Source organism: Triturus cristatus, chromosome 7 (assembly GCF_964204655.1).
Source record: "Triturus cristatus chromosome 7, aTriCri1.1, whole genome shotgun sequence".
Taxonomy (NCBI): domain Eukaryota; kingdom Metazoa; phylum Chordata; class Amphibia; order Caudata; family Salamandridae; genus Triturus; species Triturus cristatus.
The window spans coordinates 42,498,938-43,075,653 of NC_140590.1; the positions used below are offsets into that span (position 1 = coordinate 42,498,938).

The following is a 576,716-nucleotide window of genomic DNA, read 5'->3' on the forward strand; positions in this document are numbered from 1 at the left end:
GCTTCGCAGGCCCTGCATGCTCCCCTCCCTGACAGCCTCTTCCTCACTCTAGCTTCGCAAGACCTGCATGCTCCCCTCCCTGACAGCCTCTTCCTCACCCTAGCTTCACAGGCCCTGCATGCTCCCCTCCCTGACAGCCTCTTCCTCACCCTAGCTTCGCAGGCCCTGCATGCTCCCCTCCCTGACAGCCTCTTCCTCACTCTAGCTTCGCAAGACCTGCATGCTCCCCTCCCTGACAGCCTCTTCCTCACTCTAGCTTTGCAGGCCCTGCATACCGCCCCTCCCTGACAGCCTCTTTCTGACTCCAGCTTCGCAGGTACTGCATGCTTCCCTCCGTGACAGCCTCTTCCTCACTCTAGCTTCGCAGGCCCTGCATACCGCCCCTCCCTGACAGCCTCTTTCTGACTCCAGCTTCGCAGGTACTGCATGCTTCCCTCCGTGACAGCCTCTTCCTCACTCTAGCTTCGCAGGCCCTGCATACCGCCCCTCCCTGACAGCCTCTTTCTGACTCCAGCTTCGCAGGCCCTGCATGCTTCCCTCCGTGACAGCCTCTTCCTCACTCTAGCTTCGCAGGCCCTGCATACCCCCCTCAATGCCAGCCTCTTTCTGACTCCAGCTTCACAGGCCCTGCATGCTCCCCTCCCTGACAGCCTCTTCCTCACCCTAGCTTCGCAGGCCCTGCATGCTCCCCTCCCTGACAGCCTCTTCCTCACTCTAGCTTCGCAAGACCTGCATGCTCCCCTCCCTGACAGCCTCTTCCTCACTCTAGCTTCGCAAGACCTGCATGCTCCCCTCCCTGACAGCCTCTTCCTCACTCTAGCTTTGCAGGCCCTGCATACCGCCCCTCCCTGACAGCCTCTTTCTGACTCCAGCTTCGCAGGTACTGCATGCTTCCCTCCGTGACAGCCTCTTCCTCACTCTAGCTTCGCAGGCCCTGCATACCCCCCCTCAATGCCAGCCTCTTTCTGACTCCAGCTTCACAGGCCCTGCATGCTCCCCTCCCTGACAGCCTCTTCCTCACCCTAGCTTCGCAGGCCCTGCATGCTCCCCTCCCTGACAGCCTCTTCCTCACTCTAGCTTCGCAAGACCTGCATGCTCCCCTCCCTGACAGCCTCTTCCTCACTCTAGCTTCGCAAGACCTGCATGCTCCCCTCCCTGACAGCCTCTTCCTCACTCTAGCTTCGCAGGCCCTGCATGCTCCCCTCCCTGACAGCCTCTTCCTCACTCTAGCTTCGCAAGACCTGCATGCTCCCCTCCCTGACAGCCTCTTCCTCACTCTAGCTTTGCAGGCCCTGCATACCGCCCCTCCCTGACAGCCTCTTTCTGACTCCAGCTTCGCAGGTACTGCATGCTTCCCTCCGTGACAGCCTCTTCCTCACTCTAGCTTCGCAGGCCCTGCATACCCCCCCTCAATGCCAGCCTCTTTCTGACTCCAGCTTCGCAGGCCCTGCATGCTCCCCTCCCTGCCAGCCTCTTCCTCACTCTAGCTTCACAGGCCCTGCACTCTCCCCTCTCTGATAGCCTCTTCCCAGTTTAGCTTTGCAGGCCCTCAATGCTCCTCGCCTTCATATCCTCTTGCTCACTCTAGCTTTGCGGGCCCTGCACATTCTCCTCCCTCACAGCCTCTTCCTCACTATAGCTTTGCGGGCTCTACATGCTCTCCTCCCTGACAAGCTCTTCCTCAGTCTAGCTTCACAGGCCCTGCATGCTCCCCTCCCTGACAGCCTCTTCCTCACCCTAGCTTCACAGGCCCTGCATGCTCCCCTCCCTGACAGCCTCTTCCTCACCCTAGCTTCACAGGCCCTGCACGCTCCCCTCCCTGACAAGCTCTTCCTCAGTCTAGCTTCACAGGCCCTGCATGCTCCCCTCTCTGACAGCCTCTTCCTCACTCTAGCTTTGCGGGCCCTGCATGCTCCCCTCACTCATAGTCTCTTCTTCACCCTAGCTTTGCAGGCCCTGCACTCTCCCCTCCCTGATAGCCTCTTCCTCACTCTAGCTTTGCAGGCCCTGCATGCTCTCCTCTCTGACAGCCTCTTCCTCACTCTAGCTTTGCAGGCCCTGCATGCTCCCCCCGCTCACAGCCTCTTTCTCACGTTACCTTTGCAGGCCATGCAGTCTCCCCTCCCTCACACCCTCTTCCTCACTCTAGCTTCACAGGCCCTGCACGCTCCCCTCTCTGATAGCCTCTTCCCAGTCTAGCTTTGCAGGCCCTCCATGCTCCTCGCCTTCATATCCTGTTGCTCACTCTAGCTTTGCAGGCCCTGCACGTTCTCCTCCCTCACAGCCTCTTCCTCACTATAGCTTTGCGGGCTCTACATGCTCTCCTCCCTGACAAGCTCTTCCTCACCCTAGCTTCACAGGCCCTGCATGCTCCCCTCTCTGACAGCCTCTTCCTCACCCTAGCTTCACAGGCCCTGCATGCTCCCCTCCCTGACAGCCTCTTCCTCACTCTAGCTTCACAGGCCCTGCATGCTCCCCTCTCTGACAGCCTCTTCCTCACCCTAGCTTCACAGGCCCTGCATGCTCCCCTCCCTGACAGCCTCTTCCTCACTCTAGCTTCACAGGCCCTGCATGCTCCCCTCTCTGACAGCCTCTTCCTCACCCTAGCTTCACAGGCCCTGCATGCTCCCCTCCCTGACAGCCTCTTCCTCACCCTAGCTTCACAGGCCCTGCATGCTCCCCTCCCTGACAAGCTCTTCCTCAGTCTAGCTTCACAGGCCCTGCATGCTCCCCTCTCTGACAGCCTCTTCCTCACTCTAGCTTTGCGGGCCCTGCATGCTCCCCTCACTCATAGTCTCTTCTTCACCCTAGCTTTGCAGGCCCTGCACTCTCCCCTCCCTGATAGCCTCTTCCTCACTCTAGCTTTGCGGGCCCTGCATGCTCCCCTCACTCATAGTCTCTTCTTCACCCTAGCTTTGCAGGCCCTGCACTCTCCCCTCCCTGATAGCCTCTTCCTCACTCTAGCTTTGCAGGCCCTGCATGCTCCCCTCACTCACAGTCTCTTCCTCACTCTAGCTTTGCAGGCCCTGCATGCTCCCCTCACTCACAGTCTCTTCCTCACTCTAGCTTTGCGGGCCCTGCATGCTCCCCCCGCTCACAGCCTCTTTCTCACGTTACCTTTGCAGGCCATGCAGTCTCCCCTCCCTCACACCCTCTTCCTCACTCTAGCTTCACAGGCCCTGCACGCTCCCCTCTCTGATAGCCTCTTCCCAGTCTAGCTTTGCAGGCCCTCCATGCTCCTCGCCTTCATATCCTGTTGCTCACTCTAGCTTTGCAGGCCCTGCACGTTCTCCTCCCTCACAGCCTCTTCCTCACTATAGCTTTGCGGGCTCTACATGCTCTCCTCCCTGACAAGCTCTTCCTCACCCTAGCTTCACAGGCCCTGCATGCTCCCCTCTCTGACAGCCTCTTCCTCACCCTAGCTTCGCATGCCCTGCACGCTCCCCTCCCTCACATCTCTTCCACACCCTAGCTTCGCTGGTCCTGCACTCTCCCCTCCCTCACATCCCTTCCTCACACTAGCTTTGTGGTCCCTGCATGCTTCCCTCCCTCACATCTCTTCCTCACTCAAGCTTCGCAGGCCCTGCATGCTCCCCTCCCTCACATCTCTTCCTCACCCTAGCTTCGTGGGCCCTGCACGCTCCCCTCCCTCACATCTCTTCCTCACCCTAGCTTCGCCGGTCCTGCACGCTCCCCTCCCTCACATCCCTTCCTCACACTACCTTCACGGGCCCTGCACGCTCCCCTCCCCCTCCCTCACATCTCTTCCTCACCCTAGCTTCGCCGGTCCTGCATGCTCCCCTCCCTCACATCCCTTCCTCACACTACCTTCACGGGCCCTGCACGCTCCCCTCCCCCTCCCTCACATCCCTTCCTCACACTACCTTCACGGGCCCTGCACGCTCCCCTCCCCCTCCCTCACATCTCTTCCTCACCCTAGCTTCGCTGGTCCTGCACGCTCCCCTCCCTCACATCCCTTCCTCACACTACCTTCACGGGCCCTGCACACTCCCCTCCCCCTCCCTCACATCTCTTCCTCACCCTAGCTTCGCAGGCCCTGCACGCTCCCCTCCCTCATATCTCTTCCTCACACTAGCTTTGCGGGCCCTGCACATTCCGCTCCCTCAAAGCCTCTTCCTCACCCTAGCTTTGCGGGACCTGCATGCTCCCCTCACTCACAGTCTCTTCCTCACTCTAGCTTTGCGGGCCTAGCATGCTCCCCTCCCTCACATCTCTTCCTCACACTAGCTTCGCGGGCCCTGCACGCTCCCCTCCCTCACATCTCTTCCTCACCCTAGCTTTGCGGGCCCTGCACGCTCCCCTCATTCACATCTCTTCCTCACCCTAGCTTTGCGGGCCTTGCACGCTCCCCTCCCTCACATCTCTTCCTCACCCTAGCTTTGCGGGCCTAGCATGCTCCCCTCCCTCACATCTCTTCCTCACACTAGCTTCGCGGGCCCTGCAAGCTCCCCTCCCTCACATCTCTTCCTCAGCCTAGCTTCCCGGACCCTGCCCGCTCCCCTCCCTCCCGTCTCTTCCTCATGCTAGATTCGATGGCCCTGCACGCTCCCTGTGTCACAGCCTATTGCTCACTTCACTGTAGCTTTGCAGGCCCTGCACACTACTTTAGCTCACAGCTTCCTGGAACCAGTGCTTAATTTGTAAAAAGAATAAGTTCCAGGGCCTTCGTCAGGATGCCACTTCAGCTTGCTCCACCAATTACGCTGCCAATGGCAATCCAGATTATACCAGGTCCCCAAAGCTATAAAAATGGCTTGGGAGGCAAGTATGAGTCGTTTTTAATATATTATAGTAATAAACTGTTGTTCTGCTCATCTCTATATTAGAGAGACAGCGCCACCAGCTGTCATAAGTGCAGGTGTTGACAATTAAGTGCCGGTGCTGAGCACGGGAGACCATCGCCACAAATTAAGCACTGCCTCGAAACCCCCGCTTAGCAGGCTGTGCATACTGCAGTTCCTCGAGGCGCTTTGTTCAGCCTTACTTAGCAGACCCTGCATGTTCCTTATATTGGCAAGCAACGTCTCTCCCTTGGTCTGCAGGCCTATCTCCTTTGCAGAGTCTCATCTTCCTATATCATATCAAAGTTGTGTCCGGCACCCCCGTCACCCCCCTCACTGCACGTGGACTTGGCTGTCTTCCTATCAGGCTACAATCAGGGGCCACTGGTCATGCGATCCCCCTCAGCCTGTCCTCCTTTTAGCCAGTGTCACATTGCATCTTGGGACCTAGGAGCGAACAGCCTGCATGTTAAGAGACCTGGCAGTGCAAACTGTTCATGTCTGTAAACCATGGATTGACTATAGTGTAGTTCCTATAACCCTGATAGGCTCTGCGCATTGGAATAACATACACTATAGATTCGACATAGGACTACGGTCAATATGTCTCTGTTAGAAATGAGGGGGCTCTGGTTGACGCAGGTGTGAACCCACAACAAGCAGGGACCCTTTACTTCTTGTCAGGGCGAAGGATGACTCCCCAGAATAACCCCTGCTCACCCTCTAGGTGCGTGGCGCGAGCAGTCTAGGCTAAGTCTCAGGCGTACACGGTTAAGCAAGTGCAATAATACATACAGTAAACCCCTTGCATGCACCACAAACGGACACCAATCAGGAAGTATATAAAAATAAGCTTTTATGTAGTTTCAGCAGAGTTAAATACAAGGCCCAGTAACGTTGAACTGGTGGGGCCACAATTCTTGGGAATACGGTCAAGTTCTCTAGGCGGGCACAAGGTACTGTAGGCCTCAGCGCACTTCGTGCTGAGGCAGCGCCCAGGGAGCACACAGCAGATGACAGGGAAATAAGAACGTTGCGGACCCTGGATCCGATGCGAGCTCGCGGTCGAGTTCGTAAGTACAGTACCTTGTTTCTTGACGCAAAGGCGGGTGCGGGATTTCAGCGGCTCTTCGACAGAAGAGCGAGGCGGCGTCCGGGGCTCCCACACTTCACGATGGTGTCTGATCTTCAGGCTCACGACAAGAGCGGGGTGTTGCAGGTGACGTGTGAACAAAGCGGGGCAGCCGGGCACGCAGGTGCGTCCAGGCCGTCCGAGGCTTGGAGATGCTCACAAACGCCGATTCCGGCGGGAGGGTGAAGGTGCACAGCGAGCCTCCAACGAGCGAGGTGACGGGGCAGCCCAGCACAGCGTAGGGGGAGCGGCTCCGATCGAGCGAGGCTCTTCCCAAGGCGGGGGCGGCTAAGCAGTCCTGGTCACGGCTCAGGGAGGGACTGGGGCACGAGGGTCACAGCTCCGGCGAGGGAAAGGACACCACAGTCCAGCAGCAGGCGAGTGAGGATCAGGTAGAGCCCAATGGTCCTGGGGCTCAGTTCAGGGGGCAAGCTCAGTTCCAAGCCCTTGGAGATCGTTTTGGAAAAGCACAAGTCTTGAAAGTAAAAGTAAAGTAAAAGTTTTCAGCAAAAGTTTCTCTTCTCTCCTTTGGCAGCAAGGTCACCACTGCAGGCCAATCCCCCAGGATAGGGACAGTCTTCCTCCTACAGCTTTCCCGGTGCCTCCTCCTCAGGCAGAGATTCTTCTTGGTCAAAAGCGGATCTAGTTTCTTAGGAGCAGGGCTCCTCCATTTATACCACAAATCTTTTGTTCTCCCAGGCCAGGGGGGCCCTTGCCTAGTTCAGTCTGGTTTCTGAGCACTTTGTTTACGTGATGCAGGTTTCTCCTTTCAGAGTGCAGGGCAGAGTCATCAGACGCTCCACAGGGGGTGGAGCCGGCATCGAGGTAGCGGAGCACTGTCCTATTCAGAACCTAGGAGCACTCCTCCCACCCATCTATCTGTTGATCGTCCTATTCATACCAGGCTACCTAGCCCTGCCCATCTGGGTTCCCCCAGCCCTGTCACTCACACCGGCCAGACATCAGATACACATCACGCAGAGGCGGCTGAAATGTTTAGGCAAGCAAAGGCCGACTTTCTAAAAGCGGCATTTGCAAACCCGGAATATTAAAATAAACCTTGCGAAAAGGTGTAACTTATTATTCCGAGTTCAGGCATACTAAACTCGATCTCCTACCATGTTCCCTGGGTCGGTTAGGATCATAGGGTGTAATAATCCAGGCCGCCCATACTGGCCTATGAGAACAGGGTAGCCTTGCAGTAGTGAACAACAAGATGGCGGTAATTCACTACTAGGACATGCCATGCATCCAGGCTTGTCCTACCTTAGGCGTACAATGCACCCTGCCCGTGGGCCTACCAGAGGGGTGACTAACATGCAGCTAAGGGAAGGTTTTAGGGACTGGCAAGTGTGGGCACTTGTCGGTCGGCGTGTCAGTACCAGACTGCACGCAGGTTCTGCGATGGCAGACCTTAGACGTATTTTACCGGCCGCTTCTGTGGGTGGCACAACCCGTGCTGCAAGCCCACCAGCGGTGTTCGCATTTACATGCCCTGGCGCCCCTGGCGCACTTTACTGGGGTCTGATAGTAAACCAAACAATCCAATCATGGAATCCAACCAACATATACAATTTACATAGGGAGCACTCGCACCGCGACACTGGTTGGCAGTGGCACAGCGCGCTGAGCGGCCAACACCATAAAAACACATGAGGCACAGCGACAAAAAGAGGAAGGGAGACTCACGCCAAGGTGCCAGGTCTAACACGTGTCCCCTCCAGCTGAAAAGTGGGGAGAACTACCCTACCCCAGGGAGTTCCTCATCACTAAGGCGGAAAAATCTGGACAGACCGTCAGCATTGGCGTGATCTGTACCAGGGCGATGTTCCACCGTGAAATCCATACCCTGTAGGGAAATGGACCACCTCAACAGCTTTGGATTCTCACCCCTCATATGCATCAACCATCTGAGGGGCCTGTGGTCCGTCTGAACCCGGAAGTGAGACCCAAACAAGTAGGGTCTTAGCTTCTTCAGCGCCCAGACCACAGCAAATGCCTCACGCTCAATAGCACTCCACCTTTGTTCCCGTGGAAGTAACCTCCTGCTAAGAAAGGCTACGGGTTGATCTAGGCCCTCCTCATTAATCTGTGAAAGAACAGCCCCCACACCATGCTCTGAAGCGTCTGTCTGAACGATAAACTCTTTGGAGAAGTTGGGAGCCAAGAGCACGGGCGCCGTGCACATAGCAGTTTTCAAGGCCTCAAAAGCTTTCTGACAGGTGTCAGTCCAGATCACTTTCCTGGGCTGCTTCTTCGAAGTCAGCGCTGTTAAGGGGGCAACCATGTTGCCATACCCCTTGACAAACCTCCTGTAGTACCCGGTGAGACCTAGGAAGGCTCTCACCTCCGTCTGGGTTTTGGGCGCCTCCCAATTCAGGATGGTTTCTATCTTGGGCTGAAGGGGTGCCACCTGGCCACTCCCAACTTGGTGTCCCAAGTACACCACGGAACCCTGCCCGATCTGGCACTTACTCGCCTTGATCGTGAGGCCTGCCTTGCGCAGCGCCATCAACACTTCCCAGAGGTGACGCAAGTGTTCCTCCCAAGTGGAGCTGAACACGGCGATGTCATCCAGGTAGGCGGCACTGAACGAATCCAGCCCAGCCAACACCTGGTTGACCAATCTCTGGAAGGTGGCAGGGGCATTCTTCATCCCAAATGGCATGACCCGGAACTGGTAGTGCCCATCTGGGGTGGAAAATGCCGACCTCTCTTTGGCCCCCTCGGTCAAGGCGATCTGCCAATACCCAGACGTTAAATCAAACGTGCTGAGGTAGTTGGCAGCCCCTAGCCGATCGATGAGCTCATCAGCTCTGGGGATGGGGTGTGCGTCGGTCCTAGTGACCGAATTGAGCCCTCTGTAGTCCACACAGAACCGGAGTTCGGGTGTGGCTCCCGGCGCTGCAGCCTTTGGGACCAAGACCACGGGGCTGGCCCAAGGACTGCTAGAAGACTCAATTACCCCGAGGGCAAACATCTTGGAGACCTCCTCCTTGATGCAGGTCCTCACCCTGTCAGTCACCCTGTAGGCCTTGTGCCGCACAGGTGGACTATCCCCAGTGTCCACATCATGGACGCACCAATCAGTGACACCAGGGACCAGGGAAAACAGGTCAGAAAACTGTCCCAGCAACTGGCGACAATCATTCTGTTGCTCAGGGGTCAGGGTGGAAGAGAGGATGACACCATCCACTGACCCATCTTGCTCCTTGGCTGACAGGAGGTCCGGAAGAGGTTCTGTCTCCTCCTCCATTCCAGCATCTGTTGCCAAGAGCATGCCCACTTGGGACCTCTCCAAGTGGGGCTTGAGGCGGTTGACGTGTAGGACCCTTAAGGGGTTCCTAGGAGACTTCAGGTCCACCACGTAGGTAACAGGACTCTTGCGCTCCACCACCTCAAAGGGACCGGTCCACTTATCCTGGAGCGCACACGGCTCCACGGGGGCCAAGACCCATACTTTCTGTCCAGGCTGAAGCTCTACCAGAGTGGCATTCTGGTCGTACCACCGCTTCATCTCCTCCTGGCTGGCTTCCAGATTTGCCTCAGCAAGTTGCCTGAATCGCCTAGTCTGATTCCTGAAGGCCAGCATGTAACTATATACATTCTGGGGAGGTTTCCTGGGAGATTGCTCCCAGCCTTCTTTGACCAAACTTAGAGGTCCTCTGACCGGGTGACCATACAGAAGCTCGAAGGGACTGAACCCCAGAGACTTCTGTGGCACCTCACGGTAAGCGAAGAGAAGGCATGGTAAGAGGACGTCCCACTTACGCCTCATGGCTCCTTCTAGGCCCATTATCATGCCTTTGAGGGTTCGGTTGAATCTCTCAACCAACCCGTTTCCTTGGGGGTGGTAAGGGGTGGTGAACTTGTAGGTTACACCACACTCTTGCCAAAGAGATTTCATGTATTTGGACATGAAATTGGTACCTCGGTCAGACACCACTTCTAGAGGGAATCCCACTCGGGAGAAAATTCCCATCAGTGCCCGTCCCACCACGGGGGCTGTCACTGTCCTTAGAGGAATGGCTTCCGGGTACCGGGTGGCATGGTCCACCAGGACCAGGATGAACCTATTGCCCATCGCTGTCCTGGGGTCCAGTGGCCCTACAATGTCAATCCCCACTCGCTGGAATGGGGTACCGACCACAGGGAATGGCTGGAGTGGAGCCTTCTGCTTCCTTCCACTCTTTCCACTTGCCTGGCAAGTCTGGCATGTCCTGCAGTGAGTATCTGAACTCCTGCGCATTTGAGGCCAATAAAAGTGGGTGACAAGCCTTTCAAAGGTCTTGTCCTTCCCCAAATGCCCTGCCAATGGCACATCATGAGCCAGCCCCAGTAGGAAGGCTCTGAAGTCCTGGGGTACCACCAGCGCACGGGCTGACCCAGGCTCAGCAACCTTAGGCTCTGTATACAGGAGGTCGTTCTCCCAGTAAACGAAATGCGATCCTGACTGATCACCTGCGGCCTGGTCTGCAGCCTGCTGCCGCATACCCACGAGAGAAGGGCACTCCTTCTGTGCCTTGCAAAAGTCCTCCCTGGTGGGACCCCCTTCCTGCTGCCAATGGGTCAGCTCCGGCAGGTCTCCCAGTTCAGCTATCTGCTCCCCTGTAGGCTCCAGGGCATCCCCCTCAAGGTCTGCTTCCTCCTGGACCGTGGGAACTTCAGGGGCCGGCTTCCCGCGCCCCTTGCTCCTTCTCTCTGAGGCCGGTTCCTGGGCCTCCCTCTCAGGCTCCAGGACCTCTTGAGTACCTCTACTGGCTGCCATGGACCGTGTGGTGACACACGCCCAATCCGGCATACCCAACATCTCCAGGTGAGCACTCCGCTCCACCTTAGCCCAAGGTGAGCTCTCCAAATCGTTCCCTAACAAACAGTCTACAGGCATGGCGGGCCTCACAGCTACCTGAAGAGTACCAGAGACCCCCCCCCCACTCAAAGGGAACCTGAGCCACCTTGCAGTGTCTCTCTGTGTTGTCAGCGGCAACAACGGGATAGAATGCATTGGGGACCACCTGCTCCTGAGACACCAGGTGACACCTGACAGCTGTCACACTGGCTCCTGTATCTCTAAGAGCTTCCACTCTATGGCCATTTATGGTCACCCACTGCCTGTACTTCTTAGTGTTCTCAGGCAGCTGGGTTGGAGGGACCACTTCACGGTCTCCTAGCGAGACCAGGGACATCTCTGCGGGACCCCACCCACCTTGGACATCCCTCTCCTCCCCCAAGGCTACACTAGTCACCTGCCGGGGTGGAGCACCAGTGGGTGTGGGTTTACCAAACAACGGACATTTTACATCAGAGGCAAAATGCCCCAAATTGTTACACCTGTAACATCTTACGGGCCCCTTTGGAACAGGAGGACCTGTCGGGGCCCCGGTCGGTTTCTGGGGTGGGGGAGGCTGAGAACCCTTCCCTTGGTTCCCTTGGGGACTATTTTGGGGCCCTTTTTGGAACTGCTTCGGTTTACCCCTGTCCCCCCCACTCTTCTGCTGGGGACCCTGCCCACCTTTGGCGGAATCTCCCACGGTACCCTTGTGGACCCTGGTACTGACCCAGCGGTCCGCCTCCTCAGCAAGCTTCCTCGGGTTAGTCAGCTTACTATCTATCAGGTGCTGGCGTAGCTCAGGAAAGCAATTACTGGACAAGTGCTCCCATGCCATCAGATCAAGAAGCCCTTGATAATCATTCACCTTACTACCCTTTACCCAACCATCCAGCGCTCTGCAAAAGAAAGTCACATACTCCACATACGTACTATTGGGAATCTTAGTGCAACCCCTGAACCTCTGTCTATATAACTCAGGGGTCAACCCATACCTAGCCATCAATGCTTCCTTCATATGGGCATAAGAATTACGAACATCAACAGGTAAATCTAACAGTGTGTCCCGCCCTTCACTCAGGAACCTTCCCCACAACCCCGCTCCCCAATCTTTCTCAGGGACCCGGTGGGAAGACATGGCTACCTCGTAGGCTCTGAACCACTGCCCGATGTCGTCATTCCTGAAGAACTCCTTCACTACATCCTTGGGAATATAAACTCTTGGTTCCGCCGGTACTGGCGGTGTGCTGCCACCAGAGGGATTAAGCTCCAAACTTTTTGCTTTCAGCTCCAGCTCCCTCAGCTTCATGTCATGCTCTAATTGTAGTTTCTTTTCTTCCATGGCTAATCTTTGTTTTTCCATATCCATCTGCCCATGAAGTTTTGCCATTTCCACCTCGTGGGCCCGGGTTGCGGCCCTGTCTGCCAACTCTTCTGGCGACAGGCACCTGCCAAACTCATGGACACTTTCTGGTGGAACTACTTCCACCTGATTCTCTGGTGCCTTTGACTCATACCAGGCCCTCAGCGCCTTCACAAATTGGGTCTTGTTTTTCAATCCAGTTTGGGCAATTCTGAACTTGGAGCAAAGACCTTTCAAGTCTTCATTGGTACGATTCTGAAGTGCGTCTTCCTCCCAATCTACGTCTTCAAATCCAGAGATTATGGAAGTCGCCCTTCCGGCTGAAAGTGAACCAGGCATGGCTCTAGCAACGGAGACTCTTGGCAAAACAAAAACAAATGCTAGCCTTGTGGCTGTGTTACTGGTCTGCTCTCACTACGTGGTGATCAGTGATTCACTATACGCAAACCACAAATGCAAATCCGTAAATCCCACCGCTGCCACCAATGTTAGAAATGAGGGGGCTCTGGTTGACGCAGGTGTGAACCCACAACAAGCAGGGACCCTTTACTTCTTGTCAGGGCGAAGGATGACTCCCCAGAATAACCCCTGCTCACCCTCTAGGTGCGTGGCGCGAGCAGTCTAGGCTAAGTCTCAGGCGTACACGGTTAAGCAAGTGCAATAATACATACAGTAAACCCCTTGCATGCACCACAAACGGACACCAATCAGGAAGTATATAAAAATAAGCTTTTATGTAGTTTCAGCAGAGTTAAATACAAGGCCCAGTAACGTTGAACTGGTGGGGCCACAATTCTTGGGAATACGGTCAAGTTCTCTAGGCGGGCACAAGGTACTGTAGGCCTCAGCGCACTTCGTGCTGAGGCAGCGCCCAGGGAGCACACAGCAGATGACAGGGAAATAAGAACGTTGCGGACCCTGGATCCGATGCGAGCTCGCGGTCGAGTTCGTAAGTACAGTACCTTGTTTCTTGACGCAAAGGCGGGTGCGGGATTTCAGCGGCTCTTCGACAGAAGAGCGAGGCGGCGTCCGGGGCTCCCACACTTCACGATGGTGTCTGATCTTCAGGCTCACGACAAGAGCGGGGTGTTGCAGGTGACGTGTGAACAAAGCGGGGCAGCCGGGCACGCAGGTGCGTCCGGGCCGTCCGAGGCTTGGAGATGCTCACAAACGCCGATTCCGGCGGGAGGGTGAAGGTGCACAGCGAGCCTCCAACGAGCGAGGTGACGGGGCAGCCCAGCACAGCGTAGGGGGAGCGGCTCCGATCGAGCGAGGCTCTTCCCAAGGCGGGGGCGGCTAAGCAGTCCTGGTCACGGCTCAGGGAGGGACTGGGGCACGAGGGTCACAGCTCCGGCGAGGGAAAGGACACCACAGTCCAGCAGCAGGCGAGTGAGGATCAGGTAGAGCCCAATGGTCCTGGGGCTCAGTTCAGGGGGCAAGCTCAGTTCCAAGCCCTTGGAGATCGTTTTGGAAAAGCACAAGTCTTGAAAGTAAAAGTAAAGTAAAAGTTTTCAGCAACAGTTTCTCTTCTCTCCTTTGGCAGCAAGGTCACCACTGCAGGCCAATCCCCCAGGATAGGGACAGTCTTCCTCCTACAGCTTTCCCGGTGCCTCCTCCTCAGGCAGAGATTCTTCTTGGTCAAAAGCGGATCTAGTTTCTTAGGAGCAGGGCTCCTCCATTTATACCACAAATCTTTTGTTCTCCCAGGCCAGGGGGGCCCTTGCCTAGTTCAGTCCGGTTTCTGAGCACTTTGTTTACGTGATGCAGGTTTCTCCTTTCAGAGTGCAGGGCAGAGTCATCAGACGCTCCACAGGGGGTGGAGCCGGCATCGAGGTAGCGGAGCACTGTCCTATTCAGAACCTAGGAGCACTCCTCCCACCCATCTATCTGTTGATCGTCCTATTCATACCAGGCTACCTAGCCCTGCCCATCTGGGTTCCCCCAGCCCTGTCACTCACACCGGCCAGACATCAGATACACATCACGCAGAGGCGGCTGAAATGTTTAGGCAAGCAAAGGCCGACTTTCTAAAAGCGGCATTTGCAAACCCGGAATATTAAAATAAACCTTGCGAAAAGGTGTACCTTATTATTCCGAGTTCAGGCATACTAAACTCGATCTCCTACCATGTTCCCTGGGTCGGTTAGGATCATAGGGTGTAATAATCCAGGCCGCCCATACTGGCCTATGAGAACAGGGTAGCCTTGCAGTAGTGAACAACAAGATGGCGGTAATTCACTACTAGGACATGCCATGCATCCAGGCTTGTCCTACCTTAGGCGTACAATGCACCCTGCCCGTGGGCCTACCAGAGGGGTGACTAACATGCAGCTAAGGGAAGGTTTTAGGGACTGGCAAGTGTGGGCACTTGTCGGTCGGCGTGTCAGTACCAGACTGCACGCAGGTTCTGCGATGGCAGACCTTAGACGTATTTTACCGGCCGCTTCTGTGGGTGGCACAACCCGTGCTGCAAGCCCACCAGCGGTGTTCGCATTTACATGCCCTGGCGCCCCTGGCGCACTTTACTGGGGTCTGATAGTAAACCAAACAATCCAATCATGGAATCCAACCAACATATACAATTTACATAGGGAGCACTCGCACCGCGACACTGGTTGGCAGTGGCACAGCGCGCTGAGCGGCCAACACCATAAAAACACATGAGGCACAGCGACAAAAAGAGGAAGGGAGACTCACGCCAAGGTGCCAGGTCTAACAGTCTCTATCAAGTATATTAAACTTAATTACTTGTGTGTGCCAGCTAACTCAGAGGTCACTAGAAACTTCTCGAATATACAAGAAGGGATAAAGTCTCTGACAACCGCATAAACATGACAACTTTGTTTCCTTTTAGAATCGGAACAGTCTCAGAATCGTGGAAACAATAGATAAAAGTTTCAATCAGTCAATTGTGCATGCTTCGTTTCTACAGAGTTGCACAGAAATAGAGAGACGGGCGTTTCAATAAAAGGGTTTATTGAACAGTCTTATTTCTCATGAAAGAGATATGAATTGCTACAATTGTAAGACAGACTGCGAAGTATGATATGTACGAGGTTAGCAGTAAGATAAAATAATACTGCAATAGGATGGTTTGTAGCTATGACATATATTAATCAAAATACATACATAAATAACATAAGCTAAAATGTGATACTCATCTGATGCTTCTAAATTGTTCTACCCCAGTGTGCCTAACCTAAGTGCAGTATGAGGTTTGAAGTAGTTGCCATTTCTAAAGTATAGCTAGCTATATTTTAGTTTAGCCAAGAGTTGCCAAAAGTTTCTCTAAGTTCTAGTCAGCTCCATACCTTAGAATGAGAGAGGTTGGAATCTCTTTTCTGGACTCGATAGTCAGTCGCAAGGGAAGTCAGAGAGCACTGGAGCTGGATTCTCTGCGAGGAGGATGGCAGCGTCAGGTCAGTGTATCAGGCTGGAACTCGATCTCCTTCCGAACTTGCCGTGGCGAACCGCGTAGTCTGGGTTGGATCGAATCCTCCGGGAACCGCAATTTGCCAGGGCAAGTGCTGGTATATTTATGCCTTGAAGGCATCTAGGAATGCCAGTATTGAAGTAAAAGTTGGGCAGAGGAACGTCATGAATGAACCCCTAAGGAATAGATGTTCATGCATACTTAATGAGTTCTTGGAGAAATCAATAATCAAGCTGAGGGAAATTCCTAACGGCTTAAGGGTCTGGTTTTCCAAGAATTTGTTGTGACGTGGATGGACGGATGTAGGTGGCCATGCCTGTATTTGGTTTGCACGGACAATATCTAAATAAGGGCCGGATTTCTATGTCCAAATAAGGGCAATGTGAATTGTACCTATATAAGGGCATAAATCGGGAAACCTATATACGGAATCTAAATCTGCACACAACATGACTGTATGCATCGCACATGAGAAGGGACAGTTGGCGCTGGAAACTGCACGGCTACATCCATTCATGTCTGCTTGCCAAGCAGTTTCAGCTCCTGAATGCAATGCCATTGTCTTCGTGGTTCTCAGCTAGTTGTATCCTTGGTGAATGGCATCTTATGCCCTCCTGATCTCTGGGCCTCCTGGACATTCAGAGAGGAAAGAGGTAAGCTGTTTGTGTGCTGCTCCCCTCTGCACCGCTTACCTTTACACGGTAAACACAGGAAGATTCCCACACCATCATGGCTGCCGTGCACTACTGGGCCACAGATGATCCTATTCTACATAGAAATCAGGCCACCTGCTCACCTGTTGTGTTGGTCCTGAAAGGTATAACCCTTCTCCGACCTGTGGATTTATATTTTGACTTTGAAGAGCCCTATATTCAGTCCATCCTTTACAGGTTTTATTCGAAGCACGTTCATCATTGGAAACTGCACCTGCTCCACTTCGGTTTGTACTGTTCTGGCTGCAGTTCCTAATGTTTTTTATAACCAACTTTATTGAAAGTTTTGCAGCAAACCATGGCATGGCATAGTACATTGTTTGATTTACATACAATAGTAACCACCTCCAACACCAAAATAATGTAACTGCACTTCATGATATGGATATGCCATAATAGTCCCACCATTTTCCCCCATTTCCAGGCCTCAAAAATCAGCTTCTCCTGGTGCGTGCACCAGTCCACTCCTGCACGCCAACCTCTAACAGTCAGCAATTGTTTTAGCTTCCACACACGGGACACACCCTGCTTAGCAACCAAACATGCCGCTCACAGGAATGCAAGCTCCGTCCTTGGACCCCCCACCTCCTCCATGAGCCCTAGTAGTGCAACACGGGGCGTCAATTTTTAGGGGGCAAGTTAAAACAGCAAATAGCGTGTGACCTAACTCCTCCCAAAAGGGCTTCCAAATCGGGCACTCCCAGACAACATGGAAAAAATCAGCTGCGGGGAGTGTGAAGCGTGCGCACATGTATGTATGTATAAAATATTTATACAGCGCACTGCAACCCTACGGGCATCCTGGCGCTAGCGACACAGTGAAGGGAAGGAGGGCAGGGGATTATGCTCTAGGGAAAAGCCAGGTCTTGAGCTGCTTACCGAACGATGTCAATTCCTGGACCTGTCTTAACTCCAAGGGGAGACTATTCCACAGACGAGCGGCCGCGGCGCTAAAAGCTCGTCCCCCCAAAGTGGATCTCTTCGTCTTAGGAATTTTAGCCAGCCTAGCTGCCGAGGAACGCAGGCTACGCGTGGGAACATACCAACTAAATAGAGTTTGCAGCGGTCCAGGACCAAGGCCATGAAGAGCTTTAAAAACTACGCACAAAGATTTAAACAGGATTCTTTGTTGCACAGGGAGCCAGTGGAGTTCAGACAGTGCCTTAGTGCTGGAGGTTATGCGCGGTCTCAGAAGGGCAAGATTTGCAGCAGCTGACTGAATTTGTTGGAGTCGCTGGATCAGATATCCTGGGGACTCAAGCAGCAAGGCATTGCAGTAATCCAAACGGCTAAGAATAGTACAGCGAACCACTGTACCTCTAACATAGAGGGGAAGCAGTGGTAGGAGTCTACGTAGGCCTCTCATAATCATGTGGCAATTCGAGGCCACTTTGTTGATGTGCGACTCTAGACTCAGCTTCTCATTGAAACAGACCCCCAAATTACGCACAGTCTTCACTGGAATCAGGGGTGTGTACAAGGGAAGGGGCCAGAAATTAGAAGGCAAGGCTAGTGGCACTTTGCCCACTGAGCAGTGTAGGATCTCAGTCTTGGCACTATTAAACTGCAGGGCATTCGTTTTCAACCAAGACGTCATTTCCAACATACAATTGTGGAAGGTAGTTAGAGAATCAACCTGGTCGCCTTCCAAGGAGATGATCAACTGCGTATCATCAGCATAATTGACTGCCATGATGTTGCTAGATTTGATAATTTTGACTAAGGGTCGCATATATATGTTAAACAGAACCGGGCTGATTGAAGAGCCCTGAGGGACACCATGTTTATTAGGGAAAAAATCTGATTGATTCGGAGGCAGAAATACTGCCTGCCGTCTGTCCGAGAGATATGAGCAGAGCCACTTCAGAGCCAGATCTGTGACCCCCACCTCCTCAAGCCTATGCAGGAGGATGTCGTGGTTGACCGTATCGAATGCGGTGGATAAGTCTAGCAAAATCAAGGTTGCAGAAAGCCCCTTATCCGCACGCATCCGAAGGTCATCCAAGGCGGTAATCAGTGCAGTTTCGGTTCCGTGCCCTGGACGGAAACCAAATTGATTCTCCTCCAGCTTACAGTTGCTCTCCAGGAACGCCGAAAGCTCCTGACTGACCAGGCGCTCGACTATCTTAACCGGAAAGGGCAGCAGGGAGATAGGACGATAATTCCCGTAGCAAGTGGGATCCAGCGAAGGTTTTTTCAGAAGAGGAGAGACCAGTGCATCTTTCCAGCAAGCCGGAACCACACCACTAATTAATGACTGATTAATAATCTGATGCAGGTGCGGGAAAGTTTCCGACCCTAGTTCCTTCCAGAGTTTCTGCGGGATGGGGTCCAACGGAGAGCCAGAGCATACTTTCTTGGCCATGTTGGAGAACTCCTCCATGGAAGGGCAGGTCCAATGATCGAGACAAGGCCCTGCCAAGGACTCTAGATTAATCATAGGGTCTGTACCACCGGGCGGATCAGCTATCAATGGGTCCGCACCAGCCTCAATACTAGTCACGGGGTCAAGTTGCAGGCCCTCTATGATTCCCTTTATTTTATTATGAAAAAAGGCTGCCAGCCCATCGCAAAGATCCTGAGAAGGGGTGATCTTATTACCCAGGCACTCTGGGTTGGTAAGGCCTCTCAGGATATTAAAGACACATTTAACACTGTTAGGGGCTTTCAGAATAAGGTCCGCAAAGTACGATGCCTTAGTAGTTACTATGGCTTATTTGTACCTGACTAACAGTTCCCGCCAGGCAATCTTGTCATTGCTTAGATACTGACTACGCCACTGCCTCTCAGCGTGTTTACACTGAATCTTAAAGGCCCGAAGTTCCTCCGAGAACCATGGTGCAGAGGGAGATCCTCGTTTCCTGAGCCGTTTCAGAGGAACAGACAGATTAACAGTGTTAGCTATATAGCTGCATAGCTCCCCATAGTTAGCGTCAACTGATTTCCCTGGATCCGGGAGGGAAGCCGCATCAAAAAGAGGCGCAGATTGAGCTATCCTCATAAGGGCTTTCCAGTCCCTAATCCGGACACTATTTTCCCTGATAAGGGGGGACCTACTTCTAGGGATCAACAGCATTCGAAATGTGATCAGATGGTGGTCAGACCAATCCACCGGTAGGATATTGTCTATAGTCACTACTTTTTCCCCGGCGAATATCAGATCAAGTATGTTGGAAGGCGGACCCCGAGGAGTCGGTGAGACCACCAAGGGGGGGTCCCTCTCACTGCACGAAGTAGCCGAGCGCTGCCGAGAAGTCTCCTGAGAGATCCTTCTCCTATCCCGTACTAGCACAGTAACACCACCACACCGGACTCAAGGAGGTTGTCTCAAGACAAGCAATTCTTTATCATCAATAAAAGGTTACGAGTTCAATATTTACACGAAGGGATCGAGGGATCCACCAAAAGTCTCAATGTCTCTTTGGAAGGGTAGGGGTAGCGGGACAGTCTTTGGCAGGAATGTGGTACGAGGGTACCTGGGGCCCAGTTCTTATCCTCACGCTGGAGGACCTCCGATCTCGGAGGGGTCGAGCCGCGACGGCGTCAGCAGGGCTCTGGCGTACAGTTCGTGGAGAGCCGCGATTCACTCAGCAGGGCTCTCAAGATGGTTTCTGTTCAGCTCGAGCCGCGACGTCGTCAGCAGGGCTCCGAGGAAGGTTCCAGCGAGGTTGGGCCGCGACAGCGTCTGCAGGGCTCCGATGTTCCAGGTGGTTCAGAAAGGGTTCACAAGAGGGAGCCGCGACGCAGTCAGCAGGGCTCGTGATGGTTCCGGCAAGAGTTCATCTCCGTAGGGTCAGCCGCGATTCGATCAGCAGGGCTCTCGACTCCGGGATACAACTGCCGAGCTGTGGTGGGGTCGCCCCAGATATAGGTCTGGAGCCCTTTGATGTCCGGACCTATGCGCCCGAGGGGGCGGAGTGGCCGGGTGGAGGTGGCCAGACGCCCAGCAGGAGAGGCGCCAGGCCCATGGGAGTTTGCAGGGTGATCACACCTCGAGAGGGGAGGACAGTTGGGGGTCCCATCGATACTGTCCTCCGCCGGGGCGATGAATGGTTCCTGCGGCACCCCCTGGCCAGTTCGTGGTGCCTCGATGTCGGGGCTTCGCTGGGGTCGAGGCTGGGTTGAGCGGGGTCGCGCCGGCTGGGGCACGGTGTGACGTGAATGCCAACAAGATGGCGGAGCCACGAGGAGTATGCGACCACGTGCAGCTCCGGGTGAAGGGCCTTGGTGCAGTCCAGACGGGTGGCCCGTGACGGCCGGGGCGGGGAACGGCCACAATCCAGGGGGTTAAGGACCACGCCACGAGGCCAGGTCCAACAGGCGTCCCCCCCAGCCGAAGGCATGGAGAGTCACCCATCTCCTTGGGGATTCTCCTCGTCAAGGCGGAAGAAGCGGGACAGGCCGTCGGCGTTGGCGTGGTCATTGCCGGGCCGGTGTTCGACGTCAAAGTCCATCCCTTGTAGCGAGATGGACCATCGCAGCAGCTTGGGGTTCTCGCCCCGCATTCGCATTAACCATTGCAAGGGCCGGTGGTCGGTCTGGACCCGGAAGTGGGCGCCAAAGAGGTAGGGCCGGAGCTTCTTGAGGGCCCACACCACAGCGAAGGCCTCGCGCTCAATAGTGCTCCAGCGTTGCTCTCGGGGCAGTAGTCGTCGGCTGATGAAGGCCACTGGCCGGTCGAGCCCCCTTTCGTCAGTTTGGGAGAGGACGGCCCCGATCCCATACTCGGAGGCGTCCGTCTGTACCACGAACTCCTTCTGGTAGTCCGGGGCTTGCAGCACCGGAGCAGTACACATGGCCGTTTTGAGGGTGTCGAAGGCTGTTTGGCAGCGGGGTGTCCAGTGTACCTTCTTGGGCTGTTTTTTGGACGTTAACTCTGTGAGGGGGCCAACAATGCTCCCATAGTCCCGGATAAACCGCCGGTAGTATCCGGTGAGGCCCAGGAAGGCCCGGACAGCGGTCTGGGTAGTGGGGGGTTCCCAGGTCTGGATGGCATCTATCTTCGCTTGGAGGGGGGCCACCTGCCCGCTCCCCACTTGATGGCCCAGGTAGGTCACGGATCCGTGGCCGATTTGGCATTTGCTGGCCTTGATTGTGAGCCCGGCCCGCTGGAGGGCGGCCAGGACGGCCTCCAGGTGGAGGAGGTGCTCGGCCCAGTGGTTGCTGTACACGGCAATGTCATCTAAGTAGGCCGCGCTGAAGGCCTCAAGCCCGGCCAAAACCTTGTTCACCAGTCTTTGGAAGGTGGCCGGGGCGTTCTTCATTCCGAAGGGCATCACCCGAAAGTGGTAATGCCCATCCGGAGTCGAAAAGGCGGATCTTTCTTGGGCGCCGGGGGTGAGCTGGATTTGCCAGTACCCGGCGGTGAGGTCCAGCGTGCTCAAGTAGCGAGCGGCCCCTAGGCGGTCGATCAGTTCGTCGGCCCGGGGTATCGGGTGTGCGTCCGTCTTGGTTACTACATTCAGGGCTCGGTAGTCCACGCAGAATCGCAACTCCGGGGGGTGACCGGGAGCTGCGGCCTTGGGCACCAGGACGACAGGGCTGGCCCACGGGCTGTCGGAAGGCTCGATGACCCCCAGGGCCAGCATCTTCGCTACTTCGGCCTGGATGCAGGCCCGCACTCGGTCAGGCACCCGGTAGGCTCTGTGTCGTATGGGGGGGTTCTCCCCGGTGTCGACGTCGTGGACGCACCAGTGGGTCACCCCCGGGGTGAGAGAGAAGAGGGCTGCGTAGTCCCGCAGTAATCGCTGGCAGTCGTTGCGCTGCTCCGGGGTCAGGGACGAGGTGAGTTGGACCCCTTCGATCGATCCATCGTGAATGTCGGATTGCAAGAGGTCGGGCAAGGGCTCGGAGTCGTCCTCGCCCCCCTCGTCGGTCGCCAGCAGCAGGCTCAGTTCGGTCCGGGCGAAGTGGGGTTTTAGCCTGTTCGCATGTAGGACCCGGAGGGGGTTCCGGGGGGACTCCAGATCGACCAGGTAGGTGACGGGACTTTTCTTCTCCACCACCTTGAAGGGCCCGGTCCATTTGTCCTGGAGGGCGCCGGGTTCGACCGGGGCCATGACCCATACTTTCTGACCTGGCTCGAATTCTACCGTAGAAGTGTTGCGATCGTACCACCGCTTCATGTCCTCCTGGCTGGCCTCGAGGTTGGCTTCGGCTATGGCTCAGAACTTGCGGGTCTGGTTTCGGAGGGTCAGGAGGTATCGGTAGACGTCAGGAGGGGCGCCTCGGGGCTTCATCTCCCAGCCCTCCTTGACCAGGCTGAGTGGTCCGCGGACCGGGTGTCCATACAATAGTTCAAACGGGCTGAACCCCAGGGACTTCTGCGGGACCTCCCGATAGGCAAACAGGAGGCAGGGCAGCAGGACATCCCATTTCCGCCTGAGGGGTTCTTCCAGGCCCTGGATCATCCCTTTCAATGTTCGGTTGAACCGCTCAACCAGTCCGTTCCCCTGAGGGTGATATGGGGTCGTGAACTTGTATGTGACCCCGCATTGTTGCCACAGGGACCGCATGTACCTGGAGATAAAGTTCGTGCCACGGTCGCTCACCACTTCGCTGGGGAATCCCACTCGGGAGAAGATCCCCATCAAGGCCCGGCCTACCACAGGGGCCGTTATAGTTCTGAGCGGGACCGCCTCCGGGTACCTGGTGGCGTGGTCCACGAGGACCAGGATGAAGCGGTGGCCCAGGGCGGTTTTGGGGTCCAGGGGTCCCACAATGTCGATTCCGACTCGTTCAAACGGGGTGCTGACGGCGGGAAAGGGCTGGAGGGGGGCCTTGACCCGACCCCCCGTCTTTCCGCTGGCTTGGCAGGTCTGGCAGGACCGGCAGTGGTTGTCCACATCTCTCCGCATCCGGGGCCAGTAGAAGTGGGTCACCAGACGACTGTACGTTTTGTCTTGCCCCAAGTGTCTGGCGAGGGGCACATCATGGGCCAGGTTGAGAAGGAACTCCCGGAAGCGGAGGGGGACCACCAACACGCGGCCGGCCCCGAGTTCTGCCACTTTCTGTTCACTGTACAACAGGCCCTCGGCCCAGTAGATCCAGTGGGTGCCGGTCTGGTCACCGTTGGCTTGCGCGGTCGCCTGCTGTCGGACCCCTTCGAGAGAGGGACAGGACTGTTGCTCTTGCTGGAACTGCTCTCGGGTGGGGCCCCCTTCATGTTGCCATTGCGTCAGTTCTGGTAGGGCGCTCGGAGAAGCCATCTCTTCGGGGGAGGATTCGCTGGGCCCGGGGTCGGTGTCCGCCTCCTCCTCGCTGCTGGCGGGAGGGGGTGTGAGCCCCTCGGGTCGGGCAGTCCCGGAGGTCGAGGATGAGCGGGGGGCCTGGGCGGTCATGGACCGGGTGATGGCGCAGGCCCAATCAGCCAGTCCCAACATTCGGAGGTGCTCTCGTCGTTCTACTTGAGCCCAGGGGGAACTCTCCAAGTCGTTCCCCAGGAGGCAGTCGACCGGGGCGTCGTCGCGCACTGTCACCTTCAGCAGGCCCGTCACCCCTCCCCACTCGAAGGGGACCAGGGCCATCTGGCATAGGCTTTCACTGTTGTCGGCCGTCCGTACAGGGCACAGCACATTCGGTAGAATCTGTTCAGGGGTCACCAGGTGGCAGCGGACAGCGGTGATACTGGCGCCGGTGTCGCGAAGGGCTTCGGCCCGTTGTCCGTTGACCGTGACCTGCTGCCGGTACTTCTGGGTGTTGGTTGGGATGGGGGTGCAGGGTACCATCTCTCGGCTACCCAGGCAGACCAGGGACATGGCTGCCGGCTCCCACTCAGTGTTTTCTCGGTCGAGGGCCTCTTCTTCCTCCTCTCCCCCCAAGGCGGCGGCTGTCAGCTGCCGGGGCGGGGGCCCGCCGGCCCCGTTTCTTCGGTTCAGGGGGCAGGCCGGGTCGCTGGCAAAGTGTCCGGTTTGTTGGCAGCCATAGCAGGTCACTGGTGGCCGTGGTCCGGGTCGGGCCGGGCCCACCCTTCGCGCTAGGCTCGGGGAGAGATGTGGCTGCGGTGGCCCTCGAGGGGGGCTCCTGGGGGCCCCAGCGGGAGGGTCTCGGTTCCTGTTCGGCCCTCCCCCCCCACCGCGCTGGCGTGGGGGTCCGTTGGGGTTCCTCTGGTACTCCCCCATTGAGCTCCGGGGGACCCGGGAGTTGACCCATCGATCGGCCTCGACGGCAAGTTTTCGCAGGGGCGGTCATTTTGCTGTCGAGGAGGTGCTGTCTCAGTTCCACGAAGCAATTGTTGGAAAGGTGTTCCCACACGATGAGGTCGACCAGCTGCCCGTAGGTGGTTACTTTGCTCCCTTTGATCCACCCTTCTAGGGCCCGACTGAAAAAGTCCACATATTCCACCCATGTGGTACCCGGGATTTTCTTGCAGTCTCGGAACCGCTGGCGGTACATCTCCGCTGTTAGCCCGTAGCGGGTGAGCAGGGCCTCCTTCATGTGATCGTAGGAGGTCATCACCTCCTCCGGTAGCTGGAGCAGCGTGTCCCGCCCTTCACTCAGGAATCGCCCCCACAGGCCTGCGCCCCAGTCTTTTCGGGGCACTCGATGGGAGGTCATGGCCACCTCGTAGGCCTTGAACCATTGTTGGATATCGTCATTCTTGTAATACTCCTTGACGACCTCCTTCGGGATATGCACCTTGGCCTCGGGGGGCGGTAGAGTGTCTCTAGTACTGGGGGTGTTGGTCCCTCCGTTCTTGGCCTTGATCTCGAGCTCCTTGAGACTGCGCTCGTGCTCAAGAGTTAGTTTCTTTTCCTCCAACTCCCGGTGTCGTCTCTTCTCTTCTATTTCTTCTTGAAGGCGTAGCTGCTCGAGGGCCAGTTTCTTTTCTGCCAGCTGGAGTTCGCCGTCCAGTCGCAGTCGGGCGAGCTCTAGCTCGTGGCTCCGGACCTTTTCCCGCTCTCGTATTTCTTCCTCGGAGAGGCCGGTTTCTAGGCTCTTTCTTCCTCCGGTTGCCGGGGTCAGTGCGGTTGCTGTGGTCTCCGTCAGGGGCAAGGGCCCTTCTTCCTGGGAGGGGCCTGCCCCAGCCTCCAACCATGCCCTCAGAGCTTTCTGCATCTCTTCCTTGGTACCGAGGCTGGTGGTTGCAATGCCTTTGTCTCTGCAGAACTGTTTTAATTCTTTGTGCGTATATTCTTCCAGCCGTTCGGGCTGGAACTCCATTGTCGCGTTGTTTTCCTGGCTGCTCATGATGCTATTCGTTTGGATGGGTAGCTAGTGGGTACTGGCTGGTACGTACTGCGTTCGGCTCGGATCCCGTCGCTGGCCACCAAATGTTGGAAGGCGGACCCCGAAGAGTCGGTGAGACCACCAAGGGGGGGGCCCTCTCACTGCACGAAGTAGCCGAGCGCTGCCGAGAAGTCTCCTGAGAGATCCTTCTCCTATCCCGTACTAGCACAGTAACACCACCACACCGGACTCAAGGAGGTTGTCTCAAGACAAGCAATTCTTTATCATCAATAAAAGGTTACGAGTTCAATATTTACACGAAGGGATCGAGGGATCCACCAAAAGTCTCAATGTCTCTTTGGAAGGGTAGGGGTAGCGGGACAGTCTTTGGCAGGAATGTGGTACGAGGGTACCTGGGGCCCAGTTCTTATCCTCACGCTGGAGGACCTCCGATCTCGTAGGGGTCGAGCAGCGACGGCGTCAGCAGGGCTCTGGCGTACAGTTCGTGGAGAGCCGCGATTCACTCAGCAGGGCTCTCAAGATGGTTTCTGTTCAGCTCGAGCCGCGACGTCGTCAGCAGGGCTCCGAGGAAGGTTCCAGCGAGGTTGGGCCGCGACAGCGTCTGCAGGGCTCCGATGTTCCAGGTGGTTCAGAAAGGGTTCACAAGAGGGAGCCGCGACGCAGTCAGCAGGGCTCGTGATGGTTCCGGCAAGAGTTCGTCTCCGTAGGGTCAGCCGCGATTCAATCAGCAGGGCTCTCGACTCCGGGATACAACTGCCGAGCTGTGGTGGGGTCGCCCCAGATATAGGTCTGGAGCCCTTTGATGTCCGGACCTATGCGCCCGAGGGGGCGGAGTGGCCGGGTGGAGGTGGCCAGACGCCCAGCAGGAGAGGCGCCAGGCCCATGGGAGTTTGCAGGGTGATCACACCTCGAGAGGGGAGGACAGTTGGGGGTCCCATCGATACTGTCCTCCGCCGGGGCGATGAATGGTTCCTGCGGCACCCCCTGGCCAGTTCGTGGTGCCTCGATGTCGGGGCTTCGCTGGGGTCGAGGCTGGGTTGAGCGGGGTCGCGCCGGCTGGGGCACGGTGTGACGTGGATGCCAACAAGATGGCGGAGCCACGAGGAGTATGCGACCACGTGCAGCTCCGGGTGAAGGGCCTTGGTGCAGTCCAGACGGGTGGCCCGTGACGGCCGGGGCGGGGAACGGCCACAATCCAGGGGGTTAAGGACCACGCCACGAGGCCAGGTCCAACAAAGTACATGTCCTGCCGTATGGGTGGGCTCCAGCACTCGTTGTGGTAGATAAAAGTTAGCACATGACTGAATAATATTGTTAAAAGCTGTTTTCAGCATTGCATTGGGCCAAAGATTGAAATCTCCCAGAATCATCAGTCTCTGGTGAGTAAGTTCCAAATTGCTAATCACATCCAAGAATTGCTGTTGTGATTGTTCACTTAAAGTCCCCGGGGGTCTGTAACAAAGTATCCCAGTCAATACATGACCGGACCTATCCTTTACAGAGAAGCCCAGAGTTTCAAACTGCGTAATCTCATCAATGTCCAGTTGCGAGAGATCCCCTATTTCTTTGTAAATGATCCCAATTCCGCCAGCCCTCCCACTAGATCTAGGCTTGTGAAAAGCTTTAAAACCAGATGGGCATACAGCGCCCAGTTCTAAGTCTAGACCAGGCGCTAGCCATGTTTCCGTCATGAACAATATGTCTAAATTGTGTTCATCGATTAGCAGTTGAATTTCTGTGGTGTGCCTAGGGAGAGACCTAACATTAAGAAGTCCACAATTCACTCCTTCCTCGTGGGGTGAGCATACATTCCTCAGTAGGGGCCCTACCTCCGGCACTTCTAAATGCAGACTGCACTTGTCAAGCTCATACAGCTCAGTCCGAGAGTAACAAAGCCGCGCGGTGGCCAAATTCTCACCAGGCAAGGTAGTAGATGCGACATTATAAGTAGCGACCGGCGCGACCGAGGCGCGGACCGGCGCAGACGGGCTTGCCTTTGGCGCGCCTTCGGCGCGCCGCCGGCGCACCCGCTGCGCGGTCGCTCCAGAGCGACGTTATATAGGCACCAACTGTAGAAAGACTAGAGTGCTGACCTCCTAGCGAAGCAACGCTAGTTCAGGTCGTACTCGAATATGCAAATTTTAATCAGAGCGTTTCAACTTCATGTGCAAATAGCAAAATAACGAGCAGCAGGATGTTTTAAAAATGTGCAAGGTCACAGAATAAAAATTCCAATTACAATTCCTAAATTCAGCGCTCTACACCCCAAGCGTCACTCCCTCCAAATGTCTGGTTGTGCGCGGTCGCTCCAGAGTGACGTTAAATAGGCGCCAACTGTAGAAAGACTAGAGTGCTGACCTCCTAGCGAAGCAACGCTGGTTCAGGTCGGACTCGAATATGCAAATTTTAATCAGAGCTTTTCAACTTCATGTGCAAATAGCAAAATAACGAGCAGCAGGATGTTTTAAAAATGTGCAAGGTCACACAATAAAAATTACAATTACAATTCCTAAATTCAGCGCTCTACACCCCAAGCGTCACTCCCTCCAAATGTCTGGTATCACATCGCCTGCGCATCTTGGCATACATGCTGTAGGCATCTTGGGGTAAGATATGTGGCATGTAAATAGTTGAACTGCACCATTCGCAGCCGCGCCAAGATCCCTGGGCTTCATGCATGCCTCCCTCCAGTCATCCTTGCCCAGGTCCCCCACCAAGGACGCCCATTTCTGTCTGGCCATCCCGAGACCATCCGGAGCGTGAATGACTAAGGAATAATAAATCGCTGATATGGCCCCTCTGCCCAACATCCCCAATGTTAGAATCCAGATTCCTAGGTTGCCATAGGTAGGTACCTATACCAAGCAGGGGACCTTTCCTCCAGACAGGGTAAGGGGTTACACTCTAACAATAACCCCTGCTCACCCTCTAGGTAGCTTGGCGTGAGCAGACAAGGCGTTATCTCAGGCGTAATGGTTAAGCATTTGTTATCACATACAACAACTTAATGATTCTCCCACAAATGGACTCCACACTGAGGTATCAGAAAATAGACTTCTTTATGTAAGCAGACTTAATGCAAGACCCAATAACGTGTAAAACGGGCCACAATACTATTTGTTCAAAGCGTTCTTGGTTATAGTTCAGTTCAGGCGGTCTGTGCGCTTCGTGCACGTTGGCTGGCTCGGGTGGCGGTAAGAGGCTTGCGAGCGGGGCTCACAAGCGTTGGCAGCCGCTCCGGGTGACACGTGCACCTTGCGGTGCGAAGGGGGCACAGTACCTTAATCTTGGTAGAAGTTCGGCCGGGACAGCGCGGTGAGTCCTCAGCGCGCGTGCACGGTGCGACGTCCTCTCAATCGCAGTGCGAGCTACGGCTCGACGGGGGCCTCAGTCGCGGTGCTCAGGGGGACGGTGCAGACGTACAATGCGCTGGCTCCTCGTTGCGGCATTCGAGCCTGACCTTTGAGGACGCGCCTTTGTTCTCAGTGATGCGAAGCAGGCAGTACGCTCCGGTGGGGAGCCACGAACCATCCACTCTATGAGCCACAGTCTGCCCTCAGCAAGGGTAGGGGGCACGCAAAGTGGCACGATGCAGAGAGGCAATTTGAGTGTCACTAAGTCCTTCCTTTGCGTTGCGAGCTACGGCTCGGGGGCCTTAGTCACGGTGCTCGGGCCGGGCAGGGGGGCACAGGTTTGCAAAAGTACGTGCCGAGTTGGGAGGCGCACACTTCTCTCGGCGTCAGCTTCATGGGGAGAACGGCGGTTCTCAGAGGGGGTGAAGTCCACTGGTCCTGAGACTTCGTTCAGGGGGCAAGCTCAGCACAAGCCCTTGGAGACCTTAAACAGCACAAGTTGAAGCAAAGTTTCTCAGCAATCTTTCTCCTCTCCTTCAGCAGCAAGGCAACCACTGCAGGCCAATCCCTCAGGTCAGGGACAGTACTCCTCCTACAGCTTTCCCGGTTCCTTCTCCTCAGGCAGAGGTTCGTCTTGGAGCAGTATCTAATTTCTTAGGAGCAGGGCTCCTACATTTATACTACATTTCTTTTGTTCTCCCAGTCCAGGGGGGCCCTTGCCTAGTTCAGTCCAGTTCTGGAGCACTTTGTTTACGCGATGCAGGCTGCTTCATTCAAGATGCAGGGCAGAGTCATCAGACGCTCCACAGGGGGCGGAGCCGGCATTGTTGTGGCAGAGCACAGTCCTATTCAGAGCCCAGGTGCGCTCCTCCCACCCATCTACCTGCCAATCGTCCTATTCTCCACCAGGCTACCTAGCCCTGCCCATCTCGGTTTCCCCAGGCCTGTCACTCACGCAAGCCAGACAGCAGATACACATCACGCAGAGGCGGGTTGAAATGGTTAGGCAAGCAAAGGCCAGCTTTCTAAAAGCGGCATTTGTAAACGCAAAATATTAAAATAAACCTTACTAAAAGGTGTACCTTATTATTCTGAGTTCTGGCATACTAAACTTGATCTTCTACCATGTTCCCTGGGCCTGTTAGGATCATAGGATGTAACAATCTTAACAGCCCATTCTGGCCTATGAGAACAGGGTAGCCTTACAATAGTGAAAAACGAAAATGGCTGTAATCCACTATTAGGACATGCCACACACATCAGGGCTTGTCCTACCTTATGCTTGCAACGCACCCTGCCCTTGGGCCTACCATAGGGGTGACTGACATGAAGCTAAGGGAAGGTTTTAGGGACTGGCAAGTGTGTGCACTTGCCCAGTCAGCATGTCAGTACCAGACTGCACGCAGGCTCTGCAATGGCAGACCTAGACACATTTTACCAGGCCGCTTCTGTGGGTGGCACAACCAGTGCTGCGAGCCCACCAGCGGTATTTGTATTTACACACCCTGGCACTCCTGGTGCACTTTACTGGGGTCTGATAGTGAACCACATAAGCCAATCATGGAATCCAACCAACATATACATTTTACATAGGGAGCACTTGCACTGTGGCACTGGTTGGCAGTGGCACAGTGCTCTGAGCAGCCAACACCATAAAAACACATGAGGCACAGCGACAAAAAGTGGAAGGGAGACTAACGCCAAGGTGCCAGGTCTAACACGTGTCCCCTCCAGCTGAAAAGTGGGGAGAACTACCCTACCCCAGGGAGTTCCTCATCACTAAGGCGGAACAATCTGGACAGGCCGTCAGCATTGGCGTGATCTGTACCAGGGCGATGTTCCACCGTGAAATCCATACCATGTAGGGAAATGGACCACCTCAACAGCTTTGGATTCTCACCCCTCATATGCATCAAACATCTGAGGTGCCTGTGGTCTGTCTGAACCCGGAAGTGAGACCCAAACAGGTAGGGTCTTAGCTTCTTCAGCGCCCAGACCACAGCAAATGCCTCACGCTCAATAGCACTCCATCTCTGTTCCCGTGGAAGTAACCTCCTGCTAAGAAAGGCTACAGGTTGATCTAGGCCCTCTTCATTAATCTGTGAAAGAACAGCCCCCACACCATGCTCTGAAGCGTCTGTCTGAACGATAAACTCTTTGGAGAAGTTGGGAGCCAAGAGCACGGGCGCCGTGCACATAGCAGCTTTCAGGGCCTCAAAAGCTTTCTGACAGGTGTCAGTCCAAATCACTTTCCTGGGCTGCTTCCTAGAAGTCAGCGCTGTCAAGGGGGCAACAATGTTGCCATACCCCTTGACAAACCTCCTGTAGTACCCGGTGAGACCTAGGAAGGCTCTCACCTCTGTCTGGGTTTTGGGTGACTCACAATTCAGGATGGTTTCTATCTTGGGTTGAAGGGGTGCCACCTGGCCACTCCCAACTTGGTGCCCCAAGTACACCACCGAACCCTGCCCGATCTGACACTTACTCGCCTTGATCGTGAGGTCTGCCTTGCGCAGCGCCATCAACACTTCCCAGAGGTGGTGCAGGTGTTCTTCCCAAGTGGAGCTGAACACTGCGATGTCGTCCAGGTAGGCTGCGCTGAACGAATCCAGTTCAACCAACACCTGGTTGACCAACCTCTGGAAGGTGGCAGGGGCATTCTTCTTCCCAAAGGGCATAACCCGGAACTGGTAGTGCCCATCTGGGGTGGAAAATGCTGACCTCTCTTTGGCCCCATCGGTCAAGGCGATCTGCCAGTACCCAGACGTTAAATCAAACGTGCTGAGGTAGTTGGCAGCCCCTAGCCGATCTATGAGCTCATCAGCTCTGGGGATGGGGTGTGCGTCAGACCTGGTGACCGAATTGAGTCCTCTGTAGTCCACACAGAACCGGAGTTCGGGTGTGGCTCCCGGCGCTGCAGCCTTTGGGACCAAGACCACTGGGCTGGCCCAAGGACTGCTTGAGGACTCAATTACCCTGAGGGCAAACATCTTGGAGACCTCCTCCTTGATGCAGGCCCTCACCCTGTCAGTCACCCGGTAGGCCTTGTGCCTCACGGGGGTACTATCCCCAGTGTCCACATCATGGACACACCAATCAGTGACACCGGGCACCAGGGAAAACAGATCAGAAAATTGTCCCAGCAGCTGGCGACAATCATTCTGTTGCTCAGGGGTCAGGGCGGAAGAGAGGATTACACCATCCACTGACCCATCTTGCTCCTGGACCGACAGGAGGTCAGGAAGAGGTTCGGTCTCCTCTTCCATCCCAGCATCTGTTGCCAAGAGCATGCCCACTTGGGACCTCTCCAAGTGGGGCTTGAGGCGGTTGACATGTAGGACCCTTAAGGGGTTCCTAGGAGACTTCAGGTCCACCACGTAGGTAACAGGACTCTTGCGCTCCACAACCTCAAAGAGACCGGTCCACTTATCCTGGAGCGCACATGGCTCCACGGGGGCCAAGACCCGCACCTTCTGTCCAGGCTGAAGCTCTACCAGAGTGGCATTCTGGTCGTACCGCCGCTTCATCTCCTCCTGGCTGGCTTCCAGATTTGCCTCAGCAAGTTGCCTGAATCGCCTAGTCTGATTCCTGAAGGCCAGCATGTTGCTATATACATTCTGGGGAGGTTTCCTGGGAGATTGCTCCCAGCCTTCCTTGACCAGACTTAGAGGTCCTCGCACTGGGTGGCCGTACAGGAGCTCAAAGGGGCTGTACCCTAGAGACTTCTGTGGCACCTCACGGTAAGCAAAGAGAAGGCATGGTAAGAGGACGTCCCACTTGCGCCTCATGGGTCCTTCTAGGCCCATTATCATGCCTTTGAAGGTTCGGTTGAATCTCTCAACCAACCCGTTTCCATGGGGGTGGTAAGGTGTGGTGAACTTGTAGGTTACACCACACTCTTGCCAAAGAGATTTCATGTATTTGGACATCAAATTGGTACCCTGGTCAGACACCACCTCTAGAGGGAATTCCACTCGGGAGAAAATTCCCATCAGTGCACGTCCCACCATGGGGGCCGTCACTGTCCTCAGAGGGATGGCTTCCGGGTACCGGGTGGCATGGTCCACCAGGACCAGGATAAACCTATTGCCCATCGCTGTCCTGGGGTCCAGTGGCCCAACAATGTCAATCCCCACTCGCTGGAATGGGGTACCGACCACAGGGAATGGTTGGAGTGGAGCCTTCTGCTTCCTTCCACTCTTCCCACTTGCCTGGCAAGTCTGGCACATCCTGCAGTGAGTGTCTGAACTCCTGCGCATTTGAGGCCAATAAAAGTGGGTGACAAGCCTTTCAAAGGTCTTGTCCTGCCCCAAATGCCCTGCTAATGGCATATCGTGAGCCAGCCCCAGTAGGAAGGCTCTGAAGTCCTGGGGTACCACCAGCGCACGGGCTGACCCAGGCTCAGCAACCTTAGGCTCTGTATACAGGAGGTCAATCTCCCAGTAAATGAAATGTGACCCAGACTGATCACCTGCGGCCTGGTCTGCAGCCTGCTGCCGCATACCCACGAGAGAAGGGCATTTTTTCTGCGCCTTACAAAAGTCTTCCCTGGTGGGACCCCCTTCCTGCTGCCAATGGGTCAGCTCAGACAGGTCTCCCAGTTCAGCTATCTGTTCCCCTGTAGGTTCCAGGGCATCCCCCGCAAGGTCTGCTTCCTCCTGGACCGTGGGAACTTTAGGGGCCGGTTTCCCGCGCCTCCTGCTCCTTCTCTCTAAGGCCGGTCCCTGGGCCTCCCTCTCAGGCTCCAGGACCTCTTGAGCACCTCTACTCGCTGCCATGGACCGTGTGGTGACACACGCCCAATCCGGCATACCCAACATCTCCAGGTGAGCACTCCGCTCCACCTTAGCCCAAGGTGAGCTCTCCAAGTCATTCCCTAACAGACAGTCTACAGGCATGGCGGGCCTCACAGCTACCTGAAGAGTACCAGAGACCCCCCCACTCAAAGGGAACCTGAGCCACCTTGCAGTGACTCTCTGTGTTGTCAGCGGCAACAACTGGATAGAATGGTCCTGGGACAACCTGCTCTTGAGACACCAGGTGACACTTGACAGCTGTCACACTGGCTCCTGTATCTCTCAGAGCTTCCACCCTATGGCCATTTATGGTCACCCACTGCCTGTACTTCTTAGTGTTATCAGGCAGCTGGGTTTGGGGGACCACTTCACAGTCTCCTAATGAGACAGGGGACATCTCTGTGGGACCCCACCCACCTTGGACACCCATCTCCGCCCCCAAGGCTACACTAGTCACCTGCCGGGGTGGAGCACCAGTGGGTGCTGGTTTACCAAACAAAGGACATTTAAAATCAGAGGCATAATGCCCTATGTTACCACACTTGTAACATTTGACGGGCCCCTTCTGAACAGGAGGACCTGTCGGGGCCCCGGTCGGTTTCTGGGGTGGGGGAGGCTGAGAACCTTTCCCTTGGTTCCCTTGGGGATTACTTAGGGGCCTGTTTGGGAACTCCCTCTGGTTACCCTTGTCCCCCCCACTCTTCTGCTGGGGACCCTGCCCACCTTTGGTGGAATCTCCCATGTGACCCTTGTGGACCCTGGTACTGATCCAGCGGTCCGCCTCCTCAGCAAGCTTCCTAGGATTAGTCAGCTTACTATCAATCAGGTGTTGGATTAGCTCAGGAAAACAATTACTGGACAAGTGCTCCCAAGCCATTAAATCAAGACGCCCTTGAAAATCATCAACCTTCCTACCCTTCACCCAACCATCCAGTGCTCTGCAAAAAAAAGTTACATACTCCACATACGTACTGTTAGGAATCTTAGTGCATCCCCTGAACCTTTGTCTATACAACTCAGGGGTCAACCCATACCTAGACATCAATGCTGCCTTCATATGGGGATAAGAATTATAAACATCTGAAGGTAAGTCTAGCAGTGTGTCCCGCCCCTCACTAAGGAACCGTCCCCACAACCCCGCTCCCCAATCCTTCTCAGGGACCCGGTGGGAAGACATGGCTACCTCATAGGCCTTGAACCACTCCCCTATGTCATCATTCTTAAAAAATTCCTTAACCACATCCTTGGGTATGTACACCCTTGATTCTGCCTGCACTGACGGTGTGCTGCCACCAGAGGGAGTGGAATCTAAACTTTTAGCTTTCAGATCCAATTCCCTCAACTTCATTTCATGCTCCATTTGGATTCTTCTCTCTTCCAGAGCCAGCTTTTTGCTTTCTAGCTCCAGTTGTCCACTCAATTTAAGTTTTGCCATCTCCATTTCATGCATCCTGGTTTCTTTTCTGTCTGACAACTCTTCTTGTGACAGGCCTCTTCCAAAACTCTGGACGCTTTCTGCTGGTTCAACAACTACCACATCTCCAGGTGCCCTTGACTCATTCCAGGCCCCCAGCGCCTTGAGTAGATCTGCCTTGAGCTTACATCCAACAGTGGGGACTTTGAACTTCCTGCAGAAGCCCTTCAGCTGGGTCTTGGTGTAGCTCTCTAGTCTCTCTTCTTCCCATTCAATACCTTCAATGTCGGAGACTACAGATTCTGCTCTCTCCACAACGACTGAATCAGGCATGATTTCTTCCAACAGTGGCGATTTTCAGCAAAACGAAAATTAAAAAGTATGTGGCTACGTTATGGGTCTGAACTCACTATGTGGTGTTTCAAAAACCTGCTGTACATAAATCACAAATGCAAATTCAGAATCCGACCGCTGCCACCAATGTTAGAATCCAGATTCCCAGGTTGGCATAGGTAGGTACCTATACCAAGCAGGGGACCTTTCCTCCAGTCAGGGTAAGGGGTTACACTCTAACAATAACCCCTGCTCACCCTCTAGGTAGCTTGGCGCGAGCAGACAAGGCGTTATCTCAGGCGTAATGGTTAAGCATTTGTGATCACATACAACAACTTAATGATTCTCCCACAAATGGACTCCACACTGAGGTATCAGAAAATAGACTTCTTTATGTAAGCAGACTTAATACAAGACCCAATAACGTGTAAAACGGGCCACCATACTATTTTTTCAAAGCGTTCTTGGTTATAGTTCAGTTCAGGCCATCTGTGCGCTTCGTGCGCATTGGCCGGCTCGGGTGGCGGTAAGAGGCTTGCGAGCGGGGCTCACAAGCGTTGGCAGCCGCTCCGGGTGACATGTGCACCTTGCGGTGCGCAGGGGGCACAGCACCTTAATCTTGGTAAAAGTTCGGCCGGGACAGCGCGGTGAGTCCTCAGCGCGCGTGCACGGCGCGACGTCCTCTCAATCGCGGTGCGAGCTACGGCTCGACGGGGGCCTCAGTCGCGGTGCTCAGGGGGACGGTGCAGACGTACAATGCGCTGGCTCCTCGTTGCGGCGTTCGAGCCGGACCTTTGAGGACGCGCCTTTGTTCTCAGTGATGCGAAGCAGGCAGTACGCTCCGGTGGGGAGCCACGAACCATCCACTCAATGAGCAACAGTCTGCCCTCAGCAAGGGTAGGGGACACGCAAAGTGGCACGATGCAGAGAGGCAATTCGAGTGTCACGAAGTCCTTCCTTTGCGTTGCAAGCTACGGCTCGGGGGCCTTAGTCACGGTGCTCGGGCCGGGCAGGGGGGCACAGGTTTGCAAAAGTACGCGCCGAGTTGGGAGGCGCACACTTCTTTCGGCGTCAGCTTAACGGGGAGAACGGTGGTTCTCAGAGGGGGTGAAGTCCACTGGTCCTGGGACTTCGTTCAGGGGGCAAGCTCAGCACAAGCCCTTGGAGACCTTAAACAGCACAAGTTGAAGCAAAGTTTCTCAGCAATCTTTCTCCTCTCCTTCAGCAGCAAGGCAACCACTGCAGGCCAATCCCTCAGGTCAGGGACAGTACTCCTCCTACAGCTTTCCCGGTTCCTTCTCCTCAGGCAGAGGTTCGTCTTGTAGCAGGATCTAATTTCTTAGGAGCAGGGCTCCTACATTTATACTACATTTCTTTTGTTCTCCCAGGCCAGGGGGGCCCTTGCCTAGTTCAGTCCAGTTCTGGAGCACTTTGTTTACGCAATGCAGGCTGCTTCATTCAAGGTGCAGGGCAGAGTCATCAGACGCTCCACAGGGGGCGGAGCCGGCATTGTGGTGGCAGAGCACAGTCCTATTCAGAGCCCAGGTGCGCTCCTCCCACCCATCTACCTGCCAATCGTCCTATTCTCCACCAGGCTACCTAGCCCTGCCCATCTGGGTTTCCCCAGGCCTGTCACTCACGCAAGCCAGACAGCAGATACACATCACGCAGAGGCGAGCTGAAATGGTTAGGCAAGCAAAGGCCAGCTTTCTAAAATCGGCATTTGCAAACGCGGAATATTAAAATAAACCTTACTAAAAGGTGTACCTTATTATTCTGAGTTCAGGCATACTAAACCCGATCTTCTACCATGTTCCCTGGGCCTGTTAGGATCATAGGATGTAACAATCTTAACAGCCCATTCTGGCCTATGAGAACAGGGTAGCCTTACAATAGTGAAAAAACGAAAATGGCTGTAATTCACTATTAGGACATGCCACACACATCAGGGCTTGTCCTACCTTATGCTTGCAACGCACCCTGCCCTTGGGCCTACCATAGGGGTGACTGACATGAAGATAAGGGAAGGTTTTAGGGACTGGCAAGTGTGTGTACTTGCCCAGTCAGCATGTCAGTACCAGACTGCACGCAGGCTCTGCAATGGCAGACCTAGACACATTTTACCAGGCCGCTTCTGTGGGTGGCACAACCAGTGCTGCGAGCCCACTAGCGGTATTTGTATTTACACGCCCTGGCACTCCTGGTGCACTTTACTGGGGTCTGATAGTGAACCAAATAAGCCAATCATGGAATCCAACCAACATATACATTTTACAAAGGGAGCACTTGCACTGTGGCACTGGTTGGCAGTGGCACAGTGCTCTGAGCGGCCATTACCATAACAACACATGAGGCACAGCGACAAAAAGTGGAAGGGAGACTCACGCCAAGGTGCCAGGTCTAACACCCAAGAAGATTTTTGCCTCGAATGGACTATGTTCCAGGAGAGCTTCGCCCGGAAGCTCCTGAGTCAGCAGAGCGTGACGCAACAGAAGATATCAAAAGAACTGCGAATTAGATAGTAAGTAGTCTGACCATCATTGCGTATTAGCACATGCCAGATGTTCTATCGCCAACGCAAAAAGCAGTGAGGGCAGAGGGCACCCCTGGGGCAAGAGGTGGAAGAGTGGTGGCGCAGCGGCCAGGGTGCCTGACTCCGGACTACGGGGTTGACGGTTCGATCCCAGGCGCCGGCGGCACGTTAGCCCAGCACCATGTGACTCTGGGCAATAGCTCGCTTAATCTTCCCGATGGCCCCCAGCACCAGGACACCACTTCGGAGGTAGCTGTGCGCTTTACAAATACGGGTATTTCATTTCATTTCCCGTTCAATGGGGAAGGTTGGGGACAAGACTCCGTTCACCCGAACCTGGGGGGTTGGGGAGGGATAGAGGAGCCAAACCATCCATAATAACCCCTCCTCCTCCGCAGCCCGACGAAGAACTCCATCTATAAAGACCCATGACACTGTGTGAAAAGCCCTCTTTAAAATTGATTAGTTAGAAGGCCAGGGTGCCATCAAGTTCCGATGCCCGGGCCAGCGTAACGTGGACCCTCTGTATACAGTGAAGCGTGCTACGGCCCGGCATGAATCCTCATTGATCTGGATGTACAAGATGAGGCAAAGCCCAGCCAACACTTTGGCATAAATCTTAATGTCAGTGTTGGACATTGTTAGAATCGGGGATCTCTGGTTGGTGCAGGTATGCACTTGCGACAAGCAGGGACCCTCTCCTCTAAGTCAGGGCAAATGATTACCCTCAGCGAATAACCCCTGCTCACCCTCTAGGTAGTGTGGCGCGAGCAGTCAGGCTAATCTCTAGAGTACATAAGGTTAAGCATTTATGAGGTCCCACAATAACCACCAACCCACCACACAGAGACACCAGATTGTATTTAGAAAAATAAAGATCTTTATATAATTTTCTGTAAGCAGGCTTCAGTTACAGTCAGGAGACTTTGAGAGTAGTTCCAGTTACTTGTAATACGGTTCCAATTTGATCTTTTGAGGCCACAGTTCTTAACAAGGCAAGGTTGGGCGCAGTCTGCACCTTTTGGGGTCAGTGCGCGTCGTAGCGCCGTCCGTACGGGTCGTACCACTGTTGGTACGGGTCGTACGCTCTTCGGGACGCTTCCCCACTACGTCTCACGCTTCCCGCGTGAGCAGGCGTACGGGGTCGGCGATCTGGGAGACAGTACGGGCCGTACGGTTGGCCTGCGAGGACGCGTACGGTTCTCTGGGGGATGTAGGTGTACGTTGGGGGTCCGATAGCGCACAGTTCCTTATCCTGCAGCCGTACACTGCTAATACGCTGGGATATCAGACGCGCACAACTTGACTACGCTCCAGCCGTACGCTGGAGGTTCGAACAGCGCACAGTACCCGAGTTCTTTACGGGGAGTTCGAGGCGGCCTCGGCAGTCGTAGAGGGGGCGTCCCACGTCACGGTGCAGTCCCGTTTGGCAGAGGGCAGCGATGCGTTGTGGGGCGCCTCTGGACTCCGTTGCTCGTCACAATGCTTGTGGAAGGAGGGGCGGCTTGGGGGTGAATCCAGCGGCGAGGCGCTGCCGACAGGGCGTCGTCCAGGAGAGGCAAACGTGGTGCAGTTGGTCCTTACGGTGGACTCTACGGCTCGGGGGCCACAGAGTCTCGGTGCTTAGACCGGACGGTCCTTCCTTACGATGCGAGCTCCGGCTCGAGGGGGCAGCAGGTCGCGGTGCTCAGGCCAGGCGGGGCAGGCCGTTACGATGCTTTCTGTGGCACAGTCGTGCAGGGGTCACGTTGCTCGGCGGGATGAGGGCACACAGGTTCTCAGAGTGCGGGACAGGTTCCCATATGCACTCAGGTTTCTGGAGTCAGCGGTTGAAGGGCAATTCACCAGCAGCAGCTTCCTTTCTTCCAGGAAGGGGTAGCGCCCACTGTTCCTGGGGCGCAGTTCAGGGGGCAAGTTCACAAGCAAGCCCTTGGAGATTGTTCATACAGCACAAGTTGAAAAAAAGTCTTTTCCTCTCCTTCTTGCAGCAAGGCACCCACCACAGGCCAGTCTCTCAGGCTTAGAGACAGTACTCCTCCATGTAGCTTTCCCAGGTCCTTCTCTTCCGGCAGAGGTTTTTCTTGGTATAAACAGGATCTGATTTCTTAGGAGCAGGGCTCCTTCTTTTATACACAGTTTCTTTTTTTCTTTGTGGCCAGGGGCCTGTGCCTGGCTCAGTCCGGTTTTGGAGCACTTTGTTGTGGTGACTCTGCTCTTTCCTTTCAGTGAACAGGGCAGAGACATCAGCCGCTCCACAGGGGGCGGAGCCAGCATTGTGGTGGCAGAGCACAGCCCCATTCAGAGCCAAGGTGTACTCCTCCCACCCATCCTGGTGTAATCTCTCTACTCACCACCTAGCAGCCAGCCTGTCTCCTGGAATTCCCCAGCCCTGCCCCTCACTGAAACTAGGCAGCACACACACACACACAGCAGAGATGGACTGAAATGGTTAGGCCAGTAAATATTAACTTTCTAAAAGTAGTATTTACAAACACAGGATATTAAAATAAACTTTACTAAAAGAAGTATTTTATTATTCTGAGTTCAGGCATACTAAACGTGACTTTCTACCATGCTCTCTGAGTCCGCTGGGATTATAGCGTGTAATAATTCCAGCAGCCCATTCTGGCCTATGGAGAGCAGGTAGCCTTTCAATAGTGAAAAAAGAAAATGGCTGTAATTCACTATTAGGACATGCCACACACATCAGGGCATGTCCACCCTTATGCCTACAATGCACCCTGCCCGTGGGCCTACCATAGGGGTGACTAATATGTAGTTAAGGGAAGGTTTAGGGACTGGCAAGTAGGTGCACTTGCGCAGTCAGCATGACAGTACCAGACTGCACGCAGGTTCTGCAATGGCAGACCTTAGACACATTTTACTAGGCCTCTTCTGTGGGTGGCACAACCAGTGCTGCAGGCCCACCAGCAGCATTTGTATTTACAAGCCCTGGCACTCCTGGTGCACTTTACTAGGGGCTGATAGTAAACCAAATAAGCCAAACATGGAAACCAATCAATGTATACAATTTTCATAGGGAGCACTTGCACTGTGGCACTGATTGGCAGTGGCACAGTGCCCTGAGCAGCTAACACCAACAAAACACATGAAGCACATCAGCAAAAAGTGGAAGGGAGACTCACGCCAAGGTGCCAGGTCTAACAGACATAGAGATCGGTCGGTAAGTTGAACATTAGTCCCTTGGGAGGCCTTCTTTGGGTAGGACAGCAATAGTGGCACAGTCCAATTCGGGCGGGGAAGGATTCTTGATGCAAGGCGGCCGTGTAGAGGTTTAAGAGGTGGAGACAAAGGATCTCAAGAAAGTGCCTGTAATATGCAATAGGATTCCCATCTGGGCCAGCTGTCTTCCGGGCTTGCAGCCCTGATATTCCGGCACTCACCTCCTCAAATGTCAAGCCTTGGTCCAACTCCAGAACCAAGGCATTGGGTATGGTCGGCAGCGGTATGGTATCTAGGAGGGGGTTGGCGAATTACGGTAGTGGGGCACCTTGAGTATAGCCCTTTGTAAAAATCAGCAAAGGTTTGGGTGATGGCGGGAAGCTCCTCCCAGAGACAACCCTGGGAGTCACGAACCACCGGAACCACTCAGTCGGAAATAACGCAGGTGGCTAGCTAGTACTGTAGCTTACCAGCCTTGCTCCCAGAGGCATATACCCTCTGGGTAGAGGCTCTCCAACACTGCCGCTCCTCCTCCTAGCAAACCTGCAGCAGTTTGGCGCGGGCAGTGGCCAGGAGACGACAAGAATGGTTGGTTTCTCTGCAGCAAAGTGCCGCTTCTATACGCAATATCTGAGTCTCACAGTTGGTTAGGTGCGCCAAGCGCAGTGCCTCCGCTTTCCAAACATAGCTCTCTTAGGGATAGCTTGCTTAGCCGCCCATAGCGTCGCTGCCAACGACTCCAATCCAACATTCAACTCCAAGAAGTGGTGTAGTTCCACCTCGATAAAGGTCTCGCATTCAGGGCTCTGCTAATACCATGCATTGAATCTCCAAGTCAGTCGCAAGACATTAGTTTGGGATCCCCATGACAACAACAGGGTGTGGTCTGAAATGCCACGTGGAAGTATACTCACGATTGTACAGAGAGGAGATCCGCAACTGGTAACCACATCAGGTCTATACGGGATTCTGCAGCATGAGCAGCAGACTGACAGGTGTAATCCCTCTGGGTAGGATGCCAAGAGCTCCTGACATCACGAAGGCCCAGTGAATCAGTCCAGGAAGTCAAGAGAGCCACGAGGGAGGGCCTAGCTGGGTATGGGGAGGAGGAGGCAACCAGGACCGGGCCCGGAAGTAAATTAAAGTCTACCCCGATCACCATAACGCCCTGTGGGAGAGTCAAAATTAAGGTTGTCAGCAACTGCATAGAAGGCTGCAGTAGAGGTGACGGGATATAACAGGAGATAAAGTTGTAGTGCCATGCTTCCAACCCTCAATGCTCACATAGAAGGCCTGTGCATCAGCATGGTGCGCCGTAACAGCTAAAGGGACTGATTTGTGCAGCAATATGGTGACTCCTCTAGAGTCACTTGTAAAACGTGAATGATACCCTCGGTCAAAACCAAACCGGCCTAAAAAGGGGCAGTTAATTCCCAAGAGATGGGTCGACTGCTGGCCTGTGGTGCTTAATGTATCTCAGAACCGCAGACCTCTCAATGCGATCCAGGAGGCCGTTCACATTCCAGGAGAGTACCGTTAATATGGGGACGACCATGGCCCAACCTGAGTAGCCAAGACCAACCCCCACCCTTCCGGAATGGGCAGGGGGTCCCTGGGACCCTTTGTGCCATATTGATGTGCATTAGCCATTGTTATGCGCCATGTTGCCGCTGTAAATCTAGAAAAAATAAATACCAACAAAACATTCACAAGCGTGAACTAGGCACAAGAGCCAAAATGAACTGCCCCCTGCCCAACATCCCCCCTCCCCACACTTCACCCGAGGAAGCATCTGTCGCCCTAACTAATAATCTCCAAACCACTAATTAATGGGGGAGCAGTAACCACTATGGCCCATAAAGCAGGATCCAATGCCTGACAGCTCAAAACATCACAAGGAAAGGAGTATTATCCCCAGCACCTAATGATATAATGCCCAAAAGAAATGGGTTCATGCTTGCCAAGGGCCCCAACAGGAGAAGGGAGAGAACCAAGCACACCCCATCCCCACAACACACAGTCCTAACTGACTACCCCCATCATAAACAGCACTGAAGTCTGAATAGAAGCTTTCGGTTCAGGGTGCACCTAACAGCTGAGACGATGAGTCCAGGTTCATCCCCGCAGGACCGACGACCAGGGGAGTATCTGACAGGTTCTTGTCATCCCTCGATGAAGCTGGATTTATGGCAGGGGCCTCCTGAGCCGGACCGGAGCCATTCTCATCAACCCCACACTCAATCTGGGGATGTCAACAGTGGAAGCGCCTCCCCCGCTCTGCCGCAGGTGAGAAAGAGAACCAGTGGCTCCTTTGTAGGTTCCAGGCATGTGCGCTCGGGTGGGGACCCCAAAGCAACCGTCCCTCGGTCGCCCACTCCCATGCCTGATCCGATGTGTCAAAGAAAAAATTACAGGACAGAAAAAAGAACTTGAGGCGGGCAGGGAATTGCAGCATATAGTGTAGGTCTAAAGCGCAAAGCTTCTTCTTGATTTTGGTGAAGGAGCACCACTGCTGCTGCACCGCCTTTGTGTAATCTGGGAATAGAAGAATCCGTGCATTGTCAAACCGTACGTCAGGGTGGTTACGGGCCTCTTATAGTATTCTGTTGCGGTCTTTGAAATTCAGCAGCTTAAGGATCACCGGCCGCAGAGGAGCCCCAGTAAGGGGCCTCGGCACCAAGGAGCGATGGGCCAGTTTAATGACAAAAAAGGGGGAAAGCTTGTTTTCAGGCATCTATGCTCTAAACCAGTCCTCAAGCACCTTGACTAGACTCCTCTGTTCTACCAACTCTGGCAGGCCAATGAGCCGGAGATTATTATGGCGAGATCTATTTTCGGCATCTTCTGCCCGCTCCATCAGGGAGAACACCGAGGCTGGACATCTGGCTTTTGAGAGACAAGATTTTATCCTCTGTTATGGAGACCTGTTGCTTGAACTCTGTGGTTCTATCCACCATGCTGAGCAGAACTTGGCGTAGCAAGGAGAGGTCAACTCACAGGCCATCTACTTTAGATTCTACAGTGTCTTGAGAGTCCTGTATGGCCTTGAGGGTTACAGCCAAATCCGCCGCCCTGAGCTGTGAATCTGAACAGCCGAACTCTCATTCTCCTTGTGGGCGGCGGTCGGTGTGACCGTGTACCAGTCCATCTACATTTTGGCTGGGTTGTGGGCTTGTGGTGGTACCTTCCCTCTTCCCATCCTCCAGAGGCCCTTGGTGAAGGACAGACGCAGGCAAGAGCAGAGCCCACACCTGGGTCCAGGCCGGTCAAGAGGTACAGCAAGGATTAGCAATAGCACGGCTGTCAGCCACCGGGCTTCCAAAAGGCAAGTAGCAGATGAGGGCAGCACAGGAAGAAGGAGAGGCTCAGGAGGGCCAGGGAGTCACCACCCATCACCTGCGGGTAATTAGGGTGTACACCAAGCACCTGTACACAGCAGCAGTCTGTCTCAACCTCAAGGGTGCCTCCACACTCCCTTAGCTGCCCCAAGTCACCGACAATCCTTCTCCTCCTCTGGCCTCACCCCAGGAGCACCACCCTAGCCATGGGCAAGGAGGCACTAGTCCACATCACTGCAGTATCCACTGGGGGCCCCCAAGTTCTCCAATCATGTAGGGCCTCAGCCTCAATAGGCTCATTCAGGAGTCAGGCTCCCTCCGCCCTACCGCAGGACAAGCCATAGCCAAGCAACCCCACAATGTTAGCGGCCATCTACACCACTGCGGATCATGTAGGCCTGCAGGATCCGCCCTCCACCGGAGACGGTCAGAGCAGGTCCAGCATACGAGCAACAACTCTGCTCCTCCCCCCGTGCCACACAGTCCTTCTCACTGTTGAATCCCTCCCCCCTGCGGGCCCAACAACCACATGCGGGCCCAGCCATGGTCATAGAGGGGGGCGGAGAGGAAGGAAGAGCACAGGCAGCGGCCAGAACGGGCAGCCCTCACCTGCAATCCATTGCATTCCATGGGAAAGATCGCCCCCTGCTGGCCCCGGCACACTGGCAACAACACTGCTGATGTCACAGCTCCACTAGGCCTCTCCGCCACGAATCAGGGAGGGGTGGGGAACACAAGCCCTTCCGCGGTCATAGGCCCTCAGGGCCTTCTCTCACCATCACTGCCACTACACAGGCCGCACCTGCCGCCTCGTCTCACCGCCTGTCTGCCTAGGTGGCCCAGAACAGCTTCAGGGCACCGCACCCCCTGTTCACAAGCAATCCTGGCAGACGTTGGGATGCAGGCCTCCAACAACTTCCATCAACTTCCAACAACTTCGCTCCACCCCTGGTAGTCCTGCTCCAGGCCCCGCCCGCCCCACAGCCCTGCAGCTCGGCAGCCTCTGTCCCTCCGCAACTGTCTCCTGGCCACTAACAGAACCAAGAGAGGGCTGAGGGGAACAGCCTGAGCCCTACGAAGAGCTCCGGTGCCCCAAAGCTCAGCAGGGATACCGCTGTCAGGCAGGATGGCTAAGGATCCCTTGAAGGCGTCAGGAACTTCACTATAGCTCGACCGCCATCTGGGCCGCACAGGCTTCACCCCCATAAGAGCCATTTTAAGCTCTTCTCTTGAAAGGCTGAAATTCCAACAATGCACAATATAGAGCAATTACAGGAACTTCTGATAGCAAAATAATAAAAATGTCTGCTCCTCGCTTTCTCTACCAATGCTACAGTCCATAGAGTCATTGACCCACTGAAACAGTATCCCTGGGAAAGGAATACTGTGTCTCTAACTACATCCCTAAAGGCTCTAGAAACATTTCACAGGTCTGTCTCTAAGGACAGAAACACAGAGTATAAAGGATCCATGGTGGCCTTTTAACCCCACAAGTTCCTGAGCGCGCTCCCTACCTTAGGGACCCAACAATGCCTTTCTTTAAGAAACACAGCCGACACACCCAGGATCATCGTGGTCCTGGCAGGCCTCGGACACCACTCGAAATAAAAAAAATGGATGACAGGAATCCTTACAAGCCAGTCTCAAACACCTTACTGGCCTGCTCCCGACAGCTGGGGAGTCCCTACACTTCCTGTTAAAAAAGAACAAAAATCAGTGGTCTTCTATCGCTTCTACCAGGCGACCCTCGGCTGCACAGTCTTAAAAGCAAGCTATGGGGAGAGGATTGGGGTGGGGAGACCACAGCCTTGATGTCAACTATGGCTGAGCCCTCACAAGCCCTAAACAACCTGACTGCTGAAAGGTAAACTCACTTTCACAAAGATTCCCTGGCACCCCCTCAGTGGACTGGTTCAAGCAGAAAGACTTCCATCAGAGAAGGTGGAAGTGTTCTGTGTACAAGTGAAACATCCATGTAGGGAGGAAAATACATAGCAAACCAGCGCCGCAACAAGATAGTTGCAAAAGGAAGCCGTTAATTAGTAAAAGATCACAAAATGATGGAAATCTGAATTAGGGATTCAAGGTTATAGGAAAAAAATAGGATTCGTGGTTAATGTGGGCAAAAATCACCTTGCTTCAGCCACAGCAAGGCGACAGCGCAGCATTAGTGTTTGGTACAGAAAGAAGCAATGCATACAAAGAGAACTGAAAAATGCATTTTGTTTCTAGCAAAGAAGTAGGTAAACAGTAGAACAAATGATAAAAAGATTCAAGCTCTTTGGACTTTTAGCTTTAATGGTGCTGGAGACATCAATCTACATGTTTGAACTGGTGGGGACTACTCCCAACTGTCCAGTTCCATGTGGTGTCAGCATCCCCTTGCAGCAGCAACACATCTCTCTGACTCTTCTGCGCTCGCCACACACAGGGATACATTTCACCGCTGCAAGGGGTGAAATATTCACTAGTAACTAGTCCACTGGTTTTCATCCCGGAAGGCACCAACTTTCATTCTTCCAGGACATTCGCCACTCTCCAGCCAAAGGAGTTAAACGGGGGAGGCAGTCTTCACTAGTAGGACCTGGACACCTGTACCCTTGTGGGTTAGCAGACAGTTGGTGACTCTAAACCTGGTGCAGCAGGTGGGCACTCTTCACCGGTAGGACATGCACACCTGTACCCTTGTGGGTTAGCAGACGGATAGTGCTCCAAAACCTAGTGTGAGAAGTTGGCCTGGTATATGCTGTCCACTAGTTATAGTGGGCACCGTGCACCAGTCCAAACAACCCTTATTGATGATTAGGTTTAAGACAACCTTTATTGAAAGCTATCCTAGTGGTAGCTATGGAGAGCAGCCTTCAGGCTGAGTCTTGAAGGAGTGTAAAGCCGCTTGGTTTACCAGATTATAACCTCTTGAATAACTAATTTAAAGGAGAACCACACAAGGTATATATATAAAATATATGTATTTATTTCTAAACACTCTGTACTAACCTCTTTATGAGATTAGAGAGCAAGGCACACAATAATACAGTTCTAAAACTTCAGTAAATAGCACAATATACAATGGGCCCCAGGGGGAGACCAAGCCATATATTAAGAAATTGGTATAAGATCCACGACTTGACTAGACACAGTGCCTAGAGCACGTAGAATCGCTGGGACCCCAAGGAACCACCCAAGGTAGTGACACAGGGAACCAACGGGGGACGCGTGCAGTGTGAGAACACAGCCGCGAGCTCCGTATAATCTTATGGGAAAGTCGTGGTTGGAATTTTAGAGTTTAAGGACACTTAGGAGAGGACTTGGAGCAAACCATTTCAGACTTAGAAGGATCTAAGGCCAGCACCCATGTGAGCACCGGAGTACTTGTGTTACCTAACCCAGGGAAGCCGGGTGCATAAGTGTCAAATGGTGTTGGGAATCTTCTATATCGTCATTGGAGAGTTGTTGCAAAGTGCTGCTGCCGTGGAAAGGAGAAGAGTCCGGTGGGATTCAAGCCTGGATCGAAGATGTGAAGAACCTGAAAGGAGAGGGGACAGAGTCTGGGTCACTTGTCAGTGACCAGGGGCACGATAGACGAATGCCCACCGATGTCGGGTGTTTCAGGTGCGATGAGGTGAAGCTTGACTCCACTGCCACGGAGACCAGGAGGCGTCGGCGACGCCACAGTCTGCAGGCGAGCTGTCCCACGAAGGATGTCGAGTGCTGAGGGGTCGGTGTCCAGATTGGAGACCAACAAGCCTTGGCAACGGCAACCCACGCGGTGAGAGTAAAACAGCTTCGGTGTTGACCAGCAAGATACTGTGGACTACCCAAGCGATGGAGAGTCAGGGCACATCTGGAGAAACCAGGTAAGCCCGTTGAAAGTCAAAGTACCCTTCTCAGGGACCCACAAGTCGATGGACAAGGGATTGCGAAGGGACCTCGAGAGGAATCACTAAGTACCAGCCCACGGGTCACTCGAGGAGTGTAGGCCAGTAATCTTCAGTGGAATCACTGCTCGGAGTCTTGACTACAAGTAGCCCAAAGCACAGCCTCAGGGATTGCCAAGAAGCATATGCTGCTGCAAATGTGTACGGTGTACAGGGGTTCGGGTTGCACGGTCCCCACAAGGACTTTGGATCTCAGGGTTGCCGAGAGCACGGATCAGCCTCGGGGAAGCTTGGAAACCCACCTCCTGTGTTGCAAAGTTTTCTGAGTCCTTCAGGAGCTGCGTAGTTGCAAACCGGACACATGTGTCTTTGGTGCCTGCCTTGCAGGGGAGTAACTCCTTTACTCCAAGGGAGATTCTTCGGTCATCCACTGTCGTGTAGATAGTAGAAGTTCTGGGATTCTGTAGCAGAGTTTCATCCAGGTAAATCTAAAGTCCTTTAGTCAGGGGTTCCTACTTTATACCCAAGGAAGGGGTGGCACAAACTCTGGGGACCCACCTACGGGAGGGTCAGGACAGAGGGGTGGCTACACCCATGTCCTTTGTCCAGTTTCATGCCAGAGCAGAGGCTGGTAGCCCCTGCAACCGGTTTGAGCTGGACTATGCAGAGGGACACCAAATGTGCCCCCAGTGCAGACATCAAAGCACTCTTGGAGTGCATCCACCCAGCCCCAATACACTAAAACCTGTCTGGGAGGTGTGTGACAGGAAACCTATTGTCCAGGCCTCCCCTGCCGGAGTTTCGTCCAGCAGCAAGAGGGCAGACACGTGTCTGTGGCTGGCAGCATCCATTTTGTGATGCCAGGGTTCTGTTAAGCTGGTACCGGGTGTACCGGTGAAGTCATGTTTCTCTCTCTGGTAGGGTGGAATCATACCTCCCCCGCCAGTTACTGGCGGGGAGTTATAATTCCAAGGTATTTGACATCAAACACGACATGTTTCCATGCAGCCATTCCAAAGTTAGCATTTACTGCGAGGTTATAATGCACTTAAGAGTATATGGTTTGGCTGCATCACAAACAACCTCTGAAAAAAGTTTCCGAAGGCTGCACAGGGGCTCAGCTCATGCATGGGCACCCTCTCACATAAACCCCAGCACCCTGCCTTCAGGATTGATAAGGCCTGCCATAGGGGTGACTGATAGGTTTCTATGTGCAGTGATATGGATAGATATAGGGAACCTATATCTGAGTAAAGGGTGAATACACCACCTTACACAGGCTGCTGTATCAGACCTGTTGTGTCATTTTAAATGGTCTCCCAGGGGTGGCATAATACATGCTCCAGCCCCTGAGAGGCCTCTGGGGTACCTATGCCCTGGGTATATAATATAACATATACTAGAGACCCCAGAATCCAATCTGTGGAGTACCTAAAGTACATGCAAACAATTTAGAGAGGAAGCAGCTAGGCTTTGGCCCTGCATAGCAGGGTCCCAGCCAGACTAAAGTCGAAAAACAGTGAAACATGAGCAAAAAGTGGGGGTAACCATAAGAAGCAGATCCTACTCTCCTACACCTAGTGCAGCGGATGGGAAGTCTTCACCAGTAGGACCTGGACACCTGTACCCTGTGGGTAAGAAGATGGTAAGCACCACTAAACTCGGTGCAGCTGGTGAGCAGGCTTCACTTGTAAGACCTGGACACCTGTACCCTTGTGGGTTAGCAGATGGTTGGCCTCACTAAAGCTGGTGCAGCAGCAGCTGGTGGGCAGATGTCACTGTTAGAACCAGGACACCTGTACCCTTGTGGAATAACACAAGGTTGACATCACTAAACGAGGGGCTACTGGTGGGCAGGCTTCATCAGTAGAACCTGGACACCTGTACCCTTAGGGGTTAGCAAACGGTTAGCACCTCTAAACCTGGTGCAGCTGGTTGGCAGTCTTCACCGGTAGGACCTGGACACCTGTACCCTTGTAGGTTAGCAGTCGGTTAGCACCTCAAACCTGGGGCAGCTGGTGGGCAGCCTTCACCGGTAGGACCTGGACACCTGTACCCTTGTGGGTCAGCAGACGGTTAGCGCCTCTAAACCAGGTGCAGCTGGTGGGCAGGCTTCACCAGTAGGACCTGGACACCTGTATCGTTGAGGGTTAAGAGATGGGTAGCACTACTAAACCAGGTGCAGCTGGTGGTCAGGCTTCATCGGTATGTAAAATGGATGCCAGACACGACTCTAAACAGAGTGAGGCGTAAACCGTTTTTATTAGGTTTAGGGAGTCTCGGGTATTTGGTCTCAAATGAGGTTTCAGTACTATCAAAGTTTCACAAGAAATAAAGTAAATCTTTACTTCTAGCTTGGAAACAATAGTCCCATCAACTGTCCCGGGTCTACAGGTCTTTTCACACCGGCCCTCAGGAGAATGATAAATCAAAGAAAGAAGGGTCCTAAGTTATTTTCTCAATTTATTGTGAACTGATCCCGTCACCATCACAAGAGTTAATATACGGGCATTCTGCCTTTGTAAATCAATCAATCAATCAATCAATCAATCAATCAGTTCATTTGTAGAGCGCACTACTTACCAGTGAGGGTCTCAAGTAGCTGGGGGGGGGGCGCGGAGGTGCTGCTACTGCTCGAACAGCCTGTTCTTGAAGAGTCTCCTGAAGGCCAGCAGGTCCTGGGTCTGTCGTAGGAGGATGGGGAGGGTTTTCCAGGTTTTTGCGGCGAGGTGGGAGAACGATCTGCCGCCGACGGTTGCTCGACTGATGCGGGGGACGGGGGCGAGGGCGAGGTCAGCGGAGCGAAGCTGGCGGTTCGGGGTGTAGAAGGTGAGTCGTTCGTTGAGGTACGCTGGTCCGGTGTTGTGGAGTGCTTTGTGAGCATCTTATAATACTATGCTTTCACCCTTCAGTGGTCCATCAATACCAAGCATTGGAAAGAAGTGCGCACAGTGTTCCCCACATAGTGGACAACCACTTCACAACTACCCCAGACTGCTACCAGCGCATGAAGCATGCAAATACAGGTGAGGTCGGGGGTGTGGGGGCGCTGGTTGAGCTAGATGGAAGAATACTAGGAAGGCTCCTGCGGCCCACCGCCACAATCCCAGTATATCCGTCACATTATCCGTACATGGTGCCCTCATATGAGAGGTCGCTGGTGCCAGAAGCTTACCGGTGCCATCCAGCGACGTCTGAGGGGTTGGCGACACTGGCTGAGTGGGAGCAGAAGCTAGGCCTGTATCTGTGGTGTGTTCCGGAGCTAAAGTGGCGTGTGCTCAAACAAGCAGTGCGACAACATTAGAGGACATTCCTTTCCTCTTAATGGCTTCGAGCTGTTTCGTAAATTGACCGACCTTGTCAATCACTACACCTAAGTATTTGTACTCAGAGGAATTTGCAATTGGAGTTTCCCCCAGGGACCAAGAATAAGACCGTTTTTCCCATTGATTGTCAGGTTTTTGGTTTTGTTAGTGTGGACTTCGAAGCAGTTTTCGACTGCGTATACGTGCAATTTGTTAAGTAGCCGTTGGAGACCAACTTGAGTGTGGCTTGCTAAAACAACATTGTCCGCATAAGACATACTGGAAATGGCTTTCCCACCTAGTCGAGGGGCGTGTGCATTGCAGGCACTAAGGGCTGGTGTCATGTCTGCTGTGTAAAGGTTAAAAAGAGTTGGTGCAAGCACACAACCCTGTTTGAGGTCTTTAGTTGTTGATATGCGCCTCGAGAGATGGGAGCCATTTCCTAGCTTAACCTGTACCCACGTGTTGGAGTGTAGTTGTATCAAAAGATTCAAAAGAGATGGAGGAATCTCCCGGAGAACCAATTTCTTCCACAGGTTAGCTCAGTTGACATTGTCAAACGCAGCCTTGAAGTCCACAAAGCAGAAAGGAAGACTTTGTTTGGTTAGTTTAGCCTTGTCGATAAATAGTGACATTGTTAATAGGTTGGTTGTTGTACCGGTCTCTCAACAGAACCCTGTTTGGCAAGGGGGAATTATGTTGTACTCTGTTGCCCATTCCTGTAGCTCTGTAAGTAGATTACCCACAAAGTATTTTGCCTCTACGTCTAGCAATGCGATCAAGCGATAGTTTTTTGGTAGAGTTTTATCTCCAGCTTTATAAATTGGTGATATAATGGAGTCCTTCCATGATGCGGGAAGGAGCCCATTCTGCCGACAGAGCTGAAGAGAGGAGCCAGAGTTTCTGACCAGTATTCTGGGTGTTGTTTGAAAAAAGCAGGTGGAATCCCATTTGGCCCTGGTGCTCCTTCTTTCCTACCTTTAGAGATTTGTTCCCTGATCATAGCACCATTTATTCCATTGGCATTGAACTCATCAATGGTTACAATTTGAGTTGAAGGAGCTGGTTGGTTATCCAAATGTGCTTGTTGTCCTAGTGCCTCTTGGCTAAAATGAGATTCTAAAAAGGAGTCCTTGTGTTTTCTGTAGTGTGCGATATTAAACCTCTGTGTGCCGGGTGTAGAATTGTATTTGTAGTTGACCAGAATCGAGCACTATTATTTCCTTTAGAGTCATGATAGAGCTTTGCCCAGAATTCATTTTCATTAGACCTGTTAATGTCCCACTTAAGTTTCCTAAGTTCAGCCTTCCTGCTACGGAGCTGTTGGTGTAGATTCTTGTCCCCCGGGCATAGCCTCAGTGATCTCAATGATTTGTTTATGTTTTTTTGAGGATCTTCAAGGTAGACCTCTGTGCATGCGTGGCCTTCCCTGCGGCTGTTGTATCATTGGGAGAAAAGTGTCGAACTACAGATGAATAGGAGTTCGCAAACAAGGCCGTGAAGATTTCCCATTTGCTAGTAGGGTTTCCAGTAGGATAGTTAAGCTCGTTAAGCTGTTGTTTTGCTGCCAGGAGCACCTGGTGTTTGCTATAGAAGACTTAATTCTTTTTAGATTTATGGTATAGCATGCGTGCATTCCTGCTGGATTAAGAATCGATTTATCTGGGAGTGCTTGAATTAAAACTTCCTGGGGCCGATGATCACTGTCCCCTTTATCTCTTAGGCAAAATCCTATTATGTATTGAAAAAATGAGAGGGGCACTAAGGTGTAGTCTATAGTGGAATTTGCGTGTTCCGTGTGGAATGAAGCAGCCTGTGGGGAGTTGTCGGCAAATCTTCCGTTTAGTACCCTTAGGCCAATGTGCTCCAGGTCTTCTAGCAGCTCTAGACTGCTCTTAGAGGTTCTTCCGTAGTCACTTTGGGTTTGGGTTGGAATATTCCAATAAAAGGACTGGGCCTGAATATCTTCATTTGGGGTTATGCCTAGGATTTGTTGATTTAAGTCGCCAGACAGAATAAGGTTCAGTGTGGTATGCGAGCTCATTAATTGAAGCAGATGTTCGATTAAGATTTTTGATTCCTGTTTTTTCCGTTTCGGATTTAGATATGTATTGATCAACAGCACCTCCTCCTTATTGCCTCTAAATGGGCCTTAATAGTGTTTACAGATGGCAGGAAAGAAGGGGATTCCTGCGCACTGTGGATTTTTGTTATTTTAATAGAAGTGGCCAGACCGCCTGATAGACAGCCGTATTTGCAATTCCTTAGGGCAGGAGTATGGAAGCAAGTGTATCCCTCTATTGCAGTGGCTCCTCTAGCCATGTTTCCTGCAGGAAAACGATGTCAAAGGATTTTATGTACTCTAGGAATTCGGCATCTGCAGCCTTGTTGTTCAGCCCATTAATATTCCATTAACATATCCTCATGGGTGATTTGTCATGGCTTCCACGATTCCTCGTCGAGTTGCTCTGTCATTGTGGGTGGCTGAATGTGGTAATAGTTCTTATAATCTGAATGTGATCAGAACCAATGGGATTGTGATGTTTTATGCTCATTTGTGTATTCGACGCCTATTCCCTTTGGGGTGACCGTCCTCGAGCTCCCCTGAGTATAGAGGATATTTTGCCTCTGATGCTGAACATTCCTTCTCCTGTTTTGGCAAGCAGAGGGAATGGATATCCTCTATTGTGATACACAGAGGATCGTATCCCCCAAGCTTTAGAGGTTTCCTGTTCTTCCAGAACTTTATTTGCTATTTGAGGAGACCCCCAGGTAGCCTTAGTGGATTACCTGCCTTGTGTCTTGTCTGACTTTATGAATTCTGTCCAGAGAAGGTCAGTTGAGCTGATGCCTTTTAATGTTGGTATTGCACCTAGTAGTTGGAGGATGTTCCCTCTATTCAGGATGTCGAAATGACCTTTCGAGTCAAACTCTGGGGTAAAGAGTGCAATGTCAGAGTTCTTTGATTGGTTGACTGGAGGGGCTCTTGCTGGATTTATCCCCGAGTGGTTATCTCGGGCGGTGTTGATGGACTGCTGAGTTGGTCCACTGGGTTTGTCGAGAATTCGAGATTCTTGATACCTAGGGCCTAGGAGTGCTTCTGAGCCACAATCTATGTTTTTGATTTGATTCCGCGTTGCAGAGGGGCTCAGGCGCCCGTTTGTTGATGTCGTCGGCTCTTGAAGGGCTCCCTGCACCTCCGAGTGGGATTTGTTGGAATTATCGTTTTTTTGTTTCACTGCTCCTAAGACCTGAGTCGGGGCCTGAGTAATCCTATGGATTGAAGGCACATTCAGCATGATTATTGTATTGTGATTGACACCCTGTGGGTGCGATAGGGGTAGGTCTGAGGAGGAGGCCAACGCCTGATTTGAGCCATACGTGGGAGAGGGCTCCCTTTCCTCAGTTGATAGGGATAGTCGGCTGGTTATGCTATCTTCCTGTTTCCATCCGACGTTGGTTTCTCTATTGCCTGGGGTGATGACAAGACTGCCCCCAGGTAAAATGTTGGCGCTTGTACTGCATTCTTATCTGCCATGGAGTGAGTTTCCTTTGGCTGGATTGTTCTTCCGTCAGCTGCTGGGGCACGTGCTGTGATGACTTGCGAGGGCACTGACTGCTGTGATGTTTTTGTAGCAAAAAGCGGATAAACTTTTGTAAGGCTTGGGGATGACGAAGTTGGCGACGCTGCTTGGCATTCTGAGCTAAAGTTTGCTCCTTGGGTGGTGGAGAGGTCCCGAAGATCAGACTACCCTCAGGAAGACTCAGGAGGTTTAGACCAGCCCTGTTTTGGGCGACCCGTTGGTTGTTTTTTTGTTTGGATTTACGCTTGCTTTTTCTGGATCTGGGCCCTTTGGGAGGCCCTCAATGAGAGTGGATACGATTGAGGGAAGCGACGACAATTTGTCAATGATGGGACCACCACTGCAGCTCAGTTTGGCTTCCTGCTGGGCTCTGCTAATTAGAAGGTTTAGTTGACCCAGTTTTTCATCTATCCCCCCTACAAAAAGAGCCAGAGTGTCTAGTAATGGCAGTTGCAGGTCCATTTTGTCCGACTGATGGTGTAGCACATCAACGGTTCATTGCATTGTGTTTAGTAGAATATCCCATGTGTTCTGTGCTTGCTTTCCGGCTGGGTGTGATGAACCCAAGGTAGAGCTTGGGGGGCTATGACGTGAGGTTGGTCTGTTATTCGCTACTTCCTGGTCGCTGCCTTGTTTAATGCTTTGATTAGTGCCGGTTCCAACCATAGGCGGTGGCTGTTTTTCAGGAGTGACCAAGGCATAGGAGGCGACTAAGTCGGCCCACCCCTGAGATGGCATCCTGCCCATCTCCCCTGGATTTAGGCGACGTTTCGGAGGTCACTCTGCGTTTCTCTGTCCTGCCGCCCATTTCCACTTCCGGAGAAAAAAGGGTCTTTGCAAGTTTGACAACCTCAGGCTGTACTGGCGGAACTTGAGGGGATATATAGGAGTCTTTTTGGGGCTGGAGCTTATGCTGGTATCCGGAAGAGTGATTTGATTGGAATTTCGTATGATGTCTTGCCCTAAATTTGTGCCATTACCGTCGTTCGCCGCTGTCTTTAGTGTTGGTTGCACTTTGTTCTGTTTATTGGAATCGATTATGTCGGTGCAAGTGAGAGTGCAAATGGGCAAGGATGGACAATGGAGGCGCTCCTCCCCTCTCGTTTCGGCTTCTCCCACTTGTGCATCACTGGGGCTATTTTCTTTGCATTCCGAGGTTTTGTCTGATGTTTGCGGGGAGACCGCAGATTGCACCACGAGAGATTCCACTCTGGCTTGTGCCGTGGCTGGTGTATTGGATAGTTGTAAGGGGAGTAGAGGTTCTTGAAGGCCTCTGAATTTTATCACTGAAGGAAAATATGGACGATGCTGGGTCCTTTAAGAAGTGACATTTTGAGGGAAGTTTCAGTTGAAAGAGGTGTGGTGGGAGACTTTCGGGTCGCTGCGGTGCAAGGCCAGAGGCCCGCCATGTCCTCGGAAGACTCAACCAGATCTGCAGGGCTTCGTCTTGTGTTTCTGTTTCGTTTGGCTTTGCGCACAGGGACCGTGGGCTGACCCCTTTTCCTACTAGACCTCATGATAGAGAAAGACCAAGACCTCTGAGGCCGGCACTGGCTCTTATGTACTTGAGAGCGCGGGGACGAGCAAGAGTGTGCGGGGGACCCTGCTCCAATTCTCCTTATGCTGTTGCCTGGCACATTCAGTGCTCGCTGTGGCGGACCTTGCCTCCTGGGAGCTTCGCTGTTTTCTCACTCCTCGCATTACATTGGGGCACTTTTGGGGCGCGTTTGGCTACCAATGAGGAGACAACTTGAGTTATGTTCTTCCGATTGTCCTGGCCCTGGCCCGGGCCCGGCTCTACTCAGCGCGCCTCTTGCTGCTGCTGAGCCACTCCTGCTGCCGCTCTTGCTCTTACGCACTCTCTGGCAGGTGTCGGGTTCTGGTTCTCAAGGAGCCCGGTACTAGCACTGCCACAGCCAGTTCTCGCAGGGGCGTGTAAGGGTTAATGGGCGGCGAGCAGAGTACAAAGAGCAGGGCGGCCGCACACCCTCTCTCGCGCCACCCCGCTCCGCTCCACAATCCCTCGGTAATTCCCAGGCAATTCAAGAGCCAATTACGGCTGTCCTCTGGCACCCCCTGCTGGTGGGTGCGCTACTGCTTCTGTGATTAGGATTGTTCGGCCCCCTCGGGGCTCGATAGCAGCGTTGAGGTAGGGGCAGTGGCTAGGGGGTAGAGGCGGCTGGGGGGGGGGGGACAAAAAGCAGGAAGGGCAGGAGCAGGGCACTCTTGCGAGCCCCAAGCCACACCCAACCTAGTTGGGCCGCTTCTGCGGACTCGCATGGCTCACACTCTGCGGCCGCACCTAATGGCGACAGTGCTCACTGCTCAGCCGCTGCACAGCCACTCCGCCGCACAGCCGCTGACCTCCGCATCTGTCCACACTAGGGTGACCAACTGGCATTGGTGCGAATTCAGGACGGTGAGTGTAAAAATTCAGGACAAAGGGTCAAAATTCAGGACACAAATTCAGGACAGGAGGTCAAAATTCAGGACAATAGGTACGTTTTACAGACACATCAGAGGAGGTCGCGCAATAGTATATACGTAAGCCCAGCCATATCCAAACATATTCAACCATTTGCAAACCTATCCATCATGTATCCTTCCATCTATCATTTAAACTCATCCATCCCTTCATCCATCCCTTCATCCATCCTTTCACTCATCCATCCATTATCCATCCATCCACCCTTTCACCCTATCCATCTGTACACTCATGCATCCACTCTTCTACCCATCCATTCACTCATCCATCCAGCCATTTACCCTTTCACCCATCCAGCCATCCTTTCACTTACTCATCCATCCACTCAGTCACTCATCCTTCCACCCATCCACCCTTTCAGTCATCCATCCATCCTCCCTTTCTCTCCCCAACAACCCTTTCACTTAGCCATCCTTCCTCCCATCCATCCACCCACCCATCCATCTACTCATCCACTCATGAATCCATCCATTGACCCTATCACTCATCCATCCTTTCGCTCATCCATCTATCCTTTCTCTCCTTCACTTATCTATCCATCCATCCTTTTGTCCATCTACCCTACCTTTCACTCACTCATCCATCCTTACATCCACCCATTCCTCATCCCTCCATCCATTCACCCTTGCTCTTATCAATTCATCAATCCATCCATCATTTCACTCATCCATCCACCCACTCACTCATCATCCACCTTTTCACTCATCCATACTTTCACTCATCCATCCACCCTTTTACCTATCCAGCTACCCTTCCACCCATACATCCAGCTATTTACCTTTTCTCTCATCCATCCTTCCACTCACTCATCAATCCATCCTCTCTCATTATCCATCTCTTCAATCTATCATTCATCCATTCGCCCTTTCACTAATTCATCCAGCCATCCACCCATCCCTTCACTTACTCACTCGCCCACCTTTTCATTTTAATTTTGAGCTGAGCCTTTTTGAGAAGAGGCCCATCAAGAACTTAACCCTCGCTGCAGGAGCCATTCCAGGACTGGGACAGGATCCACCACGGGGGGGGGGGGGGGGGGGGGGTCAGGAGCCATCACAGGGGTGGGCGGCAAGAGCCATCACAGGTGGGGGGACAGGAGCCACCACATGGGGGGGGGGGTCAAGAGCCATCACTGGGGGGGGTGGGGGGGGGGGGGGCAGGAGCCATCGCAGCAGGGGGAACAGGATCCACCAGGGTGGGCATGCAGTATTCTAGTATCATCTTGGTCTCTTCCAGGGTGGGGTAGGGCTCCTCACCCCCTCCTGGACAGGACAATGAGAAGACAGGCTCTCTTTCCAAAATGTTAGTTTTGCCATCCCCCACTGTGATTTACAGTAAGCCTGGGCAAAGCACTATGCTATGCTCGCGTAGTTTGCGAAGTTCGCGCTACTTCGCACTACGCGAATTGCACGTAGCACAGTGCAAACACGCGTAGCGCAGCGTAGCGTAGAGCAGCGGTCATTTTTTGCTGGCTCGCGGTCCTCAACGTCAAGTTGGCGACCGCGAGCAAGCAAAATGACATCCTGGTGAGACTTTTTCCTCGTTCGCGATCAGCAACCTCAAGTTGCCGATCGCGAGCGTGAAAAATAAACCACCCGACGAGATTCTCAACGCGGGGAGGTCAGGTTTCTCATTGCGAGTTGTCGCGTATGCTCGCGACCGCTCGCGATGAGAAACTACCAGTCCGCGTTGAGAAAGCTGCCGCTTGAGTAAAAATCTACAGAAAACTACAGCTCGCACTGTGCAAGATGCCGTTTTCAATGATTGCACAGTGCCGGATGCTTGTCCGCACTGTGCAATCATTGAAAACGCCATCTTGCACAGTGCGAACAGGTTACTACGCAGTTCGCGAAGTGCTATGCGTATCTCGCGTAGTGCGAAGTGACTTTGCGTAGCTACGCGTAGCGCTGCTTCGCAAACTACGCCCAGGATAATGTACAGCACTTAAAGGAGATACTCCACGAGAACTGATTGTCCTCCATACTTTGTTAATCAGTGTGGGTGCGATTGTGCCATTTCTTTATTTTATTACATTATAGACTGCATGCTTGAAGAACCGAGGTTTGCTTAAAGTTTAGTGACAGTAATTAAGCTCTGTGACGAGAACCATAACGTGCTGCCTCGGTGTAATCAGGGCCGGTTCTAGGAGGTTTGGGGCCCTGGGCAGAAAGGAAATGTGTGAGGCCCCTCTAAATTGCAGACACATGACCATTCAGGGCTGTTTGCATCTGAATAGATGCCCCTGCGCCTGAAGCTTAAGCCCCCCCTCTCAGTCACCTTCAAACACCTCTTAACAGCTCTTCAAGGGCGGAAGGTGTGAGGGTTGCCATCCCGCTGTGCCTCTCCAATGCTGCTGGGTATCTGAGCTTTGGTACTGCATCGGAGTCTGTTACACCCGACCTCAACGGCATCGGAGTCAGGCCCGGCTCCAGGAATTTTTATATGGGTGGGCCAAGGGTGCATTTGGGTGCGCCACTGCGGGCTCGATTTGTCGCATATATGTCTGGGCAGGCCTGCTTCAGGGCCCTCCTTTATCTCTTCTTAGTCTTACAAGGCCCAGTAAATCGCACTCTTTTCAAAATCTCTTTCTAAATATTATCACTCTCAAAAACTGTTTTTTCTATGTCATTTTCCTTTGATGGGAAGAGGAGGTTTCTGAGGTGGTAGTATCAGGCAAGTGACACTACTTGGGCTCCCTCTGTTCGAGCCTTCATAGAGGATCCCTCTTCATTACTACCTCCACCTGGCCCCAGACTCCGCAACGCACTGCCTTGCAGGCTTGATTATCCACTACTCTTCTCCAGTGCGCCTTATCTCACAGCTGACCTTGGGCCCCAGCCCCATATCAGGCATCATCGGGCTCCACTTTCATTTTTTCCCGGTAAAAACAGTAAAATCACCTTCAAACTTAAAACATTGAATAGAGCAGTAAATATAATTAGCATGCCCCTTAAAGTATGTTCCACAGTAGCCCTTATGACCCGACTGCTAATTAAATAAACAAAAAGAGAAAGGCCATGACAGGGCCGGCTTTAGCGCTGATGCGAAAGTCTTTTTTGGCGCCGCACCAATAATCACTGCCATACGCCACAAGTGCCCCTCAGCTCCCCATAGCCCCTCCCCCTCATGACCTCCTCCTCAGATTCCCTCACTGCCACCCTCTACCAATGCCCCTCATTTCTCTGTAGCCCCTCCCCCTCATGACCTTCTCCTCAGAATCCCTCACTACCATCCTCCAGCAGTGCCCCTCATCTCTCCCTAGCTCCCCCTCCTCCCCCCACCCATGACCTCTTCCTTGGATTCCCTCACTGCCACCCTCCAACAGTGCCCCTCATCGCTCCATAGCCACTCCCACTACCTCCTCCTCGGATTCCCTCACTGCCACCCTCCAACAGTGCCCCTCATCGCTCCATAGCCACTCCCACTACCTCCTCCTCGGATTCCCTCACTGCCACCCTCCAACAGTGCCCCTCATCGCTCCATAGCCACTCCCACTACCTCCTCCTTGGATTCCCTCACTGCCACCCTCCACGAGTGCCCCTCATTTCGCTGTAGCCCCTCCCCCTCATGACCTTCTCCTCAGAATCCCTCACTACCATCCTCCAGCAGTGCCCCTCATCTCTCCCTAGCTCCCCCCTCCCCCCTTCACCCCATGACCTCTTCCTCGGATTCCCTCACGGCCACCCTCCAACAGTGCCCCTCATCGCTCCATAGCCACTCCCACTACCTCCTCCTCGGATTCTCTCACTGCCACCCTCCAACAGTGCCCCTCATCGCGTCATAGCCCCTCCCACTACCTCCTCCTTGGATTCCCTCACTGCCACCCTCCAACAGTGCCCCTCAGCTTTACGTAGCCCCTCTCTCATATGCATTTCATTTGTTGTGTAGCGCTACTCATATCAGTGTAGTGTGTGTCAGTACTTTACACCACGCACACATTATACAGAGACAATGAATCATACAAGTATGTAAATCAGCCTACAGGGAATGTTACATAAGCCAATGAGGATTACATGGTGTACGAATCACGTCATCCATACTGGTGGGCAGTTATTTTAAGAGGGTTTGGTCTGGAGAAGCACACACTCAGAATTTAAAGAGTACTCCAGTGGTTAGGGGTTGGCTTTACTGATAAAAATGTTTATCTGACCAAACATACTCATTTTAGCAACATTAGAATAATGAAAGACTGAGGAAGTTCTAACTATATCACAAAACAAAAAACGCGAAGTTCTAACTATACCATTCAGGTTTGCATGCAGCTCTTTGATGACAGTTCATTGGTCACTGTCCTATGTTAGGATTGTAACTTCTGAACTGCAAGTAACACAAGGATCTCTGTCACAATGACAGCAACCCACTGAGATTCCGCATAAAATACAGTTCATCTGCATTTAAAACTACTAACAGAGAAATGATTGCTCTCTCCAGCAGGATCATTAATCCCCAGCGTTATCTGGGCATTTTTTTTATTGTCCTATTGTTGTCCTGCATCAGCCATGATAACGATAAAAACTGATTAAATGAAGCACACACGAAGTACAGATCCTGCTGGGCCTGCGCAGATTTTAAAAAGAAAAACAAATAGTGACACATTCTCCTACCTACTCCATTAGTCAAACTTAGTGTCGCAGCCTGATCTGATATGCAGCTGCAGGGGTTGGGAAAGGTGAATAAAAATAAACAAACTTATTTTCTCCTGCACGGCATAGAAAAAGAATATCCACGCAGCAGGACAGTAAGCAAAGGTTACCACAGCCAAAGAAAGGATTTGTCGCCTTCCGCCATGACCCTGTTGGAGATGAAGGGGTGAAAAAAGAAACAAAGCCTCGTTAACATGTAAATGGTCTTTTAAAGACCTGTGAAGTACTCAGGTACAACTGCAATAATCTCAAAAACTGTCTGTGTGTGCACGCATGGGGGCACACACACAAAAAGGGGGAGGTGGGGGGGGGGCTTTGAAGCACTTGAGCCCCATGGCGTTGCGCGCCTCCCTTCAAGCCCTCACTGCAAGGGCCAAGGCTCCAGTTTACAAGACACATACATTTAGGGTGGTGCGACCGGTGCCTGGTTAAAATTACGGACAAATAGCGTCCGTTAAAGAATCCTTCACGGACAACGGACAGACGACCGAAATTACGGACTGTCCGTGAAATTTACGGACGGTTGGTCACCCTAGTCCACACTTTTACCCCACCGGTGTTGTCGGCCTCGGGATTCAGATGGAGACACTTCGGATTGCCCACAGGATCACGGCGGGACCGCCAGCTCAGTGCCGTCTCCCAGCTGACTCAGCCTCACACTGCTCACACCGCACTGCTCGTCACATGCACCAATCCTCCAGTAACTGTCCTTCTGCAGGGAGGCCAATGTCTGCCTGGCATCGTCAGTGCGATAGGCAGCCTTGTTGACCAAATGATGTGTAGTGATCAAGTCCACTCAGTAGAGATGATTAAAAGAGGTTTATTGGAAGATCACAGGGAGACCATAAGTAGATCAGACCAAGACCCCGCCAGGAGCAGCCAGCATGCTGCTCAGCCCAGCCAACTGTGTCTATTTGACTCCCAACATTCTGTAGGATGACATCACATCAAGATTCCACAGAGAGGGCAAGAATAACATGGGAGTCAAAGTACAACATATCCCCCTTTCTTCTTAATAAAACAAACAACAACAAAAGAACAAGAGAGAAGAACCGAGATAGAAAAGATACAGAGGAAACAGAAACGCAAAACCAACGAAAGAGCAACACAAGCAAGAAAAAAACAACAGAGAAGAAAGGAAACAAAACATAGAAACCATCCTCCCTTCTATACACAACAGAAAGGAAGAAGAATAACAATGTCAGAGAAGAGGAGAAAAGGAACCACAAATATCTGCCCCAAAACATAACATACCCACTGGCAAGAACCAGAATGTAAGAATCTACAACAGCAGTGGCAGAAGAGGCAAAATACAAGGATAAGCCCTTGAAAGGTAAGGCAATACAGCATGGTCTTTGTAAGGTTGACATCGTGAAAACAAAGGAAGACCATGTTTGTAAGGCATCAATGGAGAACATCACAAAAAACAGAGAGAGAAAACAAACAAGTGTAAATGGGAATCGTACCCATGACTAAAACCAACCTAATGAAAGGGTTACTTTATTGAACGCTGTAAGTGGGAAACACACTCACAAACACACCCCAATGATGAGGACGCGTGTAACACTTTATGGGAACCATAACCACACAACCACCCCTGTGTAGGGGTTGCGTTAACGCTTAATGGAAAAAAAAACTATAACCAAATAAAGAATTTGAGTGTTGTAAAAAAAACAGATAAGGGTAGGTAGTGAGTGGCACTACAGTCCACGCAACACCTTGTAACATGAAGAGAGAAGCTGTACACTGTAACAATGGGCGAAAACAACACACCTCGCGTGGAAAAAGAAACATTGTCCACTTGTGAGGTAAAAAAAAACAACGTAAGAGGTTCCACTTCGATTGGCGGTAAATGTGTATGCACATGAGAACAGTGAGACCCAAAAGACCCACCTCACGGAGAGATCAAAAGACATCGTACATTGAAGAATAGGGTGAAACAGTGCAATATGTAGATGGCATATTAAAACAGAACAATAAGGCACTGAACATGGAGCTAAAAGATACAGACTTGCCAACATTGAACACCATGTGTAAAAACAGACAAACAGAAGGAATAAATTCCATTCATTTTCTCAACCTGACACTGGATGGCATTACACACAGTGCAGAGAAAACAGCTCCGTGGCAGTAGTGTACTGTTAATAGAGCTACAAAAACACTGAAGGCTTACCATACGTCTCTGAACAGGTTCAACATACCACCATCAAACTAGATCTATAATAGGGAAGAGATTCAAGACCTATATAACACAATGTATAACACAAGCTTACCCAGGGTGGCGAGCAATCCCTCGCCCGAGTAGTGTGAACAGAACACACCCCAAATTGCGCACCCAGATATCAACCCTGTTAAAGACCACAGTCCTGAATAGTAACATATAGAAAAATGACCTGAAAAACCTCCTAAAAAACAAATGGCAATTGCACACCAGGTGGAGAAAAGACATTAGTGATGTGTCCCAACACCTTCAAATTTGAAAACGGTGGTTGACACTGCAAACATAATGTCCAAAAAAAACTGACCAAAAATCACAGTTAAAACAATGATAAATCTCACCTGACGTTGCCCATCGTAGTACTGGAGTAGTAACGCCCTTAACAACCGCTGCTACCCAACAACAGACAGCCAACCAAAATAAGGAGTAGCTCTTACAACAGTAGCTTGTCCTGAGACTCTGTGCACAATCCAGTCCATCAACAACCGCAGACAAAATGACTTTTGTGCATAACGAGTGTAAGATCTCCCCACCCACTACAAACACATGGGACTTAAACCCATAAGAACAAGGTAGGTGGAACTAACACCCACTACAAACACATGGGACTTGTACCCATAAGAACAAGGTAGGTGGAACTAACACCCACTACAAACACATGGGACTTGTACCCATAAGAACAAGGTAGGTGGGACTAACACCCACTACAAACACATGGGACTTGTACCCATAAGAACAGGGTAGGTGGGACTAATACCCACTACAAATACATGGAACTCAAATACATGGGACTTATACCCATAAGAACAAGGTAGGTGGGACTAACACCCACTACAAGTACATGGGACTTATACCAATAAGAACAAAGTAGGTGGAACTAACACCCACTACAAACACATGGGACTTGTACCCATAAGAACAAGGTAGGTGGGACTGACACCCCCTACAAACACATGGGACTAGTACCCATAAGAGATAATATAGGACTAATAATCTTTAGAAACACGTGTGCAGAGGTTGAAAAGGTGAAGACACAAACAACTAAAATGGGACTAATACCCATTTGAACATAAGTGAGAGCACTGCACAAATAGGTATTAATGTCTTGCAAATACAATACCATTAACAATACTACGGCAAAAAGAATCAACAAAAAAAATGTGAGCACCTAATCATGTGTAAAATAATGCGTAGGGTCCCAAGATATATTGTGCAAAAATAATACCCTGGAGGTAATTTGATGTGCACTGAACAGAAGGGAAAGTGACCCATGTGACACACCGTATGGAGGTAAAAATGATAAGATAATGCACTATGGGCTACACGCTGTTAAAAGCAATACCTTTAAATACATAAATTAGTCACCGTATGTTAGAAGGCGACCTCAGAGGGGCCCGGAGGGGGCCCTGACTGCCCTGAGACCCACCCTCGAGGTATCGTATCCGGGCACTGGCGGGAGACTCCTCAGGGGAGGAACCTCGTATCTAGGATCGCACACTCGGCACCACACGACAGAGAGACACCACACGAGGAGTTCTTAAGAGCAAATCTTTATCAGATCGGAGTGGTAGGATCTTTATGATCAGCAAGGCAAAATATATACAAGTAGAGCGCGGGCTCGCAAAGTCTTGGAGAGGGGTTAGGAGGTAGCGGGACAGTCTTTGGGGATATGGATCAAATGCAGGAGCGTACCCGGCGCACAGCTCACAATCCTCGAGCTGGGGGATACGCTTGTCGTCGTGGGGTCCGGCGGGACCAAGAGAGTCTGTGGGAGCCGCGAGTCACTCAGCAGGCTCGAGTACAAGTTCGGAGGTCTTACGATCTTCAGGGAGCCGCGAGTCACTCAGCAGGGCTCAAGCACAAGTTCGGAGGTCTTACGATCTTCAGGGAGCCGCGAGTCAATCAGCAGGGCTCAAGCACAAAGTCCGGAGGTCTTACGATCTTCAGGGAGCCGCGAGTCACTCAGCAGGGCTCAAGCACAAAGTCGGAGGTCTTACGATCTTCAGGGAGCCGCGAGTCACTCAGCAGGGCTCAGGTGTTTCCAAGGCGAATCTGCCGGACAGTCCCAGAGCACCCCTTGTTATAGGGCGACTCCTCTTTGATGTCCGGAGTCTGTGCAGGCAGGGGTCTTGTCACCTGGGGGTCGCTTGTTGGGGGTTTCCTGCCATTGTCCTTTGATCCTTTCAGGGCCGGGTCGGGAGGAGTCCAAGACACCCAGCAGGCGTGGAGCCAGCCCTCGGGGAGGCCGGCGGGTCGATCGAAACCCACCTTCCCAGGGAAGCGCAGAGGTGTGATGGAAACTGCTCCTCCCTCTCTCATCCCAAGGAGAGCGCGATGTCCTCCCGCCGGAGTGGCGCCTATAGGCTAGGGTCGCGCTGGGGCCGGGCGGCCATCTTGGTGCATGAAGTGGGCACGCGGGCCCGGGATGGCCGAAGGGGGAAGGCCACGGACGGGGAAGTCCGGGTCGGGTGTGTGTGTTCTGGTGGGAAGGATCGGCTAGACCGTGGGCTCGGGGCTGGTGTGAGGTGCAGGGGTCAGGTCTGACTACGTTACGAGGGCCGGGTCTAACACCGTAGTAATATGAATGAAGGGAGACACGTAGAGTATGCGTGCGAGTAGTTCTATGTCCAAAAGATGCATGAAACCACAAGTTCGTTAGACTACACTTTTCGTGTAAAAGAATTCCAAATGAGCCTAAGCTATATTATACACTGTTGTCTTTAGATTGTATTTTAAAATCCTTAACTAGATGTAAACGTTTGAAAACCCCGCACTAATGCAATAGTACTATAACCTTTGCATGGGTACACCCTGTAGACAGGTACATTTGAAAGCGTACGGGTAAGAACCCGCAAATTGATTCATGCGAAAGGACTGTAACCTTTGCATAGTCGCACCCTGTAGACAGGTACATTTGAAAGCGTACGGTTAAGAACCCGCAAATTGATTCATGCGAAAGGACTGTAACCTTTGCATAGTCACACCCTGTAGACAGGTACATTTGAAAGCGTACGGGTAAGAATCCGCAAATTGATTCGATTAGATTCATGGACGCACCCTGTAGTCAGGTACATTAGAAAGGGTATGTATAAAACCCCGCAAATTGATTAATGGGAAAAAACGGGACTAAAACCCCTGTGCACAGTAATGAAGGGATAGACGTTGAGCACTGCTCTGCTCTGCACTGCTCAAATAAAACAAAAAAAAACAACCTGACTGGTTATAAAGCTTGACTAGTCGCACTATTAAAAAGTTACTGAGCAGTTTTAGAAAATGTAGAGTTAACAACAACACAGGAGGTTGAAACGTTGTAAAACTGTAACTGAAATGTAAAACTGTAGGAGAGTAGGGTCTGCTATCCTATGGTCACCCCAAATTTTTGCTTTTTGCTTCACTGGTTTTTGACATACTGAGGCTGTGGGCCTGCTAATCAGACCCCCAGCCTGCTGTTCTCTCTACTAAATTGACACTATGCACTTTAGGTGCGTAACTAATTGGAACTAGGTCACCCTGTGAGCCCCTGTACCAGTGTACACTAGGTACCTAGGGCATTGGTGTATCTAAGGCCTACCAGGGGCTGAAGCATGTATTGTGCCACCCCTGGCCTGGCCTAACAATTTGACTCAACTGGCTGATCACTCAGCTGGGGTAAGTTGGTGTAACCACCTCTTACTTAGGTGTAGTATACCTATACCTAACCTTAAATGGGACACATGTTAACCTATAAGTCGCCCCCATCCATGCGTATGGCCCTCATCACGTCCCTGCTTAAACCAGGCAAAGCGGCTAATGACGTTGATTCTTACCGACCTCTCTCTCTGCTAAATTGTGACGTGAAAATATTAGCTTAGCTCATAGCAACTCGCATTAATCTCTTACTCCCCAACTTGATCTTGCCTGACCAAGCTGGTTTTGTGCCCGGCCGGGCGACGTCCCATAACCTGCGCACGTTCTTTTCCATTCTGAACTCGGTGCATGATGACCTTCCTATGGCCGCGGTCTTCCTTGATGCCACCAAGGCCTTCGACTCCCTGGAATGGGATTATACGTTCCAAGTGCTAGAGCGAATGGGGTTCCCCAGTATATTCATTTCCTGGATTAAATTACTATACACTGGCCCTAAAGCCCAGGTGTTGGTGAATGGTCGGCTATCTGCTCCTTTTTCCATATCCAGAGGCACCAGGCAGGGGTGCCCACTATCACCTCTGCTGTTTGCTCTTGCTATGGAACCCCTGGCAGCGAGATTGCGGCAACACCATAAAGACAAGGGGTTACGATGCTTTCAGTAACAGATATTGGTGTCTATGTATGCAGACGATATCACCCTCTATATACGGGACCCTGTAGCCAATCTCAATGCGATCCTCAGGGAGTTTATCCGTTTTGGTGAGATTTCTGGGGTCAAGATAAATTGGGGCAAGTCTTGTCTGTTCCCTTTAACGCCTTCTACCGAGCGTTTCGAGATGGACTTCCCCCTCACCTGGTGTGAGGGCGACTTTAAATACCTGGGCATACGCGTTGAAAAAAGCAGGGAGGAACTCATGCGGGCTAATTACGGTACGGCGATTATGCGCATTACTGAGCATGTGACGCGCTGGAACTCCCTTCCTCTTTCTATGGCGGGTAGATCGTCCTTGGTCAAAATGGTGATACTGCCACAATTGCTGTATCTATTCCTGAATATTCCCTTTCATCCGGGCGCCTTTTTTTTTCATCAATTGCGCACTGAGCTTATTAGACTCGTGTGGGGTGGCAGGGCGCCTCGGCTGAGATGGGAGACTCTAATAAAGCCGTACAATCAGGGAGGTTTTGGCATCCCCGACTTTGAACTGTACTATTATGCAGCTCAGGCGCATTTCGCTTTCTTCTGGATCAGACAGCCCAGATATATGCCCCAACTTGCGGCTGAACATTGGCTGGCACACCCGGTCCCCATAGAGGGCGCATTGTTTATCCCGGTGACAAGTAGAGATAAAACGCCCTCAGCTTTGCTCAGTACGGTGTCCGCGTGGACGCACTTGACTGCTAAGGTAGGACTGGATTTCCTATACGCGCCACTCTTGCCCCTGGCTTATCACCCCAGTATGCCCTTACTGCAGGAAGCGGGCTTCCACAAGTTACTGCACAACATTCACGTCTCGACATGGGGGGAGCTGTTCCATAATGGCACCTTTCGATCGATGGACGATTTGTATGCGGGCATACAGCCCTCTCCACTCGACGGCTTCCTGTACCTCCGGCTCCGACAAGGGATGAGGGCGCTTATGCCTGACTTTCCACGGGAACCTTCGCCCATGGAACCGTTGAACCGCATCCTGCGCGACGACGTCCCGACCAAACTCGTTTCTAAAATATACCGTTCGGTGCACTCCTCCATGCCGGCGCCTTCACTGGCAGCACGTGTTAAATGAGACCAAGAGCTACCTGCCCCGCTCACGGACAAACAGTGGGAATTCTGTCTGTTGCAGACGGAACGCATCTCCACTAGCAGTCGATTCAGGATAATACATTACAAATATGTCCACAGGCTGTATTGTACCCCGGCGCGACTTTGCCGTTTTCAGCTTTGGGATAATGACCGATGTGACAGATGCCAGGCCCCCGGGGCGGATTTTTTGCACCTTGCATGGGAATGCGCAGCAGTACACCGTTTCTGGTGTCAAGTATGTGCAGCACTTTCCAAAATGGTGCCTTCCCCCCTCCTTGCTCTGCTGGGGTATGTGGAGCCCATGCGCGCGGGGTACCGCAAGTTTGTCGCGCTTGCCTTCCTCATTGCTAAAAGACGGGTTGCTTGTCGATGGGGTAGGGGTAGAGCCCCGAAGTTCAAGGACTGGATTCGTGACCTAGCCTACTGTCAAGAGCAGATTAGCACTTATTCTGAACTGTTGCCAACAACGTCCCGTCCCGCGGACATATGGGCTCCGCTGCGGTGCTACCTAGCTGCTACAACGCCTGATGCACCTGATGGGGCGCCGGAGTAGGATGGATTGCACGGTGCTGGCCCCCCCCCTCGGATTGGCCTACGGAGAAGCCCGCCGGGCTGCTGACTGCGGAGGATAGGTGTGTCCCCCCCCCCCCGTGCAAAGCGATTCCTGTATGAATGAGAAAGAGAATGGGGTGGACGGGCGGATGGAGAGCGGAGTGGCCCCACTCGACGTGTACTTCCTTGATGCCTCGTTTTTTGAGCAACTATTGCTTCACTTCTTTGATTGGTCCCTAATGTTCGCGATGTCAGTGACGGACTACCCATTTGTTTTTCTTTGCTCTTTCCTCCTCTGCTGCACAATGTACGCTGTGATAATGTTCCATTATAATGACCTCGCACACAACAAGGAAATGTAACACATATATACTATGACGCGGCCGGCCCTTTAGGGTTGTTGGCGAACCGCTGTGTACACCTACACTCTTCTGACTAACATGCTACGCTGCCGGCCCGATGAGGTTGTAGGCACTAAGCCGTGTATCGACACTATCTGCTGAATAAAGGTTTTTGAAAACTTAAAAAAAAAAAAAATGTTAACCTATAAGTCACTCCTATGGCAGGCCTTAACAATCCTGAAGGCAGAGTGCTTGGTTCCATGTGAGATGGTGCTCTGACATGAGCTGAGCCTGTCTGCAGTGGTCGGAACAACTTCCTTCTACCGTTTCCAGATATAGCCATACCATATACTCTTAAGTGCATTATGAACCTCGCGGTTAAATGCTATCTTTGGTTTGGCTTTATCAAAACATGTCGAGTAAGGTGTCATACGAATTGGAATACTAACCCCTCGCCAATTCTGGCGACAGGGTTAGCATTCCACCCTTCTAGAGGGACACGACATGTACAGTACCTGAAACCCGGGTAAAATCAGACATAGCCTCAGCTCCACAAAATGGATGCTGCCACCACAGACACAAGTCTGCCCTCCTGCTGCTGGGAGTCCTTCCAACTTGGGAGACGTGGACAAAGGGTTTCCTGCCAGGGGAGGTGCGAGCACCACCCCAGACAGGATTTTGTGTATTGGTCAGGTAGGGCTTGAATGGAATCAGACATGCCTGAGGCTCACAAGGAGCCTCGGTGCATATGCCAGTTCAAACCGGTCCTGGGGCACACCAGCCCCGGACCTGGGGCGAGCTGGACAAAGGATTGGGGGTATAACCACCCCCCTTCCTGGTCCTACCCTTAGGGAGGGACCTAGCAGGTAGTCCGGCCCCTAGAATCCGCTTAAAGGTAGGAGCTGTGTCCTAAGACTTCAGACATCCTGGAATCAACTTACTACAAAGAAGAAGACGGTAACTTCGACGCTCTGCTGCACAGAGGACAGAAGGAAATCTCCCCTATGGTCAGGGAGTGACCATCTTGCTAACGCAAGCACCAACCAGCTACTCGACGTCTGCTTTGCCGCCGCCTCCTGCCGGAGCCCGAGCCCAGAGCCCAACAAGACCTGGACCTCCAGACCTCTCACAGCCCGATCCACAGTCCCTGCAAAGAAGGAACCCGTGGAGGCACTGAGACACGTGGAGCCAGCCATCTTGAAAGACCCACGACAAGCTGCAAGCGCGACAACAGAGGCTCCCTCCAAGTTGTGCTTTGGGTCCTGAGAAGCCCAACATCCGAGCAGCATCTGCACCAAAGGTGAGCCCTCCAGCAGCCCCACGATCTGCGTGGGGCCCCTCTGCACTTTGCATCACGACGCGCCTGCCCGGTCCCTGGCCTGTTGGCTAGTGGCCATTTTAGCGACTTAACTTGAAAATTATGACGCTGGTCTGGTTGCCCCAGACTGGCCCCTGCTGCCCTCCAAAGGATCAGCCCCTCTGACCTTGCTGGTCAGAACCATCAGCTTACTTCATTTTCCACGACTCCGGCCTTTGCCAAGGCTTGTTTGCTTCCTTCGAGTCGCCGACACCGCCGACAGCGAGAGCCTGCGTGGGACAGCTCGTGAACCGACTCCTGGATGTCGTCGACCTTCAGGGACCACGTGGCTGCGGAGACAAGCTACATCTCTTAACCTGTTTGCACCCGACATCGCCTGGTACCTACCTGGTGCCACGCTGGTCACTGGCTAGTGACTGTGAACACTGTCCCCTCTGCTTTCAGGTCTTCTACAACTCCGATCCACTCTTGGATCCACCGCATCTCTTCTGGACCGGCCGCCTGCAGCATCTTTGTCATCAGGCCCCATTGAACAGATAGACGAAACCCGACGCACTTCGAGACCTATGCACCCGCTTCCTGTGGGTGAGGTAAAGCTGGCACTCCGGTGCCCAAGTGTAGAGAAACATCTCTAGTGTCTGTGTTTTAAGTGTTAAGTTCGTAGTCCATCCAGAAGACCCTTCAAGCAGTAACTTTTGAACTTTTACGCACCCATTGAAAACCTATGGGAGCACGCGTGTAACTTTCCTCACTGCACACGCGATCCGTGGACCTCCTGGTCACTAACTGAAGTTAGCTCCTTGTAGGCCCAGCGATTCTAGAGGCCCTAGGCCTTTTCCCTTTCCTGTTCGTGGTACTTATACCACTATTTTAGTATATGGTTTGAGTGGCCACCAGGGCCCATCCATATAAAGTGCAACTTCTGTATATTGTAATACTTTCTTGTTTAACGATTTGTGCTCCTGTGCTCATAAAGAGTCTAGGGGATACTTTGAGTAATAAATACATATATATTTTGAATATATATCTGTGTGGTGTCCTTTCATTGGTATAAAGGGGGGTTACATATGGTAAAACAGCCTGCTTAACACGCTTAAACGAGTTTAGCCTCAAAGACTGCTTAGCCTACGCTACCACTAGGGCAGCTAGACCGAAAAGGTTGACTTACAACCACACTATAAGGGTTGCTTGGCATGGTACAAGGTGGTCACTCTAACTAGTGAACATCATATACCAGGCCAACTTCTCACATTGGTGAGCAGCGGTTGGATTTGAGCTTGCTGTATTTTACCGTTGTAATCTCTTTGTTACCAATTGAAAGATCACATAGGTACCTGTAGGTACATATAAAACAAGATTAGATATACTTAAGTTCTACTGAACTTAGTTGTTGTAGAGCAAAGGGAGTAGCACACCCTGACTACAACTACTAGATAGGTTTAGTAGGAAAACCCAAGTGTAGGTAGTTGCAACACATCCACCCACACTAGAGAGCAATGGCTGGGGCAGAGGGGTCCAATGTACCCATCTCTGTCGAGAGTGACCCCCAGAGGGCACCAACCATCTTTGCTACCCTAAACCAAAATGAGCTCAGGCAGTTGGCAAATATCAGGGGCCTTAAACAACCCAGGAACCCTACCTCTGCTGAACTCAGAGAACTCTTACAAGCTGATGAAGATCAGAGAGCTCTCAAGAAAGCCTCCCAGTCAGACCCCTTAGGGACAGGAACAGGAGGCCCTCCTTCTGAAGATGCCACTGAAGTACCCCTTTCCCACAGTCGCCCCTTAGTTGAGAATCTGACTACAGATGATGAGAATCAGCATAGGGACAGGGATGACAAAGGGGGTGAATCTGACAGTAGTAGTAGTTCAGATGGGAGAGATAGCCCAGTGCCAGGTGCAAGACCTGGCTCAGCTAACTTAAGGCTACTTGGGACTGACAATGGGTTCACCCCATTGGATCTCCCTAGTGGACTTAACCAGGGGTTTGGGAGACAGAGGAATCACTCAGGTGACTCTAATGCCTCTCATGCCTCTAGAGGCTCTCAAGGTCACTCCAGAAGAAGGATGACCAGCCCTCAGAGGAGGGAGCATGAGGCCAGAATGAAGGAAGCTCAGCTGAGGATCAGGAGACAGGAGCTAGAAGTAGCCCTGATGGAAGAAAAACTGAACAAGGCTAGGCAACCTAGAGAGAGTGGGTCTATACCCACTGGTGGCAGCATTGCCCCTAAGGACAAAGATAGGGTCTTTGACAATAGGAACCTGTCCAAGGTTGTGCCCCCCTACAAAAGTGGGGATGATATCCACAAGTGGATGACTGCTCTTGAGAGAGCCTGCAAAGTGCAGCAGGTTCCTGAAGACCAGTGGGCAGCAATCTTATGGCTCTCCTTTGAAGGTAGAGGCAGAGATAGACTCCTCACTGTTAGAGAGGAGGGTGTCAGAAACTACAGAGCCCTGAAGAGTGTCCTGGTTGATGGGTTAGGCTTAACCACTGAACAGTACAGGTTAATGTTCAGAGATACCCAGAAGACACAGACTCAGGACTGGTCTGAATACATTGAATGTGCCACTAAGGCTTTGGAGGGTTGGTTGCTGGGAAGTAAGGTATCTGATTATACAGGATTGTACAATTTGATGATGAGAGAACAGATTTTAAATAACTGTCAAAACCAGCAACTGCATCAACACTTGGTTGACTCAGATCTGACCTCTCCCCAAGAATTGGGAAAGAAGGCAGATAAATGGTTCAGAACCAGGGTTAAGCAAAAGAACCAGAACCAGGGCCAAGGGGGTGATCAGAAGAAAACAGACCAAGAAGGTGGAGATCAGAAATCCAAAGACCAGAAGTCTTCAACAGGGCCCCAAACTAATACTAATGAGGGTGGGTCCCAACAACCTAAAGGGAAGAAGAAAGAAGGTCCAAAGAAACCCTGGTGCAAATTTTGCAAGAATACAACTCACTGGACTAGTGATTGTAAGAAGGGTGGAGCCCCCAACACTGTTGCCCCTAAGGGACCTGCTCCCAGTACTACTGTTAGCAGTGTTGGTCCCCAGACAAAGGGTGTAGTGGGAATCACTATGGGAACTGAAGGAGATTCTGACTTAGACAGAACCCTTACACAGGCAGTCTTGATCTGTGATGGGGACATGGATTTGTCCCTGACTGTGAGCCCCAGTAACCTGGGCAAGTACAGGCAGACTCCTTTAATAAATGCCAAAGTGGCTCAAGCCTACAGGGACACATGTGCCAGTGTCACTATGGTGACACCAGGCTTTGTGGACCCTGGACAGTACATACCAGGTGAGAACTACCTGGTGACCAATGCCAGCAATGCCACTACTTCTCATAGTGTGGCTATTGTTAAGTTCTCATGGGGAGGGGTAACTGGCCTCAAAAGGGTTGTGGTTAGTGCAGACCTCCCAGTAGAATGTTTGTTGGGCAATGACCTAGAGAGTTCTCTATGGTCAGAAGTGGAGTACAGGACACATGCAGAGATGTTAGGTATATCACCACATGTCCTTGCTGTGACCAGGTCACAGGCCAAAAAGTGCCTTACTGAACCACAGGTCTTGGATCCTGGAACAATGGACCAAGCACCTACCAAGAAGAAGAACAGGAGGGTTAAGGCTGTGCCTTCCCCCCTGCCTCCAAGTGATGATCAGTCCTCCCAGGAAGATGATCTAGAGAACCCTGAAGGAACTGACCCTGAAGAGCTTGAACCTGATCAGGTTGAGTTTCTGGGGACAGGGGGACCTTCCAGGGCTGACTTGGGGCAGGCTCAGTTATCCTGTCTGTTGGACCCGGCCTCGTAGAATGGCCCTCCGTGCCCCCGCACCACCGAAACCTGGTACCTGCAGCCCAAGCGCACGGCCCAGCCGAACCTCCCCACCAAGACACACGCACCGACCCGGACGTCCCCGTCCATGGCCTCTCTCCTTTCGGCCACCCCGGGCCCGCGTGCCCACTTCATGCACCAAGATGGCCGCCCGGCCCCGGCGCGACCCGGGCCTAGAGGCGCCACTCCGGCTGGAGGACATCACGCTTCCAGGGGTTGAGAGAGGGAGGAGCAGTTTCTATCGCACCTCTGAACTCCCCTGGGACGATGGGTTTCGATCGGCCCTCCGGCCTCCCTGAGGTCTGGCTCCGTGCCTGCTGGGTGTCTGGGACTCCTCCCGACCCGGCCCTGAAAGGATCAAAAGACTATAGCAGGAAATCCCGACAAGCGACCCCCAGGTGACAAGACCCCTGCCTGCACAGACTCCGGACATCAAAGAGGGGTCGACCTATAACAAGGGGTGCTCTGGGTCTGTCCGGCAGATTCGACGCTGGAACAACGAGAGCCTGCCGACGTGGTCGCGGCTCCTGGAACTTGGACCCACCTGAGCCCTGCTGAGTGACTCGCGGCTCCCTGAAGATCGTAAGACCTCCGAACTTGTACCTGAGCCCTGCTGAGTGACTCGCGGCTCCAACCGACTCTCACGGTCCCGCCGGACCCCGACTACAACATCGTATCCCCCAGCTCGAGGATTGTGAGCTGTGCGCCAGATACGTCCCTGCTTGAACCTTTACCAGAGACTGTCCCGCTACCCCCTACCCCTTCCGAGACTCTTGAGCCCGTGCTCACCTTGTACATATTTGCAGTGATACCCTTCTTGATAAAGATTGTTTTCTCAGAATACCCGGTGTGGTCACTCTGTGTCGTGTGGTGCCAGAAGTACGATCCTAGATACGAGATTCCTCCCCCTGGGGAGTCTCCCGCCAGTGCCCGGCTACGATACCTTGAGGGTGGGTCTCAGGGTAGTCAGGACCCCTTCCAGGCTCCTCTGAGGTCGCCGTCTAACACTGTCCATCTCTTGAACCCCTCAGACAGCTGGCTGCTGCTGAGGCTGCTGGGAATGCTCAAGGTACCCATAAAGTGTATTGGGATGATGGGCTCCTTTATTCAGAGGGTAGACACCCAAAACCTGGTGCAACCAGGAGGTTGGTTATACCTCTGCAATTTAGGGGCTTCCTTCTTACCTTGGCCCATGATATTCCTCTAGCAGGACACTTAGGCCAGAACAAGACTTGGGACAGGCTTGTCCCTCACTTTCACTGGCCTCACATGAATGAAGATACCAATGAGTTTTGTCGCTCCTGTGTGACCTGCCAAGCCAGTGGCAAATCAGGTGGCACAACAAAGGCCCCCCTAATACCACTACCTGTGGTGGGGGTCCCCTTTGAAAGAGTGGGTATAGATATAGTGGGTCCCATGGGTCCCCCCACTGCACCTGGGCACAGATTTATACTGGTGGTAGTGGATCATGCCACCAGGTATCCAGAGGCAATTCCCCTTAGGACCACTACAGCTCCTGTTGTGGCCAGGGCCCTGCTGGGAGTATTCTCCAGAGTGGGGTTTCCTAAGGAGGTGGTTTCTGACAGAGGTACCAACTTCATGTCAGGATACTTGACAGCTATGTGGAAGGAATGTGGTGTCAACTACAAGTTCACCACCCCTTATCACCCACAATGCAATGGGCTTGTTGAGAGATTCAACAAGACCCTAAATGGTATGATCAAAGGATTACCTGAAAAGCTCAGGCAAAGATGAGACATCCTTCTACCCTGCCTTCTGTTTGCTTACAGAGAGGCCCCACAAAAAGGAGTTGGCTACAGCCCATTTGAATTGTTGTTTGGGCACCCTGTAAGAGGCCCCCTATGTCTGGTGAGGGAAGGATGAGAGTTACCTCTCAAAAAGCCTAAACAAGACATAGTGGACTATGTACTTGGTCTCCGCTCCAGGATGGCTGAGTATATGGAGAAGGCATCCAAAAACCTTGAGGCAAGCCAGGCCTTACAGAAAGCTTGGCATGACCAAAAGGCTGTCTTGGTTGAGTTTCAGCCAGGACAGAAGGTATGGGTGTTGGAGCCAGTGGCCCCAGCAGCACTCCAAGACAAATGGTCTGGACCCCATACAATCCTGGAAAAGAAGGGAGAGGTTACCTACTTGGTGGACCTAGGAACTCCCAGGAGTCCCCACAGGGTACTCCATGTTAACAGGTTAAAAGCATATGTTGACAGGGCAGACATGGGCTTGCTCATGGCTACAGATGAGGGACAGGAGGAAGAGAGTGACCCTCTCCCAGACCTGTTGTCTCAGAACCCTGAAGATGGTTCAGTTGAAGGAGTGACCCTTGGAGGCAACCTCACTGAGCATCAGCAGATTGAATGTAGACAGGTTCTACAATCATTTCAGCATATGTTTTCACTGATACCTAGTCAAACTGACTGGTGTACCCATGTGGTGGACACTGATGACAGTCTTCCTGTAAAGAACAAACTTTAGAGGCAACCTGACCATGTCAGGGACTGTATAAAGGCTGAGGTACACAAAATGCTGGAACTGGGTGTCGTTGAACCCTCAGAGAGGCCCTGGGCTAGCCCAGTGGTTCTGGTCCCCAAACCTCACACCAAAGATGGCAAGAGAGAGATGAGGTTCTGTGTGGATTACAGAGGACTCAATGCTGTCACTAGGACAGATGCACATCCTATTCCAAGGGCAGATGAGCTCATAGATAAACTGGCTTCTGCTAAGTTTTTGAGCACATTTGATTTAACAGCTGGCTATTGGCAAATCAGGTTAGCTGAGGAGTCTAAGGCCAAAACAGCATTCTCAACCCCAGGTGGGCATTATCAATTTTTGGTGATGCCCTTTGGTCTGAAGAATGCACCTGCCACCTTCCAAAGGTTGGTGAATCAAGTCCTTACTGGATTGGATGACTTTTGTGCAGCATATCTTGATGACATTGCTGTCTTTAGCTCCACCTGGGAGGATCACCTGATCCACCTGAAGAAGGTACTTGAGGCTCTGCAAAAGGCAGGCCTCACAATCAAGGCTACTAAGTGCCAGATAGGGCAGAGTAAGGTTGTGTATTTGGGCCACCTTGTAGGTGGAGGCCAAGTTCAACCACTGGAGAGTAAGATACAATCCATCAAGGACTGGTCTCCTCCAACCACCCAGACTCAAGTTCGAGCTTTCTTGGGCTTGACTGGGTACTACAGGAAGTTTGTTAAGAACTATGGGTCCATTGTGACTCCTCTTAATGATCTGACATCCAAGAAGATGCCCAAAAAGGTTCAGTGGACAGTAAGCTGTCAAAAGGCATTTGATGACCTGAAGAAGGCCATGTGCTCTGCACCTATCCTGAAAAGTCCTGACTACTCCAAAGAGTTTATTGTCCAAACAGATGCTTCTGAGTTGGGTGTGGGAGCTGTGCTGTCACAACTTAATGTAGATGGTCAAGACCAACCCATTGCTTTTATTAGCAGAAGGTTGACCCCCAGAGAGAAGAATTGGTCAGCTATTGAGAGGGAGGCCTTTGCTGTGGTGTGGGCCCTGAAGAAGCTGAGGCCATACTTGTTTGGCACTCACTTCAAGATTCAGACCGACCATAAGCCCCTCTTGTGGCTAAATCAGATGAAGGGTGAAAACACCAAACTGCTTAGGTGGTCCATTTCCCTACAGGGGATGGACTTTACAGTGGAGCACCGGCCAGGTACAGACCATGGGAATGCAGATGGTCTCTCCAGGTACTTCCACTTAGGACATGAAGACGAGACTGGTCAAGGCTAGTTTAATGTCCCTGCGTTTGGGGGGGGGGGTTGTGTAGGAGAGTAGGGTCTGCTATCCTATGGTTACCCCAAATTTTTGCTTTTTGCTTCACTGGTTTTTGACATACTAAGGCTGTGGGCCTGCTAATCAGACCCCCAGCCTGATGTTCTCTCTACTAAATTGACACTATGCACTTTAGGTGCATAACCAATTGGAACTAGGTCACCCTGTGAGCCCCTGTACCAGTGTACACTAGGTACCCAGGGCATTGGTGTATCTAAGGCCTACCAGGGGCTGAAGCATGTATTGTGCCACTCCTGGCCTGGCCTAACAATTTGACACAACTGGCTGATCACTCAGCTGGGGTAAGTTGGTGTAACCACCTCTTACTTAGGTGTAGTATACCTATACCTAACCTTAAATAGGACACATGTTAACCTATAAGTCACTCCTATGGCAGGCCTTAACAATCCTGAAGGCAGAGTGCTTAGTTCCATGTGAGATGGTGCTCTGACATGAGCTGAGCCTGTCTGCAGTGGTCCGAACAACTTCCTTCTACCGTTTCCAGATATAGCCATACCATATACTCTTAAGTGCATTATGAACCTCGCGGTTAAATGCTATCTTTGGTTTGGCTTTATCAAAACATGTCGAGTAAGGTGTCATACGAATTGGAATACTAACCCCTCGCCAATTCTGGCGACGGGGTTAGCATTCCACCCTTCTAGAGGGACACGACATGTACAGTACCTGAAACCCGGGTAAAATCAGACATAGCCTCAGCTCCACAAAATGGATGCTGCCACCACAGACACAACTCTGCCCTCCTGCTGCTGGGAGTCCTTCCAGCTTGGGAGACGTGGACAAAGGGTTTCCTGCCAGGGGAGGTGCGAGCACCACCCCAGACAGGATTTTGTGTATTGGTCAGGTAGGGCTTGAATGGAATCAGACATGCCTGAGGCTCACAAGGAGCCTCGGTGCATATGCCAGTTCAAACCGGTCCTGGGGCACACCAGTCCCGGGCCTGGGGCGAGCTGGACAAAGGATTGGGGGTGTAACCACCCCCCTTCCTGGTCCCACCCATAGGGAGGGACCTAGCAGGTAGTCCGGCCCCTAGAATCCGCTTAAAGGTAGGAGCTGTGTCCTAAGACTTCAGACATCCTGGAATCAACTTATTACAAAGAAGAAGACGGGAACTTCGACGCTCTGCTGCACAGAGGACAGAAGGAAATCTCCCCTATGGTCAGGGAGTGACCATCTTGCTAACGCAAGCACCAACCAGCTACTCGACGTCTGCTTTGCCGCCGCCTCCTGCCGGAGCCCGAGCCCAGAGCCCGACAAGACCTGGACCTCCAGACCTCTCACAGCCCGATCCACAGTCCCTGCAAAGAAAGAACCCGTGGAGGCACCGAGACACGTGGAGCCAGCCATCTTGAAAGACCCACGACAAGCTGCAAGCGCGACAACAGAGGCTCCCTCCAAGTTGTGTATTGGGTCCTGAGAAGCCCAACATCCGAGCAGCATCTGCACCAAAGGTGAGCCCTCCAGCATCTCCACGATCTGCGTGGGGCCCCTCTGCACTTTGCATCTCGACGCGCCTGCCCGGTCCCTGGCCCGTTGGCTAGTGGCCATTTTGGCAACTTAACTTGAAAACTACGATGCTGGTCTGGTTGCCCCAGACTGGCCCCTGCTGCCCTCCAAAGGAGCAGCCCCTCTGACCTTGCTGGTCAGAACCATCAGCTTACTTCATTTTCCACGACTCCGGCCTTTGTCAAGGCTTGTTTGCTTCCTTCGAGTCGCGGACACCGCCGACAGCGAGAGCCTGCGTGGGACAGCTCGTGAACCGACTCCTGGACGTCGTCGACCTTCAGGGACCACGTGGCTGCGGAGACAAGCTACACCTCTTAACCTGTTTGCACCCGACATCGCCTGGTACCTACCTGGTGCCAAGCTGGTCACTAGCTAGTGACTGTGAACACTGTCCCCTCTGCTTTCAGGTCTTCTACAACTCTGATCCACTCTTGGATCCACCGCATCTCTTCTGGACCGGCCACCTGCAGCATCTTTGTCATCAGGACCCATTGAACAGATAGACGAAACCCGACGCACTTCGAGACCTATGCACCCGCTTCCTGTGGGTGAGGTAAAGCTGGCACTCCGGTGCCCAAGTGTAGAGAAACATCTCTAGTGTCTGTGTTTTAAGTCTTAAGTTCGTAGTCCATCCAGAAGACCCTTCTAGCAGTAACTTTTGAACTTTTACGCACCCATTGAAAACCTATGGGAGCCCGCGTGTAACTTTCCTCACTGCACACGCGATCCGTGGACCTCCTGGTCACTAACTGAAGTTAGCTCCTTGTAGGCCCAGCGATTCTAGAGGCCCTAGGCATTTTCCCTTTCCTGTTCGTGGTACTTATACCACTATATTAGTATATGGTTTAAGTGGCCACCAGGGCCCATCCATATAAAGTGCAACTTCTGTATATTGTAATACTTTCTTGTTTAACGATTTGTGCTCCTGTGCTCATAAAGAGTCTAGGGGATACTTTGAGTAATAAATACATATATATTTTGAATATATATCTGTGTGGTGTCCTTTCATTGGTATAAAGGGGGGGTTACATATGGTAAAACAGCCTGCTTAACACGCTTTAACGAGTTTAGCCTCAAAGACTGCTTAGCCTACGCTACCACTAGGGCAGCTAGTCCGAAAAGGTTGACTTACAACCACACCACAAGGGTTGCTTGGCATGGTACAAGGTGGTCACTCTAACTAGTGAACATCATATACCAGGCCAACTTCTCACAAAAACTATAATAATTTAAAGTTAGAAATTGGCATACAAATACTGAATGGTTTTTAAAAAAACACTAGAAGGCAGCATGGCAGTGAATAAAGCTCGTAATGTTTGAAATTGTCACTAGGTAGCAATATGTTAACAGAACTGCAGAAAAGAAATGACACCTCCAATGCCACGTCTTAAAAAACAAGGGGCATATGTATCAAAACCCGAATTTGCGAATCTCAAATAGCGATTTTTTGAGAATCGCTATTTGAGAATCGCAAAATGGGATGTATTTAAAATATCGCTAATATTTAGCGATTTCTTAAAATTCCTTAATTGCGATTAGCAAATTGCGAAATCGCAATTAAGAAATACCTGCCCATTCATTTCTATGGGCCAGGAGACCCATAGGAATGAATGGGAAGTAATTCTCAAATTGCGATTCGCAATTTGCTAATCGCAATTTGAGAATAATTTCAAAGGTGCAAGGGTGTCAAGATGACACCCTGATGCACCCCTGAAATCAGCATGTGTGGACATATGGCGCACATACATGCCCTAAGGGCATGTATGTGCGCCACGTGGCACTTATTAAAATTTAAAATAGTGCATTTTTAAAAGAATTCGCAAATTACCACCAACTAGAAGTTGGTGGTAATTTGCGATTTCTTACGGATTTTTCGCAAAACTTTGTTGCCTGTTACATTTCATTTAAGAAATCGCAATTTGCGATTTCTTAAATGCTTTCGAAAAGTTAGGAAATCGCAAAATTAGCGATTCCTTACATTTGCGCTGAAAAATGGCTCATACATACCGTTTAGCGATTTTTTATTCGCAAACGCTGTTTTTTGCGAATCGCAGCGTTTGCGAGTAAAAAATCGCTTGATACATATGCCCCCAAGTCACTTCGTTATTCCAAACCCACAGGTACTCCGATAGATCAGCTGATGCCATGCCGTTACTCGACTTACAGATGTTGAGAAGAATTTGCCATCGAAATTAACAGATTCACAAAGCCACACATCCTTCTAGAAGATTGTTCTGACGAACTAAAACTGTGACAGAAGTTGATGAGTGCAGCCACGGTGCTCATAATGATGATGAAACTGCCGCAGAGCCGATGACAAACATGGTTGGCAATAGAAAAGAACTCCGGTGGTGCATGCACGCACTACTGCTTCAAATGCACAGTGCATTGTAAAAGGTAGGCTACTGGCAAACAAAAAATGGCGGCGCGCACAATGACGCCATGCCGAGTGGCTCCCGGTGTCTCCGTTCATGAATACGTCCGTGTGAGGAGAAATGAGCATGACGTCACAAATGCCGCAAAGAAAACATCATAGGAGTGCAGGATGTAGGTAAGATCGCGTGCAAGTACAACATGATGCCAACTTCCAAACCGCACAGATGGCACTCATCTAGGGAGGTTGCTTTGATAATTGCTTTAAGCGAAATAAGGAGTGATCGTGAGCACTCAACCACTAGTCATTGTAGCGAGCTGTGCATGCCTCGATAGATAGTCCGCAGGATTCTGGGTCCCCGGACGGAAGACCAAGTAAAAGTGATACCCCTACAAACGGAGAATCATTTTTCAATGCGGGGTGGAGGCTTGGAGGAAGACCCCATGAACAACGGGATCAGAGGTTTGAGGTTGGTGTGGACGATGAATGGTTGGCCGAAGAGATACAAGTGAAAATGCCGGCACACCCAATGCACCGCAATGGCTTTCTTTTCAATATGGGAGTAGCGTTGCTCCGTTTCTGTCAGCGCACAGCTGGTATAAGCCACCAGAACCCAATTACCATTGCACAGTTTCTGCAATAACACTGCCCCAAGGCCATTAGGGCTGGCATCAAAACTTGACAGTTCAGATTCTTTTGCCAGATCAAAGTATGCCAAAGTTGTATCCACCGATAGTGCTAGTTTTGTGGCTTGATGGCTTTCTCCTGGTCTGGTTCCCAGTTCCAAGTGGTGATAGACTTGGTCAGCTCCCTGAGAGGAGCAGTAAGGCCTGTGAGATTCCGGATGAAATGGCCACAGTAGGTCACCATCCCAAGAAAACTCCTCAAGCCAGAGACGGTGTTGGGGCCCGGGGCAGCCTGAATATCCTGAACCTTGACTGGATCAGGTGACACTCCTTCTTAAGAAAACCAGTATTCGAGGAAAGACACTTCCTTTTGCAGAAAAGCACACTTTTCTTTTATAAGTTTCAATCCATTTTCTTGGAGGCGTTGAAATACACCTCTCAGCCGATCGAAATGGTCTTCTAGCGTGGGGGCATGGACCAAAATGTCGTCACTGACATTGATAACACCCTCTAGCCCAGCAAGGACACTCCTGATAGTGTCCTGGAACACCTCGGCAGCACTCGAAACACCGAAACTAAGGCGCTTGTACCTCCTCAAACCTACATGGGTGGAGAAAGTGGTGATGGGTCGGTATTCAGGGTCCAGAAGCAGTTGATGATAGCCTGCTCGCAGGTCAATCTTTGAAAACCATTGAGATCCACTCACCTCTGACATAATGTCGTCCACAGTCAGTGTCAGGTGTCGCTCGCGCTTGATTGCCATGTTGGGAAGACACATGTCCACGCAGATTCAAACTTCCCCAGGTTTCTTAGGCTTGCGGGCCACACAATTGGGGACATCCATGGGGCTGGACCGCTCACCCTTTCTATGATATCTGCATGTTTCAGTTTTAACAACTCCTCTTCCACCATTGGTCTAAGGTGGAACGCTACTCGTCGATGTTTCAGGGCCACTAGTTGAATTGAGTCAGCTATGTGCAGACATATCAGACGGTATTTAAGGCACCCTATGCCCTCAGACAGGGATGAGAACTGAGCCAGTAAATCATCCATACTTTCTTGATGTATGCTGAGGGCAAATGCAACGAGCTGAAGGCGTTCTGCCATCCGACAGCATAAGAGCATCCCGCTGCCTCCTTTGGTAACGTAAACCTTGGTGCGAACAGAGTGAGACTCATGGGAGATTTCTGTTGTGAATACCCCGGCCAAAGGGAGTGGAGAGGTAGATCCATAGGCGAATACTTTAGTGATGGTGGGCCTCAGGGTAGGCTGTACCGGTAGGGTAAGTAGCATGGACTGGGCCATGATGTTTATGGAGGCTCCAGTGTCAATCAATGCCTGCACCTGGTGGCCACCCAGGAGTATGGTACATTTCAGGATGTGTTTTCGAGGTTATCCTTCCGGTTGCAAAGCAAAGATCACGTGGACGGCACCTTCGATGTCATCGTCATCCATGTCACCCTCATCCATGGGTACATCTGACGCAATCAGGGAATTTACCGACCGGGGCTTAGTTCTGACCCCTCAAAGGTGTTGACGACCCACACACTTTCGCAAAGTGGTTTGGTTTGTTGCATGTTGAATATCGATTGCCTTGCGCAGGGCATGTTTCTTGGTGGGGGTATGAGTTCTCGGTGCTGATGTCATTTTATTACGTGTCTTTCTCTTGTCCAGGGTCTTCACCCCAATGGCATTGACTGGTTCCGTCTTGACCTGTTGCTGTAATGCAGCCTCCACGAGTTCTGCTAGCATGTTGGACAGTTCCTTTGACGTCCCCATGGTCAACATGTCCGCCATGGACATTCCCGGCACCTGAAGAATGTTCTCTCGGAGCTTGGATGAAAAACAGCCTTGAATAAACTGGGGTCTGATCTCGTTGTTTTCGTCTGGCAGGGTGCAGGTGCTTGCCAGCTCTCTAAGGCGGGTGTAGAAACCATCCACCGATTCCTCAGGCAGCTGCCTGGCCTGACGCGGTAGAAAACGTTCATAGTCAGGATTAGCCAATGGCTCGAAATGGGCAGTTAGGGCCCACTTCAACGTGTCATACGTGTGAAGGGGATCTCCTTCTGCAATTGACTTACTCAGTTTGTATATGGCTGGCCCGCCCAGGTGTAGAAGCATAGGGCACAGTCTGTCATTTTTAAGGTCTATGGCCACGAAGTAGGTTTCGAGACGCTCTACCCAATCCATCCATTTTGCTGCCTGCGCAGATGGGGGGGCCCTCAATTAGAAATGGGTCCACTGGGGGGTATAGCTGACATGGTGGTTGCACCAGTAGACGAGTATGTGGGCAATGAAGGAAAGTAAAACGGTGGCATAGGTAGCGGTTTCCTTTGTCAGGTATTTGATGGTTGGAGATACTATATCACAGTTCTCATCAGGTGCACTACACTTAGTCCAGAGTGTTAATCATTATGTCCCACAGGATCAATATTCCTTGTGTCCCCTATGTTCCTAGGACAGTGCAGCATCGTATTGGCTATTGTGGGTCTGACAAGTGTATGCGTGGATGTAACGAGACTGGGACGTTCTTTCACATCTTTGTCTTCGAGGTGTGTTCTCGAAGACAAAGGTATTGTGAAGCCATAGCGCAGGTCATGTCCGAGGTGGTGAGCTCCACGATCTCGGTAGACGCCAGGTGGTTTATCCTGGGAGTGATAGGGGAGGGAGTGTGGCCCAAAAGGACTACAACCTGGCTCACATTGGCGGGCGGGGTGGCGAAACGAAATATAGTTAGACTTTGGGGGGTTGGGGAGGTCCCATTGATAGAGGGCTGGAAAAAGGATCTCAACTGGTGTCAACGGGCAGAGCACGCTGGGTATCAGAGTAGAGGGTGCCCACGTAAGTGGTAAAAGATCTGGGAGGCATGGATGACATACCGGGGGTACTTACTGACCGATTGAGGGGTGTTGCCCACTACGGGGCGGGAGGGCTCTGGGGTAAACCGGGAGTGCCACGGGTTATTGGAGAACTAAGGGATCTGTGCAGTGCTAAGTATATTGTCTCATTGAATGGAAAGCATTTCTTTTTGTTAATAAAAAGATGTTTAAAAAATAATATTCCTTGTGTCCATGTGTATTCCCCAGCAGAAAGAGAAAATAACCAAAGGGCCACCAAGCTGGGGCAGTTCAGAGGTATAGTTGTCACCTAGTGAAGAAGAGGTGCTCTCTCCGGACAGCCTCTGCAATGTGGGCACAGCCAATGTTCAGCCCTGCTTCACAGTACTTTCATTTTCATCACTTCTCAATTTTTTTATTGCATTTCTTTGCCTTCAATTATCATTTGCTGTATTTGGTGGCAGCGCAGAACACAGAGAAATGCTGGACGAAGGATCGGAGCTTGTCCTCCCTCTATATCCAGCCACACCTGCTGCCAACGACGATACAGGCTCGCTTCGGAGAGGGCAGAGCTCCCCAGCTAAACGGCACACGCACCACGCGGCCCAGTAGATAGCCCTGAAGCCACAGGCGAGCATAGGCGCTGTGCACCCAGGACGGTGTGACGGCAACTGCGAGTCCCAGTGGGCGCCAACACTTGGATCGGTCCGGATGTCTCCCACCGCAGACCCCAGTACAGTGTCAGCAAACGGCAGGCCGCTGAGGCAGGAGGTGGGTAAGAGCCACGCTCATTGCCAGTGTTGTGAGTGCGCATAATCTCGCTGCCGGCCTTGTACGATCTCGGGCAGTACCAAATAATACAACATACACATTCTTTGTTGCCGCTCAACTGCCACACGCCCTCTAGCCTGTTTATTATCAACCCTTGTCCCTAAATCACGGGTCGTGACTATCAGGACTTACAGGGGAGGGGTTAACCACAGAAAACCCCTGCAGGGGAAGGGGACATGGGATGACCTACTTCCTGAAACACAACAGGTGTGAGGCAAGATCGGTCAGGGGAAGAGCCACAGGGATATGAAACAAGCATTGGCATAGCCAATAGGTCTCGTCTTTGGGACCTTATAAGTGTTTAGCCATGCAACAGTTGATGTTGTTGCACCAAGGATATTGTGCTGGATAACTAAACACTTATAAGGTCCCAAAGGCGAGACCTATTGGCTATGCCAATGCTTGTTTATTATTATTATTAACATTATTATTGGAAGGTGACCGTGGAGTTTTCCAGATATACCTCAGGAGATTTTTTTTTTTTTTTAAACTTGTCAGAATACTGAAGCTAATGGAAGTGGATCTTAAAGCACACAGATTTAGAAAAACTAAAGCATACACATACTAAATCTCATCTCAGAAGACAAAGAAACGTACGTATAGGGCTGCAGATCATGTATGGCTTATATAGTAAAAAGCATGCTACCAAGCACCCTAAGGCTTCATTAGGCGATCCTTAGTTATTTCAGTGCAGTAATACTGCATCCGGTATTACAGGTCTTGTGAGTAGTGGGAATTCTGTGATGGAACAATTATCCCACGAGGCCCACTGAAGAATGGGGAATAACACAAATATGGGTGTTACCTCACCAATTTCCGCATATGAATTCCAAATTCAGTTAATTTTTAAGGGAACACAGGCTAGGTTTGTCCAGATGAGTTTTAATCGATTTGGACATTAATTCCTGTTTCAGCTCAATTCAGTATTAAAAGATAGGCTTGGTTGCAACGTGCACAAAAAAGTGATACAAACAGAGCACGTGGGATTAAGCTCTGGGCTCAATGAACGAGAGGAGACTGCCTCCATAGACTGCAGACTCCAAGGAGTGGTGAGGGAGGGGGAGGGAGTTGAAGCGAGGCCGGGCTGATAGTGAAAATACACGCGATCTTGCAGTGAGGGAGCGGGATGGAGCTGAAGGACGGCCGGTCTGAAAGTGAAAAGACGTGCTCTGTGATGAGGGGGGGGGAGGGAGTTTGCGCGAGCAAAACAGAGAGGCAGACAGATGGCGGCTGCGCGCGTGCTCACGTGCACACAAGCTTTAGGCCACCAAAAGCCAGTGGCAGCACTTTGTAAACCCACACACTAAATGTCTCGCAGAGCAGCGCATGCGCTGCCTCAGCGAGACCTAAAAAGGGCTGAAGAGAACTAAGTAACACAGTAAAAGCCAGCTTGAACATCTCTGCTGGCTGCATATTAGTGCCTCGCACTGACTGAACAAGAAAACCACACCGGGGGTGGGAAGCTATCGCGCCCCGTCAGAGAGGCAGTGACCTAGTGGTGTGAAAGGTTGGAGAACACTCGATGAGCTGGTGCCTCGGAGAGGGTGGAGGACCAAAGAGAAGAGGTACCTTCACCTGGAGAAAACCAGCAGGCCGAGTGGAGCAGCAGAACATCCACAGGCAGGCAGCGGTGCTTACCCGGCACTTGTTGAACTGTTCCATCAACTCGCTGCAAACTGTGCATAATGACGGGCAGGAAGGGAATGCGCAGCTACCTCCACATCAAATTGGATACGTTTGCATGTCAGAAGAGCCTTGTGGCCTCTCAAGATATTTCTCGGTGGAATGGAAGCACTGGGTGCCAGGTGGATGACTGTAGCCTCTTGAGGCCAATCCTAGCTCGCATTTCAATTTTCGCGGTTAAGACGTCATACTGCAGGCAGCCTGTAGTGCCCCGACAGGGCTCTACGAAAATAGTACAATTACTTTCTTTCCAGACTTTACGGTAAAAGTTCAAAAACAGAGACAAAGTTTCCTGGAAGTCAAAAAGGCCTTAAGAGAGAAAGAGATGAAATACGCTATGTTTTTTCTGGCAGAATTGTGGGTTGAGGCAGAAGAAAAAGTCTCATTCTTTTCAAGCCCTGAAGAAACATGGCAGTGGCTGGATGGATGGCGACGAGTAGGAGGCTCCAGCCCTAACGTGAGAAGAGATAAGCGAACAAGGAAACCATCAAGTAACACGGAGTCAAACACAGGAGACACTGACCCAGACAAGGGAGTATCAACTGACAAACTACAGACGTCAAAGATGGATCCTTGATTGATGCCGCACATATATGCTAGTGGCAATGGCGTTAGCTGGCAACTCTGGGCGGCATCTTCGCAAGACTTAAAAGTCCAATGACGCACCAAACTCATGCTGAGAGTATAGAACTGTGCATGGCTTTAGCCCTGAAGGAACTATCGAGAGCACTCCACCATGGCAATTTAATGACCTACATGTTATTGGTACCACTAATGCTAAATTATTCGGATATGTGATGGGTGATATGTTGCAGGGAGGGGGGTTGGATTTTTCCCAGTTTGAGGGGACAGTAGGGATTGAGAGAGATGAGAGGGGGCAATTGCCATACTCACTCTCCGGCTCGCCTTACGAGGAAGGGCAACAACCAATGTCATACACCGTACAGAGCACCAAAACTACACAACAGCTAAAACATCGACCACAGGTTCAACCTGCGGGTGCACTATTTATGAAGTGGGAGGTAGAGCACACCCCACTGCTAGGTCATGACTGACACCATGAATATCCCCACACTGTGACTGCTCTCTTGGAACGTTAATGGCCTGGGAGAAAAATGGGGCTGGTACTGCAATACATTAAACAGAACTCACCAGATATTGTCCTCTTATAGGAGACACACCTAGTGGGCAACTTCGGCAAAGCACTGGACTGATGGGGCTTTAAATTAGGAACACATTCCGGTTTCACCACTGGGTCGAGGGGTGTGGGAATACTTTTAAGAAAACAGTTCTCCTTTACTGTCGAACGGTCTTGGACGGATGAACAGGACAGACATGCAGCAATCATTGGTATATGGGAGGGGAAGACTGTAAATATTGTGTCAGTTTATATGCTGCCAACGTTACATAGCATTGCCATACCAGACCTGTGTGAGTTCCTACTAGATTTAGCAGACTGAGAGCTTCTGATAGGAGGAGATCTAAATATGACACTGAAAGGATTACTGTCCCTCAAGGTACCTTCCACGCAGTCACTCTCGTTTAGCGGATTTCTTGATGGCCCTGGGGCTCGCCGAAGTTTGGCGTACCTGCAACCCACAAACTCAACAATACACATTTATTCAGGAGCACATAATAGTCAATCATAAATAGATGTTGTCCTCACCCTGGCCGATTGCGTTCCAACTTCAGAGACGTGTGCCATCCGGCACGAAGAATCTCGGATCACTCCCCCCATGGGTCTGCTATGCCATGGGTGCACCCGAAGGGCCATATTACTGCACGCCTGTAACTGGAAAGTTCCACGGATACGGGCTGGGCAGATACAAACCACAGAATTTTACTTCAAGGAGAACGAGGCGTTGGTTGGGTCCTCACAGGTTCTATGGGAGGCCTTCAAAACTATGAGCAAGGAGCAGTGGCTTTCCCTCATGGTGAGGTACAAAAAGGATAAGTAGGCGACAATGGGGGTGCTGGTAAGCAACAAATTAGATTGGAAACCAAGTTGACGGTAGATAACACTGAAGCCTCTAGATACACCGCAGACCTTAAAAAACAAGAATATAGAGACCATGTGGTGGAGGCGGTAAGGACCAAACAGTTGGTGACACAATATAAAATTTATTAAATTAAAGATAAGACTGGGAATTTGTTGGCCTGGCTTGAGAGACACAAACGTGTGAGCCGGTGGATCCGCTTAGTTTCCACAGAGACAGGTGAGACTTTGAGGGAGCCACATGCCTTTGCGGCTCATTATGCACACCTGTATTCCCACACCTACACGGCCACAGATGATGACTCTAAGGAACTACTGCCAGATCTTTCCATCCCCCCACTCTCCCATGAGGACTCGGTGTAGGAGAGCAGGATCTGCACTTATGTTGCCCCCACTTTTTTTCTGATGTTAACACTGGTTTCGGGCTATAGTCTGGCTGGGTCCCTGCTAATCAGGGCCCCAGTCTCTCTGTTCTCTCTAAACAACTTAGAGTGCATATTAGATGCACTAGTGATTGGATACTGTGGTACCTTATGAGACCCTAGTATATGGTACCTTAGGTACCAAGGGCATAGGTACTTCACAGGCCTACCAGGGGCTGAAGCATGTATTATGCCACCCCTGGAAAGCAGACTAAATCTGACACCACAGGCCTGCTACTGCAGCCTGGGTGAGGTAGTGTTAGCACTCCTCACTGAGATATAGGTACACTATATCTCTACCTGCACACAAATATAAACCTATCAGTCACCCCTAAGGCAGGCCCTATCAATCTTGAGGGTAGGGTGCTTGGTTTCCATGTGAGGGGGTGCCTCTGCCTGAGCAGGGCCCCTCTGCAGCTCTCAGAGTCTATTCTCTGTGGCTGTTTGTGGATGCAGTTAAACCATATACTCTTAAGTGCATTATAACCTCGCGGTAAATGCTAACTCTGGGATGGCTGCATCACAACATGTCGTGTTTGGTGTCAAACGCTTTGGAATCATACCCCCCCCACCCTTCTGGAGGGATAGACATGTACCTACTGTGGAAACACTGTAGAATCCTGAAAGAGCCCTGGCATCACAAAATGGATGCCAACAGCACAGACACTGGGCTGCCCTCCTGCTGCTGACCAAAACTCACAGTGGAGGAGGCCCAACAATAGGCATCCTGTCACAGGGAGGTGTAACCACCTCCCAGGCAGGATTTAGTGTATTGGGGCTGGGTGGGTGCACTCCTAGAGTGCTTTGAAGTCCTGCACTGGGGGAGCAGTAGGCTTCTCTGTGCATATGCCAGCTCAAACCGGTTCAGGGGCTACCTGCCCCTGCTCTGGCGCGAAACTGGTCAAAGGGAAGTGGGTGTAGCCACCCACTCCCCTGACCCTCCCATAGGAGGGGTCATAGAGCTAGTCCCTCCCTTTCTTGTAGTATAAGTAAGGGAACCCTTGCCATTGCAAACTAGATATCCCTGGACGACGCTCTGAAGAGGAATCCTGGACCTTCAACATTCCACTACCTCTGGAAGACTGAAGAATCTCCCTTGGAGTCAAGGAGTGACTCCCCTGCTTGGCAGGCACCAAAACTTTGAATCAACGGTCGCAAACTTTCCCGCTCCCGCTGGAGTCCGAAGTCCCTGCAGTGCCGGAAGTGGATTTCCTGACTTCTCCAAGGCCATCGTGAGTCCCCAGTGACACTGAGGCAAGTGGACCCCACGAGTGACGAGGAACAGCAATACCCGGGTACTGTGCAGTATTGTCGAGTGCAACCCCTTCACGATGTTCTACAAACTTGTGCATTGGACCATGTGTGGTCCAAGCCTCCAGCAGGATTTCCTCCAAAGATCAGAGGCCTACCTCGTCCCGAGTGACCGTGGGCTCCTGGAGAGTGAATCCTCCCGAGGCGTCTTCGCGATCCCTTGCTGCCTGGCTTGTGGGTCTCCAGAAGACCTTTCTACAATTCCAAAGGGCTCCCCTGGTTGCTCCAGGCATGCCCTGACTTACTCTTGCTGGGTGAGTCCCTCAGACCTTGCTGGTCTGCACCGCTGACTTTTTCCACTCTTCACGAGACTTGCTGTTACCAAGGCTTGTTGGTTCCAATCTAGTCACCGACACCGCAGTAAGCTGCAGACTTCATGGGACACTCCGAATCCAGCTCCTGGTCATCGTCGACGCCTCCTGGACCTCGTGGCGGAAGAGTCAAGACACCTGTGATCACCTGAAATCACCCGACTACTGTGGGCTTCCAGCTTCCTGGCCCCGGGTCACTGGCAAGTGACTTTGAACACTGTCTCCTCTGCTTTCAGGTCTTCTTTCTTCTGAATCCAGCCTTGGATTCCACCGGACACTTCTCCTGTCTTCACAAGCAGCAAGTCTTCTTTGGCTCCCATTGAAAACGACGCCGCGACCCGACACCAAAAGACACCTATGCACCCGGGTTCCCTGGGTGAGGTAACTCTTGCACTATGGTGCTCCTGTGTGTGTTGGCTCTAGAACTACTTACCCTGTAAGTGAATTGCTTGTAGACTCTCCAGAAGTGTCCTAAAACTTTAAAACTCCAACCGCGACTTGCTCCATTGAAGTCTATTGGGATCCGTGGCTGTGTTCTCACACTGCATGCGTCTCCCGTGGGTCCTTTACTTACCTGCCTTGGGTGGATTAGTGAGGCCCCAGCGCTTCTGAAGGCCCTAGGCCCCCTCCCTTCTCAAGTCGTTCTTCTTATACCTCTTTATTAGTATATGGTCTGGTACACCCCTTGGGCCCCAGCCATATAAGTGTTTAATTTGTTGTGAAACATTGATTTGTGCATATGTTCCTGACTTCTAATCTCATAAAGAGATTAGTAGAGTGTGTTAGAAATAAATACATATATATTTTATATATATACCTGTGTGGTGTCCTTTCATTTAGTAATTCAAGAGATTATAAGGTAAAACAAGCTGCTTTACATTCCTCTAAAGACTTAGCCTGAAGGCTGCTCTCCACAGCTACCACTAGGATGGCTTTCTTTAAAAGGTTGTCTTAAACCTTTCTACCATAAGAGTCGAATTGTACTGGTGGAAGGTGGCCACTTTAACTAGTGACCAGCATATACAAGGCCAACTTCTCACACTCTGCATCCCTGGAGAGTGACCAGATTATTCCTGCTGCAGGTCCACGGCCGAGGAAATAGTCACTGCTATCCGTAGCATTCAGTCAGGCAATGAGGCCAAACAGCCTCCCAGTAGAGCTCTATAAATTGACTGCCTCCCATGTAGCACCCCACCTGCTCAAAATGTACTTAGAGAGTAGACAGGCAAGAAGCCTACCTGAAGACCAGTGGCCGGCCTCACCATGGGCCAGGTGAGAGGTTGTCTAGTGGACCTGAAGCAGCAATAATCTGGCCACCAATAAAACATTCAGGTATCTACAGATAAGACATGCCTTAATGGCAGCTATTCCAGAGGGGAGCAACCTCCCAGAAGCATCCCCACTAGAGGACAGACTACTAACCAACCTTATGGATCGCCAAGCGATCTTCCTGACCTATCAAAAATGATTCAACAACTCCCCTGACCCCCTCCTGCGTCTATGGGAGAATTGGCAAATAGACCTAGGGGAACTGGAGGATGAAGAGTGGCAGGAGGCCCTCGCTTCAGCTAAAGAAGTAGCTAGTTCATTAAAACTCAGGTTAATCCAGCTCCGAGTACTCCATAGATCCTACCTTTCCAGTAGTACGTTAGTCAAAATGGGCAGAAGATTGGACTCTGTGTCGCAGAATATGTGGGTAGAGGGGTACCTTCTACCACATACTATGGGAATGTCCAATGGTGAAGCTTTATTGGGAGGCCGTCATGCGCACTATGCAAGAGGTATGTGGGGTGGACCTACTACCAACACTAAAATGGTGTCTCCTTAATATATGGGAGGCAACGGATCTCATTCGAAAAGAACAAATCTGAGTGACTATGGTGATGATGATTACGAAACAAAACGTTGCTCGACATTGGGGGGCACAAATAACACCAACCCTTGGGTAGTGGGAGAAAGATAAGGACTGGTGCATGGTTGCTGAGAAAGTTGTCTACGAAGGCATGGGCTGCCCCAAGAAATGGGAATAGATCTAGGGTCAATGGAACGCTTACAGGGGTGGACTGTATGTGGCCCACTCCACCCTGCTAAACGGAGTAGCCTTGGGAGTGGCTAGTATTGATCACAAGAATGAGACTTAGGAGAAGCACCGAGGCCCGGCATGCGCATGCGCAGAATATACGCGAGGGAGCAAGTGAGAAGGGGGAGACCAGAGCAAGAGGGATCCTGATTAGAGTGAGACGGGAGGGCGAACCTTGCTCCAAGCAAACACAAGAAGCACGCGAGAGAATAAGAGAAGCATTCGGCATATTATAAAGACGAACGAGCATGGTGTGTTTAAATTAGGTGTGCTGGTTGTCTCGCCGCTGGATGAATTGAAAGAAACGTGTGCCACTGTGCCCCGTTGTTCTTCTTGGTTGAAATGTAGAGACATGAGATAGAACAGCACCCTCAGTACTGATGGGAATAATGTGACAAATATCAGGTGTCTGTTGTCTTCATCGCGGGGACGCTGCTGCTGGGGCTGTGTAGACGCCCATTCCTCGCCACTGTTTGCCGCTTCAAGGAAACTACAGCTCCCATCATCCTTCGCGGAGCGCACGCCGCGCACCGCTTCATCGAGCGCCAGGAGGCGCTGAAAAGGGGTCAGGTCTCCCGCAGCGCAGGACGAGCGTGGGTGTGCCCGGGCCAAGGGCGGGCCTGTCTGCGCCTGTCAAAGCTCGGAGGAGGCTGGGCTGGGCAATATCCCTAACTTTTTGCTGCTGGGACCACAGATTGGACAACTACAGAAACAGAAAGGTACTGTTTACTGAGGTCCCTCTATATATTGCTGCCCTATTCCCTGTTATTTCCTGTTTACACATATTTATAATTGAGTTTTAATAGGGAATGGATAAACGCAAGGGAGCAGTGGGGACACTGGATGCTTTCTTGGTAAGGCAGAGTCACTATTGATCCATGAGACTGAATTAACAGAGCGACGACTCTCCCTGGACCCACAAACGCAAAGAGGCATTCAGATAGTGGGAATGGGTGTAAGCGTAAATGATGATCTGTCCACTAAATCCCCTATTAATTCCTCATTCCCGTCCTGTTCCCCTTTTACTGTTACTGTCCCAAGATCAGAGCCCACGTCAGAAGTAGCAGTGGGTAGAGCCACCAGGACTAAGGTATCGAAAAATGTGGCATACGAAAAAGTGAGGTTCTGCCTGCAAAAAGAAAACGGGGGGCACCTGTAAGAAAACTCAAATCCGTGATGGCCTCTGAAGAAATGGAAAGGTCTGATTTAGAACTTGACACAAATAGATGCCAACCTAAAACTATTTCTGTTGGCACACAGACAGATGTGGCCCACGTGCTCCTCGGCCCTGTTTGGGGTAACACTAAGGAGGTTGCGACAGAAACTGATGCCACTGTCAGTATTGGAATTGTAGATGTAATGGCAAAGGATGTACAAGGCTTTTTTAATACGGGTTTCACACAGCTTTGGGACAAATTGAATATTTTAGAAACAGCAATAAAAAATGTAGGCAATAACAGGGTGGGCAGAATGGTTGAAGAGCAAAATAGGGAAAACAATGAGAGGGAGGATAGAACTATACACCAGATTAGGGAAGTGCAAGGCGGTAATTTTATTCAACCTACACAGTTAAGCACAGAAGACAGGCCCCAGGAGGTATTAACTGGTCCCAAACTTGTAGACACACAGAGAAATTGTATAGTATGCCTGAATGTAGATAGGAGGCCCGACATACGGAATCCTATGTTAACTCTCAATTCTAGTAGAACTGCTAATTTGGATTTCCTAAACCTGCCCCCTGCCTCATGCCCATATACGTTAATATTGGCTGGTGTCCCTACTCTTAGAACGACTGAGAGAGAAAGTTGGGAGGACTTGCGAAACAAAACCATAGATTGGCTAGCTAAACATAAAAGCTTTCGACTGGCTGACACTAAGGAGATATTAATGGTTCGCAGTGTAGGCTGGATAGGTCACTCCCCGAAGAACATAGATGGAGATTGTATAGTGGTCAATTTCCGTACGCCTCAGCTGGTTCGTCACATCTTGAAAAAAAATTAGATAATAAATTTGCCGAACACTAATATTTGTACATTTCTATTGTTTTTTTTATTTTATAGATCACAGTTAAGGCATCCAAATGTTGGACAGTGCCCTATGCCATTGACAAATGGATATCAGGCGCTGTCGGACTTGGATGCCCAAGACTGACAACTATTCATACCTCAAACACTGGGACCATTGGCAGTTGAGCTTGAACCCGCTATGGTTATTGCTACTAATTTAAATACTGATCCGGTAGACCCAGCTAATAATAATAGAAGGGACACTAGATTGAATTGTACCAAGCATATTTCTGGCACAAAAAATGGGCGTATGGAAAAAAATGAGGTGGGCTGTGTAGGAGAGATAACATTGATCTCTTGGAATGTTGCAGGTCTTAGAAAGAATTTAGAAGATGTCCTATGGCAGGAATACATTGAGCAGAAGGATATAATTATGCTTCAAGAAACTTGGGCCGTAGAACCCCTCCATAAAGTAGGCTATGGAACTTTTAGTAAAGATGCTATCCCCTCTGTCAGAGGGAGACCCTCAGGAGGCCTTTGTATTTGGGTAAAGGTGACGCTAGGTATTGACGTTAAATTATTCGAAACATGCTCGCAGGATATTTTGGGAGTAAAATTTTATTCACCAGACAAAAAGGAAGTTTATATATTAAATATATATTCTAGACCATATCCAACAAGCAAGCAATCGATGGTCATAGAGCAGTTAGACAATTTTTTAAGCTCAATTGAGTCAAGGGCACTGAAAATCGTGGGAGGCGATTTTAACCGTAAATACGAACCAACGGTGGGATTAAAAAACATCTTTGAGGAAGAAGATTTGGCTAATAATATCCCGCTCCTAGATAGTAATCCAGTAGTGCCATGTACAATGGCAGTTGCACAATTACTAAGATTTGTTTCGGGGCATTGCTTAAGAGCTTGTAACGGCCGCTTACCCTCTGATAGCCCAAAAACCCCCACGTTTATTAGAAATAATTTAAAGAGCCATATAGATTACATATTAATTTCGATCGAGCTCTGGTCGATGGCCCTAGATTTAATAGTTGACGCCAGAACAGAGAGTGACCATTATCCATTATGTTTGACATTGGCAGCTCACCTTTTTCATTTTGTTATTCCAAGCTTAAGAGAACCTGATAGTGATAACATAGATCCACTATTAAGCAATAATCGGAGAGCTTTAAAATGGCCCTCGATAGGGGGTAACTCGGCGGCAATAAAACAGATCTATGAAACTTTTGCAGAAAGGGTCTCTTCATATATAGATTTATCTGTTTCAGATATTCCGATTACGGACATTCACTGCAAATTAGTTAAAGACTTATTACCCATACTGAGTAAAATTCCGAAGAAAGCCAGTAATGGGATCATAGTGGCCGTGGAGTTGAAAAGCCCGTGGTATAATAAAGCATGCCGCATTGCAAAAAACAAGCTTATTTTGGCCTCAAGAACCAAAAATATAACGGTCCTGAGGGAAAAAAGGGCTGAATACAAGCAAGTATTAGCCTCTACAAGAAAAGAATGGGAGGAGAATATTTGGGAAGAACTACTTATAGCAGCAAAAGCAAAAGGTCAAATTGGTTTCTAGCGGCTGATATCAAAGGGCAATAAAAAAGGAAGATGCAGTAAGGACCTTTTCCTAGACGCAAATACCTGGGTAAAACATTTTTCTAGTCTTCCCTCCTCTTTCCCTAATGGCCCTTACATTAATTTGTGGTGTAACTCTATTGCCTCAGGTGCATCGCTATCTGAAACTTGGAAAGGGGCAGAGATTACGACTATTTTTAAGAAGGGCGATCGCCATAATCCCTCACACTATCGACCAATTAGTCTTATTGATGTTCTACAAAAGATATATGCTGGGCAAATTTTAAATAGATTGATTGTTTGGATTGAGGAATATAACATTTTATCACAATATCAGGCAGGTTTTAGAGAAAAGACTGGCACGATTGACCAGGTTTTTAGATTTCTTTGTATAGCCTGGAAATATATAACATTTAGAAAGGGTCATTGTACATCGCCTTTGTGGATTTAAAAGCAGCATTTGACCTTATTCCCAGAAATCTGCTGTGGAAGTCCCTAAAAAATCAAGGGGTTTCAGGGGAAATTCTTCTACAGATAATAAGATTACATAAGAATAACTGGGCAAGGGTCAGATGGGGCCCACACGGTGAATTAACTGAACCAATTAGAGTTAATAGGGGTGTAAGATAGGGGTGCGTTTTAGCCCCAACTCTATTTTCGTTATATGTCAATGACATCCCTGGTTATCTTTGGGGTTGCGATCATGATCCTCCTAGGCTGGGGGGGGGGGGGTGCCAGTACCGGCACTCCTCTTCGCTGACGATACGATTTTAATCTCTCAAACACCGAAAGGTTTGCAAAACTTTACAAATTCCTTTGGGATATACTGCAAAGACAAGAGGCTTGAAATAAACCCCAGTAAAACAAAATATATGGCAGTTAACTCACATAAAACATTTAGGAAAAATGTAACTGTGGATAACCAGAAGATCGAGTATGTGCATGATTTTAATTATTTAGGCATTACTTTGGATTCAAAAATGACTTGGAGGCCTCAGCTAGATAAAAGTAAAACCACATTACTCCAGAACACTTTCCCATTAATAAGGAAAATTGAAAGTAGTTTATCCAAAGCAGTTTCACCGGCTCTTGGAGTATATAAATATAAGGCACAATCGACTTCATTGAACGGGGCAGAGCTGTGGGGCCCTGTTAATGATACGTTCAAGGTGGGTGAAAATAAGTTTCTTAGGAAAATATTAAGTCTCCCCACACGAACACCATTGACCCCTGTATTGATGGATTTAAATTTTCATTGTGTGGATGACCAGGCAAACTTACGACCATTGTTGTTTTGGGTTTGCCTGTGGTGCACAGATGAGCTTATCCATTATAGAGAGGGCCTTGAGGAAATTTTAGGACTTAACAAAGGTATAGGCTTGATTTGGTTAAAGCACTGTGACAAGGAGTTTGACGAGGAGGAACTGCAGAAGGACCCCGGGGGCACCAGGTCGTTGCTACTGGCACTGACTCTACTCACATCCGAGGGGAGGAGCATGGAGGGCCCATAACCACCGGAAACGGATGCAGGGAGAGAGAGACGTCGAGGGAGCGAGGAGTGGCGCAAGGAGCTGAGCGAGGAGCCGAGCGAGGAGCAGAGCGAGGAGCGGAGCAAGAGAGAGATGAAGGCGTGGAGAGGACGGGACGACCCAGCAGAGGCCCGAGGCAACGCTGGGACGTGCCCCGAGGAAGGCCCAGAGGACGAGACAGCCGGGACCCCTATACTGGGCCCCGGCTTCAGGCAAGTAGTTGGGAAGACCGGAAGGTCCCTAGTGGGTTGGTGGCACGCTCACTCGGCCTTCTCTGGCCTATAGAAAACTATATCCATAGTCAGGGGGAATGGGCGGGCTGTAAATCATCTCCAATGGGACGAACCTGAGAAAAAGGACCCGGGGACGGTGGAACAGAAAGGCCCACACTATAAAGGGAATAAGGGGTTGGATGTCCACAACGATCCCGGACCAAAAAGGGGGAGGGAAAACAGCAGGGAAAAAACGATAGGTAATAATTGCCTCGTTGTTTTCTTTCTCTTCCGAGGGGAGCCGCCAACGACGCCTGGAGGCAAAGAGACTGGACGAGCCAAGGGACAACATAAGGACCTCCAGAAGCCTCTTTTTTTCCCTCTTCCCTATAACTCTGATTACGTGCCTGTGAAAATAATAAAACAGGAGTAGTACACAGTCAAAAGTCTCCTCTGATCTGTGGGGCGGGGTGTGACAAGCACATTATTGATTGGTTTTTTAAATTGGGACTTGGGCATTTTTGGGATGAGCCATTTGGCTTGACATAGACCTCAAAAAAGCTTTTAAAGGAAACCTATTGGTCGTTTATTCATGACTCTATGTCCCATTCCTCAACTGTGGGATCTTTGACATCAAGGGGCCGCCAAATAAAAACAGCTTGGAACTTTGAGCCCTTTTTAGATGAAATACAGCCGCAACTAGCTAAATCTTTATACCTGAAATATCGCTATGGTATCTTACAAATAAAGTCAAATACCACGAAGTGGGTGCCAGGCAGGGCAGAAGAGGGCAGATGTGTTTTATGTGATTTAGATGTAATAGAGAATGAAGCGCATCGCTGTTCTTCTGTTCAGCCTATGTGCGATGCAGGATGAAATGGATAAAACCCATTTGTCGCTTATTTGGTACTAGATCCTGCCTTGAAGCAGAAAGACTATTACGATCTGATACCGCGCAAACAGTGGTTTTTAGCGTTAGTAGGTATTTGTTTGGTGTTAGCTTAATAAGGAAAAGGGAAGATCTGAAGCTCTAGGCTGCAAAGTGAATGGAAAACTATATTAAACCTGACACATGCACTTTATGATTATAATATGAAATATATATTGATTTTTATATCATGTGTAAAATTCTTTTTTGAAATAAGATTTTTTTTTAAACACTATTTTAAAGGTATTTATTCGATTGTATTGTTGTATTATTAAATGACCTGATATGTTTATTCCTCAAACTTATTTTTTAGAAGGGAAAAATTGGGGAAAATAGTATTATGTAAGAATGTATAAATTTGAAAAATCTTTAGAGCATCATACAACTGGTCGGTCAAATCCATGTAGAATCCAGTGGAATTAGTAGTATTGTATTTTATGTTTAAAATGATGTATTGTGGGACTCTTTGTATTGTTTTATTTTTATCTGAAAGACTTTTATGGTTTTATTAACCGAAATAAAGATTAATTGAAATTGAGACTTAGGGGACGAATTGGAGTTAATAATGGAAAATGTAACATGTGCTATTGCTTAACCTGTATGGATGTGCGGCTGCTCTAGTGTAATAACTACTTTATAATCTATTGTATGCTCAATAAAAATAGTTAATAAAAATACACAAGGTCAGTACCTGCCTCAAGCCATGGCTGTCAGAACCTTGGCGCTCTTCTTCCTTGGTTGCTCTCACGTCATGGCAGGGCTCTCTGTCCTTCTGGATGTCCCTAGCTCAGTTGTGCCGTCCTTACCCAGCTGGCTGGCTCACAACTGGGCCTCCTCTGTCTGCATGGCCGTCACCAGACATATGCTCCTCCTCTTCGTCGGGGCACTCCCCCGCGTCCCTCCTAATCTTTCGCCTTGATACCGCATTCAGCGTCCTTTTCACCCGTTTTGCCACGCCCCTTGACCCCAGCCGCATTGTTCTGCAGGAGCGCAACGTCGTCCCCACTAGTGCACTAACGGCATATGGAAATGGCCTGACCTCGTCGGCCATATTGGATTTCTTGATGGCCAAACACGGACCAATGTTACAGTACCCTCTTCCAAGGATTGGTTGTTCGGGCCAATCTGAAGCAGCAGACCGGGATAGGAAATCCGCAGGGGCTGCATGTGTCGGGCCTGGTGCTTCACCTGAAATGAGAAGGGTTGAAGGGATAACAAGCATTGGCATAGCCAATAGGTCTCGCTTTTGGGACCTTATAAGTATTTAGTTATGCAACTGTTGCATGGCTAAACACTTATAAGGTCCCAAAGGCGAGACCTATTGGCTATGCCAATGCTTGTTAAAGGGTTAGTGTCAAGGGTTGAGCCACCTGAGGCGGTGCGGGTTGCAGCACACCAGCTCGGCTCAGCGTTGCCGTGGCTCTAGCAGCCCGACGGAAATAATTTGATGCCCCTCTTTAATGATCACTGCATGCGAAGAAATCAGTTCCATATCACCTCTAGGCAGTGGAGTAGTAAAATGCCTCGGCACCAGCCATTCACACGGGCACAAAGTGAAAACTAGTGCACGAAAAGTAGGCTCCGAGGGTCCTGCTTAAATAAGCCACTGCAACCGTAATGGTCAAAACAGCTGTGCCTAATAAAGGCAGAAGCTATGGCATAAACAAAGATGGAGAGTTAAACTGCTAGAAAATTATTGCTCCGCAACGCGAAGATTGCAACATTACACAACTCGCCGCTGGCGGCGGTACCTGAATGAATTAAATATCCATGCCCCTAGGAGGCAGGAGCTGTGGCTGAAATTAACTCTAGTTAAGGGGACTGGTGCCACAAAAGATATCGCAAACTGTAAAAATGTGTAGTTGCGGTGCGAGTGAAAGTCATTACCTTGTGAGTAAACGCACCGCCTTCACAAACCCTCTGAACCACCAGAGGCTTGTGGGGTGAATTTGCGGGTCTCCTAACAGCGATGGGGCTTTCTTAAAGTCAAGAGCGATCTGTGCGGTCTCTGACGGCACAACCTGGAGGTGAGAGCAGCTTCTGTGGTCTCGGGGGCGCCCCCCACACATGGGAGCTGCCCTGGATTGCGGTGAGCCTCAATCCCTCCTGCCTACGGGAGCTCTCGACTTAAGCTACCGCTATGTTGCTATGAAGGCGCCTAGTATGGACAGCAGGATATCGGCGGGGGGAGTAGGCCTGAGTGGAGGTAAAAAGATAGATTGGCTGCATGGCGCTGGAAGGATAATCAAGGCCAGCCCCGGAAGCAGGCTTTTCCATCGACAGCTCGCTTTAAGCGAGGGCGGAAAACAATATGAAAGTTGCAGCCAAACACACTGGTGTCTAGCAGGAGAGAGACTGGAGTAACCTCCGGAGCTGCTGACTTTGGACGTTGGGAACGAGATTCGAGTCTCTGCATCGTTAACAGTTTTACTCTAGATGTCTGTGACAGTGACATGCATATTTTCATGTAAGAGAAGCTTTGACTGTTACCCTTTCTAAGTTTGTTCTGAGTTGGGAGAGGATTTTGCATCTGCTGGGCTAAAACTGTTCCGTTTGACTCTTGGCACAGCTGGGTGTATTGTACCTGTTCTGCCTCCAAACAAAGCGTGCACAACTCCTGCATGTGGTGTTCCTCATGTATGTGTGAAGAAAGCATGGGCTGCTGTTCCATACACTGTACCTGTGATGATGCTGCTGAGTGTCAGTTAGTGATCACAGACAATATGTTGTATTCAGTTTATATTCAGTCCAGGTCTCGGTGGTTAGTTTATTGCGACTGTTACTAAGACTAGATTATTGGTAAAGTAGCAGTTTTTAAACATATATACCCTTCCACACAGCAGCAGGGGCCGCAGAGGGGATGGGTTGGGGGTACTTAGAGGGACAGAGCAGAGAAAAATATGCATGGGTACTAGAACAAGCCCGGGAGTTGTGGAAGACACGCGGCCGCGAGTCGCACTCTGTGGTGGGGGAGGAACGTTGAAGCGCACGCTAGGGATCGACAGCTCCTCGCGCTATAAGGAAGTGGGATAAGGGAGGGGGTAGGGGAGAGAGGCACGCAGGCTGGCAAATGGTGAGCACTTTCGCGGTCGCTTTGATGTTCTCAGTGGCCGCGCGGCTCACTGAGAACATCAAAGCGGCCGCGAAATGATCACGCAGGCTGCCAAATGGTGCGCGCGCCCGGCGCACATGCACTGTATTTGGAGGCCTGAAAGCACTAGTTTGCACTTCCAAATCCCCCCGTTTACTAAAGCTCTCGCCAGAGCAGCGCTAAAGCGCTGGCTCAGGCGAGACCTAAAAACCAACTCAGCACTCTATAGGGTTGGTGGCTTTATGCCTGGCTAACCAATTCAAAGGGGTATGATCAGTGTACAGGAGAAAATGGCGACTCAACAAGTAGCATTGTAGCGCCTCCATGGCCCCTTTTATAGCCAAGCATTCCCTCTCACTTGTGACGTTTCGGAGTTCTCTGGGTAGAATAAACACAACTGTGTGTAAATGATCATGGACATCCGCCTAGGACACAACCGCTCCTAGAGCCCTGCTCAAAGCATCCATTTGTAAAACAAAGGGTTTTGAAAAGCCCGACCAAAACGGGATCCCCGCATAATACATTTATCAGTTTACTGAAATACTTCTGGTGGTTGGGGTTCCAGTTGTCAATAGTTGCGGCTTAAGACTTCCTCAAGAGATCTGTAAGCGGAGAGATCAGCTCTCGAGAACTGAGGGACGAAACGTCCGTAATACACCACAGACCCCAAAATAAGCGTGCTGCTTGCTTCGTAAGAGGACGGGGGATTTCTTATTATCCTGTCCCTTGTCAAGGTGCGGACACACTTCCCATTCGGGGTGGAGTCACCCAAGCACTGGATGGAGTCAGGAACGACTGCCCATTTCTTATGGTTGGCGGATAGATTCGTGTTGCGAGAAGTAGAGGATACTGCTGTCGGTGTTCTAGAAGTAAAGGCCAGAAAGAGCTTTAAATGACCATATCATCTAAGTACGTGGCAGCATACAGCTGACGTGGGTGTAAGACTCTGTCAATTAGTCGCTGAAAGGGAGCTGGCACTTGGTGTAACCTGAATGGCAAAATCTTCAAATGATACAGACCCAAAGCAGTGGCGAATGCAGTCTTTTCTTTGGCATTTTCGGTTCGGGGTATTTGCCAATACGCTTTCTGAGGTCTAACCTGGTCACCTACACTGCTTCCCCTGGCTTCTCTATTAGCTCATCGACACGCTGCATAAGGTTTGCGTCAGACTTTGAGATAGCATTGATCTGTTGTAAATCAATACAGAATCTGAGGGTCCCTGCACAAACACAGTTACTCATAGCAAAGAAATCAATGAAAAGTCAGGCACATAAACACCAGCGTCTGGCTCCTCCTTAAGCCCCAGGTGCTCTGGTTTGGTTGGCCTCATAGAGCCTACGTTTAGAGGGTACCAAAAAACTCCAACTCCAAAGTGTTGGACCCTTTAACATCTCACAAATTATAAATCCAGTAGCCATGAAGCTGGATCTGCCTGCCGAATATCAGATACATCCTGTGTCTGTTCTTAAACCCTTTGTCCCTCTACTCACACCCTTCCACCACTGCCCCCCTTGGTTGTTGAGGGAAATGAGGAGTATGAGGTACATCGAATTCTGGACTCTGGAGATGTCAGGGAAAGATCTACTTTCTGATAGACTGGAAGAGGTACCCACCTGAACAGCGGTCCTGGGAGCCTTCCAATTATGTGAATTCCCCTCGCCTTGATCAACCTTTCTATGCAGGTAATATCACCAACCCCCTGCCCGTTAGTTGGCTTGGGAGGGTGGGCGTACTGTCACCACATGTTCTGCCTGCATAGTCTGTTCCTCTCTTAGGTCTCCTGGTCTGACCCCCTAGGCACAGTCCCTTCATGCCCCTCAGTCGATGGCGATTGCGCTTGATTGAGTTTTGCTCCAATGGGTATTTGTGCCTTTTGTGACCCCAGTCGTTCTCAGAAGGAAGAGCTCACCGTTGAATTCTGCCTCCTATAGCTCCGCTGCAGTCATAAGGGATGGGGTCGTGGCCTTTATTTAGCGCATCCTTCGTGTTGTGTTTGTGTGTTGTGAATGCGTAGGAACATACGGCCTATGTTGCGCTCATGGAGAACACAGAATACGTGAGACCAAACACCAATCTTGGTCATACTCTAAGGCAACGCCCTCGAGTCCCTTTATTTTGAACTCCCTGACCCAATGTCACAGGATGTGACCAGGGCCGGTCCTAGAACTTCTGGGGGCCCGGGCGAAAGTCAAGATGTGAGGCCCCTCTAATTTGCATGTAACATCACAAGAAGTGACATCACAGAAAGTGACATCAGAGCACTAATGATCTTATTTGGCATCACTGCAGAGACCTAATGTGGATATCAGTAACATGGACAATAAGAAATATACAAGTGAAATAATTCCATATATTTTAAAACTGTATTAAATGGATTACGTTTATCACATTGGATGGAAAAGCTAGGTGCAGGTCTCACAAAGATGCATATTTGTTACTCCATGTTAACGGATTGTTTCCAGATGAGTGCATGATAAACATTCCATTCCTGTCTCATAAAGGGGAGAGATCCTGCTGAGGTAATAAGGGACTGTGAGAAAGTGGCTCTGTATATACTGTTCCTTAATAGGTACAGGGTGTACAGAGTCCACAGTCCCCAGGGGCTGACAGAGGTTAAAGTTAGGTATAACCTTACTCTCTAAAGTGGTAGCTTGGTCGAGCAGTAAGGCAGTATCAGAGGACAGTGTAAAGCATTTGTTGTACACACTCAGTCAGCAAATGGTCTCACACACTCAATAACTGAACTCTAGGCCAATGGTTTATATATATAAAATATATGCTTGTTTTATTTTTAGAACCACAAAGGGGATAAAAATATACTTTCTCAGAATGAGATGTTTTATATAAATACTTTTGCAATATGCAATTGAATTTTGTAAACAGTTACAAGTGGTTGCAATAGGCAACTCTATTTTAAACACAACAATGCATTGAGCTCAATGGAAATTTCAAGTTATTTGCAACAGATTACTTTTAGGATTACTTTTGGAATTCCAGGACTGGATCCTAGAATCAGTCCTGGGTCAGTACTCCGAATCAAGTGATGAAAGTCGACTTAATTACTGTGATGATTTTTAAACAATATTTAGCTATTTTAAAAGTTGACAGAAAATATTTCAAAGAAAACAGTCAATGATTCCCTATGGAAGAAAATTCAAGTTGCAGGTACAGTATGTTCTCGTTACTTTTGTAATTCAGTACTGGGTGCCTGGACTCAGTACTGGGACCTTTATCCAAAACAGGTAACTAGTTATGTTTTCAGATATTATACGATTTTTAAAGAATATTTAAAGATTGCAAGAAATTTCACAGAAAAACAGTCAATGATTTCCTATGGAAGAAAATTGGGTTACGGGTAAGTACAGTTGTAAGTATTTTTCAGAGTCAGTGCTGGGCACCAAGATCCAGCACTGGGAGCTCACCAAAGAGCAGGTGAGTATTTTCGTTTTCGTTACTCGGCTGATTTTTGGTGAATATTTTAAGATTTGAAAAGTCCACACTTGGAAGAAATTTCAGGAAAAAGCCAGTCAATGTTACCCTATGAAGAAAATTGAGTTATCGGTTTAAAGGTAAGTACTCGGCTGGCAGAGTTGAGGTTCTGGGCATAGTCTCGGGGGTCCCCCAAGGTCAGGTAGGTACAGTTGGTTCACCCCCAGCGGCACTAGGGCGGCCGGGTGAAGAGAGAGTTAGGCCCAATGTTATCCTATGAGGGATAGAGGGGCCTTGGTTGGTGGCTGCTGACTAGCAGGCCACGCGGCTGTGGGAGCTGGGCTCCTGGTCACTTACTCAGGGCAAGTGGGGAAGTAGATAGGTGTAGAGGTTGCACTGCCAGGGCCACTCGTGCGGCTGGGTGCAGGGTGCTTTTGAGCTTTCGGGCGCTCAATTGATTTCAATGGGAAATCTCCGGTTTAGAAAAAGACTGCAAGCTTGGGGACGAGGATTCTTCAGGTGCCACCACCACTTCGAGAGGTAAGTTGGGTAGTTGGAGGATAGGTAGGTACCCCGGGATTGGGCACAGGGGGCCGCGGGGCGCCGCGTGCAGGGGTGCCTTTTGGTGTCGGGAAATCTTACCCTCTGTTGATCGCGGTAGGGGGGGCATCTTTTCTGAGGCTGCAGGCTTCTTCAGGAGTGTCGAGGGAGGTCCTTGGGTGCCAGACTCGGGGTCACAGTCGCCGTGGGGTCGTCCTCGTGGTCTTTGTTCACTCCGGCACTGGCCAGGCTTGGCTGGTGCAGAGTGTGCTGGGTTCGCGGTTCCGGGCTGCTGCCAGGGATTAGAGGTAAGTTTTGAGTAGAGCCTCTACTCATGGGAGTCCCAGGGGCTTAGAGCCAAAAGGTAACCAGGTTCTCCGGGGTTTGTGAGGTTGCTGGCCACAAGAGATGCCGGGTTGGAGCAGGAGCAGGTTCGAGGGTCGACAGGCCGGTAGTGCTGGGGCCAAAGCAGTTGGTGTCCTCCTCTTCTTAGCAGCTGCAGGGCAGGTCTTCTTTCTTCTTGCTCTTCTTTGTATTTTGGAATCTGGAATCTGGGGAAGGAAGGTTCAGGGTGCCCCTAAATACTAGATTTAGGGGCGTTACAGGTAGGTGAAGGGCAGGGATCAATGGGTTCCTGTCCTGGGGTGGGTACACCCCTTATCCTGCCTCTCTCCTGTGGGAGGGGGGCAGTAGCCTAGTCCTGATAGGGTAGGGCTTCCCATCTTCAAGATGGCGAGAGCCCGGAGATGTGCTTCACCTCGCCTCCCCCACCTGAGGGGTGGGGTTGGCAGGCTGGCACATCCCCTGTCCTTATTTGGGGTTTCCGGCCAAAGCTTCCCGCCAGAGTGGGGGGTTGCAGTGGCCTGGAGAGCAGGGGCTCTCCCACCCAGGGGTCCAGCAGCATGTCTGCTGTGTGGCAGCCTAGGCAGCCTCAGAGCAGACGTGGATTGTAGGTTAGGTTTAAGGGGGCATCTCTAAGGTGCCCTCTGGGGTGCTTGGTACATTAAATCCCACACTGGCATCAGTGTGGGTTTAATGTGCTGAGAAGTTTGATACCAAACTTCTCAGTCTTCAGTGTTGCCATTATGGTGCTGTGGAGTTCGTGTTTGACGAGCTCTCAGCACCATGTACTCTTAAATGGCAACACTGCACTTACAGTGCTCAGGAATGGACCTGGGTACTGTAGGGGCACAGGGCTCCTGCTCCTGTGCCCACACCATTGGCATAAGGCACCCAGCTAGAGGGGTGGCTGATGTATGCCATGGCAGTGTAGGTGATGGGCATGGCACACAGGGATGTGTGTCATGTCGACTTTGTTTTGTCTTGCACCCAGACACTCAGCCTGCAAAGGCAGTGTGTGTGTGTAAGGGTACAGGGCCTCTAAGGGTGGCACAATGAGTGCTGCAGCCCTTGGAGGCCTTCCCTGGCCACAAGGCCCTGGGTACCTAGGGTACCATTTACCAGGGGCTGACATGTGGCCAGGGTTTGCCAATTTGGGTTTGGTGGGTTTTAGGGAAGGAACATAGGCCCTGGACACCTGATTGGCAGGAGTCCAGGGCACACTCAGTCAAAGTACATTCAGCAATTCAGAAAAAAGTGGGGGCATACCATGCAAGAAAGATGGCACTTTCTCACAGGGACGGGATCAGTCAAAATATAAAATTAAACAAGAGAGACCCCCTCACCCCATGGATATAATCGCAAATTTCAAAAGGCTCTGTTATCTTTCCATACCATTATTGTGCCACCTTAGGATGACAATAATACTTAGTAATTTGTTTTAACGTAAATCCTCTCACCAGTATTCTACACGCACATGCTAAGACTTCTAGGGCAATCTTTTTTGTGTGTGGGCTCTTTTCTCGCCAGAATTATGTTAAGTGCAAAAACACAACACATATAATCCAAAAATACAAGACACCATTGCAAACAAATAAAGATTTTACATAAATAAAAAAAGACTTAGAACAACAGAGACCACTACTAAATCATACATTAACTTGAAGGTATGCTGCAGATTCAAGGGTTTTTCAAAATAACGTTTTTGATTTGGTGTTAGAACTGTAGGAAGTGGTAGTGGCCGGCTTTAGAGCTGGAGGAGCCCTGTGCGACAATGTTTGTTGGTGTCCGCCAATGACTCCCTCTGCCATAGATTCCCTCACTACCACCCTTTAATAGTGCCCCTCAAGTCTCCATAACTAAACTTCTCACTCAGATGCATTTAATTTGATTTACAGCGCCGCTCATACCAGTGTAGGGTGTCAGAGCACTTTATATCACACACATTACACAGAAACAAGCAATCATACCTGTGTAAATCACTATAGGAAATTTTACATAGGACAAAAGACTACAATGTGTAGGAGTCATACTAGTAGGCAGTATAGTTTGATAGTGATTGGTTTGGAGAAACACAAACTCTGGGGCAGATTTATGAGCCCCTTGCGCCACTTTTGCGTCACTTTTCCCATGTTAAAAGTGACGCAAAAGTGGCGCAAGGGGCTCATAAATCTGCCCCTCTGAATTTAGAACATAATACCATGGTTGGGGGTTCTCTTTAATAACAAAAATGGATTTCTATCTAAAAGAACCCGTTTTGCAATATTAGGATAATCAAAGACTGGGGGAAAAACATAATGCTCTAATTTATACCTTGCAGTTTACATGCTGCTCTAGGATGACAGTTAATAGCTCACTGTTCTATGTTAGGATTTTGACTTAAAAACTGCAAGTGGCAAAAGGATCTCACTGACAAAATCAGTAACCCACTGACCTATTTACATTATGTGCACTTTGTGATTTGCATGGTACATCTCCTTTGCAGCAGGCACATTAATCCTCTGCGCTACCTTTTCACGAGTCAAAACTTTCACCTGACAAACTCCATCTCTTTCTAGGAAGAACATCAATCACCGGAGTTATCATGACATTTAAATTGTTGGCAAAAATGGGGAACAACCTTTACAACGCAACTTTTACAACGCACTACCTTTACAACGCATTTTTTACAACGCATAATCCATTACAACGCATGACATTACAACGCATACCATTACAACGCATTTTTAAAAACTACCTTTACAACGCATTCCATTACAACGCATACTACCATTACAACGCATACCATTACAACGCATAATATTACACTACACTATCCAACACTTACCCTACTGTTGCACCCCCTGGAGTTAGAATAGTAATTTTTACCCCTATACTATCCAACACTTACCCTACTGATGCACCCCCTGGAGTTAGAATAGTAATTTTTACCCCTATACTATCCAACACTTACCCTACTGATGCACCCCCTGGAGTTAGAATAGTAATTTTTACCCCTATACTATCCAACACTTACCCTACTGATGCACCCCCTGGAGTTAGAATAGTAATTTTTACCCCTATACTATCCAACACTTACCCTACTGATGCACCCCCTGGAGTTAGAATAGTAATTGTTACCCCTATACTATCCAACACTTACCCTACTGATGCACCCCCTGGAGTTAGAATAGTAATTTTTACCCCTATACTATCCAACACTTACCCTACTGATGCACCCCCTGGAGTTAGAATAGTAATTTTTACCCCTATACTATCCAACACTTACCCTACTGATGCACCCCCTGGAGTTAGAATAGTAATTTTTACCCCTATACTATCCAACACTTACCCTACTGATGCACCCCCTGGAGTTAGAATAGTAATTTTTACCCCTATACTATCCAACACTTACCCTACTGATGCACCCCCTGGAGTTAGAATAGTAATTTTTACCACTATACTATCCAACACTTACCCTACTGATGCACCCCCTGGAGTTAGAATAGTAATTTTTACCCCTATACTATCCAACACTTACCCTACTGATGCACCCCCTGGAGTTAGAATAGTAATTTTTACCCCTATACTATCCAACACTTACCCTACTGTTGCACCCCCTGGAGTTAGAATAGTAATTTTTACCCCTACACTATCCAACACTTACCCTACTGTTGCACCCCCTGGAGTTAGAATAGTAATTTTTACCCCTATACTATCTAATACTTACCTTAAATGTAATTTAATATAATGCGTTGTAATGGTATGCGTTGTAAAGGTAGTATGCGTTGTAATGGCAATGCGTTGTAAAGGTATTTTTTAAAAATGCGTTGTAGTGTCATGCGTTGTAATGTCATGCGTTGTAATGGATTATGCGTTGTAAAAAATGCGTTGTAAGTGCATGCGTTGTAAAAGTGTGCGTTGTAACGTCATACATCCGCAAAAATTGATGGAGGCCAGGCAGGAGGCAACAAGTGCTTTTAAAAACATAATATACTTGGGGGCGTGGCTTGGCGAGCCAGCATGGCGGACGTCTTCTAAATAGGCTCCGTCCAGCCCTACATTAATCCTGCTTTTATCCTGCTCCTCCGTCCATGAGACCCTTCGCTTGCGGTGCATGGAGGTGGCGGGACGCGGCGACATTCGCTGATGGTGTGCTGGGGATCGCAGCGGCATTCTACAGCAGCGGCGGGGTCTAATCATTGCTGAGGCCTGTGAGCGGCGCTGAGACCGCGGCCTCGAGTGCGACCTGACCGGCGGCCTCCGGAGCGGCAGAGCGGCTGCTGATGGGGTGGCCCCCGCTGGTGTCGCGAGGTGAGGCACCCGGCTGGCGAGATCTCCTGTGAGGTGCCCCACCCCACCCCCCGTATAGATCGACGGTTGATCGGACCGAGGGGTGGAGGGTTGGAGCCCAGAGAGGCGTTTTCTGTAGCGGCGCCATTTTGGTCGCTTCGGCGGCGGAGCTCCCGGGACCCAAATCTGGCCTAGCGGTGTTGGTGGCCGGCGGTGGATCCCCCTGCCAGGGACTTTGCCGGCTTGGACGTTATTGAGCCGGGGCCTGGTGCGTGGCCCCCGGGCTGCAGACACCTTCGTGGCTTGTGAGTGGGCCTCTGCTCATCCGCTCTGGGCCTCCGGGGACTTCCGGCCTTCGCAGAAGAGCGTTCCCTGTTGTCGGCAGCCAAATCGGGCTGTGTGGTGGATCCGGGCGGCGTGGGGTGAGTGGTAGCATCCCCCGCTGGGCCCAAGCTTTGGCTATAGTGGTCCGGTGGTAGAGGCCAGCTCTTCGTGAGTGGACTTGGGTCCCTGCCGGTCCCCCCCTTCTTCTCCAGGTCTGTGTGGGGTTCGGCGGTACTGTCAGACCGCGTGGGGGTACGAGGTGGCGACTGCGACCTGCGGAGGCTACGGGGTCTCTTGGATGGCCCAGGGGTACATCCTGCCCGTCCCCGGGGCCCTGTGGGGGTGCCATTGAGAATCCAGGCCCCGGGGCATACTGTGATGTTGGGGCCCGTGTGGGGCCTGCTGTGAAGCCCTAGCGGAACCCGCATCGCCCGCGGGGTCCGCAGTTGGGCACTGACACTCACCTGTTGGGCGGCGTGGAGCGGTGCCACTTAGCGCACAGGACCTGGGGACACTCGTCGGGGGTACCTTGGCGGCCGCATCGGCAGTGGGATCGCGCTGCGCAGGCCGTTGGCAGCCAGTGGGGTCGCCCCTGTGTTACCTACGATACCCCGCCGGAGTGTGCGGAGACAGAGCCTGCCTGTTGGGAGGAGGAGTACGAAAGCATACCTGGCCCACCATGACGAGAGACAAGCATGGTGGAGGGCCCTCCAAGCAAAGTACGCTGGATAAGTTTGCTCGTCCTGGGGGCCCTACGGTGGCGGCTGGTGGGTCCCAGGGCAACGTCCCAGACAATGCTTCCCTCATGGCGGCAATCACCCAGTCCAGGGACGCCCTTGATGCCAAGATAGGGGCGGTGGGATCAGATGTTATGTTGCTGCGCCAGGACCTGCGAAATGCGGTGGCACACATCACTGAGACTGTGACGTGGATCTCTGGCGTGGAAGATGTGGTGGCGACCCTGCCACAGCGAGTGACCTCTCTAGAGACTACTCAGCGGGGCTTAGCGTCTAGGGTGGAGGATGCGGAGGGCAGGGCGCGACGCAACAACCTCCGCTTTGTTGGTTTTCCGGAAGGGTGTGAGTCTGGAAATATGGAGAGGTTTATTGCCCAGTGGCTGGAGGGATGGCTGCCCCCCGACTCCCTATCCAAATGCTTTGTGGTGGAACGGGAACATAGAGCCCTGATGCAGAAACCTCCCCCGGGGGCTTGGCCGCAGCCAGTGATCGCGAAACTGCTTAATTATCATGATCGGGATGTGATCCTGAAACAAGCCAGGGCCCAAGAATCTTTGCAGTATAATAATGCTCGCATCCTGATATTCCCGGACTATACTAAACAGATCCAACAACAGCGGCCCGGTTGAGGGTGGTCTATCGCTCCCGCACGTACTTTTTTGACTCTCCGGAGGAGGTTTTCCATTGGACGGATGAGACGGTGCGGCTGCGCCCTCACTCCCCGCCCGGGAGGGAATCGGACTCCTCCTCGAGTGGCGTGGTCCGGAGTGAGCCCGGTGGCCGGGGGAGGGGATCTTTCCGCTCCAGGTCCAGGAGGCGGTCCAAATCTGGCAATGCTCCGTCGCATGTGGGACCTGCTTCGGATCCAGCGGCTCCAGCTGACTGATTCATGTCTCTACATGTATATTCACAATTCTTAGAAATGCTAGTAGTGGTCAGAGGAGCAAATTGAGGGCCGGTATCTCTGTGTCGGGTATTCCAGATGGGGATGGGGGCTGAGGGACAATGGACTGTAGTTCGGAGATCCATTGGCGGGTGAGGGGTGGTTCCCCCTATTGGGGTATGCCTGCTCTGCAAGCCGCGACAGGTACTTCATTGTTTTCGAGGTACAGGGTGGGGGGGGGTGGTGGTTGGGTTGTTCAGGGGAATTGTTGTTGTTCTTTCATCGCACTGTCTGCTTGCAGGTCGGGGTCGAGCTGTGTGGCATGTCCTGGGCCATTGGGGCTCTCCATGTTTTTGATGTTTTTGCATAGCTGCCGCTGTGGGTAGATTGGTAGATTCCTTGGGGTCCCTGCGTATTTTGAGCTGGAATGTCAGGGGGGGCGCTAGATAAGATTAAGCGTGGCGCTATCCTTAAGCAGGCTGAACGCGCCAGCGCTGATATCCTGATGCTACAAGAGACACACCTTATGGGGACTAAAGTACTCGGTTTTCAGCGCTTCGGATATACCTAAGTGTTTCATGCGGGCTTTGTGCGAGGTTCGAGGGGGGTGGCGGTCTTGATTCACAGACGAGTCCCTTATATCCACATCAGAGAGTGGGGTGATGCGCAAGGCAGATATCTTTTCCTGCAGGGTACGTTGAGGGGTGAGTCCATGATTTTGGGTAGTGTCTATGCCCCACCGCCGCTGTCCTGGGGCTTCGTGGAGAAACTTGTGACCGTGTGGACAGATATCCCAGAGGGTCTGGCAGTGATTGGTGGGGACTGCAATCATACCTGTGTAAATCACTATAGGAAATTTTACATAAGACAAAAGACTACAATGTGTAGGAGTCATACTAGTATGCAGTATAGTTTGATAGTGATTGGTTTGGAGAAACACGAACCCTGAATTTAGAACATAATACCATGGTTGGGGGTTCTCTTTAATAACAAAAATGGATTTCTATCTAAAAGAACCCGTTTTGCAATATTAGGATAATCAAAGACGGGGGAAAAAAACATAATGCTCTAATTTATACCTTGCAGTTTACATGCTGCTCTAGGATGACAGTTAATAGCTCACTGTTCTATGTTAGGATTTTGACTTATAAACTGCAAGTAGCAAAAGGATCTCACTGACAAAATCAGTAACCCACTGACCTATTTACATTATGTGCACTTTGTGATCTACATGGTACATCTCCTTTGCAGCAGGCACATTAATCCTCTGCTCTACCTTTTCACGAGTCAAAACTTCCACCTGACAAACTCCATCTCTTTCTAGGAAGAACATCAATCACCGGAGTTATCATGACATTTTTATTGTTGGCAAAAATTGATGGAGGCCAGGCAGGAGGCAACAAGTGCTTTTAAAAACATAATATACTTGGGGGCGAGGCTTGGCGAGCCAGCATGGCGGACGTCTTCTAAATAGGCTCCGTCCAGCCCTACATTAATCCTGCTTTTATCCTGCTCCTCCGTCCATGAGACCCTTCGCTTGCGGTGCCTGGAGGTGGCGGGACGCGGCGACATTTGCTGATGGTGTGCTGGGGATCGCAGCGGCATTCTACAGCATCGGCGGGGTCTGATCATTGCTGAGGCCCGTGTGCGGCGCTGAGACCGCGGCCTTGAGTGCGACCTGACCGGCGGCCTTCGGAGCGGCAGAGCGGCTGCGGATGGGGTGGCCCCATCCGCAAGGCAGATATCTTTTCCTGCAGGGTACGTTGAGGGGTGAATCCATTATTTTGGTTAGTGTCTATGCCCCACAGCGGCTGTCCTGGTGCTTCGTGGAGAAACTTGTGACCATGTGGACAGATATCCCAGAGGGTCTGGCAGTGATTGGTGGGGACTGGAACGATGTGCTGGATATTGCTGTTGACAGGTGGAGGGCCGACGGGGCCCCGATGGTTCGCGGTCCTACCAGGCTTTCTTCCCTCGTACTGGGCCAGAATTGGGATGACCCATGGCGTCGGTTGCATGGCGTGACTCCGGGGTTCACATACCTTTCGGCGGTCCACGACTCCTTCTCTTGTATCGATTACATCTTCGTGTCTCGGGGAGCTGCTGGCAGGGTGGTGGAGGCTGATATTCTCCCTAGAGGGCTATCCGATCTCTCGCCTGTGGCCATTACACTGCGTGCCGGCCTTGCGCCACCTTTCCGGTGGCGCCTCTCCACATGGAATCTCCAAAAGGCAGAGTATAGGGAACACATGGGTGACGCCATAGACCGCTATTTGTCGCTTAATGTGGGTACGGTTTCGGCGGCGGCGTCTCTGTGGGAGGCGATGAAGCCCACACTACGGGGGGTGGACATCTCCTTCTGCGTTGCGGCATGCGGGGCCCGCAGGGAATCTCTTATTCGGGCAGAGGCGAAGATATTGGACCTAGAAGCACGCAGTGGAGACGGGGGAGGGGGGAGGCTGGTCCGCCGCCAGTTGTTGCTAGCGCAACAGGATTATTCGTCCCTTTTGCTGGAGGAGGGCCGACAGGCGTGGCTGGCAACCCGCAGCAGGATATACCAGTGGGGGGACAAGTCGAGCAAACTCTTGCATAGATTGCGTCAGGGGGCGACGGGCTCCCTGGTCCTCCTGGGTATAGTCGGTCCCGACGGACAACCGATTTCAGATCCGTCGGCCATCGCAGAAAGTTTCGCGGTCTATTATGCGGACCTCTATGCTCCCCGAGAATGTCTACCGGCGGAGGCTATTGCCCGATTTTTGGACGATCTTCCGCCCAGAGCCCTGACGGATGAGGTAAGCGTAGACCTGGACCGCCCATTCTCGGCAGACTAGCTGAATTTGGCTCTTCAGGAGCTGCAGCCCGGTAAGGCGCCGGGTCCTAATGGTTTTCCGAATGAATTCTTTAAACGGTACTTCCGGCAGCTTGGTCCCCATTATTGCAGGGTAGTGGAAGAGGCGCGGGAGGTCGGTCGCTTGCCCAGAGACTGGCGACATGCTGAGGTGGTGGTCTTTCACAAGCCCGGCAGGCCCCCTGAACACCATGCATCTTACCGTCCCATCTCTCTTCTCAACGCCGAGGCTAAGGTTCTGGCCAAGGCGCTTGCTAATCGCCTCCGTCCCCATATCTCGTCTATTGTCCATCCGGACCAGGCGGGGTTTATGCCTCAGCGGGCGACCCGTCACAATGTTCGTAGAGCCCATGCAGCGATAGTGGCGGCCGAGAGCTTGGGGGTGCGTGCGGCCCTATTGCTGGCGGATATGGATCGAGCTTTCGATTCATTGAGCTGGGAATATTTATTCGCCCTTCTACGCCGGTTGAATTTAGGGCCTCGCTTTCTCTCCTATCTGACGCTACTTTACACTGACATAACAGCGTCTGTACGCGTGGCGGGTTCGGTCTCTTCGGTCTTTCCCATTGGTCGAGGCACCAGGCAGGGGTGCCCCCTGTCACCTTATCTGTTTGCTCTGGCAATGGAGCCTCTAGCGGCATGGGTTCATATTGATGCGCAGGTGTCAGTGCTTGAATCGGCTAACGGACTGTCGGATCGTATTGCTTTATATGCGGAAGATGTACTATTCTTTCTTACTCAGCTGGATAGGACTGGCCCGCGGTGCTGCGTATCATGCAGGTGTTTGGGGAGACTTCGGGTCTATATATGAATGAGCATAAATCTACCTTGTGGGTCCTGGGTGGAGAGGCTGACCCGGGTGCTTGGGCTTCTGCGGTGCAGGTGGTGCGTGGGGGGATGAAATACTTAGGTGTGTTTCTCTCGGACGCGAGGTTGATCTCCTGGGAGAGGAACCTGGTGCCGGTGTGGAACAGGGTGCGTGAGGATCTTCGTGTCTGGTCCCACATGCCCCTATCTATATATGGCCGTTCGGCTATTTTCAAGATGGTCTCTCTTCCTCGCTTTCTGTACCAGCTGCAAAACCATCCATATCCCATCTCCCCGGGTTGGTTACACCAGGTCAATGCGGCCTTGAGTCAGTTTCTCTGAGGCGGGGGTGTTGTTAGGGTGGCTCTCCGCACCTGCTTTAAATCCACGTACTGTGGGGGACTCGCGACTTTGGACATTCCCTCGTACTATATGGCCTCACACCTGTTGGTTCTTAACGAATGGTGGTATGGCGACAGGTCGGATCCGGCGTATGCCTTGGAGCACCGTTTGATGGGAGACCACTCACTACACACGCTTCTCTATTCTGCACCCTTGCGGCGTTCCTTGCCGAATGTGACACAGTTGGTGTTTCAGGTCTGGAGACAGGCGTTGCGGAGGATGGGCTGGTGGAATCGGCTGACTTGTGAGACGCCGCTTTGGCATAATGGGCGTCTGCCGCAGTTGGCGGCCTTGCCCGGCTTTCATGACTGGGATGTGATTGGGATCTCCACCCTGGGCGATGTCATGAGGGGACCTGTCCTGAAATCGTTTCAGGACTTGGAGAAGGATTTTCAAATGCCGCACACACAATTTTAAAAATATTTGCAGTTCCGGCATGCTCTTTCTCCTAGTTTGGTAGGTCTGGAGGAGCTGGCCGACTTCAGTCCGGTGGAGGCGAAAGTTTTCATGGGGGACCTGCGGGATCATAAGATATTGCGGATCTACCAGTCCCTGGTAACGCAGTGCTCCCCATCGTTGCAGCGTCTCCGTGGGGCATGGGAGGAGGATGTAGGCTCACTTGAGGAGGAGGATTGGGCGGAGGCTTTGGCCTCCCCACGTGGTGCGGCTATTGCTGTGAGCCTTCGCCTAATCCAGTTTAAATACCTGCATAGAGTGTATTTTACTAGAGTCAGACTGCATAGGGCCGGTCTGGTAGTGTCCCCGAATTGTCTTCGCTGCCTGCATGATGAAGGGACCGTGCTGCATACTATATGGGAATGTTCTGCGCTGGCTAGGTTTTGGGGGGGTGTACTGGCTTGCCTCTCGGAGGTTCTGGGCTGGGATCTCCCTCCTAAATTAGTACTCCTGCATGTCATGGATGATATAGGAGGCAATGTTTACAAGCGCCACCTGATGCTCCTGGGTTTTACCATTGCCAAACGCGACATTGCGAGGGCTTGGAAGGCGACGGCCGCACCCTCCGTCTCAGTGTGGAAGACAGGATTGGATTTTTGTATGGGCCTTGAAGCCCCCATTTTTATAGCACGAGGCTGCCCGCGTAAACATTATAAAATCTGGAAGTGCTGGGCGGACTACAGGGGATTGGATTTAGATCCCATTCAGCATAAGGATTGAGTGGGTTGCGGTACTTTCCTCCCTTGTCGTGGGGGGGCATGTAACATACGTGTGTTGGGGGGCATGGTGTCGATTGGACATGTTTCATAGAGAGGGTAGAACTGTAGCTCCGATCATACCTGCTGATGTTGCTGGGATGGTTGTGCGATGGGGTGTGGGGTAGTGGGGTTTTTTTTTTTTTTTTTTGCTTAATTGGGCTGTATTTTATATGCATGTCCCTTCTGTACTCTTCTTTTGTTATTATGTGGAAAAACGGTCAAAGTCAGGATTTGGTTCATGGATGCTACGGATGCCTCTGGGATACAGAGCTCCGCTGATTGTGCATTTGACTAATAAAAATTTGTTTACAAAAAGCAATCATAATGTACTTGCCATCATGACACCCCCACCCGAAGTAAGCGCTCGGTGCAATCTCACTGGTCGCACCACCGTAGAGCCTCCCTGTTCAAGAGTCTTGTGCCCTCAGTGACAGAGTCACTGTCGCTCTAGGGTGTGCTGCTTCATAGGCCTGCCCGCAAGACTGGAGGTGAATTTCATTATGGATTGTGGTGGACAGGCCTTCAAGGTTAACCCACACTTGCCACCGCTAGGGTCCACCTGCTGGTGCTAAGACACCAGGGTTTCTAAAGTCTTGCGGGACCTTCTAAGGTCTAGTATGGGAATATGGTCCCTCAGAAGAGTAGTCAGGTGGGCGGATCCTGGTTCCCCCGTCCCAAAATTCGTCAGCTCTGATGATGGTGCCACATCCTACTGAGAGAAACTCACACTGCCTTCAAATACAACCCCATTGTGCCCGCTATAAACCCCTGAATGCGACTCAGTTCAAATTGCGCTCTAGACAAGAGTAATATGCTGCCTAAAACAAAAGTAACAACATCCTGGAAAAAGCAAACACTCAAGGGAATGCAAGATTAGGTAACGCATGTAAAATGTTAGAAGGAACAACATGGCTACTTTAACGCTTTTGCACTTATTATTTAGAAATCAGTGAGTGCTTTTGCCTGAAAAGTTAAGGACATGACTACAGGACCCAGAAGGGACCCGTTTCAATGTCCATTACTTATATCCTTACAAAAAGTAAGCAGTACGGTTTAAAAAGACAGCATTCGTGAACACGGAGCCAAGGTATGCCTTTCATTTTCCAACCCACCCATCAACCAGGTATTGCAGTACATCCATGAATACTGCACTTCCCTACCCGGGAAAATAATGTTGTTCAAAGAATGACGAGATAACAAAAGTGGTGCTTCACTGGCAACCTCTGCAAAGTGGCGCTAATGGGTTTTAGGTGTGAATAAAATCAACCTGGCCACTTTGTGACCCAATCTGTCTTGCTTTATTTAGTTATTTTTATTTCTCTCCATCCTGAGGCTCCACTTTGGAATAGAAAAATGTCTACCAAAGATATTTCCAGCACAAGTGTTTTTAGGTCTCGCGCCTAGCGATGCAGTGCTTAGCACTGCTCGCACAGCGAGAGTCCTCTTGTCAAGGGTTTCAAAACGGAGCCTTGAATCGCAAACGCTCGTGCGTGTGCTTTTCCTTTTGGCTTCCGCGATTGGCCTTTGCGTGTGTGTGTTTTTCCCAAAGACGGCACGCAATAGGCCAAAGGCGGGCGCATTTCTCCGCCCATGGCCTATTGGTGTCTATTACGCACATTGCTGACATGTGTTTTCAATTATCGTGCCCAGACACGGGCGCGATAATTGAAAACACACGTCGCGCTGTGGCTCGCGCGCATGCACCACTCATTTGTTTTCAATAGCGATCGCTTTCGCGATCGCTTTCAATGCCGTTTGTTTAGTGAGCGACAGGGCGGCTACGTCGTGTGGGCACAGATACTATGAGAGTGGAACCGAGAACAATATTTTTATAGGGAGCTGTAAGATGAGCGACAGCCGCCAGGGATCACAATCAAGGAGGAAGTCTCGATGCAACTGCGTTGAGAGCACTTGAGAGGTCTTGAAATAACCGTTCTGTATCTCTACCTGTTTTTCGATCAGTATTAAACATGCTCACAGCGGGTGCTAGGGCCCCTTGCTTTTTTAAGGTTGAAATACAGGTTGGATTCCCGCGTCTGCCTCGGGGTTTAATGCCTAATGTGCACTCAATAATTGAAGGGAATTTATTCCTAGGACTCACTTTACTCTAAACATTCTTTGCATGTCCTGACCATGAAACAGAAGGCACTCGAACAAGCATGCCAGAAATAGATTTTGTTACATTATTTGTGCTTTCGTCATCATCAGTGGGGTCAGTGGCGTCACGTAAGCCAGCTAGAATGTAATTTTCATTATTTTTGGCACATTCGGAGAGACGTGCATGTTGATACGCAGGGCTGTGGGAATGGGATCAGTGATATAGTGGGGAAGCTTAGTTCGTCGAGACAGGAGCTTGAGATCTAAGGATAAAGCCTTACTCACCGCCCCCTCTATCCGACTGACAAGATCTGGAGGCGACCCTTCTCTTACCTGGCTCCTTCCTGCTGGAAGAGTCACCTTATCATAGCCGCACCTGTACAGATCACGGCAAATTCAGGACAAGACAGTTCTATTTTAACTTTGAGTACTGACTTACAGACAGATACACCTTCGGGGGTGATGTGTGCACTATGCTAAATTAAATTAAATTAACACAACATAACACAATATTTGAAATGCAGACTGCAGCAACAGAGAAGCCCGAGAGAGGTAGTGAAGAGAATCCAGAGGTATACCGAGGTGAGTTATAGTCTGTCATGGACCCGACAGTAAACTTGAGTCATAAGGTGACAGTCTCTAATGCCCTACACAGGCCAGCTGGCGCCGCCCACAATTCCAGGCAGCTGGGAGGAAAGCGGGTTAAACGGGGTGTAGGATGAAAACAGGGAAAGTGGAGAGATTGTTCTATCCAGCAGATGTTACGGTGGTATGATTGGCAGACGTACAAATTCACGACTGACAGGCGGCCTGGGTGAGGCCGCGGGGTGCCGGCCCTTCCGGTTGCTGCCTTCAGTGTTGCCTCATTTTCTGTTTTCAGGATGGGTGGCAGACTAACAAGCAACACAACTGGATATGAGATGGCGCCACTAAAAGGCTTACATCGTAGTTTTACCAGTTAATGACTTTGATATGCGGTTTGTTACATGCCGCTGGTTGTATTTGACTATACTGTATTAGGCACCTTTTATGATTTCACCTGTTACGGCATTGCAAATCAGATGGCCAACTAGTGTGGACATGGAACATCTGGGGAAATCCCAAAATACGTTTAGAATATGTGTGAGGAGGTTTTAGCTTCAACAGAAGAATGTTGTTCGATTCTTAAGTGGTGAAGTCTTAGGTGACTGACTACAGCTCTCATTAACAATGAACCGGAATAGTGGCCCCTCTATTAAAAAATACATTTTAAAAAACAACAAAAAAGCACTTAACTGTAGTCTGTTTTGGTCACAGGCTATCGAAAAAATAACACTCATAATGTGCATCTAGAATCTGATGACCAATTCCTTGCAGTTTATCCTCCAAAGTGTCAAACATACTTACTGCCCTCAAACCGTGTCTCTGTTAGAATGAAACGTGACGTTGTAATGCTAAGAATGTGGCCGCTATGTTCTGTACAAAGAGTTCTTAATTTCTAAGCACTTCAAAGAAAAGAACGTTCGGTGAAACAAAAGTGCAAGATTACTCCGGGCTATTGCCACGCCCCCTTGGCTGCACAAACCCTTTATGAGCTTTTACATTGATTAACTGTCTTAGTTACCGTCACTGCAGCTGGCATTGACAAAGTACAATGATGAAAAATGTCATACTGATAATGTAGGCTGCTTTTTAAAGTGTGGGTTTTGTTTTTGTTTTTACTCTGTCCGAATGTTCTCTTCTTTAATTGCACTTAATCTGGAACACATGCAATACAAATAGAGCAAGTGTTGTTGTCATGGAGGAATGCCTAACCAGGCTGAACATAAAGGTTAATCTATATCCAACTGTATAATGATCATCTTAATGTTGCTGAATATGCCCCACACATAATTTTAGGTCTTGCGGATGCAGGTTACCATTGGTATTAGTCTTAACAACAATGCTTTCTGCTTGCCTATTGCCCACAAATATGATGTGCTTTTTAGAACGCGACTACCCTGACGAGACCATGCTCCGTGCTAGCATAAAATACACAAATTCTTAAAAATATTGTAAAATAAGTGAGTGAATGGTAACAGTACAGTTGTGAGTTGTAGAAAGTAATTTGAACATACTTTATCTATACATATATTGAAAATATAAATATTTTTTGCAATTTTATGAGCACAGTTGTTTTTGTAGTGTTTTCTGTGACGTTGTCTTATTTTGTACATTTGATTTTAAAATGGTTTTAAAGTATTCATCGAACAAATGTAATTAAAAGCAAATGTGTGAGAGTAGTTTGTGGCCAGTATGCTTTTGTCCGTGAGCAAGGCTTACTCAAAATAATGTATGCGTAAATAACACTTAAGATTAAAAATAACACATTTACTGAAAGAAAAAGCTTTGCAGGTCATGCAAAATAATCTTCAAAATTTCCTTATGTACTAATAAGGTTCTATGGAATTATTTGGGGCAGACTAAAGAAAATGCTGAAAGGTAAAGTAAGTTCAAATAATATTGTACTGTCATTTGATCAACCTGACCCTTTTTATTTGTGATTTATGAGATGCTACATGTCGCTTGTTTTATGTGTTGTCTCTATGGCCTACTTCGTAATCACATATCTTCCGTTTACCAAATACATACTCCCATTGTCCTGTCATCTTTGTGTGCATTTTGTGCCATAGTAGCATACTTAGGTCTCGCATTACTAAAAATTAGAGCTATTGGTGTTGCATTATTATTTGCAACGCCAAAAGCTCAAACTTTTACTAATGCGAGACCTATTGCATTGCAAATGCTCGCTCTTTTTTGGATCAATTCCACCTAGGAACAAATAAATGAAAGGAGAGGAAAGAGGGAGTAATGGCTATAAGGCCCAGGGAAGGGGGCCCCCACACCTGGACCTTGCAGCTTGCTCCAGTGCTTCGAGGCCCAGGGGAGAGGGGCCCCTCCTCTGGGCCTCAAAGCAGTATCGAGGCCTTTAGCAAAACTCTGCCCTACCACCAGCAATTCTACATACATTTGGAATGCAGATTCACATGGGTGATACAAAGGTTAACAAAAGCCAGTTGATCTGGCTGCTCCCTCCACCCCTCACCCACCTCCCCTTACCTGTGTCCGGCTGCTCCTGGAAACAAAGGAGCCTTCTGTCACCTAGTAACAAAATGCCTTGAATGGCCGGTACTTAACAGAGGCCCCATTCTGTTGGTTCCTTCCTCCTACCCCTGCACCCCCAGAAATGCCAATAGGCCCTGACCAGAAAGGGCAAGACATCTCGCATTTGTAATGCGATTGTGTGGGGCAGGTGTGGGGCAGGAGGCCCTGGAGCAGCAGGTGGGCTAACTGAAAGTGTGGCCTTCCACAGTGAAATGGGCCCCCCCTGTTCTTTAGCTAAACATGAGGCCCTGGGTAGCTGCCCACACTGCCCATGCCTAGCGCCGGCCCTGGCTGTGACTATCCAGTCTAATACCAGAGAGATTGCCCATGGAACACCCCGGCAGGGGAAGTGGACATAGGCTGACCCACTTCCTCGAACATAACTTTCTCCTTTGCCAACAATAGACCCCCTAAAACTAAAAGGCAGAATACAACAAAAAGGGTAAAGAAGAGAGAACAGACAAGCAAAAAAAAGAAGAAAAACAATTGTATCATAAACAAAGGTGCAATATTTGTTCTTTTTTTAGGACACTACAAAGTTCTTCAATAGAGAAGCCCTCACAGTATGGAAGCGGAGATGGTACCTTTCAGTCCCTAACGTAATTTCTCCTCTCGTCAGAATTATACTTGGACTTGGAGGCACTCGTCCTGGGAGTTGGCTTTGACTATCTCTTCAAGCGAGATAGGGAGTGGCAGGGACTGCTCAACAACCAGTCGAAAATATTCCTCGACTTCCTCTGCATCCAGCTCTTCACTCATCGTGGCGGGCTGGGCATGCCTCGATAGACAGTCCGCAGGATTCTGGGTCCTCGGCGGAAGACCACAGAAAAGTGATACTCCTGTAAATGGAGAATCCATTTTTTGATGTGGAGTGGAGGCTTGGAGGAGGACCACATGAACAATGGGATCAGAGGTTTGTGGTCTGTGTGGACCACAAATGGTTGACCGTAAAGACACAAATGAAAATGCAGACACACCAATGCACCACAATGGTTTCCTTTACAATATTAGAGTAACGTTGCTCCTTTTCTGTTAGCGCATGGCTGGCTTAAGCCACTGGAGCCCACTCTCCGTTACACTGCTTCTGTGACAACACCGCCCCAGGGCCAGTAGGGCTGGCATCAACAGGCAGTTCTGATTCCTTTTCCGGATCGAAGAATGCCAAGGTTGTATCTGCTGACAGTGCCAGTTTGGTAGCTTGGAAAGCTTTCTCCTGGTCCGGCCCCTAGTTCTAACTGGTGCTGGTCTTGGTCAGCTCCCTGAGAGGTGCAGTAAGGTCCATAGGATTCTGAATGAAATGGCTGCAATAGGTCACAATCCCAAGAAAAACTCTCACACCAGATACTGTGGTGGGGGAAGGAACAGGCTGAATGCCTTGAACCTTCACAGGATCAGGTAAAACGCCTTCTTGAGAAAACGGATATCCCAAAAATGCCCACTCTATTTGCAGAAGAGCACACTTTTCCTTGTGAAATGTCAATCCATTTTCTTGAAGGCGTTGAGACACAGCCCTGAGTCGTTCCAATTGGTCTTCCAGCGTGGGGGCATGGACCAGAATATCATCACTGACATTAAAGACACCCTCTAGCCCGGCAAGGACACTCCTGATGGTGTCCTGGAAAACTTTGGTGGCACTGGAGATGACAAAACCGAGGAGCTTATACCTCCCCAAACCCACATGGGTGGAGAAGGTGGTGATGGCTGAGGATTTAGGATCCAACAGCAGTTGATGATATCCCGCTCGCAAGTCCATTTTTGAAAACCATCGGAAGCCACTCTTTTCTGACACAATTTCATCAACTGTGGGAGTCAGGTGCCGCTCGCGGTTAATCGCCATGTTGGGTAGGTGCATGTCCACGCATATTCGAACTTCCCCAGGTTGCTTAGGGTTGCATGCCCCAACAATTGGGGACACCCATGGAGTTGGGCTGCTCACCCTTTCAATGATATCCAGTGTTAGTAATTCCTCTTCCACCTTTGGTCTTAGGTGGAACGCTATGCGTCAGTGTTTAAGGGCTACACGTTGGATTGAGTAATTGATGTGCAAACATATTAGACGTTTTTTAAGGTTTTTAAGGCAGCCTATGCCCTCAAACAGGGATGGGAACTGAGCCAGCAAATAATCCACACTTTCTTGGTGTATGATGCGGGCAAACGCGACAAGCTGAAGGCGCTCTGCCGTTTGACAGCTTAAAAGCATCCCGCTGCCTCCTTTAGTAACGTAAACTTTTGTACGAATTGAGTGAGACCCATGGATGATTTCAGTTGTGAATACCAATGGACGTGGAGAGGTTGATCCATAGGCGAATACTTTGGTAGTGGTGGGCCTCAGGGTAGGTTGTGCCAGTAGGGCAGTGGTTCCCAAACTTTTTTGACCTGTGGCTCCCTTGACCTAACTGGCAGTTTGCCGCGACTCCCCACCATTTTTTTACCGGTGGGGGGGATATAAGCCCGACCTCAGGAGTACTTTCCAGTTTTCTCCCTGAAATTAATTGGATTGAAGCAGATGAAGGAATGTAAAAGCGACAAACTACAAGGCCAAGAATGCACTATTAAAAGCTAAAAAAAGAGTCAAAGAGCAGCTATATGCGTGCCTGTTCTGTGCATTATAGGAAGCTTGCATTGCTGCAACCTCTGCTGTATCTGTTTTATGGTCAGTTAATGACGCTTTGTGAAACTTTCAATAATAAAAAAGCCTGCTAAAAACATCTTCTATTGATTCCCTCATCCTTTTCGTTTCTCCAGCTCTTGTTGCTGCCTTTCCTCTTCAGAAATTCTTTTGCTCCCCCCTCTCTCTGCCTTTATGTCCTGTTTTCCTTCTCTTCCCCTTTGATTCTTTCACACTTTGTTTTACCCCCGTGTATTCCTTCTTCCAGCTGCTGCTTGTTTTCTCAGACTGAAAGTCTTGGTGTCACTTTTAGTTTCCTGTATTTCTCATCCCTCTGCTGCACTCCTCTTCCCAGAAATAAAACACATGTGGCCCAGTCTGGGGTGATTTAACAGCCTCTCCGATGCCCAGTTTGCTGCAGTCTGAGCTGAACTTATATCAGCGCTGCGATGTCTCGTCCAAGGTAGTAAGGAAGCGCTAGCTAGTGCAAGCAATAGGGTAGTACCAGTTCCAGATAAGATCCTGATACTCATTTAATTTGGGAGGCCACTTGTACACCATACCTGCACCAAGAAAGTGTTGCGGTATAAGACTGTCATAAGAGAAATGCTACTGTTTGCAACTATTTTAATGTCAATGAACGTGAATGCAACATGTTCATCTTTCATACTGCATGGCAAACAAGAAAGATCCATAGGTACATACTGACATGAGCAGCACAATCTCTCTGAATAATTTATTGAACAACACAGCTAATCAAAGTAAACAGCTTCAAACATCACAGAGTTTTGAGATATAAAATAGAGCTTTGAAGTTCAGCCTTCCTTAAGCAATGAAGAGGGAATAGAAAATAATTTACTTTGACTGAAGATTTGCACAGAGGAGCAGTCTCGTTTTGGAGCTGGTGACTACAGTCTCTGTCACTAACATGGAGAAATATATGGAGGGAAGAATGAGAAACGGCATTCACTGAGGCTGAAAAGGAAACTGGTTCTTTCAGTTTTATTACATGCTTCCTGTCTGGCCTTGGCAGAGGGGCAAACTGGGGCCGGGCAATTAATCCTGGCTGCGATGCGGCCTATTTCCACAGCGAGTTTACCCACTGGAATTTATGGCTCGTTTCTTCACACGAAACAAAGTGCGGGAACAACAGCCAGTATACATAACTAACGTGCTGTGTGAAGTTGTATCTGTATCAATATTTGAAATCTTTCTCTTGATTGAAAATGTCATGAGTCTGTGTTTATCCCCCCACATAACTCTTGTTCCCCAGGAAGCTTTACTGCACCAGAAATGTCATACAGATGCACCTGTTTACGTCATTAGCCGCCCTGCTTATTAAGAATGCTGTCCTGTTCTCCCACGAGACTGCAGACCACTGCACATTGTTAAACAGTAACCGTTTATTTTTGTCCCTTTCAAACTCGACATGTCCAAATAAACGAGTCAATGAGAGAGCAGTGTCAGCCCTCTTACCCACTTGCAGTGATTAGTGAAGAGGGTCCCCAGAGGCGCTAGCAGAACACAGACAGCAATAACGCTCGTCAATCATGGCTGCGAAAGCGGAGGCTACGTGAAAGCACATACGCCCATAGGGGGCAGTGCGCTCCTGGACCAAACCATTATGAAGGAGGCATTTGCAACTCCCCCCTGTTTAGGTCTCGCCTGACCCAGCGCATGCGCTGGTCTGGCGAGACTTATTGAGAGGGCTCCAAAAAGTGCTACAAGGCCAGCCTAGAGCTACAGTGCATGTGCGCAGGCGCGCGCGCCGCGCTTTACCGCGGCCGCCTTGATGTTTGATCGCGATCAGTTTCACTTTCGCGGCCGCTTTGCATAGCCAATAGGTCCCGCTTTTGGGATCTTATAAGTATTTAGTTATGCAACTGTTGTATGGCTAAACACTTATAAGGTCCCAAAGGCGAGACCTATTGGCTATGCCAGTGCTTGTTTTTTGCTGCGGCTGGAATAAGCTTCACTTGCAGCCTTCAGGGTGAAAGGTAGGGTGACAAAAGATGCACACTTTTTTACGAGCCCACATTCTCACAACAGCACGATTCCAAGCTCCCTCAGCACACAGCCACATGGTATCTTTCCCACATGGTGCTCGGCACCCCTGCCTACTTGTAACGGCTCACCAGGGCGCCACGGCGCAAAATTTGGGAACCACAGCAGAAGGGTAGGTAGCATGGACTGGGCCATGATGTTTATGGATGCTCCAGTGTCAATCAACGCCTTCCCCTGGTGGCCACCCAGGAGTATGGTACAATTCGGAATGTGCTTTCGGGGGTATCCTTCCGGTTTCGAAGCATGGATCACGTGGACTGCACCTTCGACATCATCATCATCCATGTCGCCTTCATCCACTAGCATGTCTAACGCAACTAGGGCATTGACCTGTTTGGGCTTCTGACCCCTCAAGAGTGTTGATGAACGACAAACATTCGCAAAGTTGTTTTGTTTGTTGCATGTCATGTATCGCTTGCCTTGTGCAGTGCTTGTTCCTTGGTGAGGCATTCATAGCAAGTTATTGGTGCTAACGCAGTTTTATTGCATGTCTTCCTTATGTCTGGGGTATTCACCCCAACAGCGTTGACTGGTTCAGTCTTGATCTGTTGCTGTAGTGCAGCCTCCATGCGTGCTTCTCGCACTTTGGAGAGTACTTTTGACCTACCCATGGTCAACATGTTCACCATGGACATTCCCGGGACCTGAAGAATGTTCCCTCGGAGTTTGGACGAGGCACAACCTTGAATGAACTGGGCACTAATCTTGTTGTTTTCGTCGGGCAGGATACAGGTGCTTGCTAGCTCTCCTAGGTGGGCATAGAAAGCATCCATGGATTACTCAGGTAGCTGCCTGGCCTGAAGCAGAAGCAAACGTTCATAGTCAGGGTTTGCCTGTGGTTCGAAATAGGGTGTTAGGGCCCACTTTAGAGTCCTATACGTGCAAGTGGGACCGCCTTCTACAATTTACTTTCCCAGTTTGTGTATGGCTGGCCCACCCAGGAGTAGGAGCATAGGGCAGCATCTGTCTTTGTCAAGGTCTGTGGCTGCAAAGTAGGTTTCGAGACAATCCACCCAATCCATCCATTTTGCTGCCTGCGCAGATGGAGGGCTATTATTCAGAAAAGGCTCCACCGGGGGTATGGCTGACATGTTGGATGCACCAGTAGAAGAGTCAAGGGGCCTTTGAAAGAGAGTAGCACAGGTCACGTATCCCCTTGTCAGATGTGTGATGGCAGGATGCATTGCCTCTCGGTGCTCATGAGGTGTACCACACCGAGAATGTCAACCATTATATCCCACATGACCGGCATTCCTTGTGTCTATATGTGCTCACGATTAGAAGAGAAACAGAGACCACCAACCTGGGGCAGGTAAGAAGCACTGTTGGAGCCCACTGAAAGAAGATGATGACCTCACAACAGCCTCTGCAACGGGGGCACTGCCGTTGTTCATGAATGTTCAGCCACACGTCCCTCTGTACTTTGTTTCCTTGTGTTTTTTTTATGAGCGTGTCTTGGTTGCAGACTTGGGGAAAACTGAAGCACTGGACGCCATAGCTGAAGATTCGAGGAAGAACCTGAGCCTGTATCTTTAAGCAGGCAGTCACTCTTGCTGCCAGTGACGACAATAACCGAGAGCTGCAGGCCGGCCTCTTTGAAAGGCGGGGCACATCCAGCAGAAAGTTTGTGCACCGCGCGGCCCACAGATCCAGACCGGCACAGCTGACTGCCCTGCAGCCACCAACGAGCAGTAGTGCTGTGCACAGGGAACAGTGCACGCAACCCAGCAGCCCGTCGATCATACGGGAGACCACGGCAGATCGATCACCAGCCCTTCAGCGAGGTACAGAAAAATCTCCAGCAGACGCAGATGCCAACGCCGAGACTGGTCCGGACACAAGCTGTAGTGTAGTTCCTATATCCCTGATAGGCTTTGCGCATTGGAATAATATACACTATAGTTTTGACATAGGACTGAGGTCAGTATGTCTCTATCGAGTACATTAAACTTATTACTTGTGTGTGCCAGCTAACTCAGAGGTCACTAGAAACTTCTTGAATATACAAGAAGGGATTAGTTTCTGACAACCACATAAACATGACAATTTTGTTTCCCTTAGAGTCGGAACAATCTCAGAACCGTGAAAACAATAGATAACAGTTTCACTCAGTCAATCGTGCATGCTTAGTTTCTACAGAGTTACACAGAAATAGATAGACGGGCGTTTTCAATAAAAAGGGTTTATTGAACACTCTTATTTCTCATGCAAGAGATATGAACTGCTACAATCGTAAGACAGGATGCGAAGTACAATACGTACCGCGTTAGCAGTAAGATAAAATAATACTGCAATAGCATGGTTTGTTGCTATGACATATATTCATAAAATACATACATAAATAACACAGGCTAAAATGTGAATACTCATCTGATGCTTCTAAATAATTCTACCCAAGTCTGCCTAACCTAAGTGTAGAACGAGCTAAGAAGTAGGTGCTGTTTTCTAAAGTATAGCTAGCTATAGTTTTAGTTTTGCCAAGAGTTGCCAGAAGTTTCTCTAAGTTCTAGTCTGCTCCATACCTTAGAATGTGTGAGGTTGGAATCTCTTTCCGGGACTCGATATCTAACACCCCGCAAGGGGAGTCAGAAACACTGGAGCTGGATTCTCTGTGAGGGGGATGACAGCGTCTGGTCAGTGCGTCAGGTAGGAACTCGATCTCCTTCCGAACTTGTCGTGCCACACCGCAAGTAGGTAGTCGAACTGGACCGTACCGGAACCGTGGTTTGCCAGGGCAAGTGCAGGTATATTTATACCTTGAAGGTGTTTAGGAATGCCTGTATTGACGTAAAAGTCAGGCATCGGAACATCATGAATGAACCCCTAAGTAATAGATGTTCATGTATAATAAATGAGTTCTTGGAGAAATCAATATCCAAGCAAGGGAAATTCCTAAAGGCTTAAGAGTCTGGTTTTCCAAGAAATCGTGACGTGGATTGACGGATGTAGGAGACCATGCCTGTTTTTGGTTAGCATGGACAATGCCTAAATAAGGGCTGGATTTGTTATGCCTAAATAAGGGCAATATGGATTGTACCTATATAAGGGCATAAATCGGGAAACTTATATACGGAATCTAAATCTACACACAACAAAGCCACAGCTGACCCTCGGCACAGCGTCGGATACAGCAGGCAGCTGAGGCAGGAGGCGGGTAGGAGCCACCCTCGTTGCTAGTGTTGTGTGTGTGTGTTGTGAATACGTAGGAACGTACAGCCTATGTTGCGCACATGGGGAACATAGAATATGTGACACCACACAGCAATCTTGGTACATACTCTAAGGCAACGCCCTCAAGTACTTTTATTTTAAACTCCATGTCCCTACATCACGGGTTGTGACTATCGGGACTAATACCAGAGGGGTTGCCCACAGAACACCCCTGCAGGGGAAGTGACATGGGCTGACCAACTTCCTCGAACATAACATTCAGCTGCCCGGTACTAGGCCATGACCCCCTACCTGAGAGAAGGGTCTTCCCATGCCGGCCCGGACCTCTGCTTCTGGCTCTCTTTGAATGCTCCTGCCTCCTCCAGGCCAACAAAGCTGCTGGATTTCCCTCCGACCTCGCAGCTGGCTACTTGGATTCTGAAGTCAGCCTGCATTTGTTTTTCGCCCCCTTTCTCTTCAGGGAGGGGATCAGTGCACGGAACTGTGTCTTTTTGTGACTTAGTGAGGAGTTTTCCTTTTTGCTCGCTCCTGTGGACCTTTCATATTGAATCTTATCTTTGGGATGTTCATTCTTACGTTGCCCTTAGGAGGCTTATATGGAAGGGAATACTGGGGAGCTACCTAATACTTTAATTGCTACTTGCCCACTGTTTGTGTTTGTATGTTTTAGAGGAACGTGCTATCCAAGACCCTATCCTAAATTTGGTGTGCTACCTGAAAGAACTGTACCATTTACAGAACTGAGCGCTCCCCTGACATTGGAACCATTTTCAATTACCCCTTTCCCCTTCAATCAATCAATCATGTGCTTCTTAAGCACAAATACTCACCCGTAAGTGTCTCAAGGCGCTGGGGAGGAGGTGAGGTGCCGGTTCCAGTCCATCAAGGAGGAGGTCTATCGAAGAGCCATGTTGTGAGGTTTCTCGTGAAGATGGGGAGTGATGTTGTCTGTCTGAGGTGGAGCGGTAGGGCGTTCCAGGCTCTGGCCGAGAGGAAGGAGAAGAAGCGGCCTCCTGATCTGGTCTTCCTGGCGCGGGGGACCACGGCATAGGAAAGCTGGGCTGATCGTAGGGTCCTTAGGGGTGCGTGGAATTCGAGTCAGCTGTTCAGGTATGCTGGTCCGGTGTTGTGGGGGGGCTTTGTGTGCGTGGGTGAGAATCTTGAAGGTGATTCTAGCCTCGATGGGGAGTCAGTGGAGTGTGTGCAGGTGCTGGGAGATGTGGCAGTGTCTTGGTAGGTTGAGGACCAGTCTTGCGGCGGCGTTCTGGATGTTTTGGAGCTTGCGGGTGAGGTGTTTGTTTATACCGGCGTATAGTGCATTGCTGTAATCAAGTCTGCTGCTGATGAGGGCGTGAGTGACGGTCTTTCTGTGCTCAAGGGGGATCAATTTGAAGGTCTTACAAAGGAGGCGGAGGGTGTGGAAGCAGGAGGATGCGACAGAGTTGATCTGGTGGTCCATTTTGAGTTCGGAGTCCAGGATGATTCCGAGATTGCGTGCGTAGTCCATGGGGGTGGGTGGGCTTTCGAGAGCAGGGGGCCACTGGGTGTCGTTCCAGGCGTCGGGGTGTGGGCCCATGATGAGAACCTTTTGTTTTGTCAGTGTTGAGTTGTAGGCAGTTGCTTTTCATCCATTTTGCGACTGCTTCCATGCCTTCTTGAAAGTTGTATTTGGCTGCGTTGGGTTCGTTGGATAGGGAGGGGATGAGTTGGGTGTTGTCTGCCTATGAAACAATGTTGAATCCGTGGGTTCTGACGATGGGGGCGAGCTGAGCCAGGTAGACGCTGAATAGCATGGGGGTGAGGGAGGATCCCTGGGGGACTCCACAGGTGGTTGGTGTAGGGTCCGAAAGGAAAAGAGGGAGTCTGACCCACTGCGTTCTGCTGGAGAGGAAAGAGTGGATCCAGTAGAGGGCCTTGTCCCGGATCCCTGCGTCATGAAGTCTGCGTGTTAGGGTGTGATGAGAGACTGTGTCGAAGGCCGCTGAGAGGTCGAGGAGGATGAGGGCTACTGTTTTGCCTCTGTCCAGGAGGGAGCGGATGTCGTCTGTTGCGGCGAGGAGGGCGGTTTCTGTACTGTGGTTTTTTCTGAAGCCGGATTGGGAGGAATCGAGGATGTTGTGCTCTTCGATGAAGATGGCGAGTTGGCTGTTGATGGCTTTCTTGATGACTTTCGCTAGGAATGGAGCAGGGAGATGGGTCTGTAGTTTTTGAGGTCGGTGGGGTCCGCCGAGGGCTTCTTCAGGAGGGGGTTGATCTCGGCGTGCTTCCAGGCGTCGGAGAAGGAGGTGTTCGCTAGGGAGCGGTTGATGGTGTGGCAAAGCATGGGTGCGATGGTGTCGGCGGATCTGTTGAAGATGTGGTGGGGGCAGGGGTCCCCTTAGGGCTAATCACCCGCACTTGTATATCTGCAGTGGAGGGCTAACCTGGAGGTGAGAGGACTTGTATATCTGGAGTGGGGACTAGCCTGGAGGTGAGAGGACTTGTATATCTGGAATGGAGGGCTAGCCTGCAGGTGAGAGGACTTGTATATCTGTAGAGGAGGGCTAGCCTGGAGGTGAGAGGACTTGTATATCTGGAGAGGAGGGCTAGCCTTGAGGTGAGAGGATGGACTGTCTCCGTTTCTGCGGACCCTGGTTTGCAGGTGAGTGGGACCGCTCCAGAGGAACTTCGCCCCACACAAAGCCTCTGCCTTAGGAACACACTGGAGGCAACTAAAACGAAAGCCACCCCAAACCAGGTGTCCTGCCTGCCGCTTTCTGAAAACCAATAGCACATTCAACATCTCAGGTATGTTGGCCAAGGTCTATTAGCATGATTGCTTCCACATCAGTCTCGTAAGCAGTTTGTCTGCAGCCACCTCGCTGTAACAAGCAGCACCCCATCAACACTTTAGCCAGAGATGCAAAAAAATAAAAGGATAAAGAAAAATTCCAGTGGAATCAAATAAAATATATATACGAAGCACGTAACAAACTCAAAAAAATCCTACGTCTTCTTCATCAATTTATATATCTCAGAGAGGGAGATTTGGTGCATCTTTCTATTGCATCAGAGATACCTTAGATTCCAAGAGACTGCCTGCCCACAGCCCTTCTCTATAATTGTTCTACAATTCCAGGGCTCCTGCACATTTCTGCTGACTTCAAAAACATAACCATAAACAGCCTGTGCAGGGCTGAGGTGTCGTTTTCATTCGAGCTCCAACCCACAGTGCCTCACGACACAGTGCCTGTACTGAGACATTAAGCAGAACAAGTTCAGGCATCACACCTGCCGTTGTCCACATCCCTTGAGGAAGGCCCACGCAGCACACAGTGTGCATTCGCACTACACCCCTTACATCCAGCACTTAATGCACTGCACTTACAAGAGGGTGTGTGCACCGAGAACACTGTATCTGCCCGCAGGGAGGCGTCCTTTGCCAATGTCCCAATACTGCAGGACAAGAGCACACAGAACATGGTACTCATCTCCTCCGGTGCGCTGTAACACAGTATGGCCCATGAGCGCCACTGCAAAATCTGTATTTGCCACCAGGCGTACTCGACCAGAAGGAGGCCGTAAGTCCCAGCAGCTTCAGAGTTGACCTCTTTGAAATCCAAGACTGAAGGATCATAGCCTGAATGTCCTGGACTCTTTTCAGGACAAAACTGAACCAATGTAAGAAAGGCTCTGGAGGAAGGGGAGCCCCTGATAAGGAGTCAAGTGTGACTTCAGCACACTGATAGTGAACCACAAAGATGACAGGATGTTTGCTGCAGTCTGGAAGAAGTTGACGACTGCCTGCAGCAAGCTGGCTTCCAACAGACAGACACAGAGGTACTGGAAGACTGGCACCCCCTGATCACCAAAGGAGTGCGGCCGCCACCAATATCACTTTGGGGCTGCGAGTGGGTGTAGTGGACTGGGCAGCCCACTAATCTTAACAGTGGGGACAGTAGGAATCGCAGCCTCAACCCTAAAACTGGGTGCCTTGTGGAGGTTGGATTGGTTGGTGGTGCGGGACACCCATGCCGAAGCCGTAAAAGGTGTGATCGGGGTGATACGGCTGGCAAAATGGGGCGTGTTAGCCAAGGCCTGCTACGCTTGAACTGCTTGTGAGTGAAATCTGCCTTGCTCGGATGTCACTGTTGCTCAGATATAAATTAACCTTAAAGAAATAAAAAGACAAGACAAAGCGGGAACAAGTTGGTTTATTTAAACGCTGCGGTCGGGACAGTCTTGACAGAATGCTTATGTGAAAAGTTTCCCTGTGTATAGAGTTTTGGCTAGTTTTAGACATTTCTTGCAAGTACCATAAACTAATTGCTGCATTCTTAAAAGGCATTACAGTCATAAATAAACAAGGTTGGGCATCTTGGAAAGGACACAGATGGCTCTCAACCTCGGGGCAAGCTAGTGTGGGCCAGTGTGTATTTGTCCAGGTGTCCGGCATGAGGGACACGTGATCACTACGTGTGGTGTACATGTTGTGTCCTGATTGGCTGAGTGCTTCTATTATTTCACAAAAAAATTGAGTACTTCGAAAGAAAACCTGCCCAAGGGAAATGATACTCGGATACAGCAAGAATCCACTGTATTTGTTCACTAGAAAAAAAGCTTTTTTTCTAGAGACCCCTCACCCACCAGGGTTGCCCCTAGGTGGCATGCTTCATCATTGGGGTTCATCCCAATCCTCTACAGATTGAGGTGTGCTGCGAGGAGTACTTACTGGTTAAATATCAAAAAATGAAGTGGAGGGGAGTGGAAAAAGTGAGATTAAAAATGCCTAACTAGTGAGCCACTGTTTTATTCCCGTCCCTAGTTCACAAGGTTAAAATCAGGAGTGATTACTGGAAAAAACAGACCTTAATGAGTCTAGTTATCTCAGTAAAGCAGAGTCAACATGTTTCAAGCCGTTGCCCAATTGGCTCTTCATCAGGACTATACAGGAACCAGTCCTGTTAGTGCCACTCCTAATAAGTCCTTTAATAAGGACACACATGTACATACATGAATGTGCATGCACTCAATATACATATGATTTCGAATAATCCTGTATTTAGAATACGCTATACTATAGTGTCATGGTCAAAACCAGGGTCGAGGGACTGTGGTTAAACTTGTCAAGACTGCCTCGGCTCAATGAACCTACTTGTTCCCTGGGGACAGCATATTAATATGACACTAACGGGACTGGTTCCTGTATAGTCCTGATGAAGAGCCAATTGGGGATCGGCTCCTTACATGGCGTAAGGCGACATGGGTGCCAATGGCACAACCGATGAATTTGGTGGTGTCCAAGCCACAATGAATTGTGAACTTGCTGTGTCACAACCGTCCTGTATTTCCTGGGTGAGGACAGGTCAGAGGTCTTCAGGAACACCCGGGAGGACTTGAGCCACCGAATGCCAAAGGGTGCGGGAATAACACCCCAGCAGGCAGGTGGCATTTAGAGACTGAAGCACCAAGGTGGTGGACGAGAATATGTCTGCATCCGTTTTGAATCCCTGTCCGGGGCGTTGTTTGGAACATGTTGGGGTTAGTCTTGCTTGCAGGCACCCGCTCCAGCAAGTTTTCAGGGGAGGGGTGCCAAGCTGAAAATGCACTGTCATCTGGGTAAGGGGGATGGCATCATGCAATATATACAATATGGTAGTTAACGGGGGGGGATTAATGGTCCAGGCTTCCAAAAAACTATCCGTAAGGGACTTGTTAAAAGGTAAGTGAGGGGGGCGTGGTCTCACTGGCAATGCAGTAAGACGCATGCTGAGGGAGCTCCGGCAGGCCGCCGCGCACTAAAGCAATTATAGCGGAGCTGGGGGCCTTCTGTCGCTGAACCCGGGGGTGCCCTAGTTGCAGATGGTGAGGGGCACCCTTTGGCGAGCGGAAGATCGTGAAGGAGTGGCGGCAACAGTGCCTACGCTGCAATTCCTTGACCTGGTGGTTGGTGCGCCCGCCATTTAACGGCGCCCGGAATGGTGGTCCCCGACCTTGCGGTGAGGGTGGTTCCAGTGTACACCGGGGCCCCCTGACGCTCTCCGTCCCCGGAGGTGTGGGCGAGGCAGCAGGAGTGCTCACTCCAGGAGAAGAAGGCGCAGGCTGTTGATTCGGAGCACACGCTGACCCGGGGCCGCCATCTTACGCACCGCGCCGGTGGAACGCCTTCGGGCCTGGGATCCTGCTGGCTGATTCCCCCGGCCCGGCGGTGCCTTTCTCTGCTTTGACATTCGGTGGTGGCGCAGTGGACTTGTCAGAGGACGGCGGAGACGACCGCGGCAGCTCGGGAGACTCTCGGACCCCCGGGGGTCTGCTGCGGTGGCCGCCGCCATCTTGCCTGCGCAGGCCAGTTGAAACCGTTAGTAGCTGGCGCTGGATGGGGGGTAAGCAGCCATCTTGACCAGCGCAGCACCTTCGCCCACAATGAGGCCCGGCTATCGCCTTGGATCTCACGTATTCCTCTGACACCGGCGCAGGGCGGGAGGTGCCCTTGAAAGCGCCAGCGGCCGCCATCCTGAGGGTCGCGGACCGGGGACACGTCGCGGGATCGGTTGGACCCGCGTAGATCCTCCTTAGGCCGCGCTGACACTCTGCCCACAACAATTGTGCCGCGCCGTCCTGGTAGTGGCGGCGCGGCTCCCCGGAGGAAGGCAGGGACAGCGGGGGGCATCGCGGGTCGTCTGGCAGCCCGACGATCGCGCCTTCTGTCCGCCATTTTGTGGAGTGGAGAGGCCCGGACTACAGAGGCTGGTGGGGAGAGCTGGCCATCGCCGACACGTGGTGAGCTGCTGGTGGCTGGGAGGCCTGGCGGTGAGTGGCACTTTTATACGAAGGGCGGTGGCTGAAGCGGACCTTGACTGCGGGGAGCCCAGCGGGACTTTGCTTTCAGTGCCCTGCTTCTGTGGTGAGAGGGGGCCTTGCGCCTGGAGTTGGCTGAAGCCCGGGCCGCCTCTATGCGGGACTGTTGTGTACAAGTGGCCTGGGGATTCCCATAAAGGAGGGTTTCCTGGCGACTCTCCAGGTTGCTGCCTGTCCCCCATTGGATCGCTCCTGCGAGCCACCTGGCGCCCATTCGGCCTGCCTGCCCGGCCTGCCCTTCCGCTGGACGGCACCTGCCCCTACCCTTGGGGGGACACTTCCTTGCATCGCCAGTGGGTTGGGGACTGTTACTGCATCTGTGCATCGCCCCCAGCTGTTGCCGCTCGCTTTGCTGGACTGCACCTCTCCACTGACCTGGGAACTCTCCTGCATGAGGGCTCATCTGCGATATTTCGCCCGGCGCTGACAGTGTTGGGCTGCGACCTCCTGGGCTGCGCTTGTCTGGCGGCTCCTACTCTGGGGAGGTAAACGTTGGAGCTATCCCTGCCGGAGGGGTGGTGGGGTGGCTGAGCGACCTGGCTGAGTGACCCCGCTGGGGCGGTGTGCTGTGTCCTGGGGGTCTGGCTGCATGTTCTTGCAGGGCCCTTGTGTGCTTTAAAGGGCTGCTGTGGGATTGACGGGGGCTACTGGCATCTAGAGTGACTCTATACTGCGGAGCTGTGGTGGCGGCCTGAATACTAGGACTCCCTACTTGGCACTGTCTGGGCTGCCTGGGTCTGCGGTGGGGCTGCACACATCTGGCGGGGCTTGTGGCGGGGGACAGAGCCTCCAGTGCGGCCAGTGTTTTGCAGAAGCAGCAGGGGGTTCTCCGTTACCTGTTAGGACTTGACACCGGCTGTACAATTGTGACGCCAGTATGACGCGCACTAATAGAGGCAAAGACGCTCCAGGGCCAGCCCCTAAGGACAACTCGGTGGCGGCAATGTGGGGCAAGATGGGCCCGTCTGCGCCCGCTGAGGGGCAAATGCCGGCTGGAGGGGACTCGTCCCAGGTGACACAGGCCTTTATGACCTCCTTCATGTCTGAATTGAAATCTGAGATTGGCTCCCTGCGTACTGAAGTGCACTCCTGTGTTCGAGAGCTCCGGAATGAGGTCGCAGATCTTGGCGGACGAGTAGATGGGCTGGAAAAGACGGTTGATGCCTGGACGGAGGACCAGGAGCAGCTTTGGCAGCGCCTGGCTATCCTGGAGGACCAACACATAGAATTGCAACTGAAGCAGGAGGATTTGGAAAATCGAAGTCGCCGGAATAACCTCCGCATCCGGGGGGTTCCTCTCGGAGCGGAAGGGAAAGACATTATGACTTATGTGGCACAGCTGCTGCACGAAGTGTGGGGTGATGACGACGCCTCCCCCCCACGGCCCTGTTTCAGGCTCACTGGGTTTCTGGGCCTTCCTGACATTTTAACCAGGGTCCACTTTTTTACAGATAAAGAAGCTATTCTACGGGCGGCACGAACCAAGCAAGACCTCACGTACGAGGGGAACAAGATCCAGATTTTTCAGGACCTGGCCCCCACAACCCTGAGACGCCGCCGTGACTTCAAACCTGTGACAGATAAGTTGCGGAGCTTGAATATCTCCTATCAGTGGGGTCACCCCTTTGCCCTTATTTTTACATGGGAGTCCAGGCGTAGGGTGATCCGGTCCTACAGGGATGCGGCGCAGTTGCTTCGACTCCCCCCCTCACGGCCCGCCAGCCCCACTCGTCCTACGTCCTCTGCACGGGTGCCTGCTAAACCGACCTGGTCGACCGTGCACCGGCGCAGGTGCTCCCCTCCCTTCAACGAACAAGACTTCTTACAGGCTAAGCAGGACATTATAGAACACATTAGGTCCTTGGAAGGCGACAAGTCTGAATCTGGTCCAGATTCTCCAACCTCGTGATCAACGGCTCATGTACCTGTGATGGCTCCTGGAACCCTTCTCTGAGATCACTGCTCCTTCTGGTCTAGCACTTTCTAGTCGGACTTGGTGTATGGTGGGGGGGTCTTGCAGTTCCCCAGCTCCCAGCCTTTATTTCTTGTGCAAGGTGGCTAGAGCCGGAGCCCTCTACCTGGACGAACTCGAGAGCAGCGGACGACGTACCCCCCTCTGTTCCTGGGAGAGTGACGTCTCTAGGCTTGTCCGAACCCTTGGGTGTAAGCTGGCCGGGGATTGGAACAGGAAAATGTGGCCTGGTTGGCCAACGTTGGGTTCATCTCTTTTTATTCTCTGCTTTCCTACATGTCTTTACCTTTTCTCTTCCTTTTCTGTGGGCGCTAGGTATGGCGGGCGGTTGACCACACAGTCACAACGCGCGCTTGTTGATAGAGTAGACCCGTTCCTGCATTCCCTTCCCATTCCTCGGAAGCGCTTTCTACGATGGCATAATGGACTAACTTGGGACCTGTTCTCTATAAGGCTGTTCCTGGCCCTTCAAAGATACTAACCCTTAATGTCAAGGGACTTAACTCCCCCAATAAGCGGCAACAGGTGTGGCGCTATTTGCGACAACATAGTCCGGACATTCTCTTTCTGCATGAAACCCACCTGCTGTGCATAGATACCCCCCGCATGGCGCACCCAAGCTATCCCCTCCAATTCTGGGTCTCGCCGGATACCAAAACGGCCGGAGTGGCTATTCTCTGTAGAGCTGGAATCAGGCTGGGGAATTCCAAAGTCTTTCGTAGCCCAGATGGACGCTTCATCAGGGCGGAGGTGAAGGTGGGGGGACGCCTACTTACACTGTACAATGTCTATGCACCAAACCAGATGCAGGATTCCTATCTCTGAACACTGCTGCGGGAACATGTGCCACATGGCGAACCCTCCCTTCTTTTGGAGGGAGATTTTAACCTTGTGTGGGACCCTGCGATGGACCGTAGTGAGGCTTCTTCCAATGGGACTGAAGCCATGTCCTCCACACTACGGAAACAGATAACAGACCTTGGCTTGCTGGATGTATGGCGATACCACTCTCCGGAGGTGCAGGATTACTCGTACTACTCCCACGTCCACCGTTCGTACTCGCGTATTGATTATTTATTCATCTCACACGATACCGTGAGGGACACGTTGGGGGCATCTATGTCCAACATATCGCTATCTGATCATGCCCATGTGGAGCTCCTACTGCAGGATCTGGCCGCCTCTCCTGCCCACCCTCCGAGGTGGCGTTTGCCGTTGCATGTCTTGCGTGATCCGGCAGATGTGGAGAGCATACAGACTGCCATTGATTCCTACTTTGTGAGCAATGACCTTCCTGAGACCCCCTTTCAAGTGGTGTGAGATGCATTTAAGGCTACAAACCGCGGTCACATCAAATCCTTAGCGATTGCACGGGCACGGGAGGCCCGCTGCCTGGAGGACAGCCTTTCTAAGGACATTAAGGCGCTAGAGCAACAAGATCAGGGTCATTCTTCAATCACGAGTCGGCGACGACTTGCTAACCTCCGGGGTCAGCTCTGCGCGCTACGCACTAATAAGGCAGAGCGGTCCCTGTTAACCCTAAAACAACGATATTTTGAGGGGGGAGAGAAGGTGGGCAGAGTGCTGACGCAGCGCTTGAGGGCCCGTGCGGCGAAGGTCCACATAGCGAATATCCAAGCACCGGATGGGACCTGGGCCACCACGGAATAAGCTAAATGCAAGGCCTTTAGGGATAATTACGCTGCCCTCTATAAGGCGAAAACCCCCTCTCAAGTCCGTATAGATGATATTTTAGCCCAGTGCCCCTGGACCCCAATCCACCCACATCATGCCAAACAATTAGAAGACCCTCTCACGATGGAGGAACTGCGGGCAGCGTTGAAGGATCTACCTCTCGGGAAGACACCGGGGCAAGATGGCCTGCCATTGGTTTTTTACCGTATGTTCCTACCGCAACTCCAACCACATCTTCTGCGGCTGTATAACTCAATGGGCCACGGAGCATATCAGGTACCTCGGACTCCAATTGACCCCCACCTTGGACACTTGGACCCAGGTAAATTGGCGAGAATGCCGGAGGACTGTTTTGGAAGATTTGCGGGGCTGGAAAAACCTAACGGTTTCCTGGTTGGGTAAGCTAAATGCCGTAAAAATGTCAATACTACCTAAAATCTTATACTTATTTCAATGTCGCCCCACCCCTGTACTGCAACACTAAATACAGGGCCTCCAGCGAGATCTCATTCGCTTTATCTGGGGCGGACGCAGGCCGCGATTCTCCCACAAGTCCCTCATGTCACCGCGCAATAGAGGGGGACTAGCGTGCCCTAACCTCTTGGACTATTATTGGGCCTCGCATCTCCACTTTCTGTCGGAATGGATAGCCATTGAGAGCAAAAAGGTGTGGTTCCATATGGACAGGACAGTAACTGGACGTTCTACCTGGGACCTTGCATGGCATCATCGTACGGCGCGCTCATGCAGTGCATATATTGCAGTGCCTACCAAAACGGTTCTGGATATATGGGACACAGTTGCAGTGCGTAAGGGATTAACGACTTTTCCCTCCCCTCACACTCCTATCTCAGGAAATCCATCATTTCCTCCGGCCCTGCATCCACAAGCCTTCGCTAATTGGCTACCGGGGGCATGCAGGGTGATTGGCGATTTGTATGAGGGGGAACGCTTAAGACGTTTGCCCGGTGTCATGAGGACTTTGGTCTCCCGATGAACGCGGGATTACAATATGCGCTGTTGCGACATTGGGTGTCCTCACCTGAGATGCAACAGGCCGCTATCCGTCCATTCACCCCGTTTGAACGGCTGGTCCGTTCCTTTGATGAATCAAAGGGCCTTATCTCCCGCACATACCAGATCCTACAACATCCTCCAATCCTGCCTCCGCACCCATATCAGCGCCAATGGCAAGCAACGTCAACCACGGAAATCACTTCAGCACAGTGGCATCGCCTATGGCGAGATATCCCTAGGCTCTATCGCAGTATACCGCAGAGGGAATGCATATAAAATCATGACGTAATGGTACTATACGCCTACTCGCCTGCACAAAATGTTCCCTAACGTGTCCCCATTGTGTTGGAGATGTTTGAAGGCTTCTGGGGATTTCATGCACATCTGGTGGGCGTGTCCACTCTTGACCCTGTTCTGGAAGGAAATCCTTAGCCATATTAAGGAGGTACTGGGTTTTCCGCTGCCTGAATCTGCCACCATGATTCTTTTGCTTGACAAGGGGAAACCCGTAAGGTAGGAAGGACCCAGGGTGCTTACTATTTTGAAAAACAAGAGGTCCTTCAAGAACAATGCATCATGCGATAAATATAGACCAGAATCGGCTCTATATCACTTATACAATGCCCAGCCGGACATTGAAGTTTTAATGATCAAATAGAATTAATTTCTGACATACAGTTAGAATGTAGAGTGGGACACAGTCCTGTGTCCTTACAAACTAAACAGAAAGTGCAGACAATTAAACACAAAAAACATACATCAGGCTGAAGAATGAAGCTTATAGCCAGTACGAAATACAAGGGCAAGCTTTCTTAAAGGTACAGTAACATGCACAATTTTTAACAAATGCGTTTAAAATGCATGTTTGTACATGGGGTCGACGACGTTTCGATCTATTCAACCAATACATAGATCATCATCAGGACTAGAAAGAGTAAAAGCCTGAATTTACAATTCCCAATTCAGAACCGAATCGCTCCTAGAGTAGTTTGCACAAGGGTCCAATTAAGGAGTTGCTTGCGTGGATCAGCCAGGATATTACCAGGGGTTCAGCTGAAAACAATAGTTCGCTGTAACAAGTTGCGGGAATTTGAGGGAACGACCAACTTCCCAGCAAAGCGGCCTGAGAATCCAAGGTCCGCCAGCATCAAGGGGACTGTACGATCGCCAGTTGGACCAACGCAAGCAACTCCTTAATTGGACCCTTGTGCAAACTACTCTAGGAGCGATTCGGTTCTGAATTGGGAATTGTAAATTCAGGCTTTTACTCTTTCTAGTCCTGATGATGATCTATGTATTGGTTGAATAGATCGAAACGTCGTCGACCCCATGTACAAACATGCATTTTAAACGCATTTGTTAAAAATTGTGCATGTTACTGTACCTTTAAGAAAGCTTGCCCTTGTATTTCGTACTGGCTATAAGCTTCATTCTTCAGCCTGATGTATGTTTTTTGTGTTTAATTGTCTGCACTTTCTGTTTAGTTTGTAAGGACACAGGACTGTGTCCCACTCTACATTCTAACTGTATGTCAGAAATTAATTCTATTTGATCATTAAAACTTCAATGTCCGGCTGGGCATTGTATAAGTGATATAGAGCCGATTCTGGTCTATATTTATCGCATGATGCATTGTTCTTGAAGGACCTCTTGTTTTTCAAAATACCATGATTCTTTTGGGCCTTAAGCCTATCAATCTGAAAGCACTTACCCACAGCGATTGGACTATAGCACTTCATATGCTTGGGGTGGCTAAACAAACTATAGCGTTGTACTGGAAAAAAATGGAATCTCCCCCAATAGCTGCTTGGTACACGCGCTTATGGCATGTGATAACTATGGAACTTTTTACAGCGCGATTACAGTCACATGACACACGCTTCACTGCTGTTTGGCGACCCCTAATCCAGTACCTCTGTAAAACAGAACATGCGCGTTACTTACCCTCCAAGCTTAGAGCGCTACGACTTTTTGAAGATGCCATACTTCCGTCAGATCCCAATAGGCTCCTTGCGTAATCAGATCAGTCTTCGGAGATGTCCCATATGGCAAGCCCCAAGACAAGCACTCCTAACATCATGCGCTGCTGCGTACGTATTCCTGTCCATCTGCCTAGCCGATTTTGATACTGTCCATTTCCTCTCTCTTTTCCCCTCTTCCTTTCTGGCCTTTCTCTGTCTAGTCTCTACTATCCGCTTTGGACGGGCCCCTCGCCGGAGTTCCTATTGTTCTTGTTGTTGTATTGAAAAGGTCCCGACACATCACATAACACTCTAATACTGCCATATATGTTTTGTTACGCGGCCGGCCCACCAGGGGTTGTAGGCGGCATGCTGTGTTTTAAATTGTCTTATGATGCCTCCACATATTTTTTAAAGAGCCTTGGATGAAACGCGGCCGGCCCTAAATGGGTTGTAGGCTTAACGCTGTGTCATTGTGGACCTCGGTTCCCTTTTGTTCATAAGAAAACGGAAAATAAAAAAACATTTATAAAAAAAATAAAGGTAAGTGAGACTTAGTAGATGTTTACCACAGTTGTAGGAGTTCTGTAAGAATATTGGTCTTGACCTCCAAAGTCAGGAGCTGAAGGTTAAGGACTTTGGCCAACCCATGCATTACCATGGCATAAGAAGAACTCTCCACAGTGGCAGGACCTTGGGGGTGAGAAGAACCACAACTCAGAGGAGGTATCATGGCCATTAGCCTCTTGTAACTCATCAAAACCAAATTTCTTAGTGGTATGGCTGACCAATCTGATCACTTTTTTCGTAATTGTTTTTCAAATCCTTGCTAAACATGGAATACAGAGTATGTGTGGGTTGGGTGGATGAAGCTGCACCTTGACAGAGGTCTGGAGTAGCCTGAGTCGAACCAGTGCCAACTTGGATTCAGAGAGTTCAACAGGTATCTTGTCTTCCAGCAGTGATGGAGTAGGCAGCAGTATAATGAAACAAGCAGCAGTTGTGGCTCTACGATACGACTGCCCCAGACCTTTTACAACACAATAGTATTTAATCAAATGAAAGGATGGCAGCCCCAATGAAGCAATAATGTCATATATTTGGTATGAATGCAGTCCATCAGTGAAGAGCCTTTGGTAATGGGCAGGTGTATTTCCACAATGAAGAAGGATCATCCAAATCAGGAGACATTTTTCAAGCACTTTGTTCCGGATTCTTCCTTTAATTTTCCAAAACATATCATGTTATTCCTTTTTTCTTTACAAAGGTCAACATGTACAACAATGGCCCAGCCAATGCATTTCATCCCCATGATGAGACGTCATCAGGGCCTATAAAAATATACACAAAAACAATTTACAATAAAAACAATTAAAAACCCTCTACTTGGTGATACCAAATAATCCAAAAATAACAAGTAAGCATGATTTTAAAAAGAAACTGCAGTGGTCAACCGACTTTATACCATCATCTGGAATAAAGGGCTTGAAATAATTTCCTTGTCTTGATGCTCCTTCTCCATCGATGAACTCGGCATTGGTGTCGAGGTTCCGGGAACCAGCATGAACCTTGACCCCGGAGGCAGAGTCAGAACTGTAGCCACAGAAGGCCTCATGGTGTGCCCTGAAAGTCCAAGCAGCGCCGAGGGCAAACACGCTGGTGGTATTCCACAGAAGGCCTCATGGTGGGCCCTGAAAGTCCAAGCAGCGCCGAGGGCAAACACGCTGGTGGTATTCCACAGAAGGCCTCATGGTGGGCCCTGAAAATCCAAGCAGCGCCGAGGGCAAACACGCTGGTGGTATGCCACAGAAGGCCTCATGGTGGGCCCTGAAAATCCAAGCAGCACCGCGGGCAAACACGCTGGTGGTATTCCACAGAAGGCCTCATGGTGGGCCCTGAAAATCCAAGCAGCGCCGAGGGCAAACACGCTGGTGGTATTCCACAGAAGGCCTCATGGTGGGCCCTGAAAATCCAAGCAGCGCCGAGGGCAAACAGGCTGGTGGTATTCCACAGAAGGCCTCATGGTGGGCCCTGAAAATCTAAGCAGCGCCGAGGGCAAACACGCTGGTGGTATTCCACAGAAGGCCTCATGGTGGGCCCTGAAAATCCAAGCAGCGCCGAGGGCAAACACGCTGGTGGTATTCCACAGAAGGCCTCATGGTGGGCCCTGAAAATCCAAGCAGCGCCGAGGGCAAACACGCTGGTGGTATTCCACATGGTGGACTTCTCGGCTCAGTGGGGCCTGAAGGCAACGATCCAACCAGGTGGCGCACAGCCTCACTGAACTCTATAATCTGTTGAGGAATAGTGGATGGCCCTGGAAACTCAGGCTGTGCAGTGACAAGTTGCGCGATAGGCTCTGACGTCGGCGGACGTCGGGAGTAAGATTGAGATGTATTACAATGCCGACTCACCATCTCAGGGGAGAGAGAGCGGCGTGATGGGCAAAATTCCTCTTGGATGTTTTGTGTTTTTTCTTCGACCTAACCAACAACTTTGATCGAAAGGAAGACTCACTCCTAGAACGACTCCAAGGACTTCTAGATCTGGAACTGGACCAAGATGGAACTTTCAACTTAGAGCGGTCCTGTCAATGAATTTTCTGGTGTTTGGCGGTATAATTTCACCTTGAGGTCTCATCAATGGCAGTCAGTAATTTTACCAGGGAGGGAAACTAGGATGGCGGGGGGGACACACATACACATACACCTCACGCACACCCATTCATTCACAACACTAACAAATACACATACATTCATACAAACATGTACGTACCAAACAAAAAAACACATAAAACTTACCTCAACAGCAGCTCTCCAACAGGGAAGCCTCGGAGGCCCCAGGAGGATTGGAACCTTAGGTCACCCAATGAGGGAAGGGAGCAGTCCCAATCTCGTCAAAGAGTGCGATAGGGACAGTGAGCCTGCTGACCCCACCCCACTCTGTGACGAGGTGTCACTGATTGACACTCGGCTCTGGGCACTTCAGGGCTTAAAACTGAAGCGCCCAGTTCTCAGACAATCGGTGACGCTCCCCTTTGTTACGAGGGGGAGGGACTTGAGGCATGTTTGCCGGTCACGCCCACAGGGCTGCGACATCCTCAGCCTGGCAAAGTTCAGCTTAAGCAGCCAGGAGCCTGTGCATTTATCGCATGTCTAGCTCCTGGCTGCCTCACCTGAACCAGGAGAGTGTTTGTCAGACTGACGTTTGTTCAGCCTGCCAGACACTCTTTTTGCCTGGAAACAGGTGGGTGGGCGTGGCCCTCAGCCTGTACAGAAAGGGCGCTGTTGGTTCTCGTATGTCCCTTTGAGTTTATTGATGTGAAACTACATGCAGTCACTGCAGGTCTTAGAGTCATGAACAGTGTCTACCACAGACATTTGTTTGTGATTGCCCACAAAAGGTGTAGAACTTGCTGTTTTGGGAGGTGACATTTCCCTTGCACACTGTGTTACAATTTTTTTAGGTAATCAGCATCTCAAAGAGAAGAGAGGTAGCTTCAGATCAGCGCCTGGTTGAGCGGAAAGGAAATTACGTCAGCACGCAGGAGTAGCAACAATATAGGCTTCGCAAGTCCTTTCCGGAGCGGAACAGCATCAATGTTGAACCGCATGGGGCCCCCTACCTGTGCATGAAGGTAATGCTGCAAAGTTTCCGGATAATGTCCGACACCTCAAGAATCTCTATGGAACAGGTCATCCTCTGAACGGCAACAGACAGTCCCTCTCCCTCCATATACATTCAGCTGTTTTTATGAACAATCTCTTCACGCCCCCCACTCCGCACATATGCTTCGACTAGGCTGGCAGTCTATTCAACCAAATAAGGCCTATGTACAGAAGCACTGCCAGCACAAAGTAGCAAATCTCAGGTTCCATATGATATTATTTTTAATTTTGTGATGAAATAATGTTATGTTTTACCAGTTTTATTCTCATTTATGGTATTGTTCTCTGTACTTTTATACATTTTGTATTGCAAAATAAAGTTCCAATTGATTGATTGATTGATTGATTGATTGAAGTCCCATATGAGGAAATGCCAGCTTTAGCCATACCCCAATCAGGAAAACAAACTTATGCTCAAAGGAAGATCCTTCCAGAAATAGAAGCCTTGAAGACTTAATAGAAAATAAATACACTACTTCACTGTCTATTTCAGCCCTTGATTTTATTAAGACAGGTTCTTGAGCTCCGATTATTGACAAGGTACACATTTTTTCAGATTTTGTACACATGGGAACACTTATGTAGAGTTCAACAGAAACAGCAGAGAATCTCCTTCCTTTCTGTTCATCCCTAAACACATAAACAATTTCAGATTTACACAATGTGCAAAATAATGTAGTTAATGAAAGATTGGTACAAGTTACAAACCCAACCTCAACCACTGTGACCAAGAAAGAATCCAGAACCTTTGAAATGTACTTTCCTGTAACCAGAAACCAGCTTTTGGGTGGGGTCCTTCTAGGACTGTGAACTAAAACCAGCTTCTGATTACTCAAAGGACAGTAACCTAGAACTGGAGATTGGTGATTCTCCACCGGTGAAACCAGCTTTTGATCATCTTTCAGCACTGTGCACGGAGACCAGCTACCGATAATCTCAAGGTTGGCAACCAGGAAATAGCAATTGGTGATCTCAAGCATAGTAACTAGAACATGCTACTGGTCATCTCAAGTGTTGTAATCAGGAACCAGCGCCTGGTGACCACAAATGTTGTACCCGGTAACTAGCCATTGGTGATCTCAAGAGCTGTAACCAGTAACCAGCTACAGATGCTCACAAAGGATGTAACCAGTTACCAGCTGCTGGTGACCTCAAAGGTTATAAACAGCTATTGATGATCTCAAGGGTTGTAACCAGGAACCATCTTAAGGTGAGTCTCCACCACTGTACATGGAAGGAGATCACCTGCTGATCCTTCATAGTTGTGACCAGGAGTTGCGACCAGAAAATAGCACCTAATGATCTTGGTATATTGACCACAGCACAATCTCCAATGGACGACAAAAGGACTGACATCAAATACAAGCTTTTTGTTATGTCCCAGGACTGAGACCTACAAACAGTTACAACTGATGCCTCAGCACCGTGAACTGAGACAAGGTGGAGATCCCTTAAGTTTGTGAGTGGACGTCAATTTCTGACAATGTCCAAGGGCTGTGACCAGAACCCTAATTCTAGATAACCAGTTTCTGATGATGTCTCAGGATTGTGTCCAGGCGTCAGATTTTGAAGACGTCACAGGCCTCTGACCAGAAACCAGCTTCTGATTATGTTGCAGGACAGTGATCAGAAACCAGTTACTGATGATGTTGCTGGACTGTAATCAGAAACCAGCTACTGATGATGATTCAGGGTTGTGATCAAGGACTAGCTTCTGATGACCAGAAACCAACACCTGTTGATTCTCCAGCACTGTCAACTTAAATCAGATATTGATCTCTGAGAGCTATGATCTGAAACCATGGTTATTTTGGTTGTAATGAAATGCAAGTTTCTAATGATATCTTGCCACCTACTAGTCGTCACCAAATATCTGCCTTTGGTTATCCTTTGAGCTCTGACCAACACATGATATACACTTTTGTATTTTTGACCTTGTCCTTGTTTCACTAAGATAGTCATGGTCTGCTAGGAATGCACACGGATTTTATACTGACAAACACCAGTGAATACCATGTTCACAAAGCACATGAGCTGCTGAGTGAGGCTTCTGAATCTGACATTACACCGTCTTGTGAATACTGCTGATACTGACATATAAAGTGCATATACTGCAAACTGATTCAGTGGTTCAATGATGGGAGAATAGTGCACCTAGTACCAGTAATAAGGTATGTCTAAAAGGACTTTCCTTTGCATAGTCAGACGGAAGATGGGGAATCTTATGATCGATCAAATAAAACACGTACAACGTGAACCTGAAAAGTGGATGCATAGCAGCAGACATGTAATTTGACATGGTTGTACTTTGTTTGCATTTGTAAAAAGCTAATGGTGCCATAGACACTGTGTGCCCGCTCATGCCATCTCATCTACATCACCTCTACGATCAATACAGTTTCATTCTGGGGAAGACCCAGGACTCAGGGCTTGTTTGCTCCAAGAGTGCCCCAGCAGAAGTGGAGTAGGTGGGTGTGGCCAATACCGGGCCCTGCTCCAGCTCCTCTGATGGTGGGAAGGAGGAGATTGGGAGCTGGTAGCTCTGTTCCGGGAACCACCAGTGCTCTCTATTGTGAAAGTAGGCCCCCTTACATATGCACCTTTGTTCCATAGGATCACCAGAGGATAAGGGTTCCCTAATCAAGGAAGATCTGGGGTCCCATGACGCCATGCAATCTCTGCAAGCTCTGATGTCAGCTACTTGTCTCTTGTCTCTCAGGATTCCATCTCTGCTCCAATGGACTGAGGCAGAAGTGCCGCACACATGCTCCTTCACTTCAGAACCATGAAGGTACACTTCCTTGGGATGCTGCAGACTGGGGTGATGCTGAAGTATACTGCTCGAGTTTCGCTCAGGTACTGGGTTAGCCCATGGGTCTTTGTCCAGCTTCTGGCACCCAAGAGGCAGTGATCTCTCACACGAGTGAACCAAGTCAAAGGCTTTTCTTACAGTCTTCTCTCCACCTCCTATCTGCGTCTTACTACTCCAGTTACTAGTAACGTCATTAAAAGAGATTGGATACTCCTGGCAAATGCTTCCAAGGCTCTTACACCCAGTCTGGGGCTGCCAATGACTTAATACATCTCGTGTAGGCTCTTGGGTGTCTTCTCTTGTCTTCAGCCGCCACTGTGTTTTCGGGCTATACTTTCTGTGTCTGTGTAGGGTGGGTTGATGGAGGGGGAACTCACAGGTGTTTGGACAGACATTAGAGTTGCTATTGTTGCTGAACTGTGACGTGTGTATTGCTGATGAATCACTAATCTTAAAAGGAAGATTGTAGGCTTTGATTCTCTTGGTACCCGGCTGAAAAGTATCGGGGTTTTTTTCTGAATTGCTCCTCCCATCCCGGACAGTTCGAGATGACTTCACAGGTGGAATACTTTCTTTAAAAAGCTCCGTACTTCTGGAAATCATGTGTGGATGATCCCCATTCAGAATGAGGCACTCCATGTTTGTTGAAAATACAGGCCTTGAGTGATCCAAGCTCCTTGGAAGCATGGATGGAAGGTCAGAGTTTATAGGTGATGTATTGAAATGCTGCCGGTGGCCATGAATACAAAGCTCTTCAAAGAAGTCTAGGTCCTCTTTTTGGCTCTGGGATTCTTCATCCTACAATAAGATCAAGGGATAAACATCAGGCACTTGCCCTCAGTGCTTTTGCAATGTACATGGAAATAAAAGAGGCTGAAACATTCATTATTATACTAGACCAGCATGACGATGCCTCATCTCAACCAATATACATACACAGAACCACAGAGTTGATCAGAAACTAAACAGACAGATGGACCATCAGCAAGAGGAACCCAAACCAACCAAACACAGAAAGTACCTCAACAAGTAGAAACCCAAACCAAGCAAACAACAAGCATTTGCAATGCAATAGGTCTCGCATTTGCGAGAGTTTGAGCTATTGGCATTGTAAATGACGATGAATTTTATTTATGCGTTTGAAAACCTGCAATCTGTGCGTAAACAAGCACTTTGTACTTATAGTCCTTGCTTATGAGAAACAAAGCTGGCAGTCTCTTTTACTGACAGCCTTGCTTCTCGTAATTAAGAATTATAGGTACAAAGTGCGTGTTTATGCACCACTTGCAGGTTTTCAAAACAAATTAATAAAAGGCATTGTCATTTACAATGCTGATAGCTCCAACTCTCGCAAATGCGAGACCTATTGCATTGCAAATGCTTGTTCATTATACGTGCACCACAAAAATAACACTTAGCACCAAACATTTGTAGTTTGTCCAGGACATTAAGAACACCCATAGCTCGGTGCCTGGAAGAGAGAGAAATAAACAGGAGGGGGAGGGAGAGGGAGAGGGAGATGTAGAAAGAAAGAAAATAAGGGACAGAAATTAGGAATTACAGATAAGGACAGAGAGAGAGATAATGAGAGACAGGCAGAGCAGGACAAAAGTCAAAGATAAGGAGAAAATAGAAAGTCAGAGACAAGGATACACAAAGATACAGAGAGAGGGAAAAAGAAGACCGACAGGAAGTGGCAGAGAAAGGCAGGCGGAGAGACAAGGAGAGAGCGTCAGAATGACAGATGCCTAGAGAAAGACGAGGAGAGAAAGGGAGACCAGAGAGGCATAGAAAGAGGAAAAGCAAAAGAAAGACAGAGACTAAGAAAGACAGGGCCAGGACGGGAGAAAAAATGGAGAAAGAGACAGGGAGAGACATACTAGGAGCCAACAAGAGAGCACACACAAAGCAAGCAGGCGGCCAAGGAAGGGGGATGGGAGGGGAGCAGAACAAGCCTTTATGTATACACAGATATCAACGCTGCCGCTCACGAGCTCGCTGAAAGCAAGAAATCGGGATAAAATAGAACAGTGCAAAATGTTTTACCTAGAGGAGGCAACCCCTTGTTTAGCAAATGAGAACTTCCCATTGAGGTGTATGTCCAGACTCCCTACAGTTAAGAACTTGAGGGAAATGTTTAAAAAATCCTAAGCATATGGCGGCCACTTCAGTTTTTCCCTGAAGTAACACACGAGCGCACACACACCAAAGCCCCAGCGCTGCTGTCTCTGAAAGTGGGAGAGGCGAGGCAGGCGGGGCTTGGCTCCGGCCGGATTGATCTTCTGTTTAGCAGGCTCCAAAGAGCACTAAAAGATGAGGAGGGAGGTGTAAAAAGAAAAATGAAAACAATCTCCATCCGCTTGATCTACAAAATGGGGACCGTGCAGTTGTTCTGCTCGGTGTGCTCAGATGCGTAACACCAGCTTACAATGTCGCTGCTTTGCTGTTAGTGCAGGTAGTCTATACACAGTGACAGCTAACATCTTATTAAAAAAATATATAACCGTAGCAGGACAACAGAGCAAGCCAGTTTAAAAAAGACAAAATCAGCCTATAGAGCAAGACCAATAAATAAATGACACTGAAAAAAATCTTGCATGGCGAAGAGAAAAAGAACTAGACAAGCCCGGCGGAGCGTGGCGCGCGCGCTTGGCGGGGCGGGGGAGCGGACCCTTTGAAGTGCTCCCAAAAGCAGAGTGCATGGCGGCACGATGCGCGTGATTGTGCGCGTGCTAGCCATGCAATCCGCTTTTGGGAGCACTTTGAAATGCCCCTTTACAATAGTCTCTCTTTGCGATCGCTTACGCGATAGCAAGGCGAGACCTAAAAAAGCACATCAACAAGAGGGACCATAATAAACCTCTCAGAGAAAAGACATCAGTAAGAAGAAACCGAAAAATAGTGCATCAACAACAAGGAACGGAAGGCCAACTTACTGGGAAAGCAAATCACTTAGGAGAAACTCAAACCAACATGACAGAGAACAACAAGGAGGCACCCAAATCAAGCTGGTGCAGAGCTGAGATCAATGAAGAGAAAGTCAAATCAACGTGGAGAAACCCAAACAAAACCTGATATAAAAAGTACATTAGAAAATAGGAAACTAAATCTACCTGACACAGAAAGTACATCAGCAAGGAGGAACCCAAACTGAGCCGAGAGAAAAAACACATCAACAAAGTGAAAACAAAACCATCCTGATTGACACCAATAAAGAGGAAAGCACACCAACGTAGCAGAGAATTGAGGTTACAAATGAGAAATACAAGACAACCTGACTGAGAAAGACAGATAATGTACATCAACAATATTAATCATAACAAGCCAGTCAGAGAAAGTACATCAGCAAACAGGAACCCAAAGCTACTTGAAAGCGAAAGCATATGAAAAAAGGGAACCCAAACCAATTTGACAGAGAAAGTGCATCGAAAAGGAGAAACCATACTGACAAAGAAAACACAAGAGGAACCCAAACTAACTAGATAGAGAAGCACATCAGCCGGGAAGAATCACAATTAATGTGACAAAGAAAGACATCAAGGGAAATCTAAACCCACCTGCTAGAGAGAGCTCATCAACAGTAAGAACCCCAACTAACCTGCCAAAGTACATCAACAAGGAGGAACCTGAAACAATCTGACAGAGAAAGCAAACAAACAAGGAACTTAAACCAACCTTAAAAGAGAACTACAAGGAGGAATCCAAACAACATGACAGAGACAGCACATCAAGGAGGAACTCATACATACATGAAAGAGAAAACACATCAATAAGGAGGACCTCAAATTGACAAAGAAAGCAAATCAACAAGAGAAACCCAAACAAACCTTACAAAACATAGCAAGGAGGAACTCAAATCAACCTTGCAGAGAAAATTAGTAATTAGGCACCCAGATCGACTTGGCAGAGAAATCACATCAAGGGGGGAAACAAACAGAGAAAGAACATCAATAAGAAGGAAACCAGACAAAGACACTACCTCACCAGTAAGGGACCCAAACCTGGTAGGGACATGTCAAAACACATGAGTAACACAATATACAGGTATACGTCGAGGCACAAGAGATAGAAAACGTCCAGGCACACAAAGTCCATGAGGAACAAAACCAGAAGCGTGACAGATAGGATCAGGCACAACATGATTGGGAACACAAGGGCACTGAGCAAACACATAAAGAACACAGATGGAAACAAGGCTATTGTCAAAGATGTTATGAAGCAAATGACCACAAAAGAGACCAGGAAACAGGTTCTAGAGGAGTGGAGAACAGATCACACTCAAGCGAAGTCTCTATAGTTACTGCCATAACCCTTAACTTCCCCCGTGCAGCATAACAATGCACAACGAGAGATCAATGTACAGGAATACCAGCACAAGGTATCCATTGAAGGAACACCTAAGGATTGCCAAGAGGAAGACTTGGGGAGCAATCATGGGCACAAAAGACCATCCTATGGCAGGGCAGGAGGCTCAGTTTAGGCTTTGGTTTTCTTCACTGAATCTCCACAGCAGTGAAGTAACCAATGATTAATCAACTACAAGTCCCATGAGGCATGGTAAAGAAACTACAATGCTACAACATCCAAGCACTACAGCCCATCATTAGTCCAAATAGAAACAGTACCATCCTGACTGCCTTTCTCTTTCCTGCTCTGGTCTAGCTACTGCTTTTGTAAAAGATTTACTGCTTCACTAGAATATGTAATGAATACATTTCTTCTTGTCTGACTGCATTAATTACTTGTTTCCGTGCTGTAGAAAGAAGGCCGTACCTCTCAGATTCAACCATAGCTCTGTGCTGCTGCTTGGAGTGTGGCCATTCCCTCTCACAATCTCCATCACAGGCAGCTTGGCTCGGTGCACCGCTGTGCCTTTGTCCACTTTCCACTACTGAATGTGGGGGCTCTGCCACTTGGCACAGGTGCACTCTGTCCAGGGCAAGGCACGCAGCAGCTGATTTCTGAGGGCCAGTCTTACTTCTATCCCCATTAGTCCTGGGCTCTGAGTCAAACAGCCTACACACAGTATCTCAGGCCATATCAAATAGCCAGAGTCTATTCTGAACTGAACGACTCTATTTGTGCAGAGGGGTTGCAATTATTAGAGTAAAGCAGTGTAAACTGCCTTGTTCTGGGTGGATGCCCCATTGGAAAAGAGGTATTTCCTAGTGGGGTTGAGATCATTTCTACAAATGGGCTTAGCCCATAGGAGCTATTTTAGCTGATGGCAAAAGCACTCCTTTTCATTGAGGATCCATTTGAATTTTCACTGTTCCCTCTTAGATCAGACTTGACCCTGGGTAGGTTCAGCAGAAACAGACATTGTACCAGTTGTGATTTACTGTTTGCGAATATATACCCCTGCTTCCCATGGGGTGTAGTACTCCTGCTTATCCGGGTAACAATTCCTATCCTTTGGGTAAGGGTTCTCCAAAGACGGTTCTGAAGGGGTGGATCCATGCCCGATTTTAAGATAACTACATTTATCTAAATGGGAATATGCCATAAATCTGGCATTGATCCAGGACTGGGTGTGGAGAACCCTGCTTTAGGTGACTTGCATGAATACTATGGGGGAGATCCTCTTCATATTACCTAGATGATGGCCTTGCTGCAGTTATTGCCAGCCAACGAAGACCCCATTTAAAGAGCTATGGTGATAGCTCTAAAGCCATTTAGGGCCAGATGTACGACCATGAATTGCATGCGCAAACGGGTTTGCAACCCGTTTGCGCATGAAAAATGGCCCAGGGCCATGTACAATTTCTAACTAGAGAGTCGCAATTTATTTGCGACTCGCTATTTAAGCATTTCGAGTCGCATTCAGGAAGTGGCGTTTGAATGTTTTGTGACCGCAATTGCGGTCGCGAAACACTCGCAAATTACCACACTCTTCAAGAGGGTGGTAATGCAGTCACCATTTGGAAGGGGTCCCCAGGGGACCCCTTCCACTTTGTGACAGTCTCTGAAAATATTTTTTAAGGGCAGGCTGCGGTCCCAGGGACCACTACCTGCCCTTAAAAAATGAAACGTAAACATTTTTTTTTTAATGCATCCTGTTTTCCTTAATGGAAATGGGCTGCATTTTTTAAAAAACTGCTTTATTTAAAATCAGTCCCAGACATGGTGGTCTGCTGAGCCCAGCAGACCACCATACCTGGGAGGGCCTGCCATGCCCAATGGGCTAGCAAATTGCGAGAGGCTCATTAATATTCATGATCCTCCCAATTTGAGATCCCCATTGGGAATCGCAAAGAGTGTCAAACACTGTGTTGTACATTTCATTTAGCGTCTCGCAAAGTGTCGCAAATTGCCACGCGCTAAATGAAATGGTCGTACATCTGGCCCTTAGTTAAGAGTTGAAATCCTGGGTCCCCACTAAGGGGTATGACAAGTTGCATGATTCACATTGTGTGTCAGCTTCGGAGGAAGCTAAGCAGCCTCGAGAAAAGGCAAACTGATCAGTGTTCAGCTAACTCAGTTGCCTTTGACCTGTTGAAATCTGTATTTTTGGCAGACCACAAGTCCAGTGTCAGGGGCCAGCCATCTGCGGATATGTTTTGGGAGGCTAACTTCCTTATCAAAGATGATTCTCACTCAGGAGCCTCTGGCCAGTCAGATTCCAAGCATTCCTGCCATTCTCGTCTTGGTAAAAAGAAAAGAGGCACTATCTTAATTCCTTACAATAAAAGTTATTCACAAACCCTTTAGGCATACCTAATTTCAATCATGAGGATATTGTGCACTCCAGGACTGTAGATTGGTTACCCTTACCAGCTCAGGCAGCACATGTCCAGTCACAATTCTGAAAGTCTTTTGATAAAAAAGACCATAACTGAGAGGGGGAATGCCCGAGGTCATCTTTGGTGGCCAAAGTGGAGTTTAGAAAAGTATTGGATGACATAGTAAGATAAATTCCTCAAATAGCTAAACCTTAACGAAGCTCTTGGAACTGGCTTACCAAGCCAAGGACGATGTGTCCCCCATGAACATTGACATTCTTGCAGAATGCCACAAGATGCCATTTGTATACAAGTGAATACTAACTGTACCATCTCCTCTGAGAGGTGCTGCTTAATTCTGCTGCAGATTGTTCTAAAGCTAGCAACTTTGGAAGCACTCCCTGGGGAGAAGAGTATCCTCTTTGGAAACGCTTTCGGTGAATAGACAGGAATATCTTGTCCATAAGGAAGACATTTACTCCAGCCCTCTTTACTACGACCATGTGAGAACGAGGTACTTGTCTAGAAATGCACTGCTTTAAGGTCCCTAAAGATCTCTAGGTGCACGGAAATGGGGAGGCTGCCAAAACAATTTTTTTGAAGACACCTTCTTAAGAGCTAGAGGTGGACAAGCCAGTGCCGGAGCAACAGCAGAAGTGTCAACAATTTCATCTCATCCTTCAACTACAAAGTAAAACCTTATCCATTTTCCTAAGTAAAGTTGGGAAGGCAGACTCAGTTTGCACACTACTGGCCCATTTTAACTCACGACTCCTGAATGTGTCAGAGATGCTGCTGTGCATGAACCTGCAGTTTTATGGGACTCTATCTCAACCATTCCACATCAAGAGCTCCTTCGTTTTCCCTACAATATTAGTTAATCATCAACAAGGAAATACATGAATTGTAATGGAAGGAAGTAAAATATGTCTCTTTATCGCAAGGATTTCCTCAGCGGCGTATCCTTTGTATAGCAGAAAAACTGAAGTGTCAGATTAGTCGTGAAACCTCAGAGTTCAATAGTTTGATACTTTATCGCCATTTCAAAATGGAAGGTATCCATCTTCTAAGAGATATGTTAAGAAAATGAGATTGGATGGTTCACCTGGATCTCAAGGATATGTATCTAGTGGTCCCTATTTTTCCTCATCTGCACTCCAGTTTGAGTAGAGCAACCAAACATACAAATTTGCAGAACTATCTTCAGTCCCTTGGTGCTTCACTAGGTTAATGCTTCTGAGGTGATTAATAATCTTTGAACAAGAACAATCTGAGCCACAGGTCCTGCCTCGAAATACAATTTTGTCACGCTTTCATGACATAGAATTTTCCATTCTGTTAAAAACACAAAGGTAAATATTATCTCCTCCTTTCATAATATATTCTTTGTTGATAGTTACTTCATATCCTTTTGACAATAAATGGCTTGACCAATGTTACACCCTGACAGGTTGTGTTTTATGAATCAGTTTCTGTTTTTCACAACTACGCATTTTGTCTCAGGAATGGAAAAGAAACCGAACACAAGGGCTGCTGAAGTGGGCATTTGGGTTCAAAGTGGTTCGGACAGAGGATAGAGTTCAGGTTGTAATCCAAACGCCTCTGCCTGCAAAGAAAGAGATGTTATCTCCATCTGGAATAACAGAGGGGTGGCTGTCATGATTCTCCACCATGCCGCGTGGGACTTACAGTTGATTACTGTTTAGTAACTTTGCTTCTGTGGAGATTCAGAAAGAAAAGAAAAATCATAATATGTGCCTCCATGTTGTAAAAAGCTAGACATTTTGTTAATCCTGCAAGAAATCAGGCTCTTCTCACAGGAATTCCTAAGACAATTTGTGCTTCCTTGGCATTCATGGATACCCGCGGCCATGTTGGGTGTGGTCCTACTATAAAGATTTTTCCCATCTCTGCAAATGCTGCTTGTCAACCAACCTCCAAGGGAGCAGCATCGGGGAAAAGCAGCTCTTCATCAGGGGAGAGAGGTTAGTGCCTACAAGAAGACCTCATCTGGAGGTCATATATTTTTGGGATATTTCAATTTAAACTTGTATGAGGTATGTTAGTCCAGGCCAGTGCCTGAGTATTATCTATGAGGCAGAACCCGAGTTTTTTTTTTCTTTTTGAAACAATTTTTATTGTTTTCAAAACAACAACTCAATACATGCCCCTCTACCTCCACCGTCGAAAGGAGAACTGTACATTTATCATTGCTACCAAACATCCAGGAGCTTAATCATCCTTCCCATGTGGACCCTCCCGCCCTCCCTCCCCCACCCCATGTCAGTGTGCCCCCCTCTGTCGTCCCCTCTCCTTACGTACCCTTCCCCGACTATGAGTCATGTACGGGTGCTCAACCGTCCCTAGGAAACCCAGGTTTCCCAACACATCCCGCTACTTCTAAATCGTCCAGTGCTCACCAGTATTCCTCCCCTACTCCCCCCCCACCGTGTCCTCCTGCCTGTCAGACGTGCTCCCTGCTTCCCCAGTGTCAGACATCAGCCCCTGAAATTTCACCACCAGCGCCTCCCACGCTCGAGCCGTCGCCAGAGCTCTCTCGTCGTCCCTCCGGAGGGCCAATTGCAACCGGAGCGTACCCTCCGCCCCAGCCCATCTCGCAAACGCCACCCTCCACCGCAAGAAACTTGGCCCCGCCCGGGATTTCCAGTGCATGGTCAGTTCCCTCTTGGCCATGATCAACCCTAAATCATAGAACTTACTGGTAACCTTCGTCCGTCGGGTGTGGGGAAACCAAAGCAACAAGCAAGCCCCCATTTCCGGAGCAATAGAACGGTCTGTCACCTGATTCAGGCAATCCACTACATCTGCCCAATAGTCACCCAACTGCACGCAGGACCAAAACATATGGCGGAAATCGGCCCCCTCTCCCCCACACCTCGGGCACTGAGAGTGAGCACCCCCAAAATATTGCAATATCTTAACCGGTGTCAGATAAGCCCTGTGCAGCGTAAAAAACTGAACCAACTGAAACCGGGCAATCCGCGTTCCCTTCCAGGCCCTCCGCACCAGCGTGGACCACGTGGTCTCGGGGATCAATTTCGCAAGGTCCACTTCCCACTTACCCCTTAACACGGCTAGGGGTTGCCGGCCCTCTGTCGACAGCCTGCGGTAGAGGCAAGTAATGGCCTTGGCCGTCCCCGCCGCCATCACTACATATTGGCAACCCGCGGGAGGCAGAACCCGAGTTTACTCAGTAATAAAAGGATAGACTAGAAGTTTTTTGGACTTTAAATTAAGCATGGAGACTTTCAAAAGGCGTAGGGGGTTAGTTGAACAAGGCTTCGGTAACGTCTTATCCGCAAGAAACTCTATCTAGCCGCAGATTCCTTACCTTAGAATAATCCTCAGGTATCCAACTTTGAACAGGATGTTTTTTGAGCAGTCCTCCTGCACACCTGTAGGTGGTGACACTCGGGTACCTGTCGTCCACACCGCAAGTAAGTAACTGGCTTATCTGATGCAGACTTCTAGCTGCAGATTCCTTACGGTAGAATAGATACCTAAGCAATGCCTCCCTGGAGGCGGGCCTGCAAAGTGAATTTAAATCAGAAAGTCCTGCAGGACTCAATGAGCGAAGTGCCCATCGAGACGGACCTGACTGTCTAGTCAGTTATGTTTGGTAAACGTATGCACAGATGTCTACGTTGCTGCCTGACAGATATCCAGGACATGGACTCCGCCAGCTAACAAAGTGGACTCAGCCTTAGCTCTAATGAAATGGGCACACAAACCCTCAGAAGGTTGCTTCTTGGTCAATGCGTAGCACATCTTGATGCAGAGTACTATCCATCTTGAGATGGTCCGGGTACCTAGAGTGAGGAACAAGTCAGGGCTGTCCATTATCGCTGCTGCTCTTTGCCCTGGATATGGAGCTGAGCCACTCTGGGAGAGTTTTGAGAATTCCATTAGGAGGCGTAATCCATGTAGTATCACTGTATGGCAAAGACATACTCATATACCTCCGAGATATCAGACAGGGCGTGGGAGCCATAACCCAGGAGCTGGGTGCCTTTAAGGTCACATCCGGCTTGAGGGTTAATTGGTCAAAAACCTGCTTACTCCCACTGCATGAGGGGTGTCCGGCTCAACCAATCACTGTGGATGACCATGGGATTCCGAGGGAATCTCAAACGTTATGATACCCGAGCATTAACATATCCCACTCTGCTCTCGATCTCCTAGAGGGCAATTTGATGAGAGCTATCTCTGCCCTCAGGCTACAAATCGCATTTTAAAAATTGCTTGCTCTCAAGGTACAGAGTGGGGTTGCGCTGCCTAAGATGTTGATGATCCCGAGGTCACTACATCGAATGGGAACCTGCCCATCCTCATAAAGGATTACGAATGTTATACGGAATGCTTGGCGATCTAATACAGAATGCTGGCAGACGCTGAGTGGCTCTGTCCAGTTACAACTACTACCAGACAATGGCAGACTGGAAGCACCTATTTTCGAGCTTTACTATCTAGCCGCCCAACTCCAGTGGTTGGAGCACTTGCTGGTGGGACACAGTTTGTTAGAAGATTCAGCTGCTGTCAGTGGAGACGCATTGAACAAAAAATAATAGAGATGTTCCTTTCGAAAACACCTTTTACCCGCAACTTCACACGCTCTCCTTCATGTGGCATTCACCAGCTGTCAGCAAGCATTGTGAACCACACCAGGGGTGCCACCTTATTCGCCGGAGATACCTCTGCACTCTGTGGCTGTGTTTAAGGAAGGGGCGGGCAGGGAGGGAATGGAGATGTGGCATCGCTGGGTCTGGGTACACTGGGCAACTTATTCCAAGTAAACTAGCTCACCCCTTTTGACTTATTGTCAGAATGAACCAACCTTCTGACTGGAGAGTTTTTGACACTGTTGGAAAGTGGATTATTGGTAGGGGCAAATGTATATCTGCCACTGGCAATAAGGCCACTAACACAGTATAGGGCTCAGAATATGTCTTAGAAAATTATTCCTATGCTCAACCCTTGGTAGCTTGGCTGCGAGCAGTCAGGCTTAACTTCAAAGACAGGTATGTAAAGCATTTAAAAACACCAATTCAGTAAATATTTAAGACACAACACAAAATAAAAATCCAACATCAATTTATAAAAATAGGAAATATTTCTATATTTTAGATGACACCAAAACGAAACAAATCCACTGTATGGAACCAGAGATATGAATTTTTAAATATTAGGCACTTTCTAGTGCTTACAAACCAACAGTGCCCCTTTAGGTCATTTTGTTGCCTCTGACAGGGACACATTCACATTTAGCAATTGTTCTGGAGGATCTCTCACTAGTCATGTGCAGCCACCTCCAGCAGGCTGGGTCCTGTTAGAACTCCTTCCTGAAGTTCTTCTTGCGGTGTTCCAAAGTATCCAACACACAATCCAAGGTTCTGGAATCTTCAAGAGGGTCCTTGAAAGTGTGAGACTTCAATTCCCTCCATTCACTTGGACAAAACCCTTAAAAATCCACTGGTAGTACTCCAAGCTGGGGATTCTTTGTGGTGATAGTCCAGGTGAACTCTGTTAACCTGTAGCTTGTAGGGAGTCCACTCTTTAATCCTTTTGAAGCAGATTTGATCCACAGGGCTGTAGTTTCAGATGGTGCAAAAGGTGCAATCTTCAGAGTACAGGTCTTTGTAAATGCACATCAAACTCTTCAGCGTAGACCCTTCTGATTCTTTTAAGTTTCAAGCAGCAGATCTGAGGGGCTCTGCCCTTCTCAGATACTTATTCCAACTCCTCTGGGTCAAGCAGGAGGTCACTCATGTCCAATGGGCTGCAGGGTTCCACCCAAAAGTCTGACCACTTCCTGCAGAGTGTGGCACTATTTTGTCCCAGAGTGCACCGATTCTTCCAAACTCATAATGACTGATTTTCCAGTGGGGAGAAAAGAGCTGGCTAAACACACCCATTGGATGGCTAATCTCAATAGTATCTCCCCCTTGCATCTGCTCATTTCTTCCTTAATCCTAGCATCTGGCTGGAGGTCAACAGGGTAAGGTTGTAAATTACACTGGGGTCCTCCCCTTCTCTTGAAGTCCATTGTTTACAACTCCTCCCCCTGCTCTGGCATTCCTGTGCAACAGGACTCTGCCCTCCCAGCAGCCCAGCAGAGCTGTTCAACCCCAGGGGCTCTTTATCACCTCTACAAAGAAGCCTGGCTAATCCCCTTAACTCTGAGCAATCAGCACAGACCACTGAAGGCTGAATTTGGACTTACAAACAAGAAAGTCTTATAACTTCTTGTATGCACATTTTAGGAGACATTTAACAATATCATATTGTTCAATTATTAATACCATTCTGAGAGTCTTTGAATGGCACTTTTAGCCTTCCCCTATGAAGAGTTATTAGTTAATTACTTCCTCCCATGTTAACCTATGTGGCAGGGGGTTTGCGATGGAACAATGACTTGGGCCATTTGTCCAGCAAAAGGGCTTATAAAAACGTATTTTATAGGTACTCTGCCTATATCTACAGGACCCCCACCCCTGGTATACCTAGAGGAGACTTTAGGGGTTCTGAATATTAAGAAATATTGCAGATCCTCCCTCCGCAGTGCTCCTAACACTAAAGTCAAAGTCGCTTTTGGGCAGCACTTTATCACAATTTGGGGAGTGAAATGAGCAATTGCACTTTACCCAGGGCATATAAAACTCATTTTATAAGGGTCCACCTTATAGATACCTGGCCCCCACCCCTAGGACACCTAGGGAAGACCCTTGGGATACCTAATAGGTCCAAACATTGTAGGTTAACCATTTGTAAGTGCCCAAACACAAAAGTCGAGTTTGGGCACAATTTTATTTTTAAAAGCAGTCCTGCAGCACAGGGCTACTTTTAAACTGTCCTCAGGCTCAGCGGTGTACAAATGCAAGTGCAGAAAAGGGCTGCTGACCTCCAAACTACCATGCCCTGTTATAAGCTAGTGACTGAGAGATAGTTTCAATCCCCCTGCCCTATTATGTACTAGGGTCCTCTATGATAGGTCATGCTAATCACAGGGGTACCCCAACCCTCAGTGTACCCCAGTGTATGTAGGTGTTTTTATTGTATTCTAAGTGTTTTTCAGCATAGCACTGGCACAGTTGGGGGGTGCCCAGGGCACAGGATGACTTTGCAACAAAGCCCCCTCTCAAGCGAAAGGTGATGGGTTACTAACCTACACCCTGGTAGTCCTTTTCAGCTATGTGGAAAAACCTGGAAAGTCCATCCGCATTTGCATGGGCAACCCCAGGTCTATATTCTACTGTAAAGTCCATTCCCTGTAGAGAAATGGCCCACCTTAACAGCTTGGGATTCTCCCCTCTCATCTGTATCAGCCACCTGAGAGGCCTGTGGTCAGTTTGAACACGAAAGTGAGTCACAAACAAATATGGTCTCAACTTTTTCAGGGACTAAACCACAGCAAAAGCCTCTCTCTCAATGGCACTCCAACTCTGCTCTCTGGGAAGAAGCCTCCTGCTAATAAAGGCAACTGGCTGATCAAGACCCTCTTAATTTAGCTGTGACAACACTGCCCCAATACCTTGTTCTGAAGCATCTTTCTGAACCACAAATTATTTTGTGTAGTCATGGGCCAGCAACATTAGTGCTGAACACATATCTACTTTCAGAGTGTCAAAAGCCTTCTGACCCTCTGGGGTCCAATACACCTTTTGAGGCCTCTTCTTAGAAGTGAGTTCTGTTGGAGGCCCTACAATGGTCCCATTATTTTGAACAAACCTTCTGTAATACCCTGTCAGTTCAAGGAATGCCCTGATCTGAGTCTGGGTAACAGGAGCTGTCCAATCCAAAATTGTTTGGATTTTAGATTGGAGAGGCTGTACATGCCCCCCACCTACCAGATGGCTTAGGTACACCACAGAACTCTGACCTATGTGGCACTTGCCTTAATAGTCAGGCCTGCCTGCTGCATGGCCTGAAGCACTTCCCTTAGGTGGCTTACGTCATCCCCCCAGGTAGAACTATATATAGCTATATCATCCAGGTAAGCTGCGCTGAACTGTTCCAATCCAGACAAGACCCTGTTCACCAACCGTTGGAAGGTTGTAGGTGCATTCTTTAAGCCAAAGGGCATTACCTTGAACTGATAATGTCCCTCTGGTGTGGAGAATGCTGACCTCTCCTTGCTCCATCAGTGAGGGCAATCTGCCAGTAACATGAAGTCAAATCAAAAGTACTCAGGTACTTAGCAGCCCCTGACTTGTCAATGAGCTCATCAGCTCTATTTATAGGGTGAGCGCCAGTCTTGGTGACTGCATCCAATCCTCTGTAGTCCACACAGAACCTTAACTTCTTGGGTCCCCCTAAGGATTAGGTTTAGGTACCAGCACCACTGTACTGACCCATTGACATTCAGACGGTTCAATTACCCTCAATTCCAACATCTCAGTGATGCCTGGGGTCAAAGAGAACAGGCCAGCAAACTGCTCCAGCACTTGCTTACAGTGTCTGTGCTGCTGATCTATCAACTTGGGAGAGAGCACACCTCCCTCCACTGACCCATCTTGCACATTAGTGGAGAGGAGGTCAGGCAATGGCTCGGTTTCCTCCTCCACTACCTCATCAGTGACCAGTAACATGGTCATATCTGCCATGTCATGATGGGGTTTCAATCTATTCATATGCAAGACCCTATGAGGGTTCCTGGGGGTGCCAAGGTCAACCAAAGAGGTAACCTCACCCTTCTAAGTTTGGATAGGGCCCACTCCACTTGTCTGGGAGCCACACGCTCCAACACCCACACCAATTGTCCTGGAGTATACTCAGGCATAGTAGCCTTCGGATCATACCAGTGCTTCATGAGCTCCTGGCTGGCCTCCAGTTTCCTGTTTGCCTTGAACATGTGCTCTGCCATTCTTGATCTTAAGCCTAGCACATAGTCAAGCACATTGTCCTTGCTTCTTTAAGAGGCTTCTCTAAAGACTCTCTCAGCAGGTTCAATTTCCCCCTTGCAGGGTGTCCAAACAACAACTCAAAGGGACTGAAACCAATCCCTTTCAATGGCACCTCCCTGTAGGCAAGCAGTAAGCATGGGAGGAGAACATCCCATCTCCTCCTGAGTTTCTCTGACAACCCATTTATCATGCCTTTCAGGGTTTTGTTGAATCTCTCAACAAGACCATTTGCTTGTGGGCAATAGGGGGTGGTAAACTTGTAGTTGACACCACACTCATCCCACATAGCAGTCAGATAGCTGGACAAGAAGATTGTGCCCCTATCTGACACCACCTCTTTCGAAAAAACCCACTCTGGTGAACACACCAAGCAGTGCTCTAGCCACTGCAGGTGCATCAATGTTTCTAAGAGGGGTTGCTTCAGGGTACCTAGTGGCATAGTCCACTACCACTAAGATATACCTAGGCTGTCTGGTTTTAGGTTTAAACGTATAATAACTGATAAAACCTCACCAAAAGGAAAATAGCCCTCACCAGTGTAAACATATAAACACTGAAAAAACACTTTCACAACCACAAACTAAATGCCATTCAAAGAAAGGAAAAGGTGAGTGAAAGAGTCATTTTTATTTCTTCCTGATGGGGTCAATACAATGTAACTTTGTTACATAAGGCAACAGCAAGAAAGACTGGGCTAACATTATTCTGCTTGAGTTTTGTTGCAGCAGTGTGGGGAGCGACCTTTGACCCTGCTCTCAGGCAGGTCGCTCCCCACACTGCTGCACTGCCAGGTTGGCACTGTCTTTTGCACTGTTACTGTATCACTTCTGTTTTGATTTCTGTCGTGTTTCCCTCACTGCCTGAAATCGTTTTTCCCTCACTGTATTTCTTTTGCTGTAATCTCTGTCGTGTTCTCTCACTGCCCATTAATCCTTTTTTCTCCCTCATGCCTTATCTCATAGTTTTCCCCCGCCACACTTGCTGTGCCCTGTTTTTTGTTTCCCCTGCCGTACTTTGCCTGCTATTTCCTGCCGCTGTGTCCCTGCGGCCCCGCCCCCCTGCTCGTCCATTCGCCGCCCCGCTCCCGCCACCCAGCTGCTCCTCCCTCCCACCTCCCCTCATATGGAGGCCGCGCAGCAGTGAAAGGAGCGACCTTTGACCCTGCTCTCAGGCAGGTCGCTCCCCACACTGCTGCACTGCCAGGTTGGCACTGTCTTTTGCACTGTTACTGTATCGCTTCTGGTTTGATTTCTGTCGTGTTTCCCACACTGCCTGAAATCATTTTTCCCTCGCTGTATTTCTTTTGCTGTAATCTCTGTTGTGTTCTCTCACTGCCCATTAATCCCTTTTTTCTCCCTCCTGCTTTATCTCGTTGTTTCCCCCTGCCACTTTTGCTGTGCCCTGTTTTTTGTTTCCCCTGCCGTACTTTGCACGCTCTTTCCCGCTGCTGCGTCCCTGCGACCCCGCCCCCCCTGCTCGCCCATTCGCCGCCCCGCTCCTGCCACCCAGCTGCTCCTCCCTTCCACCTCCCCTCATATGGAGGCCGCTGGCACGCCTAAGGCAAGCCCTTCTGTGCCCGTCCACGCCTGGCCCGCGCCCAGTGCCAGAACCGCTGGTCCTCACGAACGCCATGACGCCCGTCTCCGCTACGACTCCAGTGCCCTCCACGCACTCAACGCCAGACGATCACGCATCTGCTGCCTGGCCGCCCCGGAGCGCACCCAAGGACCCTTCTCCTGCTAGAACTGCAGCTTCACCAGCACCCAGCCCGCCAACCCACCTACCAAAGAACCCAACTACCTCAGATGCATCCTTCCCAACATCCGCTCTGCCCACAAACACGCCGTTGAACTCTGGGACCTATTCGACACCAACACCACAGATGTCGCCTTCCTGACGGAGACCTGGCTGAATCCCTCCTTGGCACCCGACATCTCCATAACCATCCCGGAAGGCTACAAGATCACCCGCAAGGTCTGCACCAACGGAGTAAGAGGAGGAATTGCCATCGTCCACAGGAGCACTCGACAAACACCAACAACACCCTCAAAACCGCCAAACACCTGCACTTGCAGATCCACACCGACCCCAACACCACCCTCAGAGGAACCCTCGTCTACAGACTCCCCGTACCCCGACCACAGTTGAGCGACTCCATCGCCGACTTCATCAGCACACATGCCCTCGCCTCCACGGACTACATCCTCCTTGGGGACCTGAACTTCCACCTCGAGAACAACAACAACCCCAACTCCTCCACCCTGATCGCCAACCTCGCCAACCTCGGACTCAGACAACTCGTCACAACACCCACCCACTCCGCCTGCCACACGCTTGACCCTATCTTCTCAGCAAGCTACCACGTCTTCTTTAACCACATTACTGAACTCCACTGGACCGACCACTGTTGCATCCACTTCACCTTCCGGAAACACACCACCGCACCCAGCAGATGCCTCGCCGTTGCTGGAGCAAAGTCACCAAAGACCAGCTAACCACCACCCTCACCCGGAGCCCACCCGCAGACCCGACCGACACCGCAGCCCGCAACCTCAGACAGTGGGTCGACGACTGCGCCAACACCCTTGCCCCTCCCAAGAATCCCTCCAACAGCCACACCAGAAAGAAAGCAAGCTGGTTCTCTGAAGACCTCCAGGCCTCCATGCAAACCTGCGAAAGCTAGAGAAGAACTGGATCTGTGAACGAACACCGGAAAGCTACACAGCCCACAAGAACATCACCCGCAGACACCACCACCTCATCAGATCTGCCAAAAGTGCCTCCTTCAAAGACTGCCTAGACAGCAATGCACAAAACAGCAAAGAGCTCTTCAACATCGTGAAGGAACTCTCCTCTCCAACCCCAACGACATCCCACCTTCGCAAGACCTGTGCGACTCGCTGGCCACCATCTTCTACCGCAAGATCGCAGATTTCCATGACAGCTTCAATGCCGTGACCGCCCCGGCAACCACCGAGACCTCCACCCCCACGACCACCACCCGCACCAACTGCCTGATCTCCTGGACCAACATCAACAACAACGACATCATGAACTCCGTCCACTCCAGATCCCCGTCAGACCTATGCCCACACCACATCTTCAACAAAGCCAGCACCACCATCGCACCCCATCTCCGTAAAGCCATCAACATCTCCTTCGAGACAGCAACCATAGAGGAGAGCTGGAATCACGCCGAGATCAACGCCTTACTCAAGAAACCCAAGGCGGACCCCAAGGACCTCAAGAACTTCCGACCCATCTCCATGCTCCCGTTCCCGGGGAAGGTCATCGAGAAGGCCGTCAACAAACAACTGACAAGATTCCTCGAGGAGAACAGCATCCTGGACATGTCCCAGTCCGGGTTCCACAGCAACCACAGCACCGAAACTGCCCTCATCGCCGCCACCGACGACATCAGGACCCTGATAGACAACAGAGAAACCGCTGCCCTCATCCTCTTGGACCTTTCAGCCGCCTTCGACATGGTCTGCCACCGCACACTACCAACACGCCTCCACGACACTGGGATCCAAGAGAAGGCCCTGGACTGGACCATCTCCTTCCTCTCTGGCAGAACACAGAGCGTCCGCCTCCCCTCCTTCCGCTCCGAAGCCACTGAGATCATCTGCGGCGTACCCCAGGGCTCATCCCTCAGCCCAACGCTGTTCAACATCTACATGGCACCACTCGCCCACGTCGCCTGACTGCACGACCTCAACATCTCCTACGCCGATGACACCCAGCTGATCCTCTGCCTCACCAAAGACCCCCACACCGCCAAACCCAACCTCCACGAGGGAATGAAGGCCGTCGCCGACTGGATGAGAAACAGCCGACTGAAGCTGAACTCGGACAAGACGCAGGTCCTCATCCTCGGATCCACCCCCTCGGCCTGGGACGACACCTGGTGGCCGACCGCACTAGGAACAGCTCCAACGCCCACCGACCACGCAAGCAACCTAGGGGTCATCCTCGACTCCACACTCTCCATGACGAAGCAGGTCAACGCCGTCTCTTCCTCCTGCTTCAACACCCTCCGCATGCTCCGCAGGATCTACAAGTGGATCCACGCCGAAACGAGAAGGACGGTCACCCAGGCCCTTGCCAGCAGGAGACTGGACTATGGAAACGCCCTCTACGCAGGAGCCTCAGCCAAACTCCTGAAACAGCTCCAACGCATCCAGAACGCCTCCGCACGCCTGATCCTCGACATCCCTCGCCACAGCCACATCACACCCCACCTGAGAGACCTGCACTGGCTCCCTGTCAACAAGAGGATAACCTGTTTATTTTATAAACTATAGAGAATCAGGAAATACATTTGATTCTTTCACTGATAGATAAAATGGCTGGTTTCATATGAATCTTTCCCAATATGTACCATCACATTTACCCACAGACAACGAATGGGTGAAACCTTTTGATACATCAGCCCCCTTTTCTAGCGAGTCATTACTGATAGTAGGTGAATTGCCAAACACCCTCGGCTTTAAATATTCAATACAAGGTGTTGTGACAGGTATATGTGAAAGGAGTGCTGTCACCGAGCATCTGGAATAGTTGGGAAAACATGACACCAGTTGTTTGGAAAACCTAGAACGCAGTATCACTTGGAATGCTGCAGCTAAAAGTTCTTACCAAGTTCAACAAAGATTAGAGGATATTGTTTGTATGTGCAGTAATTCAGCTACGTAAATGAAAAAGTTGTGTGATGACCTGTCAACATCAATACCTGAGCTGAAGGGCTTCGCTGTAAGAGATTCTTTCCATTTGCAAGATAGTATGCTGAAAGCATATTTACATTCTTCAGAGTTAATGAAAAATGCTATTGAATTTGTAGTCCCTCCTGGTGCACTATTTCATTAAACAGGGGAACTAAAACGCACATATTTCTCATTTTGTGCTTTGTGTAGCATCAATGAAAGAGTAATCCAAACTGTGTCATTTAGCCAGTGATTCTCAGTCCTAGAGGCCGTGTATGCTATATTATTAATGTGGCAACAGTTTACAGAATTTGTGCTTAGTAATGATGCCAAAAGTCAAAAAATGTGAGGATCTTTGGTCGCATATTTATACTGATGTGAAAATAAGTACACTCTACTGCATTCTTAGATTTTTACAGGAAAACATGATTGATGTAGTGAACATAATTTAAAAAACTAGATTCTGAAAACACCCTTATATACCAAGTGTTCAGTTTAATTAGTGTAGATGTGAAACATCTCCTTGTGAGTTGGCTAGGCGACACTTTTAGTGAGTTTGGCACTGCAACATGTTCCATGTTAGAATTCTTGCCACTTAGTAAGCACAGAAATGTTGAGGAGAAATCAAGGAAATTTCATTTTACAGTGCATGAGAAATGGCTCGCAATGATGAATAGAAATGTCCCTTCACCAACCATGGCATTTGAAGTCAATGAACCCTCACTGAGGTACTCTGTACAAGTTCTAGATCCTTTCCGTAAATGGGAATTTTCTCCGGACTTTGTAAAGAACTGCTTAATTTTTTACCGCTTCAATAGCTGAGGGCATATGCGCCCAGTTTAACGCATATTTTGCAGAACCCGTCCCAGAGAATCACAATCTTCAGGAGCACCAGTATTGGCAAGGAAAGCTATGTCAGTGGCCAGAGTTAGCAAATTGTTTACTGGCTTTTTTGACGTTGCCTGTTTCAAGTGCCAAGGTTGAGAGGGACTTTTCACATATAAATGTTTACCTGGGCAGGAAAAAGGGAGTGTGCATGACCAAAGACTCACTATATTGTATAGTGCACTACAATAAGTTTGATTTGTAAAAATGTATTTGAACCTCATACATATGTATTCACACTGTCTATACACATGCACTATCAGTTAAGAAAGCAAGCAATAATAAAAGCAAAACGTTCCATAAACACCAGAAAAACACTGTTTCTATTGTTTTCAATGGCGCGAAAATTTGTAACCACTTATAAATACTGTTTTTTAAGGTATTGAAAAAATCCCACCAGAATTGACCAAAAAGAGAAACTGAAAACAGGAAAGCCTAGATATACCTATTCCCTGATACGGTAGGTTGGTCCAGGGGACCAACAATGTCCATCCCCACCCTTTCAAAAGGAACCCCAACCACTGGCAGTGGTACTAGGGGAGCCTTTGTCTCGCCCCCTGCCTTGCCACTAGCCTGTCAGGAGACACCGAAGCTGTAAAATTCCTTTACCTTTTCAGACATATGGGACCAGTAGAAATGGATCACCAACCGGTTCCGTGTCTTTGCCTGTCCCAAATGTCATGCCAAGGGGATATCATGACCCAAAGTCGGGATAAACTCTCTGTACTTCTGGGGCACCACCAACCTCCTGGTGGCCCCGTCCTTGAGGTTTCTGGCCTCAGTATAAAGCAGTCCATCTTCCCAGCAGAGTTTGTGAAACCCACTGTCATCCTCCTCTTGCTTAGAAGCAATCCGCCTCATGCTGTCAAGGGTGGGACAGTCTCTCTGTCCCTTACCTGCTCCTGTCAGCTCTGCCAAATCTGACAGCTCTGGCAGGGATGGAGTCCCTTCCTCAGAGGTCAGATCCTCCCCATCAGGTTAGATTCTTCCTGCGCCTCTGGAGTTTCCTGGGCTGGCTCACCAGGCTCAGTATCCTTGTCCTTGGATGCTTGGCCCTTTGTTCCAGGATCCAAGTGCTCAGCTTCTCTGTTCTGGCTAGTCTATGACCTAGTCAAAGCACATACCCACTCAGGGAGCTCAAATATTTTCATATGGAGTCCTCTCTCCACCTCTGACCACTGAGAGGCTTCAAGATCATTGCCCAGTAAACACTGGACTGGGAGCACCGTTGACACAGCTACCTTCATAGGGCCTGTCACACCTCCCCATTCCAAATCCACCACAGCCATAGGATGGAGTTTGGTAGTGCTGTCTGTAAGAAAGTGGCTGTGTATATACTGCACCAAGGTAAGGTTCAGTGTGTACAGAGTTCAACAGTCCCCAGAGGTTTGGCAGAGGTTAAAGTTAGATATTGCCTTACTCTCTAAAGTGGAAGCTTGGCCGAGCAGTAAGGCAGAATCAGAGGACAGTGTAAAGCATTTGATGTACACACTCAGTCAGCAAATGGTCTCACACACTCAAGAACTGAACTCTAGGCCAATTGTTTTGTATATAAAAATATATAGTTAGTTTATTTTAGAACCACAGGTTGGTATAAAAGTACTTTCTCACAATGAGATGCTACAGTTGTATACTTTCAATGAGCAATAGACTTTGGAATGCAATAGATACAGGGGTTGCAATATGCAACACAATCCTAACACAATAATAACATTGAGCTCAATGGGAATTTTAAGCAAACTGCAATAACCTTTACTTTGCGTACGTTTTTCTTACTCAGGGCTGGATCCTGAATTCAGCCCTGGTGCATTTCCTGAAAACAGTTGAAGGAAATAGTTAGTGTTATACAGGCGATTTTTAAGGAATATTTGTAAGTTGCAAGAATCAACACTCAGAAGAATTTCTGGCAAAAACCAGGCAATGCTATCCTACGGAGGAAAGTTTGGTTATCTGAAAATAACAGTTGTAATTACTTTTTAGGGTCAGTGCTGGGCACCAAGATCCAGCACTGGGATCTCTCCTGGTAACAGGTGAGTAATTTCATTTTCGTTGGTCGGATGATTTTTTGTGAATATTTTAAAGTTTCAAAACTCAACACTTAGAAGAAATTCCAAGTGAAAACCAGTCAATGTTACCCTATGGAGAAAATGCAAGTTATCAGCTTTTAGGTAAGTACTCGACTGGCAGAGTTAAGGTTCTGGGGCAAGACTCAGGGGTCTCCCAGGTTCATGTTGGTACAGTTGTTACACCCTCAGCGGCACAGGGTCAGCCGGGTGCAGAGTGAGTAGGCCCAATGTTAGCCTATGGCGGGCAGGGGGTCTTTGGTTGGTGGCTGCTAGCAGACAGGTCACGCGGCTGTGGGAGCGGAGCTCCTGGTCACTTACACAGGGCAAGTGGGGAAGTAGGATAGAACAGATGCTGTACTTCCAGGGGCACTCGGGCGGCTGGGTGCTCAATGGATTTCAATGGGAAGCGGCATGACGAACAAAGGCTGCAAGCTCGGGGACAGAGATTCTTCAGGTGCGACCACCACTTCGAGAGGTAAGTTGGGAAGCTGTAGGTTAGGTAGGCACCCAGGAGTTGGGCACAGGGGCCGCAGGGCGCCGGGTGAAGGAGTGTCTTTTGGCGTCGGGAACTCTTCCCCTCTGCTGGTCGCGGTTGGGGGGGTCCCTGGAGTTGAGGCTGCAGGCGTCGTCAGGAGCGTCGAGGAGGGTCCTTGGGTGCTGGATTCTTGGTCACAGTCGCGGGGGGGGGCGTCCTTGTGGTCTTTGTTCACTCAGGCACAGGCCGGGCTCGGCAGGTGCAGAGTGTGCTGGATTCGCGGTTCCTGGCTGGCACCAGGGGTTGTTGCTGTTTGAGCAGAACCACTGCTTGTGGGAGTCCCAGTCTTTAGATGAGCAAGGCAGTCAGGTCCTCCAGGGGTTTTGAGGTTGCTGACCACTGGTGACGCCGGGGTTTAGCAGGAGCAGGTTCAAGGGTCGACAGGCCGGTAGGGCTGAGGCCAACTCAGTTGGTGTCGTCCTCTTGTTACCAGCTGCACGGCAGGTCTTCTTTCTTCTTTGTAGTTTCGGAATCGGGATCTGAGGAAGGAAGGTTCAGGGTTCAGGGTGCCCCTAAATACTAAATTTAGGGGCGTTACAGGTAGGGGAAGGTCAGGGACCAATGGGGCCCTTTCCTGGGGTGAGTACACCCCCTATCCTGCCACTCTCTGGTGGGAGGGGGGCAGGAGCCTAGTCCTGATTGGGTAGGGCTCCCCATCCTCAAGATAGCTAGAGCCCGGAGTCGTGCTTCACCTCGCCTCTCCCACCTGAGGGGTGGGGTTGGCAGAGACTGGCACACCTCCTTTCCTCACTTGGGTTTTCCCGCCAGTCATCTCGCCGAACTGGGGGTCAGAACCGGTGGGGACCAGTTGCTGAGTATAGCAAGTGGTCTGGGGAGGCTCACAAAGGCGGCATGCCTCTGAAGCTCCCCTGCCCATCCTGCGGGAGGAGGCCTAGCACCTCGCCCCAGGATGTGCATTGTTGCAGGCCCACGAGAGCGGATGGCTCTCTACCCAGGGGGGCAGCAACATGTCTGCTGAGTGGCAGCTTAGGCTTAGGCAGCCTCTCAGTCAGGACGTGGGTTTTGGGTTAATTTCAGGGGGCAACTCTAAGTTGCCCTCTGTCGTGCATTTTACATTAAATCCCACACTGGCATCAGTGTGGATTTAATGTGCTGAGAACTTTGATACCAAACTTCTCAGTCTTCAGTGTAGCCATCATGGTGCTGTGGAGTTCGTGATGACGATTTCCCAGCACCATATACTCTTAATGGCAGCACTGCACTTACAGTGCCCAGGAATGGACCTGGGTACTGTAGGAGTACAGGGCTCATGCACCTGTACCAACATCACTGGCATAGGGCACCCAGCTAGAGGGGTGACTGAGGTATGCCAGGGCAGTGTGTTGTGGGCATGGCACACAGGGATGTGTGCCATGTCGACTCTTTGTTTTGTTCTGTACCAAGACACTCAGCCTGCAAGGGCAGTGTGTGTGTGTGTGTAAGGGTACAGGACCTCTAAGGGTGGCACAATAAGTGCTGCAGCCCTTAGGGGCCTCTCTGGTCACAGTGCCCTGGGTACCTAGGGTACCATTTACCAGGGGCTGACATGTGGCCAGAGATGCCAATTGAGTTTAGGTTTCAATACAGTTTTTACGGAGGGAACACAGGCCCTGGGCACCTGATTGGCAGGAGCCCAGGGCACACTCAGTCAAAGTACATCAGCAATGCAATAAAAAGTGGGGGCATACCATGCAAGAAAGAGGGCACTTTCTCACACAACCACCCCCCCAAACGAAAGATGATGAGACTAACCTTGCCCTGTGGAGTCTTCATTGTCTAAGTGGAAGAACCAGGAAAGTTCATCTGCATTGGCATGGGCAGTCACATGTCTGTGTTCCACTTCAAAGTCCATTCCCTGTAGGGAGATGGACCACTTAGTTTTGGATTCTCTCCTTTCATTTGCATTAGCCATCTGAGAGGTCTGTGGTCAGTTTGAACCAGGAAGTGAGTACCAAACAAATATGGCCTCAGCTTCTTCAGGGACCAGACCATAGCAAAGGCCTCCCTCTCAATGGCACTCCAACGCTGCTCTCTGGGGAGAAGCCTTCTGCTTATAAAAGCAACAGGTTGGTTTTGGCTTTCATCATTGGTCTGGGATAGGACCACTCCTATCCCTAGCTCAGAGGCATCAGTCTGCACTATGAACTGCTTGGCATAAACTGGAGCTTTTAGAATTGGTGCTGAGCACATTGCTTCTTTCAGGGTGTAAAAAGCCTTTTGGCAACTAACTGTCCAGTTAACCTTCTTTGGCATTTTCTTGGTGGTGAGTTCTGTGAGGGGAGTCACAATGGACCCATATCCCTTCACAAATCTCCTGTAGTAATGCCCTGACTTGGGTCTGGGTTGTTGGAGCTGCCCAGTCCAGGATGGCCTAGATCTTGGGCTGTAAGGGCTGTACCTGGCTTCCACCAACAAGGTGGCCCAAGTACACCACAGTGCCCTGCCCTATCTGGCATTTGGGTGCCTTGATAGTAAGGCCTGCCATTTGCAGGGCTTTTAAAACCTTCCCAAGGTGGATCAGGTGATCCTGCCAGGTGGAACTAAAGACAGCAATATCATCAAGATAAGCTGCACTAAAGGACTCCAACCCATCCAGGACTTGATTCACCAACCTCTGGAAGGTAGCAGGGGAATTCTTTAACCCAAAGTGCATCACAGTGAACTGATAGTGCCCATCAGGTGTGGAGAATGCTGTTTTCTCTTTTTCTCCTGGGGCCATGCCAATCTGCCAGTACCCTGCAGTTAAGTCAAAGGTACTGAGAAATGTGGCTGCCCCCAATTTGTCTATCAACTCATTTGCTCTTGGGATAGGGTGAGCATCTGTCTTGGTGACAGGGTTGAGCCCTCTATAGTCCACACAAAACCTAATTTCTCTCTTTCCACCCTGTGGATGAGGCTTGGGGACCAGAACCACTGGGCTGGCCCAGGGGCTGTCAGAGGGTTCAATAACCCCTAACTCCAGCATCTTGCGGACTTCAGCGTTGATACTTTCCTTGACATGGTCTGACTGTCGATAGATCTTCTTCTTGACAGGTGCACTGTCACCAGTGTCCACATCATAGGTACACCAGTTTGTCAGACCAGGGGGTCAGGGAAAAGAGGCTAGCATACTGTTGCAGGACTTGCTTGCAGTCAGTCTGCTGTTGGGCAGAGAGGGTGTCTGAAAAGACCACACCATCTACTGACCCATCTTTTGGGCTGTAGGAGAGGAGATCAGGGAGAGATTCACTCTCTGCTTCTTGTTCCTTGTCAGTCACCATCAGCATTGTGATGTCAGCCCTGTCATTGTAGAGCTTAAGGCGGTTCACATGGATAACCCTTTTGGGTGTCCTGCTTGTGCCCAGGTCAACTAAGTAAGTTACCTCACTCTTTTTCTCTAGGATAGGGTAAGGGCCACTCCATCTATCTTGGGGTTCCCTTGGTGCCACTGGCTCCAAAACCCACACCTGTTGCCCAGGTTGAAATTCAACCAGTGCAGCTTTTTGGTCATACCAGTGCTTCTGAAGCTCCTGGATGGCCTCAAGATTCTTGGATGCCTTTTCCATGTACTCAGCCATTCTGGACCTTAGGCCAAGCACATAGTCCACAATGTCTTGCTTGGGTTCTTGGAGAGGTCTCTCCCAACCCTCTCTCACAAGACAGAGTGGTCCCCTCACAGGATGACCAAACAGAAGTTCAAAGGAGGAAACCCCTACTCCCTTCTGTGGCACTTCTCTGTAAGCGAAAAGCAGGCATGGCAACAGGACATCCCATCTCCTCTTGAGCTTTTCAGGGAGTCCCATGATCATGCCTTTCAATGTCTTGTTGAACCTTTCAACAAGGCCATTGGTTTGTGGGTGATATGGTGTAGTAAACTTGTACTGCACTCCACACTCTTTCCACATGTGTTTCGGGTAAGCAGACATGAAGTTGGAACCTCTCTCTGAAACCACCGCCTTAGGAAACCCTACCCCGGTGAAGACACCCAGGAGGGCCTTGGCTACAGCAGGAGCTGTAGTAGTTCTAAGTGGAATTGCTTCAGGGTACCTAGTAGCATGATCCACTCCCACTAGAATGAATTTGTTCCCGGAGGCTGAGGGAGGTTCAAGTGGACCCACTATGTCCACACCTACCCTTTCAAAGGGAACCCCCACCACAGGCAGTGGTATCAGGGGGGCCTTTGGGTGGCCACCTGTCTTGCCACTGGCCTAACAGTTAACACAGGAGCTGACAAACTCCTTCACCTTTTGGTGCATCTGGGGCCAGTAAAAGTGGCTCACAAGCCTTTCCAAACTCTTGGTTTGGCCCAGATGTCCAGCTAAGGGGATGCCATGAGCTAAAGTTAGGAGGAACTCCCTGTACTTCCGTGGCACTACCACTCTCCTGGTGGCTCCAGGATTGGGGTTTCTTGCCTCAGTGTACAGTAATCCCTCTTCCCAATAGGCTCTGTGGGTACCACTGACATCTCCCTTTGCTTCTGAAACAGCTTGCTGCCTCAGGCTTTCAAGAGTGGGACAGTCTTGCTGACCCTGGCACAGCTCTTCACTAGAGGGTCTCCCCGGGCCCAAGAGTTCAACCTGGTAAGGGTCAAGCTCCATAGGCTCAGTTCCCTCTGTGGTGTCCAAGTCCTCTCCCTGGGGAGAGGGATCCTGAGTGGGTTGCTGTACAGAAGCTAGTCCCCCAATCTTCTTACCTTTCCTCTTGGTGGGTTGGGCCATACTTTCAGGCTCCAATCCTACTTTTTCACCCTTCCTTTTGTTCTGTGCTCTTGTTTGCACACACACCAATTCAGGGATACCCAGCATGGCTGCATGGGTTTTTAATTCAACCTCAGCCCAGGCTGAGGTTTCCAGGTCATTGCCAAAAAGACATGCAGCTGGTAACTTTTGAGAGACCACTACCTGTTTCAGGCCAGGAACCCCCCCCCCCCTCCCCCCCTCCCACCCAGCCTACCGTCACCATAGCCATTGGATGATTAATGGTAACACTGTCAGAATTGGTGACTGGGTAAGTACGCCCAATCAAGTATTGCTCAGGGGAAACCAGTGTGTCTCTCACCATAGTGACACTCGCACCTGTATCCCACAGAGCTTCTATCCTACTTCCATTAACCCAAGGGTATTGTAAGTATTTCTTTAAGTTGGGTGGCCACACAGCTACAGTGGCAAACTCAACATCCCCTTCTGAAACTAGAACTGCTTCAGTGTGCATCCTGATTTGCTCTGGGTACACTGTTGATACCATCTGTAGACTTGCTACCCCAGGTGTAGCTGTACTTGTTGCCTTAGGGGCCTTGTTGTGGGGGAAAGATTTATCTACAGTTAAGTGTCCCAACTTCTTACAGTTGTTACACCAGGCCTTTGTGGAATCAAAGTTCTTTCCCCATAAGGCTGTGGCACATAGGGAGTAGTTTGGGACCCACCCCCTTATACAGGTTTTTGAGGCCCTTGGGAAGACTCAGACTTTTTATCTTGGGGATTCTCAACACCTTTCCCCTGGGGAGGTTTTGTAACCACCTTCTGGATGTCCTTGTCACCCTAGTCTTCACCCAGTGGTCTGCCTTCTTTCCCAATTCTTGAGGAGAAATTGGACCTAGGTCTACCAAATGCTGATGTAACTTTTCATTTGTGCAATTACTTAATATATGTTCCTTCATAAACAAATTATAAAGTCCAGTAAAATCATGCACATTGTGTCCAGCTAACCAACCATCCGGTGTCTTTACTGAGTAGTCTACAAAATCAATCCAGGACTGGGTTTGGCTTTTGTGAGCCCCCCTGAATCTATTTCTATACTCCTCAGTGGTGAGTCCAAATCCCTCAATCAGAGTCTTCCTCATGAGGTCATAGGACCCTGCATCTGGCCCAGAGAGGGTCAGAAGCCTGTCTCTGCAGTTACCAGAAAACAGTTCCCACAGGAGTGCCCCCAGAGAGTTTTTCTTCACCTTCCTCATTTCACTAGCCCTCTCAAAGGCTGTGAACCGTTTTGTGATGTCATCACTCTCCTCAAATTGAGGGACAATCCCTTTGGCGTCTTAGGATCAGAAGTTTCCTCCCTGTCCATATTTTTAGTGTTGCTGCCGCCATTGATGGGTGCTAAACCCATCTCCTTTCTTTCTTTCTCCAGAGTCAGGAGTCTGGACTCTAGATCCAATCTTTTGGCCAGCTTTGCTAAAAAGCTGTCCTCCTCATTGGGGCTATTCCCAATGTCGTCACTGAAGCCTAAGCAGCTGTGTGGCCTCTAGGTCTCCAGGGGTTGATGCTTGGAGACAAGGGTATGGTGACCCATTCCTCCCTAGGGAGGATTGGAGGGGGGCACTATCCCCCTCATCCTCCTTCCTTTCCTCATCTGACTGGTCATCACCATGTTCAGAGGGGTGGTCCTTATAATACTCAGCCAGGAGCTCCTGGATCCCTTGTTTGGTTGGATGCAGGCCCATTGGTATACTTTTAAGTTTGCATAAGGACCTTAACTCTTTGAAAGACAAGTGTAAATAAGGTGTGAGGTCGAGCTCCTCAACAGGTCCTGCATGTTATTGTTTTCACTAATAGCTGGGTTCTTTTGAGACATTCTAACCAAACAGTTCTAACCCCTCTACCCTTGACTACAGTGACTTTTATTTTTTTTAAATTCTAAAGGGACTTAGGCAAGGCCCTGACAAGACTTTTAGTAATTTGGAAACAAATGGCAATTTAAAAAATCAGAATTCTAAAGGCAATTTTAAGAGTTCAGTCTTGTGATCAGATGGTAACCAAGTAGTCCAACAGATGCAAGTTTGTATCCCACCGCTGATCCACCAATGTAAGAAAGTGGCTCTGTATTTACTGCACCAAGGTAAGGTTCAGTGTGTACAGAGTCCAACAGTCCCCAGAGGTTTGGCAGAGGTTAAAGTTAGATATAACCTTACTCTCTAAAGTGGTAGCTTGTTCAAGCAGTAAGGCAGTATCAGAGGACAGTGTAAAGCATTTGATGGACACACTCAGTCAGCAAATGGTCTCACACACTCAAGATCTGAACTCTAGGCCAATTGTTTTGTATATAAAAATATATAGTTAGTTTATTTTAGAACCACAGGTTGGTATAAAAATACTATCTCAGAATGAGATGCTACCGTTGCATACTTTCAATGAGCAGTAGACTTTGGAATGCAATAGATACAGGGGTTGCAATATGCAACACATTCCTAACACAATAATAACATTGAGATCAATAGGAATTTTAAGCAAACTGCAATAACCTTTACTTTGCGTACGTTTTTCTTACTCAGGGCTGGATCCTGGATTCAGCCTTGGTGCATTTCCTGAAAACATGTACATAGAGAGAGAAAGCAGCCGGGTCACAGGAGACTGCACCACCAGAGTCAGTCACTAGCAGTATGCGATATTGCCCACCTCAAACGTTCTGCTGCCTGTAGAACGTGAATAAATACTTGAAAATGAATTGAATGAGAGGCAATATAATAGCACAGATAAGTCAGTTACAACACAGAACAGATCACATAGAGATGTTTTATATCTTCCGTCTTTTATTGTTCTTGTTGTACTTCGTAAAAAACAGCCAGCCAACGCGTTTCGCCCAAACATGGGCTTCTTCAGGGCTGAAATGGCATATAATACAAAACCGTTCTTTAAAAGCAAACAAAGTAAACAAAACAGACAATCATTCTAAAATACCAAATGTGCATGAATGATGAACTGAGAGGAAGAAGTGAAAAAACCAACCATCTTGACCATGTGGTTGTAGAAGTAAACCACTTTTCAGGAATATGTGTGTTGTCAGAAAAAGACCCTTATACAAAAGTATCACACCCGTGTGAAAGAAAAATACTTGAGAAATAGGTGACCCCAGATCAACGTAATTCAAGAAATGACGTGAATACACCAAGATAAAATAGAAAGAAAAATAAATGCCTGTAGCCTGAAGTAAACATGGCTACAGCACAAAGACGATAGTTACTATAGCTTACCAAAATTATTATGAGTGTAGGATATTTCTTTTGATGAGATAATCAGCAAGCAAAAGAACATCAGATCCGTTAAGCTGTATTGGACAGAAAAGCCTTTCCTTAATGGGTAACCGGAACTAAAATTCCAAGAAAGGCACGGATTGTGAAGCCAATATAAGCAAAATGAACATACCTAACGTGTAACGACAATAAGACTCAAAGACCCAAGAGTAAACGATCTCTGTCTGTATGAGGTCTGATCTGTAAGAAAAACAGTCTCAGATCAATGGTCGTTCTCTCACAAATCATGAAACATTAAGCAGCTACAAATTGTGCATTCCGCCCTTCATGTTGTCCAATAAAATGTCCTAAGGTGTACCAATCACTCTGGTCGAATATCCTAAACCCAAACTTGCGCAGAAAAATCATTTAAAAACAGAAAAAAACAAAGCAAAAGAAAAGAGAACAACGAAAAGCTGCCCGCCACTGAGGTCGGGTTTCACAACAAACGGCGCTAATCAGAAACAACTTCTAATATGTTAAAACTTAACGAAGACAACACATTCACATCCAAAAAGAACACTGTCGTGCTGAGGTTACTGAATCACCCAAGAACGAACACTGAATGGAACAATCACCAAACTGAAAAGAGCATCCAGCAATAACCAACAAATGTCCCCCGTCTAATGTGTTGGCTTCCATACCACACAAAACGGGGAATACGTGAAATACAATCACTGAGAAGGAAAGCCACATTAATGTAGAATCGACCAGTCAAGGCCACATAGTATTCACAACTCGGCAACCCATTCGAAGTAAAACAAAGGGTTGTCCGAACCAAAATTCAATACGCACAACTTGCATAATAACTCACTGAATGGTGGTATTAGCCACATCCAAGGTGGAGTGTCCGGAGCCGTCCCCGTACGCCGCGTCCCGTACCAAAACTGGTAAGTAGTAAAGGGAGTACTTTGCCGCAGAGGGGCTTTTTAAAGCATCGACCGTCACTAGACCGCCAACCAGGAAGTAATTATGACAAAGCACTTCCGGGATCAAATGGCGTAAAAAAGAAAAGAACTAGAGCGAGAAACAAAGTCGCTAGCGAAACTATGCTTCCGGTTACATGCCCGTACTGAAAATTAATCACCAAGTATTAGTTCTACACTAGTTTAAGTACGCCAAAGTCGCAAAGCAAACCATGCTGCCGGTTAAATGCTCGTAATACAAATATTGACCACCACCTGTAAATCAACGTCAGAGTAGCAAGCGCCAAATAGAGGGTACAAAATATTAAATACCCAAAACTTTATTGACACAAAACAACACAATTACGAGCCCACATTAAAGATTGGGCGCCATATATCAGTAACCAGTAGATTCCGGAATGCCAAGTGAAAGATGCGAGATGTTGAATACATATAGCTTTATTGAAGCGACACACAAATGTCATCTAACGTACAGATGACATGAGATTTTTTTTATTTATTTTTTTAAAACAATTAAGTTAGTGATACTAAGCGCATAAAGACGGTAAGATACCACATAGTCACACATCCCTCAATCCTTAATAGGTGTGAGTAGCAAAGTGAGCATCTTACTATAAATAGTACAATGTATTGAAATGCATGTAACTTTAATAAAAACGACACAAGAGTGTCAACTGAAACCCAATGACAAGGGATTTAAAAAAAAAAAAAAAATGAGCAAGTAATTAAGCTATACTCATGAAATGGCAAAATACCACATACACACACATTCCTCATTCCTCACTGAGTGTTAGCAGCACAAAAAAGCGTCTTGTTGTGAGTAGTGCTATCAAACAGAAGCAAAGCACAAACTGCCCTCCACCCAAAAGAAGAGAAAGAGTAACCAGTCTTAATAAGGTATACGTGAAAGGAGAGGAGACACAGAGAACAAATCGGCAGATAAATCGCATTTTAGGCATTGTCAATAATAGTGTTTTTGAAATAAGATATAAAACAATATTTCAACTTTTTGTAGAATGATTAGGAGCAGGAACCACTGTTGTGTAATGATTCTCAAAACATTGAGTACAGCAAAGCCTAATACATATATACTAAAAACAATCATTTCTGGAGATTATAAAGTCTGCCATGATGTCTGCTTCAAAGATAAGCAAACAGAAGGATATAACCTAAAGACACAGCACATACAAGAAATGCAGTACAATATAGCAATAGACCAAGGTTTGAAACAGGAACACAACACAGGTTGACACTGTCAAAACAGGAACCTTCGAGCAATTGTCACGCACAGATCAGCCTTTATGTATATAGAAATAACAAAAGGAGACCCTACGTTAAATTGTTTGTGGCCATGCATTATTCAGAGAAAGTAATGTAATTCCCTATCAGCATTAAGGCCCTCAGTTGACGAACGCAAAGTACAAATCCATTTGGCCTCCAGTTGTCTTAACCTGAGTGCCCTATCTCCACCCCTGCTATTGCTGGTAACAGTATCAATACCGTGGAATTTGAACCGAGCCCGGTCCACACCCACTGTACATTCATGCGAGACTAAGGCATAAGAAAGGTCCCCATTTAAGACCGCTCTCCGATGTTCCTGTATTCGGATCTTAAGTTGTCTAGTCGTGCTGCCTACATAGATTTTACCACAGCCACAAATAATGACATAAACAACATAAGTAGTGAGACAATTAATAAAGTGTGCAATCCTGTGTTTTAGCTTTGCTATTGTAACTAAATGTTAGTGTTTTATTGCATCGCAAGTGGCAGATGTTGCATGTACTGCATACATAAAATCCGATAGGTTTGCTCAACCATGATGGTGGTTTGTTAACCCCCTGTAGAGTATAGCTAGGGCATAATACATCTCTAATGGTTCTGCTGCGTCTAAATGTCATGGATGGTTTTTCAGTAAGCATGTTACCAATTCCTGGTGTCCCCTTGAGAAGCGCCCAATGTTTACCCAAGGACTTAAACACCTCATGGTTTAAGGTTGAGTAGGTAGTAATGAACGACAATCTCTGAGAATTTTGATCAATTTTCTTTTTATGGCAACTTAGCATAGATTCTCTCTTGATGTTCTGCACTTTACTAACTGCGGTCTCAAGTAACTGTGCATGATATCCTCTCCTTTTCAGTCTATCTATAGTTTTGCTTGAGTGTTCAGCAAACTTACCATCTTCACTACAATTTCTGCGAATCCGCAGAAATTCCCCATACGGGATAGCTTTCTTTGTAGAAGGAGGATGCGAACTGGTGAAATGTAAAATGCTATTGACCGCTGTTTCCTTCCTATGTAAGGTGCTATGAATGGTATTCCCTTTGACATACAATTCAAGATCTAAGAACTGGATTCTCGTTTGGGACATTTCCAGAGTGAATATGACATTTAAAGAGTTATCATTAAGGAAGTTGTGATATTCCTTAAGTTCGGTCCCTGTACCAGTCCAAATGATAATAATATCGTCAATGTAGCGACCCCAGAATTGGATATGTTTAGTCCAATCTGTCGCAGCTGCAGACCATGCATGGGTACGCTCCACCCACCCCATGAATAGGTTCGCGTATGACGGTGCAAATTTCGAACCCATAGCAGTGCCCTGCTCTTGTTTGTACCAAGTGGTATTAAACATGAAGAAATTATTGTCAAGGATTAGATCTATCATCCCTAAAATCATCAGATTGTGATCAAATAGACTGGCATGTCTGGAAGAAAGATAAGAATCTACGGCTAATTCACCAAACTCTCGTTTGATGCACGTATATAGTGATTCCACATCCAATGTGGCAAACCACATGTTGTCATCCCAATCCAGATCCGTAAGTTTGTTTAAAAGATCAGTGCTGTCCCTAATGTATGAGGGCAAGTTAATGACTAGCGGCTGTAAGAATGTATCAACAAACTGAGCCAGTGCCTCTGTCATGGAGCCAATGCCCGAGATAATTGGTCGTCCCGGTGGAAATGGCATGTTCTTGTGCACCTTAGGAAGCAAATAAATACAAGGGTATCTAGGGTTACTTATAGACAGAAACCTGTATTCTGTATCTGATATGAGACCCAAATCCTTCCAATGGGTTAGTTGCGTATTGATCTTAATAGTAGCAGCAATACAAGGGTTAAGAGTAAGCTTTGTATAGTGTGTAGTGTTATTCAGCTGTCTTTCAACCTCCTTCTCATAATCAGTCCTATTCATGATGACAACGTTGCCTCCCTTATCAGCCTCACGTATGATAATCTTGTCATTCTTTCGTAGATTCTGCATAGCTATTCTCTCTGATGGAGGAAGATTGTCTTGTAAGTGTTTCTTGTAGCTACTGCCATGTTTGTCTTCCAAATTATATAACTCTTTAGTGACCTGCTCATAAAAAACATCTAAAGTGCTTAAATGTGCACCCTGGGGCATGAATTTGCTGGAGTTATGAAGACCACTATCACATGTATAATCTTGAGCAATGTTCAAACTAGCCAGTACATGTTCGTAGGAGGAATCATTATCAGAATCTAGTGATAATAGTGTGGCTACACTTTTAACATGTGAGACAGTTACATCGGTACATACAGCAGGTACAGGCACGGTAGGCCGTTCATAGTTGTTTAAATAGAAATGACATTTGAGTTTAGCAAGCCTTACAAACTTGAATAGATCGACATGCAAGTCCGTAAACAAACCCCCATACACGGGACAAAATCCAAGACCTTTATTCAGAACATTGATTTCATGGACATTCAAATTATAGTCAGAGAGATTAATGACCAAATTATCAACTTTAGAAGTTGGGGCAAAATTATTTAACATACCATTATCATTTGCAGTTTCCAATGAATGTGTTCCGCTACCCCGAGTGTCTAACTCTACCGTTTGTTCATTTGACTTTTTTGAAATCTTGTCAAAACACGATCCTTTCCTGCCGTTTTTTCTCCTACCCCCTCTCCTGGTTTGTCTCTTGGTTTTTTGTTCCCAATTCGAAAACGAAGAACCTCCTCTTAAAAAGTAGACGAACAGGCTCCTGGGGCGTTCACTTCCGTAACATCTGCCCTGCCTCCGTCCTCAATAGAGGAGGCATCCGAGCTTAAGCTGATACTAGATATGCTACCAGTGTTAGAAGGAGCTACTGTTTTTTCTTTGGGGACTTGTATATTGTCAAACTTTGGGGCAAATGTGAAGATACGACCAAGATCATAATCTCGGTCATCTCGCATGATCTTATTAAGTTTCCTATTCTTGACAGCAATTTGATGACTACTAATCTGTTCCTTAAGAATGGCATAATTCTTTGCTGTAGCTTCTGTTAAATTAAGCTGTTTGATCTCTTCTTCTAATGTTTTGATCTCAGCCTGAAGTTTAAGGCATTTTCTTTCAGCGTGTGTAATCAATATTTTCATCATATTAAAAGATGAATTATGTAAATTGTCCTCCCAGTCTTGTAGGAGGTCTGGGTCAAGATCATCAAAATTTGGGAATGTAAGTATTCTTAGTCCTCTGGGGACCTTTTTATTCTCAAGATATCTTTTGAGTGTTACCCCGTCCCACCATTTGGAAAGCTCACTTTTCTTAAGCCTTTCAAGCTTCTGGAACTTATTTTTGAGACCTTCTTTTTTGTTGAGTGTTACATTGGAAATGGTTTGTTTAATCTCACTATTCGGTTTGAATAGATCTTTGGCTAATTCCTCTCTATCATCGTCAAAATTCATTATGAGAGAGAAAGCTTAGGTAGTATTTAATAAAAGTGCGTCTGGTGTGCAAATCGACCCTAAATTACCATGTACATAGAGAGAGAAAGCAGCCGGGTCACAGGAGACTGCACCACCAGAGTCAGTCACTAGCAGTATGCGATATTGCCCACCTCAAACGTTCTGCTGCCTGTAGAACGTGAATAAATACTTGAAAATGAATTGAATGAGAGGCAATATAATAGCACAGATAAGTCAGTTACAACACAGAACAGATCACATAGAGATGTTTTATATGTTCCGTCTTTTTTATTGTTCTTGTTGTACTTCGTAAAAAACAGCCAGCCAACGCGTTTCGCCCAAACATGGGCTTCTTCAGGGCTGAAATGGCATATAATACAAAACCGTTCTTTAAAAGCAAACAAAGTAAACAAAACAGACAATCATTCTAAAATACCAAATGTGCATGAATGATGAACTGAGAGGAAGAAGTGAAAAAACCAACCATCTTGACCATGTGGTTGTAGAAGTAAACCACTTTTCAGGAATATGTGTGTTGTCAGAAAAAGACCCTTATACAAAAGTATCACACCCGTGTGAAAGAAAAATACTTGAGAAATAGGTGACCCCAGATCAACGTAATTCAAGAAATGACGTGAATACACCAAGATAAAATAGAAAGAAAAATAAATGCCTGTAGCCTGAAGTAAACATGGCTACAGCACAAAGACGATAGTTACTATAGCTTACCAAAATTATTATGAGTGTAGGATATTTCTTTTGATGAGATAATCAGCAAGCAAAAGAACATCAGATCCGTTAAGCTGTATTGGACAGAAAAGCCTTTCCTTAAAGGGTAACCAGAACTAAAATTCCAAGAAAGGCACGGATTGTGAAGCCAATATAAGCAAAATGAACATACCTAACGTGTAACGACAATAAGACTCAAAGACCCAAGAGTAAACGATCTCTGTCTGTATGAGGTCTGATCTGTAAGAAAAACAGTCTCAGATCAATGGTCGTTCTCTCACAAATCATGAAACATTAAGCAGCTACAAATTGTGCATTCCGCCCTTCATGTTGTCCAATAAAATGTCCTAAGGTGTACCAATCACTCTGGTCGAATATCCTAAACCCAAACTTGCGCAGAAAAATCATTTAAAAACAGAAAAAAACAAAGCAAAAGAAAAGAGAACAACGAAAAGCTGCCCGCCACTGAGGTCGGGTTTCACAACAAACGACGCTAATCAGAAACAACTTCTAATATGTTAAAACTTAACGAAGACAACACATTCACATCCAAAAAGAACACTGTCGTGCTGAGGTTACTGAATCACCCAAGAACGAACACTGAATGGAACAATCACCAAACTGAAAAGAGCATCCAGCAATAACCAACAAATGTCCCCTGTCTAATGTGTTGGCTTCCATACCACACAAAACGGGGAATACGTGAAATACAATCACTGAGAAGGAAAGCCACATTAATGTAGAATCGACCAGTCAAGGCCACATAGTATTCACAACTCGGCAACCCATTCGAAGTAAAACAAAGGGTTGTCCGAACCAAAATTCAATACGCACAACTTGCATAATAACTCACTGAATGGTGGTATTAGCCACATCCAAGGTAGAGTGTCCGGAGCCGTCCCCGTACGCCGCGTCCCGTACCAAAACTGGTAAGTAGTAAAGGGAGTACTTTGCCGCAGAGGGGCTTTTTAAAGCATCGACCGTCACTAGACCGCCAACCAGGAAGTAATTATGACAAAGCACTTCCGGGATCAAATGGCGTAAAAAAGAAAAGAACTAGAGCGAGAAACAAAGTCGCTAGCGAAACTATGCTTCCGGTTACATGCCCGTACTGAAAATTAATCACCAAGTATTAGTTCTACACTAGTTTAAGTACGCCAAAGTCGCAAAGCAAACCATGTATTAGGCTTTGCTGTACTCAATGTTTTGAGAATCATTACACAACAGTGGTTCCTGCTCCTAATCATTCTACAAAAAGTTGAAATATTGTTTAATATCTTATTTCAAAAACACTATTATTGACAATGCCTAAAATGCGATGTATCTGCCGATTTGTTCTCTGTGTCTCCTCTCCTTTCACGTATACCTTATTAAGACTGGTTACTCTTTCTCTTCTTTTGGGTGGAGGGCAGTTCGTGCTTTGCTTCTGTTTGATAGCACTACTCACAACAAGACGCTTTTTTGTGCTGCTAACACTCAGTGAGGAATGAGGAATGTGTGTGTATGTGGTATTTTGCCATTTCATGAGTATAGCTTAATTACTTGCTCAATTTTTTTTTTTTTTTAAATCCCTTGTCATTGGGTTTCAGTTGACACTCTTGTGTCGTTTTTATTAAAGTTACATGCATTTCAATACATTGTACTATTTATAGTAAGATGCTCACTTTGCTACTCACACCTATTAAGGATTGAGGGATGTGTGACTATGTGGTATCTTACCGTCTTTATGCGCTTAGTATCACTAACTTAATTGTTTTAAAAAAAAAATAAAAAAATCTCATGTCATCTGTACGTTAGATGACATTTGTGTGTCGCTTCAATAAAGCTATATGTATTCAACACCTCGCATCTTTCACTTGGCATTCCGGAATCTACTGGTTACTGATATATGGCGCCCAATCTTTAATGTGGGCTCGTAATTGTGTTGTTTTGTGTCAATAAAGTTTTGGGTATTTAATATTTTGTACCCTCTATTTGGCGCTTGCTACTCTGACGTTGATTTACAGATGGTGGTCAATATTTGTATTACGAGCATTTAACCGGCAGCATGGTTTGCTTTGCGACTTTGGCGTACTTAAAAGATGTGTAGAACTAATACTTGGTGATTAATTTTCAGTACGGGCATGTAACCGGAAGCATAGTTTCGCTAGCGACTTTGTTTCTCGCTCTAGTTCTTTTCTTTTTTACGCCATTTGATCCCGGAAGTGCTTTGTCATAATTACTTCCTGGTTGGCGGTCTAGTGACGGTCGATGCTTTAAAAAGCCCCTCTGCGGCAAAGTACTCCCTTTACTACTTACCAGTTTTGGTACGGGACGTGGCGTACGGGGACGGCTCCGGACACTCTACCTTGGATGTGGCTAATACCACCATTCAGTGAGTTATTATGCAAGTTGTGCGTATTGAATTTTGGTTCGGACAACCCTTTGTTTTACTTTGAATGGGTTGCCGAGTTGTGAATACTATGTGGCCTTGACTGGTCGATTCTACATTAATGTGGCTTTCCTTCTCAGTGATTGTATTTCACGTATTCCCCGTTTTGTGTGGTATGGAAGCCAACACATTAGACAGGGGACATTTGTTGGTTATTGCTGGATGCTCTTTTCAGTTTGGTGATTGTTCCATTCAGTGTTCGTTCTTGGGTGATTCAGTAACCTCAGCACGACAGTGTTCTTTTTGGATGTGAATGTGTTGTCTTCGTTAAGTTTTAACATATTAGAAGTTGTTTCTGATTAGCGTCGTTTGTTATGAAACCCGACCTCAGTGGCGGGCAGCTTTTCGTTGTTCTCTTTTCTTTTGCTTTGTTTTTTTTCTGTTTTTAAATGATTTTTCTGCGCAAGTTTGGGTTTAGGATATTCGACCAGAGTGATTGGTACACCTTAGGACATTTTATTGGACAACATGAAGGGCGGAATGCACAATTTGTAGCTGCTTAATGTTTCATGATTTGTGAGAGAACGACCATTGATCTGAGACTGTTTTTCTTACAGATCAGACCTCATACAGACAGAGATCGTTTACTCTTGGGTCTTTGAGTCTTATTGTCGTTACACGTTAGGTATGTTCATTTTGCTTATATTGGCTTCACAATCCGTGCCTTTCTTGGAATTTTAGTTCTGGTTACCCATTAAGGAAAGGCTTTTCTGTCCAATACAGCTTAACGGATCTGATGTTCTTTTGCTTGCTGATTATCTCATCAAAAGAAATATCCTACACTCATAATAATTTTGGTAAGCTATAGTAACTATCGTCTTTGTGCTGTAGCCATGTTTACTTCAGGCTACAGGCATTTATTTTTCTTTCTATTTTATCTTGGTGTATTCACGTCATTTCTTGAATTACGTTGATCTGGGGTCACCTATTTCTCAAGTATTTTTCTTTCACACGGGTGTGATACTTTTGTATAAGGGTCTTTTTCTGACAACACACATATTCCTGAAAAGTGGTTTACTTCTACAACCACATGGTCAAGATGGTTGGTTTTTTCACTTCTTCCTCTCAGTTCATCATTCATGCACATTTGGTATTTTAGAATGATTGTCTGTTTTGTTTACTTTGTTTGCTTTTAAAGAACGGTTTTGTATTATATGCCATTTCAGCCCTGAAGAAGCCCATGTTTGGGCGAAACGCGTTGGCTGGCTGTGTTTACGAAGTACAACAAGAACAATAAAAGACGGAAGATATAAAACATCTCTATGTGATCTGTTCTGTGTTTTAACTGACTTATCTGTGCTATTATATTGCCTCTCATTCAATTCATTTTCATTTCCTGAAAACAGTTGAAGGAAATCGTTTTTATTATACAGGCGATTTTTAAGGAATATTTGTAAGTTGCAGGAATCAACACTTGGAAGAATTTCTGGCAAAAAACAGGCAATGTTATCCTATGGAGGAAAGTTTGGTTATCTGAAAATCACAGTTGTAATTACTTTTTAGGGTCAGTGCTGGGCAGCAAGATCCAGCACTGGGATCTCTCCTGGTAACAGGTGAGTAATTTCATTTTCGTTGGTCGGATGATTTTTAGTGAATATTTTAAAGTTCAAAAACTCGACACTTAGAAGAAATTCCAAGTGAAAACCAGTCAATGTTACCCTATGGAGAAAATGCAAGTTATCGGCTTTCAGGTAAGTACTCGACTGGCAGAGTTAAGGTTCTGGGGCAAGACTCAGGGGTCTCCCATGTTCAGGTTGGTACAGTTGTTACACCCTCAGCGGCACAGGGGCAGCTGGGTGCAGAGTGAGTAGGCCCAATGTTAGCCTATGGCAGGCAGGGGGCCTTTGGTTGGTGGCTGCTAGCAGGCAGGCCACGCGGCTGTGGGAGCGGAGCTCCTGGTCACTTACACAGGGCAAGTGGGGAAGTAGGATAGAACAGATGTTGCACTTCCAGGGGTGGCTGGGTGGAGGGTGCTTTTGAGCCGTTGGGCGCCCAATGGATTTCAATGGGAAAGCTGCGTGACGAACAAAGGCTGCAAGCTCGGGACGGAGATTCTTCAGGACCGACTACCACTTCGAGACATAAGTTGGGAAGCTGTAGGTTAGGTAGGCACCCAGGAGTTGGGCACAGGGGGCCGCAGGGCGCCGGGTGCAGGTGTGTCTTTTGGTGTCGGGAACTCACCCTCTGCTGGTCGCGGTTGGGGGGGTTCCCTAGAGTTGAGGCTGCAGGCGTCGTCAGGAGCATCGAGGAGGGTCCTTGGGTGCTGGATTCTTGGTCACAGTCGCTGGGGAGACGTCCTTGTGGTCTTTGTTCACTCAGCCACAGGCCGAGCTCGGCGGGTGCAGAGTGTGCTGGATTCGCTGTTCCTGGCTGGCACCAGGGGTTGTTGCTGTATGAGCAGAACCACTTCTCGTGGGAGTCCCAGTCTTTAGATGAGCAAGGCAGTCAGGTCCTCTGGGGTTTTTGAGGTTGCTGACTGTGAGAAGGTGGCCTGATATATGCTGTCCACTAGTTCTAGTGGGCACCCTGTATCAGTCCAAACAACCCCTTATGTTGAATGGTTAAAGACAACCTTATATGAGAGCTATCCTAGTGGTAGCTATGGAGAGCAGCCTTCAGGCTAAGTCTTGAAGGAATGTAAAGCAGGTTGTTTTACCAGTCTATAATCCCTTGAATGATCAAATGAAAAGACAACCACACCAGGTATATATATAAAATATATGTATTTAGGTTAACACACACCCCTCTAGCCTCTTTATGAGACTGGAGTTCGAAGTACTTAAGTTACAAGTGAGCAAGCATCAGTAAAAGCACAAATACACGTTTGGGCCCGAGGGACATAGCAAACCATATACCAAAAAAGTGGTATAAGAACCACGACTAGAACAGGCACTGGGCCTATTGCCTCTAGAATCGCTGGAACCCCAAGGAACCACCCAAGGTAGTGACACAGGGGACCCACGAGAGCTGTATGCAGTGTGAAAACACAACCGCAGGTTCCTATTATCTTCGATGGGCAATGTCGCGGTTGGAAATTTAAAGAATAGGGAAATTTCTAATCGAGTCTTTACCAATCCTTTTGGACTTAAGAAGTCACCCACGAGAGCACCGGAGTTCTCGAGTTACCTCACCCAGGGAAGCCGGGTGCATAGGTGTCTTTTGGTGTCGGGTCGCGTCTTCGATTTCAATGGAAGCCTGCAAAGAACTGCTGCTGCCGGGAAGAGGAGAAGTGTCCGAGATCCTGGATCTAGGATGTAAGGAACCTGAAAGCAGAGGGGACAGCGTCTGGGTCACTAGCCAGTGACCGAGGGCAGGATGGACCAATGCCCACAGATGGCGGGTGCTTCAGGTGAGTTGATGGGTGTCTTGACTCTTCAACCACGAGGTCCAGGAGGCGTTGGCGAAGTCCACGAGCCGGATTCGAGCTGTCCCACGAAGACTGTCGAGTCCTGCGGTGTCGGCGACCAGAATGGACCCAACAAGCCTTGGCAACGGCAAGTCACTCGAATTCAGAGAAAGGACTGCGGTGCAGACAAGCAAGGTCTGAGGGACTCACCCAGCGAGGGTAAGTCGGGGCACATCTGGAGCAACCAGGTAAGCCCAATCAGAAAAGGAGTCGCCTTCGTGGGGACCTGCTAGCCAACGGGCTAGTGATCGCAAAGGAGCCTCGAGCGGTCAAACTTGAAGCTGGGCCACGGGTCACTCGTGGAGTGGAGGCCAACAATCTTCGGTGCAGGAGGTGCTCAAGGCTGGGGCTACTTGGAGCCCAAAGCACAACTTCGAGGAGGACCAGGAAGATAGTGTTGCTGCAAAAGTTCACGGTGTCCAGGGGTCACGATTCCACGTCACCCACGATAGCCACGGGCCTCAGCTTTGCTGTGGACTCAGGGTAGCCTCGGGGAAGTCTGGAAATCCACTCTGGGAATGCAGAGACTTCGGCGTCCAGCGGGAACTTCGGAATCGCAGACCAGTCAGTTGCTTCTTTGGTGCCTGCCAAGCAGGGGAGTCACTCCTAGCCCCCAAGGGAGATTTCTTCAGTGTTCTAGTCAGGATAGAACGTCGAAGGTCCAGGATGTACGTTGCAGAGATTCGTCTAGGGTAATCTAAAATCCTAGGGACTGGATTCCTATACTTATAGTAAGTTTAGGGGATGGACTAACTCTAAGGCCCCATCTATGGGTGGACCTGGGGTGGGGGTGGTTACACCCCTTGCCCTTTGTCCAGTTTCGCGCCCGAGCAGGGGCTGAGTGCCCCTGTAACCGGTTTGAACTGGGCTATGCACAGGGACACCTTGTGTGCCCCAGGCAGTGTCTCCAAAGCATCCTCTGAATGCGCCCACCCTGCCCCAATACACATCTGCCTGTCTGGGGAGGTGGTTACACCTCCCTGTGACAGGAAACCTATTGTCCAGGCCTCCCCTGATTGAGTTTCGGTCAGCAGCAAGAGGCCAGACCCGTGTCTGTGGCAGAGGCATCCATTTTGTGATGCCAGGGCTCAGGAAAGTCCTACCGGGTTTAGCCAGTGTGAACATGTCTATCCCTCTAGAAGGGTGGAATGCTACTCCCGCCGCCAGAACTGGTGGGTGGGGGGTAGTATTCCAAAGCGTTTGACACCAAACACGACATGTTTTGATGCAGCCATTCCAAAGTTAGCATTTACCGCGAGGTAATAATGCACTTAAGAGTATATGGAATGGCTGTATCACAGAACATGAAAGGGAAGGGGCACCATTTTACCCCAAACCGACCGCACAGCTGAATTGCGCCACTTTGGCGAACAGTTCACGATTTTCGTCCATTATTAATCCAATGTTGAGCTACGTAAACCATTCACTATGAATTTATTCTTTCATTCCACATTTTCTTTAATCCACACGCGGGATGTTATGCTATTTTCAGGATTTCTAATGTAAAAGCTGTGCCCATCCGGACCTCTTGCTCAAACATGACAAATGCAAGGATTCATCCGAAGCAGCGTTTATTTAAAAGACCAATGCATTTCAGGCCCCAAGTGCCCTTCATCAGGGTGCGCTAAAAATAACAATGAAACAAACAATCATTAACATCACAGCAATGCTTAACATCTGACTTTGTCACCATAAAACAATGTACAAGCTGGCATTTATTACGTCTCACTCACATTTCTGTGGTTTAAATATTTACCCCTGTTCTTATGATGAACTGATCTTCAATCCTACTGTGTATACCAACAATCCCTGCAGTTCTGTGCAAAAGGCATTCATCTTTCTTCTAGATGTTTATCTGCATTGAATAATCCACTTTACTCGTTTCTTACTGGAAATGTTTTGATCTATCCAACGCGTGCGTTGTTCAAACCGTAATTCCCTTCATGCCCCCTATTCTCACCTCACTGAGCCTTACGGTCCTCATACTAATCACCCAGCCTCTCACTCGTTTACTCGCCTACTCACACTCATATCTCTTGCTCCATTCTCTCATAGTTATTACTCACTGGTGCTCCCTTTCGAAAAATGAACTTGTCTATGACTAGCCACATTTATACTCACGCGTGCACACTAATGAACATCTTTTACGCGCTGAATCATCAATTGTACTGCACGCAACATTCTAATCTCAAACCATCAACCCAGGCATCAGTCCAATCAATTTGCGTACCTGCTTCAGACGCTCAGGCTAGTCCTCTGCCATCTTGGTTTCAATGCATATTTTTCACAGCCTTTAGCCCTGCCTTTATTTAAACACACGCCTCTCGAGACCGCGCCTACTAATTAAGACGTTAATTACCTTTTTCCCGCCATGAAGTCATTAACAATGTTGTCTACACATTAAATCAGACTACATTACCCATAATACCATATACCCAAAACACAAAAACTTGGTTATTATTATTTAAATTAATCGTTATCCCTTCAGTTGTGTATTGAGTTACATTGTAACATGCTGTTTGTTTACTAATGAACATCAATTATCAGTCCTTTGTCGCACACAAAAGCTCCGCTTTTTGCTCGAACGAACTCCGTTGTTCCTCCGTTCGTGTGGATGATCATAACAGTATCTATTTTCTCGTTCCTTCTTTTTTACTTGGCGGATGCTGCCCCATTTTGGGTTTAATCATACATTTTCAAGTGGGGGTTGTGGGGCGCACCCCCCCCACTTGAACATGTATCACAGAACAGCCATAAGGAAGTATTTCCGAAAGCTGGAGAGGGACTCAGCTCATGCTTGGGCACCCTCTCACATAAAACCAAGCACTCTGCCTTCAGGATTGTCAAGGCCTGACATAGGAGTGGCTTATAGGTTTATATGGGTCTGTACATAGGTGTGGATATAGGTAGCCTATACCACTGTAAGGAGTGCAAGCACACCTTTACCCAGGCTGCAGTAGCAGACCTGTGGTGCCATTTTGGAGTGCTTCCCAGGGGTGGCATAATATATGCTGCAGCCCCTGGTAGGCCTCTGAGGTACCTATGCCCTAGGTACATAGTATACCATATACTAGGGGCTTATAAGGCACTCCAGAATCCAATTAGACATGTACCTAATGTACATGCAAACCATTTTACAGAGAAAGCAGATAGACTGGGGCCCTGAATAGCAGGGTCCCAGTCCAACTAAGTCATAAACCAGCACAACACCAGGCAAAAATTGGGGGCAACCATATAGTCAGATTCCACCTTCCTACACTGACCACTGGAGACGCCGGGGATTAGCAGTAGCAGGTTCGAAGGTCGACAGGCCGGTAGGGCTGGGGCCAAGTCAGTTGGTGTTGTCCTCTTGTTAGCAGCTGCACGGCAGGTCTTCTTTCTTCTTTGTAGTTTCGGGATCGGTATCTGCGGAAGGAAGGTTCAGGGTGTCCCTAAATACTAAATTAAGGGGCGTTACAGGTAGGGGAAGGTCAGGGACCTCTCTCCGGTGGGAGGGAGGCAGGAGCCTAGTCCTTATTGTGTAGGGTTCCCCATCCTCAAGATGGCGAGAGCCCAGAGTCGTGCTTCACCTCGCCTCCCCACCTGAGGGGTGGGGTTGGCAGAGGCTGGCACACCCCTTTCCTCACTTGGGTTTTCCCGCCAGTCTTCCCACCGGAGTGGGGGTCAGAACCGGTGGGGACCAGTTGCTGAGTACAGCAAGTGGTCTGGGGAGGCTCACAAAGGCCTTTGAAACTTCCCCTGCCCATCCTGGGGGAGGAGGCATAGCACCTCGCCCCAGGATGTGCATTGTTGCAGGCCCACGAGAGTGGATGGCTCTCTACCCAGGGGGGCAGCAACATGTCTGCTAGGTGGCAGCCTAGGCAGGCTCTCTGTCAGGACGCGGGTTGTGGGTTAGTTTCAGGGGGCAACTCTAAGGTGACCTCTGTCGTGCATTTTACATTAAATCCCATACTGGCATCGGTGTGGATTTAATGTACTGAGAAGTTTGATACCAAACTTCTCAGTCTTCAGTGTAGCCATCATGGTGCTGTGGAGTTTGTGATGATGATTTCCCAGCACCATATACTCTTAATGGCAGCACTGCACTTATAGTGCCCAGGAATGGACCTGGGTACTGTAGGGGTACAGGGCTCATGCACCTGTACCCACACCACTGGCATAGGGCACCCAGCTAGAGGGGTGACTGAGGTATGCCAGGGCAGTGTGTTGTGGGCATGGCACACAGGGATGTGTGCCATGTCGACTCTTTGTTTTGTTCTGTACCAAGACACTCAGCCTGCAAGGGGAGTGTGTGTGTGTCATGGTACAGGGCCTCTATGGGTGGCACAATAAGTGCTGCAGCCCTTAGGGGCCTTCTCTGGTCACATTGCCCTGGGTACCTAGGGTACCATTTAACAGGGGCTGACATGTGGCCAGAGATGCCAATTGGGTTTAGGTTTCAATACACTTTTTAGGGAAGGAACACCGGCCCAGGGCATCTGATTGGCAGGAGCCCAAGGCACACTCAGTCAAAGTACATCAGGAATTCACAAAAAGTGGGGGCATACCATGCAAGAAAGAGGGCACTTTCTCACACTGTCTACATAAATCACCTGGTGAAACTCACCAAGTAGCAACCTCCCTGGAGGCACCAGCTCATCCAGGACCATAGTTACACTAGCCCCTGTGTCTCTAATAGCCTCAACCTTAGTCCCATTCACTTTAGGCCTCTGCTTGTACCTGTCCATGTTTTGGGGTAAGGCAGCAAGGGTTGCAATATTCACTCCACCCAGGGATGCTAAGATAGCTTCCATCACCTGACTACCCCTCTTTGGGGCACCACTCTCCACCCCTCCACTTACAGTGGCAATCCCTGTGGATGGCCCCTTAGCGGGGAGCTTCTTGGCGCAGACAGCATCTCCCTGCTTGTGCCCTGGCTGGTTACAGGCAAAGCACTTACCCACCTTTGAGGGATCAAAGAACCTACCATTCTTTCCCTGATACCCCCTCCCTTTGAATTTGGGTTGGCTCAGGGCCCTCCCTCCTTGTGCAGGTTTTTGTGGGTCTTTGGAGGACTCCTTCTGGCTTTGACCTTCTTTCCCTTGGGCTTCCCACTGGCGAGGGACCTGTCCTCCTTTCTTCTGGTCATCCCCCGGTGCTGAATGGAAACCCAGGTTTTCACCCACTCATCAGCTGCTTCTGCCAGCTTTCTGGGGTCTGTCAGCTTAGAGTCCACTAGATACTGACATAACTTCTCTTTTGCACAATGAGTCAAAATATGTTCTTTCAAAAACAAATCATACAATCTCTCATATGTGTCTACAGTGTTACCAACAATCCAGCTATCAGTGCCTTCACTGAAACGTCCACAAAGTCTACCCAAGATGTTGAACTCAATTTCTGGGTGCCTCTAAACTTCACCCTGTACTGCTCTGGGGACAAACCAAATCTCTTAACTAAGCATGCCTTCATCTGCTGGTATGATTCTGCATCCTCTCCCTTCAGGGTTCGGAGCCTATCCCTCCAAACTACTGGAATCAACTCCTACAGGAGTGCACCCCAATACTTAGAGTGGAGCCTACTCATTCTAAGGGCCCTCTCAAAAGCTGCTAGCCACTTGTCAATGTCTTCCCCCACAGTGTACTTGGGTACTATACCCTTTGGGAAGTTTGTGGTCAAGACCACCACCCCTGGACATTTCAAAATCTTCATCATTTTCACTGCCACCACTTCTTTTAAACACCTCCTCCCTCTCCCATCTCTTCTCAGCCAATTCCAGTTTCCTCTGCTCCAAAGCTATTAAAGCTAATTGAGCCTTAAGCTGTCTCTCTGCAAGGTACAGTGGTGGTTCTTCAATAAAGGACCCTTCCCCCTCCCACCATCTGGAATAACATGGATAACACTAGAAGAAATTGAAGAGGCATCATCCTAACCCTCCTCTGGGGTGAGGTTGGGGGGCTCACCCTCTATCCCCCCTTGAATCTCTTCAGCTACCCCAACCCAGACCGTTAGGGACCTAAGCAACCCTGTCTTCTTAATCTTGTTGGAAGCAGGCAGCCCCCTAAGCCCACACTGTACCCTAAGATCACCCACCGCGAACTGGGACAGTTTAGCCAGGTCCAGCTCCATGGTTCCCTAGTTTTGGGTCACAATAACTAGGCACAACAGACTTAGAACAATTTGAAATATCAAAACAATGGATTGAAAATAGTTTAGTCCAAATTCCAAAAAACAAACTCCAAAGTTTTGTTCTGATGCAATTTAGAGGATTTTTACAATCTTAATTCACTTTACTGAAAGGTGTACTTTCTAAACACAAGTCCTCATCATTATTATTATTAGTGAATTTGTAAAGCGCATGGCTGCCCTGAGGCTTCCCAGCGCAGCAAGTTTGAAAACTGAGTAGGTTGTCTGTGACTTAGAGATATTGCTTGAACAGCCATGTCTTGATCTCTTTTCGAAACTGTAATTCTCTGTCTATCAGTCTGTATTCCAACAGCAGAGAGTTCCAGAGTTTGGGAGCCAGATGGGAGAAAGATCTTCCTCCCCATCTTTCCCTCCTGGCCCTTGTTTGTATCAGGCCTTCCTCTGTGCTGGACCGTAGCCGTCTGTTTGGGATATACGGAGATATTAACTTCCTGATTTTTTCCGGACCTTTATTATGGCGTGCTCTGTGAATTATGATCAGAACTTTAAATTGTATTCTTGCTTCTATCGGCAACCAATGGAGGTCCAATAGGTGCTTTTTTACTGATTCCCATGTGGGAACCTTACAAAGCAACCTGGCGGCTGCATTCTGTGTTTCCTGCAGTCTGCGCGTGACATATTTAGGGGCCCCCAAGAACAGTGAGTTCCCATAATCTAGTCAAGAGGTGACCAGAGAATGGACCACTGTCTTCCTGAGCTGTGATGGGATTCTATCTACGATTTTCCGTTTGCTTCTCAGCAGTCTAAAACAGGTTGCAGTCACCTTCTTGGCCTGTGTCGCCATGCAGAGGTCTCTTTCTAGCCAAAATCCTAGGCTTTTTATTGTCTCTATGGGTATAAGTGGATTACTCAAGCAGTCCGGCCAATCTATAATGGGCCTGGGTATAGATTTGTTTCCGAGACATAATATCTCAGTTTTCTCCCCGTTCAGCTTTAGACAACTTCTTGTCATCGACTATTTGACTCTTATCAGGCAGGAAGACAGTTTCTCCCCGACTCTGCTATTTTTTGGGTCCAATGAAATCACCAATTGTGTGTCGTCGGCATACAAAGTCATGGCTATGTCAAATTCTTGCACAATATTGTCGAGGGGCTCCATGTATACATTAAAAAGGGTTGGACTTAGTGGTGATCCCTGTGGGATGCCGCACTTCAGCAGCATGGTTTTGGAGAGAGTGGAGTTTTCCTGTACTTGGAATGTTCTCTCATTCAAAAACGACGACAGCCATTTGAGGGCTATGCCCTGAATCTCAGTATTTGATAGCCTTCTGCGCAATATTAGGCGATTCACCATATCAAATGCGGCGCTCAGATCCAACAAAAGAAAACAAGCTACTTACCTGTAACTTTGGTTCTCCAGTATTGGTAACTTTCATAGATTCCCATTGCTTGTATCATTCCCCGTCATCGAGATGGGAGTCCCCGGTATACATAAAATAGCCATAGAAATAGGTACAAAAAAAAAATCAGGCCTAGGCGTCTTCTAGTTTTGTAGCATATCCACCTCTTTTTGTAAAAGAGACCAAATAAAATGAACAGCCAATCAGAACAGCCTCACCCCATAGAACCTTCCTGAGAGAGCCTCAGATTTTCGTAGCCGTTGTGTAACAGTACAACAGAAGATTCTTGATCCCCTCTGAGGCGGAAAGCCGGAGGTTTTTGCTGAAACTGCTTTTTTTTAAAAATTGTCACTAATAACTTGCTTTTAAACCTCATTAAATCGCTCGTGCTCACCTGATAGTTGAAGCGCTGCTGCTTCGCGCTCACTCAGACCCCCTCCTTCAGGAAACGACAACAGCGCCAGCGCGCCAAAGGCGGAGCCACGCCCACTGCGAGGCCACGCCCACCGACCACTATTTAAACGCTAGGACAGCGCAACGACTCCATTCTTGATCCCCTCTGAGGCGGAAAGCCGGAGGTTTTTGCTGAAACTGCTTTTTTTTAAAAATTGTCACTAATAACTTGCTTTTAAACCTCACTAAATCGCTCGTGCTCACCTGATAGTTGAAGCGCTGCTGCTTCGCGCTCACTCAGACCCCCTCCTTCAGGAAACGACAACAGCGCCAGCGCGCCAAAGGCGGAGCCACGCCCACTGCGAGGCCACGCCCACCGACCACTATTTAAACGCTAGGACAGCGCAACGACTCCATTCTTGATCCCCTCTGAGGCGGAAAGCCGGAGGTTTTTGCTGAAACTGCTTTTTTTTAAAAATTGTCACTAATAACTTGCTTTTAAACCTCACTAAATCGCTCGTGCTCACCTGATAGTTGAAGCGCTGCTGCTTCGCGCTCACTCAGACCCCCTCCTTCAGGAAACGACAACAGCGCCAGCGCGCCAAAGGCGGAGCCACGCCCACTGCGAGGCCACGCCCACCGACCACTATTTAAACGCTAGGACAGCGCAACGACTCCATTCTTGATCCCCTCTGAGGCGGAAAGCCGGAGGTTTTTGCTGAAACTGCTTTTTTTTAAAAATTGTCACTAATAACTTGCTTTTAAACCTCACTAAATCGCTCGTGCTCACCTGATAGTTGAATCGCTGCTGCTTCGCGCTCACTCAGACCCCCTCCTTCAGGAAACGACAACAGCGCCAGCGCGCCAAAGGCGGAGCCACGCCCACTGCGAGGCCACGCCCACCGACCACTATTTAAACGCTAGGACAGCGCAACGACTCCATTCTTGATCCCCTCTGAGGCGGAAAGCCGGAGGTTTTTGCTGAAACTGCTTTTTTTTTAAAATTGTCACTAATAACTTGCTTTTAAACCTCACTAAATCGCTCGTGCTCACCTGATAGTTGAAGCGCTGCTGCTTCGCGCTCACTCAGACCCCCTCCTTCAGGAAACGACAACAGCGCCAGCGCGCCAAAGGCGGAGCCACGCCCACTGCGAGGCCACGCCCACCGACCACTATTTAAACGCTAGGACAGCGCAACGACTCCATTCTTGATCCCCTCTGAGGCGGAAAGCCGGAGGTTTTTGCTGAAACTGCTTTTTTTTAAAAATTGTCACTAATAACTTGCTTTTAAACCTCACTAAATCGCTCGTGCTCACCTGATAGTTGAAGCGCTGCTGCTTCGCGCTCACTCAGACCCCCTCCTTCAGGAAACGACAACAGCGCCAGCGCGCCAAAGGCGGAGCCACGCCCACTGCGAGGCCACGCCCATAACGACCATTACAAATGTGTCGACCCACCCAGCGCAGCGGACGAGCGCAGCGGGAGCGCCGTTTGCGCGCCGAAGGCGCGCCTAAGGCAAGCCCGTCTGCGCCCGTCCGCGCCAAGACCGCGCCTAGCGCAAGAAACTCTGCTCAAACCTCAACCTTCCTTAGGTACCTCCCTAAAGACCTCTATCGATTACAGGGTGTCAAACACTGCCCCTGTATATTCGATCCAACTAAGTCCGTGGGCACTATCAGCTGTAAATATTGCCGCTGGACGACTACAAATCATTCAGCCATTACACCCACTTATCTATCACAACCCAAGGCCGCCCCAACGCTCTTTAAAGGAGGTCTGATTAATGCACGTTCTATGTGCAAGCATAATCAAGACATATGCGATCTCATCAGCGATTCTGATTTGGACTGCCTAATGATAACCGAAACTTGGTTAACAGAAGATAGCAATCCTGATATTGCTGCTTCCCTACCTCAAGGCTACTCTTTCTTTAGGCAGGACAGACCGAAAGGCAGAGGTGGAGGTGTCGCCATTATACTTAGGAACACCTTCCCCTGCCATTCCTTTAACCTAGAGCCCCTAAAAAACACCGAAGGCCTAGGTTTTTCAATTAAATTGAACGAGCAAACCTCCTTCTCTGGTGGTCTTATTTATCGCCCGCCCGGTAATGCCACTGAATTTCTTGATTCATTGTGCGATTCCCTGGGCCACTTTCTTCTCCGGTATCCCCACTTCACCCTACTTGGGGATTTCAACCTACATCTCGACTCCAAATCTGATACTCAAGCCATCAATTTTCTTCAAACACTAGAAATGTTTAATCTCCAACAACTAGTCTCCCAGCCCACCCACCTGCTTGGTCACACCCTTGATGCTGTATGTACCAATCTCTCTTCTCTTATCACCCTGCCCCCACTTCCCCAAATTTGGACTGATCACAGCTTGATCTTGTTCCACATCCATAGCGTGCGCTCCCCCTCTCGCAACAATACTAACTCACGCCCCTCCAACCCTATCAATTGGAAAAAAGTCCAAGAAAGCTTGACTCTTAAACCTATGAATCAATCCCATACCCCTACCCTGTCCGGAAATGTAGAAGTTGACGCCGACCTCTTTTACAACTGGCTCGCACATGAAATGAAAACCAGAAACCCCCCTGAACGTCAAGGCATCTCTCATAAAAAATCCAAAATTAATGCCCCCTGGTTTACCCCCGACCTTGCTACCTCTCACCTACTCTGTAGGAAAGCAGAGCGAAAATGGCGCAAGTCTTACGACATCGACGACCGTCTCTTATATATTCAAACAAGGAAAACCTATCTTTCGAGTATTAAATCAGCTAAAAAATCCTACTATGTGAACGCCATCAAAGAATCCCATCAAAAACAAAAGACTTTGTTTTCTATAGTAAAGTCATTCACCCAGCCCAAAGCACTGCAGCCAGAAATACCTCCATCACAAGATTTATGCGACAAAATTTCCGACTATTTTGAAGACAAAATTGTTTCCATTCAAAGCAATTTCCCTCCTTTCTGTACCTCTTCATTTTCCCCTCCCTCTGACTCTTTTTCCGGTAATTTGAGCAGTTTCTCCCCTGTAACACTGGCGCAAACCAGAGAAGTCATCCTGGCCTGCAAATCAGGCTCCCCCTCCGACCCTTGTCCACCCAAAATTCTTCACCAACTTATTGACGTAATCAACCCAGCAATCAATGACATAGTCAACTCGTCGCTTAGCACAGGAATTGTCCCCCCCCGGTGGAAGAAAGGAATTGTCAAGCCCCTTATGAAAAAAGTCAATAAACCACCGTCTGACCTGACCAATCTTCGCCCGATCTCACTACTCCCAGCCTTAGGAAAAATAACTGAACAACTGGTCTATAGAGAACTTAGACAATACCTGGAAGTAAATAACATACTCCATCCACAGCAGTCGGGTTTCCGTCCCAAACATTCGACGGAAACAGCGCTGATAGAACTATCAGACACGATCAAACTGCTCCAAGATCAGCGAAAAAATTCAATCCTCATTCTTCTTGACCTGACCGCGGCGTTCGACACCATTTCCCACTCTATCCTCATCAGTAGACTAATGAACATAGGGATCTCAGACTACGCTTTATCCTGGTTAAGATCATTCCTTGCTGACCGATCACAGACCGTCGCTCTGGGCCCTTTCCATTCAAAAGAGAAGACGATTTCCTCAGGCGTCCCGCAGGGTTCTATCCTAAGTCCCCTCCTTTTTAATATCTATCTCATCCCACTCCTGTCCTTGATTGAATCCTTTGGAATACCAGTAACCTCCTACGCCGATGACACTCAACTCATCGTGCCCTTGGACGGTAACTCTACCAGCGCCGAGCTCAACCTCAAGAATTGCCTAACGGAGGTCTTCCATTGGATGAACGCAAATCACTTGAAGTGTAATTCAAATAAAACGGAGATTCTCCCGATTGGAAAGAACACTTCCTTCTGCCCTGCCCTTTGGTGGCCAGACGACTCAGTCGCTCCCCCCCAAACTGTAACAACGGCCAGGAATCTAGGCGTCATTTTCGACTCAGATCTCTCCTTTGATCAACATGCTAAGACTGTAGCCGGTAAATGCTTCGGGATAATAAGATCTTTAAGAAAGTTCTTCAACTTTCTCCCTCTCGACGCCAGAAAGAGTGTAACAGTAGCCCTAATAATTTCACGATTAGACTACTGTAACGGCCTACTGGCAGGGGCAAAAAAGAGCACTCTCGCGAAACTTCAGAGCGTGCTCAATACAGCTGCTCGACTTGTTCTCAAACTGCCCCGTAGAGCTTCCAGCTCCGCAGCCCTTCGATCCTTACACTGGCTGCCTCTCCACAAGAGAATTTTATTCAAGATTCTAATCGTCGCCTTCAGAGCTTTTAATGAATCCGGTCCAAAATACCTGCACAGACGATTTCCCCACTACACCCCCAGGCGATCTCTCCGTTCGTCCCAGGACAACCTTATCCTTCCTGCAAAGTATAATCTGAAGACGAAGGGAGGTAAAACCTTAAGCTACCTGGCCATCAAAGCATGGAACAATCTGCCCAAACACCTCAGGCAACAAACCCAAGAAAAACCATTCAGAAAGTTTCTGAAGACTTGGATCTTCAGCCTCCCCGATGATCTCACTAAAGCAGCCATCTAACCCCTTTCTGTCTCCAGGGCCGGCCATCAAGGATTCTCAGCGCCAAGATGCTCCTTCCGGAGCGAACGCTGCGCTCTACAAATACCCTTACCAAATACCAAATACCAAGATGCTGAAGGCTGAGCTTTCCCAGGGGAGTAGGGTGGGCGCATGGGAATCTATGAAAGTTACCAATACTGGAGAACCAAAGTTACTTGTTTTCTTACTCCAGTATTGGAACTTTCATAGATTCCCATTGCTTGTATCAGAATAGCTAGCAGTCAGAATGCACATTTTGTGAAACAATACAGTGTTATAAAACATTGCAAGATGCACCATGTTAAGTACAGATATTAATCCCCCACAGTCAATGGGCGATAGAACAGTAATGAGGCATTAGAGAAGGAACATCAAAAGCATCTAGACTTGCAAAATGTGCGAAGAGCAAATAAAAAGGAAGGAGGGTTAGAAGGGAAAGCTCACCACTCATTGAAAGAGGTTCCTCAGGACTGCCTGTCCCACTGCAGCGTCACTACGCGTGGAGGAATCCAAGCAGTAATGCCTTGTGAAGGTATGGGCACTGCTCCAGGTCGCTGCACTGCAAATGTCTCTGATAGGCACTCTGGCGAAGAGAGCCACTGAAGAAGACATAGCTCTCATAGAGTGCACCCGGACCCGCAAGGGGCTTTCCAGCTGCTTGGTGGCAATACTGGATCGCGCTGGCAATCCAACGAGCAATACCCTGCTTTGAAAGAGGGAAACCTTTGCGAGGATCACTGAGGGCCACGGAGGGTTGTGTTGACCTCCTGAAGTCTTTGGTCCGCTGTAGATAAAACTTTAGACATCTTTGAACGTCCAGAGAGTGGAGTGCCCTCTCCGCTGGAGTAGTAGGTCGAGGAAAAAAGGATTTGAGAATAACTGGTTCATTCAAGTGAAAGTCCGAAGGCACCTTCGGAATAAATTTGGTATTTGTCCTCAGTATCAAAGTCACTCTTTTAAACTGTAAGAACGGTTCCTGAATAGTGAGAGCGTGCAGTTCACCCACCCTTCTGGCAGATGTTAAGGCGAGAAGGAGGGCCTCCTTCCATGAGAGGAATTTAAGGTCCGCCCTATGAATCGGTTCAAAAGGATGCCTCATGAGTTGAGTAAGAACCAAGTTAAGCTGCCACAGAGGGGGTGGAGGCCTAACTGGAGGGAAAACTGTAAAAAGTCCTTTAAGAAATTGTTTCACAATCCTTGCAGACCAGAGAGAAGGTCCAGAAGAAGTCCGTCTGAATCTAGAAATGGGCGCAAGGTGTACTTTGATAGAAGAATGAGCGAGACCTGATCTAGCCAATGCCAGAATGTACGGCAAAATCTGATGAGGTGCAGGAGAGTAGGGATGAATGTTGTCTTGCCGGCACCAAAGGCAGAAACGCTTCCATTTCAAGCGATATGTCTTATTTATGCTTGAGGTTCGAGCAAGCACCTCTCTACATTCTGATGTGATATTTAGATCTTGAAATTCTCTGTGCTCAGGAGCCACGCCGATAACTGAAGAGATCTCGGATCCGGGTGTACCACTTGGACCTGGGACATCGTCAGCAGGGAAGGAATCGGCTGTAGATGAGCTGGATGGTCCAGGGAGAGCAGAAGAAGTTCCGTGAACCAAAACTGGCGGGGCCACGCCCGGGCCACCAGAATCATTCTGCAGGGTTCTGCCTTGAGCTTCCGGAGAAGTCTGGGAATTAGTGAGATCAGAGGAAAAGCGTAAACAAAGGCGCCTGACCAGGCCATCCAAAGCGCATTCCCAAACGATCCCGGATGGTGATGCCTGCCTGTTTGCGAAGAGTCGGCATTTTTTTTCCTCCGGAGTGGCAAAGAGATCTATGGGCAGAGTGCCCTAGAGTCGGAAAATCTCCTCCAGAGTGTCGTGGTCTAAGTACCACTCGTGGTTCACAGATTTCAGGCAAGTGAGTGTGTCCGCTGTCTTGTTGAGGGCACCTGGAAGATGCTCCACTGAGAGCAATATATCCTGCTGGATTGTACATTCCCAAATCGCCTCAGCCTCTTTGGATAATCGACGAGACCTTGTACCTCCCTGCTTGTTTATGTAATGCATGGCCGTCGTGTTGTCCGTACGGACAAGGACGGAGGAACGTTAAATCCGCGGAAGGAAGGCCTGCAAGGCTAGATGAATCGCCCGGAGCTCCAACAGATTGATGTGAAGTAGACGATGCTGGGGCAGCCAGCGGCTGCTTACTTGAAGGTCTTGCAAGAGCGCTCCCCAGCCTTCCAGCGAGGCGTCTGTTGTTATTATTAGAGGAGCTGAGGTGACCCTGAAGATGAGACCCTGGGAGATATTGACCTTGTTCATCCACCATGTTGCAGCATCTTTCATAGGCTGAGTGATTATGATCTTGTCCTTGAAAGAGCCTTCTGCCTGGCACCACTGCAAATCCAGTTGCTCTTGGAGGGGGTGCATTCGCAACATGCAATGGGGAATTAAAGGAATGCAGGACGAGATTGACCCCAGGAGGGACTTGTAGAGGCGAACTGAAAGTGACCCTATTCGTTGCAACCGATGAGCTGAGGTTATCAGCTTTGTTTGTCTTTCCTTTGAAGGGAACGCTTTGCAGCAAGATGTGTCCAGAATGGCCCCTAAGAACAGGGCCGATTTGGAAGAGCACAGGACTGACTTTTCTGTGTTGAGCTGAAGCTCCAATTGACGGAAGAGCTGTGTGCAGGTCCTGACAGCTTCTTCTACTGTGTGATGAGACAGAGCTTTCAGCAACCAGTTGTCCAGGTAAGGGACGACCTGGAGCTTCTGCTTTCTGAGAAACGCTGCCACAGGGGCTAGGACCTTTGTGAAAATCCGAGGAGCGGATCTGAGTCCGAAAGGCAGGACCTTGAATTGAAAGTGGCTCTTGGCTACTGTAAAGCGTAAGAACTTCCTGTGGGCAGGGTGGATGGGTACATGAAAGTATGCGTCCTCGAGATCTAGAGTGGCCATGTAATCTCCCGGATTGAGGAACCGCAAAATGTCCTGTAAGGAGACCATCCGAAACGAGAGCTTAATGAGATAAATGTTTGGCTCGCTCAGATCTAAAATAGGGCGCCATTTTTCTACGGTCGTTTGAACAAGAAAGAACCGGGAGTAGAATCCTTCTCCCCGTTGGGATAGAGGGACCGGTTCTATCGCTCCTTTGAGGAGCAGTTGGTGCGCTTCTAGACGTAGAAGATGAAGATGTCTGGATTCTGTGGCGTGAGGGGGCTTGGATGGTGGTTGATGTTGAAATTCCAGAGTATGGCCCGATTGAACTATATTCAAAACCCATCGATCTGATGTTATTAGTTGCCAGCTGTGGAAGTATTGGGATATCCTGCCCCCCACTGGTGTTACAGGGGACAAAGCAGCAGTAGGAAGAGCCAACAAGCAGCTACTGGCTCTTAGAGGAATCCCTCCCCTGGCACCCCTGTCATCCTCTAGATGATGAACGAGAGAAAGAAGACGATTGGCCTTGTCGTTGAGTATATTGTGGCCAGTATGATTGAGAGGGCTGCGAGTAAGAGGAATAGCGCTGATGCTGATATCCGTCCTGTAGGAGGTGAGGCCTCTACCCCTGGCTCCACAGAAGGGGAGCTTGCGGTATTGTAAAGTCCCAAGGGATTTTGCAGTTTCCGTATCCTTTTTTATATCCTGCAGCGCATCATCAATGTGCTTCCCAAAGGGCGCCTCGACATCAAAGGAAAGGTCCAAGATCTTATTTTGGACTTCAGGCCAAAACCAAGTAGCACGAAGCCAGCATTGGCGCCGAAGGACTGCTGCCCCCGCTAGGGAACGGAAAGCTGTTGTGGCAATATCCATTGCGCAGTCTATTATTTCCAAAGATGTTCTCTCTCCCTCCTGGAGGATCTTCTTAGCTTCCACTTTAGAGTCCTCCGGCAACTGGTCCAGATAAGGAGACAGATCACAGCACATCTGGCGATCATACCTTCCAAGAATTGCTAAGGCGTTGGCTGCTCTGACAAGGAGGCTAGACATAGAAGAGAACCTCTTCCCGGCATTATCCAACCACCTGCCCTCTTTATCTGGAGGTGTAGTGAGAGGGGCCGCCGGATTTTTAGATGTTCTCTCGGCCGCTTGAGAAATTACGGAATCCGGTTTAGGTTGGCTGACAAGACAAGCTGGGCTATTCTCGGGGGCCTTGTAATTCTTTTCCAAACGAGGAAGTACCGGTATGACTGTGGAGGCGTCTTCATAACCTTGAGTCCTTCATCCCTGACGTGACCGACAATAGGGATAGATCGGACCAAATTTCTGTATGGTTCCTTAATGTTGTACAGGAAACATTCTGACTGCACCGATGGTATGGGCTGATCGAATCATTTAGACGCTCTCTCCATTAGATTATGAAAACCCCCAATATCTGCCGTTGTCGTCGAAGCCATCGACCCCGATCCCTTCATAACTGGTGGAGATGAGGAAACTCTTGTCGACGAGCCCATCGACGGAGCCAAAGAAGACGCTGGCAGAGTCTTCGAAGTCGTCGTCGACGGAATAGATGTCGTCGTCGATGAGCAAACTTTTTTCTCAGCTTTACCATCAGGTGGGACAGAAGTTGGTTTTTTAAACGTTTTAGTCTGTTCAGAAGGAGGAGAAGAAACAGAAGGCACATAGCTTGCTTTCTTTTCAGGTGCCACTCCTGGGACAAGTCCTTCCCTCTCCTTTACACCTCGGTGAGGAGATTTGATGGGATTATGCCTGTCAGACCTATGAGAGGTCTTTTGTAAGGCTTTGGAAGGGGGGTCTGAAGAAGTAGAAGGTGAAGACCTACCCCTTTTTTGAGACCTCCTGGATGAAGTAGCCGATGAAGCGTCATCACTGTCACTGGAGACAGGATCCTTCTGTGACTTTAGCTTCTGAAGCCATGTTAGCAGACGTCCCTCACGGTCCCGAAAGGTCTTTGTGTAGAAGGTCTGACAGATGTTGCAGTCAGTCACTTTATGGTCAGGATACAAACAATAAATACAGTCTTTATGTTTGTCCTCCACATAAAGTCTCTTCTTGGAGCAGGTGGCACAAGCCTTGAAGAGAGCCCTCTTCTCCTTGTCTGACATGTTGAACACGTAGTGTAGAGTTGAAGAGAAAGATCAGGTTCAAAATAAGGGTAAATATTGAAGAAACTGAGCAGAGCTCAGTGGAGGCTCCCTTGCACAACGTGCGGTAGAAAATCTGAGGCCCTCTCAGGAAGGGTCTATGGGGTGAGGCTGTTCTGATTGGCTGTTCATTTTATTTGGTCTCTTTTACAAAAAGAGGTGGATATGCAACAAAACTAGAAGAGGTCTAGGCCTTATTCTTTTTTTGTGCCTATTTCTATGGCTATTTTAAGTATACTGGGGACTCCCATCTCGACGACAGGGAATGATACAAGCAATGGGAATCTATGAAAGTTCCAATACTGGAGTAAGCAGGACTGCTGATGTTCCCTGGTCTAGTGATTGTCTCAAATCTTCTACCACTACCAGCAGGGCAGATTCCGTGCTTTGTTGGGCTCTGAAGCCCATCCGAGTTGGGTGAAGGTATTGGTTGATCTCTAGAAATTCAGAAAGGTTTCTGTTAACGTGTTTTTCAAGCAACTTGCCTACAAACGGTAGCTGGGAGATGGGACGAAAGTTCCCCTATTGGCCTCTATCTGCATTGGCTTTTTTTAGCAGAGGCTTCATCACTGCATGTTTCCAAGCCCCTGGGACTTCGCCCCACTCTAGGGATTGGTTCATAACCCTCATCAGGTCTGGTGTGATGATGGGTTCTACTTATCTGATTATTTGTGGGGGGGCTGGATCCAGAGGTGAGTCGGACTTCACTTTCTCCTTCAAAGCTTCTATATCTTTCTGTTCTATAGGTGGAAATATAGTGATCACCTGTTGTGAGGGAGCTATTTCCCTCCCTTCTTCCCCCTCTGATTTACTGTCTCCCTTAGTATTAAAGCTACTATATATATCCGTTACTTTGGAGAGGAAGTATGAGGCCAGGTCATTACACCTTTCCTCTGAGGTTTCGGTAGGACCCGTATCCGTAGTTGGATTAGTCAAGGTCTTAATTACTTGGAACAACTCCTTTGAGGAGTTTTGAGCCCTATTGATTTTCTCCTCAAAGAACTTGGCTTGACTCGTATTAATATTGTCATGATAGGTTCTGATAGCTTTTTTGTACTCTGATTTGAGTAGAGGGTCGTATGGTTTTCTCCACATCCTTTTGAGCCCTTTGCAATTTTTCTTTAATTCTAGTAGCTGGGAGTTGAACCATCCTTCTGCTCTGGTTCTGGCTTTTGGCTTTAGTACAACCTTGGGGGCCACAAGGTCTAGGGATTGAGTAATCCATGATTCCCATCTTGAGTATCCCTCTTCGGCTGATCCAGGGTTTTCAGTGTCCGGATTTGCAGTGTTGGTTAGGATGCTAAATTATTGACCTTGGCCCAGCACCTTTTCCTTGTCGTTACCCTGGGGGAATCTTCTCTATCCTCCCTTCCTAGCTTCCGTATCTCCACCGGGATAAAGTGGTGCTCTGACCAAGGGGCCGGTCTTTGTGTGGCTACTTTTATATCCGGGTCATTAGTGATTACCACATCCAGGATATGTTCCTTGTCATGTGTGGCCGTTGTTACAAGCTGTACCAGATGTATACTTTCCAATTCTGACAAAAGTCTTTTTATGCTTGGATGGCTCTTGTTTTCCAGGTGTAAGTTTAGATCCCCCAGTATAGTAATGTGGGTTCTTTTTAATAGAAGACTGGCCAACACTTCGGGCAATTCTTCTAAACATTCCCCATAGGGACCTGGTGGGTGGTAGATCAAGAGGCCTGATAGGGTAAAGTTTGGTGATAAGAGAATTGAAAAAAAGAGACATTCACATCCTTTCAAGTCCAATGACTCTGAAGTGCACTTATAGCACTTTTTTTTTTAAGAACAAAGGCTACCCCCCCCCCCCCCAGCTAGCCTATTCTGTCCAGCCTGTGTATCTCACAGTCTGGAGGAAGAGCCATGACTATGTCAGGTGAAAAATCCTCCTTAAGCCAGCTCTCTGTTAAAAACGGGGCATCTACATTGGTATCCTGTAACAGTATTCGGGGCTCATTTGTGTGTTTGGGCAACGATCTACTGTTGATCAGCCCTAATTTCCATTCCTGTAGGTGTTTGGGCCCATTCGGTATTTTATTATATTTTCTCTCCATCTTATGAGATACCTTCCGATGTTGTATACAGTGATGCCAGTTCTTTACTATTTCTGCGGCGTTCGTGCAATCCCAATCCTTCTTGCAGTTGTTACCACTGTCCCTATTATACCTATACAAATCTTCTTTAGTGTATGCAATTCTGGTAATTTGGGCAGGGGTCGTGGGCCCTGGTCCCGGATGAGCGCGGACGGGCCCAGACTGGCTGGCCTCGGCACGCCAGCGGCGCACCCGCTTAGAGCGTCTGCTGCCCGTCCGGCTGAGCATCGAGCTATATGTGCTCTCCCCGGAAGTGGCGATCAACTAGAGTGCCACCCCTCTACTCTCAAGATGGCGTCTCCCCGGTCTCAAGGGTAGCCCAGCACTCCCTCCGCACAAACGGGATCCCCCGCGGCGGACCAAGGAATGAGGGACAAGTACAAGTAATGGTACTATTTTTCTGGCAGTGCTCACAGTTTTAAAGTTAAAACAGTTAAATAAAACTAATTAAAAGGTTTAAAATGGCCCAGTCTGTACAATGTACAAATAGCAGCAATTCAAGTAGCAGCAGTTCCTATGCGTGTGGCTGTTCATTCTGTCAAGCGCCTTACTCGTTTTCTAATCCCACCGCTGCTACCAAATGTTGGAAAGTGGAGGGGCAAATGTTTATCTGTTACTGGCAATAAGGCCACTAACACAGTATAGGGCTCAGAATATGTCTTAGAAAATTATTCCTATGCTCAACCCTTGGTAGCTTAGCTGCGAGCAGGCAGGCTTAACTTCAAAGACAGGTGTGTAAAGCATTTAAAAACACCAATTCAGTAAATAATTCAGACAAAATACAAAATAAAAATCCAACACCAATCTATGAAAAAAGGGGAAAAAAAATTATGTTAACTGACACCAAAACGAAAAGAATCCACTGTAGGGAACCAGAGATATGAATTTTTAAAGACTAGTCACTTTCTAGTGCTTAGAAACCAACAGTGCCCCTTTAGGTCATTTTGTTGCGTCTGACAGGGACACATTCACATTTAGCAATTGTTCTGGAGGATCTCTCACTAGTCATGTGCAGCCCCCCCCCCCAGCAGGCTGGGTCCTGTTAGAACTCCTTCCTGAAGTTCTTCTTGCGGGTCCCAAAGTATCCACCACACAATCCAAAGTTATGGAGTTTCCAAGAGGGTCCTTGAAAGTGTGAGACTTCAATTCCCACAATCCACTTGGACAAAACCCTTACAAATCCACTGGTAGTACTCCATGTGGGGGATTCTTTGTGGTGATGGTCCAGGTGAACCCTGTTAACCTGTAGCTTACAGGGAGTCTACTCTTTAGTCCTTTTGAAGTAGGTTTGATCCACAGGCTGTAGTTTCAGATGGTGCAAAAGGTCCAATCTTCAGAGTGCAGGCCTTTGGAAAGGGACATCAAACTATTCAGCTTAGACCCTTTTGATTCGCTTAAGTTTCAAGCAGTAGATCTGAGGGGCTCTGCTCTTCTCAGATATTTATTCCAACTTCTCTAGGTCAAGCAGGTCACTCCTGTCCAATGGGCTGCAGGGTTCCACTAAAAGGTCTGACCACTTCCTGCAGAGTGTGGCACTATTTTGTTCAAGAGTGCACCAATTCTTCAAAATTCATAATGGCTGATTTTCCAGCAGGGAGAGAAGAGCTGGCTAAACACACATCTTGGATGGCTAATCTTCATAGTGTCTCCCCCTTGCATCTGCTCATTCCTTCCTTAATCCTAGCATCTGGCAGGAGGTCAACAGAGTAAGGTTGTAAATGACACTGGGGTCCTCCCCTTCTCTTGAAGTCCATTGTTTACAACTCCTCCCCCTGCTCTGGCATTCCTGTGCAACAGGACTCTGCCCTCCCAGCGGAGCTGGTCAACCCCAGGGGCTCTTGATCACCTCTTCAAAGAAGCCTGACTAATCCCCTTAACTCTGACCAATCAGGACAGACCACTGGAAGGCTGAATTTGGACTTACAAACAAGAACGTCTTATAACTTCTTGTATGTACATTTTAGGAGACTTTCAACAATATCATATTTTTGAATGGCACTTTTAGCATTCCCCTATCAAGAGTTATCAGTTAATATCTTCCTCCCATGTTAACCTATGTGAAAGGGGGTTTGCAATGGGAAAATTATTTGGGACATTTTTCCAGGACCAGGGCTAATAAAAACATATTTTGTAAGTACTCTGCCTATATCTACGGGACCCCTACCCCTGGTATACTTAGGGGAGACTTTAGGGGTTCTGAATATGCAGAAATATTGCAGATCCTCCCTCCACAGTGCTCCTACCACCAAAGTCGATTTTGGGCAGCACTTTATCACAATGTGTGGAGTGAAATGTAAAACTTCACTTTACCCAGGGCATATAAAACTCATTTTATAAGGGTCCACCTTATAGATAACTGGCCCCCCACCCCTGGGACACCTAGGGAGAGCCTGGGGTACCTAATATCCCCAATCATTGTAGGTTAACCATTTGTAAGTGCCCCAAACACAAAAGTCGAGTTTGGGTGCAATTTACTTTTTAAAAGCAGTCCTTCTGCATAGGGCTACTTTTAAACTCACCTCAGGCTCCGCAGTGCACACATGCAAATGCAGAAAAGGGCTGCTGGCCTCCAAACTACCATGCCCTATTATAAGCTAGTGACTAAGAGGTAGTTTCAATCCCCCTGCCCTATTATGTACTAGGACCCTCTGGGGTAGGTCATGCCAATCACAGGGGTACCCCAACCCTAGTGTATGCAAGTGTTTTCACAATATTTTAAGTGTTTTCAGCATAGCACTGACCCTGGGCCTAGTTAGGCAGAGCCCAGGGTCAGTCAGAATCAGTTACCACCAGTAGCAGTCAGCAAAACGTTGAGGGGTGCCCAGGGCACAGGATGACTTTGTAACAGACACACAGATGCCTTACGCTAGAACTAGAACAAACATGGGGTGTCACAAAAAGCAAACCCTCCACACCTCCGCTAGCACAAACACTATTCTAACTAGGCTCCGGAAATCGGCTTATAACCTGGATAATGAGAGCCATCCCAGACAGGAACACGATCCCCAGGTTGGCCTGAGACACAAAAGGGAGCAGGACCTAGAGCATCCCCTGACTCCTAAGGAATGGCAAAGTACACTTATACATCCACAGAAGATCTCCTGCAATGCCCACTTTAAATATATACAACATAATATCATACATAGAGCATATCTGATGCAGTCTAGAGTACACAGGATACCCTGCGGTGTTGTCCGCCTGCCATCTTTAACCAGCTCATCATGCCTCTCTTTTTGCATATGTTTTGAGATTGTCCCCAATGCAAGAGCCTTTTGGAACATGTTTGCTTGATAGCTCAGCAGGACCTCAACAATGTAGGCAGTTGTGTTGTGGGTCTTTACAAGGGGCGCCGCACAGGATGGGCCACCATCCATTTCGTTGATCTAGCGCTGTTGTTGGCTCGGCGTGTCATCGACATGCAGTGGAATATGGCAATACTTCTCTGAGCTTCTCATGGACAGGCTGGCTTGACTAAATGGGAAGAGGTGGAATCGGTGGAATTGAGACGAAATGAAATATGAGGTTTATGCAGACACCCCATAGCGGCAGCCTGGGACAAACTCATTCATGTTCTCCAGGCTGATCTGATCAATGATACCCGTCCACCATAACTGCTAATGATGCTACTGGCAAGGCGTGTACTATAGTAAGGTGCAAGTCAGGTGCTTCCTCTGGGTTATAATCCAACAAATCTGTTGAAGATGTAATGAGCCTGTCCGGGAAGCCACACCACATTACGCTCCCAAGTTGCATTAACACACACCAGGGACACAGGCTCAATGTTGCTGTTTCTTCGTCACTATGTTGTTGAACTGTTACAGAGTCCATGAATTCTGAGTTTGTCCCACCATATGTAATTGGTGCCTGCTGAGTAACTAATGCAATGCTCTCTGATGTATGCAATCACAGCATAATCCATGTGTTGTAATGCTGTAAAACTCAATAAATATATTGTAAAAAATTAATCTTCAGAATTATTTTTTCTGCATGGCCTTCCTTTTCTCGGCTCCTGCGTACCCCACAAAGAGTAGATCATCCCACCCGGAAATCTTTTGTGCGATTAAGGTAGAATGACAACTATATAATCTGGGTTCAGATAGTGGAGTCTCTCCTCCTCTTTCGAGGGGTGAGGGGGAGCTTCGGAAGGAAGGTCGCGTGTGTCTGAAGGACCAGCTTATCCAGGTAGAAGGTAGTGTATGGAGAGTGTGTGCCGAGAGTGCCTGTAACTCTCCGATCCTCCTGACCAATGTTATGGCCATTAGAAAGGCAGTTTTCATGGTCAATAGCCTAAAAGGGCAATTGTGCAGATACTCAAAGGGTGCACACATCAAAAAGATGTTCAAACACCACTGAGCATGATGAATGGCCTAGGGGAAGTGTGCTGCAAGTCTTTAAGAAACCTAACCACAAAGGGTGACTTAAAGAAAGAAGTTTGGTCCTGCAGCTGCAAAAATACAGAAATGGCTTAAAGATAACCTTTAACTGTGCCCAGAGCAGAGTCCTGCTGGGCCAACGATAGGGTTAACAGAAAAACATTTGAAAGAGGTGCCGAAAGGGGGTTGATATTGTGGGAATCACACCATGTCACACACTTGTACCAAGAGCAGGCAAATACTGACTTGGTGGAGGGACGCCTGGCTGTCAAAATAACATTACAGACTTCATGAGGAAGTTTGAAAGCAGTCAATTGTTGCTGCTCAATCTCCAAGCATGAAGGTGAAGGGTGCGCAGGTTCGGGTGAAGAACCCTCCCTTGTTGCTGAGACAGAAGATCCTCTCATAGCCTGATTGGAGGATCGATAGTCATGCTCAACAGTCCGGGATACCAAACTCTCCATGACCAATACGAGCCACAAGAAAAACTTGGGCTTGGTTGTTACTGATCTTCTTGAGAACTCTGTGCATACAGGAGTCAAAAGCTCCACTCGAGACGAAAAGTGTCTCTGAGCGAGAGTGGCCTTGGAAACTCTAGCATGCAAAACTTCTGACATTGCATTTTCGGCGGTAGCGAACAGTCCTCACCAAGGCTCTGTCCACTGCTAAAAGAGTCCTTACACCACCGCTGGAAAGAGACGCCATTTGTGATTCGCTAGGCATCTCCGACAGAGTTTGTCCACCCAGGCATTCACGGAGCCCATCTGATTTTGAACCAACAGGGAAATGCCCTGGCATGCCAGCCATGTCAGAGACGCAGAGCCTCTTGACAAAGGGTCCACGATCCCACCACGACCTGTGTGTTGCAGTACCACATGGCGGTGGTGTTGTCTGTGAACATTTGCGCCAGCCTTCCCTTGACAAAGGAAGAAAGGCTCTCAATGCTATGCCAATCTCCCAAAGCTCCAACAGGTTGATGTGGAGAGCAGAGTCCTCTGGAGACTTAAGTCCTCTCCTCTCCACCTCTCCTAGATGGCCACCCCACCCCAGAAGTGATGCATCTGTCACCACAGTCAGCTCTGGTTGGGGATGGAATAGGGGTCTGCCACTGACCCAATCATGATTTGTTAGTCACCACAGCAGATCCTTTGCAGCTCCCTCCAAGATTTGTAACTTATTGGAGAGATTACCCTAATGCTGCACCCACATTTGACTTCAGGTCCCACTGCAGTGCCCACCTATGCTAAAGGGCATGTGTTACAAGCAGGACGCAGGAGGCCATGAGGCCCAACAACCTCATATTCAGTCTTACTGAAATCCAGGAGAGAGGCTGAAACATCAGTATCATAGTCTGAATATCCTAGACGCGCTGTTACGTAGAATAAGCCCAATGCTGCACTATATCCAGAACAGGTACGATGAAAGGGAGCATCTAAGAGAGAGCCAGGTGTGACTTCTGCACATTGCTTGTGAACCTCATTGAGTGCAAGAGGTCCACAATGGTCTGGAGTTGCAAGACGCCTGCCGGGGGTGAGCCGGCCTTAAACAGTCAATCATCAAGGTAAGAGATGAACGGAAGCCCTAACATTCACAGATGTGATGCAACCACAGCCATCACCTTGGTGAACACACGAGGGGCACTGGTAAGGCCAAAAGGGAGCATTGCAAACTGATAATGCTTGTGGCCCATCTGAACCACAGATAACGCCAGTAGGCAGGCAGGACAGGAATGTGTGTTTCATGAAGTAATTGAGAGGCCTGAGATCTAAGATAGGACGAAGGCTTCCATCCTTCTTTGGGACCAGAAGGTAGGGGAATATCAATCACACCTACTTCTGATGCTGGTACCCTCTCAATGGCTACTTTGGCCACAATGGCCAGTACTTCCTGCCACAAGAGCACAAGGTGGTCCACCAACAGCCTATTGGGGAACAGAGGAGGTGGCATCGGAGTCTGTTGGAAGGGGAGGGCATAACCACTCTGGACAATCTGGAGCACCCATTTGTCTGTAGTGATCTACTGACATTGGGGCAGATATTGTCGGATTCCGCCACCAACCGGATGCCAATGCCGGATCAAGGGCACATTAAAGGGGCTTTGACTGTGTGGCTGCTAAAGGGGTGGAGAGCAGATGGATTGAGTGGACCTCTGCCTTTGTGCCCCACAAGGCTTGTGAGAGCTGCGTCCGTGGCCACAAAAGGACTGTACCTGCTGGCCATGGTGGCTATGGGGCAAAGAAAACATCTGATAGCCCTTTCCGTAGCCACGGAAGGGGTGTAAGGCAGAATGAGGCTGTTGTAGGGCCCCAGAGAGCCACAAAGACCTAGCAGTAGCCCTACTGTCCTTGAATCTCTCCAAGGCCAAATCTAGATTTTCGTCAAAGAGGCGAGTCCCATCAAATGGCATGTTCATAAGAGATGCTTGGATGCCCCTAAAAAGCCAGTATTTCTCAACCAGGCGTGACATTGGAACACCACCAAAGAAGCAATGTCTCTGCCCTGTGAGCTAGTCGCACCAAACCAGCATCTTATTATGAACTTTGTTGCATCGCACCCATCAGCAATAGTTTGGTAGAGTATGGTCTGGACCTCATCCAGATCCATAGGCAGCCCTTGAGCAACCATATCCCCCATAGTATGGGAATACAGACCCAATAAGCATGCAGTGTTTATGGACCACAGTGCCAGGCTGGCAAAATGGAAAATCCTCTTACCAAAGGTATCCAGCCTCTTGATTTCCCTATCCGGTGGTGTGTTAGAAAATGCACTGGGATTGATCTGGATTTGGAGGCCTGAACCAACAAGCTCTCATGGGGGAGGTGCTGGGGCAGGAAGGCTGGATCCTCAGGTGGGTGACGGTGGTGATAGCGGCGAGCAATAATCCTGTGTGCTGGAGTGTCCATCCAAGGTTTGGCCCAGGCCCCAGCAAAACATCAGTGAGGGCTTCGTTGAAGGGTAATAAGGCTGAAGTACCTCTGGCAAAAGATTGGTCTTGACCTGAACTGGGGGCAGCGTTAGGTCCAGGTCCACAGTCGCTTTCCGTACCACCATCGTGAAAGCAGCCTCTTCCTCCACTGGCTTTGTAGATGAGGTACTTGGCCTCATAAAACTCTTGGAGTTAGGAGGGGGTCCCACAGGCTCCGGGATACTGAGGGAAGCACAGTGCAGACTCAGTTTCCGATGTCGGCTGCACAGGAACAACTTTAGGCCGGAGTTCAGATTTGTGGCGTCGTTCTCTTGCCTCATCTGAAGAATGGGAGCAACGTGGACAAATTGTAGAGCACCTTGACTTCTTGGACTTCTTCTTATGGGACTTACCTGAAGAAGTCAAGAAGTGCAACAAGTACAGACGCAAGCTACTCTGGGAGTGAACCCTAGACATCCCACATATGTACAGGACCTGGAGCAGCGGAGTCACATGGCGAGAAGTCAAGGGCATCATTACCGGCCTGCAGATGGTGGGGTTCATGGTCCTGCACTTTGCACACAACGCAAAGTCGTGATTACTCTCCAGGCACCACAGACCAAACAAGTGAGGGTCCATCACCAACATCTGTCGATGAAAGGCTTCACAAAGCTTGAACCTGGAGGTTTTTTTGGTGATATCTAAAAGAATTGAAACAAAGGCACACTAGCCGTCGACAAAATGGTCAAAGAATCCAGTCAAAAAGTGACTGAGGGGAGCTCGTATGGATCCACGCGGAAAAAAAGGAACTGATGTCAGCGCACTAGGGGGACCCTTTATAGGCACCACACACATCACTTTTGGCGCGGATGACGCCAACGACGCCACGCTTATCTGAACTTTGCCACCTACTAGGGCACACAGGGATTGCTCAAAATTTTCCGGATCCAGTCTGATGCATGGGGAATATTCAAAGGTAATGAATCTGCAGCTAGAAGTCTCTATCAGATAGTAAGAAACTACATAAGAAGTAAAAGATGTGCACCAGTAGAATTTCACATTAGGTTGCAAACATCAGAATGTGGTAAAATATTTAGGAGCGCACATCACATTTCTGGGCAAAATTATATTTCGGCCCAAAAATCACTCATAGGTGCACATCACTTAAGGTGTAAAATCATCCTTGGTGTAATGGTAAGCTGAAATGTGGTATCACATTTAAAAGCAAAATCACTTTTGTATCAACAATTACACTTGGGTACAAAACCCCTGTGGTGTATTATCAGCAGGAGCAGGGAAATATTTTAGGAGCATAAATAACAATTAGGAGGAAAACACATGTAGGTGCAAATCACATGTAGATGCAAAAGTGGATGATCTGAGTGCAAAATGTTGATGAGAAATCACCCTTGGTGCGTCATCAGCATGATTTTGGAAACACTTTCAAGAACAGAATGTACATTTCGGAGCAAAAACACACTTAAGTGCACAATCACCCTAGGTGCAATTTCACATTTAAGAGCAACATCACTCCTGGTACAATATCAGCAGGCAATAGAAAACATTTTTGGGGTCACAATTACATATTTGTGCAAAAACACAGCTAGGTGCAAAACCACCCCTGAAGCAACATCATTGGGTAAACTAAAACACTTCAAGGTGAATAAACACATTCAAGAGTAAAGTTCACAATTTATGCGCACAAACTCATTTAGAATCACTTTTAGAGCAACTTCTAAGGGAGTGTGACATCAAACATAAGAGAAAAATCACTTAGTACACAGAGAAAATGCAATAGTAAGATGTTGCATTAAGTATGCAAGGTGCATTCAAAGATGTAGTAGAGTGGGGCGTAGCACAGGAAATGCACATGAAACACAGCAGAAGGGGAGCCAAGTTAAGGAAAGACCTAGACACAAGGAGGGCCCTGGGAGGTAGATTCACTGATCCTGAAGACGTCCCTCTAGCGGGTAGACCCCAAAACTGACCCTGAAACCCAGGATGCATGCAACTGACTGCAATCTACCTGGTGAGTTCCGCCGTTCGGTGGTTGCTGATAACCATTTTGTTCAAGTTGGGTTTATTACCTCAGCTATAAAGATTTTAAAGAATAATTTTTTTACAGTGGTTCACAATCAGGGAGATGCCCAGACGACACACCCAACTTCAGAGACCAGAACCTCTTAGCACACGACCCAGGATCCCACTCAGCCCTGCATGTTGCAGTAGCACATGGCATGGAAGTTGTATGTGAGAACCTACACCAGCTTCCATTTGATGGACTGCAGGAAGGCCTTCTGTGAAAGTATTTATCTGCAACTTTAACAGATTGATATAGACCAGGTTGTGATGGAGGAAAGGACCTGAAATGAACCATATCAAAGAAAGCTCCTGTGGAAATATGGATTTTTCTGGTCAGTTATGTCCCCTATCTTGGACCCCAACGGTTCTATGTGCATGTTACAAGTACATGTATGTTCCCTCCAGTTCCAGTTATGAAGACGCAAATACATGTGCGTCCACCGTTAACATGTCCTCTGTTGATCCGCCATGAATGGGCCGGATACTCCATTCCTAAGTACGAAAGGCCACCGCCTTTATATGGTTCACTTATGCCATTTTACAGTCCAGGCAAGTAGGCCCTGATTCTGTCATCAAGCTTTTCTTGCTTTCTGTCTCTGAAGCTCCAGTCCGAGCCTGCATCTGTGACCATGAACTTTGTCTCATCCTCTGCGCGGCTCACGATGCCCGACATCAGCTTGCTGCCTGCCAAGAACTGTATTTCACCTTCGAGTTATCTGCTTCGCCCCTCAGCCGATGCATTCCTGTCTAGTAGTTTAAGTAAACATCCTTCCAGCTACCGAGCAAAAGGCCCGGCTTCTCTGTCCTTATGCAAGTAATTCATAGTCCTGTTACCATGGAATATTCCTACCCCCTCGCATTTAGTGTAGACACTTAGACGCTTGTACACGCACGCACAGTCAGTATAGAATAGATTCTGTCCGAGAGTCCTTCTTTTGTGGATAACATAGTTCTTTAAACATAGGATGTTAGATATGATTTGGGATTAGGTTGACTTGACCCCCCAGACTTTTCGTCTCCACATGTAGAGCTAAATGTCAAGTCCCCTTCACCCCCTAGTTGCACGTCAATCACACGTCATGCTGCTGCGCGCGCATCTATGCCAAGTATTATCTTATAGATCCACCTATATATGACATCATAACCAATTATGTTCCTTTTTACTCCTTATTACACCCATTTTCGGTTACGCATATGAATCGTCATTTTCCTTATCAATTGTTACGCCTACTGCATTCGCTTCATTGTAATGTATGTACTATAAAAGTCATTTCTTGTCAATAAAGTATGTACTTCACTTCCTGAACCTCCGTGGTGATGGAACTTGGAGCAACCGATTATAATCGATCATTGGAATAAAGCCCATTCCGAACCTCTAATACCACGGATTCTGCCTCTCATTTTACTGAGCTATTTTATTATGTTTCTGTATCAAATTAAGTCCCGGTAATGAATTTTATTTACCACATGAATGGCGCCCGAACAGGGACACTTTCTCATCTCACGCGCCGGCGGTGAGTTGCAGGCCCGGTCTCCTGCCACAGCTGGACGGACAATAACGCGTACCAGCAGGATTTCCTGTATCTCCCTCCGGTCAAGCGGGGGCGACTGAGGCTGCGATCAACACCCAGACGAGGCGGTGAGAAGTGCGAAGTATCCCGACCAGAGCCTAGCTGAGAGAGCAAGATCCGAGGTATACAGAGGCCCACCAGTTCGAAGTCGAGTCCAGTTTCGACGAGTCGAGTCGAGTCCAGTCCGGTCCAAGTTCAGTTTCCGAGGCCTTCCGTTTCCGAAGCTACCCGGTGAGTACCATTACTGGGGAGGCATTTCTGACGTGCACATAGGTTGTGCCGGTCAAGACGGGTTTGGGTACACAAATCCGGTCTGCACTGTTTTAGCAGTGTATCTGTACTGTTTAGCAGTATATCAAGTATTCCGAAGTATCTAGTTATTGTCAAGAATTATGCTTGGTGATTAGTTATGCAGACGATCATCATTGTTGGTTATTTTAAAGGTTAAAAAAAAAAAAATGTTTAATGTTTAATGTTTAATGTGTTAAAACGTCCTGCATATTGTGGTATGAATGGTTGTCCATTATTGTGCTTTTGTACTAAGTGTGTTCAAGATTAAGTATCGGATCAGTTTTCAATATGCCGCTCTTTTCGAAATTAAGACAAATCACTACTAGAAAAGGGGTACTCGAAGAAGCCGTCCCTATTCCTCCTAGGGACACTCCAGGGTACTTCATGTATCATAAACATGGCTTAGACGCTATATTATTTCTTGATTTATGGGTAGACTACACCAAGGAATTACCAGAAAGTCAGAGGTGGCCCGCAGCGGGAACCTGGGATGCAGAGTGCATCATGAAAGTCGAGGAAGAGTTATGGAAAAGGAAAGTCAGACAGTCACAGAAAGACGCCGTTGAGTTATGGCGTAAAGAATCTCATAGACGCACAGAAAAAGCACTCCGACAGGAAGAAAAGAATAAAGAGAGTTCAAATAAAGTTCGAGAAAATTTATTAATTGAAGAAGGTATCCGAGTGAAATCAGAACAAGTAGACAGACAAAGAAATGCCCTTATGAATGGTATGTATCCCCTTCTGGCCGAAGGATTACCTAAGGCTACTCCAGAAATACCGAAAGACTTGCCGCCCCCATTATTCCCAATAAAGGTACACCCTAAGGGGCATCCTAGAACAGCAGAAGATGTCTTTCTCTCCTCATATTTAGACGACGCAGCTCCCGAATATGCTAATTCCGCCCCACATAGACCGCATACCAGGGAGGTTCAACGCCAAGACCCAGTACCAGTATCTCTACAGCAACAGATCGTGTCACAAGTTCCGGCAAGCACATCTGTTTCTGCATCTGTTCCTACAGCTACCTCTATAGCTGTGTCCACACCTATAGTTGCTGTGTCACGTTCAACGAATCCTTTCACACCCGACACCCCAGATGGGGCTACGGGAGGTGCTACCAATATTTTTTCTACGCCACCCAGAATAAATAAACTTACTTTTCAAGAGTCAGCACATTCACGTACCCCCAAACTCATAAATGCCCGTACGCTTAAGGAACTTCTTATAGATTGTAGATATGACCCTGTGCCCGGCAAAGAGGACGAAATGATCATGGCATCATTGCGTATCAGACGAGCCGCAGTGTATTTAGGGAAGTTACCAGGAATGACTGCGCATCTAGATAAAATATATCATTTTGTCCAAACAGGGCGAGATTCAGAATGTATTAACAGAGCTATGGAATACCAGAAAGTGGAGATACAGGGGGAACTGTTACGTTTCCTCATAAATTGTGTGATCAGAAATGAAGACCGACCGGGGGTAGACCCGGAAGCAATGCAAATTCTTACCAGATGGAGCCAGAATATATCAGAAGGTAGACATGATAAACAAAATTGTATAATAGCCATGTGCCGAAAGATCCGTAAAGAAATAGAACGCCTACACGAAGAAAGATTAGCGGTAGACGAGTTCGAACAAAACGAGGAGGAAGGGTCTGGACTGCCCGCAGGACAGTCAGACACCATAGCCTATGTAGGTAGAGGAAGATCTTGTAATAGTAATAGATGTCCCGTTGACCCGATACGTCCGATATGTCCAGATAATAACAGGAATTTCCAAATACCTATAATTAACATCAGGTCTAACGAGCATTCGTTCCAAGCCGCCGACAAACTACTCCGAGAACGAAGGGGTTATCATTTCCTCGATTCTATGGATGAACAAGATTTAGCTAGGGCAGCTGTCCATTGGGTGGACAGTCCCGGAAAATATAGTGATGATACAGTAGCACGCACATTTTTGAATCTCACCCCAGATGAACAGCGGTTAGCTGGGATTTATATGATTCAACAACTCATTATACTATATCAGAGTCAGCATTCGGACCCTGGTCCCTTACCTGACATATTGACTGAATTACTTATGAATAGATGGAGAGGTTCAGGTACTAAATTAATTAAAGAAATTCTAGAATCAAGAAAGCAGTATATTCTTTTTGTATGTTCAGACCGTGTCCCATTGCCCATCACGGAAAGAACCACGTATTACATGGATAGACAGAATCCCTTACGAGAAGTGCACCCAATAAAGGGCGAGGACAACGAGTTTAAGCGCGTATTTGTATATACACCCATATCGAAAATAGAATTGTTAGAAATGAAGAAAGTGGTACCTAGTCATGACAAAGATCCAGCGGGTTTTCACCGAGAAATTAAAGACATGTTACTCATGGGAGAGTATACCTATCCCGACATTATGACAATATTAAAGGTATTGATGCCTGCTGGCATTTATGAGAAACTCAGGGAAAAAGAGTGGGAGGTAGGAGACCAAAAGATAGAATGGTCAGTATTAGAAGCAGAAGAAAAGGCCCGAACTGCAGGAGCAGGACTTGGGGATAAAACTAAAGCCCTACCAGGTTTATTAGTACAGGTACTGCCACGTTTACTAACTACGAAAAAGGAAGATTGGGGTACAATTTCAGCCTGTAAACAGAAGCAAGATGAAGACACTAGTGATTATTATGCCCGATTTGAAAAATGTTTTGGTATAAATAGTGGCCTAAAAGCAAGTAGCGAATCATACCCACATCTGTTTGTAACAAAACTAGTAGAAAATGCCCTGCCCCAAGTAAAGAATAGAGTATTAAAATTCGAGAGTACCTGGCAAGGTAACACTCCATCACAAATGTTACAAATGTTACAATACCATCACAATAGAATTAGAGAGGAACAAGAACATGAACACAGACGCATGAAAGACACGAAAATGAAAATGCTAGTTTCTCAGACAGTTCCAGCTGAAGGACATAAAAAGGGTACGACACATTCCGGTGATTCAGCAGGACCTGTAAAAGGGACATGCAATTATTGTAAGAAACCAGGTCATTACGTACACGATTGTCCAGTTTTGAAACATAATATCACCATAGGTAAAACACAAGAAAGACCACGGCCACCTAGACAGGACCAGAATGAACAAGGAGCTCCGCAGCATGCACAGTCCATGCCAGCTTCACAACAGTCTATACAGTTTGTGCCAGCTGCACCAGCGCTGCCCGTTGCTGCCACACAAACCACGACACGACAACTGTACCAGACCGCACAGTACGACTATCCTGATTATCAACGATACGCATGAACCAGCCTAGAGAGGGAAGTTGACTTACCACTTATCGAGATTCCTGTAGATCAAGAAGGACCTTATGTACATAGTGAATTATTAGGCCAAGACAGAAAATTTTTACTCGATACAGGGGCAAGTCGAACAACCATAAAACGTAGTGAAGTTCCAGGGGCACCCCTCTCAGGCTCTCAGAATATTTCCCTTGGTTTTTCAGGAAAACCTATTGTTAATGACGTATCACAGCCTCTTCCACTTACGATAGGACCTCTGACCCGAACTACAGATTTATTGCTTACTAAATCATGTCCAGAAAATCTGTTAGGAATAAAAACACTGAAAGCTCTAGGAGCTATAATATGTTGTTCTCCGGAAGGAGTAAGATTGTTTTTACGTGATTTTAAAGGTCATTATGTGTCTAGAGACATGGATCCCCGACTACAGACTTTACCAACACATCTATGGGCACAAGGCCCTACTGATGTCGGTTGCATGAATATTACACCGTATCGAGTCACATTAAAGGCAGGAGTGGTACTACCACGAATGCGACAATACAAGTTACCACCAGATGCTGTAGTGGCTTTACTGCAAATCATTGACGAGCTCATTGCCCAAGGAGTAGTTGTAGAAACCGACTCCAACATATGTAATTCACCGATAATTCCGATTCTTAAACGAACAGATCCAAAGGCCCCGCCAGTATATCGATTGGTTATTGATCTGCGCGAATTAAACAAATGCATTGTGCCACAATTTCCTGTGGTCCCAGATATCTCGTCATTACTGACAGCTATTGATTCCGAAGCAACATTCTTTACTGTAATCGATCTCAAGAATGCCTTTTTCAGCGTCCCAATAGATCCGGAAAGCCAATATTTGTTCGGATTTAGTTTAAATGGACGTAGCTTTAAATTCTCACGCGCACCTCAAGGATTTACAGAAAGCCCCAGCATCTATAGCCAAGCACTGAAACGAGAACTCGACAGTATCCACATGCCAGTTAACACTGCTCTGCTTCAATACGTCGATGATCTGCTGATCACCGCGAGAAGCGAACCGGAATGTGAAAAAGCATCACTGACAGTTTTACATTTTCTAGCCGAAAAGGGGCACAAGGTGTCCCCTTCTAAGCTGCAATTCTGTGTCCAGCGAGTTATTTATCTTGGACACTCGCTGTCCAAGGAGGGAAGGCAGCTTACACCCGACCGCATTCAGTTAATAGCTAACATGCCAATACCCAAGACGCAAAAGGAGGTGCGGGCTTTCATAGGCCTCACGTCATATTGCAGGCAGTGGATCCCTCAGTATGCATTTCTAGCAAAACCACTCATTCAGTTGACAACACAGGAGGCAGCCACATCGACTGTTCTCCCTTGGACTCAGGAACATACACAAGCTTTTGAAAGCCTAAAGAAAGCTTTATGTCAAGCACCTGTTTTAGCAACGCCATGTTACAGAAAACAGTTTACACTCTTTGTTACAGAACGCGAAGGTACTGCCTTGTCAGTACTCACACAGGAACAAGCAGGAGCACACAAACCATGTGCTTATTTTTCTAGTACATTAGATCCCGTAGCTCAGGCTTTGCCTGCATGCCTAAAATCAGTGGCAGCGACAGCTTTAGCAATCAGACAAAGCGATGCCATAGTGTTAGGACATCCATTAACAGTTCAAGTACCACACGCAGTAGAGGTTCTTGTAAATAGAACGCAAACACAACACTTGACTATAGCGCGACTTACAGGGTACGAACTTACATTGTTTCAGCCACATATAGAAATCAGACGCTGTAACACATTGAATCCTGCCACACTTTTGCCAGTAACCGGAACAGACCCACTAGCCCATGACTGTATTGAAGTTATTACAATAACGACGAAACCCAGACAAGACTTAACCGATGTCCCATTGTCTGATCCAGACCTAACATTGTATGTAGATGGTTCATGTATGAGAACAAATACAGGAGAGTTAGTGGCTGCTTACGCAGTCACAACAGATACTGAAGTCATTGAAACTAATCGCATAAATATCTTGTCAGCTCAAGCCGCAGAGCTTATCGCTCTGACACAAGCCTGTATTCAAGCCACAAATAAAAAAGTCAACATATACACTGATTCACGTTATGCATTCGGAGTTGTACATGACTTCGGCGTGCTATGGCGAGAGAGAGGTTATTTAACTTCCCACGGTGCCCACATTCAGCACGGACCCCTCATTCATGCCTTATTAGATGCAATACATCTACCCACTGCAATATCAATTATGAAATGTAAGGCTCATACGAAGGTTACTGATATCATTTCTCAAGGCAATGATCTAGCTGACAGAACAGCTAAACAGACTGCTCAAACTCAAACATCCGACATGACAAAGACAATAGTCCCGATGCCGACACATTGTATGACAGTTAAAGATCCTACCCTTGACGTAATTGACATACAGACACATGCTACACCAGACGAAATAAAGAAATGGACTGAATTAGGAGGGATCCAAACGGACCAAGGATGGATGATGAAGGAAAAGTCTGTGTGGTTCCTTCCTGATTCAATGGTCCAAGTTATAGTTAACACTATACATAGTCCAGCACATCTAGGAGAAAAAGCTATGCTAGACAGCATTCAACACATTTGGTTCAATAAACATTTACGAGCAGCAGCCAAACAAAAGGTCCGTACCTGTATGATCTGCTGCCAGTTCAACCCAGGAAAAAGCGTTCCCGTAGAACAAGGTGGATTTCATCCTCCTAATCACCCTTTTGAAGTACTCCAGATGGATTATATCCAGATGGAACGATGTCGAGGATTCAAATATGTTCTCGTAGTTGTCTGCGCTCTGTCCCGTTGGACGGAGGCATACCCGGTTTCAGATTACACTGCCCCGACTACTGCCAAACAGTTAGTTCGAGAATTCTTCCCACGATACGGTTTACCACGTGTTGTTCACTCAGATAACGGCCAGCCGTTCTCATCCGAATTAATGAAACATGTTTCACTTCTGTTAGGATATCAGTGGAAATTCCACTGTGTCCGACACCCCGAAGCAGCAGGTCTCGTAGAAAGACATAATCAGATACTGAAAATCAGATTGTCCAAAATATGCAGAGAGAAAGGTGTCGACTGGGTAGTAGCGTTACCAGTTGCACTCTTTTACATGAGAATGGTAGCACACTCTCGAACAGGGCTATCCCCTTATGAGGTGATCTTTGGAAGACCACCGAATATGTGGGGGACGCCTATACCACGTAAAATAACTGATGTTGACTGTAATATGCTGACAGATTACTTGGCTTCCTTGATGTCTGCACTACAATCTTGTCGTTCACAGGTAGCTGCAGCCTTTCCCGACAATACTGAGGTGAAACCCCATGACGTAGTTCCGGGTGACCTTGTGCTTGTGAGAAATTTCGACCGAAAGACTCAGCTGGAGCCCAGGTGGAAGACACCCCAGTTGGTCCTGCTGACCACAAGGACAGCCGTGAAGATCGAGGGCAGGAAAGGATGGGTGCATTCAAGTCATATCAAAAAATTTCATGGACTTCCTTCAGATGTAAGCAGCCCACCTCGTATGTCCTCACCCATTGACTCAAAACTACCTTTGGCTGAAACCACCAGTAAGGAACTTTATAAGCTGAAACTTAGACCCAAACCGTCGGACGATTTGATTGTTTAAGTCCTCTCCTAGGTGAAGCGGTTGAATCTGTCTCCGACATGTATCGCCTAGACCTGAATCATGGACAGTCGCGAAAAATGATGAAACGACAGGCGTATTGGAAATCACTGCGTAGCCATTGCATAGTGACATTATTAATCTTGTTTTCCTTAAGTCTTTTAATAATTACTGCAAGTATATTGTTGCACATATATTACCCTATTGCCAGAAACGTTTACAATGTTACTGCCGAACATTCTTTTAGTGACTTACCCCCGCATGAATTGTCTTATAGACTTGCGCTGCGCAATAACACTTTCATTAGTATGTTACATCATTCCCACCAGACTAGTAATGCTACTAATTGCTGGGTGTGTGGCCGACTCCCTCCCTATCAGAATTATGAAGGAGTCCTGCCTTTCTTTCCACATCCGTTTACACATAATGGCTCCTGTGGAGCATGGTTTAGTTTAATGAATTCCATAGATTCAGACACAGCAGTTTATCAAGACCAGTGGGTATGGGGAAATCTGAACCTAGTTTTATTCAAAGTCTGTTACCCTGACAAGGAGGGTCGCCCCAAAGGAACAGGAACTGATCTAGAAAATGAAGTATATGGATTAGGTAACTTTACACCTAATCTCATGATTCTAAATGTCGAATCCGAAGTTGAACTAGTTTTACCAACAATGTCAGTATTCCCAGCGAAGGGTGAATTGTGTGTAAGAAAGGTTGGTTCCATACATATGGGCCATAGTAAATGCACTACTACAGTAGAATTCAGTGATCAAGGCAAATCTTCATTTAGAGCTTCTCGCCACTCCTACTTTATATGTGGTCAGACTGCATATATGCGTCTACCTCTAGACTGGGATGGTACCTGCTACATTGCATTTCTTTTGCCACCTGTTTTCCTAGCTCCTCCTGATTATTACAGAAATATTCATTTAGTACACAATAGAGAGCGGAGAGATCTCCCAATTGTCGATTATACTGAGACGGCATGGGACAAGTATGTAGATTTTAATAAAGGCATCTTTCCCTATATAGGTACTGTTACTAATAGTAAGCTGATACGTAGATTAACTAGAACCCTTGAAGCAGTAGTGAATGAAACTATTTCCGCCTTAGGCAATTTAACAGAAGAGCAGTCTGCTATGCGGATTGTTGTGCTTCAAAATCGTCTTGTCCTTGACGTCATCCTGGCTGATAGGGGCGGAGCTTGTAGGGTCATCGGATCAAGCTGCTGCGTATTCATACCAGAAAATTCGCCATCTGTATATAAAGCCATAACTCGCCTTCATAAGATTGTAAGCCAGATACACCAGAACCCAGGCACTTGGACTTGGTCCGGTTGGTTTTGGAGTGTGATATCAGCCTGGGGATGGAGAGTTCTATCCTTCCTAGGTATTGGCCTTCTCATACTATTCAGTTGCTGTCTATGTCTACAATGTGGACCAGCGATCTGTGGCCTGTGTGCCACATCGTGTATTCCACCACCAAGATCTCATTCGTCACGGAAGAAGAAAGAAAAACAAATGATGCTATATGAACAGATCAATGGATTAATGAAGATTGATATCTCTTGACGGGCAAGTAGGGGACAAGGAGGGAATGTGGAAATATGGATTTTTCTGGTCAGTTATGTCCCCTATCTTGGACCCCAACGGTTCTATGTGCATGTTACAAGTACATGTATGTTCCCTCCAGTTCCAGTTATGAAGACGCAAATACATGTGCGTCCACCGTTAACATGTCCTCTGTTGATCCGCCATGAATGGGCCGGATACTCCATTCCTAAGTACGAAAGGCCACCGCCTTTATATGGTTCACTTATGCCATTTTACAGTCCAGGCAAGTAGGCCCTGATTCTGTCATCAAGCTTTTCTTGCTTTCTGTCTCTGAAGCTCCAGTCCGAGCCTGCATCTGTGACCATGAACTTTGTCTCATCCTCTGCGCGGCTCACGATGCCCGACATCAGCTTGCTGCCTGCCAAGAACTGTATTTCACCTTCGAGTTATCTGCTTCGCCCCTCAGCCGATGCATTCCTGTCTAGTAGTTTAAGTAAACATCCTTCCAGCTACCGAGCAAAAGGCCCGGCTTCTCTGTCCTTATGCAAGTAATTCATAGTCCTGTTACCATGGAATATTCCTACCCCCTCGCATTTAGTGTAGACACTTAGACGCTTGTACACGCACGCACAGTCAGTATAGAATAGATTCTGTCCGAGAGTCCTTCTTTTGTGGATAACATAGTTCTTTAAACATAGGATGTTAGATATGATTTGGGATTAGGTTGACTTGACCCCCCAGACTTTTCGTCTCCACATGTAGAGCTAAATGTCAAGTCCCCTTCACCCCCTAGTTGCACGTCAATCACACGTCATGCTGCTGCGCGCGCATCTATGCCAAGTATTATCTTATAGATCCACCTATATATGACATCATAACCAATTATGTTCCTTTTTACTCCTTATTACACCCATTTTCGGTTACGCATATGAATCGTCATTTTCCTTATCAATTGTTACGCCTACTGCATTCGCTTCATTGTAATGTATGTACTATAAAAGTCATTTCTTGTCAATAAAGTATGTACTTCACTTCCTGAACCTCCGTGGTGATGGAACTTGGAGCAACCGATTATAATCGATCATTGGAATAAAGCCCATTCCGAACCTCTAATACCACGGATTCTGCCTCTCATTTTACTGAGCTATTTTATTATGTTTCTGTATCAAATTAAGTCCCGGTAATGAATTTTATTTACCACACTCCTATAAAAGGAAGCCCCTGTGAAGAAGTCAGATGCAACTTCAGAACATTGACTGAGAACCCGAACAATGTCAGGAGGTTTCCGTCATCTGAAGGTGGTACCTGACTGACTGTGGTGAGCCTGCATTCAACAGTAAGTCGTTGAAGTGGGGGAAAACTCTAAGGGGCACTCCCATCAGTTTTGTGAACACCCAAGAGGCACTGGTGAGGCTGAAGGGGAACACAACAAATTGAAAATGTTCCTGGCCTACCTTGTACTACAGCTAATGTCTGTTGGTATGCAGAACGGTTATCTGAAAATGCACATCATGCTATTCCAAGTCTACCATCCAGTCGCCCAGATCCAGGACAGGCAGAACCTGGGTCACAATGAGCATTTTAAATCTTAGAGGGCGAAGATCTTAAATACGACGAAGGCCTCATCCTTCTTCAGCCTGAGGAAATAACGGGAATAACAACCCATCCCTCTCTCTGAGGTAGGAAGGGTAAGTTACTTACCTGTAATCCTAGTTCTCTTCCAGGGGTATCCTCCTCAAAGTCATAAGCACTGAATATTCCCGGCCATGTGCGGGGACCCCGGAAATAATAAAATTATATATGTAAAAACATACATATATACAGCTCTGTATATGTATAAACATATATCATTTTTTCCAAGCAAATGCAGCTCCCATAAAAGGCTAGGCAATGTAAATATACACATCCAATAACACACATATATATATAATTATATATATATAAAGGTATAACAATACACCTAAATCTCTTTTTTTTTTTTTTTTTTTTAATGAGGCAAACACTCATGAGAAAGCAAAAAATAAAGAGAACAAACTGTGGAAAAACACAGATGTACAACACATTGCCAGCCTGCAGGCTGCATTGCAATATAATACCATAGAGACTAAAAAGCCCTGTACAGGTAAAAACTGGCACCGTGCCTTTAAGGCAGCCCTGACTTCCATATCCCATCATGCCTCAGGGGTGACAGTTAGGTCAGTTGTTCTTTGCGGGACCGTAGTCCTAAACACAAAGATATATCCTTTCCATAATGAATAATACACTTCTTCTCATTTGCCTGGGGAGGTGGGTGGGTTGCTTATGACTTTGATGAGGATACCCCTGGAAGAGAACTAGGATTACAGGTAAGTAACTTACCCTTCTCTTCCAGGGGATCCTCATCAATAGTCATAAGCACTGAATAGAGTAGCAAGCTCCCCTTCCACCTGCAGGCAAATGAAACTAAGGTTGTATCACCCATGGAGAAAGAGAATCATGAAAATGATTATGTATGGAACAGATTCCTCAAGGAGGCTTGTCCTACTTGAGTGTCTGCTCTGGTGTCCGAATCCAGACAATAATGCCTGGTAAAAGTGTGGACAGATCTCCAAGTGGCTGCCTTGCAGATCTCGGAGAGTGGGACATTATTGAGAAAAGCCGCGGTAGCCGCTTTTCCTCTTGTCGAATGCGCTTTAGGGCGCGCCCCCAATGGTTTCTGAGCCAGTTGGTAGGCCAATGTAATACTTGAAACAATCCACCTAGCAATGGAACGTTTGGAAGCCGCAAAGCCCATACGGACCACCCCATAGTTCACAAACAATTGATCAGATTTCCTGACATTCTTAGTCCTATCTAGGTAGAATTTCAGGACCCTTTTGACATCTAGAGAATGCAACGCCCTCTCTGCAGGAGAGGAGGGGTTGGGAAAAAAGGTTGGTAAGGAGATGGTTTGGTTTACATGAAACTCCGATACCACCTTGGGTAGGAACGAAGGATGAGTTCTCATCACAACCCTATTTTGATGAAAAATAGTGTAGGGCTCTTTAGAACAGAGGGCCTGTATCTCACTGACCCTCCGTGCTGAAGTGATGGCTATTAAAAATGCTGTCTTCCATGTGAGGTGCTGTAGGGTAGCCTTATGAATAGGCTCAAAAGGAGAACCCATGAGCTTCGACAGAACCAAGTTTAGCTCCCAGGAAGGAGAGGGAGGTCTAACAGGGGGATAGACTTTCTTGAGCCCTTGCAAGAAATCCTTCACTACCTGCACTTTAAAAAATGACTGCTGTGAAGGCGAACGCCTGTATGCTGTTATGGCTGCTAGGTGAACCTTTATGGATGAAAATTTCAACCCTGCCCTCGCTAAATGTAGAAGATAGGGCAAAATTACATCCTCCTGGCATTTAGTGGGATCATAATGATGCTGAGCACACCATATATAAAATCTTTTCCACTTACAGAAGTAGGAGTGTCTTGTCGAAGGCCTCCTGGCTTCCTTCAGTATGGACATACACTCTTGAGGGAGGTTCAGATGGCCATACTGGAGGACTTCAGGAGCCATGCTGTTAAGCTCAGCGAGGGAAGGCTGGGATGGTAAATCTTCCCCTGCATCTTGGATAACAAGTCCGGCCTGCACGGCAGCCGCTTGTGGGGTCGGATCGACATGTGTAGGAGATCCGTGTACCACCACTGCCTCGGCCAGTCCGGAGCTATGAGGATCATCTTGGCAGATGAATTCTGCAACTTGGTCACCACCTTGGGGATTAGTGGGAGAGGCGGAAAAGCGTACACAAATGTCATTGACCAATTGATCAAAAGGGCATTCCCTAGGGATCCTGGTCGATGGTATCTTGAGGCGAAGCCTCGGCATTTTGTGTTTTGCTCGTCCGCGAAGAGGTCCACTTGCGGACGCCCCCATTCCCCGAAGATGTCTTCTAACACTTCGTCGTTGATTACCCAGTCCTCTGGCTCTTGAAAATGCCGACTGAGTAAGTCTGCTTGCACGTTGAGTTCTCCTGGTAGGTGCACCGCTTTCAGTGAGATGTTCCTTGCTAGGATCCAGTGCCACAGGGACTGAGCTTCCAGCGAGAGCGTTCTGGATCGAGTACCCCCCTGCTTGTTCAGGTAGTACATTGTGGTGGTATTGTCCGTCTGCACTAGAATGGTACTCGTCGTGATCGCAGGCAGGAACGCTTTGAGGGCTAGGTGGACTGCCCTGAGCTCCAGCATGTTGATGTGGTACAACTGCTCGCTGCTGGACCACTGTCCCTGAGTTTGCAGAGTCCCAAAATGCGCACCCCATCCCTGAAGGGAAGCGTCGGTGATTAAGGTCTGAGTTGGGGGCTCTTGATGGAAGGGGATCCCCACTTGTAGATTCCTTGGCTTCAGCCACCACTTGACTGACTGTTTGGCTGCAGAGGAGAGGCAAACCTTTTCTTCCCACAGGGAGTTCCTTTGATCCCATTTGTCCTCGAGATCTTGCTGAAGAGGACGCATCCTTAGCCTGGCATTGGGCACTAGGAAGATGCAGGATGCCATGGCCCCTAGCAGAGAAGAGATTTGCCTTGCCGACGACAGATTGTTGGTTATAATCTGCCTGCCTTTTAGCATAATGGATGACTGTCTTTCCTCCGAAGGAAACACTTTTCCTACTACGGAGTCTATAGTTGCGCCCAGGTAGTGGATCCTCTGCGTTGGTGTAAAATTGGACTTTTTGGCATTCACTCTGAGACCCAACTTGCAACATAAGTTCAGGCATAGCGACAGCTGTGACCGCACATTCTGTGGTGATGAGCCCTTTATTAGCCAGTCGTCTAGGTAGGGATAGACGAAGACTCCTGCGCGCCTCAGAGCAGCCGCTACTACTGCTACGCATTTTGTGAATACTCGAGGAGCTGACTTCAGGCCAAATGGGAGGACTTTGAACTGATAGTGCGAGTTGCCTACCACAAACCTGAGAAATTTTCGATGATTCCTTAGGATGGGAATATGGAAATATGCATCCTGAAGGTCCAATGAACACATCCAATCGCCCATCCGGAGAAGAGGATATATTTGGTGTAGCGCCAGCATGCGAAATTTTTCCTTTCTTATGTGTTTGTTCAGTATCCGTAGGTCTAAAATGGGTCTGAACTCTACCTTCACACTCCTCTTTTGGATGAGAAAGTATCTGGAGTAAACTCCCTTTCCTCTTTGGTTTAAGGGCACTTTCTCTATTGCAGATTTGAGTAGAAGCGTCGCTACCTCTTCTCTGAGCTGCTTTAGATGCTGGGATGAATTGACAGGAGGAATCGATGGGGGGTGACTTTTGAAACGAAGCGAGTACCCATGACGCAGTATATTCAGTACCCACTTGTCCTTTGTGATGGACTGCCACTCTGGAAGATGATGTGCAACACTTCCTCCCACCGGAGCGGTGGACAGCATCGGAGGAAGCGGCTTCTCATTGCTTCCCCGGAGCTTTGTTTCCAGCATTAGACTGCCTGTTGTTACCCCGTCCCCTGGATGGCTTGCGGGACTGGTATTGCTGTTTCTTTTGACCTTGCTGGTCCTGGTTCTTTTGCCAATGAGGGGTTTGAACCCTCTGTTGGTAACTGCGCCTGTCATTTCCCTTGCGGCGTCGAAACTCTTTTCTCTTTTCAAGCCCGACAGCTTTCATGGTCTCCAGCTCTGCCTTCATACGGGCCATTTCTTCGTCTGCATGGGACCCAAAAAGAGAACTACCGGAGAAAGGCAGATTTAAAATTCTTGCCTGCGCTTCCGGTTTCAGGGCCGTCAATCTAAGCCAGGATGATCTTCTGGCTGTGACTCCATGTGCATATTCATGCGCTGCCAGTGTTGCCCCGTCCGCCGCTGCACTTATGATCTGGTTAGAAACCAGACTCCCCTCATGCAAAATCTCTTCAAAGTCCCGTCTGTCCTCTGATGGAACTTTGTCAATGAACCTCTGCAGAGAGTCCCATAATGACCTATCATAGCGCCCCAGAAGCGCCGAGGCACTCGCCACCTTTAAGCTTGAGGATGCTGAGCCGCAAACTTTCCTCCCCCAGGAGTCTTGTGTCTTACTGTCCTTATCTGGTGGTACCGTTGAAGACCCAGCTACTGCATGTGTCTTCCTGGCAGCGGCGGTGATGACAGAGTCCGGTGGAGGATCTGATTTTAGGAATAGAGGATCCTCCGGAGCTGGACGGTACTTTTTTAGAATTCTCGCCGGCGCCGTTTTGGTGGTTGCTGGTGTGAGAAAAATATCCATTACCGGTTGTAACAAACCGGGGACTAATGGCAACAACGGGCGTGACACTGTGCGTTCATGAAGAGTTTCAAAGATTATGGATGAAGTGGTCTCCTGAACCGAGAGTGTCGGTGAATAATCCCTTTTGGATGATCTGGAAGAAGGGGAGGTAGAAGGGGTTCTACGACGCCTTTTCTCTGATCTGGTCGACTCTCTTTTGCGGGAGGGAGACCTAGATCGCCTTCTTGGTGCTCGAGAGTGACTTCGGGATTCTCTTTCTCGAGATCTTGGTCTGATCGGTGTCGCTGGGAATACCACGCCCCTTATTCTTGTTAGCGATGCCTTTATTGCGTCTGGCATAGCAGGGTCCTGAGGCATCTCCCTTACGGGACTTTGAGGTACCGCATTGTCCTCCTCCTGCGAACTTTCTCTTGCAGGTATTGGAGATTGATGCACAAGCTCTGGTGATTCGGATCTTGAACCTGAGCCCTCTGATCCTGAAGGCGAGATCGATATGAGACGCGGTGACTCAGGAGTAGTATATATCAGTCTATGAGGAGATTTTCGCCTTGAGACTGGTCGAATCGTGAGGCGAATATGTGACACCTCCTGCGTACCCTCAACAGAGGGCTGCCTCGATGGTGATAGGCCTATCACCGGAGATCTTTGACTCGCATGTTCGAGGCTCCGAGCTTCTTGTCTCGACGTCGAGATTATCTTCGACGGAGACTTCATGTACCTCACCAAAGCTTTGGAGACCTGTGAGGACGGAGGCACCTGCCTCGACGTCGACTCCGACGGAGGCACCTGCCTCGACGTCGACTCCGACGGAGGCTTCTGCCTCGACGTCGACTCCGACGGAGGCCTCTGCCTCGACGTCGACTCCGACGGAGGCTCCTGCCTCGACGTCGGCCCTGACGGAGGCGTCTGCCTCGACGTCACTCCTGACGGAGACTTCTGTCTCGACGTCGAATGCTCCGACGACGTCGAAAGCCTCTTCGCCGTCGAACGATGTTTCCTCGACGGCGATCTTGATCTTGACGGCGATCTTGGTCTTGACGTCGACTGTGGAGATCGCCTACGTACTTCTCGCGACGTCGAATGATGTCTCGCCGACCTCGACGTCGAACGATGTCTTTCTTTCGACGACGAACGATATCTCTGTGCAGACGTCGATCGATCTTCTCTTGACGTCGACAGATGCTTTTTCGACGTTGAACTGTGGCGCCGAGTCCTCGACGCCGAGCTTTTAGACGCCGTCGACGTCGAACGCATCCGCTTCGACGCTGAATCTAAAGTCGACGACGATTTTCTCTTTGCAGCATGACTTCCCCTTGACTCCTCACCTCTCCGCGACGATCCCGCCGCTGGAGTCTTCGACGCCGAGCCCGACGTCGATGGGGAGCAAACAGGGACCAACTGCTTCGACGTCGACCGTTCTGCTAGGCCATACAGCCTAATCCTCTCCCTCTCCTTTAAAGTCCTTTTGGAAAGGTCTTCACAATGATGGCATGTTGCTGGAGAGTGAGAGTCCGGCAGACAGATAATACACACCTCATGTGTGTCTGAAGCAGCCTTCTTTTTTCCACAAGATGGACATGGAACAAATAAAGAAGGCATTTTTCTGACAAAACAGCAAAAAATCAGTCAGAAAAACACAGGATACTAACTTCCTCACAGATGTTATAAGAAGAAGTCCAAAAATGTTTTAAGTTGTAATAATTCTTGACTAAAGAGTCAAAAAAGAAGAGAGCTGAATTCCAGGGTCCTGACTGAAGGAGCCGGAAAGAACAACTGACCTAACTGTCACCCCTGTGGCATGATGGGATATGGAAGTCAGGGCTGCCTTAAAGGCACGGTGCCAGTTTTTACCTGTACAGGGCTTTTTAGTCTCTATGGTATTATATTGCAATGCAGCCTGCAGGCTGGCAATGTGTTGTACATCTGTGTTTTTCCACAGTTCGTTCTCTTTATTTTTTGCTTTCTCATGAGTGTTTGCCTCATTAAAAAAAAAAAAAAAAAAAAAAGAGATTTAGGTGTATTGTTATACCTTTATATATATATAATTATATATATATGTGTGTTATTGGATGTGTATATTTACATTGCCTAGCCTTTTATGAGAGCTGCATTTGCTTGGAAAAAATGATATATGTTTATACATATACAGAGCTGTATATATGTATGTTTTTACATATATAATTTTATTATTTCCGGGGTCCCCGCACATGGGCGGGAATATTCAGTGCTTATGACTATTGATGAGGATCCCCTGGAAGAGAACCTTCTCAATGGCTCCTCTGGAAAGTAGAGCACTCTCCTCTTACACCAAGATGTAAATTCACTCCTCTAAAAGCCGCTCTGAGGTGGGAGGAAGCTGTGATAAGTTGAAAATGAATGGAAGGGCATAGCATAGGGCCAATCTGAATGATGTGATGGCGTGCCAACATGGAAGTAAGTGATGTATCCTGCCTCCCACTGGCTGTGTCTGCGCCGCTATGGACAAAATAAAATAGCTTGGCAGCTTGGAGTTGGGCAATCAAGATCGGTGTCCTTAATGACTTGTACGGTGCCTGCTTGATCCCTGTCCCAAAAAAACAGGTGACTGTAGCAGGGTTGGAGGGGCTTGGTACTGCCTGCACGTGAACAATCTTGAGTAGTCTCAGAAAGGCTGACACTGGAACTGGTGGTAGCACAGTCTAGCAGGGGTGGAGAGTCCTATGAACGCACTGTGGCATGACTCTCCTTAAAATGTTCTACCCGGAGTCAGCTTTTTCAGAAAATAGGAGGTGTTATATCCTACCAAAACCCCATGTCCCATAATGCACTAGGAGGGTAGCAAGATTGTGTACTTCCAACAATGCACTGGGAATTCAGCAGCTGACCTGAGCACGCTTATAAGCGCACCGAGATGACTTCCAGGTGCTTGGCTTTGTTTCCTGGAGTTGAGCCACACCTTGTTCTTGGATCGAGTTCCGTCGATGTTCGCTGCATTGTTTCTTCGTGGAGAAAGAAGACTCTTGTTTCCCTTAAACCTTATGATATCGAGAGCGAGGACGCTCTGTTTTGCATGAGGACTGGTACAGTTAGTTATAAGTTGAAGCACAAGGACGCGCTATCTGATCCCTTGCCTTTTTTTTTGTACTTTATTGATACCGCTAGCGCGAGGTGCGCTGAACGCCTTGTGAGAGCTGCCCCGTGTACTACCTGTCCTAATTGACCTCGGAAGCGAGGACCCGTTTTTTCTTTGACTTGCCTTGCAATAGTCAGCGCGAGGTCGCGTTACACTGGACTCTGCTCCTTTGGTCTGAAGGAGCTTTGCTACAAAGACTATGATGTGTGGGTGCTGAGTGGGGACTACGTCTTCACAGGACACCAGCAGGTCAACTCGCGCTAGGAAGCGCCTACAATTGTTCCTATCTTCATTTCAACCGCAAGTACAGTTTCTATTGCTGCCTTGTATTTTTGGGTTCATTTCTCAGTCGGATATTTCTCCACAGTTGTTCTGGAAAGCTACTGCGGAGCCTTTATTTTTGGTGCACCTTTTTTTTATTTGCTCACCTGATTATTAATGGGCTATGAACTAAACACAGCAAACTCTAGTGCGCCTTGATTACTTTCTTTGCGGATGTTCTGCATTATATTCTGATGACTATCTGTGGGCACACCATATGAGTACTATCTATTCATTATTGTTTGGAAGGTTGACCATTGAACAATCCACAGACCAAAAACTTCTATCAGGAGAGTATGTGTAAGTGTTGAAAGTACACAAGATTGCTTTATAGAGGGGTTGAGAATATAGATATAAGAAGTAGTTATTTTCTTAACCTATGCCCTGTATATGTTTTTCTGTCTTGCTACAGGTTTCTTTATCGCATGGTCCATCTCCCCACAGAACCCACAAGAACCTTCCTGGTGGCTCATTCCGGTCTCCTCGCCCCTCAGATATTACTCCCCTCTTATGCTGTTTACTTAGCTGGGGTGAGTGGTCTCTGGGGAGAGGGAAGACATCATCTTCGCTCCCGTGGATTCTGGCCTGCTCTGTCCTGAGACGCTCAAGGTCCTAACAGGAGGAGTACCTCCAAAGGCATAACAATAAGGGATGGCTAAATATCTGAAATCCCTGGGATCACATCAACACAAGAAAGGAAGCACCACATTCCCAAAAAGCATCTGTATATTGGCCTAGAAGGCAAATTGTGCGGACCGACCTCAAGGCAAAGATAGCTGAAGAGAACACATTTCCTGAATGCCTCAATCCTCTCTGAAACCCTGTCCAAATAGGAAGAGGGGGTCATAGGGAATTAATTGGGGTCCATCATGCTGGTGGGAGATAGGCCCATCAGACTTTCTGGAGTCAGATGCTGGATCAGAAAGTCAGGGGCCCCTGGCGTCTGGTTACCTGTCTGTTCACCTGTGGGTAAGCAAAAGGTTTAGACCAGGTGCCCACCACATTATCAGTTAGGTAGGTAGGTAAAGCTTTATTCGATACAAAATATCATAAAAGCACAACATACAGTAATAAAAAAGGATCAAGTTAGACAATAAAAAAAAACAACAATTGATCATAGGTACATCTAAAAAGGTTAAAAGAATGGTTAAGAACAGCATATAAAAACAAAGACAAGGTGCTTGGTGGCCTGGAGTTCGTTAAAGTGCAATAAGAACAAATCGCAGAAGTAGATCAGTGCAATTAAGGGGAATTTTTTTTCTTTCGCAACAGCCAAGCACAGCCCAGATATTTGGCAATACCGCAGACAATGGTGAGAGACGAGGTATCAGTTTGCAGAATGCGTAGCACAATACGATAGTCCCGGCATCCGAGCATTCTACAAATCGGACGCAGCCATTTAGCTCTTGGTCTTCGATAGTGGTAGCAGGCAAATAGAAAATGGGGAATGGACTCTTTGGGTGCTGTACAGCTCGGACAACCAACAGATGAAGGTAAAGATCCCTTCCAGCCAGCAGTCACACAGTTGAGGGGGAGGGACCCAAGTCTAAAACGTACATACAGGGATCTATCCAATCTATCCAATCAGTTAGAGGTTCGTTGATTGGAAGTAAGAGCTCAGATGAATAAGACCCAAACTGAAAGGACATTTGTTTTAACCTTAATAGAAGGCAGTTTTAGGTCCAGGATCACAGCAACAGGTTGAACGACCACAGCAAAAGAAGCACTGGATGGTAGCTAACAACCCTTTACCAGAAAAGTACCAAACCTCCTGTAGGTCCATATATACCCTGTCATCTTTATAATTTGTGTGCAAACCATCCCCACCATCACCATTTTCATCTCCGGGAGGTAAACTTTGGTCTGAATTGGAACCAAAATGATGATGAAGCCTGTGAGGAGAGCTCTGTGGTAGTGGCTCAATACTGTGAGAATCAGGTTGTGCAGGAAGCAGGTGCTCTGGAGTGGACTGAAGAACAACATCGGTTGTGATCGAGATGGGTTTGGTAGGTGAAGAGACACTGGAGTTGGCCCTAGATTCCCTTCATGTGTTGGCAGCGTCAGCATGGGTGATGATGAAAGCGGGACTGATGCAGGTCTTGGAGATACAATGGAAGTCGGCAATGGAGACAGCATAGAAGCTGAGTTCGGTTTGAGGGGCTCAGACAGTGCTGAGGACGGATACATCAACTGAAACCAAACTTGAGGTCCCTACCGACCGCTTGGGCCTGGGTGGCATGCTTGCGTAGCCAATGGCCCAGAGAACACGGGTGGATCATGAGCACTTGCAGAATGGGCTCCTCCAGTAGGGATCAGGAGCGAGACATATTGGGACCCTAACACCCTTGTGACTTTTCTTTTGATAGAGAGTGGCAGGATGGGGTCAAATCCCATTTTGCCTTCTTGTATTTCTCTTCGACTTGGAATTTCCACCATGCAGAGAATCTGTCTCGGGATAGGCATCGAGAGTGGGAGCAGGTCCAAGCTCTCAACTTGGAGCAGATTTATGCAATGTTTGGCACCGTACATTGCATGACTAGAAGTAATGCCCAGAGCCCAGGAACCGAAGGCACACATCATGCGGGTCCATCACTGACATCTGTTTACGACAGTCAGGGCACAGTCTGAATCCTGTAGGTTTAGATGAGCGCTTAATTCCGTCTTTGAAGGTGTGAAAAGGAAGGAACTGATTTCGGCGTGCAGAGGTGGTGCTCATATACAGATTTGCTCCATCACTTCCAGGGTGAAACGAAGCCATCACAGTTTCGCATGGTGCCACCTAGCAGCACACAGGTCCATTAAGAACATTTTCAGTTACAGTCAGGTGAACTGGGATATTCTAAAGGTGAAGAATCTGCAGTTAACAGTATCCATCAGAAACTTCCCTTCAAAGATGGGGTGCACATATAGGTCACTTCCAGGTTCAATGAACATGGTCGAAGAAGGGAAGGACCTAACCTATCAACTTCTTGGAATTGAATGTCTTCCTTTTGTCTTTAAAGACAAAGTTCCTGCTTGTTTAGAAGGACAACACAACAACGATATAATATCTGAAAAGGCAGGGAGGGAGTCATGCCAGACCACTATGCCTGGAAGCACAAACCATCTAGAAATGGCTTAGAACAAAAGACTTGCACATCCCAGTGGTTATTTGCCAGGGTTCCAGGATGCAGAAGAGGACTCACTCAGAAGGCCATACCATAAAAACCATGAGTGGGTTAACAAACACGAAGTGCTGCAAAGTGTCTTTCATGATTAAGGCTATCCGCAACTAGACTTATTCGCAGAAGTAGGAAACAAGAAATGCTCACACAAAATCTCTAGTTACAATCTACCACAATCGAAGGGGAATGCCCTTTAGATAAGACTTGTCACAGAGGCTGCTGAATGTGTTTATCAAACTGTACCATTGGAAAGCCAGACCAATCCTGATCGCCCCGCAGTGGCCATTTAAGTGGTGGTTCATGGGCCTTCTACATCTGTCCAAGCTGCCAGACAGGAAGCTGCTGTGCAGATCAGCTCTCCTGTACTCTGAGTCAATTCCTGCATGCCAACAGTCCATTGCTGAACTAAATCCACACAGTATGGGGATTTTAAATTGCCACTGGACTATATTTACAAGAAGCACAGTGATCTTCCACCAGAACATCTTACGAGTTTAAATGAAAGAGGTTCTGCGTGTGATGTATCGAAATAACTATGATCCCATCATGTGAATCTCTAAAGAATGCTCTTGATGATTGGCCCTGAGGGCCATAGATGCAGCACTGGCATTGGATGTCTGAGAAGAATAAGCTACTGTCCTCTTCCTGTGGTGCCCTGTCTTGACATCCCCAATAGATTCTCAATCTATGATGCATCACTCTACATATAAATTTACAGAGGGTGCGTTGATGATGTACCCTGGAGGCCATGGATCAGGCCTCGAGAAATCTATTCACCCACTCGCTATGGTGAATCAGATTTTATCAGGGCGAGCAATTTTTAGGGCTTACTGGCCCGTTCTGGTGATCTGACAAAGAACAGGTGTTCTGTTCACTCAGAAAGTGAATGAGCAATAAAGATGCCCTTAAATCTTGTTTTTTATCTTGTTACATTTACTCTGAGAGACAGAAGTATAATGACAGCTTATGTCTTCTTACAATTTGCTGCTTATTTTATTCTGGAGGTTGGTGTTTCCTTTCTCTGACTGCAAAGTTCGAGGATTTTATAAAGCGAACTGTCTGACAAACCTGCTAAACAGAGTGTGAAATGAAAGGCTGTAAGATGTCAGTTTTTTCTAACACACAACATTTGAATAGCTAGTCAATGGACTATACAAACATTTCAAAATATATTTCAGTAATTATGAAAGCACATTTTTGTAACTGTGATGGAAAAAAATGGGAAAGCATGAACACAAATAAGAACACTAGTTGGTGATGTGCAAATGATAAATAATTTTGCAGAAACCCAAACTCCACTGATTGTTTTCTATACACTATATCGTTTTATCAGTAAAACTGCATGTTAGTGGGAAATGGAAAATGTGCTGTTTGTAACCGCAGTACGCTACCACATCATGCTTTAGTAATATATTTATTACAAGTGAGTTTTTAACAATGAACTGAGAAACATTCTCGCACCCGCCCTGATGACAATGCTATTAGTGAACTAAGAGGCAAGTCCGCAGTCATGTGTGCCCTTTTTGTGGGCTAGATTCTTATCATACATGGAGCGAGAGTTTAGTCTATTAAACCTAACAAGAGTATTTTGAATAGCAGAAATGCTGTATCTGAAGTCTGAGGAAAATAAGCTACTGTCCTCTCCCTGTGGTTTTCCAGTCTTGGTCTCTTGCATAGGTTTTCAGTCTGTCTCCTGATAATGAGATACAGTTAGCCACAACATGTGCATCTATGGAAGGTACCACTGCCTGTCACTGTGAAATTAATCAGCTGTGCAAGTGAACTTACAATAGCAGGCTAAAGAGTATTCAAAATCCTCTAAATGAACACAGATATACACATTGAGGAACTGGGAGACACTTTTCACAAGTTGTTCCATATTGTAACCACTCTCAAATGGGCATCCAGTTTTACTTCTTTGGCAGGACAGCTTTTAAATACGTTGTTCTTTCTCTATGCCACAAATCACCTGAGTTTATAAGTAGAGTCAGCAGCACAGCACTAAGACACCATTGCTGATGAGTGTTGTGCTGTACAAAAAAAACATGCCCATGACACAATACATTGCAACGCAAGGCATCAACGCAGCAGCCTAACTCCTCCTGTCCACTCAGCCTTACTTTGTTAACTTCTGGAAGATACTCACGCTCTGTGGCCGTGATGGAGTGCTGCAAGACTGTGGGGCTTCACAGAAAGCCAATAGAGGACTCTGCTGTCTCATCCTCTTCACATGGGGGTGCCGGCACTGGTCATTTCGGCAACGACTGCTACTGCTGCCAGGGCAATGGTCACCTGCACACAGGACAAGAAGACACGGTCTCAGTGTTCTAAGAGACAAGCACCCTAAGGTAATATATGTGCCCCAGAGAGGACACAGACTGAATGTTCCATGAGACCAGCACCCCAAGGTAAGATATCTGCCCCAGAGAGGACACAGACTGAATGTTCCATGAGGCCAGCACCCTAGGGTAAAATATATGCCCTAGAGAAGACACAGACTGAAGGTTCCATGAGGTAGCACCCTAAGGTAAGATATATGCCCTAGAGAAGACACAGACTGAAGGTTCCATGAGGTAGCGCCCTAAGGTAAGATATATGCCCTAGAGAAGACACAGTCTGAAGGTTCCATGAGGCCAACACCCTAAGGTAAGATATATGCCCTAGAGAAGACACAGTCTGAAGGTTCCATGAGGCCAGCACCCTAAGGTAAGATATGTGCCCCAGAGAGGACACAGACTGAATGTTCCATGAGGCCAGCACCCCAAGGTAAGATATGTGCCCTATAGAAAACACAGACTGAATGTTCCATGAGACCAGCACCCTAGGGTAAGATATATGCCCTAGAGAAGACACAGTCTGAAGTTTCCATGAGGCCAGCACCCTAGGGTAAGATATGTGCCCTAGAGAGGACACGGACTGAATGTTCCATGAGGCCAGCACCCTAGGGTAAGATATATGCCCTAGAGAAGACACAGACTGAAGGTTCCATGAGGCCAGCACCCTAAGGTAAGATATGTGCCCTATAGAAAACACAGACTGAATGTTCCATGAGGCCAGCACCCTAGGGTAAAATATATGCCCTAGAGAAGACACAGTCTGAAGGTTCCATGAGGCCAGCACCCTAAGGTAAGATATGTGCTCTAGAGAGGACACAGACTGAATGTTCCATGAGGCCAGCACCCCAAGGTAAGATATGTGCCCTATAGAAAACACAGACTGAATGTTCCATGAGGCCAGCACCCTAAGGTAAGGTATGTGCCCTAGAGAGGACACGGACTGAATGTTCTAAGAAACTAGCACCCTCAGGTAAGATATGTGCCATAGAGAGGACACAGACTGAGTGTTCTAAGAGGCCAGCACCCTAAGGTAAGTTATGTGCCCTAGAGAGGACAAGGACTGAGTGTTCCAGGAGACCAGTACCCTAAGGTAAGATATGTGCCCTAGAGAGGACAAGGACTGAGTGTTCCAGGAGGCCAGCACCCTAAAGTAAGATATGTGCCCTAGAGAGGACACAGTCTGAATGTTCCATGATGCCAGCACCCTAAGGTAAGATATGTGCCCTAGAGAGGAAACGGACTAAGTGTTCTAGGAGGCCAGCACCCTAAGGTAAGATATGTGCCCTACAGAGGACAAGGACTGAGTGTTCTAAGAGGCCAGCACCCTAAGGTAAGATATGTGCCCTATAGAGGACAAGGACTGAGTGTTCCAGGAGACCAGTACCCTAAGGTAAGTTATGTGCCCTAGAGAGGACGAGGACTGAGTGTTCCAGGAGACCAGTTCCCGAAGGTAAGATATGTGCCCTAGAGAGGACACGGACTGAGTGTTCCAGGAGACCAGTTCCCGAAGGTAGGATATGTGCCCTAGAGAGGACACAGACTGAATGTTCCATGAGGCCAGCACCCTTAGGTAAGACATGTGCCCTAGAGAGGACACAGACTGAATGTTCCACGAGGCCAGCACCCTAAGGTAAGTTATGTGCCCTAGAGAGGACAAGGACTGAGTGTTCCAGGAGACCAGTTCCCGAAGGTAGGATATGTGCCCTAGAGAGGACACAGACTGAATGTTCCATGAGGCCAGCACTCTAAGGTAAGATATGTGCCCTATAGAGGACAAGGACTGAGTGTTCCAGGAGGCCAGTACCCTAAGGTAAGATATGTGCCCTAGAGAGGACACAGACTGAATGTTCTAAGAGGCCAGCACCCTAAGGTAAGTTATGTGCCCTAGAGAGGACACGGACTGAGTGTTCCAGGATACCAGTTCCCGAAGGTAAGATATGTGCCCTAGAGAGGACACAGACTGAATGTTCCATGAGGCCAGCACTCTAAGGTAAGATATGTGCCCTAGAGAAGACACGCACTGAGTGTTCTAAGAGGCCAGCAACCTAAGGTAAGATATGTGCCCTAGAGAGGACACGCACTGAGTGTTCTAAGAGGCCAGCAACCTAAGGTAAGATATGTGCCCTAGAGAGGACAAGGACTGAGTGTTCTATGAGGCCAGCACCCTAAGGTAAGATATGTGCCCTAGAGAGGACACGGACTGAGTGTTCTAAGAAACTAGCACCCTAAGGTAAGATATGTGCCCTAGAGAGGACAAGGACTGAGCGTTCTAAGAGGCAAGCACCCTAAGGTAAGTTATGTGCTCTAAAGAAGACAAGGACTGAGTGTTCCAGGAGACCAGCACTCTAAGGTAAGATATGTGCCCTAGAGAGGACACAGGCTGAGTGTTCTAGGAGGCCAGCAACCTAAGGTAAGATATATGCCCAAGAGAGGATACAGACTAAGTGTTCTAAGAGACCAGCACCCTAAGGTAAGAGATGTGCCCTAGAGAAGACACGGACTGAGTGTTCTAAGAAACTAGCACCCTAAGGTAAGATATGTGCCCTAGAAAGGACAAGGACTGAGTGTTCTAAGAGGGCAGCACCCTAAGGTAAGTTATGTGCCCTAGAGAGGACAAGGACTGGGTGTTCCAGGAGACCAGCACTCTAAAGTAAAATATGTGCCCTAGAGAGGACATGGACTTGGTGTTTTAAGAGGCAAGACTCCTAAGGTAAGATATGCGCCCTATAGAGGACACGCCTGAGTGTTCTAACACCCTAAGGTAAGATATGTGCCCTAGAGAGGACACAGACTGAGTGTTCTAAGAGGCCGGCACCCTAAGGTAAGTTATGTGCCCTATAGAGGACAAGGACTGAGTGTTCCAGGAGACCAGTACCCTAAGGTAAGATATGTGCCCTAGAGAGGACACAGACTGAGTGTTCTAAGAGGCCAGCACCCTAAGGTAAGTTATGTGCCCTATAGAGGACAAGGACTGAGTGTTCCAAGAGACCAGTACCCTAAGGTAAGATATGTGCCCTAGAGAGGACACAGACTGAGTGTTCTAAGAGGCCAGCACCCTAAGGTAAGTTATGTGCCCTAGAGAGGACACAGACTGAGTGTTCCCGGAGACCAGTACCCTAAGGTAAGATATGTGCCCTAGAGAGGACACAGACTGAGTGTTCCAGGAGACCAGCACACTAAGGTAAGATATGTGCACTAGAGAGAACACAGACTGGGTGTGCTAAGAGGCCAGAACCCTAAGGTAAGATATGCGCCCTATAGAGGACACGCCTGAGTGTTCTAACACCCTAAGGTAAGATATGTGCCCTAGAGAGGACACGGACTGAGAGTTCTAAGAGACCAGTACCCTACGGTAAGATAGGTGCACTAGAGAGGACACAGACTGGGTGTGCTAAGAGGCCAGAACCCTAAGGTAAGATATGCGCCCTATAGAGGACACGCCTGAGTGTTCTAACACCCTAAGGTAAGATATGTGCCCTAGAGAGGACACGGACTGAGAGTTCTAAGAGACCAGTACCCTACGGTAAGATATGTGCACTAGAGAGGACACAGACTGGGTGTGCTAAGAGGCCAGAACCCTAAGGTAAGATATGTGCCCTAGAGAGGACACAGACTGAGTGTTCTAAGAGACCAGCACCCTACGGTAAGGTGAGCCCTAAAGAGGACATGGACTGAGTGTTCTAAGAGACCAGCACCCTAAAGTAAGTGGAGCCCTAGAGAGGACACGGACTGAGTGTTCTAAGAGACCAGCACCCTACGGTAAGATATGTGCCCTAGAGAGGACACGACTGAGTGTTCCATGAGGCCAGCACCCTGTGGTAAGATGTGTGCCCTAGAGAGGACAAAGACTAGGTGTTCCATGAGGCCAGCACCGTAAGTTAAGATATGTGCCCAAGAGAGGACACACACTGAATGTTCTAAGAGGCCAGCACCTTAAGGTAAGACATGTGCCCTAGAGAAGACAAGGACTGAGTGTTCTAAGAAACTAGCACCCTAAGGTAAGATATGTGCCCTTGAAAGGACAAGGACTGAGTGTTCTAAGAGGGCAGCACCCTAAGGTAAGTTATGTGCACTAGAGAGGACACAGACTGAGTGTTCTAAGAGACCAGCACCCTAAGGTAAGTGGAGCTCTAGAGAGGACACGGACTGAGTTTTCTAAGAGACCAGCACCCTAGGGTAAGATATGTGCCCTAGAGAGGACACAGACTCAGTGTTCTAAGAGGCCAGCACCCTAAGGTAAGTTATGTGCCATAGAGTGGACACAGACTCAGTATTCTAAGAGGCCAGCACCCTAAGGTAAGATATGTGCCCTAGAGAGGACATGGACTGAGCGTTTCATGAGGCCAGCACCCTAAGGTAAGATATGTGCCCTAGAAGGGACACAGGCTTGAGAGTGTTGCAGGGATTCTGGAGTGTTGCACAGCACTTGGATGTCAAGGAAAAATAACCCAAACCACGCCACTGTAGACAGCCCAACAACTAGGTACACTAGGTACACAGCAAGGGTTTGACAGGTGGGACTCCAACGGCATCTCCACTGTAGGTGACCTATGTAAAAAAGAGAAGATACTCCGCTTTTCGGGGCTACAAAAAGAGCATGAGTTAGCTTACCATGAAGTGTTCAATACATGCAAATCCAGCATGCACTTATCACAACCATTCCCACACAGGGTGAGGTGTCAGAGGCACCCGATTGGAGGACAGGCTACTGTCAGAACCCATAGCAAAAAAAAGCTGTCTCGATGACGTACCAAAAACAATGTAATCTACCAGACCTACTCCAATGACTCTGTGAATGATGGTAGGACAAGATAGGGCTACTGGAGGAGGATGAGAGGCAATCTGCGCTAATGTCCCCCGAGAGGCAGCCATACCGCTCAAATTCCGTCTCACCCAACTCAAAATACTACACAGAACATACCTAACCGGGGCCACACTGACTAAAATAGGACGCACGAAGTCTCAGCTATTGTACAGAGGAGGCAACATTTGATCATGTGATATGGGGCTGCCCAAACATTGCACCATTCTGGGAAAACGCCACACGACAGATGCAAAATGTGATAGATAAAGAAATTCATTTAACACTCACGTTGGGAATCCTCAATATATGGGATATCACAGACCTCACTACAGTAGAACAACAATGGATCACACATTAGTCAAATACAACATAGCACAGCGATGGCGTGCATGTGAAACGCCAACAGCAAAGGGATGAGCAAACGATATGGACAAATGCATGATCGCAGAGAAAGGAGTCTTCAAAAGCAGAAGCTGTCCTAAAAAATGGGACAAAAATTGGGGAAAATGGAACTCATACTGAGGAGAGATCTGTATCTCCCCAGCGACCGAACTAGCGGGGGGAGCAATGAGCAAGAATACATCGACACAAGAAGCTGTACCATAATAATACCATTGGTGAAGGCGCCTGTAGAAATAGTGTGAAGTGAAACCTCATCTTACCATAAATCTTTACTATGATCTGTACTGTTGTATAATTGGAAAATTTAATTAAAAAGTAGCTATAAAAAAACACAAGCATTCCTGCAGTGCGAACAAGAATATCCTCTCCCGAATGAAATAATGCCTCTAGATCAGTATGAATACATCATTTACACTGATGGATCTGCTCAGTCTGCCGTAGGAAGTAAACAGTAATACAGCACCGCATGTGTGATTGTAAAAGGTCGTATGCAAAGGCAAGTTCTGTCCTAGCTATACACAGATGCAGTCTCTAGGACAGGGGTACTCACAAACTTTCTCTCGGGGGCCAAATTTACAGTGTGGTTTCTGGCTGAGGGCCGCACCGGTGGGGGCGGGGCCAGTGGGGGAGAGGGCGGGGCTAGACCCCAAAAAAAACTATGACCATGAGGTTGAACACAGGCCCCTGCAGCGGACACCTTCGTCCACTGAGCCACCAGACCAGGCATTCACACATCTATCTATCTATCTATCTATCTATCTATCTATCTATCTATCTATCTATCTATCTATCTATCTATCTATCTCTTGCTCTGTCTCCCTCCCTCCCTCTCTCTGTCTCCCTCCCTCACTCTCTCTCTCTCTCTCCTTCTCTCTATCACTCTCCCTCTCTCTCTCTCCGTCTCCCTCCCTCTCTCTATCTCTCTCTCTCCCTCTGTCTCCATCACTCTGTGTGTCTCCCTTTCTCTCTGTCTCCCTCCCTCTCTGTCTCACTCACTCTGTCTCACTCACTCTGTGTCTCCCACTCTCTGTGTCTCGCTACCTCCCTCTCCCTCCCTCTCTGTCTCCCTCTCACTCCGTCTCCCTCCCTCTGTCTGCCTCGGTCTGTCTCCCTCCCTCTGTGTCCCTCTCTCTCTCTCTCCCTCAATCTCTCTCTCTCCCTCCCTCTCTCTCCGTCTCCCTCCCTCTATCTCTCTCTCTCAATCACTGCTTGTCTCCCTTTCTCTCTGTCTCCGTCCCTCTCTGTCTCCCTCCCTCTCCCTCTCTGTCTCCCTCTCTCTCTCCCTGTCTCGCTCACTCTGTTTGTCTCCCTCTCTCTGTCTCCCTCCCTCCTCCTCTGTTCTCCCTCTGTCTCCCTCCCTCTCACTCTGTCTCCCTCCCTCTCCCTCCCTCTCTCTCCGTCTCTCCCTCTCTCTGTCTCCCTCTCTCTGTCTTCCCCCTCTGTTTTTTTAAAGATTTTGCAGTTGAATGTAATAAAGTTTCAAGAAAGACGTATTGGAAAGAAATTATATTTTTAGTGTAACGTTTTTAGACTTTTGTAATGCAGCAAAAGATGACGTAAAACAGAACCTCCGAAAAACACAATAATAAGAAACATAATGTCTCAATCAAAGCTTATAGAACCGATTGCTATGGAAAGAAATATTTGTACATCTGAACAGAAATAAGTTGTGTTAAAATGTTGCGATGTGTTTCCGGGCATGGACTAAAAGGGTTGAAAATCACTTTGTTGTGGCACATGTAGGTAAAGACAAAGGGTAAATACAAAAGGTTTGGGTCAAAGGTTGTGAGCACAGTTATCAGGCTGTTGGGTCATTGTTCAGGCTTTCGTTGGATGGCATCTTCACTGAAATCACCAATGGCGATGTCTTGGGGCTCTCCCTCTTTTTCTACTGCTCGGAAGCCTCGAGTCGTCTGGGTATGTTTAAGTGTACGTGGGGCGAACCCTGCTCCCCGACTTCACTTTCTTTCTCGTCTTCAGTGTCTTCCTCCTCAATACGCCCCACTGATTCAGGGTCCTCACTATAGCGGGGGGCAGGGTACGGTGAAGGGAAGCCTCCGTCCCCCCTGAACCGAAGCAGGTGATGGGCAGCCCTGTTTTTCCCCAAGTTTTTGAGGCTGATGGCAGGGGAAGCTCTTCCCCCTCTCCCTCTCTCTCTCCCTCTTCCTCCCTCTGTCGCACTCTGTCTTCCTCCCGCTGTCACCTCAGCCCCTGCTACCCTCCATCACCTTACCCTGCTGTCCTCGTCACCCTCAGTCACTTCACCCCGCGCTGAGACAGCTTCCCGGGAACGCACACAGCCGCCGCATCCAAGTACTTCACAGATCTTTTAAAGACCACTCACTTGTTAATGAGGCTTTGTTGTATTTCACCTCTTCTTAGTGCCCCTGCATCTCCACTCAATCAGAGTGGAGATGCAGGGGCGCTAAGAAGAGGTGAAGTACAACAAAGCCTCATTAACAAGTGAATATTCTTTAAAAGAATCGCCCGGCCCCCATAGCTCGCAACCAGCGATATAAAAAACACAAAGGCATATGATGTCTCCAAGGTCCGCGGGCCGCCAAGGAAGGCTTGCGGGCCGTACTATGAGTACCCCTGCTCTAGGAGGTTGTGCAGCACAGCTGGCAGACTGAAACTACTGATACTGGCACTGAAAAATACGGATCGAGAATTTCCCACACTCATTGTGTGTGATTTGTTTTACTGTGTCCCGTCATACAATGAATATCTACACTATTTGAGCCAGAATGGGTTTAAGGATTCCAAATGCACAATAAAACACAAGTTGTTGTGGGAACAAGTGACAGAGCTGAAAAAAGGTGTGCCACGGGTTCATGTAATTCACACATTCATCAGCGTGTTGGCCTGCACATTGAAGGGGATTCACTGGCTGATGAAGCTGCCAAGGCGACAGTGCAAACTGCTGTCGTTGCTGCAATTACTCGTTCTAGACCGAGGATAGACGGACAGATAATGATAGCTGTGAACGCAACGTGCAACAACAGCTCAGCCTTGCCAAAAGGTTTTCCACTCAAGTACTCCTGCAAGTTAGATGTGCAAAACATTCTGTATGCTTAAATTCCAGGAGTGGGGGATAGAGTAATACCAAACATGGATCGCAGATTAGGATTAATTCTAGATGCATACGAGGGTCTGGGTTCAGCACACATAGGCATTACTGCAACTGTTTCTCTATTGAAACACAGTTATTGGTGGCCAGGTCTCACCAAACAGACCAAGGGCTTTGTCCTTAAGTGCGATATCTGTCAACAGATCAAGGGATCCACCATAGTATATCCACCACAAACACCATTTCTGACAAACACCATTTCTGACAGACCTCTTGATTGTGTCTATTTGGACCACTGCGGCCACCATGTATTGTTCCGAGAGGGGTGGATGGTTTGTCCCGAAGATCATCACTCCCGTATTGTTGGTGTTAAGTTGTTCTGCATCCAGGTGGCAGAGCTGGTCATACACCTGTGGAAGTTTGCTTTGGTGTTAGTAGGGTCTGCAGATAGGGAGAGTTTGAGCTACCTATCATCTGCATATGAGATGAGGTTTATACTGTGGGCTCTGACTAGGGAAGCTAATGGGGCCATGTAGGTGTTGAAAAGGGTGAGACTCAAGGAGAAACCTTGAGGATCACTGCAGATGATGTTCTGATGGCTTGAGGGGCACGACTATGTTGGCGCAGTTTGTGATTCATGTGTTGACGTTTTTAACAGCCTCATTGAGATTGGAGGTGGATGAGTTGAGGGTGTCGGTCCAGAGGTCTTTGGCTACATTATTTCAGCTCCTGTGGCGGGGGTTGGACCATGGGTGTTTGGGGTGGCTGTGATGGAGAAATATAAAATCAAATGGTTGGCCTGGTTATTTCGGTGGCTTGGCTGTATCTGACCTGTTTGCTGGCTGTGAAGATGGGATTCAATGTGTGTCCAGCGATGTGTGTGGATCGGTGACTAGTTGCATGAGGCCAAGATTGTTCATGATCTCGATTAGGCTGCCCATGTTGGGGTCACTGGGGTCCTCGAGGTAGAAGCTGGGGTCCTCGAGGTGGAAGTTTAGATCCCTAAGGAAGATGAAGATCCTGGATTTGAGGTTCAGATGGGCAATAAAGTTGAGATGGCTTTGCAGAAGGAGGGTCATGGCTCGACGGTCTGTAGGCCAGGGTGCCGTTGATGGTGGTTTTAGGGTCTGGGTTGAGTAGGAAGTTTAGATCTTCAATGATGGGGGTGGTTGCTGTGCAGTGGAGCGATTATTTGTGCAATATGGCATAGTGGATGATGGTGATTGTGGAGATTGAGCTCTGGGAAGCCTATAAGACAGTCTTGAGGAATAGGGCACAGAATGTATTGGCACGTAAGAAACGTAAAGTGATGGTGGAGATAGAGGAGGATGAGAATCAGCTCAAGGACCTTGTGGAGTCCTCCGCAGCCCAGACAGATCCGCAAATTCTCCACACATTAGAGGTGCTCCGGAGGGAATATCAGGACCTGGCACAGTGGGAGGGGGGTTAAAAAGCAGAGATTGGCCACGCAACATTGTCTTTACAGCGCGAGGGACAAGCGGGCAAGTTGCTTGCCTGGCTCGACTCATCACTCACCATGAACACTCGACTCATCACTCACCATGAACCAACAGGTCAACGCCGTCACATCCAGCTGCTTTAACACTCTCCACATCCTTCGCAAGACCTTCAAATGGATCCCCTCTAAGTCAAGGAAGACAGTTACCCACGCACTCATCACCAGCAGATTGGACTATGGAAACGCACTCTACACCGGCATCAACAAATCCCTACTCCGCAAACTCCAGACAATACAGAACACCGCTGCCAGACTCGTCCTCGGCATCCCTCGGCACGAACACATCAGCCAACACCTACAAAGACTCCATTGGCTCCCGGTGGAGAAAAGAGTCACCTTCAAAATCCTCACACCTACATAACAACGGACACAAATACCTCAACGAAAGAATCAACTTCCACGTACCCAAAAGAAACCTCCGATCTTCCAACCTCGCACTGGCCGATGCCCCGCGCATCCACAGTGCCAGAGCAGGCGGAAGATCCTTCTCTCATATTGCAGCCAAGAACTGGAACGAGCTACTGGCAGACATCAGACGCGCCCCCTCCCTGAACACCTTCAGGAAGACTCCCAAGACCTGACTCTTTGGCTAAACAGATCTACGGACCCCCCTCAGCACCTTGAGACCCTCACGGGTGAGTAGTGAGCATACAATTCCCCTGATTGATTGATTGATGTGGAAGGGAGACAGAGACACGCTGGCTGCGGTGTGACACAGATGGGACTGGAACTCCCCACACGATGGACAAGGCAATCACAGAGGCCTTTGCACGGTTTTATGCCATGTTTTATAGGGCCTACCGCTGGCCGACATGGATGCATATAGCGGGCTACTTAGACAGAGTGGACTTGCCAGTGGTGTCTGCCGAGGGCCGACAGGCACTAGAAGAGGAAAATACACTTGAGAAGGTCCAGGCGACCATTGTGAAATTCAAATAAAGGACGATGCCAAACGGGCTCCGGGCTGAATTCCTCAAGCAATACTCGGGGCTACTGGGTCCATATATGCTTTACCTAGTTAAAGAGGCTTGGGGACAAGGGTGAACTCCCACCAGACTTACAACGCACTACCACTGCTGTGATCCACAAGAGGGGGAAGCCGGAAATCAACTGTGGCACTTACCACCCTATCTCCCTGCTAAACATCAAAACAAAAGAGCTGGCCACCAGACTTCTTATGGGGATTGTTCCGCTTATACACAGAGACCAATGAGGCATCATGCCTGGCAGGTCTATCAGACTCAACCTCCAGCGCCTACATAACTGGATGTCGGAGATTAGCCATATGAACCAGACGTTTCTTTAACATTAGATGCCGAAAAGACATTTGACACAATCCATTGGCTTTTCCTTCATGAGATGCTAAGAAAGTTTGGATTTGGCCCTAAATACAGACAATGGATTAAACCACTCTACAAGGCCCCCACGGCGGCAGGGATGGTGAACTGTGTTCTCTTTCCAGCCCTTCTGATTGGAATGGGCACCCAACAGTGATGCCCCCCTTGCTTTTTTTCCTCACCATCGAGTCTTTGGCCACAATGATCCATGCCTGGCCCAACATTTGTGAGTTTAAAGTCTCTGGTACCAATAGAGGTGACGAAAAAATGTTGCTTTATGAGGGCAATATACTGTTATATGTCACCGAGCCAGCAACCATGATTCCGGCTATCCTCCAGATGTTCGAGATGTATGGGGCTTACTCTGGTTAGCATATCAACTGGGGCAAGTCAGTGCTGTGTCACCCCTATGGCCCATTAGTTGCGACCATTGTTCCTCGGAGGCTCCAAGTAGAGACTGATGGTTTCCAATACGAGGGCATTTATGTCACTCCTCACAGGGAGACGTGTCTGTCCAAGAATTTGGGATGGGTGGTACTGAATTTCCAGGCGGAGAGGTAGCGTAACACGCTGGGAATGGCGGCTGTCTTTAAAATGATTACACTCCCTAAACTGCTCTATGGCCTGCAGAACACATACTACCTGATCCCAGAGGCAATATTTGTCAAGTTAGAGGGTGACCTGAGAAGCTGAGAACCCTCTATTGTGGTGTGGTGGATACCCCAGGATAGTGCTTGTGAATCTTCAGCGTAACCCCTAAATTGGTGGGACCACTCTCCCAGACGATAGGGCCTACTAATGGATGGCCCATATGGTGGCCATAAATGACTGGTCATTTGCACCACATGATGACTCCACTTACAGACCTGAACGAGCACAGTTTGACAGCCGGTCGTACTTGCATTATCTTTACGGGGGAGGGGGTGAGCTTGACAGCTGCTGCCAGTGACAAAGCTGGCAGGGGACGCCTGGAGGAAAGCCACTAGGTGCATGGGCTGGGCAGGTAAGATAACACAGGTAACGCCTGCTGGGAAGGAGCTTGAATGCGTGAGCTGGGAAAGCTCAGGGGTTTCAGAGCATCGGACCTGCTGGGAATAGCCCAGATAGGAGATCTCCTGATGACCTTCTCGTCCCTTCAAAGGGAGTATTGCATGAACCAAAACCAGTATTTAAAATACGCACAGCTGAGGAACATTTGGCAGTTTGGAGGAAATGGGGGACTTAGATATACCCAAATATGCCCCCCTGCAGGGCAGACTGTTAATAGAAGAGCTAGAATCAAAGGCTATCTCCCCCACCCACAAGATATTTTACAATAATATGCTAGACACACTGGCTAAACTGCAAGCCAGGGGGAGAGAAACGTGGTGCAGCTGGAGGACGTGGACTAGGAGATGGCCCTGATGCACCCAAAAGAGGTGGCCATAAAATCCCAACCGCATTGTGTTTAGTATAATATCGACCGCCTACATCACATGGGGAGGGCAGCATCCCCGGATTATGTGCGCTGTGGGGGAGCAAGAGGTAAATTTATCCATACGATACGGGTTGCCCAGCTATTCAGGAATACTGGTCAAATGTGGTGAGGTAGCTCAGTCATGTGTGAAGTATGGGTTCTGTGATGCCCATAAGTCAGTAGACACCGCCCTGTTCTGAGCTGCATTGGAAGTACTGTGCAGGAAGCACCATGCCGCATCACTGTGCAGTGTTGACCCCGTATGCCAGAGGAGGTCACCAGTAAACAGATTTTGGGCCAGTAGTGTGGGACCTGTGACTGCCAAATCAGCGACCCCGCATGCCAGGAGGGGCCACCTTAAGGAAGACGATCACATAAGGAGAGTCTGCCCTCAATTTGTGACAACTGCGGAGACCCCGTATGCCAGGAGGGATTGCTGGTACTACTTCGGCCAAGGGTTCGGGTCGTTTGCCCAGACCGAAGAATTGCTGTGACCATCAGGTCAAACCCATATGCTGTGATTTGCACATTATGGATTCACTAAGGATCACCAAGATACCACCAAGGATGTCGTACCCTTGTTGAAACTCCGGTCGTGACCCGGAGCATCAAACCAGCAACCCACCACCCCTCAGCTACGAGGAAGAGAAACTTACCTCTGTGTCTGCGAAGCAGGAGCAGCTCCGATCACTAGAACAAACCGGCAGAAAGAGACAGCGGCGCCGGGGTCTGAAATGTACACTGCGAGTGTCCCGACCTCACCATACAGGTTCCAGACTCATAAGCACTCGCTGAACACTGTCATACGGCCAGAATGGGTATGACTGGAACTGTGCCTTTGGGTTCCCAGGGGACCTGCTGATAATGGTGCAGCAGCACCAAAGACACTTGACTGATTCCTAAAGAGTTAAAGGGAGAACTAGTCTGCATTCCCTGAATGCTCCAGTAAAAGAGCAATAACCCCAATTTACATGAAGAGGGTGGGACAGGGATTGGCCTGACAATTACTACAGCCCCAACCTCAAGGGAGAGTGTGTTATTGCTTCCCAATGTCCTATACCTTTGCATGTATAGAGTTAAAAATAAAATACTTCTGTTTTCTATAAAAGCGAATATTGGACTGGGCATTGATCTATTGTTCATACTGTTTGCACTTTGAGTTATGTTCACTGACGAACAAGTTACTTACCTTCGGTAATGCTTTTTCTGGTGGATGCAGTATCTGCCTGTGGATTTCTCACCTTTTGAACTACCCCAATGCACAGCATTCCACTGAAACTTTTCTCCTCAACTCTCCCACGTTGATGAGGACCTCACACTGGAACGGCTCCCCTCGTGACTCCGCATAACGTCATCGGAGCCAACCTCTTTCAGTGTGCTGAGTTCCACCCATTTATACCAGACTCTGCTCCGGTAGAATGAGCACAAATACCTTCAGGAGGCTCCTTCTTGGCCAAGGCATAGCAGATCTTGATACACGGGATGATCCACCTGAACAGTGTTCTCTTGTGGACAGCCTTGCCTTTCATCTTACCCACATAACCAATGAAGAGTTGATCGTCCAACTTGATGTCCTTGGTTCTGTCAAAGTAGAATCTGACCACCCTCTTGGGGTCCAGGCAATGAAGTCTCTCCTCCTCCTTAGAAGGGTGAGGTGGAGGGTTGGGAATGGGTAAGTTAATAGACTGCCCCAAGTGGAAAGGAGTGACCACCTTAGGCAGGAAAGCAGCTCTGGTCCTAAGAACCATCTTATCCACATGGAATGATGTAAAAGAAGGCTTGGAGCTAAGAGCCTGCAATTCACTCACCCTCCTAGCGTAAGTGATTACAACCAAAAATATAGTTTTAAAAACTAGAAGCCACAAGGGACAACCCATCAAGAATGTTAGGGTGGGGGGCGTGGCTTGGAGCGTTAAGATGGCGGTCGCACTCTAAGTGTGCTCCGGACCCCTTCTATCATCCGCTCCAAGATCCACTATCATCAGTGTTCTGCTCAACCTCCAGGGCTCCACCTTGATCTGGCCGGCCGCAAACTGGAAGAATCTCGGCTCTGATCCTCCGCCCGACCGAGTTATGCCCTGTGAAGTTGTTCAGGCCCTGGGGCCTAAGATGGCGACCCCGCCTCCGAAGCTGGAGCTGGCGGCCTCGATCCCTGTCCAGTGAGTCCCTGCCGGCAATCTGCCGGACCTCTATCTGCGTCTGTGGCATAACACGGAGACTCCTCCTCGCTTCCTGGGAGTTCTACACAACCTCAGAGTGAGGTTTTCTCAGTGCTGCGACTCCGGTCTCTCGGAGGTCGTCTTTAGCCGCCCGGCGACCTACCTTGGGGGACGTTGGGAGATGTGGCGGGGGAATCGGCTGCCGAGCCGGGCAGCGGGGCGCCGGGAGTGCGGGTGCCGACGGCGCTGGCCACCCCGGCCACTCGGCTGCTAATTCGGGCTGCGGCGGCCTCATTGGTGCAGAGCCCCCCTCCCCGCTGGTCCCCCTTGCTGCTTGGTGACTGTCCGTGGCCCCCAGCAGTGAACTGGCCTCCCCTGCTGTGACCCTGCCCTACGTCAGAGGGCAGTCCGGCAGGCGCGGACCTGGAGCTTCACTCCTCACTGGCTGCCACCACTTTATACTGCCCTGAGACTTCGGGAGTCTTGCGAGAGGCGGGAGACTCTGGACGACCGGCTGCCTCATCGGGCGGCAGAGGACGGCGAGTTGTACCTGAACGGCCGTTTCACCGAGGTGAGCTGGGCTGTGCTGTCATTGGAGGTGGGGGGGCGGTCGGCTGCTAGATCGGGCAGCGGGTTCTGGCTGTTGGGGCCTCCCCTCCCGTCCCTCATCCGCTTCATCAACTGGCGGCCCGGCATTTACGACGCGCCCCCCCCAGGTGCTGTGAGCCCACGTGGGGGCTTGCTCTCTGAGGAAGACCAGCCGCCTGATCGGGGGGCTGTGGGCGGGTCATCGCCACAGCGTGGAGCCCTCCCCCTCCTTCCTTGTGGTGTGACCGGGGCGGGCTGTACTGCCGGCTGCTCCCTCCCGGCCGCCGACTGACGGATGCCCCTCGGGGTGTGCTGGGGCTGTGCTGTCGACGGGGGGGGGGGTGGAGGGGGTATTCGGCTGCTCAGTCGGGCAGCACTGGATTGACTGGCAAGCCCCCCACAGTGGCCCCTCACTTGACTCTGCCGCAGCCCAGCACTCCTGTTCCTCTCGGCTGCTGTCGATCAGCGGGTAAATCCCCGTTCCCGCTGGACTGCGGGGCTGGTCCATTGCTGTTTCACCACCAGGGTTCTCCTCCGGACTGCGCCATCACCCGTGGTTATTGTAGGAAGGTGGATATCTGACTATGGTTACCCCCAACTTTTTGCCTAGTGTCGACTTAGTTGGCCTGAGATCCTGCCATTCAGGGTCTCAGGCTGTCTGCTCTCTCTTTAAAATGGACTCCATGTACCCTAGGTACATACACAATTGGTAAGGATCACCTTATTGGACCCTGTACAGTGTACCCTAGGTACCCAGGGCATAGGTGTACCCTAGGCCTCCCAGGGGCTGCAGCATGTATTATCCCACCCCTGGCCTGGCCTTCCAATCAGACACAACTGGCTGATCACTCAGCTGGGGCAAGGTTGTGTAATCACCCCTTGCTTAGATATAGTATACCTATATCTACCCTTAAAATAGACACATGTGTACCTATCAGCCACTCCTATGGCCGGCCTTAACAATCCTGGAGGCAGAGTGCTTGGTAACAGGTGAGATGGTGCTCTAGCATGAGCTGAGCCTGTCTGCAGCTTTCGGAACCATGTCCTTATAGCTGTTCTATGATATAGCCTACCATATACTCTTAAAGTGCCTTATAATCTTAAACGGTTATGGTAACTCTGGTTTGGCTTTATCAAAACATGTCGTGTAAGGTGTCTAACACTTTGGAATAATACCCCCATACCGTTTCTGGTGATGAGGATATTATTCCCCCCTTCTAGAGGGAGAGACATGTTAAAATCCTACTTTGCTGTTTAACTCTAACCAAAGCCTCAGCATCACAAAATGGATGCTGCTGCCACAGACACAAGTCTGACCTCCTGCTGCTGGGAGTGATCCCAACAAGGGAGGCTTGGACAATAGGTTTCCTGCTTCGGGAGGTGCTAGCACCTCCCCAGACAGACTTTAGTGTATTGGGGCAGGGAGGGCTGAAAGGAATGAGACATGCCTGGGGCACACAAGGTGTCCCATGCATAGTCCAGTTCAAACCGGTGCTGGGGCACACCAGCCCCAGTCCTGGCGCGGAACTGGACAAAGGGAAGGGGGTGTAACCACCCCCCTCCCAGGTCCCACCCATTAGGCGAGACCTAGCAGGCAACCCAGCCCCCCAGATTAGTATAAGAGTGGTAGCTGGGCCCCAGGAGATTAGATTATCCTGAACCTGCAACTTGAACAGAAACTCTGGACCTTCGACATTCGACGAAAGAAGAAGACTGAAGAATCTCCCTTGTGGCCAAGGAGTGGCTACACTGTGCAAACAGGCACCATCAAGAGACTACCCTTTGCTTTGCTGAAGTTCTACGAGGGACCGACTGCAGAGCCCGACCAGAGCCTTGACTTCCAGACTTCTCCGACCCTGATCCACATCCACAGCCAAGCTGAGATCCGTGGAGGCGACGAGAGACATGGGACCGGCTACCTGGGAAAAGTGGCGAGTATCTTCCAGCGCAGCTTCTGAGGTACCCTCGAAGTTGTGCACCGGGGATTGAGAAGCCCCTACCCCAAGCACCATCTGCACCGAAGATCAGCCCCCCACACTCCACGAGACCTGCGTGGGGCCCTTCTGCATTTTCCTGCTTGCCGCGTCTGTCCGGTTGCTTGCCCGTTGGCTAGCGGCCTTTGCGACGACACACCTTTAAATCTTCACCGCTGGTTTGGCTCCTCCAGACTGGCTCCTGCTCCTCTGCCGAAGAGAAGCACCCCAGACCTTCCTGGTCTGCACCAGAAGCAAGTCCTCCATTCTTCGTGGGTTCCGCTTGCCAAGGCTTGGTGAGTCCTAGTTCGACTTCGACGCCGCCGGCAGCAAGAGCCTTCGTGGGACAGCTCGCCTCCTGGTCCTGGTCGTCCTCGACGTCTCCTGGTACCCGTGGCTGCTGCGACAAGCTTCACCTCTTCACCTGCAAAGTTCACGACATCGCCTGGTTCCTTCCTGGTTCTACGTGGTCACTGGCTAGTGACCCAGACTCTGTCCCTTCTGCTTGCAGGTATCCTCTCTTCTTGATCCCAGCCTTGGGATCCACCGGACACTCTTCACTGACTGCCTGTCAGCAACTTTCCTTCAGGCATCCATAGAAGTCCACGACGAAACCCGACGCAAGTTCACATCTATGCACCCGCAGCCTGTGGGCTAGGTAACTTGGGTACTTCGGTGCTCACAAGGGTATTGACTATCCTAAGGTCTAGTTTCCGAGTCTCGACTTTCTAGTTACTCCAGAAGTGTCCTAAAACTGCTTATTTCTAACTGCTAGTGATTCTATCGACTTTTACGCCTTACGCGTGAGTGTTTCCACTCTGCACCTGAATCCCGTGGGCCTCCCACTTCCTAACTGTTGGCAGTGTAGTGTAGCCCCAGCGATTCCCTAGGCCTAGGCCTATTCTATTTCCGTGACAGTGGTCCTTATACCACTTCTTTAGTATATGGTTTGCGTGGCCCCTAGGGCCTAACTGTATTACTTACCTGTGTGACTTAATGTATGCTTAAATAAGACTGTGTTGTACTTACCTCGAATCTCATAAAGAGTGCTGAGGGTTTGAGTAGAATAAATACACTTTATTTTATATATATATATCTGTTGTGGTGTCCTTTCATTTGGTATTCAAGGGATTATATATGGTATCACAGCTGGCTTCACATGCCATTCAGAGTTTAGCCTAAGACTGCTCTTGTCCATGCTACCACTAGGATAGCTGGTCTATAAGGTTGACTTTACAACCAATCATCATAAGGGTTGTTTGGACTGATATAAGGTGTACACTAGAACTAGTGACATCATACATCAGGCCAACTTCTCACAGTTATTCACATCCGACCCCCGGCTTGCCACTCTGGCACGTGCCCCATCATCCCTGGCCCTGCAACCCCCGAGTGCCGTATCCTGGACCTGAGAGATCCCCCGACTCACCAAACTGATCCCTGCACGACACTCAACTGTGGGGCTGCTAGGCACAACATGGTACTGCTGCCACGATCCTGCAGTCTCTTCTCCCAGCGCACACAGATCGGTTCTCGAGAAGGAAGTGCTGAGGTGGTGTAGGCCAAGCCCAGAGGGAGATAGTCCCGCACTGTACCGGACCTTCGCGTTCGGGTCCACCTCTGGCCACTCCTACACTCCACGTTTCTTGCTCGATGGGCCCTGCACCTGGGGCCTGACTTGGGACCGCCGCTCCCCGCCGAGGTTGGTGGAACCTGCCGACGGCTCCGACACGCTTTCTTCCCTGTTGACGGCCCATCGGGACCCTGACGACGGACCTCCTAAGATGGGCAGGGACCGTCCTCAGAAGACACCCGCCCCGCACACCCAGACCAAGATGGACCAATATACCACCACGGAACGCGGTCTCGGAGAGGGGATCTCCGGTATCTCTCCTACTCCTGGGAATGATCTCTCGACCATCCTGCAGGCCATCAGCACCTCTCAAGCCTCGGTGGAGGGTAAAATAGGAGAGGTCCGAGTGGACATGGCCCTCATACGCCAGGACCTTCGAAATGCCACAGCAAGAATTTCTGAGGCGGAATCGCGTATCTCCACACTGGAAGATGAGCTAGAACAATTGAAAAACCAGATGGCCAGTCTACAAAGCCGCACCTTAGAACTACATCGACGCGCTGAGGACGCGGAAAATCGCTGGCGGCGAAACAACCTCCGCATTATAGGCTTTCCCGAAGGGATTGAGCAGGGGAAGACAGAGGCCTTCATTGAAACATGGCTCAAATCATGGATACCCAGTGATGACCTCTCCACCTGGTTCTCGATAGAACGAGCCCACCGCTTCCTGGCCCCAAAGCCCCCTCTCGGTGCTCCACCTCGTCCCATTATTATCAGAATTCTTAACTTCAGGGACAGAGACAACATCCTTAAAGAAGCGCAGCTCCAGGGCCCCTTGAAATTTCAGAATCAGACCATCATGCTCTTCCTCGATTATACAAAAGAAGTCCAAGCGCAACGACGTTCATACTCAGAGGTCAAACAAAAACTCCGCAATCTCAGGCTACGGTATGGCCTCCTTTTTCCGGACCGCCTCCGAGTTATTTTTCAGGACAAGGCAATTTTCTTTGAGTCCCCCAAGCAGCCTGGACGTGGCTTATGGAGGAACGACTCTTGATGGCCCGACCCGCCTCGTCCTCGACTCAGTCGTCCTCCCCTCTGGTACATCCTCCTCCTTCCAGGCTGCAGCGGCGGCGCACCAGATCCCGAAGGAGGCATATTCGCCGAGAAGGGCTCTCGCAATCGCCTAACCTCGGGCCTACACATCAGCAACCCACTGGATCTTCCCTGACCCCGGGACGCGCACCCGGTCCAGCTCACTGGAACTGCTGGACCAGAGGCCCACTTCGCCTGTCTCCTCCCGCCCTCTTGGATCGGACTCAGACCTCTCCAGAAGCCCTCGGATGCCGAGCTCGGGACGCAGGGTTGGAACGGGACTTGCGAGCTCCGACGGAGCCACTGTCGCCTTGGACCATGTGCAGGACTCCTAATCTCCTAACGCACTGATATAATATAATATATAATCCACATTTGTAAAGCGCGAACAATCACCCGTAAGGGTCTCTAGGCGCTGGGTGCCGTCGGGAAGATTAAGCAAACTACTGCCCAGAGTCACATGGTGATGGGCTAATCTGCCGCCGGCGCCAGAGATCGAACCGGGATCCCCAGATACCGGAGTCAGTCGCCCTGGCCGCGGCGCCACACCTCTTCCTTACAATGATTATCCGCCAAAACAGAAAGGTCCGCCCATGCCATGCATTGCCCCGCTAAGCATTTTAGCGTAGCCACTGTTAATGTCTATTTAGAGTTGTTTTTTTTATTTCCTTCCTCAGGGCGACAGATGCTTCAGTTTCCGAAGTGTAGGGTGGGGGGAGTTGGGAACGGTTGGGAGGGAGAGGGAGCTACCGCTCCACAACCGGTTCAGCTCATAGTTCCACGTGAGCTACAGTTCAATGTTCTTACACAGCGTTTTATCAAAGTTCTACGAATCCACCAGCAACAGCCTAAATAACATCCAGCACGGGTCCCACCCCTGTACTGGCATGGAAACAATGCCCACTGGAGGGCACACACCTTCCTTAGTCCACTCCCCCATGCTCCACACATGATCTAGATGGCTAACACCAACAGGTCGCTACAAGTTCTGTCTTGGAACGTGAATGGCATGCTAGATCATATCAAGAGCACCGCTGTTCTCAAATACGCCCAGCGCCATGCGTCTGATATCCTCTTACTCCAAGAGACTCATCTCCTAGGTAGCCAATGTCCCTTCCTAGCCCGATTCAAGTTTGATAAGGTGTGGCATTCCGGCTTCAGTCGGGGCGCCCGGGGGCTGACCATAATACCTCGGAGAGGTCTCCCCTTTACTCCCACAGACCAGAACTGAATCCCAGGGACGGTATGTGACCGTCTCCGGAACTCTTGAGGGCCACACCATAAATTTTGCCTCAGTCTACGTCCCTCCGCCACCCTTTTCACTACCCTGCACTGCCTCACTGAGATTACTTCAGCCTTACCCCAGGGACAGACCATCATTGGGGGTGACTTTAATGCAGTCTTACAACCGCGACTTGACTCGACTGGTGCCCAATGCACGGCGCGACTGTCCCATGCCACCAAACTCTCGGACTGGACCGGAGCCCTTGGCTTCTGCGACGCCTGGCGGATCTGACACCCCTGGGAAAGACAATTTACCCATACTTCCGCGGCCCACCATACTCACTCCCGCATCGACCTGCTTCTCCTCCCTGCACTTGACTGCCACCTCGTCGCTCACATCTCGATTCTCCCTCGTGGACTGTCAGATCACTGCCCCTATCCTTACGATTTGGGGAACCACGGAAAGATGCGCGACCAAAATGGCGATTAAATGCTTGGTTTCTCCAGGACCAGCAGTTCAGAGAGGCGCTTGGGTTGGAGCTCCAACAATACTTCCGGGTCAATCATGGGTCGGTCCCCTCCCAGGGCACGTTATGGGAGGCTGGCAAGGCAACTCTCCGTGGGGTGGCTAGGGGATTGGTGTACTCGATGCGGACCGAGCAGACGGCCCGCTTGGCTCAGCTGGAAGCGCAAGCCTTGCGGCTGGAAATGGCTTCTGCGGATACATCTGACGCTCACTCTTCTAGGCAGCTGGCAGCCCTCGGAGACGAAATCCGTCACATCTCTCTGGAGTCAGCCAAAATGTTGTGGCGCTCTTCCTTGGCACGTGCCTATGGTTGGGGGGATAAAAATGGAAAGCTGCTCCACAACTTGGTCTCCTACCCCAGAGCCCACAGAATCATCGCTGAAATTCAGGACTCTGCCGGTACCCTTCACCGCACGTCACGAGCCATCGCCCAAACGTTTGCTAAAACTACTATTCCCACCTTTACTCTGCTCAGGTCCCCGAAGCCTCCCTGTCGGCTGTGCTAGAGAGAGCAGACGTCCATCTCCCCTGCCTTACCCAGGCGGAGTCATTGGAACTAGACCTTCTCCTTACCCCAGAGGAGATACACAGCGCAATCTCACGACTGAACTCTGGGAAGACGCCGGGGCCCGACGGTTTCCCACTGGAATATTATGCAGCCTTTAGAGGCTCGTTAGTCCCTCATCTAACTGAGCTCTTCCGATATGTGGCAGAGAAGGGCTCCTTCCTTCCCCCGATACCGACTTAGCCACCATTGTCGTCACCCCGAAGACCCAGCCACCCTCCCCTTTCTGCAGGGACTACCGCCCAATCTCCCTATTACACTATTGCTCCTTGACTTTGAAAAAGCCTTCGACACGGTCGACTGGTCATACTTGGTGGAGGTTCTCCAACTGATGGGCATCGGTCCCCTGTTCCTATGCGCCATTCGCGCCTTTACTCTAATCCGCGGGCTAGGGTCCTTATCAACGGGGCCATCTCTGACGTATTCCCGATCCGGAGAGGCATGCGTCAAGGGAGTCCTCAGTCACCCTTGCTATTCGCATTGGCAATGGAGCCTCTGGCCTGTCTCATCCGCTCTGATGTGGTGGTCCAAGGCTGGTCCTGGGACCCCCATCACGTGGATAAAATCGCTCTCTATGCGGACAATGTCCTTCTTTTCATGGCTCATCCAGAGCATTCCAGCCCCCGCTGCCTAGAGATACTTCATAGTTTTGAGAGCGTTTACGGACTCCGACTTAACCCCGCCAAATCCACCCTTGTCCCCCTCCACATATTGAGAGCCTGCTTCGAGTGGCAATCCACCATTCCCATCAGGAGACAGTCCTTTAAATATCTGGGGATTTGGATAGCCCTCCTACCGGAGTTGGAATGGGCTCTGAATATCACCCCCCTGATCGCCAAAACCGATCTTAAATGCTGGCAGGCTCTGCCACTTAATCCCCTTGGCCATAGCGCCCTTTTTAAAATGATGATTCTCCCCCGCTTCCTTTATATTCTCCAAAACATTACCTTTCACCTTCCGGGGAGTTGGTTTCGAGACTTCGACAGAGCCCTTACCAGATTCATATGGGGGCACGGGAGATCGCGCATTGCCCTGGCTCACTGCCGAATCCCGCCCTTTGACGGCGGTATGGGAGTGACGAACTTACACCTTTATTACCTTGCAACCAGACTCCTCGTAGGCCATAATTGGTATACGGGAGGCTAGTCTGACCTGGCTTATCGCACTGAGCTTAGGTACATGGACTTCCCACAGCTGCATATACTGCTCACACTCCCCCCAATCACTAGATCAGTCTTGGTGGCTTGGTGCTCCTCCCTCCGGCACACCCACTGGGATAGAAAACTTACTCAACACACACCCCTATGGCAGGGCACATGGCTCTGAGAGACGTCCTCCCTCATGGGCTTCCGGTCCTGGGACCACATTGGGATCTCTGTCCTCTGGGACATTTGGGTGGGTGACCACATTCAGACCTTTGCTGAGCTACAAAAGCGCTACTCCCTCCACACCTCCCAATTTTATCGATAACTCCAACTCCGTCACGCACTCACAGCACATATCTCCCCCGGTACATCGATACCCAAATTCAGCCCACTAGAAGCGCAGGTACTGATGGTAAACCTGGGGTGGGGAGGGGTCTCGAGGATATATCGATCTCTAGTTAACAACACCCCCACCAACCTGGACACACTCCGAGCCCGCTGGGAGGGATGGTTGGGCCCCCTGGAGGAGGCGGACTGGCGTGACGCCCTTATGGCTACTAAAACCCTTACGACCTCCTCCAAGCTTCGCCTCATCCAACTTTACTACCTCCGCACAGCCTACCACACCCTGGTGCGTCTACACAGGGTGCGATTGCGCCCCTCCTCTGATTGTACCCGCTGCGGTCAGGCCCCTGCTGATTTCTTTCATATGGTGTAGACCTGCCCGGCCCTCGCCTCATTTTGGTCCAGTATAGAGTCCAAGCTTACACAGACCCTAGGCTGGCAGGTCCCCCACGACCCTATGCGCCTGCTCCTTGGCGTCTTTGACGGCTTGGATGGCTCTAGAGCCGACAAGCTCTTTTTGGGCACAGCCATCGCAGTTGCCAAACGTGACATAGCGGCGGCGTGGGCAAGCACCAGGTCCCCTACCCTCCGGAAATGGCGACGAGGGCTGGCTTGGTGTGCAACACAGGAAGAACCCCTATTCGAGGCCCGGGGATGTCCGAAGAAGTTCCAGAAGATATGGGGCAAGTGGTTGAATTTGCTGCCTTCTTAACGTTCATGTTGCCCTCCAAATGTAAAAGTACATGTTACCCTGTGTATGGCCATAAGGAGCTATCCTATCATTCCCTAGAGCCGGATTACGCTGTTTGTTGGACATGGCTATTGTATATTCATGCTGATATACGCTGGTTTTTGTTCTGCTTCTCATATAAAATGCTAATAAAATTGATTATGAAAAAAAAAAAAGAATGTAAGGGTGAACCCATCAAGAATGTAAGAACCATTCAAATCCCACTGAGGCATGATAAAAGGAGTGGGAGGAAACCTATAAGTGAGACTCTTAATGAATCTCATAACTATGAGAGATTTTAACCCCTTGTGTGCCCATGACGAGCTGGACTCGTCATGGGCCGCGGTTGCGCTGTGCCCATGACGAGTCCAGCTCGTCATGAACCCCGCCTGCTAATGTAACGGCCGGCACAGGGCGGGGAAAGGGCGTGGCACACAAGGGGTTAAACATAGAAGGTTGATCTGGTAAACAGAGAAAAGTCAACAAGGCGGATAAGTAGCCCTTAACAGTAGCTACTGCACAACCCTGTTGCGCTAGGGAACGAGAGAAACACAGACCATCAGATAAATGGGCCTGTAAGGAATGAAACAATCTCTCTCCACACCATTTAACAAACTTTTGCCCACCTACCAGAGTAGACAGATTTGGTGGAGTGTCTTCTGGCTGATAATATAACGTCCACCACATCCGGTGGGCGAGAGAAAGTTCTCAGGGTGCCCTGGTCAATCTCCAGGCATGATGGAGCAAGCTCTGGAGGTGGGTTTGTAGAATCTTCCCCTTGTGACTGTGAGAGGAGGTCTGCCCTGAGAGGGAGACAGAGCGGATGGTGCAATGAGAGGCAAAGGAGGTCTGTGTACCACACCCTTCACAGCCAATCCAAGGCAATCAATATGATTTGGGCCTGGGCCTGGTCTTGGAAATTTTCCTCAGAAATCGAGGAATCAAGGTTATGGGAGGAAACACGTAAAGAAGCTGTGAGCCCAAGTCTAACTGAAACGCGTCCCCCAATGTTCCCTTCGTATGATACTGAAGACTGAAGAACGCCAGGCAGTGCGTGTGCTTGTGAGTGGCAAACAGGTCCAACTGAGGAAACCCCGCACATCCTGAAAATATGAAGGGCCACCTCCGGATGGAGACACCACTCGTGATCGGCCAAATACTGCCGACTGAGACTGTCCACATTCACATTCAGATCTCCGGCCAAATGATTTCTGACTACACAACTCTGATGGTCCTGAGCCCAGGACCAGAGTCGCAGAGCCTCTCTGCAGGGAAGATACGACCCCACTCCTCCCTGTTTGTTGATGTACCACTTTGCAGTGGTGTTGTCTGTTAGGACCGGAGGAGACTGCCCATGAACGGAAGGGAGGAAGGACTTGAGAGCCAAACGTGTCCCCCGCAATTCCAGAAGATTGATGTGAAGCAATCTTTCCTCTGCAGACCAAAGACCTTTGACCTCCAGATCCCCCAAATGGGCTCCCTAACCTAGAGTTTAGGTATCCGTTATCACCGTGGCCACCTGAGCAGGAGGTTTAAATGGCTTCCCTTGAGACAGTTTGCCTGGAACACTCCACTATAGCAGCTCCGCTACAGTGTCTCTGGAGATTCTGACCACCCCTTCGAGATCTCCATTGTGTTGAAACCACTGCCTGCAGAGACGCCACTGGAGGGCCCTCATATGCCAGCGTGCATGGTTGACCAACAGTATGGAGGAAGCGAACAGATCAAGCAGGCACAAGATCTTCAGAACCGGAACAGCCGCTCCATTCTGAAAAAGTGGAATCATAGTCTGAATGTCTTGGATCCACTGTAGAGGCAGGAAGGCAGGACTTATAGTAGTGTCCATTTCTGCCCCTATGAACAGGTTGCTCTGAGAGGCACCAAGTGAGATTTGGGTACATTTATCGAGAACCCCAACTCGAACAACAGTTGTGTTGTTACTTGCAAATGATGCAGTACCATCTCTGGTGACTTTGTTTTGAGCAGCCAGTCGTCCAGATAGAGAAAAACAGGAATCCCCGATCTTTTGAGATGTGCTGGCACCACCGCCATCACCTTTGTGAACACCCGAGGTGCTGAAGTAAGGCCGAACGGAAGTACTGTAAACTGGTAGGGCCTGATTCACAGAACTAACTTAAGACAAAATCCTAAACTTACTACCATTTTGGTATTCACAGAAGGCACTTACTCATTTTGGTATTCACAGAAGGCACTTACTTATTTCAGTATTCACAGAAGTTAGGAGTCCTAACTTTAGGACTCCTAAATCCCTTCCGTGAATACCGAAAGTCTTAAAGTTAGGATTTTTCTCAGTTTAGGAGTAGTAAAGTTAGGACTCCTAACTTTAGGACTCCTAAATGCCTTCTGTGAATACCGAAAGTCTTAAAGTTAGGATTTTTCTCAGTTTAGGAGTAGTAAAGTTAGGACTCCTTTAGAAGAATTCGACGGAGTTCACCGCCGCACTGGAGCAATACACACCAGGAGGCAGCTCACTAGCGCACAGAAGCAACTGAAGGCCCTAGACTGCGATCATGCGGAGTATGCCCTCCCACGCACTAAACAGCAGGGGGTAACAAGGCTGGGAAACTCTTAGCACACCTTCTGAGAGCCCAGACGAATTCCCGCCGCATCGCTGGAATAAGGGCTCCTCGAGGAGAGATCCTCCAGAGCGATGCAGAATCTGTGGCCGCGTTTGAAACCTTCTATGCCACACTCTACAAGGCAGAGCACCTGGACGAGGAGGCAGCAGAGATCTATGTCCGGCTGCCTCCGGTATCATTCCTCCCCCTGGTGGACGCAAACGCAATGGACGCAGACATCCGCCCGGAAGAGATATTGCAGGCCATACAGAAGTTAACGGCCGGGAAAGCCCCAGGAGGGGACGGTTTCCCAGTAGAGTTTTATAAGGCGCTTGCCGCGCAGCTGGTACCGCTATTGGTGAAGCTTTTTAATGAATTCAGTGACTCTGGAACCCTAACTCCTACAATGTATATGACGGAGGTGGTGGTAATACCTAGGCCAGGGAAAGATCCATTAGAATGTGCTTCATACCATCCAATTTCCCTGTTAAACGTGGTCTTAAAGATCTGCACAAGCGTGCTGGCGGCACGCTTGGCGCCGCATATGCAAGGCCTTGTGGACCTGGACCAATCCGGCTTCATTCCTGAACGCAACTGCAGCGATGGGACGCGGCACCTCTGTCACTTACTAGACAAGGCGCAGCGCACCCACCAACCTGCGCTGCTCCTATCGGTTTGACGCCGAGATGGCGTTTGACCGAGTACACGCCTGGTGCGAGAAACTCTTGAGTTTCTTTATTGATAAAATCCATGCTATACAGGCGTCATTCACTACTTGAAACAAGGGCACGACCGTGACCTTGCGTTTGGAGGTTCTGCCTGCTTCATCTTCTTCTTTGGTGGTCTTTACACCTATCCATTTGCCTGACTCACTTAGGGTCCTCAAGGCTTTGAAATCAGGCTCTAAGTCTGACCCTGTGCAGCTAGACTTCTGGCTTTGGTAGCGGAGACAAGCAATCTAAAAGTTAACAGACTCATCAATATGTCCCTCCAGGAGGCTCTTGTTCCGGCTGTGTGGAAACAGGCCAAGATTTTGCCACTGTTAAAAAAAACATTGGTAGAGCTGCTGAAACCAGTGAGCTATTGTCTCATTTCCCTTTTACCCAGTGTGGCATAAGTCTGTGAAAAAGTTGTTAATAAACAGCTTACTGACTTCATCGAAAGCTCGGGCCTACTACATCCGGCCCAATCTGGGTTCAGAGCCTCTTACAGTACCGAGTCAGCTCTAGTGGAAGTTTCCGAAGTCATTCGGGAATGCCTGGATTCTGGCAGAAGGGCAGCTCTGATTTTGCTGGACCTCTCGGCAGCATTCAGTACCGTTACCCACTCTATGCTGCTTGCCCGACTTGCTGGCATAGGTATCTCAGGCACTGCCTGGAGTTGGCTGAAATCATTTTTGGAGGGCCGGACACTACTGGTATGGCTCCCCCTGTTTTCTTCCTCACCGCAGAGGGTGTCTACGGGTTTCTGCAGTGGTCCTCTCTGAGCCTCCTTCTTTTAAACATCTTACTTCCTTGGTTCAATTAGCGGAGGATCTGGGGCCAAAATTATTGCATACGCCGATGATACTCAGCTTTTGTTTTCTTGGGGAAAATCTGAGTGTTCCACCTCCTCTGCAAAAAACGGTCTGACAGCAGTTTTTTATTGGCTGTCCTCTGCTCAACAAAAATGCAATGAGGATAAATCAGAAATCCTCTTTTATGGAACTTTCCCCCCTCAGTTTAGGGAAGCACTTTGGCCAGCTGATTATCCTTCGCCGGCCTCAACGAGGCATGCCGCCAAGAATCTGGGGATCTGGTTTGAAGAGAATCTCTCTTTCTCCACCCAGATCAAGAGGCTTGCCGGGAACTGTTTCGGGATACTCAAATCCCTCAGGAAATTTCTACCACTCCTCCCTAGGGCAGCAAAAGAAACGGTTACCCGAGCCATGATTCTTTCGCGTATCGATTATGTCAACCCCTTGTACGTTGGCCTACCGGGCTACTTGCTTAACAAACTACAGGTAGTCCAGAATGCGGAGGCCAAGCTTCTTTTTAACATCCCTATCAGAAGCAGTGTAAGACAGCATCTGCATATACTCCACTGGTTGTCCGTAGCTGAACGAGTTAAGTTTAAAGCCCTGGTCATGGCGTATCATGCTTTGCATTTTTCAGGCCCAATCTATTTGCGGAAAAGTTTGATGTTCTACACTCAAGCTAGACAACTGCGCTCTGCCTCTCAACTCCTAGCCCATGTACCTCACTTTTGCCTGCAAAGGATGGGCGGCAATTCCCTTGCTTTTAGGGCTGCTCTGGCTTGGAATTCGCTTCCTTTTGCTCTCCGTAGCATTCAGGACCCCACTCTTTTAAAAAATAAATCTGAAAACGTTCCTTTTCATTTAATCAGTTTCCCCTCACTCCTTAAGGCCCGCGCCGGGACACTCTTACAAGCTCCAATAACATAACATAACTTAACATAACATACAATGGCTATACTTGCGTCGCGCTATGGGTAGATTTCGGTTTGGAGATCGGTATCGCAGATCGGTCAATGGCAAAAACAGTGCGCCGGAAGCCCGCATTAGAGTGAACGGCCTAGCTTCTCGCCCCATTAGGATCGAGGGGGGGACTCGCAAGGGGTGCCTGCTCTCCCCTCTACTTTTTGCTGAAAGGGTCCATTTGCTGAAAGGGTCCGACAACTCCATTCGGTTACTGGGATTCGGATGGGAGACAGAGAACGCAAACTTTCACTATACGTGGACTATGTGGTACTATTCCTACGCACCCCATGCTTTCCCTGCCCCCCCTATTAGAGGAGATTAGGACATTAGGGGCCATATGTAGGTAGCCTAACATTTACCGCTTCATAAATACCGAATTTTACCGATTCGGTATTTATGAAGCGGTAAATGATATGTAGGTAATCTATCGGTAATATTTACCGATTCGGAATGGGTCGGTAATTTAGAATCGGTATTTGCCGATTCGGTAATGGTAACTGGCTTCCCATTGATTCCTATGGGCCAGGAGGCCCATAGGAATCAATGGGAAGCCAGTTACCATTACCGAATCGGTAAATACCGATTCGGTAATGGGGGGAGCACAATCAAGGGTGGCAGGGTATCACAGTGACACCCTGTTGCATCCCTGATTCCTGCATGTGTGCACATGTGGCGCACATACATGCCCTAAGGGCATGTATGTCTGCCACATGGCACTGTTAGTCCAGCAAAATATTGCTTTTTGCAATGTATTCGGTATTTAGCACCAACATATATTTGGTGCTAAATACCGAATTATTTTCCCTACACATCACTCATTTGAGTGTCACCTACATCTCATTTCAGGTATTTACCGAATCGGTAAAATTACCGATTCGGTAATTTTACCGATTCGGTAAATTACCGAATCCTGAAATGTGCCCCCTACATAGCAAAAGGAACAATTGTTACTTACCTGTAAACAGGTGGTTCTCCAGTATTGGTGTCTTTCATAGATTCACATGCTTGAATATTCCCCGTCGTCGGAGTGGGAGTCCCACGGTAAATAAAAATAGCAATATATATAGTCATAATATACATAAATAATCCCATAAATAGAGCTATGCAGGTGTAAAAACACCAAGAATGTACCTATATGAAATCTCCATAGGGATACATGGAGAGAGAAAAAAGACATTTGTGTTACAAGATCCTCTACGTGTGCCATAACGAAGCTCCCCACATACACTACAACTCCCACACATACACTACAACTCCCATAATGCAACTCACTGGAAGGTAGGGTTGTGTACCGCCCCCAGCCTTCCTCGAGAAAGCTCATTGGTTGAGAGCTCTTTTTAAACCAAAGTCCCTCCCTAACTCCCTCGCTTGGCTTTCGAAGCTCTTGTGAACTTCTGGAAATTCTGCCTCGCCCTGGACCTGTAAGCTGTACTCACGGAGTATGGTGGAACCTGCCTTCTTGGATTAATCACCTGTCTGTTTTCCTTCGAGAACGTTTCCTCTGCTGCGGAGCATTGCGTGGGTTGTCTTCTCCCATTTGCTTCAACGTTGTTTTGATCTGTGCCGGTAACCCTTCAACCCTCCTGGCGTGAAGCTCATCCGCCGAGTCATTGTGCTGGTCCCGGACGGATCCGCTCTTCCTTGCTTACCCGACACAGCCTACTCAAGTCCCTCCCCCTTGTGAGGATTGGCACCAGTACTAGAAACTTTACCCACGGATCCGTACCTTGCAAAATGAAACGGGTACGTGACACGCGTTGCTCGCGTATAATTCTTTTTTCTTTTTCTTTATTGACAAACCACACCGGGACATTTCTAAATATACCGCTGAGTGAATAGCGGTCCTTGAGTGATCACGGAGGCTTCTTGGATTAAAGGTGCCTCGATACCTTTTGCAGACTCTTTATTTTTTTTACTGTTTAGGAACCGCCAGGGAATTCTCTTTCCTTTCGTTTATGAGAAATTACGGATTGGTAATGAAAGCCTCACCTGGGAAACTACTGAACTGTGATGTTTGAATATCAAACTAACTTCGCTTTTTTTGGAAAACCTGTGTTTGTGATTCCCTTTGGCTGGAAGCCCCTCTCTGCATAAGAAACTCCCACTGGTACTTCGCTTAGGAGAAGTTTCGTCTGCACTTCAGACTCACCTTTTCAATCTCGTTTGGAGTTTGTGGAGGTACACAACCCTTCTTATTAGTTTAAGGATACACACTCTGTTGATGTAACGTTGCATGTACACATGATTAATCTTTTCTGTTATCTCTGTTTCTTGTTTTTTCTCCTCTACAGTTCTGCTCCTTAGTTCCCTACACCTACCCAGTGAGAAAATAGCTGTCTTCCTGGAGGGCTTCCCTGAGGTTCTTTTTGTGTCCCGGTTTTTCCGTAGAGTAGTATTCGTCTCTCAGGTGGTTATATCCTGTAGATGGATCTACTCTAGGGGAAAGTCGAGATCTTGGTCTTCGCTCCCGTGGATGCTGGCATTCGCCTGTGGCTATACACGTAAGTCAAGGTGCAAGAGTGACAATTTGTAGTCTATCTCTGTCATTATCTTGGTCCAAACTACAGCCAATCAGGCGTCAGCACCTCTCCAGAACCTTCTCCTCAGAGTTCCTGACCTCAGATTTTCGTAGCACCAAAGTGTATGCATAGTTTATGAGGAGGAAAAAGCCTCTGAAGGGAGGAGGGAGGGTCGCATGTGAATCTATGAAAGACACCAATACTGGAGAACCACCTGTTTACAGGTAAGTAACAATTGTTCTTCTCCAGTATTAGGGTGTCTTTCATAGATTCACATGCTTGAATATGAATAGAAAGCAGTAACCATATTATTGTTTCCATAATGACATCAACGTGAGATCGCAATGATCATAACCTTCTTATAAAAACATCACATATATATATATATATACATATATCTGTTGACATACAGCATGTATATAAATGCAATGAATAGTATTGAACAGTAAATGGAAACAATATGGAGGCGGGAGGAAGAGGCTCACCTTATTTAAAAAGATTGCGCAGCACTGCCTGTCCCACTGCAGCATCCTCCTCGCTTAAGGGCACCAAGCAGTAGTGCTTAGTAAACGTGTGTCTGGTCGACCACGTAGCTGCTCTGCAGATGTGTTGCAAAGGTACTCCAGCGAATAAGGCGGTAGATGATGATACTGCCCTAGTGGAGTGTGCTCTCACTGAAGACTGCAGTAGTTTGTTTGCCTTTTGATGGCAGAAGACAATAGCCGTCGAAATCCAGCGTGCAATCGTCGGTTTAGTAACCTGACGTCCTTTATGACAGCGTCCATACGCTATAAAAAGCTGATCGGATTTTCGAAACGAAGCAGTCCTGCTGATGTAGAACTTTAAACATCGTTTCACATCCAAAGAATGCAACCTTTGCTCCGCAGGTGTCTGAGGATTAGCAAAGAAAGTCTTTAATATCACTGGCTCGTTAATATGAAAATCAGAAGGCACCTTGGGTAGGAATGATGGATTGGTACGCAACACTACAGCATCCGGTTTGAACTGCAGGAAAGGAGGTTTGATGGTAAAAGCATGGATGTCACTGACACGACGTGAAGACGTTAGTGCCAGAAGTAGGGCCACTTTCCAAGTGAGATATTTTAAGTCGGCCTTGTGAATGGTCTCGAACGGTGGTCTCATCAATTGCGCTAACACAATGTTAAGATGCCACAACGGAGGAGGGCTTCGAATTGGCGGAAATTTTCGAAATAAGCCTTTAAAAAATTGGCGGATTATTCTTGAGGAACAAAGGGAATTTGATCCATCCTGTCGGAAACGGGAAATCGCTGCCAGGAAAACCTGTAAGGTTGCATGGGACAGTCCGGAACTAGCTAAGTGCAAGAAGAAAGGTAGTAATTGGTGTGCCGTGGAATGTATTGGGTGGATTCCGTTAGAAGCACACCAGTGGCAGAATCTCTTCCATTTCAACTTGTACGTCCTGACTGTAGAGGGTGCTCTTGCTTGAGCCAAAATGTCTCTACAATCCTTGGAGATGTCTAGATGGGCGAACTCATGGTGTTCAGGTTCCAGGCCGATAAGCTCAGTGAGGAGGGATTCGGATGACAAATTCTCCCTTCGCTCATCGTGAGCAGATCTGTCCGAGACTGCAGGAGGATTGGTTGGCATTGGGACAGCAGGAGCAATTCTGAGAACCATGCCTGTCGGGGCCAGCGTGGGGCTATTAGAATCAGGTGGCAAGGTTGTCTCTTCATCTTCCAGAGGACCCGAGGTATGAGGGGAATTGGAGGAAAAGCGTACGCAAATAGATTGCACCAGTTCATCAAAAGGGCATTTCCCTGTGACCCTTTGTGGGGATGCCAGCTTGCGTAATCTCGGCATTTTCGGTTCTCCGGCGTAGCAAAGAGATCCAGCCGTGGACGACCCCATTGTTGGAATATCCTCTCTAGAGTTGGTTGGTGTAATTCCCATTCGTGGGTTGATGAGGAGGACCTGCTCAGGGAATCCGGTAGGACATTGGATATTCCTGGTAGATGAACTGCTGTAATCATGATGCGATGACTGAGAGACCAGTCCCAAATTGATTGAGCTAACCTGGACAGACTCGCGGATTTCGTTCCGCCCTGTTTGTTTACATAGTGCATACAGGTTGTGTTGTCTGTCTGTATTAGCACTGATTCTCCTTGGATTAAGGGTAGAAATGATTTTAGAGCCAGAAAAATCGCCATAAGCTCCAACCTGTTGATGTGCCAAGTTCTTTGATGTGTTGACCACCTTCCTTTTACAGAGAGATCTTCCAAATGCGCGCCCCATCCCTCTAATGAGGCGTCTGTTGTGATTGTCCTGTCCGGCGTCGCCGACAGAAATGAAGTGCCTTCTGCTAAGTTGGCTGGTATTGTCCACCATTCGAGTGCCGACCTCATTTGATCTGTGACACATACCATGTCGTTGAAAGATCCTGAACCTTGACGCCATTGAACATCTAGTGCTTCCTGGATAGGACGTGTCCTTAGCCTGCAATGAGGAATCAAGGCAATGGACGATGATGCCATCCCCAGAAATGATTTTAACAGTCTTACAGAAACTGACTTTTTTGACCTGATCAAAGTCACCAGCCGTCGTATCTTTTGTAGACGCTCCTGGGAGAGAAATGCTTTTGCTGATACCGTTTCCAGAGTGGCTCCCAGAAAGTCCCTTTGTTGCGAAGGATGAAGTTGGGATTTCGCTGCATTTATGGAGAGACCTAATGAGCGAAACACCTCCTGGCATAGAAGCGTGTGTTGTCGCAGCTGAGTGCTTGACTGTGATTTTAGTAGACAATCGTCCAGGTATGGAAATATTTGCACTCCCTGGAGTCGCAGAAACGCTATCACTGGAGCTAGTACCTTTGTAAACACTCGAGGGGCCGAGCGCAGACCAAACGGTAACACTTTGAATTGGAAATCGTGTTGACCCACTCAAAAACGCAGGAACTTCCGATGACTTTGTAATATAGGGATATGAAAATAGGCATCCTGGAGATCTATCGTTGCCATGAAATCTTCCTGCGAGAGTAAACGCAAGATCTCTACTAGCGTCATCATATGAAAGGATTGGTTCTTTAGATATTTGTTGAGTGCCCTCAGATCGAGGATGGGCCTCCATTCTCCGTTCTTCTTTGTGATAAGAAAGAACCGGGAATAAAATCCTTTTCCCCTTTGAGATACTGGTACCAACTCTATAGCTCCTTTTTGCCTTAGAAGTCGAACTTGATGTAAAAGTTCTTTGATGTGAGGTGGTGGTGGTCCGGTGGGTGGTGTGGACGGAGGGAATTTGGTGAACTCTAAAGCGTGCCCCTTTTTCACAATGTCCAAAACCCAACGGTCCCTTGTAATGGAGGACCATTGAGAAAAGAACAGAGAGATTCGACCTCCAACTTTGTATGTCTGGTAAGAGCAATTGTCTTTTTGACGCGTTTCCTCTGTATGAGGATTTCCCTCTATACGACTTGGAGGCCTGCTGTCGTGATGATTGTTGGTGCTGGCTATATGAATAGCGGTTGGATCCTTGATTATTGGGTCTGTATTGATTATTCCCCCTTCGAAAATTTGAGGTGGTGCCGCGTCTGCGTGCACCACGAAAATATTGTCTTTGAAAATGTAAATTTCCGAGAGATTTAGTAGTCTCAGTATCTTTCTTTATGGACTGGAGCGCTTCATCGACGTGATTTCCAAATAACGCCTCCCCGTCATAAGCCATGTTTAGAATCATGGACTGCACCTCCTGGCGAAAGGATGTCGATCGTAACCACCCCTGCCTGCGCAGAACAGCCGCTCCAGCAAGCTGACGGAAACCCGTGCATGTGATGTCCACTGCACAATCAATCATTTCCGCCGACGTAGTTTCTCCCTCTTGGAGCAACTTCATTGCTTCGCCTTTAGATGGCTCCGGCAGTTCTTGAACCAAAGTTGAAATATCAGCCCACACTTGTCGGTCATAACGACCCAAGATGGCCAAGGCATTAGCCGCTCTAACCACAGTAGAGGCCATTGAAGAAAACTTACGCCCTATGGCATCCATTCGACGTCCGTCACGATCCGGTGGTGCGGTGACAGTAGACGCAGGATTTTTCGCCCTACGTTGCGCTGCCTGCGTAATGACGGACTCAGGTCTTGACTGACCCGTGAGGCATGCTGGGGTTCCTAGTGGTGCCTTATACTTCTTTTCTAATCGAGGCACCTGTGCTGGCAAGGTATTCGGTGTTTTCATCAACTTCTTGCCTTCTTCCCAAATGAAATCCACAATGGGAATAGTATGCGTCTGTTTAAAAGGTTGACTCTTGAAATCATAAAGAAAACAATCTTCCTCTCTGCGCTCCGTTGTCAGTTTAAAACGTTGTGCCGCCCTTTCCATTAGTTGGTGAAAAGTCGCTATGTCCACTGGAGGGGAGTCACCAGATACTACCGAAGAGGGGGATGGTGTTTGTGCCTGGTAATCGTCCCACTCCGCCATATCATCATCATCGTTATCCACATCACCATCATCATCTGGGATCTCACCCTCTTCTCTTTCTTGAGGGACCTCCTCCACAAACTCATGGTGAGGTAACAACCTCGTTGAAGGCTGTCTTGGTGGTGCTGACGGCATCAGGGGTGAAGGATTTCCAATCGGCACCGGAGTTATACTTGTCGAAACCACAGGAGTTGACGGAACCCCAGGATGTTGCGGAGACAGAGGAAAACGTTGGTTATAATCGTCCAACATGCGTTGGAGATTAGCTATGAGTGACAATGGCAGAGTCGCCGTTGAATGTTTCGCAGGGACCTGCTGCATGTAATCTGCATCTTCAGCCTCACTACTGTCATCCTGGCATTTAATTATCAAGTCGGATGGGCTTTGCGCCGTACCAAAAGATTCAGGTAAACCTTCCTCGGACTCCTGTTCAGAATCTGTCGCAAATAATGGTGATGGAAGCTGCGACTCCTCTACAGGAAAAATCTCGTCTTGCCTATCTAGGCCAGTACTAGGTGGCAATGGCATCAAGGGAACCACAGCGAAAGATGAAACCGGCGCTGAAGTCGCGGGAGGCAGCTGCTCCCTCAATGACCTTTGAGCAGATGATATTCTGTTCACTTTTATCCTTATTGACGAAACTGCCGTCGACGGCTGCATGGTAGTCACCGAGGACGTTTTCGGAGAGGGCCTCGTCGACGGAGCTACCGTCGATGGAACGGTGGTCGACGGAACAATCGTCGACGAAATTTGTGCCGACAAACTCATCGTCGACGGAGCCGCCGTCGACGGAGCCGTCATCGACGGAGGTGTCGTCGACGGAGCTGTCGTCGACCTAGCTGTCGTCGACAGAGCCGCCGTCGGAATCTTCTTCCTCTTCGTCGACGGAGTAGCCGTCGACGAGATCGACGACGAAGTCGATCTCACACTCTTCGTCAACGACGAAGTCTTCGTCGACGGAACCTTTTCCTTCCTCGTCGACGACGATGTAATGGGCAATATAGAAGTCACCGACCTTGTGGTACTGATGGTTACCGTCGACGAGGATAACGTCGACGGGACAATCGTCGACGAACACGCTGCTGATGTCGTCGTCAGAGTCACCGTCGACGAGCCGGACACTGCAAATTTAGTCGTCGGAAGCATCGTCGACGAGGCGGCCAGTCTTTTTCCAGAAAACTGGGAAGTAGAAGCCTCAACAACCTGAGAACTAGGTCTCGAAGGTGACAAAACAGTAGGTGAGTCAACAGATGTGGCAGATGTTAGAGCCAAAGACAGTTTCTTTTTCTTCAGGAAGGGAGATGGCAACTCCTGCACACTACTGCGCTTTGAGGCTGTCTGGGAACGGCCAGAAATAAGGCTTTCAAAATCAGAAACTGGATCCTCCTTATCTTTCAGTCTCTGTAGCCACAATAAGAGACGGCCTTCCCTGTCCTTCAAAGTCTTTGTAGAAAAGGTTCTACAAAATTTACATTTTGCCACCTCATGATCTGGGTACAAACTGTAAATACACTTACTGTGTGGGTCCTCAGAAAATAAACGCAGTTTTCCACACGAAGAACAAGGTCTAAACAAAGATTTCTTACTTGAAGACATTCTGACAGACAAAAACTGAGCAGAGCTCAGGGAGACTCCCTGTCACACGACGTGCGGTAGAAAATCTGAGGTCAGGAACTCTGAGGAGAAGGTTCTGGAGAGGTGCTGACGCCTGATTGGCTGTAGTTTGGACCAAGATAATGACAGAGATAGACTACAAATGTCTTTTTTCTCTCTCCATGTATCCCTATGGAGATTTCATATAGGTACATTCTTGGTGTTTTTACACCTGCATAGCTCTATTTATGGGATTATTTATGTATATTATGACTATATATATTGCTATTTTTATTTACCGTGGGACTCCCACTCCGACAACGGGGAATATTCAAGCATGTGAATCTATGAAAGACACCCTAATACTGGAGAACCTAAATACCGGTCGGTAACGGGATATTTACCGAAAATCGGCCGTTACCGACCGGTATTAGGCTTCCTACATATGGCCCTCAGTGAGGTTTCCGTATTCAAAATTAACATACAAAAGACATTGGTGCTTGGCCTGGACCTGCCCCGAATTGACCAGGAACAACTGGGTCAAACATTCCTGTTTGCATGGGCCCACGGGGCATTTCCTACCTAGGGCTGCAGATATACCCCACAACAGAAAAAAGGGCTAAGGCTAACTACTCTGCCTTGCTAAATCAGACCAGATGGGAAGTCTTAAATTGGAAAAAACACACCATATCCTGGCTGGACAGACTGGCGGCCGTCAAAATGACACTCTTGCCTTGTACACTATACGTGATGCAGACATTGCCCTTGTTAGAAGGCAACCTCAGAGGAGCCCGGAGGGGGCCCTGACTATCCTGAGACCAACCCTCGAGGTATCGTAGCCGGGCACTGGCGGGAGACTCCTCAGGGCAGGAATCTCGTATCTAGGATCGTACACTCGGCACCACACGACAAAGAGACGCCACACCGTGAGTTCTTAAGAACAAATCTTTATCAAGTCGGAGTCGTAGGATCTTTATGATCAGCAAGGCAAATATATACATGTAGAGCTCGGGCTCACAGAGTCTCGGGGGGGGTAGGAGGTAGCGGGACAGTCTTTGGGGATATGGATCAAATGCAGAGGCGTACCCGGCGCACAGCTCATAATCCTCGAGCTGGGGGATACGCTTGTCGTCGTCGGGGTCCGGCGGGACCAGGAGAGTCTGTGGGAGCCGCGAGTCACTCAGCAGGGCTTAAGCACAAGTTCAGAGGTCTTACGATCTTTCGGGGAGCCGCGAGTCACTCAGCAGGGCTCAAGCACAAGTTCGGAGGTCTTACGATCTTCAGGGAGCCGCGAGTCACTCAGCAGGGCCCAAGCACAAGTTCGGAGGTCTTACGATCTTCAGGGAGCCACGAGTCACTCAGCAGGGCTCAAGCACAAGTTCGGAGGTCTTACGATCTTCAGGGAGCCGCGAGTCACTCAGCAGGGCTCAGGTGTTTCCAAAGGCGAATCTGCCGGATAGTCCCAGAGCACCCCTTGTTATAGGTCGACTCCTCCTTGATGTCCGGAGTCTGTCCAGGCAGGGGTCTTGTCACCTGGGGGTCGCTTGTCGAGGTTTCCTGCCATTGTCTTTTGATCCTTTCAGGGCCGGGTTGGGAGGAGTCCCAGACACCCAGCAGGTGTGGAGCCAGCCCTCGGGGAGGCCGGAGGGCCGATCGAAACCCACCTTCCCAGGGGAGCTCAGAGGTGCGATGGAAACTGCTCCTCCCTCTCTCATCCCAATGGGAGCGCGATGTCCTCCAGCCGGAGTGGCGCCTCTAGGCCAGGGTCGCGCTGGGGCCGGGCGGCCATCATGGTGCATGAAGTGGGCACGCGGGCCCGGTGTGGCCGAAGGGAGGAAGGCCACGGACGGGGAAGTCCGGGTCGGGTGTGTGTGTGTTCTGGTGGGAAGGACCGGCTAGGCCGTGTGCTCGGGGGCTACATGAGGTGCATGGGTCAGGATATGTGGTGCGGGGACAGGGATGGCCATGCCACGAGGCCGGGTCTAACAGCCCTTATGTCCCCCCCAACGAATACTGGCGCAACTGCAGCACCTTATCGGGAACTTTATCTGGGAAGGGAAAAGAGCCTGCATGGCACAACAGCAAACATTCCTGAAACAAGTTGATGGGGGTCTTCGTGTCCCGCATTTAGAGAAATACTTTCAAACAACGCAATTAAGATACATAATCGAATGGTACAAGCTGGAGTCAGAAAAGCATTGGTGTTTTATCGATCGTGCAATTGCTGGATTGCATATCTGGAAAGGTCCCTGGCTTCCTAGGTGCCACAGACTGGCTGGTTCTTATCTCTCACCGGTACTGAGGGCAACTATAGGGGCATGAGACAAAGTGCAGGAAACTTTTTGCCTCTCAACCCATGTCTTTCCACTAACACCTTTCATAGGCAACCCAGACTTCCCACCAGCACGGGATGGGTCTGGGTATCTGAAATAGCAAGAAGCCAACTTTAAAAGGATAGAGGATTTATTTGATGAGAAAGGAATAACAGACTTTCCCGGATTGGTCTTGGGTTTTGGGATCCCTCAAGATGCCTATTGGCAGTACCTAGCACTCTGACATTGGGTAACACAACCCCTAGTGCAACCACATGCATGCCGGACCCTTACTAAATTTGAGCTGTGGTATATCACACACTCCTCCGACAAGCGACTGCTGTCAGATATCTACTCCTTTTTTAATACACCTAAACTCATATGTACAACCCCAGCACAGTGTAGATGGGAATCATAAGTTGAACAGGAGCTCTCCCCAAAGGAGTGGCAGGACATAATACATAGGGCCAGATCCTCATCTTGTAGTACCGCAGGGAAAGAAATGTTCTTAAAGATCGCACATTATTGGTACTATAATCCAGCTAGAATGGCAAAATGGAAACCCAGGGGCAGCGACTTGTGTTGGCGAAACTGTGAGCAAACAGGCACCCTCACGCATATCCTCTGGCATTGTCCGAAGATACAGACTTATTGGAACACAGTACTGCAGGAGGTAGACTCCATACACAACACCGAAATTCCCAGATTTCCCAGCTACTACACTACTGGGATTGCCAAACCCCATTACCCATCCTCTCCGGGCATGTCGGGGACGAGCCATCAACTTAACACTAGACGCCGCTAAGCAAGCACTGCTGGCCTGTTGGGGAATGGAAGAGGTTCTGACTAAAGTAGACTGGCAATATAAAGTGTGGGAAATATTGGGAATGGAGAAGATCACAGCTGGCCTCTCCCGTACCTTACTCAGGTTCAACAAACCATGGGGTACCACCATTGAATTGCACTCTTCCGAATTTATGGAGCTTACCTGCCCGAGATACCTACGAGTGCTCTGACTTCCCAACACACTCTCCCACTGAGGAGACCACCCCCAGTAAACGGCATAACCTCACCTGTGGCTCCCTATGGACCATGAGTAAGCGGACGCCTACACCAGGCAACGTAACTCTCCTATCTCTCTTACTATACTTTTTTTTCTGCCTCTCATCATTCTGCCCTATATAATCTCTCGATTGCTCCCCACTGGCCAATTGGATGTAGGTGGCGGCTAATGTTATCCTATGCATCTTGAACATCAATAAAAAGATTTAAACTATAAAAAATGCGACTGATCCAATCCCGGAGCTGGCAAAGCAGGATACATAGGATCCGATATCACAGGCTCTGGAGCCGCTCGGGGCGGTACTAAATTCAGCTCCGGTTGCGGTGCAGGAGACCTCTGAGCCAAAGGTGAAGCGGCTGACCTCGTCAACGGAGGAAGCATTGGATCTCTAGGAGCCAGGAGAGTCACTGCTCTCAGGAGCCAGAGACGGGGCAGACTCACCTCCAGTGACAGAGTTGGAGAGAGCTCATCCCTGCGATGACATCTGGGAATTGGTGACACCGACTTCAGAGATGCATACTTCGAAGAGCGCACCAAGAACCATGGCACCGCTTCTTCTTGTGTTTCTTTGAAGACCTCAAAGTGAGCAGTCGGCAACTTCGAGCGGGTCCTTGACCTCCTACGACCCCTTTTCCTTCAGTGACTTTGGATTCATGCGCTTGCAAGAAGTGCATGTCCCGACGTCGTGGTCCGATGAGAGACACCACAAACGATCTTCATGGGGGTCAGTGATGGACATCTGCCCCTCACATTCTCTGACTTCCTTTGTGTAGCCCTCTTCATTCAGCAGCAAAGTCGCGAACTTACTGTAGCTAAACTTGATATTATATGTACCTTAGGTACCTTTAGTGGTTTTCAGTTGATCAATTCAATTGAGATTATCTGGTAAAACAATACCACGCTGGAATCCCACACGCTGAACACCAATGTGAGAAGGTGGCCTGATATATGCTGTCTATTAGTTCTAGTGGGCACCTTGTATCAGTCCAAACAACCCCTTATGGTGATAGGTTAAAGACAACCTTTATTGAAAACTATCCTAGTGGTAGCTATGGAGAGCAGCCTTCAGGCTAAGTCTTGAAGGAATGTAAAGCAGCTTGTTTTACCAGTCTATAATCTCTTGAATGATCAAATGAAAAGACAACCACACCAGGTATATATTTAAAATATATGTATTTAGTATAAAACACACCCCTCTAGTCTCTTTATGAGACTGGAGTTCGCAGTACTTAGTTTACAAGTCAGCAATTATCAGTAATAGCACAAATACACGTTTGGGCACTAGGGGCGTACCAAACCATATACCAAAAAAGTGGTATAAGAACCACGGCTGGAATAGACACTAGGTCTATAGCCTCTAGAATCGCTGGGACTCCAAGGAAACACCCAAGGTAGTGACACATGGGACCCACGGGGACTGTATGCACTCACGCGAGCACCGGAGTACTCGAGTTACCTCACCCAGAGAGGCCGGGTGCATAGGTGTCTTATGGATCTAGGATGGAAGGAACCTGAAAGCAGAGGGGATAGAGTCTGGGTCACTAGCCAGTGACTAAGGGCAGGATGGACCAATGCCCACAGATGCTCTGTAGAGCTCCAGGGCTTCCCTATCTAAGTCCATCTGCTGCTTTCTGAGATTGAACTTGTCTTGCTCATACTTCAGCAGTCCCTCTCACCTCTCCTGGGAGGTTTCCCTCCCTCTGTGAGAAGAAACAGAGGTTCCTATAGAGGAGTTAGACTGGATAGATCCCCTTGACAGAGATCTATCCCTTCTAGCCCTGTTGTCAGGCCTACCTGGAGGAATAAAGGAAGTGGCATTATGGTCATCCTCCTCATCCTCATCCTGGAGGTCTGTGTTCACCAGAGTATGGTCATTGTCACCAGTCTGGTCAGCATTAGAGGTAGGGTTAGGGGAGTTTCCACCCCTAGACCCACCCTCAGGTGTTGCCCCACCCACACTGTCTACATCATCAGGCCCACTAGGCCCTGTGATATCATCCAGTTTCAGTATCTTTATGAGATGCTGGGTGGATGGACCTTTGCCTGTCTTCAGCTTCCTAATGAACATAAGGCCCTAAGCTGAGCAAAGGAGAGATCCTCATATTTATAGGAAATGAGCTCACTGGTTCCTGGTAGGGACCCACTGGTTCCTGGCTGGTTAGACATTACTAATGTGGTGTGGTGTATTGCACTACCTACACTAGTGTGGCCTACTAAACTCTCTAGAGTTGTAGAAAGGGTGTGCTATCCCTTAACACACAACTCTAAGTTCAGTAGAACTTACTGTAGCTAAACTTGATATTAAATGTACCTTAGGTACCTTTAGTGGTTTTCAGTTGATCAATTCAATTGAGATTATCTAGTAAAACAATACCACGCTGGAATCCCACACGCTGCACACCAGAAGGTGGCCTGATATATGCTGTCCACTAGTTCTAGTGGGCACCTTGTATCAGTCCAAACAACCCCTTATGGTGATAGGTTAAAGACAACCTTTATTGAAAGCTATCCTAGTGGTAGCTATGGAGAGCAGCCTTCAGGCTAAGTCTTGAAGGAATGTAAAGCAGCTTGTTTTACCAGTCTATAATCTCTTGAATGATCAAATGAAAAGACAACCACACCAGGTATATATTTAAAATATATGTATTTAGTATAAAACACACCCCTCTAGTCTCTTTATGAGACTGGAGTTCGAAGTACTTAGTTTACAAATCAGCAATTATCAGTAATAGCACAAATACACGTTTGGGCCCTAGGGGCATACCAAACCATATACCAAAAAAGTGGTATAAGAACCATGACTTGAATAGACACTAGGCCTAAAGCCTCTAGAATCGCTGGGACCCCAAGGAACCACCCAAGGTAGTGACACAGGGGACCCACGGGGACTGTATGCAGTGTATAAACACAACCGCGGGTTCCCGTTATCTTCTATGGGCAATGTCGCGGTTGGAAATTTAAAGATTATGGACACTTCTAATCGAGTCAGGACCAAACCCTTTTGGACTTATGATGTTCTAGGGATAGCATCCACGAGAGCACCGGAGTACTCGAGTTACCTCACCCAGGGAAGCCGGTGCATAGGTGTCTTTTGGTGTCGGGTCGCGTCGTCGATTTCACTGGGAGCCTGCAAAGAACTGCTGCTGCCGTGAAGAGGAGAAGTTTCCGGAGAGATCCAAGCCTGGATCTAGGATGGAAGGAACCTGAAAGCCGAGGGGACAGAGTCTGGGTCACTACCCAGTGACCAAGGGCAGGATGGACCAATGCCCACAGATGTCGGATGCTTCAGGTGAGTTGATGGGTGTCTTGACTCTTCAGCCACGAGGTCCAGGAGGCGTTGACGAAGTCCACGAGCCGAATTCGAGCTGTCCCACGAAGTCTGTCGAGTGCCTCAGTGTCGGCGACCAGAATGGACCCAACAAGCCTTGGCAACGGCAAGTCACTGGAATTTAGAGAAAAGACTGCGGTGCAGACCAGCAAGGTCTGAGGGACTCACCCAGCGAGGGTAAGTTAGGGCACGTCTGGAGCAACCAGGGAAGCCCAAACAGAAAAGGAGTTGCCTTTGTGGGGACCTGCTAGCCAACGGGCTAGTGATCGCATAGGAGCCTCGAGCAGTCGCACTTGGAGCTGGCCCACGGGTCACTCGTGGAGTGGAGACCAACAATCTTCAGTGCAAGAGGTGCTCAAGGCTGGGGCTACTCGGAGCCCAAAGCACAACTTCGAGGAGGTCCAGGAAGATAGTGCTGCTGCAAAAGTTCACGGTGTCCAGGGGTCACGGTCCCACGTCACCCACGATAGCCACGGGCCTCAGCTTAGCTGTGGACTCAGGGTAGCCTCTGGGAAGTCTGGAAATCTACCTCTGGTGATGCAAAGACTTCGGCATCTGGCGGGATCTTCAGTGATGCAGACCGGTCAGTTACTTCTTTGATGCCTGCCAGGCAGGAGAGTCACTCCTTGACCCCAAGGGAGATTTCTTCAGTCTTCTAGTTAAAGTAGAACGTCGAAGGTCCAGGATATATGTTGCAGAGTTTCGTCCAGGGTGTTCTAAAGTCCTAGGGACTGGATTCCTATACTTATAGTAAGTTTAGGGGAAGGACTAACTCTAAGGCCCCACCTATGGGTGGGCCTGGAAAGAGGGGTGGCACCAGAGAGTGCTCCCGCCCAGCCCCAATACACATCTGCCTGTCTGAGGAGGTGGTCACTTCACTTCGACAGGAAACCTATTGTCCAGGCCTCCCCTGCCGGAGTTTCGGTCAGCAGCAGGAGGCCAGGCCCGTGTCTGTGGCAGAGGCATCCATTTTGTGATGCCAGGGCTCAGGAAAGTCCTACTGGGTTTAGCCAGTGTGAACATGTCTATCCCTCTAGAAGGGTGGAATGCTACCCCGGCCACCAGAACTGGTGGGGGGGGGGGAGTAGTATTCCAAAGCGTTTGACACCAAACACGACATGTTTTGATGCAGCCATTCCAAAGTTAGCATTTACCGCGAGGTTATAATGCACTTAAGAGTATATTGAAATTGAAATTGAATTGAATTGGGTGTATGGGTGTATCACAGAACAGCCATAAGGAAGTATTTCCGAAAGCTGCAGAGGGGCTCAGCTCATGCTTAGGCACCCTCTCACATAAAACCAAGCACTCTGCATTCAGGATTGTCAAGGCCTGCCATAGGAGTGGCTTATAGGTTTATATGTGTCTGTATAATGGTAGTGATATAGGTAGCCTATACCACAGTAAGGGGTGCAAGCACACCTTTAACCAGGCTGCAGTAGCAGACCTGTGGTGCCATTTTGGAGTGGTTCCCAGGGGTGGCATAATACCTGCTGCAGCCCCTGGTAGGCCTCTGAGGTACCTATGCAATAGGTACATAGTATACCATATACTAGGGGCTTATAAGGCACTCCAGAATCCAATTAGATATGTACCTAATGTACATGGAAAACCATTTTAGAGAGGAAGCAGCTAGGCTGTGGTTCTGATTAGCAGAGCCACAGCCAGACTAAGGTCGAAAAACAGTGAAACACCAGCAAAAAGTGGGGGTACCCATGTGAAGCAGATCCTACTCTCCTACACTAGCCACACAGAAACTCCCAGAAATGGAGAGCCTCTGAAAAAAAAAATGTTACGTGTTGACACAGTGGAAAAAAAGGAAACTGACGTCAGCACGCTGACGAGGTCTTCTTAAGGCTCTGATGACGTCACGTGGAGTCACGAGCGGAGCCATTCCGTTGAGACGTCCTCGTCGACGTGGGAGAAGTGAGGAAAAAGATTTCTGTGGAATGCTGTGCATTCGGGTAATTGAAAAGGTGAGGACATCACAGGCAGATGTATCCATCAGAACTGTATCTACATCCCACACAAGTGAGCCTTGACTGCTCGACCACAGCTTCCACTGAGAACTGAGCGCCTGGGCTGACCAGAAAGGTCTGATTCCAAAAAAACAAACGGGCTTTACTGCAAACTTGGGGACAACATCCAATTTACTGGCATTATCAATACTTATTGTTAAATCGCTTATTTCATCTAAGGCGGTCTTTTGTTGTTTCGTTGATTTTAAAGCTGCCTTTGATCGGGTCCCTAGGGTAGCACTCTGAGCAAAGTTAACGAAATGGGGAATCTCGGTCAAACTACTGGAGGCCATTGTTCAATTACATACTAACACCTGGATACAAGTTAAGCTTGGTACTGGCACACATCTGTCTCGAAAAATTTCAACAACACGAGGAGTGAAACAGGGGTGTGTGCTAGCCCCATTGCTCTTTAACTTGTTTATTGCCGACCTCTCAGCCGAACTGGACGAGATAAATAGCCACCCCCTAAAGATTGGTGGTGTGCAGTTAAGGTACCTTCTGTATGCCGATGACCTTGTTCTCTTCAGTCTTACCCGAGTAGGGCTGCAACGACTGTTAAATAAACTACATAGTTATACCGTTATGAACAGCCTAGAGGTTAACTTAAAGAAAACTCAAGTAGTTATATTCGGCAGAAAACATTACGGAGGTGGTGACTGGACGTACAACAATTCTGGTCTTGTTGTAGGAAAATCCTATAAATACCTGGGGCTTAACTTTGACTTCATGGGCACCCTCGCCAAACACCGTAGCGACATTTCAATGAAAGCCACAGCCCTCCGACTGAATTTCTCAAAGCTCTCCAAAAAACTGATGGGTCCGAGTCTAACCCCAATGATGTCAAAGTTGGCACCACGCTGTCATACGGTATTGACATTTTTATGGTTTAAATCTTTTTATTAATTTTCAGGTAAACGACAAAAAGACCCCCAGCTCCCTGAGGACAGTGCAATGAGGACATCTAGTGTCGCAAGAAGTAGCATTACAAAAGTAAGATGCGCGGAGCGGGTCTGCAGAGAAAAACAATAAGTGGGGGTAGGGAACACAAAACAAACATTAGAACCCAACTCTACCCCCCCCTGCACCCCGCCCTCGTCCACGAACGGGTAGCAGAAAAGAAAGAAAAGGAAGAAGAGTGCCCCAGCACTCAGCGTGCCCGCTTGAGGTTGCACGAGGAGCCTGCTTGCGGGATTTGTGTGTCAGCTAGTCGGAGGAGTCTGAGATATCGGGGGCATACCAATTCTCGGAATTCAGCTGTGAGCAATGTCAAGAAAAGTCGCCACAGCTCTGGAAATTCAGACCCTCTGCCAGCGAGCGTGAGGGTAAGCTTTTCCATTCTCAGTACCAGCCAAAGCCTCTGCAACCATCCGGAGTGTGTTGGTGATTGGGTGGAGCGCCAGTGCGCGAGATTATTCTGAGTGGCTGCCCCCAGTGTGACAGCTATCAACCGACCGCTCCTAAATTTTAAGGGATATGTTATTGTATTGGGTAGTCCGTCCCAGGAGGACGTACGCGGGGAATCGCGGGATCTGTGTATCAAAGTGGCTGTCCATCTCATCCAGTATGTGAGACCAATATTGCTGGATGCAGTCGCAGCTCCATAGAAGGTGTGTGAGAGTGCCCACTTCCCCACATCCCCTCCAGCACAAGGCACTTTGTCGTGTATCGAAGTAGTGGAGGCGTTCCGGTGTGTAGTACCAGTAGGTAGCTACCTTAGTGTCTCTGTGAATCCCATGTGGTATGCTGAGTGCCGTGCCCTGTGGTAGATGCCATCCCACTCTTTATGGCTAAGGGTGCGTCCCAGTTCCCGCTCCCAGCGCATTCGACCAGCATTGTAAGTAGGAGTACAAGTCAGTAGCAGCTGTTTATATAGGTCGGCAACAATTTTTTTAGTGGGGTGCGTGATGAGCCATTTTTCATAGGGGGTTAGTAGGCGTTGGGTGCCTGGTTTGATTTGCGAGTGGAGGGCCCAATGCCTGAGTTGTAGGTAGGGTAGGCATTCCGATTCAGGGATGCCATAATGTGTCTTAAGTCGTGGGAACAGAATAATCCGTTCTAAGTCAAAAAGATGACCACGGGATCGACATTCGGTGGGACGCCATGCTGCAAAGGCCTTAAGGTCAGTGCCGGGGTGAAATTCAGGATTATTAAAGAGGGGTGTCAGTGGGGAGGGGAAAGAGGTCAGATCGTGGGCGGTATTAGTGCGGTCCCAAACCTCCATGATCGTGCCCGTAATGTATGACGCATAGAGATTGGGCGGCCTATCTGTTTTGAGAAGAAATGGGATGCCTTGTAGGGGCATAGCGGCCACCGCCTGGTCCTGAAACAACCAGTGTTTCTCCGACTCGAGGTGGTGCCATTCCACCAGGTAACGAAGTTGTGCAGCATAAAAGTAAAGCCGTAAGTCCGGAATCCCAACATCCCCTTCTCCAGTGGGAGAACCGCGACCGCATGCTTGAACCAGGGTTTTTGGCCCTGCCAAATGAATTTTGCCCGGTCAGCATGTGTTTGTTGGATCCGACCCAAGGGAGGCTGAAGGGGAAGGGTCTTGAAGAGGTACAGGATCTGGGGAAGGATGGTAATTTTGGTGGCAGCTATTCTGCCTAACCACGATAGAGTGTGGTGCTTCCATTGCCCCAGCTCCTTGGGGATGTGTGAGCAGAGGTTGGAGTAGTTAATGGCAATAATGGCTGGTATGGTGGGCCCCAGCTGAATTCCCAGATAGGGGATCGAAGAGGTCGACCACTGGAGAGTATGTTCCTCTTGCAGATGAGCTAACGTGGCAGTGGAGAGAGAAATGTCTAGTGCTATGGATTTATCGATGTTGACCTTAAAGCCGGAGGCCTGTGCGAAGCAGTACAGTTCTATGAAAAGAGCGCGCATTGCAGGGATCGGACTAGAGAGGGAAAGCAAAATATCATCAGCATAAAGGCTGATAGTATGGGTATCCCCTCCAAATTTAATGCCTGTAATGAGGGAGTGGCTGCGAACCCTCAGCGCCAGCGGCTCCATATAGAGCGCGAACAGGAGGGGCGATAGGGAACACTCCTGCCTAGTGCCTCTGCCAATGGAGAAGCGCAAGGACGTCTGGCCATTTACCCGAACAGTCACTTTGGGCAGGCGATAACATTTGACTATCCGGGAGCGTAGTTTTTCACCAAAACCAAACTGGATCAGGACCTGCTCTAGATAGGGCCAGTGAACCCTATCGAAGGCTTTTTCGGCGTCTATGGCCAATAACATGTATTCCCCCATCGTGCGTGACGCCTTCTCCATCAAGTGGAAGATTCTCTTGGTGTTATCGCTTGTTTCCCGTTGTGGAATAAAGCCGGCCTGATCTGGCGCTACCAGTTGGGTCATATATGGTGCCAAACGAGTGGCAAGGATACTAGTGTACAACTTGATGTCTACGCTCAAAAGGGAGATCGGCCTGTACGTGCTGCATTGTGTTCTGTCCTTCCTGGGTTTCGGGATAACCACTAGCAATGCTTCCAACATCTCCTCTGGTATAGCCCCAACGTGTGCGAAGGTATTAAATAAGTCACGCAGTATGGGAGCTACTTGAGAGCAAAAGGTTTTTATAAAAGGCAGATGTGTAGCCGTCCGGCCCGGGCGACTTGCCCAGCTTAAGGCGAGAAATTGCAGCGATGACCTCCTCCGTGCCTATGTCCCTGTCCAAGTAGTCGGCCTGTGCTTTGTTGAGAGCGGGTATTGCCGCCGTCTCCAAGTAGTCGCTGCAGTGTCGTGCGTCTAAGGTGTTGCCTGAGTACAGCGTTGCACAGAAGTCTCTAAAGGCTTCCGTAATTTCCGTGTCGTCTGTGGTGAGCTCCCCCCCAGAGGTACGGATAGTCTGCACTCCCTGTCGCTGCTTGGTTTCTCGTAGTTTGTGTGCTAAGAGGCGACCACATTTAACGCCCCCGGTGTAGTAGGAGTGACGGAGTCAGAGAGCCGCATACTCGGCCCGGTCCTGATTGAGTGCCGCAAGCTGTTTCCGCTCCACGCAAAGTTGACGCCAGGCTCTGGCTGCTCCCATGCGTTGGTGCATCTGTTCAAGTTCGGCTTCCCGTTGAGTGAGCTTGGCTCATTTGCGACTGCGCTCTAAATTTTCGGCAGCCGAAATAGCTATGAATTCCCCCCGCAACACCGCCTTGAGAGCCACCCATTGTGTCGCCAAAGAGGTATCTGGAGTGCTATTGAGGGCAAGGTAATTCGTGAAAGCGGCCTTAACTTGGTCAACGGTGGACACCCGGTGCAGCAGTGTATCGCAAAGACGCCAGTGTCTCAGCGATTGTCGCGTAGGGGTGAACTGAAAGGAGGCAATGACCGGGGAATGGTCTGAGAGCGACGCCGTCAGAATCTCGGAATCACTTGCGAGTGCTTGTAACAGGGCGGAACCAAGGAGATAGTCTAGTCTGGCGTATGTGTTATGTGCTCCCGAGTAGAAGGTATAGGCTCGACTATGGGGGTGGAAGTGGCGCCATAGATCAACAAGGCCCAGATCCTGGAGACGAGCCGACCCTGCCGGCGAAAGAGCACCAACTTGGCTCGATCGCTGACACGAGCGGTCGTGAATGTTATCAAACACCATATTCAAATCCCCTCCCAGCAGTAGGCGCCTCTCCGAGTTAGCCGTTGCCTCAGTGAGTGCGTGGTGAAAAAATGTTTCCTGCCCTTCGTTGGGAGCATAGAAGGAGCCCGCTATAAAAGAAACTCCCGCCACCTGAAACTGATATGTGAGCAAACGACCCTTGATCTCAGCCTCTTTCTGGAGCACTTTACCCTGGAAGGAGAGGGAAACAAGAATGGCGACCCCGGCAGATTTAGTAGAGTTGGAAGAGAACATCTGTGTGGGAAAGGCGCGTGATTTCATCCTGTGATGGTCCTTAGGGATAAGATGTGTCTCTTGTAGAAGACATATGTTGGCTTTGGAGTGCTCCAGGTAGTGGAGGATTGCCCTGTATTTAATGGGATTATTTAGGCCACGTGCGTTAAATGTCAAGATACTAACTGGTTTATGTGACATCGAGTTTAGTAGGAAGCGTTAGCTGTATTACACCACGGGCATTTGTGTAGGCCAAGGATTGAGGGCCTATGAAAGGGCAACGCACCCCAATTAACAGCTGGTCCACAGATCGCGAGGGGGAAAGATGGACGGGGGACCCAACCCAAAAAGAAAAAATAACCCTGAAAACAAGCCCCAATACAACATCCAGCTGGGGACAGTTTGATCACGTAAAGTCATGTAACAATATCCGCCATCTCGAGATGGCCGGTCAGAAAAAGGAGGGGGCTCTGTGTTTTGACCAAGGGGAAGAGTACCACTTCACCCGCCGTCCGCCTAAGCCCCAGGAGGGAATATGCAGAAGGTCTGAAACAAAACTCCCCCCAGGTGTCACTTAGTGCTGGACCCTCTCCTGTGAGGGCCTCCGAAACGGCTGTGAGAGCCGCCTGCTGGCTTCTGGCAATTTCAGATTTGTGTGGTTTTCCGGGAGCGCCGTCGCCTGCCCTGTCGTTGCCATCCCGACGGGGATATCTCAGGGCCCAACCCAACACTGTGTTCGTCGTCTTCGAGGCCCAGCAGCCGGCAAGAGTCTATCAATGAACGAAGTTGGTGGAGTTTGTCATTGTAACGGAAGATTAAACAGAATCGATGACCCCATCAGTACAGGATCCCCTGCTGTCGGAGGTGCTCAGTCACAGGGCGGAATTGTCGGCGACGTTGAAGGGTGATCAGAGCTAAGTCCTGATATAGCGCCGGGGAGTGGCCACGGAAGGAGATAGGATGCAAGGATCTTGCCTTAGCGAGGATGGCTTCCTTAATCCTGAAGTCCTGCATGCAAACCAGGATGTCTGCTGGTGGGGCATTGGGTGCCCGAGGGGGCCCGACTCTGTGTGCTCTGTCAAGGATAATGTCAGATTCGTGGGAGTCGCCAAGGATGTGTCGGAAGAGGCTGTTGGAAAAGGCAAACAGATCTTTGACATCTTCTGCTATTTTCACCCCCCGGATCCTAATGTTATGCCTGTGGGACCTATTTTCCAAATCCTCCACGTGCGATTGGACGTCCACATGTTGGTCCTGCACTCTGATTACTTCTTACAGGAGTACTGTCATCTCTGTTGCAACAGCGTCGCTTTTCTCCTCCAGGGTGTCCACTCGCTCTCCGATAGCGTCCACGTCCCTTCTCATCTCTTTGACCTATGCCGCGAATTCGGTTTTAACTGACTGTTTGTCTTCCCGGAGGATGAGGAACAGCGACTCCAGAAAGGCCTTTGTTATCAATTCATCTCCTGCGGACGCCGAGGGTTTAGAGGTCTCATTCACAGGACCAGCGGCTGCCATGATGGGGTTGGACAGCGAGCGGCCAAAGATATCTTTCAAAGGCTTCCCTTGTTCTAGACAAGGTCATGCCCCTTCGTCGTCTCAGAGCCCCGACCAGAAAGAGGTGCGTGCTAGGGGGGCCCCCACCCATCCCGCTGGGTGTCCAGAAGATGGCACGTCAGCTGCACGGTGCAGGTCGCTGCTATCCCCGGGGTGTGCCCGGATCTCTCACCTCCACTACAGAGGATGTGTTCCCAAACAGGGACACACAGCACCACCCCCTACGTCGCTTCCTCAGATCTATTGGGCCCTGCGTGGTTCTCTCCGGAGGGGAGCGGTCAAGCGGCTGTGACCGGAGGCGAGGTCCCGGCAGCCAGGTAACAAGCCGAGACCAGAGGAGGAGTTAGACGTCAATGCTGGCTGGGCAGGCAGGAACCCCGGGACCTCTCAAAATTCGCAAAGTCTTCTCGCCGTGTGCTTAAGATATACCAGCGTACTGGGATTGCCTCTACGCCATGCAAAAAGCCATTTTTTCCCCGAACCCCAACAAGGCCCCCCTACCGTGAGTTCACCTGGGATCGGGCTCCCACGGGCCACTGCAGCCGGCCAGGTCGGCTAGGCTGGTAGACGATGCGTTCCGTAGTACGAGTAAATTGTCTCTGAACCGGCCCTGAGATCAGTGTCCTAATGCCAGGTAGAACCCCGTCTCGGAGACCAGGGAAGCGGCCAGCAGCCCCTGCACCGTCCCGCGGCCGCTCTTAAAATCGAGGCTGGGGATCCTCGGGGCCCAGTGCGAGTAAGGCCTCAGTGGGTATGTGAGTGGAGCCCGTGTCCGGGATTATAAGAGCCAGGGATCAGGTCCAGGCGTGTCCAAGTTGTGGCCGAAAGCGTCAGGTGTGGCCCCTGGAGCCCAGGCCCCCCCTTTGACAACCAGGGGGGCGTCTCGGGTCCCCAGACCATAATACTGAAGGTGCTTGCTGCCGGGCTCTGCGGGGCTGGAACCGCCCCAGAACAGGTGTCGGGCTTACCTCAATACGTTTCCACTCACTGCCCCGGGTCTTTGGTCATTGCTGTGGGGCGGGGAAGCGATCCCCGCGGCCTCTCCTCCTCAGGCCCTGTGTTGGCTCCCACTGCCTTCTCTTCTCTCACACTCGCGCACAGGCATGGATCGCCATCACCGGAGGAGCTGACCACCGGCGCGGCCGCAGACTGCCGAGCCGGCAGCTCCCCCCGCTCCACGAAGAACTCCGTAGATCACCCCCGCTCCACCGGAGGCACAGGTAAGGCTCTGGCACAGACCGCTTGCCAGCTCAAATCCTAGAGGCCTCGCACTGTCTTCGCCCGGGGTACCACCTCTGCCCTGGGCTGCTCCAAAACAGAGGCCGGGGATTCTGAGGCCCAGAAGGCTGCGTCATGCTGTCCGCTGGGGCTCGCAGTCCTGGTGCTCCCCTCCTGCCGAACAGCGGGAGCGACCACCGCAGCCCAGGGGTGCTCTGGTGCAGCTGTGAGCAACCTCACTGAGGCCTGGTCGCCACCGCAGTCCCGGCAGCCGCTCAGGTGGGGCCCACACCCCAATCTCGGGCCCAGCGCCCCTCGGTTCCGGAAGCGGCTGGGAAGCGTCGTGGGCAACACGTGTGTCCTCCAGGTTACCGACGTGACAGCCGGGTAGGGAGATGCTGGCCCGATGGTCCGAGACTTAGACCACCGCCTTGGTGAAGCCGTCCGCTGCCGAGCTGAGGAAAAGGGCTGTGGGACCGCACACATGGCCTCAATGAGGCCGCCGCCCTCTACGTCTGCAGCGGGGCTGTGGGGACCGCAGGCCCTGGCTAGGAATACCCTCCGGCAGCCCCTCAGGGTAATTTTGCCCCCCGGGGGGGTCCAGTGGTGCTATTTTCAGCGGGCGGCAGGTAGGAGCTCCAGACTATGCGTCCTACTTCGCCGCCATATTGGCCACGTCCCCTTATTGACATTTTTGGGGGGGAAATTAGCACAACATTAAGTCAACATGTGACCAAGATCTATAAAAGTGTTTTTCACATGCCGAAATCTGCCTCCGCCGCACAGATCAGATTAGCCCTGGGCCTTTTAAATTATGAAATCTCCAGCTTAGGTGCCTATTTAAATCTGTGCCATAAGCTAAGGCAGGCTGAAGCTGGGTCCCTTGAGTCAATGTTGTGGTTGGACATTAGCTTTAATAATCCAAGTGGGACCTACAGTAAGTTCTTCAATGAATGTGTACAGCAATTTTCAGCAAGCGACCTTTGGAACCTAAATCCCAGTCAAACCGCCTTTAAAACTAGCATCAAGAAGCGCATTCGCGCGGGGGAGGAGCCTAGCGCGCAACCAAGATGGCCGCGTAGGTGCGAGGCTCCCGAGGACCTCCGCGACCTCCTGCATAAATCCTGACAGAATCCTGTCCCAGATGAGGGGACTGTATTTGTGAACCCGAGCAGAGGTGACGCCCGTTTTCCGTTTTTAAATCGGACCTCGGACACCGGCAGGAGCATCGATTGAGGTTTGCGGCCTTCTCCACACCGGCCCCCCGTACTGGAGTTGTGGGGCGATCCGGACACAAAGTGAACAACAGCGGCGGGCAAGGCTGGGTGACTCGCGTACCCCGCACTTTCACTTTCGCTTTTGCGCCCTCCTTGCTGCCAGGCGAGGTTGGGTTGCGGGGCGGTGTGCGGTGGTGTGGTCTCGCTGGGGTGCCCTGCCGGGCCGCCAGCTGCGGTCCGTCCTGCGGAGCGGTGGTCGCTCCCCCCTGGACCCCTTGAACTGGATTGTCGCCCCCCCCCTTTCTTGCGGAGACTGACTCGTCTTGGGGATTGAAACCATGTCCACAAAACAAGATGGCGATCGGGCTAAGATAAAATCGACCCGCCGTGGCGCGGCCCAGCAATCCAACAGTATGGACCGCTACACCCTCCAGAAGGGATCCCCAGAGGCGCCGCGTAGGTCCCCTACGGGCCCGACTGATGCTTCCGCTCTGCCCACGGACCTGACCCTCCGAGACGTCATGGGCGCTATCGCCGAGATGAAGGCCTCGGTGGACCAGCGCTTCGACACTCTGGCGCAGAAGATTGACTCGGTCCTCGTGGACGTGGGCCTCGTGAGGGCTGATTTGTCTAAAACCAACGACCGGGTCGACTCTTTGGCCCACTCTACCACGGGCCTCACAACGGACGTGGCGGCCCTCCAACAGGAGGTGCGCAGGCTTGGCCAGGCGAGCGCCCTGATGAATCGTCGGCTGGAGGATTCCGAGGGTCGGGCCCGGAGGAACAACGTCCGCATTATCGGGGTGCCGGAGGGACGCGAGGCGGAGACGGCGGATCTATTTCTTGAGGACCTGGTTCTCACCCATCTCCAGCCTCGGGGGCTGAGTAAATTCTTTGCGGTGGAGCGTGCCCACAGGGTCCCCGGGGGTAGGCCTAAGGTTGGAGCCCCTCCGAGGCCTCTCATCGCCCGGATCTTCAATTTTCGGGACAGAGACGCTATCCTACAGACTTCCAGGCTACAAGGGCCGGTCAAACTTGACAATATGGACATCAATTTCTATCCTGACTTCACTCCGGCAGTCCAAAAGCAGAGACTGAGCTTTCTTGGTGTTAAACGTCGCCTAAGGGACCTGAATCTCAAATATGCGATGCTTTTTCCAGCTAAGCTGAGAGTGGAGGTGGATGGCCACACGCACTTTTTTGATCGACCCGAGGTGGCCGGGGACTGGCTAGACACTTTGCCCGGAGATCGGGGCCGGGGGGGTGGGGGGGGTGCGGTTGGTGGGGAGGGCCCGCCGGATCAGGACTGAGGGACTAATGGTAGGCCTTGCTCTGGACTGCGTTGTTGTCACTATTGACTGTTAGGGTAAGTTCCCCTCCTGTGGAGGTCGTGTGGGGTCTCTTGGGGGATCTCCCTCCTCCTCTGGGGGACTAGTTAGTTTTCTTATCTATGGGGCGACAGGCACACTGCACTTTGGGGGGGCTGTTTGGGCTCATGCAGGGGTGCAGGGTGGGGGGAGTTCTGTTGGGTTGGGTGGGTTGGGGTGGGGTGTGGTTCGTTTCTACCGCAAGGCAAACCCGTTATTGTATTGTTGTTTTTGAGATGCTCTGGGGGGGACAAATGATGGCTTCATTATGTGATGGGGGGTAGGGATTTGACTTTGTTGTCCTGGAATGTTAACGGACTGGGTGATAGGATCAAGCGGGGTGTGGTCCTGCAGTATCTGAAACGGATTTCGCCTGATGTGGTCTTTCTGCAGGAGACACACCTTATTGGTAACTCCTTTTGTGCCATGAATCGCCGTGGCTTTCGCTTGGTGGCCCACTCGGGCTTCACATCAGGCTCGCGGGGGGTGGGCATCATGGTCAAGACCTCGCTCCCGCTAGAAATAGACGAGGTGCGCCATGATGAGAGGGGACGCTACACTGTCTTGGTGGGGAGGATGGAGGGCAAGGTAGTTGTCTTTGTCTCTGTGTACGTCCCACCGGGGCTACAGTCCACCACCTTTGCAGATCTGGGACGCCTCCTCCTTGACCTCCCGGGGGGGCTTCTGGTGGTTGGGGGGGATTTTAATGCGGTGGCTTCTGGGACTATGGATCGTCATCCCCCTAGGGACCTCCCCCGGGCACAGGCGTGGTTAGCGGGCCTTTTGGACACACTGGGATTGGTGGATTGCTGGCGTTTAAAGCATCCCGCCCAGCTGCAGTACACCTTCCATTCGGGTGCCCATGGTAGCCTCTCGCGGCTTGATTATGTCCTTGTCCCTGCGGCCTATGCTGGGAGGGTGGGAGAGGTGCGCCATCTGGCGCGGGGTATTTCGGATCATTCCCCGCTCCTGTTGCACTTGGGTGTCTTCCCGAGGGGAGAGGGCAGGGTAGCCCCAATCAATGCTTGGTACCTGCGTGACCCCACTATTCGTGCTGACCTGATTAAATCATTGCAACGGTATTTTGAGGAGAATGTGGGGTCTGTTCCGTCGGCTATCTCCCTGTGGGAAGCCTTCAAAACAGTTCTCAGAGGGGAGGCCCTCTCCTTTATCTCCCATGCCCGCAGACGCGCACAGGAGGAGGTGACCCGGGTGGAGGCCGAAATTACTGAATTGGAGGGTGGACTGGGGAGTGGGGTGACTGACGCGGCGCTGCATGTTCTACACCTTAAACAGGCGGCCTATAGGGCCCTCGTCACGGAGGCGGCCAGGGGCCTTAGCAGAGAGCAACAGGGGCGACTGTACGATGTGGGTGATAAGGCTGGCAAACTGATTGCGTGGTTGGACAAGAAGGAGAGAGCTAGTCGTGTGGTCCCGCTGATTGAGAGGATGGATGGTGTACGAATTACTGAGCCGGACGGCATTGTTTCTTGCTTCGCGGATTATTTCCGCGAGGTATATTCCCCGGTCTCTCCCTGCTCGTAGGAGGATTCCCATGCCCTGCTGCGGGACATCGCGCTGCCCTCGCTTTCAGTGGAGGACAGGGATTCGTTGGATGCCGCTCCCACCTCGGATGAAATCGCCCTCGCCATGCGCTCGGTCGCCTCGGGCAAGGCCATGGGCCCGAATGGCCTTCCTATCGAATTGTATAAGCTGCGACCGGATGTACTGGCACCTCACCTCCGCGCGATGTTCCTTGCGGCCCACTCGCGGGGCTCCCTCCCGCCGGACCAGCGTCTAGCTACCATCGTGGTTATCCACAAGGAGGGGAGACCGCGAGACCGGGTTACATCCTATCGGCCGATCTCGCTCTTAAATGCGGAGCCTAAAATCCTCGCCAAGGTGCTTGCCAACCGGCTGGTCGGCGTGGTGGGCGATCTGGTCCACCAAGACCAGTCCGGCTTTATTCCCCATCGCAACACGGCCCTTAACCTGCGGCGCTTGCACGGGGTGCTCGCGCGTGTTCCGTTCGTGCGGGAGCCGGCCATCTTGGCGTCCTTGGACGCCACCATGGCGTTTGACACGCTCGAGTGGCCGTACATCTGGGCGATGTTGGCGAAATTGAGTCTCGGCCCCATTCGTGCTGGGACGGGGCACGCGACAGGGTTGCCCCCTGTCGCCGCTCCTGTTTGCACTGGCCTTGGAACCCCTGGCGGAGTGGCTGCGGTGGCACCCTTCTATCCGTGGTCTCCGTTGGACCCCTGAGTATGAGGACCGCGTGTCCCTCTACGCCGACGACATCCTGTTGTACTTAGCCTCCCCGCGTAAATCACTGATTGTCCTGGTCGATGTTCTGCGCTCCTTCGGCCGTAACTCAGGTCTTGTCATCAACTGGGCTAAATCCTGTGTCTATGTGCTTTCCGGGGAGGCTCCTGTTCTCCCGCGGGGCTGCTCGATCCAGATTGCCTCGCAGGGGTTTCGTTACCTGGGCGTCTATATTACGCTGGACCCGGTGGCCCGCTACGAGCGGAATTTGCTTCCCCCCCTCCAGCGCTTGAAGGAGGACGTCGCGCGCTGGCGGCGCTTGCCGCTTTCGCCGCTCGGCCGGGCGGCATTGTTCAAGATGATGTCACTACCGCGCTTTCTGTACGCTCTCCAGAACTCGATGGACCTGGTCCCGGCGCGTTACTTCCGTGAGGTGGAGAGTTTGCAGCGCCGCCTGTTCTGGGACGGGAGGCTGCGTATAGCCCTGGCAAAGTTGACGCTCCCGTGGTATGACGGAGGGATTGCCCTCCCGGATATTAAGCGGTATTACTGGGCCTCCCAATTAGCTGCAATTAATCACGGCCTTTACGGGCCCGCCTTAAACCCGGCATTTGAAATGGACAAGATGCTCCTGCCCGGTGGCGATTACAATCGAGCGCTCTACACTAGCGTGCCCGATTCCCGCCTGACGGGACCCACGCGTGTCATGGTGCGAGTATGGCACGCGGCCAATGCAGCTATGGGATGGAAGGACCGTTTGACCCGGGCGTCACCGTTGTATGCGTCTGAGAGGTTGGGCTCCCTATGGACCTCGAAGGGCTTCGATAGGTGGGACACGATAGGCATTAGTACAGTGGGGGACCTCTGGACGAGGGGAGGATTCAAAACATTCGAGACACTGCAGGCGGAGTTTCAGCTGCAGGGCGGTGAATACTTTCGATACCTGCAGGTCCGTCACGCACTGGGTTCTGTCTTCCCAGACGTGGCCGCCATCCCGGAGTCCTCCCCACTGGAGGATAGAGTGCTAGATGGCCACGTTCCAGACAGCACGATCTCCCTCATCTACAAGAAGTTGATTAATGACCGCTCGGGCTTACTGACTGGGCTCCGCGAGGCTTGGGTTGCCGATGGGTTGGAGCTGGACGACGAGGACTGGATTTCCGCGGTGGCCTCCCCGAAGGAGGTGGCCATCCCGGCTCGCCTTCGCTTCGTCCAGCTTAAGATACTTCACCGGGTGTACATGACGGGGCCAGGGCTTCTGCGTATGGGCTATGCCGAGGATGGACTGTGTAAGCGTGGGTGCGGTGCATTGGCGACTTTTTTACATATTCTGTGGGAATGTCCGAGGGTGGAGCGATTCTGGCGTGGTGTGCATGAGGTCCTGCGAGCGGTTACGCATGTCGTGCTGGTGCCTGAAGCGAGGAGATGCCTGCTGAATGTGTGGGAACCGACCGACTACTCGGTTCCGCAGACGCGATGGGTGACGCTGGGTTATATGATTGCTAAACGTGACATCGCTCAACTGTGGGGATCCCAGAGGCCCCCGGCAGTGTCGGCCTGGAAAGAACACATGGATTGGTGCATGTTCCGAGAGAAGGTGGTGTATGTGGCGCGGGGTAAGCCTGGGGCGTGGCTGAAGGTGTGGGGCCCCTGGAACGCCTACCGCGGGGGTATTTGCGAGCCGCCATTGTTGCCTCCCGCTTCACCAGCTCCGTCCCCCTAGATGACCCCCTCCCTCAATCCCGGGCACAGTGTTTTCCCAGTCCCGGACCTATTCCCCTTCCCCTCCTTCGATTTTAGTGTATGGTTGGGGTCCCCCTATTTGAGGAGCATATGTTGTCACTTTCGCTCTCGGGTTGCCTTGCGGGTGTGGTTTTATGTTGTTGTGTTTTATAAAACGAAACCGTATTGTGGGCTCAGAGTCATGTGGCCCACGTTGATGATACCTCCTGCTTTAGCGTCTCTGTAACGCCAAGTGCCTTATTGTATATATGTCATTTATTTCTGTCACTTTAGCGGCCGGCCGGAAGGTTGTAGGCCCATACCTGTATATATTTGAGATTGTAATAAACGGTTTCAAAAAAAAAAAAAAAAAAGAAGCGCATTTGCATGCTGTCCCATACCACCAACAAAGCTCTTCTTGCTAAACGCAAGCATGCATGGGCAATAATTAATTCTTATCAGTTGGCTTCACCGTCATCATATCTGCCCTGCACATATCCCTTGTATCTAAAATTGCGATTTATGGCGCTTAGACTGGGAGAATGGCACCTGCTGAAACATTTATCTATTTGGTGTCGCACGTCAGACAACCAACAGTGCAGGGGCTGCGGTGCCCCGGTGGAATCTATGGAGGATGTTGTATGCCTCTGCCCTGCACTTTTGACTCAGCGCAGATTAAAATTGAGGTCAGAATGGAATAGACTGGGAGTTCGGTCCTGTAGGCAGGCAATCATTGCGGTTTTGAACCCAGAGAACACAGCCTTAAACATAAGTTTTACAATTTTTATTCACTATATATATCGTAAATTTAACCAGCATATTGCAGGCCCGGTAGCAATTTTAAAGAGGGCTACAGGTGACTAAAACAAAACTGTAGACCCACAAAGCCTTACTCTGGTCTCCCCTGAGTTCTCTGTGCCTGCAATACTAGGGTATGCGAACCCGATGATTCTTCATCAATATCAACATTTGACAGCTGTTTTAATGAAATGTTCACACTCTCTGGGTCTCTTTGTAATTCTGGGTCTTCTTCACAGACTCTGACACTAACACCTACTTTTGTGTTACATTATCAATCTTTTTAAAAATATTTTGCTGCTACTTAGTTTTAAAACTCGCATTTTTATATCACTTTGGTCATTTTAATGACTTATTCTGTATATGTATGGTATGTATGTTCTGCTTTTATGATTATATTTTGAATCAAATAAAGTTACCTAATGAATATGCACTGACAGTCAAGTGCAGATGGGGCACTTGGCACAGTTGCTCAGGACCCATAGTAAGTTAGGCCGTGGGACGTCAGGAGTAAAAGGCCTTAACCACCAGAGTTGGGCCCAGTAGCCCAGTGTGCCCTGTGGCTCCCTGAAAGGGGTTCCAGGAACAGGTAATAGACAATTCGTTGTGATGCACAGAGAGTAGGATAGTAAAGATCATACTTTACCTTTGTGTGCACCTGGGGTCCTGCTATAATCCAGCTTGCTGCAGGAGGTTAAGCCAGATATGTCTGGCACAGACCCATGCCGGTCCAGAAGGAGGGCCATAATGCTCTGCTGTCTTTCATTGATGAGGCTGCGACCCACAAAGGCAGGTGGGGTCTTCATAACGGTAAGCAGATGTTGTACCACTTCTTTGACTGGTACACTCCTCGTGTCCGCTGCCACCCTATCAGGAGTCTGCCTGCCCGTGTCATTTGAGGCTTTGCTCTGGCCACATTGCGCCCTTCCAAGGGGTGTGTTCTCCTTGTCACTCCGAGGTCTTCTCTGATCCAATGGCACCCTTTGGATAAGTGTCCTATCCTGGTCACTGATGGATCGTGAAGCTGCAGTCCCTTTGAATGGGAGTCCTAATAAAGGAGTTAGAGTGGAGTGTGTGCTACAGTTCGCAGAGCATGGACTGGTCGCTGGAGTTCTGTTGTTAGGATGCCCCCGACTCTCATTCAGCAGCCTCGCACCTATGCTCTCCATGTCTTGCACTGCTGTCTGACACGGTTCAACTCTTTCTTCAGGGCTGTGATTCACTGGTCTTGTTGCCTCTTCTACTGTTACCGTACTGTCCTGGGGGTGCATGGTCTTCTCCAGTGCCAACTCAGCCGGATCCGAGTCCTCTGCCAGAAGCCGACCGATGTCAGCAGATTTCACCTCTCGGTTGAACATTCCCAGGTGCTGGGTGAGACGGTTCTTGGTAATAATGGCCGGCTCAGAGCGGCAGATGCCCTTCAGGCATGTGGCTGAAGCTGGCCATGCACAGCGCTGAGAGATCTGCACCCTCCGGAATGCCTCGTCACTCCTCCTCTGCTCCTGAGAGTATTTGGCATGATTACGCTCCCGTTTGCTTTTCCTACGCTGGATCCTCGGTTTTTCAGTGGTGCTGAAATATGGCTGTCCAACCCTCTTGCTGGAGCTCCCAGGGAGTTTCCCATCCGCATCTCCACGGGGCTGTAGGTGGCCTCTGTACTCAGATGGCCTGGCAGGCTCTTGGTTTCCACTGCACAGGCTCATGGCACCTGAAAGGTAGGGGATGCTGCTGAGTCTAGAACACCAAAGACATTTATTTTAGGAAGAAATTTAAAAATCAAGAGTAAAACAGGCCATAAAGATCATGATAAAGGTCAAATCCAAAACTTAAATGAACAACATCAAACCGCCCTCTTTAACAAGACTCACCCCATACGAAGGCTTAAAATCCTCCTTAACACAGGAACATTACTCCTTGCCACAGTAACATTCACACCCACTCAAACTCATCCTTTCCTTCAGGAGACACAGCTGACCCAATTTTCTTCCCGACAGCTGTTCCATCTCTTAAGTGCATTCACCACAGAGCAGATCATCTGCCTGCAGGCACACAATGACCAGTATCACCTGCCGGTGAAACACTTACAGCATTATCTGCTCAATGGATCACAGGCCACCTAAACACGCCCATATCACAAGTCATTGAACGTCCTCAAACACTTGACCTCAGTTCATTCAGAAGAACCACAGGTCTCATTCAGGAATGTAGCTTCCGTTGGTGCAACAAGTGCAGCTGCACTGGGGCAGAGAGGGGCCAAAGGGACCCACTAACCCTGAAGAACAAGTTACTTACCTTCGGTATCGCTTTTTCTGATGGATACAGTATCTGCGTGTGGATTCCTCACCTTTTGAATTTACCCTGCGCCAACATTGCACTGAAACTTTTTCAAAGCTCTCCCGCGTCGACGAGGACATCACAATAGCATGGCTCCTCTTGCGACTCCGTATGACGTCACTGGAGCGATAAGAAGACCTCGTCGGCTTGCTGATATCAGTTCCACCCATTTATTCCATGCCTTCGAGGCGAACGGGTAGATTGAGAACATATTGCAAGTATACCCAGTATACAAAACATTCAGAAATATACACAGCATATGACTGAAAGAAGAAAGAAAGAAAACAGGAAAAGCTAAAGCCGAGACATTTCCTAGCGACAGACATCATAACAATGCGAATGACAAAGAAATACAAGAATGTCATTTGCAAAAATCTTTTCGGTATATGTAAGTAGACAAAGGGGAGGAGGGTGGGTCAGTGAGGAATCGACAGGAAGATACTGTATCCACCAGAAAAAGCATTACTGAAGGTAAGTAACTTGTTCTTCTGACGGATACATCTGCCTGTGGATTCCTCACTTTTTGAATTGAATCCCAAAGTAGTCCCCTCTCCCGGAGGAGGGTGTCCACCTAGCTTTACCAAACAATCCTGAAGCACAGAACGTGCAAAATGGGAGGCCCATGTTGCCGCCTTACAGATGTCTACCACAGGAACACCTCTAGCCAAAGTTGAAGATGAAGACAGCTTTAGTAGAATGAGCTCGAATACCTTCAGGCGGCTCCTTCTTGGCCAAGGCTTAGCAGATCTTGATGCACAAGATGATCCACCTCCAAAGCTTTCTCTTGAGGACAGCTTTGCCCTGCATTCTTCCCACGTAACCAATGAAGAGCTGATCGTCCCGCCTCAAGTCCATGGGTCTGTCGACGTAGAAGCTGACTGCCCTTCTAGGGTCCAGGCGGTAAAGTCTCTCCTCCTCCTTGGAAGGGTGAGGGGGAGGATAGAAGATAGGTAAGGTGATAGAAGCTGACTGCTCTTCTAGGGTCCAGGCGGTGAAGTCTCTCCTCCTCCTTGGAAGGGTGAGGGGGAGGATAGAAGGTAGGTAAAGTGATAGACTGCCCTAGATGAAAAGGTGTAACCACCTTAGGCAGGAAAGCAACTATGGTCCTAAGAAGCATCTTGTCTGCATAGATGGTGGTAAAAGGAGGCTTAGAACTAAGAGCCTGAAGCTCACTTACCCTCCTAGCTGAAGCAATAGCAACTAGAAAAACAGTTTTGAATGGAAGAAGCCTCAACTGACAACAATGAAGAGGCTCAAAGAGAGAACCCATCAAGAAAGTCAGGGGGGGTTGTGGCTAGCAGCCGAAGTGAATGGCAGCTGGCTAACGAGGCTCCTACATCCCCGCAAATTATCCGCTAAAATCCTGTGCCAAATAACCCCAAAAATCGAAGCGGCCGAGACTACATCAGCCCTAAAGCCCACCGGTATCGTCGAGACTGCCTCTCTGACCCGACACACGCAAGAGAGACGGGAGTGTGTGACGGAGCCAAGAAGATAACATGGCAGCGGCCTAAGCTTCGATCGGGCTACGGAGCCCGAGACCTGAAAGCAGGTTGTGCCCAAGTGCTGTGCGCATACGCTTCCCTGCCCCACTTGAGATGCGCCCGTTGGCCGTCCCAACAGATTGCTGCGGTGGCGTTTGCGGCACCGAGACGGGGGAGCGGCGCAGAGGTGACTGCAACTGCCTCCGGGTGGCCGCTACTCGCCGCCCCGGCTTCGCGGCCTACCGAGCCTGCTGCAGTGGGTGTTGCCCGGGGCCCGGCGGCGAGACTGCAGAGTGTGCCACCCGCCGAGCGGGGAGATCGGACACCGCAGGAACCACAATCACAGGTATGGGAGACTTTAAATCACGGTGTGCTCTGCGAGGCCCCCAGGACATTGTGGCATGTAGAAGCCCCCATCCTCCCTGGCAAACTCTGGCTCCTGGCACTGCATAATGGCCATATAAGCGAACATTGACTTCTAATAGGAGGCCACAGGGGTGATTTAAATGTAGCAATTGAATTGTTGGAGTTGTGGGGAAGACTCCATATACGTGCAAGGGGTGTCAACATCAGAATATGGGAGCCCTTGTAGAGTGACCTGGGAACTGCGGTTGTGCTCCGTGCGTCGCCCCAAATCCGTCTGCCATTATATTTGGAGGAAGCCTAGCTAAGGACTGCCTCGCGGAACGCTGGTGTGTCAGGAGACATAAAGGACCTTTTGGGGTGCATTGTGCGGAGGGACCTCCTGCCCCATCCACCACTGTCCATTACTGCAGTAGCGGCCTGCCGCTGTGGCCCTCCCAGTCCAGGGAGAACATTCGTGGAGCAACAGAATAGGTGTGCCGCAGTGGCCCCTGTTGGCAGATCTGAGGGAAACCCGACAGGCCACAGGCGGAAATACCAACTACGCCGGGTAGGCGTCGGGGAGTACCCAGACTGTGAGTTACGCCTTCTACCTTCCCTAACACACTGCGGCCCAAACATGGCAACGAATAAGGGCCCGAAGACAGCAACGCAAAACAAACTCGCCAAATTCGCCCGGACTAAATCAGGAGAGGGTCGAGGGTCACAACAGATGGAGATTCCGGAAACGCAGGGAGACCCAAGCCAGTCACAGGAACCAACGCTGCGGGATGTTATGGCGGCCAGCTCAGATGGCACAACAACTAGATGAGTAAGAAGGGAGAGCCCGGAGGAACAACATACTTATCCTGGGGGTGCCGGAGCGGGCCGAGGGACCAGCCGCTGACCTCTATGTAGAAGAACTAATAACGAAATACCTACAACCTAAAACATTGTCCAGTTATTTTCGATTGAAAGGGCACACAGTGTGCCTGGAGGAAGGCCAAAACCTGGAGCTCCCCCGCGGCCACTTATAGCCCGTGTCTTAAATTATAGAGATAGGGACACCATTCTGCAAACAGCACGCTCGAACCCACCACTCAAACTGGACAACGCTGAAATCACATTCTTCCCGGATTTTACGGCCAAAGTCCAGGCTCATAGGTGGAGCTTCCAGACAGTGGCTCAAAGGATGGCGTAGAGTCGGAGGCCAGCGTAGAGAGCGGACCGAAAGACCACGAGCGCAAATAGAGAATGATGAGGCCCTGACCTCGAGCAGATCTGCTGACACACAAGACAAGTAAAAGAGATAAGGAAACCACGACTGCGCCTGCGACTGGGCCTGTCAGATATGGGACACCTCCGCTTGCTTCACGGAAGTGGTGAGACACTTCATATGATGTTGTCGGCTTATGGGTTTTCAGGAGAATTATTCTCGAACTGTTACAGATATGCAGACCCACACGTGTATTATGAAATTTGCATCACACACTCGGTGGACTCAGGGACAAACAGACAGCGGGGGCAAGACTAATAGTCCTTTGTGGGAACTGGGAGATTACCGACCCTACACTTTTCATTATTGTTGGGGGTGGAGAGGCACTCTGCCGAGTTGGGGTGTGGGTAGTTCGAAATCCACGGGCAGGGGGGCAGGGAGGGGGGAGGGGGAGAAACGGGCGAGGGATTTGGGGTTTCTTCAACAATTGTTTGATTTACAAAGTGGTGTTTGCATACTATTATACATAGATTTCTTCACTCGCAATACTAGTAAGGTAAATGAGAGATGTCATGTCTTGCCAGCTCTGAGTGGCTGGTCCGTTTCATTCCTACTGCTGCCAGTGCTCTGCAATTGTACTGTCTTCATATTAGATGATGGGGGATAGCCGAGAATCTACAAACACTAATATATGATTTACACCACTGTTTACCAAATTGATCCTGCAGTAGCCCTTTTTTTTTTACATCATTATTAGGTCCTGAAGAAAGCCGGGTGAAACAACCAGATCGGCTGAAACATGTCGACCCAGACAGACCAAGTCAGGAAATAGTCATACATAAGTTTTTGACTAATTTGGTTTTTTAGACATGACACCTGGCCAATCCATATTAAACAGATTTTTTGACCACGTAGTCATTTTTAAAGCACTATCTCATTACCGCACTGCACTTTTTGTATATTTTTTTGAAATATTGTTGCACACTTTTGGCAGGAGATTTCCTTTGGTGGGGATCTTTGGGACGGGTACCCAGTAGAGCCAGGTGGCTCAAGAGAGTAGGGGCCCTGACTCTGATCCCTAAGGGTCTTACATGACGAAGCTCCGCCATTAAGGGTGGCCCGAAAGACTCTTTAATCTTCCCGCCTAGTGATGCAGTAATGTTTTATGCTTTGACGTAAGGGGCAGTACATACAGCAGCATGCAGCATTTTGTTTACCTTTCGACTTAGGGCCTTCTATTAGTGTTTGTAGATGTGTTTTGGGGACTGAAGGCAGTATAGTCGTTAAACTGGTCCCCCATAGACCCTCTTGTGGAGATTTTGTGATAGCCGAGAATCGTCACTCTCCATCCTTACTTGGAACGTGAGCAGTATGGGTGACAAAATTAAGAGGGCGATTGTCCAGCAATACCTGAAACGCCAGGCCCCAGACATGGTATTGTTGCAGGAGACACACATGGTTGGAAACAAAAGCAAAGCATTAACACAGTGGGTATATAAGCTCCTGGTGTACACTGGCCACACTACGGGATCCCGGGGTACGGGTATCTTAGTTAAAAAACACCCAGCTCTTTTTTTTTTTTTTTTTTTTTTATGAGTTCCAGCCCTAGCCTTCCTTCACTTTGGGCACCCTTTGTTCGTCTGGGCCAGGAATTGAGACTCTGTTGATTCCATTCTGCAGTTGCTAATGGTCGATAAATACCATGGTCCTATGATTAACACCTAAATCCCGGACGACAAAAGGGGATTGGTTGGATAACCTAAACAATGGCAGGCGGTCGGAGGGCGCCCCATTATTAAAACTGACCGGTTATGTCCTGCTAGCAGTTTATAGGTGAGATGAGGACAAAAAAGAAAAAAAAAAAAAAAAACACCCAGCTCTTATCGTAAAACGCACTTTGGCGGATCCCGGGGATAGATTTGCGGTCCTGTAGGCCCAATGGGAAGGGATGGCGATTAATGTGATTTCACTGTACCTCCCACCAGCGTTGGGCAGGGAAGCACTTGCAGACCTGGGCAAATTACTAGCAGACCTTCCGGTGGGCACCCTAGTCCTCGGAGGTGATTACAACATGACCATGGATGACAGCCTGGATAGACACCCTCAGCGACCAGGAACCCGGCCAAATACACACATGACTGACTTTACCAAGGCCTTGGGACTCATAGATATTTGGTGTACGCTGAACCCAAATGACACAAAATACACCTATTATTCGAATGCACATAAAAGCTCATCCCGAATCGATTATTTTTTTACACATGCGGCCTCCATTGGGAATTTTCTGAATCCCCAGGTCCTACCGAGAGGTATCTCAGACCACTCCCCCGTCAGAATCGAACTCACCAGCTGGGAAAGTCGACTATTATCATCAATCCATGGCTGTTTAAAATTCCCGACATTAAAACAGAACTATACACACAAACTACGAATTACTTCAAGGAGAACGGGGGATCGGTTGCGTCTGCGGAGACGATATGGGAAGCCTTCCAGGTGGTCCTGAAGGGGGACGCCCTGTCCTTAAAGACGGGATATATCTACAATAAACATAGGCAGTTAGTCCAGTTGGAAAATGAGCTTTAACAACTGGAGACAGACAATGCCGCCACTCCCTCAGACGATACACTACACCGCCTCACACTTAAGCAGGCCGAATATCAAATCAAAACAAGGGAACATATGATGGCCAAGCACTTAAATACACAACACCGATTATACGAGCTAGGAGATAGGGCCGGGAAGATGTCGGCCTGGCTGGAAAGACAGGATCAAGGGGACAGATGGGTCCCGCATTTGACCCTCACTGACGGTAGAGTTATAACGCACCCTAAAGATATAGCGAATGCCTTCGCAGATCTTTTCGAGCAGATATATTCTCCCTCCACTACGTATGATGCTGAGGACTCCCGCCAACTTCTCTCTGACAGTAATGTCTCCACCCTCTCTGACACAGATAGAGAGGCCCTAGACAGGGACCTCACAGATGCTGAGATTCTGAAGGCTATAAGCCAAATCAACTCGGGTAAGGCGATGAGGCCAAATGGGACTCCCATCGAATTCATTAAAATTACTGCTTCTCAGGTAGCCCCACATCTGCGGGCCATGTATAACGAAAGTTATGAGAGAGGAGTGTTGCCTAGCGACCAGCGGATGGCTTCCATAGTTGTGATCCGTAAACTGGAGAAACCTATAGATAAATACGGCTCCTATAGGCCGATTTCCTTAATAAACGTGGAGGCTAAGATCCTAGCGAAGGCTCTCGCCACCAGGCTAATTTCCGTTATCACGTCTTTAGTCCACGCAGACCAATCTGGCTTTATGCCAGGAAGGAATACCGCTCTAAATATTCACCACCTGCATAATGTACTCTCGCGTCAAGAATATATAGCGGAGGACGCAGTGGTGCTCTCCCTAGATACTTCTATGGCATTTGATTCCATTGAGTGGCCATATTTATTTGAAGTTCTAGCAAAAATGGGGTTCGGCCCGAAATACATAGGGTGGGTGAAACTCTTATACACTAACATACAGGGTCAAGTGAGAGTTAATAACTATACCTCACAGGTATTTACACTGCGGAGAGGACCCCGTCAAGGCTGCCCTCTTTCCCCACTGCTATTCTCCCTTATGCTGGAACCGTTGGCAGCCTGGATCCGTAGAGATGTTGGAGTGCGAGGCCTGAAGTGGGCAGAGGGTCACGAGGACCGGATATCCCTATATGGGGACGACATACTTTTGTATTTAGCCTCCCCATATAAATCCATACGTGGCATCCTAAACATCTTTACCAATTTTGGGAAATATTCCGACTATCAGATTAACTGGAGTAAGTCGGTACTGTTTGTGCTTCAAGGCCCAGTTCCCCGTCTTCCGGTGAACTGCAGGGTGGGTGTGGCAGTGGAGGGCTTCAGATATCTAGGAATATTCGCAATGTCAGACTCAACTCTATTCTATGATCGTAACCTGGCCCCCCCAATTGGCTCGGTTGAAGACAGATGTTAAACATTGGAGCTCCTTGCCGCTTTTGCTGGTGGGCAGCGCAGCTTTGTTTAAGATGCTGGCCCTTCCCCGCTTCCTATACATTCTTCAGAATTGCCCCTATAGAGTCGCAGAGGCCTATTTTCAGGCGATGGAAGGTGAGGTTAGCACTCTACTCTGGGACGGTAGGGCTCCCCGCATTGCCATAAAAAAATTGATGAAAGGATGGTACGATGGGGGTATTGCCCTCCCGGATCTTCGACTTTACTATTGGGCCTCGCAATTGATAGTGGGAAATCACTGGAAGTATCGTTCCCCTGATGACCCTGCATACTTATTGGACAAATACCAAACAGGAAGAGCTGGCTACTTGGAAGCACTATATTCAAAGGTCAAGAGAGGGAGGTATTTCGGGCCCTTCTCCCATACGGTGGCGATTTGGCATCAGGCAAATTCCCGATTGGGTTGCTTTAATTAATGTACTCACAAAGGTATCTCCGCTGTGGTATGCGCAGGGGATGGGTTCCCTCTGCTATCAATCTGGCTTTGACAAATGGGACACAATTGGGATCTCAACAGTTGGAGATCTGATTAAAATACTTAGATCCTAAGGGCCCGATTCACAGAACTAACTTAAGACAAAATCCTGAAATTACTACTATTTTGGTATTCACAGAAGGCACTTACTCATTTTGGTATTCACAGAAGGCACTTACTCATTTCGGTATTCACAGAAGTTAGGACTCCTAACTTTAGAACTCCTAAATGCCTTCTGTGAATACCGAAAGTCTTAAAGTTAGGATTTTTCTCAGTTTAGGAGTAGTAAAGTTAGGACTCCTAACTTTAGGACTCCTAAATGCCTTCTGTGAATACCGAAAGTCTTAAAATTAGGATTTTTCTCAGTTTAGGAGTCCTAAAGTTAGGACTCCTAACTTTACTACTACTAAACTGAGAAAAATCCTAATTTTAAGACTTTTGTTATTCACAGAAGGCATTTAGGAGTCCTAAAGTTAGGAGTCCCAACTGTGCTACTACTAAACTAAGAAAAATCCTAATTTTAAGACTTTCGGTATTCACAGAAGGCATTTAGGAGTCCTAAAGTTAGGAGTCCTAACTTTACTACTACTAAATTGAGAAAAATCCTAATTTTAAGACTTTCGTTATTCACAGAAGGCATTTAGGAGTCCTAAAGTTAGGAGTCCTAACTTTACTACTACTAAATTGAGAAAAATCCTAATTTTAAGACTTTCGTTATTCACAGAAGGCATTTAGGAGTCCTAAAGTTAGGAGTCCTAACTTTACTACTACTAAACTAAGAAAAATCCTAATTTTAAGACTTTTGGTATTCACAGAAGGCATTTAGGAGTCCTAAAGTTAGGACTCCTAACTTCTGTGAATACCGAAATGAGTAAGTGCATTCTGTGAATACCAAAATGAGTAAGTGCTTTCTGTGAATACCAAAATGGTAGTAAGTTTAGGATTTTGTCTTAAGTTAGTTCTGTGAATCGGGCCCTTAGATTTGAAGACCTCCAGAGACAATATCAGATGGCACAGGGAGAACAGTTTAGATATTTACAAATCCGACATGCACTTAACACAGCCTCCCAGATCCTACGAATATACCAGAGTCGACCCCGTTGGAGGATCGACTTCTTGATGGGCCACTAGACTCAAAAGCAATCTCATTAACTTATAAAAAAACTATGTAACAACTTACCTAACACATTTCACAAACTCAGGGAGCGGTGGCAGGCGGACCTGGGACCCATTGACGATGAGGACTGGCAGGCAGCTCTGATGTCTCCCAAAGAGGCAGCGATTACCCTCCGCTTGTGGAAATATGGATTTTTATGATCAATTATGTCCCCTATCTTGGACCCCAACGGTTTCATGTATAAGTCACAAGTACATGTATGTTCCCTCCAGTTTCAGTTTTGAAGACGCAAACACATGTGCGTCCACCGTTAACATGTCCTCTTTCAGATCCGCCATGAATGGGCCGGATATTCTATTCCTAAGTATGAAAGGCCACCGGCTTTATATGGCTCATTTATGCCATTTTACAGTCCAGGCGAGTAGGCCCTGATTCTGCCATTAAGCCTTTTCCTGCCTTCTGCCTCTGAAAGCTCCAGTCTGAGCTCGCATCTGTATCCATGAACTTTGTCCTACTCCCTGCGCGGCTAACGGTGCCTGACTCGGCCTGTCGGCCTATCTGCCTGCCAAAAACTGTATTTCACCTTCAAGCTTATCTGCTCTGCTCCGCTCCTCATCCGATGCATTCCTGTCTAGCAGTTTAAGTAAACATTCTTCCAGCTACCGAGCATAGGGCCCGGCTTCTCTGTCTTTATGCAAGTAATTCATAGCCCTGTTACCATGGAATATTCCTACCCCCTCGCATCTAGTGTAGACACTTAGACGCTTGTACACGCACTAACAGTCAGTATAGTCAGTATAGAATAAGATTCTATCCTAAGAGACCTCTCTTTTTGGATAACACAGTTCTTTAAACATAGGATGTTAGATATGATTTGGGATTAGGTTGACATAACCCCAGACTTCTGTCTCCACATGTAGAGCTAAAAGTCAAGTCCCCTTCACCCCCTAGTTGCACGTCAATCACACGTCATGCTGCTGCGCGCGCAACTCTGCCAAGTATTTCTGCTGACATTGCGAAATTCTTTCATGGAACCACCCATTTGTGACATCATACCTAATGACGTTCTTTAGTTACGCCTAGTTACACCCATTTTAGTTATGCATGTATGTTTTTATCTCTGTTATCAACTGTTACGCCTCCTGCATCTGTTTCACTATAATGCCTCTTCTATAAATATGATTATCTGTCAATAAAGTATTGTCCTTCACTTCCTGAACCTTCGTGGTGATGGAATATGGAGTCCTCAATTCGAATTGATTTTGGAATAAAGCCCGTTCCGAACCTCTAATACCACGGATTCTGCCTCTTATTTTACTGAGCTATTATTATAGATTTCCCGCATCAAATTAAGTACTGGTAATTAAATTATTTACCACACGCTTCCGACTGATACAGCTTAAAATTCTTCAAAGGTCATACCTCACGGGAGTGACCCTGGCGAAGATAGGTGCCAGAACGGATGCACTTTGTCTTAGAGGCTGCTCCAGGATGGTTTCCTTTAACCATACGATCTGGGAGTGCCCGGCACTTATGCGACTGTGGGAGGGGGCTATGACCCATATCCAGACGGCGCTAGGAAAAGAAATGAACCTCACACCAGGGCTGGGTCTCCTTAACATCTGGGTGGCTACGGACCTTACAGAAACAGAACAACTGGCCACACTGGGCTACACTCTTGTCAAACGAGAAATCGCTAGGGGTTGGGGGGCTGTACACCCGCCAAGTGTCCGGACATGGATAACAGAACTGGATAAATGTATGGTCGCAGAAAAGGAAGTATTTACGACACGCGGATGCCTTAAGAAGTGGGATAAGAAATGAGGCAAATGGAACAAATACAGAGGCGATATATGTGTCTCCCCTTCGATAGAATTAGAACTACGACATGATAGAGTACTAGGGGGTCCATATTTCCAGGATTTTTTTCAGTTTAGGAGTAGTAAAGTTAGGAGTCCTAACTTTAGGACTCCTAAACTGAGAAAAATCCTACCTTTAAGACTTTCGGTATTCACAGAAGGCATTTAGGAGTCCTAAAGTTAGGACTCCTAACCTCTGTGAATACCGAAATGAGTAAGTGCCTTCTGTGACTACCAAAATGAGTAAGTGCCTTCGGTGAATACCAAAATGGTAGTAAGTTTAGGACTTTGTCTTAAGTTAGTTCTGTGAATCGGGCCCAAACACAACAGCACACCCAGGAAGTGAAGCAATAATACAAACAACACACATACATCCAACACAACACCCAATAGATGCACAAGTCTGGGACACAAAGGTGGAAACAACTTGACCACAGGACTTGGCAACACACACAGTTGAACTGCATAGCAGCAACCATGACTGACAAACAGCACCAGAACATCACACGTGACCCATTGGGGAAATGCACTGAGTGACACATTGACCCTGGACAAAGAACTGCACCACAAAGCAGAGTGGCACAAATGAAATCATGGGGAGGCACACACACATACAAACCAAGGGGACAGCTCACACCAAAGTGAAGTGTACTGCATGTCAGTAGGGGACATGGCAGGAGTGTACCATACACAAAGAGAGGGAGTGCAGACCCACAATGGGTAGGCAGCTGAAGCACAGATAGGGGATGGCATGACAACACACACAACATGCCACACTGGAGGCAAGAAGGCACCATGGGACATCAAGGCATGAGAAAACACAACCACAATGGCAGTGTGGAGCAGCAGGTCTGCTCAGACCCCACAAACAGCCACCAGACACAGGGATGTGCAACAAAACACAACACTGACTTGCCAGTAACACCCTCTGCATACTCACAAGTGACAAAAACAACAAGTAGGAGTCAGACAGAACTGCAAGGACACACCACCACACTGCACAACATACAACTCACACATGGGAATACAACCACATCCACAGGGATGAAAAATCAAAACAACAGGCACACAACTCCTGGGTGACACATTTGTGTAGTTGACATTGCAGAGGCATGCACACATCAACACTCCCTACAAACCCACCCCCTTCACACTGCACAATACCTGGCCATTCCAAGAGCACACATGGAACGTAAGCCATGGGACTAGGATGACTGGCCATCACAAGATGACCACACACATACACCACTGGGCACACATATAGGAACAACACACACATGATGACCCTGGACAGCCTGCCTGAAATACTGTGTGCAGAAACCCACCCTGTGCTGGCAGTGCCCCCCAACCTGACATGTGTACAATAGAGCCAACATGAACTAATCAAATGACTACTGCTAAACATTCGAAATTGAAACCATTGCCACCACAAGTATCTGGGCCAAGAAGAACTGAAGCCCCTGTCAACCCTGAAAAAAAGAGAGCAAGTGAGCCCAAACATTGACCATGTTGAAGTGCCACACAGACCATGTGGCACAGTAAACAATTTACACACAGCAAAATAACTTTCTTCCGTAAGGACACTGACAAAATAGACATCTGGAGCAACTGTTTTTATTCACAAATTGCACAGATAGGCACCATGAGAAGAGAAGAGTAAGGCACAAAATGCAGAGCATGTCCATGAGAAGCTGCACAGGCAAGGGCAAAACAGCAGTGAACAACAAGGCCAGTGGCCAGGGCAGAGTGCAGAGCATGTCCATGAGAATCTGCACAGCCAAGGGCAAAACAGCAGTGAACAACAAGGCCAGTGGCCAGGGCAGAGTGCAGAGCATGTCCATGGGAAGCTGCACAGGCAATGGTCCAACACAGCAGTGAACAACAAGGCCAGTGGCCAGGGCAGAGTGCAGAGCATGTCCATGAGAAGCTGCACAGGCAAGGGTCCAACACAGCAGTGAACAATAAGGCCAGTGGGCAGGGCAGAGTGCAGATCATGTCCATGAGAAGCTGCACAGGGAATGTGTGCGACTGTACCTTTCCATGGCCAGCAACACAGTCAGGGGGCAACAATGTGCAGTACAGCCCTCTTGTATGAGACACAGGTGTGTGAAGGTAACTACCACTCAGACTTGGATGTCAGGTAGACTGGGAGCTGGCTGTGCCTCGGGGACTGTCGGGGCACTTAAAGTGGGAGAGAGCGGAACAGCTGAGGTAGAGCGATCAGTGTCTTGGTAGGCTGGAGGGCTGCTTGGACCAGGTGGTGTAGTGGCACGTGGAGGTGGAGTCATGCAGACGGGAGTAACGGTGTGGCTGGGGGATTGTGGAGGGGTACCCTTCCCCTTCTTGGGGATCCTAAATGGCTTGACTGACTGTGGATCAATAGGAAGTGGTGTGGGCACAACAGGCACACTCACCACCACTGCTGCAGCAGGTGCAGGCACTGGCAGCCCCTCTGGTGATGTGCTGGACCCAGCGAAACGCTTTGCCTTGCTTCGCCTCTGCCCCCCTTCCCCTGTTTACTAGGTGTCACCCCTGCAGTGCCCTCCGGCCTCTGCTTCACTGGGCTTGGAATGGGAGTCGAGGTGGTTGGTGATACTGCCTTTGAGCCCTTCCCAGGTGTACCCTTGGCATGCACCACCTCCTTGGTGGGCACAGACACTGTACGATTATCTTTGCGCGATGCCTTAGGGGCAGGAGAGTCCTTGGATGGGGATGCCACTGAGGCATGTGTGCCTGAGGTCTGCTGCTTTGTTAATTGTCTCCTGGTGTCGCCTGACGGGCTTTTCTCCCTGCGCTCTGGGGTGCCTTTGGTCTTCTGTGGGGATGGTGTCTGCGCACGGGACCGCTTGGGTTGTTGGCGCTGTGTGCTCCGTGTGCTGTATCGTGACTTTGATGTATGTGGACTGTGGTCAGTATCGTCAGACGTGGCCACTGCCAGGGGGGTGGACAAAGGGACCGGAGCTGGACTGTGAGAATGTGCCTGTTGCAGGGCAGACGTCACTGTTGATGACAAAGCCTGGACTGTCCGGTGCAGCCCACCCACGTCGGAATGCATGCCATCCATGAAGGCAACCACCTGGGCCAATTTCTTGTCGTGGTCAATGAAGGCATTTAGGAGAGCTGTCTGGCCTACACACAGCTGGCGCAAAAGGTCCACAGACTCAGCACTGATGGCAGCATGGGGGACAGGGGCAGGGGCAGCAGTGCCAGGGGTGAAGGACACTCTTCCCCTCTTACTGAGGCGGACACGGGCAGCACCAGAGGAAGTGGCTGGGAGGGTGGGCAATGGCCGCTGTGTGGTGGAAGTCGATGCAGAGTCCCCGTTCCCTGTGCCCTCCAACATGGATGCATCCCCGCTGGCATCGGATGATGTGGTGCTTTGTGTTTCAGGCTGGGACTCCTCCAGCAGACTCCTGTCCCCCTCTGATGCGCTGGTGACATCTGTGTCACTGGGCTCCTGGGCAGCTGTGGTGCTAGTTTCACCCCCACTGGTGTCCGTCTCCTGTCCCTCCGTAACCACAGGTGATGCTGCATGGGAGAGATGTAGGGTCAGGTCAGTGGCAAAACCAGAACAAACATATGCAAGCAATGCATGACAAAAGTTGAGCAAATCTACATGTTGCACATCACCCTGTGCAATCACATCGTGCCAACTCACTACATAGACTCATGCAGTGCATGGAAACTGGAAACTCAGGCATGAGTGAGCCATGTGAAGACCACACAGCACAACACCCTGCTTATGGCTCTGTTCAAACAGACACAAAACTAGTTCTGAGCACACCTAGGGACATGATGGGGGCACACAACTTGTTGCCAATGACAGAACTGGATGTAACAGGAGGGGACAACACAGACCCAGACTACAACATGACAGTCGGCAATGGACATTAGCCCATGCCACCCACCATGTCGTACCTTGGGGACAATAGAATGCTGCACATTGCTGTAAGATATCTAGCCCTCCCCAATATGGGTGCATGCAATGGCCGCATTGATGTACGCACAGTGTGATTGGGCACACTGCCGTTCCCTCCCATGGGATTCCCAAAACTACACCAATGCAGAAGAAACCTGAAGAGCACAACTCAGAATGTAATGTGAAGGCACAGCTTCCAAATCAACTTTCTAAGTACAGGTAGGGCAAATGCATGCCACAGGCACCCAGGCCAGCAGCCACTTACATGCCACAGCATCACACTACCAACATCACAGAGGCCAGCGCTGGCACAGGCTCTGTACACATGCAGCCACTCCCATCCAAAGTCAGACTCCCCAAATGCTCACCCCTGGCTTGCTGCTGATGCTCCTTCAAACGTGCATCCAGCTCAGGCTGTGTCACCGCCAAGATGCGCCCCATTAGTGGTGTCATGCTGTGCCGTGCCAGACGCCCAGTGCGAGGAAGCAGCCCCAGGGTCATCTCTGCCACATTCTTTGCCAGCCGGCTGCTGTCATCCCATCTCTTGTGGCAGTGGGTGCGCCGTCGGTTTGAGACCCCCAGGGCTCGCACCTTCGCTGCAATGGCCCTCCACATGGCCTTACGCTGGGGTACCTTGAGCTGCAGGCATGGGAGACAAGAGGAATAAATGATCAGGTACACAGTGCCATGTAACAACATCTATCAGTATAGCAGCAAGATACAACCAAATCACATATCCAACGATAGATTAATCAGAGACTATAGTGCAGCCTACATGTGACCCCTGCATGGGAAAAGCTGATGTTAAAGCATGCAGGTGTGAGGAGGAACACAGTCCCTGCACATCTCACACACATGCAGGATGCCAGCACTGAAACCTGCCTGCTCACATCTCCAGTCAATTGTTGGGTTGAGCAACACACACATCACATATCAACCTGTGTTGGGGGGTGACCCACTGTGTCCAAGACTGCGCAGACCTCAATGTCCCTGCCCTGTGAATAGATAACTGTGTCATGGATGTCACATTGAGGGACATGATCTCACAAATACAAAATGCCCTTCACAAGGGCGGTTGTGTGCAATCTACAGTGCTGAGATGGGCCACAGCTGCAGTGCAATTTGAAAAGACTGATGTCATACTCTGTAAGTGAAGTGATGTGTCCTTGTCTTTGTAGACGGCGACTGTGCAGGCCAGCTGGGCTCACACTGAGATGGACTACAGGGGCACACACTGCCATCCAGCCAAGCAATCACTGTCCTGACTACAGCATGAACAGCCTTCTGTGCCACTGTATGGCTGACAACACAACACAGGTCACTCATACTTACATGTGCAGAGAGGGAAAGCTGAGCATTGGGTACACACACCCTCCCACCGGAGACAGCATGTCAGGCAGTGCATTACACTACCTCACACTCCCAGGCACATACTGCATCAGTCCACTACATGTATGGCCCCCCTGCCCTACTTTTAAGACTCACCACGACATTTGGGGCACCATATAGCCTTGGGTACTGTGTGAGCACCTCGTCCACCAGGACCTCCAGCTCCTCGCTCGTGAAGGGACTGGCACAGATCTTCACTCTCCTTGCCATCACTGTGGACGCGAGACAACAGCAGGGGATTTTGGTGGCGAGTGTCCCCAGGCAGAAGTCCCAGGAGGCAGCAGCAGGTGAGGGGTATCAGGCAGCAGTCCCTGGAGGTAGTAGCAGGTGAGGGGTGTCAGGCAGCAGTCCCTGGAGGCAGCAGCAGGTGAGGGGTCTCAGGCAACAGTCCCTGGAGGCAGCAGCACTTGAGGGGTGTCAGGTAGCAGTCCCTGGAGGCAGCAGCAGGTGAGGGGTCTCAGGCAGCAGGCTCTGTGAGCAGTGACAATGTGATTCTCACTGCCACATATATAGCCCCCTGGGGTCGTTTCAAAGGTGCCAAGCTGCAGCAATTGGTGGTCCATGTCTGCCTCTTTCAAATGCATCCAATGACCGCCTCCGCGGTGGCGGAGCACGCCTACCGCGATCTTCAAAATTGCATCATGCCACCGCTATCGAGCTTCCCATTGGCTCTAGGGCGAGCTCCATGGCGGTGCAACACCGCTGGGGCCCGGTGTGCACTACCGCGATGGTGCATCTTTCAAATGCAGCCAATGACCGCCTCCACGGTGGCGGAGCACGCCAACCGCGATCTTCAAAATTGCATCATGCCACCGCTATCGAGCTTTGTTATCAAAAAGGGCGGACTGGCGGGCTTTTGTTTACAGGAGGTCCAGCATACGTGCCCAATTAATCATGTCAAAAGAAAGAGTATGCAGTTCCTCAGAGAAAAGGGGGAGTGAAAGTGTGGAGAAGAGACCGTTAGAAAGAGGAATTCCTCTATTCGGAACTAGGGTCCTCACACACCCAGCAAGCTAGGTGTCATGCCTCATCATATGGACCTGCTCCTCGTCGGGCCGGCGCTGCAATGCCCGACGGGCACCCTTAAAAGGGGCTCTTTAGCGGAGATCTTTAGTTCCTGGCCGTATGATGCAGTGTGTGTGAGAGGGACCTAGTGGTGTAGATGTGAGTGCAAGTGTGTGGTTAAAACAAGTTGGAGAGTCCAAAAATAGGATTTTATTAGGAGTGGCTCTCCACTTGATTAAAATGAAAACAGAGTGGCAGCTGGCTGATATTATGATTCAGCTTGGCTATGCTCTTCTGTGGTGGTCAACATGTTTCTTGCCCGGTGGTCCTAATGATCCGTGGCAATTCTTCAGGACCTACTGAACTGTCAATAATCTACACAACGTGGTGAGTACACTTGTTACCTGCCACACGTTATATGGAAAACGATCTCGCCATATGTCTAAGGGGACCTAGGAAAAAAAGAAAGTTTTTAGGAAGGCAACCCAAGCATAGGCAGTGATTAAAATTAGTACTGTACAGGTAGATCTCACACAGTAGTGATTACCCCCTCGACCGAATGACACGAGTATGCGTCCATTGTCACCAAGTGTCAAACTATCCTATACAGTGAGTAGGTATTCTCCTCAAAAAGTGAATATAAAAACAAGCAACATAAAAACAGAAGACTGGAAGTGTTGTGTTCCCTATGAGGAAGTAATTATAAAGTAACAACGAGTTTCTTCATTGAGGGGTAACATGGCACTCACCTATTGTGGTGTGAATCCCTGCTCCTGTCCGTGGCCGTGGCGCCACCGGGACACCAAGATTCTGGTGTCCTAATGAGAAACAAAATGTTAAATGGAAAACAAAGTAAAACATGGAGGGCAACTGGCCCGACATGTAGTGTCAGCACACGTAAAACAATATCGCCCGTGTGCGATCCCGTCATATGAGCTGAAGTAATGCGAGTCATGAAACAGACGGGATTGTGAAATAATAAAGAAGCACCACGAGGCAAACTTAAAAGGAGTCACACCAGAGGCGCATGGATCGTGAATGCCAGCCCAGACAAGGTATCTGCCAGCCAGAGATGCGTAGCCACGGAATAAAGGCACCGCAACGCAGTCGCCCACACCACAAGTGGAGTCTAGGGCAGGCCCGGTCTGCCGTCACGGTGAAGAGGAACCGGCGAGAACCCTGGGTTGCTCCCAGACCCCACGGAGTGCCAAGCAAAGTGCGCCAAAGAACCGATAGATGAACAGCTGGTGCAGTACACTGACAGCGTATAGTGTCAAAACCTATATACAAGGGAGCACTGACAACACCGCGTCTTAGTCATTACTCCCAAGTTCAGCTGCGGGATTCCATTCACTTTTTACCATCGCCCCGTGAGTCGCGGACACGCATTCAAACCACTGTCATGACCCATCACTATCAACCGGGCGCATTGCAGTATCGCCGTTACACTTACTTGAAGGTTGTTGCCGGAATGGGCCGTCAACCTACCCTCGCGCCACTCAACCCGGGAGGAGTAATACCCGGCAAGGTACCTGATAGATATACAGGCTGGTGTGTTTGGTTGGGGGCGGGCAGATTACCCGAAAGTGTGTAGTGTGAGAGCGTGAAGCTGGATCTATGAAAGGGAGTGTCAAATGCAGCGGCCATCTTAAGATGTGGTCATTATAAGTAAAATCATCATTTCTCATTGATTAGTGATGTAAATCCTGCTGAGTCAAAGGGTGGAATACATTGTCCTGAAAGCTTGGGTGTGACAATTCGGTGGCCATGCAGACTGAATGGTGGGTCGGCTAGCTAGAAGCACGTGTCAGTGTATGGCATATGAGGCTGCATCCATAGAGTGAATAAGTTATGATGTCGGCCATCATAGAGTGAGTGAACCTAACAAGTGTCCACAGGGTAACTAGGAAACAAAATAAAGCACAACCACACTAGGGGGAAGGCCCAGGGTGGCGAGTTCATGATAAGTCTACTCCTTAGAGAACACAGTTATCGGAGTAGCAACGTGAGAGAAAGTCTGTATTATCTGTCCATGAGTACTGCCCATGGGATTTGATCATTCAAGCCTTCTAGGTCTGTCCTCAGACGATGCACCCATCGCTGTTCGATCTTAAATAAGGCTCTTTGTGTGATCCTAGGGTGTGCCTCAAGTATTAGCCATCTAAGGGAGTCTGGTGTGTGGTTATTTTCTTTGCAGTGGGTATAAAGTTTGGTGGTTATTCTCTGGCATCTCACATTACTCTTGTGCTCTGTTATTCGTGTCTTTACTGGTCGCATGGTCATGCCTACATACCTCTTTTCACATGGGCAGGTTATTAAGTAAATACACTGAGTGGTGTTACAATTGGTATGCCGCTGTATCCTCCAGGTAAAGGAGTCTGAAAAAACCACATCCTTAATCACCGCAGTTTGATGGCATACAGTACACGATCCACATGGGTAGTGTCCTTTCACTGGGGGGAGACCCCAGAGGGTGCTTTGATCCTGGTGGTTAGTTTGTCTCGGTCTTGTGTTAATCAGGATATCCTTCAGATTTTGGGTGCGTTTAAAGGCAAAACGTGGGGGCGGGATAGTGAGGTCACCTGCAGTGAGAATCCCCCAGTGTTTCTTGATAATACCTTTTATGCATGTAGAGTCAGGAGTGAAGGATGTGACACAGGTCAATGTCTCTGACTTTTCCTTACTATTGGGTTGTAGTAGGATTTCTCGTGGATTATTACGAGCCCTCTTTAATGAGTTTTTTACCTGGCGGTCAGGATAACCTCTTTGTCTAAGGTTAGAACTCAATTGGTGGGCTTCAGTTAGGTAATCATTCGTGGAGGAACAGTTCCTCCTGATACGGAGGAACTGCCCAAAGGGCAAATTGTCCTTTAGGGCCCTAGGGTGATGGCTACTGTATAGGAGTAAACTGTTCCTGTCTGTAGGTTTCTTGTAAAGTGTAGTGCTAAGGCCTGTGTCCTCTAGTGTGACCATGAGGTCCAAGAAAGGTACATTGGAGTCAGAGATGGTGTGTGTGAATTTCAGAAATAGATTCTGTGCGTTGATCCATTCGCAGAATGCTAGACACGTCTGCTGGTCCCCCTTCCAGAAGATTAAAATATCATCTATGAAGCGCCTCCACAAGGTTAAATTGTTGATATAAGGGTTGCTGGGGTGCCTGATGACTTCCTCCTCAAAGGTGGCCATGTAAATACAAGCCACACTAGGGGCAAAGGTGCTACCCATCGAAGTGCCCTGCGATTGATGGAACAGCTGTTTGTTATATTCAAAATAGTTCTCAGTAAGAGCCAGTGTGGCGCATTCCATAACAAAGGAGATGGGGGTAGGTGATGTCCATTCCTCTCTCATAAGGGCACTCTCAATAGCCGTCAGAGTGGCACGCTGGGGGATATTAGTATATAATGCCTCCACGTCCAGCGTGACCAACAGGTCAATATTGCTTGTGTCGTGTATCTCCTCTATAACCTGCAGGATATCCGTAGTGTCGCGGATATAGGAGGGAGTTTTTTTGACCAAGGGTTGTAAAAAATGGTCAACAAACCTGGAAAGAGGTTCCAAAAGTGAACCTATACCCAATACAATAGGACGCCCTGGGACCGGTGTTGTGCCCTTATGTATCTTGGGCAGCGTGTAAAAGTATGGGATCTTAGGCTCCTTTGTGTTGAGAAATTCAGCTTCCTTTTTACTGATCCAACCATTGCTTTCTGCTTCAAAGGTGATGGTCACGATCTTGGTGGTAAGTCTAGGTGTGGGGTCAATGGAGATAGGAGTGTAGTACCTTGTGTTGTCAAGTTGTCGTCTACACTCTCGGTCATAATCAATAGTGTTTTGTATCACAGTAGCCCCACCCTTGTCAGCCTGTTTGATAATGATATTGTTATCATTGGCTAAGGTTCTCGCTGCTGACAATTCCTCATTGGACATGTTGTGAAAAGTACATTTAGCAGGAATCGTGCCCAGGTCACGGAGAACAGCTTTTTCAAATGTAAGTACTTCCGGGGGGACCATACTATTAGTGGGAGTAAATCTGGATGGATTACGTAAACCAGTGTCCGTGGATTCAACAACTGGTTGGTCTTGAAAGAATGCCTTTAAACGTATTTTTCTGAGGAATTCATGGATCTCACAATTGTCTCTAAATCTGTCTGTTCTCGGTGTAGGGACAGAACCGAGTACCTTGTCGAGGACCGCCTCTTCCAAGGGACTCAAGGGTCTGTCAGACAGATTCACAACTAGTTCTTTTTCCCTCTGTCCCTGCCCCTGGGAGCCGATGGGAATTGTTCCTGATCCTGCCATTGAACTACCTTGGGGGCCCCTCTTTTTCGCCCTCTTCCTCTGCCCCAACCTCTGTCTAAAAAAGGAGGGTTGCCTGGGGGATAGAACTGGGGCTGTCCATGCGGATACATAGGAAACTGCCAAAAGGGGGGTTGTGGTGGGCCTGTATAGACCGGAGCGTTACTGTAAAGGGGGTATGGAGATTGGAAATTCCTTTTCTGCTGGTTACCTCCCCAACTGTTTGAGCTCGAGTCACTACTCGTTGACCCCCTTCTTGAGTTGTCGGGACTATCATCAGATGAATAACTATTCTTAGTTGTCTGGAAGTCTGCTTTCAGATAGGGATAGATCTTCTCTTTATCAAACTTCTGAATGTCCTTCTGAAGTTTGGTTATCTTTAATTTGAGTAGATACTCCTTATTTTCAGAGATCTCACTGTTTATTTCCGCCAGTTTCGCTTTGAAAGCGGTGTTCTGGGTTGTGGATTTAAGTGCACTCTCTGCTGCCTGAATTCTCGCTAATAGGGCATCTGCTAATCGTTGGGCCGTATTAATAATGAGAACCAAGAGGTCTCTGGTGCACTTCCAAGAGACTAGGCACCATTCTTTCTTGAAAGTTGGGTCTTCCAGAAATAGCCTAGGAAAAATGTTGATGATGAGTCCACTGGGAGCTATATTGGCTCTTAGATATTCCGTCATTAATGCCCCATGCAGCGTGATCTTGACCCATTCCCTTTTTAATGCTGTGAGTGAGGTCCAGTCTTCTGATTGTGACCCTGAGGCCACAGAACCCCGGGCCCCAAGAAGGGAGGGAGTTTTTCTTAAGATATCGGCTACAGCTTCATCATTGAAGCGGAGTCCTAAGTTGTCCTCCATGGTAGGTAGGTCAACACACAGCAGCCGTTAAGTGAACGGCGCTTGTGAAATAAAGATGGTCCACTTAGTGCAATTAGCACCGTGTGGTATCCTAAATAACGTCCCACGGGGGAGGCCCGTGCATTAAACTATGTTATCAAAAAGGGGGGACTGGCGGGCTTTTGTTTACAGGAGGTCCAGCATACGTGCCCAATTAATCATGTCAAAAGAAAGAGTATGCAGTTCCTCAGAGAAAAGGGGGAGTGAAAGTGTGGAGAAGAGACCGTTAGAAAGAGGAATTCCTCTATTCGGAACTAGGGTCCTCACACACCCAGCAAGCTAGGTGTCATGCTTCATCATATGGATCTGCTCCTCGTCGGGCCGGCGCTGCAATGCCCGACGGGCACCCTTAAAAGGGGCTCTTTAGCGGAGATCTTTAGTTCCTGGCCGTATGATGCAGTGTGTGTGAGAGGGACCTAGTGGTGTAGATGTGAGTGCGAGTGTGTGGTTAAAACAAGTTGGAGAGTCCAAAAATAGGATTTTATTAGGAGTGGCTCTCCACTTGATTAAAATGAAAACAGAGTGGCAGCTGGCTGATATTATGATTCAGCTTGGCTATGCTCTTCTGTGGTGGTCAACATGTTTCTTGCCCGGTAGTCCTAATGATCCGTGGCAATTCTTCAGGACCTACTGAACTGTCAATAATCTACACAACGTGGTGAGTACAATTGTTACCTGCCACACGTTATATGGAAAACGATCTCGCCATATGTCTAAGGGGACCTAAGAAAAAAAGAAAGTTTTTAGGAAGGCAACCCAAGCATAGGCAGTGATTAAAATTAGTACTGTACAGGTAGATCTCACACAGTAGTGATTACCCCCTCGACCGAATGACACGAGTATGCGTCCATTGTCACCAAGTGTCACACTATCCTATACAGTGAGTAGGTATTCTCCTCAAAAAGTAAATATAAAAAGGGTGCCCGTCGGGCATTGCAGCGCCGGCCCGACGAGGAGCAGGTCCATATGATGAAGCATGACACCTAGCTTGCTGGGTGTGTGAGGACCCTAGTTCCGAATAGAGGAATTCCTCTTTCTAACGGTCTCTTCTCCACACTTTCACTCCCCCTTTTCTCTGAGGAACTGCATACTCTTTCTTTTGACCGCTATCGAGCTTCCCATTAGCTCAAGGGTGAGCTCCATGGCGGTGTAACACCGTTGGGGCCCGGGGTGCGCTACCGCGATGGTGCATCTTTCAAATGCAGCCAATGACCACCTCCGCGGTGGCGGAGCACGCCTACCGCAATCTTCAAAATTGCATCATGCCACCGCTATTGAGTTTCCCATTGGCTCTAGGGCGAGCTCCATGGCGGTGTAACACCGCTGGGGCCCGGGGTGCGCTACCGCGATTTTAGTGGCAGAGCATGCCAACCGCCATTTCCACATGTCTCCATGCCTACGAGTACTGCACTGGTGTGAATGGGGGTGCTGGTGACACACCGCCGGTGCCAGGCAGTAGCTACCGCGATATGGGTGCCATGCATTGACACGAGGCACGGCCATTCTGGCGGCGGAGCATGCCAACCGCCATTTCCACATGTGTCCATGCCTATGAGTACTGCACTGGTGTGAATGGGGGTGCTGGGGACACACCGGTGGTGCCAGGCGGTAGCTACCGCGATATGGGTGCCATGCAATGGTGATGTCCATCTGTCACACATCATGTCTGCTCATGAACACATTCATCATTCCAGCGCCGACTGTGGTCATTGTGTGGTGGATGAGTGCCAGGTTGTAATGACGCATCAAGGTGTGACCGGTACAGCAGCTAGGTAGGAGACAGTGGTTTTGATTAGTTACACATATGCTGGATGCTAGACTCCCAGGCGTGCACATGTGTATTGTGGCCATATCCCTATGTGCATTCACATAGCCAAAGGTGGTGTTTGAGGTACTTGTCTTGTGTAAGTTGACACGTGTGCCCTTTGTGTAGCTGAAGGTGTCCCTCCATGTAAGCTGGTTGGTTAGTCACTCTAGATGTCAGTAATTGTTGTCGTTGTGTCATCCTGAACGTGATATGCTGTGCACATCTCTTGGTGTATTATATTGACATGTGTCCACTATCAACTCCAATAGGAGGAGGCCAAATTTGATTTGTCACTTGACGGTGCTGGAGGACATGGAGGATGTTGCGCTCATACGCAAATGTCGCCTGGACAGAGCCACCCTGAAAACCCTTTGTGATCTGTTGGAGCCCCACCTGCAGCCACGCAGGACATATCCAACAGCTTTCACCCCTACTTATAAGGTGATGGCAGCCCTGCATTTTTTTGCAACAGGATCGTTCCAGGAAACTGTGGCCAGCGCTGGTGGGATGGCACAACCGATGTTCAGCATGGTGCTGCGTGATGTACTGTCCGCCATGATGCTATACAAGGACAGATATATCCATTTCCCCAGGGTTGCTGAATTGCCAGCTGTGAAGGGAGACTTCTATCCCCTTGGACACATCCCCAATGTTGTTGGGGCCATTGATTGCACCCATGTCGCTCTTGTGCCACCACAGGCAAGTGAGCACATTTACCGCAATCGCAAGCACTACCACTCCATCAATGTGCAGGTGGTGTGCCTGGCAGATATGACCATCTCGCAGGTGTGTGCCAAATTCCCAGGCTCGGCCCAAGACTCCTACATCCTGAGGAACAGCATAGTGCCCAAGCTGATGGCTAATCTTCCAGAGCGTACATGGATTGTGGGTGAGTAAGCCTAGTCGTGTGACGTGCTGTGTGTGTGACCTGCTCCCCTGAGACTCTGCGACATTGCAATGTCTATTTGTCTTTGTCATACCTAGGTGACTCTGCATATCCCAACCGTCCCTGGTTGTTGAGCCCACTGCGGAATCCCATGTCTCCGGCTGAAGTCCGCTACAATGAGGCCCATGGGAGGACACGTTGTGTGGTGGAGCGCACTTTTGGCCTGCTCAAGTCACCTTTCCGGTGCCTGGACAAGACCGGAGGTGCACTGGCATACTCTCCCGGGAAGGTGTGTCAGATTGTTGTTGAATGCTGCATGCTCCACAACCTACCCATTCGCAGGGAGATTCCGCTGCTCCTGGATGATGGTGAGGACCCAAGGCCCCAGCCTGCAAACCCAGCCGTGTACAGTGATGAGGACAGTGGACAATGGAGAGGAGGAAGGTGTTGACCTGCTCATCACCCGCTACTTCACTTGATGGTGGGTGGCAATATACAACATACCCATTGTCTGATGTGATTGCTGTTGTCGTGAAGGGGCATGTGAGAATTGTAGCATCAACCAGTTGTAGACTCAGTGGTGGTTGGAAATGTCATTTGGGAACATCAATGGGACGTGTATGTTGACACTTGGGGGCCATTGTGACATGTGCATGTTGGGTTATCCTGGTGTTAGGGCTTGTGTGATGTCTGTGATGCCACAACCAGACCAGTGACAGTTGTTCTGTTGTGTTTCCCTAGGTGCCTTCGACTTCTCCTTGCCTACATACAGCCCATGGTCCGGGTACATTGTGATCATGTTGAAGACTGTACACCCTGCAATAAAGACGGAGCAGACACAACAACATGTGTGTGAGGATATTTTATTTACTATGGTGAGATGCAAGGGGGTGTACATTTCCATTGGGGGGGGGAGTGAGTTGACAGTCGTGGTAGATGAGATGGTCGAGTAGTCACCACATTGCTGTGGTGACCCAGTCCAACAGGCAGATGCCATTCACAAGGCAGTGTGGGGTAGGACAGTAAAATGAGTCAATGCAGTGGTGGAGAGGGTTGCCATCATGACTGGCTCCATGACTTGCGTCTGGCAGGTGCTTTGCCTCCAGATACTCCCAGGGTCATCTTGGGACGGCCCCTTTGTCGTTTGGCAGGGGGGGGCCTGCTGCAGGGTCAGTGGGGTCTGAGGACTCACCCCTCTCTGTGGGCGCAGGGGAGGGTGGTGAACTGTCAGTGTGCAGCCCACCAGAGGGAGGCGGAGGTGTTGTCTGGGACGCATGCCTGTCCCTCAATACCGCCACTTGCTGGCCCAAGAGGTCCACTATTTGTCCCGTGCGTCTGTCGATGGACCTCATCAGCAGGATGAGCTCGTGCAACAGATCGTCCGACCGGCCCGTTCGTCCCTAGGTCTGTTCGTATGCGCCCAGGACTCTGGTGATGTGTTCCAGGGAGTGGGTCCCAACCTCCTGGTGTCCCTGGGTGACCCTGCCCCTCCCACCTGCCCTGCTGCCACGGACCTGTTGCCTCACCACTGTGGGCACCCGCATCCTCTTCCTGTCCTCCTCCATGGGTGGTGTGTGCGGGGCATCCTCTGGGACAGGGAGGGTGTTGCCGGCAGCACTGGTGGTGGTGGTGGTGGTGGCTGTGGCTGCCCAGGCCGTAACAGCAGGGGTCTGCGGTGGAGTTGTTGTTGCCGCAGATGTGGTGGGGGGGACGCTGGGGTCCTGGGACCTGTTGCTCCCTGGCACACCAGATGGGCCAGCCTCGAGCTCATCGTCCACGTAATCCTGGGAGTCAACATCCGAGAGTCCTTGTACGGGGGTGGAGACTGGCTCTGCAGGTTGCTGGTGTTGTCCTCTGCAGTGAGTTCTTGGTCACCTGTGGGTCAGATGGGAAATGGTCATTGCAGTGCACCCGGCAAGCTTTGGGTTAGCTGTGTGTCATTCACATTTTGTACACTGCACAATTGACATATCAACACATTGTTGACTGTGTGCAGTACTGTGCTCCCTGACATGATACAGTGGTACAAGCATTACTTGTCCATGGTGCGAGGTGTCAGGGCATACCATGCGAACCGTGTCCAATTGAGGTTTACTGGGACTTGTTGCCATCTAGGGCCTGGCACAACATGTGTTTAATTGTGGACTCATGGTTTAGTTGTCTGACCTAGCAGAAGTCACATCTGGCCATGGACTGGCCATTGTCATCTCTTGCAACCCTTTGTCCTGTCATGTGCATAATTTGATTTGTGCCACCACACATGCTTTCATATTTTTGGAATGGTCCTAGTTGCACTTGCCCCATGGTGATGCACATGTAACTAGTTGCTGTGCATGATTGTGCCCAGGCTTTCTTCTACTTGTGCATTGGTGTGTCACACTTTGGTGGTTGTGACAGTTTCCTTGGCTTACCTGTGTGCACACTGTGCTTGGCAATGGGGTAGGTATGGCTCTTTGTGCAATGTGAGGGCTGGTGTTGTCATATGGCACCATTTAATTTGGGGAAAATGTGTGGGTGCACGTACTGGCTACCTACCTGTGAGTTTGTTTGTTGTACTGCAATGGCTTCCAACTGCTCCTGGGTGGGGTGGGGGAGGGATCCATCTTGCTAGGCTGTGGGACAGGGGGCATGGTGGGAGTAGTAGTGCAGGCCCCCCACCCCCAGACACCCTCATTGTGAAGATGGCTACCTACCTGTGAGTTTGTTGTACTGCAATGGCTTCCAACTGCTCCTGGGTGGGTGGGGGAGGGATCCATCTTGCTAGGCTGTGGGACAGGGGGCATGGTGGGAGTAGTGGTGCAGGCCCCCCACCCCCAGACAACCTCATTGTGAAGATGGCCTGTAAATTTGTTTGTTGTACTGCAATGGCTTCCAACTGCTCCTGGGTGGGGTGGTGAAGTGCTCCATCCTGCTGAGGTGTGGGACAGGGGGCATGGTGGGAGTAGTAGTGCAGCCCTCCCTGACACAAACACCCTCATTGTGAAGATGGCTACCTACCTGTAAGTTTGATGAGGGTTGTGTAATGGCTGACACATGCTTCTGGGTGGGGTGGGGGAGGGATCCATCCTGCTAAGGTGTGGGACACAGGGAATGTTGGGAGTAGTAGTGCAGCACTCCCAGCCACAAACACCCTCCCAGGGAAGATGGCTACCTACCTGTAAGTTTGATGAGGGTTGTGCAATGGCTGACACATGCTTCTGGGTAGGGTAGGGGAGGGACCCATCCTGCTCAGGTGTGGGACAGGGGGCATGGTGGGAGTAGTAGTGCAGGCCCCCACCCCCAGACACCCTCATTGTAAAGATGGCTACCTACCTGTAAGTATGTTTGCTTTGACTTGATTGTCATGGCTCTACTTGCTCTCCCTAACTCCGCCCACTGACCACAATTCTGCATGGAGGGACGAGCTGCGAGCCGCCGGACCGTTACCCAGCCGTTTCATCCCCGAGTTGGGTGGGCCCGGGCCCGTAATCAGAGCCCCTGGAATTACCAGAACTCGAATACAGATCAGTACCTGTCCCTTGATGACACCGTAGCGGGCCGGGACGGGGGAGCCACGCCGTCACCGTCGGTGACGGGTGGGAGTGCAGCGATTGTTGGTCGGACCCTGCCCTCGGGATTCCACGGGGAGGAAGAGAGCGAACTAACACCCTAATTGCCATGCGACTCACGGTGAAGGAGGCAGCTTGAGTAGGGGAGCTGCAGCCAACCCCTCCTGCCCAGGCATTCATTGAGGCGAGGGTCTCAGGCAGTGCCGAGAGGTAAGACCTCTCATCGTGGAGGCGTGAAGCTGCCATTAGCGGAGGGGCTACGATTTTGGACTGCTGTACCGCCTGTGGGCGGTGTGTGGTCCTACATTTGTGGACATTCTCCCTCCCAGCTGCTGCTGCGAGTCGCGCTTTACACCGGTGGTTGTTGCAGCAGCTGCGGGCCTGCGGCTGGCTCGGTGTGCAGGCCACGAGGTCGTGTTGAATGGGGGGGGGGGACGTGGCCCACAGGTTGGATTTTGAGACCCATAACCCAGTCATAATATTTGTCTCAGCAGGGCCTTGCGGAGAGGCCTGTGAAGAGTGGAGGTCATCGCCCCTGTGCCGTGGGGTAGCAGAGAGGGCAGAGATCTCGAGGGCCCCGTGGACAGGCTGATCGACTACTTACCGGGCTTGGCTCCGTGGTTGTTTTTGTGGCCGGGCTTTGCTCCGCTTCCATTTCCTGAGCCCTTGTGACCTATCCGGGACATTGGCCGGCTGGGTTTGGCTCCGCCGGTCACGCCGTTCACAACTACAGGCCCCAGGACTCCCTTGGGCAGGCCGCCCTGATTCTAATGCCCCAGGACGCGCCGGGAGAAGCCCGGGATAGGGGCGGGACCGTCCGTGGCCGTCAGGGGCCTGTAGAGGCTGGGCTGGGCCATGTCTCTTGGTTTCAGCGACTCTTGAAGTAATGAGTCAAGTGACTTTTTAAGTACTATATGTAAATCACGCTACTAGTTTTTACTTGGTCAGTAACGTATTCATATTGTTATTAATTTGGACACTGATCCCTTGTTGTGGTAAATAATGGGGAAGAGTACTTTCCCCCAACTCTGTCCTGCTACTAAGCAAAAAGTAGTTCCTAATACTCCCCTTCCTAGTTTGACAGCGATTGATCGAATGCTGCAGCAAACTATTGGGGTAGTTGCTTCTACTATTGAAAGCACAGAAAGGCGACTCTCTCTTCCAGTTGGCACACTTCCTCCCTTGCCTGCTACAAATGTTTCGTTGCTTACAATAAACTCCCAGGACTCGATGTTAGTGCCTTCTTTTGCTGGCCTCCCTGGAGTTCGATCGACACATTCTGTCCAGGACTTTGTTTCTATCTTGCCTAACTTGTCATCTCCCTCTATGCCTATTATTACCAGGTTATCTTTAACACCAACAATTCCTCCAGCAAATATATCCTCTGAGATCACACCCTTGCCTAAGGATTCAATAGAGAAAGGAGGGTCTGACTCGTGTTTAAGTTCGCCCTTGGTTTCGGCATCAATTGTTAGTTTAGATAGTCACAGTCCTCGAGTAACAACTAGAGGGCAGAAGGCAAAGCGTAAAAAAAATCATATTAATAAGGAAGGACCAGGGGAGGAGCCTAGCGCGCAACCAAGATGGCCGCGTAGGCTTGTGGCTCCCGAGGGCCTCCGCAACCTCCCACGTCTATCCTGTCATAATCCTGATTTTTTCGACGGGCTTTTGGTTATGATCTTGCGCTAAGGTGCCACTCGTTTTCCGAATCGAAATTGGACTCCGGGAACCGGTTTTTTGGCGATCTGAAGTTTGCGGCCTTCTCCGGCCTTGGTCCCGGACTCGGGTTGGTGAGGTGCCCGGCTGCGAAGTGAACAACAGCGGCATGCCAGGCTGGGCCTGCCCCGGACCCCGCACTTTCACTTTCGGTTTCGAGTTGGTCTACTGACACTGATGAGGAGACATTGGGAGAGCTGCGCCGAGTACGGAGTGCAAAGCCTAGTCTTGACCTGTAAACGGGCCTACTTCAGCTAGCGGTCCGGATCTCCTAGCCTTCCTCCGGGTGCTGGAGGGTGCTGACCTTGCTGATCGCTGACGATGACGACAAGAGTGGATGGCGACAAACTGAAACCCAAATCTATCCGGAGGGGAGCCTATTCCCAGGCCAACAATATGGACCGCTATGCGCAGCCAAAGGGATCCCCTAGTGGATCACGTAAATCGCCTGAGCCGCCCAAGGAGGCCTCGGGCGCATCACCCGAATTGACTCTGCTGGATGTCATGGGGGCCATTGAGGAGATGAAGGTGACTGTGAACCAACAACTGGATACTCTGGCCAACAAATTGGACTCGGTGCTGATTGATGTCACCTTGGTCAGAGCGGACCTGTCGAAAACCAATGACCGGGTCGACTCGTTGGCCCAAGCATCGTCGAGCCTAACAGTAGATGTGGCCGCTTTGCAGACGACGGTGTGGAGGTTACAGCTCACTAGTGACCTGACTGAGCGTCGCCTCGAGGACTCTGAAGGCAGGGCCAGGCGGAACAACGTCCGCATTATCGGCGTGCCCGAACGATCGGAGGAGTCTGCTGTGGATCTCTTTGTGGAGGATCTAGTGGTGACTCATCTAGCACCCAAAGGGCTGAGCAAGTTCTTCGCTGTTGAACGGGCCCACAGGGTTCTAGGGGGTGCGCCTAAGGTGGGGGCCCCCCCGCGGCCGATCATTGCCCGACTTTTTAATTTTCGGGATAGAGACGCTATCCTGCAGGCGTCGAGGGTGGCTGGGCCATTACGATTTGAGAACTCTAATGTTAGCTTTTACCCAGACTTTACGCAAGCGGTTCAAAAGCAACGGATGGGTTTCTCGGCCATCAAACGGCGCTTGAGAGACATGGACTTCAAGTATGCGATGCTATTCCCGGGTAGGCTGCGGGTCGAGCTAGATGGTCGCTCACACTTCTTCGACCGGCCGGAGGCGGTGGGAGAGTGGCTGGATGCCCTGCCCAAGAGTCGGGAGCCGGAGGGTCGGATGACGGAGAGCGGAGAGGGTCTGACGCAGTAGGAATGGAACAGTGATTTTGGCGCTGGACTGCACTGGTAACGTTTTGCACCTGTGGCTGCACTGGACTCCAGTTTGTGACACTTTGCCCCGTGGTGTTTGGAGGTTGCGGGGGGCTTGCTGGGGCCCTTTCCTCCTTCTGGGGGTTCTTTTTTTGTCCTTTCTGTAGTGAATTTTATATTGGGGCGACAGGCACACTGCAGGTTGGGGGGGCTGTTCGGGCTCACGCAGGGGTGCAGGGAGGGGGGAGTTTTGTTGGGGTTGATGGGGTGGGGTTGGGGGTTGTTTGTTTGTTTCACAAGGCGGGGTAATATTTAATGTTGTGCTACTATGATTGTGCTCCCCGGGAGAGGGATGTTTTGTGTTGGGAGGGATGGGGGGTAGGGGGCTGAAACTTCTTTCCTGGAATGTGAATGGGCTGGGGGACAGGATAAAGCGGGGGGTAGTCCTGCAGTTCTTGAAATGTATTTCGCCTGACATTGTGTTCCTGCAGGAAACGCACCTCATAGGGAACTCTTTCCATGCCATGAACAGACGAGGGTATTGCCTTCTGGCCCATTCTGGTTTCACCTCTGGCTCGAGGGGAGTGGGCATTTTAGTCAGGACCTCTCTCCCGTTGGTGGTGGATGAGGTGCTCCATGACGACAGAGGGCGCTACACTGCGCTGGTGGGGAGGTGGGAGGGTAGGTTGATTACGCTGGTCACGGTCTATGTGCCGCCGGGCCTGCAGACGGCCACCTATGCCGATTTGGGACGCCTGCTGCTTGGGCTTCCGGGGGGGGTGTTGGTCCTGGGGGGGGGGACTTTAACGCTGTGGTTTCCGGAGTTGAGGATCGATACCCCCTAGGGACCTCCCTCGGGCCCAGAACTGGCTGGTGGGCTTTCTGGATACCCTGGGACTGATAGATTGCTGGCGGTTGAAACACCCTGGACAGGCGCAGTATACCTTTCATTCCGGGGCCCATGGTAGTCTTTCGAGGCTTGACTATATGCTAGTGCCTGCGGCCCAAGCTGGGATGATCGGGGAGGTGCGACATTTGGCACGCGGTATATCAGATCACTCCCCCCTCTTGTTACACCTAGATATCGCCCTGGGGGCGGAGGGGAGGGTGGCGCCGATCAACCCCTGGTACCTACGAAACCCCATGATTCGTGCAGACTTGGTTAAGTCTCTGGAACACTACTTTAATGACAACGTGGGGTTGGTGTCTTCCGCCATCTCCCTTTGGGAGGCCTTTAAGACGGTGATCCGGGGCCAGGCCCTATCTCTCATTTCCTACACCAAAAAATGCGCTGCGCAGGAGGTTGTTCGGCTAGAAGATGAGATCACTGAGTTGGAGAGTGATTTGGAGCAAGGTGTTACGGATGATAGATTGCATGTGTTGGAGCTTAAGCAGGCCGACTATAAGGCGCTGGTTACTGAATCTGCTAGGAGTATGAGCAGGGAGCAACAGGGGCGTTTGTATGATATGGGTGATAAGGCCGGGAAGTTGATTGCTTGGTTGGATAAGAAGGAGAGAGCGAGTCGAGTGGTACCGGAGGTTGAGAGGGTGGACGGTGTGTGTGTGACGGACCCCGGTGATATAGTTGATTGCTTCCCCGAGTATTTTCACGGGGTCTACTCTCCGGTCTCAGAGCGCTCGGAGGAAGACTCCCGACTGCTGCTTCGAGACATTACTCTGCCTTCCCTATCTGATGAGGATAAAGTATTGATGGATGCGGCCCTGTCGCCAGATGAGATTGCTTTGGCCATTCGCTCTATTGCCTCGGGTAAGGCCATGGGTCCTAACGGACTTCCCATCGAATTATACAAGTTGCGCCCAGATGTGATTGCGCCTTATCTCCGAGACATGTTCCTTGAGGCTAAGGCGGCGGGCTCCCTCCCCCCTGACCAACGTCTTGCTACTATTGTGGTTATCCATAAGGAGGGGAAGCCGCGGGATCGGTGTACTTCTTACAGGCCCATCTCCTTGTTAAACGCGGAGCCCAAAATCCTCGCCAAGGTACTGGCCAATCATCTGATCCGGGTTGTGGGCGACCTGATTCATCAGGATCAATCCGGCTTTATACCCCATCGCAATACCGCTTTGAACCTGCGGCGATTGCATGGCGTCCTGGCTCGCGCTCCATTCATTCGTGAGCCGGCCATTTTGGCGTCCTTGGACGCTACCATGGCGTTTGATACCTTGGAATGGCCGTACATCTGGGCAGCATTGGCGAAGTTTGGTTTTGGCCCGGGTTTTATCGGTTGGGTGAAATTGCTTTATGACAATCCACTGGCACAGGTGGTGGTCAACGGACGTGTGTTGGCTCCCTTTGTTTTGGGTAGGGGCACCCGACAGGGATGTCCACTGTCGCCTCTTCTTTTTTGCGCTTTGTCTTGAGCCCCTTGCGGAGTGGTTGCGGTGGGAACCCTCGATGCGTGGCCTTAGATGGACGCCGGAATACGAGGATCGGGTCTCCCTATACGCGGACGATATCCTTTTGTATCTTGCATCACCGCGCAAATCGCTCATTGTGTTGGTGGATGTTTTGAGCTCCTTTGGTCGCAATTCCGGATTGGTCATCAACTGGGCTAAGTCCTGTGTATACGTTCTTTCCGGGGAGGCCCCCCCCCCTTCCGCGGGGGTGCCCTATCCAGATTGCGCCGTCGGGATTTACGTATTTGGGAATTTTTATAACACTGGACCCGGTGGCCCGCTATGAACGGAATCTTCTCCCCCCCCTTCAGCGCCTAAGGGCGGATGTGGCGGGTTGGCGGCGGTTGCCGCTCTCGCCACTTGGCCGGGCAGCACTGTTCAAAATGATGTTGCTGCCGCGCTTTTTGTACGCCCTGCAGAACACCATGGACGTAGTGCCGGCCCGTTATTTTCGGGATGTGGAGTGTCTCCAGCGTCGATTGTTTTGGGATGGGCGGCCGCGGATTGCTCTTGCCAAACTAACTCTACCGTGGTATGATGGGGGGGTTGCCCTCCCTGACATTAAGCGATACTACTGGGCCTCCCAGTTGGCTGCCGTCAATCACGGGATGTATGGCCCTGCTTTGAACCCGGCTTTTGAGATGGACAAATTGCTATTGCCGGGCGGAGACTATAATCGAGCGCTATACTCGGGGTCCCTTGATGCGCGGTTGACGGGCCCGACGCGGGTCGCGGTACAGGTGTGGCATGCAGCAAATGCGGCGATGGGGTGGAGGGATCGTTTGACTCGGGCTACGCCATTGTATGCGTCCCAGCGTTTGGGTTATCTGTATACTACGAAAGGCTTTGATAAGTGGGATACGATTGGTATCAGCACAGTAGGGGATCTCTGGACGAAAGGGAAATTTAAGACGTTCGACATGCTGAAAACTGAATACCAGTTGAATGATAGGGAATACTATCGGTATGCTCAGGTCCATCATGCCTTGTGTTCCGTGTTTTCGGACGTGGCGGCTATTCCGGAGCATTCCCCGTTGGAGGACAGGATATTGGACGGCTATGTGCCGGATAGCACCATTTTGCTGATTTATAAGAAGCTTATTAATGATCGGATGGGTTTGCTGGCTTCATTGCGGGAGACATGGATTGCCGACGGTTTAGAACTGGACGACGAGGATTGGGTGTCGGCGGTGGCCTCCCCGAAAGAGGTGGCTATCCCGGCCCGGTTGCGGTTCGTCCAGCTTAAAATACTCCATAGAGTGTACGTCACGGGGCCTGCTCTGATGCGTATGGGGTATTCGGTGGATGGTTTGTGTAAGCGAGGCTGTGGACTCCTGGGGAGTTTCCTTCATATCCTGTGGGAGTGTCCGGAGGTGACTCGGTTTTGGTGCAGAGTGCATGCGGTGTTAGAAGAAGTCACGCATGTTGCCTTGTTGACGGAGGCACGAAGATGTTTGCTGAATGTCTGGGAGCCGACTGATTACAATGTGACGCAGACGCAATGGGTGACTCTGGGCTATATGGTAGCGAAGCGCGACATTGCACAATTGTGGGGCTCCCAGAGGCCACCCACGGTCTCCGAGTGGAAAGAACACATGGACTGGTGTATGTTCAGAGAGAAAACGGTGTATGTGGCGAGAGGCAAGCCTGGGAAGTGGATTAAGGTGTGGGGTCCCTGGAACTCCTATCGTGGAGGTATATGCGCCCCGCCTCAGATGCGTGAGATAGATGCCGCTCTGTCTCCCTAGCCCGCGCATTCCTGTATGCTCCTGCAACATGCGAATTTGGTTTCTTCGGCCTTGCCCCCCCCCCCCCTCTGTCTACCCGGGTTGGATTACTCCCTCGATACGAGGGGCACATGCTACTGCTATTGATTTCCTCTGCCTTGTGTGTTTGCTGTTTTTCGTTTCTTAAAAATATGAAACCTTTCTTGTTTGTTTATGGACTGCGGCTGCGGCCGACTGCGATGATTAACTCTCCAGTGACCCCTTTTTTGTTGCTTCATCGATGTGAATGTTCAGCTGTGCCTAGGGTTACACTGCATTTTAGCGGCCGGCCTGTTGGTTGTAGGCCCATACTTGTATTTCTCTGAAATTGTAATAAAGGTTTTTAAAAAAAAAAATAATAATAAATAACTAAATAAATAAGGAAGGACCAAATGTATTGACTGCCAAAGGGAAGATTACCCATAAGCAATGTAAATCTACTGCAATAATAAATTAAACGAAAGGTAATAAGGGTAGTAGGCAGACAGAGATTGTCTTTCCCTCGATTAGTACAGGTGAACCAGTAGTTGGGGAATGTTTTTGGGGGAAAATGGAGATATTGATATCAACTCTCCTAGAACCCATTCGTATTAAAGTATCGAATATAGAATCCAGGGTAATTAATATGGAGAAACAGCTTACCGGAAATCTGCAGTCTACGCAGGTTAAATTACCCCATATCTTACCCCAAGTGACTCCGCCCGAAAGCAAATAGTAATCCCAAAAAAATAACGGGGGCCTTGGAAAAACATGTTCAATTTAAAACCAATGTGGAATTGGGACGTTTGGAGTTTAATAAACCCAGGGTTTTAGAACCTAGCGTAGCAGGTATATCCGGTCCCCCTCAAGTGCTAACTAACAACTCTAAGACTGTTATGAGAAGAGTTGAAGATATTAGGGAGGCTGATTCGATATCAATTTTACCAACTCTTAATTTGCCCCCTGAGGCTATTCCATATACAGTGGTGTTAGCAAATGTTCCTCCTCTCCCTCCCAATGTTTACGAACACTGGTCGACTCTCAGGAATAAAGCACTTCATTTCCTTTCTACCAAGCTTGGACCCAATAGTTCCTTGTTTCCTGAGTTCAAGATGGTTAGAAGAGTTAGTTGGCTAGGCCCGTCAACTAAATCTCTGAGTGGTGATTGTGTAATTTTAACATTTCGGTCACCACCATTGGTTCGGAATATAATTGAGAGGGGTTGTACTGGGTCAGCTAGTTCTGATTTTGTTAACATTCTCCCCCTTGGCTTTTTCTACTCTCCCCAACGCCTGGATAGGTTTTCAGGTCCTCGTTGCCAAACATTAAGTCAGGGGGGGTCCATGGGAGGGAGATATGGTATCCCGACGTTTAATCCCTTTGACACCCTTAACGGTTTGGACACAAATGATTGACCACAACTCTATTCCCTTTATAACTCCCCAGAGATAGTCACGGATCTTATGCCTGTTATTACTTTAAGGGAAAACAGCAAGGAAGGCAAGGGGTTAGATCCTAGTCCTTCAACGTCTGAGGGTCTCACAGGGGGGCCGGAGGCTCTGGTTGGTGGGTTAGAGAAGCGGAGTGAGTGTGGTTTTGTATCTCTACCTGTCGGTCTGAGTGTGGACTCTTCCATCTCCCCCCTTTGGGTCCTCCTTTATGTAATGTTTGTTCTAGGAACATTGCTGGTATCAAATCTAAGATTGGTAACCCATTGTGGCAGGCCTTTATTCAGACTTACGATCTGATTTGTCTACAAGAAACATGGAGTAGGGATCTGGTCCATATAAATGGTTTTAAGACCTTTCACACACCAGCCGTGGACGTTACCCACGGTAGAGCTAAGGGTGGACTGATGATTTATTTGTCAAATAAGTTGAACATCTTTAAGGCAACAGAGCTTATCAAAGATACTCATTTCCAATTTTTGTTACTTGTTTTGGACTCAGACACTCCGATTGCCCTGATTAATTTGTATATTAACATTCCCCCTGGTGATGTACTTAATGTTTTTAAAAAGTTGGCTAATGCACTCTTTCTACAAGGTACATTTTGTGGCTATAATATGATGACCCTTCTCCGCGGTGATTTTAATTGTACTTTGTGCACCATGAGGGGAGACAATAGGTGCGGAATCACCCAGGAAGATGGCTTGTGTCGGTCATATTTTAATCATTCCCTTTTGGGTGAACAATTTAACGAACTAATAGGCAAACTTGATTTGGGATTTGTAAATGAAGTTTGCGCAACCCCTTTCATCTTACCTCCTACATTTACTGGGAGGGGTTGTACTTCCACAATTGATTTTGCTCTAGTAACTATTAAGCATGCTGGTAGCATATATTCTTTCAAGGTCTCAGATATTGCGTTAAGTGACCACTTTCCTCTTTGTGTAACCATTCTGATTCCAAGGAATTCTGTCCCAAAAGATAACATAGACGCGGACAGATTGCGTGAAAATTTGAGCATTGGTAGTATGAATGGCTACACGCTAAGATGGGATAAGGTGGATCAAGTAGAAACACTTAAAACAGTAATTGTTAAAAGTATGTCTGAGGTAGTGACTTGTTTGAGGGAGGAGTCTACATCTGAAGAGATTCTTGTATCCTTCCTATCTATTTGGAATGAAATCAGGTCCTCCCTTATTAGGCAATGTAAAACTAAAAACAAACAAAACGGAGGCTGGTTTAATTCTAGGTGCACAAGAGCTTATTCTCTCTTAAAGAAAGAACTGCATAAATCACCTAGGTGTGCAAAGGAAGTGAGTAGACTTAGGATTGAGTATAAGCTCGCCCTAAAAGATAGATAGAACGAGCTAAAAATAGAATCTTGGGAAGCATTGCACGACGCTGCGGTAAGGAAGGATAGTGCGGGCTTCTGGAAGATCATTAGAACTCCTTTCCTTAGCGATGCTACTGGCCCAACTCTAGAGATAGCAATTGCTGAAACAGATTGGATTAATCATTTTACTAAAGTATACGAAGGACTAGGTAAGTCTAGCCCTCTTTTGAATCCCTCTGCTTATCCCATCTCAAGAAACTTAATGTTCACCCTGGAAGAGGTTGAACTAGCCTTACGTGTGAGTCAGGGCGGGAAGGCACCAGGTCCGGACGGTGTCCCTATAGATAGTTTTAAGGCAATCGTTCCTTTGTGAGGTCCCCTTTTGGTCCAGGTGCTTAACGCTAGTTGTATTACAGAATTATTGCCCACTTGGGTGGAGTCCATAATTGTGCCCATCTATAAAAAAGGGGATAGACACGACCCGGGTTGTTACAGACCCATTTCCCTTTTAGATTCCTTTACTAAAATAGTGGGTCGAATAATTTTGGACCGCCTTTTGCTTTGGGCTGAGGATAATTCTATTTTATCTGACTTACAATATGGTTTCCGCTCCGGCCTAGTAACAGTGGAACAGAGCTTAAATCTTCTAATGTTGACCGGGATGTACACGAGGGCCAGGAAAGGGAGTTTGTTCCTGGCCTTTGTTGACCTCTCGTCTGCATTTGATTGTGTTGACCATTCCACTTTATGGACTGTGCTGGGACTACTTGGGGTTGAATCCAATATTATTTATTTTCTTAAACGATTTTATAGTGACGCTTCAGCTCGCGTCCGCTATGGCCTTAGGGGGCAATGCACTGGCAAAATCCCAATCAGGAGTGGTGTCAGGCAGGGCTGTGTCCTCGCCCCATTCCTTTTTAATTTGTATATAAATGGTTTGGAGAAAGCCCTGTGCAATAGTAAATTCGACCCCCCATACGCTGCTGGTCGTCCAATCCCGACATTGATGTACGCGGACGATGCTGTGCTAATGTCCCGTACTCAAGTGGGATTACAGCGCGTGGTGGATAGTTTTGCCCTCTTTATGAACGAGTTGGGCCTTAGAGTGAACATCTCGAAAACTTTCATCATGCGCTGTGGTCGAAATCCCAAAATTAAAAAGGCCATTTTTATAGCAGGACAGAAGCTTGATTCCACTAAACAATTTTCTTATTTGGTATCTTGTTCAACCAGAATGACTCTTGGGGTCCGGCAGTGGCAGCGAAAAAACTTGCATTGGTTCGCTCGACTGCCGCCCTTAAATCCTTCTCCATGAAACTAGGTACCAGACCTCCGGTAGAATTAATTAAGATTTACAAAGCTAAATGCGTGTCTGGTGCAATGTACGGTAGTACGGTTTGGGGCTTTGCTGACTCTGCTCCCATTCAGGCAGTTGAAAACTCCTTCTTGAAATTTATCCTCGCAGTATCCAAGAGTTCCTCTAACTATAATTGTCATGCAGAATTGGGTCTTCCTTTTATATCTGATCTTATTAAACTTGAACCAGTGCTACTATGGCACAGGATGTGGACTAAAGATGAAACCAAGTTTAATAGAGATATACTGATAGATATCTTGGAATTGGAAGGAGTGATGAGGATACCATGGCTGAGATATGTACGTAAATTTTTAGCTGACATGGGAAAGCTGGATTATTTTATGAAGAAGGAGGGCCTTGCTTTTTTGGATTCCGCAAGAATTTCTGTGGAAATCCTAAAACCTACTGTCTTGCAACACCAATTAATGTTAACAACTTTTAATATTCAACCCTATTTGCTGTATGTCCCTGGTAACTATGATAGATTCCTACTATCACGTTTCAGATTTGGAATCTTCCACAGATTGGTTAGTTTTCCTATAACAAATGATTGGACGCACAAATTATTGCCCTGTCCTTGTGATGATGTTTCCCCTCAAAGTACTATCCATGTTGTTTTATTTTGTAAATTTTACAGTTATATTAGGCACACAGTTTTACTGCCATTTTTGAGAGAGGTGGGTCATCGGCAATGTCGTTTGGCTATGTTAGATATACATTTGGATAATCATTTTTGTGTTGCCAAAATTACATTGGTTTTTTTTTAAAAAGTGATTTGCACTAGGAAAAGTATAATATAATGCACTTTATTAAGTCCTTGAATGATTTGTATTAATAATTCTGGTGTCTAAGCCATTGAGTTATCGCTAAATGAACTGTATGCTTTTATGGTTGTTTTTAACAATCGAATAAAGTTATATTTGATTTGATTTGATGTTTCTTGTACTGCAATGGCTTCCAACTGATTTTGGGTGGGGGAGGGATCCATCCTGCTCAGGTGTGGGACAGGGGGCCTGGTGGTTGTTGCAGTGCTGTCTGCCTGTACACATGCCCCCATGGTTAGGTTGTTAGCTATGTTTGTGGTGAATGGGAGTGGGTGAATGTTGGATCTGTGAGCCATGTTTTTGTGAGTGTGGGGTGCAGTTGGATGGTGTGTGTCCTAGGTGGTATAGCTTTGTAGTTGTACAAGGCAGTACATAGCAGAGTGGTGGTAGTCATTTGTTTGTACTTACCAGCCTCCACTCCCCCGGCTACTCCTGTGAGACTCTCTGGATGCAGTATGGCAAGCACCTACTCCTCCCATTGTGTGAATGTTTTTAGTGGAATGGGAGGGCCACCGCCAGTCCTCTGAGCCAGCTCACGGTTCTTGCTCCTCGCCTCCTTGACCACCCTCTTCAGGTTACATCACCGCTTCATGATCTCCTTTTTTGATCTTGGGGTGGTCCCTACTGGATTGATCCTTTGGACTATCCTAGCCCACATTTGTGTCCTTGTGGCTAATGGTGTCTGTTGGACCAGGGTACCAAAAAGCTGTGGTTCACTCTGACTATCTCATCTACCATGACCTTCAACTCACTCTCAGTGAATTTGGGCATTTTCTGTGTGGCCATGGTGTGTAGTGTACAAAGTGATTGTGGGTGCAGGGGTGTGAGTGGTGGTTGTGGTTTGTATGGTGTGTGTTGTGCAGAGGGGTTAGTTGTGCTGGTTTGGAGGTGGTGGTGGTGCTGTGTGTGGTGTGGCTGGTGATGTTGTGTCCTTTGCCTCTCCTGTCAGCTGGGGTATGTGTCCCTTCTCTCCTGGAGTTTTGCAAGGGATTGTGGTCGGTGAAGGAGCTGGTTTTATACACAGCTATGTGGGTGTGTCCAATTGGGGTGTTGCTGACAGGTGTGTTGTCCTGGGATTTGTATTTTTCGTTTTGCCATGTGGTTGTGTCATTGGGGTGTGTTTTGTGTATTTGGGAGGCATGTCTAGTTTTCTGTGTGCACTTTTTGGCCTTCTTGTGGGGTTTTGGCTTCGTCTGCCATATTTTTGATGGTTCGTCCGCCGCGGTGGCTGTGCTTCAGCTCGTCCGCTGGCTCTCCCATTCATCCCATTGTGCGACCGCGGCGGTCGGAGACGGCGGTACGTACCGCGGGACCGCCGGGGATATACTAATTTCCGGGGCGGTGTCGCCGCTATACTTGCGGCGGGTTGTTGTTTTTCTGCCATGATTCCGACCGCGTTTTTTTTTGGCGGCAAATGCTAATTTGGGCATTTTCTGTGTGGCCATGGTGTGTAGTGTACAAAGTGATTGTGGGTGCAGGGGTGTGAGTGGTGGTTGTGGTTGTGCTGTGTATGGTGTGGGTTGTGCAGAGGGGTTAGTTGTGCTGGTTTGGAGGTGGTGGTGGTGCTGTGTGTGGTGTGGCTGGTGATGTTGTGTCTTTTGCCTCTCCTGTCAGCTGGGGTATGTGTCCCTTCTCTCCTGGAGTTTTGCAAGGGATTGTGGTCAGTGAAGGAGCTGGTTTTATACACAGCTATGTGGGTGTGTCCAATTGGGGTGTTGCTGACAGGTGTGTTTTCCTGGGATTTGTATTTTTCGTTCTGCCATGTGGTTGTGTCATTGGGGTGTGTTTTGTGTATTTGGGAGGCACGTCTAGTTTTCTGTGTGCACTTTTTGGCCTTCTTGTGGGGTTTTGGCTTCATCCGCCATATTTTTGACGGTTCGTCCGCCGCGGTGGCTGTGCTTCAGCTCGTCCGCTGACTCTCCCATTCATCCCATTGTGCGACCGCGGCGGTCGGAGACGGCGGTACGTACCGCGGGACTGTCGGGGATATACTAATTTCCGGGGCGGTGTCTCCGCTATACTTGTGGCAGGTTGTTGTTTTTCCGCAACGATCCCGACCGCGTTTTTTTGGGCGGTAAATGCTAATTTGTCTGCCGGTTTTCCCACGGGACCGGCGGGCGTTTGTTTTCAGCTTCCATGGCGGTCGGGGTGTTTTTACGCCCTACATCCTAATGGACCTCTAGATATTGTTCCTATGTAAACGCTAATTTTCCCTCAACACAGTATTGTTGTATTGTACCAATTTGAAAAGTTATAAAGAATGTATGCATAACTACTGCTGAACCTAATAAAAAGATTATTAAAAAAAAAAAAAAGAAAGTCAGAACCAAATTTAAGTTTCACTGAGGCATAATAAAGGAAGTGGGAGGAAATCTATTTGTGAGGCCCTTAATGAACCTCATAACAATGGGAGACTTGAACAACAGTGGCTGGTCTGGTAAATAAAGGAAGGCTGCTAGAGGCATCAAGTAACCCTTAACAGTAGCCACAGCACAACCTTGCTGGCCCAAGGAAAGTGAAAAGCTAAGAACATCCGATAAATTGGCCTTCAAGGGATCAATCAAACTCTCTCCACACCACTTAACAAATCTTGCCTTTCCACAGGAATAAACAGATCTGGTGGTGTGTCTTCTGGCTGATAAAATAACAACCACCACATCCAGTGGGAGACAGAAAGAACTCAGGTTGCCCCGTTCAATCTCCAGGCATGAAGGTGTAGGCTTTAAAGGTGGGGGTGTAGAGCTTGTCCCAGTGACTGCGAGAGGAGGTCTACACTGAGAGGGAGACGGAGCAGAGGGTGTGATGAAAGATGAAGAAGGTCTGTGTACCACACCCTTCTTGGCCAATCCGGGGCGATCAATATGACATGGGCCCGGTCTTGGCAAATCTTACTCAGAACCAGAGAAATCACGGGTATGCAAGAAAACGCGTAAAGCAGTTGAAGACTCCAATCTAATTTAAACGAGTCCCCCAACGCTCCCCGCATCGGATAATGGAGACTGCAGGATGACAGTCAGTGCACGTTCTCGTGAGTGGCAATCAGGTCCAACCGAGGAAACCCCCACATTCTGAAATTGTGTTGGACCACCTCCGGATGCCAACTGAGAGTGTCCGCATGCACAAGATATTATTACAGACACAGGTAATACGAGCATTACCCCCTGCCCCTTGTCAGTGGAGGACTCGCCGGACTTTCAGGGTACTGCTTTTTTGGTGTTCCCTGTGCTCGAACCACATGATTTAGCTCATATTGTGGCCTAAGTAAAATCAGGGTAACCTGAGGACCCTTGTCCACCGAAGTTGTTTAAAACCATCATTCCAGTGATAGAGGATGAGGTGTTGTCCATATTAAATCTGTCTTTGGCGACAGGAAGGGTACCACAGAAGTTTAAGGAAGCCCTGGTGATCCCGTTGTTGAAAAAGGCAGGGACGGACGCCAGGATTCTCAAAAACCTCAGACCCATTTCCAGACTCCCCATCCTGGCAAAAGTCCTTGAACAACACGTACACAGAGTCCTCTCGTCCTTTGTTGAACAACATCGGCTCTTACACACTCGGCAAGCCGATTTCAGGGCACACAACAGCACTGAGTTGATGATGCTCTCATTGCTAGATGACCTGCGGCTTGTAGCCGATAAGAAGACCCCCTCAGCCCTTATCCCATTTGACACAGTGAATCACATGCAGCTGTTAGCCCATGTCCGGCAGCTGGGAGTCACTGAGACAGTCCTCTAATGGAATACTTCCTTTCTAGAGTACCGGTCTCAAAGAGTCCAATTATTTGATCATACGCCTAAGCGAGGCAATTTACAATAGGGGGTCCCACAAGGCTCCACACTGTCCCCTCTACTTTTTAAAATTTACCTTCAGCCTCTGATAGATGCATTGGCCAGAACAGATTGTCAGGTGTTTAATTATGCCGACGATACTCAGCTAATTGTGTGAATCGACAACTCTCCTGATTCACAGCATAACGTCCTGAATATCCTCCGGTTTACCATTAACTGGATGACCTCTAATTTGCTGAAGGTAAATCCAGATAAAACAGAAGTGCTTGCTCTCACTTCAGGGGTCTCGCCCTGGTCCAATCTTTTTTGGCCCCAAGAGCTGGGTAGCACCCCAACGCCAGTGCCAGCAGTGAGGAGCCTGGGTATAAAGCTGGACACTGGATTAACCCTAAATAACCAGGTCTCTGCTGTCGTGGGGAGTTGCATTGGCCTGATGCGGCAACTTCGGAAATTGGCTACCTTGCTGTCGTCTTCCACCTTATAGACTGTTGTGACGGCATTAATCCTGTCACGCCTAGACTATGGTAATGCGGTCTACACTGGGCTTCCCGAAAAACTTATGGGGAAGCTCCAAGTGGTTATGAACGACGCAGCAAGGCTGATCTATAAACTGCCAAGAAGAGCCCACGCCACCCCCCTGCTGCAGCCGCTACACTGACTTCCCATCAAGCAAAGGGTTAAATTCAAGGGGTTGTGCATTGCACACAAGTCCCAGTTCGGATAGGTACCCAAATACATTAAAGACCGCCTAACGCCTTATGTGCCTGGACGCTCTCTTCGGTCATCAGAGTCTGGCCTGTTAGTTTGTCCACGTTTTCACAGAATGACTTTAGTGGGCCGGCATTTTCAGTTACCGTCCCACAGAGTTGGAACAAACTACTAGACGGTATGCGTAAGGAAACTAAGGGGTCGATTATGTTGGCGGGCGGATCGCCACCGCCCGTGTGGCGGTGGCGATCCGCCCACCAATTCCCCCCGCCCGCCTACCATTTCCCTCCCGCTACATTACGATGGCGGGGGGGACCCTGGCGGACGGAAATACCGTCTGCTGGTTTTCTGCTGGTCGACTCGTCGACCGGGCAGAAAACGTGTTTAATATGTTGCCGTGTCTGCAAGACACCTCCATCCATATTAAGATGATTGCAGAGATCAGCCTTTCGAAAGGCATGCGGATCCTGCATTTGGGGACCCGTTGTAGGCCCCCAAGGTATTGGCGGGTGTGGGGGGTGCACAAGGAGGGAGGTACCTATGGTACCCCCCAGTATTTGCATGCACAAAGTGGCATGCACCGCGCTGTGCCATGAAAATGCACAACATGCATTTTTGACATTGCGGCGGGTGCTGCTGACAGCACCGCCGGCTGAAATGTTAGGAACGCGGGATGGTCCCTTTAGCCGCTGCGGTGGCGGGTGGCATCTCAACCGACCCCTAGGTTATTACCGTTTTGGAGGAAACTTAAAACCCTTCTGTTCAGGGAGGCGTTTGGATAAACTGTGTGTGGAGTACAGTAGCGCGAAAAGGATTCTGGACCTTTTATTCATGTTACAGCGCTTAGAGACCTTCCGGTGATTGGCGCTCTATAAATAAAATATAACATAACATAACATTCAGCACTGTGGGAGGCTGGCCTGGTATGTCCACTAATTTAAGTGGGCGCCTTGCACCAGTCCAGACAACCCTTATAATGATTTAAGGGTCTTAGACAACTTTATAAAGCGCGTTAAGTGGTAGGTGTGGAGAGCAGCTGTCAGGCTTAGTCCAGAAGGAGTATAAAGCAGCTTGTTTTACCATAATGCAATCTTAGAGTATAGATTGAGTGAAAAGAACCACGACAAGTATTTATAAAAATATGTATTTATTATATAATACTCTCTAGAATGTTCATCAAGTATCTCCAACACAGAGAAAAGGACAATGCACACAATACTCAAGCAAAGAAACACAGGGCCCCATTAGGATGGCGGGCAGACTTTAGTCCGCCTGCCACCCTAGCGGTGCTGGGTCCGGTCGCAATGCCAAAGAGGCATGTTGTGCATTGCTTTGCACAACGTGGCAGGCACCACGCGGTGCCTGCCACCTTGTGCATGGCAATGAAGGGGGGATACCAAAATGCACCCCCCACACCCCTGGGGGCCCCCACAGCACATACCCGCCAGCCTTTCCATGGAAAGGCATTTACCACCAGGCATCATAATATGGATGGCGGTGCCTTCCATGCACCGCCACCATATTATGCCCAAGCTCCGCCTGGCCAGCAATCGTAACGATTGTCGACCTGCAGAAAAGCGGCGGACGGACTTTCCGTCTGCCGCGTTACCCCCCACCACGGTAATATGGCGGGGGTAAATGTGGTTGTGATGGCCGGCCGAGCGGTGGCGATCCGCCCGCCATCATAATTACCCCCATAGTAAATAGCACAAAATAAACAGTGACCCCAGGGGGGACCAAACCATATACTAAGAAAGTGGTATAAGAACCACGACTCAAGTCAAGACAGTGTCAAGAGGACGTAGAATTGTGGGGGACCAACAGAACCACCCAAGGTAAGTAGTTAGGGACGCCACGGACAGCGTGTGCAGTGTGGGAACGCGACCGTGGGCTCCGTACAAGTCTACATGCAAGTCATGGTTTTAAAGATTAAGGACCCTTCCCAGTGGATCCTGAAGAAACCCAGTGGAAGACAGAAGGTTGGAGAGCCACCCCACCCGTGGATACCCTAGTACCCACGTTACCTACACCAGGGAAGCCGGGTGCATACGTGTGAAGTGGTGTCAGAAACTGCCTTCGAATCCAAAGGAGGACTTCAAGAAAGTGCTGCTGCTGGAAGAGGAGAAAGTGTCCGTGGGAATCCAAATGTGTATTCTGAGTACCTGAAAGAAGAGGGGATAGAGTCGGAGTGACCAGAAGACTTGGAAGACGAATGCCCTCCGATGACGGGTGCTTCTGGAAAGATGACGGTGACCTTGACTCTGCAGTTGCGAGGACCAGGCAACGCTGAGGAAGACCAGGACCCGAATGCAAGCTGTCCCACGAAGGATATCGAGAGCTGAGGGGCAAGTGCAGGGAGTAGAAGCTTTGTTAAGAGCTTGTATCATCCCTGAGCAAATTATGTTTTTGAATGACACCGTCCAACAAACATCTTGCCTTGGGTTAGCCAAGATCAAAGACATGAACACACCGGCCATACCCAGTGGTGGCTGGTGACATTTGAAAGGGGTGAGGCATAAACTTTGTGTAGGAGTATACCGTGGCGAGCGAGCTCAGCGAGCGAGCCTGAACAACTTAAGGGGTGCTCGGGGGCTTTTGCCCCGGAGAAAATTTTGAAAAAGAGTGGGTAAATGGTGCATTTTCAAGCAAATTTGAGAAGCAAGAAGGTTAATAAAGCAATTGTGAAAGTGCAGTTATTACATTAATAAAGGGAAGGCATATAACAACATATGTAGCTGCTTATTAAGTATAGGCCCTGCCAGTGCCATGCAGCTCTGAGCAAAATACATGCTGTGGGCCAGCAGGTCCTAGCGTCAGAAACATTTCTATCGTTATGTTTTTGAAGCTAGGCCCAGTGCTGGCACTGAGTGTGTATGCTTCTCAGAAGTGCGTCACATGTGGCAGGGCCTGTAGCTTCAGAGTGAGAAACATTTTCTGCACCAGTCTGCATTCTCGCTCTATAAACACTAACACTCTTTGAATCACTCTGCACTTAAAAGAGTGTCAGTGTTTATAGTACGCCAGGGGTGCGTCCTAGCCCCCACTCTGTTCTCTCTGTATGTAAACGGAGTGGTGGAACACTTATCGAAAGTTCCAGCAGATGCACCTTCTCTGGCCGGTAGAAGAATACCCACTCTTCGATTTGCAGACGACACCCTCCTGATCTCCAAAACCCCGGTAGGCCTGCAGAACCTGTTAACTAGCTTCAAATCCTTTTGTGATGCAAGGGGGCTAGTTATTAATACAGGTAAAACCACGTATCTAGTCCTCAATCCACCGAAAAAGACAATCAAACCACCAACTCTAGATTCTGTTTCCCTAGAAAGGGTTACTGAGTTTGATTATCTTGGTATTCGCCTTTGTGACTCGATGAGTTGGAAATGTCACCTCCAAAAGATGTTGTTGACTCACAAAAGGGTAGTGGGTGCCCTTCTTAAGGAACAACGTGCCTCATCCCTTAAACCCATTGCACCCATTCTTGATATTTATAGGGCTCGGGGTGTTAATGCAGCTCTATATGGGGCTGAACTTTGGGGGGTATATAAGGCGGATCAGTTATCACGCTCAGAAAGCAAGTTCCTCAAAGATTTAATGGGGCTTCCCTATAGCACCCCAACGCTCCCATTGTTAGTAGATATGGGTGCGAGATCAATTAGTGACCAGGCTAGGCTCCGCCCTCTTCTCTTATGGGCGAGAATCTGGAGAGTCCCAGAAATGTCTAGCTTTGCGGATGGCCTAACCGATGTGCTAGAATCACCGGGATGGCCCAAGATTCAATGGCTGAGGGAAGTCAAGCGTCTTCTCTTCAACATGGGCCTTGGCGATGCCTGGGCCAATAGATCAGCCCCCCCAAAGTCTGTGTTAAAGAAAATATATTGGAACTGGGTAGCTGATGGTAGATCTAGCAATTCCAATCTGTGCAGGACTACCCTGGACTTTCTTTTAGTAAAAGACATGCCCCTATGCGAACCATACTTGGATACCGTCACAAAGCGCAGGGATAGGACATTGTACTTTCAATTTAGGATAGGCCTACTTCCCGTCGGGGAACTAACCTCTAGGTGGAAGGCCCCGGCCCAAACAATCTCTTTGTGTCCATTTTGTGAGAACAGGATAGAGACAATCCCGCACCTGTTTTTTGAATGCCCGGCCTATGTACTACCCCGCAGTAGATGGTTAAAACCACTTTGTAGAGTTCTCGGAACAAGGCACTTTATGGAGGCATTACGTATATTAAAAAGTGACCCACGGCCCCTCTTCGCTTGTGGTATAGCCAAGTTTCTGGGTTGGGCTTGGCGCATTAGATCAACTAGGCTTTTGTACCTTGTTTAATCTTTTTTTTTAAATGATTTTACTTAATTTATTGGGACCATTTGCATCATGAATTGTATGATTATGCACTGGCTCTTTTTATTGTTTTATTGTTCCATGCTAAATGTATTGCTTTTTAAGATATTTCTTATATCGAAATAAAGCCTATGATGATGATGATGATTTATAGACCCGAAGGTAATTCAGAACTGCTTTTGAGGAAGGTGCACATTTGTTTGTGCAAAGGTGCGACTGTCCTTCAATTGTTCCAATTGCCTCTGACGGTCAGAGGTGGCAATCAGAACAATTGAAGGACAGTCGCACAAAGCAAATGGGTGCCTTCATTAAAAGCAGTTCTGATAAAATGAGGCATATGTGAAGAAATGCCTCTCCTCTTCCCTCCTGCCTCTTGTGTCCAGCCTAGAGCCCACAACTCAACACTGCCTTGCTTCCAACAGAATTTTATCGGTGTACATACATTAGGCCGACCAGGTGATGTTTTTTGATGCTCTGAGAACACATATATACATGGGTTAATTGCATCAAATATCAAATGTAAATATTATAAAGCAGACACACACATACAAATGCGCACTCCCAAACACACACACTCATACAAACTGGGAGCTCAGCTGAGAGTGACACATATACACACAAGAAGACTCCGAAACAAGCATATATAAACAGATAGGCATGCACACATTCCCACACAGAGACAAACCACATACACACACAAGCATGTAAACACAATGTGGCCAAAAGGACACAAAAGTGCACCACGCACTCATGTATATAATGTAATGGAGCAGGAGCAACACACTGTCATATAACAAAATGTACAATCCCAGAGGGCACAAATACTTTTGAATTTAATAACTGACTGGCTGACGCTAAAAGTGTTCTCCTCAGAGACACCCTGGTCTTGAATAGATCGTCTCAATTCTCATCGTGCTCCTCTTTATATCAGACCCTTACTGACGCTCCCTGTCACTGTGAACACAGCACTATAGTTTAGCTGGGCCTCTGTGGCCTTTCTCGAAGATTCCTCTCAGGCAGACAGTGACTTCTCGGGGTACCAACCTTAAGAGCCAATAATGGAGCGATCACAGCAGTAGTGAAGGATGGCTTTCCGCCACAGCCCCTTTATTGAAGAACATGGGCCTGACCCATAAATAAACAAGAAACGTGACGCCCTGCAGACGGGTACTTTTACTCCCTGCAGCAGGTCATGAAGCCACAAGTTAAGGCGAGACATCAAGTATCTTAATGTGCTAGGTTTACTGTAACTGTACATGTTTTAACACCAACAGCTGCTTTGAAATGAGAATGCTAATTTTCAGAGTTACTTTACTTTGTAAAAAAGAGCTCGGCTGTGGAGACTGAATTCATGATCATGACGGGGACCAATGGCAATGTAACTAACGGCACGAAAGTTTTGCGAGCTAACTTCAGACGCACGCAGCACTATTTGGCAGTACTTAGCGCGGCCGCCGAATTCACACCGGCAGAATACCGCAGAAAATCATCAGGAATTATTTTGTTTAACTTTTTGTCAGGGCAGTCAGGCGGGGGGGACTGGTGATTATGCCCAGAATCACAGGATGTCATTCGCGGCCTGCATTACGGGCGGATGGGGGTGAAATTTGAAATTGGGTCGTCGCGCCGTGGGGAGGGGGTGGGGGAGAGGTGGGAGGGGTTTAATGGAAAAATATATATCAAGTAAAACTTACCGTCCCGTGCCATCTTCTGCATGGGTCCCGACTCCCGCCGTGCGTGTTTCAATTCCAGCCGGACGGCTGCAGCTCTCCTCGCGTCATCAGTAAACGCAGCCTCCCTCCCTCCCCTCCACCAATCAGAACTGGTGAGGCAAATCTGAGCGCGTCCCACCTGGGCCATTTTCTCATGCAGCAGCCTACATAGAGAAAAGGGAGAGTGGGCGTTCCTGCTCGAGGGCAGGGGGGGAGTGGCTTGCCCACTGTTGTGCATACGGACTGTTTGGTCGGCCCCAGGGCCGACCAAGCCGTCCGTATGCACAACAGTGGGCAAGCCACTCCCCCCTGCCCTCGAGCAGAATCGCCCACCCCCAACCAGGCACCTCTGCTTTCTCACAGTGCGAGAAGGCAAAAACATAAATGGTAGTTATTACCATTTATGTTTCTACCTTCTCGCACTGCGAGAAAGCAGGGAGGCGGCGCCCAAACGCCCCTATGGAGAAGCCGCCACTGGCCATACCTATACCTGCAAGTAATAGCACTACACGGGGGGAGGTCAACGTACATAATATTTTGCATCACAACAGATCAGATCTGGAATGGAAAAAATGGTTGCTCTGGCCCACAGACACAAACAACTGTCAAGATCGATTCCTGAACAAAACAGAGGGTTTCACTATCAATAGGCCAGACCCACGCTATGTTAAAAGACAGCATCCAGGGGTAGTATCAACATACAGTGTAGAGAAACTATGTCTTGATTGGCTACAGAAAGCTACACTGCAGGATGTAAAACAACACTTATCTTTACTTAAAGAAGGCGCAGACCTTAGGGAATTCTTGCTAGGACCGAGAAAACAGCGTCAAAAGCGTTTCATAAATGCCGGTATCTACGCTGCTTATAATGAAATAGGGAAGATTACCCAAGCAGAGACTGCAGAACGAATACGAGAAATTGATCGTATTAATTTAGAGAAATCTCTCTCTGTAGTAGACAATGGGTTAACAACTCTGTCGTCCAGAATATATTCATTGGACAGCATTGTGTCTTCTACCATAGACATCATGCAACAAGAGTTGGTCATGCTGCAACATGGTCAGTCTCGATTATGTTCTATAATGCTATTAGGCTGGACGCTCCAAAACTTGCGTTCAGGCTATGTGCCTTGGAGTTTAATCAACATTACGTCACTGTTTTCAGAATTCAATCTCACTGATAAACAGATCAAACTGGCACAAAGGGGAGCAGACCATACGGTGCTGAGCATTGAAAAACTGGAAAAATTACCATTCACGGTAGCAGAAAAACCAGCTACTGAGTGGATCATACATGGTAAAATTACTCTGCCTGTTACAACTTTCCATTTTCAATATTGCCTAAAACATATACCAGCAGGCAAATATGAAAGGTTGGGTAAAGAATACATCAAGACATCTTGGGATTTACCTTACACACATAGATGTTGGAGTGGGGGGCGTGAAGTGTTTCTTAGTGGTACAAAGTGTGAAAACGCACTAAGCGGTTCTCTCCTTTGTCAGGGTATTAATTTACACGGGGCCTGCGATGGTTCCACTACAAACTTATCCTGTCACCTGCAAGGCTCACCAGCTGCAGTGATTGGTCCAATTTTTGGACTACTTTCAAATGTAAGTTACCTCATGTTGAATGATCACAGCTGCTGTGGCATGTTGCCAGGTATCCCATATCTAGTAACGGTTACATCCAGGGTCACTTGCTGTATGCAAGTCTTGTTTCCACAAATACAGACAGTCCGGGAGTCGCTTCTATGGCCTTCACTGAACATCTCTTCTAAACGAATTGATACTCTAAGCAGAATGAAAGCCATTCTTTTACAACAAACTGTGCCACAGACCTCGGCCAAAGAAACCTATGATCTACAAGTCGCAAGGACTTCTGCCGAGATACAAGCCCTTTTGAATACAAACTGCCTTATACATTTCTCAAAAATGTTGGACCGTATCCTAAACATGTCTGATACGAGCGGTATTGTACATGTATTTAAGACCGTGTGTTCAGGACTGTTAGCATCTTTTCAAGCAGTCCTCGGAATAATTCCCAACTTCTTGCACTCTGTGTTTGGCGGACTGCCACTACTTTTTGGACTCGTTGCAGGGATCCTATTTTTGCTCTGTGAGACGTTGGCCTGGCATATGCTGGTCACTAGTTATAGTGGCCACCTTGCACCAGTCCAATTCGACTCTTCTGGTAGATAGGTTTAAGACAACCTTTTAAAGAAAGCTATCCTAGTGGTAGCTGTGGAGAGCAACCTTCAGACTAAGTCTCTGAGGAATGTAAAGCAGCTTGTTTTACCTTATAATCTCTTGAATTACCAAATGAAAAGGACACCACACAGGTATATATATCAAATATATATGTATTTATTTGTAGATACACTCTACTAATATCTTTATGAGATTAGAACCCAGATACACATTCAAATGTCAACAGTTCCCAATAAATTAAGCACAAATATGGCTGTAGCCCTAGGGGCGTACCAGACCATATACTAAAAAAATGGTTTAACAAAGTCGACTTGCAAAATGACAAAGCCTAGGGCCTTGGGAATCGCTGGGGCTTCACTACTGCAGTGTTAGCAGGTAAGTAACAAGACCACGGGAGACGCGTGCAGTGTCTAAACACAGCCGCGGGTTTCCTATAGGTTACAATGGGGCAAGTCGCGGTTTGTATTTTAAAGTTTTAGGGCACTTCAAAGAAGTCAACAAGCAAGCCACTTACAGGGTAAGTATTTCGAAGGCCAACACACACTTGGGCACCAGAGTGCACGAGTTACCTCACCCAGGGAAGCCGGGTGCATAGGTGTCTTTTGGTGTCGGGTCGCGATGCTGTTTTCATTGGAGACCAATGAAGACTTGCTGCTTGAGACGACTGGAGAGGTGTCCGCTGGAATCCGAAGGTGGATTGAAGATGAAGAGGACCTGAAAATTGAGGGGACAGTGTTCAAAGTCACTTGCCAGTGACCGGTGGCCAGCAGGATGGATGACCACAGATGTCGCGTTGTTTCAGGTCGTCGATGGTGATTTGTCTCTTCGATCACGAGGTCCAGGAGGGATCGACGATGACCAGCAGCTGGATTCGGAGGGCCCCACGACGTCTGCAGCTGATGACGGTGTTGGCAACCGGATTGGCGCCAACAAGCCTTGGCAACTGCAAGTCTCGTGTGGACTGAAGATAGTCGGTGATGCAGACCAGCAAGGTCTGATGGACTTACCCAGCGAGGGTAAGTGAGGGCAGGCCTGGAGCAATCAGGAGAGCCTTTGAAGTCGGTTAGAAAGTCTTCGGGTGAGTCACTGCCAACGGGCAAGTAACCGCGAAGATGCCTTTGCAGGAAAGGTTTCACAGGAGCCCACGGTCACTCGGGACGGGGTAGGCCGCTGATTTTCGGAACAAGACCTGCTAGGGACTTGGACTACAGATGGTCCAAAGCACAAGTTCGTAGAACGTTGTTTAGGGTTTGCACTCGAAATCAGTGCACGGTTCCCTGGTATTGCTGTTCCTCGTCACTCGTTGGGTCCAGATGCCACAGCTTCGCTGGGGACTCAAAATGGCCGTCGAGAGGTCAGGAAATCTGCTTCAAGGGACGCAGGGACTTCGGACTCCGGCGGGAGCGGTGAAGTTTGCAACCGTCGATTGAAGTTACAGGTGCCTGCCAAGCAGGGGAGTCACTCCTTGACTCCAAGAGAGATTCTTCAGTCTTCCAGAGATAGTGGAACGTCGAAGGGCCAGGATTCTTCTTTGTAGAGCGTCGTCCAGGGTAATCTGGATTGCATTGGCAATGCTTGCTATCTTATAGTGAAGATAGGGGAGGGACTAGCTCTATGACCACTCCTCTAGGAGGGTCAGGGTAGTGGGTGGTTACACCCACTTCCCTTTGTCCAGTTTCGCGCCAGAGCAGGGGCAGGTAGCCCCTGAACCGGTTTGAGCTGGCATATGCACAGAGGAGCCTACTGCTCCCCCAGTTCAGGACTTCAAAGCACTCTAAGAGTGCACCCACCCAGCTCCAATACACTAAATCCTGTCTGGGAGGTGGTGACACCTCCCTGTGACAGGATACCTTTTGTTGGGCTTCTTCCACTGCGAGTTTCGGTCAGCAGCAGGAGGGCAGCCCGGTGTCTGTGCTGGTGGCATCCATTTTGTGATGCCAGGGCTCTAGAAGATTTCTACCGTTTAGTACAGTGGGTACATGTCATCCCCTCTAGAAGGGTGGGATCATACTCCCACACCAGTTACTGGTGTGGGGGTATGATTCCAAGTTGTTTGACACCAAACACAACATGTGTTGATGCAGTAATTCCAAAGTTAGCATTTACCGCGAGGTTATAATGCACTTAAGAGTATATGGTTAAACCGCATCCACAAACAGCAGCAGAGAATAGACTCTGCCAGCTGCAGAGGGGTCCTGCTCATGCAGAAGCACCCCCTCACATAGTAAACCAAGCACCCTGCCCTCAGGATTGTTAGGGCCTGCAATAGGGGTGGCTGATAGGTTTATATGTGTGTGTATGGTGAGATATAGGAACCTATACCTCAGTGAGGAGTGCTAACACTACCTCACACAGGCTGCAGTAGCAGGCCTGTGGTGTCAGATTGTGAATGCTTCCCAGGGGTGGCATAATACATGCTGCAGCCCCTGGTAGGCCTGTGAAGTACCAATGCCCTAGGTACCTAAGGTACCATATACTAGGAGCTCATAAGGTACCACAGTATCCAATACCTAGTGCATCTAATATGCACACCAAGTTGTTTAGAGAGATCAGTGAGACTGGGGCCCTGATTAGCAGGGACCCAGCCAGACTATAGCCAGAAACCAGTGTATACATCAGAAAAAAAGTGGGGGCAACATAAGTGCAGATCCTACTCTCCTACATGCTCCTACTGCTCCGATATGGCAAGCCAAATCATCGTCACTTCGAGCATCATAGAGAGAGCTCTATTGGAGATGAAGTGTCGTTGTGTCCAAATTTTAGGTTTACCTCGTATACGAGAATTAAATACCACATGGTTTCTGTCATTCAGACCAATCTGGCAAGATTGCATCTTACCTGTTCTACGCTGCCTGCTCTGCAGTGAAGAATGTGTGCTAGACATCTGTCTAACACTCCCATCAGTCATGCCTACTGATATCGATACTCTGCTAGACCCGGGAACGGCCCATGCTGTGTGTTGTCCACAGCGGCTACCAATCCTGATGACGGCATTCATTGAGATCTCACAGATGCAAATTGACACTGCTGAGGTATGAGAGGAAACAACAGGCACGCAGGTAACATCCAATAAGAACATTGCTGATTCGACCAATGCTGACGGCGATGCTGCTCATCTATGTGCGGTTAGTCTTCTAAACAAGGTAATCTAACTTTCACCTACAACGGTAGGTGACTTTTTGTCTACAGGGTTAGAAGATTTCATGTTTTCTCCATCCCCATACACTGCCTTTTGATTCAGCACACAGTGTACCGGGAAGACTCTGAATTTGGCCTTCATTTTTCAAAACAAAGACTAAAACTTGGAACTTTTCCTATAATACATTTTTTTTTCCAAATTTGAATTTTTCTTTTTATGGCAAAGTAATCTGCTTATAGCAGAACTATTCATAGAGAACAGAATTATTTCATACACTTTTAGAGACAATATGTCACCTTGTCGATACCATTTGATTTATGTAACTAAGCATGAAATGGTTTTGGCCTTTTTTCTTCTGTATTTACGAGCCATTTCATAATGTGTATATATGTATGTTCATTCATTTAGCATTCAATGTAAATATAAGCTTAGAATGAAACATTGCTTTGATATGTACAGCACCAGTGCATTTTTATGCATGGCAACAGTTTTTATGCATTTTACAATGCATTTTTAGACATCTTCTTAGCCATCCATATGTAGCTATATTTTAGATATGTTTAGCATGCTTAGGATTTAGTAATGTCATTCATACGAAAGTGGAGTGGGTGTTGTGTGTCGATTTAGATACCGTATATAGGTTTCATTATTTATGTCCTTATATAGGCACAATTCGCATTGCCCATATTTAGGCATAGAAATCATACCCTTATTTAAGCATTATCCATGCTAACCAAATACAGGCATGGCCACCTACATCCGTTCATCTACGTCACAATGAGTTCTTGGAAAACCAGACTCTTGAGCCTTTAGGACTTCCCCTTGCTTGGATATTCATTTCTCCAAGAACTCATTTATTATCCAAGAACATCTATTCCTTAGGGGTTCATTCATGAAGTTCTTCTGCCTGACTTTTACGTCAATACTGGTATTCCTAAACACCTTCAAGGTATAAATATACTTTCACTTAGCATGGCAAACCACGGTCCGGCTGCCTACTTGCAAGACGAGGCTCGCCACGGCAAGTTTGGAAGGAAGTCAAGTCCCCGCCTGACGCACTGACCAGATGCTGTCATCCTCCTCGCAGAGAATCCAGCTCCAGTGTTTCTGACTCCCCTTGCGGGGTGTTAGAGATCGAGACTCGGAAAGAGATTCCAACCTCACTCATTCTAAGGTATGGAGCGGACGAGAACCTAGAGGGACTTTTGGCAAATCTTGGCAACTATAGCTAAACTAGACTATAGACAAACAGCACCTACTTCTTACCTCGTACTACACTTAGATTAGGTACACTGGGGTAGAACTAGCTAGAAGCATCAGATGAGTATTAACATTTTAGCCTGTGTTATTTATGTGTGTATTTTTATGAATATCTGTCATAGCTACAAACCATGCTATTGCAGTATTATTTTATCTTACTGCTAACGCTGTACATATTATACTTCACATTCTGTCTTACGATTGTAGCAGTTCATATCTCTTGCACGAGAAATAAGACTGTTCAATAAACCCTTTTTATTGAAACGCCCGTCTATCTATTTCTGTGTAACTCTGAAACTTTGCTGCCTGAATTAATCTTTACCTGTGACCTGGAGCTGAGGAGCAGGGCTGGAGGGGCGTGTGGAGCTTGGCGCTCGATTCCGCGGTCGCTGCTGGTTCTGGTTGCAGTGTGTAGCGAGCGGAGCGTGTGGACCACATCCCCCAGAATTCCTGGCCGTTGGCCCGCCCCCAACTATCCTGACTTCCGCGCCCGGAGGCGCTCAAAGCGGACAAGCTCCCTCGGGGGAGCGGGAGCCTCTGAAACTTTGCTGCCTGAATTAATCTTTACCTGTGACCTGGGGCTGAGGAGCAGGGCTGGAGGGGCGTGTGGAGCTTGGCGCTCGATTCCGCGGTCGCTGCTGGTTCTGGTTGCAGTGTGTAGCGAGCGGAGCGTGTGGACCACATCCCCCAGAATTCCTGGCCGATGGCCCGCCCCCAACTATCCTGACTTCCCCGCCCGGAGGCGCTCAAAGCGGACAAGCTCCCTCGGGGGAGCGGGAGCCTCTGAAACTTTGCTGCCTGAATTAATCTTTACCTGTGACCTGGGGCTGAGGAGCAGGGCTGGAGGGGCGTGTGGAGCTTGGCGCTCGATTCCGCGGTCGCTGCTGGTTCTGGTTGCAGTGTGTAGCGAGCGGAGCGTGTGGACCACATCCCCCAGAATTCCTGGCCGTTGGCCCGCCCCCAACTATCCTGACTTCTGCACCCGGAGGCGCTCAAAGCGGACAAGCTCACTCGGGGGAGCGGGAGCCTCTGAAACTTTGCTGCCTGAATTAATCTTTACCTGTGACCTGGGGCTGAGGAGCAGGGCTGGAGGGGCGTGTGGAGCTTGGCGCTCGATTCCGCGGTCGCTGCTGGTTCTGGTTGCAGTGTGTAGCGAGCGGAGCGTGTGGACCACATCCCCCAGAATTCCTGGCCGTTGGCCCGCCCCCAACTATCCTGACTTCCGCGCCCGGAGGCGCTCAAAGCAGACAAGCTCCCTCGGGGGAGCGGGAGCCTCTGAAACTTTGCTGCCTGAATTAATCTTTACCTGTGACCTGGGGCTGAGGAGCAGGGCTGGAGGGGCGTGCGGAGCTTGGCGCTCGATTCCGCGGTCGCTGCTGGTTCTGGTTGCAGTGTGTAGCGAGTGGAACGTGTGGACCACATCCCCCAGAATTCCTGGCCGTTGGCCCGCCCCCAACTATCCTGACTTCCGCGCCCGGAGGCGCTCAAAGCGGACAAGCTTCCTCCGCGTCGCGGACGCGCGCGGGCGACGCCGGGCTAAGCCCGGGCAAAGGGCGGGCCCTCTGTGGCCCTCAGAGGCACGAGGAGGCCGGGTCGGGCCACGTTATTAATGGTGTCAGGTATTCGTTCCCGTCATCCCTCTGCTGGACTCAGTGAGTTGCATCGCCCCTTGAGTTTAGGTGGTGACTCATAGTACAAGGAACTGATTGATTCTTGTTTTGATTTACTTGGCTATCTTTTATTCGTATAGGCGTTATTACAGCATGGTATTGTTTGATAAATTTTTAATATATCCCAAGGTTTCTGTGAAAATGTTGAAATCCACATCAGGCAAAACGCCCTCCACTGCTGCAACACTTGATAATTATCTGGTGAAAGTCGTTACCAAAATAAATAGCGAAAGACGCAAATCACTAGGCCAGGGATCTACTTCTACTTCCATTTCCCCCTTACTGATTAGTACGCCCACCACATTATCCTCGCCCTCTCATGGTGCTAGCTGCAGTAGTGAAAAACACGACTCGGCAAACTTGGCAGAACTAGCTCCTCTTTCTCCTGAATTAGAGCTGATTCAAGCTAATATGGCTGACCTAAATGACACCAATGAGGCTCCATTAGAGGTGCCCTTGGTTTCGGCAACCCAGAGAGTACTGAGACCTCGTAAATACACACAACTTAAACGGGGAGGTGGTCGAAATAGCCACAAAAAAACAGGTCCTTTGTCCATAAACGGGGATACCTCAAGGGAGGCTTTGTTAAACAACTCTAACACAAAATTAGACTCTGAACAACTAGACTGTTTGATTGGTAGTATGGAGGCCAAAATTCTTAAGATAGTTGAACCCCTAGTGACCAAAATTGGTGTACTTTCGGCAGAAATTGAAAGTTTACGAAAACTTTTGGGTCCCCGCATTGATCCATCTGCAAATGTTAGTATCACAGCTGAGGGCCCAAGGGGAAAAACTGAGTTACATAAGCCTCCTAAGGAAGTACCAAACCCAGTTGAATCCCCAGATGTTGTACCCTTGATTGCAGTGAATAAAACTCCACCTCTAGATATTTGCCCAATGAGTAAGAGGGAAACTAGGATCAAGCACATGGTGGGTGCACAACCAGACTTACCCCCTGAGTGTGCCCCACTTGTGGCTGTGCTAACTAATGTTCCACCTCTTTTAGAAGCTGATTTGCTAAACAAACCAGAATCCCACGAATCTCTAAAGAATAAATCTGTTTCGTGGTTAAACAAACAGTGTGAGTTCCCTGTAGAGTTATCACACCAGATATTAACTACTAGGAGAGTCTCATGGATAGGGCGCTCACGTAAGAATATTAAGGGGGATTGTGTTATCATAAACTTTAGTAATCCATTCCTAGTTAATAATGCCCTGTTAAGAGCTTCCTCGCTCCCATATACCGACCACGGTATCACTCTTCGTCCACTGGGATACTTCTATAGATACCGGACAAAGCAGCCCATAAACGATCTATTCAGGGGCAGAGAAACTGGTCCTGAAGGGCGGATTGTCCATGGTGTCCCTACATCCAATCGCTATGAACCCTTGAGTGGTTTAGACTCAAATGACTGACTTGATTTTGATTGGGACCTTCTTACACCCACTAAAGAAGCTCCTACTCTGACCACGGAGGAGGATCAGGGGACAAATGAAAATTTAATGTGCACTGGGGAGGAGGGTAACCTAAATGTTACGATTATAGAGGGGGATGTCAATAGTGGCACTACTGACGGCTCGGTGGGAGTGCCACCCCAGCTTCCAGGTACGAGGGTCCTTAGTTGGAACATCGCTGGGCTTAATAGTAAAGCAAATGATCCACTGTGGAGGAATTGTTTATTAGGCTGTGAAATTATCGGGCGACAAGAGACCTGGGACACGGAAAATACTTTCTTGTTGGATGGGTATGCCGCTTTTTGGTCAGCTGCAGTGGTTTCTTGTAGGGGTAGGGCAAAGGGCGGCCTCTTAACCCTTATTTCATTGAAACTTGAGGGAACCTATACTAAAGTGGAGACAGGTTCGCCTTATTGCCTTGCAGTGGAAATACAAACTAACTCAAATGGGAACTGGCTCATTGTCAATTTTTATAATTCTTTTGCTAAGAGTACGCCAAATGAACATTTAGTCAGTCTATATGATTTCTTGTAAATGTATAATGTTAACAATAGGAATCCTTATTCGGTTATTGTGCTTGGTGATTTTAACGTTCATCGTTGTTTAGGTAATTGTTTTGTTTGGGACAGTTTAGGCCCACCAAATCAAGAAAATATTCATTTTGAACACACCCCGCAGGGTTTGTACCTAGAGGACCTCATCGCTGGAAATGATTTGATCTACCCCATCAATTATACAGGAGATATCCCAACATATAAAGGAAGCGGCCTGGGGTCCACTATTGACTACATTTTTGTGAGTATAAATTTAGTTAACAGGGTGAGCCAGTATAAAGTCAGCTGGTCTACTTACGGTGATCATAACCCTGTTCAGGTGACTTTGTCTGAAGATTTAAGGAAAAAAGAATCTGACACCCTGACTGTTGGAATTTTGGACATAAGGCCCACTGATCAAACACGTCGTCTGAAATGGTGCCGTGTGGTACCGAAGGACTTCAATGAAAATTTGATGGGAAAGGTTGGGGATGAAATGTCTACCTGTTTGAAAGAGGATATAATAGGCGATGAGGTCTTGGTAGCCTATGGCAGAATTTGCTCCCAGGTCGATAGTGACCGTAAAAAAGTATGGAAGGGGCAACCCAGAAACGGGGAGAAATGGTTCGATCATAGTTGCTCAATAGCCCAACGGAAGTTGATGGTGGCGTTGAAAACCATGCCACCTGACAAAGCGGAAATCGCTGCACTTAGGAAAGTTTACAAAAAGGCTCAAAGTAAGCGTACAAATGAAATTAGGGAGGAAGCGTGGAATGAACTTTTATCTATAGATGTAATTAAAAATAGTGCTAAATTTTGGTCTGTGGTCAATAAGCCCTTTTTTCAGGACAAAAGTAATAATGAACTTGACTGTGGTATTCAAGAAGAAAAATGGTTCAGCCATTTTAAACAGGTGTATGACGGAGATGGGATGATGGAAGGCCCAACTTTAAATATGGAGAAATATACTTTGTCCTTTACAGAATTGGAAGTCACACACACCATCATGCAAATGACAAGTAATAAGGCTCCGGGACCCGATGGAGTCCTGGTAGACCTTTTTAAATCAGATATAAAAATTTGGTCCAAGATTTTTTTTAATGTCTTTGTTAACGCCTGCCATTTGGGTCTTCCCTCCACTTGGGCGAAATCGGTTATAATACTCATATACACAAAAGGCGATAGAGGTGACCCGAGCTGCTATTGCCCGATACCCCTAATAGATTCTTCTGTGAAAGTACTGGGCAGGGTGGTCCTTGCCCAATTGACTGGCTGGCTAGAGGAATCTGGAACACTCTCTATGGCCCAGTACGGCTTCAGAAAAGGGATGGGTACTATAGATCAATGCCTGAACTTGCAACTGTTAATAGGCAAATATACGGTGGCCAAGAAGGGAGCATTATTGGTAGCTTTTATGGACCTGTCTTCGGCCTTTGACCGCGTAAATAGGTCAAAATTGTGGTACTTGCTCCTATCCTATGGAGTAGACAAAAACATTGTCTACTTCTTAGCTGACTTACATAGGGATCTATCGGCCACGGTCAGGTATGATCAACAGGGCAATTGTACGGAAGATATACCTATATCTAATGGAGTTAGACAGGGGTGCATTTTGACACCCCTGCTCTTTACCCTATACATAAATAACCTAGACAATGCCCTAATCGCCTCATGTAAAGATATTCCGCGTGCAGGGAATTGCCTGATACCCGCACTTTTATACGCGGACGACGCCGCCTTACTTGCAAGAACGGCGGTGGGTCTTCAATTACTGTTAGACTCTTTTGCGGGTTTTATGAAGGCACTGGATCTTAGTGTCAATTTTTCAAAATCGCATGTAATGGCCATTGGACAAAAATCTTCAAAGATTAAAATTTTTAAATGTGAGGGCCACACACTATCCAGGGTATCGTCATTCCCATACCTGGGTGTACTTTTCGACAATCAAGGATCCTGGGTAACCCAAATCACAGCAAAAAAGATTGTTTTAACTAGAGCGACCTTGGCTGTATTAGGTTTTGCCAGAAAATTAGGTGCCAGGCCAATGAAGGCCCTTATTCAAATATATAGAGCCAAATGCTTCTCTCGAGCAATGTATGGAGCGGAGGTATGGGGCATAAAGAACGTAAAAAGTATACAGATTGTTGAGGATAGGTTCCTAAAAAACCTCCTATCAGTCCCGAAAACAACTGCCAATTACAACACCCATCAGGAGCTTGGAATTGGTTTTGTAGAAGATTCTATCGCTGTGGCACCATTATTGAAATGGTTAAGCATTTGGTTAAACCCGGACCTACTGCTTAATCGTACGATCATGAAAGATTGTATGTCATTAGATTATGGGTTACGCATACCCTGGCTGAAATACATTCAGAAACTGGCAATAAAGTTGGGCCGTCCAGAACTATACCAGTCACCAGAAGCTCTAGTAAAAGGAGACATTAATTGGTGTAAGGAAACGTTTGTGCGTATAGCCACCATGGATAGGGAAGGGAGTGAGCTGTTAAAGGTAACTGTAAGGGCTCACCAGCTATGCAAAACAACTCCATTCATGGAACCATATCTAGGATACGTCACAAATACTAACCACCGTTTTTTATTGACTAGATTTAGACTAAATCAATTGCATCTACTTTTTGGAGTACAGAAAGGATGGAAAAGGGTAGAGGACCTCGGCCCTTGCTCTTGTGACAATTTTTCACCACAAGATATCACACACTTCCTTTTTTTCTGTGAGCACTTAATTGACATCAGGAAGCGTTTCTTACTCCCTATCTTAAAAAACAAAGGCTTTGTGCAGGTGAGACCTGCTCTACTCCACCTTCAAATGTAAACTGATGTTTGGGAAACTTTTAATAGTGCAAATTTTTTATCTATAGTTATTAGATTCTTGAGGAAATTAATGTATAATTCATACTATGTATGACCTCTTTTAAACGTTTTTAAAAAATGGAAATGTTTTTTAATGTCGTACTAGCTGTTTTTATAGGTTTTTAGGAGCTATTGATTATTCAAAATGATTCTTGTACCTTCAACTGTTTTTTATTTATTGTTATGTAGTATGCTTTTATGGTTTGTTCTTAAACCGAATAAAGACTTTTGACTGACTGACTGTGTAACTCTGTAGAAACGAAGCATGCACGATTGACTGAGTGAAACTATTATCTATTGTTTCCACGATTCTGAGATTGTTCCGATTCTAAGGGAAACAAAGTTGTCATGTTTATGCGGTTGTCAGAAACTAATCCCTTCTTGTTTATTCGAGAAGTTTTCTAGGGACCTCTGAGTTAGCTGGCACACACAAGTAATTAAGTTTAATGTACTCGATAGAGACATACTGACCTCAGTCCTATGTCAAAACTATAGTGTATATTATTCCAATGCGCAGAGCCTATCAGTGATATAGGAACTACACTACACAGTGAGCTCGCCCACTTGCTCAGGGCCTGCTCTGACTTACCTCCCTGTGGTAAGTCACCTGGACCTTGCTGGTCCCGACCCTGCACCTATTATTTTATCAACTGCGTCTCTTGCTGCTGCCAAGACTTGTTGGTGCCATTGCCGGACAATGGCCCCTTGGCTCTGGACATCCGATGTGGGACAGCTCGAGAATGGCTCCTGGTCTTCCTCCGCGTCACCTGCTCCGTACAGCTGCAACTCTAAGGGCATCGTCAACTCACCTGCATCTCCGACAGTGGTGGGTATTCATCTTCCACGCCTCCTGGTCACTCCTGAGTGGCATACACTCTGTCCCCTCTGCTTGCAGGTTCTTCTCGCCTTGAATCCACTGTTGGGTTCCACCGGACTCCTTCGTCTTTTTATCCAGCAGCAATTTTCCTGAAGTCCTACGGCGGTTTCCAACGTCACTTGACACCTGTGCACCTGACTTCCCTGGTGTAGGTATCCTGGTTCCTGGGGCATTTACAGGTGGGGTGACTCTCCAACCCTCCATCTTCTACGGGGTTTCCTCAGGGTCCGCTGGGAACGGTCCTTTTTCTTTAAAACTGCAAATGTGACTTACCTATTGACTAACACTGAGCACACTGTTGTGTTCCCACCCTGCACACAACGTCCATGTGGTCTCTAGACTCTCACCTTGGGTGGTTCCTTGGGTCCCCGGCTCTTCTACATCTTCTGCGTTCATTCTCAGCTTAGGTTGTGTTTCGCATTCCACTATTTTAGTATATGGTTTGGTCACCCCCTGGGGACCACAGTATGTGTTCTGTGCTATTTACAAATTCTATTACCAAAGTGTTGTGTGTATTGTGCATATATCTCCGGGTAGGAGATATTGTATTGTGTTAGTGAGTGTTAATAATAAGTACATATTTTTATAACTACACTCTGTGGTTCCTTTTCACTTAACCTATGCCATAAGATTAAGTACTAGAAAAACAAGCTGCTTTACACTCCTTCTGAACTAAGCCTGAAGGCTGCTCTCCATAGCTTAGTCAACAACAAAGGGGAAATACGGGCTTGATAAAGGTCCACCGTACTTGCCCTGGGTAAAGTTAGAAGACTAGAGAGGTACGGTGTTCTAGTTGGCAAGTTGACCACCCGGTGAGTTCTCAAGAGTTGTGGGGAGGTGGGGAATACCTCCTTTCGGAACTAGGACCCTCACACACCCAGCAAGCTAGGTGTCATGCTTTATCGTATGGGTCTGCTCCTCGTCGAGCCGGCGCTGCAGTGCTCGACAGGCACCCATAAAGGGGCTCTTTATCGGAGATCTTTTGTTCCTTGCAGTATAGGTGCTGTAGGTGTGAGGGGCCTAGTGAGATGTAGATGTGGTGTTTAGGTTAAAACATGTAAGGGAATCCTTTATAATTATTTTTATTCTGGAGAGGTCACAACCTGATTAAAAAGTAAAAAGAAAATGGAGGGCGACTATTTTGTTTTAATCTGACAAAAATTACGCTCTACCCCTTAGTGGTAGAGCATAATTTTTGGGTGCCCGTTGAGCATTGCAGCGCTGACTCGACGAGGAGCAGACCCATATGATGAAGCATGACACCTAGCTTGCTGGGTGTGTGAGGGTCCTAATTCCGAAAGGAGGTATTCCCCACCTCCCCACAACTCTGAGTACTTACCAGGTGGTCAACTTGCCACCTAGGAACACAGTACCTCTCTGTTCTCCACAGCTACCACTTAAGAGAGCTTTGTAATGTTGTCTAAGACCACTAAAATCACCATACGGGTTGTCTTGATTAGTGCAGGGTGCTACACTTACATAAATGAGACCCATTTACTAAGCCAACCTCCTACACCGCATTAAGCAGTGAGATAAGCCAGTACGAGGCACAATGGTCTACCGGTTTACTGGGCTTGTGAATGACTACGACAGAGGCCCGTCGTTGGTCCTCTGGCAATTCCCCTTATTGCATACTCTGAGTACATTCAAAGCAGGTGAGGCGCCACTTGGAGGGCCATCGCCTTATATAATTATACTGGGAGCCATTTGGTCCCTTCGCCTGTCCCGATTGGATGTTATTGATAGCTGAGACTATTTCCTCAACTGTGATGTTACTTTCCATAATAGCTAAGTCCTTGGGGGAGAGTACCGGGAGTGGAAGGGCCACAAGAAGGGCTCTTGAAGCTTCCGTTGTAGCGGTTGACACCAGAGGCGTGAATGCCTCTGCGATGTCCTGAGAGTCACTCAGGGTCTTGCCTGACTCTTTGGAGGGTGCATGCACCCACCTATCTGCCCGTTCTGGTCTCTCAAGCAAGGCCAACAATTTCCCAGCTTTATCGCCAAGTTCGTACATTCTATGTCACGTTACCGACAGTTTGGCACAAGCCGCCTCTAGAGCTAGGTCATAAGTGAGCACCATATACTAAGCCAGGCTCTCACAGATGTGATTCCGATCAATGTCTTCCAGACGATTGACTCCAAACTCCATAACTTGCTGTGAGAAGGGGGTACCTCGAGAATAGCATTGCGTGTATATGGGCGCAGTTTAGCAGTTACAGACAGCAGGTGCTACTACCTAGCATCTCAATTGATACATATTAACGGCTGGGTCTTTCCAGACACCACGGAACAGGCGTATCATCGGGACCCGTGCACCATGGGATCGACAGGCTATCGAGCAGCACTCTATCAGAAACACTGCGAGAAAGAACTTCCGACTCTTATGCAGGCAGTAGTGCGAGTGTTGCGGGAGGCAACAAAATGGTTGGGATGGGAGAACAAACTGACAGCCCAGACACCTCTAAGGAACTGTGATGGACTACGAGAAGTGGGACGCCTAAAGAGCTTCAGCCGCTGGAGTCAAATAGGTATTGATCACCTGGGGGATATCTATGGAGATGGGGCAATAATCGTGTTTGATGACCTAAAGACAGAATTTCAGATGGTGGATACCGAGCGATTCCGTTCTTTACAGTTTGCTGCACATTCTGTGCTGCCACCTACCAGACGAGGAATAGATACCCGAATACTCTCCCCTCGAAGACCGACTTCTTCTTGACCCGATGGAAGAAAAAGCCATCTCCTACAACGACCAAAAACGTATTAACAATCTACCGGACCATCTGGACTCCCAGAAAGAAGCGTGGGAAACAGACGTAGGGCTTCTAGAAGATGATTGGGTGGAGGCACTACAATATACTAGGGAGATTGACATTCGTTCACTCTTCCGCTTGGTTCAGGTCCTTATCTAACACAGGTCATATGCCTCTAGAACGCTCCAATAAAGGTAGGGCCATTGTGACTCCAATCGTTGCGCCAGGGGTGAGGGGAGGTTGGATCCTCCTTTCATATCATATGTGCTTGCCCCAGTATCCAGCATTATTGAGAGGGAGTGACTGGAGTTATGGCTGCAGCCACGGTTCTCCAGGACCCACTAGATGGCATATCCTTGGCGTAAGGGGGGAGGAGCAGTGCTCCAAATACCTGTCAGGCCGTCAGTAGCATAAAACCAAGAAAGCCACTAACCTCAGAGGCCTGCCAGCAGGGACGAAGGCCTGTAGAGAGCCACCCTCCTCCCCTGGGCACAACCCCACGCGGAGGACTACAAACACTACTGCGCAGGGGAGCACTCCTCGGAAAAAGGGAAGTGGATAAAACAATAAACGCTGTGGTCTCAGCTGGGTTTTCCAAACTACGCCTGGTATGGAGGGCAACCCAGCATCAGACAGGATCCCACGTGGGAAAACTGGACATAAAGCAAACAACAAGAAAACAGGTATTAGGCAGAGGGACTGGAGGAACCATTCATACCACATACACCCTGGGTGCCCAAGAATTCACCACTCACTTGACAGAATCGCTGTTACTTTGGAGAGCATAGGACTAAGGACCTGGATTCCTTCATAGGGAACACACTGTTACGTGAAAGAAGGGACCTCTTGTCCATTGGCCTCTGTAGGAAGACAAAAAACGCTGTTCACTTCACAGCATGTCTATGGGGGCGTGTGGAATCCAGGAGCGCTGTGCGAGAAACAGCATGGTTCACCTAAAATCGCACAGCCTCCAAAATCATTATTTACTTCACAGAGAGTGTGCACCCAAAACGAAACCAAAGGAAAAATTGCCCAAAGTCTGCAAGGTTTGCAATAGCAATAAAAAAAGTCTTGCACACAGGAAGAGCGCGTCCGCTCAGTACTCCCGCTACATACCTAAATACCTGAGAGAGAGTCAGTGCCCAAAAGCCAGCTCGGGTTCCTGGGCAGTTTGCACGGGGGATACCAGCCCACTGGCGTCACGAAGAATACCGAGAGCGGGCAGGAAACAGCAAGGCTCCTTTCTTGACACAGCTGCAGAATCTGAGAAAACGGGGATAGCAAGTGCTCGACCTCCTGTGGGGAGCACCATCCGCTTAGCGCTGACAATGCGGGAACTCCGGGAAGATTGTCAAGCCCCGTCCCGAGGAAGGGGAGGGGCTTTATAGCCGTTTGTTGATAGGCAGCGCCTGACCTGGTTACCGGGTCAATGTCCCATGGACTTCCGGGGTTTGTAGTTTGTTGTGTGTTTCTCGCCCCTCGGCGGCGCCCTGTTCTCTGCTGGCTCCACCATGCACACACGACCAGAGGAGGAGGGAGAAGCAGACGACCCACTACCCTCACACCCCTGTTCCTGGTCCAGAATCGCGACAGAACCCCCTCTCGAGGACCGCCGTCTGGGCGGTTGCCCTGGTTTGCCCAGGTACTTGGTGTGAAACCGTTCTAGCAACCTCGGGCACTGCAGGGTGTTTGCCGGTTCCCAGGTTTTGTCCTCAACGCCATACCCCTTCCAGTCCACCAAATATTGCATTTGTCCCCGTCCCAGCCGAGAATCCTTCTTAGATATAAAGAAAAGAGGAGAAGAGGCTGGTGACGAGGAATGCCTGATGAAGCTGGATGCCAAGTTCTGTTCTCCAAGTAGTTCTTTAGGTATCGGGTCTCGGACTCAGTCAGGGCATACACCCTGCTGCAGGATGGTAAGTGTGTCGCTTCCTGTTTGCCAAATACAGGCCTGTAGTCCTTGTAGACGTCTGATAGTGTGGTGGAGCAGCAATACCCTAGCTCCTCACATCCCTCTGCTAGGAGTCCAGCCTGCGTACCAGAAATGCTTTCTGGGCATGTGGGTTGTTTGGTACACTGTTCCCTGCAATACTCGGAAGGCAAGGAAACGGTGCGGTCTGCCCACTGGATAACAGGGTCATGTAAAGTCAACCAAGGCATGCCCAGGATTAGACGGAAGTGTGGCGTGTCTATGAGGTCAAACGGGATAGTTTCGAAGTGGTCCTCCCCCACTCGCATTGTAAGGGGAATGGTGTGGTACCTGACCGGTCCCGATGTCAATGTCTTTCGGTCTACCGCTTTTACAATTTCAGGAGTTTTCTAGCTTTTGTACGGTACCCCAATGTTCCAGGCGTACTGTTGGTCAATTAAGTTTCTTGTGGCTCCAGAGTCCAGAAGGGCAGACACGCCAAGGGGGTTTGTTTCGGTAATCCACAGCGTGATGTACACATTCATGTGAGCCGCGGAAGGCTGAACGGTATTTGCAAGAGCTAAAGAGATTGTTTCTGGTCCAGAACCCAAGGCAGAGATCCCATCCTGACTTGGATTCTTTAGTTTTCCGCCCCTTGCGGAGATGTAGCAGCTTGCATTTTTAAGGTGGTTGACATTTCCGTTAGCTTACCTCGTGCTCGACACTCCCTGATAAAGTGTCAGTTTTTCCCGCAATAAAGGCAGAGCTTTTGCTGCTGTCTTTTTTCTCTTTCTTCGGTAGTGAGCGGGCCTCGGACTCCTCCTATTTGCATGGGTTCAGGTCCTTCTGATTGTTTAGGGTGATCTCCAGGTGTTGGCTTGTGCCACGGGATGAGAAAACGGGTGTGCCCTCTACTTCTATACCGTTTCCTTTCCTGAAGATGGTGATCCAGCTGGACGGTGAGATCAATCAGCTCCTCGCAGGTTTGTGGTAGCTGTACCACCTGAGACAAGACATCCTTTAATTCTCCTCGCAGTCCCTGATAGAACAGTGTAGTGCGTTTCTCTTGGGGCCAGTCGGTTTCCACCAGGAGGCTATTAAAGTTGGTGATGAAGATCAACAAATTCTGTGACCCCTGCCGAAGAGTGATCAGTTCTCGGTCCAGCGACATCTTGTGAGACTTCCGGTCAAACAGCTTCCTCACTTCCAACAGAAGTCCTGGAAGTTGTGCAACACCGGATCATTCCGTTGCATCAACGGGATGGTCCAGCTAGCGGCGTTTCCTCCCATGTACGACATCATGAAGGAAGTTTTAGCTGCGTTGTCCTGAAATACTGAAGGTTTACAGAGGAAGTGTAGCCTGCATTGGTTAAGGAAGGTCTCAAACTTTTTGGGGTCCCCATAAAAACTTTCGGGTGGTGCCAGAGGTACGCCATGGTTCTGTATGACATGTATGACATGGACTGTGGGAGTGGAACCATTGGAAGGAAGGGTTGCTGCTGGTGTTAAAAAGGACCCAGTGCCCTGTGAACCACCCCCTGAGACTGGTGACATTGTTGATACCGGAGGGGGAAGAGTCCATTCCTTAATATACGAACCCGTCCCTGTGCCTTTTCTGGATATGCCAGCTACCTCCCTGCGCAAGGTACCCATCTCCTTTTTCAGCTCCTGGTTCTCTAGGCGAGAGGTGTGAACCTCCTGTTGCAGGGCCGCAAGTCTCTCCAAAAGCGTGGCCAAAACCACATTGGTGTCCATCGTCCAGGCTGGGCAACAATCTTGGGCTTGACAATCTGCCAGGCCGTCAGTAGCATATAACCAAGAAAGCCACTAACCTCGGAGGTCTGCTACCAGGGACGAAGGCGCGTAGAGAGCCCCCCTCCTTCCCTGGGCGCAACCCCACGCAGAGGACTACAAACACTACTACGCAGGGGAGCACTCCGGGGAAAAAGGGAAGTGGATAAAACAATAAATGCTGCGGTCTCAGCTGGGTTTTCCAAACTCCGCCTGGTATGGAGGGCAGATCAGCATCAGACAAGATCCCTCATGGGAAAACTGGACATAAGGGAAACAACAAGAAAACAGGAATTAGGCAGAGGGACTGGAAGAACCAATCATACCACATACACCCTGGGTGCCCAAGAATTCACCACTCACTTGACAGAATCGCTGTTACTTTGGGGAGCATAGGACCAAGGACCTGGATTCCATCATAGGAAACACACTGTTACGTGAAAGAAGGGACCGCTTGTCCATTGGCCTCTGTAGAAAGACAAAAAACGCTGTTCACTTCACAGAATGTCTATGGTGGCGTGTGGAATCCAGGAGCACTGTGCGAGGCACAGCGTGGTTCACCTAAAATCTCACAGCCTCCAAAATCTCTGTTTACTTCACAGCGAGTGTTCACCTAAAACGAAACCAAAGGAAAACTAGACCAAAGTCTGGAAGGTTTGTGTTGCGGGTTAGGAGACACAGACGGGAGACAAGATGGGGTCAAAGTAGCTTTTATTGGCCTGAGTACACGCTTGCGTCGTGGGACCAGTCTATAAAAGGGCAAAGGTGACGCTGCTGACTTCTCCCTGGATTCTCGATCCCTCGGAGAGGTCCGCCTTCTTCTTATCCACTCCAGCGCGGATCCGTCCGGACAGGGGGAATCGTGGATGGGAAGGATAAAAAAGACAGGTACTAGGCGTAAATGTGGTGCACGGTCAAACAAGGTTGGCAAGGGAGGGGGTGAGTGAGGGGTCACACGGTGCGCAGCACGTCTAGATAAGTGAGGACAGTGCTTAGGGAAGGATCACCGGGATACGGGGACCGTCACTCTAGGTTCTCGGGCTCTCCCTTTTACCCACCCAGCCCGTGCAACGTTTGCGTACTTGCAAAAGCCACGCTCCTTCTGGAGTGTGGCAGGGCGACACACGGGGACGTTGGCCTCCTGGCTCCTTCTCGTCTTGCAACCGCTCCTCCTCTGGATTCCGCCTGGTTCTCTCTGCTCACGACTCGCTCGACTCCTCCGGTGATAGCACACGCGGATATCCGCCTCCCACCCGTCTTTGAAGGCCCAGTCTCTCCGTCGTCATGGCTGGGGGCGTGGCTTTGCGATCAGTCCTCCCAGTTAAAGGAACAATGTCATTTTTCCTCGTCCTCGCCGTACTTCCGGGCATGTCCACTCCTCCTGCTGCTGGGAAACAAGAGGGGTGATGAGGGTGGTCACAGTCCCCGAGTCATCAGATGGGTCCACCCCGTGCCTGGTCCGACCGGCCTTGTTACAGTTTTCAATAGCAAAAAAGTCTCACGCACGGGAAGAGCGCGTCCACTCAGTACTCCCGCTACATACCTAAATACCTGAGAGAGAGTCAGTTCCCAAAAGCCAGCTCGGGTTCCCGGGCAGTCTGCACAGGGAATACCAGCCCACTTGTGTAACGGAGAATACCGAGAGCGGGCGGGAAACAGCAAGGCTCCTTTCTTGACACAGCTGTAGAATCGGAGAAAACAGGAAAAGCAAGCGCTCGACCTCCAGCGGGGAACACTATCTGCTTATCGCTAACAATGCGGGAATTCCGGGAAAATTGTCAAGCCCCGTCCCGAGGAAGGGCAGGGGCTTTATAGCCGTTGGTTGATAGGCGGCACCTGACCCGGGTACCAGGTCGATGTCCCATGGCCTTCTGGGACTTGTAGTTTGTTGTGTGTTTCTCGCCCCTTGGCGGCACCCTGTTCTCTGCTGGCTCCACCATGCACACACGACCAGAGAACAGAGAAGCAGATGACCCACTACCCCCCCCCCCTCGTTCCTGGTCCAGGATCGCGACAATACCTTAGCATTTGGCTTATGCTGGCTTCAGCGATTGCAAAGAGAAACATTGCTCCGGCATGGGGAGCAGCGGACCAGCCAATGTTGGGGGACTGGGAACGAGATATGGATTGGTGCCAACTAGCAGAGAAGGTTGTGTATTAAAGTAGATGACGCCTAAAAAAATGGGAAAAGATCTGGGCCCACGGGGACGAATATAGAGATAGTGACATCCGGGATCGAATCCCATGAAGGATCTAATACACGGGGCGGAATGGGGCAACAGGAGGTGGGATGTTTCACAGGGAATGACCTCCCATTATGTAATTATCCATGCAATTCATTACCTGTCATACACTTCTGAATCTGTAACAAATTCTATTTGATGTGCCAGGCGACTGTTCAATCAAAAGAGTTAATAAAAAAACATGCAGGCATGCATGCTTTGTTGGTGGAGATATTCAGTCAGCCTGCCGCCTTGGAGAGTTCCTGAGCATTGCTACAAAGAAACTCAACACCAGTAACCAACTTGGAAAGAAGAATGACTCACGGACTAAACGTGTTCCTCAACCATTTGCTCATTTAGCTGGAACTTAAACACTTATACAGCGGTTTCTGCCATCTGTAGTAAGAGTCTAAACACTGCTGACTTTGCACATTCGTTTTTGAAGCCTTTACCGAATCCTATGGTGTTTCTGTCTCTTAACCTCGATTATTTCAGCTGCTAATATCAGATATTTCTTCTGATAAATAATTTTTAACTGTTTCTGCTCTTGCTATCTGTATAATAAGTTTATATGCTGCCACCTCTGCACATTGGTTCATGCTGCCTATACAATGTTTTGTTGTAAGAGTCTAAATGTTGATGACTTTGCATATTGAGCTTTGCAGCTTATACAGAATCTTATGGCCTATAGACTCTTAACCTCAATTATTTTAGCGATACGTACTATTGCATTCGCTACAGACACAGAGTAGGTAAAACCCTTTGATACATCTGCACCTTTTCAATGAGTCAGTCATTGTTGATAGAATGTGAACTGCCAAAAACCCAGGCTTTAAACAGTTTTTGTCTATTTGAAGAGTAGGCTGTTGAATAAACACTGCTAATCACTGATTTCAAGGTTGGAACACACTGAGAAAACACTGAGATGTCATAACATCTTGTATGACGTCACTTCCTGGTATGTGACAGCATCGCATGATGGTAATTCCGTGTATTTGTACTGTTGTGTAGCAGTGAGTCTTCGAGAAGTCATAGTTAAGCATGTATGAAATTGCAGCGATGTGCATGATGTCACATCAGTGTATAATGCATGGTGTCCCTGCCCTCTGTGACGTCACAATGAGCGGTACGATACCACTGTGCAGTGTATGTATGAAGCTACAGTACTAGGAATGACGTCACGGTGAGCTACGGTGCGTCACTCTGCGATTTATAACCTTGACGGACATCGTAGGTTTCCCCATCCATACCGTTTTTTGGTCCTTGCTCCTGCATCACTTCCTGTCGGGACCCCTCCCCAGTTCTGGCCTTTGCCCGGTCTGCTCTTTGAGTATCCCCGCCTTCGAGGGAGAGTACATGCGCCAACTGACCGCCTCCGCCACTGCGCACGCGCGAGTCCCCGCCGTTGCTGGACTGGACCACGCGCCGGGGTTGGAGCTAGGAGCGTACCATTCACGGATACCTTCCTAGTTCAGGTGGCTTTGGTTCGCCCCGCCCCCAGGCTGACGTCAGGAGGAAGCGCGCCGGCGCGCGGGCACTGCGGGCGGCTGAGCTGGTGGAGGGAGGACGGCTTTGGATCCGGGAGGAAGAGCGCCATTCACGACTCCCGCCCCCTGCGCCTGTTGTCGGCATCTGAGTACCGGAGCTGCACCTACCGGGCCTCGGCACTCCGGGCTCCTGCGCTGTCAAGCCTCGGTGAGCCACCAACCCCGCCCCCCCAGGTTACGGTATGGAAGAGTCCTGCCTCCATTAGTGCAGGTGTTCATTGGGTATGCCACCCCCCAGTATATGAGAGATCCAGCACACATTAGTGCAGATGGAAGGTACCCCACCCCCCGGGATGTGGGAGAATCCAATATCCATTAATGCAGGTGCCAATTGACTGTACCACTCCTCCCAGGATGGGGGGGGTCTAGCATTTATTAGTGCAGGTGGCCATGGACTGTACCACTCCCCCCGAATAGCGCTATACTCTAACCTGCAGGTTTCCTGTACCCGCCCCGTCTGACCCAACCCCCCCCTTCTCGTTCCATTCCCTCTCCCCAGAACCGCCACTGGCGAAGCTGTCATCCGTCAGTGTTTCTATTAAATGTTTATGTGCTTTGTAGGGGGTCCGTGCAGGAGAAAGTCTCTGCTTCTCCCTGCTCACTCACTGGGCACATTCTTGAAGAATGTTCCAACCCCCCTACCCCCCCCCCCCCCCTTTGGTCGCTGTAGTCTCTTTCTAGTCTGTACTGGGTGAGCATTTTTCTTTTAATTAGCTTATTCTGTGCTTTTTTAGCACCACATCCCACGTGTGCTTCAGAGCGCTAGAGGTAAGGGGAGGTCCAAATCATTTAGACCACTGGGCTCAGATTATCTTTAGCCAGATTTGTGGGGGAGGGCCATGCTACTGGATGATCATGAGTGCATAGAAGGCCAGTAGAAAAGATTTTAATTGAGCCAGGTGGCAGAAAGGGTCTTATTCATCTGACCTGCATTTATGGGCGAGTGTGGTTCTTCCTTACGTTATATGGGCAAAATGCAAGTAGTTTATGGGGTAATGAATTAACTTAGTCTGTGAATCGTGGACGAGTTTATCTTTGTGCCACTTGCAAATTGAAGAACCGCATCTGTCCTTGTAATTCAGCAGCTCGCCAATGACAGAAGGAGGTCTTGCCCGGGGAGAAGGGGGTGGGCTTCTTCGTGAGGGCACCATGGGCCCTCTTCACGACAAAACAAAGAGTGACTCCTCAGGCATGAGTGAGTGTAGCCACCGTGTCGAACTCCTCCATTGAACCGCCCTCGCACCCCTCTGGAAATCCCACAAAGTGCAGATTGTTTCACCTGGCGTGGCCTTCTGTGTCCTCCACTCGCACGACAAACTTTTGGGTCACCCCCGTGAGTCAAATTGACTTTTTGTTGAAGTGATGTTAGTGTGTCTACTACGGCCGACACACTGGTCTCGGCCTCTGTAATGCAGTCCACCGCCTTCCGGAGGTCCTGTTTAAGAAATATGACCTCAGTGCCGACCGTGCCAATTTAGCGTGTCGAGTGACTGTGTAATTGCGGCTAGCATTGTCTGAGATAGGGCCCTCACCATCCGCCTTTTCGGTTGCCCCAGTGATGGCGGTGGTGTATTGGCCAAGAATGCTCTGTTTCATGGAGGGGGCTGACACTTTATCCTTTGTCAAGTTGCCACGGGGAAGGTCTCTGTAGATAGAGCCTGGTCTTCACCTAGTGCTGCCCCTCTCATTAGGCTTCTTCAGTGATAGACAGGACAGTGTAAGCCAGGCCTCACGGAAATGGCCAGCCCTGAGCAGCAAGCTGCACCGGGCCTATCTCGGTCGCTTCTGCTACCCTAAGGTGGCCTGGAAGCGTACCGTGTAAGAGGATCTCGCCAGCACTCTGCCCCCAGCCTGTAGTGATGAATGGGGGTGGCCCTAGCTCTACTCGGGCTCAGCCGATACTGTACCCGGCTGGGTGGCCTGCCAGGAAGTACCTCCGCCCACGGGTGGTGCGGTCCATAAGCTATAGGCCTCCTGGGCCCTTGCACAGTCAGCGGGCCTCCCAGCAGCCACGGGCGTCATACTGAAAGCCATGGGGCTGTCCACTCCGCCCAACAGACCGGGTGTATCACTCCTCCCAGCACTCCCAAATGGCCGCTTCACCAGGATCTCTGCCGGCACGCAGTATTCTGACCTGCCACAGGACCACGCCTCTCAATTTTCTACAGGATGCGGGCCGAGAGCGGCCCAGACACTCTTAGGGCCGGATAGCCCGTTCGGTGCTCGCCTCTGTCCCACAGACGGCGGGACTCCCTCCAGACCCAGTCCCACCTGTCTAAGAATCGCCCAGTCAGCCTTTGCAGGGGAAACTGATTGGTGCTTTCGAATATTAAGGCACAGGGGGCCGTAGCGCTCTTAAAAATTGTCCGCCATGATGGCTCGTCTGGCCGCGCCCTCTTCTTTTAGGGTTTGATTACTTGGTCTTTCAGCAGCTGGTAGCCAAGGGTATTTGGTTTACTTCATTGTAGTAGCAGCAGAATTTACACCATGGTTTACTTTCATCTGGTTGTTGGCAGCTAATGAAAGCACTGGGCGTGATAAGTTTCAGTTGATAGAATATATGTTTCTAGTGGGATTGCGCAAAAAAAGTGTATGCAAGAAACATTGGAGAACTGTTTTAAATCGGTTTGTGCAAAACTGCCATGGATTTGAAAGCATTTTGTGACGTAAAGGTAACCAGTGAAGCAATCTTAAGATCAACTTAATATGGCCCAACCTGGCATAGGCAGCCAGGCGAGCTGTTGCGTTTTGTTCAAGTTGACAACTTTGAAGCAGTCTGTTAGAAGATGCCAGTTAGCATAGACTAGTCTTGACTGGATCAGTGTGTTGACTATGTTCTAGTCACCTTGCAGAAAATTGAGAATTTTCTGTAGAACTTTAAGCCAAAGGAAGCAGTTGTTTGTTTCTGGTGGCTTGAAGTTTTGACAGCAAAGTGTTGAGATGAATCTCTTAAATTTCTTTTAGCATTAACACAGGTGCCTGTTGACAACCTATTGACCAGGGCCAAGAGGTCTTGTTCCTTTTCTTGACACTTACCTCCGTTTTTTTTTTTGTGAATTCAACTTCACAAAAATGAAGGGCATTCATCATCAATTGATTGCCAAGTGGTTTGGTTAGTTTGATGTAGAAGTAATCTGGTAGCATGAGGTGGGAAGGATAAATGATGAGCTGGAATAGGATCTGCTATCTGTAGCATGATGAGTCGAAATCCCAGCAATAAGATGTTCATGAGCACTCTGTGGCCACTCCCAAGCAAAGAGGCAAACATCGTGTTAGCCTGTGAAGACGGCCGTATGTCTATCCAACATGACGTGAAAGTACTACTGTATATAACACTTACTGTCATAAAAGCACTTCCATAAGTTATAAAGAATGTGAGAGAATAGTATACACTTGACATTGTAACTTGCAGTGGAATGTTGATTCCTTAGCCCTGTTACTACTTCAATAACAATAATAAAAGCAGACCCAAACCAAAAGAAATGAGGTAGGGAGGATAAACTGTCAGTGTTCTGCACACATATACCACTGTGCGCCACATTTATTTACCAAGCCGGGGAGTGCATGTACAGATTGAATTAGTGACGAAAGTGTAACACCACAGTTAAGTGCACAGAGCTGGCCCAAACATCTAGCAGAAGAGGCTTCTATTGTCACGTGTGAGGTTCTTCTCTTCTACTGTTGATGGGTTAAGTTTGAGTCAAAAATTATCTCTAAATTCTTTTATTTTTAATTTTTTATAATTCTTTTTTATTAAACAAGAAATCAAGTTGACCGTGCAGTTTACAGGAAAGGAAGCATACACTTCGAATCAGCTCTTATGAACACAAGTCATACAGAGTACATAGTAGCTCACAATGGTTATGGTGTAAGTGGGTCATCTGGGGCAGGGATTGCGGGAGGGACACGGATATTGCCTCGATAGGCATTCCATTTGATCTCTAAATTCTTGACTGAGTGGTTGGGCGGAGCAGATCTTGGGCTAGTGGACCATTGATAAAACACAACACCCTCCTGCCCGCCTATGATTTATAGTGACTTTCAGATAAAGGAGGCCTTCATTCATCCAGTGGTGGATGTCTTGTACGCAGGTGGTCATGTTTTAGAGGTCCGGAGCTATTCTTTATGCTGGTTTGGGGCTCTCCATCGTACACCTATTTTTCAGGTGAAGACAAATCAGGGTTGGTTGTTGGCCTTCTAGTTTAAGGAGGAACTCTTGCCTATGTGCCAGAGCGGATTCAGCACCACTTGCAAGCCAGGAACATGATGAATTGGCTTTCATTGCTTATTGTGCTCTTGGAGTTGATTTATTACAACTCTTTCCAGGTATTTGCTTGGGTGTGGTAAGTCAGAAATCTCGCCCCCGCTGGTTCAGGGTTGTGGAATGCATTTCGAGTAATGCCCAGGACATACTGCTTAGGTCAAGGACTAGTTTCCTTGTTGTATACTTGATTTATTAATGCAGCGCCTTGACTAATCGGGCAAGCACTTTCAGGAAATTCTGAGCTCAGCTTGCATAACGGACAGTGGTTTCAATATAGAATAGTAAACTCCTTTGCAAAAGTTAACGTTTTGAGGCTATTTAGAATACTCCGAGCATATGCATGCATAAGCATGGAAGTAAGATTGTGGAGTATTTGCTTTCAAAATAAATTGTACAAAGAAATTGCAACTTCACATACAAAGTTTGCTGGACCGACCCAATTTCTCCATACAATACAAAGGTGAACTTCTCCCCGGAATTGTCTGACTAACAGAGTGGCTGGATACACATTGTGAGCTCTACCTTGAAGCAGGCCTAGCAAAATTCTAAAAATGTTACTGGACCTGCAGGTCTAGTGACTTGAATAATCTACTCAATCTAATTATAAGGCTCTTGACCCATAAAGTGGGTTCAAAGTGTGTGACCTTGGCAAGCATTTTAATTAATTTGAGACACCGTTTTCTTCTTTATCACATATGAGAGTACCTTCAAATACGCAAGTTCAGCATGTCTGCTGTACAGAAATCTCTTTAGTTTAATAGACTAAACTTTTGCTCCATATAATGTAAATCTAGCCACATATAGGATACACATTACCACTCACTTGCCTCAGTTCATCGACCACTTTGTCATCAGTGCAGGGGCAGGAATGTTTCTAAACTCATGTTTAAAAAGTGTCACTTGGGCATGGCCAAGATGGTGTCCGAGTGAGACGTGCCTACGACTATCTCTGGCACCATCAACATTTAGCTACAAAACTGCAGCCCGGTGCCGGATCTTTCTGCCAGGAAGTGCACGCAGAGCACAGTAGCCTCAGCCAAGATTAAAAAGGACAGGTCAGTGAAAGACATGTTATTGAAGCAACCACTGTTGTCCACAACTGTGAGTGCGACTGCTGGAGATGAAGATCAAAAAGAGGTGTTGGAGGCCTCCGACACCCCAGCGACCAATGCCTTTATGACCACACTCTTCACCTCTCTCCGTGAAGACATGCTCACAATACTTATGAGGTGGGTAGCCATGTTACATCCTTGGAAGAGCGAGAAACTTGGCGGGATGACGAACTGGAGATAATGCAGCAGGAAATCTTGCGACTACGTGAGCTACATATCGAACTGCATGCAGCTACGGAGGACTTACAAAACTTCTCACGCAGAATTAATGTGTGCATCAGAGGGGCGCCTTCCCGTGCGGAAGGAGAAGACATCCGCAAATATGTTCTCGCTCTTTTCAAACAGGTGCTGGGCGACGAATGCCCTGCGGAGATCCAGATTGATGGAGCGCACCTTGTGGGGCTGCCTAAAAGCAACTAGGCTCCCCCACCTGACATCCTGGTATGCGTACATGACTTCCAGCTTAAATAATCTATCATTTGCCAAGCTAGGAAGGCCCATCTGGTACAGTTTAGGGGCCACACGATATCCTTTTTCCAGGACCTTTTCCTGATCACACTCTTCAAAAAGAGGGAGTGCGGTCCGTCACCACACATCTCGGAGAGAAGGGGATATCGTACTCATGGGGGTCCCCCTTTTCGCATCATCTTTTGGTATGAGAGCAAGCTATGGCAAGTAAAATCCCTGAAAAAAGCACTGGAGATTTTGGGCCTCACAGTCACCCCAAGAAGAAAATAGCAGGCACATGAGCTTGAAATTCAAAGAATCTCTCTGGCGGTGCTTCGGAGGGTCCCTCCGCTAGCCACAAACCTTACTTAGAAGTACAAGTTACTTACCTTCGGTAACAATGTATCTGTAAGAAACATTAGTTAGATTCCTCACCTTAGAATATCCCCAGGCGTCAGGCTGGATCCGGAAAGATTTTTCGTCAGCAATACCCCTTGCGCGTCGCTAGGGATCGTCTGCGGGATGAGGTCGTCTGAGTACTTAGACGACGCCCTCGTGCGCTGACGTCAGGACTTGGCCGTAGCCCGGGACTCCTTGAAGCACGCCAGCGTACTATCCGCCTTCTCGCCAAAAAGGCGAGTGCCATCAAAGGGCATATCCATGAGGGTACTCCGGACATCCCCTGAGAAAGACGTGGACCGCAGCCAGGCGTGGCGACGGAGCTTCACCGTGGTTGACATCACCCTACCCAGCGAGTCCATAGTGTCTAGTCCACATCGTATAGCATGTCGTGCTGCATCTCGCCCGTCGGCAAGAGCCTGGGCGAGCCGTGTCCGGGCCTCCTCCGGACACCGGGGCAGCACGTCTTCCACCGTATCCCACAGAGAGTGGGAATAACGGTCCAAGAGGCAAGCGGTATTCAAGGACTGCAGTCCCAAACTAAGGGAAGAGAACAGCTTCTTTCCGAACTGTTCCAGCCTCTTGGATTCCCGATCCAGAGGAGGCAACTATAACTCACGCGACCGCAATCCTCTGGTGATGACGTCAGATATTACATCACGGATGACATATGTGTCTTTCTGGAAAAAAAAATATTTGTAATATATGTATAGCTAAAAATTAATGGAAGAAGACATGGGTAAATAAGTGTCTAAATACAGTGATGTAATATCTGACGTCATCAGCAGAGGATTGCGGTCGCGTGAGTTATAGTTGCCTGCACTAACTATAACGGGGGAATTTCAATGGTTTTTCACGAGTGAACTGTCCAGATAACTATAACATGTGTGAAACCTATGGTTTTTTAAGTGAATATATATATATATATATATATATATATATTCACTGAAAAAACCATAGGTTTCACACATGTTATAGTTAGCAGAAATTTTACTGATAAAAAACCAATGAAATTCCCCCGTTATAGTTAGTGCAGGCAACTATAACTCACGCGACCGCAATCCTCTGCTGATGCTAATACTGTATTTAGACACTTATTTGCCCATGTCTTCTTCCATACATTTTTAGCTATACATATATTACAAATATTTTTTTTTCATAAAGACACATATGTCATCAGCAGAAGATTGCGGTCGCGTGAGTTATAGTTGCCTGCACTAACTATAACGGGGGAATTTCATTGGTTTTTTATCAGTAAAATTTCCGCTAACTATAACGTGTGAAACCTATGGTTTTTTCAGTGAATTTGTACGTTTTTTTAAATGCTAAGTTACTTTACGCCATTCGTGGTGTGCGCGCCCACTTAACGCAGTTCGTTCCGTGCATGCACGGTGGGCACGCGGTGCGCTACGCGCACCGCGTGCCCACTTTACGCAGTTAGTGCCGTGCACGCACGGTGGGCACGCGGTGTGCTACGCGCACCGCGTGCCCACGTTACGCTAGATGGGCCATGTACGCACGATGCGCTTCGCGCACATGGAGGACATATGATGCACTTCGTTTTATATATATATATATATATATATATTTATACACACACACACCCCCTCACACTCAGAAAGGGTCTGACACAGCTAGGGTAGCTTCTGAAGTGGTTTATTCACACCAAGAAAATGAGCAAAGTCCTGAAAAGACGTGAAGCATCTGAAACATCCGGCAAACGCGTTTCAGCGGTCAGCTTTCCTCAGTGCCGGTTTCATTGTGAAATGATTTCACCTGGGGTCTTTTTGAATATTCCAGCCGTCACTCCCATTGAAGCGAAGGCTCGGCCCCACCTACATCTTAAGGGTATAGTGTTCAATTTGCACTTCCATCTAGTGCGCAGCTACACCTTGCTCCCGTGTCTCATGCCAACATCGACGGGAGGGGTCACATACAGTGATTGGCGGCTCCGACACACAGTGGCATCCCAACAGAAGTTTGGCTAACGAGCAGCACACTGAACACGGCAGCCTGGTGAGTAGATAACAATATATATATATATATATATATATATACACACACATTTAACCCACAATCTAGTTTGAGTGTATTTTTGAATTAAGACAACTTGTGTGCTAGAGAATATACTCTAATTGATGGATTAATTCAGGTTTCCATCAATTACTTAATTTTTTGTTAGATTCATTCCGCTGCATTATACTTGCCTTTCCTCGGTGCAAAGACTTAGAGCAAAGACTCTAGCGACATCGATCCGGTCCATATAAACCACCTCAGGGGACTCACTGCATGTAGACAGGGACATAGCAGGGGCGTTTCAATGTTTATTACCAGATATGTGGAAGAGGATATAATTCGGGCATCCCCCGCCCTTTTTTGCGGGATATACATGTCACTAGACTGCCAGAGATCATCGCAGAGCAGCTGAATAAGCCAATTTGCATTGAAGAAGTGATCACAGCCATCTCACACCTTCAAGGGCATAAAGCCCTGCGCCCTGACGGGTTTACGGCACAATTCTAGAAACTGTTCTGTCCAGAATTGGCGCCCCTATTGACAGGAGTATTTAACTCCTTTCGAGAGACAGCTTCACTGACCGACTTGATGCTAGAAGCTTTGATTTCGGTTATACTAAAAGCAATGAAAGACCCGGCAGAATGTGGCTCTTACCGTCCTATTTCTTTATTAAATATCGATGCCAAAGTATTTGGCCGGAATCCTAGTGGCTCGGCTGAGCCCACTGATTGCGGAACTAATAGACCCTGACCAGTCAGGCTTTTTCCCCACCTGGGAAGGTGGAGACAACACGAAAAGGCTGCTACACCTGTTATACACAGATCGCGCAAAGAGGCGGTGTTCCCACTCTATTGACGCCAAAAAGGCGCTTGACTGGGTGAGATGGTCTTATCTATTTGACACACTGAGGCATTTCGGCTTCAGGGAGGGCTATGGAGTGTCACCAAATCTGTTCCCTATAGCAAGAGGCACCTGGCAGGTATGCCCCTTGACGAGCTCCCTTTTTAGGTCTCGGCTAGCGAAGGCTGCGCTTGTGCAGTCTCGCTCGCGAGATTTAATGACTTGGGGAAGAGGGGCTTGAACCCGCCTCTCTTCTCCATTGGCTGGCCTCTTAAATGCTGGTCAGCCATTGGAGAAGAGGTTTGTCTCTCCAAACAAGCCCCGTCCTTTTCGGATTCGGGGGCGTGTTTTTTCGATTCTTTCTCTCCTCTGGAATGTAAACATTCCAGCCAATGGCAAGAGGAGAGAAAGAAAAACACGCCCCCGATTCCGAAAACGACACTGCGTTTCTCCGAGGCATTTCTGCTTGACCTCGGAGAAAGGCAGTGGTGTGCTCGTCCTCTCCCCCTGCTCTCGGCTCAAAAGTGGTAGCCTCTTTCCCCCAGAGTGGTCAAACGTGCCTCAGTGCTTTAAAACCCACCCGGTTCAGACGACCATGGTTGACATGTTTGTTAATTGTTAAGTATTTCACAAATTTTTTTGTCCCACGATCCTTGGTCGAACTTCAAGCGTTACATTTGTGTCTGAATACTTTTGAGTACGCTCCTATTGTTGCTAGGATTCTTCGCAACTGAGCAGCAACGCTCGAGAATGTACAAAAGAACACACACAACACTAACAGTGACCATGAGTCGCGTGACTCATAGTGAAACATACCAGCTTCAATCCAATATCCTCCTCAGAGCAGCCAGAATGTCTTGGATATCGGGCAGCGTGTTTTCTATCTCACACTTTATTCTCTCACGCTTACCTCAGACTAAATAAGTGCAGTACTTAAATAAAAATAAGAGGAAACGCACTCACCCATATTACGTTCTGAGGTCACAATAGGTCTTCGCCGGGGCTGAGCCACTCCCACAGTTCTGGCGTGTCAGCGTTTTGTTAACAACAGGGAACTAAAACTATAAGTACCAGAATGCGCTATGATGTGTGTTGAAAAGCAGTTATTGTCTGAGCATCTTTTAGAAGAATGGACGGTGCACCAGAGAATAAAAAGTCTTTCTAAATGATCCAAATTTCGTCTTTTATTCTTTATTTAAGTTCTAAAATTCAGGCTCAGCCAACGCGTTTCGTTCTTTGCGATCTTCGTCAGGGCTGAAATGAATACAGATACAAACATATATATAAAATCCATATATATATCACAAAACGCAAACATGACAACTCAAAATTGATAAAACATAAACAATTACAACACATTTATATATAAATGACTAAAAACTCCATGTAAGACAATATACATATACACATACATTCCTAACAACATTAAAACAATTATTATAGTACATAGATCGAGACAACAAGAGTTAAGTAATTTAGAACCATGCCGTAAAAAACTGACTTGAGTGTGCGTCACTCCTGACACATAATCCTCATCACATTGATTCATAACGATATGAATATGATATCCTTATGTATGTAAGATGACACAAGACCGATCTAAGAAAGTAAGAGCAAGGTATGCCCATATTAAATGCTGAATGGGCCCCAGTAAGACCAGAACCCCAGAGAATACAAGTAAAAAGGAAAAGAGAAAGAAAAAAGAAGAAAGACAATGACTGGGGGAAACGAAGAAAGAAAAAAATAAATTTTCTGAGCATCTCATTACTGGCACGGGATCCCATAATGCCCCTATGACTTGCCAGTAATATTTATTATTGTGAATCCGTCCCTACTCTACCTCATCACAGTCCTTAACCAGAGGTAGATAACCCTATAACTGACAGCAGGGAAAATACTGTTTTGCTATATGCACATTTTAGAAAGGTCCTTTTTCCATTTTAACATTTTGGGCCTACCCCCTTGATTAATAGAGAAGATCCCTCCACAGAACGACTTCTGCCAAGGCCACGCAGCATGCCACTCAAAACCACCAGCCTAAATTCAAGCGCCGGGAAAAGAGGACGGAAAACATAGCCCTCTTTGCCCCCACCACCACAGTTCTCCATTGCTCTCCCTCCCCTAGAGGACATTTACATTTTTCTTTTTAAATTGCATTTTTTGGAGGGCTTGGCAGCTGCTATTTGCTGCCAGGTTCTCCTCTTAAGTGGAAGCACTTCTGTACACTTAAAATTGCATTTAAAAAAGTGTATCAATGTAAGTGGCGCCAACCATCTTAGATCGATCGGCCGTTTAAAAAGAAATGGCGCCCGCGTCATTCTGCAGGAGCGAGCATGCGTTGAGATACATGTACCTCTTCAGAACCCATCCACACGCCTGCAGAATGGCACAACCGACAACAGCGGCCACGTCGCCACACATTTTTTTTCTTTTCTTTTTTGCCAATGCTGCACAGGATCAGCAAAAAGCTTTGGCTTAATGAATAGGTCTACAAGGCGAGAACTTATTGGCTTTTCCAATGTTATTTTTATATTTTTTGCTCATGCTTGTCGTTTTCAGCAAATAGAGCTGGCAGATCAAAATAGTCGACTAGCCCCTTTCAAAGCAACGAAAATTGAGGTTTGCCTTTTGTGGAACCCTGCAGAAAAAACACAGGTTTAAGGTAAATAAGAGTACTTCGAAGGTACTGGGGGGGGGGGGGGGGTGCTGGCAGAGAGAGCAAGGGTGATGAAGAGCGAGAGGGCATGGGGTTGAAGTGCGGACGGTGCACAATGTCCCAGCTTTGGTCGGCATATGAGAGTGATTAAGCTATTGACATTGTAAATAACAATGCCATTTCTTTAAATGTTTTTAAAAACATAAACAAATGTCAGGAGCAATGCCAATAGCTCAAACTTTAACATTGTAAATGCTTGTTTTGCTCTTTCTATGGAGCTATTCGCACAGAAAATCAATGACAACCCTTGGATCAGTGATATCCAGTTCGGAGCGGATGCTCATACCATCAGCTTATATGCAGATTACGTGATCCTCTTAACACAACTACCTACATTTCTACCAGCCCTGCTAGCGGAGCTGGAGCACTTCGGGGAAGTAACTGGCTTCAAAGTGAACCTAAGTAAATCCCATATTTTAAGCCCCATCAGATAAGAGTTCAGCATTTCTGCTGTACAAAAAAAACCTTTATTTTATGAAGTAGACTAAACATTTGCAGGCTGAATATTGAACAACTTTTCATTGTCTAGATGGTCCTGGGGCAAAGCAATTGTCATTGAAATGCAGGGTACGCTGCAATAGCAAAAAACAAATCTCTGCTCATGTACGGTGCTACGATGGGTGTTATCCAAACCATGTGAGCAGACCAGTAGGATTGCAAGCTTGTTTTGTGATCTAACCCATTTTGAGCTTAAAACACAAAAATATCTTCAAGTGGATGTCCATTGGTGTGCCCTAGAATGAGGCTATAGAGTGCCTCCATGCCTTCTCAGAAATTGTTTGGCACGCAAATATTTGCTGCACTTTCCTCAAGGAAGTCCACATCCAAAAAGATGGTCGTAGAGAGTTGGTAAAAAAATTGGCTGTATCTACTTTACATTCCGTGTCACCAGTGAATGATGGAATTAGGGGCTGAACTAAATTGGGGGATGCCAAGAGAGCGCTTTGTGTGTTTGCCGCCAAATGTGCCTGTTCTCTGGGTTTGTCTAACCTGCTACGGTTTGCCCGCTGCACAGATTGTGCATGTGAAGGGACAGCACGACTGCCATCATGTCCCTCAATCTGTCGAAGATGAGTTGTTGGATAGAACTCCGCTAACTGCTACTAGAGTCTGCTCCACTTTCCTCTCCTTCTGGTGTTGTCTCATTATCTGCTGCCTCAGAGCTGTCCTACATAAATCGAGTTAGGGCCTGGGCAGCAGACATCCATTAAATGTGCACTAGACGCAGCAGCTCGTGTAATTAATACTAGTGTGCTGTTGCACAGACACGCTTGGCTGAGAATATCTGGATTTAAGCAGAAGGTACAATCTTCCATACTAAACGAGCCCTTTGATAAAGAGCATCTTTTCGGACCAGCTGTCGATACATCGTTGTGAAAGATGAAGGACACTGAGGTCGCTAAGTCTATGGGGGCTTTACAATTGCCTACTAACGGGGGTTCATTTTGCTGCTCCTTTTACAGGGGTGGCTCTAAAACAGTTTCCACTGAAAATCCCTCCTCTTCTTACAAGGGTAATAACCAATCCTCTTCCAGAGGTTATTTTCAAGGAGGCTACAGAGGAAACAATAAGGGAAGAAGCAGAGGTAACTCCACCCGCACTTCCCCTACCAAGAAACAGTGACTTCCCTCCACTACCGCCCTATCGTTCCACTCATATCTCACTGTTCCTACCTGTCTGGAATTCAATCGCCTTCGGCAAGTGGGTACTACAAATTATCCAGTATGGTTACTGCCTGGAACTTAACAGCACTCCCCCTCCTCCCTCCCCCCAACTATTCTTCCAAGAGCACGTGCAATATCACCAGAACATCTCACCCTCTTAAAACAAGTGGTTCTCACTCACTTACAAAAACAGGCAAAAGAACCAATCCCATTGCATCAAGGGACTGGAGAATACTCCCTGCATTTCTTAACTCCCAAAAAGGACGGCTCTCTGGCCTATATTAGACCTCAGACAGCTAAATCTCTACATTCAGTCAGACCACTTCCACATGGTCACTCTCCAACAGGTGCCCCCACTGCTTCATCAAGGTGACTTTCTATCCACTCTGCCTACTTCCATATTCCCATTCACCCGGCTCACAGAAAATATCTCAGGTTCCTGGTGGACGGACATGATCAATTCAAAGTTCTCCCGTGCGGGGTAACTACAGCATCCAGGGTCTTCACCAAGTGTCTGGCGGTAGTCACAGCCCAATTACGAAGACCACACATTCATGTCTTCTCTTACCTAGACGACTGGCTGATTAAAGCCAGATCGCGAAACTGCTGCATACACCACTCACAAAGCAGTTCAACTGCTTCATGACTTGGGGTTCAATGTAAACCTCACCAAGTCTACCCTCCAGCCATCCAACACGCAAGCGTATCTAGGAGCCACAATAGACACTTGCAAGGCTCTAGCCCGAGTATTCATGCAGTTCGAAATGATGGCTTCTTGCATTCTAATTGTCCCTTATGCAAGACTCCAAATGCGTCCCCTACAGGAATGCTTAACACGTCAGTGGAACCAGGTTCAAGGTCAGTTGACAGATCTAGTGTTGTTGGACGGCCGCACCCATCGCTCTCTGCTGTGGTGGAATACACAAAACCTTTCCAAGGGGTGGCCAAGGAGACCTGATGGGGCTAGCACTCATTCCCACACTGGAAATTGCACTCATGGGCTACACAATTAATTCCCCCAAAAAGGTCAGGAGATTTGCTTCACTAGGGCTTTTATTGTCTAAACGGGAAATAGCGTTTGCTAGGGGGCCAACGCACTGTACCTACTCTTCAGAGATGGCTACGTAGTCTGGCCTACTGTAATATGAATTGTGATTTATATTCTTCCTTAATACAGAGTTTGTCACGCCCAAAGGACATATGGGGCCCATACAAAGCATATGTTGAACGCAAGCGTCTAAAACCTGCTTCCCAGGTTGAAAATGGGATAGTACCAGAGGGAGTGGGGTGAATGTGTGGATATCTAAATGTTTGTTATATTTAAAAAAAAAAAATATCCTCTTTGTGAATTGCTGGGCATTACCCTAAATTATAAGCTGTTTTTTTTTTTTTTTTTTTTTTTTTTTTTTCCTTGACCTTGCTTTTTTCCCTTTTTTTTTTTTTGGAATGAGGTCTGGGTATGGGTGGCCCTTGCGACTTGTGGAGATAGGGTGGGTGGGTCTGACCTGATTCAAACTTGCTACTGTAACTGTTTGAAATACTTATGCGAATGAGCCACATTATATGACACTGTATGTCTGTGACGATAGTTGTGTATTTCTTCTGACCAATGTACTAGTTTGACACTTTGTGTATAAGAGATGTATAAGGAAATTTGAAAAATAAAATTATAGAAAAAAACAAATAAAACAAGCATTGGCATAGCCAATAGGTCTCGCTTTCGCGATCGTATTCGTATATGTATTTAGTTTTGCAGCACCATATCCTTGGTGCAACAACATCAGCTGTTGAATGGCTAAACCTTTATTTATTATTTATTTTTTCGCATTTATAAAGCGCACTATCACCTATCAGGCATCCTGGCGCTGGCATATAAGTGCACAGAGACTACTGTTTCGGTGGGATGTCAGAATAACCATGTCATGCACTAGGAAAGAGCCAGGATTTTAATCTCTTCCTAAAAGGAAAGAGATCCACCAGTTGTCTCATTTTCAATAGGAGCTTATTCCATAATCGGGCGGCAGAGATACTAAAAGCTCTGCCTCCAGATTTGATTTTTTTAAATCTTGGCACCTTCACCAGCTTGGCTGACTAGGAGCAGAGACTTCTCTCAGGAGTATACGAAGCAAATTTCCTCCAAGGCCGAAGAGGTCGAACAGTCTTGACTTCCCCAAGGCCAATTTAGCTGTAATTGCTTGGATCCTCTGGAGCCTATCTATTAGATATCTCGGGGAGTCCAGCAGCAAAGCATTACAATAATCTAATCGACTTAGGATGGTGCTTTGGACTACCAATGCTCGCGCATGAGTTGGCAAGAGCGGAAAATTTTTACGAAGGACTCTAATAATAGCAAAACAGCTCCCCACGGTTTTATTAACCTGTGATTCGAGTGTCAGATTATTATTAAACATGATACCCAAATTCCGAACCTTGTCGACAGGCAGCGGTGGACGCACCGCAGTTAATGGCCAAAAGTTCGGGAGCAGCACGGGGGGTGCCTTCCCTGCTAGGCAATAGATAACTTCGGTTTTGTTAACATTAAATTGCAATGAATTTTCCTTTAGCCAGTAAGCTATATCGTGCATACACTCATGAAATACTTCAAGAGATGTAGACTGTTCTCCCTCCAAAGAGAGGATCAGTTGAGTGTCGTCTGCATAATTAACAATAATAATATTATGCGCCCTTATGACGGGGATCAGAGGTTTCTAGTATGTTAAATAAGATCGGGCTGATCGTGGAGCCCTGAGGAACGCCATGCGAAGTGGTAATAAAATCTGATTGATAGGGAGGAATCGCCACTGCCTGACTCCTATCCGAGAGGAAAGATTGAAACCACTTCAAGACGATGCCTGCTATTCCCACCTCCCTCAATCTCATCAGAAGAATGGCATGTTTGACCGTGTCGAACGCTGCAGATAGGTCAAGCAGGATAAGAACCGCCGCTTGACCTCTATCTGCCCGCATACGAAGCTCATCCATTACTGTCACCAGGGCAGTCTCTGTGCCATGTGCAGGACGAAACCCAAATTTCACATCTTCTAAGATCCTGTTAGTTTCCAGATATTTAGATAATGGTCTACTAACAATCCGTTCTGCGATTTTTTGCTGGGTAAGGCAATAGGGAAATTGGCATGTAGTTTTTAGGACAGGCAGGGTCCAGAGTCACCAGTGCCTGTTACCAGCTAGTCAGTACTACTCCAGAATGAAGAGATTGATTGCAAATAAGGTGGAGTACCGGGAACAGTTCTGCTCCCAACTCCTTCCAAATTTTGAGGCAAAGGGTCCAGCGGTGAACCCGAGGAGATACCTAAAGCCACATTACCGAATTCCTCCACAGCAGGCATCTCCGATTCCACCAGGGTATTTGTACTCTCTATCTCTTCTCCTCCAGCCTTTAGATCTTTTCTAGTGCCAGAAGAAACCCTCCTCAACTGCTCATACAACTCTGGGCCTACTCCTTCCTCTTCCAAAGTATCCCTACCAAGGCCATCAATGATAGTCTTAATTTTATCATTGAAAAACCTAGCAAGGTCATCGCAGGCGTCTTGGGTAGGAGGTATCTGATTCTTGGCACAGTCTGGGCTAATCAGGTTATTCACTATTTTAAAAATGCTTCTGTTATTATTAGGAGCATTTAGGATAGAATTGGAGAAGTACTCGACTTTTGCAGTATTTATTTCCTTTTTATAGCTAGTAATTGCTGTTTTCCATGCAGACTTATCCTTGTCTTCATACATCCTTCTCCACTTCCCCTCTGCCTGTTTACATTCAAGTTTCAAATCTTTTAATCTATCATTAAACCATGGGGCAGAAGGTCCACCAACTCTCCTGTGATTTTCTTTTTTTCTTTGTTTTTGTGGAGCAACCCGGTCCAATGTAGATGTGATCCGAGTACAGAGTCGCATAGTTCTCTTCCACATGTCTGTCCGTCACAAAGCAAACAACCAGATCAAACACCGGAGGAGTACAACCCTTTCTTAGAAAGGACTTCCAATCTCTACTAACATAGTTCTTTGTTTCTCTGGTTTACGTGACTGCTACACTTCGGTTTATATGCCTGGAATTTAATCAAGTAATGGTCGGACCAGACCACCTGCAAAATATCCAAGATTCCTAGTGTGTGATCCTCTGAGAAAATTAAATCCAGGGTGTGTCCTCCCTTATAGGTTGGTTCAGAGACCCGCTGATGTAGGTTAAAACCTTCACACGACTGAAGTAAATTATTATAACCAGTCTAATGATCCATTTACCAAAGATTTAAATCGCCCAAAACCATCAACCTAGCGTGTGTAACCGCCATGTTGCTGATTGTCTCAGTGACTGCTGTTGCTGCACACTAATAGCCCCTGGAGGTCTATAACAAACAATACCAGTCATTACATGACCATTAGAATCCTTTATGGCAAATCCAAGCATTTCAAACCCCTCTATCACCTCAATATCTATAGTAACCAAATTCCATGATTCTATATAGATCACACCTACTCCTCCTCCCCTCCCACTCAGTCTGGGTTTGTGACAGATTTTATACCCCGGCGGACATGCCAATCCTAATTCTAAATCACTTTCTAAATATGTCCATGTTTCTGTCATAAATAAGATATCCAATTCGTGGAACTCCATCATCTGAATCTCCACACAATGCTTAGGCAGAGATCTTACATTTAAAAGCCCACAAAGGAGGTGCTCTTGTATTACGTAATCTGAGATAGGGCCGCAGTCTCCTCAATTTTAAATTTCCCCCTCCCCTTTCCCAGCGCACCTATCTTACGCAATTCAATACCTGTATAGCTGATACAGCAGACTTCAGTAACCTGCAGCGGTCTCAAACGGGCAGCCTGGCTGGCGCTGTGCACGTTCGGTGCACAGACGGGCTTGCCATTGGCGCGCCTTCGGCGCGGCAGTGGCACGCTCGCTGCGCACCCACGTCAGCGTGTCCCTTTATAGTTGTGGGCCCAAAAAGACTAGACCGCACACCTCCCAAAATGGCGGGTCTGCTCTGACAGACGAACACCGCTACCTAGAATCAGGGCACACTCGAAGTCTGGTGATAAGTAGTACACTGATAACACAAAATAACATTTTTAAAAACCTCTGCTTTAAAAACTATTTTCAATTCAATGTGCAAAAACACAATTCAATAGCAGCTCCCCATGCAACATAAATCTAGCAATGCAGCATATATGGTCTCTTTCACCTTGTACCTTATTAGTGTTTAGTCGTGTAACAGTTGATGTTGCACCAAGGATATTGTGCTGGATAACTAAACACTTATAAGGTCCCAAAGGCGAGACCTATTGGCTATGCTAATGCTTGTTGATGTGTGGTGGGGTGTTAGATTACAGAATGTCTCATGCTTGGTTAACTCTTTCATTCCTGAATGCACTGTTAACTGAGGATTCTGATTGGGTTTTAGATTTGAGAATGTCCATTTGTTTGTCTTTTGGGTTTTGAGACCTGGTGTCATGATACACTGACCCCTTTGTGCACTTTGTTTTTAAAAAAAAAAAAACTGGACTAGAGGTTTATGTGCCAAAACCACCACAACCAATGAGATGTTTGATTCACCTCTTTACAAGGAGAGAAATGAAAGGGTGAGCCCTGAGGAGTCCCGAAGATGAACAAACTAATTTGAAGGCGCTTCAGAGACTGAGGAAGGGCATTAACAGCGCCTCAGACTGAGGCATCCTTGTCTCTCTCCCAAGGAGGCAAAATGAGGACAAACTGAACCTGCTCAATAATGAGATGCTCCTCGTTTAATAGGAAAATGATGGTGTTGGCTCAGTATCGCAATCTTATCCTGTTTCCCGCTTTGATGTCTTCATTAGTATCTAATATGCACCCTATTATCGCATGGAGTGTTTTGTTTCTTTGTACTCTACAGGCTGGCGCCGCCTTCTCTGCACACACCTCTTATCAGGGCGAGGCCTGGATGTTCCAAGGAGAATTATATTAAGGGGTTTGAGCGTCGCTGAGAATAACTTTCAGGTGTCCCTTTCCGGAAACCAGTGCTCTGACAGATTCTGATGAGGGTTGGGGGCATCAAAGGATGAATGAGAAACTGGATAAAACATTCACTGAAGGAGGAGGAAAAGGGAGAGAGGAAGAAGGAAAGGAAATGGAGAGTGGTGGGGCGGTAAGTCCAAATGAGAGGACAGGGTGGGAGGAAGAAGAGGGAGAGGCTGAGTGGGTCGAAACAAGAGCAGGTAGGGAGGTGAGGGAGGTAGTCTTAGCAGCTCAAAATAAGAAGGGGGATTTGGAAAACAAGAGAGGAAATGGGTAGTTATGTGGAGAGGAGAGGAGAGAAAAGGAGAGGGGAGGGGGAAGGGCAGGGGAGGGGAGAGGTGGGGAGGGCAGGGGGGAAGAAGAGTATGTGGAGATAGAAGATAGGGAAGCGAGAGCGGGGAAGAGGAGAGTGGTGGGGTGGAGGAGATGAGAGCAGGGAGGGGAGGAGAAGGTGGTAGTTAAAGGGAAAGGAGGGGAGAATAAAGGTGAAAGGGGAGAGGAGAGAGAAGATAGGAGGGAAGGGCAGGGGATGGCAGGTGAGGAAAGTATGAGAGGGGAGGTGACTTGGTGAACAAGAGTAGTACAGGGTCATGAATCAGCTAGGAAAGCAGATATGTCAAGATGAGATGAGATGAATGAAAGAATGATGCAGAGGTTCTCAGAAAAAACTGTTTGCTGTATACAGATTTGGCCCTCATTGCGAGTGGCCCATAACTGATACAGAAAATTACTGGACAGAATGGTAACTCTGGAGCATCGGGAAAACATCTTTGGAAGTTAGACCCTGAGGAGCTGCTAAGAAATTGAGAATTATCAGGGAATCAAACTTAACGCATCAGGTTGCACAGTAATTCCTCTTTCTTGGCTGCGTTTCTGCTTGCAGATTTTGGCTTCTTTGTGCACCAAAAGACTTTGGGGAATCTGTCTTGGTCCACGAGTTTACCCCATGCTCGTAATCCCGATGGACCCTTTAACTTCAGATATTTGGAGATTATGAGCAACTCGTAGGCGCTATACGATAACAAGCATTTGCAATGCAATAGGTCTCGCAGTTACGAGAGTTTAAGCTATTGGTATTGTAAATAACAATTCCTTATTTTTGATTTCTTTTTAAAAACAAATAAAAAAGGCATTATGTGCAATGCCAATAGCTCAAACTCGCGTCAATGCGAGACCTATTGCATTGCAAATGCTTGTTTTAGCTTGGGTGTTTTAAGCCACGTCCGTGACTGCATTGGTCACGCCCCATTGAAATCCCACACCCCCCTGAAGTTTATATCCCACATAAAGCCTGGTGAAGACTGATTTGCATATGGCTTGGTCCAAACCGGGGTGGCATTCTGAGCAAAAAACGATGGATTGAACCCAGTTTTGTGACCCGGTGTGACTTTGCATTCTGTCCATCTGTGCTTCATAAATGAACAAGCTCAGCCACGCTTTTAAATTGAGCACGTTTTGTATACAAATTTCTGCTAGGGCCTTGATTGTGGTTGCAGCTTGTCACTGCTGTGGTTTGATTTCCGAATAAAGTTTTTGTCCCAAGAAGGCTAGCCTAATCCCAACACGAAGTTGTCCGACAAGGTGAGTGACGGCCCGGATATGTTTGAGGGGCAGGGGGTAAACTATGGTTACGGCACGGAGCAGGATATTTCGTGTGGCGCAGGGTAACGAATTTTGTTGATTTTGGAGTTTAGGAGAGCTTTATTACTTTATTTGGTTGGGCAGTGAGCTTGTGTTGGGAAGCCCTGCTGGCTCATTTGCCAGCACCTTAATACGGTTGCCTTGGGTGGTGGGTGTTGCCTGCTAGGAGTTTTGATGCATTGGTATGATTTCTAATAGCCACGATGTTTAATACGGAGGAACCAGTATTAGCCAGGAATGCTTGGCACATGGTTTATTTTGTGAAACAAGTTAATGGGATGTATCTTTGTAGCTGTTGGGAACGAAACCGTCTCGGGGCCAAGCGGGTTGACATGGCTCTGTTCGTGGGAGAGCCGGAGGTTACTTCCGTCCAGCACCGGATGCTGCTGTCACGTTTTGGCAGTTCTGTCCAAGAGAAAGGCGAATAACTGCTAATTTACCCGAGGTTGGAGCATTGAAGTGAGTCTCTCACTTACCACCATAGAGCCATAGCGATCTGTTGGATTTCAGTGGGTTTCTGATCGGCTTTAGTGCAGTAAGTGCTTGACAGATGTCAAACAACGAAGCACCTTCACTAGAAAGAAAACCTGACAACTTTTTGTGACTACAAAGCTAGGCCAGTTCTTAAAATGGATGGTGAGCTTTGGAAGGTTAAACTAATGTGGAACAAGCGGCTGTGCGGCCGCGAAAGTGAAAGTGATCGCGATCAAACATCAAAGTGAAAGCAAATGGTGTGCAGGCTGCCAAATGGTGTTTGCGCCCGGCGCACATGCACTGTATTTGGAGGCCTGAAAGCACTCGTTTGCACTTCCAGATCCCCCATTTACAAAAGCTCTCGCGAGAGCAGCGCTAAAGCGCTGGCTCAGGCGAGACCTAAAAAGGGGAAGAGACCAAGATTTGGGAGACACACTAAGAATGAGAACAAGCACAGCAAAGCGGCCGTGAAAGTGATCGCGATCCAGCGCGGCGCGCGCCCCCACGCATGCACTGTAGCTCTAGGCCGGCCATGGTAGCATTTTTTTGAGCCCTCACAAAAAGTCTCGCCAGACCAGCGCATGCGCTGGGTCAGGCGAGACCTAAAAAAGCACCACATTAAGACTGCTAAATTACACGCGTCAGTCACTGGAGAAAGCCAAAGTAATGCACAGTCACAAGGCCAGAATTTAAATATTGGCGTATTTATGATGATTGAAATTGTCACCTAGTTCATTCGAAATAAAGTGTCGCCTGAATTGTTTTTTTGTCTGATGCTGCTGCGCTGTCATGTCGGTGACAGTTATGACTTTGCTTGTTAAAAGATGCCCTTTCTTTAAAGTCCGGAAGGTTGGTTTTAACATCACTGCGAAGTGGATAGAGTTCCACATTCTGGGGCCTATGATTAATTATTTGGAGATGCTTGTTACCACTGTTGTGCTTTCTTTAGCCCCGTGATGCAGTTGTTTGGCTGCCCCAGAGACACGATGTTGCTGATCTTTACTACTTTGAGTTTCATCCCGAGAGCGGGAGTTCTAATATGTTTTCCGGTTTCTACTCTATTTTATTTTGGCAGTGACTGCTTAGAGTGACTTGGTTTGTCAGTTTGGACTTGAATTGCATGGCAGTTTTTTGGCATGCGACTGTGGTCATATTAGGGTTGTCACCTGACCAGTTTTCTGCTGGCACTACTAGTATTTTAATGTCTGGGCCTGCCCGAAAATAGGCAAAATCGCCTTATGCAGGTATTTTTTTAGCCCTTATCTGTACATACTTTAAACAGCCAATATAAACGGAAAACACTTTTAAACTGTGTTCAAGAGCTGCATTCATGATCCCTGACTAATTATTAAAGCAAACAAAAACAGAAAAGTCTTGTTAGAAACGAATGCATACGATTTTGTTTAAAGTTGTACTTCTGTCAAGTTGGGGCCTTTGCAGGCTCTCAAAACAACATCTGGCCAGTATTTTTCTCTTGAAAAGGTGGCAACCCTCGGTGAGAGTTGGCAACCCTCGGTGAGAGTTATGTGCCATCTACTATCACAGGAGGAGGCTGGGAATCATCTAGCAGTGCTTTGTGTAGAGCCTACAGTAAGTAATTCAATTGTATTGGTTTTGGTTTGAGTCCAGTGCTTGGTGATCATGACCAGTCAGTTTTTGGTTAGCTCGATGTGGTTGTTTGGTCTGTCTCAAGCAGATGCCTAAACACTCAGATCTTTGTCTGACATAGAAAAAGACCTGAACATGAAGGTATTTGCTTGGAAGCATGTCTCTAGAGCCCGTAGAGAGGGTCATGCAGTAGTTTCATGGATGTGTTGAATCTGTTGAAAAAGTGCAGTGCTATCTAGTAGTCGTTTTCCTTGTCCGTACTCTGGTACATTTGCACATTTACTTTTTTCTTCTGTTTTTCTTCAAGGAGTAAATAGTGTTTTCACTGGCTCCCTCACTGGCTCCCACACCCTCAAGTACTATTTCCCAAGATTCTACCTCCTGTTATTGATACACCCATAATAAATAAAAGAACACAACAAGCAAGCATTAGCACACACAGATACAAGTTGCCTGCATTCAAAGGACAAAATTAAATCAAGACATTATTTATGGGTAATACTTTTTTAATATGGTCTTTCACTTGTAGGTCATGCTTTCTTGGTCATATATAAGGTAACAAATGCTTTGAACACTTCTTTATTATAACTTTTCAGCATCCTGCAAACTGATGTACAGCACAGCTTAAAAACATAGGTAAAGTCAATTATCTCTGGCTAACCACTTATAAGGTCCCAAAGGCGAGACCTATTGGCTATGCCAATGCTTGTTTGTTTTTTTGTAAAGGTGTATCTTCCCACCAGGGGAAAACACACATTTATAAAAATGAATTTAAAAAAAATAACTGAGGCCCACCCATGTCCTTCGGGCTGGACCCAATCTACATTTATTGCTCATACCCCAAGGAAAACGCACATTTCCTAACAAACATGGGCCCAACAGGGTGTTGCCCATGTGTGCGGCAGATCACCACGAGTGCCAACCCCCCACTAACTGGTAGTTGCTGGTGGTTCATTGGTTTGCCTGGCTGTGAATTGTGGCACAACCACAATCCAGTGCCAGGAAACTGTTTCAGGAAGGCGTTATTGGAAATTGGATAGTCTCCCCTTTCCAGTGCAGCCTCCCTGAAGAGTGGATGGGTCTTTTTTAGGCTTTTTTTTGTTTTACCTCACCGGAGCAGTGAGAGCACTTACTTTGCTGCTGTTGCCTCTCCCATGGGGAATCTGTGATGTCGTGCTGACGTCACAGATGAGCAGAAGGGGGATAGGGGCGGATGCGTTTCCGCATCTCCCCGCCTAAAAGCAAAATAAATTCTCAAGTGTAAGCACCAGACGATCCTTTTTGGCCCTCCCCAGTGTGTCAGTGGCTGACAGACGCATGGGGGATGTGGGTGTCTGCCATTGAGTGCCTAAACCCACCAATGACGCTAGGCCCTTTCATTCATACGCCCAACCTAATGGTTTTGCTAGTGCTTGTTAATTGTTCATTCTGTTTTTACTTTCAAATAGACTGTCAGCCAGTGATTTGGTAAGAGGTATTATTTTTTTTAGTTCAACCATTCACCATTCCGCAATAAAGTACTAAAAATACCACTATATTAAAACTCACATTATACAATATTTAGAAAAAAAAAAAAATTCTCGCTGAATTTCTTGTTGCTGTTTGCACTTCTGAAAAAGATTAGAGGTGTGCTACACCACATCGACTTATTATCAGAAAAGGCTTTTACAACTGATATTACTTCTATATGGAGCTGGGATCTGAGGCTGTGTATTTAGATGTAATGCAGTGAAAAGATGGAAGATTGTAGTGTTTGGGTTCACCAGCTACGCAGGTGGCGTGGCACCTATTACATAATGTGCTGTATAATTTGAAACCATTTCATGTGGCAATCTTCTAAAATCTCCCACGTTAAACATTTTTAGAATTAAATCATTTGCAATCAAGTGTATAGCTATACAACGTGGGTTATTACTTATTTCCATACATAATCACGTGCATAGCTTGGAAATGATTTACATTTTTTCATAATGGAACTACTCGACGTGTGCAATTTCCTTTTTTTTCTCCTTAATCGTAAACAGCTTATTTATTTTAATGGGGATATCTTTGGCTACAGTTTTTAAGCAGGTGGTCCTTGATCAGTGGTTCATGCTGCGGATCGCTTTAATGGTATTTTGCCAGCCGCACACTTTTGTACCATGTGGGTGTTTATGAAGTCCATGCAGGGCTAGGTAGTCGCGTATCTAGGCACAAGACCGTTTATCCCACCCTTTAGCATGAGCACCCCCACACCTTTAGAGACGAGTTCGGCATATAAAGCTTCCCACCCTCACATCCTCTACATATGGGCATACCTCTGCCTTCCTTTTCTTCTTATGCTGCCCTTTACAGGGTAAAGGACTTTGTATCCAAATGCAAGCATGGTATGGTGAAGACACAAGGCGCATAGATGTGTAGTCTCTTTTAGATCTTCTCAATGTACTTGGTAAAAAGAGGAGTTCTCCTAGAATAAAGAAACTTTCCCCTATCCCTAATCCTTAATTCCTGTCCTTCCAGGTGTCGTGGACCTTGACACAATGAGTGACGGCGACAGAAACCCTGCTGGTGTCCCGACTGCTGTCGAAGATGTCCAGGGAGATGACCGATGGATGTGTCTGGTAAAGACTAGCTCCTTGAGCTTCTCGTTTGTTTAAATTAGTGCTTGGAAGGTTTTATAGCGGTGATGGAAAAATGTTTATTTTTGTAACTATTATTACTAATTAGGAAAAATGCCACCGAACATATACAGGTAGGACTTGCTGGTCAATCCCTTTTTTAGGTCGAACCTAGAACAGCGCATGCGCTGTTGCTCGACTTTTAGTAAACGGGATCTCGAAAGTGCTACCCAGGCATTTGCTGTCTGGCTACAAGCTTGAGTGCACGTGCACGCGCGGCCATCTGCCTCCTGTGCACCATCTGTCTTTCCTCTCCCTTGCTCCCTGACTCTGCCCCTCCCCCCGCTGCTGTGCGCACATCCCTAGCGTCATCGCGATCCCGATCACTTTCGCAAAGTGATCGCTGTAGGAAGGTGGATATCTGACTATGGTTACCCCCAACTTTTTGCCTAGTGTCTAGCTGGTTTTTCGACTTAGTTGGCCTGAGATCCTGCCATTCAGGGTCTCAGGCTGTCTGCTCTCTCTTTAAAATGGACTCCATGTACCCTAGGTACATAACCAATTGGTAAGGATCACCTTATTGGACCCTGTACAGTGTACCCTAGGTACCCAGGGCATAGGTGTACCCTAGGCCTACCAGGGGCTGCAGCATGTATTATGCCACCCCTGGCCTGGCCTTCCATTTTGACACAACTGGCTGATCACTCAGCTGGGGCAAGGTCGTGTAATCACCCCTTGCTTAGATATAGTATATCTATATCTACCTTCTATATAGACACATGTGTACCTATCAGCCACTCCTATGGCAGGCCTTAACAATCCTGGAGGCAGAGTGCTTGGTAACATGTGAGATGGTGCTCTAGCATGAGCTGAGCCTGTCTGCAGCTTTCGGAACCATGTCCTTATAGCTGTTCTATGATATAGCCTACCATATACTCTTAAAGTGCCTTATAATCTTAGACGGTTATGGTAACTATGGTTTGGCTTTATCGAAACATGTCGTGTAAGGTGTCTAACACTGTGGAATAGTACCCCCATACCATTTCTGGACATGAGGATATTATTCCCCCCTTCTAGAGGGAGAGACATGTTAAAATCCTACTTTGCTGTTTAACTCTAACCAAAGCCTCAGCATCACAAAATGGATGCTGCTGCTACAGACACAAGTCTGACCTCCTGCTGCTGGGAGTGATCCCAGCCAGGGAGGCCTGGACAATAGGTTTCCTGCTTGGGGAGGTGCTAGCACCTCCCCAGACAGCCTTTAGTGTATTGGGGCAGGGTGGGCTGAAAGGAATGAGACATGCCTGGGGCACACAAGGTGTTCCTTGCATAGTCCAGTTCAAACCGGCGCTGGGGCACTCCAGCCCCAGCTCTGGCGCGAAACTGGACAAAGGGAAGTGGGTGTAACCACCCCCTCCCAGGTCCCACCCATAAGGCGTGACCTAGCAGGTATCCCAGCCCCCCAGATTAGTATAAGAGTGGGAGTTGGGCCTCAAGACTTTAGATTATCCTGAACCTGCAACTTGAACAGAAACTCTGGACCTTCGACATTCGACGAAAGAAGAAGACTGAAAAATCTCACTTGTGGCCAAGGAGTGGCTACCCTGTGCAAACAGGCACCATCAAGAGACTACCCTTTGCTTTGCCCACGTTCTACGAGGAACCGACTGCAGAGCCCGACCAGAGCCTTGACTTCCAGACTTCTCCGACCCTGATCCACATCCACAGCAGAGCTGAGATCCGTGGAGGCGACGAGCGACGTGGGACCGGCTACCTGGGAAAAGTGGCTAGTAACTTCAAGCGCAGCTTCTGAGGCACCCTCGAAGTTGTGCACCGGGGATTGAGAAGCCCCAACCCCAAGCACCATCTGCACCGAAGATCAGCCCCCCACACTCCACGAGTCCTGCGTGGGGCCCTTCTGCATTTTCCTGCTTGCCGCGTCTGTCCGGTTGCTTGCCCGCTGGCTAGTGGCCTTTGTGACGACGCACCCTGAAATCTTCTGCGCTGGTTTGGCTCCTCCAGACTGGCTCCCGCTTCTCTGCAAAGAAGAAGCACCCCAGACCTTCCTGGTCTGCACCAGAAGCAAGTCCTCCGTTCTTCGTGGGTTCCGCTTGCCAAGGCTTGGTGAGTCCTAGTCCAACTTCGACGCCGCCGACAGCAAGAGCCTTCGTGGGACAGCTCGCCTCCTGGTCGTCCTAGACGCTTCCTGGTCCTCCTGGCTGCAGCGACAAGCTTCACCTTCACCTGCAATCTTCACGACATCGCCTGGTTCCTTCCTGGTGCCACGTGGTCACTGGCTATTGACCTTGACTCTGTCCCTTCTGCTTGCAGGTCTCCTCTCTTCTTGATCCCAGCCTTGGGATCCACCGGACACTCTTCACTGACTGCCTGTCAGCATCTTTCTTCAGGCATCCATAGGAGTCGACGACGAAAACCGACGCAACTTCACCCCTATGCACCCGCAGCCTGTGGGCTTAGGTAACTTGGGTACTCCGGTGCTCATCAGGATAGTGACTATCCTAGTGTCTAGTTTTCCAGTCTCAACTTCCTAGCTACTCCGGAAGTGTCCTAAATCTATCGTTTTCTAAACTGTACTATTGCTAGTGACTTTTACGCATTACGCGTGAGTGTTTCCACTCTGCACACGAATCCCGTGGGCCTCCCACTTCCTAACTAACGCTAGTGTAGTGTAGCCCCAGCGATTGCCTAGGCCTATTCTATTTCCGTGACAGTGGTCCTTATACCACTTACTTAGTATATGGTTTGCGTGGCCCCTAGGGCCTAACTGTATTACTTACCTGTGTGACTTAATGTATGCTTAAATAAGACTGTGTTGTACTTACCTCTAATCTCATAAAGAGTGCTGAGGGTTTGACTAGAATAAATACACTTTATTTTATATATATATCTGTTGTGGTGTCCTTTCATTTGGTATTCAAGGGATTATATATGGTATCACAGCTGGCTTCACATGCCATTCAGAGTTTAGCCTAAGACTGCTCTTGTCCATGCTACCACTAGGATAGCTGGTCTATAAGGTTGACTTTACAACCAATCACCATAAGGGTATTTGGACTGATATAAGGTGTACACTAGAACTAGTGACATCATACATCAGGCCAACTTCTCACAATCACGATGACTTTCGCTTTTATTGTCGCGCAGCGTTACTCTTACTGCAGCGCGGCCAATGCTTGTTTGAAGTTCCGCGCGCTCCACTCGCAGGCTCACCTTCTGCTCGCCACAGAGCGCGTCTGGCGGCGGCTCATCCTTTTTTTAAAACTTTGTTTTTAAACCCCCCCCCCCCCCCCCCCCCCCCACCACCTCCCTGGCTTGCAAGTTCTCTTTGCTGGCTGTCCGATGCCTAGGTTGCATGACTGTCACAGCTAAGAGACCAGCTTTAGGCGTGGGCGAGCTGGGCCTAAGGTGCCTTGCTTCAGATGGGTGCATGGAGCTTACCTACCACTCGCAGGCTCACCTCCTGCTTCCCCTCCCGCCACAGAGTGTGTCTCGCAGCCGCGCATTTTAATTTTTTTTCTTCCAGAGGGCGCTGCTATCTTGGACTTTCGTTCTCCACTTTGGCTGTGTGCCATGAGGTGGCACTTGGCTTCTGCACGTCGCCACCCAGGGCTGCAGCGTTTCTCTTATTGCAATCAAAATTAAAGGTGCCGGAGCACTGGCCCCGGGGCGGTATGTGGCGAATGACTGAGCCACTGGTCGCAGCTGCCCAGAGACTGCTCATAAGTTTAACTGGCATCCGGACATATTCCCCGGTGGCTTGCACGGACACGAGGGCGTGGCAGTCTGTCCACCATCCGCTACAGACGTTTTATAAAATGGCCACGCTCTCAGGGGGGCTGTGCTTGTGCTCATCCCTCTTGCAAGGGGCATGGTTGCATGAATAGTTTATGTAAATCCAATTGATATACTTTTATAGTCTATTCCTTAATCCTGTAGTTTCTATTTGTTTTGAGAGGGTGCGAATACGGAATGCTAATAGGCATGGTGTCTAAAGTTTCACTACTCGCTGCTGTCAGCAGATATTACTGTCTCACGAACAGCACACTAGCCCATTTACTTTCACTTTCCCAAGTACTGTCAGTGTTCCGTCGGTTTTCTAATACACTCGGTGTCTTTGTAGGCATGCGCAAGCAATGCTTTGCACGCTTGGTCTTAGGTCACAGAAAAGTTGTTTCCTGTGACAGAAGCTAGATGCTGTTTCTGGAGAGAGTTAAATGTGTGCATGGTGGCTCCACTCAGAGCTACTCCAAGCGTCCTCAGGTAATCCTCATTTTCATTAGTTTCTGTTCTAGGGGATTTCCATGCTGGCAGCAGCAGCCCAAGCTTTAGGAACAATAGTAATTAAGCGACAGCAACAGCAGCAGACAGCTGTGCCCAAAGCGAGGGAATGTGCCCAACACCATTGGCCACATAACACATGTAGGTATTTTTCTCTGTAATTACCTTTCTGGACCGTTGTTGTATTAGCTATAATTTCTGCCCCATCGGGCTGACGTTTCTGCATATAGCCCCCTATCATTTGTTTCCCCAAAACAGAGATGTAAACCTTTCCTCTTTCCCAATGCTTTTCAGTGGGCTGTTTCAGAGCCCAGACAGCTCCAGCTAGGTTGTTGTTTTGTACCCCCTTAATTCTTTTCTTAAAACATGATCTCTGAAGATCGAGCTGTGATGGATGCCAGGTGGCAACCAGCCACCCTAGCAGCAATGTTTGCCAAGCAGAGGTGGCAGTGCAGCCAATCACACTCACTGGAACAGGATGCAGTGGCCTCGTTCTTTGGACTGACACAGAAGCAGGCCCATCCAGGTCAGTTGCTATGTTAGGGATATGCTAGGTTTGCCTGTAGCCAATGTCTCACTGTGTCCTGCCCGACTGTTCCTATCTGATGTTCTTGCATCTGCCCCCGAGATTCAATGATTTGAGATCTATGCATCTACTGCCCTTGTTACACGGCTGGCGCCAAATGCCGCTGCTAAGAAGTCTGATCTGCTGCCAGTGATCTTTTCAGCTAAAGTTTTCACAGAATACAGACCGAGGTCTTGCCACCTTAATTTAATTTTTAATTTAATAACGATTTCTAAAGCGCCTGGTGACCAAAGGGCATCCCCGCGCTGTGAATTTGCAATCCTGTTGAGGGGAAAGGGGGGGGGGGAGAGGTACTCCTAAGGGAACACTATTTAGGGAATAGGTGTGTTTTAAGTTTCTTGCGGAAAGCCAGGTAGTTAGGTTCAAGTCTGAGGGTCCGTGGAAGGGCGTTCCATCCAGCAGCCGCCTGTACGGAGAATTGTCGTCCTCCTGTGCGAGTCTTTTTAAATCTAGGTATGCTGGCCAGGTTCTCATTCTGAGATCGTAGAGATCTGGTTGTTGTGTAGGGGGTAATTATTTTTCTGAGAATCTCGGGGCCAGTACCGTTGATCAGCTTATGTGTTGTGCACATCGCTTTGAATTGCACCCTTTGGCGCACAGGGAGCCAGTGCAGAGCTTTGAGGGCCGGCTTGGCGGACACTCTGGAGGGGAGGTTGGTGAGAAGGCGTGCCGCTACGTTCTGTGTCCGCTGAAGTTTTGTTAGGGTGGCCTCAGGGGCTCCTAGGTAGACCATATTACTGTAGTCCAGGCGGGACAGTACCAGTCCCTGGATGAGTAGTTTCCTAGAGTTAGGAGGCAGTAGGGGGAGAATCTTGCGGGTTGTGCGTAGGAGCCCGAAGCAGGTGCCTGAGGTTTTCGCTGCTTGTGTCTTCATAGACAACTCGGGTTCGAGCCACAAGCCGAGTGTTTTAATTTGTCACCTTTCCGCACACTCACACTGACACCTCTCATCCCTCCCTCTCCTTCGCACTCCCATGACCCTGTCATCTCACTCGCAATCCCACTGTCCCCTCATCTCTCCCTCATAACTTGCACTTCCACCACCCCTGTAATCTCTCCCCTACACCCCCACTGCCCCTGTCATATCTCCTTCACACTCCCACTGACCCCTCTCATCCCTCGCTCACATTCTGTCTCCTCTCTGTAATGCCTGCTCACACATTCTGCCTTTCAGTACCTCCTTGCGCTGTGCACTCGCCCACCTCTCGCACCCCCCTCTCTCTAAGTGCCCCTACCACTCGTCTTGGTGCTGCTCTCACTTATACTCAAACTGGAAGAAACGCACAGTCCGTCTCTACCCATGCTCTATCGGCTCATTAACCTCTCTCGGTCTGGTGCCCCGCCATCAGCTGGTGGATGGTTATTGCCTCTTTGAACATCTGCCTTACCTTAAAGTTAATAAGGTTTCTTTGGGAAGAGCAAGCAGTCCCCCTCTCTCATACTCTCTCACCCCTCTCTCTCACCCCTCTCTCAAGCTCTCCAAGGCTCTCTTCGTGCCTCTGTCCATGTGGTTGACTTCAGGTCCGAGAACAGTTCCTTTCCCATGGCTCTTCAAGGTTCTTGTCCCTCAATCCCAAGCTATCCTCTTCTTGGGGTGTCTTCTGCTAACACAAACGCTCTGAGTCTGTCGCCTGGTCTCTCCTTCTTTCTCACACACTCTTTCTGCTCCTCTGACTGGACCTCATTCACCACTCTGTGCACAAACTACCTAGCCGTGTTCCTGTCTATCTATTCTGTGCAACTCTCACCCCTATCTATGCACCATGCCACATAACTCCCCTACACAAATCCACTCTGCACCACACAATTCCACCCCACTCAATTCACCAACTAACAATTCCAATCCAACCCATACCACATACATCCACTCCATTCCAAACCAAAACACATGGGTAAAAGACATTGTCCGTTACAAAGCCAATGGCTCTAACTCTAGTTTATTGTAACTTTTTCAACATGCTGTACAGCAGCCGCACTGCTCTACAACATAGCTTAAAGACATTGGCAAATCCAATAGCTCTGGCTAGAGCTCTGGCTAAACAAACATAAGGTCCCACGTGCGAGACCTATTGGCTATGCCAATGCTTGTTTTGCTAATTCTAGATGGTTTAAACCCATTAATTCTTGAAATGGGCCTAGTAAATATAATCTGCGCAGCATGACTAGCGTAGCGTGATAGACGAAGGAAGGCAAAATGCAATCTGTTTTAAGGAAGTGAATGTTTTATCTTTGAGCAAATAAGCTAAAAAGGTATCCAAAACCATGGGCCTAACACCGGGGCTTCTGTAGCAGGCTCCATAATCTCATTACAATATATGCACCCTTGGTTCAATTGTGCTGTAGCTATACCATATCTTTCCTGATTATCCGCAACCCATTCCTCATGAATTAATTTCACTACACTCCTGGAATAGGAGTTGTAGGAAGACCAAAGTCTTAAGAAATTCCATTTGCAGGCAGAGGAGTTGTGCATGCTGGGACGGACGTTTTTCCAGTCATAGAGCCACAGTCCAGGCAAGCTAGAGTTTCTCACCTTCCAAGTGTTTTTAAGCTGCCGAACTTTGCTGCTCAATAAATAAGTCAGAAGGATATATTGTTTTCTCCTTGGGACGTCTTAACGAGTCTATATGTAACTATAATATGTGGGAAGCCAATAACGGTCAAATTATATTAATGTCTTGATAGTCATCTAATCAGTACTGAGACGAATGAAACTGCTCTCCTCCTCCCCACATCGGCCCCAGTCATTGATGGAGTCTCATAACTGCTCCACAATGGAACACGTACACTGCATGCTCCACGAAGGCAGGTACATGGAACTGCTCTCCTCCTCACCACATCAGCCCCAGTCATTGATGGAGTCTCATAACTGCTCAACAATGGAACGCGTACACTGCATGCTCCACGAAGGCAGGTGCATGGAAACTGCTCTCCTCCTCACCACATCAGCCCCAGTCATTGATGGCGTCTCATAACTGCTCAACAATGGAACACGTACACTGCATGCTCCACAAAGGCAGGTGCATGGAAACTGCTCTCCTCCCCACATCAGCCCCAGTCATTGATGGCGTCTCATAACTGCTCAACAATGGAACGTGTACACTGCATGCTCCACGAAGGCAGGTGCATGGAAACTGCTCTCCTCCTCCCCACATCGGCCCCAGTCATTGATGGAGTCTCATAACTGCTCCACAATGGAACACGTACACTGCATGCTCCACGAAGGCAGGTGCATGGAAACTGCTCTCCTCCCCACATCAGCCCCAGTCATTGATGGCGTCTCATAACTGCTCAACAATGGAACGCGTACACTGCATGCTCCACGAAGGCAGGTGCATGGAAACTGCTCTCCTCCCCACATCAGCCCCAGTAATTGATGGAGTCTCATAACTGCTCAACAATGCAACACGTACACTGCATGCTCCACGAAGGCAGGTGCATGGAAACCGCTCTCCTCCCCACATCAGCCCCAGTTATTGATGGCGTCTCATAACTGCTCAACAATGGAACGCGTACACTGCATGCTCCACGAAGGCAGGTGCATGGAAACTGCTCTCCTCCCCACATCAGCCCCAGTAATTGATGGAGTCTCATAACTGCTCAACAATGCAACACGTACACTGCATGCTCCACGAAGGCAGGTGCATGGAAACCGCTCTCCTCCCCACATCAGCCCCAGTTATTGATGGCGTCTCATAACTGCTCAACAATGGAACGCGTACACTGCATGCTCCACGAAGGCAGGTGCATGGAAACTGCTCTCCTCCTCACCACATCAGCCCCAGTCATTGATGGAGTCTCATAACTGCTCAACAATGGAACACGTACACTGCATGCTCCACGAAGGCAGGTGCATGGAAACTGCTCTCCTCCCCACATCAGCCCCAGTCATTGATGGCGTCTCATAACTGCTCCACAATGGAACGCGTACACTGCATGCTCCACGAAGGCAGGTGCATGGAAACCGCTCTCCTCCTCCCACATCAGCCCCAGTCATTGATGGCGTCTCATAACTGCTCAACAATGGAACGCGTACACTGCATGCTCCACGAAGGCAGGTGCATGGAAACTGCTCTCCTCCTCACCACATCAGCCCCAGTCATTGATGGCGTCTCATAACTGCTCCACAATGGAACGCGTACACTGCATGCTCCACGAAGGCAGGTGCATGGAAACCGCTCTCCTCCTCCCACATCAGCCCCAGTCATTGATGGCGTCTCATAACTGCTCAACAATGGAACACGTACACTGCATGCTCCACGAAGGCAGGTGCATGGAAACTGCTCTCCTCCCCACATCAGCCCCAGTCATTGATGGCGTCTCATAACTGCTCAACAATGGAACGCGTACACTGCATGCTCCACGAAGGCAGGTGCATGGAAACTGCTCTCCTCCCCACATCAGCCCCAGTCATTGATGGCGTCTCATAACTGCTCCACAATGGAACGCGTACACTGCATGCTCCACGAAGGCAGGTGCATGGAAACTGCTCTCCTCCCCACATCAGCCCTAGTCATTGATGGAGTCTCATAACTGCTCAACAATGGAACACGTACACTGCATGCTCCACGAAGGCAGGTGCATGGAAACTGCTCTCCTCCCCACATCAGCCCTAGTCATTGATGGAGTCTCATAACTGCTCAACAATGGAACGCGTACACTGCATGCTCCACGAAGGCAGGTGCATGGAACTGCTCTCCTCCTCCCCACATCAGCCCCAGTCATTGATGGAGTCTCATAACTGCTCCACAATGGAACACGTACACTGCATGCTCCACGAAGGCAGGTGCATGGAAACCGCTCTCCTCCCCACATCAGCCCCAGTTATTGATGGCGTCTCATAACTGCTCCACAATGGAACGCGTACACTGCATGCTCCACGAAGGCAGGTGCATGGAAACTGCTCTCCTCCCCACATCAGCCCCAGTCATTGATGGCGTCTCATAACTGCTCCACAATGGAACGCGTACACTGCATGCTCCACGAAGGCAGGTGCATGGAAACTGCTCTCCTCCCCACATCAGCCCTAGTCATTGATGGAGTCTCATAACTGCTCAACAATGGAACGCGTACACTGCATGCTCCACGAAGGCAGGTGCATGGAAACCGCTCTCCTCCCCACATCAGCCCCAGTTATTGATGGCGTCTCATAACTGCTCCACAATGGAACGCGTACACTGCATGCTCCACGAAGGCAGGTGCATGGAAACTGCTCTCCTGGAAACTGCTCTCCTCCCCACATCAGCCCTAGTCATTGATGGAGTCTCATAACTGCTCAACAATGGAACGCGTACACTGCATGCTCCACGAAGGCAGGTGCATGGAAACCGCTCTCCTCCCCACATCAGCCCCAGTTATTGATGGCGTCTCATAACTGCTCCACAATGGAACGCGTACACTGCATGCTCCACGAAGGCAGGTGCATGGAAACTGCTCTCCTGGAAACTGCTCTCCTCCCCACATCAGCCCCAGTCATTGATGGAGTCTCATAACTGCTCCACAATGGAACACGTACACTGCATGCTCCACGAAGGCAGGTACATGGAAACCGCTCTCCTCCCCACATCAGCCCCAGTCATTGATGGCGTCTCATAACTGCTCAACAATGGAACACGTACACTGCATGCTCCACGAAGGCAGGTGCATGGAAACTGCTCTACTCCCCACATCAGCCCCAGTCATTGATGGCGTCTCATAACTGCTCAACAATGGAACACGTACACTGCATGCTCCACGAAGGCAGGTGCATGGAAACCGCTCTCCTCCCCACATCAGCCCCAGTCATTGATGGCGTCTCATAACTGCTCAACAATGGAACACGTACACTGCATGCTCCACGAAGGCAGGTGCATGGAAACTGCTCTCCTCCCCACATCAGCCCCAGTCATTGATGGCGTCTCATAACTGCTCAACAATGGAACGCGTACACTGCATGCTCCACGAAGGCAGGTACATGGAAACTGCTCTCCTCCTCACCACATCAGCCCCAGTCATTGATGGCGTCTCATAACTGCTCCACAATGGAACACGTACACTGCATGCTCCACGAAGGCAGGTGCATGGAAACCGCTCTCCTCCCCACATCAGCCCCAGTTATTGATGGCGTCTCATAACTGCTCCACAATGGAACGCGTACACTGCATGCTCCACGAAGGCAGGTGCATGGAAACTGCTCTCCTCCCCACATCAGCCCCAGTCATTGATGGCGTCTCATAACTGCTCCACAATGGAACGCGTACACTGCATGCTCCACGAAGGCAGGTGCATGAAAACTGCTCTCCTCCCCACATCAGCCCTAGTCATTGATGGAGTCTCATAACTGCTCAACAATGGAACGCGTACACTGCATGCTCCACGAAGGCAGGTGCATGGAAACCGCTCTCCTCCCCACATCAGCCCCAGTTATTGATGGCGTCTCATAACTGCTCCACAATGGAACGCGTACACTGCATGCTCCACGAAGGCAGGTGCATGGAAACTGCTCTCCTGGAAACTGCTCTCCTCCCCACATCAGCCCTAGTCATTGATGGAGTCTCATAACTGCTCAACAATGGAACGCGTACACTGCATGCTCCACGAAGGCAGGTGCATGGAAACCGCTCTCCTCCCCACATCAGCCCCAGTTATTGATGGCGTCTCATAACTGCTCCACAATGGAACGCGTACACTGCATGCTCCACGAAGGCAGGTGCATGGAAACTGCTCTCCTGGAAACTGCTCTCCTCCCCACATCAGCCCCAGTCATTGATGGAGTCTCATAACTGCTCCACAATGGAACACGTACACTGCATGCTCCACGAAGGCAGGTACATGGAAACCGCTCTCCTCCCCACATCAGCCCCAGTCATTGATGGCGTCTCATAACTGCTCAACAATGGAACACGTACACTGCATGCTCCACGAAGGCAGGTGCATGGAAACTGCTCTACTCCCCACATCAGCCCCAGTCATTGATGGCGTCTCATAACTGCTCAACAATGGAACACGTACACTGCATGCTCCACGAAGGCAGGTGCATGGAAACCGCTCTCCTCCCCACATCAGCCCCAGTCATTGATGGCGTCTCATAACTGCTCAACAATGGAACACGTACACTGCATGCTCCACGAAGGCAGGTACATGGAAACTGCTCTCCTCCTCACCACATCAGCCCCAGTCATTGATGGCGTCTCATAACTGCTCAACAATGGAACACGTACACTGCATGCTCCACGAAGGCAGGTGCATGGAAACTGCTCTCCTCCCCACATCAGCCCCAGTCATTGATGGCGTCTCATAACTGCTCAACAATGGAACACGTACACTGCATGCTCCACGAAGGCAGGTGCATGGAAACCGCTCTCCTCCCCACATCAGCCCCAGTTATTGATGGCGTCTCATAACTGCTCAACAATGGAACACGTACACTGCATGCTCCACGAAGGCAGGTGCATGGAAACTAAGCAGGTCGGTTGAGCTGGATGCGAGTTGTTGCCTTTAATGTGCCATCTAGCTCCAATTCCATTGGAGACTGCTTGTTTAATTAGCCACACACATTTGTGCTTATCGTGCGTCTGAAACTTTATTCTTTAAGTTTGTGTTTTTGATGTATGCTATTTGGTTAACTTTGTTCATTACTGCTAACCCTGATGACCTATGTATGTTTGTGAACTTCTGTTGCCTTTCGAGAAGAATCTAGTTTCCTTTAATTTGTTAAAGAAACATGTGGGAACTTTAATAGTATGGCACAAACAACAATTGTTTATTTTAGTGTACAGAGTCCCTTTTGGTTTCACGGCTTGACTTTGATGTCTTGTGCACTATTTTTATCCTTTCGCGTGTTTAGTTCCGTTTGCCTCTTTTAAGATGGCAGGAACATAAGTTCACATTTTCTTTCCTTTTTATGAATCCAGTCCTTTTTTTTTTTTCTTTCTTGAGCAGCGTCCCCTTTCTATATCCGTTTGAACGGCAACACTATAAACTGATTTGCGTGCAACTGCACGCGCTGTGAAAGATGTCGGCCCCTTGACGAATGCACTTTCGAAGTAACGGTTTGTATCGGACTTCAGTGTTGCACACCACACTTCACCCCTGGTGCTCGCGAGGGTCTAGCTGCTCTGTACTTTTGTCGCTTATTTACCTACTGGTCACTCTGGCTGCTTTTTATTTTTACTTCGTACGCACGTGATGTGATTTGTTTGGTTAATATCTTTGTTTATGGTTCTACACTCACCTTCAACTTCACAACACGGCCGGTTTTCTAACTACTTTACATAATTCGGTAGCGTTCTCTATGAATTTTTCTCCGATTTTCTTCAACTGCTCACCAGTTTAATTACTAAAGTTTCTTGAAAACAAATCATTCTAATAATCCGTGGACTTTTCTTCTATTTTTTTTCCTCTCCAATTTACTTTTGGGCTCAAGTGATTCCCACTGAGCTTGCTTTTTTCATCAGATACTTAAGCTGCCTCACTTGGACTGATTATTTATATTCTGGTTACCTTGTAGGATACCTTCCCCTGATGATGGGCTTGTCATGAAATGCATTGCGATTTGTTTAACAAAACGAAAAATGTATTTACGCTTCAACATGTCGCTATTTAACACGGCGAACACAAAATACGAAAAATTGAATAAATGAGAATTTCTTTTTAAAAATCAAGATATGAATGAACACAAATTTGGATGCAGTTATTCAGGAGTGCCAAGTGGGGACGTTGTCCTTGTTCAAGACAACGCAGATTGTGTGTTTACGAATTTCACGTCCCTGATCACAGGGCGGTACCCACCTGCACCCTATACCAGATCTACTCAGAAGAAATGGATCATAACACATTCAGTGCCACAATTTAAGTATTGCACTTTGGCTGAGATTTCAACCAACAGTTGAAGTTCTAAGCAGGTGTGTAATTGATGTATGAGGATGGTGTTCAGCCTCTTGCTATCTCCTGGGTTGCCATGCAGGGCAGCCGGAAGCACCTTTTTTCTTTCTGAATTTCTCTGGTCAGAACGTATCACCATCACCATTACAGCTACAGGTCCGTGCACTCATCCTGACTAGTGCTAAGTTACATGGAACCAGGATCAGAATTCATATTTTGTTGGTCTTCAGAACTCTGATACACTCAGTTCATTTGCAGACTCCTACCGCAGTCACCAGATTATGGAAATCATAATGGCTCCTGATATTGACGGGGTAACTGTTTTATTCCACAGGCAGAAGGTTTCACCTTAAGCCAGCATCTTGCTGCCCTTTATTTACCAGTAGATCTTTTTTCAGTCTTTCACTTTCTCCTTTGGTGAAAAGGAACCCATGTACTGTGCTCAGATAGTTCATCTGACTCATAGGAGCTTTAAGAATGTTTTTTTTTCTGCACAATATTTGAGCATGAATAATGCGTTTTAAAGCATACCCCGGATGTTAGATTGGTAAAGGCTTTTGTTGTTTGTAACCAAGTGAACTTGGTGACCGCTTTGGGCTTCCTCCCTTAGGAGACGCTGCTTTCCTGGTTGCTGTCTCCTGCTAACGCAACTAGATTGCGATGACTCCTTCCAAATAGGCCTTTAGATTTAAGGGTTTGTTCCTTTAAAGCCTTTCTTTGAACATATTTAAGGCTTGAATTAGGAGGTTTTAACAGCTACGTGAATGGCTGTCGTCGTCTTCCATGTTAAGTTGTTTGAAAGCAGTTGTTACTGTGGTGGCTTTCGGCTCAGTGGGATGGACTCAAGGTGGAGTTGGGAGACTTTACCTGAGGGGGGGTTGTCCTCTTCGGAGAGCGTGTGAATTTTATTGTTTTTCATCCTATTCCCGTTTGGTACTTTCCGCTGTAGCTGCTAATGGCATCTTGTAATCTTTGGTCCACCAGCTGAACTAAGTCTCAAGGCATACTGGCCTGTTGGGATGTGAGAGGTTCACATATTGTCCATTAATGACTGGTCTGCTAGGTGTTGAGAACAGCTTCTAGGCAAACTAAGGTCCCAGGCAAGCACAAACCCCATAGGAGTTAAAGACCTGTCACTGTTCCCCCGGCTTCGTCTGGTGATCCAAATCCTCTGATGTACAAGCAAACCGTGCTTCAAGCTGTGTGCAAGGAAGGGCTGCACTCACACTTCAGAAGGTGAGAAGGTCCTGGAGGTTTCCATAGTGTCCCTGGTGAGGTGCTTATGAAGCTTGTATACTCCTAGTGAAGTTGGAAAATGTGCTTTCTATGTGGGAATGTGTTTTTTTTTTTTTACCCCCACCCATGTGAACCTGGTTGTTTAGAATCTGATATATTTGGACAACAGGTCATTCTGCAAAAAATACTTTTGTACCTGGTGTGGAAAGAACATTTATTTAGATTGTCTCTGAACACAGATCTTTATTTGTGCTCTTTGTATCTGGTATTAATAACCTTCTATTTTTCTCTTGTTCCTGTACCTTCCCAACAAGCTTTTTTAGAAATGTTTTATTAACTTTTGTATGCTAAGCTCTAAGCGACCAGATGCAAGTTGTTTTAATAATATCCTGCTCTGGTCAGCCAGATATGTTTTAGCCCTCATGTTTTGTTCCTGCAAGTATTACATTTGGGTCGAACACAGATGTGGTAGTGGGATCTTCATCTTACCACCAATAATTTTTATGTCTCGCCTGACCCAGCGCATGCGCTGGTCTGGCAAGACATTTTGTGAGGGCTCCAAAAAGTGCTACCAGGCCAGCCTAGTGCTACAGTGCATGTGCGCGGGCACGCGCGCCGCGCTTGACCGAGCTTACTTTCACTTTCGGGGCCGCTTGGCATAGCCAATAGCTATCGCTTTTGGAACCTTATAAGTATTTAGTTATGCAAGTGTTGCATGGCTAAACACTTATAAGGTCCCAAAGGCGAGACCGATTGGCTATGCCAATGCTTGTTTATTTTGCACTTAATGCCAGACCTCTTTCTAAGTGCTGTAAATAAATTGTCCTTATCCTGCGTTAATGGCTCTTAATTTTCAACAATGAAATAATGAAAGGCTGAGTTGGCCCTTCGTGCAACACACCTCCTAGCTACACATGCTTGACTCGCAGACCTATCTTCCCACCAGCGCCAAAAGACTCTCGCTCACTCTGTCCTTTAGTCTGTTGCCTCCTGTACTCCCTCTGCTTTTACCCTAGCTGAAAAGGTGGTTGACGGAAAGTAGGATTTGCTTTCGTGGTTAGCCCCACTTTTTGTTTTTAGGTCTCGCTAGCGTAGGCTGCGCACATGCGCGTTCTCGCTGGCGAGATTTAACGTTTTGGGGATTTTTTAGTAAAGGGCTTTAAGCCCCGCCCCCTTTCCCATTGGTCGGCGTCACCGTTTATGCTAAACGGCAGCCAGCCATTGGGAAAGAGCTGTTGGTGACGTTTTCGCTCTGCTTTTTCTGCCGTCCCACTTGGACGGCCTCGCCTGCTTTCCTTCTGAAGTAAAAGGTTTCTTATCTTTATGGGGCCAAATACATGGCCCCATAAAGATAAGAAACCTTTTACCAGGCGAGGCCACGGCAGAAAAAGCCAAACTAAAACGTCATGGCGAGCGCTTGTTTAAAACTCGCCCCATCGTTTGAGCGGACCGCAACGGTGTGTCCGCTCAGGAAATAAACATTGACACTGTGCCTTCATCGGCACAACCACTGGACAAATGGAAAATCCCCCACTCACCCGGTCTGCGAGGAGAATCCTCCTGAATGGCGGTTGGCTGTGGCGCGCTTCCGGAGCACTCCAGCTCCTCTATACTTCTGCCAGCACGACGCGGAGCTCTCTCCTTAGGCATGGGAGCCCCGCACTGCTATCTGCCGCTCTTCACCCGGGACTTCAGCTCCCGCACTTCCTCTCTGGCGCTGGGGCTCCCTCTTCACCACGGGAGCCCCGGAAGGGGACAGGCGCTGCCTGCACCGGCCGCACGCGCCGCCACTGGGCACGCAAAAGTTACAGGTACCACGCATTTGCGGGCAGCCCTCGCCCTCCCAGGTCTCCTCCCTGGCCCGGATGTGGAGCTGCTTTCTGTTTTGCTTGTTTTCAGGGCGAGTATGCATGATATTTCACCGTTAATGTGTGCCAGGTATTGCGACACATTTAACAAAAAAGAATTGCCCTTTTGTGTACCTTCATAGTATAACACAGCTGCAACGTTTGTGTGCAGTCACTAATACACACATACCAACATGTGGAACTTTAAACGATGACTATTTTGGAAAACTGGGTATACATTTAATTTCCCATTAACGTTGAAGTGGTGGGAGTAACGCATGCGGAGTGCAGGTGCTGTTTATTCCGACCGGGGTCGAGGGCTGCAGGACTAGAACAGACCCTGTCCGTCACACAGCGTGACCAGATTCCAGAAGGGGGCTGCAGGCCGGCGTAAAAAGGACTGCCCTGTTAAGCATGTGCCTGAACAGCCTACTTCAGACAGGTATTCAGTGTGCCCAAAACATGCGGTCTTGGATTTAGAACAAATTACAATGTGCGCTCTAGATTCTGGCAGCATGTAAGCACTGACACCCAAACGAGAGTGAATCTGAAACAGGGGTGATAACATGTGAGTGTTAATAGCCACATGATATTTGGCATGGTTATGTGGGATCATGATGATAAAGGCATGCGCATGATAAATTGCCACTGATCAGGTGAATCTTGCAGGTCAGTGTGGTAAAAACCTCGACGCTGATATGGCAAAGGCCGGGGATTAATTTGAAACACATGCACAACAATATTTACATAGTGTGATTTTTTTTTTTTTTTCTTCTTGTTTTTTAAATACCGGCAATTATTTTTTAAATGTTACAGCAGTCACGTGAGACTCCCCTTGTGCAACACTCTTGTCTTGGCTAATTTCCGACAATCTTGAGATCGGCCAGCCAGGGCAGTTGTGGATAAAAGGTGCCAGGCCATAAAAATGCGACGGCTGCTGAGGCAATCTAAAACTAAACTGCCTCAGCCTGCCAGTGTCAATGCTTCTCATGCCAATCAGACCTTGCGTGATCACGTTAGGGCAAGTACCTTGTTGAAAAGACATCAATGGGCAAGGCGACACCCTTTGGAACTGCCCGAGGATGAGAGCATGCAATGTCTGCTGGGTCCGGATATTGTTTATTTTGCTTGAGAACAAAAACACTGAATGACACTGGCACACTTGTGTTAAAGTACGGTTTCTGATATTTGCCCGCCGAGCAGCTAGAGCAGACTTCCATTTATCCATTAGGTTACAAGTCATTTGTTAAAACAAGTGATCAGCGCCACTTTTCAAGCACAGTGCTGCACGTCCACGCAATTGCTAATGCTATGCAGCCTGAGCTCCGAGCACGCCTGAGGTTAAGGTAGCACTATAATTGGCGTGGCTAATGCACTTTAGTTCGGTCACGGGCGAGATGGCCCTAGGCCCGGGACGCCAATATTCCGAGGGTCGCAGCAGGAAGCTACCAGACTTAAAGATATGCCAACATCAGCTGGTATTTTCCACTTTGTCTCAGTCGGTCCGTTTAAAGACTCCGTAATCAGCCCTTAAGGTATTCCAGCCTAATTGTTAGCACCCTGTCAACTCCCTGCCCCCTCCCAACTTCCTCACACCACAACGACCTCGTCCACCCCTGCAACAAACTCCAAATGTTCTTACTGCTCAGGTCGCTGTCCAGAACAATCCTATTAAGGGCCGGCAATGAGTGCAGTGATGCGTACACCAGCACCAAAATGCGTTGGCCTAACCCCTGATAGGTGGTGGTACTTGGCAGGGCTGTAAGGGTCCACAGCCTTGCCCTGCCCCTGAGGAACAGCAGATGCTGTGGGTCACTCAAGCTGTGGTATTGATAGAATTTAGGAATGTTATTGATTGAATGTAGGAATGTTGTCATTGTTGTCGTTATAACCTGTCATGTAGAACTCTCACGAGTTCGGGAGAAAGACGGTTGGAAGGAACGATAAACGGCACAAGGAGTAGTCCTAGAAGGAGGTTTCTCTGTGTGCTCCTGATTGAGGTATAAATAAAGGTATCACATCAACTCAAGTTTCAAAGTGTATCTTTACACATGGCAACAAGCTGTATTACCCCAACCTACTATATATACAAGCATTTGCAATGCAATAGGTCTCGCATTTACGCAAGTTTAAGCAATCGGCATTGTAAATGACCATGCCTTTTATTTCTGTTTAAAAAACAAAAATAAAAGGCTTTATTTGCAATGTCAATAGCTCAAACTCGTGTAAAAGCAAGACCTATTTCATTGCAAATGCTTGTTTGACTAGTCTGACTGGGATCCTGCTAATCGGGTTCCCTGTCACTGTGCTTGCTCCCAAAATCTGACTGTGAGTACTTCTGTACCTCTACCATTGGCTACTGGTGTACACTTGTTAATACCTAGTATATGGTACTAAGGAACCCAGGAGATTGGTACACCAGGGGTCCCCCATGGGCTGCACACGCCCTCCGTGTGGTTCCTGGGTACTTACCTCCGGTGGTTCCTTGTGTCCCCAGCTCTTCTAAGTCTCCTGGTCCAAGTCCCGACTTCGGTCAGAGTTTGCATTCCACTTCTTTAGAATATGTTTTGGTCTCGCCCAGGAGACCACTGTGTATTGTGCTTAATTACCTGTTTACATTTTAAGTATTGTGTGTATTTGTGTCTATCTCCGGTTAGGAGAAATACCACGGTGTTAGTGTGTATAATAAATAGACCTATTTTTAGAACTACTGTGTGGTTCTTTTTCATTTAACCTACACTATAGGATTGGATCTGGTAAAACAAGCTGCTTAACACTCCAAGATTAACCTGAAGGCTTCTGTCCACTGATACCACTTACAGAGCTTTCTATGGTTGTCTAAGACCACTAATATCACCAGAAGGGCTTTCTGGATTAGTGCATGGTGCTTCACTTAAATAAGTATGCTCCATGTACTAAGCCAGCCTCCTACAGTGATGTAGTGATTGAAGTCTTCTGTGACTCCGAGTATCCTCTGTTACTTGAAAAGCTGCTGCCCTTCTACCAACCAGTCTTCTGTGCCTGGAAAGTGTACAAAAATGTTTTCTCATATATGAACAAACTGCAGTGAGCCCTGCAATGGAGCTCCCTAGCCAACCTGGCTAAACCTCTTCTCGGTTGGAGGACCTGCCCAGCAGATACATACCTTGTTGTGTGGCAGCTGTTCACTCACGTCCAGCTCTGGACTTAAAATGCCAGTCTGATACCAAACGCTGTGTGGAATGTATAGCTACTGACTGTGCAGTAATGGAGGAACGTCTAGTTGTAATCCTAGTAGCTGGTACAAATAACCTTCTATTTTTCTCTTCTGTTTCTATCTCGTCCCAACAACTTAAGTTTATTATTGATTAACTTCTGTATGCTAAAGTCTAAGCGACCAAATGTAAATTAAGGTTTATAAAAAGTGGTACTAATCTCACACAGTCAGATATGGAGCTGTCTTGTTGTACTGTCTGGTGACCTACACCATGGGCAGATATGGCACTGTCTCGTTGCAATGTCTTTCTTGTACTGTCTGTCTGGTGATATAGACCCTGGTGTAGGAAGCTGGGTGTGTGTATAATGTAAATGTACAGTATAGTGTGCTTTGAGTCTAGTGGATCCCCACTTCGTTTGGGGGCTGTTCACAGGCAGGCCACTCGCTCTTGGGAGCCAAGGTCCTAGGGTTAAGGTCGGGGCCAAAAAGGGGTCAAAGGTTGGCACCAAGTCCCCACCACCCGTGGTGCAAGGGCGGCCAGTTGCAGGGTGCTTAGGAGGGGTCGGAGCACAATGCAATCCTATTGAGGTTGCCGGTTTGGGATTTTGGCTGCAGGCTCTGTTCAGGAAATCTTCTGGGACAAGCCAACAGCTGGGCAGGTAAGCTGGAGGGACCGGTAACGTAGGTGCACCTCAGGTGGTCCTCTCCAGGGAGAAGGGTGGCCTGATGCAGGGGTTCCTTTTGAGGTCTAATTTCACTGTACCGAGCCACTCACGGGTGGAGGGATGGGGGGGGGGGCGGATGAGGGGTTCCATCCAGAGCGTGCAGGTGACATTGGGGTGGGGGGGGTCCAAGAGTGGTCAACCCCCCAACCCCTGGTAGATTCAGACTCTGGAGTGCTAGGGGACCTCGCTGGGACAAGTGGGCCACCTTGCCTCGGGGCGTGGGCGACGAGTGAAGTGATGGTTCCAGGCGCCAAGTTGCTTTGTCTTCAACAGGCTCAGATTCTTTCTTTGGAATTTCTTTTAAACAGAGCTGTTCACAGGAGATCGGTCTTTGTGGAAGACTGTCATTCCTTCCAGGGGTCCTGGTGGTCGCTGGCTGCAGAGCAAGTCTACTTTTGGCACAAGATCTCTGGAAAGTGCAGACGGCCCGGTAGGGCTGAGGCTTTGTCAGTTCTTCTCTATAGTATCCTCTGCTGTGCGACTTCTTCTATCCTTTGTAGGTTGCAGGAATCTGATGAGGCATGGTTTAGTGTCGTCCCTAAATACTAAATTTAAGGGTATTTACAGGGGTGTGCAGGTGGGGACCAATGGGTCCCTTCCTTAGGGTGGGTACACCCCCTATTATGCCGCACTCCAGTGGAAGGGGGGTATTAGCCTCTTCTATTGACTGGCTCCACTCATCTTCAAGATGGAGGGGACTGAGGTGTGCGCCTCACCAACCACCACCCGAGTGGTGGGGTTGGCAAATGTGTGCATACCTCTCCTAACTAATACAGCAGTCTAAGAGTGGCAGGGTCAACTCTGTGCGCAGTCCGTGCAATGTAGTACAATCAAAATTACAAAGTTTGCTCCAAGGATAAGTGGAACTTCCACCCAACATTTCAGGGTTTGAGGATGGAATCCCCAAATAACAATACAAACAAAATCTTATCCTGAGCAAATGTCCATTCCAAAGTAAATCCAGCAGTCTATAGTTATGATACTTTCTTTGTTTTATTCCAAACGCCAGAATTCCAAATAGGTAATATCACAGCCAGTCTGACGTGTTTCATCAGGGCTACAAAAAAGATGTAATCTATAAAATAAATAAGCAACAACGACCACTATTTTATTCGCCTGCTTCCACTCACGTTAGTGAGAAAGTGAAAAGTCACAAAGGATTAGGATTTGTGGTTAATCACATGTGAAGAGTGTAGGGGTCCTTTTGTTAAAAATTAAAAGGTATGGATAATCTATAAAAAGAGGGTCTAAATTTATCTTCGGGTTTTAAGCCCCTAATACACCTTAAGGTTGTTGTGCCAAGTCCGATTCGCCCCAAAAAGTGTGCAGGTGGGAACTGAACATGTTCCAAAAAACTACCACAGCCACCAATTCATATAGTTATGACTTGGCTAATAGGTCATAATTAAGTTCACTCCTCTGTACTGAAGCATAGATTTTCGCAAGACCTAAATCATAATATTGAATATCAATACAATCCTTTACAACCATAGTGTACAAAATGCACATTGTCAATCAGGGGTTTGTAAAGCGCAATACTCACCCAAAAGGGTCGTAGTGAGGGCTGCGATTTAGATACATACATTGTTATGTTAGCATAAGTGCGTTAGATGTTAGAAAGCCATCTTGCCGCTTTTGCACACGACACTGCAGATACATGTTGTTGTTTGAAAACTGCTTGCTCGCCTTTTCTTCACATGAGAACTGTCTGTTGTTCACATCCCTAGCCGTGCGCTGCGACTTTGGTCTGGACATTGTATAAAGAAACAGTCTGGGTCGCCAGACAATGCTTGTTTTTGAGTTCAGGTTGATCGGCCCACTATTTAGCCATAACACGCACACAACTGCAAATACCTGAGAGTCGAGAGCTTTTAATATTGCAGTACGCATGCATTACACACATTCTGGAGAAGAGCTTTCCCAGGAGCAGAGCAAAGCTGATCCTGTGATGTGATTCAACTAAGCTGATCTTTACGGTATGGGGTTCCCCATTCAAACCTAGAGACCTTCTATTAGTGTAATAATATTAGTTTACTAGCGAAAGGAAGGTGGCTGTATTCCACTGTCATTTGTAATGTGATCTCTCATTTCATTTTCTATGGTATTGTAACAATGCTGATGGTTTTAATTTTAATCCTTTGTCTCCTTATGTTAGCCAAAGTACTGCATCTAAGGACACGTAGTTTATAAAATAAACGTTTTAAACTTTACAGTGTCTCGGATTACTCTTGTTGTGGACTGATATGAGAATAATAACGAACACATTTTTCTGATTCCCACCATTCCTGAGTACTCCAAGTCGCTTGTTCTGGGTTGTCTATACATTGGGACCTCCGATAGAATACGGATAACGAGTGGGGCTGATGGAGGATCTTTGGGGTACTCCGCAGGTGGTCGTTGTGGGTTCCGAGAGGGATGGGGGGGGGTTGGGGGGAGTCTTGACTTCTGCGCTCTGCCGTAGAGGAAGGAGTGGATCCCGTTAAGGGCCTTGTTTCGGATACCTGCATCGTGGAGTCTGCTGGCTAAGGTGCTGTGAGACTGTTTTTGAAGCGGCGGTGAGGTCCAGGAGGATGAGGGCCACAGTCTCTCCTCTGTCGAGGAGGTAGAGAATGTAGTCTGTCGCAGCCATAAGGGCGGTCTTGGTGCTGTGGTTCTTCCTGAGCAAAACCAAAGGGGATGATGGACAGAGTGTTGAACACTGCAAGCACTCACCCCCAGTCAGCTGATCTGGGTTCAATCCATCCTCATTCTTTAGCTCACTCCGCCACCCTAGTTCAGACATGACCATATGCAAATCAGTCTGACCCTGTGCCTCATGGGAACAGTCCAGCTCGAACTGCCAAGCCACGTCTTCCCTGGACCAGAAACAAGCCTCCTGGGACCGGTCCTGGCTAATCAGCCGTCATCAGCCAGGCTAGCTTGAATCCAGTGGCAAAGTGCGCAAGGAACCCACATCTGGGCTTACCCTGCCAACTTCGGTTCTTCTGGAAGCCTGATTGGGAGGGGTAGAGGATGTTGTTTTCTTCTATGAAGGAGGCGAGTTGACTGACTGCTTTTTCCATGACTTTCGCCGGATATGGGAGTAAGGCGATCGGTCTGGAGTTCTTGATGTCGGTGGGGTCGGCTGATGTTTATTTCAGGAGAGGGTTAATCTCTGCAGGTTTCCAGTCATCTGGGAAGGAGGTGGTCTCGAAGGAGCGGTTGATGATTTGTTGGAGCTCGGGGCGATGATGTCTGCAGATCTGTGGTAGATGTGGGGAGGGCAGGGGTCAGTGGGGGCCCATGAGTGGGTTGTCTCCAAAATCTTTAGGGTGCCTTCGATGCTGAGGGCGGTTCAGCTATCCAGTGGCGGCTGCTTGGTTTGGGGAGAGGTGAGTGTGGGTTCCTCATGCGGGTTGTCATAGATGGTCTTAATTTTGTGATGGCATAAGATGCTGAGGTCCTGGGAGGGTGGATGTCGGTAGTTACACTGTTGGGTTGAGTGAACTCTTTAATGCCGAAGAGTTCCTTGTTGTGTGCGTGGGCGGAGTTTGTCCTGGAGAGATTTCTTCCTTATGTCTGAGTTTGTGGTGGGCGACAGTGGCTGTTCTGAAGTTGTCAAGGTGTGTGGGGGTTTTGGAGTTTCTCCATAGCTTTTCGAGGCATCTGCAGGTTAGTCTGGATTCTCTGAGTTCGGTGGAGAACCAGCTGGCTGTCTTGGTTTGTGGGTTGGATGTTTTCTTAAGGGAGGTCATGGTGTTGGCGCAGCTGGGGATCCAGTTGTGAAGGGTACCGGTGGCGGTGGTTGGGTCGTCGTCTGTGGTGATGGGGGCGGAGCTGCTGAGGTAGGCAGTTAGCTGGTAGTCGGAGATCTTGTTCCAATTCCTGCGCTGGAGCTGGTGTAGGCGTCTGGGAGATGTTAGTTTTGAAGGTGAAGTGGAAGCAGCAGTGGTCCGTCCATTGGATTTCGGAGGTGTGGCTCAAGGGGATGGAGTTTCCTGCTGTGAAGGTGGGATTGAGGGTATGTCCTACTGAGTGCGTTGGTTCTGGTAGGATTTGTTTGTCTGTTTTGGAGGTTGTCCAGGAGGGAGGTGGAGTTGGGGGTCTTGGTGGTTGTCGAGGTGGAATTTGAGGTCTCCTAGCAAGGTGTAGTCAGTTGAGGCGATGGTTTGTGGGGAGACTGTCTGTGATTGAGTTGGAGAATGTTGCGGGAGGAGGTCTGTAGATGAGGATTCCTCAGAGGGTTGTGGACGGGTTGGTCTGTAACTTGAGGTGGAGGTGTTCCATCAGGTCTGCGGGCCCGTCAGTGTAGGTGCTCAGAAGAAGGTTTGCCTTGTGAGCGATGGCGATACCGATGCCTCTCCCTGGGCGATTGGGGCAGTCCTTCCGTGTGATCTTGTAGTATTCGGGGATGGCAGTCGCGATGTCCGGTCCCAAGGCAGCGTTGGTCCAGATTTCGCTTAGAAAGGTGACGTCAGAGGTGCTGCTGTTGATGAGGTCCCAGATTTCCGTGGCATTTCTGTGTAGGGAGCGGACGTCAGAGGATGCATTGCAGGGTTTTGGGGTGCGGTGGAGTTGTTGCAGGAGGGTGGAGGTGGGTAATGGGTTTCGGCGAAGGAGTGGAGGACCAGGGTTACTGGCGCTGCTCGCGGCGGGGTGCAGAGGGCATTGGCTTTGGCGCGCTTTCGGTGCACCAGCGGTGAGCCTGCTCCAAGGCCGCGTAGCAGGCGCCATTAAGTAGGGGTCGGGGAAGGGCGGGACAGCGGGGAGCAGGAGAGGCCACGGGGGCAGCAGTAAACACCAGTAGGGGTGGGAACGAGGAGGAAGCAGGAAAAAGAAAACGTGGAGAGAATGGATGCAGCACGAATAAGTAAACCTAAGGAGAAAAGAAATCAAGAAATTAATAAATCAGAGTAAGCAGAGAAAAGCAGTAGATCAAGAAATTAAGGAAAACAGAGTAAGCAGGCAAATTAAAGGGGAATAATGCAGACCTATGAAAGGAGGGAGGAGGAAAAACTGCAAAAGCAGAGCCAAGAGACCGGCTGGAGCACAGGATCTCGAAACTTGTTCGGTTTGAACTGAGAGGCAGAGGCACTGCATGCCTGAGCTGTGACGGAGCTGTGTGCTGGGAGAGCAGAAACCCACGGGTTCTTGCTCCTTGGTTCCATACATAGGTGTTATTATGAGTTAACCATATCTCAGAACTTAATTCCTTATCTTTCAGTCCAGCAGTCGGCAATTCATGCATCTGTAAAACATAATCCACAAATAAATGTATTAGACTTGAGAGACTTAAGACGTGAATTATCAAAATGGTGGGACGGAGCAACCTTAAAACAATACAGGAAATTAAATAGGATCCCACGGGATTTTTCCAACATATGATGATCTGGATGAAGGTTTATTACTACTCTGGGGAAAAGGAACTTGATGGTATTTCTATATGGTTGATGAATATATTATTTGAAAATTCAGAAAGGAAAGCAATGAAGACCGCACAGGAGGTGGATGTTCTTCAAAATGAAATTTCAGATTTAAATATGGTAGAAGTGACTATGAAACCTATACCATTTTGGAAGAGGTCCTGACAAAATAGGAGGATGATGTAAAGCCGAGAAAAGCACGTACATTTTAAAGGGATGAGCTAGACTATGCAAATGGCAGGGTCCTTACGTTTCCCAAATGTTTTGATATAGTTGGACAGAATCCAACTAGGGGAGAAAATAAGACACCCTCTATTAGTGGCCAAAGTGCTGGTTCATTGAGTAATATTTCAGTGGACATGAAGGACCGGTGGAGGGAGCATCTAATGTGCCAACAAATAATCCTTTTTAAAGAGGGGCCAAAGAATAAGAGTGGGGAAGAAAGAAACCGATGCCAGACAGAGAGGGGGCAACTCAGAAAAACAAAGAGGGAAGAGGGGTGGAGGAAAATCCAAAATAAAGAGAGCAAATACACACACTATCAGTAGTGATACATCCCAATAGGGAAGTACAAGTGATTAATCTGTGGTAGTTTATTAGAACGTGTTCAGTTCCAACCAGTACACTTTCTTTTGGTGAATCGGACTTGGCACAACAACCTTAAGGTGTATTAGGGGCTTAAAACCCGAAGATAAATTTTGACCCTCTTTTTATAGATTATTCATACCTTCTTATTCTTTACAAAAGGAACCCTACACTCTCTTTACATTTGATTAACCACAAATCACGATCCTTTGTGACCTTTCTTCACTTTTTCACAACTTCACTTATTTTAGTGGGAGCAGGCGAATTAGTGGTCGTTGTTGCTTATATGTTTTGTATATTATATATTTTTTGTAGCCCTGATGAAGTCAGTGGAAATTATCCACAAGACGAAACGCGTGTTTGCTGCATTCTGTTCAGACTGGCTGTGATATTACCTATTTGGAATTCTGGCTTTTGGAATGAAACAAATGACCGTAACTACGGACTGCTGAATTAACTTTGGAATGGACATTTGCTCAGTACAAGATTTTGTTTGTCTCCTCTTAACTAGGTTTCCCGACGATTCTTCCGCCCAAACTGGTGGTCAGAAAACCGTCGGGAGCCAGTTGCTGGGAGCAGCAAAAGGACAGCTTACAGCAGGCATTTGAAGCTTCCCCTTTGTGACCCAGCCCATCGTTTGGGAGGAGGCACGATACCTCTGCTCAGGATGGGCTTTGTTTCTGAACCAAGAGAGCGTAGGCGCTCTACCCAGGAGTTCAGACACCTGTCTGGTGGCAAATGGCAGGCAGCCATTCAGGAACCATACCAGGGCTGGTCGCTTTTCATGGGACATCTTTAAGAAGCCCTCTGTGTGCATTTTACATTAAATCCCACACTTGCATCAGTGTGGATTTAATGTGCAGAGGAGTTTTCCATCAAACTTCCCAGATTTCAGTAAAGCGATTATGGAGCTTTGGAGTTCGTAATGACCAACTCCCAGACCATATACTCCTTATGGTTTTACTGCACTTACAATGTCTAAGAATGGACTTGGACCCTGTAAGGGTACAGGGCTCATGCACCTCTACCCTCACCTGGGGGCTAGTTCACCCTGCTAGAGGGGTGACTTACCTAGGCCACAGGCAGTGGGTTGCAGGCATGGCACACAGGTATGTGTGCCAAGTAGACTCTTCACTTTTCTCTGCGCAAAACACGCAGCCTGCAATTGCTGTGTGTGCTAAGGTACAGGGCCTCCAAGGGTGGAACAATAAGGACTGCAGCCCTTAGAGGCCTTCCCCGGTCACAGAGCCCTTGTTACCCATTGTACCTTTTACAAGGGATGTACATGTGGTCAGAGGTGCCAATTGGGGGTACAAATGTACAGTTTTGGGGACAGAACACAGGCCCTGGTAACCTGATTGGTAGGGACCCAGGGCACAACAAGTCAGTGAATCAGAAACCTGGCAAAAATGGGTGGGAGGGTGAGGGGGGGGGGTTACTGCAACAGAAACCCATTTTTCTACACCTGGTCCGATATGTCTCGTACTGTCTGGTGATCTAGACCATGGGCAGATATGGAGCTATGTCTCGTTGCACTGAGTGTCTGGTGATCTAGACTGTGGGCACATATGGAGCTATGTCTTGTTGCACAGCGCGTCTGGTGATCTAGGCCGTGGGCACATATGGAGCGGTCTCTCGTTGCACTGCGCGTCTGGTGATCTAGACCGTGGGCAGTTATGGAGCTATCTCTCTTACGGTCTGTACCTGGTGATTTAGAACCTGTGCAAATATGGAGCTATGTCTTGTTGCACTACGAGTCTGGTGATCTAGACCCTGGTTTGATATGGAGCTATGTCTCGTCCCGTGTGTTTGATGATGTAGGCCCTGGGCAGATATGGAGCTATGCCTCGTTGCACTCTGTCTGGAGATCTAGACACTGGGCAGATGTGGAGCTATGTCTCATACTGTATGGTGATGTAGACTTGGGCAGATATGTAGCTGTCTCTTATCATACTACTTGTATCTGGCGGTACAGGGGGAGTGTGGCGGTAATGACCACTGGGCTGATAAAGATCAAAGTCTCTTTGTACTGTCTGTGTATGGTGGTACAGGTCTTGTTTGGTGATAATGACTCCGTGCAGATATGGAGCCAAGTCTTATTATACTGTCATCTGCTCATAATGATCCTCTTCTTTCTCTTGCAGCACAATCGCTTTGTGTCTGACAGCAAAGACAAGGAGCCTGAGGTGGTGTTCATTGGAGACTCCCTGGTCCAGCTCTTGCACCAGTTTGAGGTAAGGTGCAGATGGGAGCTGTTACAATTACTCCTTTCCTGTAATGGGGCCAGAGTTTTCAGTGTGATTGGACACTCACTAGTGAAGAGAGGGGGCAGAGTGGAAGTGAAGGTTCCATAGTCTGTAGGGAAGGGTGGGACCAGTGGTAGCTGGGAATCAACCCAGGACGTCAAGGTTGCTTGTTCTCTATGGAGCAGCAGTGTTTGGGTGGGGCTCTCTGGCCTACAATTAAAGTCCTGTGCTCTGTAGGGAGGAATGGTGTAAATGTTGGGCTCTCTGACCTGTGAGTGAGTGTCTCTTCTTCTGTAAGGAGCAGTGTTGGGCCTCTTTCTTAAAGCTGACCCTGGTATCTTTCATGAGAGTATGTTCTCTGCCATGCTGTAGGCTACTAGGGTGTATTGGTGTTGTATCATATACAAATAGTGGAGACATGCTACCCGAGGTTCATAGAATGAAAATAAGGTAGGATGGTAGGACAGAGTAGAGCTGAGGCAGTAGGCTATCTGGAATTAAAACAGAACTATAGCAGGATGGTGTTGGGATTCAAAACTGAATGGAGGCAGGATGGTATCTCGTCAGAGTGAAGCTGAGGCAGGATGGTATCTCGTCATAGTGAAGCTGAGGCAGGATGGTATCTCGTCATAGTGAAGCTGAGGCAGGATGGTATCTCGTCAGAGTGAAGCTGAGGCAGGATGGTATCTCGTCAGAGTGAAGCTGAGGCAGGATGGTATCGTCATAGTGAAGCTGAGGCAGGATGGTATCTCGTCATAGTGAAGCTAAGGCAGGATGGTGTCTCGTCACATAGTGAAGCTGAGGCAGGATGGTGTCTCGTCACATAGTGAAGCTGAGGCAGGGTGGTGTCTCGTCACATAGTGAAGCTGAGGCAGGGTGGTGTCTCGTCACATAGTGAAGCTGAGGCAGGGTGGTGTCTCGTCACATAGTGAAGCTGAGGCAGGGTGGTGTCTCATACAGTGAAGCTGAGGCAGGGTCGTGTCTCATACAGTGAAGCTGAGGCAGGGTGGTGTCTCGTCATACAGTGAAGCTGAGGCAGGGTGGTGTCTCGTTCTAGTGAAGCCGAGGCAGGATGGTCCTTTGACACAGTGAAGGTGAGGCATCGTAGTGTCTAATCAAAATTGAGCTGAGGCAGGACGGTGTTTTTGGTCACATAGTGAAGCGGAGGCAGGATGGTGTCTCGTCATAGTGAAGCTGAGGCAGGATGGTCCTTTGACACAGTGAATGTAATCAAAATGGAGCCGAGGCAGGATGGTGTCTGCAGTCAGATAGTGAAACAGAGGCTGGCTGGTGTCTGCGGTCCGATGCAGAGGCTGGCTGGTGTCTGCGGTCCGATGCAGAGGCTGGCTGGTGTCGGCGGTCCGATGCAGAGGCTTCGCTATCAGACCGCAGACACCAGCCTGCCTCGGCTTCGCTATCCTGAATGGGAGCAGGATTGTGTTTGGAGTGAGAAGAAAAAAGAGGCTGTATGTTATCAGTAAAGGGAGCAGGATGGTGACAGCATGGTGTTGGTGTGAGCAAGCTGTTACAGGATGGTGGCAGTTCAGATAACCGAGCTGAGGCAAGATTGAATGCACGGTTACAAGTAGAAGCTGGTTCTCCACCCGAGCCTCATCTTGTTCGCTCTCTTCTTGACACAGCTCTGGCGGGAGCTCTTCTCCCCACTGCATGCTCTTAATTTCGGAATTGGCGGTGATGCGACTCAACATGTGCTGTGGAGGCTTGAAAATGGGGAGCTGGAACACATCAAGCCTAAGGTAAGGCCGCAGCGGGTAGTGCCTGCTGTTGGTGGGTGTGTTTTCATATCCTGCATCTCATTTGTCCGACATGGACCATTCCTTCAGAATGTTTTTGCAGTGCATGGTAGGTTAGTGTACCATATTCATCAGTTTTTATCCTGGCCCCTGTTAAATACAAAAACACAAATCAAAATTGAAAGTCTCTGGACAATTTTTTTTATCATTAAAGAAAGTCATTTAGCTCGGGTAGACCTTTGCATTCCGGGCTGAATTTTTCTTGCCAATTTTTTATTTATTTGGCAGATGTGTTGCAGTGATGTAATATTTCAAGAGCGATGAGACCTACATTCTTTATTTTGGTGTCAAAACATAGGTATTGGGGGTCAAGTAGTCTTGTAGAGACAGAAAATAACTCATAGCAACCCTTCTGCCATTTTCCAAAACAGCAGCTCTATAATGTTTTAGCAATCATAATGGGTCATTTATTTTAATGTTTTTGTTTCAGGTTTTCCGTTGATACAAATTCGTAAACATGAGTGAAGCAGGTGGTTGCAGAGGAACTTTACCTCCTGATAGTGTTGAGAACTATAAAATCTGAGGACTCCAACAAAAAAACTAACCCAAAAGAAAAGCTAACAACTGAGGCGGGACAGAAGAGTTTGACAGCAAGACTAATTTCACTAAAGATAGAGACTGATTGGTGAAGAGGATCGAATATTTTGTCATTGTAACAAGTACTACAACTCGTATACAATGAAAAAAAGCCTGGATAAAATGTTACTCAAATAGCATAAACCGGTGAATCATAAGAATCCGAGTCTTGTGAGAAAGCGACAACAACCAAACCCAATGCCCATCCACTTAGATCGATGGCCACCCCTCGTCCACCTCCAACAACTCAGCAGAAAGCAGAGGATCTTCAATGTGTTCTCTGTGGTTTAGCCAGAACCAGGGCAAAAGGGATTGATGAAAGAACAAAGCACAGAGTATGTGAGTCTCAAAGGGCAAACATGTTTTATCTGCAGCCAGTTTCTTGCAAGATGACATTTTCAGCCGAGGAACTGATCTAAACAGGGAGGTGGATGTATTTGCAGCAGATTTCTATGCCCACCCAAACTGCATGCATGTATACATTCGAAAATATGAATGTGCAATGAGCTCCCAGCAGCATCGTAACCACCAGCCTTCAGCTAAGATTGCACTCTTTGAAAAAGCGAATGAAGTTTTGAAGCCACGCTAGTACTGGCTGAGTTTGGAATGTGGTCTCACTGATCACACTCCGTGAGATCAGAGAAATAATGGTCAACATTGATGGAACTGTATTGATCCATAATATTGATATTAAGATCTTTCTGGTGAAAATGTACAATGACAGAATTCGTTTTTGTCAGTCTGACAAAAAGAATGAGCCACTTATGATGTTCTCAGCTGATTTGACTCCTGAAGTTCTTGCTGCCAAAATAAGACCACAGGATGCAGTAAAATCAGCAGGAACCATTTTAAGAAACTTTTTGCAAGATTTACATTTTGGGCTTAATGGCAAATTCTGTGATGCCCCAGCAACCCCAATCATGGGAGTCAACAAGAATGCCTGATGTCTTTACATTTTTTTTATATCAGTGTTTAATACCAGCAAAGCAAAACTGTTACACGCTAAAGTTGAGTTTGGAACAGATTTGAGTTTGGAACAGAAGCAGACAACATTGATAGCTTTGAAGATAAAAGTGAGGAAGTGGACGACAATCCCATGAACTGACCTGCTTATGCTGTGCAAATGTACTGTCGTTTCCAAATCATGTTTCATGAATTACGTCATGGCAAAAATAAAACTCCACTTCACGATGCCTGCGCACACATTCTTTGTATAAAAGTAGAGTTAATCACTTCAATGAATAGGATTGGTGTATCAACAAGTTGACATAGTACGGAGCAGGATCTTGTTAGCAGCTCATGCTATAAAATCTTGTGAATTCGACAGCACGCCACTTTAAAGTCACTTTACCAGGAAAGGATGTGCAACTGCTGCTCTTGATAATTTTGAAGACTGCTAGTCTGTCTGGAACACCCAGCACACATGATACTGCCATGGTGCTTTTTCAAGACTGCACCAATGAAGAAGGTGCTGGAAAGCAAGCTGTGTCAGCTGTGGGCACAAACAACCAAAGCTGCAATGTTATAACCCAACTGCCTTGCCAACATGTGTAATATCACTACAAGCCATCAACACGTCCCAGTCTAGCAGAGAGTTTCAAAGTGGCCGAGGACATGGATCTTCTTGAACCTGAATTGCAGGTTCGCGAGACTGATTCAGCTGAATTTATCATATTGCTTATTCGGGGCAGAATGAAGGATGAAGTAAAGCTAGTTCCTCAGTGGGCTGGAATTCATGCTCTGATCTCCCAGAATACCATCCCACTGAAGAAGGTTGGGTTTTTACTAGTAATACCATCTCCAGTCACAAACTACACAACAGTATACACCGCTTTAAAAAAAAAAAAAAAAAAAGCAAAAATGTGCTCAGCTTGAAGACCAGACTAACTTGCCAGTTTTCTGCGATGGTGTTTTTCCAATTGTAACTGACATTTTTAGGAGTAATCAAGTAGAATTTGATGCTCTTTATCCAATGATGAGCGTTTTTCGCATGACAACTTGCATTGTGGTGTGCAGGAAGTTACCTCAGTGGATGTGGCATAGACCATGCACTTATTGAGGCTGAAATCTTGGGAAACAAAACTGTCCGGTCAGTATTGAGCAGAACTCATTATCTTCTTTCTTTACAAGGTATACTTATCTAATCTCAGGTTATCGAAACATTGCTTTGGAATGTTTTCTGAAACAGAAATGACAAATTAGGTTCTGCATATTTTATCTGAGAAGTGAACCAGGCACAGGGTTCACTTCATTCAAAAGACATATTGCAAAGCCAGGCAAAATTCAATACAATCAGTTCAAAATCAGAAAACCAAGTTTTGTAGAGTTTGTCAAAGAATTTGAAGAAAAATCAGAACTTTGCAAGTACTGGGGAAATGTTTAACATGATAGCTCTAATAAAAAACTTGGTACATGCAAGGTGATTGGGAGCTGCACATGAAGACTGTGGAGTCACTGGTTACTGTGTTTCTCCAATTCGATTGCATGAACTACCTGAGATATGGGTTGCGAAATTGGCGAAGAGTGAAGAAGCTAGAGGTGTTAAAGCCATACCTCTACAGAAAATTCATCCAAAGACATGTTGTAAAACCGGTAAGATTCAATGCTGTGGCTTCAGCTATGAAACTGGAACAGACGGTCCAGAGATCACAGAAAAGCTCGAAGGGAATTGTTGGTCAGACACGTAAAAGTGAATATGTTGCTCAATGGCATCTAGTTTACCATGAAGTCCTTTCCATTTGCAATGTTTTCAGAGAGATGACAAATTCATAATTAACGGACCATCGTGAAACTGTTCCTCCCCATGAACTTGTGGGAAAGAGGGTTGAACCTTTTAATAAACAAGTTGACATCCTTCTTCGGTTGGTACAGCAGCAAGGAAACCCCTTGGAAATAAATGACCCACTGCGACCACAAAACTTCGTGACCAAACAATTATGTGGATAACTATCTAAAAACACGTCTACTGGATGTCCTGGAACACGGATCGAAACTATTTGCAGAACTGAAGCAGGAAAGATTTGTATTGAAAGAGAAAAAGCTGCTTGGCTTAATCAATAAAGCTGAACTTCCATGCTTTAATTGCCATAGTAAGAGTTTCGTCCAACCAGCCGCTCACAAACAGTTGAGAAAAAGCACAGAGATGGATGTAGCAAAAGAAAGGGGTGAATTTATTAAAGATATTCTGTCGCTTGATTTTCTTCCAATAAATTTATTTGAAGGAGAAGCTACAACCAAACCAGTGAAGCCCAAACTTGTACAAGAGCTCGAAAAAACTTTCACCTGAAGAATTTCGATTTGAAAAGGTGTCCTCATTGAAAACTTCTGTTGTTGTGGACTATGTCACAATTGCAAATGGTCAATGTAGGAACCTGGCTCTGCATATATTGCCACTAGGTGGTAATACCATGCAGAGTCCAGGGGTTCCCCAAAAGTGTACGTGGCTCAATGCAAAACCCAATGTGCTCCATTAGTGGTAGTGTGGGTTAGCCTTGGGCCTAACACAGAGGAGTGGAAGACACTTATTGCACGACAGTGATCAATATTGGGCACGCAACTCAAGGAGATCCAGACCCATTTTATAAAATTATACTTTGCCTAGACTTTAAGACCCAGGTCTTCATAATAAGGTAGGTACGTTGTTAATTCAAAACACTTCTCACTTTGAAAATCTACACTTAGAAACTTTTTCACACGCTCCAATGTTATCCTATGGGGAAAACAATATTGCTGTTAAACAGGAAAGTACTGCACTTACAATCCCAGTCTTCTGAGACAAAAGTCAGCAAGGGCCTGTTGAGTGCCAAAACTGCACCACCAGCAGCACAGGGGCGTCTGGGTGGAAAGGCCAAAGTCAGTTTTCCCCCCAATGCTTTTCTAATGGAAGGGTGCCTGGAGCCACACTGCTTGCAGGTAAGTAGCTCGGTTGCAGGGGCCAAGCTTTGGGGGCTCGGTGAAGCATGGGGGAGCACTAAACATACACCACCAGCTGCACAGGGGCGGCAGGGTGCAATTTCGACATCAGGCACCAAATGCTTTTCAACAGGGATTCTTCTTTGCGCTAATTAACTGCAATCGTGGCACCGCAGGTTGCAGGAGGGGGACCAGTGACAGCAGAGGTAAGTAGAGATGTGGGGGCTGTAGGGGTACTGTTGGTTCAGCTCAGCTCAGCAAGGCCCATGGGCTTCGGTGTCTTTCGACTTTGCAGTCTTCTTAACGGCGGTGGTAGGGTTCAGGGACGCCTCTGGATTCACACTACGGGCACCGTCGTGGATGTCTGGAGCGATCAGCCAACACTGGACACGAGGTCAGGATCGCTGGGTTGACTTTACTGCACAGGTGGGCCACTCGGACCGTGGGTGTCAGGAGCAGTGGGAAGGAGACCCAGATCTGCCTGGATCCGGGGTCCTTGGGTTTGGTTTCTTGTCTGATCAGGTCTGCTGTCCATGGGAGATTGGAGTCTTTTTCGAAGGCAGCAGTCCTCCCAGGGTTTTCAGAGGTCGCTGGCTGCAAGACAGGTCGCAGGTTAGATGAAGCTGGAGACAGGCTGAGGCCAAGGAAGTCGTAGTCTCCAGTCTTCTCTGCAGGGTAGTCTTCTTTCTTCTTAAGCACTTTCATACAGTCCAGATTTCATCCATGCAAAACTTTAAAGAGATAGTTCAGGCTGTTCTACAAATATCAAAGTCAGTGTGAACTATCTGTCATAGAATGTGAAAGAATCGGACAAATGCTACAATTGACCTTGCCGGCATCAAAAATTCGACACCTATACAACTTGATACATTCTGGTCATCAACATCGAACAAGATAAACTTGGAGATGTTAACGTGCCAAAACATTGCTGAACGCTGAATTTCCAATTATTGCAGGTGGAGTTCTTGTCAATGAGGAATTGGTGCCTGCAGAGAGCTATTCAAAAGGTATTGGCCATATTGTTATAGAACTTACAGCAAATTGGAGGAAGCTGACCTGCGTGTTGTGCCACATGTTTAGTGGGCTGTCTGGAGTGGTTCCAATCGAGTCATTGTTCTGTCAAATGACACAGCTGTTATTGTGCTGCTTAAATTTGTTGCAATGTTCATAGGTCAAGGATTGTTAAAGTTATGGATACGTTCTAGAACAGGCTAGAAAAGACACTGAATTCCCCTTTATATTCTGTACAAGAAACTTGACCCAGAGATGCCCAGTGTTCTTGTCAAGACACATATTGTTATGGGTGATGACACTTAGCCAAATTGGAACAACGTTTAGAGCTTTAACTGCTGAACCTTTGAAGTTTCTAAAAGGATTTGCGGACACAAAAGAAGAACGCAACTTTAAAGACATAGAAAAATACATGTGCATGTGTGTAGAGTTCTACTCACACATTTGATGATTTTCGGTACAGTGGGTTCAAGAGAACAGTAAGTGACCTTCCCCTGACGTCCTATTCTGTGCGTGGACTCATTAAGAGCGTTCTACATGATCAGAAGATGTGTAAATGTTTTCGATCATGCATACGTAGAGAGATCTGTGTGTATTTGGTGGGGAAGATATTGATGGGGTGCTAAAATGTACCTCAGGTGATTGCTGGAACAAATGAAGTGAACTATGAAAATGTGTCTAAAACAGGGGTGATAAACATTATACATGTTTTTCTATTCAGATCATAAACACTATTTGGTGTATGCATAAATGGATTAAAAATTATTTGTTTAATTTCTGTAGGTCTCTACTCCCTCTCTTATAGCTGCCATTTTGCAAAATGATGGAAGGGTAGCTCTGAGGAGTATTTACAGTCTCTATAAGACTACTTGACCCCCAATACCTGGTTTGACAACAAAGTATATAGGTCTCATGGTTCCTGAAATATTACATCATCACAGCAAGACAACCACCATTTTTAAAAATGTTGTCCAGTGAAATTCTGCCCAGATCAGCAATGTCTATCCCAGCTAAATTACTTTTATAATGATCCAAAAGCAATTCATGCGAAGTTCCTTATGGTCAGGTGGTCGTTCAGAATGCAGGGGTCCAACATGGGCTTGGAAAGTTTGCACGTCCTTTGGGCCCAAACCGATTTCTTCTGATGCCTGGGTAGACCACATGCTAGTCCGGTTATGGGCACAGGCACACATCTGCTAATAGACCACTTGAAACGCCCTCTGTTTTAGTGCAAGGATCCAGGTGCTGCTCTGATAATGCACTTTCACCTGAAGCACCATCTTCAGTTTCATTACTGGGGCCCAAGCAGAGCTCTGCTAATGCACCTTCACCTGAAGCACTATCTTCAGTTTCATTACTGGGGCCCAAGCAGAGCTCTGCTAATGCACTTTCACCTGTAGCACTGTGTATTATTTCATTACTCGGACCCAAGCAGAGTTCTGCTAACGCACCTTCACCTGAAGCACCATCTCCTGTTTGATCACTGTTATTTCATTACTGGGACCCGTGTGCAGCTCTGCTCATGCACCTTCACCTGTAGCACCAGCTGTTTGATTACTGGGACCCATGTGCACCTATACTATTGCACCTTCACCTGTAGTACCATTTATTTCATTGCTGGGCCCAAGCAAAGCTCCGCTAATGCACCTTCACCTGTAGCACTGTTATTTCATTACTGGGACCCAGGTGCAGCTCTGCTTGTGCACCTTCACCTGCAGCACCATGTTATTTCATTACTGAGGCCCAAGCAGAGCTCTGCTAATGCACCCTTCATCTGTAGCACCATTTGTTATTTCATTACTGAGGCCCAAGCAGAGCTCTGCTAATGCACCCTTCATCTGTAGCACCATTTGTTATTTCATTACTGAGGCCCAAGCAGAGCTCTGCTAATACACCCTTCATCTGTAGCACCATTTGTTATTTCATTACTGAGGCCCAAGCAGAGCTCTGCTAATGCACCCTTCATCTGTAGCACCATTTGTTCTTTCATTACTGAGGCCCAAGCAGAGCTCTGCTAATGCACCCTTCATCTGTAGCACCATTTGTTATTTCATTACTGAGGCCCAAGCAGAGCTCTGCTAATACACCCTTCACCTGTAGCACCATTTATTTCATTGCTGGGCCCAAGCAGAGCTCTGTTAATGCACCTTCACCTGAAGCACCGTATGTTATTTCATTACTGGGACTCGGGTGCAACTCTGCTCATGCACCTTCACCCTAAACGTTTGATAATTAAGTCATTTTTCTACCTTACACAAGTCTATTTTTTGGCAGATTATAGTCCTCTGGGTTGGCACCAATAACCATCAGCACACGGCAGAGCAAGTTGCCAGTGGCATTGAAGCCATTGTCCGTCTCATCAACCTTCGCCAGCCGCAGGCACGAGTTGTTGTGTTGGTGAGTTCCGACTGTGCCTTACTTTCAAACCTCTTTCATATGCTATTGAACTATTCCTAGTGTACAGCAAATGTCGACGATGTCACCATGTACTACACCCTACACTAAGGCCCGTTTCGCTATGTGTATTTTTGAGCACTTTTAAAGCGTGAACCTACCTAGGAAGCAAAAGCATTTAACGTGGGGCTGGAGCTCTGAGACCCAATTTAGGGTGGTTTGTAGTTGATGATTCCTTTGGTTGCCACTTAATTCAATTTCTTCCAGCCCCCCCCCCCCCCCCCCCCCCTAATCATTGCTGGGGTGCGGTTGGTTTGTTAATGCTGGGTCAATCTCTGGCCTTTCTATGGCATTTCTCCAGCCTTGTGATGAGTTAGGACGTTAGGTGTGTGATTTTCTGAATGCCACACCAATCCTTGGCCCCTCTGTGGTGTACTGAAGAGCCCATATAGGAAAGAGCAGCCCAGTCTTGATTGAAGTGAGCCTGCCGTGTTCGGACTTGGCTCCTTTTACCTGGGCCTCCTGATGAACTGTGGGAGGCAGGTGTGTAGCCTTGGGCAGTCTGAAATGAGAGCACGACCCCTAAGAAAAGAGAGAAATCTGAATTGATTACATGTAGCGGGGTTTGTCACAAAAGTGCAAGGGGAAGCTCTGTAGTGTGGAAGTAATAGATTGAGGTAGAGAAGTGAAAAGTAAGTGTTTCCTGGTCTATTGCCTCTGGAAGTGGTTTGTAGTGGAGTGGCTACAAGCACAAGTTCTCTAGTCTGATCCTCTAGTGTGACCTGTTAAGGGAACTAAGAGTAGTTTGAGGCAAGCCTGTAGGAAGAGTTTCAGGGTCTGTTCCTCTGCTGGGGATTGGGTGTGGTTTTTGGCAGAGAGGCTTCAAACAAGAGCCCTGTAGTCTGACCTCTGATGGGGACAGGGATTTGTTTGAGGCAGAGAGGCCAGAAGGAAGAATTTGGAGCCATTTGCCTCTAATGGGGACCTCCTTCCACACCTCTAGTCTTGCTCTTTTAGAGAGCCTGATGGGTCTGACAGATTTTTGCTGTCTGTTGGGTGCCTGTCAGCAAGAGATGGTAGCATTAATGTGACTTTCTAACCTGGAACTCTGGGCTCACTCGAGTGTTCAATGACTCCGGGCATGTCAATATGTGATCAATACTTAACTGTAAGCCTAATGTATGAGGCTTTTAATTTAAGTCCAGTAGGGTCCTTGCAACTTGTAGTAAGTCCACTAGGTGCCCTGTATCTTGTTGTCCTCTCGCTTTTCTACTGAGACTTTGCTCGTAAGCTTGTGTTCTTTTTATTTTTTATTTCTAGGGCTTGCTTCCCAGGGGCAAAAGCCCCAACCCCCTGAGGGGAAAGAATCAGAAGGTGAACGAACTTCTGAAGCTGTCCCTGCCGAGGTTGGCCAATGCTCAGTTCCTGAACGTGGACCCAGGCTTTGTGCAGTCAGACGGTAGCATCAGCCATCACGACATGTATGACTATCTTCACCTGACTCGCTCTGGCTACGCACGTGCCTGTAAGCCCATTTACGAACTGCTTCAGCGCATGTTGGAAGAGTCCCTGCCAGGCTCACCCAATGCCACATCCTGATCCTGTGTACACTTTGTCCAAGCATGGCACCCGCTGTGGAACCACAAGCTTCAAAGGTATGTGGGGGGCAGAGAGCAGGAGGACTCTTCACTTGTTCTCTCCTCCCCCTCTCACTTTGTGTCTTTCCAAAGACATGGACTTGAACCAAAAACAGCACAGCGGCACCACCCTCTACTGCTCTCATTCCAGACATACGCCTTCCCCTGGAGGCCTCGGTTTTATTCTGAAATATGTATATCAGTCAATAAATGTCAGTTCTCAGTCTCTCCTTTTGGTTTCTTTTCAAACGTGCAATTGCTGGTTTCAGTGTTTTGTGGCCTCTTTTTGTTGCTGAATGCCCATGTGTGAAATGCTTTTGAAATCCCTTCGCTTCATTCATAGGCATCATGAGGATGGCCTTATTTTGTTCCTTCCATCACAGCAGGAGAACGCAGTTATTCTGTTCCTTCCTTCACAGCATGAGGTTGTCCTTCTCCTGTTCCTTCCTTTGCAGCATAAAAATGCCCTTCTGTTCCTTCCTTGGCAGCATAAGAATGTCGTCCTCCTGTTTCCTTCCATGGCAGCATAAGAATGTTCTTCTCCTGTTCCGTCCTTGGCAGCATAAGAATGTCCTTCTCCTGTTAACTTCCATGGCAGTATAAAAATGCACCTAAAAATCAGAGCTCCACACTGAATGTTGGTCTGCACCAGGATGTATGTAGCGGCCCAATGATGAAGCATGCCACTATCTAGTGAGTGAGGGCAGTCTTTAACAAGCCGTTGGGCTTGCTTTCAGACTCTGATAGAGTAAGTGGGTTCCATCACCGTTGTCATTCATTTCTTCCTTCTCTCTCTCTCCCCCTTAGGAGATAATTCTACGGTCACGAAGGACATTTTTCCAGATTATCAGTTGGCTATGTCACCACAGAACTGGGCATAGCTTCTTCTCTTTTTGTGAGTCTAAAAATGCACTTATTCTGTTCCTTCCTCGGCAGCATAAGATTGTCCTCAGCCTGTTCCTTCCTTGGCAGCATAACCATGTCCTTATCCTGTAACTTCCTTTACAGTAGTAGGACGTCCTTATTCAGTTTCTTCATTCGCGACATAAGAACGTCCTCACCTGTTTCTTCCTTAGCAGCATGAGGATTCCCTTATCCTGTTGTGTTCCTTCCTTTGCAGAATGAGATTGCCCTTATCCTGGCAGACGTAAGTGTTCATTGCAGTTCAACACTAGCGCATACACTTATAGCCTCACCCCTTGAGAATGCGTTCATTCAGGGGAGAGGGTGGTAGATAGAGCTAGAATTAAGTATAAACAATCACAAGTTGTTTATTCTATGTCTTTCCTTTCTAATGACTTGGAATCAGATCCCCTGAAGTCCACATAGCAGTGAGACGTGGACTTCCATTACAGATTGTTTCTGCCTTCGGGTTCAGTTGTGTTCGAGGCATGTGGGCTGCTGAATTCATATCTGTGCATAGATCGCCGCCTAGTGTTGGGTCCGGATGTTTGCACGTTGTTGTCCTGGAAGAGTCTTCGAAGTATCCTGGGATAGGTGACTCCTCCCCTGGACTACAGTGCGCATGGGCATCCTCTCCATCCTCAGATTGTTTTTTTCCGCCATTGGGTTCGGATGTGTTATCTTGACTCAAGTTAGGAAAACCTGTTTTTCAAGGCCAAAAGGCCTTTAGCTCGCGTCGGTACTGTTATCGATCGGTATCGATAGTATCTGTTAGTTTACTAACTTCTAGAACAAACTTTCGCATCTTACCCGACCGTCGATTCGACATCAGCGATGGAATCGAGAACACCATTCAAGAGGTGTCCGGTATGCAATGCGAAATACCCCCACGTCGACGTCCATCCGGTGTGCAACAAATGCCTCTCACCGGATCACGACGAATCTACATGCATGGCCTGTGCCAGATTTCGATCCAAGAAGACTCTACGGAATCGACTAGCGGCGAGACTCGAGGCGCAGCAAGCGGCACCGGCCCCGGCCGACATCTTCAACGCCGAGACCGAAGATGTCGAAGAAGTGGAGAACCTACCCTCCAGTCCCGTTTCCGAACATGACTCCGGATCGGGGGATGTCGATGAAACACTCTTTCGCAGAGATGAAGACGACACCGAGGTAGGAGACTACGATGAGGCCTTGGGGGCCGAAGAGAGTAGCTCCGGTGACGAGCAAGGCCTACCCGTTCAGACTGAAGAAAGCCCAGTGCAACAGTCTATGGCTCCGGTCGAGGGACCGCCTTCGGGCCTTACCCAAGACTTATCCCGCAGTTCTTCGGCCCCGCCCTCGGGCCCGGCCTCGGACCATCAGCGGCAGCCATTAATGCCAAAAATGGCTGATTTCCCTTCTCTAAAACCGAAACCGAAAGCAGTATTGGTTCACTTGAAACCGAAACCGAATGTGGCGCTGGTCGGATCGAGGCCCTCCACACCTTCGACGCCAGCAAAACACATCGGCACCGAGCGCACCAAACGAGACTTCGGTGCCGAACTCGAAGCGGCCGACGTCGGAGTCGACATAAGGAAGAAGGCCGTCGGTACCACCAAACCTGCTCGGCTCCCGGCACCAACGCAATCGACTCCGACCCCAAAGGTCAAACAGCCTGCTGCGTCTCACGCCGCTTCTACGGCGACATCTACGCCACAATCATCGAAGAAGTCGACGGCCACTCCCGCACCTCGACTCGATGACCCACCGGCGTCGAAAAAATCCACGACCGCCTCCACTGAACCGGTCGGTGCGAAAGACTCGAGGGCGCTCCAGACTCGACCCATTGCTGCGCAAAGCACCAAAAAGAAAATGGTCCTCCAGGACACGTCGGGCTCCGAGCCAATTAAAGCTCCAGCAGCCTCTTCGACACCAGCCAACATTACTTTTGGCCTGCCACCATCCACGGCCCCGAAAATTTTCCAAATCAGGACACGGTGACCCATACCACAATCACGCCTGCCGAACACTCTGGGGAGACGTCTCCATCGCATATAATCGACGCCGACACCGGCAGGTTGATTATCCACAAACGGAAAACAACTTCGGAGCCGGCTTTGGACTCCTTCAGGATTCCACTAAAAAGAAAGCTGCCTGTGGCTTCAGAACCAGTTCTTTACGAACCTTTCCACTCACCCTACCAGGATCCACAATCCTTCTCTCCCACACACTCCGACACGGATGCGTTAGGGGACTACATGGGTGACCAGGTCCCCTACCCCGGAGACATGGACCCTGACGCCCAGCAAGACCCTGATCAAACTTGGGATAACCCTGTGGACCCAGGTGCACCTATGGATGCACAAGACCCGCAACTCTATGGAGCAAAAACATCTCCCACAGAGGACACGGCAGCATTCAACGCTCTGATTGAACGTGCTGCGGCCAATCATGGGGTGCAACTTCACTCGGACACCGTCGAGGACGACTTTCTTATGGACACTTTTGCTTCCTCAGAAAGAAATATAAAAACTCTACCCATGTTGAAGGGTGTCCTCAAACCAGCAAAGGACATCTTCAAGGAACCCACCAGGGCAAGAGTGATAAACCCCAGGATAGACAAAAAATACAGATCAGCGCCTGGGGACCCTACTTACATTGAGAGGCCAATTACCTCTGGATTCCATTGTCGTTGCGAATGCTCGCAAGAGGGCACACTCACAAACAGGTGACGCTCCTCCCCCGGACAAGGAGTCCAAGGTGTTAGAGACCTCTGGCAAACGGATTGCCGCCCAGGCAGCCAACATATGGCGTATTGCCAATACTCAAGCACTCCTCGCTCGCTACGATAGAGCGCACTATGACACATTAGAGCAACTAATCCAACATCTCCCTGACCAATTCAGAGAAGGTGCAGAGATCCTCATCAGGGAGGGACAGCTCCTCACAAACGCATCCATCAAGTGCGCGCTGGATGCCGCAGACACAGCCGCCAGGGCCATAAACACTAGCGTCATGCTGCGACGACATTCCTGGTTACGAATCTCCGGATTCAAACCTGAAGTGCAAAACAACATACTCAACCAGCCTGTCAACCCCGACTATTTATTCGGGCCGGAGGTTGACACCACCCTAGAGAAAATAAAGAAGGACACGGACACTGCAAAGTCCATGGGGGCTCTCCAAACTCAGTCCTTTCGGAGCGGCTCCTTTCGTCGCCCCGGAAATAGAGGAGCAGGTAGAGGACAGGGGTCACAGCAAACATACAACAAGAGCAATACACAAACCACCTACGATAAAAACACCCGGGGTGGATATCGTGGCTCCAGTACAAAGGGCAGAGGATGCGGCTACGGCAACACCAGGTCCTCCCCCAAGAACAAGCAGTGACGCCCTCTCCCTTCCTCCCGACCACATAACACCTGTCGGGGGAAGGCTACAAAGGTTCCTGTCCACGTGGAACTCCATTACCATGGACAGGTGGGTCAAAGATATTATCAAATACGGTTACTGTCTAGAACTAACCTCCACTCCACCCACAATACCTCCAAAAAACCGTCCTATGTCCTCAGAGCACTTAAGGCTCTTACAGCAAGAGGTGCAAAGTATGCTTCTAAAAGGCGCAATAGAGGTCGTACCCGTCCACGAGCAAGGTACGGGGGTGTACTCCCTGTACTTTTTAATACCGAAGAAGGACGGGTCACTCAGACCTATATTAGACCTGAGACCCCTAAACAGATACATTCTTTCCGAGCATTTTCACATGCTCACTCTCCAGCAAGTCCTCCCGCTGCTCAAGCAGGGAGACTTTCTAGCCACACTGGACCTCAAGGATGCGTATTTCCACATACCCATTCACCCATCACACAAAAAATACCTCAGGTTGACTGTTCAAGGACAGCATTACCAATTCAGAGTCCTTCCCTTCGGCGTGACAACGGCACCAAGGGTGTTTACAAAGTGCCTAGCTACTGTGGCGGCACATCTACGGAGGCAGCACATACACGTCTACCCTTACCTGGACGACTGGCTCGTTCAAGCGAAGTCAGCCCAGCAATGTGCCAGCCACATGTCCCGCACCATTCACCTCCACAGTCTAGGGTTCTCACTGAATTACCCAAAATCCCATCTCCAGCCCGCACACGTACAACAGTACCTTGGTGCAACTATAGACACTCTGGCAGCCACAGCTCAGCCAAATTTAGTGAGAATCAGCAGCATGCAAATGCTAATTTCCAAGTTCAAACCACAACACTCCCTGCGCGAGTGTTCATGCAGTTGATAGGCATGATGGCCTCCTGCATCTTCATAGTCCCACACGCGAGACTACATATGCGCCCGCTTCAGGAGTGCTTAGCACCTCAGTGGAATCAGGCTCAAGGACAGTTGAAAGACCTAGTGTTGGTGAGCGGTCGGGCATACAACTCTCTGCATTGGTGGAATCCACAAAACCTTTGCAAGGGCCGACCGTTCCAAGAGCCTGTCCCACAGATAATACTGACGGCGGACGCGTCTCTCCAGGGATGGGAGCTCATGTACTCCATTACACAGTGCAGGGACTATGGACACAACAACAAAAGAAGATGCACATCAACCTCCTAGAACTGATGGCAATCTTCCTTGCTATGAAAGCATTCAAAGTACACTTGTGCAACAAAGTCGTGTTGATCCGGACGGACAACATCACCGCCATGTACTACATACAGAAGCAGGGAGGAACACACTCTCCACAGTTGTCTCATCTGGCTCAGAGCATGTGGAAGTGGGCCATTCAGAGGAACATGTTCCTCATGGCAGAACACCTCCCCGGCAAAGACAACCAGATGGCGGATCTGCTCAGCAGACACAGCCACCAGATGCACGAGTGGGAGTTACACCCATCAGTACTCCAACCGTACTTCCAGCAGTGGGGTCATCCAGAGATAGACCTATTTGCGACAAGCGAAAACGCAAACTGCCAAAGCTTTGCCGCCAGGTTCCCACATCCACAGTCGCAGTGTGGTAAATAATTTAATTACCAGTACTTAATTTGATGCGGAAAATCTATAATAATAGCTCAGTAAAATAAGAGGCAGAATCCGTGGTATTAGAGGTTCGGAACGGGCTTTATTCCAAAATCAATTCGAATTGAGGACTCCATATTCCATCACCACGAAGGTTCAGGAAGTGAAGGGCCATACTTTATTGACAGGTAATCATTTTTATAAAAGAGGCATTATAGTGAAATAGATGCAGGAGGCGTAACAGTTGATAACAGAGATAAAACATACATGCGTAACTAAAATGGGTGTAACTAGGCGTAACTGAAGAACGTCATTTAGGTATGATGTCATAAATGGGTGGTTCCATGGAAGAATTTCGCAATGTCAGCAGAAATACTTGGCAGAGATGCGCGCGCAGCAGCATGACGTGTGATTGACGTGCAACTAGGGGGTGAAGGGGACTTGACATTTAGTTCTACATGTGGAGACAGAAGTCTGGGGGGTCAAGTCAACCTAATCCCAAATCATATCTAACATCCTATGTTTGAAGAACTGTTATCCAAAAGGAAAGGTCTCTCGAACAAAATCTATTCTATACTGACTGTGCGTGCGTGTACAAGCGTCTAAGTGTCTACATGAGATGCAAGGGCAGAAATCTTCCATAGTAACAGGGCTATGAATTACTTGCATAAAGACAGAGAAGCCGGGCCTTTTGCTCGGTAGCTGGAAGAATGTTTACTTAAACTACTAGACAGGAATGCATTGGATGGGGAGCGGAGCAGATAATCTCGAAGGTGAAATACAGTTTTTGGCAGGCAGACAGGTCGAGTCAGGCACCGTTAGCCGCGCAGGGAGTAGGACAAAGTTCATGGATACAGATGCGAGCTCAGACTGGAGCTTTCAGAGGCAGAAAGCAGGAAAAGGCTTAATGGCAGAATCAGGGCCTACTCGCCTGGACTGTAAAATGGGATAAATGAACCATATAAAGCCGGTGGCCTTTCATACTTAGGAATAGAATATCCGGCCCATTCATGGCGGATCTGAAAGAGGACATGTTGACGGTGGACGCACATGTGTTTGCGTCTTCATAACTGGAACTGGAGGAAACCTACATGTACTTGTGATTTATACATGAAACCGTTGGGGTCCAAGATAGGGGACATAACTGATCATAAAAATCCATATTTCCACAGCAGGGCAATGCGATACTTCCAGCAGTGGGGTCATCCAGAGATAGACCTATTCGCGACAAGCGAAAACGCAAAATGCCAAAGCTTTGCCGCCAGGTTCCCACATCCGCAGTTGCAGGGCAATGCGATATGGATGAACTGGTCCGGCAGATTTGCGTACGCTTTTCCCCCAGCACCACTGATACCGCTGGTGGCACGCAAAATGCGTCAACACTCACTGACGCTCGTCCTAGTTGCTCCAACGTGGGCGCGCCAACCGTGGTACACCACCTTTCTCGAACTTTCCGTGGTGCCGCATCAAAGGCTACGGATCAAACCCGAGCATTTGACGCAGAACCATGGAGAGATTCAGCACCCAGATCCGCAACAGCTGAACCTGGCAATCTGGCTCCTGAAGTCCTAGAGTTTGGCTACCTCAACCTGCCACCTGACTGTATGGACATCATTAAGGAGGCCAGGCGACCCACTACCAGAGCTTGCTATGCAGCCAAATGGAAGAGGTTCGTCATTTTATTGCAATAATAATGACATTAACCCGCTAGACGCATCCATCCAAAACATTATTTGTTACCTATTACACCTATACCGATGCAATCTGGCGTACACCTCTATACGTGTCCATTTGACCGCAATATCAGCCTATCTGCAGTCCAGGCAGCACCTCTCTCTATTCAGAGTGCCTGCCATCAAAGCATTCTTGGAAGGACTCAAACGAGTCATTCCTCCAAGCCACCCACCGGCTCCGATGTGGAACCTCAATTTGGTCCTCACACGCCTGATGGGTCCACCCTTTGAACCTCTACACTCATGCGAGATTCAATTCCTTACCTGGAAAGTAGCTTTCCTAGTAGCGATCACTTCTTTGAGAAGAGTTAGTGAACTCCAGGCACTAACCGTTCAAGAGCTATTTATACAGGCTCACGCCAACAGGGTCGTACTACGTACCAACCCCAAATTCATGCCAAAGGTGGTATCGCAGTTCCACATGAATCAAACCATTGAACTGCCCGTTTTCTTCCAAAACCCACAAACTGTCGCAGAAAGGGCACTCCACACACTAGATGTCAAAAGAGCCCTCATGTATTATATCGACAGGACCAAACCCTTTAGGAAAACACAACTTTTCGTTGCCTTTGCCCCACACCAAAAAGGTAACGCTATCTCCAAAGCAGGAATAGCCAGATGGATCGTTAAATGTATCCAAATTTGCTATCAAAAGGCTAAACGTACTTTAACGATTTCCCCCACGAGCCCACTCAACACGTAAGTTAGGGGCCTCCATGGCTTTCCTAGGAAACATTCCTCTGCATGACATATGTAGAGCAGCCACCTGGTCCACTACACATACATTTACCAACCACTATTGTGTAGATGTGCAATCAAAACAGCAGGCAGCTGTAGGACAGGCTGTTCTCAAAACTCTTTTTCAGACCGCTGCAGCTGGCACGGGTAGCCGCCGCTAATAAGAGGGCACTGCTATATATTCTATGCACAGATATGAATTCAGCAGCCCACATGCCTCGAACTGAATATGCTACTTACCAGTATGCATCTGTTCTTGGCATGTAGGGCTGCTGACATTCATATCGCCCTCCCTCCTCCCCGGCGCCTGTAGCAGCTGCAGCTCTCAGAATTACTGTAAGCATGGTCATCACTTTCTGTATCTACTCCATCACTGCCACAATGGCGAAAAACAATCTGAGGATGGAGAGGATGCCCATGCACACTGTAGTCCAGGGGAGGAGTCCCCTATCCCAGGATACTTCGAAGACTCTTCCAGGACAACAACGTGCAAACATCCGGACCCAACACTAGGCGGCGATCTATGCACAGATATGAATGTCAGCAGCCCTACATGCCAAGAACAGATGCATACTGGTAAGTAGCATATTCAATACATAAGTAGTACATGGGCTGGAAACTCTACCACTCCCAAGTTCAGCAGGACCATGATGGCGTCATTGAAAACCAGGAGTGTTTGGTACCAAAGACCTCCTTGTAAGAAATACACACTGATGCCAGTGTGAGATTTATTAAAACATGTACTCGAGGGCAACTCAGAGGTGTCTCCTGAAAACCTCCCGACCCAGGTGTGGTCACTGAATGGCTTTAAGCAGTCTGCCAAACACAGACCTGTTTCTGGACCCCTGGGTGGGAAGCCTCCGCTCTCTGGGACCAGAAGCAATGCACATCCTGGGCAGAGGTGTCTCCTTTTCCCCCAAGGTGGGCTCAGTGCTCAAAGGGAAAGCTTGCCAACTCCACCCCTCAAGCGGAGGAGGCAAAGTTAAGTACACTTTTTTCAGTCCCCTCGATCTTGAAGATGAGGGGAATCCTCCAATCAGGGCTAGGTTTATGCCCCCTCCCACAAGAGGGTGGCATAATAGCGGGTGTTGTCACACTAGTTAAGGTGCCCATTAGCCCTACCTGCTATTCCCCCAAAACGCTCCCTAAATTTTGTATTTAATTTGCTACCCCAGATGTGGAAACTTGTTACCTGCAACCTAAGAAGGACGAAGAAGACGCAGTGCAGCGAAGCCTGAAGACGACTACTGTCTTGAACCCAGCCCTACTGGCCTGTCTCTAGCTTCCAAGACCCTGCAAGAAGATAATGCCTGACCTGCAGTCAGCGACTTCCTGAAACTCCAGTAAGTGCCTGAGTTTTGAAAAAGATCAGAACTCCAGAGGACAGTAATTCTGTCCCCAGGAAACCAACACAAAGGACTCTGTGCCCTGCGGATCCAGAATACTCCCCACTCTGCACCTGAGGCCCATGTGCAGGTGGCCCACCAACCCAGAACAGGTTCCCCCAGCAATCTGGACATCAAATACAGCATTGTCTGATCCCTCCTGGACCCCATGACGATGCCTGAATCCAAAGGCTCCCCTGACCGTGACCAGCTCCAGTAAGAAGACTCCGAGGTCTAAAGGCACCCCTGCACCCGAAGCCCCTGTGCCTTGGTGAGAGTCGATGGTGCCCCCACGACCCTCTACACCTCTACTTACCACTGCTGTTGGTCTCCCTCCTGCAACCACCGATGTGATGCTTGCAGCCTGTTTGTCGAAAGCGAAGTCTGAATTTAAAAGCATTGGGTGCCCTATGCTGAAATTACACCCGGCTGCCCCTGTGCGGCTAGTGGTGTATGTTTGGGGGTTAGGTTGAGCACAGGGGGCCACAAAGTAGCACCAAAGCTTTGCCCCTGCAACTGATGTACTTACCCGCAATCAGCGAGGCTTCGAGCACCCCCAGTCTCCATTGAAGCAAATTGGGCCGAACTCTGATTTTGACATCTGCTCCCAGCCGGTCCTGTGCCACTGGTGGTGCATTTTTGGTACTCACCTGACCCTTGCGCATTGCTGACCTTGGGTCCAGAAGACTAGAAGTGTTATACTTGCCTGTTAAACCACATTTTTTTCCTCCATAGGATAACCTCGAACTGTTCAGAAATTGCACTATCGACTTTTTAAAGTGTAATGTATTTTTAATTAAAAACTTACTTACCTTCTTGTGAAGATCTTGGTCTTAAAATGAAATACAAAGCTTATTTTTATTAAATTGGGGTGGTTCTCCTTTTTGAGTCATGTCCATTGATCCATGTTATGCAATAAATGTCTTGCGTTCCTCTGTTAATCCTAAGGCTCCCCCCCCCCCCCTTTCCTATAATAGAGCACTTTGGGTTTTACTTTGAGCCCTGTTCACTTTTGTGGAACCCCTGGATTCTGTACATAATATACCCACCTAGTGGACAGGGAGGCTTCCTGGATGCAACCTTGCCGAAATGAGAACAGCCGTAGCGACGAGGGACAGAGAAACTGTTCAGTTGCATCCCTTTTGGAGATATACAGTAGTGATTCAAAAAAGGACAGCAAAAACTCAGCCAGCACGCAATATGTAAGTGGGCAATTTCGTTTTCTGTCATGTGAGAAATAATGCAGCATGTGTTCATTTGAGAACCAAAGAACTGTTCATAACTGAAAAACAAATTGTCCACCATTGAATTAAAACCATTTATGTGCATACCAAGATGGCAGCCAGTGACTTTAGGAAGGGAATAACGACTGGCCATAGTCCTTTGTTGCTGCTGATGGCACCATTCTCAATTTAAAAAGAACTTTATTGAAACACACGCAATTCTGTGGTGCACTGTGGCAGAGCACTGAAGAAGGCAGCACGCCGAAATGCATTTGCTCATTTATGCTATTAAAAACAACAGTGTCCCGTGAGTGCTCCACGTCTGAGTATATATATATATATATATCACCAAACGACCACCTTCCTTCAAGGAAGTCCAGGGACACAGCGGGGATTCTGTTGAAGCCTTTATTCACAGATTATCAGCATGGCATAATGCATTTCGACTTAACGTCTTCTTCAGATGCTGCTGCTGAATTGTTATCACCTGTTCCTTCCTTTGAACGACTCATTGCGCTCCCATTGGTGGGAGGTCAGCTGGTCCTGCTGCCTTATAAGGAATGCAGTTTGATGGACAACTACAATTCCCAGCATTCATTGTTCAGGTAAGTTCTGCAGCCGGATAAAGTTGTAACTGCTGTGAGTGCTGAACAGTGCAACACAAAGGGGAGCCATGTAGTGGCAGGTAAAAACAAAATAATAGATGTGTTGCAGGCTTCCTCAGGTCCCCTACGTCCAGCCCCATTTATGCTATTAAAAACAACAGTGTCCCGTGAGTGCTCCACGTCTGAGCCTATATATATATATATATATATATATATATATATATATATATATATATATATATATATATATATATATATATAATAAAAGCAAATGCAGCCTTTTATAAGTAGAGCTGAAAAATGCTGTAAGGACTCCCGTGTATATAATCAATAATGTATCCAATATAAACAATATATCATAAAAAACAGGGAAGAAACTAAAGCAAATCATGTTTGAACACTGTTTTAATGCTTTGCATTAGCATAAACACCTCAGATAGGACTGAAAGCATTGTGAGCTCACAGGCTGCATTGCAGAAAACCACAGCCTAGAAAGGCTAGAAAGCGAACTCATAGCAACATAGAAAAACTGGCACCGTGCCTTTAAGGCAGCCATGACCCCTAGCTTCCCATCATGCCTCAGGGGTGACAGTTAGGTCAGTTGTTCTTTCCGGCTCCTTCAGTCAGGACCCTGGTTACACAGCTCCACTCTTTTCTGGTTTTATTCAGAAATGATCTACTTTTTTCAGAAAAATGTCATCTTACTTCGACTTTTTTCATCCAGTCACTAAGGTGTTTGCTTTTTCTGACTAATTTTGGCATTTTTTACCACTCAAATTGCCTTCCCTTTTTGATCCCTGCCCTTCTTGTGGAAAAAAGGCCAGGTCAGACTCTCACTCGGTCTGTTTTCTTTGCCTGCCTAAAGATCATGTCCCCAAGACTTGCTCTCATTGCCAGTCTCTCTCTAAAAGAACTTTAAAGGACAGAGAGAGGATACGCCTTTATGGATTGGCAGAAAAGGCTTCCAGAGGCAGGTCTCCGGTAAGAAAAGGCTCCAAGAGGCCCAGGCCCTCTTCTAGACCCTCGGCGTCTGGCTCGGCGCTGAGAAAACAGCCACCGGAGGGGCATACAGCGAAGAAAAGACAGTCGACGGCGGGCTCGCCGTCGAGAGAACGCAGGCATGAAAGTATGTCATCGACGTCGAGAATCTGACAGCCTCTGCCGTCGTCAACCCGGTGACGATCGGCGTCGGAGTTCCAGTCCACCGCCCGCATCAAGGCATCGATTGGCTTTGAAGAGCCAAAGCCCTCTGCCGTCATCAACCCGGCGACGATAGGCGTCGAGAGCCAGCAGACCTCCGTTGATGTCGGTTAGAAGTTCGACGTCGAGAGCTGATAATCCTCCATCGCCGTCGCATAGACTATGTTCGACATCGAGGGGAGCGAATTCTCTGCCGTCGCAGACCAGGCGTTGCTCGGTGTCGAGAGCTAACAGCCCTCCGCCGTCGTCATCCCACCAACGATCGGCGTCGAGGAGAGAAGGCCCTTCGTCGCCGTCGAGTCCATATCGCTCGACGTCGAGACGAGGAAGTATTCTACTGTCATCAAGGCGCCATTTGCCGTTGACTCATTTGACGCCGAGGAAACTACAGTCCATGCCGATACCGCACCAAGACCCTGGTCGAGCCTCGACGACTAGACGAAGATCTCGATCGATGTCGAGGAGGGCTCCGTTGCAGCGGAATATACGCTCGACGTCGAGACCACCATCGCATAGGTCTGATGAAGGTTCAGTAGTCTTGGTGACGGAATCAGCATCGAGACACTCTTCTTCTCACTCCTCGAGACGCCCACATTCTCCATCTGCGTCTCCAGAACATCAGAGGAGATCGCGACAGAGATTCCTGTTGCATCAGAGGCCCTCTCCTTCTATACATCTGTCCCCAAGATGGCTTTTACCAGTACATCACTGGAGTAAGACTCCGGCGGGAGCATCGAGAAGGGAGGAGGAATACACAAGCCCTATCCACAGGTCCCCCTCTCCAAAGATTAGTTCAGGAGGTGGATAGATCGCCTTCGCCGGTACGCCACCACCGTGCAGGAAGATCGAAGGAACGCAGGCCTTCTACGCCACATCACCACAGATGGAGGTCTCCCTCATGGTCATCTTCCTCCAACTAACTCTTCAAAGAGGGACTGTTCGCCTACTCTATCGGACAGCCCTCAGTCGAGAGTGTCCCCGATAGATGACATTAACGCTTATCATGATGTGCTGCAGAGAGGGGCTCAGAAGCTGAACATTGCAATGTCCACCCCCCAGGTCGCAACGACAGTGATCTTCGAGACGCTGCACCAAAGATCGGCTTCAGGTCCATTGCTGCCTCTGGTTCCTGGTCTTCTGGAGCCGGTAATGGACATTTTTCTAACCCCCTCAACGATTAAAGCTGCACCGGCCAGAATTCAGAAGAAGTACAAGCCTGCTGATGTAGACCCGGTGTTCTTGAAAACGGACCCACCTGCGGATTCCGTGATAGTCATAGCGGCACGTAAGACACACGCAGTCTCTGCTCATGCGTTAGTCCCTCCGGGCAAGGAGAGTAAGTCCCAGGATTCTTGGGGACGGAAGGTCTGTGGCTCGGCAGCTTCTTCACTCAGTCTCCAGTGCAGCAACCTTATTAGGTCGGTACGACCGATCCTTATGGGACTCTTTGGATCGGTTCAAAGAGAAGTTGCCAAAGGAGGATCAGAAAGACTTTAAAGAAATTGTTACGGAGGGTTCCTTAGTAGCTAATCAACTGATTAGCACTGCAGCGGATGGTGCCACACTATGGGCACATTCGTATGCGCATGGAATTTTCACAAGAAGATCTGCCTGGCTAAGGCTTACAGCTCCTAAACCGGATGCTCAGCAGAGGATCCTTAACCTGCCTTTTTCGGGTTTTTCATTGTTTGGCTCCCACACAGATGAAGAGATGGCTCGAATGAAAGCCGAGTTGGACATTTTGAAGGTGATGGGGCTAGAAAAGAAAAAGGAGTTCCGTCAAAGGTACAGGCCCAGCCAGCGCAAGGGATACCAACAGAGGGTTCAAACCCCTCAGTGGTCCCAAAGCAAGAGCCAAGGGCGATCGCAATTTCAGGGTCGCAAGTCCACCAGGGGTAGAGAAGGTAATCAACAACAATCCTCCTCCACCACTCGACCAACAGGAAAACAATGAACCAGAGCTTCCTCTGATGCCGTTGCCCACTCCAGTGGGAGGAAGTGTTTCACAACATCTGAGAGAGTGGTTCAGCATAACAAAGGATCGTTGGGTGCTCAGTATACTGCGCAATGGATACGCACTATGTTTCCGTGTGTCTCCAAAGGACATTCCTCCGAAAAGATCTCGTCCTCACCAGCTAAAACTACTACGTCAGGAAGTGGTGGCGCTGCTACAAAAAAAAGGCCATAGAGAAGGTTCCCATCTCGCAGCGAGGAAAGGGGGTGTACTCCAGGTACTTCCTTGTGCCAAAAAGAGATCAGGAGCACAAGTTCAGACCAATCCTGGACTCGCGGTCGCTGATCAAGCTCATCTTAAAAGAAAATTTTTGCATGCTGGCGCTTTATCAAATATGTCCACATCTGCAAGCAGGGGACTGGATGTGTTCAGTGGATCTCCAGGATGCGTATTTCCACATTCCTTTAATTCCCCATCATCGCAAATTCCTGCGATTCGTGGTCAGCAACAGTCACTACCAATTCAGAGTATTGCCCTTCGGACTAAAATCTGCCCCACGAGTCTTTACCAAGTGCGTGGCAGTGGTAGCGGCAGCTCTATACAGACAAGGACTGTTCATATATCCATACTTGGACGATTGGCTCTTAAAAGGGCCATCTCCTCAGCAGGTAAAGACCGACTTCCAAGTGTGCCTGACTTCTCCACAGGCTAGGTCTGCATGTAAATATGGAAAAGTCAGTTCGCCAGCCTACACAGGTGATCCATTACCTATGCTCCATCTTTTTAATTACAAACCTAGGAAAAGCGTTGCCTTTGGAGCAGAGACTTTTATCAATTTGGCAGAATTGCGAAGTTCTTCTCCAGACCAATCGCCCAACTGTTCGGCAAGTAGCGTCCCTATTGGGATCAATGGCATCTTGCATATTCCTCATTCCCAACGCCAGGCTGCGGATGAGACCTCTGCAGCAGGATCTGGAGGACAAGTGGGACCAGGCAAACGGTTTCTGGGAAGACCAGATTGTACTTTCACAAGCAGCAAAAGCGTCTGTTCTGTGGTGGATTCGTCCACAGAACCTCCTACTGGGAGTCCCCTTCCATCAACCTGTTCCCACCCAGTCCTTGGTAACGGATGCATCGCTTCAAGGATGGGGGGGCGCACATGGATGTCCTACAAATGCAGGGGCGGTGGTCCGTCAAGGAGCAATCCTACCACATAAACATGTTAGAGCTGCGGGCAGTCCATCTAGCCCTGAAAGCTTTTCGGCCTTCGATCATGTCCAACTCAGTCCTCATCCAAACAGACAACACAACCATGTATTACCTCAACAAATAGGGTGGTACGCGTTCTCGCCCTCTCTCCCTGGAAGCTCAAAAGATATGGCATTGGCTTCTAGCCCGAGGCCTCTCCGTCACAGCGGTGCACCTTCCAGGAGAGAGAAATGTGCGAGCGGACGCACTCAGCCGGCACTTCGAAGATCAGCCAGACTGGGTGCTAAACGACTAAGTAATAGCAGAAATTTTCCATCAGTGGGGTCAGCCTTCCATAGATCTGTTCGCAGACGATCTAAACAAAAAATGCCACGCCTTCGCCTCCAGGTTCCACCGTCCAGGGACGAAGGGGCATGCTCTTTTGATGGATTGGTCTGGAATATTTGCATACGCCTTTCTTCCCCTGCCTCTGATTCCGAAGGTGGTGTCCAAGCTCATCCGGTCCAACATGTCAATGATTCTGATAGCCCCGGACTGGCCTCTACAGTGGTGGTACCCGGACCTATTACAGCACCCCCACAAGAGGCTCCCTTGCAGGTCGGATCTGCTGACCTAGATGGACGGGAAGATCCTACATCCCAACCTTCCCTCTCTGAACTTGGCAGCATGGCACCTGAGATCCTGCAATACGGACATTTGAACTTGCCGCAGGACTGTATGCATATACTAAAGGAAGCAAAGAGGCCTTCCACAAGGGCTTCATATTCCTTTAAGTGGAAGCGGTTCTACCTGTGGTGCTCTCGTAATAACTTTAATCCAACCACAGGGCAGGGAGAGGTTATGCTTCCTTACCTCCTGTACTTGGCTAAATCAGGGTTGAAGTATTCATCAATCAGAGTGCATTTAGCGGCTATTACGGCCTATAGAAAGTCTCCAAGCCAGCCTTCCTTTTTTCAACTGCAGGTGGTCAAGGATTTCTTACAGGGGTTGAAGAAAGTTTATCCCCCTGTTCGACCTCCTTCTCTTCCTTGGGAGTTGAATCTGGTCCTCTCTAAGTTGATGGGTCATCCTTTTGAGCCCATCCATAAAGCCACGCTGCAGCATTTGACATGGAAGACTGCTTTCTTAGTCGCGATTACATCAGCGTGAAGAGTAAGCGAGATCCAAGCAACCTCTTCCAAAGAGCCATATACTATTTTCCACCACAACAGAGTAGTAGTAAGGATTCACCCTGCTTTTCTGCCGAAAGTTGTATCTGATTTTCATAATAATCAGACAATTTCTTTGCCGTCCTTTTTCCCCAATGCCGCAACTCCTGCGGAAAGGTCACTCCATTCCTTAGACCTTAAGAGTGCTTAAATTCTACCTAGAGGGAACTAAGGTCATCAGAAAATCAGACCAATTGTTTCTAAATTATGGTTCCATGAGGAAAGGTTTTCCAGCTACCAAGAGATCCATTTCCAGATGGATAGTGTCTTGTATAAAATTGGCCTACCAGCTGGCAAATAATCTCCTATTGTCGCCTAAAGCACACTCCACTAGGGGAAAAGTAGCTACAGTAGCTTTCTTGCATGACGTTCCAATGGCAGAAATGTGCAAGGCAGCAGCCTGGAGATCTGTGCATATCCTTTGGTTTTGCTTTGTTCGCAATAAGTTGGCAGGGTATGGCCAGACGTGAGTCCCTTGCTCACTTTGCCACTGGATTCAATCAAGCTTGGCTGAAGACGGCTGAAATGCCAGAAACCGGTCCTAGGAAGCTTGTTTCCGGTCAGGTAAGACATGGCTTGGCAGTTCGGGCTGGACTGTTCCTATGAGGAACAGGGTCAGACTGATTTGCATATGGCCATGTCTGAACTGGGGTGGCAGAGTGGGCTAAAGAACGGTGATGGATTAAACCCAGATCAGTTGACTGGAGGTGAGTGCTTGCAATGTTCAACACTCCATCCATCATTTCCTTTGGTTTTGATCTGTGCATACGTTCACACGGCATTATTGTCTTGAATCCGACTCCAGGGCAGATACTCAAGTAGGCCAGGCCTCCTTGAGAAATCTGTTCAGATAACAGAAATGTCTGAATTATCAAGTTTACTTGTCTGAGCTTGATTGTTAATTATTATTTCTCCTTTGCCCGCAGCGGATGAGGTGAGGCTCGCTATTCTATTGCTTATGACTATTGATGAGGATCCCCTGGAAGAGAAGGATTAGTTACTTACCTGTAATCCTAGTTCTCTTTCAGGGGTATCCTCATTAAAGTCATAAGCAACCCTCCCGCCTCCCCGGGCAAAGGATCCTTATTTTTAAAGGAATTGTCAACTCTGTGTTGTGGCTTTGTGTCCCCGCAAAGAACTGACCTAACTGTCACCCCTGAGGCATGATGGGAAGCTAGGGGTCATGGCTGCCTTAAAGGCACGGTGCCAGTTTTTCTATGTTGCTATGAGTTAGCTTTCTAGCCTTTCTAGGCTGTGGTTTTCTGCAATGCAGCCTGTGAGCTGACAATGCTTTCAGTCCTATCTGAGGTGTTTATGCTAATGCAAAGCATTAAAACAGTGTTCAAACAGGATTTGCTTTTGTTTCTTCCCTGTTTTTATGATATATTGTTTATATTATTGATTATATACAGGGGAGTCCTTACAGCATTTTTCAGCTCTACTTATGAAAGGCTGCATTTGCTTTTTTATTATTTATATATATATGTGGAGATGCATATATGTTTATCACATATACGATTGTGTTTCCGGGGTCCCGCGCAAAGGCGGGAATATTCTAGTGCTTATGACGTTGATGAGGATACCCCTGGAAGAGAACTAGGATTACAGGTAAGTAACTAATCCATTCTGTTGCAGTACCCCCGCACTTTTTGCCAGACCTCTGATGTAATTTTACATGATGTGCCCTGGGTCTCTGCAAATCAGGTTCCCAGGGTGTGTGTTCTTCCCCAAAAACTAACCCAATTGAAATCTCTGGCCACAGGTCAGTCCCTGGTAAATGGTACCACAGGTACCCAGGGCACTGTGGCCAGAGAAGACCTCTAAGGGCAGAAGCACTTATTCTGCCACCCTTAGAGGCCCTCTAACATTACTCATACACTGCATTTGCAGGCTGCGTGTTTTGGTGCAGAACAAAGTGAAGTCGACATGGCACACTGTGTGCCATGCCTACAACCCACTGCCCTGGCATAGGTCTGATGCCCCTCTAGCTGGCTGCACTATACCAGTGGTGAGGGTACAGGTGTATGAGCCCTGTACCCCTACAGTGGCTAAGTCCATTCTTAGACAGTGTAAGTGCAGTGCTGCCATTAAGAATGCATGGTGCTGGGAGGTTGTCATTACGAACTCCACAGCACCGTAATGGCTACACTGAAAACTAAGAAGTTTGGTATCAAACCTCTCAGCACATTAAACCCACACTGATGCCAGTGTGGGATTTAATGAAAAATGCACACAAAGGGCATCTTAAAGATGCTGCCTGAAAACTAACCCACCTTTAGTGTCCTGGCTGAGTGACTGCTTTCAGCTGCCACCACCAGACATGTTTCTGGACCCCCTGGTCGAGAGCCTGCTGCTCTCTGGGGCCTGAAACAATGCATGTCCTGGGACGAGGTGCCAAGCCTCCTCCCCCAGGATGGGCAGGGTTCACGAAGGGGAAGCTTCAAAGGCTTTCCTCCTTTGTGAGCTTCCCCAGACCAATTGCTGCTTTCAGCAACTGGTCCCCACTGTTCTGACCCCCACTTTCGGCTGGAAAAACAAGTGAGGAAGAGAGGTGTGCCCACCTCTGCCAACTCCACCCCTCAGGTAAGGGAGGCGAGGTGAAGAACTCTCAGTCCACGCCATCTTGAAGATGGGGGGACTCATCCAACCAGGGACAGGCACATGCCCCCCTCCCACTGGACGGTGGCATAATAGGGGGTGTACCCACCCCAAGGAAGGGACCCATTGGTCCCTGCGTTTTACCTACCTGTAATGCCCCCAAATCTAGTATTTAGGGGCACCCCTGAACCTTGCTTCCTCAGATCCAGATAAGAAAAGAAGGACCAAACAGCCGTGCAGCAGCTAACAAGAGGAAGATTCCCACTGACTTGGCCCCTGTATCCCCCTCGAACCTGCCCCGGCTAAATACCGGTGTGTCCTGAAGCCAGCAACCTCAAAAACCTTGGAGGACCTGCCTGCCTTTACTTCCCTTCGCTTCCCTTTTCTAGAGGGTCCTTTGAGTGTGTGAATTCATTTGCAGACTGAGTGTGTACAACAAATGCATAACACTCTCCTCCGATACTGCAATACTGCTCAACCACACTACCACAAATGGAGAGTAAGGTTCCATCTAATTTTACCTCTGCCTACCTTTGGGGTTCCACTGGACTCTGTGTACACTATACCTCATTTTGGTATAGTATATACAGAGCCAGCTTCCTACATTGGTGGAGCAGCGGTGGGATATACAACTTTGCATTTGTTGGACTACTTGGTTACCACTTGATTACACGACAGAAATCCTACGTTTTTTTTTCAAGCTGGCATTTTTGCTAAATTGCTTAGTCTAGTTAGGGCCTTGGTTAAGTCCCCTTAAAAATTTAGAAAAGTAAAAGTCACTTTAGCTAGGGTTAGAGGGGTTAGAAGTTTTTTTAACAATGTCTCAGTATAAGAACCCAGCTATTAGTAATACAAATAACCACAATGACATGGACATGGTTGAGGAGCTTGACCTCACCCCTTACCTTCGCTTGTCTTTCAAGGAGGTAAGGTCCCTATGTAAAATTAAAAACATAACCATGGGTCCCCATCCCACCAAACAAAAGCTCCAGGAGCTGTTGGCTGGGTATGGTAAGGACCACCCATCAGAATATGGTGAAGACCAATCGGATGAGTAAGTGGAGGAAGGGAATGACCTGGCAGATCAACCCTCTCCACTTCCTAGGGAGAGATGGGTTCAAGTACCCTTGACTCCAAGAGTAAACCTCTCAGTACCTAAATCTCACACAGGTGGATCGGGTATTATTGAGGACAGCCTCGATGAGGAGGACATCCTGCTAGCCAGATTAGACCTAGAGACCAGACTCCTGGCTCTAGACAAAGGAGCAGAGATGGGCCTAGGGCCCATCAGTGATTGCAGCAATCTAAAGAATATAGAAAAGAAAGGATCCTATGATCCCCAAAGGGATTGTCCCTAAATATGAAGAGAGTGATGATATCACAAAGTGGTTCACAGCCCTTGTGAGGGCTTGTGAAGCCAGAAGAGTGAAGAAAACTCACTGGGGGGCGCTTCTTTAGGAACTGTTCTCTGCTAAGTGCAAAGAAAGACTCCTGGCCCTTTCTGGGGCAGATGCTGGGTTTTATGACCTTATGAAGAGAACTCCGAGGGATTTGGACTCACAACTGAGGACTATAGAATTCGATTCAGGGGAGCTCAGAAAACCCATAGTCAGCCCTGGTTGGAATTTGTAGGCTACTCAGTTAAAACACTAGGTGGCTGGTTAACTGGAAGTAAAGTGCAAGATTATGATGTGCTGTATAATTTATTTATGAAAGAACACATATTAAGTAATCGCATTGATAAAAAGTTGAATCAGTATCTGGTAGACCAAGGTCCACTTTCTCCAAGAAGTGGGAAAGAAGGCAGACCACCTGGTCAAGACAAGGGTAACTAGGACGTCCACTGGGGGTGAGCAAAAGAAAGGGGTCACAAAACCTCCCCAGAGGAAAGACAGTGAGCCCCTTAAAGATAAAATGAAGGAGTCCCATGTAGCCCACCCCAAAAACATATCCAGGAGGGTGGGCTCAAAGATGCCTCACAAACTAAAACAGGGTAGCAAGGTAAGAATTGGGATCCCAACAGGGTATGGTGTCACAACGCAAAAGGCCGGACACCACACCAAGGACCCTAGCTGTCCTAAAAAAAAAAGAAAGCCCCTAGTGTTGCGCCAGGGGTTGCCAGTGTAGCTGTTATGTTTGAAAATCCCATTCCTGCAATGCACTTGTTTCATGCTATATTAGGTTAGCAGTTTGTGGCTAAATAGACGCCATTTGTATACACGTTATGCAACCCAAAGCGTTATTCCCGTAATGTGCAAGCTTCAGTTAGCGAGTGTGACTCCATTTTGTATTTCGTAGTCCCTATTAGACTGCTTAGGCTGTGCCCGAACTAGGCCTCATTATTCAGTATTGCTTGCCTCCCAGAGCACTGTACTTCATTATTATTTTCTCTCCTGTTCAAGGCTGCTTCCTGACTTACTAATGAATAGGCCATTCTGCCCTCTCATACCTATCCAAGTGTGTAGTTCTGCTTCCAGGTTAGGAGAAGCTGAGACTCCGCGCTGTAGCCTTGAATTGCAGATGGCATGTACCCATCTGGCAGGTGGTAGCTCATCCTTCTGTGCCTCCTTTGTTCATGTTCGGCCAAGGCCGGTAACTTTCCACTGTGGGCCTGGTTGGAGGCTCTTGGGAAGAATCATAACGTGTTGCTGACGGTTGTGGGGTCAGTCCCTCAGCAGACATCTTAGGGTGCAGGTCTGATTGGACTCCTCTGCAGAGTAGTGCTAATAAAACTTGTTTGTATTCTCTACTGTCTGACCGACTCTTCATACTTGGGAAGGCATAGCAGAAGGTTGTAAGTAACTTCCTTCAGAGTGTAGTTCCTCAGATGAGGAGGTCCTCCTAGCCTTCAACTGGAAACTGGGCCCAAAAGGGAGTTGGAGATTCCAGAGGGGAGTAGACACTTCCACCATCTACTGGTAAATGGAATCCCAGCCCTTGCCCTAAGAGATACCTGTGCCAGTCACACTGAGGTGCAGGACAGGTTAGTTCTCTGAAACCAGTATGTCACAGGGGAAACAAATAGAGTAAGGACTGTCCCAGGGGGTGTCACTGTTAGGCCTGTGGCTGTAGTGCTCCTAGAAATAGCTGGGACCCTTAGATGGAGAAAGATTGTAGTCAGTAAAGACCTCCCCCTTGATTGGCTCAGACCAACCTCTGGGTGGTCATTCCCAAGGAGACAAAGAGAGGTACTGGTCCAATGCCAGACCTCACCCAAGAAACCTGGGGGGGCTCAACCTGCATTTAGTGCAGCTAAGCCTAAAAAGAAGAAACGGTGTAGGAAAGGTGGGCAACTGTTAGCCACAGTTTTAGTGGACCAGGGAGATTATATCCCAGTATGGGAGAGCTCCAAAATTGGCACTGGTGAAGTCACCCCTAGCCAACAAAATGCCCTGACTAGTCTGGCAACTGTCCAGCCTGAGTTGGTGGCTCCTCAGCTGGCAGAACAGAGGGTGGAGGAAGGGTGTTCACTACAAAGTGTAGTGACCACCCCACCCTAAAACAGCAGATGGGCAACCAGAACCCAAAGAAGCCTGTAAGGTAGCCTCTTCACTTACCAGTGAGGAGCTAAAGGTGTGGTTCTGGGCACTGACAGCTGTCAGTAGCCTCTGTTGGGTGTTAGCCTTCATGGCAGCACTGTCCTTGGCATGGTGGCCTAGCCCCCTGCCAAATAGCAAGTTAGGCCTCCTGACCTTATTGGTCATGGTGGAGTTGCTCAAGCTGTGGGTAACCTCTGTGGGTAAGCTGGGCGTTGCCCTAGCTAAGTTAGAATTTACAGAGGTAGACACCTCTGAACCCAAACTAAAAAGACTGGGTAAAGAGCTAGGAGAAGAGCATTGGGAATTGGGTCCTGAAACTTGAAGTAGGCCAGCTCCCGAATGGGACTGACCTGGACAGAAGGATGTAAGGCAGAGTAGGCCCTGCAACTTTCAAACCACTTCCTCTATTCTTCCTCGCCTGAAAGACTAGGAAGACTCTCCCAGCTTTGGCAGTTTCCTGACTTTTGGGCTGGGGAGGGGGGCTTGTGTAGGAAAGTGGGTTTCTGTTGCAGTAACCCCCCCCCCCCCTTTTTGCCAGTCTACTGATGCAATTTTACTTGATGTGCCCTGGGTCCCTGTCAATCAGGCTCCCAGGGCCTGTGTCCTTCCCCCAAAACTAACCCAATTGACATCTCTGTCCACAGGTCAGTCCCTGGTAAATGGTACCACAGGTACCCAAGGCACTGTGACCAGAGAAGGCCTCTAAGGGCTGCAGCACTTATTGTGCCACCCTTAGAGGTCCTGTACCCTCACACACACACACACACACACTGCCCTTGCAGGCTGAGTGTCTTGATACAGAACAAAACAGAGTCGACATGGCACACATCCCTCTGTGCCATGCCCACAAACAACTGCCCTGGCCTACATCAGTCACCCCTCTAACTGGGTGCTCTATGCCAATGGTGAGGGTACAGGTGCATGAGCCCTGTACCCCTACAGTGCCCAAGTCCATTCCTGGGCACTGTAAGCGCAGTACTGCCATTGAGAGTATATGGTGCTGGGAGTTTGTCATTATGAACTCCACAGCACCATAATGGCTACACCTGAAGACTGGGAAGTTTGGTATCAAACTTCTCCGCACATTAAACCCACACTGATGCCAGTGTTGGATTTAATGTAAAATGCACAACAGAGGGCATCTTAGAGATGCCCCCTGAAACTCGACCAACTCCTAGTGACCTGACTGAGTGGCTGCTCAGGCTGCCACCACCAGACATGCTTCTGGACCACTTGGTCGAGAGCTTGCAGCTCTCGGGGCCTGAAACAATGCACATCCTGGGACGAGGTGCCAAGCCTTCTCCCCCAGGATGGGCAGGGTTCACGAAGGAGAAGCTTCAAAGGCATGCTGTCTTTGTGAGCCTCTCCAGACCAATTGCTGCTTTCAGCAACTGGTCCTCACTGGTTCTACCCCCGACTTTCGGCGGGAGAACCGGCGGGAAAAACAAGTGAGGGAAAGAGGTGTGCCCACCTCTGCCAACTCCACCCCTCAGGTGGGGGAGGCGAAGTGAAGCACAACCTCGAGTCCCCGCCATCTTGAGGATGGGGGTACTCAGCCAACCAGGGACAGGCTCCTGCCCCCCTCCCACTGGAGAGTGGCAGAATAGGGGGCCCATTGGTCCCTGCCCTTTACCTACCTGTAATGCCCCTACATTTTATATTTAGGGGGAACCCTGAACCTTTCTTCCTAAGATTTAGCCTACCTACAAGAAGAAAAGAAGGACGAAGAGCCTTGCAGAGCTAATAAGAGGACGACGTCCACTGACTTGGCCCCAGCCCTACAGGCCTGTCTACCCTCGAACCTTCTCCTGCGAAATCCCAGCATGTCCAGCAGCCAGCAACCTCACAAACCCCGGAGGACCTGCCTGCCTGCCTTCACTTCCCAGACTGTTTCTCCCGTGAACACCTTTAAACTGCAGCTTCTGGTGCCAGCCAGAGACAGCGAATCCAGCCCACTCTGCACCCGCCGAACTCGGCCTGAGCTAGCATGGAAAAAAACCACGAGGAGGTCCCCCAGGCGATTCTGACCCGAGATCCGGCGACCCTTGACCTGCCTCAAGCTTCCAGACGACACCTGCAGCCTCAATCCAGAGGAACCCCCCCTACCTCGACCAAAGCGGGTTAAGGAAATCCGACGTCACAAGGCACCCCTGCATCTGACACCCCATGGCCTTGCCCAAACTAACAGTGCCTATCCAACCCATGACATCCCAACTTACCCCTCGAAGTGGTGGTCGCACCCAGAAGATCCTCATCCCGGAGTCTGCAGTGTTTCTTTGTCCCGGAGGTTCTCCATTGAAAACAGGGCACCCAACCTCAAACCAGCACCCTGCACCCGGCCACCCTAGTGCCGCTGAGAGTGCACCTTTGGTGCTACTTTGGTCCCCAACTTGCCCTGAGCTTAACCCTAGGAGCTTTGCTCCCACAACCCAGTGGCCTGCTTGCCACCAGCCACCAACCGGAGGCCCCCAATCCCCCCTCTGGATAACATTGGGCTTCAACAATCTGCACCCGGCCGCCCTAGTGCCGCTGAGGGTACAACAACAGTGCATCATTGATCCTGGGAGACCCCGGAGTCTAACCCCAGAACCTTAACTCCCACAGTCGATTACTTACCTGTTAACCTGTTTTCCTTCCATAGGATAACATTGAAACTTTTTCTCCAATTGTTTTTTTTTTAAACTTAATTTGTAGTTTTTAACATAGAGTATGACAATGTATAACAATGCATTGTACAGTGAATTACAATATAGTCGTAATAGTCTCTTTGGTCAAGTGCCTCGATTTCAACATATTTGATGGAGCACTACTTTTGATCATACAGTAAAGACAGAGGGTAGGCAGGATACAAATAAATGCAGTACTGTACTTGGGCCATTGAAGAGCTGCCAGTTATGAATGACTAAGGATAGGCAGCCTGGTCTCCTTTTGATGACGTACGGTACCCAGACGTCTGTCAAACCTAGCAATCTTAGTGGACCTGTATTGTAGGTAAAAGGGCGGATAATGGAATGAACCTAAAGTCGTTTATGTAGCTGCAATTGAAGTGGAAGGTATATCTTTGGAGTTTTGTGATAGTAGGTATCTTTAGAGAGGTCTCCACATGTTTTTGGGCTTGGAGGCATGTGGCAATGTCTCCGCATAGATGGTAGGCTGTTCTTGACAATATGTCTGTTAGGTCTGTCAACCATTCTTTAAATTTCGGGGCTCGACCCCTCCCCCATCTACATGCCACTCTTCGTTTGGCTAATAACAATGATATAGCAAGGAATTTCCTGCAAGTTTTGGGTATCTGTGCCGTGTATCTTAGGAGTGCAAGTAATGGATCTCTTTCTATTAGACTGTCAGTCATTTTCTCGAGCGCCACGAAAACCTGTGTATACTATAAGCGGTGTAGGTATTTATAATGTATCACTCGCAACCTACAGCTTGCCGAGATCTGTGCGGTTTGTAGACAGCAGTAGTGCCGCTGGTCGTCTGTTATTTCTCGCCCTAGGTCCTCCCCTCAATGTACACGAGATGGGCTAGCGATTCCTTCTCAGTGTGTCCGTATATTGGTGTATATGGCTGATACTACATGTTTTCCATCAGTGGATCCCAACATGTGATGTAACGAGATGAGGCTTAATGGTTCTTGCGGGAAATCAGAGATGATCGATTGTATTCCTTGTCTTAGTCGTACGTACAGGAATACGTCCAATGGTGTATGTTGTATACCCTGTAGAAAATGCTCTAGAGTACAAAACGTACCAGCATGAAAAAGTCTCCCCGTGTGTTATGAGCTCGTTCACAGAGCCCCAAAAATCCCTTTTCTTGCAACAAAGAAAGACTAGGGTGATATGTCTGTGGGAGTCGTGGGGAGCAAAGGACAGGCAAGGCCAACAGAGAGGTTATCTAGTTCCATGCATCAACCGTGCTGGTGATAGTAGTGGGTGGTGTTGTGCGTGTGCGAGTAGGCCCATATATCAGGGCATTCAGTGGTACTGGGTCTGCGAGCCAGTCCTCTACAGCTATTTGTGGCATGTAACGGGGGGTGTATCCAATAGTATGCGTAGTGCGCCTGTGCGCATAGAAAGTATATTTCGAAGTCGGGAACGTCAAATCCCCCTTGATCATATGCTCGCATTTGTGTCGACCATTTAAGTCTTGGTTGTTTCCCTCCCCAAAACAATCTAATTAATTCAGATCGCAATGTATGAAAAAAAAAATCTCCAAAAAGTTTCTAAGTGTGGAGTTTTGAAACCTAAAAATAATATCGTTTAAAAACCGCACAAATAACCAAAACCTGTTTATTCACCTGTTTGCAGGAAATGTCCCAGTGCTGAATCTAGGTATCCAGCACTGAGTTAGAAAAGTAACGTGAAAAGTAACTTACCTCCAATTTACTGTGAAAGCCTATTCATTCCAATGTACTGTATTTGCTAAGTGTTGCTTACTTCTGATCACCTGTAAATCAAAGTACAATTCCTATTGCATTTTTCAACTGTTCTATATCCAGTAACTTATTACTGAAAAGTATTTAATGCTCACCTGTACCAGGCCTGCTTGGTTCTAAAAATAAACAGTATATTTTTATACAACAATTGGCCTAGAGTTTAGTTCTTGTGTGTGAATTCATTTGCTGACTGAGTGGGTACATCAAGTGCTTAACACTGTCCTATGATACTGCCTTACTGCTCGACTAAGCTACCACTATTAGACAGTAAGGTTCTATCTAACTTTAACCTCTGCCTACCTCTGGGGACACTTGGACTCTATACACACTGTACCTCACTTTGGTGCAGTATATATATATGTATATTATCTACTGGCGGTCAGTTATAGTTACAACCTAGTTTCCATAGGAAATCTCAAAATTCTATTTTGAATAACTTTGGCGCCGGTTGACGAATCCTCACGAAATTTTCAAAACTAATGGGGCGCTCCGGTCAGCTCCTACCCTCGGGGTGATTCGTCAAGCAGGGGCCGAGAAAAAAGGGGGGTCCCAAAACACGTTTTCCCCATGCATTTTTCCATAGGACCTTTAGACACAGCTACAGCCCGAACGGCTGAACAGAATTACTTGAAATTTGGCAGAGAGGTAGCCATAAGGTCAAGGAAGTGCCTTTTGCAGGTCTGGTGTAAATCTGTTCAGTATTTCCTGAGAAAATAGCATTTAAATGCATATATATATGTGGGCGGAGCCTAACCACACATCTCATCCTGAGATCTGATTGGCTGTCAGCACTTCATCCAAGAAGTGTTGGCAGCCATCTTGGGACCAATATACATGATAGCACCTCATTAAAAAGCATTGCAGTTAATAGAAGGTTTTAAGACTTTAGTTACATTATAAATCATTTGTTGATGGTACCATACTCATTTTACGAATTGTGGTATGTTCTAAGGTGATTTCACCATGTGAAAAAGCCTTCTGCTGGGATATCATGATTGAGAGAAAAATATTTTCTCATCCTTTTACCACAGAGGTTTGGAAGGTGATCTATAAGCTAAACTGAGAGCTTATTTTCTGTACATTCACATTATCTTTCTCAGTCATGTGAGAATGAAGTCTGACATTCTCAGTAAAACATGTACATCCAACAAGGGCAGAGACTGTCAGTTGATTCCTTTGTGTTCTACTGCAGCTTCCCAGAGTGTTCCAGAGAACTACTAGAGCGCTAACAGTCCTACTTATGATAAACGTATGGCACACCTGAAGCCATCTTGCTTGGATTAAAGTGGTAACTCTTAAAAAATTTAATTTAAAAAGGAACAAAATGAGGGGGTTCATTTTTCCATAAAAAGTATGATTAGTGCTGCAGAAAGAAAAATTAGGGCACATTTTGAGTGACTTCTCAAATCCTCTTCTATTTCATTAAAACATTCTGACATGCAGACTGAAACATGCACTTTCAATACCAGCAGCAGTTTTCCCTGGTGAGCAGTAGCTTTACTACAGTGATCTAATGAGCAAAAAGAGTGCTAACATTCTGAATTTATGGCAAATGTGTGACACATCTGAATGCCTTCTTGATGGAATCAAAGTAAAAAACTGAAAGTTTTTCCCACTGAGGAGACTGCAGTACATGAGGAAATTAGGAAACTTCATAACAAATAAATCTCCCAAGATGGCCACCGGAGACAAAAGAGCCCAAATGTAGCCCAAAATCACCCAGATGTAGCCCAAATATAGCCCAATGACAGAAGTGTGCAAAACACTTATTATTTTGTGTTTTTGCAGTGTTATATAGTGCAGACTTGTCAGGTATTGGAGTGCTTTACATGAGCATTGGTTACATCACACAAGAACAAATTCATTTTGGTTGTAGACATGGGGAGACTAAGTGATTTGACCAGAATCACAGAATGTCGAGCTGAAGCAGAAACTTCAACCTGGTTCCCCAGTTGCAAAGTCTGCAGTTCTGGAAGTAACACCACATCCTCTCCCCTAAGTGCAACATTTAATCAAGTGGTCAACTGGATAAAAAAACATAAAGGTAACAAATAATTTAAAAGTGCTTTGTCGCTATTTGAAAACTCAGAAAATATGTCCTTATTTTAGTCTTTTAGAGCACTAACCATAATTTTGATGCCAATAAGACCCTCTCATATATGTAATTTCTAAAGGAAATGCTCTAGGTATTACAGTTTTGATTACATCAAGATGATGTCAGGCGTTCCACACGATTGTAATAAATATAGAATGTTAGCAATCTAGTTGTTCATTAGGATACTGTTGAGAGGCAGAGGCCAGGGGCACGGACTCTGAAAATTGAAGGCAGGTAGGAGGGTGCAAAGGCAACAATTTAACCACACTGAGCAGGCAGGAAGGGCCGTGGAAGCACAACAGACTATGGAGGGCAGTGGAAAGGGGGGCAGGGGCAACAAACCAACAATACAGGACTTGCAAGAGAGGCTGTGGCAATGTAATAGACCATTGTGGGCAGAAGGAAGAGGCAATGGTAGTACAACCATACATGCCAACAGACCCGATTCAGCCAGGAAACGTCCAATGTTTTTAAGCTCAAATGGGCTTTATTTGATCTGTCTCCTGTCTACAATCTCCTCTTTTTCAATGTAACTCAAAGGGGAAAATCAATACCCCAGTTTTTTTTCAAAATCTCCCTCTTACCAAGTTCAAAATGTTCGCAAGTATGGTACATTGGATCATGGAAGGAAATGGGGTAGGGACATGGACTTGGATGACAGGAGGGACATGGAGAGGTGCACCAAACTGACCCTGCAGAGCAGGCATCAGGGTTTGCAGCAGCACAATACACCACACAGGGCATGCAGGACGGGAGTGCAGCACAACAATCCATAGAAAGCAAGAGGGAGGGGACAGGCCCATGCACATGGACAACAGAGAACAGAGGGGCAAGAGGCAATGGTAGCTAGCTGACCATAATGGACAGACAGGAGAGAAAGCTGCAGCATAACAGACCATAAAGGGCAGGAGGGACGGATCAGGGGCATTACAATGGAACAGACAAGCCAGGAGGGAGGGAGTAGGGGTCTGCACATGTAAACAGAGGGCTGGGGGCAAAGGGGCAGGGCAGGAGCAGCAAGATAGCCATGGAGGTCAGGCAGGATGGGCACTAGAAGCAAGACACACCTTGAAGAGCAACAGTGAGACTGTGATGGCATACACACAGACCATGGAGGGAAGGTGGGGGGGGGTCAGGGGCAGCTAACTGACCACACAGGGAAGGTGGGAGGGGCCATGGCAGCACAGAAGACCATGCATGGCAAGTGGGAGGGTTAGTGGCAGCACAATGGCTATGATGGGCAAGAAGGAGGGTGCAGGGGCATGCACAAAGGACGATGGAAGATAGAAGGGAGGGTCAGGACCTGTGCACAGACAAGAACGTTCAGGGGAAGGGGCCTCACAACAGACCACACGGGGCAGGCAGGAGGAGCAGTTACAGCACAACAGACCAGGGAGGGCAGAAGGGTGTGGCAGTACAATGGACCATGTAGGACAGGAGGAAGAGGATAGGGGCATGGCATGTGGACAGGCAGGGTTGAGGTGGCAGGGACAGGTTACAGTCATCTGACAATGCTAGGCAGGTGGGAGGGGAGTGGCAGCTCAACAGAACACGCAGAGTAGATAGGAGTGGCAGGTCCATGGAACATGGTGGGCAAAAAGGATGGAGCAGGGGCATGCACAAAGACATCGGAGGGCAGGGGGAAGGAGAATAGGGGCAGCAAGCTAAGCACAGAGTTTAAGCAGGAGGTCAATGATGGGGCATAGAATTGGGCAATGGAGGGCAGGAGGAGTGGACTGGTACATCATACTAAATTGAGGGCAGTGGCAGCACATCAGACCATGCATGGCAGGGGGGAGGAGGCTAGTCCATGGATTTACACAACAGAGGATAGGGAGGAGGGGGATGGGGCAGCAAGCTAACTGTTCAGAGAAGGCGGGTATTAGGAACTTTATTGTTTTTAAAACATTGTGTCTGTGCGAACTACTTAAAATATGAACAAGTATGCAGCATAATCTCACTTTTATTCAGGAAGAAGAGGACGTTTGTGACTGTGACTCCGGGCTCACTTGGCAGAAACACCCCCTGACCCTCCACCCCCTATCGCAAAATGTAATGCCCGTGAAAAGGGTAGGTGAACACAGTGTTATATAGAACATAGTCCTGAGAGCACGATTGAAAATGAAAACTAGATATAGTGTATGGTATAAACTATGCACCAAAAAGTGTGATATAAGATGAACCGGGCGTGAAATATAATATGCAATACATTGTGCGCAATGACAGATTCATTGGAGAGCGCGAGATAGCACAGGCACTAGCGCGTGCTATGCGATATGCGCCTTGGAGTGTAATATGCACAGGGCAGTGTTGTGTAACCTAACTAGTCTCTAAAGTTGTAATATAAAATATGTGCTGGGGAGCGTAACGTTGCATATGCACTGTGACAAAGATATGGATCCCAGATTGTAATATGTATGGCATAGCACTATGCGTTATAACATAGGCATCGAGGAAGGCACGTTAGCTGGGGCAATATAACCCGTGCGAAGACAAGTGTGGCATGACATATTCACGGGGTGGTGTTACAGTGCACATGGGCTAGAGAGTGTCATAGCATATGCACTAGCTAGTGGAATACAACACAGAGGTGTGTGGCACTCGGCAGGCAATGGTGGGTGTAACACAGCATTGGGCTCTGTCAGGAGCGCGTTGTGACTCTCAAGTGATGTTCGTCCCCTTTCCAGAGAGTAAAATAAAAAGTATTACACATCCGGCAGTGGATGTGTGTTTTATTAACCGTGAGGGGGGTTTCTTGCATAGTTTTGGTCGAATTTTTGTCGCATCCTCTTTGAATGGCTTGGTGTGCATGTGTATTAAATGTGCCCGTCAATAGCTACCCATGTTTGTATAAATAAACGACAAGGGTGTCTACCGGGATTAGGCACGGTAGGGCATCAGACATGTCAGAGCTTCACTAGTGGTGTAAATACATTCCACGTGGATTCATTGTATGCATAGTCGCCTTTTAATGAATATCACGCAAATCGTCATGGTGATAGGTACGTACGGTTTGTCCAGCATGTCCTAGGTGTGTCTATAGATATATATTTTTTAATAATAATAAAAAACAGTGGCCGGCCCTGGGGATTGGGGTCAAAAAAATATAATTAGGAGACAGGCCCTGGGGGATGGGGTCATCAGGGCCAATAAATTAGAATAAGAAGGGGAACCACAGAGCCCCCCTTCTTAAAAAATTAAAATAAATAAAAGACAGGCATCGTGCCGGAGGCCACGCCCCCTCCTTGCAGCACTCTGCAAACGCGCCCCCAACAGGCATCTCCAGTATGCGCCAGGGAGCTGCGCTGCAGACAGGTGTTCTGAGGCCAAGCCCCTTTTTACACCTCTCTGCAACGCAGCTCTGTGGCGCTTACTGGAGGTACCTAGTGGTCTAGTTTGACCCTAGGGACCCTCAGGATTCAAGGGGACTTAATCTCTCAACTTCGAACAGCCACAGGGCGCGTTTACACAGTGGTGAAGGGAGGGGACGGGGCCTGAGGTGACGTGTGCAAACACGCACTATGGCATGTTTTGAATTGGGGATATAATTTCCCTTCAATACTGAGGGCCCCTGGGGGCTAACTAGCCCACTAAGTGCTTCCAGTAAGCGCCACTGAGCTGCATTGCAGAGAGGTGGTCCAGGCCGTGCCACTTTTTACCCCTCTCTGCAACGCAGCTCTGTGGCACTTACTGGAGGTACCTAGTGGGCTAGTTGGACCCTAGGGACCCTCAGGATTCAAATGAACTTAATCTCCCAACTAAAAACGGACACAGGGCGTGTTTACACAGTGGTGAAGGGAGGGGACGGGGCCTGAGTTAACGTGTGCAAAAACGCCCTGTGGCCTGTTTTAAGAGGTAGTTTTAATCCCCATGCCCTATTATATACTAGGGGCTTACAGAGGAGGTCATGCTAATCACAGGGGGACCCCAACGCATAATGTTCCCTAGTGTATGTAGGTGTTTTCACTGTATTCTAAGTGTCTTTTAACATAGCACTGGCTCTTGGACTGGTTAGTCAGACTCAGTTACCACCAGTATCCGTCTGAAAAAGTTGAGGGTACAGGATGATTTTGCAACAAGGCTTCTTTCTGCTCTTCTTTTTGTTCTTTCTGCACGTTATCCTTCTTCCTGCACTTTTCTTCGTCTTTGAGGACACTCAGGAACCCATACAGATACTGAGACAAGCAATCAATAACTCATATAGACACTTATATAGGTATTCACAAAACCATGCCGCCACTTATACACCAACATACAGACACATACAAACATTTACACAGTTTAGTCACTAGTCTGCAGTAAGATACATTTAATGACTCACTTATAGAGTCAGTTACGCACCACAGAAAATCATCCATTTACACACTTGTACACCCACTCATTCTTCAACAGGCCTTTCCCTATATATATTAAACATATTAAAATAGTTCAGAAACACATACTCAATGGATGATGTCATCAGTGATGTCATTTGAGATGTCATCAGTGATGTCACTGACCATGTCATGAGTGATGTAATGTGTGACGTCATCAGCAGTGGATTGCGGGCGCGCGAGTTATAGTTAGCTGAACTAACTATAACGGGGGAATTTCATTGGTTTTTTACAAGTGAAATGTCCAGCTAACTATAACATGTGTGAAACCTATGGTTTTTTCAGTGAATATATATATATATATATATATATATACAAACCAACGGTAACCCACTTGAGACGCACTCGAGCTGAGATGAAAGGTTACCAGCCTTTAATGAAAGGTATGGACACAGTTCAGCATGCCAATAATTTTAAAACAGCCTTATGTAGCCTGACGCGTTTCGAGGATTCTCTTCTTCAGAGGCTTGATATAAGGTACGTGCTTTGGCGAACGCTCACATTTCCCAACTTATGCATGATGACGCGCCCCCATTGGGGCAGCTCCAGTGAGACGGTGTGCAGGCATTCTGGGAATTGAAGTGTTCATGTTTCCTTGATTAAATCAGCGCACTGTAGATTGAGGACACTTTCATCTGCTGAGGCTCATTCCGGGCCTGCATTTATCAAACAGTCATGACAGTGCGCTGATTTAATCAAGGAAACATGAACACTTCAATTCCCAGAATGCCTGCACACCGTCTCACTGGAGCTGCCCCAATGGGGGCGTGTCATCATGCATAAGTTGGGAAATGTGAGCGTTCGCCAAAGCACGTACCTTATATCAAGCCTCTGAAGAAGAGAATCCTCGAAACGCGTCAGGCTACATAAGGCTGTTTTAAAATTATTGGCATGCTGAACTGTGTCCATACCTTTCATTAAAGGCTGGTAACCTTTCATCTCAGCTCGAGTGCGTCTCAAGTGGGTTACCGTTGGTTTGCATATATATATATATATATATATATATATATATATATATATATATATAGCCAGTTTCTTACACTGCCACCACCAGACATGTTTCTGGACTCCTGGGTCGAGAGCCGGTTGCTCTCTGGGCCCTGAAACAATGCACATCCTGGGACGAGGTGCCAATCTTCATCCCCCATGATGGACAGGGTTCACAAAGGGGAAGTTTCAAAGGCTTGCCTCCTTCGTGAGCTTCCCCAGGCCAATTGCTGCTTTGAGCAACTGGTCTCCACTGGTTCTGACCTCAACTTTCAGCAGGAGAACCGGTGAGAAAAACAAGTGAGGAAGAGAGGTGTGCCAACCTCTGCCAACTCCACCCCTCAGGTGGGGGAGGCGAGGTGAAACACAACTCTCAGTCCACGCCATCTTGAAGATGGGTGGGACGCAGCAAACCAGGGACAGGCACATGCCCCCCACCTACTGGAGGGTGGCATAATAGGGGGTGTACCCACCCCAGGGAAGGGAACCATTGGTCCCTGCCTTTTACCTACCTGTAATGCCCCTAAATCTTGTATTTAGGGGCACCCCTGAACCTTGCATCCTCAAATCCAGACAAGAAACAAGAAGGACCGAACAGCCGTGCAGCAGCTAACAAGTGGAAGACGCCCACTACTTGGCCGCAGCCCTACCAGCCTGTCTCCCCTCAAACCTGCTCCTGCGAAATCCCGTTGGGTCCTGAAGCCAGCAACCTCAAAACCCTGAAGGACCTGCCTGCCTTCACTTTCAAAGAATGCTTTTCCCGTGAACACCAGACGTGTTTAAACTGCAACCTCTGGCAGCAGCTGGAGACCGCAAATCCGCCCCACTCTGCACCCGCTACCACGGCCCAAGCTCGAGTGGGCAAACTCCATCAGGAGGTCACCCCCGCGATCCTGAACCAAGATCCGGTGACCCCTGACCTGCCTCAAGCCTCCAGCTGACGCCTGCAGCCTAAATCCAGAAGGCCCCCCTAACCGCGACCAGGAGCTGGTAAGAAGATCCAACCCCAAAAGACACCTCTGCACCAGACGCCCCACGGTCTTGTGTGCCTAAAATGACGGTGCCTAACCAACCCCTAACTTCCCAACTTACCTCTCGAAGTGGTGGTCGCACCCAGAAAACCTTTGTCTCCCTGCCTGCAGTGCTTTTGCAAACCGGAGGTTCTCCATTGAATACAATAGGGCATCCGAACTCGAAATAGCACCCTGCACCCGACTGCCCTAGGGCTGCTAAGGATGCACCTTTGGTGCTAATTTGTTTCCCCATTTGCCCTGAGCTAAAGTCCAGGAGCTTTGCTCCCAAAACCCAGTGGCCTGCTTGCCAGCAGCCACAAACCGGAGGCCTCCTATCGGATAACATTGGGCCTCAACACTCTGCACCCGGCCGCCCTAGTGCCACATGTGTTTGACCCCATAAAGATAAGAAACCTTTTACTTCAGAAGGAAAGCAGGCAAGCCCGTCCAAGTGGGACGGGCGAAAAAGCTGAACCGGAACAGCTCTTTTCCAATGGCTGGCCACCGTTTAGCATAAACGGTGACGCCAGCGAATGGAAAAGAGGGGCGGGGCTTAATGCCCTTTACCGAAAATACCCCAAATCATTAAATCTCGCCAGCAAGACTGCGCATGTGCGCAGCCTACGCCAGGCGAGACCTAAAAACGATAACCATATTTTCCTCCATAGGATAACATTGACACTTTTTTCTGAAAAAGTTTTGAAGTGTGGAGTTTTGAAACCTAAAGAAATTCTTTAAAATTGTACGATTTAACAAAAACGCTTTTACTCACCTGTTTACAGGAAATGTCCCAGTGCTGCATCCAGGCATAAAGCACTGAGTAAGAAAAGTAATCCAAAAGTAACTTACCTGCTATTTTACTGAAAATCCCATTCAAGTCTGTGTACTGTATTTACAAGTGATTGCATTTCTCTGAAACAATGCTGTAAGTCAAACCATAGTACATTTACAATTGAACTGTTTTACAATCAGCATGTACTACTGTAAAGTATTTATTGCTTACCTGTGCCAGGCTTGCTTGGTTCTAGTAATAAAATAACTAAAAGAATATTTTTATACATAAACAGTTGGTCTGAAGTTCAGTCTTTGAGTGTGTGAATTTATTTGCTGACTGAGTGTGGACAACAAATGCTTAACACTGTCCTCTGATACTGCCTCACTGCTCGACCACACTACCACAATAGAGAGTAAGGTTCTATCTAATTTTAACCTCTGCCTACCTCTGGGGACACTTGGACTCTATACACACTGTACCTCACTTTGGTGCAGTATATTCTCTACTGGCGGTCGCCAGTAGATAGTTATAGTTAGGACCGTGTTTCCATAGGAAATCTCAAAATTCTATTTTGAATAACTTTGGCGCCGGTTGACGAATCCTCGTGAAATTTTCAAAACTAATGGGGCGCTCTGCTCAGCTCCTACCCTGAAAGTCTCGGGGTGATTCGTCAAGCAGGGGCCGAGAAAAAAGGGGGGTCCCAAAACGCGTTTTTCCCATGCATTTTCCCATAGGACCTTTAGTCGAAGGTACAGCCCGAACGGCTGAACAGAATTACTTGAAATTTGGCAGAGAGGTAGTCCTCAGGTCAGGCATGTGCCTTTTGCATATATGGAGTCAATCTGTTCAGTAGTTCCTGAGAAAATTGCAGTTAAAAGTACATATATATCTATAGGCGCGCACCGTGCGCGCACCCTAAGGTGCGCGAGCGTAATTCTGATTGGTGGTTACATGTCAGTCAACGTTCGAATCGGTCGAAATCAGGAAGTGTCGGCCGCCATTTTGTTTGTTTTGGGTGCGACAGTGAAAAAGAGAGGTGGCGAACGTGAAAAGGGGGCAGGGTAGAGAGTTCCTGACCCCCTAGCCTTTGTCAGGAGGTCCCTAAAAGACCCCGAAGGCTGAAAAAAACTTTTTTTTTTTTTTTAAATCGCGGGGTGCGCGCACGGTGAAAAACCTTAAAAAAAAATATATAATAATACATACATAACTTAGCATTTAAAAAACCGTACAAATTCACTTAAAAAACCATAGGTTTCACACACGTTATAGTTAGGAATTAGCATTTAAAAAACCTTGCAAATTCACTTAAAAAACCATAGGTTTCACACATGTTATAGTTAGGTGGACATTTCACTCATAAAAAACCAATGAAATTCCCCCGTTATAGTTAGTTCAGATAACTATAATTCGTGCGACCGCCACTCTATCACAAGGATGATGTCATCAGTGATGTCATGAGTGATGCCACTGACCATGTCATGAGTGATGTAATATGTGACGTCATGAGCAGTGGATTGCGGGCGTGCGAGTTATAGTTATCTGTACTAACTATAACGGGGGAATTTCATTGTTTTTTTTTTACGAGTGAAATGTCCACCTAACTATAACATGTGTGAAACCTATGGTTTTTTTAAGTGAATATATATATATATATATATATATATATATATATATATATATATATATAGAGAGCCAGTTTCTTACACTGCCACCACCAGATATGTTTCTGGACTCCTGGGTCGAGAGCCGGTTGCTCTCTGGGGCCTGAAACAATGCACATACTGGGACGAGGTGCCACTCTTCATCCCCCATGATGGACAGGGTTCACAAAGGGGAAGTTTCAAAGGCTTGCCTCCTACGTGAGCTTCCCCAGGCCAATTGCTGCTTTGAGCAACTGGTCTCCACTGGTTCTGACCCCAACTTTCAGCAGGAGAACCGGTGGGAAAAACAAGTGAGGAAGAGAGGTGTGCCCACCTCTGCCAACTCCAGGTGGGGGAGGCGAGGTGAAACACAACTCTCAGTCCACGCCATCTTGAAGATGGGTGGGATTCAGCAAACCAGGGACAGGCACATGCCCCCCATGCACTGGAGGGTGGCATATTAGGGGGTGTACCCACCTCAGGGAAGGGAACCATTGGTCCCTGCCTTTTACCTACCTGTAATGCCCCTAAATCGTTTATTTAGGGGCACCCCTGAACCTTGCATCCTCAGATCCAGACAAGAAACAAGAAGGACCGAACAGCCGTGCAGCAGCTAACAAGAGGAAGACCCCCACTGACTTGGCCGCAGCCCTACAGGCCTGTCTCCCCTCAAACCTGCTCCTGCGAAATCCCATTGGATTCTGAAGCCAGCAACCTCAAACCCCTGAAGGACCTGCCTGCCTTCACTTCCAAAGAATGCTTTTCCCGTGAACACCAGATGTGTTTAAACTGCAACCTCTGGCAGCAGCTGGAGACCGCAAATCCGCCCCACTCTGCACCCGCCACCACGGCCCAAGCTCGAGTGGGCAAACTCCATCAGGAGGTCACCCCGGCGATCCTGAACCAAGATCCGGTGACCCCTGACCTGCCTAAAGCCTCCAGCTGACGCCTGCAGCCTAAATCCAGAAGGCCCCCCTAACTGCGACCAGGAGCTGGTAAGAAGATCCAACCCCAAAAGACACCTCTGCACCCGACGCCCCACGGTCTTGTGTGCCCAAAATGACGGTGCCTAACCAACCCCTAACTTCCCAACGTACCTCTCGAAGTGGTGGTCGCACCCAGAAGTCCTTTGTCTCCCTGCCTGCAGTGCTTTTGCAAACCGGAGGTTCTCCATTGAAAACAATAGGGCATCCGAACTCGAAATAGCACCCTGCACCCGACCGCCCTAGGGCTGCTAAGGGTGCACCTTTGGTGCTAATTTGTTTCCCCATTTGCCCAGAGCTAAAGTCCAGGAGCTTTGCTCCCAAAACCCAGTGGCCTGCTTGCAAGCAGCCACAAACCGGAGGCCCCCTATCGGATAACATTGGGCCTCAACACTCTGCACCCGGCCGCCCTAGTGCCACATGTGTTTGACCCCATAAAGATAAGAAACCTTTTACTTCAGAAGGAAAGCAGGCGAGCCCGTCCAAGTGGGACGGCCGAAAAAGCTGAACCGGAACAGCTCTTTTCCAATGGCTGGCCACCGTTTAGCATAAACGGTGACGCCAGCCAATGGAAAAGAGGGGCGGGGCTTAATGCCCTTTACCGAAAATACCCCAAATCATTAAATCTCGCCATCAAGTCTGCGCATGTGCGCAGCCTACGCCAGGCGAGACCTAAAAACGATAACCATATTTTCCTCCATAGGATAACATTGACACTTTTTCCTGAAAAAGTTTTGAAGTGTGGAGTTCTGAAACCTAAAGAAATTCTTTAAAATTGTACGATTTAACAAAAACGCTTTTACTCACCTGTTTACAGGAAATGTCCCAGTGCTGCATCCAGGCATACAGCACTGAGTAAGAAAAGTAATCCAAAAGTTACTTACCTGCTATTTTACTGAAAATCCCATTCAAGTCTGTGTACTGTATTTACAAGTGATTGCATTTCTCTGAAACAATGCTGTAAGTCAAACCATAGTACATTTACAATTGAACTGTTTTACAATCAGCATGCACTACTGTAAAGTATTTATTGCTTACCTGTGCCAGGCTTGCTTGGTTCTAGTAATAAAATAACTAAAATAATATTTTTATACATAAACAATTGGTCTGAAGTTCAGTCTTTGAGTGTGTGAATTTATTTGCTGACTGAGTGTGGACAACAAATGCTTAACACTGTCCTCTGATACTGCCTCACTGCTCGACCACACTACCACAATAGAGAGTAAGGTTCTATCTAATTTTATCTCTGCCTACCTTTGAGGTTCCACTGGACTCTGTGCACACTATATCTCACTTTAGTATATACAGAGCCAGCTTCCTACAGTCGTCCCCATCTTCAAGATGGCGGGACTGAGAGTTGTGCTTCGCCTTGCCTCCTTCACCTGATGGGTGGAGTTGGTAGAGGTGGGCACACCTCTCCTCCTATCTTGGTTTTCCCACCGATTCTCCCTCCCAAAGTGGAGGTTAGAAGTGGTGGGAACCAGTTGCTAGGAGCAGCAAATGGGTAGGTCAGCTCACAAAGGCAGCAAGCCTTTGAAGCTTCCCCTTTGTGGACCCTGCACATCCTATGGGGAAGGAGGCTTGGCACCCCTGCCCAGGATGGGGGGGGAGGCTCTCGATCCAGGGGTCCAGACACATGTCGAGCAGCCACTCAGCCAGGACACTAGATTTAGGTTGGTTTTCAAGGTGCATCTCTAAGATGCCCTCTGAGTGCGTTTGGCATTAAGTCCCACACTGGCATGTGTTGGTTTAATGGGCTCAGAAGTTTGATACCAAACTGCTCAGAATTCAGTAAAGCCATTGTGGTGCTTGTAATGACAAACTCGCAGACCATATACTCTTTATGGCTTTACTATACTTACAATTTCTAAGAATGGACTTAGACACTGTAGGGGTACGGGGCTCATGCACCTGTACCCTCACCAGTGGTATAGTGCATCCAGCTAGAGGGGTACTTACCTAGACCATAGGCAGTGGGTTGTAGGTATGGCACACAGCTCTGTGCCATTTCGACTCTTCACTTTTCTCTGCACCAAAACACGCAACCTGCAAGTGCAGTGTGTGTGTGTTAAGGTACAGGGCCTCTAAGGTTGGCACAACATGTGCCGCGGCCCATAGCGGCCTTCCCTGGTCTCAGTGCCTATGGTACCTTTTACAAGGGGCTTACATGTGGCCAGAGCGGTGCCATGGTACAGTTTTAGGGAAAGAACATAGGCCATGGGTACCTGGTTAGCAGGAACCCAGGGTACACTTAGTCAAAGAGCATAAACATCTGGCAAAAAGTGTGGGGCAACCATGCAATAAAGGGACACTTTCCTACAGCTGAAAATGCCTATAAAACGATAGGTAAAAAGAGCCATCCACACACATACGAAGGTCCCCCTACTAAAACGCTCACCTCTGTCACGGCGAGGGGGGAAGGACCAAAAGACCCACAAAATAAATCTCTGGCAACCCTTGACCAAAAACTCCTAAAATGATGCCGAAACTGGGGCCCCCATTCAGTACCTCGGCAAAGATTGTTCAAATGAAGCACAGCAATGCACCGAAAGGAGAGAAGAGTTAACCTACAACCCATAGCGCTTATCCAACAGGTATGCAATCAAGCCTTGCGTTCACCACCTTTTAAAAACCTACTCTTCACTGTGCCAAGCTAAGATACCCCTGATCTCAGAAAGCTGCAGCCACTGCCTCAAGTTACCATCCCAAGACCTGCAATGTTAGAAAAGTTATATATTATTGCACCTTTGTATAGCATCTTTGTGGCCACATCCATCCATTGCAAGAAGTTTGCCACGTCATATGGAGCCTACCGTCAACATTTCTACCTCTCCCACTTCATTTACACTTAACCAAACACTAGTACTCACATGCACTACTTGAGCACTCTTGCCAACACATGGTCTCAGCACATGAAAGGAATGGGCAACTAGACGTTGGCTAGGTCATCTCGCTGATACCCCACTCCGTGGGCACAGACAGTCTTTACTTATCCTAAGAAATGGCCCCTGAATAAAGCAAAATGTCTCATCCACCTGTACCTATGTAGGATTAGGGCCAAGATAGAACCTAGTAGATTAGAACCCTATACAGTAGTAGTGAACGTCGCCCAGTAGGAGACCAACCCCAGCACACTGTACCTTCTCACTGAGCCTACCAATATTCAAACTGAGCTAGACAGGATGCAGAGGCGGGGCACCTTAGGGGAGGACACTGATTGACCCTGAGATTTCCCAGAAAATAGGTTCTTGGAGGTAGCAAAAACTAGAGCACCAATGCACAAACATGTCTACTCCCGCCTCTGTCTGTGGTCCAAGGGTGTCCCTTAGCATGTCTACAGCAGTCTTCTTTAATAACAAACAGACCCCAGGCATGGAGTTCCAGATCAGGGCCATCCACCTCGTTGATACAAGGGGAAATGTGTATAAAGGGGATATGTGTCTAGAAGGGAGGGGTTTAATGACTGTATAGATGCCCCAGGAAATAAGGGATACTGAGATAGGTACACATGGCCAGAAGGGTAGGGGCAACCCCTAATTGTATGTGAACTTGCACGGTTTATCTCTCGGCACAAATGAGAATTGCGGAGCAATACTGCATGTACTAAACATGCAATGTGGCATCTCCGTGCTGATGGATATCTTTTGGCAATGTGGGGAGTTTGCCTAAGTTCAGCTCATCCCCTGACACACCTCGACCCTAGTCATCCCGGGAGAAGACCTGTCTGAGTTGTTCAAACATCCGCTATAGAAGAAAGCAACTGCATAGCTTCAGGCTCAAGAAAAAAGAACTGCTGATTATTTTGGCTGGGCTTAGTACAGGACATTCCGGAAGAATTTAGACAGTTTTTGTGACACTCAAGTAAATGCTGAAGGGTCCATACCCTTCATCCTGTAACCGAAGGTCAACACCCGCTGGTAATGCATAACTAGGTGGGAATTACTGAAGATGGTCGACAATAATGAGCTTGGCCTAAATGCTATCGAGGAAGAACAGAGTCATCCATGTCTTGGTGATGCAACATCTGTATGTGGTGAACTTGATAACCACAATGGAGGGTGGGGTGTGTGCCAAGATTGGTGCATCCTGCTTTACTTGTATACCTGAAAATACATGGACAATGGGACGCTAACTCTTGCAATCCAAGCATTGCATCGCATCGCCTACAAGCTGATCAGAAGGAGGGAGATGCCCCTGAGCAGGACTGGTTCATCGATTTGTTTTCTTGGCTCCCCGATGGGTGACTAAACTGTGGACGTCATTGCTCCAGATTCTCATTTTTTTGTGCTGCGTTTGTGTGGTTTCCTAGAAGTGGGGGTTTCCTGCTATAAAAATGCAGTACTCAAATTAAGTAGAATACTAAGGAGGTAGTAACAGACACAACAGAAGCACACAAACCTCAAATAATGTGATTGTCATGAAGTGTGGGGCAATTGATGTAGTTGAAAATAGAGGGGAATGCTAATATCGATAAATACAATGTCGATGCATTCCATGATCCATGTCCCCTCTAATTATTTCCCACTGTGTGTGGCAGTGTAAAGTCTCTGTGTGCTGCAGCCAAGGGTACATGCTCCAAGAATCTAACCATTCGCATGAGTGCAGTGCGCATCTACCAAGATCAGTGGCATTTGCCACTCCATACTAAGGCCGTTTTCTGACCTAGTGGCACACACCAAGGACATGACCTGTTAAGTAACTCCTACACCCCAGTGAGAGAAGACAGAAATCAGGTGGTTGAACTATTATGAAACTTTACTGAATACTCTCCCAGTGCTGCAGCGGGCCATGTTCATTGGCATGTATTATCAGGGCTGGCTGTAGTGCTGGCGGCGCCAGGTGCAACAGTATTTCTTGACGCCCCCCCCAATGACCACCTCCACCATGGATTCACTCACTAACACCCTTAAACAATGCCCCTTAAGTCTCCAATCTACTATCTCGAACACGCATTTAATTCGTTTTATAGCGCCACTCATACCAGTGTAGGTTGTCAGAGCACTTTCCAGCACACACATTTAATAGAGACAATCAATGATATGTGTTTAAATCAGTATATAGGAAATGGTACGTAAGACTGAAGACTACACGGTGAAGGTGTCACATGTCATCCATACTGGTAGGCAGTATAGTTAAAGAATGCTTTATCTGGAGAAGCACAAAATCTGAATTTAAAATGTAACGCCGTGGTTGGAGGTACTCTAATAATAAGGATTGATTTCTACCCCAATGAACCCTTTTTGCAGCATTAGTATAATGAAAGACTGGGGAAAAAAGTCATAACGTGCTAATCTATACTTTGCTTGCAGCTCTTTAATGAAAATGATCAAATCACTGTTCTGTATTAGAATTTTTACGTAAATAAAAAGGCAAGACACAAAAGGATCTCTCTGATACAAGCAGTAACCCACTGACCTATTTACATTCTATGTGATCTGTGTGACACATTCTTTGCAGCAGGCACATTAACCCTCTGCATTACCTTAAAATTAGTCAAAACTTCTACCAGACAAAACTCCATCTCTCTCCAGGAAGAAATGTTTTTTTTACTTTTATATATGGCGCGAATTAGACCAGAGACTTTGGGCTAGATTCACAGAACTAACTTAAGACAAAGTCCTAAACTTACTACCATTTTGGTATTCACAGAAGGCACTTACTCATTTTGGTAGTCACAGAAGGCACTTACTCATTTCGGTATTCACAGAGGTTAGGAGTCCTAACTTTAGGACTCCTAAATGCCTTCTGTGAATATCGAAAGTCTTAAAGGTAGGATTTTTCTCAGTTTAGGAGTCCTAAAGTTAGGACTCTTAACTTTACGACTCCTAAACTGAAAAAAATCCTAACTTTAAGGCTTTCGGTATTCACAGAAGGCATTTAGGAGTCCTAAAGTTAGGAGTCCTAACTTCTGTGAATACCAAAATGAGTAAGTGCCTTCTGTGAATACCAAAATGAGTAAGTGCCTTCTGTGAATACCAAAATGGTAGTAAGTTTAGGACTTTGTCTTAAGTTAGTTCTGTGAATCGGGCCCATTGGGTATTGGAGCACTTTACATGAGCACGAGTTTCATTACAGATTGACACATTCATTTTTGTTAGGCACGGAGAGATTAAGTGATTTTCCCAGAATCACGGGATGTTGAGCGTTGTTGCTGAGACTCAAACCTGGTTCCCCAGCTTCAAGATCGACCGCTCTAGACGTAAGGCTACATCCTCTCCCTGGAGGAGAGGACATTCATCACCGGAATTATCTTAACATTTATATTGTTGCCTGAAAATTGCTGGAGGCCAGGAACGTGCCTTCAGGTGCTTTAAAACGGTGAACATAGTTTACCACGAAACACCGCATGCCGTTACAATGACTGTGTTGTGACAACGCATGCCATTACTCCACAAGTCGAAACAACGACTTGCTCTAGGGGGTCAGAAGGTGTTTGATTTAAAATCCAACACCTTCCCTACTGTTGCACAGACTGGAGTTGGAATAGTAAATTATACTATTCCAACATCCAGCGCCACCCCTAGAGCAAGTAATGGCATGCGTTGTTACAACGCTGTAGTTGTAATGACCGAGTTGTAATAGCATGCGTTAAAAAGCATGCAAGGTAACGTGGCATATTCCTTTAAAACCCTTAATATACTTTCTGTTGTTGTAAAACTTTATTTCGGCCATTCAGGCTATAAAAGTGCATGAAAAAAGCAATTCCCAAGTGTATACACAATTTCTACAACAATTACATTTTCATAGTGTATGCACAATTAAAAACACACACTACCAAGTTCAGTTTTTTTGTTTTTTTTTAAAAAAGAGCCGGACAATCATTGAAGACACTTTAAGAATAGACCAGGGGTGCCTCCAATTGATCCTCCCCTATAGATGCTTTAAAAGTCCTCTCCTAATATGCCACATGGCATTTAAAAACCGAGATACCGAGAATACAATTGGAGGATCAGTATCATATTTTAAAACTCTAAAAGCCTCGGCACAACGGGTAAATCATACATTTTTACATAATTGGGCTACCCGGCGTTTGCAGGGTAGCACATATGCCCGGCAGAAAAACAGCACATGCAGATCAGTTTCAGCCGTTAGTTTACAACTAGGGTACACACTCGAGTTCTCCGGAGCCCATGAACTAGTGTACTCTGCCAAAGGTAAATTTCCCCATCTAAATTGCGCGTACAGTTTCTTCGCCATAGGTGGCTGGATTGCATCCAGAAAGGGTTCCTTCATGTACACCTCCTTTACTTGTAAAAACTCCCTTGTCAACCTGCCCTCTTTAGCGTTCTCCTGTAAAGACAGCAGGTTGGATTGCCTAAAATGTTTTACAAAATCCACCCTGGAAATCATGGGACAGGATAGCTCAGGTGATGTCCAAAGCTCTCGTCTCCCAAGCCTATTTGAAAGGCTTCTAATATGGGCCAACCAAGGTGTTTTACTAGGATTGAGTCTGGGGAGGAGCTCCTTCAGCTCTTCTTTAAACGCATTCAGCTCGGGAGTTACCCATAACCTCTGCCAAAATGTCAAGGGCCTGAGGGCAATCTCTTGATCGATTGGCCTCATACCCAAGTCCATGCGGAGGGGAACCAGTGGGATGCTGCGTGGTAGACCTAAGAGCTGTCTCATGAAGTTATTTTCTAGATTCACAAAATCCATAGTAGATCTATGCCCCCATAGCTCCGCCCCATATAATGTGGTCCCTCTTGCTTGAGCCTTGTATATCTCCACCACAGGGGCTGCTTGCTTGAAAGCAGCTGTTCTGAGCATTTTCATTATCCCCCCTACTGTCTGGATGAGCCTAAGCCGTGCTTTGGTCATCTGAGTGCCCCACCCGAATTGCTCGGACAATGCTATGCCCAGATAATCAAATGTCCTTACTTTGTCAAGGTGGATGCCATTAAGAGAGGGGTTTGGACGCGTGCTCTTTGGAGGATTGAAGACCATAAATTTGGTCTTAGAGACATTTATCTCCAAACCTCTCATATTACAGAACTGTGCAAAGCCATTCAGGATGCGTTGAATGCCTAGGGGTGACTTGGACAACAGCAGTGTCGTCCGCGAACATCAACTCAGGTATTTTCCCAGTGGCCAGTTTTGGTGCATCAGTATCTTTTATGTTATTTAAAAAAGCAATAAGCCCATTGATGTAAAGACAAAATAATGTAGAGGCTAAAACGCAGCCCTGTCTAAACCCCTTTCTGACAGAGAAGCGCGAGGAAAGTTCCCCATATTTATTGCATCTAACTTGAGCATAATTATCTGTGTGTAGCCTCACCAGCACATTGAGAAGGTATGATGGAATCTCGAGCTCACCAAGCACCTCCCACAGCTTCTTTCTAGGGACAAGATCGAAGGCGGACTTCAGGTCAACAAATATGAGATAGAGGCTGCCACCCTCCATCCTCACCGTTTACCGGAAAAGTAGCTGTAATCTGAATATCTGGTCCACGGTGGACATACTTGATCTGAAGCCGGCCTGGTAGGTGCTCAAAATTCCCTGCTCCTCCATCCACCCCTGTATACAGATCAATAAGACCCTGCCCATCAGCTTTTGGATGTTATCAATTAGACTGATGGGTCTATAATTGGTGGGTAGAAGAGGGCAACCCTTTTTAAGTATGGGTACTATCTCTGCACCCTTCCAAGTATCTGGGGGATTCATACCCTTCGAAATTGCGTTAAATAAGGCACACAGATATGGGACCCAAATAATGGGCTCTACCCGGAAGAGATACCCGGGAGTTTGTCAAGACCCAGGGCTTTATTGGGGAGTAAGCTAGTTAAAGCATTTCGAACCTCCATCAGCGAAATGTCCCCACCTCCCTCTTGACAATACTCCAAGATGTTACTCAAGATTTCTGGGCTTGAGGGACCTTCCGCCTCGCAATCATACAGGGACCCTAAGTGTGACTCCCATACTTCGGGCGCTATATTAGGCTGTATGGCTGCACGTCTCCCCTCCTCACCAGAGCTAACTAGCCTCCAAAACAGTTTAAAATCGTTAACCTTCAGGGCAGTCCCCAAGGCCTCCCACATTTCTGTTTCCCAATCTTTCTTTTCCTGGGGCAAGATTTTCCTATGCTTTATTCTGGCTAACTTAATATTTGGCCTATCTTTGGCTTTCACCACATTTACAAGCTCTTGTTTTGCTTTGCGGCATTTGCTATTATACCAGGAGCATTTAGGTCGATCTATTTCCCTCTTGGATGTTTCCGGGTAGAATACTTCTGCCAGCTTTACTACTAGCTCCTCATGAATTATTTTAGCTTTGTCTCTGTCCTCTACGGATGTCTCCACCTGTCCCAACTCTCTCATTCTGTCTATTATAGGTATTCCAAGCTGGTACACCTTTGCCAGTTTAGGGGGAGATTGCTGGACACGATTCCATCTAACTTTCCTTCGGTTATTAGTGGTCACTAAATCACAGGTGCTAGTCACTGGGTTGGAGCGGATGGCAGATACGCCCAGATTCCCCAGCTTCAATGTTACAATCAGAGCGTTATGATCACTGTCCTGTCTCTGTTGTACATAGAAATCTTGGACTTTCTCCCAGGTTCTTGTTTCCACCATAATGTAATCAATTAACGAGGGGTGGCCATCGCGATTGAATGTAAATTTACCAGGAAGGTCAGACTTAGTCCTCCCATTGCATGCCCTCAATCAGTGGGACAGCGTAAATGAGTGGATTTGTATGGCTAAAGGGGACCAGGCTTTAATTGGGGTGATCTGCTGTTCAGGAATTGACCAATAAAGGGCTTCTTCTGATGGATCTTCCTGGAAATTGTCAGTTAGAGGTTCACATTGACAATTAAAGTCACCTCCTATAATCAACAGAATTGCTGGATCCAAGATAGGAATATATAGTGGTCAAGCTGGTCTATGGTGGCAGATTCTAGTCTATTGATTACAGGTCTAGAATAGACATTAATTAAGCCGATTTTCATCTTATCGGGGAATGACAGCAAGACGCATTGAATGTTGTTGTTAGGAGTTATCAACTGCTCTGCCTTGCACCCACGATGCGTGCCCACCCAGATCGTGAGTCCACCAGACGGGCGCCCTCTCCCGCCCTTTGTGGCCAAGATATTAAATGGGGCAAATCCTACCCTATGATGTTCTTCGCAGGCCCAGGTTTCTTGGAATAGGCAAATGTCTTGATTGTCCACAAAAGACCCCCAGTCAGGACATGGTAGTTTATTTTTCAGCCCTGCTAGATTCCACGAAAGAATTCGTAGCTCGCTGCTCCTCAATCCTGCCCCTGTTGGTGCCTCCCTGGAGGAAGAATGGGGGAGGGATATACAACCTGGTGGACCTTATCCGGTCTTACAAGTACTACACTTAATCCACCCCTATCAATACAACCCACATGGGTATCAAGAGAGATATAAGTAGCCTCCTCACTCGAATGGCTACCCACTGCTTGTGTGCTATGCCAGTGGTCCAATACCGGACCGCTAACTCCATTCGCACCGCTCTCAATGCAGCCTTCTTCAATAGATCGATCGGGTTGCTGTTTCTCTCGAGTGTCGCCAATGAAATGGCCCACCCCTAGTCAGTCAACCTCCTCGAGATTTTCATATCTGTTACTACTGCAATATTATACAGAGGGTGCCTGGAAGGTTACTCCACCTTCCTACCATAAGGGGACCGGGGCCCGCAGTGAGGAGTGACGGAAGTACACTGTCTCTCTGATCCGAGTTTAGTTGGGGATAAAAGTAATCCAGCGAGCGAAGGCTTATTCCTGTGGGTGTGTGAATACCTGCATTGGGGGTGGATAGCAGTCTGCTTGCAGTATGAGGGTTGTTGAAGTTAATAACAACACACTCCCCTGCTTCAGTTTTTCGGACATCCCCCAACCAACCTACTCTGCGAACCATGATTATCTCCCCTGCCCGGGCATACTCAAAATACTTCAACCTAGCGAGCCAGAAGAAGCATTTGTTCCTAAGGTCAAGCTGAGATTCCTTAGAATTGTGTGCAATTAAAGGGATGCCTGTCATTATGGCTACATAGGGGGCACAGGCTGGGGGAAGATTTATACTAGGGAGGGAAGTCACCTTAATCTCACTAGTAGAAACCTGGATCGGTTGCGCAATTTGTTTGCTAATAACCTCCCTACTCAAAGCCTTACCCTTAACCCCTCCACTTGCTTCCATTGTACTCTTCCTATGACTAAGCTCGTGGGTGGCTATTGTAGTTTTAGTGCTCGCTTCCCTTTGTAGACCACTGGTTGTGGGTATCTCAATTATATGCCCCCCCCACCTTGTGTATGTGTTGAGCACTGGGTAGCGTCTTGACTTCCAGTGTCAGACCCTCCCCCTGCGTTCCTAGTCACAGGGTCAGTTCGTACTAAAGCTCCTAAGCCCTCCCAAGCTCTCTCCATTCTATCTAGATGGGCTACTAAAGGTGCTGTTTCGTCTTGGATGGTGGCTCTTAATTTAGTTAAAAGATCCGCCATCAGATTGTCTACGCACGTTGTGTGTTCTGCAGCTGGATTATCTATTTGAGTTTTACCCTTTAACTGTTCTGATTCGTATGATCCCAGTATATCAACCTGGTTAGTCGCACATTGTTTTTTCGCCCTACACCAGGTGCTGCTTTACGTTTCCCTTTATTTGAAATATTTTGTGAGTGTACTGGCCCTATGTGATTGCTTCCTAGTGTGAGCAACCCGCGGCGAAGGCACCCTACTATGTGTGTGCCTATCTTGGGCCCCAGTTGTCAAGGTGGGGAATAACCAAAGGGGGGGAATGACAATGAACTATGCTGCAATATTGCAGTGCTGGTTGGTGACGGAGTCGCCTCAGATTCTTGTATGCAAATGTCCGGAGTAAGGAATAGCCTCCTTTCTGTGCGCTCTATTTCTGTGGACACCACCCCGATAGCCCTCTGAAGCATTTTATCTATAGCAGTGGTTGGAGGCTCACCTGCTATTTTATTTTGTTTACAACTGCCCTTTTTTAAATTTTCCCTATAGGTATCGTTACCGCTCTTTTGCAAGAAGTACCTCGTTTCCCCACTATCCAGATGTAACTAAACACCCTTAGGGGTTCGTATAGGGCCCAAATTCAAAGTATAAACCACCTGTCTACACAATTATACAGACGTGTCGCCCCGTTCAGCACCCAATTAATTTACCACAAAGCCTTCCCTCCAAGGTGGTGCTTAAACAGTGGTGCAGCAATAGTCCATGTAAGCGAAGGGACATGCAAATGTTCTTAGCTTTTGGATCAGAGTCATCAAGTTATTGTGGGCATATGATTTAGAGAAAGTCTTACCCCTCCATTTAACAGCAGAGTAGGGGAAAGAACAGCCGCTCAGGGGGGTGGCCCTGCCTCGCCTCTTCCTGTCGCCGACGGGCGCGGGACGGGTCGCGGGTAGCGTGGTGCGATTTTGATCGCGGGACTGGCTCCTCCCTAGCTGGGGATTGTTTGTGGGACCTGGAGACCCTGGCAGCAGCAGCAAAGTCCGTGGAACCCGTGTTGCGGGTGGCGTGGCGCGCTTTTGAGCGCGAGACTGGCTCCTCCCTAGCTGCTGATGGTTTGTGGGACCTGGAGTCCCTGGCAGCAGCAGCAAAGTCCGTGGAACCCCAATTCTGATTTGTAAACAGGCTTGTTAGTCCCTCCTTAATACCACCTACTCTTCATTTGTCACCTCCCATGGCGACTGGCCCCTTTACTCCAGTTGTTACAGGGTCCGTCTTCTTGAGCACTATTTCCTTTATTGATCCTCAGGCAGCAGGGACAATGGCGGCCAATATACTTGCTACCTCAGCGCCTCGCCATTCTTGCGGCACAATTATGTTGTAGGTTGGAAGAAAACGGGGCGAACAATGCGTGCCAACGCTCACACAATGATGCGCGTAAACGTCATGGACTGACCATCAGTGTGTGCACAGCTGGATGGTACCGGATGCAAACACAGCAAGCATGGCTCAACAGTCTTGGGTTAATCTGCATGGTATCGGAACCAGACAAGTTGTGGGAACGTGTGTGCGAGGGAGGGAGAGAGTGCTTGGGTATGAGAGCAGCAGTCCACAGCTGGACACCGAGCTGACCAACACCTGGGGCCAGAACAGTGGAAGGGTGAGGAACCGCTAAAGAAATGCAAGAAGTGGGAAATGCAATCTGAGAAAGGCCCGATGAATGCTGCGGGATATTTAGGAATTCCAAGGAATTGGTAGAAACGAAGAAAGTGTGTACAGAAAAGGGCAAGGCACGTGGAAAAAGTGAAAATGTGCGTGTTTCTCTTTGAAAAACGGCAACGTTTCACTGTGATGCCGCAAAACTGTAAAGTGCCTCATTTTTGCAGCCTAACCAGACCCCAATCTCCAAACCAATCGTCAGGATAACATACCATGTGCGCAGGGACAGAGGCCCCATGCTCACCCGCTTGAAACGCGATTCTCGTACATAATGTTTTTCAAACATAGTAGTCGCATAACTATCACACATTCTAGAACCACGCTACAAGCAGGCAAAGTGCATCAATCAATCAATCAATCAGTGACACTTATAAAGCGCGCTACATACCCGTAGGGTCTCAAGGCGCTGGGGAGGGGGGGTGCCGCTACTGCTCGAACAGCCAGGTCTTCAGCTTCTTCCTGAAGGAGAGGTGGTCTTGGGTCAGGCGCAGGTCGGACGGGAGGGAGTTCCAGGTCTTGGCGGCCAGGTAGGAGAAGGACCTTCCTCCTGTAGTCGCTCTTCGGATGCGGGGGACGGCGGCGAGGGCGTGGTTGGCTGATCGGAGGTGGCGTTTGGGAGCGTAGAAGTTGACTCGGCTGTTGAGGTAGCTCGGGCCTTGGTCGTGTAGGGCTTTGTGTGCGTGGGTGAGGAGGCGGAAGGTGATTCTCTTGTTGATGGGGAGCCAGTGAAGGTCTCTCAGATGACCGGAGATGTGGCTGGATCGTGGGATGTCGAGGATGAGTCTGGCTGAGGCGTTTTGGATCCGCTGGAGTCTCTTCTGGAGCTTGGCGGTGGTCCCGGCGTAGAGGGCGTTGCCGTAGTCCATAGCATAGCAGTAAGCCACCCAGATTTCTCCATCGGGAGCAAACGCAGAGCCCCTTCCTGTCCTAAAATGTGTCGTCCGTAGCAGGAGGCGCTGAGATGCAAAATCCACCCCCCCTGAACAGAGATCACACAAGTCCCCTTTCTTCAGCTTTACAGACCAAAGACAGACACCAATGCCCTCGGCGCTGCAGTAAAAATAAACATTTGACGTAGGAAGACCTGCAGATGGCTGGGGTTGTGTGCAACAGCCAGCCTACGGATACCATGATCTGCTGTCTCTAAAACAGACTGGCTCCTGAATGCTGCCCACCAACCTCGATACTAACACAGTAAGTGGCATATGTTTTATTGGGCCGCCTGCTCAACTCTGAGGCCCTGGAAAAACACAAACCTAATGCAGTTTAGTGGTTTCCTTGTGCACTTTGATTTCTTCTCTGGACAGACTGCCACTTCTTGGCCTGCTCTGCTGCCAAGAGAGTGACTGTGTTTTCGCGCTGCTTGGTTTTTAGGTCGAGCCTAGAGTCAGTGCACATGCGCTGCTCTGTGAGACTTGCTGTAGTGGGTTATGCAGTAGAAGCCCCGCCCACGGTCCACCCATGTTTGTCATGGGCTTGTATCTTTTGTCTTTCGTAAATGCAGGCTTCTGATTAGTTAATTGGCTTGTTAGTCCCTCCTCAGTACCGCCTTGTCTTCATTAGTAACCTGAGGTATAGCAAGAAGGAAAAAACATTTTTATTATAATACTGCCCTCACACACTTTGCAGTGTCATGCTTCATCATTGGGCCGTGTCAAACGCCCCCGTGCAGACCAACACAGTGGGCGGAGCGCTAAATTTTTTAGAATGAAGTATATAGTGGTGAGATTGCAGAAAGACAAACAGTGTCAACCAAAAACACAAATAGTGAAGACAAAAACAAGGAGAATTATTCCCTGGAGAAGGGACCACAAAGTGCAGACATAAACACTTAAAACTGCCTAGGCGGGGACCATCATCAATCTTTATTCCTGTCACCCCCTGGTAGGATTAAAAGTAATCTCTCGGGAAAATTAGGGGAGGTAAAGACCCCTAGATCCCTGCTGCGTTAACCAACATGTTTCAGCCACTGTTACACGCTCATCTGAGTCGTTCTGGCATTCATCAGGGTGTTGGTCCCGTTATTATCTGGTCTACGCCCCTAATTGGGGTTTTTTACCTTCTACCGACAAACAGCCGATACTGCTTTCGTCATGTACTCTGAGTAATTTCCAAGAGCGAACAAGTTTCTGTAAAAGAAAGTAGAACATATATTTTATCGTTCTACTCCCCTGCTGTACCTTCCATAAAAATGAATTTCCTCTAAACTAATCAATAACCTTAATATATCCAAAAGACTTACAAGGGTTTATTAGAAATTCTCCAAACCCGGGACCGTTGTGGGACCGTGGTCTTGTTGATTTGTATCATGGGTTTGAAAGCAGATAGGAGCTTGTCTCCTTATAACCACTACTCTGCTTTCGGGTGTGCTTAAGTGGAGTTAGTCGGGTGTACAAACTTTTATTCTCACCTCACGGGTGTAATGTATGCCTGGCTTTTACCGGTGTCATAGTAGCCAAGTGGTGAGGTGATGTTTTCTTTTTTTTTTGTAACTTGTTTTTATTGGCATTTGTTAGTACAGTCATTACATATCAGTATTGAATCGCAGTGTCATAAAGTACATATTTCCAGGCAGGTGATATCTATCTTGACATTTATAATTACCTTTACTTCAGTTATATGCAATGCAACAGGTGTTTGCCATATTAAGGAACAAACCAGGGAGGGGGAGAGCAAACTAGGGGGTTGTCATGGACTATCAAAGAGGGGCCAGCCGGACCATATCACATGTGGTTCGTTAGGGAACTGGTGAAGCAACACAGTGGGAACCCCTGGCCGAGGGCATTACCATGCAGGCGGACATACGCCATAGGTGTAGGCACCGGAGCAGCGGGTATAGGAAACCTAGCCGCTCCCGGGTAGGTGTGAAGCGTTAGGGGGAGCGTCATCCGAGTGGGTTTGTGTCGCGCGTGACTGCGTAGCGGTAGGGGTGGTCGCGGTCGCGCCCTGATCAGCTAGGGACTGGGACTGTTTAAACTGATGTATCAAAAGCGCCCACTCCAGGGAAATCGGGGTTTTACGTATGCCCTTCGCTTCCTCCTCTCGCAGGGTGAGGTGATGTTTTCTTTTGGGTGATATGGTATATTTACTGGTATATTAGTTTAGAGAAAATTCATTTTTATGGAAGGTACAGCAGGGGAGTAGAACGATAAAATATATGTTCTACTTTCTTTTACATGCGTCGTTCCATGGTGAGGTGTTGTTCCCAAAGATGCGGACCATCATCTTGTCCGAGTTGAGCTTGAGACAGTTGTCCTTCTTCCAGTCGGCGACGTTCATCTTATAGCTGTGGAAGTTGCTACATGCTACGAACAGATGCTCTCAAGGTAAGTAACATTTTCCATTTATAGCATGTGTTGCTGTGAATACACACGCTCTGCATAGACTGTAAAGCAGGCCCCCCTATAAGCTAGTGTGTCTGAAAGAGGGTCCGTAGGATCATCTGGCCAACTGAAGCTTGCCTTCTAGCAAGAGCATCCACACAGTAGTGTTTGGTAACTGTGTGTGGGGTTGATCAAAGATGCCTTACAAATGTCAGCTAGTGGAATGTTTTCAATGAAGGCGGCAGCCTTCTTCCGTGTAGACAGTGCCATGGAAGTTACAGGGAGAACTCGCTTAGCTTTAAGGTAGCCGGTCTGGATGCAGTTGGCTAACCATTTGGTAATTCCTGCTTTTGAAATAGGCTGACCTTTCTGGGGCTTACTAAAGACTACAAACAGCTGGTCTGCCACACAAAAATAATTTGGGCCTATGAATGTGGTACATGAGAGCCCTGTGAGATATCTAAAGTGTGAAGGTCTATCTTTGACACCGATTACGGAAAAAGAAAAGACTGAGAGGTCTATGGTCTGGTTGAGAGGAAACTGTGAAATCCCCTTGGGCAAATATTTTGAGTTTGTTCTGTCGGGACGGAAACGTCCTCTGCATGGTAAAGATGTGTACCCCTGCCCGTAGTGCCCAACTGCTCTGTGTCTGGATCTCTAATGCTAATTTATTTTGTCGTAGGAGGGCATGAATCATATATGTGCGCCATGACATAGGACTCTCATGCATTGCAGTATTTTTGGACCAGGAGGGGCTCCCAAAGCACCACCCTCATAGTAGTGGAAGAATACCGCCTTCACCTGGAATTAAGCAGCAGGAGCGCGGTGGTAACAGCATAACATGTAGTGAACAGGACCTTTTTACACAGTGTTGTTGGAGAGAGGCCTACAGGCTCACTCACCTTTTTAAAAATTCTACTGCTTGTGTGCCTACGTCAGGTAGATGTGGAGTGTTGCATAGCACAGGAGTAGTGACTCTGCGTTAGTTGAATGGGTGCCTGGGCAGTGTGTGTAAACTGAGTGTGTGTGCTGGATGCATGGGTACATGTAACTGTACAATGCCTGTAGGAGCAGTGATGGACTGAAAGTGTGCTGTGAAAGTACACTGAGGGAGTGTGCCTGCAATGGTACATTGTATGGGGGACCCTGGGTTCCTGGAGAAGACATGAGGAGGAGCGGAATCCCCCAGACAGATTTGTGGATTGCTGCATTCCTTTGAGCTGTGTGGGGACACAGGGAGGTAAAAGGAAGAGGCTCCCTTTACATTTCATGTGACTGCTCTTTGATTCAGTGAATGATCACAAGGAAGGAGCCTGGACACATCTCCGGAAGGGAGATGGGACTAATAAGAGAAACATAAATAGTAAGGCTGGGAATCTTGGATTAACCCTTTGATGCACATATCACTGAGGCTCGGATCCAGGTGTAAACTCTGGTCACTCCCATGAATTATGCTGTGGATAATCCACTTCGGAGTTGTGCCTGCTGTGACCGACCACTTTCAGGAAGGAAGACGAAAAGGATTACTGTCCACTTCAAAAGAAGCAGAACCCAACATAAAACTACAAAGAATCACATTTGGTGTCTGGAAAAGGACTATAAGAAGGGGCGGTTGAGTCCCCCAAAAATTGGTCATCTGCCAAACAGCCAGACGGGTGGTGTGAGAAGGGGAAGCTCTGCAAGACTTCTGCCTGTGACCAGGACTGGCGGCCAAGGCATGCTGGTGCCCCTGCTGGGTGAGTGGGCATCACCCAGAAAAACCATGACTACCTGGCCTGGAGCACAAGCGTCTGCCTGTTTGCCAAGATCAGTGTGCCCTTTGAGGAAGAGAAGAGCTCTGGAAGGGGGAAGTTCCAATGGGGAGCACTACTGTGAAGACTCCCTGTTCACGGTGTGAGAATTTGATTGTGTACCGATCAGGCTCAGCTATGTGGAAGATGGTTTTTGGTGACCTCCATATGCCAGGGGAGGGCCGCTGTAGACTGAGTCATGTGTTGAGCACGATGTGGGTCTTGCTACACCCGTACACCCATGCTGCGGTACCCTTGTATGCCAGAGGAGGCCATCGGTAAAGTAACATTTTAAGGAGTGCCAACTTTGAGTATCTGGGCTGGGGCGCTGAAGCTGGAAGAGCCTGCACCTGTATCACCATGTACTGCGACAACCCCCTGTGTCAGGAGGGGCTGCTGGTTCAAACGTTGCCAAAGGATTCGGGCCGCCACCCTTAGAAGAGACTGAGGCTACAACTCGCAGGTTGGACCCGCACTGCAAGGGAACTGTCCCCGACTCATCGGTGAGGACTGCTGGAGACGCTGTGGACAACGTCGCATCCTCACTGGCTCCAGTCAGGAGCTGAGGAAATCAACTTACTGCTTCTTTGTGAACAAGGAGCTGCTCCCACATCCAGGAGACGTTCAGCACCACTCCAGGGAGAGAGACTGAGCCGCCAGGTGCTGCCGCAACAGCCGATAGAAGCCTGAGCTTTCCGAACTGAGCAGGGCTTACAGGTGCGTGTTCGAAATTGAACTCTTCTGTGCAGAGAGAACGGGTAAGACTAGAACTGGGCCACTTGGGTCCCGGGACAACTCACTGCTAATGGTGCTACAACGCCTCAGACACTTTGGACTAAGTTCCTAAAGAGTCTAAAGGAAGAACTCTTTAGTAAAGCCTACTAGTTTGCGTTCCCTGATGTGGTCACCAGTGAATGGTGAATATCCCTGAACACGTTACACAAAGGAGAGTGGGACAAGGATTCACCTAACTACAAGAGCCACGACATCAAGGAGATTGTGTTGCTGCATTTGAATGTCACTTATTTTGCCTGCATAAAGTTAGAAATAATATACTACTTTTTCTCATAAAAGTAAGTTATTTGGCTGGAAATTGATTTATTGCTCATACTGTTTGCACTTTGAGTTATGAGTCATGTTCACTGACCTGTAGCGACTATCCCCACACCCAGGGAGCCTTGACTGCTCAACTTCAGCTACCACTCTGAGTCAAGTGCAGATGGGGGACATTGTCCAGTTAAGCAGGATCCATAGTAGGCCGCGCCCTGAGACATCTGGAATAAAAGGCCTGAAACCCCACGGTTGGGCCCAGTAAACCCTGTCTGCCACGTAGCCCTCTGAATTGTATTCTGACAGATCAGTAGCACTACCCTGTCATGTGCACCTGGATTTAGGGTTCCTATTTTGTGAGTGCATACAGTTCAATAATATGCCTGAGTGAGGCTATCGCCATTAAGAATGTAACTTTCCAGATGTACCCTTGGGGTCACAAATGTAATGGCTCGGAGGAGGGTAGCAAGAGTCTGGTGAGAACTATATTGAGATTCCACTCAGAGGCGGGCAGCATCCTTGGGGAATGACCCTTATGAGGCCTTCCACGAAAGCCCTGATGCATGCTATACAGAACCAGGAAGAGTATTGTCTGTACTTCATGTAAGCAGCTATGGCTGCTAAATTAAGTCTAATGGAAGTATATGGTAACCCCGGTGGTTATAGATGAAGAAGGTAGAATATAATGTCCTGCATCACAGGTTTTAATGTATCTATGTGCTTTGGGATACAGTAATAGACAATCGTCTTCCATTTTGCCGCATGGCAAGCTTGAGTAGTTGGCCTGCGTGCTTACTTTAGATGTCCTTACACTCCTGTGGGAGGTATAGGTAGCTGACTCTGGGACGTCTGAAGTAGCTGTTGAGGATCAGAGGATTGAGCTCCCATTCGTGGACTCCTAGGTGTGACCGGAGTAGATCTGCTAGGTCTTTATCCAACCCAGGACGGTACTCCACTACATCAAGTAGATACGGGGATGGAGGGCCCAAAGACAAAATCTTTAAGCTAGAAGGGAGAGGCCTAGAGTGTGTGCCGTCTTGCTTCTGCAAGTAGTACATTGCTGCCATGTTGTATTTTCAAACGAAGACTACCTTGCCCTGTATCTGTGAGAGGAAGGCTTTGAGAACTAGCCGGATTGCTAGGAGTTTGAAGTAGTTGATGTGGTAACCCTGCTGTTGCGGGGTCCACAACACTTGAACTGCTGTGAGGTTGAGATGTGCCCCCCAACCTGCCTGTGATGTGTCAGTGATGATGACTTGCAGTAAAGGATCTCTGAAAGGCCAGCCCTACAACAAATTGTTCTGTTTCACCACTACACAGCAGAGAACACCGGCCTTCACCGACACTAGATCCTCCATGTGGCCCTCCGCTTGGGGCCATTGTGCTGCTAGGCACTTTTGAAGCAGGCACATGCGCAATTTGACATGGGGCAATATGGCGATGCATCATGCAGAGAAGGTTGTTTTGACTAGAAGAGGACAATGTGGCTGAAAATGAAAATCTGGCTGAAAAAGAGGAACAAGCTGCTAGAAAGCCACAACTGTTTGCAGGCTGGGTTAGGCCTTGCCAATTACTGAATCTATGGTTGACCCTGGGAAGGGTTATATTTGGAGAGGGGCCAAGTAGGACTTGGAGATGTGGACAGTAATGCCTAAAGTGTGCAGGAGAGCTATTGCTGTCTGTGTATTGGAAAGGCATTAAAGGTTGCTTGAGCTCCTGATTAGCTAATCATCTAAGTAGGGTAATACATGAACACCCCCTCATCTTAGATGTGCTGCGACCACAGCTAGGCATTTGGCAAAAATCTGTGGGGTAGTAATTACGCCAAAAGGCGAGACTTTGAAATGATAATGACGGTCACTTACCATGAAGCACAGGTGGCGTTGATGGGACGGAGGTATGGAAATATGCATCCTTTAGATCCAATGATGCCATGAAATTGACTTGCTGCAGCAGAGGAATGATGTCCTGAAGGGTTACCATGTGGAAATGTTCTGACAAAATAAATTAGTTGAAGGGCTGGAGCTCGAGTATTTGGCTGAGGGACCAGTTCTTCTTGGAGATAAGAAAGTACAGGGAGTAAGACCCTTCCCTTGGTGTTATAAGGGAACAGGTTTGATGGCTCCTTTCTTCATGAGAGCTCATGCCTCTTCCTCCAGTTGTGTGTGATTCCAGCTGCGGTGTAAAGTGGGGGTGGTATGTTGAGAGGGTATCAATGAAGCTCTAGGCAGTAGCCGTGTTGGACCACGTTAGGAACCCATATGTCCGAAGTGATTTCCTGAAAGCGCTGCAGAAAAACCTGGAGTCTCCCCTGACAGGTGTCATGTGGTGGGACCTATAGGGAGTCAGTGCTATGTGGTGGTGCAGGCCCCCTTGCCTCCCCCTCTATTGTTGTTTCCACTATATATGCTTCTTGTGTAGCCTCTAGGAGCATAGGGGTGATAGCCTTGCTACTGCTGGATAGAGCCTGTGTCTGGAGAGGTGGTCTTGGAACCCCTATGGTTTTTCTGCTTCAAAGAAGCTTCTCTGACTAATAGTTTGGACAGCATCCATGGCCTTGGCCGTATCCATATTTTTTTTTGAAGCATTGGGCCTACCTGTGGCCTGAACAGGGGTTCTCCATCAAAAGGGAAGTTAAGTACAGGAATAAAAAAGCAGGTCCTGCAATATTAGGCCCCCTTTCTCTACCCTCCTTCTTAATTTCTTCCAGGCTATTCTTTGACCTCTGCTTGCCCATATAAAACTGCTAATTTGACCTTGCAGTTTTTTAAGCGTCTCACTTTCAAAGGGGAGAGGAGTAGTGTCAAACAAGAAAGTTAGCTTGGGGAGAATCATCATTTTTATTAGATTAATTCAGCCTAGCAAAGTAAGCTGGAGATGTGTCCACATTTTTAAAAGCCCACTAATCTCTTTTTTTGCCTTTTCCAAATTAATTTTCGTTAGTTTAGCAATATCATGTGGGATTATAACTCCTAGATATCTCATTACTTCTTTTTTAGCAGCTTCCCCGGTTTCTAAATTCCAGGACATGATTTCAGTCTTACTTTTATTTATGTCGTACCCCGATACTTTTCCCAAACTCCGCTGTTAGTTCCAAAATACGTCTTAAGGTGTTTTGAAGGTTAGTTGTGTAGATGAGAATATCGTCTGCGTATAGACCCAGTTTCCTACTCCATCCCGCAAATTGGAAAGGTATAATCTCCGGGTCTTCCCTGATTTTTCTGGCCAGAGGCTCTATATATATGTTAAATAGGAGTGGTGATAAAGGACACCCCTGCCTCGTGCCTCTGCTGATAGAAACCGGGTCCGTCAAAGAGCCGTTGATCAATAGTCTTTCTTTGGGGGACCTATATATGGCTTCCAATACTCTGCAGACGTTTTGGCCCAGGTTCACTGACTCAGCCACAGACTGTAAAAAGACCCAATTAACTCGGTCGAAAGCTTTAGTGGCATCTAAAGCTATGACCGCAAGTGGTAGGCCATAGGTAGATGCCAGATCTATTGAACCCATCAGGGAAAAAGTTAATTCCTTTAAAAACCTTCCTTGTATAAAACCTTTTTGGTCTGGATGGATCAACTCAGCAATGGAACCATTCAACCTATCGGCCAGTATCTTTGCGAAAATCTTGTAATCACAATTTAATAAAGATATCGGCCGGTACGAATCACAGCTATTTGGACATTTGCCAGGCTTCAAAATCAGAGAGATGTTTGCCTCATTCCAAGAGGCAGGCATAACTGCCCCATTGATAAAAAAAAGTCGTTAAAAATTTCCAAAAGAATAGGTATTAGTGTGTTTGCCAATACTTTATAGACTTTTATTCCTGGGCTTTCTTATTAAAAAACGGGAGAATGCTATTAAATACACCCATACAATCGGAAATTGGGAGATTGTTGGGAGTTATGTCAACACAGGAGCCAGGAGGCAGCCAAGGGTTTATGTTTAAGTATGCAGACCCTAAATACTTCAAGAAAGTCAGGTTGAAGATCCTTAGAGGCCTAGCTGAGACCTGGTACAGGGTCAGAAAAGCCCTTAAGATTTCATATTATAGCTCTAGGGCTCCCATCTGGGACTCACCAGGCTCACCGGGATGGACAAAAGATGCTCTGGCTAGGCCTTTAAGAGAGGCAGGCTTAACAAGCTGGAACCATATTACACTGGATTCACAACTAATAAGCTGGGAAACGTGCAACTTTTTGTCGAACCAGCAAGTATCCAGATTTAAATATATACAAATACGGAGTTGGTTCCAAGATGTAAACATGGGTATAGGAAATACGAATGAATTGGAGGACAGACTTTTGGACGAGACAATTACTAAAAAAGAAGTGGCGATGATCTATTGGCTGTTGGTTGAGATGGAGGACGGCGTTTTTACATTACCTACGGACCTATGGGGAAGATGCTTGCAGGAGTCCGCGCTGGAGAAAATGTGGCAAGTATTTATGTCTATGCTTTTTAAAATTGAAAAACCCGCACACCTAAGGAGAAATCACCTTTTCTCCATCCACAGAGCTTATTGGTCGCCACAGAGGTTGTCTAAATTCGGGAGAGGAGGTGTTGTTGCCTGCCCAAAGTGCGAAAGTCTGAAAGGAGACGATGTGCATATGTTTGTGGATTGTCCTGAGATCCAGAGATTCTGGGCTGACGTGAGTAAGGCTCTGTCCACTATGATCGGTTCTGACATTAAGGTAAGCGCTCTGTCAATTATTTTTGGTAGTGAAGCCTCTCTCGATGGAGCCACAGAGAACAAGGCAAGGCTGTTTTTTTACTCTATGTTACTAGCACGCAGAGAAATATGCAAGAATTGGGTTTCTGTGTCTCCTCCCAGGTTCCTTGATTGGCTATCTTCAATTAAATACGTGGCCAGTCTAGATATGAAAGCGTTTAAAAAGCACAATGTTTGGACTCCTGTTTTTGAGTGGTGTGAGCAACAAATAAATGCTGATATCCAATGATTATGCCTTATCTGCCGGTACGGCTGGCTTGGGTGTTTTCTCTCCTTTCTCTTTGCTTCCCAATCTGTGCTCTGGCACATGGGGGTTGCAGAGGAGTGATAACAAAGGAGCTGTGGCTGGAGGAGGGCGCTTCTTCTTATACCAGGGCGGGAACAATTCTGAAGTAGGCGTCTCCTCTCTCCCCTCCTTCCAGCATAAATGTACAGAAGGGCAAGATACTCTCCATTTTACTGACGTAAGTGGAATGGTGCTTTCTTTTGTTTTAAGAGGCAAATGGGGATTAAAAAAAAAAAAAAAGGGAAGTTAAGTAGGTTTAGTTGCACTTCAGGATTAAACCCTTAGGTACGGAGCCCTGCATGTAGATGAATAAGGATACTTGATTTGACGAACTGGGTTCTAGTATCCGTTGCATCAAGGGGGTAAAGTATAGTTATGTTGAAGATTGCTTTGCCCTCTGTGATCAGTTCCTCCCACCTCTGGTGGTATTCAGGAAGCAGGTTCTGTAACAACTCTTGCATTTGGTCCTAATATGCCCTATCGTATCTTGCTAGTAGGTCACCAGAACTGGCAATGCAGTGCAATGGAAACCACCCTCTTGCCCACCACATTCAACTTCTATGCAAACGTCTGTGCAAATGTTTGAGAGCTACCCAGTGGTGGTATAGCTAGTGTTCCCATTGTGTGTAATTAAATACTGCATGTGGAGTGCTCGCATTATGCAAGAAATGGTGGCCATAATGTTGAAAACAGAAACGTTTATCATAATCAGTTGTGCAATCGTACATATCATCAGAGTTAAAGACAATACAATGCTCTAGATCTTCTAGCATTCCATGTAATGTATCAATGTCCAATTAATCAGAGACAGGACTAGGGTAGATAAAAATAATTCGATGAAATGCGAAATACATATGGAATTTGCAGAAGTTCATTTGTACCAAATATATCATATGATACCCTATCCCAAACAATTCCATCAGGAACTAGAACAGTACACATATTCACCAGGGAAAGGTCTCTTTGCACTTTGTTTGATGAAGAATGGGGTGTTAAAACCAAATTATCCGGTTGTACAGCAGAGCATTCTGGGACATAGTATCCATTCAGAGGCAGAAAAAAGTCAGTCACAAAAGGGAAAGTAACAAAACTGTAATTCATTTTTTCATTTCAAATCTTTATTTTCGATCATTTAGATCATCAAAGATATGAATACATAACAATTTGTAAAATTATAAAGTTTTCGATATTTTAAACATTCACATGTAAACAATGACTTTCGAAAATTTCATAATACAAGCGTTAAAAACATTAAAAAAAAGATATTCTAAAATCTTTTGGCGTTATATAGCCCCCTCCTCTTTTAAAAGACGGGTTAGAACATGCCACATGGCCATTAAGTACTTTGCCACTGCAAAAACAATCGGAGGTGACAGATCAGTTTTTAGGATTCTGAACGCAGACAAATATTTCCTAAATCCCATGTTTTTAAGAATGGGTACAAGCCAGTACTTCCTCGCTCTTTGGTAGGCTTTGCAAAAAAGGGCCACATGTAAATCGCTTTCCTGTGGATATGCACAGGCTGGGCATTGCTCAATTGTTGAGGGCTGGGACCAAGAACTCGTAAAGGCCCTCAGAGGGAGAGAACCATATCTCCACTGTAAGTAGAGCTTTCTTGCCATCACAGGAGCCATGCCATCCAAAACACTTTCCATTAGGTAAGAGTCTTTCAATTGTATGAATGTATTAGTCAATGAACCCACCCGTGTACTGTCTAAAGCGGTAGTCAGCTTTGACTGGTAATAGAGTTGTGAGAGTGCCTTTCGAGGGGTCCTCCTGCTTGAGTTTACAGGGTCGGTCCACAAATCCGCTAGACCTAGACTCTCACATGACCTTTTTATGTATCTTAACCATGAGATGTTACTGATGTTCGGTAAGGTTAGGAACTCTTGCAGCTCGCTTCTGTAATCACTAAGTTCCTGACTACTCCATAGTCGTTGCCAAAAGGTTAAAGGTTTTAAACCGAGTTCCTCGGAGATTGGCCTGAGACCTAGGTCCAATCTCAGGGGTTGCAGTGGCGTACTCGGGGGGAGGGCCACCAACTGCCTGAGAAATTTGTTCTCTGTGCTTGTTAGGTTTTTGGCAGGAGTATGACCCCATAGTTCGCCCCCATATATAACTGAGCCCCGAGCTTGAGATTTATAAATCTGTATCTTGGGGCCCAGTGGGCGATATATGTAGATTTGCCCACCATTCTAGTGATACCACCCACTTTCTGTGAAAGTTTCATATTTGCCTTAATCATATGTGTCCCCCATGTCATTTTCTCATTCAGGGTTACCCCCAAATATTCGAATGTGGAAACCCTCTCCAATCGCTCTGTACCTAACAAAGGGTTAGGGCGTGTTCAGGGGGTAGGGTTCAAAATCATATATTTTGTCTTGGAGGCGTTAATTTCGAGGCCCCTCTCAGTGCGAAATTGCAAGAACCCATCCACTATCCGTTGAATTCCCATGGGGGATTTAGACAGCAGTAGGGTGTCATCTGCAAACATTATGGCAGGCACCCTGCTGCCATTTAATTTAGGAGCGTCGATGTCTTCTATCCTGGACAGGTGGGCGATTACCCCGTTGACAAAGAGGCAAAACAGGGTGGGTGCAAGCACGCATCCCTGCCTCACCCCCCTGTCAACGGGGAATCTTTCTGTTAAACCCCCCATCCTGCCACACCTAACCCGCGCAAAGTTGTCCTGGTGTAATTTAATCAAGATGGCCAGAATGTCTGGCGGGGCACCTAGGTCATCAAGGACACTCCAAAGTTTGGATCTCGGCACCAAATCGAAGGCGGCGCGCAAGTCCACGAACACCGTGTACAAGCTGCCCCCCTCGACAAGTGCCGTCCTCCAATAGATAAGATTGAGGCGAAAAATTTGGTCCATAGTAGATACCCCCTTTCTGAACCCTGCCTGGTATGGGCTCATGATGGCAGTTTCCTCTATCCAGTTCTGGAGACGATCTAAGATGAGCCTACCAAAAAGTTTTTGCGACACATCTATCAGGCTGATGGGCCTGTAGTTGGATAGGAGCAGAGGCGAGCCTTTCTTATAAATCGGAACCACCTCTGCGCCCAGCCAAGTACAGGGCACCTCCATACCGTTTAGAACCGCATTAAAAAGTACCAGGAAGTAGGGGGCCCATTTGTCTGGCTCTTGTTTAAAAAGATCACCCGGGAGACCATCCAAGCCGGGTGCCTTGCCAGTTGACAGGTCTGATATAACAGCCCGAACCTCCTTTTCCGTAAATGGGTCCCCTTCCAAATAGTTATATACAGGTGGGGTTGTACAGCCTCCATGCCCTGCTTCCACTGTGTAAAGGGACTGGAAGTGCTCCTGCCATATCTTGGGAGAAATGTTTGGTTCTATTGCCGAGACAAGTTCTTCAGAGCCTGTATTGACAATTCGCCAGAACTTACGGGAGTCCATGGAGGCTAGGGAGCTAGTGAGTTCTTCCCATTTATTCTGGTCCCACTCAATCTTGGCATTAGCAACCAGCTTCTTATATTCACGTCTCCTGGCTTGGATCTCAGGCCTACTTTTGCGATTCTTAATGCTCGACAAAAGATCCCTCCTTGCCCTACGGCATGCTGCGTTATACCATGTGCACTGGTTCTTACCACCCCCCCTCCTTGGTGCATTGTTAAATAAGTCTGCAGTCAAAGTCTTAACGACTTCTTCATGCGTCAACCAAATTTGTTTGTTTTTTTCCCCTGAACTGGGTTCAGCACTTAGAATACCCATTTTTTCCAATATGGGAATAAGATTATTATAAAACCGAGGGAGCTTAACTGTACTTGCAACTAGTTTCTCCCACTTAATTCTCCTCCTATTGCTTTCTAGGGCTAAACCCGAGTTTGTCTTAGGCGATTCTACTTCCCCATGATCCCGACCAGGAAGGAGAAAGTCCAATTCCAGGGCATTATGGTCGCTGTCTTCTCTATCTATTACCCTAAAGTCGATAACATGCGACCACGAGGATAATTGCACTAAAATATAATCTAGTCTTGACTCCCTTCCATTCCGGTTGAACGTGGGTTTACTCGGGATATCAGATTTAACACGCCCGTTGCAGGCCCTCACCCCATGTTTCAAAGTTAGGGCGGTGATCTGGAGTGCTAGTGGGGTCCGAGCTCTAGGCGATATGGATACTGTCGGTGGTACTAGCCATCTTGCATCTTCCTCTAAGAGAGCCCCATCTAAAAGACCAGCTAAGGGCTCAAAATGTGAGTTCAGGTCCCCGCCCACTATAAAAGGGGTCCCCTTAGGGAGTTCGCTGAGAAGATCCGACAGCTCATCAATGGTGGGGGACTCCTGCGAAATAGTAACCGGCCTTGAGTATACATTTACCACTGCCAATCTGCAGCAATTGGACCATTCCAGTAAAACCACAAGTATGTCCTCTGATGCCACTGGGAGACGCGTGGCCTGGCATCCCAAGTGAACTGCGACCCAGGTTTCAAGGCCTCCCGATGGGCGCCCCCTGCCCCCCCATTTCGCGGGAATGGAGAATACTGCAAAGCCCTGCCTCGAATGTTCCTCCCTCTCCCAAGTTTCCTGAAACATACATAAATCTTTAGAATCAATATATTCAATCCATTCCTGACATTCAGACTTATTTCCCAGGCCTGCCACATTCCATGACAGTATTTTTAGTGGCAGGGGCCTATTGTTCGAGATAGTAGTGTGGGTGGTGACATTCCCTTTTTCGGTAGCCATAGTCTCTGAATATATTAGGGGGTGGCTTATTTCTTCCCCCACATTGTTTCGTGGCTCACCAATAGAATTACCCAGATCTCCATGATGTAATAGGGCATCGGGCAATTCAATCTTTGAGCTGTTTCCATTCACACCCTCCCGTGATACAGAATTACACTTCCTACTTGTACGTATGAACAGTCAATCTACCATGTCTAGCTGACTATACCTGTTCGACGTTTGAAGGTAAAATGGCTGGAGAGGTCTCCGGGGATAGTAGTCTTGCTCACTAGCGCCCCAGTTGCCTCCCCTCCTATGGCAAATTTCCCATCCCTCATCATCCATATTTGTGGTGTAATGGGCTTTCTGCTGTCTGGTAAAGTTGGGGAATTCTCTCCATCCTCTTGCCAACCCCCCACCCACTCTCTCTCGATAGGTGCCCTGTGCGTTAGTTTCGGGGTACCCTTGGTATTGGCTTCTGGGATAATAAAAATCTCCCCTTCTTCTTTTACTGTCTCCCCACCTGCCCGTTCTTTGTGTCCGAGCCCCCCAAGTCTCATCCTCTCTATCATATACCAAAGTGGGATAGAAGAAGGAAAGGGGTAAAGATTGAATGGTAGTCCCTTCATCCTCTGAGAACCATCCGCATATATGCGGGACGGTCCTATGGTCTTTAAAACTAACTATAACACAATCACCATTGATGGATTTGGTTGAGCTACCCAGCCAAGGCACCCTTCGTACCATAAGGACTGTGCTCAATATACCTTCCGGGAACGGTCTATATGTGCATAGCCAATTTATCACCTTATTCTTAAGAGAGGTGGTGGATTCGTTAGAGGTAACGTTCAGTTCTGGTACCCCTGCTAAAACTACAGTATATGGAGCTGCCTCTGGAGGGAGGTGTACTGGTCTAGGCTTCTTCCTCTTATTAACAGCCTCGGTCATTAGTTCTCGGGTATTCGATGGTTTAATAGGAGCAGGATCGTTTTCCCTGGCTTGTTTTACACTAGTTGGAGGGGAGGATGGATGATTATGCTGTTCTACAGGGTTTTTGGGAGCATTTGCCTTCGGGTGTATATTATTGCTTATAGACGGAATAGGTTTTGCCTGCTGCACTATGTGTGTAGCGCTTTTAACCTGATTGGTAGCCTGGGATAATCCCTTTTTTGTCTCTCTATCAGGAACCTTGGTCCCACCATTGCTAGTTACTCTAAAACTGTCAGCTAATTGGACTGTCGACTTTTCTATGGCCACTAGCCTAGCTTCGATTTTAATTAACCTTGCTTCCAGAGGGCTTAAAAGGTTTCTTATGAGGGCACCTATATCAGCGAGGGTGACATCCTCCTCGGTGGACTCGAGTGGATTCAAATTGGCGTGGGTACTCGTCTCCCCCGGTAAATTGGAGGGCATGGCCTCAGCTCTGTCAGTTTGCGTGTTTTCCCTAGTGTTTAAACAGGGACTGTTTAGTGGCAGGTACGGGGGAGATTTTGAGGTGTTCGGCTTTCGTCCACCCTTGTTCTTAGGCCCTCCTCTCTTTTTCGGGATTGCTCCTTCTCTAATCCCCTTTGGCTTGTTCGCTTTAGGGCCTGTGGGGTTAACATTGTCGGGATCAGGGTTAGAGGTGGTAGCAAGTATAGGGTAGGGTTGAGCAGGCGGGAGAGTTAACATACTAAGGTCTACAGAATCGCTAAGGTCCTTCATGCTTAACTGGGAGGTACAGTTTGAAATATCCAAAGTCCCACAGGGGTCACTTGTGCCGGCTACCCCCGTGTCCAGCACAATGAGTTCTGGGCTTACCTCAGGAGACTTAGCCTGAGCCAAGGGACCCATAGACGATCTCCTCACCCAGTCTAGTTCCTGGGAAATTCGCCTCTCAAGGAGCGTAATATCCTCTATTAATAGGGACCCAGCTTTCACAAAGTAATTGTCCAATGTTCCCTTTGTTGCAGCAACGGCGGCCGATGCGCTTCTACTCCTTGTTTCCCTTGTCGTCATCTCTGGTGGCAAACAACATCGGGTACCCTATTAATCCGATGTAATTCCCGGGATGGGCCAAGGGGGGTGGCCCAGGCCCAGCCTTTCCCGTCCTCTAACGGCCTCAAACGGCCCGCCCTTTGCCCGGGCTTCGCGCCGCGCTTCGTTCCGCTAGCGCGATAGAAGTGGGCGGTATTTGTCTGGAAGAGGTCAGCAAGGGGGAGGGCCAGGGAAGAGGACCCAGCTGCGCCGATGTTGCTCCAGGCGCTCGGGAAGCTGGTCCTCGCAGTCCCGCCCTCCTCTGCTGCCGGTGATTGTGTGGGGCGTGAAGGCACAAACTGCAGTCAGGACACACAGAGTTCTTGCAAAGGTGGGAGTTTTTAACTCCGAGCGGCTCCCGCGAAGCGGGGGCTGCGAGGCGCTGCGTTGGTCAAGGGGGAGGGCCAGGGAAGAGGACCCAGCTGCGCCGATGTTGCTCCAGGCGCTCGGGAAGCTGGTCCTCGCAGTCCCGCCCGCCTCTGCTGCCGGTGATTGTGTGGGGCGTGAAGGCACAAACTGCAGTCAGGACACACCGTACTGTAATTCAAAAGTATAGCCAAGAAGGAACAAAGTAGGTCTTCTTCAGCTAAAAGTAGAATACATACAATCTACCTCAGAGAGGTGGCTCAGATGAATCAAAAGAGAAGTCATCATAGTTGACAAAGTAGCTGAATGCTGTTCGGTCTATTTTTGGCAGCTCTGAAAGCTGTGTAGAACTTGGAGTTGACTTGAATTGTGGTACATTGACGTAGACACCATCCGTGTTGGGTTTAAGAACCGAAATCTGTGTTTCCGAACAGGTTTGTAGGGTAGTTGTTGATGTAGCCGGTAGAAGGGATACTTCACCAGCAGCCATCCCCAGTCTGGGAGAAGAAGCTTCAGCGCTGGTCAAAGTTTCCACCGGGACCTCCTGTATGGTAATGAGGAAACGGGTAACTACCCAGGAGCCCGCCCACATAATTCAGTTTGACAAGATTTATTGAGACAAATCTCTTGTTTTTGCAACCAGCAAGGGGCAGTAAAAGTACAGTTCTGGTACCTCCAACAGCCAGAACAGGTTCAGATGCTCTGTAAGATGGCCCGAATTCCTTCTTGGCCACGATCTTCTCCTGGACCATATCCCCAATTTTTGAAATCCAACCAGGAGTTGCTGGTGCTTCCTTCACTTCTACAGCAACTTAGACATTGATCTGTGTGTCTCGGAAGCTGTTCAGTTCCTGTAAAACATCCAAACGTTCATTGATGTCAAAAGGTGTTTCTGTTGCCATTGTGCTCGGACTGTCAAGGTCTGGTACCCACATCTTAACCCCAAACCAGATCTTATAGGGAGTCCGACCACCCAGGGATTTTCTAACCAGATTGTTTAGGGATCTCTGGACCCCATTTAGGTGATGGACCAAACTGTGACCTGGACCTAATAACTGCTTTAAGTCCTGGTTTTTCCTCTCTACTACGGAGTTTTCCTTGGGATGATAGGGGGAGGAATACTGCACGGTCACACCCAATTTCCCCATGGTGTCTTTGTAAGCATTAGAGGCGAACACCGGATCCCGGTCTGAATGGAATTCACCAACTGCATATGTCCCGATTAAGACTTGCAGGTATTCCTTATCAGCTAGGGCGTCAGCTGATTGCTGTGGCCAAACCCATAGGAAATGAGAGCAGGAATCTACTGCAACCAAGATGAATTTGTAAGCCCCATCCGATTGTAGGGGGATTCAGAGGTCCAGATAAATACAAGTGTGTGGCTTGTTTGAGATCAATAGAGGTGTCTGTGGTGCATGAGCTACGATGAAACCCTTCATCTGCTGGCAGATGACGCATTCAAGGACAAAGTACTTAGTCTGTATAGACCTGGCCACCAATAGCTGCCACTTCAGCATGTGTAGATGCTAGTATCTCATGTGCTGCTAGGATTAAACCTAACCTGTGATCTGAATTAGGTATTACTCGATCTCCCACTCATGAAATCGCTGTGCAGTGATCAAGTGATTGCGTGTAGGTTTCCTTATGGTGGAATTCTCCATCCTGCAATTGACCCTTCACAGCGGTGCATGCTGCCAAGTATTGGTGCTTGGTCCCTACGGCAGGTTGGGCAGAACATTCAGTATAGATATAATCATACTGATCAAGAGACATGACTTCATTAGGCAGAGGATATTCATATTGCAAAAAGGCTTGTGTTTGCAGTGTAGAATCAAATGTGTAAGTTGCATCAGTTGCGGTGAGTGAGCTGGCCCAGTGCATCCATTGCAGATATAAAGCTTTCCCATTAGGAACGCTACCCTTTGTCACAGCTTCTAAGGCCAGAACTGGAGTCAAACTATTCTTTGTTTCCCCTGAGCCAATGCTCTCTTCCTCACCACAGCAGGTTGGATCGCCGTCAGTATTATTTCTGTGAGTGCAAAACGCATTTCAGCATTGGTGTATAGATGCAATTTATATGCAATTGGTATTTGTGTCACCTACATTGAATGTAATGTAGGTATACCATGATGACCCCTAAAAATTATATGGATCACCTGGTTTGTTGTGTTTACACTTGTGTTGAAGTGTTTTGAAGCTAGCATGTCAGCTCATACTGAACGTAAAATTAGTGTGTGTTCAGTTATCCAATTTGTGCTTGAAATGTCTGGACGAATCAAGTCGTAGAATGGTTTAACCGGTTCTGCGTAATCTGGAATGTAAGTTCTGTCAAACTTTAGGAAACCCAATATGCATTGTAGTCTCTTCAATGTGTTCGGTGGTTGTAGAGCACACACTTCTCTAAGAAATGTGTTGCAAGGCTTTTGCTCGTATCCTAGAAACAGGACTTTGAGGGGGGCACATTTTAAAGTTGATTTTGTAGCCCATGTGAGCAGATCCCAGAACTATACCATCTACTCTTGTCAAGTGCATTGAGAGGTCATCATCAGTCATATATATGTCATCGACATATGACAATGCCTGGTCGTCAACATGTTGTAAAAGTTCTGCAACTAGGGTTAAAACAACTCTGGGCTATTCTTATACCCCTGTGGCAATCGGCAGAACTGTTTCTTAGAACCAAGCATGCTAAATGCAGTCAAATACCTGCTTTCGGGTGCTATATTTTGACAGAAAAATCCATTTGAGATATCTAGTGTTGCTTTATATTTTTTACGCACAATATTGTTTATTAGTGCTGCGCTGGGTGTATTTTGTAGAGCAAATGTACATGTAGCTGTATTTATGTGTCTGTAATCTAATACTAGACAATACGAATGGTCTTTCTATTACACCTTGGTATTCAAGTTGTGTGCGGATCTAACTTGTTTTTCTAAAGTCATTTATTTTTATTTTTTGGGGGAATAGCATGCTATCATCGATATAATTCCTATTTGTGTATGTTTTATACGTTTTGTTAGTCAATTGTCTCGGTCTGTGAGTTTGTGTTCTGCTTAGACTGTAGGTCGTAACCTCATTTCTTTTCTCAAACTTGTTTTTATTGAATGTTTCACCACAATTGTCACAGTACATGGCAATGCATAGAATCATACGTCCCATATACAGCTGTAATAATGCTATTTCCGGTTACAGAGTATCACAATTATTACGAGTCCCAGGTTCTCCAAGAAGTCATATACATATTACCAGTACATTGCGAACAGCAAATTTGTCTGAAACTAGCCCCACCCATGGAACCCTAACTTGCACCCCTCTCCAAACCCCAGTCCCTTTGCCAAATAATCACTCCTGCACCCACTTACGATGAGCGTGCAAGGGAGCCTGGGAATCAACCCTCACGTGTGGGAACAAAACACAAAAAGAAAAAGAAAAAGAGGAAGAAACAAATCTGTGCTCTCTCTTTATTAAGGGAAGACATAAGGGACAGATATTGTCCCCGAATAACAGCTTTGAAAGTGCCCCAATTATTTGCAGTGGACGTCACTTGAGGGTCATTCGGTTGGAAGAAGTCTCTGATGGAAGTTCTCAGTGCATCCTGCGATGTTTTGTCACGGATTAGGGCAGTTGGCAAATATCACCTCTTGAACTTGGGTGGAGTGCACGACCATTCCAGGGAAATTGTCAGCGGGACGTGATCGGAAATGACTATGGGGTGTATGGTGGCTTCTCAAACCTGACTATTAAGTGTTTGACTGAGGAAAGTGTAATCAAGTCTTGAGTAGCTGCGGTGGACATGAGAAAATAAAGTATAGTCTGTGTCATCCGGGTGTGCTTCTCGCCATGCGTCCCTGAGACCCATTGGCTGCATCTCTTGTTTTAGAGCTTTTGAGAAACTACCTGTATGTGTTTTGTGAGGGTTGGAACTGTCTGCCCCAGTGCGCCAGGTGAGGCTAAAGTCTCCCATGAAGATTATGTCACCTATCATCATCATATCAACTTTATTTCGGTCACTAGGACCATAAAAGAATACAACAAATAAACAATTAAAAATGAAAGAAAATTCACACATGGTTGAATTAAAAAAAAATCAATCATGAATCGAGTGACCTAAAAACTAGAAAGATATTCATTCAGCTGCAGTTAACTTGATACAGTGATTGCGACTAAACCACATAGCTGTTAGAAATTTTGCCACTGCGAATACAATTGGGGCCGATAGATCTATTTTTAGAATCCTAAATGCTGGAAGGTGCCGTCTAAAACCAAGATTTTTGAGAAGTGGGACAAGCCAATAGTTCCTTGCTCTTCGGTAAGCTGGGCAAAAGAATATAATATGTAAATCAGTCTCTCGTGGGTGAGCGCAAGCTGGACATTGCACTGTAGACTGGGGATATGTCAATCGGTCTGTATGCGCCCTAAGAGGAAGAGTGCTGTATTGCCATTGCATGTAAAGCTTCCTTGTTAGCGTAGGGCCTATATCATCAAATGCAAGCTCTAGTTGGTATGAGTCTTTGAACCCCAAAAACTGATCAGATAGAGACCCCTCCCGTACACTCTTAATTAAAACCCGTAAATGGTGCTCATAGTAGACCTTGGAAATGGATTTGCGTGAGATCCTGGAGCATGTGTCTCCTGGATCAGACCACAGATCCGGTCTTCCTAATGACTCGCATGTTTGCTTGATGTATCTGAGCCATGGAATTTGGGCAGGTTTGACAAGACGCGAAATCTCCTGGAGCTCAGCTCTGTAATTTAGTAGTTCCGGCGTGCTCCATATTTTGCGCCAATAAGTTATAGGTTTAAGACCCAACTCCTCTGTAATGTATCTTAGACCCAAATCAAATCTCAGTGGGAGGAGTGGGGTACTGGACGGTAAACTTGTCAAGTGCCTTAAGAAGTTGTTCTCCATGACCTGCAATTTCTGAGCGGCGGTGTGCCCCCATAGTTCGCCTCCATAGGACACTGCCCCTCTTGCCTGAATTTTGTAGATTTGGAGGCGAGGACCAAATGGCTTATATGTCAGTCCTCTCGTCATTTTGGATGTGCCACCTGTCAGCTGGATCAATTTAAGGTTTGCCTTGGTTTGGTGTGAGTCCCATGTCATGGATTGGTTGATCGTTACTCCCAGATATTCGAATGTATAAACCCTCTCTAATCTGGAGGACCCTAGGACAGGACTTGCACGTGTTGAAGAAGGCGGATTGAAGATCATGTACTTGGTTTTAGAAGCATTAATCTCCAGTCCGCGCATCTCACAGAAATTCGTAAATCCGTCCAGGACCCGTTGTATACCCATAGGGGATTTGGAAAGCAGCAGGGTATCATCTGCAAACAAAATAGCAGGAACCCTGCTGCCGTCCAACCTGGGGACATCGATATTACTCAACCCGTTGAGATGGTTAATTACCCCATTGACAAAGAGGCAGAAGAGGGTCGGCGCAAGGACACAACCCTGTCTAACCCCCCTGTCAACGGGGAAACCTTCCGAGAGAATTCCTCCTCTTCCACACCTAACCCTAGCAAAATTTCCCTGATGTAATCTTATCAAAATTGATAAGATATCGGCAGGAACCCCAAGGTCCAATAAGACAGCCCATAGTTTATCCCTGGGCACTAGATCGAAGGCGGCTCGCAAATCCACGAAAACCGTGTATAAGCTGCCGCCCTCGATTGACACAGTCTTCCAGTATATAAGGTTCAAGTGGAAAATCTGGTCAATAGTTGAAATATTTCTTCTGAACCCTGCTTGATATGTGCTCATAATTTCACATTCTTCTATCCAATCTTGTAAACGATTGAGCATGAGTCTGCCGAATATCTTCTGGGGAACATCAATAAGGCTGATGGGTCTATAGTTGGCTGGGAGCAGAGGCGAACCCTTTTTAAATATTGGGACAATCTCTGCGCCCAGCCAAGTGTCTGGCAACTCCATTCCCTCCAGAATGGAGTTAAATAAAAGCATAAGGTAAGGTGCCCAGACATCCGGTTCTTGTTTAAATAGGTCACCAGGCAAGCCATCCAAACCAGGCGCCTTGCCTGATGCCAACCCTGCAATTGCCGCTCGGACCTCCTTTAGTGTATAAGGCACCCCCTTTGGAATAGTGCTGACCATCTGGATGGAGTCTGTGCTGACCCCTTCAGGTGATCTATAGAGGGACTGGAAATGATCTTGCCATGCCTTGGTTGAGATATTAGGCTCTATTGCAGTGGCCAATTCCTCAGAACCTGTATTCACGCAACGCCAAAACTTGCGCGAATCCCCGCGTCCCAGGGAGATGGTAAGTTTCTCCCATTTCTGATGCTCCCATTCACTCTTGGCATTGATGGTCAGGGTCTTATAGGCTGATCTCCTGGCCCTAATTTCCACACTTCCCTTCCCCGCCTTGATCGAGGTCAGGAGATCGTTTTTTGCCTTCCGACATGCAGCGTTATACCAGGGGGGGCCATGGGCGGGTCTATTAGCCCTTTTGGAGGTGATAGAGAGGATTTCAGACACAGATTTGATAAGATCTGCATGTAGCTGCCCCAGTTGATTATATGCACCCTGGGTGCTGCCTTGCACATTTAGGACCTGTACCTTTTCAAATGTAGGAATTACCTGGGCATACAACTTAGAAATCCTCCCTGGTGTGGCAGCTATTTTCTCCCACTTCACTCTACGTCTATTGTTCGAGAGGGCTAACCCCACCTCAGATACCTCCCTCTTCTTCCCCCTGGTCTCAAGACCAGAATGATCATATTCTAGTTCCAAAGCGTTGTGGTCGCTATCTTCTCTGGGAATCACCCGGAAGTCTCTAATAAGCGACCACGAGGACAGTGGGACCAGGATATAGTCTAGTCTTGACTCCCTACCCTCTCTGTTGTAGGTACATCTTGGGGGAATATCAGATTTTAGCCTTCCGTTACAAGCCCGAAGACCATATTTCAGAGTTAAGGATGTGATTTGTAGAGCCAAAGGGGACCAGACTCTTGGAGCCGGTACTTGCGATGGTGGTATAGACCAGACCTGGTCCTCATCCAATGTGCCCAGAAGGGGCTCGAAGTGGCAATTCAAGTCGCCACCTATTAGAAAAGGGATGCCCTCCGGGATTTCATTTAAGGCAAGCGCAAGCTCCTCAATGGTGCGCGACTCCTGTGTGATGTTAACTGGCCTGGAGTAGACATTTAGCACCATAAGGCTGTGTGAATTCGGCCATTCCAGCAATACTGCTAAAATGTCCTCCGTATTTAGAGGGAAGACATCGGCCCTGCATCCCAGGTCAGTAGCCACCCAGATAGCGAGACCTCCCGAGGGACGCCCTCTGCCCCCCCATGTTGCGTGTTTGGAGAATGCAGCAAAGCCTGTACAGGTAACATCTTCCCTCGCCCAGGTTTCTTGAAACAGGCATATGTCTTTATCCTCGATAAAGGAACACTAGGCCGGGCAATTCTGTTTATTGGCCAGGCCCGCCACGTTCCATGATAAAATCTTAAGAGAGGACAAATTGATTCTCTCTATTTGAGAAATGAGAGGTACAAGCACATCAGGGTGCATCTCCAATAAGGGGTTGCAGTCAATCGAACCAATTTGAACAGCCAACACCGCAGATGTGTTAAGTGGAGAGTTGAGGGTCCCTGCACAAACTTTCCCATTAGTTGATTTCTGCTCGACATGGTCCTTCGCTGTGGGAATAACTGATCGTGGATTGAGTGTCGGGATCCTTCTATAACCCAAATCATCCCCATCCCCCGTCTCACTCGGTCAATCCACCATGTCTAGGTTACTAAACCTATTATATGTGGAAAGATGATCATGTGACGGAAATCTGGGAAAGGGGTAATCCTTTCTTTCCCTTGGGCCCCATCTACCTCCTCTCCTACGTACAAGTTCCCATCCCTCCGCTACCTGCTCATGACTTGTCGAGGGGTAAAAGAATGATAGGGGGAGGGATTGAATAGAAGTCTCCTGGGCATGGTGAGGCCAGCTACATATATAGGAGACGGTAGAGGGGTCCCTAAAATTAATCAAGATGCAATCTCCACGGATGGATTTCCTGGTGTTGCCCAACCATGGAACTCTTCTCACCATGAGAACCTCGCTATATTTTCCGTTAGGGAGGGGCCTGTTGTTAGAAAGACAGTGAATTACCTTATTTTTTAAGGCCTCCACAGGTTCTCTAGTAGATGGTTTTAATTCTGGAATACCTGTTAAAATGACTGTGTACGGGATGGCCTCCGGTGGCAAATTGACTGGCCTATATTTTATGCCTTTTCCCTGTACCCCTATTAGGGGCGCAGCCATCTTCTCTTGGGGACTTGCGTTTACTGTGCAGGGTAGAACTTGTGGTTTTTCAGTGTCTGAAGTGGTTGGTATGAAAGGTTGTGTCTGAGTGAACTGAGGTGGAGGAAACCCTTCTTTAAGTGGAGGTGCAGATGCAAACTCTGCACCCCTATGGATCAGCCCTCCACTAGTAGATTCGCTAGATATTTTCTTGGCCTCTACTAAATATGCGATTCCCTTTTGGATGTTCGATAGACATATTTCCATCTTGGCTATACGATCCTCTAAGGGATTAATAAATCCCCCCAGAAGAATGCGAATATCCGAAACGGTAAAAGCCTCTTCCCTCGATGTAACTTTAGAACTGGGAGATATCTGGGCCGGGGTAAGTGTGGATGGTGCCCATTTTTTCGCAAGCGGAATCAACCCCTTGCTAGCTAAGACCTGTTGGTTACCCTCACTTATAGGATTGTGCTTTGATATCTTCGGCTTACGCCCCCCTGTGGTTTGGGCCCTTCTTTTTCTTTTCGGGATAGCTCCCTCCCTCACACGCTGTGATGACTGCACAATCTGCTGAGCTGTCTCAGTAGTTGAGTCTTTATTAGGGGTAATCACTTTGGCAATGATTGAAGGTGGAGGGGGCCTAGTAGGTGGAAGAGGTAATATGCTGAGCTCTTCGGGGGCAGAGTTGTCGCAGTCAATGGGAGATATAGTAGGGCTACGTAGATCGAATAGGTCAGGCATACCATTTGTCCCCCCAGCATCTGATTTTTTTTTTTATAAAACCGTTTTTATTGCAGAACAGTATTATCAGCAGCGTACATTCTTACTTTTCCTGCATCGCTTTTACCAGCGCCCTATGTCTCGTAGTCATCTAGACTCCTGTACACAGCTCATGAGCCCACATCCCGGAGGCCGGGCAGCGACAATCAGGGTACTATAATACTGAACGATATCGTGAACTGTACTTGTGCCGCGTACATGGTAGGGTGTCTGCGTCCCGCGTTAAAAATTTTTCTCCCCCCCGTCCCCACCTCAACACTGCCCCCTCCCTATCCCCCATCACCCTCCCTCCCTCCCCGCCTCCCTTGCCCCCGCCCGCGACTGCGACTGTTCCCGGCCTTAGTATTTAGTCTGGAGGACATTTCAGAAGTACTTAACCATTCACTGTGTGTGCGTGGGTGGAATGCTCCGGGGGGGTCCCCTCGGGCTCAGATGGCGTCTCGTCCGCCTCCATCACGTTGTTGCGCAAGGCCTGCACCAGCCCCTCCCATGCTGTGGCCGCCGCTATCGCCCTGTCATCGGCCCTGCGTGCCGCTAGTTTATATCTAAGTGTACTTTCACTCGCCGCCCATTTCTGTAGCTCCTTGGCCCACCTCCCGTGTGTGGGACCCACCTTTGACTTCCAGAGTCTCGTCACCTCCCTTTTGGCCAGAAGGAGGCCCATGTCGATAAATTTACTGGTATTCTTGTTTTTGGGTGTGTGGGGAAACCAGTGTAGGACACAAACCGCCTTGGTGTATTGTAAGTCCCTGTCCGTCACCTCAGCTAGTGTTTCGCCTACCGCCCTCCAGTATTCTCGCAGGTGAGGGCAGTCCCACAACATATGCCCGAGCTCCGCCCCCACCATTCCACACCTAGGGCACGCCGCATCCGCTACCCCAAAATACTTCCCAAGTTTACACGGTGTAAGGTAGGCCCTGTGGAGGATATAAAAATGTATCAACTGGAAGCGCGCGTTCCTGGTGCTTTTCCTAGTCCTCCTCACTAGTCCCGCCCACGTAGTGTCAGGGATCTCAGTTTGTATATCCTGCTCCCATTTCGTCTTTAGCGCCGCCAGCGGCTGCAGGGTTTTGCGCAACATCCTGGAGTACAGACACGTCACCGCCTTATAAGTGCCTGCAGACATCATGGTGTACTGGCAGGCTGCGGATGTAGCGGGTTCCACGAGGCCCTCTCCCCAATGCGCCTGCATCGCCCTTATCACCGCCGCGTGCATCAGGTAGTCTCCTCTCGGGAGATCAAATCGCTCCTGCAGCGCTTGGTAGGGGATCAGCGCTCCCTCTTCATATAAGTCACCCAACATTTGGAGGCCCGCCTCCTCCCATACCTGCAATCCCGACCAGTCTCCGCCGTGCGGAAGCGCCGTTACCATTCCCAGCGGGATTTCCGGCGCATACGGTCGCCGCACCCCAGCCCGACGCTGCGCCCGATTCCAGCACTGCCGGAACGTCTGCTCCTCCAGGGATAAGTCTCTGAGAACCAGCCTCTGCTGTAGCGTGATGTAGGCCAGTACATGCCTGGGGGTGCCCCCCTCCCTGTCCTGCTCCGGCCCCCGGTACACCCGTGCCACTTCTTGCGTAAAAATCTGCAACTGCGCTGCCAGGTAATAAAGCTCAAAATCAGGCACCGCCAGGCCCCCCTCGTCTTTTGGGTCCCCCCAGCATCTGATGATATGGGAACAGAGATATGTTCTGGCGTAATGGCTTGTGCGAGGGGACCTAAAGAGGATCTCCTAACCCAGTCAATTTCTTGTGAAATGCGCCTTTCCAGGATGGTAATTTCATCAATGAGAAGTGAGCCTGCTTTAGCGAAATATGTATCCAAAGTACCTTTTGCCGTCCCTGCGGCCAGTGAGGTTTTGCTCCTCGTTTCTCTTGGGGTCATGGTTCGTATCTCAGTTGCACGGTTGGGTGTGCAACCTTAATCCAAGTGGGGGGGCCCAGGCCCTAACTCTCCCGTTCTCGAACGGCCTCAACCGCCCCGCTCTTTGCCCGGTCTTCGCCCCGGGCTTCGTCCCGCGCGCGTTTGGACCGGGCGTCACAAATAGGCAGGATATCGTTCGAGGGAGTGGGCGGGAAGAGGCCCCAGCTGCGCCGATGGTGATGAGTGCGCTGTGCAGGCTGGTACTCGTAGTCCCACCATCCGAAGAAGTACACCACAAAGTCTCTCTCAGGTCCTACGGAGTTCAGGCAAGCTGGAATACAAAGCACCAGTCTTCAAAGGCTGCGGTGATTATTTAAATTGGCGAGCGGCTCCCGCGAAGCGGGGGCCGCGAGTCGTTATAACGCTGTTAGAGGGGATGGGCGGGAAGAGGCCCCAGCTGCGCCGATGGTGATGAGTGCGCTGTGCAGGCTGGTCCTCGCAGTCCCACCCTCCGAAGAAGTACACCACAAAGTCTCTCTCAGGTCCTACGGAGTTCAGGCAAGCTGGAATCTATCACAAAGCCCCCCCCAGCAAAGACAGCATAGAGTGAAGGAATTTCGCCTGATTAGTATTGGGTGGTTATATCGTTGCCATGATGCACTGACATCCCCGCAGCCGTCCCCTCACCATGAGGACCCTCCCCTCCTTGTCTGCTTTGTAGTCCTCAGGTTGGAATTTGAGAGAGGAATGAAAGAGCAGGGCTTCCCTGTTATGCTTTGTTGTGGCGGAGGAATTGTAGATCAATGGGTATGATTTGTGTTTCAATCTGTGATCTTCGGACCGTTTGAAGTGGGTCTCCTGGAGGGCCACCAGGTCATAGTGTTGATCTGTGAGGTATTTCCAGACCTTGTGACGCTTAAAGGGAGCACTCATACCTTGTACATTCCAAGACAATGTGGTGATCACCATAGTGACAACAACAGTTTAAGCGCCTTCACATGAGTATGTCTTAGGACACAACCCTCCCTCCCTCCCGGCCCTTCCCCTGCCCCGTCAGGTTGCTGCATAATGTATCCCCTCCACCCTCCCGTCCCCTCAGAGCCCTCTGTGTTACCCCCATCACCCAGGCTCAAAAAGAAAAACACGAGCAAAAAAGAAAAAAAAACAATTAATTGAAACAGTGTTAACTTTGGGTCCATCTGTCCCCAGTCCCGCGTGCCTTCATAGTGTCCAACCAACACTGTGGGGCGATTAGGACCAAAGTCCGTTGCCAAAAGCTCAGTGAAGTATCTAGTTATGAAGACAACCACCAACCACCTATGACCAGCGTAGAAAGCGCCTATCGTCAGAGCGCATTTACAAAGATGGGGTAAGCAGCCACCATTGCACAAACGTCTAGTGTTCAATAATACTGAGACTGCAAAGAAAGTTGTTTCCGTCCGTTTCATATGATGTATACATCTCCCCTCCCCCAGGCCATAGGAATGCAGTTCTTTCTATCTGATCCGCCGTCTCAGATGACCCAGTCTCTCCGTGGCGCCCCTCAATTCGGATCAGAAGTATCTTGGGTCTTCTTTGGTTTGGGGAGTCGACGGGCCCGCCCTGCGCTTGTTTCACCCCCTCCAGCCATGTTGATGCTTTGAAGAGCCGGGGTATTCATCTCCCCGGGATCATTAACAGGTAGTGGGATCCCCAAGACCCTAAACGCCTTCTGGACCTCCGTGATGTGGCGCTCTGTTTTTAAATTCAAAGGTAAGACCAAGGGATATGTCCATCGATAGCGGATATTATTTTGTTGTAGCTTGTCTGTAACGGGCCGGAATTGCTGACGTCGTGCCAAGGTTACTGGAGCGATATTTTGGAACAGTTCACAAGCGAACCCCTGAAATTTCACCACATCTCTTCTCCTGGCCGCCTGGAGTATCGCTTCCTTAGTTTTGAAGGAGTGCAGCTTGGCGAGGACATCCCTTGGTTGGCGTTTCTCTCCTTGTAGGAGCCTCCCCTCTCTATGGACTCTCTCCATTTTCACCTTCACCGTCATTGCTCCCAGTATTTCCGAGAGCAAGCCAGTATGAAGGCCTCGAGGTCCTGACCTTCCGCTCCTTCTGCCAGATTGTAGATCTGTATATTATCTCACCAAGAGCGGTTTTTCAAATCCTCTTGCTTCAGTTGCGTTGCTGTGAGCGGAGTCTGGAGATCCCTCCTCAGGGCTGAGATGTGTTTCATTCTCCGTTCGTCTTCCGTATTTCTAGTCTCCGCATCCAGCACTCTCGTGCCCACCAAGTTTATATCCTGCTGCAGGGTGGTGACTCTGCCACTTAGATCCGCCTTCAAAGCATCCAGCGATTGGGACTAGTCTGCCTTCAGTTCAACACTCAGCTCCTGCTTGAATGCTCTCAGGGAGGCGGGTAGGTCATCCTTTGAAAGCGCCATGTCACCCTCCTCGCATGCGCTCTGTTGTGGTTCCGTGTTGGAGGTGGGCGCAAAATATGTAGACACCCTGTTGCTCTGGGGTTGTTTTTTAGGCGGCATAGAGGTGTAGTCGGCGTGAGCCGGGGCATGTCCCAAGCCCGAGACTCCTGAGTTGCAGAGCCTGGAAGGACCATGACCCTCTCTCTAGCGCTGCCCCCTGGAACCGGTCAGGATGCAGGGGCAATTCACTGGCCAAACTTCCTGTTCTGTCTTAGATTATCCACATGTCGTATTGCCCCCCTCCACTTCTGCAGTCCCTCTGATAATGGGTGGCTGCCTCAGCCCTCAATCTTGTTTAACTGGCCTTTCTCTGTTGTGGATCGCCACAAAAGCTGTGAACTGAGGCCCTGTGCACTCGTGAAGCTGTGTACTACAATGTGCCCCAGTGATGTGGAGCGGGAGGCACCCCTCCTCTAGTGCAGATACGCCACCGTGTAAGGGGGCCCAGTGTCCACAAGAGGTATGGTGTCTGCCGCAGGTGCCATGTTAAGGTCAGGCACGACTGGAGCTACTATCTCCCAAGGAGTAATGTTTAAGTGCTGTCCTGGCAGTGAAGGGGCCCCATCCAGCAAAAGAAACCTGTTGCGGTGCCCTCTGCTTCTGTGAGCTGGCCACTTCCTCCCCGTCCGCTCTGCACCGCCAGGAAATGGCAGTCACAGCAGCTTCAATCTCGCGCCGCTGTCACTCACCAGACGGCCGCAGGCTGGGGATCCTGCCAGCTTTCGGAGCGCGGTCTGCGTCTAAGTGCCGCACCTCGCCCCACCGCCGGATCTATGAAGCCCGCTCCACACCTCCGGCACAGCACCACCGTCATCCATGAGCGAAACTCAAGCCTGAACCGCAGTCTCACACTCGGGCCTCAATCGCCTGTCATCCGGTGATGCCAGCGCCGCCCCAGACGTTGCAAGAGAGACCGGAGCCGTCTCTGCTTCAATCTCTGTACATTTCCGCACTTTTGGTGGCTGTAGCGTGGTGGTTGACAACTGAGCCGTTATGGCTCACGTACACTTGGCCATCTTGGTTGGCCACGGCCCCCGTAACTTCATTTTTAATCAGTATTGTCTCTGAGGTTGTGCGTCTGACATTCATAGCTGAATGACAAGGTCTTCCAAAAATGTACATTTACTGGTCGTTGATATCCCCCTCCATGTGGAGTTGCATCTCGTATAATTGATGCGGGACACTCACTCTCGTATCCGGTGTTTCCACCTGAATATAATCACTCAATGCTACTGTCGCCAGACAATCCATCAGTCCACGGCAAACTAGTGCGACTTCTGTTGCGATGTCCAGCATGGTCAGCGCCCACTCAGAAGCAGTGTCCTCAATATCCTTGGCAAGCTTGACTTTGATTCCAGCTACCTTCTACTTTTTGAATTGAGGTTTTGACTGTTTAGATTTGTCTTCCTTTTTTAAAAATATAGTCAGATGAGCACTGAGTCCTCCTGTGGTTTCACATACTCCTCTGATCTGTGCTCGGACTATCCACCTCTCTCCAAGCATTTTTCAGATAACTCCTGAAAGTAACGAGATGAACGTGTATCACTGTCCTGAAACCTGTCAGGTGTTTTAATATTTTCACGGTTAAGCAAATTATAGAGATTTTCAGTGGCTTCCTGTTGAGTAGACCTATTATGCAATTTAGTCTTATTTTTTTTTTTCTTCGAACTATCCCACTTCTTCTTCATACAGGATTCGGGTGCTTGCTTCGAATTATCCTTTTCAGAATTACCCTTAATTTGTGGATTGCTTTGTATGGATCTTAAATTATCTCTACCCACTGTTACGTAGGTTTCTTCGATAATTTTAGGTAATTCGCGCTCCTGCTTTCCCGGATCCAAATCATTATGTTAATAAATCTTATAAAGCAAACAATTTCCCAAAGCTATCTTGGCGCTGGCTTAGAGTAACAGAGGGATATATAAGCAGATATGTCTTGGTTAGCAAGTGCTGAAGAGCCAAGTTTTCAGCTGTTTTCTAAAGTTCAACAGGTTTGAGAGCATTTTTAATATCTAATGGAGGCTTTAGATGTACCTAAAAAGAAGCTCCTGCCGCGCCAGGTAGACAGTCTAAATCAGGGTACAACAGTGAGCTTTGCAGAAGCCGATCGTAGGGTTCTAGCTGAGATTTACCACTTGAAGCTATGCTGCAGATAGATCAGGCCTAAACCGTGAAGTGCCTAATAAGCAATACAGAGAGCCTTGAAAGTGCACCTCTGTCTGATAGGAAGCCAGTGCAGGTTTTTAATGGCGGAGGTTACAGATTGGTGTTTTGGTATCTTTAACAAGAGCCTTGCTGTTGAATTTTGTAGCCCATTAAGATTGTATTGATGAGCATGATGGCGTATAGCTAACACTGCTGCTTCCCCTTTAATATTCCTTAATATAATGACGGATACTGCGGCACAATTACCCATCAACTTCATCCTCCAGTCCAAAGCAAAGGGCTGTCCTGTACTCATTTTTATTTTACAGAGTTTTATATAGCGCAAACTTGACCCAAATCGGGTATCAGAGCGCTTTACATAGCACCAGTTGCGTTAAAGGAGGACACATTCATTTTTTTTGTTAGGCACGGGGAGATTAAGTGATTTGCCCAGAATCACAGGATGTTCAGCGTCATTGCCGAGACTCGAACCCGGATCCCCAGATTCGAGGTCGACCGCCCTAGCCGTTAGCTCAACTCCTCTCACCAGATTATGAATCTGTTTAAGCACCTCTGGCAAAACAGCTAATGAGGGTGTACCATGAGTTCTAGTATATACTGCAGCGAAGACCATAACCCAAGCTGTGCAGTCTTCCACAGAGGAAGCCATACCCATTGACAAGCATATTGCGGGAATCCTATACTTTTCCTGGGGCCTCGTATGGGGAAAAACTGCTTCAAGCGGACTTGCCTTTGATGCAATCCAGAACGGAATTTCCTCCCGTCTGATGGGTACTTTACTCATGACCGCATTGATAGTTTGTGGGCTGATGCCCGGTGTAGCCAACGGTGGTTGTGCAGCTTGAACAGCCCTGGCAGGATTTACTGTCATTTGTTTGTATAACGAACTGTGTCAGACTTCTATATAATCTGACAAGACCTGTACACGATCTACGTATTGTGGTGAAGTCATATTTGCTATGTTTGGATGTGGTGTGTAACCGGCTGAGATCGGCCATGTTGTTCCCTCATTGCTAAGGGGACCTAGTCCAACTTCTTCTGCAGTATGTGGTAGGACGTCTTCAACCCAATTTTGATGTTCTTGGTGAGTCAGTGGTATTTCTAGTGTTTAATGAGCCCATGAATAGAATACCGCTGTCTAAATGTTTGTGGGCCTCAACCACGAAGGCAGCTTCTGAGTAACTGCATGTCTGCAGTTTTCAGGTATGTTTAATGCCGCTACCTTGGCCATCAGAATATTTGGAATTCAAAGAGGGTACCGCTATAGGGTGATCTTTTGAACGGTTCAAGCTTGAACAACCTACAGCTAATACATGGGGGTTACCTTCTCAGCTGAGGAGGACTTTCCCCTAATACATCAGACGTCTTCGGTTAGTAGGTGAGTAGGGTTCTTTGTGTATACAAAAGAAAACTACTCGGGCAACCCATTAAATAAGAACCCAAGCTAGAACGTTGGCAGCCCCATGAGGTACTGCTTTATACTTCCTAAGTAAAAACTGTGTGTTTGTTGGACAACCTAAATGTGAGGATTGTGCCAGGCTGATTCTGGGAACACCCTTAGGATAATTTGGCCTAATTCGTGCTAGTCCACAGTGTATCATCTGTACCCCTAAACCTTACAAGGTAACAAATAGATTGTGCAACCTCAGAACATGATGACCCTGACTCCTCAAGGAAATCGTGGTAACAGATCTAGAACCTTTTCATATGGTTACTCATGTATAGCCAAAGAAATAAACATGAAATACACAACCTGAAGTTTCAATTTTTATTGAAGCATTGTGATTCTTGAGTAAAATAAGTGCTTGCAATGATTAATAGAGGGAAACAGAATAAAGTTATTAACATTGCGAGCATAGTAAAAAAGATTAACAGTTCCACCACTGTCCTAGTACTGTGTATAGTGTACTCCTACCTAGGGCTCCCTAACGTAGTTTTGCTTAATGTGGGTGATCTGTGAAATCCCTGCCGGGGGATCTAACTCCGCCTTACCTGTTGGTAAGTGTCATCAGGGTGGTCGTGTTGGTGTACAGCTGGACAGCCCGCCACAAAGAGATAAGCAGAAATCAGCAGGGCTGGAATTCCGACAGGCAGCGACCTCGCAGTGTCAGCAGTGTTCCTCTGATCTAAACAAGGTAGTGGTTATAATACAGGCGATTTTTAACGAATATTTGTAAGTTTGCAAAATCGACACTTAGGAGAATTTCTGGCAAAAACCAGGCAATGTTATCCTATGGAGGAAATTCAAGTTAGTGGTAAGTACGGTCGTAATTATTTTGCAGGGTCAGAGCTGGGCACCAAGATCCAGCACTGGGATTTCTCCTGATAACAGGTGAGTAAATTCGATGTAATTCGGCTGATTTTAGATGAATATTTTAAAGTTTCAAAACTCGACAGAAGAATTTCCAAGTGAAACCAGTCAATGTTACCCTATGGAAGAAAAGTGAGTTATCGGCTTTTGGGTAAGTAATCGACTGGCAGAGTTGAGGGTCTGGGCATAGACTCAGGGGTCTCCCAAAGTCAGGTAGGAACAGTTGTTACACCCTCAGCGGCACAGGGGCAGCCGGGTGCAGAGAGAGTTAGGCCCAATATTATGCTAAGGGAGGCAGAGGGCCCTTGGTTGGTGGCTGCTGGCTAGAAGGCCACACGGCTGTGAGAGCTGGGCTCCTGGTCACTTACTCAGGTCAAGTGGGGAAGTAGATTATAGTAGAGGTTGCCATGCCAAGGGCACTTGGGCGGCTGGGTGCAGGGTGCTTTTGAGCCGTCGGGCGCTCAATTGATTTCAATGGAGAAGCTCAGTGACTAACGAACAAGTTACTTACCTTCGGTAATGCTTTTTCTGGTGGATACAGTATCTGCCTGTGGATTCCTCACCTTGTGAATATCCCTGCGCCAGCAACATTCGGAAACTTTTGTAGCAGTCCACGCCGATGAGGTCGAAGACGACGTCACAGAGACACGGCTCCGCTCGCGACTCCGCTGACGTCACCGGCTCCATAAGAAGACCTCGTCGGCGTGATGACATCAGTTCCGCCCTTTTTCCCGTGCCTTCGAGGCACACAGACAGACTGACAGCAATATATAAACAGTATACACAGTACATGATATGCAAAGCAACACACACAGTGTGGAGAATAAATAGCAGGGCACAAGAAAAAACATAATGCCTTTGACAGTAACAAAACACATTTGAAATACCATCAATAGAATTACAGGTATAGAAGGATGGACAACGGGGAGGCGGGTGGGTCAGTGAGGAATCCACAGGCAGATACTGTATCCACCAGAAAAAGCGTTACCGAAGGTAAGTAACTTGTTCTTCTGATGGATACATCTGCCAGTGGATTCCTCACCTTGTGAATAGATTCCACAGCAGTCCCCACTCCCGGAGGAGGGTGTCCACCCTTCTATACCAGAAAGTCCTGAAGGACGTATCGCGCAAAGTGTCCGTCCCTCCTCACCTCGGCGTCTAAGCAATAATGTTTTGCGAAGGTGTGGAGGGAGGCCCAAGTTGCCGCCCTACAAATGACCTCCACAGGAACACCCCTAGACAAAGCAGACGTGGAAGACTTTGATCTAGTGGAATGAGCTCTCAAACACTCCGGAGGTTCCTTACCAGCCAGGGAGTAGCAAATCTTGATGCACAAGACAATCCACCTGGAAAGGGTGCGCTTGGGCACCGCTCGACCTTTCCTGCAGCCAGCAAAGCCCACGAAGAGCTGGTCATCAACCCTGAAGTCCTTTGTCCTGTCCAGGTAGAAGCTCACCGCCCTCTTAGGGTCCAAGCGGTGAAGCCGCTCCTCCTCCTTGGAAGGGTGAGGGGGAGGATAGAAGGAAGGAAGGGTAATGGACTGCCCCAGATAGAAGGGAGTTACCACCTTAGGCAAAAACGCAGCCCTGGTCCTGAGTACCATTCGTTCAGCATGAACAGTCAAAAATGGGGGTTTTGAACTTAGAGCTTGAAGCTCACTTACCCTCCTTGCCGAGGTGATTACAATGAGGAATACTGTCTTAAAGGACAACAGCCTCAAGGGACACTTGTGTAAGGGCTCAAAGGGAGAACCCATAAGATAAGTTAATACAAGGTTTAAGTCCCATTGAGGCATAATAAAGGGAGTTGGAGGAAACTTGTTTGTAAGGCCCTTTATAAAACGAAGAACAATAGGTGATTTGAACAATGACGGCTGATCCGGCAAACAAAGGAAAGCCGACAAAGCCGATAAATATCCTTTCACAGTTGCCACAGCAAAGCCTTGCTGAGCAAGAGAAAGGGCAAACTGTAGAATGTTAGATAGACAAGCCTTCAAGGGATCAATGGACCTCTCTCCGCACCAAAGCACAAATTTAGACCACCTATATGAATATATAGATTTGGTGGAGTGTCGCCTGGCCGATAAAATAACATCCACCCCATCTGGCGGGAGAGAGGAATTCAGGTTGCCCCGTTCAATCTCCAGGCATGAAGGTGTAAGCTCTGGAGGTGGGGGTGTAGAACCTGCCCCTCCGACTGCGAGAGGAGGGCACGAGGAGAGGTGGAGAAGATCTGTATACCACACCCTTCTTGGCCAATCCGGGGCGATCAATATGACTTGGGCCCGGTCTTGGCGAATCTTCCTCAGAACCCGAGGAATCAAGGGTATGGGAGAAAACGCGTAAAGGAGTCGAGAGCTCCAACTCAACTGAAACGCGTCCCCCAAAGCTCCCTGCATCGGATACTGGAGACTGCTGAATGACGGGCAGTGAGCATTCTCGTGAGTGGCAAACAGGTCTACCCGTGGAGTTCCCCACATCCGAAAGACGTGACGAACTACCTCCGGATGAAGCCTCCACTCGTGATCGGCGGAGAACTGCCGACTGAGACTGTCCGCACGTACGTTCAGCACCCCGGCCAGATGATTTGCCATTAGACAAACCTGATGGTCCTGAGCCCAGGACCATAGACGCAGGGCCTCTCTGCAGAGACAAAGAGACCCCACTCCTCCCTGTTTTTTTATATACCACATCGCAGTAGTGTTGTCCGTCAGGACTTGAACAGACTGACCGCGAAGGGAAGGGAGGAAGGCCTTGAGCGCCAAACGAATCGCCCGCAATTCCATAAGGTTGATGTGAAGCAACCTTTCCTCTGGAGACCAAAGACCCTTGATCTCCAGATCCCCCAGATGAGCACCCCACCCTAAGGTGGATGCATCCGTTATCACTGTTGTCACCGATGGAGGTAGATGGAAGGGCTTTCCTTAGGACAGATTGCCCTCCACGCTCCACCAAGATAGATCCGCTGCAGCTTCTCTGGAGATCCTCACAGACTCCCTGAGATCTCCCTTGTGCTGATACCACTGCTTGCGGAGACACCACTGGAGCGCCCTCATGTGCCAGCGTGCATGGTTGACCAACAGGATGCAGGAGGCGAACAGACCGAGCAGGCGAGGGACCTTCAGAACTGGAACGACCGCTCCGTTGTAAAATAAAGGAATCATTTCCTGTATGTCGAGAATCCTTTGAGGAGGAGGGAATGCTCGACAAACAGTAGTGTCCAGTACCGCACCTATGAACAGGTTGCGCTGAGAGGGCACCAGGTGAGACTTGGGCACGTTTATCGAAAAACCCAATTTGTACAACAGCTGAGTTGTATCCTGCAGATGACGCAGCACCTTCTCCGGCGACTCCGCCTTGATCAGCCAGTCGTCCAAATAATGGAAAACCGAGACCCCCGATCATCTGAGATGGGCTGCCACCACTGCCATCACCTTCGTGAAGACTCGAGGTGCCGAAGTAAGACCAAACGGAAGGACCGCAAACTGATAATGTTGCGACCCTACCGTAAACCGGAGATACTTCCTGTGCGACTTCAGGATGGGGATTTGAAAATACGCATCCTGCAAGTCGAGCGACACCATCCAGTCCTCCTGATTCAGCGCTTGAAGAACCTGCGCAAGGGTGAGCATCTTGAACTTCTCCTGTTTCAGGTAAAAGTTCAAGATTCTGAGGTCCAGTATCGGACGCAATTTGCCGTCCTTTTTGGGAATCAGGAAATACCGGGAGTAGCATCCCCGACCCCTCTCCTGCTCTGGAACAACCTCTATCGCACCTTTTTGAAACAGCTTCAGGCCTTCCTCCTGTAGGAGAAGACGGTGGTCCTCCGAGCAAGCACCTTGACAAGGAGGGTAATTCGGAGGGAACTCCCAAAAGGGAAGGGCGTACCCATTTTCTACAAGATCCAGAACCCAGAGATCTGTAGTTACAGACTCCCAATCTTGCAGAAAATGGGTTAGCCGGCCCCCCACAGGACCAGCATGATCCGGAATGGCGGATCTAGGGCTACTTTGCGGTTGTGGGAGGGGCTGAGAAGGAGGAAGAGGAGGAGGAGAGCTGACGGCTACGTGAGCGACCCCTGATTCTTCCTCTGTAACCTCTAGACGAGGAACCTTGCTGCTGCTGCTGGGTCTGCCTATAGGTTCGAAAAGATGTCCTTCCGAAACCTCTATATCTTTTAAAAGACCCCCTCGACTGAGACTGCAGGCCCAGAGATTTAGCTGTCGTCTTGCTGTCTTTGAATCGCTCCAGAGCAGCATCTGCCTTTTTGCCAAACAGGCCAGAACCATCAAATGGCAGGTCCAAAAGAGTCGATTACACATCCTGCGAAAACTCCGAAGATCTTAACCATGCACTCCTTCTGGTGGCGACAGAAGATCCCATGACCCTCGCAACCGAATCCGCCGTGTCCAATCCACTCTGGATACCCTGGCGTGCAGCCGCCTGGGCATCCGACAAGATCTCATTGAATCCAGCCCTATCCTCCTCAGACAGTTTCGGCGCCAGTTTCTTAGCCGAATCCATAAGCGCATGCACATATCGTCCCAAGAGGCAAGTTGCATTTGTCGATTTAAGTGCCATGCTGGCCGATGAAGACCTTCTTGGCCGACTGATCTAGTTTCTTAGCCTCTCTGTCACCAGGCACCTGAGGAAAAGCACCCCTGGACTTCCCCGAACAAGCTGCCTGAATCACCAGGCTCTCAGGCGAAGGGTGTGATGTTAAAAACTCAGGGTCCCCTGGGGCTGATCTGCATCTCCTAGCAACAGTCTTGGAAACCGCAGGAGCAGAAAAAGGCTTACGCCAGACCTCTAACACAGGGTCAACAATAGCCTCATTGAAGGGAAGCAATGGCTCTGACACTGCCATAGGAGAATGCAATACCTCAGTTAATATATTTGACTTAAACTCCGTAGTTGGCAACTGGAGATCAAGCAGCTCTGCAGCCTTCCTGATAACCGCATGATAAGGCGCTGCATCCTTTGAGGGCTCATCTGATGGAGGAGTGATCTCCCACTCCGGAGACAAATCCAAACCACTTGCGTCCTTTAGCTCCTCATACACCTCATCTGACTCAACCAACTCTCCCTCTTCAGGTTCAGCTTCCTCCAAAAGATACCTCCTTTCATCCACCACTCTCTGTGCCTTCCTTCTGGATCGAATCCGCACCAGCGGCGTCGGCGGCGCCGTGTTCGAATCCGACGGTGCCGGCAGCAGCGTCGAACGTGGATCCACAGGAGCAGCCGGCGTCGAACGAGGTCGAGCCGGCGAAGAGAGAAGCGGAGTCGACGTCCTCGGCGCCGGCAGATGCCAAGACGGCGTCGCTTGAAAGAACGGCATGAATGGAGCTTGAGAATAGACCTGCGGCACTCCCAAGTTAAAAGCCATTGGACCAATCGGACCCGCAGGTGCACCAGTGGTATACATGGCCCTCAAACACCCCATACATCGCATTCAGATAATGCGAGGGGTCCTGACCTGGTCCAGGGAAGGCAGGCTACTGGTCAGGCATCACCGGACTCGGGCCTACCGGCGCTGACGGTGGAATAAGCGGCGTCGCAGGCTCACCCGGGACTGGAAGATCCTCAACCGGGGCCGGAGACGAATCCGGAGCCGGAGATGAAGCCGGCGTCGGGGATATCACCGGAACCGGAGATGAAGCCGGAGCAAGCGAAGCCACCAGAGTAGAAGGAACCAGAGGTGAGGCTGGGACTGAAGAAGGAGACACAGATTCCCTCTGACGCCGAGCCGGCGACTTCGACGCCGAACTCTTATCGGAGTGATGCCGTGAAGAATGCCTCCTCCTCTTCTTATGCTTCTTACCTCTCGAAGCATGTCCCGAAGTCGATTTGGACGCCGACCTCGACCTGGACTTTCTCCTTCCTCTCTTTTCTTTCTTCATCCTGGCGATGAAAAGCTTCGCCTCCCTTTCTTTAAGAGCCTTAGAACTCATCTTCCGGCAACAAGAAAAACCATCCACATCATGGTCGGACGAGAGACACCAAACAGTCTTCATGTGGGTCTGTAATTGACATGTGCTTGCCACATTCCCGACAGGACTTGAAGCCCGACTTCCTTGTCGACATATTTCTCGAAAGAGAAACAGAGAAAACCAGAAAAACACAAAGTAACAGTGAAGCTACCAACAGCAATTCCCGAAATCCGTTGGCGTCGACGGCGCTGAAAAAAGGGAACTGACGTCATCACGCCGACGAGGTCTTCTTATGGAGCCGATGACGTCAGCGGAGTCGCGAGCGGAGCCATGTCTCTGTGACGTCGTCTTCGACCTCATCGGCGTGGACTGCTACAAAAGTTTCCGAATGTTGCTGGCGCAGGGATATTCACAAGGTGAGGAATCCACTGGCAGATGTATCCATCAGAAAAAGTCTGCAAGCTCGGGGACCAAGATTCTTCAGGTGCGACCACCACTTCGAGAGGTAAGTTGGGTAGTCGGAGGATAGGTAGGCACCCAGGAGTTGGGCACAGGGGGCCGCAGGGCGCCGGGTGCCTTTTGGTGTCGGGAAATCTTACCCTCTGCTGGTCGCAGTTGGAGGGGTCCCTGGTTCTGAGGTTGCAGGCGTCGTCAGGAGCATAGAGGTGGGTCCTTGGGTGCTGGATTCGGGGTCACAGTCGCCGGGGGGATGTCCTCGTGGTCTTTGTCCACTCTGGCACAGGCCAGGCTTGGCGGGTGCAGAGTGTGAAGGAGTAGCGGTTCCTGGCTGATGCCAGGGGCTTGTTACTTGCTTTGAGCAGTACCACTGCTCGTGGGAGTCCCAGTTAGAGTCACAAGGCAGTCAGGTCCTCCGGAGTTTTTGAGTTTGCTGACCACTGGAGACGCCGGGGTTTAGCAGGAGCAGGTTCGAGGGTCGACAGGACTGTAGGGCTGGGGCCAAATCCGTTGGTGTCTTCCTCTTGTTAGCAGCTGCACGGCAGGTCTTCTTGTTTCTAGATCTTCTTTCTTGTTTCGGAATCTGGATCTGAGGAAGGAAGGTTCAGGGTGACCCTAAATACTACATTTAGGGGCGTTACAGGTAGGTAAAGGGCAGGGACCAATGGGCCCCTTCCCTGGGGTGGGTACACTCCCTATCCTGCAACTCTCCTGTGGGAGGGGGCAGTAACCTAATCCTGATTGGGCAGGACTCCCCATCTTCAAGATGGCGAGAGCCCGGAGATCTGCCTAACCTCGCCTCCCCTACCTGAGGGGTGTGGTTGGCAGAGGCTGGCACACCCCCTTTCCTTCCTTGGGGTTTCCCGCCAGTCTTCCCGCCAGAGTGGGGGTCAGAACCGGTGGGGGCTAGTTGCTGAGTACAGCAAGTGGCCTGCAGAAGCTCACAAAGGCGGCATACCTTTAAAGCTTCCTCTGCCCATCCTGGGGGAGGAGACCTAGCACCTCGCCCAGGATGTGCATTGTTGCAGGCCCAGGAGAGCGGATGGCTCTCTACCCAGGGGTCCAGCAACATGTCTGCTGTGTGGCAGCCTAGGCAGCCCCTCAGACAAGGCGTGGATTGTAGGTTAGATTCAGGGGGCAACTCTAAGTTGCCCTCTGTCGTGCATTGTACATTAAATCCCACACTGGCATCAGTGCGGGTTTAATGTGCTGAGAAGTTTGATACCAAACTTCTCAGTCTTCAGTGTTGCCATCATGGTGCTGTGGAGTTCATGTTGTCGATCTCCCAGCACCATATACTCTTAATGGCAGCACTGCACTTACAGTGCCCAGGAATGGACCTGGGTACTGTAGGGGCACAGGGCTCATGCACCTGTACTCACACCACTGACATAGGGCACCCAGCTAGAGGGGTGACTGAGGTATGCCAGGGAAGTGTGTGTTGTGGGCATGGCACACAGGGATGTGTGCCATGTCGACTCTCTGTTTAGTACTGCACCAAGACACTCAGCCTGCAAAGGCAGTGTGTGTGTGTCAGGGTACAGGGCCTCTAAGGGTGGCACAATACGTGCTGCATCCCTTAGGGGCCTTCTCTGGTCAGAAGGCCCTGGGTACCATTTACCAGGGGCTGACATGTGGCCAGGGATGTCAATTGGGTTTAGGCTGTTAGGCAGTTTTAGGAAAGGAACACAGGCCCTGGGCACCTGATTGGCAGGAGCCCAGGGCACACCAAGGAAAAGTGCATCAGTTATCAGGCAAAAAGTGGGGGGGGTTACTGCAACAGAAACCCACTTCCTTACACGCCTGGCTTCTTGGAGATCGGTTGTGAACCAGGTGGCTTTTCTGGGGTGCTGTTTGTCGTTGTTGCGTAGCCGGAGAGCTTGTCTGGAGATCCAAGTGTTGAGTTCTCTGGCTGCGGCGTTGGCATCAGATGCCGGGGTGTGCTTGTTTCGGGTGAGGGTGGAGTTGTTTCGGGTGAGGGTGGCGTTGAGTTGCTCATCGGTGACCTTGCTCCAGTACCTTTGTGGTGGGCGTGGGGCTGGTTTGGGTGCCTTGGGTTTGCCGACGGTGAAGTGTACGCAGTGGTGGTCGGTCCATGGGGGTTGTGTTGTGTGGCTGAAGTGGACGCTGTTTCCGTCTGCGAAGATGGGGTCGAGGGTGTGTCCTGCCCTGTGGGTCGGTGTAGAGACGAGTTGGTTGAGTCCGATATTGGCGAGGTTTTCCCGGAGGGTGGTGGAGTTGGGGTCACTGAGGTTGTTGAGGTGGAAGTTCAGGTCTTCGATGAGTATGTAGTTCATTGAGGCCATGGCGTTGGGTGCGATGAGGTTGCTGATGGTGGTGGCAAAGGGGACCCTAGTGCCGGAGGGTGTGTAGACTAGGGTTCCGTGGAGCGTGGAGTTGGTCTGGATCAGGAAGTGCAGGTGTTCCGGGGAGGGGAAGTTATCGCTGGAGGTGGTGAGGCGGAGGGTGTTCTTGTGGGCGATGGCGAGGCCCCCTTCCGGGTGGTTGGGGTGGTCCTTCCTCTAGATCGTGTATCCTTCTGGGATGGCAGTGTTGATGTCGGGGCCAGAGGAAGCGTTGGTCCAGGTCTCCGTGAAGAAGGCGATGTCTGGCGAGAGAGAGTCGAGTAGGTTCCAGATCTCCACGGCGTGTCTATGCACGGAGTGCACGTTGAGGAAGATGCGGGCGTCGCTGGTGTTGGTTTTGGTGGTGCTGGAGGCCGGGTTAGTGGTGAAAGTCTGGTGGCAGTGGAGGCAGGAGAACTGTCCATGGGCCATGTTTGGCGTGGCCTGTTGGCAGTCTCTGAGTCTCCCAGGGTTGAGTGTGGCTGTGTTGTAGCGGTGGGTGGTACGAGATGCAGGGTCTCTGGCGCTAGTCGCGGATGGGTGCAGACGGGCTCGCCTTTGGTGCAGCGGCCTCCATTTATTATGGGGGGAGGGAAGCGCAGCTGGGAGGCAGGAAGGCGGGAAGCAGCAATCGGGAGGGGGCGGGAACCAGAGTATGGGGAGAGGGGCAAAAGAGAATAAGAATAAGCAACCAAGGACTAAAGACAAAAAAAACAAGGCAATCAGGCAAATATAATGGAAGCAGAATAAAAAATAAGCAAAACAAAGACTAATGGCCAAAACAAGGCAAACCGGCAATGCAATGTAGCAATGCGATCAGGACAGGCACAGAGAGCGGGTCGGGAGCGGTCTCTAACCCTGCTCTACTGGGTCAGCAGCGGTGATGGCCAGGCGGAGCTGCATGGAGGGAGAGCGGTTACCAGGCCAGAAGGTCAGGGGAAGAGTATTTTGAGGAACCATCACTCTCCTCCGACGAAAAGGGTCCTCCCTATCTTTAAGCGTTGTAGCCAAAGTAAACGTTTCCCCTTGCGATCTTTCAAGGATTTGACAAAAAAGTACGACATACCTTACAGTCCTTTGGTTTATGTTCTGGATAGAGCCAAAAAGGAAGCCCTTAAGGGGAGTCATCTATATCCATCTCTTCTTCCCGTAGGTTCCACAGGGTCTGAAAAGGCCTTTTTTAGGTGTATCTGATATGGAAAAGTCAGGTTAATTAACCTCAAAACACATATTAGAACCAGTAAAATATATTTAGTATAAGAAAAAACTTGAAGACAAGGGGATTCCAAGAGTTGTGAGGAAAAACTGAGCAGAGGTCAGTGGAGACTCCCTAGCTTCGACAACATGCAGGGTTTACCACAGAGCATGCTGTGGAGATGGCCACCTTCTATGTACGGGCACAGTCGGATTCCGAACAGAGACCGAGCGAGCGCACAAAGCCCCCACCCCAAACAAAACAGAAAAACGACCTAGCAAGCCTCCCTTTGAGCCTTTTAGAGCCCGACCAGGAAGACTCGAAATGCCTACTCCCTCAGGGCCCCAATGTTTTGCGTGCGGACAGTGGGGCCACATTGCCCGGTTTTGCCAAAAGAGGCAGAAACCAGAGGAAGAACCGATGGATGCTAGTTATTTGCCACGGTCTATCTTTTACGCACAAGAAACAGGACTGGTGTAATATGTAAGTGTGCTACTGAACAACATGGCTGTGATAGCCCTCCTTGATTCAGGGTGTAAACACTCAGTAGCCAGAAGTGAGTTAATTCCCCAGATTCAGTACATCCTAGGGAGGACTGTTAGCATACGTTGTGTGCACGGAGACACTAAGGACTATCCAGATACCAGGGTGACTCTTCGGACAGATCCTGGTACAGAAACGATAGCGGACATAGTGGTTCTTCCGTCTCGCCCTGAACAGTTAATAGTGGGCATAGACAATCCATGTTTCTCCAGGATTCTAGCGGGTAAACTTGTAACCTTTTCCAAAAATAGAACCCCACTGTGAGAAAGTGCCATCTTTCTTGCATGGTATGCCCCCACTTTTTGCTAAATTGCTGAATGTACTTTGATTGAGTGTACCCTGGGTTCCTGCCAATTGCTGAATGTACTTTGATTGAGTGTACCCTGGGTTCCTGCCAATCAGGTGCCCAGGGCCTATGTTCCTTCCTTAAACCACACAAACTCCAAATTGGCAAACCCTAGCCACATGTCAGCCCCTAGTAAATGGTACCCTAGGTACCCAGGGCCTTGTGGCCAGGGAAGGCCTCTAAGGGCTGCAGCACTCATTGTGCCACCCTCAGAGGCCCTGTACCCTTACACACACACACTGCCCTTGCAGGCTGAGTGTCTGGGTGCAGGACAAAACAAAAAGTCGACATGGCACACATCACTGTGTACCATGCCCATCACCTACACTGCCAAGGCATATGTCAGCCACCCCTCTAGCTGGGTGCATTACGCCTATGGTGTGGGCACAGGAGCAGGAGCCCTGTGCCCCTACAGTACCCGGGTCCATTCCTGGGCGCTGTAAGTGCAGTGCTGTCATTTAAGAGTCCACGGTGCTGAGAGCTCGTCAAACACGAGCTCCACAGCACCATAATGGCAACACTGAAGCCTGGGAAGTTTGGTATCAAACTTCTCAGCACATTGAACCCACACTGATGCCAGTATGGGATTTAATGTACTAAGCACCCCAGAGGGCATCTTAGAGATGCCCCCTTACAGCTAACTTACAATCCACGTCTGCTCTGAGGCTGCCCAGGCTGCCACACAGCAGACACGTTGCTGGACCCCTGGGTGGGGGAGCTCCTGCTCTCCCGGGCCTGCAACAATGCACATCCTGGGTGAGGTGAGAAATCTCCTCCCCCAGGACGAGCAAAGGGAAGCTTCAAAGGCATGCCGCGATTTGGAGTTTCCCCAGGCCACTGCAACCCCCCACTCTGGCGGGAAGCTTGGCCGGAAACCCCATACAAGGACAGGGGATGTGCCAGCCTGCCCACCCCACCACAGGTGGGGGAGGCGAGGTGAAGCACATCTCCGGGCTCTCGCCATCTTGAAGATGGGAGGCCCTACCCTATCAGGATTAGACTACTGCCCCCCTCCCACAGGAGAGAGGCAGGATAGGGGGTGTACCCACCCCAGGACAAGGACCCATTGGTCCCTGGCCTTCACCTACCTGTAACGCCCCTAAATCTAGTATTTAGGGGCACCCTGAACCTTCCTTCCTCAGATTCCAGATAGAAAACTACAAGAAGAGCAAGAAGAACAAGGACCTGCCCTGCAGCTGCTAAAAAGAGAAGAAGACACCAACTGCTTTGGCCCCAGCCCTACCGGCCTGTCGACTCTCGAACCTGCACCAGCGCGGCATCTCTCGTGGCCAGCAACCTCACCAACCCCGGAGGACCTGGCTACCTTTTGGCTCTAAGCCCCTGGGACTCCCATGAGTAGAGGCTCTACTCAAGAAACCTATTTTTAACCCCTGGCAGCAGCCCGGAACCGCGGACCCAACACACTCTGCACCAGCCAAGCCTGGCCAGTGCCGGAGTGGACAAAGACCCTGAGGACGACCCCACGGCGACTGTGACCCCGAGTCCGGCACCCAAGGACCCCCCTCGACATTCCGGAAGAAGCCTGCAGCCTCAGAACAGAGTGCCACCCCAACCGCGATCAACAAGAGGGTAAGATTTCCGACATCAAAAGGCACCCCTGCACCCGGCGCCCTGCGGCCCCCTGTGCCCAATCCCGGGGTACCCACCTAACCTACAACTACCCAACCTACCTCTCGAAGTGGTGGTGGCACCTGAAGCATCCTCGTCCCCGAGCTTGCAGCCTTTTTTCAAACCGGAACATTCCCATTGATTTCCATTGAGCGCCCGACGGCTCAAAAGCACCCTGCACCCAGCCGCCCGAGTGGCCCTGGCAGTGCACTCTCTACACTAACCTACTTCCCCACTTGCCCTGAGTAAGTGACCAGGAGCCCAGCTCCCACAGCCGCGTGGCTTGCCAGACAGCAGCCACCAACCAAGGCCCCCCTATCCCTCATAGGATAACATTGGGCCTAACTCTCTCTGCACCCGGCCGTCCTGTAACCGCTGAGGGTGAACCAACTGTACCTACCTGACACTGGGGGACCCCTGAGTCTATGCCCGGAATTTCAACTCTGCCAGTCGAGTACTTACCCTTAAATCGCTAACTTCCTTTTCCTCATAGGGTAACATTGACTGGCTTTTTCTTCAAAAATCTTCTAAGTGTGAACTTTTCAAAACTGCAAATATTCACCAAAAATCAGCCAAGTGACAAAAACGAATTTACTCACCTGCTCCTAGGTGAGCTCCCAGTGCTGGATCTTGGTGCCCAGCCCTGACTCTGAAAAGTGTCCACAACTATACTTACCTCTAACTCATTTTTCTCCCATAGGAAACCATTGTCTGCTTTTCTGTGAAATTTCTTCTAAGTGTCTATTTTTGCAAATTTGAAATATTCTTTTAAAATCGTACCATTTCTGCAAACGAAATTACTTACCTGTTTTTGATAAGGACCCCAGTCCTGGGTCTAGGTACCCAGTCCTGGATTACTAAAGTAACGATAAAGTACTCTACCTGCAATTTGAATTTCTTGCCATAGAGATCCATTGAATGTTTTCTTTGAAATATTTTCTAAGTGCTATCTTTTGAAATAGCTAAATATTATTTAAAAATCATTACAGTTATTAAGTCGACTTTCATCACTTGATTCTGAATACTGACCCAAGGCTGGATCTAGGAGCCAGACCTGGAATTCCAAAAGTAATCTGAAAAGTAATTTATTACAAATAACCTGAATTTACCATTGAGCACAATGCATTGTTATGTTTAGGAAATAGGATTGTTTATTGCAACCAACTGTGACTGTTTACATAAATGTATTGCTTAAGACAAAAGTATTTATATTCAACCTCTCATTCTGAGAAAGTATATTTTTATCCCCTTTGTGGTTCTAAAAATAAAACAAGCATATATTTTATATATATAAACCATTGGCCTAGAGTTCAGTTATTGAGTGTGTGAAACCATTTGCTGACTGAGTGTGTACAATAAATGCTTTACACTGTCCTCTGGTACTGCCTTACTGCTCGACCAAGCTACCACTTTTGAGAGTAAGGTCATATCTAACTTTGACCTCTATCAGCCTCTGGGGGACTGTGGACTCTGTACACCCTGTACCTATTAGGGAACAGTATATACAGAGCCACTTTCTCACACCCACATGATGCGCTCCTTACCTCAGAACCATGGGCAATAGACCACCACTTCAGAACGGCCCAACTGAATAATGCAACCCTTAGCAATCCTTGGCAAAGTGCCCAAAAGACTCAAAACAACACCAGGATGGTCTTTCCCTGTTTTGTAGAACAGAACGGGCTCTTGTACCACCTAGCCAAGGAAGGAGAGGGACCCCAGCTCTTGGTACCTGTGGATTTTAGGGATCAGATCCTCTTTTTCGCACACTCTCACTTACTTGCAGGTCATTGTGGTGCAGAGAAGACCAGTCAGTCCAATCTCAAAACTTTCTTTTGGCTGGGGGTGTATGCACAGACCAAGAGATATTGTCAAGAATGTGTAATATGCCAAAAGAAGAACCCATACATTCCACCCAAGGTTCCACTTAGTCCCCTTCCCATTATTGGCAAACCCTTCGGTAGAGTAGGCATGGATATAATAGGGCCCCTGCCCAAGTCGACCAGGGGGTATCAGTATTTCCTTGTCCTGGTGGACTATTCCACAAGATACCCTGAGGCCTTTCCCTTACGGGCTGCCAATTCTACCACCATCACTCAAAGACTAACTGAGCTGTTTTACCGGATGGGGTTTCCTCGCGAAATCCTGATGGACCAGGGGACTCCATTTGTTTCTAGGCTAATGGAGGAGTTATGTAAACAGCTAAACATAAATCATATAAAAACTTCAGTGCATCACCCACAAATAGACCGTCTTGTGGAGCAATACAACGGAAACCTCAAGCTCACCCTAAAGAAACTGTTGACTGGGGATGGGAAAACCTGGGACCAACTCCTACAGTTAGCTCTTTTTGTCATCAGCAGCCAGAGACAAAGCAGCCTAGGTGTCTCTTCCTTCGAGCTCCTCTTTGGGAGGAAGCTCCACACTCTTTTGGAAATTACCAAGGAGAGTTGGGAGAAGGAGGGGGCGAACAAAGCCCAGGCTTTGTTAGATTATACCAATCAGGTGAAGGCTCGCCTCCACAAATTAAGGGCCCTAGCTCATGAGTCCTTGGAAAAAGCTCAAAGTACACAAAAACTCTTCTACGAAAAGGGCAAACGCTGGAGGGAACTGTCTGTGGGCTTTGATCTTACTCCCCTCGTCTACACATAAGTTACGGAAAGAGTGGCAAGGTCCCTACCGGATAGTGAAAAAAATAGGGAAAACAACCTATCTGCTGAGACTTTTCATAAACAAAGAGCAAATGTACCACATAAATCTTTTAAAGAAATGGTTGGGTCCCCCTCCAAAACAAGTGCAAACTGTCTCTAGTGTACATAGAGCCGGGTCTGGTGGCGCAGTGGACAAATGCATCCACTGTAGGGGCCTGTGTTCGACCTCATGGTCACAGGTTCTAATCCCGGCGGGTCCACTCAGCCTTTCATCCATCTGAGGTCGATAAAATGAGTACCATTGAGTTGGGTAACAATATACATCTGTTATTCAGCGCCTTGAGACTTTCAGGTGATATGTGCGCTATACAAAAGTACATATTATGTTATGTTATATGGTGAATGACACAGTTGTCAATCCCGAGCTAACGGTTGAAGAGAGTCAAAACGTCTGTGACATCCTAACCTAGTTCAAAGACATTTTTTCTGATCAACCAGGGAGAACCCACCTAGCGGTGCATGCTATACCTACCCAAGAAGGCGTAGTCATTAGGCAAAAACCCTAAAGGGTACCTGAAGCACGTAGGAAGGGCCTACAGCAGGAAGTGGCACAGATGTTGAAATCCGGGATTATAGTCCTGTCTCAGAGTAACTGGTGTTCACCCATCATCATAGTGCCGAAACCGGATGGCAGTATCCGGTTCTACATCGACTTTTGGGCCGTGAACTGGATTTCGAAGCAGGATGGCTATCCCCTAGATGAATTGATAGAATGTTTGGGTGAGGCCTGTTATATTTCCACAATAGACCTCACCAAAGGCTATTGCAGAGCCCCTTAAACCTCGATGACCAGGAGAAGACTGCCTTCTCAACCCCTGATGGTCTATACCATTTTACTGTCCTACCCTTCGGCCTACATGGTGCTCCCGCCAGCTTCCAAAGGCTGGATACGGTTCTCTCCCAACACCAAAAATATTTGTCAGCTTACCTCGATGATATACTAGTGTTCAGCAACACCTGGGAGGAATATCTTAAACACCTCGAGGCAATATTGAGTGAGCTAAGAACTTTTAAACTACACATCAATGCAAAGAAATCAAAATTTGCCTTCCAAAAAGTGAAGTATCTTGGTTACTTGTTAGGGCAAGGGCCTGACAGAACCTCAGAAATGAGAAAGTGAGGGCTATACAAGACACTGCTTTTCCACAGACCCTAAGGGAGTTGAGGGCTTTTTTTAAGGTCTTGTAGGTTATTACAGATGCTTCATACCCCAATTCTCTACCAATGCTGCCCTCCGTACTGATCTCTAACGGAAGTCGGCCTTCCCTTCCAACCTCCACAAGGCTTCCAAGGAGGAAACTTTTGTCTTCCGAAAACTGAAAGATGCTTTGACTACCTCTCCTGTATTAATGACCCCAACTTCTAGGAACCTTTCATCCTACAGACCGACGCTTCTGGGGTGGGCATAGGCGCAGTCCTCTCCCAACTAGATGCAGATGGACTCAAGAGACGAGGAAGGAAGGAAGGAAGGAAGGAGAGAGAGAGAGAGCAAGAGAGAGAGCAAGAGAGAGCGAGAGAGCGAGAGCAAGAGAGAGCAAGAGAGAGAGAGAGAGAGAGAGAGAGAGAGAGAGAGAGAGAGAGAGAGAGAGAATATACCCAACCATCGAAAAGGAGTGTTTAGCGGTGAAGTAGGGTATCGAGAAACTGAAATATTATCTGGAGGGGAGACCGTTTCTCTTGTATACGGATCACGCCCGCTTATCTGGCTCCAGAGGAACAAGGGATGCAATGAGAGGATCCTCCGGTGGTTTCTGGCTCTCCAGCCCTTCCAGTTTGAGATCCTGCACCGAAAATGTTCTGAACAGGGCAATGCAGACTACCTGTTCAGGTTCCCGCTTTCCCCCGTTCGGGGCAATCCTAGGGGAGGGGTGTGTCAGGGGTCCAGACGGGACTGGGGGAAATGGTGACTGGCGATCTCCTATAATCTGACACTGAGGTCCTGATGCTTCACACACAGGCGGCGGACTGGCCCTTTAACTCAGGACGCGGTGTCCGAGAGGAGGAGTTCCATGGTGTGACGTCACTCCGGACTGGCCTATAGGAGAATGATGACGCGAAGGAGGAGGAAGCCGGTGTTCATCTCAGGAGAAGCGCGACCAAGAGAGAGGAAGAAGCCGGAAAAGCGAGCGAAGGACGAGGAGTGGGGAAGAACCGTCAAGTGTGCCCGGCTGGGATCACGGAAGCCGAACCCCAGGAAGCAGAAAAGACGCCAGGAGGCCAACGTGGACACGCGCCCCACTGCCACTCTCCTGGAGGAGGGTGGCTGAACAAAGTACGACAGAGTCTACAGGGATTTTCGGGGCACTTGGGGGTGGTGGGGGCGGGGGAGGGAGGTAATTAGAGGGAGGACACCTTTTGAAACGCGGCTGCACAAGGTGGCGGTAAGCGGTGTTCCCTCACAGACCCCTCCCCAATAACGGCTTTATCATTGGCCAAACAACTGACCGTGGTATTCTATATTCTTTTGTTTTTCTGTTGGTCTCCCTGCTACTTTAGGACAATAGCGTCTGGAATCGCTCGTTCTGCTTAGAGGATTGTGCCGTAAACGACCCAAGTCACTGCAGTGTCCTTTTCCTTTCTTCCACCCCCCCTTCATATTCCTGTAGTACGAGTTACTTACCTTCGGTAATGATGTATCTGGTAGAGACGATTCTAGCCTCAGATTCCTTCACGTAGAATTATCCACAGGCGTGAGACTGGATCCGGAAACTTTTTGCCACAGCATCCCTGCCCGCCGGGGGCGGGGCGACATCACGTGACTCGTCCACGTACGTGACGTCAGCGAGGTCACATAAGACCCGCCCCGGCGTGCCCACACCAGTTTTCTTTGTAGAACTTTTCCGCACCACAACGCGGAACCACCAGATAAAAATCTGTGGGAGCATGGGAACAGTGTGCGAAGAGAAGGAAAATTGGAAAGAAACGGTGACTAACACCACCACCAGGGTAGTGCCAACACCACAGACCCCAAGGGAAGGGAAAGAAGAAAGAAGAAGAACAAGCCGAAACCTGCACAGCCACCCTGCCCGCACATAGACAACCTCCCATCCCTGTGCCCCGTAGGGAAGAACAGGCATAAAAGTCATGGCACACGTAGGAAGCCCACCCATCTCATCCTGAGCAAGGAAGGGGACCAGTCCCAAGACAGACAGGGACAACAAACCACCAAGCCACCCCAACCTAGAAGGTAACCACCCACAAGGACAAGGGCAAGACAGGTCCAGAGGATCTTCAAACCAGAGGACAGCAATGGAAGGAAGGGAGGGGAGGGAGGACAAGGATAGAAGCAATTCCCCCCCAAACCTGGAGTAGCCAGAGCAGCAGGGCACCAGCGCACTGAAACCCCATCCTCCAAGAAACCAAGTGAGGAATGAACCGCCCCCAGACGCAGCCACCCGTCAAGAACACGGAAGGCACTCACAGGAGACAAAGCCCCCCACCAGGAGGCGAGTACCGAAGACCAACCCAAGGGTCCTCGCAGAATAGGGGATGAAGGGCGGGCCGTGAAGGAATCTGTGGCTAGAATTGTCTCTACCAGATACATCGTTACCAAAGGTAAGTAACTCGTACATCTGATAGAGAACACTAGCTGCAGATTCCTTCACGTAGAATAGATACCCTAGCAATACCCCCTGGCAAGGTGGGTCTGCGAAAGGATCCCACCAGCCAATGCAGAACAGAGGGCCCCACAGGGGACCAGATCTGTGGGCCAGGTAGAACCGCGCCCCTGCCAGGCAAAGGGAACCCCCACAAGCAGAACCCCACCGACCCCAAGGGGATGTAGGAGGGAAAGAAGGCTGAAGAGGCTCGTACACTCAGAAGAACCAAGGGCAAGGGCTGCGAGGCCAAAGCACCCCACTCCCCCACAAGGAAGCATAGCTTCCGTCAAATGGCAAGACAGGAAGACAGAAGAAGAAGAAGCCTAGAGAGCCCAAGGAAACTAGGGAGAATAAGGCGAGCCCACTCCAGATGGAGAGCAGCCTGTTAGCCAGAACAAGGCCGGCAGTCAAGCCAGAAGCAAGAAGAACAGCCAGTGGCCCCAGGAAGACCAAGTAGGCAAAGCCTGGCAAGGGAGAACACAGGGACATCCCAGACCGCAGGACGGAAGCAGGGAGAGGAGGAGAGGCCCGGCCCACCACCACGAGTGGCCGCGCACACGACCTCAGGAAGCAAAAGCAACCTACGTAAACACCATGGAGAACAGGTACTCAAAGGCGACTAGAACCCTCCAGCAGAGCACAAGCCATATGACAGCTACCATAACCCCACATAGGGCACGTGAAGTCCTAATATATGGGAACCCACTTTGGAAGAACTTCCGCAGCAGAGGAAGAAACAAAAGAACCACGGGGAAAAAAATATCCCCGCTACATGCTTCACAGCAGCCCTATCAAAGCAGAAGGCCCAATCTCAGGGCCAAGTCTGCACAACAACTCACACACAATAACAAAGGGGCCGTTCAGCATCCAATAATGCCAAAGTCCCAAGGAAGGACGTAAACAGCCAGAAAAACATACTCCACAACCATAACCGCCGGCCTAAGAAGGCCCAAAAGCAACCCTAACTCAGAAGTCACTGATGAGGGGACGGAGGAGGAGGAGGATGGAGCCCTGCCAAGAGCCTCTGGATGGCGAAGTCAGCCGGGGCATGAAACAGCAGACTGACATCAAATGGGAGATCAATGAGCCTCTCCCCAATATTTTCGGGGAAGATGCCGTCCTGAAGCCAAGCATGGCAACGGAGAGCGACTGAGGAAGCCACAGCCCGGCCCAGCGCCTCAGAAACGTCCAGAGCGGAGCGGAGAATAAACGCCGCAAGCTCCCGGACATCCAATGCATGGTGCCGCAAATCCACCTGAGCAAACTCCTGGAACGCTGCAGACCCTAGAGACTCAGCCGAGTCCCACAAACAGGAGGAGGCCCTAGCAAGGTGTTAAAGGCCCCCAAGTGTCCAGCCAACAGGGGCGGCAGGGAGGGAAAAGCAGTCCGCAGAAGGGGACTGGCGGCTGAGGGGTGAATGGACAGGCACGCCGGGTCACGCGGCGTCGGAAGGTGCTGATGCAGAAGATGAGGAGGCACCGGGTCCCTGGAGGCAGGACGCCTCCAAGCCCCTGTCAAGGCAGAAAGGAGCGAACCTTCAAAGGGAAGCAAGATATCCCTCCCACCAGAGCCCTGGTGGAGGACCTCCAACAGATTGTCCGCCGGAAAGTGAGCCACCGGCTCACCCATGCGTAGGATGCCCAGAGCCGTGGACACCGCGTGAGCGAAGGCCACACCCGCATCCGTAGGGCCCCGCGGTGGAGAAAGCAGCTCCTCTGTGGGCGACGGCTGCAGACTAAGGCAGCCGTCCCCGAGGCCAAGCGGGGCGGGCAAGGGCCAGACCTGGAAGTCAGGAGGTGCCCAAGAATGAGGGACCTGTCGCTCCTCCGACGGACACCCCTGCGGCAGAAAGAGTGGAGAGCCACTCTTCGACGCCGGTGAAAAAGACACCACACGGCGACCAGTCTCCGGGGAGGACGACACCAAAATGCAGCCTGCCTCCGGAGAAGGAGCGTCCGAAGATGAATCCGCTGTACGACCCCTCTGCAGAGCCGTGGAGTCCGCCGCTTGAGGCAGGACACTGGCACTATCCGGCAAGGGACCTCCAAGTCACCCTGCACTGGAGACCAGAGCGGGGACCGGAGTAGAGCTGGAGCCGCACTGACCCCGGAGTGGCGCCGGCCCGACCTCCGCCAAAGTAACCACCTGCGTGGCGGAATGGGATGGGCCCGGCAACCCCTGTGGCGGCGCCAGGTACGATACAACCTCCGACTCACCCTCCAATGAGGCAGCCGCCTGTGAGGAAGTACGAAAGGGGCCCGGAGAAGGACGAGGGGTCTGCCCTCGACCTCGACCCGGAGCAGGACGAGGAGGGACCACTGACCCCTGTGGCACTGCACGGTCCAGCTCCTGCTGGCGCTGTAGCTGCGTCACCTCGGCCTTAGACAGGACCACCCTTGACAAGGGACCTAGAGGGGCTTGGGGATGCGACCCGAGGACCGGCGACCTTCCGCGACACCACAGGGACCCCCGCGGGGGTTTGCAGCGAGGCAGAGACGCCGTGGCCTGAAGGAGGTGCCCCAGAGGAGCCGCACGCCAACAGCACCACATCCTCCAAGCCTGGATCGACCCAATCGGCGCCGGAGACGCCGCCGCGGAGGGCCCTGCACGAGGCGAGGGATCCGCCGACGCCCCAGGAGGGGAAGGAGGAGGAGATGCCAGCGAGGCCTGCAAAGCCGCCGCAAAAGTCTCCATCTGGACTCGATGCCCCAACACTGGGAAACGGTGAATAGGATGACACGCGGGGCTGCATCACCCGCGGAGAGTCCACGCCCCCGGTAGGCCGAGAACCAGCCCCCGGGGACGAACTGTGACACTTACCCACCGGGGAGCGACGCTCACGTGACATCGGAGAAAGACGAGGATGACTACCATGGCCGGACCTGAAGCTGTCCGCCGAAGCAGACCGAGGGGAGGACGTCGACCTGGAGAGACGCGCCGAGAGAAGTTTCATTCGGCGCTCCCGCCGACTTCGGCTTCAACTTTTGGCATGCCACACAATCCGAGGTGCCGTGATCCTCCCCCAAACACCACATGCAAATGAGGTAAGGGTCCGTCGCCGACATAAGACGCCCACAAGACGTGCATGTTTTAAAGCCCGAAGGCATTCGCACACTGCTCCCACCAAAAAAGAATGGAAGAAAGGGGGGCCTTAAACAGGACCGCAGCAAGGAACGGATCCGCGTTGCACGCGGAAAAGGAAAAAACTGACGTGGGCGTGCCAGAGCGGGTCTTATGTGACCTCGCAGAATGTCACGTACGCGGACGACGCCTGGGCGGAGTCGCGTGATGTCGCCCCGCCACCGGCGCGCAGGGATGCTGTGGCAAAAAGTTTCCGGATCCAGTCTCACGCCTGGGGATAATTCTACGTGAAGGAATCTGCGGCTAGTAGTCTCTATCAGATTCCCCAAATAAACATATGCTGCACTGAGACGTTCTATTGCATTGCTCCTCATTCCGAGTGAAACATGGATATGTTACTAAATAATGAGGCCTTTAACTTCTATGTCTATTGTGACATTTCGTTTAGAAAAGTACCGGGGACTCGATGATGGGGAATAATTCAAGCATGTGAATTTATGAAAGTTCCACTACTGGAGTAATTTGGCTTTTACTTATGAAACAATATATAGGAAACTTATACAAATATAGTGTGTGGGTATACAAAGAAAGTGCCCTCAAAATATATAGACAAATATACATTAAAAAAGTTTTTTTACAAATGTTCATAGAATTTTTCTCTCTCATTAACCAAAATAGGACTCAAGCAACAATAGATCATTTCCATTCATTTATTAGTTATTTTTTTAGAAATATCTTTTTACATTTATTTATGGACATATATCTAGTAAACCATTTCATATTCCACAATGTTTTTTGTTTGCGATGTCTTTTTTACAAGCAATTCCTATTCTGGATGCTGCATTAATGCCTGTTTGGTCAAATGATTGTATTTCAATTTATATCAAAGCACAGAAAAAGAAATTATTATAGAACATGGCTCTATTCGATTTCAGTCTACGCGCGTTTCGGCGTTCAGCCTTCCTCAGGCAGCCATGATTTCTTAGCTCCTATAATACAATACAAAGAGAGCAAAAACAACACACTATAATTGTTCGTGTATACAAAATTGCGCTCATCATGTGTACAATATATCAATAGAAAAAAGAGGCTATATACATCTAATTCATCTGGTTCGCAAACAAAAAACATTGTGGAATATGAAATGGTTTACTAGATATATGTCCATAAATAAATGTAAAAAGATATTTCTAAAACAATAACTAATAAATGAATGGAAATGATCTATTGTTGCTTGAGTCCTATTTTGGTTAATGAGAGAGAAAAATTCTATGCACATTTGTAAAAAAACTTATTTTATGTATATTTGTCTATATATTTTGAGGGCACTTTCTTTGTATACCCACACACTATATTTGTATAAGTTTCCTATATATTGTTTCATAAGTATTTGCTTTAAACCCTGAGATAGGAAACTAGATTAGGGGTACCCTTGTTATATCACACCATATTTCTCCATGACAGGTTCATGTGGGGTAGCTTTTTCGATCATTGTATAAATGTATATACAGAAGTGCAGGTTATAATACGATCTCTACCATATCCAGTGGGTGCAAATTCATGATTATACTACATATGGGCATCGGATTTTCAGGGTAGTATTCTCAGCACCAGTGATGGTTCGGTTTCTATATTCCCTCACTACTATACATAAGAGCTTTTGTGTGACTTAAATCAGTATAGTATTAGTCGTGAGTCTAAGATGGACAAACTTCAAACATTTGGGTTCACGGATGAAGACCTTGCTTCATTACTGGGTGATTTCACTGTAGGGGGTCAAGTGGCAAACACAACTAGTATTATAGGCAACGAGGATTTCAATAAACTAACATCTTTAAAGAAAAAAGCTAAAAGAATTGAAATGCATGGACATTTCATGCTGGAATATTTAAAAGTAGGAATCATCCCACAAGGACTCAGGGTTAGAAATATTCCAGGGCTTTTTGTGAAAATTCTGAAATTTCTTGAACGCTGGTCACATATCGCCAATAGATGCTCCCGTGATCTAATGATCCTGATTGTGGAGACATCGATAGAGATGGTCCAAACATTAATGGATGAGATTCAAGAACTGGAAAATAAAATCAAAAATAATCAGGCAATTGAAGAAGCCAAAAAGAAATTAGAGGAAGTAGAGAGTGAAATGTCGTCTTATCATGACTATCTTGTAAAACGAAAGACAGAAAAGCTCAAAAAAGATGTAAGATATACAAGTCAGGAAAAAATGTATCCATACTTGGCTGATAATTTCTATCAACAACAACCGATTGAGGAAGACCAATTTCAACCCCCATCTGATAGATTCGCTAAAAAAGTAGTTACTTTTTCGGATACGACAGACTCTGAAGGTGAAAATTATAACCAATACCAACCTACAACCTCAGGCCGTCAAACACCAAGCAGTAGTAGAGGTTTTTTAGCCAGGCGTGGGACGCAAAGAACCAGATGGCGCCCCAGATACCAACGACATCAACGGAGCAACTACCAACAATCATACAATTACCCACAGGGACAGAATTTCTACCAAGACGACCCACAGGTATTGGTAACGAGACTTTCCGCAATATTGGCGCGAGTGAAGCAAATAGCCATTTTCAATCTCAGTACACATATTATTGACCCTCAGACAGAATCTAGATTAACGAAAGGTTTATCTTTCATTCCACACACAAAAGCGAATAAATTTGAGCTTTTTCAGGATCTGATTTCTTTTTTCAGGAAGATTCGATTACGTGCCTTTTTTGAAGGAAAAACAGACCAAGAGCTACATACGACGAACAAATCAGGTCTGATGCCTCCATCTACTTTTGTCCCCACTCTTGAACAGGTAGGACCAGAAATTGCCATTTTTGAACATGTTGTATTCAATAAGATCACCAAGGCTGCAAAATTTATTCCGGCGCCTAAATACAATCTCTCTCGAGAAGAACATCAAGCCCTATCTTTGCTGAAGAACAACAAAGACATAACTATAAAAGGGTGTGATAAGGGTGGGGGCATAGTCTTGCTGGAAACAGACCAATATGTGACAAATATGATCACTATGCTTACCAACAAAGACCACTACACCCCTGTACGCGTTGATCCCACTAAAAAGGTATCTAAAATGATAACGGATCTGACTAATAAAGCTTTGGATGATGGGACTATATGTGAAAAAGAATGGCAATACTTGAATGTCATAAAACCCAAAATGGCATCCATCTATTGGATCCCTAAGATCCACAAAAATTCCACAAATCCACCATATAGACCCATTGTGACAACTATCGGGTCAATTACAGAAACATTGTCAAAATATGTTGATATCATGCTACGCCCACATGTCCCCAGAATAAGATCTTATATAAGGGACACAACAGACATCATCAACAAAGTAGAGCAGACCTCCTTCCATCAGGCCACTCAACTCTTGGTCACTATGGATATAGAGGCCTTATATAGCAATATCCCCCAGGCAGCAGCGCTTGAAGCAGTGAGATGGTTTATGGAATATTTCGACATAGACTGCCCGAGTGAATTCATTTTGGAATGTCTACACATAATACTCCACGAGAATACCTTCGAATTTAATGGATTACTGTTCCAACAGACTAAGGGAGTCAGTATGGGGGCTTCGTGTGCCCCAACAGTGGCGAATATCTTCATGGCACATTATGAGCACAAATTCATCTATAATGATGCCGGTCCTTTCAGCGGATCGGTCCTTAGTTGGTCTAGATTCATAGATGATATTTTTTATATCTGGAACGGAACTGAGGAAGATCTAATGGAATTTGTCTCATGGCTCAACCATTGCGACACTAACATCCGTTTTGTTGCAATGAGTGATAAGCACAATGTGGAGTTTCTTGATGTTGTCATCAAAGCCAATCAACAGCAACTCTCGGTAGACTTATTTACGAAGCCTACGGCTCGTAACACATTGTTACACTTCTCTAGCTATCATCCAAGGGCTCAAAAAACTACCATCCCATTTGGGCAGTTCCTACGTCTTCGTAGGAACTGTACCAGTTTGACAGACTATGACAAACAGTCTGTAGTCATGAAAGCTAAATTTCTGGACAGAGGCTATCCAAAAAGATTGGTCCGTGACTCTTACAAAAGAGCGCGATACTATGATCGCCAACATCTATTAGGTAAAAAAGCTCCTAAACAACAGAACCGTATTGTGTTCATCACACGACATTCAACGATGAATGAAACTATACGCCAGACTATCAACTCTAGTTGGCACATTTTAAATGCCACCAGAAATGATTCAAACCAACTAGCAAAACCAATGTTTGCATACCGGAAAAATAAAAATCTTAAGGACCTAATAACAAGGTCCCGGATGCGACAAGGTCCACCGACTCAGATACAGACCACGATTGGAGGACTATCTGGCCTTAAAGGAAATTTCAAATGCATGTTGTGTGTTGCATGCAAATTTGCGCTGGAAGTGAAACAATATTCCATCAATGGAGTCCAGATAAATCTACAGAGTCTGACCAACTGTAAAACCACGAATATAATCTATGCAGTCTTGTGTCCTTGCGATAAAACCTATGTAGGTGAGACATCTAGGTCAATGGCAACAAGACTAACAGAGCATAGATCAGCGATCAGGACAAAAAAACTGCAAGCACCATTGGTCCAACACTTCATTGATTGTGACCATACCACAGAAGACATCCGATGGTTGATTTTAGAGAAGATCAATACCAGTGGAATACAAGGGACAGAAATCCGCAAAAGGAGAGAGGTCAACTGGATTTTTTCTCTGGACACATACAAAAGAGGGCTAAACAATGAGATCCCGTGGAGCCAAGCTACTCGTTTCAATAATTAATGGGCTCCATCTACATTAGATGTCCAGAAGCCCCGGAGTTACTATGTTACATGATGTCTTATACAGATATAAGGTTTATGACCTCATATAACCTTGTTTATATATATAAGGCTGGTAGACATTACAATAGACTTCATAGATATTCTCTGAGTCTTTTTCCTACATAACCAGAATTGGGGTTTTCTCTATATTTGTTTCATCTAGTGTTATCTCCATCAGTATACTCACGAGCGTAGCTGGTTTCTACATCAAAGCTGTGTTTTTTATGTAGATCACGATAAAGATTTAAACAGCTGATGCAGCGTATGGATTCACCACTTCAGGATAACCAAGAGCCTCGTTCCCGAGGCATATGCCATTGGATGTACTCGATTGATATTGACCAATCACTAACAAGTCAAGGGTAGAAATAGGACGATTTGTATTCAAGTCCTGTTTTTACTTTGACCGTTCACACTGAAGCAGTCGGCACCAGTTAAGCGGAGCACTAGCGAGACGGGGTAAGTGAAAGGGGATTGCACTTTGGGCTTGCCTCTTTATTGTTCGAAGAATCTTTAAGCACATCGATAGTTTATTTTAATCCCACACGGCGAGTAAACATTATTGACCACATGCGCTTTCGTGTAGGTGGCGTATCCATACCACGGAAAGCAAGTAACCATCCGCCATTTCTAGCGATTTAACGCTTTATCATTGGACTGTATAGGCGACTACCAGTAAGTGCTGTTTCGACACTTTGACTATTAGACAGACCCCTGCAGCAGGGAAGCACATGTCCCTTGCTTGAGCATTAATTTATAAGTATTTATATAATTTTTTGCTCCGTGTTGTTCCTATTATTTTAGAGATGCAACTGCCCCATACAGCTTACGAGCCGATGGTACTGAGTCACATCTGAACCCGCTCAATCATAACCTCACCCGCTAATTAGACGGAGGATCACTTGAGCAATCAGCAAAGACACGAAACTCGCTGTGACGCCAACCAGGAACAGCATATGCTTTAATAATCGAAGGTAACAAGTTGAACCTTTTTTCTTCAGCTTCAGCTACAAATGTATCTTACTGATATAATTAAGAAACAGCGAATAGTTTGCAAAGAGGCTGAGGCATTCTAAGCGTGGATGGCTTGTTTCTATTTACAGACATATTGACTCTGGCTAACCCACAGCCACAGATAAACCGCACTCTATGTCTGTAGTTCAACGGCAAGATTCCTGACCGTTAACATAAGACCAATAAAAAGAAGGTAGGCAGTCCTATGAATCTCATCTACAAAAAGCAGTAATAAGTCCATACATGGACACCCAATATGTGACCAGACAGCATTGTCTTTATGATCAGGACACTCTGAATTGTCGGTTCTCTTTATCATATTAGGAATAACCACCATTTAAAGGGAAAGTGTACTGGGATGTGTTTTATGTCAGAGTTGCCACACAGACAATATACAACTTCACGGCTTTTTAGAGAAGTAACTGTCACAGCTCAAGTTGTTTAGTCCACAAGTAAATAATGGTGATTTGGTATATCGCAACTAATAAGGCCCCACATATTGTAACAAATTCACCTTGGAATCCCAAAGGGTTGAGATATAAGGTGTGATACTGAAAACCTTGATACTATACTTTGTATGTATCACACCAAGAACTTAAGAACCAGATGAATTAGACACCCATACTGGAGATAGATTGTGTTAATATGTATTATAATTGTGTAAATAATGTATATAAGTAGTAGATGTATATAGCCTCTTTTTTCTATTGATATATTGTACACATGATGAGCGCAATTTTGTATACACGAACAATTATAGTGTGTTGTTTTTGCTCTCTTTGTATTGTATTATAGGAGCTAAGAAATCATGGCTGCCTGAGGAAGGCTGAACGCCGAAACGCGCGTAGACTGAAATCGAATAGAGCCATGTTCTATAATAATTTCTTTTTCTGTGCTTTGATATAAATTGAAATACAATCATTTGACCAAACAGGCATTAATGCAGCATCCAGAATAGGAATTGCTTGTAAAAAAGACATCGCAAACAAAAAACATTGTGGAATATGAAATGGTTTACTAGATATATGTCCATAAATAAATGTAAAAAGATATTTCTAAAAAAATAACTAATAAATGAATGAAAATGATCTATTGTTGCTTGAGTCCTATTTTGGTTAATGAGAGAGAAAAATTCTATGCACATTTGTAAAAAAACTTTTTTATGTATATTTGTCTATATATTTTGAGGGCACTTTCTTTGTATACCCACACACTATATTTGTATAAGTTTCCTATATATTGTTTCATAAGTATTTGCTTTAAACCCTGAGATAGGAAACTAGATTAGGGGTACCCTTGTTATATCACACCGTAATTTGGCTTTTAGCCATTTATGATTATATCATATATCATGTAGATTGATCAGATACTTAGGATGAATAATATTTATCACTAATGAGAAAACATTAGACATTTTTCAGTCACTGTGTATGTCCATGTATTCTCTGTCTTGATTGTATAGAATGATGTTTGAGTGAATGTTGATACAATTGTAGTAAGCATGTGGATCTTTTTCTTATCAATATTTATTGTATTGCTCTAACAAAGGAAAACGCTACTTACCAGTATGCTTCTGTTCTTGGCATGTAGAGCTGTAGATTCGTATACTTGTGCATAAATCGCCATCTGGTGTTGGGCTCGGATGTTTGCACTTTGTTTTTGTCTTGGAACAAGTCTTTGTAGTCACGAGTTAGGTGACTCCTCCTTAGGACGATAGTGCGCATGGGCATCTACTCCATCTCCAGATTGTTTTTGCCATGAAGGGTTATGATGGAGTTAGTAAGAAAGAGATGTCCATGTGTAATGTATCTAAGATAGATAGTACTGTAACAAATAGAGGTATCCGGGGAAGCAGGTGGGTGTATACGAATCTACAGCTCGACATGCCAAGAACAGATGCATACTGGTAAGTAGCATTTTCTGTTCAAGGCATATGAGCTGTAGATCGTATACTTGTGCGTAGACTATACAGCAGTTATCTCATTAGTGGTGGCTACCTGTATCTGTTGCAGTGGTTGGAAAAAAGTTTTCTTAATACAGCCTGGCCCACACTAGCTT

The 576,716-nt window shown here is 48.7% G+C and overlaps 3 protein-coding genes across 4 annotated transcripts; 1 reads left to right on the forward strand and 2 right to left on the reverse strand.

Moving 5' to 3' along the window:
• Positions 1-151,674: 151,674 nt before the first annotated feature.
• On the reverse strand, positions 151,675-316,194 carry PRR19 (proline rich 19). Its single transcript, XM_085615581.1, has 3 exons — positions 315,112-316,194; positions 252,453-252,598; positions 151,675-154,788 (listed from the first exon to the last, which is right to left on the reverse strand). The coding sequence occupies exons 1-3, from the start codon at positions 316,166-316,168 to the stop codon at positions 153,568-153,570; spliced, it is 2,424 nt and encodes an 807-aa protein (XP_085471707.1). The 5' UTR covers positions 316,169-316,194; the 3' UTR covers positions 151,675-153,567.
• Positions 316,195-328,980: 12,786 nt separating this feature from the next.
• LOC146808766 (uncharacterized) lies at positions 328,981-391,821 on the reverse strand. 2 transcript variants are annotated; one of them, XM_085615582.1, is made up of 3 exons: positions 391,693-391,815; positions 331,620-331,890; positions 328,981-330,860 (listed from the first exon to the last, which is right to left on the reverse strand). In XM_085615582.1, exons 2-3 carry the CDS (start codon positions 331,864-331,866, stop codon positions 329,743-329,745), a joined length of 1,365 nt encoding a protein of 454 aa, XP_085471708.1. In that variant the 5' UTR covers positions 331,867-331,890; positions 391,693-391,815; the 3' UTR covers positions 328,981-329,742. The 2 variants fall into 2 exon arrangements, 1 of the variants encoding a protein (XP_085471708.1); XR_014966257.1 differs by lacking the exons at positions 328,981-330,860; positions 331,620-331,890 and adding an exon at positions 342,376-343,402 and having other exon boundaries at positions 391,693-391,821.
• PAFAH1B3 (platelet activating factor acetylhydrolase 1b catalytic subunit 3) lies at positions 391,812-458,332 on the forward strand. Its single transcript, XM_085615583.1, has 6 exons — positions 391,812-392,137; positions 417,679-417,779; positions 446,659-446,748; positions 448,401-448,517; positions 456,348-456,470; positions 457,788-458,332. The coding sequence occupies exons 2-6, from the start codon at positions 417,699-417,701 to the stop codon at positions 458,064-458,066; spliced, it is 690 nt and encodes a 229-aa protein (XP_085471709.1). The 5' UTR covers positions 391,812-392,137; positions 417,679-417,698; the 3' UTR covers positions 458,067-458,332.
• The last annotated feature ends 118,384 nt before the right edge of the window (positions 458,333-576,716 follow it).

What these genes read in the sequence shown, in the direction of transcription:
- PRR19 (XM_085615581.1), bottom strand. Translation starts at nt 316,168, where the DNA reads ATGAGCCTGTGCAGTGGAAACCAAGAGCCTGCCAGGCCATCTGAGTAC. An exon ending in GACCCCAGGTGCACACAAAG is followed by an intron (nt 252,599 to 315,111) that starts GTAAAGTATGAT and finishes TCCTGTGTGCAG; the next exon opens with GTGACCATTGCCCTGGCAGC. An exon ending in CTCCATCACGGCCACAGAGC is followed by an intron (nt 154,789 to 252,452) that starts GTGAGTATCTTC and finishes ATCTTATTGTAG; the next exon opens with GATGAAGAATCCCAGAGCCA.
- LOC146808766 (XM_085615582.1), bottom strand. Translation starts at nt 331,866, where the DNA reads ATGTGGAGGGCCATTGCAGCGAAGGTGCGAGCCCTGGGGGTCTCAAAC. An exon ending in GCATCAGCAGCAAGCCAGGG is followed by an intron (nt 330,861 to 331,619) that starts GTGAGCATTTGG and finishes TCTCCCATGCAG; the next exon opens with CATCACCTGTGGTTACGGAG.
- PAFAH1B3 (XM_085615583.1), top strand. Translation starts at nt 417,699, where the DNA reads ATGAGTGACGGCGACAGAAACCCTGCTGGTGTCCCGACTGCTGTCGAA. An exon ending in ATGACCGATGGATGTGTCTG is followed by an intron (nt 417,780 to 446,658) that starts GTAAAGACTAGC and finishes TTTCTCTTGCAG; the next exon opens with CACAATCGCTTTGTGTCTGA. An exon ending in TGGAACACATCAAGCCTAAG is followed by an intron (nt 448,518 to 456,347) that starts GTAAGGCCGCAG and finishes ATTTTTTGGCAG; the next exon opens with ATTATAGTCCTCTGGGTTGG.